At 52.4% G+C, this 567,912-nt stretch overlaps 3 protein-coding genes, 1 long non-coding RNA gene and 1 other non-coding gene across 15 annotated transcripts; 3 read left to right on the plus strand and 2 right to left on the minus strand.

Moving 5' to 3' along the window:
• Nucleotides 1–1,505: 1,505 nt before the first annotated feature.
• Nucleotides 1,506–4,751, minus strand: CHRAC1 (chromatin accessibility complex subunit 1). The gene is made up of 3 exons (NM_001075478.1): nucleotides 4,602–4,751; nucleotides 2,712–2,838; nucleotides 1,506–2,136 (listed from the first exon to the last, which is right to left on the minus strand). Exons 1-3 carry the CDS (start codon nucleotides 4,746–4,748, stop codon nucleotides 2,018–2,020), a joined length of 393 nt encoding a protein of 130 aa, NP_001068946.1. The 5' UTR covers nucleotides 4,749–4,751; the 3' UTR covers nucleotides 1,506–2,017.
• Nucleotides 4,752–47,782: 43,031 nt separating this feature from the next.
• On the plus strand, nucleotides 47,783–436,092 carry TRAPPC9 (trafficking protein particle complex subunit 9). Of its 10 annotated transcripts, none has more exons than XM_059893290.1 (24): nucleotides 47,783–48,381; nucleotides 54,228–54,821; nucleotides 66,718–66,863; nucleotides 69,670–69,798; nucleotides 78,920–78,946; nucleotides 90,734–90,855; nucleotides 95,214–95,339; nucleotides 100,911–101,127; nucleotides 105,262–105,405; nucleotides 127,242–127,368; nucleotides 132,724–132,869; nucleotides 138,972–139,057; nucleotides 142,452–142,578; nucleotides 144,500–144,632; nucleotides 146,588–146,751; nucleotides 153,802–153,954; nucleotides 171,534–171,658; nucleotides 275,967–276,109; nucleotides 291,600–291,710; nucleotides 292,963–293,055; nucleotides 332,979–333,131; nucleotides 346,843–346,934; nucleotides 434,502–434,722; nucleotides 435,267–436,092. In XM_059893290.1, exons 2-24 carry the CDS (start codon nucleotides 54,238–54,240, stop codon nucleotides 435,432–435,434), a joined length of 3,537 nt encoding a protein of 1,178 aa, XP_059749273.1. In that variant the 5' UTR covers nucleotides 47,783–48,381; nucleotides 54,228–54,237; the 3' UTR covers nucleotides 435,435–436,092.
• Nucleotides 158,472–158,529, plus strand: MIR12027 (microRNA mir-12027). Its single transcript, NR_162389.1, has one exon. It is a non-coding gene; the product is annotated as a microRNA mir-12027 (primary transcript).
• On the minus strand, nucleotides 396,135–399,425 carry LOC132342173 (uncharacterized). 2 transcript variants are annotated; one of them, XR_009490432.1, is made up of 3 exons: nucleotides 399,255–399,425; nucleotides 397,460–398,620; nucleotides 396,135–397,130 (listed from the first exon to the last, which is right to left on the minus strand). It is a non-coding gene; the product is annotated as an uncharacterized lncRNA (long non-coding RNA). The 2 variants fall into 2 exon arrangements; XR_009490433.1 differs by having other exon boundaries at nucleotides 397,460–399,128.
• Nucleotides 436,093–463,861: 27,769 nt separating the features above from the next.
• Nucleotides 463,862–561,186, plus strand: KCNK9 (potassium two pore domain channel subfamily K member 9). Its single transcript, NM_001206824.1, has 2 exons — nucleotides 463,862–464,144; nucleotides 560,345–561,186. Exons 1-2 carry the CDS (start codon nucleotides 463,862–463,864, stop codon nucleotides 561,184–561,186), a joined length of 1,125 nt encoding a protein of 374 aa, NP_001193753.1.
• Nucleotides 561,187–567,912: the final 6,726 nt, after the last annotated feature.

Raw genomic sequence — 567,912 nt, forward strand, 5'->3', positions numbered from 1 at the left:
TCAGTTTTAAAAAAAGACTGAAAAGACACGAGCTAAAATATACCTTAAGTGAATAGAAATAGGGCTTATGGTTTTCTCTTGTGGATAGTAAAAACAATTACTATGAAGGAATAGTAAAAATGATGGAGATCTTCAATAATACAGAATGCTTTGTAATTCTTTTAAGAAAGACATGCTTAGGCAGAGGTAATATTTCTTAGTGTATTTCATTTAATAATGTGATATGAAATTTTTCTCCAGGAATAGAAGTATTAGAAAGTGCTTATTTTTGGACTTCAGTGGTTAAGACTGCATGCAGGCTTCCACTGCAGAAGGCTCAGGTTTGATCCCTGGTTGGGGAACTAAGATCCCACATGTTGGCCAGCCAACGCAGGAGACCCAGGTTCGGTCACTGGGGAATGATTCCACAAGGCTCGGGGCAACTAACCCTGTAAGCCATAGCTACTGAGCCCATATGCACCTAGAGCCCTGCTCTGCAGAGAAGTCACCACAATGAGAAGCCCACAGACCGCAATAGGAGTAGGCCCCTCTGGCCACAACCAGAGAAATCCTAAGCACAGCAACAAAGACTCAGGGCAGCCAAAACTACATTAATTAAAAAAATAGTAATAGAGGGTTCTAAAACTAGTCCCATAAAACAGTTTACTATAAAAATATATACAGCTTTTAAATCAGAACTACAATGAGGTATCATCTCACACGGATCAGAAAAAGTCTACAAACAATAAATGCTGGAGAGGGTGTGGAGAAAAGGGAACCCTCTTACACTGTTGGTGGGAATGAAAACTGATACAGCCACTATGCAGAATAGTATGGAGATTCCTTAAAAAACTAGGACTAAAACTACCATATGACCCAGCAATCCCACTATTGGGCATATATGCTGAGGGAACCATAATTGACATACACCCCAACGCTCACTGCAGCACTACTTACGATAGATAGGACACAGCAGCAACCTAGATGTCCACCGGCAGATGAATGGATAAACAAGCTGTAGTACATACACACAATGGAGTATTGCTCAGCTATAAAAAGGAACGCATTTGACTCAGTTTCAATGAGGTGGACAAACCTAGAGCCTATTATACAGAGTGAAGTAAGTCAGAAAAAGATAAATATTGTACATTAACACATAGATAAGGAATCTAGAAAGACAGTACTGAAGAACCAATCTACAGGGCAGCAATGGAGACGCAGACACACACAAGAGACTTGGACACAGCGGAGGAGGGAGAAGGTGGGATGATTTGAGAGAGCAGCACTGAAACATATACGTTACCATATGTAAAACAGATAGCCAGCGGGGATTTTCTGTATGTCACAGGAAATCCAAAGCTGGTGTTCTGGGATAACCTAGAGGGGTGCGATAGGGAGGGAGGTGGAAGGGAGGTTTAAGAGGGAGGGAACATATGTATACCTGATTCATCTTGATGTATGGCAGAAACCATCACAATACTGTAAAGTAATCTCCAATTAAAAATAAAATGCAAAAAAAATACAGCTTTTAATCAAGAAAAATTTATTTTACAGTTTAAAAAAATGCAGTATTTGGATGAATACAAAGTCAGATTGTCTTGAAATACAAAAATCCTACCTACAGACTACATATTTAGCTAAAACAGGATCTAGCTGTTTACAAGAACTAATTTCAAAATATACATATGTGAGTCGACACAACTGGTATTTTACAAGTTCTTGAAAATCTATCTTCAAACTAGAAAGTTAAGCAGAGTCCCTCTTCCTCTGGAGCTCAGCGCTGCAGACGGGCTGTGCCTTCCAGTACGCAGGCTGTTGGCAGTCCCTTCCCACTCCAGCAGCAGTGTGGGCTTGGGGAAGAGAGGCTGCTATCTGGGTTCCTTTCCTGTTGGCTATTTATGGCAGAGGTGCATTATGCTCCGTCTCAGCCAGGGAAGAACATAACGTAAGTGAAGTCTCTGAAGGGTGGACAGACTAACGCTTGCTTCACAGCCAAGGTGCTAATCCAGGAGGGTCCTCACCAGGCTCATCTTTGGGGTCAGGATTCCGCTTCGTCGTCATCAGTCTCATCGTTGTTATTCTCCTCCTCCTCCTCTTCTCTCTTCTCTTTAAGCATTTTCAGATATTTACTAGCTAAAATCTTCTTTGGTAATATATCTTAAAAACATAAAGCTAACATCAGCAATGCAAATTTCAAAACGTGCTAGTCCCTGCTATGACCTCTAAAACAGGTTCCAAGACGAGACAAATTTCAGACTACACTTCTGGGGTGAAATAGCAGGAAACTAGCACTGCCTCCTGACTAATGCTAAATACCTGTTTCTATTTCACTGATTGCAAACTATGTTCTTCTCTGTGCTGGTAACTACTGGAAGCAACCCTGTCCAACCCACCTGACAAAGTGCTGGCCCCAAGGATCACCTTAAGCTCTTTTTGTTCCACAACAACAATGATGAGTTTCTGTTTCCCCATCCAAATAAGGAGGAGTCTGAGGGGTGGGCCTGCCCGGCTTGCCCAGACACCCTGTGCAGGTTGCCAACTTAATTCGTGCTCTAGGTAAACCGCATTACAAACATACTCAAATAGACAAAACTAAACCTCTGGTCCTGTGCCAGGTAAACTGTGGCACCTGGAAAAAGCACCAAAATGTCTACTCCAGTGAAAGCAGAAAATAAGCGGAGGAAAAGCTGTAATTACAATTTTTTAACCAAAATATTTCAAAAGCAAAGTACCTGCAAGAAACTGAAAAGTTTCCGACTCTTCTGCAGTATTTGATAAGTCACTATAGGTGAGTGCTTTCTTTTCTTTTCCACTGCCATGTCTGTAGGAATAGGTGGCAAGATACTGAACAAAGAGTTCCTAAAACAAAATGAAAAAGTAAAATTAAAGGTGTGCTTTGAAAACCTACCACAGACCTCACTTTTTAATTACATTAAGTTTAGATGATTGCAGATTATCCTGGTTCATCAAATTATAGGAGAAATAAATGGAGAAAGGAGAAATATGAGGTCAGGAAGAGAGTAAGACTGAAAAACAGAGATTTCCTAAAAGTTTAGATTTCTAACTTACAAAAAATATATAAATATAACAATAAATCATAACTGTTTAATGCCCAACCTCTACAGTTAAAGAGGGGCAAGAGACCATTCAAAAATTCTCTGTGCTCAGGAACACACATTGTGTATAAATGTACATTGTGTAGGGTGGTCCCCCTACAACCCTAAGTCAACAACCTGAAGGTAAAAAATGATCAATTTCCTGTTCTACCCAGATACCTTCCCTAAGGCAACCACCTGAAATGAGCCTCTCTGTTTTTAGATCCATCTAATTGAGTTTTAGTAAGGGATTAAAGAAGTAATTGCAAAACTCTTAACTCCTTAATATCTACAGAATGAAATGGAACAAATATCCCAAAACTACTCAATTTCCTACTTCCTTTAGCTCCAGCTTTGACCAACATACCCTTGGGACACTATCTACCCAACTAACAGGGCTGGAAAATGGATTCCAAGGAAAGTTAAAGACTGAAGCAGAAACCTGGCCAAGGGTTAAAAACAGGAAGGTTCTGGCCTACCTAGACCAAATCAAGAGACAATTATTTGGGCCTAAAACTTTAATTCTGGCCCAGGGTCCCAATAGTCAAAGCTATGGTTTTTCCACTAGTCATGTATGGACCATAAAGAAAGCTGAGCATCGAAGAATTGATGCTTTCCAACTGTGGTGTTGGAGAAGGCTCTTGAGAGTCCCTTACTGCACAGCAAGAAGGTCTAACCAGTCGAACGTAAAGGAAATCGACCCTGAATATTCACTGGAAGGACTGATGCTAAAGATGAAGCTCCAATACTTTGGTCACCTGAGACGAAGAGCCGACTCTATTACAAAAGACCCTGATACTGGGAAAGACTGAAGGCAGAAGAAGGGGACGACAGAGGACGAGATGGCTGGATGGCATCGCCGACTCAACTACAGGGGACAGAGAAGGCTGGGGTCCCGCAGCCCACGCGGTCGCCAAGAGTCGGACACGACTCGTGGACTGTACAACAACTGGGCCCAGGAGACTCGGGACAGCGTGGGCAAGCGGCCAGGCCCGGCCGCACCTCCTGAGGAAGCCCTCTCCTTGAACTGTTTAAGGAGCTGGGGCCCAAAGCCACGAAAAAGACCGGAAGCGACAAAAGGAGGGGCGGTGGGGCCCCTAGTTAAGTGACGCTAGAGGAGAGGACATCAAAAACCGCCTACGCGCCAAAGCCTAGACCTCCCCCACGCGAGGGACGGCGGGAACGGGGTGGGCGTGGCGACAAGGGCGCGAAGGACGGCGGGAGTGGAAAGAGCGGGCGGCCAGGCGCGCGAAGGAGGGCGCGAGCGGAAAGAGCGGGCGGCTGGGCGCGCGAAGGAGGGCGGGAGCGGCACCGGGGGGCGGGGCGAAGGGCGCGCGCGGGAGCTGGGGCGCGCGCGATAGAAGAGGGGCGTAAGGCGGCCCTCAAAAGAAAAGGGGCCGCAGCGCAGGGGCCCGAAATGGACACGGCAGCGGGCAGGGCTCGGCGGGCAGGGCGGGGCGCAACGGTTTCGGGCGGCACCACCGCCGTCCCCGGCTCCTCAACTCCTCCCTGCGCGTCCCGCCTCACCGTGGCCTTGGCGGTGAGCACCAGCGCCTCCTGGTTGATGCTGGACACTTCGGGGGAGCTCTTCATGATGACCCGGATGCGGGACAGGGGCAGCGACACCAACCGCTGCTCCCCGCACTTATCCTTGCCCACGACCATGTCCGCCATCTCTGCGCCCCGCCCCCGCGGCGGCGGCGGCAGCCCCTACCAGCCGCAAGGTGGCCGGCCTACACGGTCGGTGTAGGAGAGCGACGTCCCACTGCCCCGTGGGAGTTGTAGTGTTGTGTGGTGCGGCGGCGGGGGCGGACTACAAATCCCGTGATGCCGCGCTCCCCCCGCGGCTGTGCGCGCGGAGCGGAGATGCGACCCGAAGCTCAGGCGGGGCGGGGGCGGCCGTGGGTGGGGAGTTCGGCCTTGGGAAGAAATTCCGTGAAGGAAAACAGCGTGAAAAGAGAGAAACTGGGGCAAAAAGGGAGAAGGCTGGGCAGTGAGGAGAGAAAACTGCCCTACTGATTAGAAAGAGCTCTACCGGGAAAAAGAGCCGCAAGGCAAAGGCCCTGAGGGAGGACCCTTTTAAGAAGGGTAAAATGACCGCTCTGTGGGCAGGTGTGCTAGGTGAAGTCCGAGAGGTAGCCAGGGGCTAGGCCCTGTTGGATTTTACTCTAAGAAAAATGGGAAGTGCTTGAAAGATATCAGAGGGATGATGGGATGTGTCTTAAGTTTCAGAAAGATGCCTCTGACTTCTGAACGTGAATAGACCAGAGAGGAGTCACAAGGATAGATTGTAAAGGTGGAAGCAAAGAGATTGTAGAATTGAAGGTGATTGCAAGTGAGGAGTTGGATGCTAGTGTGACTGAAGGTGTCATGAGTTAGGAATGGTAGGAAATAGCCACGGGCTAGATTAGACAGCAGGGACGGCATTGGCACCCCACTCCAGTACTCTTGCCTGGAAAATCCCATGGACGGAGGAACCTGGTAGGCTGCAGTCCATGGGGTCGCTAAGAGTCGGACACGACTGAGCAACTTCACTTTACCTTTTCACTTTCATGCATTGGAGAAGGAAATGGCAACCCACTCCAGTGTTCTTGCCTGGAGAATCCCAGGGACCGGGGAGCCTGGTGGGCTGCCATCTATGGGGTCGCACAGAGTTGGACACGACTGAAGCGACTTAGCAGCAGCAGCAGATCAGATAGAGTCTTGTAAATCATGGAATTCTTTCCAGAAGAGTTGGGAGGCCCCACTTAAATTTTGCAAGGAATATTCAGGTGGCCATATGTGAATAGGCCACAGAGGAGTGAGAATGGAAGAGTGCAGGTAAGCTGTTACCGGGATGAAGAGAGGTGGTGGAAATAGTAGATTATAGTAGATTTGGGGGACCTAATTTGAAGATAGAGCCAACAGGTAATCTCTGGAAATTCAATTAACTATCAAGAAGAAAAAAGATTTTATTCAAGCCAGAGGATTATAACGGAGAAGCAGATTCTCAGAAAACTCTGAGAGCCCTTAATACCTATTAGAAGTCAAAGGCATAGTAGGTACATTTTCAAGACAGAGAATTGTACATCAAAATGACATACTGATGTTTTACAGAGTTCACCAAGGATACACAACCCAGGTAAGCATGTGCAAAGCAAGTCACATGACCCCCTAAAGAGCTGAGAAAGCACAGTGTTCTTAGAAGAAGTTCCATTGCTAGCATCAAAAGAAAGGGGAAAAAAAGAGTTGATCTTCACAGTTGAGCAGGCATTCCTGCCTTTGAGGAGCTGTGGTGAATATGTAATGCAGGTACACACTGCACATCAGGGAGAGAAGGAGGAGGCCCAACAGAATTAAAAATTTAATTGTTTCCTTGTCTTGCCATAAAATGCAAATTCTACTTCATCATGGTCTTGCTAAGTGAAAGGATGGTGGTGAAAGGATTGCGTTAAAGGATGGTGGTGCTGTTTACTGATCTGGGGAAGCCTGCAGGAGGAGCACATTTGGCAGGGGTGTGGTTTAGAGCAAATTAAGTCTCAGTTTCGTTGAAACACTAGTGGCAGTGTTGACTGGCCGGTTGGCTATTCCAGCCCGGAGTTCAGGCTGGACCAGTGAAATACAGACCACCATTGTCCAGGTGGTAATTAAAACCAAGGACCTGAATGAATGTACCTGGGAGGAGAGTGTAGATAGAGTACAAAGATCTGAGGACTGTAACCTGGGTTACCCCAACATTTTGAGATGAAAAAAAGATTCAGCAAAGGAAACTTGAAAGTGGCCATTGAGCAAAAGAAAAACCAACGGATTATGTATCCGTAAAGCCAAGTGAAAAATACTGTTTCAACGGGATTGAATACTGCTGGGAGGTGGAATAAGACTTGTCTTTCCACTCACAACAAAGGACTCTCTCCAAATCACTGTTTCCTTATTTGCAAAGATGAGACAGGAGAAGCGTACTCATCTTGGGTTAAAAGGTGTGAACATGCCTGGTGCGTAAAGATCAAAGCCATCCTCCCACCCATCCAGCACTACCTCCCTCTCAGGTCAGCCGTGAGCGTCAAAGGAGCTGAGAAGGAGGAAGTGCTTTGCCAACCGTGCAGCACTCTGCAGAAGCCTACACTACTGTGTGAATTTTCCATGTTCCTGCTACAAGGTCCTTTCACCCCAAATCAAATTTGATTCCAAAATTCACATGAAAGGGGTCCGGAAGATTAAAAGTATACCTTGTTTAACCTTTTTGATTCAATTCTGCCTATCACTTAGGCAATGGTTACAAAATATAAAATGTGTACTCGCAGAGCGTTTTTCTGCAAATTTTCGTCGGCTCTGAAAACCACTGCCCTTCAGTCTTAATGAGAGGAGCCGAAGCCAGAGAACACAGATGCCCCAGATTACTGACATCTGCAGTGCCAGAAGTCTTCACATCTCCCTTCAGCCGTGATGACCCAGCCGCCTTAGCACCTACTGTGTGCTTTGTGTCTAGAAGGAAAAAGCCAAGAACACAAGGACAGTGTCATCTTCACCACTGTGACCTCAGGTCTTGGGCAAGAGCCCCCAGTGCATGGCAGGCCCTTCTAGGCACAGAGGAAAGCTACAGGCAGTGAGCAAGACGGCTCTAGTCCCTGTTCTCACAGGGCATAGTTTCAAGTACAAGGAACATAAAAGTAACATCCCCTGTGGTAAATGCTATGAGAGTGATGGTATGGCGTGTCTGAGAAATGAAACTTAAGGTCAGATTTTTATGTTTATTTGTTTGGCTGCTCCCCATCCTAACTGGGGCCCTAGTTCCCAAACAAGGGATCCAACTCGGGGCCCCTGCTTTGGGTGGGCGGAGCCTTAGCCTCTGGACCACCAGCAGAGTCCCTAAGGTCAGATCTGGAGGCAGGAATGGAGCACTCTGACACAATAGCCTGTGGGAAAACACCTGAGCCGGAAGACGCCTTGGCAGATTTGAGGAACAAAAAGGCCAGTGTGGCTGGAGCTTAGCAAGTGAGGCAGAGAGTGCAGGAGACATGGTGAGCCAGGCAGGTGGGACCCACTCCAGTGGGCAGGTGAGAAGCTTGGCTTGCTTTCTGAGAATAGTGGAGAGCCTGAAGAGTCCTGAAGCTAGGGAGCAGACCCACCTTAAAAGCTCATCCTGATTGCCAAGGGGTGACTGACTGGCACCAAGCCCTGTGCCAAGCAGAGGCGGAGGCGCTGTTTCAGTCTGCAGGATTCAGCTCCAAGCCAAAGGAAAGCCTTCTCTCTGCAAACAGGCTACCCACAAGGGTCCTTGGTCCACACAGGAAGCAGACAGGCATCATTTTTAAGTTTTGTTTCTCTAGCAGGTTATTGTTTGTTAATCAGGTCTCAAGGAGAAAGAGGATTTCAGCATATTTGAGAGCAGGATGGGTTAAGTTTAGGAAGGAGGGTGGCAAGCATCTAGAGGATGAAGAGAGCGAGAATAATTCAAGGAGAAAAGGAGGGTGAGAAGCTCAGGTTGTGGAATTGGCAGGACACGTTGCTGTATTTGGCCATTTTGAGAAGTAAGGAGTGGGGCAAAGACAGAGATCTGCAGAAAGAGGGAATGTGCCCAGCATTTGTAAAAAAGGAAACAAGCTTGGAACCTAAGAGTGGGAGAAGGAAAGGATCTGTGATCCTCAGAACTTCCCTGCACGAGAAGCAGCACATGAGTTAGCAGATCATTCTGTTGTCGGTGCTCTCGTTCACCATGTATCCTCACAGCCTCTCAGGTGTGCCCGCTGCTTCTGCTGCCTCCCCACTGCACCTGCACCTGTACCCTGGGCACTAGGTAACTACGCTCCCCAGAACCCCCCACCAGCTGGCTTCTGGGAGACCCAGGTGAGAGGGTGCAGCATGGATGGAGGAGGAAGCATCGTTTATGGTTGTGTGAAGGTGTTGGCAGAAGGCAGGGATTTGGGGTGGGCGGTGGTTACAGGGAGTCACCTGCGCTGTGCATAGTGGGGTGGGGTTCCACTCTGTGGCAGCACCTCGGGCAGTCTATGGGGGAGTGTGGGCCCGGCCCCCAGCCAGGAGCAGCAGCAGCTTCCTCATCTCCAAGCTTCATCTCAGCGGTAGCTCCCTCATGCTCCAGCATATGCCCTTCCACACCCTCAAAGTCATTTCTCGGCTTTAAATCCCTCTCTGTCTGGAATATCTGAAGAAGTTTCTGCTTTCCTGATTGAACATTGAGACATACGTAGTTGGTACGGGAAACAGACCCACAGAAATGGGGATCTGGAGCTGATGATATGATTGTGCTAGAGCAGAGATGACCTCCCTGGCAGCAGGCACTGGCCAAACAGTCACTTAGGCTGTCACCTGCCACTGCCCCAAGGCAGTGGAGCCTTGTGAGATGCGCTTTTCCTGAGATGGGGGGATTTCAGAAAGAAAGTTGGAAGCTCTGACTGTAAACTCTCAGAACAAGCCCTCAGCCTTTCCTGATCTTTTGTAGCCTCAGGGCTGATGGGCTAAAGGTCAGACCTGCCTCTAGTCTTACCTGAGACATAATTACCACAGAAGTTGAAGTCATAAGTTCACCTGGGCTTTTCTGTGAAGTTAGGCTGTTTATTGGGAAGAGTGGGGTCCCGAGGCTTAGAGAAGGACAGTAGGGAGGACACTAGCAAAGCTTTAACCACCCCACCCCTCTGAGCCTCTGTCAGAGCAAACAGCCCCTCTGCCTGCCTGAGCTCACTCCCCCTCATCCCCGAAGTCCTCTTAATGAGCTCACTGTGCTTACCTGGAGCAGGGATGCTGAGCCTTCTCAGGACACGCCTCTCATTAATAACAGTCCGTAACTGGAGTCAGATCCCAGCATGCCCCAGGATGCATCAGCAAAGGCCAGAGATGTTGACACAACGAAAGAATTGCAGCATACTCACTGCTTTTATCATTGGAAACTTAAGGAGTGTGTGGGGAATGGATTCTAATGACATCAGTCCAGGTGGACAGAGCTTAATGTAATAGCTTAATTTAACAGCTTTGTCTGTTAAATCAATGTAATTTGATTGATCAGTTACATCAATGTAACCGATTTACCAGAGAGTCTGGATTCAGAAGAGATTGACAAACCACTTCAGTCTTCTTGCCTTGAGAACCCCATGAACAGTATGAAAGGGCAGAAAATTATGACACTGAAAGATGAACTCCCCAGGTCGCTGCTGCTGCTGCTACTGCTGCTAAGTCGCTTCAGTCATGTCTGACTCTGTGAGACCCCATAGACGGCAGCGACCCCATAGACCCCACCAGGCTCTGCCGTCCCTGGGATTCTCCAGGCAAGAACACTAGAGTGGGTTGCCATTTCCTTCTCCAATGCGTGAAAGTGAAAAGTGAAAGTGAAGTCGTTCAGTCATGTCTGACTCTTAGCGACCCCGTGGACTGCGGCCCACCAGGCTCCTCCGTCCATGGGATTTTCCAGGCAAGGCGCCCAATATGCTACTGGAGAAGAGTGGAGAAATAACTCCAGAGAGAATGAAGAGACAGACCCGAAGCAAAAACAACCCCCAGTTGTGGAAGTGACTGGTGATGGAAGTAAAGTCTGATGCTGTAAAGAGCAATACTGCATAGGAACCTGGAATGTTAGGTCCATGAATCAAGGTAAATTGAAAGTGGTCCAAGAGATGGAGGTGGCAAGAGTTATCATCAACATTTCAGGAATCAGTGAACTAAAATGGACCGAAATGATGAATTTAATTCAGATGACCATTATAATCTACTACTGTGGGCAAGAATTCTTTGGAACAAATGAAGTAACCCTTATAGTCAATAAGAGTCTGAAATGCAGACTTGGGTGCAGTCTCAAAAATGACACAATGATCTCTGCTTCCAAGGCAAACCATTCAATATCACAGTAATTCAAGTCTATGCCCCAATCACTAATGCCAAAGAAGCTGAAGTTGAATGTTCTGTGATGACCTACAAGCCCTTCTAGAACTAACACCAAAAAAGATGTCCTTTTCATCATAGGGGAGTGGAGAATGTAAAAGTAGGAAGTCAAGATATACCTAGAGTAACAGGCAAGTTTTGCCTTGGAGTACAAAATGAAGCAGGGCAAAGGCTAACAGAGTTTTGCCAAGAGAATACACTGGTCATAACAAACACCCTCTTCCAACAACACAAGAGTTGACTCTACACATGGACATCACCAGATGGTCAATACCAAAATCAGATTGATTATATTCTTTGCAGCTGAAGATGGAGAAGCTCTATACAGTCAGCAAAAACAAGACTGGGAGCTGACTATGGCTCAGATTATGAACTCCTTATTGCCAAATTCAGTCGTGAAGAAAGTAGGGAAAACCACTAGATCATTCAGGTATGACCTAAATCAAATCCCTTATGATTGTACAGTGGAAGTGATAAACAGATACAAAGGATTAGATCTGATAGAGTGCCTGAAGAACTATGGACAGAGGTTTGTGACATTGTACAGGAGGCAGTGATCAAGACCATTCCCAAGTAAAAGAAATGCAAAAAGGCAAAATGGTTGTCTGAGGAGGCCTTACAAATAGCTGAGAATAGAAGAGAAGCTAAAGGCAAAGGAGAAAAGGAAAGATGTACCCATCTGAATGCAGAGTTCCAAAGAATAGAAAGGAGAGAAAAGAAAGCCTTCCTCAGTGATCAATGCAAAGAAATAGAGAAAAACAACAGAATGGGAAAGACTAGAGATCTCTTCAAGAAAAAGAGTTACCAAGAGAACATTTCATGCAAAGATGGGCACAACAAAGAACAGAAATGGCATGGACCTAACAGAATGAGATTATTAAGAAGAGGTGGCAAGAATACACAGAAGAACTTCTACAAAAAAGATCTTCATGACCCAGATAACCACAATGGTGTGATCACTGACCTAGAGCCAGACATCCTGGAGAGTGAAGTCAAGTGGGCCTTAGAAGCATCACTATGAACAAAGCTAGTGGAGGTGACAGAATTCCAGCTGAGCTATTTCACATTCTCAAAGATGATGCTGTGAAAGTGCTGCACTCAATATGCCACCAAATTTGGCAAACTCAGCAGTGGCCACAGGACTGGAAAAGGTCAGTTTTCATTCCAATCCCAAAGAAAGGCAGTGCCAAAGAATGCTCAACTGCACAATTGCATTCACCTCACATGCTATCAAAATAATGCTCAAACTTCTCCAAGCAAGGCTCCAACAGTATGTGAACTGAGAACTTCCAGATGTTCAAGCTGAATTTAGAAAAGGCAGAGGAACCAAAGATCAAATTGCCAACATCCGTTGGATCATTGAAAAAGCAAAAGAGTTCCAGAAAAACATCTTCTGCTTTATTGACTATGCCAAAGTCTTTGTGTGGATCACAATAAACCGTGGAAAATTCTTCAAGAGATGGGAATACCAGACCACCTGACCTGCCTTCTGAAAATCTGTATGCAGGTCAAGAAGCAACAGTAAGAACTGGAAATAGAAAAATGGACTGATTCCAAATTGGGAAAGGAGTATGTCAAGGCTCTATATTGTCACCCTGCTTATTTAACTTATATGCAGAGTACATCATGTGAGATGCTGGACTGGATGAAGCTCGAGATGGAATCAAAATATCAGTAACCTCAGATATGCAGATGACACCACCCTTATGGCAAAAGCGAAGAGGAACTGAAGAGTCTCTTGATGAAAGTGAAAGAGGAGAGTGGCTTAGAACCAACATTCAAAAAAACAAAGATTATGGCATCTGGTCCCATCACTTCATGGCAAATAGATGGGAAAACAATGGAAACAGTGACAGACTTTATTTTCTTGGCTCCAAAATCACTGCAGGTGGTGACTGCAGCCATGAAATTAAAAGACACCTGCACCTTGGAAGAAAAGCTATGACCAACGTAGACAGCATATTAAAAAGCAGAGACGTTATTTTGCCGACAAAGATTGTCTAGTCAAAGCTGTGGTTTTTCCAAAGTCATGTATGGATGTGAGAGTTCACTTAGTTCAATTCAGTCGCTCACTGGTGTCTGACTCTTTGTGACCCCATGGACTGCAGCATGCCAGGCTTCCCTTTCCATCACCAACTCCTGGAGTTTACTCGAACTGCCAGAGATGGACCATCAAGAAAGCTGAGCACCGAAAAACTGATGCTTTTGAACTGGTGTTGGAGAAGACTCTTTTTTTTTTTTTGGAGAAGACTTGAGACTGCAAAGAGATCAAACCAGTCATTCCTAAAGGGAATCAGTCCTGAATATTTATTGGAAGGACTGATGCTGAAGCTCCAATATTTTGGCCACCTGATGCGAAGAACTGACTCATTGGAAAAGACTCTGATACTGGGAAAGATTGAAGGCAGGAGTGTTGCCCTAAAGGTCCAGGAGCAAGCGATGAGAATGAAAACAGAACACGACATCTGGTGCAATGGGTCAGGGGACCTGCAGCCTCTATTGGACTGAGGTGCAGAGTCCACTCTGAGTCCAGCTTTTATTCCTGATTGCAGACTACAAAAGTTTCTTTGATCCATCTTTCCCAAGACACTACCCTGACATAGTCCAGATCTCCTTGTTTTTACCCCAGGCTGTTGCCTTCTAGTCTTGGGAACAGTCAGCAAGTGTGTAGGCAGTGTTCATACCTAACGCCAACCCGGTGTTCCAAGGTCCAGACTTTCATGATCCCAGTCATACTCCCTTCTAGGTCTGGCCTTGGGGTTTGTAACAAGTCTATTAGTCTAAGAAAAATATGAAAAATAACCATCAAATCATGCTGTTTTTCCAGGTGCTATTTCTATGTAATTTCTCAAGGCTGTGAAAGTACATTATTAGAAATTCCCACTACACAGGAGGAGAAGGGGATGACAGAGGAAGAGATTGTTGGATGGCATCACTGACTCAATGGACATGCGTTTGAGTAAGCTCCAGGAGTTGGTGAAGGACAGGGAAGCCTGGCATGCTGCAGTCCATGGGTTCGCAAAGAGTTGGACATGACTGGATGACTGAACTGAACTGGACTCAGTGTGTATTCACTCCAACAGCTGGGAGGGGCTTGATCACTTTGCTTAGCTAAGCTGGAGGCTCTCTGACCTTAAAAGACTTCTTGAACCTCGTCTGAGTGTGCTTTTTTGACCCCTTCACCAGATAACCCCACAGATCTATGGCAGGGTGTCTGGGGGCAGATCCCAGGAAGAGAATCCTAGCACAGACTCTAAGGGGCAAGGAGCAAAGATACAGCTGCTGAAGATAACTGTTCTCCATTTGAACAACGGCTCCAGATCTGCTGCTGGACACTGATAGAGACCAATACCAGACCCCACGAGAGCATGTGAGCTGAGCTGCGTGCCTCACTGCACTGTCCAGGGGATGTTGAGGAGGACAGTGATGCCAGCCTTGAGCACATCTCTGGAGCACAAGGAAGTCACATGAACGTGTGGCTGAGACTCCAGGACACCTCCTCTGCCCCCCAAGCCCCCCACTCCCACAGCGATGGCCTCAGGAGATTCTCTGCGGGCAGAAGAGTGCCAACCTAGGACCCAGGTAAAAGACTGCTTTGTAAACGTGCTGGCACCAGGCACACTGGGAATGCTACACCAAGCAGCTTCACCCAGTGTGCCTGAAAGGTAGAGGTGAAGGGGCTCCTCTAGAAGGCCACCTGTCTGGGCAGAGAGAAACCAAAGGTCAGGATCCACACCAGTTCAGGGGCAGCAGCTAACAGATTGACAGGTGCTCTGGGACCTTGGAAAGAACAAGATTGGAGACTTACAGACAAAAGGGTCTGGGGAAGGGGTTTGTGGGTGAACTTGCCAGAATGAGGAGAGGTGTGAAGGTAAGTGTAGCCTGTATGCATGCCCACCTAAGGGCCCCTACATGGGAGGCTTCTGGTAAACAAGTGGCAAAGTGCCTCACTTGTGCACGTCAGATGTTCCCTGTCTGCAGCCACTCTGGCGTTGCCCAGTGCTTGCTCCGTTGAGCTTACATATAGTGGCCATGGCCCCATCTGGAGCTGATGCAGGAAGGATATCATTATGGACCTTCCGTTTTTCTGCTCTTGGTTTTAGTCTTCATGTTCATTGCCTCATAGTTCCAAAAGGGCTGCTGCTGTAGCAGACTTCACTGCATTAGACAGGAATGCGGGAAAAGGGCCACAAGCAAAAGGCTCTTTCCTCATTAGGTCTCAAGCCTTTGTCTTTTTCCAAAGGAAGAGAAGATCTCCTTAGGGGTCTTCTTCTTCAATCTATTTGTCAGAATTGATTCACATTGAGACCAATTACTGTCTGAAGAGAAGGAGGCTGCTAGGATTGCTTTATACCAATTAAGATTTAACCCCTAGGGCTATCTTCCTGTGATCAAAGGATATCTGATCCCCACTGACAAAAATTGAGGGACTTGGGAGGTGAGGTTTGAGGCAAAGAATGATTGTAGATTAGAGAACAACCAGTATCTGCCAAAGTTGGCAACATTTAAAATTCTGGAGATTTCACTTGTACATCTATCTCGAAGAGTGGGAAAGTCAGGGGACATGACCCCACGTTGCTTCTCGGCAGAGTTGGCGGCTGTCATTAGATGAGTCACATGCTCTTGGGTTTGCCACAGTTCCCACCACTCTCTATCACTCACCTGTCTGCTTTATCATCTCCACTGCCTGCTTGATTCCTGGGAGCATTTGCCTTTGTGATCCCAGACTCAGGACATTGTTTTAGAGCCATCTGTTTGTGCATGTCTTTCTCCCACTGGACTGGCACAGTGTTTGGCTTGTAAGATGTAAATAAGTTGGAAAAGAAAGAAGCCCTTCCTAATAAGCCAAGCTATCACTATCACGTTGCATGAGAGAAGTGGTAAGGCTTTCCCGTCACAAGGACCTAAATTACTAAATTACTAGCTCCCCCAGTCTGCCTGTCATGTTCCTCCCCTGTAAGCTAAGGGTGATCACACCTGCTCCCCGAGCATCACTGAGATGTCTGATATACAGAAAAGCTTGTATAATATAAACCTTATATTTGTAAAAAGCCCCAGGCAAAAAAAAAAAAAACAAACAAACAAACATAGAAGTTCCCTGGGCCTTCTCCAAGAAGGAGGAAAACCGAAGTTGAAATAAATTTGGAATGGGATTAGGCAGGAAGATTTTTTTAGAGCTGAAACTACATCTTATTTTGCTTTGCATGGCTGAAAGTGCTTAATAAATATTGAATAAAGATAATAATGATCACTTAGCTCAATAGAATATAATTATACAAATTGTAAAAATATAATTATGCCAGGCTGTCATTACAGATAATGGCCTGAATACAGGGCTAATGTGGGCAAACCAGAGCCCACCATGGTGACGGTTGCCAGCAGGCAGGCAGCTTGCAGAGCTGCTCCAGAGATTCCTGTGGGGAGCGGAGGGGAGGGGGCTGGCGTCTGGTGGTGGGGGGTGGGGGGCAGTCTGGGCCCAGAGGAGAGGCTGGCAGTCCAGCATAGAGTAGTGGGAAGTCATCAGAGAGTTTCCAGCAGGAAAGTGACAAGAGCTGACATATACTTTTTTGGGGATAAAATTTTTATTATGGCAAAATATAAAATTTACCTTTTGAACCTTTTTTAAGTGTACAGTTCAGTAGCATTAAGTGCATTCACCCTGTTGTGTAGCCGTCATCACCATCCATTTTCAGGACCTTTTCATCTTCCTGAAAAAAACTCTGTCCCCATCAAACACACACTCGCCACCCCGTCTCCCTTCAGCCCCTGCCCGCACCATGCTACTTTCTGTCTCTATGATCAAGCCTACACAAGGTCCCTTATATAAGTGGAATAACACAGCATTTGTCCTGTTGAGACTGGCTTAGTTCACTGAGCATAATGACCTCAAGACCCATCCATGTCAGAACTTCCCTCCTTTTTAAGACTGAGTAATATTCCATTGCATGGATGGAATTTGGTTTATCTGTCCAAGGGTGCCTGGGTGGATTTCACCTTTTGACTGTTGTAAATAATGCTGCTATGAGCATGGGTGTTCAAATATCAGTTCCAGTCTCTGTTTTTAACTCTTGAGTACCGAGAAGTCAAGTTGCTGGCTGTTGTTGTTTAGTCACTAAGTCATGTCTGACTCTTTCTGACCCTGTACTCTGCAGCACACCAGGCTTCCCTGTCCTTCACTGTCTCCTGGAGTTGCTCAAATTCATGTGCATTGAGCCACTGATGCTGTCTAACCATCTCATCCTCTGCTGCCCACTTCTTTTGTCTTCAATCTTTGCTAGCATTAGGGTCTTTTCCAATGAGTTGGCTCTTGGCAATGAGTGGCGAAAGTATTGGAGCTTCGGCTTTAGCATCAGATGTGGGTGGGGAAGAGAAAAGGAATCAAGAATGATTCCTTGATTGTGGATTAGAGCAAATGGTGGTGCCTGTTTCTGGGATGGAAAGAATGGAGAAGGGACAGGTTTGGAGGCAGGAATGTCCAGAGTTCCCTTGAGAGCACAGATACCTGGGAGACAGCCAGCAGGAAAGAATGGCAGCCACACCATGGACACCCAGGCTTGGGGCCCAGGGGAGACTGCAGGGCTTGGAGGAGGAATGAGTCTCAGGACTGGGTGGGTGACCTGTGGAGCCTGGAGACTGGCTGGGCAGTGAAGGTAAGAGAGTAGCTAGAGAAGAGAGGTCCAGGGAGTCAGCCCACCTGGTTATTTCATGCTTGGGGCCTGGAGGAGGAGGAGCTAGCAAAGGTGGCTGTAAGCTCCTGGGGAGATTATGCCCAAGCATGGAAATCTCAGCAAACCCAGGGGCTGGAGTGCACCCAGAGCTGGTGCCCTGCGGCTGCAGGAGGAGCCCATAAAATAATTTTTATTTATTTACTTTTCCGTTTATTTTTGGCCGTGCTGGGTCTTCGCTGTGGTGTGTGGCCTTTTCTGTAATTGCGGCAAGCAGGGGTTACTCTCTATTGCAGTGCACGGGCTTCTCATTGCTGTGGCTTCTCTTGTTGCTGAGCTCAGGCTCTAGGGCCTGTGGGTCCAGTAGTTGCAGCTCCCAGGCTCTCAAGCACAGGCTTAATAGTTGTGGCTCATGGGCTTAGTAGCTCCACGGCATGTGGGATCTTCCCAGACCAGGGATTGAACCCATGTCTCCTGCATTGGCAGGTGGATTCTTTACCACTGAGCCACCAGGGAAGCCCCCTGTCAGTGTGTTTAATTCATCTCTGTTTTCCCAGCGCCCAATATGGAGTCTGGAATGTGGATCTCTAGACAGACAGAAGAAGGGGTAATTTTAAGATTGTGTTTTTCATTACTGTTCTGTACCCTGATCCTGTACAATATGTGTGATTATTAAGAATAGCAAAAGATTTTAAAACACCCAGAGAAGTGGAAGTGGAATAAACATTGGCTTAGAATTGATAACAAAATGGCAAAAGCAAAATGCCTTCACACATGTATTGGATAGGGTGGAGGGGTGCCCTTGGTGAGCAGCACTGGGCCAGGGGCCGAGGATGCCGCTCTGCACGGAGAGGCACGGCCGTGGTCTCCAGTGTTGGAGAGAGTGTACAGTCACTGCTGCCCTCCCGCCTCCCGCTGCTGCTGCTGAGTTGCATGGTACAGACTCTTTGGAGAACAGGTTGGCAGTTCTTAAAAAGTTATTACACGTGACCCAGCAGTTCCAGTCCCAATATTTACCCAAAGAAACGAATGCTTATGTCCACACAGATGATTGTCCCTGAATGTCCGTACCAGCTTTACTCATAATGACTAAAGATGGAAACACTCCAAATGTCCACGAACAGATGGAGTGTAACAAATGGTGGCACGTCCATGCAAGGGACTCAGCAACAAACAAAGAACCGCTAAGACACGCAGCAACCTGGACGAGTCTCGAAAGCATTATGCGGAAGAAAAGAAGCCAGACGCAGAAGGGGACATGCTGCATGCCTCCACCTATCTGAGATTCCAGGCCCGGCAAAGTGAATTTACGCTGACAGAAAACAGACCCTCAGTGGCCTGCCAGGGTGTGGACGGGGCTGACCGCAGGAGGCACGGTGGAAAGGAACTGTAATTTGATTGTGATGGTTGGTTACAAGGGTGTATACATTTGCCAAAATTCATTAAACTGCACACTTAAAATGGATGCCTTTTATCATATGAAATTATATCTTGATGAAGTTGGTTTTTTAAAAAAGGAAAGACTCTTATGGAGCCAGTGTGGGCAGAAGATGTAATTCAAGCAACGGCAGCTGTGTACACAGTCATGAACTGTGGTCAGGGTCCTGAGAAAAGTGCACCCCACAGAGGGAGCCCCAAAAAGCAAGAGGCTGAGACACCACACTTGGGGGAGGCAAAGTGAGTTTCACAGTAGGGATGACTCTGACCCAGAACTCGGCATCCTTCCTTTTTTTTGGCCATGTGTCACGCCGCACTGGATCTTAGTGCCTGACCCGGGATTGAAACTGTGCCCCCTGCAGTGGCAGCGCCGCACCTTAACCACTGGACCGCCAGCAAGTCCCACTCAGCATCCTTCTGGTCATCATCACAGGTAATCTTTTTCTTTCTCAAAAGCAACACTTCCTGAGTTTAGAGGAAAATGAGAGAAGGACCCACCCTGCTACCTCACACAGATCTTGGCCGCTGCCCCTCCAGACCTTCTGCCTGGAGCTGGGCCTTGAGGCAGAACGGAAAGGAGTTCCCCAGCTGCCTAGAGAGGGAAAGGCAAACTGGGCAGAAGGAACAGCCTATGTGAAGGCAGGGTATGAAGTGTACTCCAGGCAGAAGCTCCACTAGGAGCCATGCTCCCGAGGCTGCCTGGGCTAAAGCCCACATTGGAGAGGACAGGTCAGGCTCTCAGCTGCGGTTGGGGCTGTAAAGAGGGAGTGGCCAGGACCCGAATTCCTGATGGTGGGAGGTGGGGAGGGGATGGCAAGGGGTTCAGGGTCTCGCTTTGATGTGGAAATCTTACCATCATCCCCATGGGTCCGTGCCCTCCCTCGGGCGTACAGAATTTACCTCTTGATTCACAAACCACAAAACTCTTCATTCCACCCATCAGCAATTAGGCTTAGAAATAATTGGGGGAATCATGTCCCCCAGGGCACTCATGTGTTGCCCACATGGCCTGATTCCTCTCCAGGCGGGCCTGCTGTCTCTGGGTCACTAACACCCCTATTGTCTCTCTCCTTTTTGTGTCTCTCAAGTGCAAGAAAGACCCAGCACTTTCCTGGATCTGGGTTATGGGCAAGCTGGAAACAGCATGGCTTGTTTTGCTGGTGGGCCCTAGGTAGGCCAGAAGGAGACAGCTGGGGATCTGTCCTGCTGAGAGCTCGTGTGAGGTGGGGGGATTTCTCCTTCAGTGAGGGTTGCATGGAGCTTTCAGTCACTCACAGATCAGCCTGCACTGCGAACCTTCTACCCCAGCTCCTGGGAACTGAGCTCAGCCCAGCGGGAGGGATTTGCAAAGCTCTTGACCTCAGACCTAGAAACTTGCTCCAGGATCTGAATGCCTTTCAGTGCAGCGTTCTCAGGGGCCCTAGCCCTTCCTGACCCCACCAGTGGCCTCTGGGAGCACTTTTGAAAAATTTTTTTAATTAATTCATTTTTGGCCACACAGCTTATGTAATCTTAGTTCCCCCACCAGGGATTGAACCCAGGCCCCTGGCAGTGAAAGCCCAGAGTCTTAACCACTGGACTTCCAGGGAATTATCCGGGAATGCTTTTTGTCCTGCTGCTCATTTGGGTGCTCAGTTTTATTATTCCCCAGGAAGGAGTTTTTTGGAGAAGGAAATGGTAACTCACTCCAGTATTCTTGCCTGGAGAATTCCATGGACAGAGGAGCCTGGCAGGCTACAGTCCATGGAGTCCCAAAGAGTTGGACATGACTGAGCGACTATCACTCAGGGAGGGGTTTGCTGGTCTGTGAGGCAAGGGGCAGGTTGCTCTGGCTCTCTGCCCACTCCACCCCCCAGCCATAAAAGAACAGCCCCCACTGAAGCCTGGTATGAGGACATAGAGAGTCAGCCCCAGTGCCTGGCACAGAGCAGGCGGTAGATAAATATCTTACATTTTGCCCTGTGATTAAGCAGCTGAGTGTTTGCATATGTCCTGGTTTGTATAGAAGGTCCTGGTTTACATCTTTTGAGTCAGAGTGGTAATTAACAACTCCCCCCCCATCTCTCAAAAGTGTCCTAACTAGGCTGAAAAACAATATTGTTACCATTGCATGAGCCAACCACCTTGATCCTTTCTCATCTCAGAAGGAAAAGGAAGAGAGCTTGCTTTATGTCATTGTATAGACTGGAAGTGAGCCAGCATCCCACAGAGAGGGGTTCCAGATAGGTAGATGGCTTTCAGAGCTGGGCTGGGGTGCTAGAGGACACACCAATCAAGTTTACATTCCTTATGAGGCAAGATGCTTAAGCCTTTAGGGTAATCCTTGCTTTTTTTCCTTTTTAAAGAAGTCTTTTGAACAATATATATACATATATATATTGTATACATTGTAACAATATATATAATATATATTTTGTATAATATATAGTATATATTGTAACAATATATACACATATATATATATAGTATATATTGTAACAATATATATACATATATAGTATATATTGTAACTATATATATATATAATGTGTATATTGTAACTATATATATATACAACAATATATATATTGTGTATATTGTTACAATATATATCCATATATATAATATATATACATATATATACAATATATATCCATATATATGTATATATGGATATACATACACATATATGTACACATAACTATATATGTAATTTTTTTTTTTTTGGTAAGAATATCTCTCTTGGGACTCCTGTGCCTTAGTTTCAAGCAACAAGCAAACATGCAGGGAACTCCAGCTAACATGGTGAGCACGCTCAGGAAAAGCCAGTCGGGGGCAGAGGCGGCACTGTTGCCCCCTTAAGAGTTGGGAGGGCCATGTCAGCATCTCGGGCGCCTGTGTCATCAGGTTTGCCCATCTTCCCTTGGGGTCTGAAGGAGGCCTGAGCCCCAACACAGGGGATGTGAACGCCATGAGATGGCACAGAACTCCCTTCAGCCTAGAATCGTGTCGGCTCAGTGTGGTCACCCTGTGGGAGGTCCTGCTGATCAGAGGCTCTCAGGGTGATTTTCAGAGGGTTTCATTAATAAGGATGATGAGATGAAGCAGTGGTTCCTTAATGAGCAAGGCTTCCATAGAAAGGCTCTCAGACACACCTCGGGGGTTCAACTGCTCTGACTTACTGAATGGCTCTCTTGTGTTTGTATCTGAGGCCTCCGAAGGCCTTTGATCCAAGAACTCTACCCCTGGAAATGTCTCTAAGGAAATCACCTGAAGTTTTGAAGGATCACTGTGCACAAAGATGTTCATAACAGTATGGTTTATGACAGTGACAGTGGGACAGTTCAGCTGTCCAGTGATAGGTATTGGGTTAAGCACGCTGTGGTGTAGCCTTGACAGCTTCAAGTACTGTCATGCCCTCCACTACCTCTTCCCATTAATCTGGCTGAATTTGTTTTTAGGTGGGGTATGGGGGAGAAAATGGAATTATTAATGTCAGAAATAAAAACTTCATGTGAAGTTTTTAGAAATGATGTGTACCCATAACTGGCAATAGCATGGGAAATGCTTTTGTTAAACAAGAGCAAGGCTATGACATCATATACACACTGTGATCATAACCAGGTTGGCTGGAAACTTGGGGCAGAAAAAGCTTTGGGGAAAAAATTTTCCATGATTATCCCCAAATTTCTGCATGAGTTCAATATTATTGAATTGTTAGGTAGTTAGAATAGGAAAAAGGAGTCCAGAATGGCAGTGGCTAAAAGACAAGGAAGGGAGAAGCCCGTGAAAATAGAACAAAGGAAGGTCCAAGGGCCGAGTGAGGACCTCAGGTAAAGCAAACAGCTCTCCTGGCCAGCCCAGTTTGCATAGGGCAGGCCCAGGGGGAGGAAAAACATAAAAAGAGGAGCCAAAATTGGGCCGGGGACCTCTTTTCTCTTCTCTCTTTTGGGTCGACATGCCCTCATGCCTCGAGGATGTATTTTCCTTTACTTTCTAAATGGAGCTGTAATACTGGTCTGTCCGAGGGCCATAACACTGGTCTGTCTGAGGGCTGTAATCCTGGTCCGTCCGTCGCTTCAAATTTTTATTGCAACAAGACAGAACCGAGGAAAATTACAAACTCCCCTGACAGAATTAACCGGACATATTAAAATTCTTTACTGCTATATATCACGGAGAACTATATTCAACATCCTATGATAAACCACAGTAGAAAAGAATGGTAAAAATGTGTATATATATATATATGACTGAATCACTTTGCTGCACAGCAGTAATTAGCACAACATTGTAAACCAACTCTACTTCAATTTAAAAAAATAATAAAAATTTGCACATTTATAGTCATGTAATAGAAACTTCTAGTAATTTTGCATCATGGCTTTGAAAATGTCTTTAAAAGACAAATGAAATATGTTCAGTAAATGAAAAAACAAAGAATATGTCTTTAAATTAAAACACACATGAGACAAAATTATGTATGGTGGTGATGAAAATGTGACAAGGGGTTCGCAGGAGCCTTGTCGCCTTGTGAGTTCCTGAGGAGCAACAGCCCAGGATTTGCTAATTCAGTGACTTAAAAAACTACCTCCAGTAACGAGTGTCAACTCTTGTTATAGCTTCCCAGGTGGCTCAGTGGTAAAAAGTCCACCTGCTAATGTAGGAGACTCAGGTTCAATCCCTGGGTTGGGAAGATCCCCCTAGAGAAGGAAGTGGCGACCTACTCCAATGTTCTTGCCTGAGAAATCCCATGGACAGAGGAACCTGGTGGGCTACAGTCCATAGGATCGAAAAAGAATCAGACGTGACTGAGTGACTAAACAAAAACAGTATCACAAAGCAAACAAAGCAGTCGTGCTCTAGCGGTGAGGTTGCCAAGCCCTACTCCAGGGCCCTTCTGTGAAATGGTGACATCCCTCGACCGCCACGTGGGATCCACTCGCCGACCCTGCAGCTGGCCGTGCCCCACCACATCCCTGGCGTGTTCCTGAACTCTGTTGCCTCTCTGTGTCCTCACCTGTAAAATGAGATTCACACGTCCCTAGTGGAGAGACAGCTGTGTAACCCCTACCCTCCAGGTGCCCAGCTCTTACCTGTGCTCAGCTGATGTGTCCCCTCCAGAAAGATGACCCTCTCTCTCTCACCAGCCCTGGGGACATGAAGGCACGGACACCTTGCCTGGAATCACGTGACACAGAACAGGCGGGATTAGGATTCAAATTCAGGGCTCCCTGACTCTGAAGACGGTTCCTTCTGCTAGGTGAGTCTTCTTGTTCTTTCTGCATCTTTTTTGGACTCACTCACAAGCTACAGTCTGTGTAAGTTGGCTCCTGGAACACCCCCTTCTCTTTTCTGAACTGCAGCCGTAAGGCCCACACCTTCACTGAGGAAAGTTTAGAAATTAAAAAAGGTTTTCTATATCCCTCCACTACCCCAGCCCCATGATTTTCACTTGTGTGAATTCTCTCCCAAGTGTTTACCACGTGCACATGTATTTTATGTGTTGCCTTCTTGCGCTTTGCCCAATTCAGCATCCTGCATGTTTGCTTGATATTAAAGTATTTCTCTTGCTCCTTTTGGACTTCCTCGTGGCTCAGATGGTAAAGAATCTTCCTGCAATACAGGAGACCTGGGTTCAGTCCCTGGTGGGGAAGATCCCCTGGAGAAGGGAATGGCTACCCATTCCAGTACTCTTGCTTGGAGAATTCTCTGGATAGAGGAACCTGGCAGGCTAGAGTTCATGGGGTTGCAAAGAGTCAGACACAACTGAGCACACACACACAGAAGTAGAGATCAGGGAAGAAACAGCTTTTAAAGCTGAAACTGTTTCTTTCAATCAACAATCATGTGAAAAATCCCAGGGCCACAGTGCCTGAGAACATTCTTCTTTGAGTTACTAAATTGATCCACCCAAGGCTGCCTTCAGAAACCATCTCCTCCCATCTTATGAAATGAACTACCTGCGTTTTAGTGAGAAACCCTTCATTATCGAGACAGAAGAACACAGGGTCCAGGCTTAGCTATGAATTTTCTGTGGAAATAACACTTTTTTTTTAGTGCTCTCTCTTGAATCTCTATTGAAGATATTGACTGAAGTAGATTTATTTCAGGAGTGGAAAAATAAGAGCATAAATCCACCCAGACCCAGGCTCTGGAGAGCTGCTGCCCAGCTGCTCCAGGAGGATGCAGGGCTGTCTGGGCATCAGGAGGCGCCTCTGGATAGAAGTGGATGTGTCTGCTGTATGTCTACTAGTTGTTCCTTACACGATGGGATCGACTGAACTATGACCTCCAGAGAGAGTGCTGCCCGATCCTGGGAACCTGTGAATACATGAGCCTGTGTGGCAAAGGGGAACTCTCACTGCAGATTAAGTCAGGCTTGCTCATCAACTGATATTAACATAGGGAGATTATCTGATATTAACCATGTGCCCAATGTAATCACAAGGGTCTTTAAAGGCGGAAGGAGGGCTCACGAGGCAGACCTCAGAGGGTTCAATTCAGTTCCACTCACTGTAGTCAAGCATGTGTGTGATAAAGTCAGTCACACGAATTTTTTGGTTTCCCAGTGCATATAAAAATTGTTTATACTGTAAAAGCCTATTAAGTGTACAGTAGTATTATGTCAAAAAGGGTACATATCTCAGTTTAGAAATGCTTTATTGCTGCTGCTGCTGCTGCTGCTAAGTCGCTTCAGTCGTGTCCGACTCTGTGCGACCCCATAGACGGCAGCCCACCAGGCTCCGCCATCCCTGGGATTCTCCAGGCAAGAACACTGGAGTGGGTTGCCATTTCCTTCTCCAGTGCATGAAAGTGAAAAGTGAAAGTGAAGTCGCTTAGTCGTGTCTGACTCGTAGCGACCCCATAGACTGCAGCCCACCAGGCTCCTCAAAAAGTGCTAAATATCATTCGAGTCTTCAGCAAGTCATCATCTGTTTTGCTGGTGCAGCTCACTGACCATGGTACTGGTGGCTGAAGGTTGGGGTGCCTGTGACCATTTTTTCCAACAAGACAGCAAAGAAGTTTGCTGCACTGATTGACTCTTCCTTTCACAAACAAGTTCTCTGTAGCAGGCAATGCTGCTTGAAGACTTTTACCCATAGTAGAGGTTCTTTCAAAACTGGAGCTAGTCCTCTCAAACCCTGCCATTGATTTATCAACTAAGTCTATGTCATATTCTAAATTCTTTGTTATCATTTCAATATCTCACTAAGTTAGCTGTCTTGTATGGGAGCAATTCGTGGTGCCCCAAAACAGTTATGGTCATAACGCCAAAGATCACTGATTGCAATCATAGTGAATGTAATAATAATGAAGAAGCTCAAAATATTTGGGGAATTACCAAAATGGGACACAGAGATACAAAGTGAGAAAATGCTGTTGGAAAAATGGTGCCAATAGACTTGCTCTATGCAGGGTTGCCACAGACCTTCAATCTGTAAAAAAAGAAAAAAAAAAAGCAACATTTGCAAAGCATAATAAAGAGAAGCACACACACAAAAAGAAGTGTGCCTGTCAAGATCATAGAGGCAAGCTGAATGGTGTTTGCCAGCTGTGATGACCTTGAGGGGTGGGATTGGGGGCAGCCTCAAGAGGGTGGGGATATATATATATAATTATGACTGATTCAACGGACATGAATTTGAGCAAACTCCTGGAGATAGTGAAGGACAGGGAAGCCTGGAGTACTGCAGTCCATGATGTCACAAAGAGTCAGACAAGACTCTGACTGAACAACAGCAAATGATTGATTCACGTTGTTGTATGGTGAAAACCAACATAACAGTATAAAGCAATTATCCTGCAAAAAAAAAAAAAAGAATGGTGTTTGCCAGGGTAGGAGGCATGGGAAGTTAGTGTTTAATGAGTATGGAGTTTCAGGGTTGCAAGATGAAAAGAGTTGGGAGCTGGATGGTGGTGATGGCTGTACAACACTGAATATACCCAGTGCCTCGGAGCTGCACATTTAGAAATGGTTATATACTAAAAACTACTGACCTGCACACTTTAAAATGGTGCATTTTATTTCTTTATTTGCTGTCCTCCACGGCATGTGGGATCTTAGTTTCTGACTAGGGGCTGAGCCCCCTTTAATGGAAGTATGGTGTCCCAACTACTTGATCACTAGGAAAGTCCCACTACATTTTATTTATGTGAATCATAGCTCAATTCTTTTTTTCTTAAAAAAAAGGGGGTCTGAGACAACAATCCCTTTTTCCTGTCTCTGGGTTTGCTATATAAGGATGTGATGCCTAGTGTTGCTGCAGCCATCTTGCAACCACAAGGGACACTGGTCTTGCAGACAGAAGCCAAGCACAAAAATGGGAGGCCCCTGAAATACTGACCTACACCCAACTTTTGTAATGTGATGTGGAGGTCCCGACTGTCAAAGCCGGTTGTAGGCTCTTCTGTTCCTTATAGCAGGGAGGATCCCTCCACAGAGTCCTGAGCACACCGTGCACCGCCTGGGGTCTCTCCCACCTCAGGAGCAAGTCTCACTGCCAGGGGCTGGGAGGAAGCAACATGCTCTCCTTGTTTTGCTCCTGCTGTGTCTCCTCTGTTGTTCCTCTTCCATCCACACCTTTACCCACCTTGAAGACAACACTGCCTTCTTGGTTGGCCTTTCTGGGGCCCAGGAATAGAGCTGACTAAGTGTCCCTCTCCCCCTTCCTGGGAGCATGGCCTGGGCCTGATTTGTTAGGCCTCCTTGCAGAGACTGGCTCAGGCCCTGGCACTTAACTTGTCCCCAGGAATTGCTTATTAAGAGCCCTAGTCAACATGCGCGTGATGAGATGAACTCAACCTTGTCAGCAGGTGGGAGAAGTTTGAGCCGGAGCATCTACTCCTCAGGCCTTAAGGGATTTTATCCCTATGCTGCCCCCCTGAGTTCAAAGAAGCAGCAGGGCAGCTCAGACTCAGTGGAGCCTTGAGCCCAAGGTACGCAGCTGCTAGCGGGCAAACTGGGTTCAGACACAGCTCTTGCCAACTCTTGCCGACTCTGAGCTCTGCAAAATGAAAGTGACAGTACCTGCTTCGCCGCGTGCATTCGTCCCTGCACGCTGAGCTCTGCTGTCCCTCTTCTGCTCTCCCTACAGCGCGGTGAGGCTGTGGTGTCAACTCCATCATACAGACCAGGAAATGGGGTCCCAGGAGAGTCAAAGTCACCCAGCAGGTAGGTGGCAGCGCCCAGCACTAGAGGCTGGTTGGGGCTCCAGAACTGCTGCCGTCCTCACCTGAAGAGTCCTGGCTCAGGACCTGGGACCTTCAGAGCCTGAGTGGGGGCTTACCACCAGGCCGCATGACGGGGGTGGGTTGTTGGCCAATCCTACGCTCTGGCCTCACTGAGGATTCGGGGGTGACTCGTGTTGACCTTACTGTTTGCTAACTGTAGGCTGACATGACATCTCTGGTCTTTGAAACCCGACAGACCTGGGCTCTGCCTCTAACCAGCTCTGGGGTGGGCCCTGGACACACTGCTTTGGGTCTCAGGGCGCAGCCTCCTGGAGGTGAGGATGATGGGTACATACAGGGTGCTGCGAGGGTCAGGAGTCAACAGGGACAGCCCCAAACCAGCTGCCTGATGGTGGCTGTCATCTTGTCACCAAATCTCTTCCTCCCCTCAGGGCTGGTATCTGCTTATTCCCTGTGCTGGGCTGGACAATGGGCCCCAAAGATGCCCCAATTCCCCCAGAATCCACAAATATGCTATTTTACACAACAAGAGGGACTTTGCAGACATGATAAAGTTACAGACCATACGTTGGAGAGATTATCCAGGATTATCCAGATGGGCCCATTGTAATCATGCTGAGCCCTTAAAAGAGGAGGAGGAAGGCAAAGAGTGTGGGAGAATTAGGAGGACAGAAAAGAGGCAGAAGCTTGCAAGAGGGAGACTGAGCCAGGCACTGCTGGCTTTGTTGATGGAGGAAGCAGCCTCGGGCCTGGCCGACAGCCAGCAAGGAAACGAGGCCTCAGTCCTACCATCGCGAGGAGCTGGATTCTGCCAACAAGCCGAATGAGCCAGGAAAGTGGATTCCACCTTGGAACCTACTGGACTTCCAACTACTGTGAACTGCGAGCTAATACATCCGTTCTGTTTTAAGCCCGTAAACGTGTGGTCATTTGTTATGGGAGCAGTAGAAAATGAGGCCCTCCCCCACCTCCTTTTCCACTGGGGATGAGGGTCGGCCCTCATCTCGGCCTTGAGTTGGTTCACAGCATGGGACTCCCACCCCTGCTGCCCTGGATCAGCGTGTATGCTCACTCTCCATGGTCTCCAGCTGGAAGACAGGCCAGCAGGACCATGGAGCCCTACAGAGGCCAGGCTCCCTTGGCTTTGTGCCCAAAACAAAGCTCTAGATATGAGTGTACTTAAAAGTCAAGTGCTGACCCACTTTTTCCTGACTGCTCTGGCTTAGACAGGTCCCTCTGAAAGGAAATTCACTTCCAGTACACACTGTTCCCAGGACTGACATCACCCACCTCAGCTGGGAGGAGCAGCAATACTTACAAGAGCTTTCAGGGGCTTGTGTCCAACATCTGATAATGTAGCAAAGTCCTGCAAAAAGCTGTTGCTTTTTTTTTTAAACTGCGTCAGCCTGGTGATGGCAGGGCTGGGAGTTTGGCCTGAGTTAGAATCTCCAGCAAAGAGAAATGCGTGTGGTGTTTGATCCCCAGCACTCCAGCCCTCCTGCACAAACCCCTGGGAGACCACAACTGTGGTCTGGCCTGGCTTCTGGCAGAAGTGACTACCCTTGCAGCCTGGCAGGGGGCTGCTTCAATGGTAGACAGCCTACTCTGGGAGACTGAGCCTTCCCAGTGACCACATGTCTCTGAGCAGGTTCTGGTTCTATCCAGGGTGGCTCCGCTGATTCCCTATCAGAGGCTGGCACTGGTGCTGGGATCCAGAGATGCACCAGCTAAGGTCAGGGAGAGGATGTGGACTTTGCAGTTGGCCGGCCCTCTGCTCACTACCTGGGGACCTGACAGTGAGCCTCAGGTGCCCCATCTGTAAAATGGGACTTATGTTAGTTTCTTAAGTTTAACAAATTACCACAAACTTGGTTGCTTAAACAACATGTTTTTTTCCTTAAAAGTTCTGGAGGACAGAAGTCCTGAAATCGGAGTGTTGACAGGGCTACGCTCCTCTGGGAGGTTCTAAGGGAGAATCATTCCTTGCTTTTTCCTGCTTTTACAAGCGCCTGCATTCCTTGGCTCACAGCCCTTTCCTCCATCTTCAAGGCCAACAATATTGGGTCCTCTCTCTGACCTCTGTTTTCATCATCACAGCTTCTGTGACTCTGACCCTCCCGGCTCCTTTTATAATGACTGTGATTCCATCAGGCCCATGCTGTCTAGTCTCCATCACAAGATTCTTAATTGAAGGACATCTGCAGAGTCTCTTCAGCTGTATAAAGCCACCTGCTCAGGAATTCTGGGAATTATGGTGTTGACACTTCTGATACCACTGTGCTGCCTCCCACAGGGATGATCACGCACATTTTGAAGGTTGTGAGGGGGGAGGGTTCATGACACATGGTCTACTAATTTGTTGGGATACCTTTTCTTAGTCCCCATTCACAAGTGGGAAGATCCCACTCTGAGTCTGGACCCCATGCCCTGGTTCTGTGTCCCAGGGCACATGGTGAACTGTTAACGCCTGTTCCCCTCCTGGGTTTTTAAGTCCCACCCTTCATCCAACCTCAGTCTTGTTTCTTCTGTCTCTGATCAAAAGAGTTATCTTGTTTTTTTTGTGCACTATTATTTTTATTCGTCGTTCAGTCACTAAGTCGTGTCCGACTCTTTGCAACCCCATGGACTGCAGCCGGGCAGCCTTCCCTGTCCTTCACTATCTCCCGGAGTTTGCTCAAAATCATGTCCATTGAGTTGGTGATGCCATCCAAGCATCTCACTCTCTATTGTCCCCTTCTCCTCCTGCCCTTAGTCTTTCCTGGTATCAGGGTCTTTTCCGAAGAGCTTTGTCTTTGCATCAGGTGGCCTAAGTATTAGAGCTTCAGCATCAGTCCTTCCAATGAATATTATGGTTTGATTTCCTTTGGGATTGCCTGGTTTGATCTCCTTGCTGTCCAAGGGACTCTCAAGAGTCTTCTCTAGCACTACAGTTCGAAAGCATCAGTTCTTCACTGCTCAGCCTTCTTTATGGTCCAACTCTCACATCCGTATATGGAGAAACCCTAGCTTTGACTTTACAGACCTTTGTTGGCAAAGTGGTATCTCTGCTTTTTAATGCACTGTGCACTATTGTATATATATAAAATAAGAAACATATATATAACTTAAAAAATTAAAAATAGAAATTATTGTCCCTGTTCAGGTGCCAAATATATGTGGCACCTATATATATGCCTAAGCCTATTGGCTCTAAGAATTACAAATATTTTCTTTTTCATTGATTTATCATTAAAGTTACTATTGGTACACAATTGACTAAAACCTTATAAATGTTAAAGTTGATAACTATTAAATTAATATAAAGGTAAATTTTATTGGAAATTTCTTATCAAAATAAATATTTTAAAGTTATTTTATGAACCTACAAATATTTATTGTTGCTTGAATGGGAGAGGTTATGCACCAATCATATCTCTAGTTTTATCTTCTGTATGTAAGTGTGAACTTTGTTCACATAAATGCATATGGGGATAGAGAAAATTGTTATAGCAGTGTCTTTCAATTCTCCACGCTTTTGCAACAAAAATCAGGTGGTGATATAAGATGTCAAATCATTTTGAGTGATTTTCAGCTAACAACAGCTTTGATTTTGCTGAAAGAAAATAACTGAAACTATTAATTTGCAAAATGATTTGTTACCAGTAGTTAGAATCATTCATGTTCTTAATTTCTGGAAAGTGAAAGTGAAAGTCACTCAGTCCTGTCCGACTCTGTGATCCCATGGACTAGTCCATGGAATTCTCCAGGGCTGAATACTGGAGTGGGTAGCCTTTACCTTCTCCAGGGATCTTCCCGACCCAGGAATCGAACCCAGGTCTCCCACATTACAGGTAGATTCTTTAGCAGCTGAGACACAAGGAAAGCCCAAGAATACTGGAGTGAGTAGCCTATCCCTTTTCCAGCAGATCTGCCCAACCCAGGAATTGAAACAGGGTCCTGCATTGCAGGTGGATTCTTTCCCAACTGAGCTATCAGGGAAGCCCAAAATTAATTTGGATATAAGATGTAGGGGAGGTCTAATTCCAGGGCAGTAATACCAAGAATTGGCACATGACTCTTAAATATACTTGTTCCTGTTTAGCTTAGAGGCACTTCGTTCAACCCAACATGCTCAGAAGAGGCTGGGAAAATGGAATTATTATTACTTCCAGTTCGCTTCTGCCAAGCTAAAAAAAATTAGTATAAATATACAATATCCAGTGATATTTAGGGAAACGTTAATGAAAATAATTGTCTAATGAGTCTGAATAACAGTCATGAAAATTTTCTTAAAGTGAAAGTACATATACCTAAAGGTAACATTGACCTGTCAAAAGCAAATGAAATCTTTTTTTTTTTTTTCAAAAGGAAACTTTCGATTTCTTATCTCATTGAAATCGTATAAAGTATGCAACTGAGTTACAGACTGAGCTGCAGGAAATTGTAAGTACTCATGAATCCTTTCTCATATCCGAGAATGGTAAAAACAGAGAAGCTACATAGAAGGCTGGTTTTCCCCAGCATGCTTTTTTACATATCGCAAGAATTCTAATTGTAAGGAAAAATTCTCCAGAACTTAGAAATCAGGTAGGGAGATGACTGTGTCCTGCTGAGTATTTTGCAGGGCTAGGCTGGTGGTGTAATTTGGGGCTTTTTTAAAGTTGTAAGGGTGGGTGTTATATTTTAGAAAACTGATAATGATGCAAGATTCTTGAGCGATAGCAAAGCAAGTGAATGCTGTCTTATAGAGATGCAAATAAGAAGATTACAATCCAAGCCTCACAGCTTTATTTTGTATTCATTTTACAGTCTTATTCCTGTGTTATTTCTTTCAGAGAATAATACATTCACTTCTCTCTCTCATATCCTTTCTTTTGGAAATGGTTTTATTAGCCTGCTGTTTCCTTTATTACGGAGTTAAGTTTGATGTGGGTTCATTTTATATGTTTGTTATCAATTTTATTGAATACATTATTGCATACCTAAAATGTATCCATTTTATCCACAGAATTCAGCTAGGTTTGATAAATGTATATACGGATATAACCATGCCATAAAGTATCAACCCAACCACCATCAACCCGAAGTCCCTTACCTCTTCCCAGTCAGCTCCAATCTGGGCCCCAGGCAACACTTAATTAGATCTGCCTTTTCTAGAGTCTCATATAAATGAAGTCATGTACTCTTCTACATCAAACTTTGTTACCAGCACCTCTAGGGGAGTATCACAGCACATCTAGGGGAGTATCACACTGAATAGGAATATTCAGTGCTCTGTAGTATTCCAGATTTCCTACTGAGGAACTTGGGCTCATTTCCTCTTTGTAAGAATTACGAATGAAGTGCTGTAAACACTCCCAGACATATATTTCTGTTCCTCTTCCCAAGAGGGGGATTGCTGGGCTATACATTGCATGGACATGCAGAGTGGAAAATGCCAAACCTTATTCCAAAGCATTTATCCCACGTGATGCTCCCATTAAATCTTCTGTTGTGTGGAGGGCCCCAGTGGGGAACCTGGAATGGGAGGTCCTTTCCATGAGCACACGCAGGTGGGGAGCCAGGAGCTCACGCACAGCTTTGTGGGTTAGTCCCCCTACCCAGCTCTCTCCTTTTCAGTCCCTGTCTCTTCAACCCAGTGAACCTACTGGTCTTCAAGTGACCACTCCCCATGCCACAGACCAGACCTGGGCTCCCGACACAAAGCCCAGGTGGTTGCAGAGCTGACATCACTTGCTTTTCTTCTGTCAGGACACAGTCCTGAGCCGGCTGTGTTCCAATGCCTGAAATCCATTTTCTTCTTCCTCCCAGTTTTATAGTTGTTCACAGTTGGAGGGTCAGTATGGATGCTGTTCTTCTCCCTATGTATGTTATTCACCTTTTGAACATTATACTTTTATATAATTTTAAGGTAGATACATAGTTAAAGCATGGATGGGGCTTTGTCATGAAAAACGTGGGTGAAATTACTATCTCTTTTGATATTATCTGCAGTTTCTCCCTTGGCTCTTACAGACGCTTCCTTAGGTGGGTAAGGAGATTCTATGCTCCACTGCAAATGGACTCTAAAGTGGATCAGTTTTTTTTTTTTTTAAAGTTTTTTTTTCATGTGGACCATTTAAAAAGTCTTTATTGAATCTGTTACAATATTGCTTCTGTTTTATGTTTTGGTTTTCTGGCTTCGAGGCATGTGGGATCTAAGCTCTCTGACCAGCAATCAAACCCACACCCCTTGCACTGGAAAGTAAAGTCTTAACCACTGGACCATCAGAGAAGTCCCTCAAGTGGATCAATTTTAGGAAAGACTGTGGACACTGGGATTTTTGATGGAGGAACTGAGTTTCCTAGAGCAATGAGACCGTGCATACAGTTCTTAGAATAGTGTCTGTCATATGTTGAGGGCTTAATAAAAGATAACTGTTATTAGGTCAATACAATAAAGGAGGTGAGTTTACACTGAAGCCTGCCTCCTTCATAGTAGCTACTTGATCCCTTGAGGTCCCTGGGATCCTTATGTTATCCTTGCCACTGCAAGGTTCTGACTGTGAGTGGGTCAGATAGGTGAATAGGGTAGAAAGTCTTAGGACAGAGAGATGCAGAGAGGGGGTTGAGGAAGCTCCAAGGACACAGGAACCCACTCTGTTTGGGGAGTTGGGTAGCTTTGTAGAGGATGAAGGACTGAAATGCAGATTCGAAGAGTGAGCAGAAATTTGCCAGATGGGCATGGTAGGGGAGAGAAAGGGAAGAGTGTCTGCAAAGTCGGAGGCATGGGAAGAATGAGGCTCAGAAAACGGCAGCAGTTCAGCCAGGCTCAACCACAGCAAGAGTGGGGTGGCAGCAGCAGGGGAGGCTGGACTGGCAGGCAGGGAGCAATTTTTAAAACAACTTCGTTGAACTGTAAGTTACACGGCACACAGCTCACCCATTTGAAGAGTACAAAGCACTGGCTTTTAGTATGTTCCGAGTTGCCTGCAATTTTTGAAGCCCTTGTACATCCTATTGAAGGTGGCTTTCTTGGGGCATCCTGAAGTGTCTTTTGGGGGTTGTGTGGGTGCATGAAGTCTAGGGGAAGCTGGAGCAGTAGTGGGTCCAGGCAGGAAAGAAAACAGGCAGCAGTCCTTGTGTGGGGCAAGGCCAAGCTCCATCAGGTTTCCTGTGGATTGTGAGGGAAGCAGAGGACGACCCCGTAGAGCCCCCCACCACAGACCACGCTCCTATAACCTGGGGCCATGTCTTAATAGTCAAAGCAAAGGGAACCATGAAATGCCTGAGTATGACCCTGGACCAGGCTGAGGCTCCCAGAAGCCCTGCCTTCCTGACATACCACAAGGAGGCCAAGTGCCCACAGCTGATTTGAGAAGTGCACTGAAATGAACACTTTTTAAGAAGTTCTTAGCTTTCTTGTCAGGGGTGGTACTTTTTTTTTTTAATTTTTTTTTCTTTTTTTATTATTATTTTTTTAAATTTTATTTTATTTTTAAACTTTACATAATTGTATTAGTTTTGCCAAATATCAAAATGAATCCATCACAGGTATATATGTGCTCCCCATCCTGAACCCTCCTCCCTCCTCCCTCCCCATACCATCCCTCTGGGTCATCCCAGTGCACTAGCCCCAAGCATCCAGTATCGTGCATCGAACCTGGACTGGCATCTCGTTTCATACATGATATTTTACATGTTTCAATGCCATTCTCCCAAATCTTCCCACCCTCTCCCTCTCCCACAGAGTCCATAAGACTGTTCCATACATCAGTGTCTCTTTTGTTGTCTCGTACACAGGGTTATTGTTATCATCTTTCTAAATTCCATATATATGCGTTAATATACTGTATTGGTGTTTTTCCTTCTGGCTTACTTCACTCTGTATAATAGGCTCCAGTTTCATCCACCTCATTAGAACTGATTCAAATGAATTCTTTTTAACGGCTGAGTAATACTCCATTGTGTATATGTACCACAGCTTTCTTATCCATTCATCTGCTGATGGACATCTAGGTTGTTTCCATGTCCTGGCTATTATAAACAGTGCTGCGATGAACATTGGGGTACATGTGTCTCTTTCCCTTCTGGTTTCCTCAGTGTGTATGCCCAGCAGTGGGATTGCTGGATCATAAGGCAGTTCTATTTCCAGTTTTTTAAGGAATCTCCACACTGTTCTCCATAGTGGCTGTACTAGTTTGCATTCCCACCAACAGTGTAAGAGGGTTCCCTTTTCTCCACACCCTCTCCAACATTTATTATTTGTAGACTTTTGGATCGCAGCCATTCTGACTGGTGTGAAATGGTACCTCATAGTGGTCTTGATTTGCATTTCTCTGATAATGAGTGATGTTGAGCATCTTTTCATGTGTTTGTTAGCCATCTGTATGTCTTCTTTGGAGAAATGTCTATTTAGTTCTTTGGCCCATTTTTTGATTGGGTCATTTATTTTTCTGGAATTGAGCTGTAGGAGTTGCTTGTATATTTTTGAGATTAGTTGTTTGTCAGTTGCTTCATTTGCTATTATTTTCTCCCATTCTGAAGGCTGTCTTTTCACCTTGCTAATAGTTTCCTTTGATGTGCAGAAGCTTTTAAGGTTAATTAGGTCCCATTTGTTTATTTTTGCTTTTATTTCCAGTATTCTGGGAGGTGGGTCATAGAGGATCCTGCTGTGATGTATGTCAGAGAGTGTTTTGCCTATGTTCTCCTCTAGGAGTTTTATAGTTTCTGGTCTTATGTTTAGATCTTTAATCCATTTTGAGTTTATTTTTGTGTATGGTGTTAGAAAGTGTTCTAGTTTCATTCTTTTACAAGTGGTTGACCAGTTTTCCCAGCACCACTTGTTAAAGAGAAGAGGTGGTACTTTTTTAAATGGAGGAGAAAGAGTCTCCAGTCTAATGTCAGGAGTGGAACACAGCTCAGAGATCCACGGAGGCTGATTTTGACCAAGCAGCTTGTGTGGAATGGTTTTTTTGAGCTGCCCCAGTGATGGGATGGAAGGATGAGAGGAAATAGGTCTGCATGAACGTACTGGCTGTTCTTCCTCTTCCCAAGCCACAGGAGTAGCTGCCTTCCAAACCTGGCAGTGTTTTCACAAACACTCATCACAAGGCCACACCTCCAGTGTTCTCATTCAGCACCTTTGAGTCAGGCCAGGAAATCGTGGTGCATTTTTAACTGCTTGGACTTTTTTGGGAACTCTCTGTGTGATGATTTTTAAACAACTACAAACTTAATTTTCAAGTACAGTATAAATACTTTATTTTCCTAAACTGTTTTACAGTAAGTGGCTGCCCAACATGCCTAGCTTAGTGTGGATTTCCCACAAACAAGGGCCTTCTGTTGTAGTCCACCACACAGCAATCCAAACCGGGAAATTAGTACATTATTACCACCTGATCCTCAAAGCTCCATTCAGGTTTCACTAGCTGTTCCATTTTTGTTTTTTTTTTTTAAGCAAAATGATCAAGTCCAGGGTCACAAGTGACCTTTAGTTGTCCTGTCTCGTCAGTCTTCTTTAATCTGGAACAGCTCCTCAGTCTTTCCATGATTTGCATGAACTGGACACCTGCTTTTGAAGACTGCAGACTAGTTACATTGTAACATGTCCCAAATTTTGGTTTCTTTCTTGTTTCTTAACAATTAAATCCCAGTTGTGCATCTTTGGCAGGAATATCACAGAACTGGTGCTTTGTCCTCTTGGTTACATCCTATCAGGTTGGGGGCGTGATGTAGATATGTCCGGTTACCATGGACTCAGTTTGGTCCAAATCCTTAAAAAAATTTTTTTGTAGATATAATATTGACATGTAACACTGTATAAATTTTAGGTGCACAACAAGTTGATTTGATACATTTCTATGTAAAAATAAGATAACCAGCTTAGTGTTAGCTAACACCTTCATCATTTCTTATTGGTGGTGAGTGCATTGAAGATCTGGTCTCTTGGGAATTTTGAGTATTGTTCACTATAGTCATGATGCTGTGCCCTAGATCCCCACTTCAGTTCAGTTCAGTCACTCAGTCGTGTCCGACTCTGCGACCCCATGAACCACAGCATGCCAGGCCTCTCTGTCCATCACCAACTCCCAGAGTCTACCCAAACTCATGTCCATTGAAATGGTGATATCATCCAACTATCTCATGCTTTGTCGTCCCCTTCTCCTCCTGCCTTCAATCTTTCCCAGCATCAGGGTCTTTTCAAATGAGTCAGTTCTTTGCGTGAGGTGGCCGAAGTATTGGAGTTTCAGCTTCAACATCAGTCCTTCCAATGAACACCCAGGACTGATCTCCTTTAGGATGGACTGGTTGGATCTCCTGGTAGTCCAAGGGACTCTCAAGAGTCTTCTCCAACACCAAGTTCAAAAGCATCAATTCTTCAGAAAGTGCTCGGCTTTCTTTATAGTCCAACTCTCACATCCATACGTGACTACTGGAAAAACCATAGTCTTGACTAGATGAAGCTTTGTTGGCAAAGTAATGTCTCTGCTTTTTAATACGCTAACATATTAAAAATTGCTAGCAAATTAAAAATTGCTAGGTTGGTCATAGCTTTTCTTCGAAGGAGCAAGCGTCTTTTAATTTCATGGCTGCAGTCACCATCTGCAGTGATTTTGGAACCCCCCAAAATAAAGTTTCTCACTGTTTCCACTGTTTCTCCATTTGCCATGAAGTGATGGGACTGGATGCCATGATCTTAGTTTTCTGAATGTTGAGCTTTAAGCCAACTTTTTCACTCTCCTCTTTCACTTTCATCAAGAGGCTCTTTAGTTTTTCACTTTCTGTCATAAGGGTGGTGTCATCTGCATATCGGAGGTTATCGATATTTCTCCCCCCTTACTCATCTTCTGAAAGTTTTGTACCCTTTGGCCAAATCTCTCCTTTTCTCATACCTGCCAGCCCCTGGTAACCACTATTCTATTTTGCTTTTTGGGGGGTGATCTGAATCTTCTTTCTCTGTTTTAGAAAAAGGGAAGAAATGACAAAAGTATGGGTAATTGAGATTTTAAAAAACCCTTCTACTTAATTAGTTATTTGAATTATCTATGTTATTTGAATAATTCAAATAAATCCTGTATTGAGTTGGCAGATACTGTCTCGGTCTTTCCTTTTAAAAATTAGCTTCAATACTGTAATATTTGGCACAAATGATATAAAGAATAACATAACTCGAATTGTAGTAACTTGATATGTAATATACAACATATATTTCCAATTGAATTATTTATTATTTTATATGTAGCATATAAAGCATATTATACAGTAAGTTAAGGCTCAAGAATTGTCACTGCCCATTTAGCCAATTCTTTCTTGTAAATTCCTTCCTAACTTCAGTCTACGCTGAATTTGCCCAGGACTGACTGACCCAGGCTCACCCTGACAAAGTGACAAAAACTCAGGTCTTGGAGGCAGTTGTTGAGGCCATCCTCAACAATTCAGCAGTTCAGACCAGACACAACCTTTTACGTTCCTAAAGTAGCTACTTAGCTTGTTCCGGCATCTGGTGGTCAAACGTGGGATTGCAGCTACTCATACGTTGTTAATGCTTCTCGAGATTTTTCTTTTCTGTTTTGAATATTTTTCCTGGTTTAAACTTAACTTTGAAATGTAAAATCCATTTTTAAAAAGTTTGGATATACTAAAACTTATAGTTACATGTTTTCTCTCTCTGTATGTCCCCACCATGCACCAGTGAGAACTCTTTTTAAGTACTGGCTGCTCACATTTATAATCTTTCAGTCTTTGATAGAGCTTCTTGGGGTGTGTATGTATGTGTGTTTGGGGATGTTTTTCTTTCATTAATTCTAAAATTTTGTTGCTAATATATAGTAGGCACTGAGATTGATGCTGGTAGGAAATAGAATGGTAAATTAAGCCAGTGCTTCTGATTATACTCTATGAAACAGGAAACCTCTTTATTAAACGTTAAAGGGAGGAAACCTAATATTGTAAGTAATATTTAGTGACCACCTGTTATCTGCTAGATGAACACATTACTTCCCAGAAAATGTCACAGCACATGTGCATCGTTCAAAATGCACTAAATAGTAAATTACAATCATTACTAGGCTGTTAGGTAATCATTTTTGAGATACTTGTGGATTTAAACTCACAGGTGAAAGTCTGATGAAGAACAGGTTATTTATGTGATCTTAAAGTATCTTCAGAGAAGGCAATGGCACCCCACTCCAGTACTCCTGCCTGGAAAACCCCATGGGTGAAGGAGCCTGGTAGGCTGTGGTCCATGGGGTCGCTGAGGGTCGGACACGACTGAGTGACTTCACTTTCACTTTTCACTTTCATGCATTGGAGAAGGAAATGGCAACCCACTCCTGTGTTCTTGCCTGGAGAATCCCAGGGACGGGTGGGCTGATGTCTATGGGGTCACACAGAGTCGGACACGACTTAAGTGACTTAGCAGCAGCAGCAGCAAAGTATCTTCAGAAGATCCACAAGTTACTTACTTATTACAATAAAAAAAAGAGTAACTTTTATAGTGGAGAAACTTGACCCACTGCACAGTAGCCAAATGTTCAGAGTTAACATCACAAACAAGACAGTCCAACCTCATGTGCCTTCTGAGGTGATACACTAAGGGCTCATGTCACTTCTGTGGTCTGTTTTGCAAAAAACACATAGCTTGAATCTAATCATGAGAAAACGTTAGACAGACTCAGAATGAGGAACGTTCTACAAAATAACTGGACAATATTCTTCCAACATATTAAAGTCATGAAAGACAAAGATTTGAGAAACTGTTCCAGATAAAAGGAAAGTAAAAGTGAAAAAGGTAACCCAAAAAGGTAACAAGTTCTTTGATGACAAAGAACTGGTGTCTTTAAAAAAGATTTATTTTTGAAATCAATGTGTTTTGAATAATTTTGAAATCAATGTATGTATGCTTTCTAAAGGAGGAAAAATATGGCAAAGTTAAAGGAAGAAAAAGCATTTATCACCCACACATCTGTCACAGACCAAGGCTGCCTGGGGAGACTGAGAGGAGTGTCATTTCATGGTGCAGGGATGTGCTAGGTGGACGGCATTCTGAACTGAAAGAAACAATACAGAAAAGACAAGAATCGTGCAAAGGCACACCTCAGGGAAAAATAAGATAGCAGTGGTCTGCTTTGAGGTCGGGTGGCTGGAACTAGAAAACTGAGATGCATAGGTGGCGGCAGGACTTCGCAGGAGGGGGACCACTACTCTCTCCCACACGCCAGGGTCCGCAGACCCTAGCACGCGGCTCGGGAGTGAAGAAGGAAGTGCAGGCGAGGGCCGTTCCCGCCCAGTCGGGTCTCCTCACAGCGAAACCCCCACCTTCACACAGCCGGGCCTCCTCACACCCCGCCCCCTTGAGGCGGTTGACGCACTTGGGCTCGGTTTCCAGGGCAACCAGAGACGGGCCTCCGTCTTTCCGCTCGCCCTTGTGCGTCACTTCCGGCCACTAGCCGCCAGTCCCCGGGGACCTGGTGGGGGGCAGGGGGGGAGGGCCCTATTGGGACAGCCTTCGTTCCTCTGGGGCGTCGTGGTGGGGAGTGGCGTTAGTCGAAATGATTTTTCGGTTCTGCGGCGGGGAGGCAGGCGGAGCTTAGTTTCAGTCTCCCAGCCAATCGCTTTCAAATCCGCTCCCTGAGCGCCGCGGGAAAATGGACGTCTAGTCGCCGCCAGGCCTAGAGCAGAAGAACTCGCACCGAGGCGGCTGGGGGCGGGATCCGGCGCTCCGGGGTTTCCGGGTAGCCGGATGAGCGGGGGCGGGGCATCAGGGGGCGGGGCAGGCGAGCGAAGGCGTTGATTGGCCGCTTCGTAGCCTGCGGGGTAGCCGCCTGGACTCCTGCGGCCGGCTTGGGCGTTTCATTCACTCACTCACTGAATGGATTGGTTCATTTGGCCTTCCCTGAGAGGACGGCGAGTCTGAGTTTGTGCTAGGCGCTGGGGGTTCAGTGAGGAGTCGATCTCCAGGACTCCAGGATTTGGTTGACAGTCTGCGGAATCCCCTCCTTTCTTCCTGTGCCACCTTAATCGCCTCTCTCCACCTAAAGCCTGGTGTGATGGGCTTCTTGGATAGGGAGGCGCCACCCGGCCTCGCTCAACTCCTGGGACTTTCCCTGAAGGGTCCCCATCCCTGAAGGCAGTCTCTGAGCAGTGGAAGGTGTAAGGTGGAGCCCTGGTTAACCGCTCAGTTACTGAGCCACGTCCATTACTTTACATTCACCTCTGAAAAAAACCGCTCAGTCGTGTCCGGCTCTTTGCAACTCCATGGACTGTGCCTGCCAGGCTGCTCTGTGCGTGGAATCCTTCAGGTCGAGAGTAGTAGAGTGGGTTGCCCTGAAAACAAAATATAGTTATTTTCCGGGGGTGGGGGTAGGGGGTGGGGGTAGGTTTGTGAGGTTTAAAATGACCTTTGCTGCTTAGTTTGGGTTTGAATCCCAGCTTTGTCCCTGATTAGCCTGTGTGACTCTGGGCCACTGAAGAGGCCTCTGTCCAGCACTGGGTGATACTCAAGTCTGGCTAATTCTTTTTTTTTTTTTTAATTGAAGTATAGTTGATTCACAATGCTATGTAAATTACTGCTCTAGAGCCAACTGATTCAGTTTTATATATATACACACGCTCCCCTGGTGGCTCAGAGGGTAAAGCCTGCAATGCAGAAGACCTGGGTTCCCTGGGTCAGGAAGATCCCCTGGAGAAGGAAATGGCAACCCACTCCAGTATTCTTGCCTGGAGAATTCTGTGGATGGAGGAGCCTGGTAGGCTACAGTCCACAGGGTCGCAAAGAGTTGGACACGACTGAGCAACTTCACTTCATATATACACACGCAGATTCTTTTTATAAAATATTCTTTTCCATTATGTTTTACAATAGGATATTGAATATAATTCACTGTGCTATACTGTAGGGCCTTGTTGTTCATCCATTCTGTATTTAAAAGTTTAAATCTGCTAACCCTAACCTCCCATTCCATTTCTTCTCCAACCCCCTGTCATTGTGCTTCACTTTGTATGATAATCTCTGGTTGTGTCTCTGTTGCTGCAAAGGGCATTATTTCTTTTTATGCCTGAGTAATACTCCGTTGTATATATGTACCATGTCTTCTTTATCCATTCCTTTGTTGATGGATGTTAAGTTGTTTCCATGTCTTGGCTATGGTGAATAGTGCTGCTGTGAGCATGGGGGTGTGAGAGCTGGACTGTGAAGAGGCTGAGCGCCAAAGAATTGATGCTGTTGAACTGTGGTGTTGGAGAAGACTCTTGAGAGTCCCTTGGACTGCAAGAAGATCCAACCAGTCCATTCTGAAGGAGATCAGCCCTGGGATTTCTTTGGAAGGAATGATGCTAAAGCTGAAACTGCAGTACTTTGGCCACCTCATGCGAAGAGTTGACTCATTGGAAAAGACTCTGATGCTGGGAGGGATTGGGGGCAGGAGGAGAAGGGGACGACAGAGGATGAGATGGCTGGATGGCATCACTGACTTGATGGACGTGAGTCTCAGTGAACTCCGGGAGTTGGTGATGGACAGGGAGGCCTGGCGTGCTGCGACTCATGGGGTCGCAAAGAGTCGGACACGACTGAGCGACTGATCTGATCTGATGAGCATGGGGGTCCATGGATCTTTGAATTTTGGTTTTGTCTGGATATATGCCCAGGAGTGGGATTGCTGGGTCAATCATATGTTAATTCTAGTTTTAGTTTCCTAAGGACCCTCCATACTGTTTTCCACGGTGGCTGCACCATCATACATTCCCACCTACAATGTAGGAGGGTTCCCAAGGCTGGCTAATTCTAAGGTGAAGAATTTAGTAAATCCAAACCAAAATTTTGGCTCCAGGTGTATAGCATCCTCTTCAGCTGACATATTAGTAATAAAATTGACTTGTAAATATCCACTGTCTGATTCTTTTGTCTTATTTATCAATCGTTCCACACTCAGAAAGAGGAAAAAGAAGTGTTACTGCTTAGTCTCTGCATTAGAACAACCGACCTTATAGAGCTATTGTGGGGTTATATGAGAAATTTGTACCAAGTGCATTGTACTTTCCCTGCTGGGTAAATGGTGGCTACCCTGACTGTGTTATTTCGACGGAGTAGATGTGGAAGTCCCACTCAAGTGGCTGATTGTTCATGGTGCTAAATAAACAAACATCCTCTTTCATGGTCTGGGCCCTAGGAAACCCAGGTGAGACATGGCCCTATGGACAAATATTTGAGTGGACTGTATGGCAGAAGAGAGCCCTACAACTTAGAAAGGAGTAAGGAAACCTGGCACCCGACTCCAGTACTTTTGCCTGGAAAATCCCATGGATGGAGGAGCCTGGTAGGCTGCAGTCCATGGGGTTGCTGAGAGTCGGACACGACTGAGCGACTTCGATTTCACTTTTCACTTTCATGCATTGGAGAAGGAAATGGCAACCCACTTCAGTGTTCTTGCCTGGAGAATCCCAGGGACGGGGCAGCCTGGTGGGCTGCCCTCTCTGGGGTCGCACAGAGTCAGACACGACTGAAGTGACTTAGCATAGCATTTAGCAAGGAAACCTTTATCACACTGTCGGTGGATCAGAAAACCTGAGAGGTGATGGGCTTTGCGAAAGTGGGATGATCACATCACCTGACCAGAACGCTTTTAGCCAGGACAATAGCATAAACTGGGATTGTCCTAGGCAAATCAGGATATATGGTCACCCTATCCTAAGGCCATACAAGTAGCACATGAGAGAACTGGGACGGAACTTAGATCTATCCCACTCCTGAGAGTGACCTTATGACGTGATCACTCCCATTTTGTAGGTGAAGACACTGATGTTATATAGGTAGTAAGTAATGGAGTTTGTGCTCTGATCTTTGCTTTTGACGGGTTTCAGAGGTAATTCTTGGAGAAGGCAATGGCACCCCACTCCAGTACTCTTGCCTGGAAAATCCCATGGACAGAGGAGCCTGGTAGGCTGCAGTCCATGGGGTCGCTGAGAGTTGGACACGACTCAGTGACTTCACTTTACCTTTTCACTTTCATGCATTGGAGAAGGAAATGGCAACCCACTCCAGTGTTCTTGCCTGGAGAATCCCAGGGACGGTGGAGCCTGGTGGGCTGCCGTCTATGGGGTCGCACAGAGTCGGACATGACTGAAGTGACTTAGCAGCAGCAGCAGCAGCAGCAGAGGTAATTCTCAACTCCACCAAGCCTCACTGGGCATTGGTCTTCATCTTTGAGACCTTGTGACTGGATATTTCAGGGAAGCAGACTTGCCTCATTTGAGAACTTTCTAACAGGGCTCTGTATCATTGCATGAAACTTTCCACCCCATTAGGACTTCTGTTTCAAAGCCTTTGACTGTGTGGGTCAATACCAGACCACCTGATCTGCCTCCTGAGAAATCTGTATGCAGGTCAAGAAGCAACAGTTAGAACCAAACATGGAACAATGGACTGGTTCCAAATTGAGAAAGGAGTATGGCAAGGCTGCATATTGTCACCTGCTTATTTAACTTATACGCAGAGTACATCATGGGAAATGCCGGGCTGGATGAAGCACAAGCTGGAATCAGGATTGCCGGGAGAAATATCAATAACCTCAGATATGCAGATGACACCACCCTTATGGCCGAAAGTGAAGAGGAACTAAGAGCCTCTTGATAAAGGTGAATGAGGAGAGTGAAAAAGTTGGCTTAAAACTCAACATTCAAAAAACTAAGATCATGGCATCCGGTCCCATCACTTCATGGCAAATAGATGGGGAAACAGTGGCTGGCTTTATTTTCTTGGGCTCCAAAACCACTGCAGATGGTGACTGCAGCTATGAAATTAAAAGACACTTGCTCCTTGGAAGGAAAATTATGACCAACCTAGACAGCATATTAAAAAGCAGAGATTACTGTTGACAAAGATCCATCTAGTCAAAGCTGTGGTTTTTCTAGTAGTCATGTATGGATGTGAGAGTTGGACCATCAAGAAAGCTGAGTTGATGCTTTTGAACTGTGGTGTTAGAGAAGACTCTTGAGAGTCCCTTGGACTACCAGGAGATCCAACCAGTCCATCCTAAAGGAGATCAGTCCTGGGTGTTCATTGGAAGGACTGATGCTGAAGCTGAAGCTCCAATACTTTGGCCACCTAATACGAAGAACTGATTGATTGGAAAAGATCCTGATGCTGGGAAAGATAGAAGGCAGGAGGAGAAGGGGACAACAGAGGATGAGATGGTTGGAATGGTTGGATGGCATCACCGATTTGATGGACATGAGTTTGAACAAGCTCTGGGAGTTGGTGATGGACAGGGAAGCCTGGCATGCTGCAGTGTATGGGGTTGCATATAGTTAGACATGACTGAGCGACTGAACTGAACTGAGGACTTCTGTGGAGGGGCTCTGGTGTGGCTGGTGAGGTTGCACTTGATGATTTCAGATGATCCTTCCAATCCAACTTTTAAGAGTCTAAAACTCCTTGAGAGCAGATTTGGTGTATTCTTTGAACTCTCAACGTTCAGAGGAAATGCTCAGGAAATGTTAAAATGGTGTAAGGACTATAACTGCAGAAGCAGGATATACCTGAAACAAGTCTAGGCACCTCCATTTGATGGCTGGGGTGCTGTGGCAAGCCTTTACAGTCTCTGAACTTTGGTTTTCTCATAAAAATGCAGAATAGTTTCCTCCCTCCCTCACAGATTTGATAGGACAATAAAATTAATGTGAGTACATCGAAAACAGAAACACTGTACTAAAATAGCAATGTTTCCTCTTGCCAGCATTCAATCTTGCTTTCCAAATTGCTTCTCTTATCCATTTATAGATAGAATGAGAACAGAGAAGGACTATGGGAAGAGCACAGATAATAGTCAGACAGCCTCAGATTTGAATCCTAAACATTACCAGCCACTTGTGTGCCAAGTAGAGTGTTCTTTCTGGACCTCAATGCTAAGAATAGCTACCTGGCATGGATTTTTTTTTTTTTTTAAAGGAAAGGAAAGTGAAGTCGCTCAGTCATGTCCGACTCTTTGTGACCCCATGGAGTGTAGCCTACCAAGCTCCTCTGTCCATGGGATTTTCCAGGCAATAGTAACTGGAGTGGATTGCCATTTCCTTCTCCAGGCTGGCATGGATCTTATGAAGACATTGTGTGCTAAACATGGATTTCTATTCCTGGCACATAGACCTCCAATAAAAGGTGGCCTCTTTTAATGTCTGTTTTCTGTGTTCTATAACTGTCAACTTATGCTCTCAGGGCCAAGAAGAAGCCACTCTGGGTAGCTTTACGCAGGGTCCTGGAAACGTACTCTCAGCCTCTGGGCGCCTGTGTTGAAAATCCTTCCTGGCTGGTGTGCAGGAAATACACTCCACGGGTTTTGCCCTGAAGATGTGTTCTGTTTATAATTCATTCCCGCTCCTTGGAAAACAATTCAATAGAATGCAATTGGTTTTCCACTAGCCCAGGGCAGGGATGAGGAATAGCATATTATTATTTTTTAAAAATATATAAATAATAAGTCATAAAACAGCACTGGGCACACAGCAGAGTCAATAAATGCTTGTTTGGGTAAAGTAAAGTGATGGCTCTGTTATTCCATGGCTGCTGTACTGGCTGAACTATTTCTGTCCTCCATTACAGTTTTTTTTTTTTTTGTTAAATGAAAAATAAACACATGCATACAGTAAAAAATTCAAACACAAAAAAACACAAGGGAAAGAAGGTCTCCCTCATCCTCTTTTCTCTCAAACCTACAAATTGTAGGTTTGAGAGAATTTCTTGTGTATTTTTCAATTATGCTATGCACATTCCAACCTACGTATGTAAACTCCTTTTAAAGTTTTGTTTATTTTTTAACCTAGAAGGGTTTAAGTTCTTAAGTGGCTTCTGCCCTACCTAGACAGCTGTGTGCAGCAACTATGACAGCCGTTCCACACCCGGGGGCTTATTCCGAGCCCTTGACGGACCTCTAGAGTCTGGAGTGGTTTTCCCAGGACCGGTGGGGACCAGGCATCTGCCCTCGGGCAGTCTGCTCCAGGCTCCGGCTCTGACCTCCTCATCCCCGCCCAGCCCCTGTGTGTGACCAAGCAGTTAAGTCAGGCCCGGGAGGCACCCTGAATCGTCTCCCAGACAGTAAAAGGGGAACTTATTCTCGCCCCAAGGTAGCTCTAAGCATCGCTACCACGCCTGCTGGTGCTTGATCCCCGGAGCGACTGGAAGCCCGGCTCGGCGCGGGCGCTGGGATCGTGATCCGGTAGGGGCTTTGCAGGGGCGGGGGCTGCAAAGGGCAGAAAATTTGAGCTGCGCGCCCTGAGAGCGGGGAAAGGGGCGCAGAGGCAGGACTTGGCGCTTCCTTTTGGGTGCGCGGCCCCAGGAGCCACAGTTCTCCTCTCCGTCGCAGCTGCTCCCCTCCCGCCCTTCTCCCTTCGTCTCCCTCCCCTCCCTGCCCCCCGCGACCACCTCACTCCTCCTCCCCTCCCCCGGCCGTCCCCCTCGCCCCTCCCTCGCGGGGCCCGCGTCGCCCCTAAAACCTGGCGCGGGCCTCCGGGCCCGGGACCGGCTTCGCGCATGCGCAGGGGCGGCGCCGGCCCGGCCGCCAGTCGGAAGCTCCAGCTCCGAGCCCGGGGAGCGGCCGCAGAGGCTGTCCGGCCCCGCCGCCCTTCCCGCTGTTGGCACCTGCTCCGGGCCCGGGGCCCCGGCTGCGTAAGTGCAAGAAGGGGGTGCCCCTGGGCAGGGGACCGGGCCGGCCTCGGGAGGGCTGTCCGTGGGTCACGGCGCGCGCTGGGGCGCCGGGCAGCGTGTTTCCTGCGGAGGGGCTCGACTCCGCCCGCACCTGCCGCGGCCACCTGCCCCGGCCCGGTGGCCCGGCCTCCCCCGTCCGCGCCCGCGCCCGTCCCGCCCCGGCCCGCACCTGCCGCCTCTCGGGCCCGGCCCAGCCTCCCCTCCGCGGGCGCCGGCCGTCCCCGGCCCCTCCCCGGCCCCCGGCCCCCGGCCCCGACAGGGGGTCTGCGGACGCGGCTGGGACCGCCTGGCTCTCGGTTTCCTCTCTTCCTCCATCTCCTCTGGGTTCTAAGTGGCTCAGATCCCCCGCGGCGGCGTCAGGCACAGTCTCCCGCGGTTGAGCTCCCGAAATTGTCAAGTCCAGCTTCACTCGGCCCAGTCTCGGAAATGCAGAGCCGGTGCCCGCCTGGGTCTCCGCCCCCAATCCATCTGCCCCGCGCGAACGCCTTTCCACGCTGAGTGTGCTGGTGTCAGGGTGGGGTGCTTGTGGATTCCACTTGTTCTTACAGAGGGATCCACAGTGCCGAACGCAGGCTCGGGTTAGTTAAAAATGAGCAGAAGGCTGTGACCTCCTCCTCCGTCTTGTCTGCTCCTCCCCACCCAGTTTAAAGGCAACTGGCGATTTTGAAAAGGTAGTTACAGTCTCTTCCTAGTCCGGCCCAGCTAGTGTTCCCTAGTATGAAATAACAGCACTAGAGACATGATGCTGGAGACCCAGGAATCTTGCAGTCCTTAAAGATCCCTTGGCCAGGTTTTTTCTTAAATTGTAGAGCTGTCCAGTGGAATAGAGGGAAAAATAGTTAAGAAATATTTTATCAAGTAACAGCTTTATTGAGAGAATGTGAATACGGTAAAGTCCACCCATTTAAATTGTACACTTAAGTGGTTTTCAGTGTATTCCCAGTTGTGCAACCATTATTAATCCAGACCATTTTCATCACTTCAAATAGAAATTCCATACCCGTTGTCAGTCTCCCCTCCTGCACCCGCGACAGCCACAAACTTACTCTCTGTCTCCAAGGAGTTGCATATTTGGGGCATTTCATGTAAATAGAATCATGCAATTTGTGGTCTTTTGTGCCTGGCTTCTTTAACTCAGCATAATGTTTTCAGGGTTCACCCATGTTGTAGCAATGTTAGTACTGTTTATGGCTGAGTAGTATTCTATTATACGGATAGACTGCATTTTGTTTATCCGTTTATCAGGTGATAGAAGTCTCTGTTGTTTCCACTTTTTGGCTATTATGAATAATACTGCCATGAATGTTCGTGTACTACTTTTTGTGTGGACGTGTATTTTCAAATCTCTTTGGTATATACCTAGGAGTGGAACTGCTGTTTATATGGCAACTCTATGTTTAACTTTTTGAGGAAATACCAAGTTGGAGAAATATATTCTTTTTTAAAATAAATATTTATTTATTTGGCTGCACTGGGTCTTAGTTGCCGCATGTGGAGTCCTAGATCTTCCTTGCAGCATGATCTGTAGTTACAGTGTGGAGCTCTTGGTTGCGGCATGTGGGATCTAATTCCCCAACCAGGGATCAGACCCAGGCTCCCTGCATTGGGAGTGCAGAGTCATAGCTACTGGACCACCGGGGAAGTCCCTGAAGAAATATATTCTTAATGTTTTAATATTCGTATTAGATTAGTCTCAGACTAATTGGTGATGGACAGGGAAGCTCGGCGTGCTGCAGTCCATGGGGTCGCAAAGAGTCGGACACGACTGAGCGACTGGACTGAACTGGAGTCTCAGACACCAGAGCTGACTCAATGCCAGGGCTCATTTCATTAGATTCTTTCTCCCTTGAAGAAACCAGTGGAAAAACATGGACTCTGCAGCCAGTTTGCCACTTACAGATGAGGAGACCTTGAGCAAATGACTGAGCCTGGTTCTTTATCTGTAAGGCTGAAGATAGGAATGCTTGTTTCTTGATTGTTGGGGAGTCTGAATATGATCTGATAGATTGTAAAGTGCCTAGTGCAATTTCCTATTCCCACCTTATATGAGACAAATTTATTCCAGTGTTAGTTGCATATTTTGAATCTGTGGCAAAGGTGAACAAGAACTTTGCTGATAGTGAGCTCCTTCAGGGAAAACGTTCGTCAGTTTTTATTTTTGCCCAGATAGTATGATGGAAAACTGGTGCCAACTACTCTCGCTATTGTTTTATAAAAGCAAGAGTGTTTGGGAGTTCTTTGGTGGTCCAGTGGTTAAGGCTGGGTGCTTTCACTGCCCTGGCCCAGGTTCAGTTTCAGGTTGGGGAACTAAGATCCTACAAAGTCGTGTGGTTTGGCCATTTTGGGGAAAAAGAAAAAAATCAGAACTTTTTTTTTTGGCTGCAGCCCAAGGCAAATGGGATCTTAGTTCCATAACCAGGGATCAAACCCACACCCCCTGCCTTGGAAGCGAGGAGTCTTAACTACTGGATCGCTAGGGAAGTCCCCTGACTCTCCCCAAAAAAGGATGTTTTAACAGCAAAAAAATGAGAAAGTTCGTAACCTAAGAATGTGCTTAGTCGCTCAGTCATGTCCGACTCTTTGCGACCCCAAGGACTACAGCCCACCAGGCTCCTCTGTCCATAGGATTCTCCAGGCAAGAATACTGGAGTGGGTTGCCATTTTCTTCTCCAAATCTAAGAATAAATAACAATAATAGTTAACATTCATAAGACACATACTAAGTTTAGTTTTATGGAACACTTAAACATTATTTGTATTTTTCTCATTTTACCTCAGACCAGAGAAATTGAACACCTCCTATCCTCAAACTGTGTCTGAGATCCACAGGCCACCTGTCTTCAGGCAGATCTACACCTGCAATTCACGTGCCTTTTTTGTGCAGCAACTTCTTTGCTCACAGAAGCAGGGTGTTTTGGGATCAGCAGAATCATCTCCTGATAGAGGAGAAGAGCTGGGGCCAGGCCCCGAAACTAGCCAACCTGCTGAGATCCACTCTGTAAGCTTTTTGAAGTTGGATCTTCTTCCTTTTTAAAAAAAATTTTATTTATTTTGAGTTGAAGGATAATTGCTTTACAATATTGTGTTGGTTTCTGCCATACATCAATATGAATCAGCCACAGGTATAGATGTCCCCTCCCTCTTGAACCTCCCTCCCCATAGGATCTTCTTCCTTTTTTAACTCTTCTGTGAAACGTTGGACGTTTATGTACAGTTTAAAGAAGGGCAAGACGAGCACCCGTGGGTCTGCCATCCAGCTTAAGAGACAGAACACCACTGCTACTTCTGCAGCCCTGCGGCTTCGCTTTCAAATTGCATCCTCTTTGCACCCAAGTAACCACTGTCCACATTTATCTTTTTCTTTATAATTTTACCATATGTGTAAACAACACATTGTTTAGTGTTGCCTGCTAAACTTTACATAAGTGGAATGGTGTTGCCTGTATTAATCCATAACCTGCTTTGTTTGCCCATCATGTTTTTGAGACTCATCTTTGTTCCTCTAGGTCGTTCATTTTCACTGTTCGAAGTATTCTGTTGTGTTAAAAGACCACATTTTAGTTACCCAGCCTCCTAACAGTGGACAGCTTTGTTTTCTCCAGGTCTTGCTTCTATAAACCTGCCCACCACATGCCAGAGTTCCTTTAGCAAGGCAGTTGCCGGGCCCGGCACGTACCAGTCTACACGCCCACCTGTCAAATAGGAGTTACCTTTGCATCTACATCTATATCTACATCTTTGCAAATATGGTGGTTTTTATACTTAAAACATTTTGTCTGTATACCCATGTTTATAATAGTATTATTCATAGTAGCTCAAGTTAGGAACAACCCAAATGACTTTCAATGAATGAATAAATAAACTGTGTTATATACCTTTATACATAAATGTATATACTATTCCAGGGAATATTATTCAGCATTAAATAAGGACATTCTGATACATGCTACAACACAGATGAACCTTGAAGACATTGTGCTAAGTGAAATGAGCCAGTCACAGCACGGTTCCACTGAGGTGACGTGCGTAGAACGGTCTGACTCATAGAGACAGGACGTAGATGGTGGGACTGGGACTGGGGTTGAAGGGATGGGAATTAGTGTTTAATGGGGACAGAGCTTCAGTTGGCAAAGGTGAACACATTCAGGAGATGGGTGCATAACAGTGTGAATGTTGAGAGAGCTTGTGGACCCTTTGCCCAGTTTCCCTTAATGGTACCGTCCTGCAGAGGATGAGATGGTTGATTGGCATCATTGACTCAATGGACACGAATCTGAGCAAACCAGGAGATAGTGAAGGACTGGGAAGTTGGGCGTGCTGCAGTCCATGGGGTGGAAAGAGTCACACACGACCTCGCGACTGAACAACAACCTCCATCTTGCAAAGTTACAGTACAGTATTGGAACCAGAGTACTGACTCACTAATCCGTTGAGGTTTGTCTTATTATCCACATTTTTATTCATGATTAAACTGGGGCTTAGAGAAGCACACAGGCTTCTCTGGGTCACTGACATGGCTAGTGTGGAGTTGGGGTGGCACGGGGATTCAGATTTCCAGGCAGTGGTATGATGATGCTCTGTGGACGGGGCAGCATTCATCTGCTTGTTTGACCATTCATTTAACAAACATTTATTAACTCCTATGGGCCAGATGCTTTCATACGGGTTATCTAACTGAATTCCTCAACAGCACTGAGAATCAGGTAATATTGCTTTCTTTCTTCCTCTTTTAAAAAAATAATTACTGGAGTATAGTTGATGCTGTTTTCTTTTTATATCTGTCAAAATTGGCACAGCAAGGTTATAAAAACTCTCCTAAGGAAACTCGGTTTATGAAATGAGGGATGGTAACGGTGTGTAGTTCCTCCTTCTGTCTCACACTGTGCTTGGCACTTTGCAGTTTGCACCCTTCCTTAATCCAGATATCTTCTTAGAAGGCAAGTTTTATATTCCCGCCATTAGTTTTCAGCTCAGGAGCTCAGGTGGCCTGGAGTAGAGTCCTGCTCTTCTGATTCCACTGCGAAATCCTCATGATTTCTGCTGAGAGGCTGAGGAAGCAATTCCTTCCTTCCTTCATTTATTCACCCTTCTTTGAGCACTGACTCCACACCCATGTCTGCTGAGGTACTGGGTATGGAAAACCTGCAGGGGCTCCAAGCTTGCTCTAGGAGCAGGGTACTGTGGTAAGAACTATAGTAGCGGCACGCAGAACCCCCGAGGACAAACGGTACCTCGCCGCTTGGCTTGGGGCTCGGCCAGTCTTCCAGCTGGGGGACGCGGGCATCCCCGCGTGCCGGAGTGGGAGGCAGCCTGCAAAACCCGTGCGCAGCCTCAGAACCCCTTCTTCTCTCTGGGCAGGGTCTTCACCATGAGCGTCCCTGACTACATGCAGTGCGCCGAGGACCACCAGACTCTCCTCGTGGTGGTCCAGCCCGTGGGGATCGTCTCGGAGGAGAACTTCTTCAGGATCTACAAGAGGATCTCGTCGGTGAGCCAGATCAGCGTGCGCGACTCGCAGCGCGCGCTCTACATCCGCTACCGGCACCACTACCCGCCCGAAAACAGCGAGTGGGGCGACTTCCAGACCCACCGCAAGGTTGTGGGCCTCATCACCATCACCGATTGCTTCTCGGCCAAGGACTGGCCGCAGATTTTCGAGAAGTTCCACGTGCAGAAGGAAATCTATGGCTCCACGCTGTATGACTCGCGCCTCTTCGTGTTCGGGCTGCAAGGGGAGATCGCGGAGCAGCCGCGTACCGACGTGGCCTTCTACCCCAGTTACGAGGACTGCGCGACAGTGGAGAAGCGCATCGAGGACTTCGTGGAGTCGCTGTTCATCGTGCTCGAGTCCAAGCGCCTGGACAGGGCCACGGACAAGTCCGGGGACAAGATCCCGCTCCTCTGTGTCCCTTTCGAGAAGAAGGACTTCGTGGGGCTGGACACAGACAGTAGGTAAGTCGGCCTGGAGCCCAGGCTCCAGAAAGGGAGGAGCAAGTGGGAGGGTTCCCTGCAATGGTGGAGGGGGAAGGGTGCAGTCCACTGGGTTTCAGACTTTCTAAAATTGAGTGGGACAGACTTTGGTTGGGGGAGATCCTTTTAGGGTTAGTGTGACACTTAACTCCCCCTTTTTAGCCCAGACTCCCCGGTGGGACCCCTGGAGTGGCTGTCCAGAGGGTAGCCACTGTCACTAGGACAGTAGAGGAGGCTGAGCTGAGATGAGATGGGCTGAGGGTAAAAGGCAGGACAGGTGCTGAGACTTAGTCTGGGAAGAAGAATGTGGACTTAGTGTTTTTTTTTTAATTGCACGTCAAAATGATAATGTTTTACATATATGAGATCAAACAAAGGCCATTATTAAAATCAGTTGCAAGTGTTTGTTTTTTACCTTTTTAAATGTGGCAGCTGGACAGCTTCATTCACGTGGCTTGCATCTTATTCCTATCGGACAGCGCTGCCCCAGGACACGTTGTAAAGACTGTTATTCAGCCTCACCCCTTCTGTGTGTAGAGTGGGTGCTGAGCCCCAGAGGCAGCAGAACTCCAGCCTGCTGGGCTGGAGCTGGGCCCATACCTCCTGCCTCCCAGGCCAGGCCCCTCCTCCTGCCAGACGCCCCGGCGCCAGGTCCCCCACTTAGAATATCAGAACCACTGCAGAGACTCCTAAAAGAGCTCCTGGTGCAGAGGACAGCGTGTTCATGGTCTCTGTGTCACAGGGATCACTCAGTCCTCATGTTAGCCCTGTGCTGCAGTCATCAGAATCGCAGATGAGCTCTGTGGGGTCTCTGCTTGCCCTCTGCTCTGTTTCCCCGCGATGCTCCCACAGAAGAGAGCAGAGACGTGGTCCCCTCACTGGCAGGAGCACTGCCACCTGGGGCGCTGAGCCTCTCCCGTCCTCTGCAGAGCTCACGTGCTGGTCCCGCAGGCGAGGATGGAGGGCATGGTGTGGGTGCCGCCGTGTCCACTGCAGAGTAGGTGCTCAGGGTTTCCTGAACTCACGGAGGTCGAACCCGACTTTCTGGTTGTTGATAAGTTAGAGGAAAAGATGTCAGAGAGCCAAGGGAAGAAGTCCAGGCCAGCTCTGTGGGGAGAGGCCCAGAGGCCCTGGGCTGCCCCTGGAGGTGGTGCCTGGCAGGGTCTGCAGGGGCCTCCCTCCCGCACCCGGACTCGTTGTGTGGCCTCAGGAAGGTCAGGGCGTGTCACACTTACAGCTGTACTTGCTGCTCGCATGACCCTGTTGTCACCATGCCCGCCCTGCCCTCCTGCTCCTTGCGCCCAGGTGGCAAGGTTTACGAGCCCGGGCACCACCAAGGAGCAGAGCTGCCTGCACCAGACCCTCCAGACCCTCCAGATCCACCAGACCCTCCAGACCCTCCAGATCCAGCAGACCCACTCAGACCCACCAGACCCACTCAGATCCACTCGGATCAGACCCACTCAGACCCACTCAGACCTATCAGACCCACTCAGACCCACCAGACCCACTCAGATCCACTCAGATCAGACCCACTCAGAGCCACTCAGACCCACCCAGAGCCACTCAGATCCACCAGACCCACTCAGACCCTCCAGACCCACTCAGACCCACTCAGACCCACCAGACCCACTCAGATCCACTCGGATCAGACCCACTCAGACCCACTCAGACCTATCAGACCCACTAAGATCCACTCAGACCCTCTCAGATCCACTCAAATCCACTCAGATCAGACCCACTCAGACCCACTCAGACCCACCCAGACCCATCCAGACCCACCCAGACCCACCAGACCCACTCAGATCCACTCAGACCTACCAGACCCACTCAGACCCACTCAGACCCACCAGACCCACTCAGACCCACCAGACCCACTCAGACCTACCAGACCCACTCAGACCCACTCAGATCCACTCAGACCTACCAGACCCACTCAGACCCATTCAGACCCACTCAGACCCACTCAGACCCACCAGACCCACTCAGACCCACTCAGACCCACCAGACCCACTCAGACCCACCCAGACCCACCCAGACCCACCAGACCCACCAGACCCACTCAGACCCACCCAGACCCACCAGACCCACTCAGATCCACCAGACCCACCAGACCCACTCAGATCCACCAGACCCACCAGACCCACCAGACCCACTCAGATCCACCAGACCCACCAGACCCACTCAGACCCACCCAGACCCACCAGACCCACCCAGATCCACCCAGACCCACCAGACCCACCCAGACCCATTCAGACCCACTCAGACCCACCCAGACCCACCCAGACCCACCAGACCCACTCAGATCCACCAGACCCACCAGACCCACTCAGACCCACCCAGACCCACCAGACCCACTCAGATCCACCAGACCCACTCAGATCCACCAGACCCACCAGACCCACTCAGACCCACCCAGACCCACCAGACCCACCCAGACCCACCAGACCCACTCAGACCCATTCAGACCCACTCAGACCCACCAGACCCACTCAGACCCACTCAGACCCACCAGACCCACTCAGACCCATTCAGACCCACTCAGACCCACCAGACCCACTCAGACCCACCCAGACCCACCAGACCCACTCAGATCCACCAGACCCACCAGACCCACTCAGATCCACCAGACCCACCAGACCCACTCAGACCCACCCAGACCCACCAGACCCACTCAGATCCACTCAGACCCACCAGACCCACTCAGACCCATTCAGACCCACTCAGACCCACCCAGACCCACCCAGACCCACCCAGACCCACCAGACCCACTCAGATCCACCAGACCCACCAGACCCACTCAGACCCACCCAGACCCACCCAGACCCACCAGACCCACTCAGATCCACCAGACCCACCAGACCCACTCAGACCCACCCAGATTCACCAGACCCACTCAGACCCATTCAGACCCACTCAGACCCACCCAGACCCACCCAGACCCACCCAGACCCACCAGACCCACTCAGATCCACCAGACCCACCAGACCCACTCAGACCCACACAGACCCACCCAGACCCACCAGACCCACTCAGATCCACCAGACCCACCAGACCCACTCAGACCCACCCAGACTCACCAGACCCACTCAGATCCACCAGACCCACCAGACCCACCCAGACCCACCCAGACCCACCAGACCCACCCAGACCCACCAGACCCACTCAGACCCACTCAGACCCACTCAGACCCACCAGACCCACTCAGACCCACTCAGACCCACCAGACCCACTCAGACCCACTCAGACCCACTCAGACCCACCAGACCCACTCAGACCCACTCAGACCCACCAGACCCACTCAGACCCACCCAGACCCACCCAGACCCACCAGACCCACTCAGATCCACCAGACCCACCAGACCCACTCAGACCCACCCAGACCCACCAGACCCACTCAGATCCACTCAGACCTACTCAGACCCACCAGACCCACTCAGACCCACTCAGACCCACCAGACCCACTCAGACCCACCCAGACCCACCCAGACCCACCAGACCCACTCAGACCCACCAGACCCACTCAGACCCACTCAGACCTACCAGACCCACTCAGACCCATTCAGACGCACTCAGACCCACCCAGACCCACCCAGACCCACCAGACCCACTCAGATCCACCAGACCCACCAGACCCACTCAGACCCACCCAGACCCACCAGACCCACTCAGACCCACTCAGACCTACCAGACCCACTCAGACCCACTAAGATCCACTCAGACCCACCCGACCCACTCAGACCCACCAGACCCACTCAGATGCACTCAGATCAGACCCACTCAGACCCACTCAGACCCTCCAGATCCACTCAGACCCACCAGATCCACTCAGACTCACTCAGATCTACTCAGGCCCACCAGACCCACTCGGACCCAACCAGACCCACCCAGACCCACTCACATCTACTCAGACCCACTCAGGCCCACCAGACCACTCAGACCCACCAGACCCACTCAGACCCACTTAGATCCATTCAGACCCACCAGACCTACTCCGGCCGGCCCCTCAACTCACCTGTCACCTCCTACTGAGCCCCAGGTGTCAGGTGGGGTCTGTGCCGAGGTAATGGTCCCTGACAAGGTGGGCCCGTGCGTGCACCTGCATTCCCCAAATCTTAGTGCCTGTGGCAACAGCAGGACAGACTCGTGGGTGAGCAACCAAAGCTGAGGGCCCCGACCCCTCGACCGCTGCTTTCTCCTTGTCACACGAGGCCCCAAGGGACATTTTTGATCATCAACTACTTGAGGTTGTGGACCCAAAGGTCTGCAGGCCGAAATGTTGAGAATGCCTGTTTTGCCTCTTGGGATCTCTGCTCACAGTCTGGCGGGAGGAACTCGATTCAGGACACGTGCTTGGCACATGGTGGCCAATTCTGTCCCAAGGTGTTTACCCAGAGCCTCCGTGTGCCGGAAAGTCAGCAGCGAACGAAACCTCCCTCCCTCCCGGTGGGCCCATTCGGCTCTCACTGCCCCCATGAACACTCAGCCATCGTGTGGACTCCGGTGAGATCATGACGCCAGCGACCTCAGCGGAAGCGTTTGCCTCCAGGGTCACTGTGTGTCCCTTGTCGGCCACCACGGGTCTCAGTTGTCTCATTTTCAAGACAGTGATTCAGTTCAGGAACAGAGCCTAGAGCCACAGTGTCTCCCGCAGCTCCCGGTAGGAGTGACAGGAAGAGCCCAGCCTGAAAGGGGATCGCATTTGTGGCTTGGGAGGAAACGTCCAAATGTAGGTGGAGTTTTGGTCTGAAGCGCGGACCTCTCTGACCACGTGGATGGGCTCTGCGGCAGGTGCCTCCAGCCGCAGGCCCAGCCTTCCCGGGAGCCGCGGGAGGGAGGGCGCAGGGGCGTTTACCGTCCGGCCACACGTGCCCCGGCCTCATCAGAGCCCATGTCGGTTCTTGAACGTGCTGTCAAAGTTGTTTTTGTGCTGGTGTGTTTCTAATTTTCGCTGTTCCTCTTTCTTTTCTTTTCCTTTGTTCTTTTTCTCTCATACCGCGCTGTGAGTGTGTTGTTGGGTCTGAAAAGGTAGGCTGTGCACGGGTTGCCCTGGAAATAGCCGGACTCCCCCTCTGCTGCCGCCTCACCGCCTGATCGCTTTAGAAAACTGAAACCTAACTGCTGCCTTGATCCATGTCTCATCCCGGTCATCGTTTTATTTTCGAATTCTTTTTGCTTTTTTAGCACATAACCCACTGGCCTTAGATAGCTGTCCAAATTCTTGCTTTGGGGAACCTGTTTGGTCTCACATTTGGTGACAAATGAGCACTTTAATTTTTTTTTGTTTTTGTTTTTTTTTGTTTGAGGAAGTGAGATGCTAGTTGATTTAAGTGGCTGCGAGGGGTTTTTCCTGGAATATTTTAACTTGGAAAGACAAAGTCTGCTGCACCTTGCTTGACCCTGGCTTTCAAACAAACGTGCCAGGCACGCGATTCTTGGCTGTCGCTGTGTATGCATGACGGTGCTTACTGGCCAGCAGTTGCCGGTGAAGACACGCCCGCCTTGGACGAAGCTGGCCGTGGAGGGATGCTGCTGGAGGGAGCAGTCACCAGGTCTTCTTTCACGCTCACGTTGCTTGTGCCATTTACTTTGTCCCAGTGACTTTCTGTCATAAAAGGGCAGAGGCTAGTCTGCTAAAGGGCATTTACCTTTATAAGGGCAGTTTTCCTGGGGATCGGGGAAATATGCCCTTCTCCTAAATCGGTAGCTGCTTTGGATCTGATGGGCACAAGGACCTGTACAGGTGACCATGGCTTCCTCTCTGCTTTAGCCAGGTCTGTGGTTTAGCTTAGCATACGGACAGGCCCTACCTGTACCAGCCTTTACTTTTAACCCATGTCGGTAAGAAATAGCTGGTTGTGTATTTGTTGAGGCTCACGGCCACCCCTGATGGGCATGTCATTAACTGGTGGTGGTAGACCCCCAGCACACATAGTCAGCCGTGAAGGGAGAGGCCTTGGCTGATTGAGGACCTTGCATTCTTGCCCTGGTCATCTCATCTCCTGGGGAGGGGTTTTGCTGCCATCGCTGTGCTGGCCAGGAGGCTTTGTTTCTCCTTCAAGGGTCTGGTCCAAATGTGGACACTTTGATTTTTTGTTGACTTTGTCTCACTTGAGAAAGGCCAGATTCCTGAAAGGGTCCAACCCATCCTGGGGTCGGGGGGCTGCAAAACAGAAGGAAGTGTGGTAAGGACAGGTCGAGGGCGTGTGGTTGGGAAACGCAGGGTGGGATCCTGTGATGGCTGGGCAGTGCCCTGGACTCAGGGCCTTTCCTGTGGCTCGCAGGGCCCGGGGATGGCAGTGACTGAAGCCTTGCCTCGATTCCTGCACTCTCACCTGCTCACTGGTGGATGTGTCCACTAACCCTTCAAAGTTCAGACCGTGGGAGAACCATGAGTCTTTTTTCCTGGGCCTCCTATAAGAGACTCAAGTGCCTTCCTACGTGGCTGGTGCCAGGGGACACGTCCCTCTTCAGGGAGCACCCTTTGGAGGACTGTGACTCAGCACACACTTGCTCTGAGCTGGCTGGGTCCGGGTCCCTTGGAACCAGAGCTGAAATATACTTTGAGATAGAAATGGCAGGACTGATGACAGCACAGGGGTCGGGTGAGGGACAGGGGAAGTCAAATGTGACATCAGGGTTTTGACTCAAACAGCTGGGCGTGTCCTGGGGCTGTTAGCTAAAATGGAAGTTTGAGACCGTTACTGAAACTGGGAGTACCTGCTGGTGGTTGGGTTCCAGAGTAAGTGGTAAATGTGTTTTTCAGAAGCCAGTCAACATTCAAGTGATGGTTTCAAAGAGCCTGGGGCTCAGGTGACGGAGCTGGGCTCGAGGCGTGCATCGGGGGTTGTCAGTTTCAGCGTGTGCTCAAAACCGTGAATGGGGGGAGCGCGTCCAGAGAGTGTAGACTGAAGGTCCAGGGCTGAGACAAGGTTGGAGGGTCAAGGGTCATGGAGGTTTTGTGTGGTGGGCTTCCCTGGTGGCTCAGCTGGTAAAGAATCTGTCTGCAATGTGGGAGATCTGGGTTCAGTCCCTGGGTTGGGAAGATACTCTAGAGAAGGGAACGGCTACCCACTCCAGTATTCTGGCCTGGAGAATTCTGTGGACTGTACAGTCCATGGGGTCACAAAGAGTCAGACATGGTTGAGCGACTTTCACTTTCACTTTCTTTTTGCGGTGTTTGGGGTTTTAGTAGCAGCTGCCATTTACCCTTAGGGCCTGGGAGGTGGGGCAGCCTCTTAAAAAAGTCAGAAGGGAAAGACAGATGTGCATCTTAGGAAGATGCTGTGGCAGCAGATGGAGGAAGCTGGAGCTGGAGTGGCATGGGAGGGCGGAGAAGGTGGGTCACGCTCACCCTTGAGGTCGGGGGGAAGGCCTGGAGAGGTGTAGAGCCCCCAGCGGGTTCAGTGGACATGAGCAGTTCACACCGGGGATCTGATGACAGAAAGGATGCATGCTGGGAGGAGGGGCTGCCGTGCGGAAAGATTGTGGGTAGTTCCGGAATAGTCTTTCCTCTCAAAATAGGCTTAAACCCAGATCTCCTAAGAACACTGATAGTTACTATGGAGGAAGCAGTTCTTTTTTGATCCTACTGTGGTGGATACAAAGATGAATAAGACAGTCTGTCCCAGAGGCTTGATACTTGTTAGGGGGAGTATGCCAGTTTAAAAGGGGAGAAGGGTGGGGGTGGGAAGCTAGCAAGGTTCTATGTCAGGCACTCCCCCGCCCCCATATTCCATTCACACCACATGGATGCCATCTGAGGTGGGGGTGGCAGCCCCCTTTTGCAGAGTGTGGAGCATTCTCAGAGAGGTGAAGCCACCAGCTCAGCATCACAGGGCTAGTGAATGCTAGAGCCGGATTCAGGCCTTTTCAGCCCGCAGGGTGTGCTCTCTCTCCTAATCCTGTTACCTCCCTGTTGTGTCTGGAGGGTCAAGTGGACCAGTTTGAGCCTCTCAGAGAAAGCCTCAGGCTTGGGGGCCGCAGGTCTGTCTCACGGAGCTCAGCCGTGTCTGATGGTTGGGCAGCACCTGTGTGCTTTGCACCCCAGAGCGACTGTTGGCCCCGCTCCTCCGGTGGTGACATGCTTGCAGAGGACGCACAGGTGCAGTCATCCTTCGACCATTCTCAGTGTGTGGTGGAAGCTGTCCAGGCCTCCCTTGATCAGCTGTCCTCAACAGAACCTAACTCTTCTGCAGGGTAGGCTGGGGCTCTCTTTATGGAGCGAGGGTTTAATATCCAGTGTTAGCATAAAAGAGTTCAGATGGAGAAAACCGGCGTTAACTATTGATGTTCAGATTTCGCAAGGTGAGATGCAGCGTCAGTTAGTGGCCCGTGCAGCATCTGAAATCCAGTACAGAACTCTGCCTTTCTCATGTTCTAGTTAGAGCTGTCCGTGGACAGAGGAGCCTGGCAGGCTGCAGTCCACGAGGTCGCGCAGAGTCAGACACGACTAAAGCGGCTTAGCACGCACAGGGTAGAGTTGTCTACTTTGGAACTTCAGCTCCACCAAAGGGGCGCCTGCCAGTGTGTTGATGTGATTGCATTTACACAGTGCATGTAATCGAGGCTTTTTCAGCCCCTAATATTCTAGTCCAGAATCATGGGCTGTAGCGGTCACTTAATTATGCAAATACTTGTAAGACTACATAATACCAAAAACAATAAGAGATTACCTTCATCAGAGTTCCTTTGGGTTTTAGTTGCAAAGTGTGGTTGAGCAACTCTAGTTTCTCTTTGGATTTGAATATGTAGTTTCTTTGCAAGTAAATTGGACTTTGGATTAGAATGTACCACGAGCCATGTAAGTAGTACCCAGATCACACAAATACGACACATTTTCTTCCTCTTTCTGATCAGAAGTAATGGGAATCACTCAGTGTGTACTGAGTTGACTTGGCCTCAGTGTTCAGTGTGGTGTGAGCGTCTCCTTGGCAGTGTTTATAGCTGTGTTAGGTGCCTCCAGAAAGGAAGCATCTCGCTTTATCTGGGGAGGCCGGCAGCTCTGCGGCTGTGCTTTAGCCATGATTGATTTGAGGCCTTTATGACTGAGGGCTTATTGGGTTGTTATTAATTTTTCTATCAATCCTCAATTCCAGTTCCTTTAGCCCTAGTGTTAATAACTCGTTAAGAATAAGGAAATAACATGAGTCGGTCTTTGGAGTATTTAGAGCATATTCACATTTTTGCCTAAGGTCTGTTGCTCATGGCTTTAAAAGTCAGCATTAGTTTTAAAATTTACAACAAATTACAACCTGTTTTGAATGTTTGTATTTTGCATTGACTTTACATTTATTTGTTGCTGTGGCCTCATGTGGTTTTCTTTGTCATACTGTTTGCCCGTATGTTTTGTTTTTCCGTATCCATGAGCGGTGGCCACACAGTGTAACAATGCTAATAATGTGTTTGTAAGAACTCTGAACTTCCAGAGAGACTTAAAAAAAACCAAACCTGACATAATTTTCAAATGATCCATGAAGAAAGAAAGGATCCATGTCTTTTTGGAAGGAGAATTTATTGTAAATTCTGCCAAAATTGGCGTAAAATATTTTGGTTGCCCACAGCATAGCTGACTAGAAATAGAATTCCTTTCTGTGTTTCCCACTGTCTTTTCAAAGGATTATGAACAGGATTGCTTGTAATCTCGAGATGGCCCAGTCTTGGGGCACACAGCACCCCAAGAGTGAAATAATTTATGTCCGTCTATGCTAGAATTTTATGGCATTTTGGAGACTTTCTCCCAAATATTAGGATTCATTCTATTTTTATATAATTCAAAATATTTTATATTGTTGTGTTGCATCATATAACCTTTATATGAAATACCATAAACATATTTAGATGACTTCTTTTTGCAAAAATCGTGTATTTTCAAAGCCAGCTCTTTCTGATCACAGTGACTGCACCGTTTATTTTTGAAACTGTCCTGGGCTATATTTTGCTACAGCAGACGTGCACCTTTGTAAGTTTCGGAGATGTAATGATTTACTTTGTTTAGAGAGGTAAGACAGGATGCTTTAAAGCAAATTTTAGTCTAACAGGAAAGGAGTAAAGTCTCTTAAGAAAAAGTGTAATTCAGAATCTGTTGAGTCAGTGTCGTGGTTGGGTCTGTAAGCTGCCGCGTGTTAGGAGCCCAGTCATGTGAGCGGAGGAGGCGAATGTGCCTTTGCAGGCTGCATCCTTTTCTGTTTAGAACAGGAGACACCACGGGGAATGGGCCATGCGCTGCCCACCTTTGGGAGGGAGAGGCCCCACAGGTGCAGAGGCTGGAGGCAGGGAAGGCTTCCTTGAGAAACTGAGTCAGAATGAGCCCTATGGCCAGTGGGTAGTAGCTTGGCAGAAGAACCAGGCCCCTGGGGAAGCTCAGGAGGGCAGGGGGCAGGGGAGGGGGGCTGGAGCTGTACTGGGGAGCCTTGCAAGGCTTTGAAGTGGGGGGGGAACCTAACCAGACGCATGCTTTGGTGAGGCCCCTCTAGGGGTGGGTGTGTGTGTGTCACAGGCACGGAGGTGAGGCCCCTCTAGGGGTGTGTGTGTGTGTGTGTGTGTGTGTGTGTGTATAGCAGGGTGGAGGTGAGGCCCCTCTAGGGGTGGGTGTGTGTGTGGGTGTGTGTGTGTGTGTAGCAGGGTGGAGGTGAGGGTGCTCCTGTGTGTGTGTGTGTGTGTGTGTGTATAGCAGGGTGGAGGTGAGGGTGCTCCTGTGTGTGTGTGTAGCAGGGTGGAGGTGAGGGTGCTCCTGTGTGTGTGTGTAGCAGGGTGGAGGTGAGGGTGCTCCTGTGTGTGTGTGTAGCAGGGTGGAGGTGAGGCCCCTCTGGGGGGTGTGTGTGTGTGTGTGTGTGTGTGTAGCAGGGTGGAGGTGAGGGTGCTCCGGAGCGGGAGGGGCGTTGGAACACAGGAGGGGCCGTTGAGGTGGCTGGTGGGGCGATGCGGGTCTGCGGGGGCTGGTGGGTGGGGTAGGTGTAGTGCCCTCCTCGGGGAGGCCTGTCCACGGGGGCTGTCCTGGCAGAAAGGTGGGGGTCAGGCTCACGTTCCTCTTCTCTCCTCTGCCTTATGTGGTGATCTTAGTTCAGCCAATGTTGGGAACAGAAAAGCTCCATTCCAGAGTTAGAGAGGACGGGGTTTAAGTTTGTCCTGGGATCTGTACATTCATTTAGCCAGAAGCCTCACATCTTTTGGATTAACATAGGGGTTTTTAGTTCTTGATCAGATTGCTTTCTTGGCGAGAGGAAATTTAATATAGCTGCTGTTTTGCTTGAAAAGAAATCTTATCTTTAAAGAAATTTAATATTCAAAAGAACAGGAATATTTAAAATGAAGAAGTGAGATATTGGTATGGTTTCTCTGGTTTCTGAGTTGATACAGAGTTAGAAGCTGTTGCATTATTTAGTAGCACATCCTTGCCAATATTTAAAGAGCTGTTAGCAAGTGTTCTGGGTCCCACCACTCAAAGCAGCATTAAAGCTTGCTCTGAACTCGTGAAGATAAAGGTCTTGTTTGCAAAAGCCAAACAGTTGGCTTGTAATATGCAGCACAGCTCTCTCTATAAAATAATAATAGGTTTGAAGTTAAGAACGTGGAAGATAATTGATTTTTTTAAAAGGCCGAAACAAACTTTCTTGTGCTAATGTTGTGATTGGAAAATTTGAAAAGGAAAAGCCCCCTCTAATATTATCCACAGGAAATACATGAACTCTCTTGCACTTAGAAAATAACTTGGCTTATATTACTGACAATGATGGTGGCTGGCTTTCAACCGTAGAGCCTAAAGTTGCCTTCTTAGCGCTTTTTTTAGTGAGAGAGTTGAATAGTGCTTAGCCAGCGTGCTTTTGGGGCCGAATCCGGGCGTTGGCAGTGATACATTTCCGTTCACCTCACCTTTCAGACATTACAAGAAGCGGTGCCAGGGCCGCATGCGGAAGCATGTGGGGGACTTGTGCCTGCAGGCCGGGATGCTGCAGGACTCCCTGGTTCATTACCACATGTCGGTGGAGCTGCTCCGCTCGGTGAATGACTTCCTGTGGCTTGGAGGTAAGAGGACCTGGTGAAGATGATCACATACACCATGGTAGCAACTGATATTTGGGAAAAGAGAAAACCTTGGAAAAATGGCTCTAAAAACATAGGGTGAGGGCGGGGAAGCTGTCCACTGAGCTGACTGCAGTGGGGAATCTTTGGGGTGACCGCCTCACCTTTCCACTTGCCCTTTCCCACGTGCGGCTGCATTTCCGTCCTGCTGGATCCAGGATGGAAACTCTCCCTAAGATGCACTGAACTTGCTTGTTGCTTTGTTTTTTTTACTTTTTATTTATTTATTCTTTAAAACTTCCTTGGTGGCTCAGTGGTAAAGAGTCCTCCTGCCAGTGTAGGAGTTGCAGGAGACATGGGTTCTATCCCGGGGGCAGGAAGATCCCCTGGAGAAGGAAGTGGCAACCCACTCCAGTATTCTTGCCTGGAGAACCCCACGGACAGAGGGGCCTGGTGGGCTATAGTCCATGGGGTCGCAAAGAGTCAGACACGACTGAGTGACTAAACGACAGTTTTTTAAAGCACATCTTGCCCTCCGCTTAGAATGCCACTCCCCACGTTAGTCATCTCTTACACTCATTCTTCAAAACCTCATCTGTCAGCTGATGAATAGATGAACAAAATGCGGTGCTTGGATATAGTGGAACACCATTCAAACATAAACACCAGTGAGATAGTGTACCACCACAACACGGACGAACCCTGATAACATCATGTCGAGTAAAGGGAGCCATACACAAAAGGCTGCACAGTGTATGACTCTGATGACCTGGAATGTCTGCACAGGCAGACCTAGAGGCAGAGAGCAGATGACTGGTTGCCTGGGCCGGGAGCGGGGGAGGCGGGGGAGGTGGGAGATGGGGATGGGGAGGGTCTGCCAACGGGAGTGGGCTTTCTCTTCAGGAGATGGAAAGATTCTGGGATTAGACAGGGCAAGCGTTGCACAGCAGTGAATGCACAGAACTGCTGAATCGTACGCTTTTGACTGGGGGAATTGTATCTCAACTAAAAAAACTTTAAAAGCTGCTTCAAAGGACAGCCTCTTCTGACCCCTCCACGCAGTGGGTGCAGTGGGTCTTGTACAGAATCCTGTCTGCATGGAGTTTACTTTCCATGCTGGGGCTGCCTGTTAGCATGTTTTTGTCCTTCAGGGACTGTCTCCTGCAGGCGGGAGTCGGAGGCGTGGTCTGTATGTGTCCATCAGCTAGCGAGTTGTAGATGTTCCGCAAATACTTGTTAAATGAGTGCAGTGCCAGTGAGGACTGATACAGGGCTCTTTCCTGGAAGAGGCCAGCAGTTCAGAGGGCCCGTCAGCCACTTACAGTAAACACAAGTCAGAGGGAAGCTGTGAAGTTCTTCAATAGAAGATTAGCGGCGTCCCATAGGACACACGTGGAGAAGGGAATGGCAACCCACTCCAGTATTCTTGCCTGGAGAATCCCATGGGCGGAGGAGCCTGGCGGGCTACAGTCCATATAGGGTCGCACAGAGTTGGATGACTGAGCAACTAACACAGGGATAGAACACACTAAATGTAAATTTTAAAATGGACTTGAATTTTGTAATTTGGCTTCTTAAAGGAGATAGGGAAAGAGAAGGAAGAGATGGGGAAAAAATGAGAAACTGGTAGAGGACTAAGCAGGAGGGATGGCGAATGGGAGTCTTCCTGTCTCCTTGAAGGAGAGGTCTGTAACGAGTTGTTCCGGGCTGGTGGAGTAGGGCTGCAGCTTAGGCACTTGCCCCCAGAGAACGCCACTGGGCCCCCGACCCACCTGGTGAGCACGGCCGGTTGGGTTCCGTGAAGGCGGTGTGAGTAGGGGGACCGCCACTGTGGCCTTTTTCATTCTGGGTCCCTCAGAAACACACAGGGGGGTGTCCCAGGGACCCCAGGACGTGTGACGTCACAGCAGATCGACCACAGAAGCAGGTGTGAGAATCCAGCACACTTGTCTCCAGTCAGACATTAAAGAATTTGTAAAAAATGCAAAACAGTGTCACCCTTCCAGCATGCAGTTTTGTTTTGAAACATAGTTATTGTTCATTGAAATTTAGCATGTAACGGGCTTATTCTTTTCTAAAAGGTTTGAACACATAAACATTTAAATCTTTTTCTAGTTTTATTTTCAAACACGGTAATTATCTGTAGATGTAACCTGCAGAAAAAAAGCATCCAGGAGTTCTGAGACCAAAAAGTTTGAGAACCTCCGAGCTCCTGGATAAAGACGCTCACTGCACAGGACTTGTGGGGCGAGTGGCCCAGCCCAGGTTGTTGGGGTGTGACCTCCAGCGGTGGAAGGTGGGCACGTCACAGCGGCCCCGGCTGCCTCCGAGGAGGAGATGCCTGCAGGTGTTTGCTGCAGATGGGTCGGTGCTGTCAGGGTCAGGGATGCGGAGAGGTGTTCTTCTGCTCCTGCGGTACGGTCCACTGGTATGGTTTCAAGGATCCTTTTGGCGCGGGGCACTTCCTGCTCCGTCCATCTGCAGTGTCGTCCTCCAGCACAGCGCTTGCCACACAGTGTGAGCCGGACTGCTGGTTAAAGGAATGAATGAACGCCTGTTTGGCTTGTGTTCAGCCCCTCAGTGAGACCTTGAGTTTCACGAGAACTTTCTGTGCTGCCAGCCTCGACGCCAGACGTGATAGGGGCCCTGGTCCTGTTTGTAACAAAACCAGTCATCTGTAGGTTTGACCTATGTTTTGGGGAAACTGGCATTTTCCACATCATCAAATTGCTCACATCATTCTTAGGGTAATTTTTAGCTAACGATGGGCTGCTAACTTTATTAACCAAACCCTTTGTTTAATGCCCAGCTGCCCTGGAAGGGTTGTGTTCGGCCTCTGTCATCTATCACTACCCTGGTGGAACTGGCGGTAAAGCTGGAGCTCGCAGGTTCCCGGGGAGCGCCCTTCCTGCAGAAGCGGCCAACAGACATCGTCCAGGTGAGCTCCGCTCCTGCCCTGTGCCGGGCCCTGTCACCGTCCTTAAGCAGGAGCAATCCACTCCGGTCCCCTCTGAGTGAAGCCTGCCTGCTGTTTGAATAAAGAGTAGAATCTGTTGAGTCAGAAATCCTGCACATGAGACCTTGTCTTCTGATCCTGTTAAAATATGTATTGATCTTATTGAGTCTTACTGAATGATATTAATGGATTGCGATGATGGGTTGATTTCTGGAGCAGCCGCATGAAATTTCATGGTAGACCGACTTTGAAGTTCTGTGTCTGGGTCCTTGTCATAGTTTCTGGGTATTTGGTGAAGGGAGTCCTCGATATCAATTTTAACAGCCAACTGAGGGACCAGGGGCTTTTTTTTTTTTTTTTTCCTGGTTGATGGAGTTCTCTTAATCAGTGAAGTTTGATTTGCTGATGTTTTGTTAGCATCTAGAGAGAGTAAAAAATCGTCTTTGGAGGAGCAGACCCCCAGACGCTTGTACTGTGAACTTGACCCTTCTGACTCCTAGTGAATGAATTTGCAATAAATTGAGGATGTAGTTGTGCTACCTCACAGGTCACGAAGATAGTAACAGAATGCAGAGGTCAAGGCTATACATAAAGCTACTAGGCGTTTTTTGATCCGTGAGATTTTTATAAAATTTTTTTTTAACCCCCAAAGAGAAACCCCATGACAGCTGATGAGTATTGGAAGGGAAATGTCTTACATTTCTTTTTCCCCTCAGTTTTACCATTTTCCCTGACAGTCAGTCTGTGTAGCCACTTGGTCTGAATTCTGTGTCAAAATGCTTAGATAAAGCTCTGATGGCTCTCCAAGATGTTTTATCGTCCTTCACCAGACCGTTCTTAATGGGTCTAGTGGGGTCTCAGTTACTAGAGAGGAGGGTGAAGCAGGTGAAGTGATGAAATCTGAGGTCTAGAAGGCCTCTGCTCCCCACTTGCCTGTGTTCCGGTTCTGACCGGAGACGCCTCTGGTCGGTGCTCACCACCTATGTTTTTCCCGTGTTGTTATAACTGCTGCCTCTGTGACAAGATTTCGGCATTTCAACCAGTGGCCCAGTGCTTAAATCTCCAACCCAGGGGACAGCTGTCTTCTCTTCTCTGTGGAGAGTCTGCTCTCTCTCTGGGGACGCCTTTTGTTTTATTCTTTCCCTGAGATTTAAAGAGAAAATGTGGTACGACTGTGCCACTTGCGTGACTAGTGAGATTCCAGAGACCTTTTATGGTAATGTTTCAGTCTCTCTTACTGCTGAATAAAGGTAAAAAAAATGTTTTAAACCTGAAAAGTACTCTGTCTGCAGTAGAGAAAAGTCTTTATTTAGCCCTGCGTGGTGTGCAGCACTTGAGAACTTTTTATTGTTGGAGGCAGTCCGAGGAGATCACCCAGTGAGGCTCGGATGAGAGCAGAAAAGCCACACTGCCCTTGTTTAGACAGGAGATGGTCTCACCGCCTTTCAGGTAGTAAAGGGCCCAGAGCTGTGCACGGATTTGATATCATGAGCATGCATGTCCATGCTGCTTCATCTTGGTTACAGATTTCAAGATTACTCAGTTTGTAGCCCCATCTTACACCGGGAGTTTACGGATCTACTCTTTGAGATGAAGATGAGACAGTGTGATTGTTTAACATTCTTCCTTGAATTCTGTCTCAGGTTCCTTCTTCACCAGCAAGGCAGCGAAAATACAGATGTCATTTAATGCCGATGTGACCTGGAGCCAGTTTAATCTCTGTGCCTCAGTTTCCCTGCCTGTGAGATGGGGGAGATGATAGTTGTATCTCCCTCAGCGGGTCCTTGTGAGTCTGAATGAGACATGAGACACGTGCAAAGGACCTGCCAGTCCGAGCCAGTCCTGGATGAATGTTGGGCTGTTATATATCAGGAGTATTATTGTTGATTGTCAAGTAGTTTTAAGACTTGGTGATATGAATCCATGAATAAAGTTAAAAGATTCTAGACATCTCAGATCCGCTTTATGTACTTTTCAAGATTTCACCTGAGAAAAGGGATTTTTTCCCCCCTTAAAATTGAGTTTAGTTTCAAAATGCATTCTGTAGTCCCTCTTTTCACTTTAATTCTCCTTCTGTTGCCTTTTTTTTTTTTTTTGACAAAACTTCACTTTCTTGTATTCAGAGTTTAGAGGCCACTCATTGTTTTTCTGGAGACTTGTCCCTTTAAGCCTATAATTAATGGACAAAACTTGCTTTAAGCCTATAATTAATGGACAAAACTTGCTTTATTAAAAAATCAATAGGACATTGTACAATCAGTCCAAAAGGAAATGCTTATTGACTTACAAATATTCCTCCTTTTTGGACTAGCTTAAATTACTAACAGCAAGCATCATCACCAAAACAGCCAGGAATCATTTGGCACCTCCCCCCAGCCAGGCTGTGCTAACTGCTTCCTGAGGTTTTACCCCATAGCAGGTATTTGAAGGTAGTTATCAGTAACTCCTTTTTGCAGGCGAGGGACTGAGGTTTAAGCAGATTTGGTCACTTGGTCCGAATCACGCCGCTCTCAGGGGCAGACTCGCGGCTGGAACCAGGCTGGGCGACCACAGTGTGCGTCCTCAGTTGCTCCTCTAATCCGCCTCCCATTGACTGGCTTCCCACACTGCAGTGTGTTCATAAATGACTGGCTTTAGTGATCTCAGCCTGATGAGGCTTCAAAGAAGAGAGACCTGTGAGAACACGAGATGGAGCAGCATAGATTAAAATTGTGTATTTTCGCAAATGTCTTATTCTCAGCTAATGACCTAAAAAGTTAGGAATTTTTAACTCTGTAAGCATGAAAAAGTAAACATTGAAAGTGAATACAGTGCAAAAGAGAAGTGGGCTTTTGAACATGCAGACCTACCATTCGTTTTTCCTTAGTGAGGCTTGTTGAAAGGAAAAGTTCTGTTCAGTTCAGTTCAGTCAGTCAGGTCCAACTCTTTGCGACCCCATGAATCGCAGCACGCCAGGCCTCCCTGTCCATCACCACCTCCCGGAGTTCACTCAGACTCACGTCCATCGAGTCAGTGATGCCATCCAGCTATCTCATCCTCTGTCGTCCCCTTCTCCTCCTGCCCCCAATCCCTCCCAGCATCAGAGTCTTTTCCAATGAGTCAACTCTTTGCGTGAAGTGGCCAAAGTACTGGAGTTTCAGCTTTAGCATCATTCCTTCCAAAGAAATCCCAGGCTGATCTCCTTCAGAATGGACTGGTTGGATCTCCTTGCAGTCCAAGGGACTCTCAAGAGTCTTCTCCAACACCACAGTTCAAAAGCATTAATTCTGCGGTGCTCAGCCTTCTTCACAGTCCAACTCTCACATCCATATATGACCACAGGAAAAGCCATAGCCTTGCCTAGACAAACCTTTGTTGGCAAAGTAATGTCTCTGCTTTTGAATATGCTGTCTAGGTTGGTCATAACTTTCCTTCCAAGGAGTAAGCGTCTTTTAATTTCATGGCTGCAGTCACCATCTGCTGTGATTTTGGAGCCCCCAAAAATAAAGTCTGACACTGTTTCCACTGTTTCCCCATCTATTTCCCATGAAGTGATGGGACCGGATGCCATGATCTTCGTTTTCTGAATGTTGAGCTTTAAGCCAACTTTTTCACTCTCCTCTTTCACTTTCATCAAGAGGCTTTTTAGTTCCTCTTCACTTTCTTCCATAAGGGTGGTGTCATCTGCATATCTGACGTTATTGATATTTCTTCCAGCAATCTTGATTCCAGCTAGTGAGGCTTGTTGAAAGGAAAAGTTGTAAAGACTGAATTGGTTTTATGTAGTCTGTAGTATGGAAGAAAGGATTAAACCACTGAGTGTTGAGGGAAAGTTAAATTTTTATTGTTTTCTCTCCTTATGATGAATATGCAAGATGGTTTTTTTTTTTTTATGGCTTAAGTATATTTCCTCATTTGTGAAATTTGAAGAATGTTATTTACCCTGTCTGACTGAGTCAGACACCTTGTACTAAGCACCCAAGAGATGTTCAGTAAAAACTTGCTGTCACAATGACACATCATTTAGAAGGATCAACTGCATTACTGATGAATATTCACTGTGTATATACTTTATATGAATGTGACTTAAAGTGACAAGGATTCAGTTACTTCTTTTTTTAGTGCAGTAGGAAGTTTTGATGAAATGAGTGCCTTCCTTTAGCTAGGGACTAGCTAAATTGTCTAAAGCTGAAGAACTTGAAGATTATTTGTGCAGAACATACATTTTTTACACCTCATAATCCACATTGCTGTGTGATCATCCACTGCTGCTGCTAAGGTGCTTCAGTCGCGTCCGACTCTGTGTGACCACATAGACGGCAGCCACCAGGCTCCCTGTCCCTGGGATTCTCCAGGCAAGGACACTGAGTGGGTGCCATTTCCTTCTCCAATGCACGAAAGTGAAAAGTGAAAGTGAAGTCGCTCAGTCGTGTCCGACTCTGTGCGACCTCACAGACGGCGGCCACCAGGCTCCCGTCTCTGGGATTCTCCAGGCAAGGACACTGGAGTGGGCTGCCATTTCCTTCTCCAGTGCATGAAAGTGAAAAGTGAAAGTGAAGTCGCTCAGTCGTGTCTGACTCTTAGCGACTCCATGGACTGCAGCCCACCAGGCTCCTCCGTCCATGGGATTTTCCAGGCAAGAGTACTGGAGTGGGGAAGTCGCTCACTAGAATCTCTTAATTGCTAGGAATTTGACCTCAGGCATTGACCCTTAGAAAAATCATTATTGATTACTTTCAGAGAATAAGCTTAATTCTTTGGTAGTTAAAATTTTGATTTTTTTCCTGTACGCTTAATAGGTTTTAAGTAATCAAAATGTTGATTTGACATCTGTCATTTTTCTTTTATAGAGAGAATAAAAGTAGAGCTCATAGTGTTTTAATATATAAATAAATGTTTGATTTATTTCAACAAAATTGTATGATTTGTAGCCACTCCTTGGGAGTGGCTTGGATGGTAAACAATCTGCCTGCAATGCAGGAGATCCAGGTTCAATCCTTGAGTCAGGAAGATCTCCTGGAGACGGGAATGGTAACCCACTCCAGTCTTCTTGTCTGGAGAATTCCATGGGCAGAGGATTCTGCTGGGTTGTAGTCCATGGAGTCGCAAAGAGTCAGACGTAACTGAGTGACTTTCACTATACTGCTGCTACTCTTTGGGAAGTGTTTTGCCAGACACTTAGATTGCCAGCTTGTGGAAGCATGCAGACCTGCCTTTCATGAGTACCGAGCTGGTACAGCCAGCACGGGACGCGAGGACGCGCAGAGCTTTACAGCTGACCGCTGGAAGGGCGGGCCTGGGTCTCAGCCAGCACGGGACTCGAGGATGCGCAGAGCTTTACAGCTGACCGCTGGAAGGGCGGGCCTGGGTCTCAGTCTCCCCGCCTGTAAGGTGAAGAGGCCGGACTGGATTCCTTCTTCTTCAAAGATCAGTTTCCACGAGCCTGTGTCTTTTGTTTATGTTCAGGAATGTTAACAATTTTAGATTCAGTACTGAATTCCAGTCCCTCCCCTGAAGCAGAGTTCAGTGTGTGCTCTTAGTATCTAAGCTTTTAGTTATAGGCTCTGCGTCTCCTATTTTTGAAAACCTTTAATTAATCCTTTATTGTGCAGAAAGCCTTTCGGGCCATAGGTGGCGCTGCTGCACCTTTAAAAAGTCTTCACTTTCCTGTCTGGAAGATTTAAGTGACAGTCCTTTAATCTGACTTTGTTTAGTGCTTCAGGATAGCACATTGTCCACTATGTCTGGTTACCTGGAAGAATTATTCTAGTTATTTATACATTATTTTTATTCTGTCATCTCGGTGTGAAAATTTCAGGCTTGCTGTGCAAACAATGGCAAAATTGGACTTTTCTTCCAATATTAGAAACCAGTGAGCCACGACTTTATAAAACAAGTGGTCCCTGGGAGCACCTTAAAGCAGAAAAATGTGTTGAGCTCCCCGAGTATTGAACCTGCTGCTGTGCGTTTATCAGTGGGAGGTGATTTGGTTGGTGTAGGAGGGAGGGTAGTTTTTTGACTTGGGTTGAATTCACATGCTACCCCTTTAGCCATGCCAACTTGAGTCAGTTCTTTCTGAGTTTCCCCCTTGTGTGTAAAATAGAGATGCTCCTGCCTGCTTTGTAGAATGGTGAGAGTTAGAAGTTATGTGAAGTGTTTAGCATGGTGTTCTCTCAAAAGAGCACAAACCCTTAGCTCTTGTTGTATGAAGCCATCATTTTACAGTCTTGAGCAATTACGAAGGAATTAAAACAGGGAAAGCTGGTTTTATGATGAAAGATCCAATTAAGAAATGGGTAAAATATTTGAAGAAGGTCAGTAGTTCCTGTACTCATACTTTAGCAGCAGCATCAGAATGAGGCCGCTGTACAGTCACCCTGAACATTAAGCCGCGCCATTTTTGGCTAATTAATTCATGCTGGGGCTCCGGTGGACCCAGTAATTACACTCCTGTTTTCTCCACCAGCCAACTGAGAGATGGGGCGAAAGTGTAGGGGGTGGAGGAAATGTCCTCTTAGTTACTGATAAGGCCTCATTCTCCGTGCACTTCAGGGCTTCGGGGAAACGGGTGTCTTAATAGTGTGTCCTGGGGCTGGAGAGGCCGCTTCGGGTCACAGCGGGCGCTCGTGAGGGGACCTGGCCCCGCCGTGCTCAGGGCCGTCACGTCATGGAGCTGAGCATCCTGGGCGCTTCCCGAGCGTGGCCAGCACCTGGGCAAAGGAAGGTTTCCCGTGTCCCCCTTGTCTCCCAAACTCCCCGAGCCCACTCCTCGGCCCGTTTGTGTGAGGAGGGCTGGCCGTGGATCAGAGGTCGGGAGTGTGGAGGGCGAAGCCCATGGGGTCACGAAACAGTTGGATCCAGCTCAGCACGCACGCGCGGCACGCTTCACAGGCACCGCTTGTTGAGCACCTGACGTGCGCTACCTGCTTTTCTAAGCATTTTACAGACGCTACTTTAATTCTTTAATCCTCACAACAAACACGTGGGGTGGGGTGGATTATGATCCCAATTTTACAGATGTGGGGATTGAGGCACAGAGAGCCAGGGTAAGTGATTTGACCAAGGTCACAGAGCTGGTAAGCGGCAGAGCTGGGACTCAAACCCCGGCAGTCTGGCTCCAGGCTCTCAGCGTTCAGCCCGTCCGTGGATCTGTACATGCGCCTGTCCATCGGCCAGCCTGGAAACAGTGGGAAAGGGAGAGTTACACGGGCGTTCACAGCTGCGTCTCAGCCAGGTCCATGCACCGTGACCCTCATTTTTCGTGGTCTAAGCAGCAGGTCTGTTCGAGTTTGGTTAATGTGAAACCTGTCCATTGGGGGTGGATGATGCTGATAATATAATTCCTGAGCACACTGAGGTACCCCTGGAGCTCTGGCTGGACGATGTCCTGTTTCTCATTGTGATTTCTTCAGACGGTGCCAATTATTATCTCCACACCCCCTCACACATGGACATAAGATGAGAAGCTTCTGAGTAGCCCAGATAATCAGTTAGCAGAGCCCACCAATCAGAAGACTGTCATGTACCTAGAAGTGGGCTTAATGAAAGGAAAGAGCTTCCAGGGAGTCCAGTTAAAGTCCAGCTGGTAGAAAGCAGTCCATTTTTTTTGTGCTTGAGCTTCTTGTTTGAAAAGATTGGATTAGATGAATTAGCTTAAAAGACAGAAAAGGGTCATTTCAAGTGGTACATTCACACCAGTAAGAAGTGGTGGTTGACCGCCTGGGTGAGTCATGAAATAAAAAGATTTTTACAAACTTCATAAAACAGCCTGAAAAGCTCTGCAGTCTCAGTGCAGTTAGCATGGGACCCCCTTCATCCCTGGACGCCCTGAGGGGTTGAGTAATTGATGATTGTGATAATGACTCTGAGGCATCAAAAAAAAAAAGGTCTCCTATTTAAAGGATGTGGCACAGGGTACTATATTTGATCAGAGTTTTCACTGAACAGGACATTTTTAGCACCATGTGGAAATCCCAAACTCCCCGAGGTTCCCCGCAGCCAGTACCCTCTCGGTGCAGACCTGGTGGCACTTGTTGGGGGCTGCGATGGAGCAGCTCCCCTGGCTCCCCGTCCGTCCGTCAGTCCGTCTGCCCCGAAGGCTTTCTCATCCCCACCTGCCTTGTAGGGCTGCCCTGACAGTCACACGTGTTGGTGGTCAAGTGTTGTGTTTGGTGTATAGTCAGTGTCAACGATAGAAAGCACCTGTTTCTTATTATAATGGTGGCTTCTGGATTGCAGTGATTTTTAGTCTGCATTTAAAAATAAAGATTGCAATACACAAAGTGGCTATTAAGTAGTGTCCTGGGAGCCGTTCTCTGTGTGGACAGTTGAATACATGTGCTATTTCAGTACAACTATGTTATTGGGACACAGCTTTGTGAATCTTGTTAATGTGTTTAAAAACTGTCAGAGCTGATGATGGGCAGAATTCTTGGATCCAGTGCCTCTTAGGGTGTGATTCGCCATCGTGAGAAATTGCGTTCTATGGAGAAGGCTAACTGGGTCTCACTGATATTTGGATGATTCAGCAGATGATCAAGGCTTTCAAAGCCTTCTTGATAATTAATGAAGTTAACAGTTTCGTGTTGTAGACTAACTACAGAGCTGCCTTCTAGAAATTGGAAATCCTCAACTTGTGAAGTGTCCAGTAATTCAGTGTGTGTGTGAGTGTGTGTGTGTGTGTGTGTGATTTCAGCAAAGGAGAAATAAGTTCCATGTAGCCATCTGATACCTTTCTCTTCCAGACCAAGGTGTGGGCATTTATTTACACAAATAAATTGGTAGTTCACTTTCACATCTGTCATTTGGCCGATTTGAGGGAATAAATTGTCATGCTTGTTTCAGAAGAGTCGGGGAGCGTGCGGTTAGAAAGCGGGGCGGGAGGCAGACAGGGAGGCACGTTACAGTTTGTGCAGGGTATGAGAACCAGTAGCGTTCCTTTTTTCCTTCTAAAGCATAAAGGCATTGAATTGTAACATACTGTTACTCAGAATTGTTTTTCTGATCAGACACAAGTGTCTCAGATTTTTCGAGGGCATGTGAATTATGAAATGTGATTTAGTAGTTATCTTTAAAAGTGGCTTTGTTTTTCAGATAAAAGGTCATAATCTGTTCTTTCTTCCAGGGGCCCAGGAAGTCCTCATTGACCCAGGTACATGATCTATGTGCTTAGTCTCTCGGTAATTTTTTTTAAAGTGCTTGTTTCGTGGTGGTGTGAATGAATGGTTTCAGTTTCTGGATTGTGATCTTTGGAACGTGCTGATTTAAGTAACTTTAAATCAGTACAGTTACAAATGTGATTGCTGTTTGTTCCTTGTTTGATGGGGCACCCTATTGATTGATGTTGTCTGTCCGGGAGGGAAGCCCTTCCTCCAGCATGGTTAAGTGAATGATTTGCAGTGTGCCTTTAAAATCCTCTGAATGCCCTGAGCATGCCTGTCCAGTTAATTTTGAAGTCGTGATTCTGCTCTGATTCTGTGGCTTACGCTCCTCTCAGTGTGAATTTGAACTCTCTGTTGCATTTTGTGTGTGTATTAACAGGGAAAGACATTGTGCATTTTTTTTTTTTGCAGAGGTGGGTTTTTCTTTCCTCTCTTAATGTCTTCTTTAATTAATATAGCAAAAGTCTCTTTTATTGCAGTGCATAATTATTTCAAAATGAGATCTATTATTTTCTGGCTTAATTGGAAACGATGAACAAAGAGTCATTAAAAAAAAAAAAAAAGAAAGAAAACCCTCCCATCCTTTGAAGGCTAGAAATCAGGGGGTCATGCTTACACGTGCTTTGTGGCCAGCACACCTTCCCTCATCTCATTGCGTATCTTGCTTCTGAGATGAAAGTGCTTCAGGTTTGTTGATCTTTGTTTTAACATTTGTGTTGCATTCTTCCTCTAGGCTGATGTTCCCTGATGGAGTTTGTGGAAGTGTTTCCCTTCCTATGTGTAGGAAGGGAAGCAAATGCTTTGTGGTGTTTTCAGGAGACCCGAGGTGCTGATGAGAAAGCAGCTGAGGTTGGGCTCTGTAGCTGAAGGACACTCCTGCACCTCCTGGCTGAAATCGATGAACAATGAAATCAGTGTTAGATGTGTTGGTGTTTGACCAGTAGAAGTTATCGAGGCCACACCGGCTAGTTTTGCCTGACAGGAAGTCCTGGATTCACTTGTGGGAGAACCGGATGCTTTACTAGGTAGAAAGAGCTTAGTGATGTCAGAAAAATCAGTCACACGTTGAGATTAAAGGAACAATGTCATGTGTTTTACTTCTGCAACTTTTCAAGATAAGGTGGTATCAGGTTGAAACTCAGTCTTGAGTGCTGAGAGTGAAGTGGGGGTGTTTCTGTGGGCGCTGTTGTTCAGGCACATGTCAGGGTCCCGTGCGAGAGCTTGAGGCTGGCTGCAGAGCCGGGGTCTGGTGTCCTCAGGGCGCCCTCTGTCTTGGTTCCAGGCAAGAAGGACGCAGCCTGGGCCTCTCCTCCCCAGAAAGAGCGAGGAGAGATTGAGATTCTGCAGCAACTGCCACCCCCTCACGCTCCAGGCCACTCCAGTTCACCAGGAACCTTCTAGCCTCTGCTTACGGGGCCTTTGTCCAGGGCTGGCTGTGCCCTCTCTTCACTCGCCAGCATCTCCTGTCTCAGACGTTAGGCTCATCTCTTCTGCCCGCTAAACCCTGGCACACGTGTGGGTGGGAAGCCTGCTGGTGGGGAGCCTTGCCCTGACTCTGCCTCTCTTCGGCTGGTGTTCTCTTGTTTGGCTCCATAGAAAACCCAGCCTGAAAGTGAATCACTGTCTTTTAATTTTTGAGCTTTCAATGGGTGAGTTATTTGAAGCAAACTGTCTCAGGGTTTTTGCTGCCCTCTTTCCGCACAGACATTTCACGGGCTGGAAGGAGCAGTTTGACAGCCCCTGGTTACTGGCTCCGGTGCTTGTTTGGTGGGGCGCACCAACACGAGCAAACCAGGCGTCTCCTCCAGCCATTTCTCACCCCTCAGCTTCCGAGCCCTTGATGGGCATTTGAAGCAGAATGCTTCGTGGGGTCACACTGTTATTTCTTGTCATTTCTGAGTGTTTTGTGAACGTTCAGCCCCTGTTTCCAGTGAAATGATTTTCTGTCCAATTCAGTTAACTCAAATTTGCTTTTCCCATTTTCATGTTGACGGGAGTTTCTTCCTCCTGTAATAAAAGTGAGCAGTTTGCACTTACAATGTCAGAGTACTGGTCCAAGGGGCTTTTTTACTCTTAACAGTTTTCCTACAGTTCACCCATTAAAACATACAGAGGCTCCACTGTATGCCCGAGTGGTGTGTCACACTCAGTCTTGGAACTTTTCATCACCCCAGTCACCCCCCACTTTCCCTGACCTCCTGTGCCCCACGCAGCAGCTCTTCTCTCTGGATTTGCCTGTTCTAGACACTTCAGAGAAGGCAATGGTACCCCACTCCAGTACTCTTGCCTGGGAAATCCCATGGACAGAGGAGCCTGGTGGGCTGCAGTCCATGGGGTCTCGAAGAGTCAGACACAACTGAGCGACTTCGCTTTCACTTTTCACTTTCATGCATTGGAGAAGGACGTGGCAACCCACTCCAGTGTTCTTGCCTGGAGAATCCCAGGGACGGGGGAGCCTGGTGGGCTGCCGTCTATGGGGTTGCACAGAGTCGGACACGACTGAAGCGACTTAGCAGCAGTAGCAGCAGCAGACATTTCGTGTAAATGGAATCCTACAACTGTAGTCTTTTGTGACTAACGTCCTTAGCTTGGCATAACGTCTGCAATGTCCATGTTGTAGCACGAGTCAGTACTTCGTGTTTTGATTTTGCTGAATGACATTTCACCTTACGGATAGACTTTTGGGTTGTTTCTCCTTTTTGGCTGTTAAGGAGTAATGGTGCTATGAACATTCGTGTATAATTTTTTACGTGGACATGTTTGCAGTTCTCGTACGTGCCTGGGAAGTAGAAGTACTGGGTCATGGGGTAGCTAAATGTTTAACTATTTGAGAAACTGCCAGATTGTTTTCCAAGGTGGTTGTGTTAGTTAACAATCTTAGCAGCCGTGTGTGAGAGTTTCAGTTTCTCTATCCTCATCAATGCTTGTTATTATCTTTCCTCTTTTTTTTTTTTTCAGTTCTATAACTTTATTTGACAATTACTGGTTAGTTTTCATCCACAGTAATCATCTGTAGCCTTTTGAGGATGGTGACAGATACGTAGGTAGCCAGCATACAGAGCTCGTGTGGTGAGTCTTCGTATGTCTTCTGACAGCCTCACACAGCATGAGGCGTTCCTTGATCTTTGGCCCAGCAGCTTTGTTGGTTCTGGTGTCAGTGCACACGCCTGGAGCTCCCACCTCCTCCATGACAAATTGCAGGATTCCTTTGAATACCCAAGGGGCACGCTTCTCGAAAGCCCCTCTGTGGAAGCTCTTGTGAAGGTTGATAGTGTATTTTCTGGTCATCACCTTGTTGATGGTGGACGGAGCCTTCTTCTTGCCACCCTTCTTGGTGGGAGCCACCTAAACCCAGGCGACAAGGAGGCTGCGAGTGGAGTGGGACAAACCCAAGTCCGGTCCTCTCTCCTGGCCAGCTTCGTGCAACCGTCCCCGGGGCTCTTGGAGTCCCAAGTCTGGGTGTTGTTATCTTTCTGATTATAGCTATTCTCATTAGTGTTAAGTGGATTCTCCTTGTATTTTTTTTTTTTTTTTGGCTTGTTTAAAATGTAAATGTGATTTTCATTTGTATTTGTAAATATTTGTGTACATTTAGTAATGGTTAAAATATCATTAGTTTGCCATATTAGATGTATATATATATGGAGTATAGTTGATTTGCCATGCTGTGTTAGTTTCAGGTATACAGCGGAGTGAATCAGTTATACATATACTACATAAAGTCCACTGTTTTTTTAGATTCTTTTCCCATAATAGGCCGTTATGGAGTGCAGTTCTCTGTGCTGTACAGTAGGTCTGTATTAGTTATCTGTTTTATTCTACTTCTGTTTTGGGAACAAGTTCATTTGCACCCTTTTTTAGGTTCTGTATCTAAGCTGCTGCTGCTGCTGCTAAGTCGCTTCAGTCATGTCCGACTCTGTGCGACCCCATAGACGGCAGCCCACCAGGCTCCCGCGTCCCTGGGATTCTCCAGGCAAGGACACTGGAGAGGGTCGCCATTTCCTTCTCCAATGCGTGAAAGTGAAAAGTGAAAGTGAAGTCGCTCAGTCGTGTCCGACTCTGTGCGACCCCATGGACTGCAGCCTACCAGGCTCCTCCGTCCGTGGGGTTTCCCAGGCGAGAGCACTGGAGTGGGTGCCACGCCTCCTCTGCCGTATGTGAGCAGTGCCCTTTATTCGTCTCTCTCGTGCCTCACTCACTCAGTGTGGGAATGCCCAGGTCCATCAGTGTCGCTGCAGGCGGTCTGGTCTTTTTTATGGCTGAGTGATACTCTGCTGTATGTGTACCACAGTCTTCTTTATCCATTTCTCCATTGATGGGCACTTAGGTTGCTTCCATGTCCTGGCTATTGTAAACCGTGCTGCAGTGAACATCGCAGGGCATGCATCTTTTTGAATTATAATTTTCTCCATCCTTGTAGTTTTGATTTGATTCCCTTTACAGCTAATGGTACCAAACATCTTTTCATTGTGCTCTTTGGCCATTTGTACATTTTGCTTGAAAAATGTCTTTTCAGAGCCTTTATTTTTTTTTCTAAAACATTTGTTTGTTTCTTTATTTGGCTGCTCAGGGTCTTAGTTGTGGCATGAGGCTCCTTGTTGCAGCGTGTGGGATCTAGCTCTGGCCAGGGAATGAACTGGGCCCCCTGCATTAAGAACAGGGAGTCTTAGCCACTGGGCCACCAGGGAAGTCCCAGATCCTTTATTTTTGGTTGGGTTATTTGTCTTTTTATTATTGAGTTGTAAGACTTCCTTTTATGTGGTAGATGCAAGTTCCTTATCAGATGGTTTGCAAAAATTTTCTCCTGTTCTGTGTGTTGCTCTTCCATTTTCTTGATGGTGTCCTTTGAAGCATAGAAGTTTTAAATTTTGATGCAGTCCACTTTATCTAAATTTTCTTTGTTGCTTGTGCTCTCAGTGTCATATCTAAGATCTGAGCTATTTTATGTGAACTTTATATTTAAAGCAGTTTAATTCTTACAGCGGATCTAGGAGAGAGGCACTGTTGTTACCCCGTCTGTAGATGAGGAGCCTGAGGTGCAGGGAAGTGCGTTGACGCAGCAGGGTCACAGCTGGTGAGCGGGGCTGCGGGAGCCCAGACCCACATGTTTGTCTCCGGAGCCTGTTCTCTTGGCCACCGTCCTCTGTTACTTTCTATGCTGCTGCTGCTGCTAAGTTGCTTCAGTCGTGTCCGACTCTGTGCGACCCCATAGACGGCAGCCCATCAGGCTCCCCTGTCCCTGGGATTCTCCAGGCAAGAACACTGGAGTGGGTTGCCATTTCCTTCTCCAATGCATGACAGTGAAAAGGGAAAGTGAAGTCGCTCAGTCGTATCCGACTCTTAGCGACCCCACGGACGGCAGCCCACCAGGCTCCTCCGTCCATGGGATTTTCCAGGCAAGAGTACTGGAGTGGGGTGCCATTGCCTTCTCTGGTTACTTTCTATAGGACTAGTTAATTAAGGTCTTTACTTCTTTGAGTTCTTATTAATTTTTTTTCCTCATTAGGCACCTCATCTCTTCATTTACCTTGCAGAGCTTGGTGTAGTTTTATTTTAGGTCTAATGTAGGTGTAAGCATTGCTATCAGTTAATTTTTGTACTACCCTCCCGTGATAATTGTTGCTAATTGACCTAATAAAGTCCTACTTAAGTCTTTTCTGGTCATTACACTAGAAGTAGAGTCGTAGCTATAGAACACTTGAAGAAAGTATTTGATTTTATTTTGCTAACCAGTTAATAAAACCTCAGTGTTGACGTAGATTATAAATTTCCCAGAATAGGGTCCCTGCCTCCCTCGTGTTGCATTTTATTTGGTCACGATATGTCTGGATGGCGCCGTTGTCCAGCAGATGAGTTAGAGCGTGGTGCTCGTGAACCATGGTAATGGTGGAATTCTGACAACGGCATCTGCTGTTTCTTTCCCAAGGAGAATCGGAATGTAGAGACACTGCTCAGATCTGTTTCAAAAGCCTGGACTTTTGAGAAGAGTTCCACAAGCCATAGAAAGATACTGTCACTAATTTTAAGTCTATCTTAGACACATTATGGTTACATAGCAGAGTAAATTTATTAACTAGATTTTACAAGAGAAATATACTATTGATTATTTGTTTTAATTAAAATATTCTGCCTTGGATAAAGTAATTAGTGCTCATGAGTGAACAAGAATAAGTTTGCTTTTATATCTGACATGGGGGCAGGCTTCCTCCATATATATACATGTTTTTATCTGTTTTTCAGAATATTTTTATAGCTTTTCAACTATGTTCTAACTTTAGAATTGTATTTAAGAAAATTATCACTGTGTGTGGTGCAGTGTGCACTGAGTTTATCCTGTCTTATGCACAGAATTCCACCATCTCCTGGGTAAAGATTTTCCTCTCATTATATTGAGTTAATGTCATACTTATAGGAACTGTGATTTCTAGGCCTTGCTCTCCATGCTTTTGAAGTTGGCTATCAAATATGACTTTCCCTTTGTTTCTTGGGTTTTCATTGTTCAATTAGAATTTTTGAAGATGAATGTATTTTAATATTTTGTACAGATTTCCCTAGAAACTTGATGTGTTTTCAGTTTATGAAAACTTAAATATACTCTTGTTTTTATTTTTTTAATTTAATTTTACTTTTAGCCACACTGCATGGCTTGTGGGATCTTGGTTCCCCAACCAGAGATTGAACCCAGGCCCCTGCCCTGAGAGTACCAGCGAGTCACTAAATCCTCGCCACTGGGTTGCCAGGCGATTTCCTACTCGTTTTTAAGTAGTTACTTTTCACTAGGTATTTGTTTCTCTTTATAATAAAGAGTTTTCATTTATTTTAAAATTCATTTATTTTTAATTGAAGGATGATTGCTTCACAGTACTGTTGGCCTCTGCCATAGACTAACATGAGATGGCCACGGGCATACACACGTCCCTCCGTCCTGGAGCTCCTCCCACCTCCCACCCTTCCTGCCCCTCTAGGCGTTAGAGAGCCCCAGTTTGGGTTCCCTGAGTCATACTGAAAGCCCCCACTGGTTATCTCTTTTACCTATGGTAGCGTACAGGCGTCCGTGGTGCTCTCAGTGAGACCCGCCCTCCCCTCCCCCCAGCCTGGGTCCATGAGTCTGTTCTCTGCTGCGTCTCTACTGTTGCCCTGTAAGTAGATTCCTAGGTTGCCCTGTGAAAAAAGGTAGCATATTACATATACCTTTTACACTTGGCTTTTTTTGGTTTTATTTTTAAATTTTATTTTACTGTGTCTATTTTTACCATCTTTTTACGGACTGGAAATCAGTCCGTATCAGCTTGCGGACATCATCCTGCTTCCCTCCAGGGGATCTTCCTGACCCAGGGGTTGAACCTGGGTCTCCTGCACTGCAGGCAGATTCCTTACTGTGGGGGCCACCCGGGAAGCCGTGTTCATTTTCTCTACATGTTCTTATCTGTTTTACTGTGTTTTATTTACCCAGCCTTCTAATGTGGACATTTTGGTTGTTTCCATACTCTGTAAATTACAGAGGACACTGTAGTGAATAAGCTCGTACGTGTGTGTTTTGTGTTGTTGGAGTTGTGTCTTTGCGTAAATTCCTGCATAGGGCATCACTGGATCAAAAGGTAAGTATGTATGGCCTTCTGTTCAGTTTTGCCAAACTCTTCTCCGTCAGGGTCACACCGTTTGCCTTCTCAGGGGCTGTGCGTGAGAATGCCTTTCAGCACAGGCTCACTTGCAGAGCCTGCTGTTAGGCGTCTGCGTTTTTGCCAATTAGACAGTTGAGAAATGGTATCTCTTACTATTAGTGAATTTGAATTTAATGTTTAAGGGCTATTTCTATGTTTTTTTTTTAAATGAATCATCTGCTCATATCTTTTGCTCATTTTGTTCTTCTGGATTTTTAGATTTTTTTTTCTCTCAATTTTTATGGCCTGTTTATATATTAGGGATATTGGCCCTTGGTGATATATGTTGAAAATACTTTTCTCTTTGGTTGCTTCTGTTTTGGCTTTGTTTATAGTATTTTCCCTGTGTTTTTAAGTAATTGAGTTTATTAATTTTTAAAATTGCCTTTGGATTTGAATCATATTTGGGCTTCCCTGGTAGCTCAGCTGGTAAAGAATCTGCCTACAATGCAGGAGACCGTGGTTTGGTTCCTGGGTCGGGAAGATCCCCTGGAGAAGGGGTAGACTACCCACTCCAGTATTCTTGGGCTTTCCTGGTAGCTCAGACAGTAGATAATCCGCCTGCCATGTGAAAGACCTGGGTTCCATCCCTGGGTTGGAAAGATCCCTGGGTTGGGAAGATGCCTAGGCTGGGACAATCCCCTGGAAGCATCCTTAGAGGGCCTTTCCTTAATTCAGGTTTTAGATGAACTTACCCAAGGTTTTTGAGCTTCTTTTATGCTCTTCTGTTGTGAGTTAGATCCTAGAGCATTTGGAGTGTGTTCTTGTGTTTGGTGTGAGGTGTGGGTCTGGCTGTATCTTCCCCAGTTTGGAGTGTGTTCTTGTGTTTGGCGTGAGGTGTGGGTCTACTGTATCTTTCCCCAGTTTGGAGTTTGTTCTTGTGTTTGGTGTGAGGTGTGGGTCTGGCTGTATCTTCCCCAGTTTGGAGTGTGTTCTTGTGTTTGGCGTGAGGTGTGGGTCTGGCTGTATCTCCCCCAGTTTGGAGTGTGCTCTTGTGTTTGGCGTGAGGTGTGGGTCTGGCTGCATCTCCCCCAGTTTGGAGTGTGTTCTTGTGTTTGGTGTGAGGTGTGGGTCTGGCTGCGTCTCCCCCAGTGGCCTTGCGGCTGTCCCAGTGCTGTGTACTGACAAGTCCGTCTTTGCCCCGGTCACTGGTACCGGAGGAGTTTATCCCACACTTGTCCTGGTTAACATCAGACTCTCCAGCTGCCCTGTCTTCCTGCTGTTCCCCAGCAGGTCAGGGCCGGTGGTGCCCATGTGGCAGGGCTTGTCTCCTCATTAGGGAGCAGATGCACGTGAGCTCACGTCGTGCCAGCCTGCTGGTCGTTGCTGGCATCGCCGTCACACTGGTACCTGCCTGATCCAGGCCCTTGTTGTTTTTGTGGTTTTGCCTTTCTCTCTCTGCTGCTTCGCCAGGCTCTGCTTTATTCCCTCTCTTCCTGCTTCTCTTTGTCTGTCGAGTTTCCACCTTGGGCCTCCTGTACGCTCTTGCCTGTCCTAGGAACACAGTGACTCTCTCTTGACTGAATGATTAAACAGTTGTTGGGTTGATACTTGAGAGCCCTTGTGATGATTCCCCCCCAACTTTCCCATCCTTCTTAACTGCGCCCTCTCCTTTCCTTTGCTGTCGCCTGGGTCTTAGCCTGCCTGTGGCACTGATTTTCCTGTCTGTAGACTCTGTGTTTCACAGGTTCACAATAATGTTACATGTGGGCTGTCAAAACTTTATAGATGTCAAGAAAGATCAAACCCATTGGATACCAGTATTTTTAGAGGGTGTTATTCTTCTATTGAGTGAAATTAAATCATCGGCCTCACTAAGCTCTCCCGTGAGCTGTGTTCTTTTTATGTTCCTACAGATTATATTTTTTTGGTTGCTGCGTATGCCTTTTCCCCCAGCCTCACTCCTGGAGTTCAGTAAATCATTAAAGTTGAAGTAAAAGTCTCTCAGTCGTGTCTGACTCTTTGCAACTTCATGGACTATGTAGTCCATGGGATTCTCCAGGCAAGAATACTGGAGTGGGTAGCCTATCTCTTCTCCAGGGGATCTTCCCAACCCAGGGATCAAACTGGGGTCTCCTGCCTTGCAGGCAGATTCTTTACCAGCTGAGCCACCAGGGAAGCCCAAGAGTACTGGAGTGGGTAGCCTATCCCTTCTCCAGGGGATTTTCCTGACCCAGGAATTGAACCGGGGTCTTCTGCATTGCAGGCAGATTCTTTACCAGCTGAGCTACCAGGGAAGCCCCTAAATCATTAAGGGAACCCTCATTATCAGTGGTTCCCCCCCCTTTTTTTTAAAGGATAGGGGGACCGTTTGCTCCTTCTCCCTTGTTGGGAGCTTCTTGATGAGGTGAGTTTCCATAGGAGGAATGAAGACCCACCTCGTGCGGACCCCCACTCATCCCCTTCCTTTCTTCAAGGGAAAAGGGTCAAATTTGACAATGTAAAGACAAATGGTTAGAGCTGATGAGATGAAAACGACGACCTGTCACCTATGAAGTATTACTCCACACCAGAACGCAGTGTGCCGTGACCGTGAGGAGCACACGCTGCAGGCTGAGCGCGGCAGCGAGAAGCGCAGGCCCGAGCCCACGCCCTGCGCTGGGGAGACGGCTCTGTGGTCTGCAGAGCTCGGCCTCTCCAGGACCGTTTCCTGTCCTGCAGAAACAGGGCTCACTAGGAGTCCCCCTTCGTAGACTTGCTGTGGCTTGTAAAAGAGGACGCGCGTGGACACCCCCACACAGGTCCTGATTCCTCGTAAGTGCAGAATGACACAGGTTTCACTGGACGGAATCATGACCACCCACGGTGGCCCCTCAGGGCTCCGAGGGTGCTGCGTGCTTTGGAGGTGGACTTCTCAACTCTGCAAGGCCCAGGGTCGTGTCATTGGGCCTTGCTGATTTGAATCTGTTCTTTAGAAAGTACAGATTTTAGGTATTTTTTCATGTGTGCATGCCCTCTTATTATTTATAGTTCTGCCGTCTCATCTCTTGCTGGGATTTTCACAAAATCTGTAGAAACACGAAATCTGAGGCCACCTGCCTCCTCCTGTCCCTTGTGTTTCTTTCTCCCCCGGTTGAAGGGACCTCTGTATAGGGAATGTTCTTTGTTATTCTTTTCCTGGAATCTCTCTCTCCGTCTGCCCATCTTTCACCTGTCCTTCTATCGCTTACTCTTCCGTCTTGTTCCCAAAAGCATCAGAGGCAGCTTACAGAATACCAGAATACCAGATGAGCTGGTGAGAAACGGGGCCCGGTTTAGACAGCAAGGCGAGGAGATGAGCTTGCGTGAGGGGTGCGGGCCGTGTGAGGCGCACGCCTTTGCCCTGTGAGCTCCGAGATCGACAGCAAGCGTGTGCCTGAGGCCCCCAGCAGAAACACGAGGGAGACAGGATGCTCGCTGTCTGTGAAATAAACAAGGGGCTTAGGAGAAGCCAGCTTTTCCTGCTCTGAGGCTTAGGAGAATAATTTTTGCATGTTCTCTGAAATCAAAGAGTATTTCACCTTTCTTTTTTTGTCAGAGTTCTCTGGGTCGTTGGTTACATTCTATAAATGGAAATGTCCCCAGAACTATTCCCCCTGTGTGTGTGATGGCTAGGGAATTAGGTGGTTCTGCTTATTGACAGGGCTCGGCCAGAAATAGAAAAGGACAGCCTCGGAAAGGATGTCAGTATTTGCAAGTTATGTTTTCTTTTCGGTGCTCAGCTCAGGGAACATTTTCACCTAGTTTATCTCCGTTTGAGGGCGCAGTGTGGCCTCTCATAGCATTAAGAGCTTTAGTGCTCGGAGACGGTGCACGCTGACTGCATTGCCGTAGACAACTGAGCTAGCTATTGTAGATGTGTTACTTTTATATAAAGCATTTCATGTTCTTTAATAAAAAGTTTCAACAGGGAGGAAGGCTTTATTCTGAGTTAATTACCATGGAATACAATGCTTTGACTATTTAGACTATTAAAGGGAAGGTGTAAGCGGTGAAGACTTTTAAAAACGGTGTCATTATTTAAATTTCAGTCAGGACTTTTCAAGCTTTATCTTATCTGTGCCCGTCTTTTAAAGTAATAAAGCAACAGGACGGAAGGAGCGAAAGGTTATTTCTTGTCTTCCCCTCGGTGTGCAGGTGCGCTCACTACCAACGGCATCAACGCAGACACCAGCACGGAGATTGGACGGGCGAAGAACTGCCTGAGCCCCGAGGACATCATTGAGAAGTACAAGGAGGCCATCTCCTACTACAGCAAGGTGAAGCCTCCCGCAGGCCCTTTATGTAGCCGCGCTGCTTTAGGCAGGGTCCCTGGTGTGCACGGGCAGTGCTGCCACGGGGTCTTCCAGTTAGTGGTCTCTGTAAGTACTCCTGCGTCGTTCCCGGGTGCATAATACCATATGCCTGAGAATGGGTTTTGTTGATTGAAAATGCTGTATATTTAATTTAGTGTCTGAGAAAAGGGGGGAAAGAGGCTACCATAGCCCCACTACTCAAGATAACATCTCAGTATCTATTTTTTGTCCTTTTTTGCCAGTGTATATTATCTGTATCATAAAAATGGTGAGATTCTGTATTTATTTACTGTGTAGAGACGTACATTTTTCATTTGGCATATTATGTGTGTTTCTACATTATCGAATTTTCTGTGACATGGTTTTTAATCAGCTGTATAGCAATCCATCTTGTGGATACACCATTTTTTTCTTTACTTTGGACTGAAGAAAAGTTTAAATTTTAAATACATTTAACTGAAATACTGGAAAAGGGCCTGGGGTTGTACAGAAGAGTGATAGCGAGTGAGAAGTGAATGTCCCCTGCTTCCCTCCCCTTATTCCCTAAGAGTAGCAACTGTTAACGATTGGCGCCCTCCAGGTGGCGCTAGTGGTAAGGAACCCACCTGCCAATGCAGGAGACAGAAGAGACTCAGGTCTGATCCCTGGGTCGGGAAGATCCCCTGGAGAAGGAAATGGCAACCCACTCCAGTATTCTTCCCTAGAGAATCGGATGGACAGAGCAGCCTGACGGGTTATAGTCCATGGGGTTGCCAGAGTCAGACACGACTGAAGTGACTGAGCACAGCACATATCCCTTTCATGACCTTTATGCCTGTGAAATATACGTGTGCATGTACACGTATATGAGAAATAAATGCCTACACCTATGCATAGTATATGTATGTATATATGTTTTATTTACAAAAATGAGACCATACTGTATAATTTCTTCTGCAGCTTGCTTCGTGCACTCAGCCATATATCATAGATAGCCTCCCATTTCAGGCCTGCTTGATCCTTTCAAACAGAGACTCCTTCCAGTATGTGGGTGTAGTCATTTCTGCATCAGTTCCTTTTGTGGAGAAGGTCATGAATAAGACACCTGCAGCAGGGCCAAGGGCCTCCCCCTCAGCGTTCCCGGCTCACCCTGACTTACCCAGTTACCAGTGGATGGACACTTAGGTTTTCTCACTTTCTCACTCTTAGGAAAAATGCTTGACTGAACATTCTTAGTCTTGTCCAATAGATTCTTGTGTTCTTGTGTGTTCTTGTGTTCCTTTAGTTAAGATTTCTGGAAGTTTAGTCACTGGATCGGAGAAGGCAATGGCACCCCACTCCAGTACTCTTGCTTGGAAAATCCCATGGACGGAGGATCCTGGCAGGCTGAAGTCCAGGGGGTTGCTAAGAGTCGGACACGACTGAGCGACTTCACTTTCACTTTTCACTTTCATGCACTGGAGAAGGAAATGGCAACCCACTCCAGTGTTCTTGCCTGGAGAATCCCAGGGATGGGGGAGCCTGGTGGGCTGCCTTCTATGGGGTCGCACAGAGTCGGACACGACTGAAGTGACTTAGCAGTCACTGGATATGACATTTACATATATCATTGGTTACTTTCAAGTTACTCTCCAAATTTGTTCTCCAACAGGGGATGAAAAGATGGAGAATTACTCATTTAACCAATTCTCTATTACTGAGTATTGTATACAGCCTGGACAACACCCGAAACATAGGGAACTCGAGGGCAAACTATAACAGTAAGGACTTTATAGCCAATAATGTCTTAGGTCTTGTTTACAAAGTGTCAGCAGATTGCCAGGAAAGCTCTGTAAGAGAGTATTCTAAGACAGTACCAAAGAGAAAACCCATCAGGAAAAGATTCACTGTATTAAAAACGGTTTGACCACAACCTAAATGAAAAACCACTTAAACAAAATGCAAGCAACATCAAGAAAAAGATCTGCGATGTGTGTCCATGACAGACATGAAGCTAACACCCACAGTTTACGAAGAGCTGTCGCAAAGCAGTAAGAAACGCTCCCTGATTTAAATGTGTGCAAAGGACAGGATGGTGGTAGTCTGTGGTGCTGGGCCTTCTCTGATGCAGCGGGATTTCCACCTTGGTTTTGGAGTCAGGCAGACCTGAGTTCACATCCTGCTAGCTTTGTGACCTGGGGCAAGATACTGTACTTTTGGGGGGCCCCATTTCCTTTATCTGTAAATAAGCTTAGTATTTATTTTAGGGTTTTGTATTAGAAGTGAATGAGATAATTCCCTCCTGTATTTCTAAAAGTATCAATCGCGTGCTGCTGCTGCTAAGTCGCTTCAGTTGTGTTCTACTCTGTGCGACCCCATAGACGGCAGCCCACCAGGCTCCTCTGTCCCTGGGATTCTCCAGGCAAGAACACTGAAGTGGGTTGCCATTTCCTTCTCCAATGCATGAAAGTGAAAAGTGAAAGTGAAGTCGCTCAGTCGTGTCCGACTCTTCACGACCCCATGGACTGCAGCCCACCAAGCTCCTCCATCCGTGTGATTTTCCAGGCAAGAGTACTAGAGTGGGTTGCATAGTTCTGTGTTTACTGCTGGTGCCTTGGTAGGTGGTTACTAGGGAATCAACAGTGAAAAACAGGGGCATGGCCCCTCAGCAGAGAGCTTATGTCCCAGGACGATGCTTGTAAGCCCAGGTATGGAGCAGGCTTCTGGGAAGTGTCCTGTTTGTTATGACTGAGTGTAAATCTCATGGTAATATTTAAAATGTCGTTGTTGTGCTCAATCATGTCTGACTCTTTGAGCCCCCATGGGCTGTAGCGCCCCCCAGGCTCCTCTGTCCACGGAATTCTCCAGGCAAGAATACTGGAGTGGGTTGCCATTTACTTCTCCAGGGGATCTTCCCAACCAAGGGATTGAACCTACATCTCTTGCATCGCATGCATTGGCAGGCAGATTCTTTAGCATTGTGCCTCCTGAGAAACCAGTGTTCAAAATATGTAACTATAATCAAAATATGTGAAAAAACCTTGAGATGACCTTTTTTCCCTTCAGTAGTTTTCTTAAGAGTTTTGTAGGAAGGGAAATAATTTTATTTCAATGGAAACAAGTCCCTGTTAGATTCTGTTGTGTTGTTAAATGGTCTATAAAACTGATATAATTTTTATATCCGTATTAATAGTTAGGTAAGCACAGTTCCTGCTTGTGCCGTCTTTGGTAAATTACCTGTAACTTATCACAGGTTCTGTGCATGTTATGTCTTAGAAATGAGGATGTAGTGGAGGCCTGCTCCTTCTGGCACAGTAATTTCTTTTTCTACCTTTTACAAATAATTTTAGTAAGGAACACGAGCAACTGTGTGTTTCTGCTTCTTAATAATCCATAAGTGGGCAGACTGCATTTTTGTGAGTGGTTATACCAGGCAGGCCTTGGGGTCTCAGCTGACACTCGTTGGGGGTGGCCAACTCCGTGGCATGTTTGATGCCTTTCTGGGTGTGGACAGGGGTCTCCTGGCCTCAGGTTCTCTCCAGGCACCAGGATACATGGATTTATTCACCTCGGGAAGCCTCTTCCCCAGCTGCAAGAAGTCTTCAGAAAACTTATTTGAAAAGTGCTCCAGCTCAGGACCACCAGGAAAGAGAAAAAAAGGGTAGAAGGACAGGGAGCAAGGTGGGTTCACGCTGGGCCTTGGGAAGAGGGGGGCACAGGAGGGGGCCTGGCCCCCACAGTGTCCCAGTGGCCAAGGGCAGCTCTCCTGGCCAGGTGCCGCCTTAGGCAGAACCGGAAGAGCTGGAGGTGAGGCTGGAGGAGGACCATTCCTGAGCAGCAGCCGAGGTCTGTCTGCCTCCTCTGGTCACGTGTCTTCACTTGCTCTTCCTCTCAAGGCCTGAGAAGCAGGAACAAGTAACTCAGGGAGAAAAGTAGACACACATCCAGCGCGCTGAGCGGACAGACACAGTGACACAGGCAGCCAGGACTTCTGCGACAGAGGACGTGAGCTGACAGCTCCTGCCTCAAAGCTGCAGCTGTGAGAGAGCCTAAGAGCACAGGAGCCAAGCGGAAACGAGCAGTGGAGTCTCCATGCACAGTGTTTTGAAATTCTGTAAAATAGCCAGTTAGTGGTTGTATTACTCGAAGGAATGCTAACATATGTATATGTGCGTTTATAGGCTCACTCAATCCCTCCAGCCTCTTTTGCCCCCAGGAGTTGGGATAGCCTTTCTCAAGCACAAACTTGGCTGGGCTGTGCTGCGGGTCCTCGCGCTGGGGAGGTGCTGCTCAGTGTCACCGAGTCCCCGGGTGCAGCCTGCACGACGCGACAGAAACCTCTCTCTTCTCTTTTGACCCTACAGTATAAGAACGCCGGGGTGATTGAGTTAGAAGCGTGTGTCAAGGCCGTCCGTGTCCTCGCCATTCAGAAGCGCAGCATGGAAGCGTCGGAATTTCTCCAGAACGCGGTTTACATTAACCTTCGGCAGGTGGGTGTGTGTCCGCCTCCACGTGGAGGGCTTAGCGCAGTTCTCCTGGAGCTTTTTCACAAGTCCATCTGGTTTTGCTGTGCTAGGATTCAGTGTGGTCAAGACCCTGGAGTCAGAACTTGAAACCCTGATAAAGGGAGCTGTTTTACTTCTTTATATTATGGTCTTTTACTTTCAAAATTCAAAATTTTGTTCTTTCAAAACTTTTTTTTTGATTGGAGAGAGAACTGTGCCGTTAACAGCTTTGCAGCCTTGGCCAAGCTTTGATGCCTCTTTTTTGGTCACTTGACGCGATTGCAGTTGTGACCCTGTCTGGGTTGTTCATGTTATAAAATATGAAGTGTGTGAAAGGACTTCATACAGCTCGTTGTACACCGCAGGCCTCCCACACGTATGACCTGGCTCTGGGTGTGTTGTTGTACACCGCAGGCCTCCCACACGTATGACCTGGATCTGGGTGTGTTTTTAATGAGATAGGATCACCAGAATGTTTAGTTGCAGATTGCTAATGCAAAACACCCAAATCAATAATGCAGCTAAACATCTATGGTCTTTCTAGTCCACTTTGGATTTTTATGGCCAGGGCCGCCAAGACGGAAAAGTGAAGCAGTTTGCTTAGGGGCCCACGGCTAGGGTGAGGACCCAGGTGGCTGTCCTCGAGCAGATCTCGCGCAGCCCGGCACTGTGCTCTGGGCATGCCTAGAGGTGGGGGGCAGAACCTGCTCTCACTGTGCCGACACTTCGTGGCAAAGGTGGATGCTCACCAGGTGAAGAACTTGGAGTTTATCCTAACAACAGTGGGTTTCAACAGAAAGGCCTTAAAAGCGCAGGGATGATGGGACCCCCACCTTTGTCTGGAGCAGGGTGAGCGTGTTGGGGGATACCAGCCTGGAGCTCTTGAGGGGATGTAGGGGATGTAGGTGGCTGCACTGGAGTGTGGTGGGGTGGTCAATGGGAAAAAGTCAACAGATTGAAGACGTGTTTTGGTGAAAGGAAGGAATTAGTGACCTATGTGAGGGCCAGACGGAGTACTGCCCAGGTTTCTGGCTTGATTAGTCAGGTAAGTGATGGCCATGCTGTGTTCAGAGAAGAGACTCTGCAGAGGGAGTTTGGGGGGCAAGCTGATGGAGTCAGGTGTGTAATTAAAAGGCTTAAACATGTGGGTCTGGGGGACTCAGGTGAGACAGAGGGGAGTCAGGGAGGGAAGGGAGAGAGACTTCAACATCATTTTGCATTCTGAACATGTAAGAGAGAACGGCAGGCCTCTGTCACAGAGGCTTAGCACGTTAATGTTTTGCCATATTGACTGCAGAGCTTCTTAATTTTTAAATAGAAATAAAATAGAAACAAAGCCGTGGAGTTAATGAACGTCTTAGAGTTGATATGTATTCTGCTCATGTGTATTTTGATATCTCACATATTTATAACTACAATCTATAAAACGTTGAATATTTTAGTGTAAGAGTTAAGCACAGGGACTGGGAATACACATGGCTGGGACCTGAGTCTGGGTTTTGTCCCCCGAGTGAATTACTCAGCCTCTCTGTCCCTTCTCAGAAAAGCTTGAGGTTTCTGGTAAAGACGGGCAGGAAAAGCAAAAACCCACCGCTTGATGGGGAAGGGTGGAAGCTAGTGGTCGGCAGCACCGGCAGATGAACGGACGTCTGGGTTGGGTGACCACTCACCGCGGTTTCTGGGTGACTGTGGGGCGTGAGCCCTGGGCCGGGCAGTGCGTTTGTAGGGATGAGCAGGCGTGATTCCTGGCTCTGAGGTTGCCGTCCAGGGAGCAGCCCTGGGCACACACAGCCCCAGTGGGACAGCTCAGGGTGCAGTCCTGGGACCTGTGCTGAGGGCAAGATGAGGGCTCTCCCGAGGGGTCTCCCTGTGAAGAGAGGAAATGACCCATCCACAGCAGCCGAAGAGCCCCCGAGCAGGGTGCCAGGTGCAAAGGCATGACTGGGCTCGAGCTTGGAGCTTGGGGAGCCAGAAGTCCCTCTGTGGCCTGAGTGGCCTTCTTTCTGAAGGAAAGGTGGCGGGCGTGGGCCTGTGGAGCTCTCCCCGGCTCGCCGCTTTGCTGGAGTTGGCTCATCTCCGTGTGTGGTTGCCTGATGAGCAGACAGCACAGTGGTGAGTTCTGGTGAGACTTTACAATGACAGTGACAAACAGGAGCGGCCTGGGTTTTCCTGAACCAGGGTGAGCTTTTGGTTCTCGATCAGGTGTCTCCTCCTGATGGGTCAGTCCTGCGACTCCTGTTGCCTGATGTGGACACTCTGAAAAGAACCGAGAGGGCATTATTGCAGGTGCCTTCTGCCTGAAGAAGCCCCATGCAGATGTGAAAACTGAAAATCCGTTTGGGTCTGCTGGTGTTGGGAAGGGTTTCTGCGTGTTCCAGGAGGGTTCTAGGCAGGATTCCTCTTTGTGAGCAGGAGCGTGGATCCACCTGTCTTGTCTTCAGTTGTTTACGGGAGTGGTTCATGGGCATTAGCATTGACAAAGAGCTGCGAGCTTGGAGTCTGAGAGCTGGCTACAGATTTGTGTAGCGGCCCTGTAGGTCTCACCTGCAGGTGTTCAGGGTGAAGGGAGAGAGGAGTGTGAACCTTACAGCCAGAGTCAGGTTCCAATTGCTGTTTCCTCTTCGTGTGACCCTGGACTGGGAGGTGGCCTCCTTTAGCCTGTTTGTGAATCTGTAAAATGGGTATGACTATATTCACTTCTTCCTGGATATACTGTGAATTGTCAATGGGATTATAACACATGTAGAGCGCTTCCCGCCGCTGGGCGCTTAGGAAGCGTTCACTGTCTGCCCACCGGTGACGTGTCAGAGCAGGAAGGGCTGCTCCTGTTTGTGGAGGACCCACTAGCAGACTCTTGACTAGGCTGTGAATTTGGTTATTTCCTTCAGTCCTTGTAGCCGCTTGTGCTAAGTGTGTTTATTCTCATCGCTGGAAGAGGAGCCTCAGAGTAAAGAAGACTTGGTCATCTGTCCCAAGTCAGATCATAATTTCAGGTGCAGGGGCCTCGGTAAAGTGTGCTCATTTGGCTTTTCCCTTCCCTCCATTCTGTACTGGAGGCCAGGCACCAGGCTTGTCGCCTAAGAATATTCCATAGGTTTTATTTATATTCCATAGGGTTCCTGTGCTGCTCGAGCACAATGTCCATAGGGGGACATGGGTACCAATGGATAAACGTGAAAACAAATGAGCACTAACCGTCGTCAGTTCTGCAGAGAAAAAGAGCATACCTTGCCCTGCGGGGCTGGGGAACTTTCTAGTTGGGGCTGCTCTGGTGTTAATCTTAGTAAAACAAGTTCTGTTACCAGACAAAGACAGAAGGACAAAGCCTGTGTTACCAGAGCAGGCTTTGGTAGCTGTCACTCCGGCCTCTAGAGCAGGGGCTCAGTAGTTGTGGCTAATGGGCTCAGCTGCTCTGTGGCATGTGGGATCTTCCTGGACCAGGGATTGAACTCGTGTCTCCTGCATTGGCAGGTGGATTCTTCACCGCTGAGTTACCAGGGAGGCCCCGAACCCTTTTAGAGAGGAGGAAATAAAGGCCAGGAGTTTGCATGCAGGCCTTGGCAGTGCCACCACTGGTCTTCTTCAAACCTAGTTTGCTGTGGCTGCAAAGTCCAGGCTCTGTGAACTGCATCCTGTAGCTTCTTCCAAACAACCCGATGACTGAAGATAATTTTCTTCATTAGTAGGAAACCTAAGTGACCACAAGAGAAAGAGGTGGTAAGGAATTGTTTGGAAAACTAGCGAGAAGCCCAGTCCCTTCCAGCCGTGGGAGCTTGCTCCCGGACCAGTGACACTCATCCCGGCACCTCCTGCAGGCCTGATGTTCAGGAACGACTGAGCCGTTTGAGAACATTTCAGCTCGTGACACTGTTGATTAGAACCTGTGGCCTCTTGGTCCCTGGTTAATTTTCTCTTCAAAGCCATTTGCATTTTCTGCGGGCTACTCCGCACAGATGTAAGAATAGCCTCTTTAAAGTTCTTGATGCAGTTTCTTAATGAGGCTGTTGCTAAGGAAACCTAGCAAAAACCCAGTAGATATGCACATAATAATGGTAACCTCGGAACTTTGTCGATTTAAGCTCAGAATCAGAGGGGTGGGAGGCTCAGGAAAGGCTTTCTGAGACAGAAGGGGGCCAGTGTAAGGATGCAGCTCAGGTTAGACGGAACAGCTCCGTCCCAGCCAGCAGGGCGCCTGGCCTCAGGACGTGTGTGCGGTCCTCACAGAGAAAGGAGGGGTTGCATGGGGAGGGAGGAAAGTCAGGGTCTTTGTTGGAGAAGGTGAAGAGAGAGGGAGCCAGAGTTTCTGCTTGAACAGGAGTCAGGAATATGGCTTGAGGTCCTCATATTTGGGGGAGAGGAGTTTTGTGGGGACCTGAGGAGGAGGGAGTCTGTCTTGGAGGGACGTCCACACGCTGGAGAAACGAGCAGGACCGGGGGGCCTGCCGGGTGAGCTGCCTGCAGGCTGGGGCGCGGGCTGCCTCCATCCTTACACTGGAACCCCAGGCCTCGGTTTGCAGGCCGGAGCAGCGACGAGACGGGGAGACGGCTGGTGGGAAAGGAAAGCAGAGAGCAGTGCCCCGGGCTGTGCTTGCTATGTTCAGCACCACCAGGCCTGAGCTGCCGGGGGTCTGGGAGGGTGCTCGACGGGAGAAGGAGGGGTCGCACTTTCCCACGCGGGACGCACAGCAGCTGTGTACCCCACAGGCCCTCTGGCTCCTGCAGCTCGCCATCTTGCTTCTTGCTTCAGCCGCCGGGGTCCTCCGAGCTGCGTCTGCCGTCGCCTCTGTTAATTACCCCTGCTTCACCTGGCCCTCGTTTCATCTAAATATTAAGTCCCCATTTTCTCCTCACCTTCATTTTTGTCTTTTTGTCATTATTGTTGCTAAATTGTGTTTAAAAAAATTGATTTGTATCCTTTTTGAGAACGAGGCCCAAAGTAAATAAATGTGTGCACAGACCCTCACAGACACTTACCGCTGTGAAAAGCTCTGAGCTGTTTACCTAGTGGTCACACTGCTGGCTTGTCGTCAAGCTTAAGAAACGGAGGCTGTCATCACTCCATCACAGGGTGGCTGGGTTAGGTGGTGCTTAGGTTAGGTCGTGGATGAAAGAAAACTTCTTGTAAGCTGTGCAGGCCAAAGTTGGTGTGGTTATTATTCACATTTCATTTTCTTTTTCACTGGTTCTATATATTTTGTGTTTCGAGAAGTTATGTGTTTTAAAATTCCTGCCCAAATTCCAGTGTCTTTCCCTTTCTTTTTCTCTTTCCTTTCGCTGCGTCTTATGTTCTAAGTAGTAGATGCCTTTGTCCCAGAGAATATGGGCCTTCTTAGCAAGAGGACAGGGTGAGCGTGGAGACGTGGGGTGCAGAGAAGGCCTTGGCACTTCCGCATGGAGCCGCGTCTGTGCCTCTGCCTCCTACCGCGTCAGCGCGCTGACGCGGCTTCCCCTTGCCTTCATGTTTCGTCGGGTCACTGTTTTACGAAAAATTGTCTGTTTCCCTTTTTCACCTGGAAGGCTCTCTAATGTGCTCTTTCCTTCCCTCCGATGCCTCAGCTCTCTGAGGAGGAGAAGATCCAGCGCTACAGCATCCTCTCCGAGCTCTACGAGTTGATCGGGTTCCACCGCAAGTCCGCCTTCTTCAAGCGCGTGGCTGCCATGCAGTGCGTGGCCCCAAGCATCTCGGAGCCTGGCTGGAGAGCCTGCTACAAGCTGCTCCTGGAGACACTTCCTGGCTACAGCCTGTCACTGGACCCACAGGACTTCAACAAAGGTACCGGAGCCGAGAGTTACTTCACCCCAATTAATGCGGAATGAAAAATTAAGCAGACCTGCTGTTTGTCTTGGATGGTGTTGGTGGTCAGGCTCATACTGTGGGTTGGGTAATTTTGAACCTGAACTCGGCCCCTGGCTTTGGTCCCGGCCATTGGTGGCGTGTTAAGTGCAAGGGGTTGGGTAGAACTGGAGGTCAGTTGCCAGCAGGCGTGTCTTGGTTCTTGCTTTGTGCGGGACACTGTGCCACGTGTCGAGGACACTCAGCCATGTCTGATTTCATCCAGTGGCACTTTCTTCCAGATCTTTCACTACCTCACCCAAACAGAAATCACAACAGATGCTTTTGACCTGCCCTGTCACCTGCTCTTCCTCTGATTCCTTTTTCCTCTGTGTTCCCCCAAGAGGTGAGGTGGACTCGAAGGTTTGCGAGCGCGTGTGTCATGGTTGGCACTTTTGGATGGACCCTGAGTTCTGGATGCGTTGATGCGAGCCTGTGGTTTCAGCCCAGTATGTCTCTTTGGCAGTGGAAACCTCAGGGTGGCGGCAGTCACCCCCGCACTGTGGGCCCCTGACTGGCCTCCCAGGGCTGCTTAGACTCCCTCCACTGTGGTCACAGACTGTCCTTGGCCTGCCAGAGCCCCGAGACTGTGTGGTGTTGAACTGAATGTCATCTTGGAGCCCGAGGCTTGAAGGGACCCACAGCCAGAAGCCAGAACCTCCCTGTGGGGCCTGTCCCTGCTGACGGCCCCCTTGGCTGGCCCTCTGCGTGACCCGGTGCCCTGGGCTCTGAGCCTGTCGCCTCCTGGGCTGGGGCCGGGGGTGGGTGTGCGCTGAGATGGGGCCTGTGTGATGGAGGAGCCTCAAGTGATTCCGAGAAGGCCGATCTGGCTCCTCCTCTCTCCTTACAGATGGGGGACCGGGGTGGGCCCTGCTTGGTGGTCTTTGTGCTGGGGGCTGTCCTCACCCGTGGAGTCAGGAACAGGATGCTGAGAGGGGGCTGTGGGTCCTGGTGGCCCGGGAACCCCTTTCGTGTGCTTGTGGGAGGCTTCAGTACAGAGGGCAGGGGCTCTCCAGCGACTCCTGCTGTGATCCCTGCACATCCCTGCAGGCTGACTGTGGAGTGAGCACGCCCTGGGCTGCGTGTGGCGGCCGCTGTGGGCTCCCCCCGCCCTCCCTCCTCTGGACGCCCCTCTGCCCTCACCTGCCGGGCATCCTGCAGGTCTCCACTGAGTGTCCCCGTCATCCCACACCTACACACAGTCCCTCTATTTTCCTCATCACTGACTCCTGTTCCTCTTTTGCCGTGTTTCCCATGAATTGTAAGTACATTAAGACAGTGGGCAATGGTTTAGCACCCACCTCCCTCCCTAGGGTGTGTGCCCGTGAGGATGGAGACCTTGCCCCTCCCAGCGTCCCCCCGCAGGTGTCCCCGCAAACATGCGCACGGAGGGCACACAACTGGTGAGCGGCTTCCGTGACGTGTGCTTGTCGCCATCTATTGAGCAGAGTTTGTTTCTTGATCTTAATTTTTAAATCACTTGAACAAAATGTGTTTCTTTGGAAAAATGAAACAAACAAGCACACCTCCCTGTATTTGGTGCTTTTTACCTAGCCTTCTATTAATATTTTGGGAGGGGACATTCACCATCATTTTGTGAAAGAGGTTGGGGAGGTGAGGTAAGAGATTGAATAAAGTAAAAATGATAAAAATCAGCTGGCTGTATTTTTTTTTTATAAGAAATAAGTTACTTTAAATCCCATCTTCACTGTTGCTCTGGACCACTTTAAACATTTCTCAGAGAATTGAGTGGAAATCTACTAACACCCTATACTTGCAAATAAAAGGGAGATTGTCTTTATTCTCAGCACCTGAAATGTTTTTCTGTTTCTTGAAGATTTTCCTTGGCTGGTATGAAAGTTGAGATAGGAACACAGAAGGGCACTGTGTATATTTGTCAGCTTAACAGCCTGCTTATTATCACTTTAATCTTATTTGTCTTCTGTGTACGAAGATTTTTTTGATCATACCTTCTGCTTAGCCTTTTCCTGAACGAGGGATTAAATTTTCCCCAGGAACTCTTAGGAAAGAGAGTGGCATACGAGTTTGCCTTAAAAGGCCGTAGTTGATGTAATAAACTCTCATATTGGTGAAATTTTTGAATACAAGAATGTTGAAAATTTTATCACTGGCTCATATGCTGCAAGTCTGACTTAAGGATAAAAAGATTCAGATTTTTATAGGACCAATTTGAATTGCATAGAAATTATGACGTATGCTATTTGGTGTTAAGAAAACTTATGCTCTTATCATAATTGCCTATGGTGGGAATTGGATCCTTATCTATTAAAAGAAAATCTACAAAGTGATATGTGCCCCATTATTGACATGATGTGCTAGAGGTGGGTTAAGTTGGGTCATTTATAAATCCGGGCTGGGTTAGTCGTGACGTGGATTTCAGCCTCTTCATCCTTTTCAGAATCTCTTTTGCATCAGCCTGTGGTCTCTGGTAACGTGGAAACACTGAGGGGGCTTGTCCTTCTCTCCTTCCCTCTTGTTGTTTGAAAGGTTTTCTGTGAGATGGAGTGGTAGGATATCAAGGTTTTTGTGTGTGGGTAGGTCTGCTCTGCTCTAAGAATCTCAATAATGATTGTTATTCAGCAACTTAAAAATTATTATGAAATAATTAAAATATACACAAATTAGAATAGTACAATGAGCCCATCACCCATATTTTAAAATAATTAGATTTGGCCATGTCTGCTTTATTCATACCTTTCTTTTTCTTTTAAGAATTTGTTCTTAAATATTTCTTTGTCGAAATATTTTTACAGCAAATCCTAGAAATCATGTCCTTTTAGCCTATATACTTAAGTAGGCATGTATGAAAAACAGGCTTTCATCAGGCTTTCAACTTGACCCACGAGCCTGTTAAGTGCCAGCTGTGTGTCAGGCCTCTTACTGGGGTACCTGGATGAATACAATGCCATCCTGGCTCCTGAGAAAGTTATGGACTGATGAAGGAAACCAAGACACGAGCTTTAGGCACTCAGTGTACCTGCCAGAGAGTGCCCGTGGGACAAGATAGTGCAGGATTTGGTGGAAATCCACAGAAGGGGCCGGTCAGCCCTGTAGGCAGGGCTTGGGGCTAGGACAGGGGGTGTCCTTTGCTCAGAGTCTTAAGTCTCACCCCAGCCTTTCTGCTACCCGCCAGGCTCCCTGGACACACAACGCTGGGTGGCGACTGATTGTGATTCCTGTCCCTACATCTTCTTCATGAAGAAGTTTAAGGTGGAAAATATTTAAAAGCACTGACTGTTGCCAGAAGGGACACAAATAATTCTCTCTGAAATCTTGTGTTTTTTTTTTTTTTTTTTTTTAACTTTTTGTTTTACATTGAAGCAATGTAAAACATTAACAGATTAACGGGCTTCCCAGGTGGCTCACTGATAAAGAATCTGCCTGCCAGTGCAGGAGACCTGAGTTTGATCCCAGGGTCAGGAAGATCCCCTGGAGGAGGAAATGGCAACCCACTCCAGTATTCTTGCCAGGAGAACCCTATGGACAGAGGAGCCTGGCAGGCTACAGTCCATGGGATCACAGAGTCGGACACGACTGAGTGACTGAGCATGCGTGCACGCGTAGGCAGTTGACAGTGTCGAGATAGTTTCGGGTGAACAGCATAGGGACTCAGCTGTACGTTAAGTCCTGGGAACCTAAAGAGATGCTTTTTGATGGCTGTGCAACCGATTTCTTCCACCTCTAATTTCAGATACACTAAGTTATTTTGGAGGGAGTGGGCACAGTTTGTTGGTAACCATTCTTTTCTCATTTAGCTTTCCACTTTTCTGTTTTTACACTTTAGAGAAATGTGATTTTTAAATTTTATGTGTTTGGTTGTTGTTAATTAAGGCTCGTCAAATATTAGTATTTTCTTGGGGGAATAAAGTATGCTATAACTCAAATACATACCACTGAAAATATAATCTTTTGTGCTAACCTTATTATAAGTATTTCAGAATGGGTTGTTTTAGAGATTGTGTGTCTTTGTGGTGGCTCCTGAGGGGCCCTGGCGCTGCCCTGTGGCCCATGCGCCTCGAGGCCCGCTCTGATGTCCCTTGGCTTCCCTCGTAGGCACGCACCGAGGCTGGGCTGCCGTCCAGATGCGTCTGCTGCACGAGCTGGTGTACGCGTCCCGGAGAATGGGGAACCCTGCCCTCTCTGTCAGGCACCTGTCCTTCCTGCTGCAGACTATGCTGGACTTCTTGTCAGACCAAGGTGAGTGGGCTCAGACTCCGGTTGTTTCCCAGGAGAGGGGGACGGGGCCGTCTTGGTGCCAGCCCCGTCGGCACCAGCTCGGGAGATGGGGTGGGCGGTATCCCCGGCTCTCCCCGTCTTCTGGGCCCGCTCCTCCCTGAGCACCTCTCACCGCCCCATGCTGCTGCTCTTTTTGCCGCGCTTGGCCTCTGGCATGGCCTCCCCTCGCCTTTTCCCGCGCCTTGTGAAACGTAAACATCAGAGTGTAACATTTACATGGAGAAGCGCACGATTCACAAGAACTCTGCTCAGTGAGTTTTCACAAAGTGACCATGTGGTACCTGGCACCCAGATGGGACACATGCCTGGAGCCCAGTGCCCCTCTGTGCCCCTCTGGTCGCTTCTCACCTTCTGGGCAGCATCTTTCCAGACTCCTGGGGGATTGTGGGTATCTTTGCCCACAGGTCAGGGCAGCTTTCTTCTTAGTCCTTTCCTCCAGCATCTTTTCATCTTACATGCTTCCTGGGGGTCACATGTGTTTTGGGTTTTGCGTGCAGTCATCTATCTCCAGGCCGGGTCCCGCCCTGTCGCTGTCCCCAGGGAGTTGGTCCTGCCTGGAGTCAGTCCCCAGGGAGTCATCATTGTCTGCCACTGCACTGTCCTCTGTCCCAGGGGCCCCAGCGAGGCCTCAGGCGGCTCAGTTACTCAGTCTCTGCCAGCATCCCAGCGTCCTCACCTCCTTACAGAGAGTGAGGATGCTCCATGGGCACGCGGGGTGTGGGTGTCCTTCCCTCGGCTCCTGGAGCTGTGTCTCCCAGGTCCTGAGAGCGCTCAGCATGCTCGGTGCTGTTTGTGCGTTTCTCCGCGTGGGGTAGCTCTCGATTTCCGTTCAGGACTTCAGGCGGCCCGAGGGGTCCCTGTGGACAGCCGCCCCTCGGGGCGTCCGTGGTCTCTGGTTGAGTGTTGTCCGTGGGTTGCGTGTATCGCTGTGCTGTGGTGGGCTCGGCGGTATGGAGTGCCTGCACGTGGCCTCTCTGAAGTGGGAGGAGGAGGAGAGGCCGAGGCAGGGCCCTGGGGTCCTGGAGGCTGACGTGGGCTGGCTGGGCCTCTCCGTTGCTCGCAGGGGTGATGTTTTGCTTGTTAAGGGCGCTACTCCCCTGCCACTGGGCCCCTGCGGCTTCTGGAGCCTCCCGGGCCGGCAGCTCTGAAGACGTGTTGCCTGGCGCAGCCCTCAGGCTGAGCGGACCTTGCTCTCAGCCTCAGGGTTCTGAGCGGCCCCGGGACCAGGCCCCTCTCCCGCTCGTCCCGGTTCACTCGGTACCCTGCCCCGACAGTGCCCAGGGGGGTGGACGGTCTCCCACGCCGGGGGACCGTGAGCCGCGCTGTGTGGCCCCTGCGCTTTCCCTGAGCTGGCGGGTCTCTGTTCTCGCCCCCCCCCCATCGCCCCGCCCCTCTCCTGTCAGCAAACTCCCCTGCGTCTGCGCTTCCCCTGGGCCACCTTCTCACGTTCTGTCCTGTCCTGGGGGAACCGTCCTCCTGCAGTTGGTCTCCCCTTGTGTGCGGCCTTTGTCGCAGATCCCCAGGAGAGGAGGAGGTTGCTGACCATTTGAGGTCATGTTAATCAGTGATCTAAAGATGCTGGTCCAGGGCAGAGAAGCTCAGGACATTTGACCCCGGTGAACAGACTGCCACCTCCTGAGGCCTGTGGGTAGTGGTGTTAGACACGGCCTGAAGTCAGAGCGCCACGGGTTCTTCCCACTCAGCTGAACTCTAATTACCATGACCTCAGATCAGCAATTAAACTCTTTCTGAACCTTCATTTTCTCATTTGTACAACTCAGATGCTAGAAACTGTGGGGTAGTTTTTTTACTGTTTTAATGGTAGATATTTTAATTGATTGGGTGACCTTCTAGAGTGCACATGGCACCATCCACTGAGTTGATAATTAGCATTTCTAAAGATCACTGTGTTGAAATGGAATACGGGATGGAGGACTGGCCTCCTCCTTGTGTGTGGACCTGTCTGGGTGTTTACAGGTAGAGACGGCACAATCTGGGGTTCTCCCCCCGCCCCGCCCCTCACGGGTCCCCCTCCAGTCTGTGCTAGTGTTCCTGAACTCATAGGAGGAGTTCTGGGGCCAATGGTTCTTCTTTTTTAATGACAAATTTTATTCCAAAGTGTCCCTAATAGTACCAGAGACATTGATGTAGAGTTTGAATATTGTTTCAGGTAAAGTGAGGGTGCATACAAGTAGTACCTGTAATTAATATATTTTCAGATAATGTGATTTTAAATGTCTGTGTTAAAGATGTAATGAATGTTAATGAACTTGTTTATAAAATGAACAAACTCATAGACACAGAAAACAGCCTATGATTACCAAAAGGGAAAGGAAATGGGGATAAAGTTGATGAACTAGATAAACAACCAGGTCCTACCACATAAATAGCACAGGGTACTATATTCAATATCTTATAATAAACTATAATGAAAAAGAAAAGAATATAATAAATGTTAATAAATAAATGTCTTACTGTCTTATCTGTTTCGAAAGGTTTGTATGTTCCGATTTACAGGGTTTTTTATTTTTTCCTTAAGAAGAACCACTTTGAGTAATAAACAGAACTCCATTTATAACATAATAAACATTCTGTGAATTTCTTCACAGTCCAAAGGACAAAACCTCTGACTTTGTTAGAATTTACATTTAACCTTAAATATGCTAAAATCCATCCATGTCAGCTTTGAAATTTTAATCTTACCTGATACTATGAAATAGGTCAATGCTCAATGGGTGGTCAGATCCCTAATTTTTGCTGTTCAGTCACTTTTCTCGATCTTGCTCTCTGATTCTGTACGTTAGTGTGTTCAGTGCATCTGTAATAAACTTTTAAGATGAAGGGGAATTTCTTGCTCATTGTTTGCCTGAAACCCTGGCTTGTGTTCCTCTTTTTAAACAAAAACATGCTCCAAAAATCCACCCAAGTTCAATTAGTAGATGATCCTTTAAGGATCGTCTTTGCCGGTGGATCCACACTATAGGTCGTCCAAGGCGCGTACTCTGGGCGGTGCTGGGACCAGGGGTTGACGTGAGGAGCGTGGGATGTGGGAGGATGCTGTGCTTACGGCCCAGAGGAGTCCCTGTAAGTAAGGATGTAGGAGCATCTCAGAGGACTGGCAGTTCTTTTCAGAGGTGGAAGGGTGGTTTGGGTAGTGTTCCATGAAAAAGATGACCTTGACCTTGAGGAGCAAATTGGTGTTTGCCAGCGGCGATGGCACCCCACTCCAGTACTCTTGCTTAGAAAATCCCATGGATGGAGGAGCCTGGTGGGCTGCAGTCCGTGGGGTCATGAAGAGTCTGACACAACTGAGCAACTTCCCTTTCACTTTTCACTTTTCATGCATTGGAGAAGGAAATGGCAACCCACTCCAGTGTTCTTGCCTGGAGAATCCCAGGGACGGGGGAGCTTTGTGGGCTGCCATCTCTGGGATCGCACAGAGTCGGACACGACTGAAGCGACTTAGCAGCAGCAGCAGCAGTGCAGACTGAGCAGAAGGAGTAGCTTCAGGTAGGAGGACTTTCTCCAGTTCTGGTGGAATTAGGATGTTGGGCTTTTTTGGGGAATGTAGGACACGGTGGTTTGGGTGATTCTGTTGCCTGGGATTCTGGGGAGGAAAGTGGGTCATGAGCAGTCGTGCCTCGTGCCCCTGCAGTTCTGCTCTTAGGCACGTGCTCCCGAGGTTTGGAAACACGTCTACACAGAGACAAGTGGGCACAGTGGCATCATCCCTCGGAGCCAAAGAGTGGGAACCGTCCGTTGATGCCCATTGACTAGCGGATGAAGGAAGCGTGGTGTGTCCACCTGGGTTTCTCGTCCTCCTCCTCTCCCTCGTGCTTCCCCACTTCCTGCTTTCCTTCTTCCCTTTGGCTGACATGCGCTCACCCTCCACAGCTCAGTGTGGCCACCACTTCTTGATGCCTTAAGACTAGCTCGCCTTCCTTCAGAGTGTCCTCACTGGAGTCGTGTGTGCCCAGCCACCGAGCACGTGTGCCCACTGTATTTCAATCACTTACTGACCTGGCAAGCTCCCCACCCAGGCTGTGGGGTTTACAGATGGCTCAGACAGTGAAGAATCTGCCGGTAATGCGGTCCCTGGGTGGGGAAGATCCCCTGGAGAAGGGCACGGCAACCCATTCCAGTATTCTTGCCTGGAGCATTCCATGGACAGAGGAGCCTGGTGGGCTATAGTCCATGGGGTCGAAAAGAGTTGGACACAGCTGAGAAACTAACACACACCACACAGGCTGCGGGCTCTCCGAAGGTAGGTATATGTCTGACTTGCTCTTTCTCTCGTCTCTAGTGGCTTGTACTGGCATCCATATATGGCTGAATGCATTACTGATGCACTTTTTTAAATGCGTAATTTTTTAAAAGGGAAAAGCAATAATAAATGCTTTTCCTTTTTAAAAAAATAACTGTTGAGACTTAATTTGAAGACCGCACAATTCATCCATTTAAAACGTGCACTTCAGCTTTTCTGTGTATTCACAGACATGCACCCATCGTCATGGTCAATTTTAAAACATCTCATCACGTCGAAAAGAAGCCCTGTTAGTGGTTGTTTTAGCCCCTGGGGCTCGTGAGTGGCGTACTTCAGTGCTCACAGCCTGTTGAATGTGTTAAAAATAAACACTTTCATTTGCGTTCTTTCTCTTTTGGGTTGATTTTTGCTGTCATGGGGAATGCTGTGGTGAGCGTCTTCAGCTCTTTGAGCAGGAGAGAGAGTTTGTCAGGGGAGGGTGATTGGGTCCGCCGTCCTGAGCGTTTGCATCGCTGTTGAGGCGTGTCAGGGTTGCCTCCTGAGAGCTCTGCCCGCATTGTGCCGCCGGTGGCACTGTGCCAATTGAGCGTGTAGACGGCGTTGCCTCACTGTTTTAATTTCTGTTTTCTGGGCAACTTGCGAGGTTGGACGTTCGCTTCGTGTGCCCGTTTACTAACTGTATCTCTTTTATGCAAGGCTCTTTTACAGCCCTGTCGCTTGCCTCATTTGCTTCTCATTTCTTGGGAGGCAGGTGGTGTCCAGCCGCTGTGCCGAGGTCTATAACGCTTTGAGATGCTAATTAAGCCCTTTGCCTAAGGTCTCCCAGGTACTCAGGGCAAAGCCACACCCGGAAGCCAGCTCTTAGCCGCGGTCCAGGGGATGGCATCTGTGGCACATTGCCCTGTGTTGTAACGCACCGGGGTGGTGGACGCCTCCCGAGAGTGCTCCGCCTGTTTCTGAGGTAAAGCCGAGAGCAGTGGGCCGGTCTGCTGTGAGCGCTTTATGAATCTCCGTAGCATAGGATGAAGCTTGAAACTGTTGCTGAACTTTGAGAACATCTGACATCACAGAGGATCAGCTCAGCCTACCATGTGCAAGTTTAACAGTGAGTGTAAAGCTCACAGCATGTGACCCTCACTGGCCGTCCTTTGGTTTCTTGAACATGTCAAGGTTTTCATTTTTGTTTTTTTCCCCTGTCTCAGGACATCGCTTTCTTACCTGTCTTTTACATGGCCAGCCTTCCTGCCTTGGGTTCCAGGTGGGTCTGTGCTGGGACCTCCCCATCCCCACCATCTGTCACTTCCTGGTCATGTCCTGACTTTTCCTCAAGGTGGGCAGTTTCTATGGCTGACCCTGTAGTTCCCTTTCTGATAAATCCTCTCCAGGAGAGTCGGGTCCCTCAGGGCAGCAAGGCTGAGTTATGGGTGAGGGGCTGAGCTGCCGGGAAGAGGGAAAGTGAAAGTGAAGTCGCTCAGTCGTGTCTGACTCTTTGTGACCCCATGGACTGTAGCTTACCAGGTTCCACCATCCATGGGATTTTCCAGGCAAGAATACTGGAATGAGTTGCCATTTCCTTCTCCAGGAGATCTTCCCAACCCAGGGACTGAACCTGGGTCTCCCGCATTGTAGGCAGACACTTTACCGTCTGAGCCACCAGGGAAGTGCCTGGGAAGAGGGGGGTTTCCTCTTTACCCCTGGGAGGTGTCATTTGGGTTTTGTAGGAAGGAACAAGGCGGCTAAATGCAGCTGCTGTTCAGTTGCTCCATCATGTCTGACTCTTTGTGATCCCGTGGACTGTAGCCTGCCTGGCTTCCCTGTCCTTCACCATCTCCCAGAGCTTGCTCAAACTCATGTCCATTGAGTTGGTGATGCCATCCAACCATCTCACCCTCTGTCGCCCGCTCTTGCCCTGCATCTTTGCCAGCCTCAGGGCCTTTTCCAATGAGTCCGCTCTTTGCGTCATTCGGGTCAGTATAGCGCAATACAGCACTGTGCTGCTCAGATTACCAGGGGTGCCCCCACAGAGGCACACTGTGGGGTTGGGGGTTACCAGCTCTTTCCTGCAGGCCCTGCTTCCTCTGCGCCCCCCACGAGGCTGCCATGTTTTTCTCCTGAGCCCCAAGTACCTGGGGGCCTAGAGATGGGGGAGAAGTCCTTCCCAGGTGCTGCTCCAGGCAGCCCTCCTTCAATTCCCAGCTCCGTGCCTGGGGCGCGCCCCTCTGGTTATGGTCAGTGATGCCCCGGGGTCACTTCTCCTGCTCCGGGCTTTCCCTGTCCTGCGGCCATCCTCTGCCACTGTCTGCGTCCTGGTGGCTTTGTCCTTCCCATGGAGGTCAGCCAGCACCATCCTTCTCTTCTCTGTCCGTGCCTCTTGCTAGGGAGCCCTCAGGCCCCGGGCTCCAGGAGCTCTCTGGAGATGAGCGCCGACCTCGGAGCAGGAGGCAGGCAGGCTGTGTCTCAGACAGAGACACAGGCTGGAAATGGCCTCACTGAGACCATGCTCCCACCAACAGTGTCTACTTGTCAAAGCCGTTTCCCGCAGAGCACACTGGCCTCTGTGTAAAAGGCAGGCTCCCGGGCCACAGTGGGGCCCTGGAACCGGCCCCGTAAATTCTGCGGTAACTGTTGGCTGAGCGTCACCTTCTTTCAGGGTGTATCTCCCACAAGTTGTTGTTTTAGCCTCTCGGTTGTGTCCGACTCTTCGCGACCCCGTGGACAGTATAGCTCGCTCGCCAGGTCTGTGGGATTTCCCAGGCAAGAATACTGGAGTGGACTGCCATTTCCTTCTCCAAGCGTTATTTTCTTTCAAAATATATTTCCCACAAAGGCTAAGCCTTATTTGAACCAAATAGCCAAATCCACACCCAAGGACAAAGGCCGTAATTTTTGTATTGTTCCGGCGACAGATATTCCTCAGTTTCCTGCTTTCCATTCCTGACATGTTCATTCTCTTGCGTGTTCCCCCAGATGGTATATATGGTTTCTTCGGGGGTTTTGGGTTAATATGCTCCATTTTTCACCTGGGTGGAGGAGATGGGAGGCAGAGCACATGAATTGTTATGTCACCGAGGCCTGGTGGGAGCTCTTCAATAAAGGGCTGTAATTTGTTTCCATTGCAGTTTATACAGTCCCTTTTGTTTGTTCAGAAATGGGCAGAAGGAGTTGAACAAAAACCCAGAAGAAATGAAGAGAAGCTTCTGACTTCATTTTAGTTGTGTGTTGAAGAGATAAATGCTGTGGAGGGCAGCATAATAAGTACCTGCTAATAAAATGCATTTTCAGTAGGAAAAAACCACACGTGTGAAATAATGAGGTGAAGAAAAACTATCAGTATGTCAAAAGCCCAAATATATTAGTGCATTTTTACTAGTTATGGGAAAAATACTAATTTGCCAAGTTTTAGGCGAAGCAAGATAGAACGTCCTGGGGTGGTGTTGAGAAGGGCCTTCTGTACCTTCTCGAAGCATTTTACTCCCGTGGGGTGTGGTGGTCTGCACGGTGCGTGCTCTCCAGCAGTGGCGTGCAGGCCTGCTTCCCACCTGCCCCCCGTCTGCTGCATGAAGCACCAGCGTGCACTCTCCGGGGCAGGCTGCCATCCTGGTCGGGGATGTGGCGACACATTCTACGGCATCTCTTTGCCTCTCAAGTCGCTCTCTCTCTTCTGTCTTCTACTCGGATCGTAAGGTGATCTTCCCAAAACTGATGTTTATCCGTAGTGATCCACGTGTAAAGGCAGGACAGCTGGAATGGAGACTTTTTACCCCCCCAGGCCCCAGCCTAGCACAAGTCTGGCTCACAGGGGCTCAGTACCTGCTGGGTAAAGGGAATTGCTTGTTTTCTCTGCATTGTGTCCTCATTAGGAAAGTGAGGATCACGTCTGCCTTGCTCTGCTGGTTTAGGCGGTGGAGACATGTTTATAAAAGCCTGAAATGTAATATATGCGCAGTACATCATAATTGTTACCACTTGTGTTGATTTGTTTCTGACTTCTGAAGTGTTTCAACATATGCAGGTCTTAAACTGGGAAACCATCCAGTTTACTGTCTTGAGGATTGTATGTGTATCGTCCATGGGGTAGTTGAGCGGCCTTGGACGAGATGCTGGTGTCCCTGGCCTGGACCGCTCTGTGTGTAGGATGGGGATAGTACAGCCTTGTGTCCGCAAGGGGCACAGTGCAGAGAGACGTCTGGGTCAGGATCCTTGGGTTGAGGCAGACCTGGGTTTGCCTCCTGTGTCTTCTATTGATTAAATGTAACCTTTGACAATTTACTTACATTACTAAGTAATGTAATTACATTACATTACTTTCAGTTGTAAGATTAAGAAGATAATGTCTGATTAGCTGGAGGATTATCAGAAATAATGTGCAGCAGCCACTTGGCATCCTGCCTGCAGTAGTAGAAGCTCGATAAACATTAGCCTTGTCCCTTACTTCACCTACTTGAGAAGTCGATGTTTCTCCCCATAAGGCTGTACTGTTCTTTCCAGCTTAAAGACCTTTGGGTGGATCTTATCAGGAGTTTTAACAGCGGGGTAACCTGTTAAAGTATGGAGAAAGCAATGGTACCCAACTCCAGTACTCTTGCCTGGAAAACCCCATGGATGGAGGAGCCTCGTAGGCTGCAGTCCATGGGGTTGCTAAGAGTTGGACACAACTGAGCGACTTCACTTTGACTTTTCACTTTCATGCATTGGAGAAGGAAATGGCAACCCACTCCAGTGTTCTTGCCTGGAGAATCCCAGGGACAGGGGAGCCTGATGGGCTGCCCTCTATGGGGTTGCACAGAGTTGGACACGACTGAAGCAACTTAGCAGCAGCAGCAACCTGTTAAAGGTATAAAGAGAGAATTTCTCTGCAGGATTTTCATAGTTAGATGGAGACAGACGGGGGAGCCTTTGTCTCTGGCTGTGTTACGTTGGGGGTTTGAGGCTATGCTGAGGCTGCGGTGTTGGATGGTGCCCACATGTGCTCCCAGCTGATGACCAAGCCTGGCCAGCTGTGGCCCTAGCACACCGGCGAGTCTGTGTTCCTCTCTGGTGTCCCGGTGTCCACAGCTCTCTTACATGTCGGTCATGCTTCATGCATGTAGGGGGATAATGTTAGTGGCACTTGGGAAGGTATAGAGGTCAAGGGGCCTATTGATCCTGAATCTCAAGGCTCTGCTGTCAGTCTGAATAACTCCTCTCCCCAGGGGGAGAAAGGACAGATCTGTGGGTGAGGGGAGGAGGGTGGTCTTTGTCGTGCTGTAGATGGATTCAGAGGAAGTAAGACGACTGCCCAGAGGCAATTCCCTGGTGACCCAGTGGGTAGGACTCGATGTTTTCACTGCCATGGTCCAGGTTCGATCCCTGGCTGGGGAACTAAGATCCCACAAGCCGTACTGGGGAGGGATGCTCAGCTCTGGCTGGGCTTTCTCACTCGTGGAGAGGAGCCTGGATGGGCGGGCGTGGCAGCAGAGGGAGCGGCAGGAGCAGAAGCAGCTCCACACCTGCTCTCAGGCTGACTTCATTCATCTCTCAGGCGGGAACAATTCAGGGATGGATTGAGACCCTCCATACCCAGCAGAGTGCCTGCGCTACCAGAAGGCAATTGTATCAACTCCTTCCTTGTTGCTTAGCTCAGGCTCCCTTTGTTCACATGTTGTGGATTTTGGCCACCTGATGCGAAGAGCTGACTGATTGGAAAAGACCCTGATGCTGGGAAAGATTGAGGGCGGGAGGACAAGGGGATGACAGAGGATGAGATGGTTGGATGGCATCACCGACTCGATGGACATGAGTCTGAGCAAACTCCAGGAGATGTGAAGGACAGGGAAGCCTGGCGTGCTGCAGTCCATGGGGTCGCGACGAGTCGGGCACGACTTAGCGACTCAGCAGCTGGTGAGACAAGTTACCGTGTCACCAGCAGCGCCCTGCGTTTGGCAGCTGACCGCGTGTCTGGTGCTCACGGCTCCTCCTGGGACCACTGAGGAAGTGGGCGCACACATGCCAGCAGGAGGCGGGGCAGAGGAGGTCCCGAGGTGGGTGTGTGAGGCTCCGACCCACCCTCCCGCTCCGATGGCTCCCGCATCCCTGGTGGCCCAGTCCTCAGTCTGAGCTCTGAGTTCTGCTTTCCAGGCGGGGGCGTCCTCACCTTCTCGTGAGCCTGTGCTCACGTGTTGCAATCCCGCACTCCCAAAGCTCAGTTGATTCATTTTCTCACTCTCTCAGCCAGTGTTTGTTTGTTTCTTTAGAGTGTCTGCCTCTTCCATCTTTGCTCAGTTTCAGCACCTTCCGGGTGCGGACGCGATGAGCAGGCCTTGCCCTGACGCAGGTTTCTTGGTCCTGAGTGTGCTGCGGTCGTGTGCACCTTCTGTATTCTGTGCCCTACGGGGAGGAGTTGCCTAATCCTCACAGTTTCCCACAAGGGTAGCTGCTGGGCTTGGGCTTATTTTACAGTGAGGAGATGGATACATAGGAGGGAGCTCATCCACGGCCATGCCTCCCTGAAGGCGCCCCATCTGCCCTGATCTCGGAAGCACACAGGGTCGGGCCCGGTTCGTACCCGGATGGGAGGAAGTGGGCTAATATGCCTGAGGGCTGCTTGCTGTGTGGTGTTTGGAGAAACCGGGGTTTGGACCCTGGCTGTGGGCTCTGGAGTCCATGCTGTTGTTCGCTGGCCTCAGCTGTCACCTGTTGGCTGAGTGCGCTGGGTGACTGATGACCTTGTTGGAGGTGACCCACCAGAGCCTGCATGGGGGCATGTCAGAGACCACACTTCTCGTTTGTTTCTGCACCAAGGGCATCTCTGAGCCCAGAAGCAGTTGTCATTTGCTTGAAAGACAAAGATGGGATGAGATAGGAAATGTCAGGCTCAACTTACTCAGTTTCTCCTTCATTTTATCGCCAGCTCATTGCTTTGCTGCTCAGCCCTAAGAAAATGCATGAAAAGATTTCCATTGCCGGTGTCAGTGTGGGTTGGGCCTTGGCCTGGGAAAAGCCTCTCCTTGGGGCTTCATCCTGATGGGATGGACCCTCAGGCCCACTTCCCTGTGTCCTGGGGCTGAGGGCGGGCAGGAAAGCAGAGGAGTTGGGCGTTTTGCAGACACTCCTGGTGGAGAGTTCCCATTCCCTCGTTTCCCTTGTTTTCCCCTTCCCGCCTCTGCCATCAGCTCCGCGTCAGCTCTCTGCTGCAGAGCGGACAGTGGGGTGGCCTGCAGCAGCCGGGACTGGGGCCTCCTGCACTGTGGTGCATCGGACACGTTAGGAGTGTCTGCAAAACGAAGTCTTCCGTTATGTTGTACCTGTGATCATATGTCATAAAATCCAAAAGGTTTTTTCTTTTTTTAGTTTCAGTGCTGGGATACAGAAGTGCGTTTGTTTCACACACTTCCCTTGGGGAAGAAACTGGAGCAGCTGGAAAAGAAACTTTCAGCTTAAAAACACTGTGTTCCCCCAAAAGTGATTATTTGAGTTGCGAAAAACAAGGTTTTTAAAAACTAGAAATGACAAAGTGGATCAAAGAAGGCGTACATTTGAAAGGTTCTGTGAAGATTTGTGGTGAGGCTTTAAAAGTTAAGCTCTCGGCGTACTTGTTTGCAAACTAACGTTTTGCTCCTGGTTTCACACGTTGCACATCTGCTCCTGAGCTCTGAGCTTGTTTCCAGGTGAAGGCTGGGGTGTCCTTCGAATGGCGCGGGGGCGTCCGTTGCATCAGTCGTCTCCCTGAGGGTGTTGCCGTTTTCTTACTCTCGGAGGCGTGAGGCTTGTTGGAGTCCTTCTCATGTCCTTCCATCTCTCCTCTGTCCTGTGTGTTGCCTGGAGGCGTTCCTTAGCTGTTCTAAATGCTTGACACTGTCTCCCATGGGATTCCTCTTCCCCCTTCCACCATCATTTCCCTGGTTCAGACTTTTATTTTTTAAAAATTTGGAATGTTTATTTGTTTATTTCTTTTACATCTCTTATTGTTTGGCCTGTACTTTAAGTCAGTTTTTAAAAACTGGAAATATCATTGATTTACAATGCTGTGCTAATTTCTGCTGTATAGCAAAGTGACTCAGTTATACATAGACATACATTTAAAAAATGTTCTTTTCATCATGATTTATCATAGGATATTGATTATAGTTTTCTGTGCTTTGTAGTGGGACCTTGTTGGTTCTCCAGTCTCTAAATAAAGGCTAGACTCTCAACACCTGTTTCTTGGATCGGCTCCTAACATCGTGTCCTGTCCCTTACTCTGCTCTTGATCCACTCTTCGCACTGAAGCCAGAATTTTCTCCTTGAAACGCAAACTAAATCACGCCCTTCTCTTCCTTAGAACCTGCAGTGACTGCCCATCCCGTCTAGTAAAGGCCCAGCTCCATCTCAAGGACGCTCAGGGTTTGACTCAGGCCATCTTTTCAGCCTAATTTCATACTTTCTTCATCTACGTTATCTGTATTTCATATATTTTGGACCTTTAAAATCAATTTTTTTTTCATGTTCTTTTATGGTAGCTTGCTCGGTCCTTGTACTTTTCCTGTTTCCAATGTTATTAAGAGAGTAATAATTCCTTCCTCTTCATCTCTTCATTACTTTACCTGATTCTCAATTAAGCACTGTTTCATTATGTCCTAAGATTAATTTCATCACTTGGTTCCCTCACTAGATTACTGGTTCCCTGGGGATCAGACCATGTCTTGCTTACTCACCTTTCATCATTTTGGACAATGTTTTTTACCAAGAAGATAGCCGACAAATATGGAACTGAATTAATTTAACGTTACCTTTCCCAAATTATTTCTTTGTATGTGTTCACTGAGACCCCACCAGGCATTGGAGGAGGCTGAGGATTTAGGGGATCTCGTGGTCCTTGAAGGTGAGGGGGCCCAGCCGAGGGCTTTAAGGGAGGGCTTTTCCTTTCATAGGGCAGAGACTTGGTCTTTGTTAAAGGCACATTGAATGAAATATGAAGTAGTTTTGGAAGGAAGGGAGATGGCTGAGCAGCTGATGGCTGATGACAAGTGAGAGCCTGCTGGGGAGGTAGAAGCACTCTGACCCAGATTAAGACCTTTCTAAGCTTCAGTTTGCTCATCTGTGAAGCCGGGAGAACAGTGGTGTCTCTTCCATGAGGTGCCGGGATGATTTAATGAGGTCACACGTGCGGGCTGCTGGCACAGTGCCTGCTGGACGGGGAGGCCTCATTCAGTGTCGCTTGCTGCACTGCTGTGGTTTCTGAGCATTTCCGAGAGCGGCAGCGGCCCTGGGAAGGGCTGTCGATGTCCTTACAGAAACCCCTCTGTCAGGGCGGGGACCCTCAGCACGCCTTCCTCCACTGCCGTTTTAGGGCGCTGTGTTCTTCACTGCTAGGGAACGTTGGTGAACGGGCGCTGACTTTCCTTCACAAGGCTCTCTGAAAACTCAAAGTAGTTTTGGAATTTTTTTGGCCATGCTGTGCGTCAGGAGAGATTTTAGTTCCCCTATTAGGGATCAAAGCCATGTTCCCTGCATTAGGAGCACAGAGTCTTAACCACTGGACCGCCAGGGAAGTCCCAGAATAACTTTTACTATACAAATAGTATATGCTTCTTTTAGAAATCTTGAAAGATATAAACAGAAAGGGAAAATTGTATATAACCGTACATGGGCAAATACACACACCATTAATATTTTATGTATTTCTTTTGTATTGTTTTCTGTTTTTTTAAAATTTGGATTGATCTTTGAAGTTACACTTTTCCAAAAATATTATTTTGAGTCCTGACTTTCTGTATATCATAAGATATTTTTCATGCTGCAGATTCTTTATAAATGCCATTTTTAATGATTGCGTACATTTGCATTATGTTTTTGCACCATAGCTTATCTAACCGTTACCTCATAATTGGCTGTGAGTTTCTTGCTAATCATTTATTAAGTCTCGATTCTTAAGATCATCCTCCCTTCTGGGAGTTATGTTGAGATCTCTAGAGATATTTACACATTTTCTAGGTAGTGTTTTAAATGGCTGGTTATGTAACAAGTTGATGGCTTCCCATCATTGCCTTTCGTTTTGGTAGAACATGTTTATAAATTTGAAAACAACGAGGGAAAATATTTGGTCTCTGGTGTACTTGAATGATTGCTTCTCAGGGCCTCCAACCCGTCACCACGTAAATTAAGTGAAAAGCAAGTAGAGAGGACCGCTGACGGGAAGCAGTTACCGTGGCTCAGCGCGGGTTGGTCTGAGTCAGTCAGCCTCACGTCACGGAGAGGCTTGTTTTCTCGGTGCACGACAGGACTTACTCTGCACTGCTGGCTTGGCGGATCATTCGTCTTGGTAGTGGCGGCACGTGAGTGGTTGGACCATGGTGCTTCCTGGATGTGTCTGTGGGGTGAGGGAAAGCCAAGTTCATTTTTCTTGCTTGTAAGACGCTTCACTGGCTGGATATCACGTTTCATGATACCTGTGTGTTCTCTGTAATGTCACTTACTGAGGCCGTCTGGGCAGGCTGTCTTTCTTGGGCTCAGAAGACCCCTGGACCTCTCTCATCCCGTGTTTGCCTCGTGCTCAGTGACCCTGACCTCCACCTGGACTCCGCAGCCCTTCCTCTTGGTCCCAGGCTTGAATCCCGCATCTTCTGCAGCTCCTAGGTCCTCTCTGACATCAAATCCCTTTTACTCTAAGTCAGAGATAATAAATAGATTAATTAGATTGTGGCATCCTTGGTCGTGTCTAAACATCTCTATCTCCAGGACCTTTAACTGTGCCCGGCGCACAATGTTACTTTTTTCCTTGATTTTTAAAAATTGTGGTAAGATAAACATAAGATTTGCCATTCTGTCTTTGTTTAATATTTACTTTTGTTTATTTATTGATTTGGCTGCGCCGGGTCTTCATTGCGGCCTGCAGGATCCTCAATTGCAGCCTGTAGGATCCTCAATTGTGGCCTGTGGGATCTGGTTCCCAGCCAGGGAATGAAGCTGTGCCCCTTGCATGGAGTCTCAGCCAGTAGACCACCAGGGAAGCCCCTGAGTGTACGATTCATTGGCGTTGAGGGCATTCATCATGTTGTGCAGTCATCACCACTCTCTACTTCTGGAACTTTTCTTTTTTATCAAACAGACCCACTCCAGTACTCTTGCCTGGAAAATCCCATGGACGGAGGAGCCTGGTAGGCTGCAGTCCATGGGGTCTCTGAGGGTCGGACACTACTGAGCGACTTCACTTTCCCTTTTCACTTTCATGCATTGGAGGAGGAAATGGCAACCCACTCCAGTGTTCTTGCCTAGAGAATCCCAGGGACAGGGGAGCCTGGTGGGCTGCCGTCTGTGGGGTCGCACAGAGTTGGACACGACTGAAGTGACTTAGCAGCAGCAGCAGCAGCAGCAGCCGCCCTGGACCCACTAAACATATTTCCGATCTCTGCTACCAGCTCCTGGTAACCTCTGCTCTGCTGTCTGTCTATGGATTTGACCGTTCTCGGTACCTTCTGTAAGTAGAATCATAGGTATTTTTCTTTTTGTGACTGGCTATTTCCCTTATCGTATTGTCCTTAAGGCGCATCTTTGTTGGAGCACAGATCGGAATGTTCCTCCTGTATGAGGCTGAGTCATGTTCCATTTTATGTACGTAGCGCATTTTGTTTATTTGTCCATCGACAGACCCTTGGGTTGTTTCTGCTTCTGGGCGGCTGTGAACAGCGCTGCTGTGAGCATGCTGTGCGGCTGTCCGCCTGAGTCCTTTCTTCTGGGTGGGTCCCTGGAGTGGAGCTGCTGGGTCCCATAGAAACTCAAGGCTTAGCTATTTGAGGGGCCCCACACTGTTTTCCGCAGTGGCTGCTTCATTTGGCATCCCACCAGCAGTGCACGAGGGTCCTACAGTGGTCTTCAGCATCACTCCATCATGTTTCTCTTTATGAACCAAAGAGAAGGCAAGTAATGCCCAGAGTCATCGTTAAGGGTGTTTTCTGAGTGAATGGAGAGAAGCTGCGATGTTAGCCTGTTAGCACCACCTTGTGTGGGTGTCAGAGTGTGGTGGGGGTGCTGGGGGGCAGGTGGTCCCCTGGCCACGATGGGAGGGGGTGAAGCGCTTGGTGATCGTTGCTGCTTAGGAAGCTGGCAGGCCACCTCCGTGTCTGTGGCTGCTTCTGAGTCAGCACAGTGAAGACGACAGAGCTGGCGCCACGTGGAGGCCCTGGAATCGATCCTGAAAGCGTCGTTCAGACTGTTTCAGGCCACGTCTGTGCTTTTCCTCTGTATTCTCCCCTCTCCCCCACCTTCCTTCATCAGTTTTCTTAACTCAGATTTGGAAGAAAAGATACACTGGCTTGGCCAAAAAGTTTTTCCATAACATGTTACCGATTTTCCATATTATGGAAAAACCAGAACGAACTTTGTGGCCAATCCAATACTTTTTTCTCTTCTCTGCCTGTTTATAGTATCGTAACTGACCCAATGCACACATAGTTGTCTCGGATCATTTCTTAGGAGAGACCAGAACAATCAAAGTGTGAAGTCCCGATGTGCTGGTTTTCATGTCAGTGTTGAGTCCTGAAATGGCAAATGGCCTGTGGCCAGAAGTCTTGATGATAGTATTTTCTACTCCTGTAAGGAACAGTCTGGTTAGGTGATAACTAGGCTTTTATTAAAAATGTTCTGTTCGGATGATTTCTTCAGTTTCTCGGATGGAAAAAGCTCTCAAGCGTATCAGTTGCTCCAGTTTGGCCGATGTGATCGTTGGATGTTCTGGTTGGAGCTGAGCAAGACCCGCTGATGCTGCTGCATGCTGGCGTCGCCCAGACTCACACGCTGCACACCTGCCTCCCAGAGTGGTGGTGCTGGGGGGGCAGTCTTTGGGAGGCGACTGGTTTAGATTAGGTCAAGGGGGGGCCCTTCCTCCCTCTGTGCCCACGCACCTGAGGAAGGGCCAGGTGAGGCCGTGATGAGAAGTGGATGTCTGCAAACCAGGAACTGGCACCTTGATCTTGGGCCTCCCAGTGTCCAGAACTGTGAGAAGTAAATGTTTACTGTTCAAGTTAGGATCAATGGTGCTTTGTCACGGCAGCCAGAGTAGGCTAAGATGGTTGATTTTTAGTGACATTCATTAAGGACTTGTCACGTCCCAGTGGCCCTGTCGTGTGGTTAGGAGGACTTTTGGATTGATCCCAGGCTTCCTCGCGGCTTGGCATGTGGAACGGAGGTGAGCAACCACCGTGGCCTTGACTTTCTGTGTCTGCCTCAGTAACACTGGGTCTCTGTTGTCAGGCCTGATCTGTGGGGACAGGAAGACTCAGCCAACTGGGGTTGAATCTCAAATCTGTTCCTGTCTGTATGACCTGGAGCAAATCATTTTACTGCATCAAGCTCATTAAATGTTTTTACCATGAAATAATTTCAATATAGTAGTGTAAAGAACAATTAAATGAATTTCCATGTAACAGTCTCCCAGATTCAGAAGTATCAAGATTTTTATATATTTACTTCATCTCTGGGCTTCCCTGGTGGCTCAGCTGGCAAAGAATCTGCTCACAATGCAGGAGACCTCTGTTCGATCCCTGGGTTGGGAAGATCCCCTGGAGAAGGAACGGCTACCCACTCCAGTATTCTGGCCTGGAGAATTCCATGGACCGTATGGTCCATGGGGTCACAGAGTGTCGGACACGACTGAGTGACTTTCAGTTTCTTCATCTCTGACTTTTCCTATTTGTTGAATTATTTTAAAGAAAAATCCCAGAGGCATCATTCCATTTCAAACCTTCATGCTTTAGTATGCATTGCTAAAAAAAACCGGACGTTTTCTAATAGAATCACAATGTTAATGTTATACCCCAATATTAATAATTATTTTTGGTAGCATTTAACACCAATCCACAATCAAATTTCCTAGATTGTCCCTGAGTTCATTTTTATCACCTTTCAAAAGGAGATGATAATGCCCAGACCCTCCCTCCAGGGCAGGAACTTTGTTTGTGGGAGGGTGTCTCATGCCTGTTTTGGGTGGCGAGGATTTGGAGTTCTGCTGTATACGCCAGGGCCTCACTTCTGAGGGGCCTAGTGTAGGATCTGGCCCAAAGCATGTGCTCTGTGCATGGAATCGTCCTAGTGATGCACGTGTTTCCTGGCGCTTTGTGCTAAGAACAGCGCTGGCCCGTGGACCGTAGCGTGGACGTGCAGGCTGCCTCAGCAGATCTGAGCTTGCTCTGTCATTCTCCATCTCTGAGGTTTCTACAGTTCTTCCCCTGGACACGAAGCCTCCTTTTCTGCCCAGCAACCGTGTGTTCATCCTCTGTTGTCAGTTGTGAAGTTTCTACAGCAGATGTCATGTGTCTCTGAGGAACCGTGTCCCGGAGGGGCCCCACATTGCAGATGCACATGAAGTTATGTGACAGTCCGTGTTCCTGGAAGCCAGCCCCATTCTCCCTGCTGCAGCCGTGTTGCCTTACCAGTGCAGATCACTTCAGGGAGAGTTAGCTGGAAAGCTCATGAGTTGGTGGTGTCCCTGTAGCCCCTGTTCTGCTCCAGAGGCAGGTGGCTGCCCGTCTGTCATCTCTAGAGAACAATAGGATTTTCCCTGACGGAGGAGAAGGCAAATGCACGTGGCTGGAGTCATGGGCTTGGCTGGAGAGCAGGGGTCTGTAGAGACCGAGGGAAATAAGTGAACATGTGTTCACCCTTTACCTGGCTTCCACAGCCGGCCTGATACCCCACGTGGGAAATCCTGCCCAGAAGAAGTGCCCAAAAGGAGAGGCTAAGACACAGGGGAGGTTCCCAGCCGGAGACCCTGCAGTGAGGCCCACGGCCGTGCACGTCCCCACTGTGTCTGTCCTGTTAACTGCAGCCAGCCAGCAGGACAGCTGGGTACCATTCCTCCTTGGGTGACTTTGCAGGAGGCATTGAGCGTCACTCTCAGGTTCATACCTGTCTTATTTCAGCAGGGCTTACTGGGAGAGCATAGCTCCACCTAATCAGGTGCCTAACCCATGAGTGCTCTGCCCAACGTAATGCAAGTTAGGTCACTTAAGTGCTCTTAGTGGGAGCCTTTTGGGAGATTCTGTTGTTCAGTTGCCAAGTCATGTCCAACTCTTTGCGACCCCATGGACTGCAGCACACCAGGCTTCCCTGTCCTTCACTCCCTCCTGGAGTCTGCTCAGACTCACTTTCATCGAGTTGGTGATGCCATCCAACTGTCTCATCCTGTCGTCCCCTTCTCCTCCTGCCCTCAGTCTTTCCCAGCATCAAGGTCTTTTCCAGTGAGTTGACTTTTCACATCAAGTGGCCAAAGTGCTGGAACTTCAGCTTCAGCATCAGTCCCTCCAGTGAATATTCAGGACTGATTTCCTTTAGGATTGACTGGTTGGTTCTCCTTGCAGTCCAAGGGACTTCTTCTGCAACACCACTGTTCAAAAGCATCAGTTCTTCATTGCTCAGCCTTCTTTATGGTCCAACTCTCACATCCATACATGACTACAGGAAAAACCATAGCTTTGACTACACGGACTTTTGTCGGTTAAGTGATGTCTCTGCTTTTTAGTACACTGTCTTCGGAGATTTACTGCCTGTAAATTGAAGATGATTTGATTGTTTAAAGAATTTTGTTTGTGCTGCAGATTGGCATTACTGTATTATATCCAGGCTGATTCTGGTTGCTTTCCTGTCTTCCTGCTCCCTAAGGAATGATGCTTAGACTCAGAAAACCCCTTAACCCACTAATACACATGCCTGAGAACTGGGCTGTCCCTTTCTGGCCGTTGTTTTGTGCAGTCTCTGGTCTGGGAGCTTGTGGCCTCCCTGTGCGGCCCCGCGCGCTCTGTGCCAGCCTCCCGTGCCCGCAGGCCCCGTGACGGTGGTCACAGTGTCAGTGTTCCTCCGCATACAGCCTTGCGTCCACCAGCCTCTGTTTGTAATCCGTTATCTCGTTTCCTTCTTGGTCATTCTGTAGATGGCAGGACAGGGCTCCCGCTCAGGTGCTCACCCCACAGACGCGGAGGAACCAGACCGAGTCCTGGAACCTGGCCTCACTGCCTGGCCCGAAGCTCCACCCCTGTGCTGTGCTCCCCTGTTCCCCCCGAGTCCTCCACCCTCCCTGCCAGCCGGGACAGGAAGCAGGCGGGCGTGGACCTCTGAGTGCAGGAGTGAGGATGCCACAGGCTGAGGGGCAAACACGGGACTTTTTTTTAATATAATTTTATTTATGTATTTCTTTACTTTTGGTTCTTCTGAGTCTTCGTTGCTGCTCAAGCTTTTCTCTAGCTGTGGCGAGTGGGGGCTACTCTCTGGTTGCGGTGTGCAGGCTTCTCTTTGCGGTGGCTTCTCTTGTTGCAGAGCAGGGCTCTTGGACTTGTGGGCTCAGTAGAGGTGGTGCCCAGGCTCTGGAGCACAGGCTCAGAAGTTGGGGTGCACAGGCTCAGTTGCTCTGAGGCATGTGGAATCTTCGCAATCCAGAAATCAAACCCATGTCCTCTGAATTGGCAGGCAGTCTCTTTACCGCTGAGCCACCAGGGAAGTCCCAAACTTTGGATTTTTGACATGGCCTTGACTTCCCTGGTGGCTCAGACGGTAAAGCGTCTGTCTACAATGTGGGAGACCTGGGTTTGATCCCTGGGTCGGGAAGATCCCCTGGAGAAGGAAATGGCAATCCACTCCAGTACTGCTGCTGAGTCACTTCAGTCGTGTCCGACTCTGTGCGACCCCATAGACGGCAGCCCACCAAGATGCCCTGTCCCTGGGATTCTCCAGGCAAGAACAGGCAAGAACTATTGCCTGGAAAATCCATGGTCAGAGGAGCCTGGTAGGCTACAGTCCATTGGGTCGCAGAGTTGGACACGACTGAGCGGCTTCACTTCACTTCATTTGGGCTCAGTTTTCTCGTTTGCAAAATGGGAACAGCGATGCCTGCCTTCCGAGCTACCACGGGTTTTCCAGCAGGAAGCACTCCCGAGCTCCGAGGTGTCACAGAGTCTGTGAGCTTGTGTCTGGAGCCCCTTCTGGGTGACAAGCAAACTTCCTCTATTACCTGCATCCTCCCCTCCTCCCTCCTAGTGAAAGGCATGGGGGTGAGGTGTGGAAAACCACAAAGCTTGTCTCAAAAAGCTTTACTTTTAAATAAAAATATTGATTTGTAATTATTTGCTTAAATATCTGTTATACAGACGGACTGTGCACTCCTTGGGGACAGACTCTGGCATTTTGCTTGGTACCTAGTAATTGCTGGAAAAATATTTGTTAAGTAATAAAATGTACCAATTCTCTAGTCCTGCCTGCCCACCCATCGACTTTCTTGAAATTTGATAAGGTTTTATTCTCTTGGAAAATGAAATCTCCTAGGAGATGGTAGCTTAATTTCCTTTTTATCCACAGACCCTTATGTGGAGCAGCCACCAGTGATTATTTAAACAAATTGAATAAAGCTTCTGGATTCTTTTTGTCTCTTGTGGTCGCTGCCCCTTTATTTCTGTCAGAAGATTGGACTTATTGGACTGTCAAGTATTGGGTTAAGAATTTTATTTTTGCTCAAAAAAATAGAGCAAAAAAAAATCACTTTCTCCTCCTTTTTCTTTGGTTTAATTAACCTTTATTTTTATTTTCTCATCAGAAAAAAAGGATGTGACACAGAGCCTGGAGAACTATACCTCCAAGTGTCCCGGGACCATGGAACTCCTCACCCTCCCAGACGGGCTCACGCTGCCCCCAGTGCCCTTCACCAAGCTGCCCATCGTCAGGTAGGACAAGCTGGCCGGAGCGCAGGAGGCGAGCTCGCTCCTAGCGCCTGCTTTGTTCTGAGCAGGGATGTAGATCTGCAGCAGGGTTCCCGTTTGTGGCTGCTTATGTATTTGGTTTGTTGTCTCGTGAAGTCTCAGCTGCTGCCTGTGAAGCGTGTTTCATAGATGAGAGTCAGACCAGGGCCATCACAGAACAGCTGTCGCCATGTTCCTTTCCACTGGCAGAGCCACTCTGGCCTGTGTCTGCCTGGTTCCGCAGCCAAGCCATGGCCTTTCTGCATGATGGAGACAGACCAGGCCTCGTGGCACTTACCCGTGTCCGGGTGCCACTGTGCACCCCGGCACACAGGCCTCAGAGCGCCTCCACTCCCTTGCTTTGTGGGGCTCACAGGACTGTCCATGGCTGCTCTGTCTCCCAACTGGCTGCAAGCCCTTCCTTATTCCTGCGGACCCCCAGCCCCATACACCCTCATGAAAATGCTGAGCAGGCCGATTGTATGGCAGGTTTCATTTCTGTGCTCAGCTCCGCCTCCTGCTTACAGGGCCTTTCCCTCCCTTGCTCTGGCTGGCGGCATTCAGTCATCTTCCAAGATTTAGTTTAAAGATTATCTCTTCCATAAAACCTTTTCCCTCAGCCCCTCAGATAGAAATAATTACACCTTCTGGATAATTGCCAATTGTTTCAGTGGCAAAGAGCAGAAAACCGAGTAGTGGATAGGAAATAAGAGGTTATTTTTTTTTATTTATTAAGAAGTTGGAAACAGGTGGCTTCTCTGTAATGCTGTCTTTACCTCGTGATGACCAAACGGCTGTTGCAGCTCCAGATGACACATCTACATCCAGGAGAGGATAAAGGAAGAAGGGCCAGGGCCAGGGCACCTATCTTTTGTTTACTAGCATAGCAAAAATGATCTTGACAGACTCACAGTGGACTTCTGCCCCAGTGTCCTTGACCAGGAGTGCATCTTCTGGCCACTGCTGCTTGTAAGAGAGGTTGAGGAAATAGGGTTTAACTCTCCCAATCTCTGTAATGCAGGTGGGGAAGGGAGAAGGGGACAGAGTGGTACTGGGTTAGCCAGCCAGGAGCATCTTCCACGTCTTCTTCCATTTCATTTACGGAATGTGATTATACACCTTCGCTCTGTCTGCAAGCTCCCTGGAGAGACCTTTGTTTTTGCAACCCTTAGGTGCTCGTGTGTGTTGAGTAAATGAACGGATCCAGCCATCAGGATTCTTTGTAAGCAGTCCTCAGAACATCTGACCCAGATTGTCTTAGGCACAGGGGGGTTTATGGCACATATACCTACAGAATCCAGGAGAGGGATTCAGGCAGGGCTGGAGCCAGGCGTCAGACAGTCTCACCAGCACATGCCTCTTTCCCCTCTCAGCTCTGCCCTCTGCAGCCAGGCTTTAGTCTCAGGTTCTTGGTAGCATCAGGGTGGCAGCTGCGGCTCCCCGTCCTGCAGTGGCTGGGAGAAGAGAAGGTGCTGCCTGTGGAAGGAAGATAAAGCTTCCTTCTCCTGGGAGCTTCCACAGACACCCCTGCTCTCCGGCACTTCTGCTGAGTCATGGACTCAGATCCGAGTCCCTGCTCCTAGTCCCACATTGGCCGTTTCCTGCAATAGCCCTGCTTCCTTTTGATGGAGCTGAAGTTAAGATCTGGGTGCTGTGTGTGCACCTCACTGTCGGGTTGCTGCTGCTCACGGTGGACAGAGCTGGGCAGCGTCTATTTATAGACACACGTTGTTCACCGCATGTTCATGCCCATGGTTATTTCTGCATGTCTCTGTGTACTGGAAGCTGAGTTCATACTGATACCTAAAGCTCCAATTCCACCCAGCACCTAGGGGTCCTTCTAGTATCTGTAAGTCCTTCTCAGACAGGGGAAACCTGTCTCCCATTCACCTCAATCTGGTTGCTCATTTGGTCAGTTCCCCTACTGTACTGGTTACCATGGCTACCATGTTGCCCTCCCTCCTCTGGGGAGCTCTGCCCCAGCCCCGTGGGCCCCATCACCCGACTTGGGCAGCTTTGACTGTTGCCCATCTGTGCAGAGATAGCCAGGAGATTCTCAGGTATGTCTCCCCTGTAAATAAGGTTGAGGAATTGAAAACCGAGAGAAAAGGTAAGTGGAGTTGTCCCATGGCTTTCTTACCAACATATTTTGTCATTTTCCTAATGAGTGTCCCACCTCTACTTCGCATCATCCTTATTAGCCACAGTATCCTGAGGTATCAGCTTTTAAAATACCAAACATTTCCAAACGGAATCCCTAAAAATAATTCTTGTTCTGAAAGCGTCATCCCTGGACTTCTGCTTTACTGTTGGCCGCTCCATAGACCAAATGCAATGTTATTAGTTTCACAGCAGTTTATGCTGAATGAGTCATGCTTTAGGTCACGTACCTTGAGTGACTTTTTCTGGGTACATTTTATGGGCAGACATTTGATGCTGGACTTTGAGTTACGAATGAATGCCATGGCTGGCTTGTTGGGTTTCTTTTCTGTCTGACCATGCCCTCGGAATCCCTCTGCAGTTTTTAAAAGCCTTTCATGTGATCTGAGGTTTCTGCGCTTGAGTCGATGATTACCAGGATGACAGGTGACACCTCGTTTTTAGGTGGTGACAGCGGCACCGAGTAGAGCTATCTGTGTTGGGAGGAGATGGTGTCGTTTATCGGTGAGCACGCACAGACATGAGTCCATGCTGCCGGTCCAGGTTCAGCAGGGTGCTCGCAGCGGCGCTGGGCCCGGCGCTTCGTTCCCATGCCTCCGCCCGCGGCTGTTGTCCTTCTTGCAGGGACTCGGCTCTCTGAGCCTGTAGGCGCGTGCTGTTTTAGGGAGGGAGGAGCAGGGCTCTTGTGCGCCTGCCATGTGTCGGGTGCTGTCACAGGTGCTTTGTCTTGTTGTTTGGTCGTTCAGTTGTGTCCAGCTCTTTGCAACCCCATGGACTGTAGCCCGCCAGGCTCCTCTGTCTCTGGGATTTCCCAGGAGTGAGTTGCCATGCATATCAACTCAATTTTCAGAGTGAAGGTTTGAAGGTCTCCGCTTTAGACCACTCTCCCTTCTCTGCCTGAGTTTGGAATCAGCAGAAAGAAACATCTGTCTCAGGTGGACGGTGGAGCCCGTGCCCAGTGTGACTCAGGGCTGCCCAGATGTTCCCCAGCCTCTGGCAGAGCCCTAGGGCCGGCCCCATCCCGTCGCGCCAAGAGCCAGGCAGAATCCCTGCTCTCGCTCGGCAGGCAGGCCGCAGAAGGGCCTGAGCGGCGCACACGCTGGTTCTCCTGCCAGATCTGCCCTCTCCCTTAGGAGGGGTGAGGGGAGGGTGAGGTTGGGACCCTACCCTAGGCTGTCCCTCCTCCAGGAAGCATGGAGCCCGGGGGCACGTCCACGGGACCTCCTGGACAGCGTCGTCAGGTACTGATCATCTTTCCTGTTTTGGGTGAGAGGCTGGAGATCCGGGGTGAAGCCCTCCTTGCTGTTGCCCAGCTGGTGGGTCCTTCACTGCGCTCAGGTCTGTGGCTGTTGCAGGCGCGTCCCCCCCGGGCTGGATGCAGTGGGCGTGAGATGCTCATCGGTCGTGGCACTTCGGCCAGCGTGAGGACTTGCACAGCACAGCACAGCCGGGTTTTTTGTGCACAGAGGGCTGGGATTTGCCGCTGTTGGTGATAAACTGCTTAGCCTTGAGGATACGGCTTTGAAAGATTTGGAAGCTGAGTTGGAAATCCAGCTTTTGGGAGTTTATTCATTCAACATTCACTGAGAGGTCCGCATTGGTGTGTTGCACCAGCGCTGGACTCGAGACAAATGAGGCCCTGGGTGCCCCGTTCTCGGAAAGCTCACGGCCGAACAAACAGAAAACTGAGCGATTCTGATCCTGTACGAGAAAAGCACGCGGGAGGGGCTTGCAAAGGCGAGGAGGCAGAGAAAGTGCAGGATAGAGGCCTTTCTTGAAGAGCTGAGGCGGGTGAGCACCGCCTCTGCCTCGGGTTGTGGTGGGAACAGGTGAGGATCACACGTGTGACCTGGCCCTCCCCAGGGCCAGGCTCAGGAGCCGTCGGTGATGGCCGGAGCAGTGGGGGTGCTCGTGTGCAGGACAGGGTCACAGTGGAGGCCGGGAGAGCTGAGAAAGGCGTGATGTCGTGGATTTTCTGAGGCGGTCTCTAGTTTATAGACACACACACACACAGACATATATACGTAGTCAGCACAGATTAGCCTGTGCCGTGGCAGAAACATGGCCCCTAGAATCTCAGAGAGATCAGCCCTCAGCACGGCCCAGGTTGACGTCTCCTTCTCGTGGTGTCTGATGCAGATCGGGCAGGTAGCTTTCTAGGGTGGCTGACCTCCCTGAGGTCACTCAGCGATCCCGGCGCGTCCGTCTGCTCGTGTCCGGCCCCCAGGACTGCCTTGAGGAGGAGGCGGGGCGCCCCTGGGAGTGCTTTGTCTCCCAGGGACCTGCGTGGCTTCCCCTCCCGACCCTCCAGCCTTTCCTCCTGCAGAGGGGCTGTGGGTGGGGAGGGGCTCAGGGCCCCCCAACCTTCTGACCCACCCTCTGCCCCTCACCGTGCCTTCAATCTCGCTGTCTTGCCCCCTGTCCCTCCCAAGGGCGGCCAGCGTGCCGGAACTGCAGGACGTGCTGTGTCCTCCTGGCCCGTTTCCAGCTGTGGGCGTCGGTCAACGTGCTTCCTCTCCCCTGTGTCGGTTTCCTAGTTGAGGACTTGGAGGTGATGGTGATAGCACTGTGGCTCGGGAGGCGGAGGAGGTTTAGTTGGGATGGCGCGTGGGCAGCAGTGGGCACGGGCCTGAGGTCTGGCTCTGTGGACCGTGGGCCTTCAGTCCAGGCTGACTGGCATCACTAGCAGACATCCACAGCTGGAAAAGCGGTTTAGTGAGGCGCAGACCGCGCAAATGCAGAACCGGACGCGCACGTAAGCAGAGCCGACGGGGCTGCCGCCCTTCGCCCGAGGAAGGAAGGAGGGACCAGCTTCTGCAGAGCAGTGGGCGTGGACCTGCCGCGCCTCCCCGAATCCTCTCAGCAGTTCGTGTGACAGCCCAGGAGCCTGAGCGCAGGGAAGGCAGGCCCGCGGCTGGCAGGTGCCGCCGTCCCAGTGGAGCAGGCCGAGGGCCAGGCTCCGTCTGCCCACAGACGTCCTCTCTCCCGGGACTGTCTGGGGCTGGGGGGCGAGTTGTGCTGCCTTCTCTGCCGTGTCCGGCAAAGCTGAGTGCCTTTCCTCCCCTCAGTGTGTCTGCTGTTTGATTTATTGTCCGTGTAACACCAGATATTTGGTCGTATTTACACTGAAGCCAAGCTAACAAGGCAGTTGAACTATTTTTGTTCCCTTTGAAATAACAGGCGTGTGAAACTGCTGGACCTTCCTGCCAGCCTCCGGCCGCAGAAGATGAAGAGCTCGCTGGGCCCAAGCGTGTCGGCCAAGAGCCCCTTCATCTACTCCCCGATCATCGCCCACAGCCGTGGGGAGGAGCGCAGCAAGAAGATAGGTAGGCGGGCCGCCGGGCTTCCGGGCCGTGTTCAGCCACCCGACCCCGGGGGCTTGTCTGGACTTGAGATCGTGAGACTTGATGTGGTTCACGTGAGCCCGTGGGATATACCCTCACTCAGGTGTATTCCGCTTGCTGGCTTTGTCTGACCACTGCCTATAGGTCTGCCTTTTTAGTATCTATTTCATAAAAGGAGGTTTTGTGAAAGTTCTAGAAGCCAGAAGACCTCTGTTATTCAAGACTTAGGTCAATTACAAAGGAGAGGTACTTGGAGATCAGGGTGATTTTCCAAGCCTGGAGTGACTTCTGAATCATCCACGGAGATTAAAGGTCGTCTTTGTTCAGGACTGAATGGGCATAAGGGCGTCCCATCACTGTCCCATTTGAAGGCTGGCAGTGCTCGTTTTGTGTCTTGCTGACGGTCGTCGCCTCTCCTGAGAGGTCTGGCGGCTCTTCAGGGCGCCATGGCATTGTGTCTTGGGGGTGGGTGGGGCGGGGCAACTCACTGCTGAGGATCCTCACGGGCTTCTCTGTGCACTCAGCCTCCTGCCGTGTCCCAGGACACGGCCCCCTCGCTTTACTGTCCCCGTGACCCCCAGAGCTCTCCTGTGCCACCCCGTGCCTCCGTGCCCTCCCCCAAGCTGGCTGTGCCGCAGGCCTCATTCCTCACCGCTCCCCCTCCTGGGACCCTGCGCACTTGGGGATTGTGGTGCCTGCGAGTCGCAGTGACAAAGCTGCAGGGCTGAGAGGCGGGTCACTGGTTGGTCATTGCTGACTCTGTCCGAGAAGTTTCAGTGGAAGACCCGCAAAGCTTGTGTAACTCAGTGCTGGCTTCTCCTCTGTCTTCCTTTCTTCTTCTTTTTACACCCTGGCGTCCCGGCTTCTCGAGGTTCTTCTCTGCAGGGAGGCTCTTCTCTGCAGGGTGCAGCAGTCCGAGTGCACTCACCCACCACTCACATCCGGAGCTGACCCTGCCCGCCGCACGCTGTCTGCCTTTCCGCTCCTCCCACCTTTCTGCCCCTGCTCTGTGGCCCCAGCCACACGACCACTCGCTGTTTTTTGAATGTGACCTCTTGTTCCAGTCTCAGGGCTCTGCTCTGGGTGAGTGACCGACTGCAGCAGTCTCCTGGCTCTTAGGGGAGCAGGGCCCCACCCAGCAGGCACTTGTGGTGCGAATATGAATCTTTGATGTTCTAGTTCTAGTCTGTGATTCCGAGAGACAGCTCTGGCCTCCTGACTGCTCCTCTGCCCTGGAGAAGATGCCAGAGAGGCTGGGAGCAGGGGGTGGGTGGACCTCGTGGTTGAGCAGTGGCGGAGCTGGTCCTGGGCATCTCCCGCACATGCCAGCGAGCAGTGCCCATCTGCCAGGGGACACCCCCTTTGATCTCTTGGAGATGGGGGGCTTGGGTCCTGTTCACATCAGAGTCTCAGGGGTCTCTCAGTGGTGGGGAGGCCACTTTCCAGGCCCCTTCCCCCAGGTGGACCTGGGCCCATCATTACAGAGTTAACAAGGTTTGTCTCCTGGACATTGTAGGAGTCTCTGGCTGTTCTTTTTGGGTCCGTTCAGTTCAGTTCAGTCACTCAGTCGTGTCCAACTCTTTGTGACCCCATGGACTGCAGTACACCAGGCTTCCCTGTCCATCACCAACTCCCAGAGCCTACTCAAACTCACGTCCATCGAATCAGTCATGCTATCCAACCATCTTAGCCTCTGTCGTCCCCTTCTCCTCCTGCCTTCAGTCTTCCCCAGCATCAGGGTCTTTTCGAATGAGTCAGTTGGCCACACTGTGGCCAAAGTATTGGCGTTTCAGCTTCAGCATCAGTCCCTCCAGTCAACACCCAGAACTGATCTCCTTTAGGATGGACTGGTTGGATCTACTTGCAGTCCAAGGGACTCTCAAGAGTCTTCTCCAACACCACAGTTCAAGAGTATCAATTCTTTGGTGCTCAGCCTTCTTCACAGTCCAACTCTCACATCCATACATGACCACTGGAAAAACCATAGCCTTGACTAGATGGACCTTTGTTGACAAAGTAATGTCTCTGCTTTTTAATATGTTGTCTAGGTTGCTCATAGCTTTTCTTCCAAGGAGCAAGCGTCTTTTAATTTCATGGCTGCAGTCACCATGTGCAGTGATTTTGGAGCCCCCAAAAATAAAGTCTCTCACTGTTTCCACTGTTTCTCCATCTATTTGCCATGAAGTGATGGGCCAGATGCCATGATCTTAGTTTTCTGAATGTTGAGTTTTAAGCCAGACTTTTAACTCTTCTCTTTCACTTTCATCAAGAGGCTCTTCAGTTCCTTTTGCTTTCTTCCATAAGGGTGGTGCCATCTGTATATCTGAGGTTATTGATATTGGGTCTCATTAGGGTTGATGGTAAGTTTTCTCCCTAAAGGACGTTTTAGGAAACTTTTACCCATTTTGTGTACAGAAGCTTCTTAAGGTGATCTGGGGGACTGGAGACATGAGACTCCTTCTGAGGACCAGCAGCATGATCTGTGGGGCCTCATGCAGAAGAAAGATGTGGGGCCCCTTTGTTCAAACATTAGGAAGACTCTGGAGACAGAGAAGGCCCTAAACAGAACGTGGGCCCCCCTGAGTTGGGCGCCATATGGCTGCTAGGTCCCAGCCCTCGAAGCTGGCGTTTCCTCCTTTCCTCTCTAATCTTTAGAAACTGCTGAGGCTTCCTTTTATGAAAAGAGTACTCTGTACTTGCTGCAGAGGGTTTTCACCTCATCCAGTGATGCAGGTGTCGTGTTCCCAATTTATCGATGAGAAAATTAAGATTGAGTGAATGTACATTGCTGCCCTAGGTCGGGAAGGAAGTGGCAGAGCTCAGGCTTTGTCCATGGTTTATGGCTCAAAGCCCAGAGATATTTTCCTTTATTTATTTTTTATTTTTTTGGCCACACTGCGTGGCTTATGGGATCTCAGTTCCCCGACCAGGGATTGAACCCACACCCCTGGCAGTGAACTGTGGAGTCCTAACCACTGGACTGCCAGGGAATTCCCAGGGATTTCCTGGGAATTTTCCAGGAAAAAAAAGTTTTTCCTTGAAGACAGTGAGAAGTTACTCTGAGCTGGGGATAAATTCAGTGGACGATGCAGGATTTTTTCCTGGATATAACAGAAACTTCAGCCAAAATGCATGTTATTTGTTGGAGACCCATGGGTAGGAAAGTGTAATTTGTATTCCGTGGCTTCTAATACCTTTGTGGCAATTGACTCAGCAGCAAGTACCTGCCTGCAGGTTTGAAGAATCACACGTCTTTAACCCAAAATCCCCATCTCTATAAATGAATCTCTGTAACTGGGGTGAGTTATCACAGTGAGGACACAGAGTATTAGAGGGGAAGAAACCCTGGGGGCCGCTCCTGGGACCATTTTCCGCGCTAACGTGGAGTAATTTACCAGTCTTTCCATCTAAACTCCACGTGCAGTGATGGCTGCGCACCTCCTGAGCGTGAGCACAGAGAGGTGACGGGTTTTGTGCCAGGACTTGGCATGGCCGGGCTTCGTGCCCAAGGTTGGCAGCTGCCTGGGAGGATGGACAGGCGGGAGCCGTCCCATGGCCTCGGTCAGTTGCCTGGCCTCCCCGGGCTGCAGTTGCGCTCTCTGCGGGGAGGGGGCACTAGAAGCCCACTGCATGGCCTCCTCAGGGGTTGAGGGAGCCGCTAACACCACAGCATCCAGTGCTGTTCACTCAAGGCTCTGAGCAGCGTCGTGTGCGCTGTCCAAGGTGCTGGGGGTACAGTGAGAAATCAGGAGTGCCCTCTGCCAGATGGGTCCAGCCAGCGTGGTGGAAAGAGATGAGCTTGTCGACAGAAGCCCCCAAAAGAGGCTGTTAGTCCACAGCTGAGACCTGCCCGGGGGCCGTGTAGCACTGTAGGGGGGCCTGAGACAGAGGGCTGTTTAATAGCCTCCAGGGCTGGTCCTTTCCGAGGTTTCTGGGACAGACTGTAGCATGTCCTGTGGCACGCTAAGACCCGGGAAGGAGATGATCTCTTGTCAGACATTAAAACTGTTCCTGTAATAAAGATTTATCTTAGGTTTACCTTTAGCGACTCTGACTGTGTGAGTATAAACGATTCCTTTCAGCGCCCCAGGAAAATGAATTTTAAAATGATGGTCATTTGACCATGACAGAGAAGACAAACAGCTCCTTCACTATCAGGCAGCAACCTGTTAAAACAAATGACGTTTTCCTCGGCTGTGAGGAAGGGCTGGGTGCTGACCGCTGAGGCAGTGATGTACTCGGGGTGCTGCTGAAGGCGGGTTGGGAGCCCTGTGCCCTGCAGCAGGAGTTCTCAGCCTGAGGTGGCTGAGGAGAGCTGGGTTTCTGGAGCCAGCGGGGAATAGCAGTGTGAGAGCAGCCAAGTCTGTGGGGCCAGGCAGACGGGAGGTGGGCCCGGCGGCCTCATTTGTCAGGGCCGTGAATGATGGATGGTTCAGCCTGTCTGTGTCCTTGTTGGTGGATGAGGATGATCTGTGCCCTGCTGACCACTGCACCGTGTTGTTAAGACCGCATACAGGCACCTGCTTGCACAGGCATTTTAAAAGCCAGCTCGCCTGGTGGGCTGCTTCTTCACTGCGTGCAGTTTCAGGATGCCACAGGTTTGGCGCAGCCTCTCTTAGTCTCTGTGCGAGGGCCTGGTGCAAAGTGTTTGGGGGAAAATGGTGTCTTTATGAAAGCCTATGAAGCTGAAGAATGCTGGTCAGTAAATCTTAGTGTCTACTCTAGGAGAAGGCCTTTATCCACCACTGTCCATTCTAGACACTTCTCTGAGTTCAGAGACCTGGCTTGAATCCCTGCCATACCACTTCCTGGCTGTGTGATTCCCAGCACATTTGTTAACCTGCTTGGACCTTGGTCCCTGCCTTGTAACAATGGGATTGTGGTGCCTCCCTCACCAGGGCATGATGCGGAGTCAGAGACAGCCTTCCAAGGGCTGGACAGTGGCTCCTGCCCTGCAGCTCGCTTGGTTGTCAAGTCCCTTCTGAATTGCCCCGTGGAGTATCTCAAAGGGAGGAGAGGGCAGTGGAGTGGGGGTGGGGACTGCACACAGATGACCACCGACTTTGTGGCTTAAAGAGCACAAATGCATTTTTCTCACTGTTTGCATCACGAGTGCAGCCTGTGTTAGCGTGGGCCTCTGCTCAGGGTCTTGCAGGCTGAGATCCAGGTCTCAGCTGGGGCTGTGTTCTCATCGGGAGGCTCGACTGGGCAGGGTCTGTTTCTCAGCTCCCTCGGGTTCTTGGTTCCTTGGGATTGTGGGGCTGAGGTCCCTGTCCACCTGCTGGGTGTCACCTGGACCACTTTCAGGTCATCGCGGCTGCTCTCAGACCCTGGCCACCAGGCCTCCTCCACACACCTGCTCACGTGTTGAGTCTTCTCACTCAGGGTGAGCAGATTCCCTTCCAGGGCTCTTCTGAGAAGACCAGGTTCTCCTGGGATAATCTCCCTTGGGTTAACTCAAAGCCCACTGCTTTGAAGGCTTGGGGGCCCTCGTCACATATGAAAACCTCCTCCCCCTTTGTTACAGAACATAACCGATCCTTGTGTTCACACTTGGGGAAGAGGATTAGACAGCATATACACCAGGGGTCGGGGGTCCTGGGGGTCATCTCAGAATTCTACTTCCTGTACGTGCTGAGCTGCAGCTGGCCTGGGAGTGGTCAGGGAGGAGGTGCCACCGTCTGGTCTCACAGACTTCAGGAGGGGAGAGAGGAACCATTCTCTGTGCCACTTAGAGTTGGCCACGGTGCCGTCTTCCTGAGTGCCAGCCTCTGGGCCTGAGAAGGCCTGTGTGACGAGTGGTGGCGCTCCACCGGGAGCTGTGCCATCCGGTTACTGCCAGGTTCGGGAAGCTGCATTTGGCACCAGCAAGAGAAGCATCAGTCACAGGCCGTCCAGGTGGCAGTGACAACGGGCTCGGCTTTGGAGAAAGCCAGCAGCAGCGTAGCTTTAAACTGCGTCTCTCAAGATGGCCATGATGCCACTGCTTCGTTGGGAAGTAGCCAGAGGAGTGATCTGAAGCCACGGGAAGCGTGCAAGAACACCAGCTAACACATGGACTCCTCTGTGTGTGTGTATTTCTAGATTTCCAGTGGGTTCAAGGAGACGTGTGTGAAGTGCAGCTGATGGTGTATAACCCGATGCCGTTCGAGCTCCGAGTTGAAAACATGGTGCGTATCACCACTCACTTGCCCCTTTGGGCTGAACATCAGTTCACTATTGATACGTGTTTCTTAGTATTTGAGTCATACTTCTTATGATATCTGTCTGTTTTTAAGATTTGTTTTGCCAAAGATTATAATCTTTTTGTGAATGAAGACCGCGTCCTGCATCCCCGTGTGTTTAGTGCTCGGTCCTCAGTACGTCTGTGGATCAGTGAACAAAAGATATCTCAGATTTGAATACACACAGACCTGAGTTGACTGAATGAAATATTTGAAATAATCATGTTGAAATTCATATGAGATTAGCGAGGTTACAAAGTCTGTAGTGTGCCCCCCACTCAACCTCACTGCTGCTTCACTGCTCAAGATGACAAGATGACCAAGGCCTCTTTATTTATAAGGGAATAAATGACTGCAGCACTAATGTGAAATCTGCCTCGGGTTTGAAATCAGGTGTTCAGGCTGTGTGTCTGTGCACACTGTTAAGTACCCCCTCTGCAATGGTGTCTGCTGAAACTCCTCCCCTAGTTCCGCAGTCGGGGAAAGGAGGTTTGTGTGGTTCTCCTCGCTGGACCTTGTGTTCCCAGAGGAAAGCCCTGCATGCACTAGGTGGATTCCAGTCCTGCAAGTCTTCTCCGTGCTTAATCATTGTGTGGGACCCCTTTGTTACTTCCCTGTGATATGTGAAGGGTGCTGTTAGCCAGGTGATGCTTTCCTCTTGGGTTTTATGACTCGTGTTCAGAGCTTGCTGAGTGCCTAGGCCACGTGTCAGGCCAGGCCTCTGCCCCGTGGTCAGGGTGCAGGAGGGGCTGTGGGACCCACATGGAGGGTCGGGGAGGCCCCGCTGAGGACACAGGATGAGTGGGAGCTCGCAGGCAGACTGGTAGTTACTTAAGATGATGTTTGGGCCTCTGGCATGAGGCATGGTTTTTCCACGTTGGAAAAACGTGGAAAACTTGAAGCTCTTAGAAATTCAGCTGAGTATTGAGTGGGCAACCTGAGGTCCCCCCATATGAGAGCCACCTATTAGGATGAGCATTCCCTCCTCCTCCTTTTGCACAAGAACATGCCAGCCTTGGGGCTTAGCTCTTGGTCAGGCCTTGCAGTGGCTTTGTCTCCTGGCCTAAGCCAGGAATAACATTGAGAGTTGTTCAGAGAATTTTCCCTAAAGTGGTTAAAGTATCATATGCCTATTGTTTCTTATACATTTTTTTTTTAGGTTTAATTTTAACTGGTTGAAAAGTAATAGCTGCATGTGGGACTTCCCTGGTGGTCCAGTGGTTAAGAATTTGCCTTGCAATGCAGGGGATATAGGTTCAATCCCTGGTCAGGAAACGAAGATGCCAACTAAGTCCCTGCTCCACAACTGGAGTCCATGTGCCACAACAAAGTCCTGACACACACAGATAAATTAATTTTAAAAAGTAATATGTACTTTTATCAAAAAATGAGGAAGAAGAAAGAATAAAATTTACCACTAGGAGATAGCCCACAAATCATGTTCAGAATTAAAGAATCACATTATGAAATGTTTCAAGCGTGGGAAACGGCACAGGGAAGAGTCACACCTCATGCATCCGCTGTCACATTTAGCGAGTGCTCACGGCGGGCCGTGTTTGCTTTAGCTGTTTTAAAAAGAAGTCAAATGTGAGTGTGTTTTGCCTGGAGACAAGAGCCACCTAATGGTTTCTCCGCTTCCATTCTTGGCCACGTTATTGTCTGTTTCTCACGTAGTTAGATCATTGCAAGCTCCTGCCCAGACTCTGGGTGCAGGTGTGCGCTTTGTCACTAAGGGAGCCTTGCTTCTGGGTGCTTTCTGCAGACAGAAACAGTGTGCATGCATGCACACAGGGGCATGTGCTCACACACGTACCTACCACATGCATCCACACGTGTGTGTACATACATGTATAGAAACTCTGGGCGCAGGCGTGCTCTTTGTCACTAAGGGAGCCTTGCTTCTGGGTGCTTTCTGAAGACAGAAACAGTGTGCATGCATGCACACATGGGCACGTGCTCACACACGTACCTACCACATGCATCCACACGTGTGTGTACATACATGTATGCAAACTCTGGGCGCAGGTGTGCTCTTTGTCACTAAGGGAGCCTTGCTTCTGGGTGCTTTCTGCAGACAGAGTTAGAAACAGTGGGCATGCACGCACACATGGGCACGTGCTCACGCGTACCTACCACATGCATCTGCACGTGTGTGTACATACATGTACGTGTGCCCAAGTGCGCACACACACAGATGCAGACTTCACAGATCCCGACCTTGCAGTCATCCCTTCAGGTCCGCTCCATCTCCACAGGGCTCTCCTCGCCTCCTCCACATCCGTGTCCTTGCCTCCCCCGTGAGAACGTGGCTCAGGGCAGCACCAGCGTCCCCTCACCTGTCCGCTCCTGGGATGGACCGCAGCACTCCCTCCTTCATGTAGGTCTTCTTTGCCCCTTTGCCGTCTTCTGCAGGCTTCAGGGCAGGACTCTCACACCTCTCGGTAGGCTTACTCCAACGTAGGGGGTGTTTTTGATCCCTTGTTAATGGTACTTAAAAAAAAGTCTTTCTTTCTTTCTTTATTTGGCTATGCTACATCTTAGTTTCGGAATGTGGGATCTAGTTCCTTGACCAGGGATCGAACCTGGGCCCCCTTCATTCTGAGTCTTAGCCACCGGACCAGGAGAGAAGCTCCCTGTTCGTGGTATTTTTACTGTTTTGTTTTGTCATATGCTTATTGCTTGGTTATGGAGACACTTCTGCTTTGTAAATGCTGACTTTGTTACCGGGCTAAATGCTGTTGTTAGTTCAGGTTTCCTCGTAGGCACCACAGGCTTTTCTGCAGCTTTTGCATGTAGATGATTGTCTCCATGCTGTTTCTTCTCTTGGCTGTTGTGCTGGCCGGGGCCTCCGTCACAGTGCCGAGGAGAGGGCCCGAGCGCTGGGAGGCCCTGCAGTCACGGGTGGCTCCCAGAGGCCACACAGCCTGTCTCCTCCACCATCAAGCGTAGGGCCCAGCTCTTAGAGAGATGGACTGATGGTTCACAGACGCACTGGAAGAAGACTCACTGATTCGCTTCCATGTGTCATATTCTTTTCATTTTGTTTGTAAGCAGGATATTTTATTTGTTCTTTCTGTTTGTGTTCCAACTTGGTAAAACGGCAAAGCAGCACACACATTCATACTGTGTCAAGCGGGGCTAGTATTACAGATGGAGTTGTTCAGGCGCCCCTGGGGCTGCCCCTTTCAAGACTGTTTTGTAACCATGCTTCCAGGCCATCGTTTGTTCACGTCACTAAGGGGTCCTTGTCTTCTGAGTCCTGGGTGTTCCTGCTGGCTGGGCGGGGGCTTTGGGTCAGGGTGGGGGCCGCGCTCACCGTGTCTCCTGCCGCCCGCCGCAGGGGCTGCTCACGAGCGGAGTGGAGTTCGAGTCTCTCCCCGCGGCACTGTCCCTCCCGGCTGAGTCTGGTCTTTACCCGGTGACGCTCGTCGGGGTCCCGCAGACGACGGGGACGATCACTGTGAGCGGTAAGGACAGCGCCTTTCTGGCTGTGGTTCTGGGGGCCTCGGACTCCTGTGCCACCACGGACAGTTTGCCGCAGACGAACCGCGCAGAGGGCGCAGGATGTGGGGTCAGTTGCTGTGCACCGGTCTGTCTTTCCCGGACCACAGGCACGCTCGAGTTTCTCCCCCTGGGGCTACGGCCCCGCCACCCTTCTCTCCTCTCCTTCCATCTCTGCCTACTGCCTCGGGCAGTCCGTCTGTCTACTGTCCCGTCCAGACCCCTCTCCTGGACCTGCCACTCTCCTTGGCTGTCTCCAGGGCGCATCACATTCTGTGTGTCCCCACCCCCCATCCCCACGTTGCCCCTGCCCCATGGTCCCATCCCAGGGACCCAGGACCCAGGCCCCGTCCCCGGACAGGCACCAGGGGTCATCCTGGACTGCTCCTGTCTCCCCCTCACTCCCCTGCGTTACTGCCCGTGTCGTCAACACCCTCTGCCCCTCCGCCCTCTCTAGGGTTTTTCACCGAAGCACCAGTACTGGTCTTTCTGCCCTCATTCTTCCTGTGGTGCGGCCTTGTGACCTTTCCGCAGTGCAGGCCCCTGGGCTAGAAGTGGTCCTGCCTTCACTGGGCTCCCCGCCAGGGCTCCCTATCTCTGGCTGTGTCGCTGGGCCCTGCACATCTGGGCAGGTGTAGAGGGCTCCCATCCTGGGCACGTGCCCTGCTTCCTGCCCCCTGCTTGTGCTGTCCCTCTGCTGGGGGGCCTTGAGGCTCGGCTCAGGTGCCCCTGTGGTGCCCGCCCGGCCTTGCCCTCGTTCCACCGTGGCAGCCCCTCCTTCATGTCACGCCCACCATGGCCTGTGGGCCCACTCCTTGCCAGCCGCATCCGGCTTTCTTGGCTGGATCCTCACACCTGGCACGTAGCAGGTCTTCAGTACCCATTTGGTGGCTGAAAGTCAACATTCACTGGGAAAGGAATCTGTTTAAAAGGCGGATTTGAAGGACCATACTTTATTATTATTTTTTTTAATATTTTTTCTTTATAAGCCGCCTTTTAAACAGATTCCTTTCCCAGTGAATGTTGACTTTCAGCCACCAAATGGGTACTGAAGACCTACTACGTGCCAGGTGTGAGGATATATTATTGAAGGACCATACTTTAAAAAGAAGGAAATGTGGGTGCCATGAATTGGAGCTCTTTTAAGTCAAGGGGCTGTATCAGGGCCCTGTTTGTCCCCATGGTACCTCTTGCTTCTTGTTGAGTATGTAGACGTTTAATATGGATGCAGAGAAGTTGCCACCCTAGGTACTTACCATCAAGTGTTACTTGATTTTGTTACACTGTGAATGTTGTTTATAATAATTACCTCAAATTTCAAAAGCCATTTCCAACCTTTGCTTAAACAATTTCAAGTGCTTATCTAACCTGAGGAGTGTTTCTTAAATGAAAATTTTGCTAATCTTAAATTACAGTGTTTGTACACATTGAGCAGATTTGCCACATCACGTAACAGTTATGATAACAATGATTGACTCTTGAACTTTCATCTCTCAACACAAGATTTTGAATCACTTTCTTTCAAATACTTATTAACTCCCATTATGTCCTAGAAAGGAGTACAAGCTCTCCTTTTCATTTTAGGGATGGATAAATTTGAAAAGCAAATTAGTGAAGGGATAAGACACTGATTGTGAACTTGTGTGACATTTATGGTTTGTGCACCATTGGTTGGATGCAACCTGCCTTGGGCCCAACTCTCACCTCCGCTCGGGGACACGAGGCTGTGGAGTTGAGCTCGGGAGCCGTGGGCCCACCGGGCAGCTGATGGGCCCTGAATCTCAACTCAGGTCAGAGGGGACCCTGCGCCCCTGTCACCCGTGGGGCCCCCTTGGGCGTGAGCTGTGAAGCCCTTCCAGGGGGTGAACCTTGGCCTTTCGTCCCCAGGCTACCACACCACAGTGTTTGGCGTCTTCAGCGACTGTCTGCTGGACAGCCTCCCGGGAATCAAGACCAGTGGCTCCACAGTGGAGGTCATCCCTGCGCTGCCCCGCCTGCAGATCAGCACGTCTCTGCCCAGGTAGCGCCCGCGGGCACTGGGCCTGCTCGCCGACCCCAGGGCCCCTGGGAGTCCTGTGCTGCGCCCTGTGGCCGGAGCCTGGGAGCCGGAGTTACCCTCGCGACCTCCAACCTCACGGCCAGAGTGTTAGTGTATCCAGGGGACCAACAGGCAGCGCTCTGCTTGCGGCAAACTGGAGCAGAGTTGAGGCGTTTCTTACTAAGATCAGAACAAAATGTGAAATTAGCCTTTGGAAACGTCATTTTTATGAGAAACAGTTGAGGCTTAAGAGAATTTAAGAAGTCTTATCTTCTAAAATAAAAACAGTCCTTTTTTTTTTTTCTCTAGCATTATAGGAAAGGATAAAGAAGGAAGAGAAATCTCAGAGGGAATGACTTAATGCTTTCTGGTGTTTCCACTGTTTGCTCACTGAACAATATATGTATGTTTAGATCATACTGCATTTCATTTAGTATCATAGATTTCTCTTTGCATAAATATATAACATAAGCTAAAAGTTTTCTGTTTTAATTGCTTAAAAAAGTACGTCATGAAGCCATCTCAGAATCACATCCCCATTCATTTCCCTGCTGTTGGGATTTGGGACTGTCTCAGTTTTTGCTCATACAGATAATGCTTTATTGTTTATCCCTTGGGCTGTCTTTCTAAATGTGTCACGGCATTTTCTGGGATATTTGGAAGGCTCAGTCGCCTACTCAGTGGGCCCCTCCTCAGTGCCAGCCTCGCCCACCTCCCCCGCACCCCCAGCTTGAGCCCGGCGTGGGGGACGCGGTCTTCGCGACCGCCTGCTCTGTGTGCTGCCCGCCTTCTGCTTCCTCCCTGCTCTTTCCCCGCCGTGCCAGGGGCCAGCACCCTCTCTGCTTGTGTTAGCTGGGTTTCAGTTTTTCCAAATACCTTCCCTGCAAATCCAGATGGACTACAGTTCTCACTTGAGGAGGACTCTGTGATGAAATGTGGAAAGACGTCACTTACAGTGAGGACTGGAGTCAATTATCCTTACTTGACAGAGAAAATTTATTTCTTGACTCACAAACAGCTCTAAAGATATAAAATGCCAAGGAGTTCACGTTGATCCTCTATGCTGTTGTTTTTGGAGAACGGGCTTTGGATGTGCTTTTTGACTCCATCTGCCACACGCGCCTCCCCCGTTGATGGCTGGCATTTGTCCCCTTTCTGTCTCCAGAGCCTCCTCCCTGTGGTCACAGTGACCTCCTGGCCTGGAAGTGGCTTTGCCTCTTGCATTGGGAAGGGGACACCAGGGTGATGAGTGCTGTGGGCTGAGTGACGGTCAGTAGGACTCAGGCCAGAGTTTCAGACCAGGGCTGCAGTGCTGCAACCTCAGAGGTGCGTTGGGCAAGCCTCGGGGTCTCTGGCTGTACCCGGCGTGGTCCAGGGCCCCGCCTAGCCGGTGCCAAGGGCCCGCCAGCTGCCCCTGCTCCTGTTAGGGGTTTGCCAGCATCGCTCGTTGATTTTACTGGGATGTGGAGGCTGCTGTCTGTGCTTTCCACTTGTCTTTTCCTGCAGCTCCCACGTTATCATTTCAAAGGGTTCATTTGAGTTTTCTCCTTCAGTCTGTGGATTTTCCCAGGGCATTTCTGAGATTTAAAAATTTTTTGAGCAAGCAGCACGCTCAGGGATCATTTGAATTAATTCATTGTTTCACCTTTGCCTTCACCACGATGCAACAGTTAGTCTTACGGTTCATACACACATGAGCCAGTAAGGCCAGTGAGAGCCATCATGTGACCCAGGGCCGTCTGTGTGTGGACAGTGCTCAGCGTGTAGCGACTCGCCCTGGAGTTCCTGGTTGCTGGGCACCAATTCCACGCTGAAGCCACGGCTCCCTAGTCTGTGTGTCTGGAGTGCTTAAGTGTGGTGATGTGCATGACTCTAAAATGCCATCAATTTTTTTTCTGTTTTTCTAAAATTGATTATAATTCTTACTCTTATTTTAGGTCCGCACATTCATTACAGCCTTCCTCTGGTGATGAAATATCTACTAATGTGTCTGTGCAGCTTTACAATGGGGAAACCCAGCAGCTTGTTGTGAGACTGGAGAACATTGGGATGGAGCCACTGGAGAAACTGGAAGTGACCTCAAAAATCCTCACCACCAAAGGTAGGGGCTTGTCGTAGGTTTGACTGCAGAAATGTGTATTTGCAGAAGAGACACCTTGCTTTTTTTTAAAATACCCACACCATTTGTATCGAGGTGAGCAGATTAACAGTATTGTGGTAGTTTCAGGTGAGCACCCGAGGCGCGCAGCCGCAGCTGCACCTGTGTCCGCTCTCCCCAGACTCCCCTTCCATCCAGGCTGGCACTGAACGCTGAGCAGTTTCCCGTGCTGTATACAGTTGGTCTCTGTTGGCTATCCACTTTAAATGTAGCAGTGTGTTCACGACCTTCCCAAAGTCCTAACTATCCCTCCCTCGCACCAGCAACCATAAGTTCATTTTGTAAGTCTGTGAGTCAGAAGAGACCCTATAGATAACCAGCGTCCCGAAAGTCTAAAAACCTCTCCCACTTTTAATTTGACACCTCTGTAAAGCTGTTATCTTAAGTGTGCATGAAGAGCTCACAGAGGAAGGTGACGGAGTGCAGAACACACCTCTGTATCGCCTGTGCTCTTCACACCGATCAGGTGCTCAGCAGGCGTGTCCTGGAATGAGCGAGCAAAGAAGAGCACGTGCAGGCTCGGAAGAGTACTATCTGGGACCCGTCCGCCCAGCCCAGTGCCTGCTGTGGGTTCAGCACTCAGAGCCTGTGCACCCCTCTTCCAGTGATGCCGTTCCTAGTTCTAAGGCACACGTAGCTCGGGCTCCCAAGACTGTGTTACATTTTGGATTCAGCATTTGCTCACTGTTTATCCTTCACATGCCTCAGCTCCCTCCTGGGTGAGCAGGGGAGGTGGTCCTGACATGTTCTAGGAGCAGAGGGAGGCCGCAGAGGGTGGTCAGTGAGGTGAGTGAGCGGTACTGGTCGAAGGGGGATACGCTGTGTAGGAGGAGGGCTGGGCGTTGAGAGTAGTAAGTGGAAATAAGATCAGCTCATCTAACGAAGTTAGAGAAATTGCACCGTCCGCGGAGACCAAAGACGAGCACAGCGCAGGGAGAGCAAGCTGGTGGGACTCCGTGTTCAGCTGCTTTTGACTTAGGAGCCAGGTGAGCAGGTGTCCCCTGGGAGCCTGGGCACACCTGGCCCGTCGAGAGCGGTGCCCCGGCTCTGGCGGTGAGCCTGTCCTCTCCGAGAGCGTCTCCAGGGTCCGATGCCGGGCGAGGGGCTTCAGAACTGCTGTTCCAGAGGCCAGTGGCGCCGTCACCCTGGGGGAGTAGCAGCTGCCCCACGGGCCCTCTGCTCCAGGCTGTCGTCGTCATTTTATCCACGGTGCGGGCGGGGGAGGGGGAGAAATCTGCATTTCCCCGATGACCAGCGACGCTGAACGCCTCTGCTGTGGTCCTCCTCTGAGAGTCCACTCTTGTGCCGGCCCTCTGTCCTTTTCCCCAGTGGGTGTTCTGCCTTCTCTGTCTCTGTGTCTGTCTGTCTGCCCCTCTCTCCTGGCCCGCAGGCCGTCTCTGATCCTGAGTTTGAGTTCTGAGCTGGAACCCTGCGGTGTGAGTGCCTGCTCCTGCCCATGGCTGCCATTCCCCTCTCTGCTGGGCCTGCCCATGGCTGCTGTGCCTGCCCATGGCTGCTGTCCCCTCCCCACTGCGCCCGCCCGTGGCTGCCGTCTCCTCCCCCTGCCCGTGGCTGCCGTCCCCTCTCCACGCGCCCGCCCGTGGCTGCCGTCCCCTCTCCGTGCGCCCGCCTGTGGCTGCTGTCCCCTCCCGCTGTGCCCGCCCATGGCTGCCGTCTCCTCCCCCTGCCCGTGGCTGCCGTCCCCTCTCCACGTGCCCGCCCGTGGCTGCCGTCCCCTCCTGCTGTGCCTGCCCGTGGCTGCCGTCCCCTCTCTGCTGCGCCCGCCCGTGGCTGCCATCCCCTCTCCATGCGCCCGCCTGTGGCTGCTGTCCCCTCCCGCTGTGCCCGCCTGTGGCTGCCGTCCCCTCTCTGCTGTGCCCACCCGTGGCTGCCGTCCCCTCCTCCTGCCCGTGGCTGCCGTCCCCTCTCTGCTGTGCCCGCCCATGGCTGCCGTCCCTTCCCCGCCACGCCCGCCTGTGGCTGCCGTCCCTTCCCCGCTGTGCCTGCCCGTGGCTGCCGTCCCTTCCCCACCGTGCCTGCCCGTGGCTGCCGTCCCTTCCCCGCCGTGCCTGCCCGTGGCTGCCGTCCCTTCCCCGCCGTGCCTGCCCGTGGCTGCCGTCCCCTGTCCGTGTGCCCGCAGGTGCCTGGAGCTCTTCGTGGCAGCGCGGCTCTCCTAGTCCCTCTTTCGCTTTTGTGTCTCGGAGTCTTTGGAATTTTGGATGATCCTACCTTAATCTCATCCTTTCTTCCCTTTCTTTCCTCTTTTCAGGAGCAAGCACTTACGGATTAGGTAGAAAATGCCTCCCTGACATGAAATACCTTCATCTGGTATTCTGAATTTAATTAATTGGTTATAGGAGTTGGTGGGTATTTGAACAAGTGCGCTAATATTGAATGACAGAAAATTGCAGAGTATATAATGGTAAAAATGTTCACATCTCCTGTAATTTTCCTTGGCTTCACAGCTTAGCCACTAGAAGATATCTTCCTTTTCTCAAATAAACCTAAACAGTCACCACAAGTCCATTATTCATTGCAACCTGCTTCTCTCAGAAGCTCAGCTCCTCTCGTTTCTCCTTTGTGAACCCCTGGCGTCCGTGGCTCCGCAGGCCCCACATCGCCGGCTTCTGCCCCAAGCTTCAGTTTTTGTCACTTCTTCCCTTAAGCTCTCGTCACGTTTGTTGTCAGGAGCTAGTTTCAGCTTCTTGGATGTTGGTGCTGTCCGTGAACTTGAGGATAAACCCCCTCCTGTGCCTGGAAGCCGACCTGCTCACTTCTGTTCCCGCCTTTGCCTTCCTCCACGGGGTGACTGGGGTCCCCTTGTCTCAGAGGCTCCGGGAGACTTCTGAGGAGCCCTTCCACTCCATGGTTTTGCTCCTGCTGCGCTGGTCTCCCTCCAGCCAGCTGAGGGTCTCTCAAAGACAGCCAGTGTGTCTCCCCTTTAGTTCCAGGCCGGGTTCATGGGCAGTGCTCAGTCCTAGGGACTGTCCACGGAGAGGGACATGGTTGCTCAGTTGTGTCCGACTCTGTGTGACCCCATGGACTGTAGCCCACCAGGCTCCTCTGTCCATGGGATTCTCCAGGCAAGAATGCTGGAGTGGGTTGCCATTTCCTCCTCCAGGGGATCTTCCTGACCCAGGGATCAAACCCGCATATCCTGCTTTGGCAGGTGGATTCTTTACCTGCTGAGCCATTGGGGAAGCCCCGTTTAGGGAAAAAAAAATTCTCACCACAGAGGGAATAGAGGGGACATGTGGTCGGTTGGCCGGTTGTGTCTGAGAGGGGTTTTCTCCTTTCCAGGGTGGGTCTTGATGGGACTGAGCCAGTCTCGCTTGTCGGGTCGGGGGTCATGGGGGTGGAAGCGTGGGAATTGCCGTCAGGCCCCTCTCTATCCTTCTGTGCGCTTCTGCCCGTGCTCTCCTTTCACACCATCTCCCGGAACCGCCATCAGCAGCTCAGTCGTCTCAGCGCTGCCTTTCTCGGGTCCCGCTTTCGGGGCTGCCCTGCCTGCGGTGTTCCTATGTTTTCCAGCCCTTCTGGAGCTTACTCTCTGTATCAGCCATCCCCTCCCTCCCCAGCCTTTCACTCTAAAAATATTCAGGCAAATGGAGAAGTGGAGAGACTCTTACAGTGAACACTGCAAACCCGCCGTCTAGGTTCTGTAACATTTGACTGTATTCGATTTATCACGTCTGTCCAGCTTCCTGTCCATCCCTGATCTGTCTCGTTTTATTGTATTGTTCAAAATAAGTTGCAGATTACTGTGATTTTACCCACTGATCCTGTCGTGTGTATGTCATTAGGGTTCAGTGTTTGAACTCAGCTGAATGGTATTAATACTTCAGGTAGTTTTTTTTCTTTTTTTTTCCTCATTAAATAATCACGACACTCATAAGAGGTCTTTTTTGGGGTAGGATGCTGGAGTCCCATCTTTCCCAGGGTTCCCGACTTTCCTTTGGAAAAAAGTATTAGGGGTGAAATACACAAGTCTTATGTTACCATTTGCTAAATTTTGACAAATACACATCTCCCCCAACTATTGTCAAGGTACATACATCACGGACCGTTGTCTTCCCCTCAGAAAGCTCTTTCCTGGCCCCTTGCCTGCTCAGCCCCAGGGCAGGCACTTACCTGGCCGGCCCCCGGCCGGTGCTTACCAACGCAGATGCCGGAGGGCGGGGACACTGGGGGATCCCGGCAGAATCAGGGAGGTTCCTCCGGTGCTGGGTCCACCCGACACCATCAGCATCACTGCTGGCCCAGCTCTCAGTTCGGTCTCTTGGAGGGCAGGGGGGCAATTACTATGACCCTCACTCTGTGGATGGGGAGGGAGTCTGGATCACACAGCTGGTTCCGTCCTGTGTGTTTCCAAATGGCCATTCGAACCAACGTTTGCAATTGAGAAATGTCAGCTGTCGTTCCTTTTTAATTCTCATCGTAAGCTGCCACACATTTACACGTGGAATTAAACTAATGAAAATAAACCATCTGCTTCCAAGATACACAGAGGGAGGAACTCCTGTCCCTACACTCTCTGGCACCAACAAGCTGTCAGCACCAGTGAGTGACATAACATAAAAGGGAGGGCGGGAAAGTGTCCTAAACTGGAACCTCCATTTTACTGGAACTCCTCCACAGGGAGCTAAATGCTCCCTCTCCCAGTTCTGTGCTAGGTCTTGACAGCAATAGTAATTTTCACTATTTAGCACTACCGAACGCCAGCTGAGTGGTAGTAATACTTCAGGTCGTTTTTTTTTCTCTCTCTCTCACATTAAATAATCGCGACTCTCATAAGAGGTCTTTTTCGGGGTAGGATGCCGGCCTCCCAGGGGTCCCAGCTGTCATCTGGGTGCTCATGGCACGCGTGTGTCCTCCGATCACACACTCCTGACATGGGGCCGGGCATTGACCATCCATCCCAGCACGACAAGGATTACTGCCCACGTCATGTCTGATTCTAATTGCAGTCTGTTTGTGAGCAAGTCTTTATTTGTAGGTGATTAAAGAGGCACGCTTCTGCCTTGACTTAAGCAATCATAAATTTCATTATAATTAAGCCTAAATTAAGAATGAGTTGTATTTGCTTTTCTGCAGATATTCTGAGATTCGTGTCAGCATGTCTACAAACATAGATACACACGTACCTGAGTATATAAATACACATACGCGTCCCTTAATTTCTTTACTCTTCTGGTTTAATTTTTTGACAAGAAGCAGCGACTCCACGTTGGTGTGCTGAGCAGTTCATGGGTGTTTTGACTGAGGGGCGTCCCTGCTGCTCCCTCGTGTCGTGAGTGTAGCGGCCGAGTCTCTGTAATTAGAAGGTCCTCAGACGTGGAAGGTCAGCACAGTAACGGCTCCTCTGTTACTGTCACTGTCAAATAACCCATTTCACGTGACTGCACAGAGCTAAACTCTAGCATTAAAATAATGACTGTTATTTCTGAAACTATTTAAATTCCACCGGGGAGAACATTAGTGATACACGCTCCACTCTTGATTTACGTTTATCTCGTTTCTGCTGACAGCTTATCGTTGCGTAGGGTTTTGAAAAGCCCCCCGGACATTCCATTTTGTAGTCCAGTAATGAAGGGAAGGAGATCCAACCAGTCCATCCTAAAGGAGATCAGTCCTGGGTGTTCAGAACTTGGAAGGACTGATGTTGAAGCTGAAACTCCAATACTTTGGCCACCTGATGCGAAGAGCTGACTCATTTGAAAAGACCCTGATGCTGGGAAAGATTGAGGGCAGGAGAAGGGGACGACAGAGGATGAGATGGTTGGATGGCATCACCGACTCAATGGACGTGGATTTGGGTGGACTCCGGGAGTTGGTGATGGACAGGGAGGCCTGGAGTGCTGCGGTTCACGGGGTTGCAGAGTCGGACACGACTGAGCGACTGAACTGAACTGAATGAAGGGAAGAATCAGAAAGGCCCACCTTTGAGGCATAAAAGCTCATCAAACCCGACAGGGAAGCAGCTCGGCTTCGTGTACTGCTGCAGCTAGGAAGGTGGTGCGTGCACTGTGGCCCTCTGTGTCGTTACTGAGGTGTAAACACCTTGGTGGTTTGGCTGCAGAACGTGAATACGCCGTTCCCTGTGAGTGGGCCTGCTGTTGTGTGAACACGTCTCTCTTAGGACATGGAACTTAATGCAGAAACTGGCAGCTCAGTCAGCACCCTTTCTGAGGGCACCCTAAGCTTGCAGGCAGTGGGGGCTGAGGGTGTGGCAGGGCCTCAGCATCTTGGCCGGTATTGGCGTTTCAGAGAGAAGTTGGTCCGATTTGCTGTGGCTGGTGGAGAGGCGTTAGCGCACACGGCTGTAGTCCTGGGGCCTGGGATCCGGGCTTCCAGCATCTGGGGCCCACATGGAGGGGTTGTCCATGCTGGCTCCAGCTCGCCTGGTGTCTCTTACTCCCTTCCATCCTGAATTAATCTACGAGATAGAAAAGTAAAGACAAAGACTGCCTTAGCCCGGTTGACACACACTGTAGACTGTGCGTGACTGGGTCGTGGAGAGGACCTCGCTCCCACTAGTGCCTTGGGGGGACGCAGTCATTTGCATTGTGGAGTCAGGTGCGGGCCAAAATCCCAGAGACGAATACGTTCCAGCAGGCGGCTAGAGTTTCAGGACTGGAGGTCACGTCAGTTTGTAACTTAAATCAGTGTTTTCCAGAATAGGCTGCATACTCAAAAGTAAAACAGTTGCTGGCAAGTGTATAGAGTCTGTGTGTTCTGTACATTGCTCTGTAGTAGGAGGGTGCTCTTGAAAACAGAGTGCAGTGTTCTTGTCCAGGGTGGTGCTCACAGACGCAGGTGACGGCCTTGCCGCAGCCGCGATTCTGGAGTTTTCTGGCGCTTTGATCCATCACATTTTACAGGGTCTGCATCTTCCCTTGCTGTTGAAGATGCACTGGATTTTCCTGGGGGATTTCTGGGTCTCAGGCTGCCTCTGTCACATGAGCATTATCACCTTTGTTGCTGTCATTGTAGAAAAACTGTACGGCGACTTCTTGAGCTGGAAACTGGAAGACACCCTTGCCCAGTTCCCTTTGCAACCTGGAAAGGTGGCCACCTTCACCATCAGCATCAAAGTGAAGCTGGACTTCTCCTGCCAGGAGAATCTCCTCCAAGACCTCAGCGATGGTAAGCTCTCCCCGACCCTAATTAGCACGTGGCGGCCCCCAGACACATGGCAGCGATCCCCGTCCCCCCAGCCCTGCTGTTGTGTCTCTGCCTCGTGCTTGTCATGCATCAACTCAAGCAGCGTGAGACTCCTCCCAGGCACGCACTTAGTGAGTGAGTTACTGTGGACGTGGAAAGTAATAAAAGTACTTTTTAGTTGAATGGTTTCTTAATTTGCACTCTCTGCCATTTTGTGCTCATTTGCCAGGAGGTCATCCTGAATTAGTGGAATATAGGAATCACTGCGTTTTTTTTTCCAAGTATAACTGCTGTGATCCCTTAGACATATAATTAGCTGTGATTATAAAGTTCTCCTTCAAAGTCTGGTGATTTCTATAAAGAGATGGAGTGTGGAGAAAATGGAGCTTATTTTTGTCATGACATGAGGACTAGCTGATTAGGGGTAAGACTGGGTAGATTAATTGTGTCAGTTTATGAAGCATGGGGGCATCATGGGGTGTATCTGCTCAGGCTGCCAGAGAGAGCACCACAGCCGGCATGGCTGCCGCACGCACTTGTCTCCTCGCGGTGCTGGGGGTCAGGGTCCAGGGGCCAGCGTGGCCAGGCTCTGTGAGAGCCTCCTTCCTGGCTTTCAGATGGTGCCTCCTCACCGTGTCCTTCCTTGGCAGAGAGTGAGCGAGCCCGGTGTCTCTTCCCCTGCCCACAGGGATGCCAGTTTTCTCAGACTAAGGCCCCACCCTGTGGCTCATTCGCCTTTCATCACCTCCTCAGGCCCAGCTTCAATTTTAGTCACACTGGAGGTTGGGGCTTCAACACATGGATTTGGGGGCCACTGCCAGTCCAAGGGTGGTGTTGGAGACAGTCACTGGATCCCGTTGCTAGCACTTAGGAACTATGTGACTTTGACTTCTCTCTCCTCAGCCTCCTAACTTATGAGATGACAGTAATCCCCCATTTGTGCAGTTGCTGGAGGATGTTCCCTTCACCTGGAACGTGGTGAGGGGTCAACAAGTGTTAGTTATATCATACCCCCTCTCCCCGCTTATGGGTTTACAGTATTACAAGGCACGTAACCACCTCTCATTAGGGACAGACACTCCACCGGGCTCTTGGAAAGCAGAGATGAATTCGTGATGGCCTGCCCCCTGGACAGCAGTAACAACGGCCGCCTGATGCAAAGAGCCGACTCACTGGAAAAAGACCCCAGTGCTGGGAAAGATTAAGGGCAGGAAGAGAAGGGGCGACAGAGGATGAGATGGTTGTATGGCGTCACTAACTCAGTGGACGTGAGTTTGAGCAAACTCTGGGAGATAGTGAAGGACAGGGGAGCCTGGCGTGCTGCAGTCCATGGGGTTCCAAGAGTCAGACACATCTTAGCAACTGACCAACAACACACTAAGTCCGTGACACACTCATGACGTGTTCTCTCCTGCACTCTCTGGAGTATACCTATTAAAATTTTAAAATGTTAATGAAGATTGAAAAGTAAGTTTACTGTTGGACACACAAAAAACGGAAAATACCATGTAGATTTAACAATACACAAGGACTTAAAAATGTCGGGTGAAATGGATACTTTCTCTCTGTAAATGACTTTATGCCGCTGGACTGCATCTTTCTGTAAGTAGACAGAGACTTCTTTTCCCCAAGAAGGGAGTTTGGCAGAGTCAGTGGTGCCCAGCACCTATCCTGGGAAGGCTTGATGAGCTGTCATCCCCAGGGGTGTGTCCAGGCAAGTGGATGTCCAGCTGAGGCCCTTGGATGTGAGAGCTGAGGGAGCGCACGGTGACCGTGCTGCTGCTCACTTGGGTGGGGTGCCCCTGGGAGCGAGAGAGCACAGACCCTTCGGGTGGAAACCAAAGCTGCTTCCATTTTGGTGGCTCTTTGACTTTATGTGTTCAGCCTTTAGCTACAGAATTCTGGAGGACTGCCTCTGCCCTCCTAAGCTGAAAGTAAAGTTGCAGCTTGGGATTTATAGTCTGCAAATACCTTCTTCTCACTTTTAAAATAAAACCAAGTGGAAGAGAACTGGAGTTAGGATCACCCACTGGTCCCTCGGCGTAAGGCTGTCTGGTTTCCGGTCGGTTAGGTGAAGCACAGGTGTGCACTGGAGCATGGCTGTCACCAACGAGATGCCCTCTTTATTTATTTTTGTACTGATGTGTATTTATTTTTGTGATGCAGCATCATGGTTTATGGGCATTTATATTAACAGTAGAACAGAATTAGAATATAGTTTTTATTGTGTGTTAAAGTAATCTACTTTTACACAAATTTGTGTTAACGTATCTAGTGGTCTGGCAAATACAGTATTTGAAGTGAGATGCCCTCTCCATGGTCTCCGCAGGTGGCACAGTGATAAAGAATCTGCCTGCTAATGCAGGAGATGCAGGAGATGTGGGCTCAGTCCCTGGGTAAGGAAGATCCCCTGGAGGAGGAAATGGCAACCCACTCCAGTACTCTTGCCTGGAGAATCCCATGGGCAGAGGAGCCTGGGAGATGCCCCACGGGCGGTGCTTGGTCTGGCAGTTTCAGAACCTCTAGCTGGGGTTCTGGATTGGCTTTTCAGGCAGGCTCTCACATTAGCTGTGGTTTCTAAATCTATATGCCTTTTCATAAACTTGCAGAGGGACTTCCCCGCTGTCCAGTGGCTGAGACTCCAAGCTCCCAGTGCAGGAGGCCCAGGTTTGATCCCTGGTCAGAGAACTAGATCCCACATGCTGCAAAACGAAAGATGCTGCATGCTGCAACTAAGACCTGGAGCAGCCAAATAAACAAATATTTTAAAAACAACAAAAACCTGCAGCAGTAAATGCAGCTGCCATGCAGAGCAGGACATGGGACCCAGTGTGGGCTGTAGACACGTGGCAGAGAATTAATATTTGTTGAGCATTGTTAGATATTGCATGTCAGATCTGGACCAGCCACTTTATTTGCATTATTTCTATTTAGTCTTCCCAACACCTCTATAAAGTAGATGATTCCATTTTGTTTAAAAAAAAAAAACAAGTGGGAGGATTGTTCTCCATTAGAGGAGGTGGAAGAGATCTAACACTCTGATGCTATCTATGTGCAATTCTTAATTGTGTCCTGGATTAAAAATAGACTCTGAAGACGTTTTTGGGCCTCAGCATTCTGGCTGAGGTGAGAGAGAAGCCCTCATCTTGGCACTTGTTCTGTGCAGCTGAGAAAGCACGGCACTCCCTGCCCCGCTAGTCTCGACAGTGCCCCTCAGGGAGGAGGCCTGGCTGACTTGGTCTGTCTGGGCACTGAACTGCTGCCTTCAGGGAGGGTGAGCTGGGTAGAGTTAGTGCGTCCAATCTCAGTGTGTACTGTGGCTTCTCTGCTGGGTCCCTGGGCCTCCACAGAGGCCCTCTCCTGTGTGCGTGATGGTCTAAATTAGTGTTCTTTGGGGAGAAGACAGCAGAAAACTCTTATTCTGCCAGGATAGTGAAACCACTCTCTGCAAGAGCAAGTTTAAACTGTCTTCAGTGATTGCTGTGGCGGACATAGGGTTGATCCTGGTATTCTGAAACTGTGTGTTAATGTAGAATCAAGTTAACGATCCGTTCTGTGGTAATCTAATTCTAGCACCTGACTCTGCTGCTGAATGCGGATTCTCACGTGGAAGAGGTAACTGATGTAAGGTGACAGAGATGAAGTAAAAACCCGTGGTCTAGAATTTAAATAAAAGGTAGCAGGAAGAAATGATGGGGTGTGTAAAGATCATCCATTTGCCATGTCTACTCCAAGGCCTAGACACCCAGCAGCTCGGCTGCAGTGGGCCTCCTGACGCCCGCGTCCCGGTGTTGAGAGAAGCCTGGGCTTCCTGGAGAAGTGGCCCCGTCCAGGGCTGGGGCAGGAAGTGTCTGTGGTGAGGTGGTCTGGGAGTATCCTGCGGAGCCTGCAGCAGGGAAGCTGTCAGAGCAAAGGTGCTAAGGAGGACCGGACGTGAAGGGGCTGCTGCCGGCAGTCCAGGCTTCCGCGGGCTGATGCCTGCACTTCAGTCAGGGCTTCTGAGTGCTTCCGGAGAGGGTCTCCCGCCTCAGAGTGATGGGGAGAGCGATGTCGTCCTGAAAGTGACAGGTAATGAGCACGTGTTCCGCCTCTCCGTTCAAACGTACGGTCGGACGGCCTGAGAGTTGATGACGGCAGTCTCTTCACAGAAGCATCCAGCCAGCGCTTGAGAAGGGCGGGTAGAATTAGAAGCCCGCCACTTTGCAGTTCCTAACCAATTTTGGGTCGAGACCATGAGCATCCTCATAGCAAAATAAGAGACAGGCAGGCGTTATGTTCCTCCTGATGGGAGAACACACGCCGCCTGTGAGTTCGTGTCGCCCCACATCACACCTGAGACTGGCGAGCACGCCCGGCTCTCCCTGCCGATTCACGAGAACTCGGCCGACAGAGAAAACCTGAGGCTCCTCCGGTTCAGACGATGGTCAGCTCTGCAGGCAGCCTGGTTCCGTCAGCAAGTCGATGTGAGGAAAGAAGGGGAGGCAGTCCTGGAGAGGGGCGCTGGGGACACGGCTGTCGGCAGGTCGTTCTGAGCCTGCCGCGCTGTTTCCCTGGTGTCTGTCCCTCCTCCGTCTGCCTGCTGAGCCCCACTTCTCCTGCCCGCCTCACGGCCCGCGTGTCCCTATGGCGCCTCCAGATGCTGCCGCGGCTTCTCCCACACTGTGTCCCTTCACGTCTCTCTACTCCCAGCGCCCAGCGCAGGGCCCGCCTCAGGGAAGATCCCAGAAACGACTTCGCTGAGGAGATGAAAGGCATGCTGTGGACCCTGCGTTCAGGGAGGGGGGTGTGGCCTGGCACCAGGCCAGGGCTGGGACGGCCTGACTCGGGGTGAGCCCGGCGGGTGGGTGGGGCTGGAGGCTCAGGACAAGGAGGGGGTTTAGGTCGGGATGGTAGGTTTGGCGGCTGTGGAAGGCCTGAAACTCAGGGAACTAGCTCAGACTCTGTTGGCGAGTCCCTGAAAGTTCTCTGAGCAAAGGCTGGTGTGATGGAGACTGGGAAGAAGGTGGGTGGGTGGCTTGGTGCCGAGAGTCTCCTGGTGCAGCAGGTGGCAGGTGTGAGGGCTCGAGGGTGCAGCATGTAGATGTGAAGCAAGAGAGTGCAGCGGGTGGGCGGGCGGCAGGGAAGGGTTTGTCTCTACCTAGCGTGTCCGACAGTCACTGGGGGCCTGGGGTGTTTGCAGCATGGGGTTGAGGAGCTGGCCCGGCATTTGGTGAGCTGTTAGAATTTGTTCTTGCCTGAAATGTATAGTTTGTTAAGCTAAGACAAAATCTGCCTATGGTGTAAGTTCGAATCATTTCAGTTCTTTGTCCAGAGTTGGAGATTTGGGTTAAAAAAAAGAAGGCATGTTTACCTTCAGCATTTCATTACGTTTGCATCTTCACAGTTTGAAGATTCGGCCTCTGACCGTTGCTGGGGACTGGTTTTCTTTGCAGCCCTTGCTATGGAACCCTGTGTGTTCCCATCCTTAAGCTGTCCCTCCCCGAGGACTGTACCTGAGACCTGGTGGCATCGAGCCCGCCTGCCCTGGTCTGCCGCTCTCCGCAAAAGCAGATACTCGTTCTGGGAAGATGCAGTCTCACTTTTTAAAGACCACTTTTAAAGTCATCTTGAATTACCCAGAAATCAAATACCAGTTGTAATCTTAATACCAAGAGATTTCTTGTTTTCTTAATTCCTAGATGCCTGAGGCTTTCATAAAGGTGTGATTTTCTTTTTAGTTTTTCAGAAGATGTTCTTAACTTGGATTTTTTCTGAGGCCACAGAGTATGGAGGCTGGAAGCTGTACTGTGTCTCTCCCCTATTCCCCCTCACCTGCCCCCCGCCTACCCTGTCTCCCCTTCCCCACGTGAGAGCATGTGATGGAGGTGCTGGCCGCTCTCCCTAAAACCCCAGGAAGGAGCTGGACGGTGGCCTCGGAGCCTGGGCTCTGTGCCCGCAGCCTCTGGTCCCCGGGGCCACTCCGGCTCCCTGCTGCCACAGTCGTCTGCATTTCTGGTCTCGCTCACTACAGCGCCCCCAGACTGAGACGGGGCCAGGGCCATCTTTGTCTTTAATTCTGAAGTCTGCTCCCAGCCTGGAGGTCTCTTGCTTCTCCGCCTTGCTCTCCATCCATTCCATGTGCTGCCTCTTCCCTTCTGTCTTGACCTTCACAGAGCAGAGTCGCTTGGAGCTCTATCCAGCGTCCTCTCCTTCCTTTCCAAATGTGCTCTCTTGCCTCTGCTCAGATGGCTTTAGTGACCATCAACCCCACCCCACTGCACCGCCAGACCTCTTCTCTGCACTCCTGGTCTGACTGTGGGCTCCGAGGGCTCTGTTTCTGGGGGAGATGGGGCGGGTGAGGCCAGGGGGAGGCTTGCTTGGCAGTTGCCATTCCCCTCCCCCAGCCGTGGGGGTTTGCACCCCTGCCCTGCACTCTCCTCTGTGCTGTTCCCCCGCAGATGAAGGCCTTGATCCCGTGGGGACAGGGGAGGGGCTGCTGTGGGGCAGTGGCTCTGGCCCCCTCCCCCCCAGCCCCAGTGGGTGTCCTCAGGTCCTTGCCCTGGTGGAAGATCATACGTGGTGTGCATGGCAGCCCTGGGGGCTTCCTGCTCCCCTCGCCCATGCCAGGCCTTCGCAGGCACTTGCAGTGTCCTGCTGAACCTGTGAACTGCTGGCCCACAGAGGCACCTGTGCTGGGATCCTGCTTTTCTCTGGAGGTGCCTGCCCACAGATTTCAGGTTAGTTTTCTCTAGCACTTCATTTCTCTCATCAGTTCAGGACAAGTCAATTTCCAGCTTGTCAAGTGTCTTCTTGTCTTCAGGATGGAAGCGATGTTCCCCCCCCGCCCCCCCCGCCAAGCTCTCAACATCTCCAAGCTGTAATCAGAAGCCCACACCCTTTCAATCAGGTCTCCAGTGATTTTCAGGTTGTGTTGGTCATTTGTCAGACTACACGCTGTTTTTGTTGTGTGTTCATCAGGTTCTCTGCTTTTGTTCTCAAGGAAAAGGTTAACGGTGCAGCGGATAGCTGGCCCCTCGTTATGTTCAGCTGGTGTTGCCCACCAGCCTTCTGACTCATAAGCTGTCATCTCACAGCTCGATGGCTCAGCTGAGGGAAAGGTCAGGCTGCTTCTGCTTCCTGGAGCTCCAGGGGCACCTCTGAGCGAGACAGAGAGCTGGGCTCTTGCCCCCGCCGTCTCATAACCTGGGGGTCCCCTGGTCCTCTGGTCCCTGTGAGCCTGCAAGAGGGACAGCTGACTCAGATCTGAACTCAGGTTGGAAAATAACTCTCTGAACCACCAGGAGAGGATGAAATCCAGGTGTTTGTCATTCATCAGCAACAGGTGATCCTCCTGCGGGCACTGGGGCTGAGGTCTTCTGGAACATTTGCTCACATGACCACCATGGTGGTGGTGGTGATTCTCAGGAGACAGACTGGGTGTTCAGGAAAGGTGATTGAAGAGGATTTTTCCCCTTGAAAGATGAAAGAGGTGACCTCCGTGGATCCCTGCAGGCTGGCGTGCTGTGAGCTCGCGACTGCACCAAGGCTTGTCAGTTCTGTGTTCTCAGTCTCTTCAGCTCATCTCTCCACGCCCACCATCAGCGCTCTGCTTCAGGCTCTGGTCACTGATCATCTGGACCTTGTTGGGAGCCTTCTGAGTGGTCTCCCAGCAGCTCACTCTGCCCTCTCTTCGCTGTTGTCCATGGTTTCCCTGCAGTCCTTTCTCCGAGTGGAACCTGTCCACGTCCCACTCCTGTCCCGCACCTTCCAAGGGCCCTCACCACCAGGATGGTGGGCGTGGTCCTGCCCTGGCTGCCTGTTTGGTCTCCTTGCCCACCTATCTCTTCTCTATCATTCGGTTTGTTTGCCAGAAACACTGAATTACTTATGTTTCTGACTTGCCATGTCTTCTTAGGCCTACTGCCTTTAGTGTAGACCAGAGAGGGAGTCTGGAGAAGGCAATGGCACCCCACTCCAATACTCTTGCCAGGAAAATCCCATGGACGGAAGAGCCTGGTAGGCTGTAGTCCATGGGGTCGCGAAGAGTCAGACACAACTGAGTGACTTCGCTTTCACTTTTCACTTTCATGCATTGGAGAAGGAAATGGCAACCCACTCCAGTGTTCTTGCCTGGAGAATCCCAGGGATGGGGGAGCCTGGTGGGCTGCCGTCTATGGGGCCGCACAGAGTCGGACGCGACTGAAGTGACTTAGCAGCAGTAGCAACAGAGAGGGGGTCAAACCCTGTTGCATGTTGGAATCAGGTGGGGATCTTTAAAAGCTCTGCCTGGCTCGTGCTCTGCTGCTGCTGCTGCTGCTGCTAAGTCACTTCAATCATGTCCGACTCTGTGCAGCCCCATAGATGGCAGCCCACCAGGCTCCCCCATGCCTGGGATTTTCCAGGCAAGAGTACTGGAGTGGGTTGCCATTGCCTTCTCCGGCTCCTGCTCTAGACCTTATGATTTCATAGGCATAGAGTGTGACCCGGGCCTCAGGATGTTGTAAAGTGTCCCAAATGGTTCATGTAAACATCCAAGTTTGGGAACCATTGACAGAGACTCTCTTTCTTCCAGAAAAACTTACTCATTCTCCAGGTCAAGTGTTGTGTTCCCCCTCTCAATTTTTGGAAGAGTCTGAGGCGGATTGGTGTTAATTTTTTAAATGTTTGGTAGAATTCATCTGTAAAACCATTTTAATTATCTGCTTTAGTTTTTGAGGGAATCGTGTGTGTGTATGTGTATATATATATGTATATATATATAAGGGACTCATAAGTACTTGAATGGGAGTGGATATTATGGAATGTTTGACATTATAGAAGTGTAACAAAGTACTAGCATTCTGTTCTAATCAGAATACTAGTAATACATGGATCACAGGGAATAACAGGATGAGGTGGTTGGATGGCATCACCGACTTAGTGGACATGAGTTTGAGCAAGCTCCGGGAGATGGTGATGGGCAGGGAAGCCTGGCGTGCTGTAGTCCATGGGGTTGCAGAGAATCAGACACAACTCAGAGACTGAACTGTTCTAATTAAGTAACAAGACTTAACTTCTTTCTTGGTTTTTATAATGCAGTGTGTAGTTGAGTAAAGTAAGCAATTATGGCGTGTATTTTCCCCTCCACAAGTATTTCTGGAGTGTCTGTTCCATGCACAGGCACACCTTGGAGACACTGTGGATTCAGTTCCAGACAACCGCAAAAAGTGAACACTGCATACGGTGGGTCACAGGGTTGTTTGTGTCTCGGTTCTTATAAAAGTTATGTGTATACTGTGTTCTGTTCAGTGTGCAGTAGCATTGTGTCTGAGAAAATAATGCACATGACTTAGTTAAAGATGCTTTGTTGCTAAAAAATGCCAAAACAGCTATAATAGTAACATCAAATATCACTGATCAAAGATATAATAACAGATATAGCATAATAATATTGAAAAAGTTGGAAATACCGTGAGGAATACCGAAATGCAAGACAGACATGAAGTGAGAAAATGCTGCTGGAAAAATGTTCCCAGCAGGGTTTCCACAAACCTTGAGTTTGTAAAAAGTGCAGTCTCTGTGAAGTGCAGTAGACTGAGGTGTGTCTGTGCTCTGCTGCTCTCGGGATGGTCCTGAGATGTAAAACGAGATGTAGCCCCTGCCCACAAGGAGTCTCGCATCCTGGGCAGTGCTGTCTGTCAGAAGTCTGTGCCGGGGGAACTCCAGGAGGGTGACCAGGGGTCATGTGTGGCTTTGGTCGGCTGTGATGGGACAGTGCGTCTAAAGATCCCAAGTGTTATTTGATTTTAATCACTTTGTTAATCACTCTGTTAAGACTGCACAGGTCTGATGAGAGAGACAGGCGGTTTCACATGTAAATGAAAAATTGCAGCTTTGCTAAGTGCTGGACAGGAGATGTACCTGCTGGTATGACAGGAAGGGGGGCAAGACTTGTCTGCAGAGGTGATGATGGAGGCAAAACTCACAGGATGAGCAGGACCTGAGGGCATGAGAGGAGGAGGGCTGGGAAAATAGTTTTTCATGCATGTGTAAAAACTGGCAGAAAGCAAGTTTTGGGAACTTAATTTTTGAAAAGCGTGTGTGTGTGTGGTGAGAGAGAGAATTCTTACAGCTATTCCACAAGAGAATTTGTATTAACAACCGATTTATTGGGGAGAAAAGGTTGCAGGGGATGATGCTAGGGTGAACCTTTCCTTTTGATAATTCCTAAAACTAATGTTCTGACTTGAAGCCATCAGCTTTGTGATTTCTGTGGTGTGGCTAACTCTTTAATGAAGAAATAATGACTTTCCCCGATCTTCCAGGGTTGTGCGGTGCTTGAGGACTGCTGTGAAGAGGGCTCAGACATTCAGGCTGTAATTTGAATTTCTTGTTTTTAAAAGAACAAGCATGTGTCATTATTTGGCCTGGGACTACTGCTCTCTCTTTATCATCTTGTGGAAAAGGCATTCTATTTCCAAATTGGCAGTACTCTGGTTTGTTTTTTTCTGAATCTTATCCTAAAATAACATGCCAATTGAGCTATTTCTGAGGCTTTCTTCAGAGAATTGATGTTCATTTATTCGTGTTTCTAAGTAGGAATGGAATAATACATGTAAACAAGGTATGAAAGATGTGTTAGACCAGAGCAAAAACGTGAGTGCAGCGCTTATGAGCACTGTTTTGAGAGCACTGCTGTTGATCAGTCATCAGTATTGATTTTTGCCGAGGTTGGGGGCAGGGGCTTGGCAGGGCCTGGTCTCTGCCGCTGTGTCCAGTGCTCCTTGAGGCGATTGGTTTCGGACAGAGAAAGAAGGCTGAGTGCTGAAGAACTGATGCTTTCGAACTGTGGTGCTAGAGAAGTCTCTTGAGAGGCCCTTGGACTGCAAGGAGATCCAACCAGTCCATCCTAAAGGATATCAGTCCTGGGTGTTCATTGGAAGGACTGACGCTGAAGCTGAAACTCCAGTACTTTGGTCACCTGATGCGAAGAGCTGACTCATTAAAAATACCCTAATACTGGGAAATTTGAAGGCAGGAGGAGAAGGGGGCGACAGAGGATGAGATGGTTGGATGGCATCACCGACTTGATGGACGTGAGTTTGAGCACACTCTGGGAGATGGTAAAGGACAGGGAAGCTGGGCGTGCTGCAGTCCATGGGGTCCCAAAGAGTCAGACACAATTTAGTGACTGAACAAGAGAAAGAGAACACACCTGGAATTTGAACACGTCCTCATGTGTCTTAACATTTTTTTTTTTTATTGAAGTCTAGTTGATTTACAGTGTTAATTTCTGCTATATAGCAAAGTGATTCAGTTATACATATATATTCATACTCTTTTCCGTCATGGTTTATCATGGGATATTGATGATAGTTCCCTGTGCTATACAGCATGCCCACTAGTCTCTCCATCCTTCACTTCTTTGAAGATTTCCTTTTTTTTTTCTTTTATTTTTTAACTTTACAATATTGTATTGTTTTGCCATATATCAACATGAATCCACCACAGGTAGACACGTGTTCCCCATCCTGAACCCTCCTCCCTCCTCCCTCCCCGTACCATCCCTCTGAGTCATCCCAGTGCACCAGCCCCAAGCATCCAGTATCATTCATCGAACATGGACTGGCGACTCGTTTCATATATGATATTATTCATGTTTCAATGCCCTTCTCCCAAATCATCCCACCCTATCCCTCTCCCACAGAGTCCACAAGACTGTTATATACAGCAGTGTCTCTTTTGCTGTCTCGTATACAGGGTTATTGTTACCATCTTTCTAAATTCCATATATACGCGTTAGTATACTGCATTGGTGTTTTTCTTTCTGGCTTGCTTCACTCTGTATAATAGGCTCCAGTTTCATCCACCTCATTAGAACTGATTCAAATGTATTCTTTTTAATGGCTGAGTAATGCTCCATTGTGTATAGGTGGCACTTTCAGGCTCCCATTTCAGAGCTCCGTTACCAGGGGTGACTGGTGTCCTTATCTTTGAATAGGCGTCATCTGCTGTGGTATCACCTGATTCTTTTCCCCCTTAACCATCTTTAGAAGGGGAGAAACTCAGTAATGTCCTGAAGCTAACAGGACTGTCCAGTGGTTTAAAAGTCCACTGAAGTTCATTTCCTGTGTGGCCTGTGACTCAAATGGTGTCACTTTTCAGCAAAGGCAAGCATCCTCTTCAATGGGCTTCCAAACGTGATCTCCTAGGAAACTGGCTCTTGCAGCATGTCAGACACCTGGTCTGCCGTGAAGAGGTGTGGATTCGCGCTTCACCTTGGAGGTGACAGCCAGTCGTTGCAGTGAGGGTGCACCTCGTATCCACTGCACTGTGGATCTGTACCTGTGTTTCTTCTCTTACCTGGGACCCTGGAAGCAGGTCTTGCTCCCGGATTTCAGGGCTGCAGCTTCAAAGGACTTTGTGTGATGCCGCCTCGTTCACAGCAGACGCTGAGAGGTGGGGTGACTATGCTGAGAATAGGCTGACTTGACTCCAGCCCAGCGTTCAGATGTCTGTGCACACGTGTCCTTTATTACATGTTCACCATCTCAGTCACAGTGTTCAGACATCTATGTGCACGTGCAATCTATTACATGTTCACTGTCTCAGTTGCTCTGCTTGTTTTACAACCGTCAGAACTCCCCTGATTGTATACTTGAAGTGTCTGCAGGTTATGATACGTTAGTCGTGTCTCAGTAACTATGTTAAGATGAGATGCTCTGGCACTGGGTGAGGGCACCTGGAATGAGAGCCTGTGGAGGAAGGAGAGGCCGTTGGTGGGCCGAGAGCAGTGAGCGCCGACGGGGCCCCGCGGGAGGGGCGCCACCCCCTGCTCTAGAGAGGCAGAAGGCCAGCGCCACCAGAGGCGTGGGCATGGGCCGACGGCTGTTGCCTTGTGGACAGTATAGGAAGGCCACTGTTTTTACATGAATTATTTTTTTCCTAAGCATATCCCAAAGTTTCTGAATGAATGAACACACCACTTTCTCTGTGAAGATTGAGGCCGAGTGTTGCCTGATTCCTGAGCCAAATGTTTCTCCCGCTTTGGTTTTCCTGAGGATGTTTTATGATCACCAGATGGGCTTTTTGGCACCCATGGGCTTTATGAATAATTTAAAAAGCATCTTCAAAATACATTCCACCTGCAACAGCGTGCCCTGACAAGCTCCCACCAGGAGACGGCCATCTCCTTTGGCCTTTGTAGATGTATATTATCCTGCTTTAGTTTATTTTGCACACCTGGCATCAGTGAGAAAAATGTGCATTCAGCCTTTGGCATTAGTGTCTCTTTCAAAAGTATACAAAAATGGACACATTCCCTGAGCGGTCCTCCCCACCCCCTGCTGGAGACAGATGCTAAGCCACTGTGAGAGGCCTCCCAGGAGGTGCTGTGTAGGTTTTGGCCACAGAGCAGCCTGGCTGGGAGGTTTTCTGGAAGCTCACGGGAGGGTGGAAGTGTGCTGCTTGTCCGGCTATGCTGGGTCTTCACGAATCCGACAGTCCTGACTTCTAGTTCTCGCCACACTGCTGATGAACTGCTAAGTTATTTATCTTCTCAGGCTCGCCAGTCCCTCATCTACAGAGCCAATAAGATCATGCCCACCCCACCTCGTGGAGCGTGGGGAGCAGTCAGTGCCGTGTCTAAAGTACCTGGTGCCGCGCCGAGACACAGGAGACATGCAGCCACCAGCCCCTCTTGGGGTAGTGTTTCTATCATGAGTGTGCTGTTTCTCCCCACCACACGCATCCCACTTCCAGCTGTCATCTCTCCTAGTTGTCACCGTGCTTGGATACAGCCGGCTTCGAGAGACATGTTACTATTTTAGCATGTTAGACTGTATTTCTGAATTGCCCACAGAGATGCTCTTAATAGAAAAATTGAGCACTATAAACAGTAACTCTGAAGTTCTCTCTAAACGCTCAGTTTGATTCACGATGATCTACCAGGCTCGTCCCATTCTTAAATACCCTCTGTCCTCATAAATCTGCCCAGCTCTGCGGCGGTCTTCCCACGAGGCTGCCTTCGTCTGTTAGTAACTTTTTTTGGTCTTGTCTTCCCATTAGTTGTCATTCCCGTCTGTTCTCTGTTCTATTTGCGGTAGCCTGGGTTGGCAGGAACACTGGCCGATAGCGGCTGAGCAGAGCTTCCTCTCTGTTCGCACCCGCCCGGCTGGGAGCGGCCCCTCCTTGCTCACCCAACTCCATCCAGCTTCTTGCTGCCCTCTCTTGCCTCCTCTCTGGCCCTGTCCCCACGCAGGCGAAGGGCTTCTCTGCCACCTTCCGGAGGGCCAGCTTCTGCCTCCCGTCCTAACTGCTGACCTCTGTCCCCATTTATCATTTATATGTCTCTTGTCTTTTCCATTCTTGATTGGATCAGGGGGCAGAATATTTTAGTCTATGAAGTCAGAGAGTAGCTTTCCTAGTGTATATTTCTTCTGAGCTTGAAGATTACAGGTTTCTGAGGTTTCCCTGAGGTTTTGAGGTCTTCGTCAGAAAAGGAGGCAAATTTCAGGTCTAATTTTTAGCCTTTTTGGCTCAGGGCTGACATCTCAGAGCCCTTCAGTGCCACTTCTCACCAGTTCCCTTGCATTGGATCCCATTTTTGAATCAAACACGCTGAGGTTGCAGGGTGCTGTGGCTTGCTCAGTCTCTGTGTGGTGGGAATGGTGGGTGCAGGAAGGCCCCAGCCTGTGTCCTGAGAGCCTGTGGCTTCGGGAAGAACCTCCCTGCCTGCCCCGCCCTTCCTAGATCAAGTCTCAGAAAGACTCTTCGAGACCCTGCCAGTGTCTCATGTCCGTCCTTTGGATCTGCTGCTGCTGATGAAAGGGCTCTGCCTCTCACCAGGGCTGCATCAGGGCCACCCCCGGAACCACCTGGGGTGGAGAGGGAGCTGCTCTACGAGGAAGCACAAAACAGGCGCTCTGCTCAGGACGTTGTCCGCTGCAGCACGGAGCCCTTGGACCCTGCAGAAAGGGCGTGTGCAGTGCAGTAACGGGTGTGAAACAAGGCAGACAAGAACCCCAGTCCTTTGGGAGCTAGCCGCCTGTGCGTCAGTAGTGATGGAAACTTTCCCAGTGAGGGGTGAGGTGTGCTGTACCCCAGGCTGCGTGTGGGGGAGCAAGGGGATGGCATTTAAATCCACTGGGCACCTCTCTTAACTCAGCAGGGACGACTGAGGTTGTCCCTTGGGGGCTCCCTGACAGGCCCCACTGGACCTAGTGTCTAGAGGCTCAAGAGTGTGGAGTTTGTGTTTTGCAAATGTCTGTGTTCATGATACTGCTACCATTCATAGCAGGCACTGTGGCGTAGTGGAGGGCTTTATAGATTATCCCCATGGTGCTGGGGGAAGGAGAAGAAGGAGAGAAAAGGCTCTTTCAAACCTCACGACTTTGGATTGACTTTTGCAAATGGGTCTTTGCACAGGGACACAGGACGAAACTTCAGTTAATGGAGAATCGAGTCGAGTACTGAATGTGACTTTGGGATGATGGAGTTTTCGTTGACCGTGGTGTGTAAACTGCCGAATTTGACCTGTGATTTTTTTCATTTACTAAATGTTCTGCTGTGGGTTTGTGACTTGCTGGAGCCTTTGCAGTTGCTGTGGGGGCATGGTAGTGAAATTGAGAAGAGCCTGGTCCTCAAGGAGTTTAGGTCATGTAAGGGATCTCGGGCATGCATATTGATTGTTGTAATAATCATAATAGCTATTTTTGTTGCACGTTCGCCAGGTCCCAGCCTCGTGACAGACGTTTCATGTTTTCTGGCCCGTCCGAGTCCTCCAGGCCCTGCCTTGCAGCCAGTCTTCCTGGACACAGGGCCGTCTGGGGTTAGGGCAGTACTGGCGTGCTGAGGAAGGAGCACTGTCCGCCAGGGCAGCTGGGGACGCATGATGACAAAGTGGGGTGTTAGGATCCACGGAGATGGTGGTCAGAGGCACACAGAGTGAGGAGGAGATGCAGGGCAGGGCACGGCCGACAGGGAACGTGTTTTGGCAGAAGAACCGCCCAAGTCCTGCTGCACGTACGAATCTGGTGGAAGCTGGGTCTAGTCCTGGGGGCTGCGGTGTTTCCTTTCTGTGCTTCGCTCAGCATGTCGCCCTCTGGGGTCCCCACCCAGAGCTTCCAGGGCCCACTCCCCTCTGGAGCTGCAGGAAGTCCTTGTTTCCCCACCATGTCCAGGGAGTGTGAACGGCTCTCCTTGGACTGTCAGCCCCTCTATCCATTCTCCAGGAGCCGAAGGTGCCTTTGGGGAAGGCTGATGCCTGGATTGTGGACAGGAGCTCTTCCCGGTCTTGTTAGCCCTCTAGTACCTTGAAGAGATTTGAAAGCAGCTGTGTCCATGCCCTCTAGGGGTTCTCAGTGGCTGAGTTGGTATGACTGGTCTACCTGCTGTGATCAGGAGGCTCTCCTGAATGCATTCGGTCCCTGTTGAGTCTGAGCTGCTTGTGGGGTTCGTGCTCCCCTGCTCCCTGGTTGGATGACACGTTGGCGCCTGGCTTGCTTGTCACTGAGTTTCGGTATACTGCTCTGCCGCTCTGTCGACTTTCTGTTGGGATCCTGAGCGATTCATGAACTGTTCTGCAGCCACTTCCTGAAATTGTGTCTTGGGTCTGCTTCTTCTCTGCTTAATACAAATCATTTAAAAACTAGCTTTTCATGGTGATGCTCCCAGCAAACGTTTCTTCACAACTGGCAGTCTGATTTAGAAGTGCCTCTAGTTGATAACTGAGTCAGTTTTTTGGGGGGCACAGAAGATACTTATCTGCACTGCTGTTAGTGTTTATGGTCTGGAAATGAGGGTGGGTGGCATTTTTCTTCAGCCTCGTGTGGCCATCGTGCTGTGCAGAGGGCCTTCGGGTAGCTCAGGGAGTCCGGGAGGGGCATGACCTGACTGACACTTCTGTGGACTGACTGCTGTGGGGGCACATGGACGGGCAACGTGATGGGCAGCCAAGGAGGCCTCCTCGGCTGTCCTGGAGGGAGGCGGTGGGACCCGGACTCAGGTGGTAGCCTTGAAGGCCGTTTCAGGAAGCACCTTGAGAGCTAACAAGACTTCCAGGAGGATGGGATGCAGGTGTGAGATCAAGGACTTGGTGGCGAGTCCTGGGTTAGGCTGACAGGTGATATCAGGGACTCGGAGAGACAGCCGGTGGTGGGTGCTCTACAGGGGTTCACACAATTCTGTGACCCAGTAGTAGCTCCTGGGACTGGGAGAGGAGGTGGCTTGCAGACTGAGTTAGGGGGCCGGGTGAATCCAGCCTCAGGAATGGAGGCTGCAGGAGCGGCTCATGCAGGCCGGTGATGGTGGGGGGCGTCGTCTAAGCACAGGCAGCCGGGCTGGGGCGGGCAGTGACGAGGGGCCAGGTGGTGGAAAGGCATCCAGCCCTTCTCAGAGGCGGCCTGTCCTCGGCTTTGATCTGTAGCAGCTTGTGACGCGTGCACAGCAGAGTCACCAGGTGGCTGGCCTTAACACGAGACGGAGAGGCAAGAACACACCGGAGCACTGCTCCAGATGCTAGTGATCTTTGAATAAAATCTCCTACATTAAAAAAAAGAAATTGAATCTACCTCCAACTCACGATTCTCTCTTCCTCTTTTCAGACGGCATCAGCGTGAGCGGCTTTCCGCTGTGCAGCCCCTTCCGCCAGGTGGTCAGGCCCCGGGTGGAGAGCAAGCCCGTGAACGCGGCTGAGGGCGGCCGGCCTGGGGAGCCGTGCCACGTGAAGGTGAGTCAGGCCCGGCAGCCCGCCGAGGCGCTCGGCGCTCCCGGCTTCTCCCGCGCTTTTTGGCAGCAAAGTTTGCATGTTTTTCAGAAAGGAGAGAAAAGACGTGTTTGCCGACAGATGTGTGTTTGTGGGAAGCTGGTGTTTCTCCTTCCCCGTGAGGTTCGGGAGCCTCGAGGGCCTTGTTTGGTGCTGCTGCTGACGCGGGCTTCCTGAAGCATCGAGAATGTGTGGGTTGAATGGAGGACTGTCCTGACGGAAGTAGGACATGGCCTGCCTTTTTCTTGTTCACTTGAAAACTGTATCTGTTGAGTCACTATTCTCAGTTCAGGTGTTTATCACAGAAACGCTTCTTAATCCTGAGGCAGCTCTTTCCGCTCGTTGGTTTGTGGGCAACAAGGGAGGCAGAGGGAACACTCCTTACGGAGCAGGTGTTTGCACGAAGGCGCAGGGGGCAGAGACGAGCGGCCTCCTGAGAGCGGAGAGAGTCAGGGCCACGCGCACGGCGTCATGCCGTCAGCGTCTGGGGGCGCGGTGCATGCGCCTGCGCAGGGAGAACGTGTGGATCCCGGGCACCAGCGTCTCCGCGGCTATGACCCGGGTGCAGGCGCAGCGTCAGCCACAGTGATGTCAGGCAGGCCGCGTGCAGGCCCAGCCTCTCGGAGCGCTGCTCTCACTCTCCACGTCTAACAGGGGCGGTGCCTGGCTCAACCTGTCAGAGGAGCTTGGCCGCACTGGCCATGAGTCAGCGGGTCAACAGAACGTGAGCCACAGGGGCTGCTCCTGATGAAACGAGCCCACGCTGGAAGGGCCCCGAGGCCGCCTGCCCTGAAGCTGCGGCGAGTGGGGGGTGGGGACCACGCCCGCCTGGATGACAGTGGGTGCGTTTGTGGGTGAAGGGCTCAGGAGCTGGAATAGGGGGAGTCTCTCCACTCAGGGCCCTGCACGGAGGAGGAGGGAGGCTGGTCCGGCCGGGGTCCCTTGTCACTTAGACCCTCGCTCAGAAGCTTGAGGGCTGTGCTCGGGCTCTCATGCCGGCCACATGCCCTGGGATATGGGAAGAAGATCCCAGCGGAGGGAGCAAAGGCACGGAGATCCACAGGCGCGGGAGGCATGGGACCAGGGGGCGTTGGGTGCTCTTGGTGGGCGGGGCTGTCGGCAGGGAGCCATGGAGGGGAAGCTGGAAGGGGCTTCCTCCCAGGGTCCCGGGTGTCTCTTCCCTGCTGTTTTGTGATGACTGCCGCAGTCTCCCTCCTCCCGGGTCAGGCCCCTCAGTGTCGTTCCATTTACCTCTGCGGTTGGCTGTGTGCCCCACTCACTTCCATCTGCCGTCGGTGGCGGCTGTGGCGTGATTGTCTTTTACCCACATCACACACGTGGCTCTTCAAGCTGTCGGTGTGCTGACTCGCGGGAGCCTTCTTGATGAGAGGGGGCCTTCTTGATGAGAGGGAGCCGCCTGGCTTGTCCAAGGTCTATGCTAGGCGCGGGGTGCGGTGAGTCCAAACTGTGGAATGTTGCACCTGTCCCCGGTGGTCCAGATGTGCCCCCATGAGGTTCGGTGGGGCAGAGGTGTCCGTGGGTATTCTGTGCTTCTGGGGCCGTCGTGCGGGGTCTCCTGGCACTGCTGAGCCTGTTGCATCCTCTTCCCCAAAGCAAGGACAGCTTTAATTGGGAACACGCTAAACGTGTAAAATCCTTGCTGAGGAACAGTGTAGTCATGGAAACAAGTCGTTCAGTGACAGCGGCTTCTGGGGAGCCCCTCTGGAAGTGGGAAAAGAGAACATGTGTTTCCTCAGACTCCCTCAGAGAGTCGCTCCCCGCTCAGCCACTCCATGCCGGTCCACCAGCCCGAAGGATCCCTCGGATTGGAAGCAGATGGCGTGGAGTGGCTGCATGCGAGATGTCAGGTTGCTGTAAGCCAGACTTCTCAGCGTGGCCTCTCTGACCCTTGGCTGCTCCGTCTTCAGGGCAGCAGCTGGGTCCATGGCCAGCTCCCGGGGGAGCCAGTGATGCCAGCCTCTGCCCGGGCGGTGAGGGTCTGGGCTGAGGATGCTGGCACTCCCACCCCTGCCTGCAGGCCGCCCCCTGAAAACTGCCGAGCCCCAGTCCCCTCACCTGCAGCTGGGGAGAAAATCCTTTCTCATGAGGCTGTTGGTGAAGATCTGGTGAAACCACCCTTGGGCAGGTGTTTAATTAAAAGCAGTGCATAGGTTGGGGAGGAGGGACAGAACTGGGGGCTGCCTGGACGGGTGAGTCAAGGGGCCTGGTAAAGGTGTTTCCTGGTTATAGAGCGGGTGGAGCCAGGATGTGTCGCCCACCCTCCTGGACCCTGCCTGTCTGTGTCCTGCCGTGTGGATGTGCCGGTTTGGCCGTCGCCTCCTGCGCCTGTCTTGTCAAAAGGACAGGTCGTGACTGTGTCCACTAATACAGGCCTGTGAGCACAAAACTCAGAGGAACCTTCGAAATTAAGTAGTTAATCTTAAATCCAACAAGACTGTTCTCAGTAGCTGTTTAGGTTGTCTGTGAACAGAGAGCTTTACTTCTTCCTTTCCAGGCAAGATAGCATTCCTTTTCCTGCTTTATCGTACTAACCATGTGGATGATTGTAGAGATAAACCATTCAGTCTTTCATCATTTAGTGTGATGTTAGCTGTAGCTTTTTCATACACACCCTTTATCATATTAAGGAAGTTCCCTACAACCATTGCAATAAACATGCAAAAAATTATAGCTAATAAACCAGTGAGGAAGATAGAAGTTGAATACAAAATAATATTTAATTAGTTCAAAAGAAGGAATAAAGAGAGGGCAAAGGAAGCAAAGGAAAATGGGACAGAAAACAAACAGCCCTTGAGCCACATCAGTAATAAACTTAACCACATCAGTAAGCAGATCGAAAGTAAGTGGTCTAAATACTCTAATTGTGGGTAGAGAGCATCAGATTGGATAAAAAACCAGGACCCACCTCCAGCTGTCTCCAAGTAATGAATTTTAAATATAAAGACAAAAATAGGTTGAAACTAAATGGCTGGAAAAAGATACCATTCTTACACCAATCTTGTGGCATTATGGGGAACAGAGAAAAGTAAACTTCAGAGCAAAGAATATTACCAAGGATAAAAGGTCTTTTCATTATGATGAAGGGCTCAATTTTTCAAGAAAGTTTAAGCCATAAATATTTATATACCTAATAACAGAGCTTCAAGATACAGGAGGCAAAAACTGATAGAATTGTAAGAAGAAATTAATCTAGAGCGTTCAATATCCTTCAATTATTGATAGAACAAGTAGACAGAAATGAGTAAAGATAGAGAAGATTTGAAGTATACTGTCAATCTGTTTGACCCAGCTGACATTTACAGAACACTCACCAGTTGAGTACAGAATATCTGTTCCCTCCAAGTGTACAGGGAACAGTTGCCAAAGCCCACCACACTGGGCTGTGATGGCTGGATTCTGTGTGCCAACTCTGCTAGGCCAAGGGGCCTGGTGGTTTGGTCAAACGTGAGTCTCGATGTGGCTGTAAAGGAATTTTGGAGATGTGACTAATATTTACAACCAGTTGATTTTAAATAAGAGATTATCCTTAATAGTATGAGTAGGCCTCATCCAACCAGTTGAAATTGTTGTTGTTCAGCCGCTAAGTTGTGTCTGACTCTTTGTGACCCCATGGACTGCAGCACACCAGGCTGCTCTGACTTCCAGAGAAGGAATACTGCCTCAAGGCTTGACATAGTTCCTGAGTGAATTTGCAGCCTGCCCTGCACATCTCCAACTTGCCAGCCACCACAATCACAGTGGCCAGTTCCTTAAAGTAAACCTCTGTGTCCAGATGTACACACCAGAGCTGCCCACACCAGTGCCCCGTTGGTTTGTGGTTCTGTGTCTTCAGAGAGCCCTGACTGATACACAGGGGGCCACAGAGCAAATCTCAATAAATATACAAGGAGTCTCATTTTATAAATTATACCCTGACAGTAATAAAATTAAATTAGAAACCAGTAACAAAAAGTTTTCAAAAAGCCCTCAGACATTTGGAAACAAAATGACACACAAATAACCCATGGGCCAAAGAATAAATAAAAAGTTAGAAAGGGTTCTGAAATGAGTGAAAATGAAAGCACAACATATCATCTGTGAGAGGGCACTGAAGCAGTGTTTCTGGAGAAATTTATAGTACTTAATGCTTGTGGTGGAACAGAAGCCTGGCTTTCAATCAGTAAGCCTCAGCCTCAACCAGAAGAAAGCAGAAAAATTGCGGAAGTTAAACCTAAAGTAGAAAAGGAAATAATAAAGACCCACAAACCCCCTACAGCCCAGTTTGTACTCACAGGTGAAAGCTGGGTGTGCTTTCCCCTGAGGTCAGCCACGTCGGCCACTTCCAGGTGGGCCCGCCGGTTCTGCCCTGTTGGTGCTGGCTCTTTGATTAGAGGGTCTCTCTCAGTTCCTTTGCTTCCCTGGTGGCTCAGAGGTTAAAGCGTCTGCCTACAATGTGGGAGACCTGGGTTTGATCCCTGGGTTGGGAAGATTCCCCTGGAGAAGGAAATGGCAACCCACTCCAGTATTCTTGCCTGGAGAATCCCATAGACGGAGGAGCCTGGTAGGTAGCCTTTGATTCCTGGCACTGTCTCCAGTTCTCTTCCAGGGCAGAGTTCTGATGTCACCCTCTCTCCCAAGCCTTTCAAGGGTGCTGGTGCTCAGTCCCTGCCGAGTGGTGTCCGACTCTTTGGAACCCCATGGACTATAGCCTGCCAGGCTCCTCTGTCCATGGGATTTCCCAGGCCAGAATATCGGAGTGAGTAGCCATTCCCTTCTCCAAGGGATTTTCCCGACCCAGGGATTGAACCAGCATCTCCTGCTTGGCAGGCAGATTCTTCACCGCCGAGCCACCTGGGAAGCCACTGGCCCTGTGCTAATACCCCCGGGTTCCCTGTAACTGTGAGCTCCTTGTGGCCGTGCGTCCTTTGGGAGACCTTTCTGGATCCAGATATTTCAGAAAGCGAGGTCACATGTCCCCTCTCCATAGGAATCCTCTCTCTCCGTCAGTGAGGCAAAGCAGGGCAGTATGGTAAGTCTCTTCTCTCTTAGGGTAAAGTTTGAAATTCTTTAGAAGCCTGACAACATTCTGTCTTATATCCTGTGAAATATTTTATTTTACTTTAGCCTTTATAGTAAAGAACAATAGGATGTTCCTGAAGTTCTCATGTACTTTTATGTTTTAATAATGGTGTTTATAAATGGACTGACCAGAGAATCTGCTAAGAAAACTTAAGAGAAATGTATTCAAGAAAAAAACACAAAAAACCTATGTCATGCAACAGCATCTTTTCTTAATCAGTCTGTATTACGAGTGGAAATGGTCTCATGAGCCTTTTGGTGCCTGTGGGCAGCAGAGGATGGTTCTTGTTAGCCCAGAAAACAAAGTATGTTAAACCGTTTGTTCACGGATTGTTTATTAGTACACGCCCAAGGATGGCAAGCAGGCGCGGGCCCAGGCTGCAGACTATGTTGGCCAGAGAGGCTTGGCACGTGGCAGCAGAGAACTTTCAAACAGCGTTTACAGTTACTCCTCTTATGCAACTTCACAGTATTTGTGTGGGAATTACTGAACAGCCAAGAAAGATTAAACAACACGCCCAAGGTCAAGCAGTTTCAAAGTAGAAGCTAAAATTCAAACCCAGTTATGGCTAAATCCCAAAGCTTGTACTGCTCCCACAATATCGTGCCTCCTCTCTATGTATGCTTTGTAAGTTTCCAAAGTTATTATGGGATACGAAACAGCCTCTGTTGATTCAAGGCATATTTATAGAGCAGTGAATATGAGCTTTCGCCTATCTGACCCTCACTTTTCAATCTGTAAAACGCAGATAATAAGCCTTCCTCCTGGGCTGTTGTAGGGAGGAAAGTGTCTGCTATTAGCCTGGTAGATAAGAAGAGCTTACAGAATGGCAAATCCAATCCAGTTCCAAATTATTTCTAATCTTTCCCAGGAACAGTTAAGGGAGGCAGTTTAAACTCTACAAAGTTTAACCATAAAAGTGTCAAAAAGAATCCTTTAATCTGCTCAGCAATTTCAAAACTTAGTAAGAAACGGAGCAGAAGTGGAGAGGCCTCTGCTTGTGGAATTCTAAACAGATGTCATGGAGAGGGGCCAGAAGAGCGTGCCTCGAAGTCCATGAGATGGTGAAGGCCCTCGTCCACCAGGGAGACCCCTGTTGCTCTGAGCCCCCGTCACACTTCATTCCCTGTCTCCATCCAACAGGCCCCTGGCGAGGAACAGTTCAGTGCCAGGTTCGGAAAGCTGGGGCTCTAACGGAGCAGGACGATGTCCTGGAGTGTATCTTCTGTCAGAGGAGACGGCCGGTCAGCTTGTGAGACGTGCGGGGAGGTCGAGGAGGGAAGAGGACCCCCGGCCGTCTGTAGGAGACGCTCGCACACAGACTGTGTCCGATGGTTTTCCGCACTGAGGCGGGCAGGGCATGACTTAGAACATCACCAGCGGCTGCCAAAGTCCTGAACTATCGATGCGCCAAGTTTTTTTTTTTCCCATTGCTGCACGCTCTCTTATTAGTTCCTAATAAATCAGGAACTACGTTTGACCCCAGCAGGGCCTTCAGCACTGGATCCCACACCGCGGCTGCTTCCGAATCACCTGGCGGCTTATTGGGACGCAGTGCCGAGCCCCCCTTAGGTTCTGACTCAGCAGGTCCTGGTCAGCACCTGGAGGGAGTTTCTAACAGATTCTCAGCTGCTGCTGCTGCTGGCGGTGGGGAGCACACTTTGAGGACCACTGCTGTTAGGCATGAGATGTTTTCAGTTTAGCTTTTTTTTTACCGCCTGCAGGACTGGACTGTAGGCAGTTGTGGACCTCTCTGATGTGCCTCGTGACCTGGGATTAGCTCACAGCCTGGCACATGGGAAGCTGGCTGATGTGAAGTCGCTGAGTCATGTCCGGCTCTTTGCGACCCCATGGACTGTAGCCTACCAGACTCCTCCATCCATGGGATTTTCCAGGCAAGAGTACTGGAGTGGGCTGCCATCTCCTTCTCCAGGGTATCTTCCTGACCCAGGGATCAAACCCACGTCTCTCCCTCGTTGTGCAGGCAGGTGCTTCACCGCCTGAGCCACCCGGGGAAGCTGGCTAAGGGGCTCACTTCCAAGTGCCTTGCGGACTGATTTGTGACACCTGGACTCCCGAAACGGCATTTTCACAGACATTTGTGGTGAAATCTTAACATAAAATACAATTAAAATTAAAGCTGGGCATCCACATGCTTATTTGGGGGAAAGTCAAGGAACACCGGTCTAGGAATCCATAAACCCTGATGCAGCCCAGGCCCTTCTAGGGGATGAGATGGACCATGGTGGCGCCTTGTGGGGTTCTTGGAAGCCCACCAGCCTGTGAGCTCCTGGTCGTCGTGAGAGAGCCTGATGGTTCACCGGCAGGACCCCCAAATTCCCAGGGAGACAGTGGAAGAAAAGGTGTACTTCCATTGTATTCTTGCCAAACAGGAAAGTTGAGTTAGATCGGCTTTTCAAAAGGACTGACAGAAAGCCAATGTGTTTGCTTTTGGTAAGGAAATGGGGAACTTCAGACCACAGACAGTGCAAGAGTCATTTCACAAAATGTACTGTCATACACATTTAGGTGATCTCATTAGTCCCTAAAAACCCAAAACTGTTTAAAGAGCAGACACATTAAACAAAAAAATTCTGCCCCTTCTCCCCACCTGGAAACATCTACACTATTAAAACAAGCAAAATGGGGAGAAGATTATTTTGGCATCAAACAGCCGTGGAATAGACAGTGTTGTCAGCGTTGTGGGTGGGTTACTTCCTGTAGTCCGTGAAATGGAGATAATCCTTCCTGTCTCAGCGGGCTTCTGAGGGTGAAGCAGGTCACAGAACCCAGTGTGGAGACCCCCCAGCTCCCTCTGCCCTCTGGCTGGCAGTTGCCCTTGTCAGCTCATCATCGCTGGGTGGCGTTGTTGGCAGTTGGCTTGTCTGTCATCCCACATGACCCAGGAAGGCAGAAAACGCTCATCTTTCTTTATCCACGCTCTGCAGAATATCTAGCACATGCTGGGTGCCCAGCTGCTGACTGTTAGACTAGGAGAGTCACAGAAGGCTTGTGGAGGAGGCAGGCAAAAGGAGGAGCCTTGTTCTAGAGTGGGGAAATGGCGTTTGGAGCTGAGGGACCAGCCTAGACAAAAGCAAGGAAGCATAAGCTTCTTTTACATATTTGGAGCAATTCTGTTCCAATATGGCAATAAAAGATGAGCTGGGAGAAGGTTAGCGGAGACCACACGGTGCCCAGTCCTGAGTGCCTCTGGAAAGATCCAGCCTGCTTAATGGGGGCAATAGCAGCCACTTTGAGACCATAAGGGAGGAGCAACAGTATCACTGTGACCTACCCCAACCCGAAATTGTTGGCTTTGTAAAGCAAAACCTGCATGTGTGGGGTTTTCTTCTTAGCTCTGTCAGGAAGTCAGTGTGTGGAGAGTTAGCTGATGTACGTCTCAGAATAGGTATAGAGAGTGTGTGTATGTATGTATGTGTGTGTGTGTGTGTGTGTGTGTATATATATATATGACAAAGAAAATCATTGCTTTATAAATAATAGTCCCTGAAGAAAATTGTGAGAAAAGGAAGCAACAAAGAAAGTATACAACTAAATATTAGGATAGTTATCAGCTGCTATAGAACAGGCCTTGAGTGACTTTAAAAGCAGTTCCATGATGTAGAGGACAATTATTTCACCTTTCTGACCCTTCTATTCCCATTTTTGTTGAGAGTTTTAAAAAAATCAGGAATGGATATTAGATTTTCTCAAATGCTTTTTGTATGTCCTGTGTGATGAATGTATGATTTTTCTTTTTTAGTTTGTTAATGAAGTGGTTTATACTGACGGATTTTAGAATGTTAAACCAGCCTTGCATTCTTGGAATAAACCCCACCTAGTCTTGCTGTAGCATCCTCTTTAGTCGTGAAACATATGAAGCATCCTTAAGAATAAATCTGGCAGAAGCTGTGTGTGGAGGACCTGTGCCCTGCATTAGCTAATAAGAGATGGTGGAGGTCCGACATACGGCAGTGGGGGCACGTGGTGGAAAGGTGCCTGGGTTTCAGAGGCTCCTGCGGGGATATCGGTGCTGCTCTGTGGTAAGAATCAGTGTTGAGAGTGTGAGGTGACACCTCACCGTCAGTGGGCTAAAACTCACTGCTGAGTAGAGTGGCGATGGCCTGAGCCCACCTTGCGTTTCCCCTTGCGACTAGAGAAGACTCCTTGTATCAGTACTTTAGCAGTATCACAGAGGCGTTGATCATGCATCTCATGTTTTTTTTAAATCGGTTGATAATCCTCGCTTGATTCAAAAACATCATTAAAGTTTTATGAAATGATTTTCTGTGTCTATTATATCTTCTACTTTTATCAAGTGGCCTTCTCCTGCAAAGTAGCACTTTGGGCTCAACTGCTGGGCCTACTCAATTATCCAGAAATACAAAGCCTGCTAGAAAAACAGAAACAAATGCTTTTTTTCCCCCTTTGATTTCTAATTCCGCAGCAAGAAGTTGTTTAAAAACTTCAAATGGTGAGAAATTAGGGTTGTTTTCACTCTTCTTTTTTGAGACCCGTTATGGTCTTGGGTTTTTATTGATTCAGTGTGTTTTGATCCCTTAAAATCGTTTTTCTCGTTGCTCCACTTGTCACGGGTTTGGCCAGTGACAGCATTCTTGTGCCCTTTTGACATGACTCGTTAATCGTTGAAAGATGGATTGCTCTTTGTTACAAGCAGTTCCCCAGAGCTGGGGAATCGGACTTTCTTCTTGGGGAAGATGATTTTCTTCTTGGGGAAGATGAAGCCGGGGGAGTTGTGACACTGTGAGGTTGAGCTGCTGGGCGGCAGTGGAGAGGGTGCTTGTATCCCTGACTCTGTGCCCGGGGGGCTCCCCCTGGCCAGTCTGTGCTTCGCTGGAGTGCTGAGTCATCACTGCTCCAGCCTGAATTCGCTCTCTCGTTTGGACCCTGCTTCCACCATGCTCCTCATTATTCCCTTAACGTGCAAGTGTCTGGAACGTGATTTCTCTGTGGCAAGCTTGCCCGATGCCGAGATCGATGTCTGCCTTCTGGTGCTGCACCGGATGCCACAGGGGAAGAAGGAGGAGGCAGGGCGTGTTTCTGGCCCTCCAAGAGCCGGCAGCATGGTGGGACACGCAGGTCCCCAGAAAGCGGGCCAGATCCGGGGAGGAGAGGAGAGCCGTATTGGCCAAGGGTGGTGTCAGCTCTTGGAGGTTCCAGATCAAAACCCTGAGGTCAAGGGGTGTGCATTTCGGATGTTAATTAAATTAAATTGGATGAAGTGGAAAGAGTAGGGGTTTTGGAGTCTTAAAGCCGGTTTGGGCCCGGGTCTTGCTCCTGATGCTGTGATCTTAGACACACTGCTTTCCTCTCTGTTTCTTTAAACTTCAGTGGGGGAGTTATATCGTTTCCCCTCTCTTTTTTCCCACCTGGTGTAGTTTTGAGAATGATGTGATGTGAGAGAACTTTGAGTTTAAGGTCTCACCAAGTGTAGTTAGTTGTTAATTTCTTTGTTATAGATACACATTTCATTGGGCTGCAGAGAAGCAGTGGTTAGGAGCATGGCCTTTAGCTCCGTAACTTACGAGCTATGCCGCCCAGGGCAGGTGACTTAGCCTCTCTGAGCCTTTTTCGTCTCCTCTACAAAAGGGGGACAACTAGCGCCAGTCTGGAGGACGACTGTGAGTTAAACGGAGAGCAGCACTTACACAGGATGTGCTCAGCTCACTCTCACCGCTCTGAAGCTCACCGGCAGCTCTGCCCATAGGCAGCCTCCTCCCTTTGCCCACCTCACCTCTCTGTAATTCCATTTTATTTAAAACCTCTCCCAGAGGAGAGCACCCATGCTTGCTCTGCCGGGCGACTCTCGGTCCCTGGAGCCCTAAAGGCTGCTCCTCACCAGCGGGGTATCTCTGAGCAGCACGGCCCAGGACACCTGTTTGCATCTCACTGCAAGTTAGCTTAACTGCAGGAGAAATTTGGACTTGCCTGTGGAAGCAATAGAGCACCCCAGGGTTTTGGTGTGCTCTGACAGCAGGGACAAATCAGCTCCCTGACATTTCCAGACACCTTGGAGAGCAGTGGAGAAAAGGTCCTGTCTTTGAAGGTCGTTCCTGTCGTCGTCTCCCTGGGGAACCTCTAGCTGCCAGGTCGTGGGGAGTCGTTAAGCGCCAGTGGAAGACTGATTCAGCAAAGGCGTCGCGGCATGCTTCGCGCAGAGGCACTCTTGACATCTTGCCGAGAAGCCATAGCCCGTCAGCACCATATCTCCGTTTGAAATGGGGAAACTGAGGCGCAGAGCACTCGCTTCCTGACAGTTAATAGAGCCGGCAGTGGCTTGTCTGAGTCTGCAGTCTCACCCGTGGCCTTCCCTCAGTGCCCCCCGCCCCCCAGCTCTGGCGGTGTGGAGGGTGTGGTGCAGGGTTAGGTGTGTGGCCTCTGGCCCTCCCCCGGACCCCGAGCACCACTGTGGACCCGCACGAGGCTGTCATTCCCCTGGAGCCTCACCCCATCCCTAGCTGCTGCCCTTTTCTCTCCTCTTCCCCTTGGACACACTCCTGAGTGGGAGTCAGACGAAACGAGGAAAAAATGTCGCCAGCATCAAAATGACTCGGTTAAAGTATGACCGTGTTTTCACATTAAATATCAAGACCTGTCATCAGACCAAATGCATAAACGATGAGTTACAGTGTTGGAGATGAGAACTGTCCCGGGAGTCAGAGATGCTCTGTGACAGTGTCCGCAGTGGGCACTGAACAGCTGAATGGAAACTGACTCCAGTGTCAAGTATCAATTGAGTTCTCAGGAGAAACCAACCGGTGGGTGGCGTCCGTGCAGGAATCCTGGAGCAGTTCTGTTCCCTGTCAGGCCAGACGGGTGGTCAGCAGTGTTTACCCGGGAACTAGGGGCAGGAGCCTGGTGAAATCCAGTCCTCGGGTCTCCTCCACTTTGTGACCACTCCTCCGTCTCCCCTTGTTTTTCACGACCTTGACACTTTTAAGAAGTGCTGGCCAGCTGTTTTGTAGGCTGTTCCTTCATCTGGGCTCCTTTGATCTTTTTCTTACAATGAGACAGACCTGACTTGGCCTTCTCATTGCCCCTGTCAGTGTTGCTGACTTTGATCGCCTGACTGGTGTAGTGTTTGCCAGAGTAGAGTCTGCATACTCAGGAGCAAGTCCCCAGGTGCAGCCCATGATCAGGGGGTGGGGTCGGGGAAGGGAGGGTGGGAATTAAGCTTGGGCTTCTGTTGAGGGAGGAGCTAGAAATGATCTGGAGTCCATGCCTCAGTGCTGGGTGCGTCATTGAAATGTAGTTTTCTGGGGGGAATAACCAAAATCTCCATTAGAAAGTCACTTTGGAATGCATTTTCAGGTTTGAGATTGTTGAGCCAGGGAGTTAAGATAGTGTTGTTAAGAAAGTTTTCTCCAAGTAGCTCAAGAATGGAGTCTGTGTGACATGGGCTGAGACCTATCTTTCCCCAGCAGAATACTGGGTGTCTCCCTGCTCGATTTAAAAAGCCATTTCTGGGAAGCCTGGGAAAAATACTAAGTAGTGGCCGCTAGTTACTCACGTTAGGGAAAATGGTTAATAATAGCCCCCTGTGTGGCAAAGCTTCCATTGAACACCCTGCGTCTTGTTTCTAGTACCTCCAGTGAACCTGGCTCGTCAGTTTTGCAAGGGCTGAGGCCATGTTCCACATGAACACATGAAGGCTTCAGTCTTCTGGACCCTCTTTCCCGGGCTTGGTGACATCTCTGGCCTGCTTGGCCTGCGTTGCCTGGGTCTGGGTTTGCAATCACAGCCCATCAAGGGAGCTGTGTGAAAGCCTGGGGTGGGAAACAAGCACAGCTGGCTTAGAGTCTCTTGATTAACCACAGCTTAGGGTGTAACATTTCTAAAGGGGACCAGGGGTATCTGGTCAGATGCCTGCTGTGTGGGCAGAGGTGGAAGGCTCAGGCTGGGGGTGATTTCCTCCTGGGGGGAGGTGGTGCGAGAGAGTAGGTTCAGACCCCGGTGCTCTCCCCGGTAGGCCTCTGCTCTTTGCACTGTGCCTGGGGCTGTGAGCCCAGTGCAGAGCCTTGGAGTTTGTTCCTCATGCGTGCTGCGTATCACAAAAGTAATGAAGCTCCTTGTAGGAGAAATCTGGAAAGTTAAGGACCGTGTAGAGGAGAAGGGCAGGGTGGGCCCCGCCGTCTCTCTACGCAGAGCTGAGGGCTGTGGTCACTGTGCTGCCCTTCCCTCCAGTGTCTCTCTGTTTCCTCTCACGTAGGTGAGGTCAGACCTTGCGGACAACTTAGTCTTCTGCCCATTGCACTGAAAATCGGTCATACACTTTTCTCATTGCACGAAAGACTTTCTTGCAAGCTTATTTTTAAGTCACTGCCCGACAGAACTGCACCATGATTCACAGCTTGACTCTGCTGGTTTGACACTCGGGTTGCTAGTTTGTCACAACGGTCACACTTTGGCAGCAGTAGCTAATCTCATGGAATAGTGCGCCGGCAGAGCCTCGTGAGCAGGAGTTATGGACCGGCTCTTACTTCAGGGCCGTCCTCCCTGTGCAGCTGGGGAGCGAGGGTGGCAGGAGCAAAATGGCCCATTCTTCCTGTTTCCTCTCACATGCCAGGCATGTGTCAGGCTGTTTACGAGGCTACGGAAAAGCCCAGGGGTAGATGATTCTTACTGAGGGTAGAGGAGGGGATTGAAAACCAGTTCTCGTGTGTGTGTGTGGTGGGTTCTGGAAACAGTTGGGGAGTTGCCATGTGGCAGATGGAGATGGTGCGTCACCCCCCCCCCATAGTGACAGTTGGGAAGGACAGATTTCAGAGGGTGTTTGGGTGGCTAGAGGGCTGCCTGCTGGACATCCAGGTGGACATGCTTTATTAAAGGAGTAAATTTCAACTGCAGCTCCAGGGGAGCTTCGGGCTGGTGAAGTCAGTTAGGGATGACCAGCCTGTGGATAGACGTTGAATTGTGCTGATTCCTTGGGATGAATGAGAGACGTGAAGAGGAGCAAAGGTGGGTCCCTTTGCTGGGGACACCAGCATTTAAGGGCGTCAGGAAAGTGAATCGAGACTCGAAGGATAAACACATTTTTCTGGGGTTAAAGGAGTCATGGTACTTTTCCTGTTGTATGGTTTTCACTCCTTCATTGTAAATTAATTGACTGTAGATACTTGGACTGACCTGTGCGTCTTTTTTTTTTTTTTGTAAACACGGTTCTATTTTGGTTACTATAGCTTTTTAATATAGTTTGAAACAAGGAAATATGGTCCTTCCACATCTGGTCTTGAGATTGCTTGGCCATTTTGGGCTCCACACAGATTTTAGGGTGTTTTGTATGTGTTTTACTTTGTAATAAAATACTGCTTAAGAATTAGGTCATTTTAGTTATTTTAAAATAGGAACATGGCTCGAAAATGAGCACTGCTGTTGCCAGTCACACAACCTGTGTCAGACTGGGGGGATTTTCTCCCAGTCCTTCCTCCCATATATTGCTTTTTAAAGAGCCTGTAGCCCCATGAAATAGAAAAAGAGCCACCTATTGAATGCTGGGGGTTCTTACAGAGGGGGCTCTCTCAGCTGCCGTCTGATGTCGCACCAGACTTGGGCGCTGCTTCTGTTCGCTGCCGTCCTGCTGCTTCCATGTGGTGGTGCTGTTGCCGCCACCGCTCAGGAGATGGAGTCCTCGGCCGTTTCTCCAGGCCGGGCAGGAGCAGGAAGGGTCCAGCCTTGTCACAGCGTTAAGAGCAGGGCCAGGTCAAGGTGGTCCTGATTGCCAACAGGATGTGCTTTTAGAATTTGAAATTTCTTACAGTCAGCTCTCAGGAGTCAATAGTCAAGAGGTACAAGGGTTTGTCCTGCCAGTTCCTGATGGTATTTATTGAGAACGAGATGAAAGTGCTCTGACTGCACGGGGGGTTGAGGATGCATTTACCAAAATGACATTTTTCAGGGGATCAGTGTACACTAAATCTTTTAGAAATGACCATGAAGGCAGAGCCATGCAGTTTGAGAATTAGCAGACCTTAGTGCATTAGTAGTGACGCTGTTTTCTGTCTGTTGAATAACAGCTTGGGCAAGTAGCCATTTTCAGAAATATTTGTGAAATTGAATCTAAAGTAGTGGGCAGTTATTTTTGGAAGCCAGTCTTTCTAAGCCATATTCTTTTGATTTAGCTGAAATGTGTAGAAAATAGATTGGCAGTCTTCTGAAACACTCACCTGCTTCCACCCGGAGACTATAATTTAATATTTTTTGATATATGCATGCACTAGAAACCTAGAGAGTACAATTTCCAGCTTCCAGAACAGAAAGGAAGTTCACGCTAAAGCCAGATTGCCTGCTTGTGTGGGGCTTCGCCCACCAGCACTGGGCTTCTGATGGCGACGTGGAGAAAGGGTTCCGGGCTGCAGGCCTGTGGTGTCGAGGCACAGAGGCTTCCCTGAAACTGGACTGGGAAAGTCCGCACCCAGATTGAGGGAGTGGCCAGGAAGCAAGCCATGGCCCAGCACCACGGGCGTGTAAAGAGTTAATTACAGGAAGTCAGTGCTTCACTGCAATCTGCAAGAAGCAACCAAGTCAGGTTTAAAACTGCTTTGTAGAGATTCAGCCAGAGACAATGAACTTTCCACATGAGATCATTTCTGCAGAGGATGAGCACAGTCAGAGACCACAGACTATAAGAGGAGACAGACTGTCATGAAGGGGAATCTACAGGTGCAACAGATTGGGAGAATCTGTGCCTCAAGACCCAGAAATAATAGGATAGACTGAAAGCAACTTTTAAATAGGCCTGTTGGAAATGAGCTGGATGGAAGCAGAAGAAATGAAGCCACAAGTATGAAACTAAAGCAGGAAGATTTGCAAAAGAACCAAATGGATATTATGAAAATTTTAAAATTAAAGAAACAGAACTATTGAAGTAAAAAAGAATTAAAAGCATAGAGCAGATGGGTTAAAGAGAGGACTAGATGCAATTGAAGAATGAGGAGAGGATAAGTGAATTAGAAGATAGAGCTTAAGGAACTTCCCAGAATGTGTCTCCATAAGACAGATGGAAAATGTGAAAGAGGAGTTCAGTTCAGTTCAGTCGCTCAGTCGTGACCGACTCTTTGCGACCCCAAAATCACAGCACGCCAGGCCTCCCTGTCCATCACCAACTCCCGGAGTTCACTCAGACTCACGTCCATCGAGTCAGTGACGCCATCCAGCCATCTCATCCTCTGTCATCCCCTTCTCCTCTTGCCCCCAATCCCTCCCAGCATCAGAGTCTTTTCCAATGAGTCAACTCTTCTCATGAGGTGGCCAAAGTACTGGAGTTTCAGCTTTAGCATCTGGCAACCCACTCCAGTACTCTTGCCTGAGAATCCCATGGATGCAGGAGCCTGGTGGGCTGCAGTCCATGGGGTCGCTAAGAGTCGGACAGGACTGAGCGACTTCACTTTCACTTTTCACTTTCATGCATTGGAGAAGGAAATGGCAACCCACTCCAGTGTTTTTGCCTGGAGAATCCCAGGGATGGCAGAGCCTGGTGGGCTGCCGTCTATGGGGTCACACAGAGTCGGACACGACTGAAGCGACTTAGCAGCAGCAGCTTCCAAAGAAATCCCAGGGCTGATCTCCTTTAGAATGGACTGGTTGGATCTCCTTGCAGTCCCAGGGACTCTCAAGAGTCTTCTCCAACACCACAGTTCAAGAGTATCAATTCTTTGGTGCTCAGCCTTCTTCACAGTCCAACTCTCACATCCATACATGACCACTAGAAAAACCATAGCCTTGACTAGATGGACCTTTGTTGGCAAAGTAATGTCTCTGCTTTTGAATATGCTATCTAGGTTGGTCATAACTTTCCTTCCAAGGAGTAAGTGTCTTTTAATTTCATGGCTGCAGTCACCATCTGTAGTGATTTTGGAGCCCCCCAAAATAAAGTCTGACACTGTTTCCACTGTTTCCCCATCTATTTCCCATGAAGTGATGGGACTGGATGCCATGATCTTAGTTTTTTGAGTGTTGAGCTTTAAGCCAACTTTTTCACTCTCCACTTTCACTTTCATCAAGAGGCTTTTAGTTCCTCTTCTCTTTCTGCCATAAGGGTGGTGTCATCTGCATATCTGAGGTTATTGATATTTCTCCCGGCAATCTTGATTCCAGCTCGTGTTTCTTCCAGCCCAGCGTTTCTCATGATGTACTCTGCATATAAGTTAAATAAGCAGGGTGACGATATACAGCCTTGACATACTCCTTTTCCTATTTGGAACCAGTCTGTTGAGAAAAGAGGAGTTAGGAGGGTCTAATATATGTCTGGGCTTCCCTGGTGGCTCAGACAGTAAAGTGTCTGCCTGCAATGCGGGAGACCCAGGTTCGATTCCTGGGTCAGGAAGATCCCCTGGAGAAGGAAATGGTAATCCACTCCAGCACTCTTGCCTGGAAAATCCCATGGCCGGAGGAGCCTGATAGGCTACAGTCCATGGGGTCGCAAAGAGTCAGACACGACTGAGCGACTTCACAGAATGCACAGAATATATGTCTAATAGGAGTTCCAGAAATAGTGAACAGGGAAAAATTCTGGAGAGAAAAGTATTCAGAGATTATGAATGATAGCTTAAGAAACAATGAACCCTGAATTGAATGAGTACATCAAGTTTTTAGTTTTCAAGTTTAATGAGAATGATAAATCCTCAGATCCAAGAAGCTTAACAAACCCCAATCAGAATAAAGACAGAGAGTGGCACATCATAATCAAATTGCTGTGAACAGGTTGTATTGAGGGAAACCTTTAATGCATCCAGAGAAAAAGCATACACTCTATGGAAACAAAAGGAATGATTATAGACATTAGGTAATGTACTTAATGTAGACATCAAGTAATGGTTGTCAGAAAAGAATGCAGCCAGATACCGTGGAATGCTGTCTTTCACTTGGCAAAAGAAAATAACTGTCAACTTAGGATTTTATATCCAGCAAAAATATCCTCAAAGAAAGAAGATGAAATAAAGATCTAGGGGCAAATGTCCAGAGAGTTCATCTCTATTCAAGACTTGGTCTGCAAGAGTGCTTAAAGGAAGTGCTTCAGGTGGAAGATGTCAAGGATTCCTGTCTTGAAATGTGTTGAAACGAGTTAGGAATGTGGGTAAATTAAAATGCTTATTCTTAGAAATTTAAAAACTTTGTTAGAAAATTAATCATATTGTAAGCAAAAACACCTGTTTTATGGTTTCAAAAGATATAAAAAATTATGACAAATAGAGTAGAAGGGAGAAATGGAAATATATGGTGTTAAATTCTTAAACTGTATATACAAATGCATAATAATATTATTTGAACATAGATTATGGTGAGTTCATAGATTGGAAATGAAGAAGTAAAGCTCTTTATTTCCCTGGAACATTTTTATGTGCATAGAAAGCCCTAAGGAATTTACAGATAGTACACTAGAACTGTTAATTTAGCTGCATAATAGGATACAGGTCAATATAAAAAAGTCAATTTTATTTCTATATAATACTAGACATTTAGAAAGTGAAATAAAAAATGCCATACCATTTACAGAAACAACCTAAAAATCATATACTTACAAATGATGTAAGAAAAGATGTGTAAGAACTGTGCGTTGAAATTTACAAGAATTTCTTTCAGAAAAATACTCAAGTAAATAAAGATATTGAGTTGTACATATTCCTGGGTTCAGTTCAGTTTAGTCGCACAGTTGTGTCCAACTCTTTGCGACCCCATGGACTGCAGCACGCCAGGTCTCCCTGTCCATCACTGACTCCTGGAGTTTACCCAAACTCATGTCCACTGAGTCAGTGAGGCCATCCAACCATCTCATCCTCTGTTGTTCCCTTCTCCTCCTGCCTTCAGTCTTTCCCAGCATCAGGGTCTTTTCAGATGAGTCAGCTCTTCACATGAGGTGGGCAGAGTATTGGAGTTTCAGCTTCAGCATGAGTCCTTCCAATGAACACCCAGGACTGATCTCCTTTAGGATGGACTGGTTGGATCTCCTTGCAGTCCAAGGGACTCTCAAGAGTCTTCTCCAACACCACAGTTCAAAAGCATCAATTTTTCTGCGCTCAGCCTTCTTCACAGTCCAACTCTCACATCCATACATGACCACTAGAAAAACCATAGCCTTGACTAGATGGACGTTTGTTGGCAAAGTAATGTCTCTGCTTATTCCTGAGTAGTAATACCGAATATTAAGATGACGGTTCTTTCCAAATTGATCCTTAAATTCCAGCAGGCTTATTTTATAAAGAAATTAATAACTTGATTCTAAAATTTATGTGGAAGTGCATTGGACCTGACACACCCCAGACAGCAAAGCCACAGCAATCAAGACAGTGTGGTGTTGGCATAAGATTAAGCAGACAGATTAATGGGAACAAAATACGGAGTCTAGCAATAGACCTGTATATACATAAATTCAGTTGATTTTGGACACATGTGCCAGGGTAATTGAAAGGGGGAAATGATGACCTTTTTCAACAAATGATACTTGAAACAGTTAATTAACCCATATAGTAGCTCAGCTGGTAAAGAATCCGCTTGCAATGCAGGAGACCCTGGTTTGATTCCTGGGTCAGGAAGATTCACTGGAGAAGGGATAGTCTGCCCACTCCAGTATCCTTGGGCTTCCCTTGTGGCTCAGCTGGTAAAGAATCCGCCTGCAATGCAGGAGACCCTGGTTTGATTCCTGGCTCAGGAAGATTCACTGGAGAAGGGATAGTCTGCTAACTCCAGTATCCTTGGGCTTCCTTTGTGGCTCAGCTGGTAAAGAATCTGCTTGCAATGAGGGAGACTTGGGTTTGATCCCTGGGTTGAGAAGATCCCTTGGAGAAGGGAAAGGCTACCCACTCCAGTATTCTGGCCAGAAGAATTCCTTGGACTATATATAGTCCATGGGGTCGCAAAGAGTCAGACACGACTGAGTGACTTTCACTTTCACATGCCGAAAAGCAACTTTGAGACTTAGACCCCAAAGATATAAAAGTTGAATCGAACTGGATCATAGATCTGGAATATAAATGGTAAAGTGGTAAGGTTTATCAAAGAAAACATCAGAGAAAATCTTTGATCTTGGGGTGTGCAAAAATTTCTCGGCACAAAGCGTGAAATGTGAAGGACAAAATGATAAGTTAGACTTCACGAAAATTGAAAATCCCTACCCTTCTAAAATCACTTTTATGGAAATGAAAACAGAAGCTTTATCCTTGGAGTTAAGTATTTGTAAAACATAACATCTGTTAAAGCACTTGTGTCCAGAATATATTAAACAAGCAAGACTCTTCAACTCAACAATAAGGAGACGAAGAAGCTGATTTTAAAATAGGAAAGAAACTGAGCAGCTAATGCGTCAGAGAAGATGCATGGATGGCGGATCCTCATGTGGAGGCCTTGGGACCGTGTGCCCGGTAGGGAGATGCAGACCAGCGCTGTGCTGGGCACACTGTCGCCTGTTAGAGGCCGAGGTGGGGACCAGTGACCACTCCCAGTGCTGGTGAGGGTCCTGGCGGGGGAGCCGGGGCTCTCCACCCTTATTAGTGAGAATGTTAAACTGTATGCCTGCTTTGGAGGGCTCTCTAACCATTTCTTACAAAGTTACCTTTGTGACGCGGGAGTTCTAGATATTTTCCCTCGAAAAGTGAAAACATAGGTTCACATAGAGACTTGGCTGGGTTTAGAGCAGCTTCATTCATAATAACCCCAAACTGGAAAAAAATACCCAAATGTCTGTGACCAGATAAATGAGGGAACAAACCATGATGTATCCATACAGTGGACTATCACGTGCTGTAAAATGATATAAACTGCCGATAGTCCCAGCAAGACAGGTGAATCTCAGAAACATTCCAAACACAAGAATGCACGTGTGTGAGTAAGGAATTGAGGAGTGTGTAAAACTAAACTGTCACGACAGGAGGCAGCACGGAGACCATGGGCTGGACAGGCACTGGTGTTGCCAGGAGGCAAGGACTCAGAGGGGACCTGGAAATATTCTACGTGTGAATCGTGCTGGTAGTCACACCAGCAGTTTCATTTATTAAAGTGTTGTTCTGTCTGCTTAATGTGGCAGTGTTTTATTGCCCGTTAATTGACTCATTGGAAAAGACTCTGATGCTGGGAGGGATTGGGGGCAGGAGGAGAAGGGGACGACAGAGGATGAGGTGGTTGGATGGCATCACTGACTCGATGGACTTGAGTCTGAGTGAACTCCGGGAGTTGGTGATGGACAGGGAGGCCTGGCGTGCTGCGATTCATGGGGTTGCAAAGAGTTGGACACGACTGAGCGACTGAACTGAACTGAACTGAACTGAATTCTTCTCAGTAAAATTGATTAAAACAACTTTTCTGCACTCAGAGAAGTCCTCTTTGACTTGGTTCTCTCCCCATTCATCCCGCTGGTGTGTTCAGTAGTGCCCTGCGTTTTTATTTATGGAATCACTCAGCTCCCAGTGAGTTGTAATTGCCTCCTTCCCTGCCTCCCGCATCAGGCTTCCAACTTCTTGAGAGCAGGAATGACTTTTGTGCACTCGCCTCCAGAGCACAGCCCAGCAGTGCCTGGCGCCGCCGCTCGCTGCCTGGTTTAAGTGTGTGTTTAGTCTCATAGTTGCAGTTTATTGATTACCTCCCGTGTGCCAGTGATGGTACTAAATGCCTTTCACTTATTATTTCTGACCTTTAGTAAATGTCTGCTGTGCACACTAAGAATCCTTAATACCTTCCAGAAATTATAGTCTCATGGTCTACTAGAAGTTACAGTTGCATGGTCTCACACTGAGAAGTGATAAGTGTGTCTCACAAAAAGGCTGAAGCTCAGTCAGTTCAGTTGCTCAGTCGTGTCCGACTCTTTGCAACTCCATGGACTGCAGCATGCCAGGCTTCCCTGTCCATCACCAGCTCCCGGAGCCTGCTCAAACTCACGTCCATCGAGTCTGTGATGCCATCCAACCATCTCATCCTCTGTCGTCCCCTTCTTCTCCTGCCTTCTATGTTTCTCAGCATCAGGATCTTTTCTAGTGAGTCAAGTCTTTGCATCGGGTGGCCAAAGTGTTGGAGTTTCAGCTTCAGCATCAGTCTTTCCAATGAATGAACACCCAGGACTGATTTCCTTTAGAATTGATTGGTTTTATCTCCTTACAGTCCAAGGGACTCTCAAGAGTCTTCTTCAACACCATAGTTCAAAAGCATCAATTCTTTGGTGCTCAGCTATTATAGTCCAACTCTCACATCCATACATGACTACTGGAAAAACCATAGCTTTGACTAGACGGACCTTTGTTGGCAAAGTAGTGACTCTGCTTTTTAATAGCTGCCTAGGTTGGTCATAGCTTTTCTTCCAAGGAGCAAGCGTCTTTTAATTTCATGGCTGCAGTCACCATGTGCAGTGATTTTGGAGCCCCAAAAAATAAAGTCTGTCACTGTTTCCATTGTTTCCCCATCTATTTGCCATGAAGTGATGGGACTGGATGCCATGATCTTAGTTTTTTGAATGTTGAGTTTTACCAGCTTTTTCACTCTCCTCTTTCATCATCAAGAGGCTCTTCAGTTCCTCTTTGCTTTCTGCCATAAAGGTGGTATCATCTGCATATCTGAGGTTATTGATATTTCTCCCAGCAATCTTGATTCCAGCTTGTGCTTCATCTAGCCCGGCGTTTCACATGATATACTCTGCATATAAGTTAAATAAGCAAGGTGACAATATACAGCCTTGATACATTCCTTTCCGATTTGGAGCCAGTCCATTGTTCCAAGCATGTCCAGTTCTTACTGTTGCTTCTTGACCTGCATACAGATTTCTCAGGAGGCAGATAAGGTGGTCTGGCATTCCCATTTCTTTAAGAATTTTCCACAGTTTATTGTGATCCACACAGTCAAAGGCTTTGACAGTCAATAAAGCAGAAATAGATGTTTTTCTGGAACTCTCTTGCTTTTTCTGTGGTCCAACAGATGTTGACAATTTGATCTCTGGTTCCTCTGCCTTTTCTAAATCCATCTTGAACATCTGAAAGTTCTGAGTTCAAGTACTGTTGAAGCCTCGCTGGAGAATTTTATATATTACTTTGCTACTGTGTGAGATGAGTGCCGTTGTGTGGTAGTTCAAGCATTCTTTGGCATTGCCTTTCTTTGGGATTGGAATGAGAACTGACCTTTTCCAGTCCTATGGCCACTGCTGAGTTTTCCAAATTTGCTGGCATATTGAGTGCAGCACTTTCACAACATCATCTTTTAGGATTTGAAATACCTCAGCTGGAATTCCATCACTTCCACTTGCTTTGTTCGTAGTGATGCTTCCTAAGGCCCACTTGACTTCAAACTCCAGGAGGTCTGGCTCTAGGTCAGTGATCACACCATCATGGTTATCTGGGTCATTAAGATCTTTTTTGTATAGTTCTTCTGTGTATTCTTGCCACCACTTCTTCATATCTTGTGCTTCTGTTAGATCCATACTGTTTCTGTCCTTTATTGTGCCCATCTTTGCATGAAATGTCCCCTTGGTATCTCTGATTTTCTTGACGAGATCTCTAGTCTTTCCCATTCTATTGTTTGCCTCTATTTCTTTGCATTGATCACTGAGGATGGCTTTCTTATCTCTCCTTCCTATTCTTTGGAACTCTGCATTCAAATGGATATATCTTTCCTTTTCTCCTTTGCTTTTCACTTCTCTTCATTCTCAGCTATCTGTAAGGCCTCCTCAGAGAGCCATTTTGCTTTTCTGCATTTTTTTTCTCTTGGAGATGGTCTTGATCCCTGTCTCCTGTACAGTGTCATGAACCTCCATCCATAGTTCATCAGGCACTCTGTCTATCAGATCTAGTCCCTTGAATTATCTATTTGTCACTTCCACTGTATAATCATACAGGATTTGATTTAGGTCATATCTGAAAGGTCTAGTGGTTTTCCCCACTTTCTTCAATTTCTGTCTGAATTTGGCAATAAGGAGTTCATGATCTGAGCCACAGTTAGCTCCCAGTCTTGTTTTTTCTGACTTTTATAGAGCTTCTTCATCTTTGGCTGCAAAAAATATAATCAATCTGATTTCTGTATTGACCATCTGGTGATGTCCACGTGTAGAGTCTGTTTGGGCGATGGATTTAAAGTAGGAGATATGCTGGAACCTCCTTTCATCAGAGGCCAAACTGACATTTAAGTTGAGCAATATTCAGATCAGATCAGATCAGATCAGTCACTCAGTCGTGTCCGACTCTTTGCGACCCCATGAATCGCAGCACGCCAGGCCTCCCTGTCCATCACCAACTCCTGGAGTTCACTGAAACTCACGTCCATGGAGTCGGTGATGCCATCCAGCCATCTCATCCTCTGTCGTCCCCTTCTCCTCCTGCCCCCAATCCCTCCCAGCATCAGAGTCTTTTCCAATGAGTCAACTCTTCGCATGAGGTGGCCAAAATACTGGAGTTTCAGCTTCAGCATCATTCCTTCCAAAGAAATCCCAGGGCTGATCTCCTTCAGAATGGACTGGTTGGATCTCCTTGCAGTCCAAGGGACTCTCAAGAGTCTTCTCCAACACCACAGTTCAAAAGCATCAATTCTTCGGCGCTCAGCTTTCTTCACAGTCCAACTCTCACATCCATACATGACCACAGGAAAAACCATAGCCTTGACTAGATGAACCTTTGTTGGCAAAGTAATGTCTCTGCTTTTGAATATGCTATCTAGGTTGGTCATAACTTTCCTTCCAAGGAGTAAGCATCTTTTAATTTGATGGCTGCAGTCACCATCTGCAGTGATTTTGGAGCCCAGAAAAATAAAGTCTGACATTGTTTCCACTGTTTCCCCATCTATTTCCCATGAAGTGATAGGACCAGATGCCATGATCTTCGTTTTCTGAATGTTGAGCTTTAAGCCAACTTTTTCACTCTCCACTTTCACTTTCATCAAGAGGCTTTTTAGTTCCTCTTCACTTTCTGCCATAAGGGTAGTGTCATCTGCATATCTGAGGTTATTGATATTTCTCCCGGCAATCTTGATTCCAGCTTGAGCAACATTACTGCTTGCTTAATTGCATAAGGAATGAATTAATTATGCTATGTAAGTGTAAAACCTATCGTGACAACTCTGGTGCCAATTTGCTTGCTCCGTTCCTCTCAAGGAAAAGAAAAAACACCTTACTGTCAGCATAATAGAAATCCATGATTCAAACACCAGTTACTTTGGAAACTGTTAGATAAACTCCCTCTGGCGTCCCTTTGTTGACTGATTTTTCTGCTAGTTGTGTGTGCTTTTTCCACGACTCAAGAAAAGTGGGTATCTACTGGGAAGTGTGTTGGGTGGACCCTGCGATTTGGTGATTGAAACCAGACAACACCAGAATTATTACTGCTGCATTTTTCTTCTTCTATTAAATATTGCATTCTAAAGAGATTTTAAAATATCACAGACTTTAGATTACAGTCAAAAACACCCCCTAGCAGCATTAGACAACAGTTTGACAGTTACTCCAAAAACGAAACATAAATCGTCGTGTGACCCCGCAGCCCCGCCCCCAGGAATATGCCCAAGAGAAGTGGAAGCGTGTGTGCACACACAGCCTTGTCCATGGGTGTTCACCGCAGCATTGTTCATGGCAGCCGAGTAGTGGGGACAACCCGGATGTGCTTTAGCTGATGAGCAGAGGACTGGACTGTTGGGCATCCGTGAGACGGAATGTTACTCAGCCGTAAGAGAAGTTCTGATGCATACTGTGACGTCATGAGTCTTGAACATATTTGCTCAGTGAGAGAAGTCAATGCCCAAATGTCACATGCCGTCTGATTTCATTTATAGGAGATGTCCAGGCTCTGCAAGTCCTTAGAGACGGCAGGCGTGTGGCCGCCAGGGGTTTGGGGCAGGGAGGGGGAGCTTGGACCGGTCACTTACTGGGTAGAGGATCTCTTCTGGGGGTGATGATGGTACCCTGAAGTTAGGTAGTGCTGACGGTGGCACGTTCTGTGAATCCACTAAGAGCGGCTGGATTGTCCGGCACTTCTGAAGGGTGGTCGTGTGTCATCTGAATTACATCGCAGTTTAAAAAAATCCTCGTGCTAAACCTTTTCTCCCCTCTCTCTTCTCGCCCACTGTTGCATGCCCCCAACATCTTCTGAATGGTAATTACAGCGGTGGGCTGCGTTACCATGTCATCTGCTGCACCAGGTGCTTCATAGCTGTGTTTCACTAATGCGCCCCCTAACTCCCCATCATGGGTGCTCATCCTCTCAGAAGCCCAGAGATGCCGAATCCCTTACAGTTTCACATGAGTAAGCGACAGAGCCAGGGTCTGAAGCGTGTTCTCTCCCGCAGCCCCCTATTCTGTCTCAGTCAGACATTTCTTCCTGGTGTATGTTCTCAGCGAGGCTAGCTGAGGTTAAGCCCTGATCTGTAGACACACTGTGGACCAGGGCTAGCCAGTGCTGCGGGACCGGCAGGTGTCCCACTGCAGCTGAGCAGAAGACTGGAAGGCTTATGTTCTGACGATGGTGCTTCAATCTGTGATAAGACAGGAGACGTCTAAATAGGGTGGCTTTAATCCAAGTGTTCTAGTTTGTGGTTCTCCCGATACATCTGTTTCCTCCCTGCTCCCTTCCTTCTGTGATTGTGAAGTATTCATCAGAAGTCTTATTAGTTAGTTGGTGGTGTATGCAGGTCAGTATAAGTGTAATAAAACTGCAGACTCCGTAGAATGTCACATTGTCTTTGCTTGTCCAGGGCGGGCGGTGACTTCTCAGTCTGTCTGTCTCCACAGCTGCTGTCTCGCATGTTAGGACCCCACGATGTTTGGCTGTAACGATTGTGAGCCTTTTCCTTGTCCCTCTGGCCCATTCACTGCCCTGCTGCCAGCAGGCATTGTGGTTTGGAGGCAGTGGTCAGACTGTTGTACCCAGCCACTTCATAGCTGTTGACCTTGGTCTATAGTGTCAGCCTCCCCGAACCTCAGTTCAGTTGTCTGCAGAATTGGGAGTGGCAGTGCTTTCCTTGTCCATCTTTAAAGGGCGTTGGTTGTGACAACAGCAGGCGCTGACTTTGTTGCCTGCTTGCTGTGGGCTGGAGACTTCCTAAACTCATGGAGAACAGTTAGCATGGCGTTTAGCTAAGTGCCCAGAAAATGTCAACTGCTGTTACTATTATTGTATCTCTTATAAAACTAAAATCCAATTAGGGGACTCTTTTCTTAAATCTCCTTCCATTGTCTGCCAGAGACAGTTCAGACGAGCATCGAGGTCTTTGTAAATCTGACGTGATTCTGGCGTTTTGTGCTGTGGCCGTCTTCTCCTCTCTCCTCATCTCGGAGCGCTCCACTGTGTTCCGCAGATGGACTCACACGTCCAGGCCCAGCCCAGTGGCACTTCCTCAGCCTGCCCTTCCTTTCCTGAGCGAGGAAACACTTCTTCCTTGGTTCCTCCCACAGCACCCATTGCCCTGAATCCCCATTATTTGTCTACTTGTCCTTGAAGGTAGCTCAACTTTTCTCTGAGTTCAAGCCCTTTCCACACAGCACCTGCAGCAGCTGTCATTTCTGTTAATTTTCAGCCCTTCCCGCTCAGCCAGGCTCCTCTCGGAGACAAGACCTGCCGTTCTGTACCTTTGATCCTCGGGTCGGCGGGGCCGTGGTCCACACCCAATCCTCACGTCTAATGTGTCAGCAGGTGTGGCTACTTCTCCTGCATCAGGACACGGTGCAGGTGATGTCCCAGCTGGTTCCTGCGGCCCCCGGGGCCCCTCTGCCCCCCCAGGGGTGACCAGGGTCAGGAGTGCGTGTGAGGGGCATTGTAGCGGGTGGGAGAGCCTTTGTGGCAGGGACCTCTGCTTGCTCGAGTGCTGTGACTCTGTGGTTACTTTGCTGTCTGCCTGTTTATGGTCCTCAGTGTTAAATAACTCTTATATGATTTTATAGGCCCAGCTGTCAGCATAGATAATCACCGTCACCTTCAGTGACTTGTAAGTAAAGGTTTTTAGATCTGTTCCTCCAGAGGGATTAATCTTCAGTAGCTGTCTACTTAATTTCATACGTACATATATATGAATATATACGTGCATAGAGTAGCGCGTCACTGTTTTCAGTGGGTGGATGAATCAGTGAATAATGTCACAGCATTTATGTGGTGTTTTTCTTTGAAAGGTATGCCCTCCCTCCCATACTGCCACCTGTCTGTTTACGATGCCGCTGTATTTGTTCCTGTAACATTTACGTGTAGGAATATTACCTGCCTTCCCAGGTGGCTCAGTGGTACAGAACCCGCCCGCCAATGCAGGACATGCAGGAGACACAGGTTCCATCCCTGGGTCAGGAAGATCCCCTGGAGGAGGGCATGGCAACCCCACTCCAGTATTCCAGCCTGGAGAACCCCATGGACAGAGGAGCCTGGTGGGCTGCAGTCCGTGGGGTCGCACAGAGTGGGGCACGACTGAGCACGCGTGCATGAGCTATGAGCAGAATGCTGCGACTGAGGAGGGGTCTTGACTGAACACCTGGAAGTGCCCAGATGACCCGCCGATGGCTTCTCCCTCCCTGCTTGAGGTCCCGAGGGGGCTGTGGGAGAATGAGGGTCCCTTTGAAGCCGTGGGAAGGCCCTAAGCCGCAGGATTGGCCTCTGGTAAACAGGCTTGGGTTCCTTCCCTCTGTGGCCTGTTCTCGTGTAGGTCCACCATTATGTCCTTTGCTGCTGCCTCTGTTGCTCTGCTGAAAAGATCCGAAGTGCTGGTCTTCGCACCCGTTTGCCATGATGGACATGCACCCACGGGGGCAGGCTCCCACAGAGGGGCGGGCTCCCACAGAGGGATGGGCGGCCCCGTACGCCTCAGACCAGGGGCCCTTGGAGTTGTCGGAGTCGCCGCTGCGCAGAGGGCTCGTGGACAGCCGCTGTCTGTCCTTGGAGCGGAGTCATTCCTCCTTGCGGCGTCTCACTCTCATGCCGTGCTCCTCCTAAAGCCAGGACAGTGGACTGAGGCCAGGAGAGGAGGTGCTGCCCGCGGGGCCAGTGTGCCGGGGCCCCCGGGGGTCTGTCCTGCTTTGCCCCTGCCCCGAAGGAGGCAGCTGAGACCTGGACTGGCGTGTGGTTGGTTGAGTGGCCTGTCTTTTGTCTCGAGCGGGAGTGGGAGAGAGGGCGGGTTTTGGACTCACACCAGCTTGAACAGCAACTGTTGCAGTTGGGGGATTTCGGATGAACGGCTCTCTGGAAGGTTCACCTGTTGAGTGTGGGTGATGGCAGCTAACGGCTGAGTGGAGAGAGGCGTGGAAGCGCGTCCAGCCCAGGAGTTGCACCTGCAGACACCCTGAGGCCTGGTGCACAGAAGCGGCTGGTGCAGACGAGTCCATGGCTCAGGATGGGTCTGAGCCAGAGATGAGAGGCCCGGTGGGGGGCACAGGCGGAGAAATGGACGCCTGCTCGGAGTGTGACCTGCGGGGGTGCTGGGCCGTGCTGGGTTCTGCCCCAGCAGTGTCTGAGGCATGGGGTGACGGGGAGGGGTTCACGGAAGAGGGAGAAGAGGAAGCAGGAGGAAGGGAGGGCCACAGGGACCAAGGGGCGTCAAACCAGAGAAACTTGGATCGACTGCAGGGAGGTCGAGGGGGGAGAGTGTGGACAGTGTCCCCTGAACGTGGCCACCTGGGAGCTGTGGATGACCTTAGGAGGCGAGGGGGAGGCTTTGGCAGTGGCTGTGGGCGGGAGCAGCCTCTGATGGGCTGCAGAGCCCTGGGGTGAAGGGGCAGCTCGTGGAGTCGCTTCACGAAGTCCGGCTGTAACACTCATGAAAGGCGAGTCAGGGCTGAGAAGCGGGTCTCACGCACCTCCTGTCCCCGAGCCGCCAGGCAGCAAACTCGTCCCCCGCATCTCACGCACAGAATGAGGGACATGATGGTTTCCTCTTTCTCAGTTCTGCATGTCGTCACTCATGATTCAAGTTAGCAGCTCTTTTATTATTTGAGACAATTTTATTAGGTGAGATAGTTTCAGTTTCTCAGAAAACATTTTTATTAATGCTTCCGGGATCTTCTTTTAAACATGATTTCTGAGTTCTCTTTTCATAAGCCTCTTCTTGGACCCGAGCCAACAGGCTCTTGGCTTAACCTTTCTGTTCCTTGACGCCTGAACTGGTACTTGTACTCTGAGCTCCGTCTCCTTCCCCGCCTCCTTCTCCCTCTACTGTTGATTTTCCCTTTAAAATGCAGTTTGCTGAAACAGAGGCAGTGGGTTCGTGGACAGTGTTGGTGTGTTATATAAGAGGAGTGAGACTGATATGATTTTAGGACTTGGTTCCCACTGGCGTGGGCTTCCGGATGAGGCCTCAGCACAGCTCTGTCAGCCCCTCTGGCCCTGCTGCCTGGGCCCCTCCATGTCTTACCGGAGTCATTCATTCAGCACTGCAGCCGTTCATGTGGCGGGTCATTCAGCCCCTCGGCGGCATCATCAGGCTTGGATCTGATTCTCCTTATCTGTGAACAGCAACAGTAGCGTCCAGGAACCTGACACCCCATCCCTGTTCTGTGGCCGGCAGCAGCTACCTACTTGATGGAGTGTTCCCGAGTGCAGGCACTGGAAAGAGGCTGCTGCTGCTGCTGCTAAGTCGCTTCAGTTGTGTCTGACTCTGTGCAATCCCATAGACGGCAGCCCGCCAGGTTCCGCCATCCCTGGGATTCTCCAGGCAAGAACACTGGAGTGGGTTGCCATTTCCTTCTCCAATGCATAAAAGTGAAGAGTGAAAGTGAAGTTGCTCAGTCGTGTCCAACTCTTAGCGACCCCATGGACTGCAGCCTACCAGGCTCCTCCGTCCATGGGATTTTCCAAGCAAGAGTACTGGAGTGGGGTGCCACTGCCTTCTCTGGGAAAGAGGCTAGTCCGTCTCTTTAAGGAGCTCACAGCCCAAGTTAGGCGCTGGACTGATTTGATTTTGCTGCTCATTGTGAAGTTGACCCACCTGGTGTGCAGCGGGGAGGCCGGACCTGTTGAGAGTCCTGGGTGCGGAGTGGCTGCAACCCCACTGGGCACGGGGCTCCTTCCTCGTCCTGAAGCCCTGCCTCCCTGCAGGGAGCAGGCGGCTTTGCTGAGTGTGGAGCATGTTCCTAAAAACAAGAATTGAGTTTATAAATTGCACTGCAATATATGTAACATAAGATTGACCATCTCAGTCACTTATAAGTGTGCAGTTCCGAAGCTTGAAGTGCGTTCACGTGTTGTTCCCGCCTCACCCCGTCCAGCCCCAGAGCTGCATGTTTAGACTCTGCTCTCCTCCCACAGCTGAATTATTTTGAAGTGCTGGCCGGGCTCCATAGCGTTTATTGATTGTTCCTTCCTTCATTCGTTAAATATTTATTGAACGCCTACTGTGTCTTATGCCCCAGGCTTAGTCCTGGGAAGACAAAGCATGGACCAGTACTGTCTCTGTGGAACTCAGAAGGGTTTGTGTTTCATGCACAAGTCACTCTTGTCTGACTCTTGCAACCCCATGGACTGTAGACCGCCAGGCTTCTCTGTCCATGGGATTCTCCAGGCAAGAATAATGGAGTGAGTTGCCATTTCCTCCTCCAGGAGATCTTCCTGACCCAGGAATCAAACCCACCGTCCCCTGCGTCTCCTGCCTTGGCAGGCAGATTCTTTACCACTAGCGCCACCTGGGAAGCGTCTCTGGACCTTGGACTAAGACGGAGCCCAGGGATACACACCGGACACAGGCTGGGTTGGAGTGCATGGAGAAGCCTTCCGGGCCGCTCACACAGCGTGTGAGCACCACAGAGGACTGGGAATTGCAGACCCGTCTTGGGAAGTGCTGAGGCATTTAGTGCAGCTGTTCCCCAGGGTGCGCCGTGGAGCGCCAGTGCACTGAGTGGGGGCAGGTGAGGCTGGAGGCAGGTGACAGACTGGGCCTCCTGCCTACTTCATTTGGGTCTTTCCTGTAGCATCAAACTGAATATTTCAATCACTGCCAGTTTCACATGGGCCCTGTAGGTACAGTAGAGAGCAGTGAACAGTCTGTACTCGGCCACAGGCCACGAGCTCGAGGTGGGTGGGATGTCCGTCCGTCGGTGGGGCTGGTGTGGTGATGGAGGGCTGGTGGGCAGTGCTGTGCAGAGCAGGGACGTGGCGGCATGGAGGGCAGCCTCTGCAGGGAGAGATGCCTTGGGACTCCATGCCACCGGAGCCCCGGGCTGGCCTTGGGAGGCTGTTACGTATTGGGAGTCAGGCTTCCTGGGTTGGCATCTCTGTGTGGCGGGTTGCTCTGGGCCCCTCGTGGCCTGTTCAGCTGGACTCACGCCCGAGTCCGCCTGCTCCCTCCCTCTGCCCACCAGCCATGCTTCTCTTGGGTCTGGAGCTTGAGCCCTTTGTCAAGCTTCTGTTGAGGCCACGTGACATCACTGAAGGACCAGTTGGGTCTGGAGCAGCAGGTCAGGGGTGGGTCCTGTGCTCCCCGCCAGCTGTATCGTCAGGCAGAGCTGCCTCACCTCCTGGAGCTGCAGCTGCTGTGTCTGTGAAACGAGGATGAGATTTACCCTGAGTATGTGCAGAGGAGAGACCGTGCTTGCGAGGTCATGGAGCACAGCCAGGGCCCCAAGACGTAGACAGTTCTTTCTTCTGTGTCACGAGAGGGGAGAGTAGGGCAGGGGCCAGGCCTGCTTGCTCCTGATGAGGTCCTTCCAGGCTCCAGGGAGTTCTGGGGGTCCTCAGTTTTTAGCTCTGACTTCCCAGCAAGTCACTACCTCCTCCAGGTCTCAACATCCTCACCTGTAAAATGGGATGATAGCTACGTATGTGGTATCCACTCACAGCCAGTGATTTACACCCCAGACATGTTAAAAAGGGCACATCCTGAGCGCTCAGTGAGTGAGGGCTGCTTCTAACTTGTTTTTGCAGCGACAGGACTTGCTCTTGTCTCAGCCCTCAGGGTGGTCTGGTCTCCTGGCAGCCGCGCCCCATCTTGACTAGTGAATGGGGCAGCAGTTTCTAGAAAAGAGGCCGGGAGCCAGGGCGACGCACAGCGTTGCAGTTCCTCGGTCTCGCCACATGGGGCCACCCTTTCTCAGTGACGGCGGAGCTGCTCCGCTGTCTGTGGGCTCCCAGACCCCAAGAGGATGCTTTCAGAAATAGTACCAAGAGTTTGATTGGGGTTTTCATGTAATACTTGGTTTTCTTTGGTGTTGCCGAGTGAGGGACCTGATTTCCTTCTGAAGCTGAGCAGCTTGGATGAGATTCAGAGCTTCTGGTGTCACCCGTGGGTTTCTGCTCCCTCTCACCGGCAGTCCTAATGAGCTCTCCCTGTGGACGCTGGTGGGAGGCAGAGCTGTGCAGGGGAGGCACCTGCTGATCCTGTGTTAACCAGCGGGGGTGGGGAACTGGCTCCCCCCTGGCTCCCTGCCTCCTGGCCCCTGCCTGCTGGGAGGGCAGCTCCTCTGAGGGCAGGGACTCACTGACTCACTCCAGTGCCCTTGAGAGTAGGTGTCCTTCAATATTCATTGGATACTTAATCAGTGCATCTGGGGAAGTCGCTCGGCCTTCCTGAGGGCTGGTTGTTGAGCTGCAAGCCCACATGAAGTGGGTCCTTGCGTCTGAGCTCAGGGGCACAGTACATGGAACACAGCCGGGGGGAGAGGGGTCCCGGGCTCCCTCATTCCGAGCCCCAGTGCTTTTCATCTCTCCACAGTTTTCCTCGTTTAGGCCATGAGCAAAGGCATTGCCTGGTTGAACTTGCAACGTGGTGGCTCTCAGATAAGTTATTTTCAGGGTTTGCAAGTATCTCCCAAAATAGCGAGATGTCTTTTTCTTGTTGTCATTATTAGAACACAGCCCCTTTTCCTGTTGGGCATTGCCAATCAATCTGGCAACTGTTGCAAGAACCAAATTATACACTCAATTGGTTTGGCTTGCCTGCTTTTTTGGGCAGTGATTGACACTCAGGGGTCACATGTCAGTAGATTCACAGATGTTTATCTTTTTGACTGAAGGATCACTGATTAAAACAAATGGGACTGGACTGTCCTTATAGTTGTTGTTATTTCCCGGGATCTAACAGGCAGACGTGAGCAGGACAGTCGCCTGCAGGCTCCCCAGGTTGCCGGGTGGGTCCTCTCTGGATCTGTTTCTCTTGTTCTGAGTGTTCATGTAATAGCTGTTCAAAAGACACTTAATTTATTTTAAGTTAAATAAGTTGAATTAAAAAAAAGAATTTTAGTTCAGTCTCTACCAAGCACAGGGATTTTTGTTCCCGTGGCATGTGAGCGGTGGCCGTGGGCTCTCTGGTCGTGTCCAGTGACTGCAGCTGAGGTTCTTCCTGACGTCAGTCACCCACAGGTCCTGCTGCCAGAGCCTCCAGCTTAGAGACTGCTGGCAGGAAAGGGGGTCTTCTCTTTTTTGGAGCTTTTTACCCTCGACTCAACAGCCCCAGTTTGGAAACCCATCGGATCTCTTGCCCTTGAGTTTACCACTGAGAACGTTTTGCCCTTTCGAATGGTAGCACCCAGGTCTGCTAGTCCAAGGAGTGAGCCCTTTCATCGTGAGATATTTGTTGAGCGTCAGTCAGGTGTCAGGGGTCGTAATGAAAGAGCTTCCTCCCGCAGGGAGCACACGGTCCAGCAGGGAGAGACGCATCAATACCACGTCCCGCTGGCACAGAGGTCTCGCAGCCCAGCTCCGTGTTGTGCCAGCCTCCCACCAGGAGCTGTGGAGCCCACGGGAGGGGCGAGGCCACTTCTACCGGGGAGTTGTGATGAGCGAACAAACACTCCATGAATGTTTAACTCACATAACAAATACTCAACTGAGTGCCGTCTCTGGGCCTGCCAAGTGCTGGATCACAGGGTGTAATGACATGGTCCTTCTCTCATGGGATTTATAATCTGTACACACAGCCCTCTGATTCAAATAACGGAACAAAAGCTATGAAGAAAAGGAATGCGGTTCTTTGAGGTCATAGACTGACCTGGACTGCAAGGGTGTCGGAGGAGACTTCCTGGGGAGCTGCAGAGATCCGAAGGACTGGGAGCTGGCAGGGGGAGGTGGGTGGTGAGCATTGAAAGTGGAGGAAACCGGGAAGCGTGGTAGTCAGAGGAGCCTGGGCATGCAGGCTTGGGGTATGGTGAGGTTTGGTGTTTGTTGTCAGGGGAGCAGGAAGCCTTTGGAGGATTGCAGGTGGGGAGGGGAAGAGAGGTGTGAGATGTTAGATCTTCACCCCGGTCCCCCTTGGGCAGCGGTGTTGAAGCGGGGGCTGGTGTGGAAACAGGCCAGTCAGATCACTGTCACACTAGTCCAAGAGAAACGCGGCGATGGCTTGGATCAGATGACGGCATAGAGCCAGAGAGCGCTGGGTGGATCTCGGAGCTATTTGGAGATGGAGAAGGCTGGTACTCCATGGTAGAGGACGTGGAGAAAGGCAATGGGGTTTCTGCCACAGGCGTTTGGATCGACAGTGGAGTCGCAGCCGAGCAGGAAAGTGTGGGACAGGAAAGGAGTTCTCTTCCTTGGCAGGGGCAGAGTGGGCCTGGTCACAGGTTCATGCTCACATTTGGGGCATGTAGGTGCCTTTGAAATAGCCAAGCCAAGCAGACAGCTGTGTAAACAGATCTGGGGCTCGGAGGCAGTGTTTGAGCTGACTCTTGAGAAAGGGGCTGGCTGGTCTCCAGGTGAGCAGTGGAGAAGGACATTCAGGGCAGCCCAGCGTGGAGGGTGTGCCGGCTCTGGTGTGATGGGGTTGTGATGGTTATCGCGGCTCAGGGAGCGGGGTGTGTAGCGGAAGACAGGAATAGAGAGCTGTGGTGCTGGGCAGGTCGAGGAGAACCTTTTATGTGAAGAAGGAAGTTTGGACGTCATCCTGATGGCTGTCAGCAGCTATTGAAAGGGATTTAGTTCTGCATATTATGATCAGATTTGCACTTTAGAAAAACCACTGTGCCAGGAAAGGGGAGGATGGATGGATGAGTCATTCCTGTCATTGATTCATTCATTCGTCCACCAGGGCCACATACTACACGCCCGTGCTGAGCTCTGCGTCAGATGCTGGGGGGACAGAGGTCAGTAAGGCCGAGAGGGTGTTTTCAAGGGCTGACTGTCGGGGAAGAGAGGCCTGGAAACACAGTGGTACTTGGTCATCGTAAGGACGCACATGTACACAAAATTATTGGCAGTGTGGAACACGGGAACTCATCTAGACTCTGCTTAGAGAAGCTTTCTAAGATGAAATAAGAGAGTTTTAAATGAATTGGAGAGGAAATAGGTGGTCACAGAAGCTGCATTCAAAACGGAAGGAAGAGAGAACAAAGTGATGGAGGAAAGAAGTAGCAGAGTGTGTTAGGAAATCCCCTAGAAATCAGAGAGCACAGCGAGAGCAGTGAGATGTGGGTGGAGACTCAAGGGAGAAATGTGCCCGGGTCAGAGGAGGGGCCGTGTGGGATGAGCTCTGCGCTTGGCAGGGTCACCCTGACGTCTGTGGGGACCAGGACGTGCAGGTTGTGAGAGGACAGCCCCCCTGTTGGGAGAGGTGGTGAGGACTCTTCACCACGCAGAGCAGCCCTCAGAGGGGTGAAGGGCGGCCATGAGAACCCACCGCCCCACAGCCGTCTCAGCACTCCCAGCCCCCTCTCCCAGGCCCTTAAACGCGAGGTGCCTGGGGTTTGATCCCTCAGAGGGTTAAGGGCGGCCGTGAAAACCCACCGCCCCACAGCCGTCTCAGCACCCCAGCCCCCTCTCCCAGGCCCTTAAACGCCAGGTGCCTGGGGTTTGATCGCCGCCCAGTTGGTTTATACATTTCGGTCTCTGTCTTGATGGTTTCGTCTCCTCTTCTGGTTCCAGTTACCACCTGCAGCTACAGGTAATTTTGGGGGCCAGCTCCTTTGACCTGGCTCATGTCCACCCCAGTGAACTCTTGGGCTTCATTTTTTCTCATCTAAAAATGAGGGCAGCAACAATAATATTGATAAATTCACATAAGGTCATTGTGATGCTTGAGGTAATGGGATGGAGAGCTTGGCAGTGGTGCCTGGTACTACCCGCCCGCCCCCGCCTGGGCTCATCTTCCTCATCACGAACAGCCCGCCGTGCGTGTGGCATGTCACGGCTTGGTGGGCTCTCCTGCTTCCTCCTCTCATCCTCTGGGGTTTAGATACTGTTATACATGTGTGCGTGCATGTGAAGTCACTCAGTCGTGTCCGACTCTTTGTGACCCCGTGGACTGTAGTCTGCCAGGCTCCTCTGTCTCTGGGATTCTCCAGGGAAGCATACTGGAGTGGGTTTCCATTTCCTTCTCCAGGGGATCTTCCTGATTCAGGGATTGAACCTGTGTCTCTCACGTCTTCTGCATTGGCAGGTGGGTTCTTTACCACTAGCGCCACCTGGGCAGCCCCCATTGTGCATACATACCTGCTTATATACATGCATACTTACGTGTGTCCGGTATAATACATATGTGTGCATATGCACGCACGTGTGTGTGATATAGCATCCTTTCATAGGTTTCTTAGGCCTCCCGGGGTTCATACTTGTGCTTCACACACTGGGTCAAGTTGAGCAAAAACTTGGCTGAGATGAGCAGGGAATTAATAAACGTTTGCCAGGCACCTTGGAAGAAGATGGTTGAGATACATTTTAATCAACATGGCAACCCAGTGTGTAGATATTTTATTTTGTCCCCACTTCACAAATAAGCAATGTGAAGCCAGGCACTAATCTGAGAGAGTAATATTCTTAATCCTATTTAAGAGCCTCAGGAGTCTGCAGTTGTTGTTAACCTTCCTGGTCTGTTTGGGATCGGCTGGCCGTCTGGGATTCGCTCACCTTGTCAGGGGCCCCAGCTCGTCTTCGAGGGCTCCTTTGCTCTCAGGAGTGGAATAATAATAATAGTAATTCCTGCCTCTTGGGGAGTGTTGTCATATATATTACTTATTCAGCTTCATCAGACAACTGGTTTAGCTCAGCCAAGTACAGATCGAAAATGTAAGAGACTTCCCTGTGCCCTTTTTCTGTTTTGGAGATCACGAATTTAACGAGAAAACCACTGCCACACAGGCCAGCTGCTTCAGAAAACATAACCAAGAGAATGTGGCTATAAATATTATCTGTAGATCAACAGGTTGCAGTCCTCATAAAGCATGAAAGCTTTATGCTTCTAAAACACAGGAAGACCTGTTCGTCTCAGGCTCAGGACTGTGAACGTGCCGGTTCCCAGAACCTTCCCAGGCCTCCTGTTGCAAGGTGAGCGTAAGTACTGTTGGATGCGAGTCTCTAAGTGAGGCTCCTGGAGTTTTCTCTAAATTGCCACAAGATCATTGGAAGGCACAGGCCTGCAAGGAGAGCCGTTTGGAGGAACCCCGCGAGGGAGGTGGGGTGGCAGGTGCCCTGCGCATGTGCTGTCCTGAGGCGTCTTGTGGGTGGTTTGTGGCACTGCGGTACGTTGAAACGACCCTGGGCGGTATGACGGAGATGCTGAATGGACCATCCTCAAGTTTGTTCCCAGGTAGTGAGGTCCTGACACTCACTGGGGCTTCTTTTCTCTGGCCACAGAAAGCTTGCTGCAGCAGAGAACGCAGGGTGAGCGGGCAGAGTCCTGGATCCAGGTGCGACAGTCACGTGGCAGTGTGCTGGGTGGCTGTGCGTGGTGGAAGGACAGCACCATGACCCGGGGTGGCACTCTTATTAGACGGCCGGCAGGGCTGCCTGAGCTGGCATCCCGGAGCCCCCAGAGCGGTCTGAGTGCGCCCCTCCTCCTGCGCACCCTGCCATGTACCTGCCGCTCGCGTGTATGACTGCTGATGTACCACCCTGTGGGCAGGGCTTTCGCCACCTTGTTCGTCGCGTGTGCTGGGACCCGAGCCAGCACTCAGCAAAGGGCACTCTCTCAGTAAATACTCGCTGATGAACGGAACGGACGCACAGCTGCTCTTTTTCGGTGTCGAGCGTGCTATACGAGAGGCTGCGTGCACCTCCTCCCGCAGCCCTGCAGCCCGGGGCTGGGCACAGGGTGCGTGTCCGGGCCAGGCGGCCTGTGCTTTTCCTGGGTGATGGCGTCACTGTGCACGTTCCAGCCTCTCTATCCTCTTCTGAGAATGAACTCACTGTGGCTTGAGAATCAAGTGAAGTGATACGTATAAAACGCTTTTTAAAAGCAGGAAGCACCGTTGGTGATTGAGTTGTGTCTGTCTGTCTGTCTCATCGATCATTGTAATTATGCTCATTTAGGCCAGAGCCTGAGAGGGATGCTCACACTTAAGATAAAAATAACTGCAATAATGTTGGTAAGTTGGGCTTTATTCTTTGATTTCCCATCTTCCTGCCATGAAGTTATCCAGCTATAAATAAATATTATGACTCTTTTATGACAAAGGAATTGAAATGCGCTGTTTCTCTGACACAGCCAACTTATCTCAACAGTGTCAACCCAGTCAACTCCGGGCTGCGTCTAGTTATTGATCATGCTCTGCTGTCTCAGGCTTGGAATAAGGCATCATCTTCATGAGCTGTGAACGCATGCCTGTGTGCCAAAACCATACGTGATATGTGCTGCCCCACTAAGGGGAAGAACCCACTGCGTGTACAGCGAGCAAGACGGACCGCGCTGTGGCTGGAGCAGGGGAGGGAGGCTGATGTGGGAGGTTCTTCCCAGTGGAGCGCGTATGCGGCGTTGGGTTTTCTGCTTAGGTTCCTGCTTGACTGGGTAGGAAGGAGTAAGGAAGTAGTAGCTGTCTATTGTTGACACGGCATGGACCCCAAAAAGGGAGACAGGAAGGCAGTCAATCAGAAAGAAAAGAAGTGGGTGTTTGAGTAGACACGGAAGGGAACTAGTCCTTACGGAGCACCTGTGTTACCTGACAGCTAATTTCACATACTTTAGTGCATTTAGATACCAAAATTATACTGCAGAATGAGTGCTCTTCCCCCGGTTTTAATCCTCTAAGAAAACTGAGGCATGTAGCTGTTAAGAACTTGCCCAAGGTGATGGAGATGATGAATGACAGGGCAGGTCTTTTCAGAGCCTGCTGTGTGATGAGCTATAAGGAAGCTGCTTTGTGATTATCTGTCATAAAGTATAAGAGGCAGAGTAACGTAGGAGAGGCTGGCAGGATCCATATTATCAAGGTGGAGGTAACATTTAAAAGCTGAATTAATGATTAAATATCACAGTGTAGGTCTTAAGAGAAAAGTCTTAAATAGAGTTGGTTTCTAGGAGCTTCTTTTTTAATGGGGATCCTTTCATTGGCTTGAATACCAGTTGAGGGGGAAAGCGGGTACTGTGTACACCCTCGTGAGCACTCCGCCCCGCCCCTCCTGCACTCACGGCGCCTGGTGACACCTATTCTAGGAGGCTGAGTGTAGAGTTTAGTCCTGCACCAAACCCCTGGAGCCCGCCCTGGGAGGAGTGCGCAGATAGGTGCCTGCTGCGGTGAACGGCATACCTGTGTTGTGGCCCACGCAGCTGCCCTGCATGGTCAGCGTGGTGTGATGCAGAGAAGGGATTTAGGAAGTCTAGGACGTAGAAGAATTGAGTAGCTGGTGAAGAATTTGCTAAGTGTATCCTCATAAATTCCTTAAATATGTAACATTTCCAAATGATTTTTTTTTGAAGAAAGTTGGTTTTGAAAATTCAACTAGTGTATTGAGCATTTAGCAGTTTGTTAATTGGATACCAGGGCCTTTTATAGACTTGTCCCATTTAAGGGAATCAGTACTGAATTTAGGTAAAGGTTGAGCAAAGGAGAGCCAGGAAAGATGGACTTGCAGACAGGGAGTTGGTGTGGAATTCCAGGCTTGGTCAGGTCCTGCTTTGATTCATCCTTGTCAGGAAAAGAGCTTCGGTAAGAACAGAAAAGAAAAAAACAATTGAAAGGAGAAAAGCAGAATTACCACTATGAGTTAAAATAAAGATCAACATAAAAAAAAGTACTAAACAGTTAGTTGTGTTTTGGGCCGCGAAGTTTCAGTGGTGGCAAGGATTTTAGCACAGTGCAGAAAAAAAGAATAAAATAAACCCAGATAAAACATTACCAAAGCAAATCCTGCTGGGTATAAAAGGAATAAAAAGTCATGACCAAGTAGACTTTGTCTTAAAAATACAAGGATGGTTCCATGTCAGAAAATCTCTCAATGTTATGGGCCATACTAGCAGATTAATTGAGGGAAAAAGTATGTAAATAGATACAGAAAATTCAATAAAATCCAACATATATTTCTAACAGCCGTTAGTAAAATAAGACTTCACGGGAGCATTGTTAGGTTAATAAAAGGTATCTATGAGAAATGCATAAGAAACTGCAGAACTTTCGATGCGTTACCTGTGTGTGTTCATTGCTTCTTTGTTTGGCGGCCTCGGGTCGCGGCTCCAGCACGTGGGATCGTTTCTGTTGTGCTGCCGGGCTCTCTGGCCGTGGCGCGGGCTCGAGCGGTGGCGCGCGGGCTCGGGAGTTGTGCCACGTGGACCTGTTTGCTCCTAGGCATGTGGGATCTTAATTCCCCAGCCAGGGGTTGAACCTCTGCTCCCTGCATTGCAGGGCAGATTCGCAACCACTGCACCACCGACAAAATCCCTTGGCACATTACCTTTAAGTCAAAGTCGGGAATGAGACAGGGCTGTCTGCTGTCAGCGCTTCCGCTGGAGATTGTCTCAATGCTGACGCATAAGGAAACGTAAAGCACGAGATCCTAGTTCGTATTAGAATGGAAGAAACAAAACTGTCTTTATTTGTGGATGATCAGATCATTTATAAGGAAAATTCAAGAGAACCTGCAGACATCTGCTAGAATTGATGAGTATTCAATAAGCTTTCTTGATTCAGGATTAAAAAAATTAATAGCGTATCTATGAAAATTAGAAAATGCAATTTAAATTATTCCCATTCACGAGATCCATAGATACTCCAACGTACTTAGAAAAAAAAAATCTGACAATGTAAGTGTGATCTTTATGAAGAGGATTACAAACCTCAGAAGCAGACCTGGTGAAATCCTGAACTATTTTCCATGTTTGTGGTTGGGAAGACTCAGTGTTGTGAAGATGTCAACTCAATCCCAGGTTTATCTGTGAATCACGTATCACTCCTAACAGAATTCCAAAAGGAGTTTTCAGATCAGCCTGACAAGCTAATGTTAGAATTTCTAATGAAAGGAGAATGAGCCAGGAATATCCAGGGCAGCTGAAAAATGTGAGCAAGTCAAGGAATCTTGCCCTGTAAAGTATTAAGGCTTATGAAACGAGTAATAAAACATCTGATAAATGTACAGAAACAGACACATTTTGTAAAAGGGAACAGAAGGGTCCACATCAGACCCCCCACAGGTATCGGGAAATCTGACAGCCCCAATCTCATTAATTCTAGGATGTATCTTTGTGTTGTCTCTGAAATACACATTCATCTTACAACACATGATGTTTTATAATTGTTGTCAGCCAGATGGCAGACCTAACATAGTTTTATAAAAATGTCCTGATGAGAATTTTAGAGTTGATGGGCTATGGAATGATGGGGGTCATCGTACATCAATGGGAGAAAGTCAGGACCTTTTCAAAAATGATACTGGAACATTTGATCAGACATGTGGAGCAAAAAGAGAATTGGAATACGACAAACAAAATTGGTACCAGACAGTTAAGCACACAGAGAGGGAGGTGTGACCAGCACGCATCACCAACAGAGGACTGGTACCCAGCCTGGACGGGGGATGTTCATGGATGTGGGAATCAGTAAGAAGTTAAGAGAATGGTCTGTGTGCGGAGTGGGGTGGGGTGGGGGAGCTGGCACTTCCTGGGGGAGGAATGGTATTACCAGAGCCTTCTGGGAGCTGCTGGAAGCACAGCTGGGCAGGGCTGTGGGCACCCAGCCCCACTGGGCTGGGTGGCCAGACCCTAGCCTCTCCTCCCACTGTGCCTGGGTTTCCTGTCTTTCCTTCTTTGGCGGAGCCCGGCCAGAGAGAAGGGTCCTAGGGATTTGGCCCAAGGGTCGGAGGAAGCAGACCCAGCACCTTCTGCGCTGCGGTATCTCAGACAGCTTCCCCACACCTCTGTGAGGCAGACCCTGTGTCTCCTGGGAGAGGAGACCGAGGCTTACGCACCAGGTAAGTGAGACCTGCTGGGCTGAGAGCCCGCACGTGGGTCCCCGTCTGCGGGCAGACACGGGGCAGGGCCCTCAGGGCCAGAGCTCCGCGCGGGGTGCCCACTGCTCTTCCACGGCTGTGGTGCATGTCCGTGCGCCTCTTTGTGATATCTCTTCCTTCCTGCGTGCGTTCTATTGCCCGTCTCCTTTAGGACTGCAGCTGGAATGTGGTTTCATCTCTTTTCTGACTGCTGGGATGGTGGAGGAATCGTGATGGTTGGCACGGAGGGCAGGCAGCTGCGTGGCGGTGCCACTCTGTGCCTGTGTCCCAGGGCAGGATGGGCTGCGGTGACTCCCTCATTCGTTTCCCAGGCAGCTGCCCCCGCTCTGGTCATCAGGCTGTGGGGACGCAGAGCTGCGGGGACGTGGTCCCTGTCTTCTGTGTGAGTAGGGGAGAGAGGGGCACACACGAGGAAAACTCCTGAGCTGTGTGCCCCCAGATGCTGGGCATCTTTCTCTCCTGCTCTGATTTATTCCATAGATCTCCGGTAGACATCTCATGATGCCTTTTCATAAATGAAGAAATGAAGTTTTGGAGAGACTAATTTATTTATGCAAGTCAACTAACAATGTGGCTGAGCTGAAATGCAAGCCTGCAGCTCTCCGGTTCTGAGCTCCCTGCACCTACGTGGAAAATAACCCATATTTTAGGAAGAGCGTGGGTGAGATGTCCCTCCAGGTAGAAGTAGCAGAAATCAGGAAAGACTGTGCAGACATGGCCTCTGAACCTGGCATGGAGCAAGGGCGGGGATGGGCACCCCTTCTCAGGAGCTGCTATCCACCCCGGCCTGCCCCCACTTCACGCGGGGTCACTGTAGGGGCGGCCCTCCTGGCGAGCGGGACCCGTGGGGCCCGCTGGGGAGCCGCCCGCTCACGAGGCGCTGGGGCAGTGGCTCCAGTCAGTTGTGAAGCTGGACCCTCTTTGTGCTCTGGGGGCTGGCTTTACGGAACGTTACAGTGACAGCCAAAGGGCAAGTGTCGCGTATTCTATTGTGCTCCTCCGGCGTTCACCTCTCGGCACACTGGAGGAAGAAAATGAAAGCTCGTTGTGTTCGTGTGTGAGCCTGTGCACGAGACGCAGTGTTTCTGAGGACACGTCTTCAAATGCAATCGTGTGGAGCTATTTTTAGGCATCCCTTCTCCCAACAGTGCTGTTTAAAGATTCAGCTCAGGCTGCTAATAGGTATATTTATAACCATCCTGTCGACTGGCCCAGCGTGAATGCTGCTGCAGATGATGCTATTCCTGGAGACGGTTGCCATAGTTACCATTAACCCTTTTGCCTTGGAAGAGTCTCCCGGTCGGTATGCTTTGCTCCCCCTGGGTGCTCAGCAGCGTTTGAATGCATCCACGTGCTCTGAAATGGAGACAAAAACGGAGTGCACTTTATGCTTAAGCAGTGAATAAACTCGATGAATGAATGGGAGCGCGAGTGATCGATATTAGTGGCTCCTCCCTTGCCCTTAAAAAAAGCAGCCCAATAAAGTTGGTTTTGTAGCCATTGCTGAGCACCAGGGTGTTAAAATCATCTTCTAAATGTGAATATGGACTCTCAAATGAGGAGAAAGAAGCCTCAGTGCCTTAAGACCCATCTTTCCTGCTTCACTACCTGTGATTTCTCCGGCTTTGCAACTTACCCATTTAAACAATGCAAGCATCTCTTTATTAATACTCATTCATTAACTGGAACACCACAATGACAAGCCCTAAAACTGGCGTTGCTTGGGATGTAATTTCAGTCCTGATTTGCCTGGAAGGATTCATCTGTCACTGAGTTCAAAGGAAGCAGAGACATAATCAGATAAGTAGACTTATTCCCACGCCACCCCCATTTTAACCAACCCTCATTGTGCTGTGTTAGAAATGGGGTTGGTTCTCCTACCCACAGGTAGCTTAGAGTTGGAAGAGGAAGCAAGCAATTAATTACTCTGGAGTGAAGAACAAAATCAGCGTTACAGAAAGAGCAGAAGTGCTCTATAGAAACATAAAAGTTGCCACGTGGGCCGAGCCTCGGGTATTAACGGTGATCAGGATGGGTGGGGTGGAGTCTTGGCTGAGGGGAATGTGTGGCCGCGCTCGGCCTACGGGGGCAGAGACTGTAGCATGAGCCGGTCCTTGGAGGCAGTCTAGTGGGCGCTGAGGCTGGAAGGATCCCACGGGCTGGACCAAGGGGGACAGGGAGTGCCAAGCTGAGGAATTACCTGTGACTAAGGGGAAAAACTGACTTGGTCTGTCTCCTGCTTTATGAAGGCAGCTCTGTGAATATTGTGGCAGGATTCTGGAGGCAGAAAGATAGTGGGCTCTGCAGTATTGCTGGGGGGATTCTGAGATGCATTGAATTTTTTTTTAAATTGGTATGTAAGAGCGTCATTTAGTCAAAGCGAATTGTCTTTCACGTTTCTGTGCTCTGGTTAAACGTCGGGCATTGTTGGGGAGCAAGGTGTTAAGCAGACATGAGCATACACACACCAGCAGAAAAATAGAGGTGATCCTGCTAATTAGAACCCATGACTTAATGGCAAGAGGTGTCCTTCTGGAGGGAACTGGTTCGGCGCAGTGGCCTTTGGAAGCCTGGGATGAGATGTTTGTGGCTCTAGTAGGAGGACCAGTGCTGGTAGCTGGGATGTCGGAATTCCAGGCCACGCTGTTTGGCTTTCATCTGCTTGGATAAAATGGAGAAAGAACAGCTCTGGGTTCCACGAGTGGTCCACGTGGGAGGACGGGTCTGCTTCCAGGAGGTCCTCTGTGCCCACCTCCCCACCTGCCCAGCGCTGAGTTGGTTACCTGTCCCTGCCTGTGAGCGCCCCCTGCGATGCTGCCTCCACGAGGCACGGTCCTGACCCTTGGCGGTCCCGCTCTCATCCTCCCCAGACACTTCCTGGCCTCCTCTCCCAGTGCCCCGCCATCAGGCTCTGAGCTCCTGAGGGGCTGGAACTGATCTGAGGATCTTGGCTTATAATGGGTGCCGAGAGTGCTGAATGAATGAACAGATGAAAATGAAGTTAAGAAATCACGATACTGGATGCTTGGGGCTAGTGCACTGGGACGACCCAGAGGGATGGTATGGGGAGGGAGGAAGGAGGAGGGTTCAGGATGGGGAACACATGTATACCTGTGGTGGATTCATTTTGATATTTGGCAAAACTAATACAATTATGTAAAGTTTAAAAATAAAATAAAATTAAAAAAAAAAAAAAAAAAGAAATCATTGATTTTTTTTTCCTTTGGTGGAGTGGGTTTTTTAAAACATTAGTAACTACTTGAGATATACCAAAAAGATACCGAGAATAATACAATGAGCTATCCTACATCTGCCATCCAGCTTCTAAGGGGTAGTCCACCCGTTTGATGCCTTTGAACTCTTACATACAAGGACCCAACCAGAGCCACGCACCCCCGTCCTCCCAGGCAGGGAGAAGCACAGTCCCACGCAGGTACCATCCGCTCTCGGTGGGCTCGCACTCTAGGTAGTGAGGTCCACAGATACACGGATGCTTACTGGGGTCCACAGTCCAGTGAAAATACAAACAGTCTTTATTGTGAAAAACCCCTTGGTTTAAATTCTCGTTCCTGAGTGCCAGAGGCCACCCGTCACAGTGGCTCCGAGCCCAATGCCCTCCTGGGAAATGATCGGAAGGCCCTCCTCGCGGGGCTCTGCCCGGTCACCACCTCTGCCCCTCGGTCACCCTGCTCTGGAGTCTCATGCCGTCGGTCATCTGGTCTGTGAGCTTTACGTAAATTACATCATAAAACCTGCACTTTTTCCAGAATCTGACTCATTCATTCTACTGTTGATGGGCCTTCGGGTTATTTCCTGTTCAGGACTATTATGTAAGAGTGCGGGATGGATGTTCTTGGGTGTTTTTGCTGGACATTAACCTCAGAGTGGAAATACTGGATCCTAAGCCCCGTAGCTGTTTTTAGGAGAAAATTGTTAGGAGCTCAGTGTAGTCAAGGTGAAACTTTTACTACAAGGCAGGGCGATACCTACCGTCTTGGGAGGGTGTTAAGAAAAGTGTCACGGAGTCGGAATGGGCCTTACGTCTGGGTGGGAGGGTGCCAGGAAGGGCGAGGCTGGCCACCCCGGCAGAGGGAACGGGGCCACCGGCACCCGCCGGTCCTTGACTTGTTGTCCTCCCCAGGACCTCTGGGCCTGTTGGAGTCACGGGTCTGGGATACTCGAGCTGTGCTGGCCTTTGCTTCCGGAGCCCTTCCTCTGGCTGCCCTCTCTAGGACGCACGCGGTGTGGGCGTCTGTGCCTGTCTCCTGTCCCCAGGCGTCCTGTGTGGCTGCTCCCAGGCTGTGATGCCATCGAGGAGTGAGCCCGCCGGGCACCGACCGGGGCCTGCGCCTCCAGCCAGTGCGCCTGGCCCGTGACCTCGGCTACAGCCGTCGCCACCCACCTGGGTTGGGCTTGACTGCTGCTGAGCCTGAAGCCAGACCTCCTCTCTCCCCTCCTTTTTCCTGCGAATTTTTTTTTTTTTTTGGTGTGTTTTATAACCACTTGTCTCTTTCTCATTAAGGCATAGCACACTGGCTACATTCCTGTCAGTGTGTATTTCTGCTGGTTTAGACCCTGAGCAGACAAGGCGGGATGCGCTTATTGTTCTGAGCTCCTTTTCCCATTCGGGGGCAGCGTCGGCCCAGGGGGAGAAGCAGGCCCCTCGCCCTCTGAAATCAGCGCGGCCTGAACTGAAGGTCACCATTAATTCCAGCAAGTGCAGAGAGGGACGTGGAGGTGCACCGAGAGAACGTCGGGCCGATCACAGAGCGGGCAGAGGCAGCTCCTTGAAAGGGCCTTAGGGTGTGCTGCGCCCTTCTGGCCTCTCCCAAGCTTTCTTAAAATAGCAGAGAGAGGCTGTGTGTCCAAGCGGAGAAACGGCGCCTCCCGCATCGATCTTTGCTGCCCAAGCGTCAGCTGCTGTTTGAATCATTGCCTCCGTGATATGGCAGTGACATTGCCACGTGCGTGCCAACACTCAGGGAGACCCCGCGTGATATGCTTAAAGCCCAAATTCCAGAATCAGACACACGTGGATTTGGAAGTCAACTTACTTACCATCTTGGACAAAATACGTAATGTCAGCCTCCGTTTTTCCTGTTCAGGGTAGAGCTGCCAGTACCTGCTTCACAGGCTGAGTGAGACGCAGCACTGAAGCAGGTTCTCTCCAGATGTCACGGGGCACGACTCCTCTGAGGGGCTGTGCCCAGCGGGCGGGAGACGCTGGTCGGGGGTGGGTGGGGCCGAGGCTGGAGACCTGCATCTCTCACTGCAGATCCTGTGCTCAGGGCGTGGCGTGGCCTGGGGGGAGGCACAGGCACGTCTGTGTGCAGTAGGTGCCCAGCAAGTGTCCCGATGCACCTGGATCTGAGGGTGTGCCCTGCACACACCTGCACAGCCACAACCAGGATCCGAGTGTGGACCGTGCGCCCTGCACTGCCAACCCCGGATCTGAGGGTGGCCCTGGTGCTCCCCAGTGGCCCCTTCCTGGCCGTCGCTGTGCTTCCTGCCGCTGGTCATGCTCCCTTTCACCTGCGCCCTGGGGTCCAATCGCCCTTCTAGACTTAGCTCAGATACTACTTCTTCCTGAAGCCTTGACCACTGTTCCTCCTCCTCCCCCACCTCCCCTGGAGTTCCTCCCAGGCCCTCAGCTCTAAGTTCCTGGAGTCCAGGATTAGGGCTCTCGATCCTTCTGGTCGTTTCCAGGGTGTCTCACCAGTCCTTGCCCGCAGGTCTCAAGCACGAGGTGTGCAGTAGGGAGTGTGATGGAGCCATGCGGGACGCTGAGCAGCCCCCTGCCCACCCGGCAGGCAGCCCGATCCGCCCAGTCCTCCCCGTGGGCCCCGCTGGCCACTTGGTTTTGTGCTCCTGCTCAGTCCTGTCCGACTCTTTGCGACCCCATGGAGTGTAGCCCGCCAGGCTTCTCTGTCCTTGGGATTTCCCAGGCAAGAATACTGGAGTGGGGTGCCATTTCTTCCTCCAGGGGATCTTCCCGACCCCGGGATCGAACCTGCGTCTCATGTTCTCCTGCATTGCAGGCAGGTTCTTTACCCATTGAGCCGTCAGGGAAGCCTCAGGGCTTTTTCTGGGGGGAACCTGATTTTCCCAGACCAGGTCCCTCTGTCTATTCTCCCTTCCAACCCTGCCCCCCAGGCCCCCCAGTACCAACTCCCCTTCTTTTAGGGCCCGGTGGGCGTCCCTGCCTTCCTCTCCACATTACAGAAACCTCACAGGAAGGCGGGGAACGTGGCCTGTCTCCCCCTTCCCCCACAGTAGTTGATCGTCTTCCTGGTTGAAATCTCGTAGCGCGTCCCTTTTGTTTTATTGTCATGGTGGGTCTCTCTAAGACAGCTGCTTCTGCCACTCTTAAGCCCTTGCTTGCCCGTCAAAGCTCCTCCCCACCTTCCAGACCCTGCCCGCCCACCCTCCCCTCTCCCCGGCTCCCAGTGCAGTGGCTGGAGTCCTGTCCGTGTGTGCCTGTACAGATGCGTTTTCTTTGAAGAAGCCGCAGATTGTGCTCTACAGTAGTTGTACCGTTTTAATTCCCACCAGCAACATAAAAGCGTTCCGGTTTCTCCACACCCCCGTTGGCATTTGTTATTTGTTGTTTCTAGTACAGCCATGCCAGTAGGTGTGAAGCTGTATCTCACTGCGGTTATAATTTCCCTCATGACCAACAGTATTGATCATCTTTTCATGGACTTACATCTTCTTTGGAGAAATAGTTATTTAAGTCCTTTGGCCATTTTTTTAGTTGGGTTGTCTTTGTTTTTGAGTTCTTCATATATTCTAAGCATGAAACCCTTATCACCTATGATTTTCAAATATTTCCTCCCATTCTGTTGGTGGTCTTTCTGCTTTCTTGATTTTAGTCCTTCGATGCACAAGAGTTTTTATTTTTATTAATTTTGCTTCTGCTTTTGGTGTGGAATCTGACGCCACTGCCAAATTCCAGGTCAGGAGATGCTACTGAGCACGTGTGCAGAGGCCAGTGGTTACCTGTGACTCCTGGAATATGTGGCTGCAGAGGACCATGTGGGCAGCTGAGTCTGGGCGACTCAGCCTCTAGACCGTTTCCTGAAGACGTCTGTGAAGGAGCGGGTCTCGGGTCTCATTTGCTGTGAGAAGACGTAGTCCGTTGGCCAGGAGACAAAGCTGGCTAGGAGGAAGGGCATGCGATCTCCACTGCAGGGACTGAAATCCCACGTAGCTCCAGCCCTTGTGAGCTCCGAGGCGCTCCGAGGCCCAGGGCAAAGCACTTGACCCACGGAGCTTGACTTCTTCAATATGTAGTCAGAGGTTCGCACGATTTCCTTTCCGTCCTCAGGGCGTTGTTCAGAGGCTGGAAGAGCTCTGTGTGTCTGTAAGGAGGCCTGCTAAGCAGCTCAGTGCTGGGCAGATGGGGATTCTGTGAAAACCCAGAGCAGTTCTTAGTGGCGACGTCTCAATATACCTTGTGTAGTATATATAGTCGGAATAATGTTTCAGTGGGCAGTTTGGCAGCCCTGTGTGAGTCAAACCCTCCACAAAGTCCATACTCTACTACCCAGTACTTCTAATACACCCTAAGGAGGGAAAAAATCTAATACGCAAAAGGCTTTGCATGCAAAGAGGGTTATTTATAACAAAGGAAAAATTGGAAACAATCTGAGTGTGGTATAACAGAGGATTGATTAATTGAATTATTGAACAGCTTTATAATGGAAGAATGGGCAGCCACTAAAAAAAGCTGTAAAGTACATTATAAAATATTTTTACAGTGTAATTTCAGTTTATTAAAAATCTATGCATAGAAAAAAAAGACTAAAAGGCTGCATGTGGAATTCATGGCTATTACCTTAGTGATGGAATAATAGGCCATTTAAATTTTCTGTCTTATTTTATCCTATTTTAATGATGAACGTTTATGGGGCTCCACCAGCCAGGGCAGACCAGCCCTCCCGCCGGAGCCCCTCAGACTCCAGGCCTGCCCCACCAGTGTCCTCCTCAGCTCTTTTGGGCTTTGACTCCCTGTGGTGAGGGCCCCTCCCTTGGTGCCCAGCTCGCTGGGCTCAGCCATCCCACACCCAGCCTCCCCTCCTCATGGTGCCTGCCATGCCCACCTCACCCAATAATGCCAGGACTAAATTGCTCAGAGGGAGATGGGAGGCCAACTGTTGCTGTTGCTCATGAAACTGATGTATGTAGAGGACTGGGATGAGATTTAGTGGTGACTTGGGACTAAGGATGGAGGAGTTTGCCTTCTGTTAACTGAAAAGCCCGTGAAAATTCACTTCGTTGGCAGAGCGACGGCGATCTCCATGGAGAGGTCTTCTTAACGGGGAGCTGTGGGTTCAATCCCTGGGTTGATCCCCTGGAGATCATCCCCCTCCAAGATCCCCTGGAGAAGGAAATGGCAACCCAATCCAGTATGCATGCCTGGAGAATCCCATGGATGGAGGAGCCTGGCGGGCTACGGGTCCATGGGGCAGCAAAGAATTGGACACGACCAGAGCGACTTAGCACGACGGCTGTGCGATTGCCTGCTTTCAGAACCAGCTGGCCCCCGAGTGCAGAGTTCACAGGGCAGCGTGGACTCATCATCAGGAGGACTTGTTGGGGCAGTGGACAGGCGGAAAGAGTAATGGACCTCAGACCTGTCTGCAAGGCCGCGCGCCCGTGCCTTGGCTAACTCCCGTTGGCCCCTTCAGCAGGTCACCCCATCTCCGCGAGCCTCTGCGTCCTCCTGTGGACAGTGGTCTGGGTGCTGTGACGGGTGTGGTGCCCGCGGTCCCTGCCTCAGGATGGTTCTGAGGATCCGCAGCATATGTCCACGGCTTCAGTTGGTGCTGGCTCCCTCCTTTCACTGCCTTCGGAGAGGATGAACTTGCCTCCCCCGGCTTTCCAGCTTGTCTTCTTTTGGGTGCAGGGGCTGGGGCTTGTGGTGAGAGCTGCTGTAGGGCGAGGGCGGAGGCTGCCCTTCCCCGAGATGCTGCCTTGGCTCCCTCGGCTCAGAGGCTGCCGGCCCGCGGCCCTGTCTCTGGCGTGAAGCTGAACAACCTCAGGCCCTTGTGCGCCGTTTCCTGCACCCCAGCCGCCCGGCCTGGGTGGGGTTGGGTGGCACAAGGCGGAATCCCCCTGAAGACCCAGCCGTCTCCTTTTGGATTGCATGCTGACTAACACTGGAGCTGGGAGTGGTTTCCCTGAAAACTTCTGTGTGTGTGTGTGTTTTTCCCTTTTTCAAAGTAAATGAAGCCATCTTTAGGCTGTCTCAGTATCAAGCCTAATCTTGACTGAACTGAGCTTCTGTGATCGGAAATAAGCCATGACTGAGGACCACAAAAGAGTGAGGGGAGTGCTTCCTACCTTTGCTCTTGACGAAAACAAATTAAACAAACTGTGAAGGCTTATGTTTTCTGCACATCGTGGTCTGTCTCATCTTTCTTTTTGGCTGAAAAGCCAATTTAGATCTCCACTGTGAATCATTTTAGTGAGTCGGGTAGATGCTATCTTTGTTGGTTTATTACTCACCCTGCAAAAGGTGCAGCGTTGCCCACACTTTTTTAAAGGTGAGTTTGGGCTTTAGCATCTGTGACTTCCGGCTAATCCAGACCAACTGCCTTATGTCATATTCGGGGCCTTCATTTTCGACAAGACCCTGGTGGAGCAACAGACGTAAAAATCTGTAAACTTGTTATTCAGTTGCTGTGTCGTGTCTGACCCTTTGTGACCCTGTGGACTGCAGCATGCCAGGCTTCCCTGTCCTTCACTATCTCCTGGAGTTTGCTCAGATTCATGTCCATTGAATTGATGATGTGATGGATCACAGCCTTTTTGTGGTGAAGGGGCTTGCATAACTCAATGGAGTTATGAGCCACGCTGTGCAGGGCCACCCAAGATGGACAGGTCATGGTGGAGGACCCTGACGAAACTCCACCGGAGGAGGGAGTGGCAGAGCACTCCAGTACTCTTGCTTCGAGAACCCCATGAACAGGATGAAAGGCAAAAACAAACAAACAAACAAAAAACCCTAAAAACCTTGGACTTTTACTATCATAATTTTAGACTTTTTCTGGTTTATGTGTGGGAGTGATACTTGTGGATGTGGTACGTCTCTCTCTAATGGGATCGCTTTTGCCATCAAGCATGTATCTCTCTTAAATGTTTACTGATCAAAGGAAATGATTTCTGGAATATACATATTTTTTATCATCAGTGAAACCTATGGCTTACATAAAAAGTACCCCACATTGTTAAAAAAGCTCTTTAAATGGAGGCTTAAAGATTCTCAGTTATTCACCTCTTTAGGTATTTATTGAGCGCCTGCTGTATGCCAGGTCCTAGTCTGCCTGCCCGGCATGTGGCCAAGCATAGAGCGTGGCCTCTGCCTCCGGGGGCTCGCTGTCTAATTGGAGAGAGCTGTGCGGTGGTGAGCCCTGTCGGGTAGGCAGGTCGCTATGGAACTGAGATTTTTCCTTCCAGTAGCTAACTCACTGAGGATCATTTTAGTTCTGCTTCTTCGCTTTGTACTGTATGTGGTGGTGTGTGTGCACGCGCACCACGCACTTCATTTGTGTGCTTGTTGGTTTTAAATCCACAAATGCGTACGTGTTGAGCCTCGGTCCATCTCGCCGGGCAGCCAGCCGCCCTGACTCACCGTGCCCTCAAGGAGCTTCTGTGTAGCCTCTCGTTTGTTCTGAAGAAACACCTCTGACATCTGCTTTGAGAAAAGCGGCATACTAAATGGTCTTTTTTTTTTTTGGCCCAGGACCGTCTTTCATTCTGTTGCAAAGGGGCGTCTCTGTTCAGTGCTTTCCGAGTAGAGGACTGGTGGCCCAGATGCACTTGCTAGGGAGGAGGCCCCAACGTGGCTGTGGAAGAAGGTGGGCTCTGCTCCAGACTCGGCGCTCTGCCCACCTACACGGACCAGGGCTCCCACCCGGCCCATGGGCCCCGGGGTGCGGAGCTGGTCCCTGATGCTGCAGGGCTCCCCTGCGTCCCGGCGGGTGTCAGGCTGAGAGGCGAGCTTTGGCCAAGTTCGCCAGGCTGGGCCACTTCTCTTTGCTGCTTCTGCTCTGGCTAAATACATTGTCCTGATTGAATGTTGCTTTTTCATTTAAAATACCACTGCTGGAGTTCCGATGAGAAAGCTATGATGTCAACAAATAATGTCATTTAATTTTAGGATCATCATCCTTCCTGTGTTCCACCACAGACTGAATTGAACCCTATCTTAGAGCTTTTATTTATCACAGAATGTCCTGTTTTGACGACTGTCTGATCAGCAAGGGGCGCTGGTGTTCCCTGAGAGACCCCCTCTTCCTGCAGGCTGGGGCTGGATCACTTCATTTGCTTGTCTGGAGCTGGCGCCTCGAGAGTCCAGTGCTGAGGTGGGCCCTTAAGTGGCTGCCTGTCTGGTGGCTGCGGGCCTTCTCATGCTGGAGATGCCCCCTGTGGCCCCCTGGGGCCCCTTTTCTGTGAGCCGCCTTCTTGCACCTGCTGTCTGCTGGCCTCTCTCCTCTTCCCAGCCAACGGCCTCGAGTCCTCCTGACGGGCTCTCTTAAATCTCCTTCACTGCGGTGTAAGTTACATGCAATAAAGTGCTGGTTTAGTTGTCCGGAGGATGGCTTATGACAGGTGTACACATTTCTGCCACCCCAGCCCCAAAGCTATGGTTTTCCCAGGAGTCATGTATGGATGTGAGAGTTGGACTACAAAGAAGGCTGAGCGCTGAAGAATTGATGCTTTTGAACTGTGGTGTTGGAGAAGACTCTTGAGAGTCCTTGGACTGCAAGGAGATAAAACCAGTCTATCCTAAAGGAAATCAGTCCTGAATATTCATTGGAAGGACTGATGCTGAAGCTGAAACTCCAATACTTTGGCCACCTGATGTGAAGAACTGACTCATTGGAAAACACCCTGATGCTGGGAAAGATTGAAGGCAGGAGGAGAAGGGGACGACAGAGAATGAGATGGTTGGATGGCATCACCAACTCAATGGAGATAAGTTTGCACAAGTTCCGGGAGTTGGTGATGGACAGGGAGGCCTGGCCTGCTGCAGTCCATGGGGTCGCAGAGTCGGACACGACTGAGGGACTGAACTCAACTGAGCCCTTTCCCACCACTCCGAGCCCTCCTCCTCTGACCGCTGTCATTCTGTGTAACCCCAGGTTAGATTGGCCTTCTCTGGAGCTCCATATGCAGGAGCGATGACCTTTCTCAAACCTGTTTGGACCCTCACGTCTCTGCTCCAGTCCTGGAGGTGGGGTTCTTGGTGTTTCTTGCTGGGTCTCCTGAGCTGCCCCCTCACCTGTGCTCCCCGCACGGCCTCTAGGGGGAGCTTCGTCCCCAGCAACGCAGCCTTGTGTCCTCTCTCTGGACCCTCTGGGCAGCTGCCTGTTCAGCCTCGGGGGGCGCGGCGTCCCCTGCACTCTCCGTGGTCCCACCCCTGTGTCAGCATCCTTCCCGGCCTCCTGCCCGCCCCTGCCCTGGTCTGGAAGCAGCAGAGGGCTTGTTGTCACCTAAGATGAGAACAGCAGGCTCAGGGGTGAGCTAAGGCCAGCCTGCTGGGCAGCGGCGAGGCCTCACAGTTTCATCCGGAGCTGCCTGCAGTGCACTTTTGCCCTAAGAATGGCAGGATTCAAACCTGAGGATTCTGAACATCCTCCCTTCCAGCTCTGCAAAACACGAAACTGTGTGTTCCCTAGAGCCAGACAACAGGGACGCTTTTCTCCAGGAGGTCGTCCACCCTGTGGACAGCAGGCTTCGGCCTTCCCTAGAGCCAGACAACAGGGACGCTTTTCTCCAAGAGGTCGTCCACCCTGTGGACAGCAGGCTTCGGCCTCCGCAAGTGCGCAGGGCACGAGGCAGAGGGGATGGTGTCCCACTGAGACGCCCAGCCCTGACCCCCAGTCCTGTGACGTGCTCCCTCACATGGCAGAGGAGTGTGCAGTGTGGTGAGGTTAGGGAGCCCGCAATGGGTGGGTTGTCCAGGACCGTCTGGCTGGGCCCAGGACGACTGTCAAAGGGTCCTTATCAGACGGAGGCCGGGCCATGGAAACAGGACATTGGGGTGATGCCGAGAAGGGGCCCTGAGCCAAGGAGCACAGCTGGCTCTGGGAACGGCCAGGAGCCAGAGTGCCCTGAAGCTCCTGGAGGAACCTGCCCTGCCAGCACCTTGAGCCCAGGACTGGCGACCTCCACGAGTTTCAGCAGGTGTGTTTCGAGCCACTGAGTTTGTGGTTGTCTGCCACAGCCATCCCGGGATCTAACACAGGGCAGGTGCTGCTCCTGTGCAGACGTGGAAAGAGCCGTCACCGGCTGTGGCCGCTTCCCTCTGCCCCTGCAGGAGTGGCGTTCCAGGCCGCGGTGCTTCAGCCAAGGTGCAGCATGCAGGCTGACCCCAGGTGGCGGCTTGCCTCCCCAAAGACATGAGGGAGGGGAAAAGGGAGGGGAAAGAGGGGCACAGGGGGAGGGCCTGCAGCAGGACAGGAGCCACAGTCTCCGTGATGCGGTCACCCACAGCCTGTCCCCTCTACCATGCTGTGCCACACCCTGGGGGTCTGAGCTCTGGGAGGTGGGGTCACGGAGCCACCGGGATAGTCTCACCAGGGGCTCTCTCGCTGATGGAGGACCTTGTCTTGTTTATGGCTGTAGCCCTGCTGGGAGGAGCTCAGAGGGTATGGAGGAGGCCTCGGTGAGTGTTGGCAGGAGCGAAGCCATTGGTTTCCCATCAGAAAACTCACAGACGAGACTACAGGAAGAGTGGCACGAGGCTTGGCCTTTGGTGATAGCTTCAGCGTGCCCCCAAATAGAACATGGGAGAAAACCGGGTCGACTCCCTGGACTCCATTCTGTGCTGCCGTTGCTGCTCTGACGGGCCCTCTGCCTCTTCCTGGGCCACGGCGACACGTTCCACTGTGGGCCGCCGCCCGCCTTTGCTCAGGCCCGGCCAGCCCAGCTCTCCCTGCCAGGGTCCCCTCCTTCCGGGAGGGTCTGACTGCGGCTTCCGCAGCCCGTGGGTCACCACGTCCTCGTGATCTGCCCATCCTCTCCTCTGTGCTTGTGTCTCGACACCATCTGTGTCCCAAGGTCCCGCAACTCTGGAGCCCCACCGTGCCCACAAAAAGTGAAGTGAAGGGCAAGTTGCTCGTTCATGTCCGACTCTTTGCGTCCAGGCCAGAATACTGGAGTGGGTGGCCTGTGCCTTCTCCAGCGGATCTTCCCGACTCAAGAATCGAACCAGGGTCTCCCGCATTGTGGGCAGATAGGGAAGCTCTGTGCCCGCAAAGGCACAATGCACAGCTTTCTCCTCACTGGTGGCTCCCTGACGCCCTGGGGACGGCCCGCCCCTTCTCGACCGCGCGGTGCCATGTAGACCCCGTCCAGGTTGCCACGTGTCGGTCTCATCCCCGGACTTTAACAGTCTGCCCTCGGCGTGTTCAGAACGCTGAGGGTGTTTGTTGTGCGTCATCAGTTTTGATTGCGTGAATGAAGAGGACGAATGAGCGAGTGGTGAAAGCAAAGCGTTAATAGTGCAGTGAAGCTGGCGGGACCGAAAATCTTAAAGGCGAGGCCTATTGAACATGCCTTTCTGGGAGAGGCTCTCGTATTGTATTAATTGACTCAGAAGCTTGCGAATCAGGGCAGTGCTAACGATCTCTTTTTCCGGTCACTGAAGACAGGAGCTGGCGGTGTCGCCGCGCTGTTCATCACAAGCTCAGGTCCGGCTGGGCTCCTTGTCCTGGTAAATGAAGAAAAGGAGTCACACCGTGGTTTGAGTTGCAGGGAGCGTTGGAGCCCAAGTTTGCCTGATTTCTGTTTCGCGGGTGTGGATGGAAGTTGCCCAGTTCAGGGTGGGGCCGTGCCGACTCCTCTCGCGGGACCTGCGGTCCCACCCAGACCAGCGCCAAACTCCCACGTGCTGCAGACCTGGGGTTTCCTCGAGAAACATCCGCGGTGATCGTCACCCCCCTCCCAGTGTTTGCTGAGCACTTGCTACGTGAAACTAGGAGCCCGAGTAAGACGCGCGTCACGGGGTTGAGTCCTGCAGGTGCTGAGGTGGGTGTGGGCAGAGGCACAGGTGGAGCTGGCAGGGCGGGCACGTAATTCTGCAGGTGCCCAGGCGAGAGGAGGGGGAGTTCCCTTCCGGCTGAAACTAATCTGCAAGGACGTGACATGTGGGAGGCCTCGTGGCAGGAGGTGGAAGTTTGGAGTCAACGTGTGTGTGTGCACGCCTGCTCAGTCGTGTCCAGTTCTTTGTGACCCCATGGACTGTAGCCCGCCAGGCTTCTCTGTCCATGGAATTCTCCAGGCAAGAATACTGGAGTAGATAGCCATTTCCTCCTATAAGGCATACTGGGGTGAACTCACGTGCCTTAAGGTCTCCTGCATTGGTAGGCAGATTCTTTAGCACTGAGCCACCTGGGAAGTCCCTTTGGAATCAAAAGACCTGGCTAAACTCCTGGCTTCATCTCTCAGCTGAGTGCCCCTGAAGAAGTTACTGATGTCTTCTCACTGCACTTTCTTAGCCTCTAAGCTGGGAATATTCGTGTCAGCTGAGATGTGTCTGTGTGGTGACCGAATGATGTCACCGAATGATGTCTGAGGGGATTGCATTCACGTAGATGATGTTGCTGGAGCTGGAGACCAGAGGAATGTGGGGGGGCACCGCACTTGAAGAAGGACGGATGTGCCAGGCAGCCGCGGGGCGGGGGACGGGGCTGGTCTGGGCTGGGGCGGCTGAGAGTGTGCAGTGTGGCCTAGGCTGGGTGGCGGGACGCAGGTGGAGGGGGGCCTGGGAGGAGCCATTCTCGGGGTGATCCTGAATGGACTCTGGTTTTGCTTCATCATGTGTTGCATCTTGTTTGGTCGATTCATCCTCCTGATGAGTCTTCTCAGGCTGCGGATAAAATTAGCTTCGGTTTCCTGAACTAAATTCCAAACCACAGGCCTCCTGCCATGTGCTGGCTGGCTACAGGCTGAGGTGCTGGCAGGGGGTGGGGGCTGGCCTCCTTCCCCGCCCCCCCGCCCCCACCCCCGGCCCCCCTCGCCCGGCCGCTGAGCCCTTGCCCCCTGATGTGTGCTTTGGCTCCTTGCCTGTCTCTTCCAACACAGCTGTGGCCTGGGGTCTCCCGGAGCCCCTTAAACTTCAGGCGGCTTTGGTGTGACTACACCCGGAAGGGGCCTGTCTCAGTTAAGACTCTTGATCATCGTTGGCAGAATCGCTCAAGCCGTCCTAAGTGCAAGAGGGCGTGCACTGGGGAAGAGGCTGGGTGGCCCCCGGAACCCAGGGCAGGTCCACTGTGCAGCCAGCTGCCGCTGGGACCGGGCGGAAAGGCCCCGCGGGCCGGCTCCTGCCATTGCTCTCCTGGTGGTCTCTCATCCCTCCTTGATTTTTCTCCTTTCACCGTCTCCTCAGCGTCTCTAAATGCGTGGTCCCTGCAGTAGCCATCTACCACGGCCCCAGGTGGCACGGCAGCTCCAGCTGACCGTAGCCTCTGCCCCGACCCCATACTTCAAGGAGGAAGTGTCTTCTGGGCTCAGCGTCTCTTTGCTGTCCTCCCCCGGCCCTGCCGCCTGGGCCCATGGGGCGAAAGTCCGATAGTGACGACCCGGCTCCTGGTGGTGTTGCCCGTTAGTGATAGGAGCACGGGTTCCCAAGAAAGGGGTGATTGGGGCTGGGCAGACAGTTATCAATGAAGGGCGTGGAGATGATGGACTCCTCGCCCGCCCAGCTGGGACCCCAGGACCCCTCTGGGGCCGTAACAGTTGTGTGAAGTGAACACTGGTTCACTTCAGACTCACTCATGGCGTCCGGCGTCGGGTGCTGGCTGGATTCTGGGGTGCAGTGTGTGCGTTTCTCTGCCACTCTCCAGAAGGCCGGGGGAGAGCTGGCTCTCCCTGTCCTGAAGCTTGGTTTCCGTTCCAGCTTGAACTTCGTGTCCTGTACCTGCTCCTGGCTCCTCTGTGGACCCTTGAGCCCTCGGGGTTCTGCTTCTGGGGAGAGGAGGGCACCCCAGTGCACTGCACAGGGCTTCACCCCCGCGAACCTCAGTGCCTGATTGCTGAAGCAAGATTAATGGTAACCATCTCATGGGATTTTTTTGAGAAAGTAGGTTTTTGTGAATTTTGTAAGCTAGGAAATTATCATGCAGATGGGATTTCAAATTACCAGTGATTTCCGGAAAGTAATGTGCTTGGAGCACAGGAGGTGAGTTACCAGTGCACCGTGGGTCTTTGCAGGTCTTATGTTTGGGAGGGTTCTCTTTCTCCCCGTGCAGACAATGCCCCTTTGATGTTGTGTTTCTTAGCACAAGTCTTAAGTGCAGAATCAGAGTCTAGTTTCCAAATTCCTCTGAAGAGAGAAGGGCTCAAGCCTGCCTTTGCTGCTCGCTCAGGCCTGTGAAGCAGCGTGTTGGAGGCTGTTTCGCTTCCTGTAGGGTTAGGTTTTCACCGCTTGGTGCACAGTAAAGCTGCCATCCTGCTCTGGCCATGTGCCCAGCACACTGTGTGCATCATCGCGACCTGTCCTGACACTGGCAGTGTGCAAGAACACGTTGTCATCCCCCTTTACAGACGAGGGAACTGGTCCGAGTGAGAAAAAAGGACGTGTGTGGGGTAAGTTAGCAAGACTCTCAGACTCCAAAGATCCCCTTCTCCCGCGGTGCCGCACTCCTCTTGGTGCAGAACGAGGGCGCAGGGCGGCTTCTCTGCATGTGGACTCTGGCAGCACCTGAGTGACATGCGACAGCCCGAGCCCCGCCCACTCGGCACCCCCCTCGGCCTGTCTCATCTCCGGGGCTCCCCAGGAGCCGTTAAGGATACTTGGAAGCCGTGGCGGTCTTCCCCTCCCTGCCCACCAGCCCGCACGGTTCCTGTCCTAGGAGACCAAGTCCACGCCGGCCAGCCCTGCCCTGAGGGCCATCACACTTGTCAGCTGTCGCCAGAAGGGTGCACCCCACATCTGAGCACAGCCTGGGGTAGCTTACCCTCACAGTCACAGCAGGCGTTTACTGTCTTTAAAGAACAATAGCGTCATGAATCAATTTTAGAGCCTGAGAGAGAGCTGCGGCTGGGTGTAATGGCTCCCAAATTTGTAAATTGCAGCCATCAGCGTCAATGAAATAATGACAGCACCAAAGCAGTGACTCACCCCTCCCTCGTGTTCTGTACGCTTCCTACCTCCTCTCAAAGGAGGAAAAACGGGCCTTTAGTTGAGTGCTCAACTGGATTGTTCTGAAAGCATCACAAGAAGAGAACATGTCACGTGTAGACCAGCCTGCCCCAAGGGAGTGACGATCGCTTTTAGGCGTGAATTTCCTGCCTCCGAGAGTCGGCCACAGTGTCTCCCGAGAGGTGCAGAATGCACCCTCTACACTTCGCTCTGTGGCTGGCGTGGTCTTCCTAAAAGGCAGATGGGGTAGGACTTCCCCGCTCTCAGCCCTTCCGTAGTCCTCGTGGCCTCTGGGATAGAAGCCCACCCTTGCCTCGCACAGCAGGCATGCGTTCTGCCCCTGCCTCTTCACCCCATCCACCGCCAACTCACGCTGTCTTGTCACCCGTCTTGACCTGGTGCCCCCTGCTGCTCTGCTCGGGACCACCTTACGCACCTCATGCACCCCGGGGCTCCTTCAGGCTCCAGCTCGGGTCCTCACTTCCCTGCGCTCTGTCCTTGCCCCTCATAGCATTCATAGTCTCATTTCCTGAGGGTCTCCCAGATGGTGCTAAAGAACCCATCTGTCAGTGCAGCACACATAAGAGATGTGAGTTCAATCCCTGGGTCGGGAAGATCCCCTAGAGGAGGGCATGGCAACCCCCTCCAGTATTCTCGCTGGAGAGTCCCATGGACAGAGGAGCCTGGTGGGCTACAGTCTTTGGGGTCCCACAGAGTCAGACATGACTGAAGAGACTTAGAACACACGCACTCAAGTTTCTTGAACACCCGCTCTGTGCCCAGAGGGGTGCCTTGTAGATGTGTCCAGATACTGCCTCATCCAGCAGCTCGCCCCCACCCCGAGGGTGTTCTCTGCAGGGGAATGTGGGAGTAGGGATGGGGCAGCGCACCCACGTCCCATGGCCCGGAAAGGTGGGGCTGGCTTTTAAACCATGTCCGTGTGGTTTCCACGTTGGTGCTTTCCTCCTCGCTACAGTTGCGTTTCTAAGATGAGTAACTCGTGCCTTCCCCGCGCTATGCGCACACTTCCTGTTGCTACAGTTAGCACGCCGCCATGTTGTAATCTCCTTTCAGATCGGTGCCCCGGGTTAGAGTGTGAGCTTCCTGCGATCAGGGACAGCCTCGTCATTCGTCTCTTTCCCTCCACTCCTAGCACGTGTCTAGCTCCATGGAGGCGGTCAAAAGGCTCGTGGCTGAACGTAACCGAGCATGTTGTGCGATGGTTGTTACCTCTTGCTCTTTAAGCCCTGTGTGTACGGTCGCCTCGCCTGGAAAACAGTCTTATGTCTGGGTCGTCAGCAGTCCTCCCTGGTCTTCTTGCCTCTTCCCTACTTCTACCTCCTTCCTGTTTCAGAAACTTCTTCTGTGTCCCCCAGGTTTCTGGGGAACTGGTGATGGACATGGTTCTCCATGCCCCTCCCGTGTGCCTTCCCGCCCCGGCCTCTTATTTCTCTCCTAATCACGACGCTTCACCGCCTTCTTCCTCCTTGGTCTTTCAGTCTTAAATGTAATGACCCAGAGCTTAGAAGCAATTATGAAAGGATTATATCGGTGATGGATGGTCCCGTTGTGATCGCAGCCTGTGCTGGATTGAAGATCTTACTGTGAAGTGCCACGAATGATTACATTAATGTCATCTTCTTGATCAAGCTTAACTCAGATTTTTGTCAATGGGAGTAGTCAAATTAATGACACTATGATAACAGATTTCTACTTCAGGGTGTGGGGCCCCAAAGTCCCATGTGTTTTCTGCAGTGTCAGCTGCTGGTGTTCAAAATATCTTCTTTTGGAAAGGTTTTTTTTAATCTTTTTCATCCTTTGAAACCCAATGCCAGGCATATTTTGGACACCCAGAGTTGACTGGCTTGCTGGGTACACGACTTGGGGTAGCGTTCAGGTTACTCCACGTGCAGTCACGGGGGCATCCTTCCGCCGCTGTGCTGGGCCTGGCAACGGGACACGAGCAGGAGTGAAGCACAGCCCTTGCTCCAAAGGGGGATGCGTTCTGCGGGCCCGTGGATGAGTTAGCAGCAGTACCTGCTGAGGACTGCGAGGTTGCTGTCTGAGGGCACCAAGGGCTGCTGAGCTTAGGGCAGGTCAGGGAAGGAATGTCAAAAGTGATGATCACACCTGGAGACTTCAGGGCGGGCCTGTGGTCCATATGCCCAAATCAGCCAGTTTGCAGACAGACCAGAAATTGTGGATGTGGTGGAAAATATGGACAGTGGCCTCCTGAGGGTCTCTGGGGTGGGGTCTGGGTTTAAGCACATTCAAGGGTAGAAATCGGTCAGGATGAAAATAGCACCTACATTACTGATCAAGTTGGAAATGGAGGTTTGGCTCAGTCCTACCCACCACGTGGCCTTGCAAAGCCACCCCTGCCCTGAGTTGAACTTATCCCCAAGGCCTCCCCCAGGGGCCCTGCCTCTTCTTGATGACTTATGGCAGAGGATATAAATGTGTACCTCCTACCATCGGAGCTCCTGGGGACTGGTGGGGTCTGTGCCGAGCTGGGCAGCCTTCCTCCTCTGCTCGCCTCCCACAGGGCTTGGCCAGTACGCCTCTGTGGAACCGCCTCCACCACCTCTAGGTGGGATGACTTGTCTGAAGACGGCTAACACGCAAGGAAGTTGCTTCCAGGTTGAGGATGGAGAAGAGATAGACCTTCCCGGCTGCAGGCTCTCCGAGAAAGCGGTGAACACACGTGTTGGGCTGGCTCAGCTGTGGACCCTGGCCGCCTGGAGAACCCCCATTGCCAAGCTTGCCGCCCTCCCCATGTCCAGCCTCTGCGCAGTGGTCCTCTCTGCAGGCACACCCTGAACCAGGATTCCCAGCCCCGCCCGTCCTCAAAGGCCTGCCTTCCACGCACCAGCTCCTGGTGTTTTCTGGCCGTCCCTCTGGAAGTGCCCTCCCCTTTGTCCTGTGCGGCCAAAGGTGGGCGTCAGCCTCTACCCGACACAGAGCGCACTGCCTGGGATGCTGCTGCTGGCCTCTTTATTCCTGAGACCAAGCTCCTCCTGGCGGGGACCACGTGCTGTGTCTCCATGGGTCATACTCAGCACCGGGCCGTGGTGCAGCCTCTCCTGCCCTCCTCTCTGCTCCTCGGGTGACACTGGGCTTCCTCCCTGCTTGCAGCAGCTGCGTGTAAAACGTGTACTGGCTGCTCAGTAAATATTGCATGAATAAATGGCTAGTGCGTACTAAGTCAGTGAGCGAAAAATGATATGGAAGGGTAGAGATTTTTATTAGATAATCAACGAAAGAGGACCTTGAACACCGAGGGTGTGTCTAAGCTTTAGCCCAAGCTTTAGCAGAGTGGAGTGGTAAAGAGAAGGCTTTAGAGTCAGATGGCTCCTCAGGGGCACAGTGGTAAAGAACCCGCCTGCCAGTGCAGGAGACGCAAGAGACGCTGGTTCAGTCCCTGCGTCAGGAAGATCCCCTGGAGGAGGAAATGGCAACCTACTCCAATATCCTTGCCTGGGAAACCCCACGGACAGAGGAGCTGGGCAGACTGCTGTCCATGGGCTTGCAAAGAGTCAGACGGGGGATCGGCCGCGGCTCATAGCTGCTGGGGGGTGGGAGGTCCCCGAGGCAGGATGTCTGTGCCTGCGAGTGGGAGCGTGGGGTCCCAGCTGCTCCCCAGGCTCACAGTTCCTGATGTGAGGACCAGGACAGCCCAGGCCTGCTGAGAGGGTCCCGGGTGCTGTGTGAGGGCGTCTCGACCAGGCCCGGTGTGAAGCGGAGAGTGGCAGCTACGCAACATCGAGAATTCTCCAGTCCCTCGTGCCTTCGGATGGAAACGGCCGGAGCTCCCTGTGGCCACGCCAGTTTTATTACTTCTCTGTCTGTAAAAACGGGCAGCTCGAGGAAGGGGAGCGCTGCCCGGCTGTGACTGTTTCATGAAACAGCCCCGTGTCCTCTGCGCCCCCCGCCCCCTGCGGGAGGCAGCTTATTTAAGCGTCCCCTCGATGGTGCGTCCTGCGAGCACGGGAAAGCGTGCTCCCTCCCAGCCGCTCGAAGTCATAACCGCATGGAGGAGCTCGGTCTGCTTGCTCACTCTGCATCCGCCCATCAAACGGGTCACTCCTGGGACAGAGCGCCTTGGCCTTTGCTCTTACTGGGGCGCCACAGATGCTGCTGTCGGTCTCCTTTGTTTTCGCTGCCGTTTGGAAGAGTCTCCGTGCTGTCCTCGTCAGCATGTCTGTGACCTTTGGGGAGTTCCTGCTGTCCTGAGAGGGTGTGAGCGTGGCTGGTGAGGTGCATCTTGGGCCCAGGCCCGCCTCCCTCCCCTGCTCATTAGGTCAGTTCTGTGCTGCTAAGGGCCTGCGGCTCCCAGGTGCTGTCTTGGGGTGGGCAGGGGGGCGGGCTGTGCTCTAGGTGCCCCCCTCAATCCCCAGAGTCCCCAAGGCGGCAGCGAGACAGGGATGTGGCTGGGGCTCGGCCCTGGACCCCAGCCTGGCCTGGGGCGAACGGCCCAAGAGGAGGCGGGGTGGCCTCGGTGGAGGTGGGCACCTCTGGCTTGCAGACCTGTCTGGTGCCCAGCTCCCCGCCGTGTGCCGGACTGAGAGGAGGTCGGCGGTTACCTTGTTCACGGGCGCTGGCACAGGGAAGCCGGGCCAGGCTTCCCGAGGATGCACCGTCCTCAGGGCCCCACGGCCCACGTCTGGGGGCTGGGGGAGGAGCTGAGAGGCCCTCGGGGAGGCAACAGGAGCCTTGCCTTTGTTCTGGAGGCTGTTTCTGTCTGATCTGAGCAGCAGCCTTTAAAAAAGATTCATCCTCACAAAGCCTGCGTTCTGCTCGGTGACTGACTTTTCGCTGCTTTCTGTCTCTCCTTCCCTCCACTCCTGCTTCCAAGGGGAGGTGAGGTACGCGCTCTTGCGTGTCCCGTGTCTGCTGTCACGGGCAGCTCTGTCCTCGGGGGACGCCGCCTGCTGGCTCTCTGTCCCTGGGGAGCTGGGCCTCATGGGGGTCTCGGTCTCAGATCGTGTCCCGTCTGGCTATTCCGGGCCAGCTCGGTGGCTGAGACGGGCTGGAGGGTGGAGGTGGGATGGGGAAGGCCACGGAGAGAATGGAGACCGGGAGGGACTGTTGAGCTGGCGTCTGGCAGGAGCTTGGCGCGCTTAGCAGGCGGGCGATGGGGGAGCAGGTCCCAGGAGGGGGCAGGAGGTTGGTGCGGGGGCAGATGCGGACAGAGTGTCAGGAGCGTGTCCATGCGTGGCTGTCTGTCTCTGCCGAGCTTGTCTCTCTCTCAAGCGTTGGTATGTCCTCTCTGTAAGTGAGGAAGCCAAATCATCCCAAAGAAGGAAGGGCTTGTGCCAAGAACAGGAAGGATTGGGCCGGTGGGCGTGGGAATCAGGCCCAGGAACGGGACGGGGCAGCGGATCCAGTACTGTTAGAGAAGAGCTGCCCGTCGAGAGTAGGTGGCCAATTCGCTCGTCAGATCACCACGTCTTCAGAGCGTTGATGACACGCCAGGCACCGTTTCAGCACAGCCTTGATGCAGAGTCTCTGGGTGAGCCTCGTCCCTCTTTGCGTAGCTCGTCCTTGTCTCCTCCCGTCCTGCTGGCTGCTGCTTGCGTGTTCCTGCTGTGACCTATCAGAGTGTCCGTCTGTGTGTGACTGTCCCCTAGGTGGTGCGTGTCTCAAGGGGCCTGGGTCTAAGTCCCCTTAGTTCCGGATGCCCCCCGGGGACCCGCTTGTCCTTTGTCTCTCTTGGAAACTCCTTGGGCTTTGAGGCCTGGCTCCACGGGGACGTTCAGGTCCTTTCTCTGCCGAGCCCCGCGCCCGCGTGACTGCCAGCTCTGGCCTTGCACTTGAGTTAGGCCGTCCATCTCTCATTTGCAGAGCTGCCTTCCCCGGACGATTTCACTCCCGTGTCTCCAGCTCGATAATGGTGCTCGGTATGTGGGAGACGGGCTCCGTAAACGCTGAAAGATAAGCACACAGAGCAGAGGGACGGTCCGGAGCCCGAGTGCAGCAGGGCAAGTGGTTGGATGCTTTGTTCCGAGAGTGCCGTCCGCATGTGGAGAAGCACGGGTCTCTGTGGCCGAGGCGTCGGGGGCCGGTGTGCACCGCACCCCTCCCCCGGACGGGAGGCGGGGGCGGCAGGAACCTTGCTGACCCTGCACTTGGCTGCCCCGGTTGAGTCCTGGTTCTGTCGCTTACTCGGCAGGCCGAGTTGCCTTCGGGAGCTCCAGGACCTTCATCTGTGGAGAAAGAGTTGCCGCGCATGTCTCCCCGCGGCGCGCTGGGCTCCAGGCGCCGTCCGTGGTGGTGTGCCGGCCGGCCTTGCTGCTCCTGGCAGGTCCGGGGGCGACGCTTTGCGTCAGACTTTCTCAGCAGCAGCCCTGCTGACTGTCTCTTCCGGGGGGTAGTGGGGGCATCCTGGCTCCTGCCCTCAGCCCTGACGGCCCAACGTCCCCTGGGGACGGCCCCAGCCCCACTGGGTCCTCTCCTGCGTCCTCCGCAGGTCCCTGGGGTGGGTCCCAGTACTAGTCCTGGTCTGCGGAGCGGGAGATGGAGGCGCAGGGAGGTGCTATTGGGAAAGCTTCCGCAGAAGGGCTCCCGAGGACGCTTCTTGCAGCTCCCCCCACTCTTCTGCTGCTGGGCTGGCCCCCTGCCTGCCCCACCACCCCAGGGCTCGGCTAGGCCCTGCTGCCAGGGGCCTGGCCTGTAGCTTTGTCTCGTCTCTCCCTGGCTCTCTGCCCCCCTTGCCGGGGTGGCGCTCCATCCCGGCAAGTCACACACAGTCCCAGCTCCTGGGACGCATCCAGCACACTCTGTGAAAGGAGGCGCTGCCGTCCAGCCCAGGCTGTCTCTGCAGGCCAGCAGCGGGGCACAGAGGCCCAGGGCTTTGCCGGTAGCGTCAGGGGCAACCCTGCCCGGCGCCCTGCGTCCACACCCGCATCCCCGTGTCGCAGCCGCCCCCTAAATGGCAGCTCTGCTTTCCATCTCTAGTTCCTCTCCTTCCAGCCTCCCGTCTGTGAAGTAGGCAGGAAAAAACCCCCAAACCCACCCAAGCTTGCGTGTTTGAAAGACAATGAAGCAGGAAAAAGGACGAGACACAGGGCCCCCACTTGGTCTTGACTTCCTAGTGTGGGAGCGTTCCAGGCAGCCCTGGTCCTCTGCCCCGTCTGCAGCCGGGGCTTTGGTGGGCTCATCCACCCAGCGCTTTGGAGGGAGTGGGGGTAAGACGTGGGCTGCCAGGAGGGGCCGTTCGAGGCCCAGGTCAGCGGGGAGCCCGCGCCGGGCGCTTGGTGGTCTGTGTAGACGTGGACTCCCGGAGGGAGGGCAGGCCTGGCGAGGCTGCCCCAGGGGCGGGACGTGCTGGGGTCATGGCCGACCGCGTGGAGCAGGCCTCCTGAGGACGCGGCGTCCAGCCCTGCGCGGTGAGCAGGCGGGGCTGGCCTCCCAGGTCCGTGCAGCTTTAGCTCTTCCCTCCGAAGCCTGGTCACTGGCTGCTGGGCTGGTTCTGCAGGTGAAGTCCTGAGCTGGTGAGGAGGGTGGGCAAGGCTGGGCCCGACGGCACCCAGACCCCCTTCTCAGGGAGCGAGAAAGACACGGGTCAGCTGCCACACGGACTGGGGGGCACGCTCCTTGCACAGACTTGGTGGGTGCGGGAGGCAGGCTGTGCAGGGTCTGGGCGTGGCTTGCGTGTTGCTGACGAGAGACAAAGGTGAGCAGGGGGACGTTTGGAACAGCTTATTGTTTCCATGATGAAAGCACCCGACAGATGCTGCACCAGGCGAGGTAATAAGCATTATCTACACACCACGTAATTGTTCCCTGATAATCTCGAGGCAAATGTTGTAATCCCATTTAACAGATTAGGGAAATAAGGCTTAGGAGTTTAAGTAATTTGCCCAAGTTCTCACAGCTACTAAGTGGCAGAGCCAAGAATTTTTTTTTTTTGCTCTAAATCCCTTAGCTTGTGTGTTCCTATACAAGTCCCAGAACGTGGAAAGTACAGAAGTATGTTGCAAAGTCAGCATTGTTTCCAGCAGCCAGATAGGATCACACGTTGGGTATTTGCTCTTTGTCAGTGTGGCCACCCCCGCCCACCGCCCGGCTTTGCTGAAAGGCCGCTCGCTGGTGGTCACTTTGGGTCGTGGATGGTGGGATGGGGGGAGGGCATGCTCGTGATGCTGCTGGGGGCCATGGGGGGTTGGATGGGGCAGGGCAGGCTCATGATACTGCAGGGGAGCTCAGCCTCTCGGAGGGCGCGCATGGAGATGGGGGTGAGCAAGGAGACGGGGGTGCTCTGGCTGGCCGGGCCCCGCAGAGCAGCTGGCGCGGGGACTGTGGTCTGCCGGTCCCTGCCGCAGGCTTGTGCTCCCGAGTGGTGCGCCCGGGATTATTGTGGTAAGGAGGGCGCTTGCCAGGGCCGGGGCCTGGCAGGGGGCCTGTTCCGGATCTGGCACAGGGCCCCTCGTGGGTCGCAGGGCCCCTCGTGGGGCTGGCAGGAGGCAGATCTGTGAGACAGGGTAGGCCAGACCCCGGAAGGCCTTGAAAGCCACGCTGGGTGGTCGGCCTCTGTCCCAAGGCTGCGGGGGGGCTGCTGACCGCCGAGGTGAGACTGCTGGGCTGAGTTCCCCTGTTCCCGGGCTGAGTACATGTTTAATCCTCCATTATTTTTGTGACTGAGCCACAGCGGGCGGGACGGCAGATCAGAACTCTTTGAAGCTGGCTTCAGAGGCCCCCGCGCCCCGCTTGACTGCTGACTGCCCCGCGTCTTTCATCTTCGCTCTCATCTGGATCGGGGCAGTTAATTGTCTCCCCCAATATTAGCTCTACCCCTGACTTTGTAATGAAGCTTCCCATCACGTTCCATGGAGAGCCTTCTGGTTTCCGCAGGAGATGCCCCTGTAGTAATATTTTGGCGCCCAAAAGCAGAGTCACTGCCCAGACGCAAGCGACACTGAGGGGCCCCGTGAGAACTTGGCGAGGACTCGGGTGGGCTGCCTGCCTCTGTCCCAAGCTAGGCGCCGGGGCTCCTCCAGCCCACTCGGCCTCGTGTGTCCATCTTGCTGGCGCGTCTTCTGTGGTTGTCCAGCCTCGGGGTCGTGAAGCCACGGGGCTGTCCCATGTGATGGGCGCCGGCGCGTGGACAGACCTCGCAGGGCGGCGGGGGTGAGCGACAGGAGAGGGGCGCCCGGAGTGGAGGGCCGAGGGCGGGGGCCGGGCGCCAGGCCTGGCCTTCCCTAAGAAGCGTGTCGGCGCCCACCTGGCCTTTCAGCCTCCGTGACTTAGCCTTGTGTGTTCTCGCTTCACACTTTCTCCCTCTGTCCCGTGTCTTTTGTCCAGCCTTGCAGACTGGCTCAGCTTCTCGGGTTCTGAGACTCCATCCTGGCCACACTGGGCGTGCTGGCGTCTCTGGGCAAACCCGCACCACCCCGGCTCCCAGAGGCGAGCAGGTTAACGGGTTGCACAGGGAGGTTTTGTATCCACACAACCTGCCCACAGCCTGCGGGGCCTGCCCCCCACGAGCAGATGGCCGGGGGACCACCTTGAGAGCTGAGCTGGGCCCGTGTGAGGCCTGGCTGTGGGTCCCTGTGGGGGACCATCTACCGCGCCTTGTTCTGAGTGGACCAGACCCCTGGGGGTGGTGCTGAGACAGGGCTGGGAGAGATGCTCTGGGGGCGGGGATGGTGACTGGGCTTCAGAAGCTGGGCAGTCCCACTTGGGATTAGCTGTTTTAATCTTTAAAGAAAGCCACCTTGACTCAAGCAGGGTGAATTGTGTCTGCTCGGGCGCACTTCCTGTACCGCAGCCTTGCGTGTCTCAGTTTGGGTGCATCCGGGGTTAGGGCACAGCTAAGTCTCACTGCATCCTTTAATCTGAAAGAGGAGGGGAGCTCTCATGGCCCACCAGGTCGTCGTGGGTGGAAACAGGAGCCTGAGGATCGTCCCTGTGATGGCTTCCTCTGTGCCTCCTCTCTCCAGCCTTCTGGAAGCTGCAGCCTTGTGGGGAGGGAGCTGTGATGCAGTAGCTTTAGGAGAGAGCTCTGGCAGCACTTTGAAAAAGATATGTTTATTTTTTAACAATGAATCAGAGGGACTAAAGGCAGTTCTTTGACAGCCAGGCGGGGCTCCCAGGTGGAGAGCGCTGTCAACTCCCTGTTGCCCAGGGCAGGCTCTCCTCTCCTCTCCTCCACCGCGGGGCCTCGTGGTGGGGGACGTGCCCACCTCCTCTCTAAGCCGACAGGGAACAATAGAGAGATGTGTGCTTCAGATCAGAGCAGAGGTGTCGCCTGGTGAAATCACAGCCCCGTGCTCTCCTGCGTGCGTGTGCGTCTGTGGGGAGCTCGGCTGTGAGCCCGCTGCACTGCCTGGCACTTTGGTTCAAGGGACCGGGTGATTCTCACTCACAGCAGAAAGACCTGCTGCCTGGAAGAGGAAGGATGGTTTACCTTCAAAGGCTTTCTCAGGACATTGAAGATAGAGGTTGTAATTTATATTTGGTGGTGTAGTCAAGTGGGTTTCATACTTTAAAAAGGTCTAAACAGCAGCATCCTTTCTGTAAACAAAATCATGCAGAGGGAACCCAAGGTGTGGCTAGCACAACTGGTGTTGCCCCCTAGAGGTGAGCGTGTGGGCTGTGTGGGGTAGGGGGGGTTCCCCTCACATTCTGAGGCTGCACCAGCAAACCCCGAGCAAGGGGAGCCCCAGCTTCTCGAAGTCATGGCCTCAAAGAGAAGCAAGGCTCAGTCTCTCCCTGTCTCTCTGTCCACATTTCGTGGGGGACGAGTAATACTTCTGTTACCTTATCCATTTAGGACTTTTAATGGACAGTTTTACATTTACAGAGGTTTGTTTTCTTTATAACAGCATAACATGTTTATTATAGAAGATGCTAAACATATAAAACTTTTGGGGGAAAGCTCAACTGTGGTTCTACTGCCCGGATCAATCACTTTTTTTTTTTTTTTTAATTAAACTTTTTATGTTGAGACATTTGTAGACCCATGTGCAGTTGTGAGGAATGATACACAGAGACCCCTGCGTCCTTTACCCAGTCTCCCCCAGGGGTGACCTCTCGCTGAGCTAGGGCAGCATCACAGCCTGGACAGTGCTGTGGTGCCGTCTGGAGGCTGCAGACCACCGCCCCAGGAACCCCCCTTGGTGTCCTTTTAGAGCCGCACCCCCGGCTTCTCCTTCAGCCCTAGCATCCCCTAGTCTGTCTCCAGTTCTGTATTTTTTCAAGAGTGTTATGTAAATACACCATACACGCCTTTTGGACTGATGTTTTACACTCGCGCGGCTCTCTGCAGAGTCATCCGGGTTGCTGGGCTCACTCCTTTTCGTGGCTGACGGTTGTTCTGCAGGACACATGCTGCAGTGTTAGTTTAGCTGCTCACCCACTGAAGGACAGGTAGGTGTTTACGGTTTGGGGCTCTTGTGAATAAAGTTTGTAAAAAACAAATTTCATGTACAAGTGTAAGCGTAGGTCCTCATTACTCTGGAGTGAGCAGTTGCTGGAGAATATGGCAGTGGCCTCTTCTTGTTTTCTCAGCCCCCTCAAATTCTTTAGTAAAATAACACACATGCACAGAAATTAATTATATATCATTAAGCTTATGTGGAAATTTCCATCCTTGTTGATAATCAAAGTTAACAAATTATTGCTTGTGTCTATGGAGGGGCGTCCAGGTGGTGCTAGTGGTAAAGAATCCTCCTACCTAAGAGACACAGGTTCTATCTCTGGGTCGGGAAGATCCCCTGGAGGAGGGCATGGCAACCCACCCCAGTATTCTTGCCTGGAGAAGCCCATGGACAGAGGGGCCTGGTGGGCTCTAGGGTCACAAGGAGTCGGACACGACTGAGCGACTTAGCACATGCACGCACACAGTGTCTGTGGAACCCGCTCCGTGCCAGGTGCTGAGCTTTGCATATGTTATTGTTCATCTTCACACTAGCCCGTGAGTGGATTGCAGTCACCCCTGATTTACAGCTGGGAGACCCAAACTTGAAAAGGTCAACCTAGGCGCCCAAGTTTGCCCGGGTAATGTTAGAGCAAGGATTTTCACTCTGCCTGCCTGAGGCTAGATTCTCAAAAAACAAGGAGGAAATCCCCCAAATTAGCAAAGATATAGACTTAAGAATCTCAGGAATGTCAGGAATCTCTCTGGGATCTAGCATTCAATTCCTGATCCCCTAGCCTTAGAAAATTATCTTAACTATGGAATCGATTTATTTAATGCACAAAGATCTTCTTTGCAAACTTACTTACTTATAATAAGGAAAAAATTGGAAACTAAATGATGAACAATAGAGGAACCGTCGCATAAACTCTGGTACATCCATAAAATGGAGTATTATTCAACCACTAAAACTGTTATGTATATATAGCGTTTATAACAACTTGGGGAACTGTTTATGTTATATGGAATAAAAAGTAGCAATATTCAAAAAATAAATATGCATTACAATCTCTCCAAGAAAGAAAGATGCAAAGAAAGATAACCGGAACTTCAGTTCAGTCGCTGAATCATGTCCAACTCTTTGCAACCCCATGGACTGTAGCACGCCAGGCTTCCCTGTCCATCACCAACTCCCGGAGCTTGCTCAAACTCACGTCCATTGAGTCAGTGATGCCATCCAACCATCTCACCCTCTGTTGTCCCTTTCTTCTCTCGTCTTCAGTCTTTCCCAGCATCAGGGTGTTTTCCAGTGAGTCAGTTCTTCACATCAGGTGGCCAAAGTATTGGAGTTTCAGCTTCAGCATCAGTCCTTCCAATGAATATTTAGGACTGATTTCCTTTAGGATGGACTGGTTGAATCTCACTGCTGTCCAAGGGACTCCCAAGAGTCTTCTCCAACACCACAGTTCAAAAGCATCAATTCTTCAGCACTCAGCTTTCTTTATGGTCCTGCTCTCACATCCATACATAACTACTGGAAAAACAGCCTTAACTAGACGGACCTTTGTTGGCAAAGTAATGTCTCTGCTTTTTAATATGCTGTCTAGGTTGGTCATAGCTTTTTTCCCTAGGAGCAAGCATCTTTTAATTTCATGGCTGCAGTCACCATCTGCAGTGATTTAGGAGCCCAAGAAAAGAAAATCTGTCACTGTTTCCGGCAGTGGGCTCTTTAGTTTACCAGCAAAAAAACTGGCAATATGTTCCAGAATGGCTGCACCATTTTACCTTCCCCCAAGTAGCTCAGTGGTAAAGAATCCACCTGCAATGGAGGAAACCCTGGTTCAATCTCTGGGTCAGGAAGATCCCCTGGAGGAGGGATAGACTACCCACTCCAGTGTTCTTATCTGGAGAATTCCATGGACGGAGGAGCCTGGCGGGCTAGTTAGTCCACGGGTCGCAAAGAGTCGGACATGACTGAGCCACTAACACTCCGACTTCACTCTCAGCAAGCTCTGAGTGATCCAGTGTCTCCTCTCCTCTTCAACATTTGATTCCATCTCTGTTTTTATTCTCTTTTCCACACACTGTTGTAACAGTCCCAGCCACCATTGAACCAGTGCCTGTCATAGGACAAAATGCTGTTCTGAGTTTTTCATTAGAGTAACTCCTAGGGAAGGTTTACTTTCCCCCTTGAATACGCGTGGAATCTGAAGATCAGACGAGTTGGGAAGTTGGACCAAGCCTGCGCCGCTCATAGCTGGGAGAGGTCAGATGTGAGCCCTGCCTGTCTGATGCCAGGGGCCCTGTGCTTCCCGTTTACCAAGCTGTACATGTTTTGTACCCTGGCTTCTTCAGTCAGTGGTCATACCTTTCAGTCAGCATCATTGTCGATGTACTTTCAGTGGCTCTATGATATTCCATTGCACAGTGTTACCAGGATATTCTAATTATTTTCCCAAGTGTTAGACATTTAGGTACTACCATTTTCACTAATTTTTAAAATTGAAATGTAACTGGTTTACAATGCTGTGTTAGCTTCTGGTGTATGGCAGCGTGAATCGGTTGTGCGTGTGTTTGGTGTGTGTGCATCCTATTTCAGATTCTTTTCCATTACAGGTTATTATGAGATACACGGTCAGACCATGTTGTTTATGTTTTTTATATATAGTAACGTGTATCTGTTAATCTCCAATTCCTGGTTTATCCTCCCACACTTTCTTCTTTGGTAGCCGTAAGTTTATCCAAGTTATTACCTTTAATAAGTTGCCATTCATTGTTAACTTAATACACACTGTTGTGATAAACATTTATCTCCTTGGAAAGATTTTGTCTGAATTCCAGATCCTGTTCTTAAGAGAGGTTCCCAGAAGTAGAATTGCTTTGTCAAGCGGTGTGAACAGCGGAAGTCCCTTGTTGCTGGCCGTCAAATTGCTCTCCCGCAGGGCTGGCCCAGCTCATCAGCACCGGCTGTGCCGGGGGGCTGTCCGCCTCCCTCCACACTCCACAGCAGCGGACTTTGTCGTTCTGACCTCAAACAAACGTGAACTTGGCTGAAACACATTTTGACCTGCACTCATGTGATCTCAAACCGAATCAGACCATTTTGATTTCTTTTGTTTAACAAATCCATTCTTTTTTTTTTTTCCCTTTTAGCAATCTTTTGCAAAACCTTTATTTCTAGCAGAAAAGTTAATTTGAATGTCAGGCTGGAAAGATATGAAGTTAATAACAGTTTGTCAGGGACTGGCCTACTCAAAGCTGTGTGTTCAAGTAGAGGAGTTTATAATTCTTAGCTTCTTAGCCCCTCTCTTTGTGTCTCTGTCATCACCTTAATGTTAATTAGGTTGTTAAAATGCATTAAATTATCAAGCCGTGGTGGCACTCTCCTCTTGGTCTCTCCTGTCTTCATTATTTGGCAAATCAGAGCATTCTCTCTCTGCTAGCGTCCTCGGGGCGTCTTGTCCCCACCCAGGCTGGGACTGAGACTCCACTAAAGCTCCCCCCGTTGGGGAGGACGAAGAAGCATTGGTTCATTCAGCGCATCTTTCGTCTCCAGAACACACACTGCTGTGTCATGCAACGTGTTGGGTTCTTTCTTCCTCTGAATTCGGAGGAAAAGGTTGCTGCTGGGCCCCGGCCATAAGAACATGTAATCTTCACATAGCTGCTGGGTCTGATGACAGACACGGGAGGCTTTTGTGTGGGCTGGATAAAAATTCACATTTCAGATGAGGAAATGTGTCACCAGATTGTAAGGCTTTTCCTTCCACCCACTGGCATCCTTGTCTGGTTAAGCATCCGCAGTTTTGTTTAGTCCCCACCTTGTGAGGACGTGCTGTGTGTTAGAGAAGGCGGGGCCCCAAGAAGTGCCAGGTGACCCCCGGGGAGAGGCGGAGCTCTTGCTGGACCTGGTCAGTTCAGTAAGTGCCGTAAGAAACCCTGGTGGAGCTCCTCCTCTGGCCAGGCTCGGCTTGGAGGACGAGGATGGAGAGGAGCACTGGGGTGTGCCTGGACTGTGGCGGGGTGGTGGGGCAGCTAGTCTGGCCAGTCTGATGACCGTCTATGACCTTGACCATTCAAGATGTTTGTAATGGGCGGCTTTGTGTTTGTTTTCATTATCACAGGGACTGAACACATGCGTGTGACCATCTTTCCCAAACCAAAAAAAATAAAGGCGGGGGTGACCCCATGAAGGCGTTTTCCCTGCTTTGTGTCTTTTATGGAATTTCTTGTAGCGGCATCAAGTGTGCAGGTCTGGATGTGTTGATTTAACTCTTCACCTTGACTCTTCCCGAGGGAGCACACAGTAAGGCAGACGAGGGCAGACGGTCTTCTTTGAGGAGGGCACCCATCCGGGATTTGAAGGAGGGGGTGATGTGGGGGCGGGTGGAAGGGGAGAGCGGCGGCGGTGGAGGGGTGTGTCCTGGGGGAGGTGGGCGGGTCTGTCTGCTGGCGGACCTTCTCTGAGAAGCCCCCCATCGCACTTGCAGAGCCAGCACGGGCCTTCTTGGAGGAAGCGGCTTCCTGGCTGGTGCACATGGGGTCTGGGATCTGACCGAGGACGCAGTGGGCCATCTCAGCACCTTTTCCGTAGCCCAACATGAGGACCGCAGGAGGTACTGGTCAAGAAGCATCTTGAACTTTCTGGCTTGGTGCCTGTTTTCTTCTCTTGTGGACCCTTGGGGCTCTTTGCAGCGTCGATAGTCACACGCCCGTGACTTGTCTGTCTCTGGTCACGCACCCTCGCTGGCCCTGTCTTCCAAGTCCTACATTTGTTTTAGTGATTCTAATAGGTATGTGCTTTTAATCTGTCATTTCCCAGTTACTGATAAGTGTTAAACACCTTTTCATTTGCTTATTTACTGCCAGTATGTCTTCTTTGGCAAGGGGTAGGTTACTTATTTTCATATTTTTGAGTTTTAAGAGTTTTTTTTTAAATATACTTTGGACACAAAATCTTTACCAGATTTGTGCTTTACAAATACCACCTTCCTTCTGTTATTTGGTGTTTTAATTTTCTTGTGTCTTTTAAAGATGAGAAATCTAATATATTGATGGAGTAAAATTTACCGATTTTTTTTTCTTTTATGGATCATGATTTGGGGGTTGTATTCAACAAGTTCAGTCGCTAAGTCATGTCCAACTCTTTGTGACCCTATGGGCTGCAACCTTTGCCCAATCCAAGGTAATAAATATTTTCTCTCCTGTTCCCTTCTGAAACTTTCATGGTTCTAGGTTTTACATTAGCTCCATTATTAATTTTGGTTTTATTTTTTTCTTATGGTGCAAGGTATATGGTAGATGATTGATTGTTACACAGATGTCCGGTTGCTCCAGCAGTGTCTGTTGAAGAGGCTTCTCTTTTCCCGTCGATCTGCCTGTACACTTTTGTTGAGAAGCAGTTGGCCAGTGTGCATAATCGATTTCTGGACGCTCTTCTGTTGATTTCAGCGTCTCTTTCACCATGTGTCTTGATCGTAGCAGCTTTGTAGTAAATCTGGAAATCAGGTAGCATGAGTCTTCCAACTTCTTTCTCAACACGCTTTTCTATTCTCATCGCTTTGCTTTTCTATATTATTTTTAGAATCGACTCATTGATTCCTCCCAAGGATCCTGCTGGAATTGTGACTGGGATTGCAGGCATCTATAGATGAATTTAGGGAAAACCAATGTCTTTTCCTATACGGAGTCTTTCAGTGAAAAAGGATTCTGCTTTTCCCATTGAATCGCCTTGTTGTTTTCTAAAAACATGATGAATTTGAATCTGGGTCCGTCACTTAGTAACGATACTGGCTTAGAAAAGCTGCACCATCCAAGTCTCAATTTCTTCATCTGTCAGTTGGAGAGCAAAAAGCCTTACCTTTTAGGATGGTTGTGAGGTTTGAGTGGGATAATACAGGCACGGCGGCTGGTGCGGAAGCCGTGTGCGGGGAGCTGCTCTAGGGCAGAAGTGCCGTTCACGTTTCTCCAATGTATTTGCCAACGAGGCCCGTCATTTTTCGTTCTCATCACAGTTACCAGTTGTTTTGATTATTCACAGAAAAATTCACGTACCTTTGAGCCATCATTATGTACATACGTATGTGTGTATTATGGATGTGTCTGTGTATGTATGATGCGTGTATTGTTCATGTGTGTGTGTGTATGAGGCATGTATGTAAGTACACATGTGAGGCACATGTATATGTGTGCTTATTGTCTATGCATGTGTGTGTATGATGTATGCATTAGGTACGTATATGTATTTTGTACGTATGCACGTGTGTATGTATGTATGGTTTTTAAAATGTAAGGTCAGTGCTGGCAATAGTAAGTGGAGACTGGTATATGAACATGTTTCTGTTGACAGTGTAAGTTGGTACAGTCTCTTAAGGCGGCCGTGTGTCATTGCGTATATAATTCATGCTGTGATAACCATTCTGTCTCTAGCCTGTATCTTCATATAATTCAAGAACAAGGGAAAAGGAAGATGTTGTTCCAGGCTTTACCTGTATTGTCAAATATGAGAACAACTTGAATGCCCACTGACAGGGAACATTTTTGGTGGCTTATGGTCCATTTAAGTAATGGTGTATGACGTGGGCATTAGAAGGTATGTATGTGTGAGTTACCTAGGTTCACTGAGATTGTGTCCATTTATGAACTGTGTGCATGTGGACACGGCCCAAAGGGGGCTGCCTGCAGGAGGGATTAGTGAGGCCATCTCAGACCTCTTTGCTGAGTCCAGTGCTCCGCCCACGTCTACCAGATGCCCCAACCCCAGCCCTTCAAGGTGGATAAGGAGGAACGGAGGCGAATAAGAGGAGTAGATGGAGGCCTTCGGTTGTTACTGTGCCCAGACTGTGTGGGCCGTGGACCCTGATGATGAGGTCTGACTTTGAGTTCTGGCCCCTCTGCATGGTGCTAGCCTGGGTGGTGCTGATAGGACAGCAAGATTGGGCTGAAGTTTCATTTCTTCTTTACGGTGAAGTCATTCTGCTGTTATGCTCACATTCTTTGAAAGTCAGGTGAGCACAGTGCCTCCAGGAGGGGAGTGGGGTGCTCTTTGTTACAGGCAGACCTGTGTTCAGAGCTTGGGGCTGGAGGGCACATTCCACGTGTGCCGGGTCTGGACTTGGCAGTGGCCAGTTGGCTTGAGAACTTAGAAAGTGATTTTGGTTTTTTTTTTGCCATCATTTTAAAATCTCGTTTTCCTTCTAGTATTTTAAAAATCCTTAACATATTGTGAATGCAAGGGAAATTCAAGGATGAGTTACTTAATATAGTAACACAGATAAAATAATCATATTTGCATTGACAGTGGAAAGGTTCATGCATAATTCAGGTAGTTAATACTTGCTGATTTAATTTATTAGGCAATGTGAAATCACTGCACCCAATGAAGCATCATTATTTGTTATGAATGAGGATTGAACAAGTGTCCAGAGCAGTGTTGTTTGTGGTAAACTGATTAGGCTTTGATGGCTGCCTGCAAAATACAAATGGACTAATTAAGCTGTTTTGATTTAAGAATTTCATAAAACAGGTGATTATCCAGTCTTGTTTTATCCACCAGCCCGTTTCCATTAGGAGGTCAGCTGAGTTTGAATTGTTCTTTTGAATGAGGAATATTGTTGATGGAAATGTCCTTGAGAGTGAAAATTATTTAATTCACAATTCTGTACAATCTCCCAGTGAAAGTGTCCCTCACATGTTAGGTTCGTCACTCACGCTCCTGCTCAGCGGGCTTGGCCGAGGTGTGCAGCGACCACAGCACCTCCTGTGCTCCCCGAGGGGGTTTGATCATGTGCCCGTGCCTTCTGGGAGCATTTGGTGTCCGTGACCAGGGCTGCCTGCGAGCACAGCGCATGGCCTGTGTGCCCTCACTTGCGCTGTCTCTCTCGCTGAGAAAGACGTCCGTCCTCTCTCCATGCCCCGAGACACCACCGTTTCTTTCTTAAATGACTCAAATGCCATTCCTCTGTGAAGCCTTGCCTCCTTCCAGGCAGCTCTGTTCTGTGACCGAGTGCCAAGTGCAGCACTGGAGGCGTAAGGATGAGTCTCTTGTAATCCTTGCTTGCAGGGAGCTGAGACATCGAAGGAGGCTGACAGTTCCCATACAAGGTAGTGCGTGCACACACACGCACACACACACACGCGCACGCACGCACATGCAGAGCTTCGGTCAGTGCCAGGTACAGGCAACCAAAACAATAAATGAAGAGTGCGTAAACCCACATCTTATTAGCCTGACGAGAAAGCCCTTTCCTACGTGTGCACGAGCATGCCTTCTGAGACATGTATCTCCCTGGTTCTGCTACTTGGTCCATGTGATCCATGCCTCCTTCCTCTTCCTACAATCCTTTAAAGCTTTGAAGATGGCGTCTCAGCTTCCCTGGAATTCCCTCCCTCCTTTGTGTCCGCTCTTGCTGTTATCACATGGGTTCAGCTGCTCACGATTCTGTCCTTTCTCTGCATGGGCTCCCATTGGTCTGTGTCTGTTGCATCTGTGTATTGAAAGAACAAAGAACTTTTTCATTTTATACTTGCCTCCTTTAATGCACTTGGACTGTCCATTTACTTACCCCGTGACCTTAGCAAAGACATACTCTTCTCTGGATTTTCATCTGCAGATTTAAGCAGTTGGAAAGGATGCCTCCGCATTGCCTTCTAGCTCTTCCCTCTGCTCACACTTACCCCATGGCCACACCCTGTCCCCAGCTCAGTGGACTGCTGATGGCAGTTCTCCCATGGAACGCGGGAGATAGCAGATGGGTGGTCTATTGCCAAGAGCCAGGTTTACCATTAACAAAACTTAGGTTGAATAAGAAGAAAAAGGTCTTTCCTAAGCTACTGCTTTTCTCTGAATGACGCCTACATTCTGTTGAAAGGATCTGTGACTAAAATGCGTCATGGAGAGGAAATACAGTTACACTCTGCAGGGTTCCTCTCACCTGTCCTTGTAGATACGTGTTCCCCAAACTCCCACCTGGAGCCATGCAGCAGGTGCCTGTCACCAGGCAGCTTGGGTTTCCTGTGCAGGGGCCTTTCTTTCTCCAATGTCTTCTTACAAGTGCTCCATGGAGATGGCAGAGCATCCCGTTGCCCGGGGAGCCTGTGCTGGAAGTCATCAGAGGTCGTGAGCCCCCGTCACCACTCCCTTAGGGTCTGTACTCCCTGTGTTGGGATCAGGGAGTTTTGATCTCTGTCTCTGTTTTCATATTAAAAGCAAAACAAAATGGCTGTTTTAGATGTTGGTTTTAGCAGCTATACGTAGTAGGTCTTAAGTAAATCTTGGGTAGTTTAGTTGAGAATTACATCGTACACATAATTACTGATTCATCCCCCGTACCGTGACCATTTCAGAATAAAAACATTCTGGTGGTCGGTGTTCTGTGACAGCCTAGAGGGCTGCGGGGGTCAGAACAAGGGGATTCACGCTGTTGCATGGCAGAAACCAGCACATTGTAAAGCAGTTATCCTCCACTTAAACTTTAAAAATTCCGGTGGTAATTTTCTCATGGAGGCTGCCTGATTTTGGAAACTCATGGGTCTCACCTCCCCCATGTCCGTTCAGCTCAGCCCCTGCAGGTAAGCACGTGCCCTTTGCGCTGACGGCGAGGACTCACACTGAACACGGCGCATCCCTCCACTGAGGAGCCCACAGCCATCGGGGCCACGCCTGCCTCTCTGGTCTGTCCTCGCCAGCGCTCCCACGGCTTCAGAAGCGGTCCCGGCAGGCGGCCGCCTTGCTGCCTCTCTGGTCTGTCCTCGCCAGCACTCTCATGGCTTCAGAAGCGGTCCCGGCAGGCCGCCGCCTTGCTTGCTGCTCCCATCCCCTCCCCTGTTTGTCAGGAGCTGCACTTCATCAGCAGCGGTCGGGCCTTGGTTGACAGTGAATCTAAACCAAGAGCAAGTGTTCAGGAACAAGAGGAGTCCTGGATTCCCGGGGAAAGGCACGGATCACGAATGGTTTTGACCGATGGCAGACACACCACAAACACAGTCACACGCTGTGTGCTGAGTGCAGTGGTGGCGGGGGTCAGACGTGTCTCGGGAAAGGAGATGCTCAGGCGGAGCGCGCAGGAGATGAGCAGGTACGAGGGGGAAGGGGACCCGCGAGCTGCAGGTGTCCTCAGCTGTCACCTGCTCTGCCGTCATTGTTTTAGAGACCTGGAAGCCCGCCCCCACCCCAAAAGGCAGGGCTCTGATGGGCCCCTGCCAGCCCAGTCACACACAGGGGACTCTGTCTCTGCCTTGCCACCTGTACCCACTGTCTCTCCGTGAATGCTCTCATTTTACACGTGCTTTCTTGATTTGATAAGGAGCCACAAGCAATAAAAAAAGCAGGACAAGTAATCAAATGGCAAAGGCTATTAATTCAAGATGTCTTAACCATTCGTATAGCACCTCCTTCTTCTTATCACAGAGGGACAGTATCTGACTGCTGAAATCATGAACCATTGCCTTGGTGCAAAGGTGTGCTCGTTAGGAGAGAGAGACGACAGTCACGTGAACTAACAGTTTGATTCCGTCCCCGTGTGGGGAAGACGTGCTGGCACTTTACATGCCGGGGCAGAGCTCTCAGGGGTCCTGTGGGTAGGGGTCTTTACAGCCCTATAGAGAGGGGGGCGTCTTCTAGGTACCAGCAGGCACATCCAGACCGTGAAACTGTCCCTCCATACTCAGCTCCCTGCAGGTCAGCATGTGCTCTCTACACTGACCGCGAGAAATCGCACAGGTTCCAAACCAGTCCCACTGAAACACTTTGGGTGTAGCCTGTTACCAGAACACATAGACTGGTGTTTGCAAGTCTGCAGGACAAGAATCTCCGGCTTCTCCCCCCTTCACGGCTTCCCGCCATCTGCTCAGCCCTCTGGCGTCCAGGCCTCTAGAACGTGAGCACCAACATCTCTGTGATCTCTCGTGTTTCCCTTTGCTGAGACCCTGTGCTGAGCACGGGGGACGCTGCCAGGTCGGACGTGGCACTTGGCCTCCCGGAGCCCGGCAGGCCGCGTGCAGAGCCCTCTGCCCCCGTAGCCTGTCGGCCCACGTCTTGTTTCTCTGAGCCCTCACTCTCCATCAGCTCAAAAATGTCTTCTTGTCCCTCCATGTTTTTCCACTCTCTTTTTTTTTCCAGTAGAATTGAGATCTGCAACTCATACAGAATCCTAGGTGTGTATCAGTAAATGTCACTGAGTGAAACAGGAGAAAGGGAAAGCAATGCCAGCCGTTTCTCGCACCCCGTTATTGTGCAAACGCGATGACATGCTGTTTTTCAGGAAGGGCGGCGGGTGTCGTGTGTAACTGGCCTAGGAGTTTGTCACTCCTGCCAGATGCGTCAGTCAGGTTGGGACAGCGGGCTGTTTGATGATGTCCTGGAGAGGCCTGCTGTTGGGGATGTGCAGAGTCACAGAACCGTCATAGAGGAATGTCTGCTGAATCACAGGGAGGCGGTGTAGACAGCGGCGACTGCATGGAGAAACGGGAGTTCATCACCCCAGGATCGGCCTCGCTGAAGGGCTGCCGTTTCACCGCCATTTCTCTTCAAAGGAGAGGAGGGTTTTGGCTGGTAGAGGAGAGGGACGTGGCATTAAGGAGGCTCAGGGGCAGGAGTGAGCTCAGGGTGTGGGGTGCGCCCTGAGGCAGGGTGAGCGAGGCTGACCCCGAGGAGCCCAGTGACACCCCAACCCCAGGCTGCCTCCTTTTACCAAGATGTGAGTGAACCCTTCAAAAGCAGCAGCGGTTTTAGTTCCTGTTAGTTCAGGAAATGGCAACCCACTCCAGTGTTCTTGCCTAGAGAATCCCAGGGACGGGGGAGCCTGGTGGGCTGCCGTCTATGGGGTCGCACAGAGTCGAACACGACTGAAGCGACTTAGCAGCAGCAGTTCAGCATCCCACTGAGAGAACTCTTTCCCGAAGAAAGCGTGCGCTGAGGGGTCCGAATACTATTTAGGCACCTTTTTTTTGTTCAGTATCAAAATCTGAGTGTCCTTTCTTGCCACTCTGCTTGTTCTGTGCTCCCGTCCGCTCAGCGAACACTTTCCTGGGCCTCTCAGGCCGGTGGGGTAGCTTCCCAGGGTTGGTGCCACTGTCACTGACGCATGAGGGGTCTGTAGGAATTTCCCAGATGGACGTGCGAGGTGAGTGCCTGAGGAGCAGAGGGCCTCACGTGTGAAAGAGTGCGAGTCACAAATGCCACGTGTGGTGACGTGGAGGTACCCTGTAATGACCGAGCGCCTGGGCATACGTGACGCTGAGTTAGGAAGCACAGTGAGTACCACTGCATGCCGGGCACCATTGTGAGTGTTCCTTGAGCACCACTGTGTACCAGGCACCCACAGGTGTGTGTTGGGGACGTGGCAGTGAACAGATGAGGTCCGTGTCCCCAGGGGGCTCGGCGCTTGCTGCACAACACGGCTCTTGGCCAGCGCCCTCTTCCCCACCCTCCCGTGCAGGCCCCTGGCCAGTGCCCTCTTCCCAGCCCTCCCGTGCAGGCTCCTGGTCTAGTCGCTCTGCTTCTCTTGCTTTGGGCTGAGAGCTCCTGCTTCCTCTGCCCTCCCCATGCCACCTGATCCTTGATAACCCAGCTCACACACCTGTCTTCCCAGACCCGATGGCTTCCTTGTGGGTTTTGAAATCCTCCAGTGGCTCCCCAGTGCCTACAGGTCTGTTTCTCAGTTCCGGCTTCCCATTAGATCCGAATCATCTGAGGGTATTCAAAAGAAATGCCTGAGTGCCATGCTGGGCTGGCCAAGTCAGAACCTGAGGTCGGGTCTGTCCCGTCTCCCCAGGCAGTTTTAATGTGAGTGACAAACGCTGGCCTGTTCCGTCTGATCTCTCCCTCCATAAGCCCCGTTTCTCAGACTGGCTGAACATTTGCATCACCTGGTGACCTATAAACTTGCCGATGCGGGGAGCTTCCTGTAAATTCTGATTCGGTTGATCGGGAATGTGGCCCGCGCATTGATTTTTTTCTGAAGGCCCTCCAGGTGAAATGCCAGCTTCTGACATGATGGAGCGATTGATGGCAGGCCTGCCCTCCTCCGGTAAACCACGAGAAAATTGGGGGAAAATAATTGAAACGATAGTTGTCAGGCCACGGAAAGAAAACAAGCAGCATGGCGCTGTGTGATCCCCGAGAGAAGAGAAACGAGCGCGGTGAGCCCCGTGATCGCCGTGCCTTTCTGCCAGGGTGTGCGGGCAGAAGGAACCGGGCTGGAGCCCCCCGGGGGTGTGAGCTGGGTGATGCCAAGGGCACACGCGTGCCTGGGAGGCGGTCACAGTGAGCGCTGCGGCCTCTGCAGATGCAGCTGCCTTCATTTAGACGGTCACACCTCGGGACTCAGGCCAGCCTGGCTCCAGGGGAGAGGCGGCTCTAGACTCGACCTGAAAGAGCTGAGAAACAAGCCTGGAAGGGGCACGCCGAGCCCTGGGGCCCTTAACCACTAGAGGAAAGCAGCTCCAACACGCTTAAATGGAAGACAGGAAATCCAGACATCGGATGACTCGAAGCCCGCCGACCCTTGAAAAGGAGGAACACGGGAACGATCACATGGAGAAAAGAGTCCGTTCATTGAAACAGACTCGGCCACAGTCATGGTGTGAGGGCGTTGGCACACTGGTATTAGAACTGTGCTCAAGGATTTAATGAAAAGTAGAAACAGAATGAGGAAAGAAAGGGCAAATGGGAACGTTTGTTGCTTGAAATACAACTGGAGTTGTTTTTGGAATAAATGAAAAAGTATATAACTTAATATGTTTGCCCAATGAAAAACAAAAATTTGGTCAACCAAAGGAAGATACATGAATGTGAAAAGATAAAGAAGATCATAAATTCTCAGAGTAACTAAAGGCAAACCACAGTGAGGCGGTTCTGCAGGCCCACTGCCCGGACGGCCAGGGCAGAGTGGAGGGCACGGCACCCGCGGGTGGCCGGTGACAGCGTAAGGCAGCCCGGCCACTTTGCAGGGCGGATGGCCGTTTCTTTGCAAGTTAAGCCTATAGTTCCCAACCAAGGAAGCAATTTTCTTACTTGGTTCTTACCCAAGAAACATGAAAACCTGTATCTCTGCAAGACTTATACACGAATGTTCATTGCAACTTTGTTCAGAATAGCCCCAAGCTGGAAATAATCCCTGTGTCCAACAACAGGTAAATCAATGGTTGTAGGTTCGTGGAGTGCTCCTGGCAATAACAAAGAACAAACCATGACGTACTTCAAAACAGAAATGGATTTCAAAACGTTATGCTGCCAGACACAGAAAGTGCATACTGTGTGATTCTATTTGTGTGAGTTCTAGAATAACCAGGCTCATCTAGGATGACAGAAAGCGAATCTGTTTTCCTGAGGGCTGGGGGACTGGGGTAGACTGACAGGGCAGAAAGGAGCTGCAGGAGGTGGGGTGATGGACAAGCTTTACCTCTTTTGCTGTGTCAGTTATCTGGGTATTCATTTGTCAAAACTCTTTGAACTTGACACTTAAATGGGTATATAATTTATCTTACAGAAATTTTTGCTTTGCTACTGTAGATTGGGAAAGATCGAGGGCAGGAGGAGAAAGGGGCAACAGAGGATGGGATGCCTCAAAGGACCCGAGTTTGAGCAAACTCCAGGAGACAGTGAAGGACAGGGAAGCCTGGCATGCTGCAGTCCATGGGGTCGCAAAGAGTCGGACAGGACTTAGCGACTGCTCAACCACAGCAACTGTAGGTTTAAAAAATGACACCACTGCCACCACAAAACCCTCCAGAAGTTTTCAGTCCATAGCAGAGTCTGAGAACCGCCACCTCTTCAGGCCCTTTGTAATTTGGCCTCTGCCTGCCTCTTCATCTCAGTTCCTCCCTCTTTCTCTGTCACTCTTTCTGCTCAGGCTGGAAGCCCACAGGGAATTACATCAGTTCAGTCGCTCAGTCGTGTCCGACGCTTTGTGACCACATGAATCACAGCACGCCAGGCCTTCCTGTCCATCACCAACTCCTGCAGTTCACTCAAACTCATGTCCATCGAGTCAGTGATGCCATCCAGCCATCTCATCCTCCGTCGTCTCCTTCTCCTCCTGTCTCCAATCCCTCCCAGGGTCTTTTCCAATGAGTCAACTCTTTGCATGAGGTGGCCAAAGTACTGGAGTTTCAGCTACAGCATCAGTCTTTCCAAAGAACACCCAGAACTGATCTCCTTTAGGGTGGACTGGTTGGATCTCCTTGCAGTCCAAGGGACTCTCAGGAGTCTTCTCCAACACCACAGTTCAAAAGCATCAATTCTTCGGCGCTGAGCTTTCTTCACAGTCCAACTCCCACATCCATACATGACCACTGGAAAAACCATAGCCTTGACTAGGCGGACCTTTGTTGGCAAAGTAATATCTCTGCTTTTGAATATGCTATCTAGGCTGGTCATAACTTTCCTTCCAAGGAGTAAGAGTCTTTTAATTTCATGGCTGCAGTCACCATCTGCTGTGATTTTGGAGCTCCCCAAAATAAAGTCTGATACTGTTTCCTCTGTTTCCCCATCTATTTCCCATGAAGTGATGGGACCAGATGCCATGATCTTCGTTTTCTGAATGTTGAGCTTTAAGCCAACTTTTTCACTCTCCGCTTTCACTTTCATCAAGAGGCTTTTTAGTTCCTCTTTACTTTCTGCCATAAGGGTGGTGTCATCTGCATATCTGAGGTTATTGATATTTCTTCCGGCAATCTTGATTCCAGCTTGTGCTTCCTCCAGCCCAGCTTTTCTCATAATGTACTCTGCATATAAGTTAAATAAGCAGGGTGACAATATACAGCCTTGACGTACTCCTTTTCCTATTTGGAACCAGTCTGTTGTTCCGTGTCCAGTTCTAACTATTGCTTCCTGACCTGCATATAGGTTTCTCAAGAGGCAGATCAGGTGGTCTGGTATTCCCATCTCTTTCAGAATTTTCCACAGTTTATTGTGATCCAAACAGTCAAAGGCTTTGGCATAGTCAATAAAGCAGAAATAGATGTTTTTCTGGAACATCTCTTGCTTTTTCCGTGATCCAGTGGATGTTGGCATTTTAATCTCTGGTTCTTCTGCCTTTTCTGAAACCAGCTTGAACATCTGGAAGTTCACGGTTCACATATTGCTGAAGCCTGGCTTGGAGAATTTTGAGCATTACTTTACTAGCATGTGAGATGAGTGCAATTGTGCAGTAGTTTGAGCATTCTTTGGGATTGGAATGAAAACTGACCTTTTCCAGTCCTGTGGCCACTGCTGAGTTTTCCAAATTTGCTGGCATGTTGAGCGAAACACTTCCACAGCATCATCTTTCAGGATTTGAGATAGCTCAACTGGAATTCCATCACTTCCACTAGCTTTGTTCGTAGTGATGCTTGGGTTTCAGCTGTGGCCCTGCCCTCCCTTAATGGGTCGTGTGACCTCTGGGCTTTTTCTTCTGCATGCTGGGCCTCGGTTTCCACGTTCGTCACCCCTGTCTTCCCCAGCAGCTCAGGGGACTGCTCCCTGAGTCCATTCCTCTCCTGCCCTTTTTGGCCTTGCCTCCCCAGGGCACTGAGGTCCCGCATCCCTGCTCGGAGCCGAGGGATGAGGGGGGCTGTGCGCCACCCTTACTGCCGGAGTCGCCTCCTGCTGGAGGTGCTGGTGCGGCCCAGTAGGCGGGGTGTGACTCACGTGTCTTATGAGGTTGGGACGAAGGCCGGGCACCCAGCAGGGCAAGGAGAGAAGGGGTGCAGTAGCTGTGAGGCGTGCAGGGAGTCCCCTTCCACACCCCCGTGAGGAGTCGAGTCGTGGGGGGCTCTCAGTCCGCCCACACCCGTCTTCCAGCCTTGTCTTCCAGCTTGAGGGCGTCTTCTCCGGTGTCCTTAGTTAGAAGGTGGGCTCACGTCATCCCCTAGTCTGGATCCAGCCCTGGATTGAATGTAAAAACAGTCCCCTAGTTCCTGTTACTTCTCATTAAAATCCCACCATTGTTTTGAGAAGGGCCACTGACTCTCTGGAATTCCAAGCCAGCCAGCTAGAGTATCGTTAAAGTGTTAGTTGCTCAGTCGTGTCTGACTCCGCGACCCCATGGACTGTAGCCCGCCAGGCTCCTCTGTCCACAGGATTCTCCAGACAAGAATACTGGAGTGGGTTGCCATGCCCTCCTCCAGGGGATCTTCCAGAGTCAGGTGTGACTGACACACACGCCAGAGTGCTAACTACATTCACATCGTCGTCTTGGTGATAACGGCTTTTTGCTTCTCTTGGTGAAATAGCATGACGCTGACTCGGCGCGGCTTTCTGGAGGACAGGAGTCAGGGCCCCAGTGGGCCTGGCCCCCAGTGGCCGCGTCCTCGCACGGTGGTCTCATCTCCCCAGAGGCTTCCTTTCGTCAGGCGGGAGGAGTCCCACCCCGTGGCAGCAGAGGGAGCAGAGGCTTGTTGACCCCCGTCCCCCCTTTACCATCCTTTGCTCACGGCTGCCCCGCAGGCAGGGCCCTCCCTGCCACAGGAGCCTGGAGCTGGAGCGGGGCTTTGGTCTGGCCCATGGCGCTGTCTGCCGCGGGCTCCTTGCGCCCCTGGCCGCCGCCTTTCTCTCCTCGCTGTGCTGGTGGCAGTAACCAGAGGCAGGGACTCAAGTGAGGCAGGAGATCAGTGCCTCGGTGGCGGCTTGGTTCTCTTTCTGGGGGTGAAGGTCTCTGCCCTCATTTCACATCTGTTTTGTTTTTAACATAGTGATGCTTTGTGTTGACTTACTGACTGTTCGCTAATCCCGGCTTAATGTTTTCAGCTGACCCAGAATGTTACTCCTTTGTAATTTATATTATTTAGCTATTCTTAACCTTGAGAGTGAAGCGTCTTAGGTAAGTGTAATTAGAAATGCATATTTAGCACACAAGGAGTAATTTTCTTTATGCAGCTGTGCATTTGGGGGAAAAAAAACCCATCTGCGGGACTCTAAGGTTTCCATTTATAATAGAGATTTATTCTCCCAGAGGCCAGGAAGCCATAATCCTCCGAAAGCTCTTAATATCAATGCCGAAGGTAGTCCTCCCATTCATTCATTTATTCAGTGAGCGATGATTGAACCACTCTGTCTGACAGAGTGCCAGGCTGCCAGCCAGCCCCGGGGGCACCGCTGTGCCTGGAGGGACTCCCAGGGGAGCGACCTGACATTTAAGTGGGCGATAATGACTTCCCACAGCGGTGCCGCGGCTGTCTATGCCGGACGTTGGAGCGGGGCGGGTGTGGGATTCAGTCCTGCCTTGGACAGGCTTTGGGACTGGCCAGATGGATCCCTGTCAAGGTGCAGTTTCTTCATGGGAGCGTGGGCAGCTCTGGAGGCCAGCGGTCTTGGGAGGCGAGGTCTTGAGAGTCAGTGGCTGCATGTGCAGCCACGTCCCTGTCTGTTGTGACTCGTTCCTGCCGTCTTGGTTCCGCCGCTGCGGCTTGCCTGCCTGGGGGCCCTGCTTGCCTCGACTGGCTTCTTCCCGTCTCGCCTGCCTTCATGCAGCCGGGCTCACATTCACAACGGGATGGGGCAGCCTGGCTTCTTGTCTCCAGCCTCTTCCGGAGCAGCCTGGCCTTCTCCTCGAGCTCTCGGCAGGGCAGTGCCCAGCCCGGGGTGGGGCTCAGTGAGTGTCCATGGACTGTCGAGGTGGCAGCTCTCCCTGGCCTGCCAAGAAGCCGTGGAAGGACAGGGCCGTTGGGCTGTCTTCACGTGTGTGACGGGGTCTGAGAGGAGCCCGGCCAGCACCCTGCCTGCACCATCTAAGTTTGGAGCAGCTGAGGTGCGTGCCGGAGGGGCCTGGTTTGCTCACCTACCTGGAACAGCTGGGTGGGAGGGCTGGCCTCGCCGTGGCCGCGTAGGCTCCCCCAGCGCCTCCCCGTGGACTTAGCATGTCCATGCAGTCAAGGACGGAACCGAAGTCCACTGTTCTCCTCCGAGGGACAGCTCTGAGACTTGGGTGAGCTGGCAGGGCCTGTGGAGGACAGGGGGTGGGTAGGGCGCACACAGCCCATCCTCCCCCGACTCACCAGTTAGGGAGGCTGGCCTCTGCTCCCCGACTGCAGGGGTGGCTCCCAGAGTGTGATCTCCAGACCAGTAGCGTCAGCATCCTGGGGTCTTCTCAGAAAGGCAGATTCTCAAGCCCCACCTGGACCCACAAAGCAGAAACACCAGTGTGGGCCAGCCCTCTGGTTAAATGAGCTCTCCAGGTGACTCTGATGAGCGCAAGGGCAGAGTTCCTGTGTCAGGGGACGTGCTGGAGGAGACAGGCTATCAAAATCAACTGGAGGCCCCCATGTTGGTCTCTCAGGCCTCCGAGTGTCCAGTGGGGGTCAGGGTAGCTGGTGTTTTCTGTGTGAAGCAGGGCCTGGAACCAGGTGGGAGGGGAGTCCTTGGGGAAGGTCCTTTGTGTGGAAGTTGAAGAATGGAGAACCAGTTCTCTCTAGAGGGCGGTGGGGAGCATGCCGCTTGCTCCTCCTCGAGCCTCCCCTCACCTGCAAAATGGGGCTAATCAGCTCTTTTCTGAAGGGTTTTGAGGTTTAAACTACACCATGAAGAGAGAAAATGGAATTCAATATATAATAGTAGATGGCCATTAAAATGCAGTCGTAGGTTCTTACCCTCTCTTCCTATTGGCCAGGATGTTCGGGAGGATCTCAGAAAGACGAGAGCAGATTACAGACCAGAAGAAGAAATTCTGAGTGCCAGAGTCAGTCTTGGCTGTTGGGGACAGAAGGCCAACCCGGGGGGCTCACAAAAGCGCCCCTGAGTCTCAGCTGCTCAGCCTTTGTCCTGAAGGTGGAGCTGCTGAAGTCTGGGCAGGACAGGAGGCTCTCGTGTTGGTCTGTTATACCCACCGAGCTGGAAAAGCACTCGGTAAAGCAGCCGGTGAATTGATTCCCCTTGTGAAGATGAAGGGTGGAGGTCCCCAGAGAGGTGGAGTTTACCAGGGTCATTCGCTCCAAGGACAGAGAAGTACCACTGCCGGCCAAGCAGGCAGAAAGTTGGTTTTCTCTTTAAAAGAGAGGAGTCTGCTGGAGTGAGAAAGAGGCAGAGGCCACAGGCTAGAAGAGTCGTTGAATAACTGAAGGCACCAGCAGAAGTAAATCAGGAGCAGCCGAGCTCCAGAGAAGTCAGGGCCTTGTGAGGTGCCGGCTTTGCAAGTGGTCAGTGTCTCGCGTCCCGAGTAGCCTCATGGGGCTTCGGCCGCCCCTGAGTGTTTCCTTTCTGGAGGAGAGCCGTTAGTGGTGTGTCAGCTGTGTGAGGAAGTGAGATCCGTGTGTCTGGCCCTGGTTAACAGACCAGGGGGCCCCAGGCCTGTCGCAGAGGCCACACGCGGCGAAGGTGAGCCCAACTGTGGTGACCGTGGTGCCACACCGGGGCTGGAACGCTGTTGGCGCAGATGAGAGGCAGACCTGACGTCGGATGGAGTCGCCATGCACTAGGCGCTGGGCCAGCAGGCTTGGGGTGGACTCCGGGTTTTTGTCCTGTTCCCCCACACCCGTGTAACCCCGTCCCAGGAGACTGAGGGTGGGGCTCGGGGCGCCCTGCCCCTGTGGGTCCACGGCTGTGGGGGGCAGGCCCCGGGAGCGAGGGCGAGGGCGGAGGCTGCCTGCTGCCGAGGAGGAGGCCGTCCTGTCCCCAGCCGTGACGGGGAACAGTCTGGTCACGCGGGTCTGACAGTCGGCGCAGATACTGGCACACTGCCTCTCCTGCCGAAACCTCCACCCGCCTCTCTCTCTCCTTTGTCTGTGTTGTCCTCACACTGCCCTGACCACCGCCACGCGTGGTGCTGGGTGTTCTTGAGCGAGCACAGGCCGCCGCCTCTGGAGGGCTGCTGTGCGGCCTGCCGTACGCTCACTGTAGCCACTCACCTAGAGGGCCGTGCGCCCGAGCAGTGCCAGCGTCTGTCCAACGTTCACCGGAGGTGTTCTCCATGCACACTCTTGCCGACACTGACATAGTGCCTGCTGGAAACACAGATTCGTGCCACCGTGAGATATGCACCTACTGGGATGACTTAGCTTAAAAAAGCTCAACAACACGCATGATGCTGGTGATGATGCAGAGCAACTGGAACTCCCTTACCTTATTGGTGGGAGTCTAACACCTAATTTGTAAAACTGCAGATTCTTAGTAAATTAAACAGATGTTTGCCATAATGACCCAGTAATTTCACCCTTAGGTTTTATCCAAGAGAAAAGCAAATATTCACACATTCACAAAAAAAGACTTGCACAAGAGTTTGTTTATAGCAGCTTGATTTTTTAATGTGCTCCAATTGAAAACAGCTCAACGTCTGTGGATTGGAGATGGGATAGATTGTGGTACGAGAGAGGTGTGTATGTGTAGCTGTCACATATGTCCTGTACACATGATAACATGGATGAGTCCCACAAACATTATGTTGCGCTCAGGAAGCCAGCTATCATGAGAGCATGCTGGATGAGTCCACATATGTAAAGAAGGTGCAAATCTAATCTGTGGTGGAACTTTCCGGAAAAGTGGTTGTCCACAGGAGTGTGTGTCTGATTAGCAGGGGCTCCAGGGGAACTTTCTCATTTGGTGGAAGTGTTCCATATCTTTATTAGGCTGACAGTTACATGGGGAGTCGTTGAATTGTATACTTAGCTATATTCTTTCGCTTTAAGTAACGTTTTAGTCAGTCCAGTTGCTCAGTCGTGTCCGACTCTTTGCAACCCCATGAATCGCAGCACGCCAGGCCTCCCCGTCCATCACCAACTCCTGGAGTTCACCCAGACTCAGGTCCATCGAGTCAGTGATGCCATCCAGCCATCTCATCCTCTGCCGTCCCCTTCTCCTCCTGCCCCCAATCCCTCCTAGCGTCAGAGTCTTTTCCAATGAGTCAACTCTTCGCATGAGGTGGCCAAAGTACTGGAGTTTCAGCTTTAGCATCATTCCTTCCAAAGAAATCCCAGGGCTGATCTCCTTCAGAATGGACTGGTTGGATCTTGCAGTCCAAGGGACTCTCAAGAGTCTTCTCCAACACCACACTTCAAAAGCATCAATTCTTCGGTGCTCCTCACACCAAAAAGGAAACATTAACAGATAATCAAACTCTAATAGGTAGATTTGCTTTTTACAGTGGCATATATTAGCAGTTACGAAACTCTCTCTGTGTATTTCGTGTGTGAGCAGTTGAGTAAATATATTGAGAATGATGAAAGTTAGGTCTCTCACATTAGAGAGCGTTGTTACAGATGTGGGAAGGGGAAATGGGAATGAATTTTGTGGTATCAATTTGAAACTTGAGCTATCACCCTGAACTTCCTGTCCTGTTTGTGTTTATTTCTGTATCTTTGTCCATATATGTACTTATATCCATATCTGTCTATGGTGAGATGCCAGTATTTGTGTGTATGTGTATACAGACACAGGTGTGCACATATGAATGTACATATTTTTCAGGTTTGTTCACTGAAAAAGCCTTGAAGCAAGCATCTTAGTAGTAATGAGTGATGTTGTTAGAAAATTGTCAATGAATGCAAAACTAGTGCGTGAAAATTTAATGAGGAATAAGGTGTTTATCAACTCTCAAAGCATCTCCACACTAATTACTTGTTAATTACTAAGGAAAAACAGGCATGGTACAAAGGAGAAGCCTTGCAGACACCATATCGTCATTATCTATCTATCTGTCTCTCTATATATGGAAGAGAGAGGATTAAAATATATGGCAAAACCATCACAATATTGTAAATTATCCTCTGGTTTAAAAATAACATTAAAAAATAATGGGAGAAACTGTGAGCAGTCTTTAAATTGGGTAATGGGGTGATGTCTTGTACTTTCAAATTTTGTGTCACTTTGAAATAATATTGAAGTGAAAAGTTTAAAAGATAGACCTTAAAGTCATAGAAGAAAATGGGGGAGAATTATATTTTATGACCGTGGAGTGTGGAGAGGGTATCTAATCATGATTCAGGAACCATGAACAATGGGCAAGAGATGTAAGGTAAAAGATTGATGCATTAACTGCAAAAAATTAAACATTTCTTCCAAGCAAAGAACATCCTGTACTAAGTCGCTTCAGTTGTGTCTGACTCTCTGTGATCCTATGGACTGTAGCCCTCCAGGCTCTTCTGTCCATGGGATTCTCCAGGCAAGAATACCAGAGTGGGTTGCCGTTTCCTTCTCCAAAAGAGCATCCTAAATAAATCCAAAGACACTGTCCCACTGTGAAAAAATATTTGCAGCTTGTATCACAGATAAGGAGTAAATATATTGATAATGATGAAAGTTAGGTAAATATATTGAGAATGATGAAAGTTAGTTAATAATCTCCTAGATATGTGGAAGAAAAAAACTGACAGGTCAGTTTAAAAAAATGGTAAAACGATGTGAACCTGTATTTCACATCAGAAAAAGATGAATTGGCTCTTTTTTTTGGTACCGGAAATCAGATTTTTGACATAGCCTTTTAACAGTCCCCAGACACATCCCTCGGAGAAGGCAGTGGCATTCCACTCCAGTCCTCTTGCCTGGAAAATCGCATGGACGGAGGAGCCTGGTAGGCTGCAGTCCATGGGGTCTTGAAGAGTCAGACATGACTGAGTGACTTCACTTTCACTTTTCACTTTCATGCATTGGAGAAGGAAATGGCAACCCACTCCAATGTTCTTGCCTGGAGAATCCCAGGGACGGGGGAGCCTGGTGGGCTGACGTCTGTGGGGTCACACAGAGTCGGACACCACTGAAGCGACTTAGCAGCAGCAGCAGACACATCCCTCTCCATCTAGACCTCGTGTCCTAGGCCTTCTCAGTCCCTAAGGTACTTCGGGGCCTCTTGAATAGAAGCTGTTCTAATGGCTGGTACTGCTAAGATCCATTCCTGCATTATTGTGGATGTACCATTTAATTTGTAGTCACTTGGCATTTTTAAGGCATAATTAACGCTGAAGAAAGACTTTGGCCAGAAGTGCTAATTAACTGGAAAGTGATGGTAATGCTTTCATTTGTGTGTTTCATTGACCTTAAGTTAACAGTAGGACTGGCCTCCTGGGGTATGAACCTCAGCTGGGCCCTGAGGTCCTTGGCTTATTAAGTGAATAACATCACGGCTGTTAATCTTGTGTCATATCACAGAAATAGGGAAGAGGTGAACCTGTGGCAACAGGTCCATCTGAGGTCTTTAAAAATCAGAGATCAATTTCTTAGACATATAAATTAGTTAGGGTGTTGCTCAGGCTGATTGTTTTTCTGTGGCTCTGGCCTTAGTTAGATTAGAAGTCATGGAACATTAGATTAGCATTACGAAATGAACCGTAACGATTCACATGAGAATGGTGGGAAGACTCAGATTTTACAGATGTGTGTACCAAGGACTGGAGAAGGAACATGACTTTTCCGAGGTCGTGTGAGGTTCTAAGAGTGAATCGAAACCTTGCTTCTTGACCCTGGCTCCGGCCAGAACCTGGGATTCCTGAGGCTCCACGCTCATCCTCGGACACGGGTGGCGCTCCATCAGCGTGCCCCACACGATGGCCTTGGAGTCCTCTGTTTGAGTGTCTGCAAGTGATCACCTGAGATCAGGATCAGTTTCTAAAATCACCTTTATTGAGTGTAATTTGCATTCTGTAAATGCAGCCATACTAACTATATAAAAGTTTTATAAAATGTAAAAAAGTTTTATAAGAACCGTATAAAAAGCTCAGTCGTGTCTGACTCTTGGCGACCCCATGGACTGTCGCCCTCCAGACTCCTCCATCCATAGGATTCTTGAGGCAAGAATACTGGAGTGGGTTGCCATTTCCTTATCCAGGGGGTCTTCTAGACCCAGGGATCTTACCAGGGTCTCCCGCACTGCAGGCAAGACTCTCTACCGTCTGAGCTACCAGGGAAGTCCATCAAGATACAGAATATTCTTACTGCCGCAAGCTTCCCTGACCCCTTTATAGCCAGTCCTCTCCTGCCCCGCAGCCCCGGAGACGCTGATCTGCTTTTTGTCCTAAAGAGTAACCTTTTCTAGCATCTCCCATACATGCAAGCCTACAGTATGTACTCTTTTCTTTCTGGCCTCTTTCACTCAGAATGATGATTTGGAGATTTTCTTGTGCTGTGTCTGTCAGTAGTTGGCTCCATTTCGTTGCTCAGCAGTATTCCATAAAATTTGTTCATCTAGTCACCTACCTCCTGTTGGACATTGAGACTACATTAAACTTGTACTATGAATAAAGTTCCCAGGGACATTTACACATATGTTCTTGGTATGGATATATGTTTTTATTTTTCTTGGTAGGAGTTTCATTATTGAATAATTTATTAACTCTATACTTAAGTTTATGAGGAATTGCTTTTTTGTTTTCCAAAGTGATTGTAAATTTTACCTTAACCACTAGCAATTTCTGAGAGTTCTAGTAGATAATTTAGGATTTTTTTTTTTTTTTTGTGGATACATGACTGTGTCATCTATGAAAAGACAGTTTTATTTCTTCCTTTCTGACATATATGATTTTAATTTCATGCTTTATTGGCTTCCCTAGGATCTCTATTACATTGTTGATTGAGGTAATGACAGCTATGTCCTTGCCTTACTCTAGATTTTAGAGGCAAAACATTGTTTATGATTAAGTTGGTTTTAACTGCAAGTTTTTCACGGGTGCACTTTGTGGATTGAAGCCGTTCCTTTTTATGCCTATTTTGCTGAGATTTTTAAAGAAATCATAAATTGGTTTTGAATTTTTTCAATTGCATTCTTTGCAGCTATTGAGATGATCATATGGCTCTTCTGTTTTGTCTGTTAATGGTCTGTTAATATGGTGAATGACATTGATTGATTTCTAATGTTAAACCAAACCTTCGATTGTTAAGTTTACTTGATCATGATGTATTACTCATTTTAAATATTACTGTATTTGACTCAGTAATAATTGACGATTTTTACATCTAAATTCACGAGGAATATAGGCCTGTGCTTTCTTTGTAAGCTCTTTGCTTTTAGCATTTGGATAATACTGGCCTCATAAAAAGAATGGGAACTTTTTCTCCCTTTTTTCCTGAATGTGTTTGTATAAACTGGTGTTGTATCTAAAATTAGGTTTTGATAGAATTCAGCTGGGAAGCCATCTGAGTTTGGGGTTTCTTTTAGGAGGGTGTGTAATTTATAAATCTCATGCTCACTTATAAATCCTGTGTTAATTTATAAATCCTGTCTTCAGTTGGCAGGCGGCTCTTTGAGTCTCCTTGTTGGTTCCATTCGGTAACGTGCGCCCGTCACCTGAGTTGCTCAGTCTGTTGGCGTGAAGTTGCTTTCCCTGTTTCTTTATCGTCCCTTCATGTGCCTGTGCTCTGCGCTGATGGGCATTTTCATTCCTGACATCAGTAACCAGTTTCTCACTTCTTGTTTCCTTGATCAGCCTAACTTAGAGGGTTGTCGCTTTAATTGGTACTTTCATGAAATGAGTTTTAGTTTAATTGATTTTTTCTTTCATCATTTGTCCAATTTCTATTTAATAATCGCCCAGTCCTCTCTTCCTTGCTGGGTTGTGGTCTCTTCTTCTACAACTCTACCCTAGATACACACCGTCCTCTTTTCTCCTGTATCCTCGTATATCCAGGGCCCTTCTCTGTGACATAGTGTAGCACAGCTGTCTTAGGGGTCTGGGGCTTGTGTCTTTGGCTAGACCTGAGCCCACAGGGATGGCGTCGTGTCTTCTGCCACAGTCCCTCACACTAGTGCACACCCATCCAGGGTGAGTGAGTGAGTGAGTGGGTGGAAGGATAGGTGAGCACTGCTCTGGGCAGGCCAGTACATGGAAGACCGTGGGCTGTGCAGCCGTGCAGCTCTGCGCCTGAGCCTGGGCCCGTGGCCTCGGCCACTCACTGAGCTGCTTATTTATGCTGGACTCTCCTTGGAGGGCTCTTCATGTTAGAGCCCGTGTGTGAGGGCTCAGGTAGCACAGCATCTGGCACTTAGTAGGTGCTCAGTAAAAGGCAGCTCTTGAAAGACCTTTCATTTCAGCTCAAATAACAAATTATTATACAGCTAGAAAAGAAATACTTTTTCTGTAATTCTTTGCCCATTTCTGATTTGTATAATAAATCTTTCCTGAAATTGAGACCGTCACATGTCTGAAGAAGGAGAAGTCTTACGGCATAGTGGTGCATTGTCTCCCCTTACATTCTCATTGAAATAAAGCTTGGGCATCCCATGTCTTTTCCCTTATCAGCCCACATTATGGCTTTATTAAAATACTCTACTTTTATGGAGCTGAGAAGGCATTTTTTTAAATCAAGGAAGGAAGGCAGTAGTATGCAATAATTTCACAGAATCTTTTCTGTGTTTTCATAAATTACATATTTTCCCCCATAATTATATCTTTTGCTTGCTTTTCTACAGAGTAAGGAAATAGCCAATTCCAAGAAAATAGAAATACGGTTCCTTCTTTGCTATCTGGTACTTGTTGGTTACCTCTCTATGTGTAGTTTTTGCTTATTTCCCAGGTGGTTTCTACTATATCACTCCCTGGGGACAACTTGTAAGTTTACTTTAAAGAACAGAAAATCCAGCATGAATTTTTTTTATTCCTTCACAGATTTTGGCTTTTCAAGGCCATTGTTGAGAATCTGTTGATTTCCTTGACCCGCATGCCTGCATTTGCAGAGGCTGCCGTGAATATAGTGGGTGGTGGGTTGGCAGTTCATTTATCAGTTAATTTACTCAGACATCCGTTGACTCGACACCGAGCTCTCTGAGGTCAGGGACCCTCCTGTATTCACTGTTCTAAGCACAGGTCCGGGCGCTCAGAAAGTACCCAGGAAGTGATTGGAAAGATGAATGAAAGGAGAGGCCAAACAGATGGAAGTCTGTTGGATTAAAAAAGTCATTACAGAAAGGATGGTTGGGATGTGTGTATGAGGGGGTCTCACCTTCTCCTGACACGGGTTTTCAAAAGTTTAGCTTATAAACTTGGCCGTCCTTTTGAGATTACAGTGCAGTGCTGTATGCTGTGGGAAAAAGAATCTCGGATTGTGGTGAGACCAAAATATGATGCCTGAGTATTTTTTTTTTTAATCTGTATTTTGTTGAGTCCTTTTAAAGTAAGGCAGTACAGCCATCTTACTGGAAACGGGGCGGGGTGGGGCCGTGAAGGAGGAGCAACATTTATACAGGTTCAGAGAATCAGTAGCACCAAAGTTCAGAGGAGCCTGTAAACACGTCCACCTTGAAGAGTGGTGGGAGACGAGTTGGAACAATGAGCTTTTAAAATGGGGCTGAAGGACTTGAGTAGGCATTTTCCCAATGATATGCAAATGGCCAGTAAGCATATAAAAAGATGCTCAACGCCGTTAGTCATTAGGGAAATGCAGATCAAAACCAAAATGAGATACCACTTCACCCCCATTACGATGGTGATTATTAAAAACAACCCATCAACCAGGAAAAAATAAGTATTGCTGAGGATGTGGAGAAATTGGAATCCCTATGCACGGCTGTTAGGGATGTAAACTAGTTCTGTCGCAGTGGGACGTGGTATGGTGGTTCTTTAAAGAGGTTAGATACAGGATTTCTTCTGATCCAGCAGTTCCACTTCTGGGGGATACACCCAAAGGAATTGAAAGCAGAGATTCAGACGGGTGTGTGCATACGCACGTCCACAGCAGCGTTAGTCACGATAGCCAATAAGTGAAGGCAACCCGAGTGTCTGTTGGCGAGTGAATGGATGAACAGAACGTGGCACATCCATTCAGTGGAATATTATTCACTTTAAAAAGGAATTATTTTCTGAAACGACACTGCTGAACCGTGGAAACACTAGTCGCAACAGGACAAAAGAGCTGCGATTCCACCTCCATGAGGCCTCTAGAGCAGCTAGATTCGTGGAGACAGGAGAACAGCGGCTGCCAGAGGCCGGGCAGGGCGCAGGAGGGATTTTTGTGTGGTGTGTGTAGTGTTTCAGTTTGGGAATATGAAAGAGTTCTGGAAATGGATGGTGGTGATGTTTATACAACAATGGGGAAGTGCCTAATGCCAAATAACTGTACACTAAACAATGGTTAAAATGGTAAGTTTTATGTGTATTTTACCACGCCACAAAAAATGTTAAATGGCATTAGAATCCATTTCCCCTTTCTTCCTATTTTAAGCCACGTTGTCTTCAGGTATCGAGTGGTCAGGGTGCAGAGGGAGAAAGGAGTCTATTTAACGAGTGCCTGCTTGAGCTTATACTTCACTTTCTCACTGAGTCTTCATTAAAATCCAGTGAGATAGGTGTTAATTATTAGCCCCATTTAACAGTTGAGAAACTGAGGCTGAGTGGTGGGATAACACGCTCAAGATCTCACTTAGCCAGAGCATCAAGCCAAGCTTAACTGGCCTCCCTCCCTGCTCCCTACCCGCTGTACCAGGCTGCTTGTCTCTGGGATTTTTGTCCGTGTCCTTCCCAGAGGAGATCCGTCCTCCAGCTGGGATGGCGCCTGACAGCACGCACATATGGTGGTTTTCTTTCATTTTAAGCACTTTCGTAGCTGTGCCTGCCTTTCCTTTGGAGAGGAGGAATGGGTCAATGAAAGCAGTTGCTGCTGCTGCTGCTAAGTCACTTCAGTCATGTCCGACTCTTCGTGACCCCATGGACTGCAGCCCACCAGGCTCCTCCGTTCATGGGATTTTCCAGGCAAGAGTACTGGAGTGGGTTGCCATTGCCTGAGGGCTAAGTGCTGTGTCTCGCATGGACAGCTTATTGAGTCGTGACTGGTGGAGCGCAGGGAGGAGGGCAGGCAGGTGGGCCTATCCTGCGGTTGGGACCCATGGCTTCCCGCAGCTCTCTCGGGTGGGCATGTGCTCGAATCCCCACCCTGAACACGTGGCTTTGAGGCCCCATCAGCACTGTCAGCCCCGACAGTGCTCCCAGCTCACCCTCCCTCTTTCTTTTCTGGGAAATGCCCGTACTAGGGTCATCGGAGCCCAGCCAGTCTCCAGATGTGGTGGACACTTTCTCAGGCCCTGTTTACCTGGCTTGGCTGCAGCAGTGGGTATTCCATCCCTCCTCCCCAAAGCTCTGCCCTCATTGGGTTTCCACGACCCCAGCCGTTTGTCTGTTGGTGTGTTATCTCTGGAATTATTCCTAATCCAAGGTCCCCATGATTGATGGCTATGTTTGCTTCTTAAGAGTTTTATTAGTCAACTTCTTATGTGAAGGAGCATCTGATAAATATTTCAGCTGTGCTGGCCGCCTGTGGTCTCTGTTGCATATTTTTCTTTGGTTTTGTCATTTGTTTTGTTGTGCAGCCCTTTAAAAATGTAAAAGGCTGTTCTCAGCTCCAGGGCACGCAGAGCCAGGCTGCAGGCCAGGTGTGGCCCATGGGCCGCAGTGTGCTGTTGCCTGTTTTAGGACCTTACTGGGGAAGGCTGAGTCATTTTAGTGAGGAGCTGAGCTGGGGTTGAGATTTCCTGTTGCCATGGTTACTGTTGGTGCGGCACAGGCTCTGGATCGTGCTGGGGGAGGGGGAGGAAGGTGGTAGGGGCTGCTGAGGTTCCAGGCATTTTTCCCATAAAGGTCCTCTCTCCTCGGCCCTGAGCCCTCCCTGTCTGCCAGCACCTGGACGGAGGTCTCTGCACACCTTCCTTCCTACCCTAGGGGCTTCCTCCTGGGGGCCTGCAGGAGCAGAGGGGCACGCTGTTGTCCTCCCGCTGCTGCCATCCCTGGTTGGAGCTGCACCCCGCATCGCGGGCGTGGGCTCTCGGAGTCCCTGCCCCTCTCCCTGTAGCACCAGCCTCTGCCTGGTCTAGAGGTGGGCGCTCTGAACGGGCTTCCCGCTCTGTCTCTCGTGGCGTCGCTCTAGGATCCTGGCCCTCCTGTCCTCGCCTCACTAGGATGGATATTTACCCCGGCCTGTGTGCCCTTGGCATTGGTCACCCCTCCTCCAGAAGCTAAAGATTTTGCTTTGGAGGAGAGAAGGGTGTGGATGGGGGCAAGGGGTTGGAGCTGGGGTTTTCGTTTCGTGTTTTTCCCCTGGTGGCTGCTGACCACATCCTCCAGGCCTGTACTACCCAGGGAGGCTCCCCTGCACCTCTGCCCCTGCCAGTCCCCCAGGGGAGGTCCTTGGAGAAGAGCCTGGCATGGGCGGGAACTGTCGTCGCATCTGGAGGATGTCCACTATCTGTAGAGCCCCTCCTCAGCCCTTAGAAGTTCATGGACTGACTGACTTCGTGAACTGACTCCTTGCCGGCTTGTGTGGGGGCCGGCTCTGCCCCTGGTCGGGTGTCCCCACCATGTCCCTCCTGGAAGGAACTTGTTCCTGCTTGGCCTTCTGGCTCTATGGCTGCCCCATGACCTTATCTGCATGAGTCTGGGGCTCATCAGCTTTACTCACTGTTAGCCTAGGAGCCATGCTCCAGCTCCCTCATGGAAGCCCCCACCCACTCCCACAACCTGATCTGTGTGTTTAAATGATGCTGACTGAAATGCACTTGTCTCTCTGAAATGCTAGATCCCATCACAGAATCATCCTCGAGTTTCTCTCCATTCGTGTTTGCAGGCTGAGAATCGTGCATGTTGTTAGCTGCGGGGCATTGTTGGAAGAAAGATGGTACCAGGGTCAGGTGCCAGTGGCCACCCTGGTGGAGCTGCCCAGTGCCCATTGCTTCACCAGCCGGGGTCACCTTCCCCTCACCTGAGGGAGGCCGGCCACGTGGCTGGATGGTGGTCGGCTCAGGGAGTAGTAAGTGACCTTTTTTTTTTTCTTTCCGTCTTTTTAGACCCTGGAAGCTGTCCTGAACTTCAAATACTCCGGAGGCCCAGGCCACGTTGAAGGGTATTACAGGAACCTGGCCCTGGGGCTGCACGTGGAGGTGGAGCCGTCTGTGTTCTTCACGCGGGTCAGTACCCTGCCGGCCACCAGGTACGTGCACCTCAGCTCTTGGCCAGCCTTGCTCTCGCGGCTGACGGCGCTGCACCCACAGTTCTGGCCGTGGTGTTCATCTTGGTCCCACCGCCCAGAGTGCCAGGGTGGTCAGCCTCCCCGGGTCTTCATCAGATGAACAGGCAGTGCAGGGAAATGCCTCTTCGGGGAGACGGGGTGGGCGGGCTTCCCTCTTAGCCCATGCTGTGGTGATCGCGTCCTCCCTGCAGCGTGCTTGCTTGTCGTCGTGGAGGCCCGCTCCTTGTCCCGAGCCCAGGCCTCACTCCGGTCCGGCGCAGGTCTCCATTAGCAGGGACTTGGCACATGGCCCTGTGCCTTGGATGCTCCTGGAGGAGTCCAGCCTGTCTCTGTCCCACTGTCCTCCTAGGAGGACTGTGCAGGGCCTGGCCATCCAGCATCTCGGCCCGCGCTTCCTGGAGTCCCCAGCCATCGGGAGGGTGGGCCGTGCTGCCCAGAGCGCCCTCCCTGGGGAGGCTTTTCCTCCTGCTTGGTTCTCCCAGACTAGCCTTCCTTCAGGGAGGAAGAAATCAGTTTGTCTCCTTCAGATCCATTAGAGGCCAGAGATACTAGAGGTTGTTCCTCCCTTAGGTGAGAAAATGACAGTTTCTCACCCCAAACTTTGACCTGTGTGACCTGGGGATAGTGCTGGGTGGGGCTGCAGACACTTGGAGACCCTGTGGGGTTGGATTCCTGCCCAGGTGGTGAGCAGCCTTCGGAAGGCAGGTCCTGACCCCCCGGGTGGTTCCACATCCCGCTGTCCAGGGACACCTTACCTCTCCGGTAGCATGGACTGGCCTAGTGGTACTTATGCTTAATGGAGTTACGGCTGTCTTTACCTGTCCGTCCTTGACCATGAGGGGAGAGACCATTATGTACAGCAGCCCCCTTCACCCGTGGGCTCTGTCGTCCACAGAGTATAACGGGGGGATGTTAATGTCGATAGAAAATTCTCTTTAGAGTGATACAGCGCTCCCCCGCCAAAAGTAAGTGCAGTTTGAGTTCATAGGAAAGACTGCTTTTCTCCCAGCCCCGGGGAATGGCCTCAGTGAGAGTCAATGGCTGAGCTTGAGCTTTTCAGCATCTCATTTCATCATCTATCACTTTTTCAATCCACAGAGTAATGGTCTCTCTTGCCAGCGCTCGCCTCTGTTTTGAATTTGTAAAAGGCATCAAAGCACTTGCCGGCAGGGAGCTTTGGCCGGGATGCCTGCCAGATGCTGTTCGAGTTTCTCAGGCCCTTCCCGTGTGTTCAGTCCGCTCCACCATCACCCTGGCGTGCACCTCTTTCTCGTCCCCTCATCTCCTGCTGCCACCACTCACATAATTAGGTCTGAGAAGCAGCGCAGATTGTCACCAAGTTGGATTCGTTTCCCCCTGTTGCTCTCTGGCTTCCATGTCATGGCCCCTGCAGCTCCTAATGACAATTTAAGATGAGAAGCATTGCTGCCTTGTGGTTTGGTGCGGAACACTGGAAGAGCTGGTGGTGGGCTGATGTGCTGTTTGGCTCCTGGTCGCCGGCCTCACTCTCTTCCTTTTAGCCTACGTGTTTCTTTTCCCTGCTCTTGGGTTGATGTGGGTTGACGTTTGATTTCCTCTAATCCCTCTCCTTTCTTGCTCAGTCTCACTGAGCTCTGATCCTGTGGCTTGAGGTTTGCCATCTTCCCTTAGGACTCTAGAAATACTCCCTTGCCTCCAGCCTGCTCCTGTGTCGTCTCGTAAAGACAAATGTTCCCACATCACCGTCTGGCTTGAAGACTTTCCCAGTGCATACTGGACAGAGTTCAGAGTGCCCGCTCTGATATTTATGCTCCAGTTTCTGTAGAGATCTGGATAAATCGTTGGCCTGAAATACAGCAGAATTATCATTCATTTTATCTATACTCTGTTCCGGTTGACATGACACGGTTTTCTGTGGACACTGGTTTTCATCTTGCTCCCAGGTGAGAATTGTCTTGTCGTCTCGGGCCGTTTTAGAGTCAGGCATCCCCAGCGATGGCCAGGTGCCACACATTTGCATCACAAGTGAGGCCCAGAGAAGGCCTGTGGTTTTCCCAGTCTCACAGCTTGCCCGTGACAGACTGGCTTCCAGATACCCTGACTGCAAGGTGCTGCAGACACAGATGCACAGCTAGATGACCGAATCCATGTTAGCTGGAGCCTTTATGGGCATTCAAGCTGACTTTGATGCAAAAAGAAGCTATACATTCATCAAAAGACAGCCTTATTGCTGGCATAAAGTCTCACGTAACCCTGTTCTGAAACCAGAATACCAAAGGTTATTACATCTCGCTCCTGGGCTCCTCTCATCAGCGGCGGTGGTATAGTCGCTCAGTTATTACATCTCGCTCCTGGGCTCCTCTCATCAGCGGCGGTGGTATAGTCGCTCAGTTATCACATCTCGCTCCTGGGCTCCTCTCATCAGCGGCGGTGGTATAGTCGCTCAGTTGCGTCCAACTCTTGTGGTCCCATAGACTGTAGCTTGCCAGGCTGCTCCGTCCATGGAGTTCTCTAGGCAAGAATACTGGGGTGGGTTGCCATTCCCTACTCCAGAGGACCTTCCCCACCCAGAGATAGAAACCAGGTCTCCTGCATTGCAGGCAGACTCTTTACCAGCTGAGCCACCAGTGCCCCTCTCATTAATACTGATGATTTATGCCATTTTTCTCATTGGTAGTTTTTTACTGATAGAGTTCTAGAAGTCAGGGTAGGGAAATCCCATTTATTCAGGACCCACCCTATTCCTAGTCATGCCCTCAGTCCACTGTGCAGTGTCCCATTTAAACTCCCGAGAACCCTTTGAAGTCAGTGTTGCTGTATGCAGATGTTAAATAACTCACCCCAGGTTGCACATTAATGAACAAAAGAGATGCATTTGAATGTTGGTCTTCTCTCCAGCAAAACCCATGCTTCCCATCACAGTGCTCTGAAGTGGGCTTCCAGAAGCCTGGGCCCCCCTTACCCACTCTGTCTGTGGAGGTGTCTCTGGATCTCTCCCAGCCTCAGCCCTCTGTCCCCACTGCTGTGGTCACCAGCTCTGCCCCTTCATGGGGGATTAAAGAATGAAAGTGAACAGTGGAGGGGCCAGTGTTTTCCCAGAGCCAAAGCACAGCATAGATGGCAGGTGGAATTCTCTTTGCCTTTTTTTTTTTTTTTAAACCATCCTCCTTCAGGGGTGTACCTGGGTTTCAGCTAACTTTTATTTAGGAGATCAATTACCTTTGAGATTCGCTTTTTTACACTGAGCCGCCTGCTAATGTTGTTGGGGACGGACTGAAATGGATGGGGCCACCCTGCCTTCCCCTCCTCAGGAGCAATTTCTTCCCAGACCGTTAGGATAAATGATCCAATCTTACACATCGCTGCTCTGAGCTCTGTGGGAAATGCACTCCCCTGAGCCAGGGTGTAAGGTGTGGGAGTTATTACATTATTAACAGAAATCACACAGCCTGACACACCACGGTGCTTCTCCCCGGCCAGTTAGAAAAATCCCATTTCCCCCCATGGGGTGGGACTGTTCCACGCCGTGGGCGGCCCGTGCTCACAGACATGTAATAAAGGCACTTTCAGTGCTAGATTTTATCACGGTCGATTTTTCCCAGGTTGCTGTGTTGATTTGAATGGGTTTTTAATTTAACAAGAATTAGGATTTTAACAAGCGCAGGATTCAGAACCCAGTGTACCTGCCTCCGATTTCAGATTCTGATTCTCCCACTCATCTGCTCTGTGGTCCTGAGCAAGTCATTTCCTATTTCTTTAGTCATCAGTTTTCCTTCACGTGGTCTTGGCGAGCACATCATTTCCTCTGTGCTTTACTGTCTGGTTTGTGCTCGTAACAGACCACGTGTAACAGGGACAAGAAGAGAACCATGAAGGCCATATGTTAAGAGGGGCACAAAAATGACTGAACATCAGGAAGACTCTTGTGCCTCAAAACCCAGGGCTGCTCTTTGCCCCGCGCCCCTGCCCCAGGGTTGCCTCTCCTTCTGTTCCACTCACAGAGCCCCCAGTTGGAAGGAGATGAATGACTTACTGCATTTGCTTCATCCTCTCCTGCTCCTGTCGGTGTGTGTTCACTGAAGTGACGAGCACACTTCTCATCCTCTTTGCAGGTGTTAAATAGTGTAGATCCGTACAGGCAGGAGCTGCGACCCCCCACCCCCACCCCCAACGCCGGCCGTGGCAGGAGCCGCTGGACACGTCATCTAGGTTGACGTGGCAGTGAGCTTCCTCTGGTCCCCAGTGTCGTCACTGAGGGGCTGTCCAGGCCATGAATCACCCCTCATTGTTCTGTTCCCACTCACAGCTGTACCTCAAAGGGTCCTATTTTATGTCTTAATTGTATACATTATTAAATTATTACTGTCGATTATTTTAATTTTGTTTTGAACCATTATATTATTGAATGTTATGTCTCAACATTCATTTTAAAACACTATCAATATTCTTTGCTTAAAGACAGATTTAAAGATTGTTTCTATTTAACAGGTAACTTACAACTACTTGACATGAGTTTGAGCAAACTCATGGAGATAGTGAAGGACAGGGAAGCCTGGGCGTGCTGCAGTCCATGGGGTTCACCAAGAGTCAGCCACAGCTTAGCAAGTATGGTTTATAAACATCAATTAAAAAGGCCCATGTCATACCTGCTTTAGGGATTGAGTGTATGTTAAAAGGTAGTTTGTCTGTCATCAATAACTGGCCAGAGCTGTTTGTGACCTTCCACTTGGAATTTTTGCATTTGGCATTTTCAGAGTTTTAATCATCATAATGTCAAATGCCAGTCCCACGAACCATGATTTCAGGTTGTCGTTCGTAAGCACGTTTCCGCCCTTTTTGAGCTGGGCTTGTGTTCCTTCCAGAGAATGAGAGGCTGGCTGTGCCCAGAGAATGAGAGGCTGGCTGTGCCCAGAGAATGAGAGGCTGGCTGTGCCCTCGCTGTCAGGCTGCGTCACCTTTTTGCCTTGGGTTTGGGGCCCAGGTGTCCCAGCGTTCGTTTTCATGCCCCTCTTAACGTGTGGGCTTTGTGGTTCTTCTCCTGTTCCTGTGGTCCGTTACGAATGCCCAGCAGATGCTGTAATGGAGTAGAGAGCGTGTGTGTCAAGACCACAGCGATGCTGAGCGCTGGGCCCTGGTGAGGTGCAGCAGCCGTGGGGCTGAGCCGCGAGCCTGCAGAGCCCGTCTCCAGCACCCCTGTGCTCTCGCTGCCTGCACGCCCGAGCTTTATGGAAGCGTCGTTTGGATACTGCCCAGCTCACCCACTTAAGCTGTGTAATTCTGTGTTTTGGGTTTAGTCGCGGAGTTGTTCAGCCATCACCACCGTCTGATTTTAGAGCTTTTCATTCTCCCAGCAGAAGCCCCGTGCCCGTCGGCAGTGCCTCCTGTCTCCCTCCTCCCTGCCACCCCGCACCACCTCAGTCTACTTTCTGTCTCAGTAGCTTGGCCTGTTTTAGCAATTTATAAAACGTGACTGGCTCTCTTCACTTAGCATCGCGTTGTCCAGGTTCACCCACAAGCAGGCCTCAGTATGTCGTTTGTTTTTATGTGGGACAGCATTTCATTGTGCGGATGTGTGGCATTTCATTTTCCGTTCGTTAGTCCTGGGTTGGTTCCACCTTTTGGCTGGTGGGAATGATGCTGCTACGATCATTCATGTACCAGTTTTTGTGTGGGCTTGCATTTTCATTTCTCTTGGGTATCCCTCAGAGTGGAATTACCAGGTCATATGGTAACTGTTTAACCATTTAGGGAGTTGCCCGACTGTTTTCCTGCTCGGCTGTGCCACTGCACGTTCCCAACAGCAGGGTACGAAGCTTCCAGTTTTCTGCACGTCCTTGCCGACGCTGGTTATCCCGTGTCTTTTTGATTCTCACCATTTCAAAATTTTTTCCTTTTACTACAGGGAACATCTTAAAACTTACTAACTAAAAGCTCAGAAACAGAGGCTCTTCCTGCCTTCAGTAATGTGCAGCCCTGAGATCCTCCCCAGGGGCCGGGTTGCGTGTCAGCCGACCACAGGGAAATGTTCCCGTGTTTCCACCGGTCGCCAGATCTGTCCTTTCCACTTCAGTAGCCCTGGACTGACTCAGGCGTATCACCTGTCTCCCTCAGGCCAGCCTCCTCTCCCCTTTCTGGGATAGTTGCAACAGCCTTTCAGAGTCTCTCTGCTTTCAGTTTCTCCCTTTCCAACTCTTTCTCCAGGCGATGCTGAAGTGTTCATTCCAAAACATAGGCACGAGTCTGTCCCTTCCTCAGGGCATGAGTCCCCTTTGGGAAAGGGGACATCGCATCACTCTTTGGGAAACTCGGTTCTAATGGACAGTAAATCTACTATCAGAGTCTTCAGCAAGATTTGGAAGCTCCGTAATCTGTGTGGCAGGAGTGAAGGTGAGATCATATCATCAGAAAAACATTCCGATGATTTGTTCTGTTTTGGGTCACTTTAGATTGAAGGTCTCCCTTGTGGCTCAGCTGGTTAAGAATCCACCTGCAATGCAGGAGACCTGGTTTCGATCCCTGGTTTGGGAAGATCCCCTGGAGAAGGGAAAGACTACCCACTCCAGTATTCTGGCCTGGAGAATTCCATGGACTCTACAGTTCATGGGGTCACAGCGTCGGACATGACTGAGCGACTTTCACATTAGATTGAATAAGCTTCCTGGCTTTCTTAAGACTTACAAGAAAGCTCTCCATCCTCTCCACCCATATGGACAGAAGAGCCCGGTGGGCTACAGTCCATGGGGTCACAAAGCATTGGACACGACTGAGCACACACATATATGGTCTCTAACGAAGAGGAACTGAAGAGCCTCTTGATGAAAGGGAAAGAGGAGAGTGAAAAAGTTGGCTTAAAACTCAACATTCAGAAAACTAAGATCATGGCATCACTTCATGGCAAATAGATGGGGAAACAATGGAAGCAGTGAGAGACTTTATTATTGGGGGCTCCAAAATCACTACAGATGGTGACTGCAGCCATGAAATTAAAAGACGCTTGCTCCTTGGAGGAAAGCTATGACCAACCTAGACAGCACATTAAAAAGCAGAGACATTACTTTGCCAACAAAGGTCTGTCTAGTCAAAGCTGTGGTTTTTCCAGTAGTCATGTATGGATGTGAGAGTTGGACTATAAAAAAAGCTGACTGCCGAAGAATTGATGCTTTTGAACTGTGGTGTTGGAGAAGACTCTTGAGAGTCCCTTGGATTGCAAGGAAATCAGTCCTGAATATTCATTGGAAGTACTGATGATGAAGGTGAAACTCCAATATTTTGCCCACCTGATGGCGAAGAACCGACTCATTGGAAAAGACTCTGATGTGGGAAAGGTTGAAGGCAGGAGGAGAAGGGGATGACAGAGGATAAGATGACTGGATGGCATCACTAACTCAACGGACATGAGTTTGAGTAAGCTCTGGGAGTTGGTGATGGATAGAGAGGCCTGGCGTGCTGCAGTCCATGGGGTCACAAAGAGTAGGACACGATTGAGCGACTAAACAAACTAACTGCCTGTTATCAATCAGTCTTTCCTGAAAAATTAGTAGCCAATTTCAGGATGGAGAAAGAGAAGTATCAGTCTCTCAGTCGTGTCCAGCTCCTGACAGCTCCTGCGAGGTTCCTCTGTCCACGTGGGTTTGGCCAAAGGTCTGCGTGGCTATCACTACCAGCCTGGCTGTGATTTCACTCACATACTGCACCCCTAGGATCGATGGAATGGTGACGTGTGGACCCTGGAGGCCTAGAAGAGTTCAGCCAGACTTGGGGAGAAAGCACCACTTAACTTTCTGGGAGTGGGGCCATGTTTTTAGACAGACTCAGACCTTGGCATAGGAGTTTCTCCTGTTCACTTTTTGCTGAGTCAGTATCGAATCATTAGCTGGGATTGTGTTGCTGGCAGGGTTGTGTGTGTTTCTTCTTGCTGCCCCACTGACTGCAACCAAGTTAATCACAGTCACCACCCCTCCTGTTTATGCAGTATTCTGCTTGTACTTTTACAAAGTTCCTTCATTTTTCTTCTTTTTGTTGTCATTGTTTTTTTCTGTTGAAGCCTCTTAATAATTCCATGACATAGGCATTCTTGTCTTTACTGAGGAAACCGAGGTTCAGAGAAATTAAATGACTTACTTAAGATATTCCACCCTTTAAGTGACCAAACTGGAATGCTGATAAGACATCTTCAGACTCTGAATTGCTCCTCCTGTGCCAAGTGTGGTGTTCACTCAGGCTGCTTTCAGGTGACTTCTTGCTGAAGACTTTTTTCCTTTTGCTTTTTTAAAGTTTAGCTTGGTTAGGATGTTTCTGGATATAGAAAATTAAAAATTTATATGGCTTGGGGTTTGTTGAGCTTCCTGAATCTGTACATTGATGTGGTTTTTTTTTTTTTTTTTTGGCCAAATCTGGGGAATTTTCAGCCATAATTTTTTCAAAAACTGTGTGCGTTTTGTTTTGTTTCATCTCAAACTCCTATGACATGACTTTTAGAGATTTTCTTGTCTCATAGGACTGTTTTTATCCCCTTTTTTCCCTCCAGTGTTTCCATTGGATATATTATTAATCTATCTTCAAGTATGCTTGTTTTCCTTTGTGGTTCAAAAAAATGTTTGCGTGACTTTTATTCTTTCAAAGTCGCTAGAGATGTTTCCCTGCATGGCCTAGAAATGGTTTAATTTGGTAAATGTTGGGTGTAACCTGACAAGTGTGGATATCCTGCCATTTTGATGGTGGAATGTTCGCTAAGTATCAGGTACTTGCTGTTTATTCTGTATCCTTTCTCATTCCACAGCAGATCATCCCCTCAGTTCCTCAGGTAATTCACCACCTGGTGAAACTTTCAGTTCAGGTTTTTCCTCAGGTTTCTCCTTGCTTTTTCTTTGCATCTCCTGTTTCTTTGCTGAGATTTTATCTTTTCATTTGTTTCGAGTGTGTCTGCCCTTACTTTGCAGAACATGGTTAAAGTCTTTTTGTGATAAGACTGTCATCTTGAAGTTGTAGTCTATTGATTTTTATTTTCCATTGCAAATTGGCTTTTTCCCAGGTTCTTCCTATGCTGCGTGATTGCTGTGAGATGTTGGGGCCCTGCTTGCGTCCTGAAGGGAACGTGGGTATTTTTCTTTTGGTGGGTGGTCTGCACCACGGCTCTGTGGCATCTGCTGTGGACCGGGCTGCACTTCTGGTTTCTGAGTCTGCGGTGCTCCTTGGGCCATCCCGTGGGTGCCTTCCTGGAGCTCAGTTACTGGAGCCCATGGCTTGCCGCTCAGGATCTGTCCCTCCATGCTCGTTCCACAGAGAGCCCAGGTCAAGTACCACTTCAGCAAGCCACTGTCTTCCCCTCTGTCCTTTCTACAGTCTCCCCAGCACTGTCCAGGGGCCTGCCTTCCCTGTCTCTCCACAGCAAAGCCAGGGTTTGAGTTCCCTGCTGCGTGTCTGTGTATGGGACTGTTGGTCAGAGGACACAGAGGGGGAATCAAAGTGATGGGGACTGGCCCTGTGCTTGTGGGACTGGCCGCTTGGGTCCCTTGGTGTCCTGGTCTTGAATGACTGCCGTCATGGTGCTGTTTCATAGAGGTACTGCCCGGGGGCTGGGGGCTGGGAGAAAGGAGAAAAAAGAACAAGCCCAGAGGACCTCCTCTCCCACCCTTTCATGATGTTCAGAGGAACTTGGATTTCAGATCTCCTTCCCAAATCCACCTTCTATAATTTACTTTTCAGACCATTAGATAGCTGCTGCCTGCCTTGTATGTAGGATTTATAGTTGGATTCAGTAGGGGTGACAGGGGATGGGTTATTTGTGCTTACTCCATCTTTTCCAGAATAAGAACTCCTCATGTTTTTAAAAAGCATAAACCAATTCATGTCAGTCATCTGCTCAGGTCAATCAAGTCATCCTGAACTTTTTGCATGACCTTTACTCTGGCATTAATTTGGCACCTCTCTGCTCTTGGCTCATTCTGTCCGTTGATTCCACCCTGCTCTAAGATTTGGCCTTAACTGCCTTCTCTGGAAAGCACTCCTCCAAGACCTGCAGACGATCGCCTTCTTACTGTGTGGGTCTGAAGTGAAATGCTATTTCAGAGAGGCCCTCCTTCGCCCTTACCTCTGAGGTCAGTTGTTGTCTCTATTTATGATTTCAGGTTGCTGTTCAGTTGCTAAGTCGTGTCTGACTCTTGCGACCCCATGGGCTGTCACCTGCCATTCTCCTCTGTCCGTGGGATTTCCCGGGTGAGAGTGCTCTTCGTAGCTCGGTCGGTGGAGTCTGCCGGCAGTGCAGGAGACCCGGGTTCAACCCCTGGGTCGGGAAGATCCCCTGGAGAAGGGAATGGCCACACACTCCAGTGTTCTTGCCTGGAGAATCCCACGGACAGAGGAGCCTGGTGGGCTACAGTCTATGGGGTTGCAAGAGTCGGACACGACTGAGCGACTAAGCACACACCCAGCACAATACTGGAGTGGGTTTTCATTTCCTTCTCCAGGGGACCTTCCTGACCCAGGGATCAAACACACATTACCTGCATTGGCATGCAGGTTCTTTACCACTGAGCCACCTGGGAAGCCCAAGATTTCAGGAGATGCACTTAATTAAAAAAAAAAAATTGTTATCATGCGTGTCTTGTTCTCTGCCTCAAGTCCTAGCCCACGTCCCACACTAGCCATCTCTGTGGCAGCCAGATTTATGCAGGGTGACTTGACGGCACCTCAGCTTCACTCTGCTGGGTAGCTCTTGATTTCTGGAATGTTCTGAGGGTCTTCTCTGAGGCTGAAGCATGGGTGCTCACCCTGCCCAGGGCCTGCAGCGAGTGTGGGGTGTTGACTCTTTGCAGGGAAGCCTGAGCTGGGCGGTGGGGGCTGCTCGACAAGTAACCCCTGTCCTCCGCTGACCTGCTCCCCTCGGTGTCCCCTCCCCAGACGCCCACTCCCACCCCACCCTCTTCTCAGTCTCAGCTTCCTGGGCGATGGGGGCCCAGGCTGAGGCAACATTCTAAGTGACTTTAAAAAGATCTCTTAGAAAACACGTTAAGTGTAAGCAACATGTACAGAAAGGCTAAAGCAGAGACATCACTTTGCCAACAAAGGTGCGTCTAGTCAAAGCTCTGGTTTTCCCTGTAGTCATGTATGGATGTGAGGGTTGGACTATAAAGAAGGCTGAGTGCCAAAGAATTGACGTTTTCGAACTTTGGTGCTGGAAAAGAAGACTCTTGAGAGTCCCTTGGACTGCACGGAGATCCAACCAGTCAGTCGTAAAGGAAATCAGTCCTGAATACTCATTGGAAGGACTGATGCTGAAGCTGAAGCTATAATACTTTGGCCACCTGATGCGAAGAGCCGACTCATTGGAAAAGACCCTGATCTGGGAAAGACTGAGGGCAAGAGGAGAAGGGGGTGACAGAGGATGAAATGATTGGATGGCATCACTGACTCAGTGGACCTGAGTTTGAGCACACTCTGGGAGATGGTGAAGGACAGGGAAGCCTGGAGTGCTGCAGTCCATAGGATCACAGAGTTGGACATGACTTAGCTACTGAATGACAGCAAAGGGGATAATCACCAACCACACAGGTTTGTCAAAGCTTTACATTTTGCTGTATTTGCTTCTGTTTTTCTAATTTAAAGAAAGAAAAATGAAACTGTTAAAGCTGTGCATGCTCCTCTGTGACCCTATTCTCTTTCTCCCTCACGGAGAGTGACTACTACCATCCAGTTGACTATTATCAGCAGTACCGAGTAATTTTAAGTATTTTAAACTTGATATAAATGTATACTGTAATTACCTCCTGCCATGAGCTGTTCGCTCAGCCTTGTTAACGTGAGACCTAGCCTGCAGTGAGGTATGGAGTTCTTAATTCATCCTCACTTACATATGTATATGCTTCCAGTGTGTGGCTGTTACAGATTTACTTACTGTTAATTTACATTCGTGGATCTGCTTCTGGGTTGGTTTTTCTTCCCTGATGTGTTTATCTCTCCTCCACTGCTGTGGGCCTTCATTATTACAGCTTTATGGCAGTTCTTGATATCTGGCTGGTCAGATCCCTTCCAAAACCTTTCTCGTTGTTTCACATGTTCTCAGCCTTTGATCTTATATATGGATTTTAGAAGCAGTGTATCAAGTTTGACCAAAACCAGAACTCTGTTGAGATTTTTTACTCAGTTGCATTAAATTTGTATAAACCAGGAAAGAAGTGTGTGCGTGCTGAGTTGCTTTAGTCGCATCTGATTCTTTGTGACCCTGTGAACTGTAGCCTGCCAGTCTGTGCCATCCATGGGATTTTGCAGGCAAGACTACTGGAATGGAAAAGGAATGAGTCCTTTAAAAATACCAAGCTTTCCTACTCTTGAACATAAAACATCTCTTTAATGTCATTCCATAAAACTTTAGAATTTTTTCCATTAATGTCCTGTATACATTTTGTTAGAGTTACCCCTAGGTGCATTGCTATTGTGGATATATTTTTTAAAAAATGTATTCTATTATTGTTTTTAGTTGATATATAGGAATACTATTATTGATTTTGTGTGTGGATATATGTCTTAAATCTGTATTCAGCAACCTTTTTGAACCCATTTTTTCTTATTTTATGAAATATGACTAAATTTTTTTTTTCACTTTTAATTCCCCTTATCTTTCCCGGCTTACTCCCCCTCATAAGAATTTGGGGTCCGTGAAAGCGGAGACCCTGCTTCTCTTGTTGATTTCCATATCCCAAGTGCTTAGAATAGCACCTGACACGGGACAGGGACTCAGTAGGTATTTATATGAATTAAAAAGTAGAGCTGTCCTTCTCGTGGACAGTGGAAATGGTGCATCCTCAGTCTGTAGACGTGGCCGCGCCCGTGTTGCTCGCTGTGTGGGCCGTGCTGCTCTTTCTGCCTGGCAGCCTCATCCGGCCCTCGACTGCACTTCAGCTTCCTCTCAGCTGCTGGGCCTTTGCTGCCCAACCCCTCTCCCCGTGCCCTGACCAGGCAGATGGATCTAAAGCTCTGCTCTGATCTCAGTTCTTCCAGGTAGCTTTCCTGGGCTTCCTTGTACTCCAGAAAGATGGATTCAGAAAAATGAACAGCAAACCAACAAACAAAGGAAAAATAAAACCAAAAAGCACACAAGAGTTAACAGTGAATTATACACTCAAGCCCCAGGTTAAAGCTTAAGAGAATCATCCACAGTGATACAGGAAGATACACGGAGTAAGTGACATGGTGGTGGAACACAGCACTGTGGCAGTTTGGGAAAGGGAATTAATTTATGAGTAAAAGATAGAAAACGAAGATCCACCAACATCTCTTACTGCCAACAGTTAGGAGGAACAGAAACCCTGGATCAAGCCGCCCCCGCAATCAGACACTGAGTCAGAAAAAAACAGAGGCCAAAAAAAGTGTTATATTCTGACATCCATCATTTCTGTGCAGTTATATCTAACAACTATATTCTACAAGTGAAAACAACACAGATTTGAGTCTTGTCTTTTCTGCTTAAAAAGAAAAATAATCACTTGAGTTTTCCACCTCTGATAAATGTTTTATGAATTCCCCTTTCTGATGAAAGATTTTGCTGTGATTAAAGATTTCATGAAGTTATGACAAGGGTGGAATAGATCTTCATTCTCGAAAGTGCAATTTTCCTGTGGGCTGAGTGAAGAGCCCTCTCGTAGGCAGCTGTCAGAGCTCATGAACATTTTTCCAAGTGCTGCACCTCTGGGAGGACATCCCCACCCACAGAACCTACAACCAACTGCAGCCACGTCGGGTGACATCTCCTGGTGCACGGCTGGATGATCCAGCCGCTGCTGCCCTTCTTCCCGTGAGAGTAGCTGCACGCAGTTGGTGTGTGTTTTGAAAATGTGGTGTTTCACCCGTGCCAGGTGACCTTTGAGTGATGCCAGTCTCTGTGTGTGTGTGTGTGAACCGCTGGGCAAGTCACGGCGCCCTCGCCACCTCAGTTCCCTTCTCTGGGAAGGACGGAGGTCGCGGCCTGGACAGGAACACGCGTCTTGGTCTGCTGTGAGCTCTGCAGGATTTCCAGCTCCAGGTGTGGACGGTCTCAGCCACCCGCCAGCATCTCTTGCCATCTCCTGAGCCGCCCTCCCCTCTCCCCTCAGTGGGTCTCGGGAGGACGACCTCCCCGGGCTCTTGTACGAAATAACCACGTGCGGGCAGCTCGGCACCTGTGGCTGTGCATCCTGTCTCCCCTTCGCTTAACCACCAGCGAAACCTTACATCACCACACTTGGAGAAGCACCTCTGAGAGTTCCGATGCCCTTTGGAAGGTCACATGTTGAAGAAAGGCTCAGCTGAAAATGACCCGGAACACAGATCCTTTTCCGAGTCTTCTCTTTTTTTCCTTCTGTGAAAATCCAGCTGCCCTTTTCCTCCAGGAGGGAGAACGGCCCAGCCTCTGTTGCTGGCTACCCTATCTGCTCCTGTCTCGGGCCTGGGTGTCCCGGATTCCATGAGCGGATGCTTCTCGATCAGCTGTCACACGCCAGCTGTGACACTTGGCATTTGAGATGCTGTGTTAGTTTTAAGCAAGCATTTGACCATAACGGGGCCCTGACAAATGGAAGCCAACACAAACCACAGCGTGCGTGGCTGGACTTCTCTTTTATGCATGTAGGTAGTGAGCATGTACCGTCATTTCCCAGACCCCCAGGCCCCACCCGACCCCCCCATACCATGGTGATTGTCCCCATCGTCCCCGAAAGCCCTGAGCTTTCTGGGTCCTGCTCCTCCCTGAGTGGGAAGGAAGCGAGTCAATAGACGGAAGGGAGACATCGTCCCCTTCCAGGGCTCGTCATCTTATTTGGGATGGGAAGTCTCTAGAAGCCGATCACTTGGTGGACCTTCATCCAGTGGCCACCCCCCTCGGGGCCTAGGGTGGTCGGCACCTGGTTTCTGCAGCTTTACCATCTGTAGTAGTGAAAGCAGGAAGGTTTCAGGTGGGTGGTGAGTGACCTCATGGTGTCATCCACAGTTCTGGAGGGACTGAGGGACGGTCCCCGTGAGGACTCTTGGTGAATGTGTGTGCAGCGTGGACATGGTTCTCTGTGGACATGGCTCTCTGTGTACCCCTGCTCAGTACCCAACCTGGCACCCACAGAAATCCCGGACCATGACGCTGTGGTCGTTTACTGACCACCACCATATGCCGAGTGCTTTCCCGTTGGGTCAGGCGTCCTGGTGGTCATGTGTGAGGCTTGGAGAACTCAAGGTCCCTTCCCAAGGTCACCTGATGTGTAAAGGGCACAGGTGGGTTATAAGCATGTGCCCCAGGATCAAGGAGGCCTCCTGTGCAGACCCACTGTGTAGAATTCACAGTCAGTTCAGAATGAGTCTTCTCCGTAAGCCTTTGTGTCTGGGGGACACGACGTTTTGATAAACCGCACCTCTGACGTGACCCAGAACCGTCAGATCTTTGGGGAGGGGAGGCAGAGTCACTGTGCTCTTTGTCAGAAGATGCTGACCTGGGCTCTGTCTCTCGCCGCAGCACCCGGCAATGCCACCTGCTCCTGGACGTCTTCAATGCCACGGAGCACGAGCTGAGCGTCGGCGCCCGGAGCGACGAGGAGCTCATCCTGCACGCAGGCGAGTGCCAGCGGTAAGTGTCCCCCGGGCCCCCGGCCCTGCTGTCACCACCCGTGGGGGAGCAGAGTCAGGCTGGCCCCTGAGACCCTGGGGCTGGGCAGTCTGGTCCCCCTCTCAGAGACACTGTGGTCCTTATTCAGGTTCAGGGAAAGGACGGGAGTGGTCGTAAGGTCAAGGGAGAGCCGGCCGATGTCCATCAAGCACCATGTCTAAGGACACCCAGACTCTGGGCAAGACCTTTCACTTTCAAATCCTTAGGAGAGCTGTATCGGGGGCACTGGGTGTCGATCTCAGGGATGTATATCAGCATCACTGGGAAGCTCCTCGGAGGACTTAATGCTGCAGCAGCCAGGCCAGGCTCAGGCCTTTGGGAGAGAGGCACCGCCACCCAAGCTTAGCCCACGGAGGCCAGTTTCTTACAAAAGTAAATGTGCACATACTCCACCTAGCTATCCCAACGCTAGTTGTTCAAGAAAAGTTAAAAAAAAAAAAAAATGTTTACAAAAGACCTGTAAAGAATGTCCCAAGCCAAAAGCTAGAAAGAGCTTGGGTGTCCATATCCTTGGAGCAGGACTACCCAATGGTGGCATTTCCCTGGTGCAATATTACTCAGCAGGCAAAACCAGCGCACTCCTGACACAGCACCACAGTCGGGGTCAGGAAGCTCATGCTGAGCGCAGGTGCCTGACCCAGCATGGGTCCAGGCATCTGAGACCCCGGGACCAGCAAGACTCTGCTGAGATGACGGTAAAAGCAGAGCGTTGCTTCCGGAGAAGACGGGGTGGGCTTTGACCAGGAAGGGGCGCAGGGCATAGTCTGGGTGATGGTCGTGTTGTGTGACTCGATATTTGGGTGTGGCTTACACAGGTGTTTTGCCATTGTTAAGATTTAGCCAATGTGCACTTAAGATTTGTGCGTCCCACCGTTAAGTTGGTTTTGTATCAAAAGGAAAACTGTCGGCACGCGTGGAACTCTGCTGCTCGGAGGACTTGGGTGGTGTCTCGCGATAGCTGCGCTAGTCTCGGGAATGCCTAAAAAGTTAGATTCCCGGCAGAGGGCTGGGCAGGCGGACGGGGTGAGCTGATCAGAGTGAAGTGTTAGTTACGGGATATGTCATACAATGGGTGGAGAATGTTCTCTGAGGAATTCTTTCAACTCATAAGAAAACACTGGGAAGAAACGAGCAAACGAACGAGCAGCGGAGCCTGACGCTCCTCATCCCACCTCCCTTCCTCTTCCTCCTGTGGGGGTCTCCGTGTCTCCAGGACGTGGCATCGTCACGCCGCCCTTCACTACCGCGTCATCCTGTTTATTTACGGCCCCAGGAAGCACTGTTTTCAGAGGCGTCTGTTGATGACGTAAGTGGTTGCGCGTCGTGTATCTCTTTCTGTGTGCCCTTTAGTTGCTCTCGACAGCGTCATGCTTTGGAGCTGAGGTCCCGCCCTCCGACGGGTCCCGCCCTCCGACGGCGCCTTGTGCCCGGTTCCCACGAGCGCCCGTTCAACCATCTCGTGCTGATCCACACGAGGTCGCTCCCAGGGTGAGGCCGTCTGATGCCCCCATTGATGACCCAGGAATGCCCAGTCGTGTTCGCCGTCCGGGGCTGGTAGTCGGGAGGGCTTTACCGCCTAACCCTCGGGAGGAAGGACCCGCCCCGCCCGACAGCTCCTGTTCTCAGGGGTTCTTGCCGTGTGGCTGCGTGCGGGGACCAGGTGCTGCTGTGTGGAGGCTGTGGCGGTGAATGCTCTGGCTCTGGGGCGTAAGTACAGCTCTTTCCTGGGGCGCTGCCCCATCCTTGGGGTCAAGGCCACCAGCAGCCGCCTGGGCCACGTGCTGGTCTCCAAGTGGGGCAGGAGACCGTCTGCCTCGTCTAGACCTTTAGATGCGACCTGAGATCCCAGAGGGCACCATTCAGGTCGTCTCACGGCACCAATAATAAGATCTGCTTTTAAAAAATGTACAGATCGCCTAGCCTGTTCTAAGGTTGACTCACGCCTGGCGGCGCCGGAAGTCTCAGCACTGTTAACGAGCCCATTCACAAACCAGCACAGTTCGTTCTTGTGCTTCCGGCTTCTTCCTTGTTAAGTTTTGTGCTTAAGTCCTCATTTCTCAATGCTCCTAACTCACACATTCTTTCTTCATTCATAAAATATTCATTCAATAAATATCAGTGCTTCCAGAACATGCTCCGTGGAGCCTGCATCGGGATGAGTAAGTGAGGACCCTCCCTGGCCGGGGAATGATGACAGCTTGGCGAGGGTCTCGGGCAGCTGGGCTGTTTGGGGGTGGGGTACAACCAAGCTCACGATGCCCTGTCTGTCTGGGGAGTCAGCTTGCCCCGGACCCACCAGCCCATGGGCGTCCTGTGTTGGCGGGACGCAGGAGTCCCCGTGCCCCCTCTCTAGAACTCTCCAGCCTTGCCTGATTCTGACACGTGCTCCGTCTCCATGGAGGGGTCCCGGGCCATTGGTCTGATGGAGCTGGTCTGGGGGAGGAAGCAGTGGTGGGTGGACCTTGCCTGGCAGCCGTGGGACACCCTGAGACTGAGCTGCGGTCCTCGTCCCTCCAGGCTGTATCTCCTCAGAGCCCCATACTCCCCCCATCCCCTGGAGTCCTGAGCTCAACCCTCGCCAGGCTCTTCCTGCGTCGTGCAGAGCCAGCTCCAGCACAGCTCAGCGTCCTCGGGCACTGACGCATGCTGCCCTTGGACAGGCTCGGCCACCCTGGGGTGGGCAGGGCAGGCCACCCGGCCCCCAGTGGTGAGTGGTCCTCAGACTCTGGTGTGATCGTTGAGCGTGGCACAGCCTCCCCTTCAGCAAGAAGCTGCCCCTGAAAGCCGCGTAGCCGTGAGGCTGCCCTTGGTGGAGCCCTGGCATCCTGGGGCACCTGGGGCATTGCACAGGAGAGGGGCCAGCTCCAGTTGGGGTGTGGGGGTGCCTGGGTCTCTCCCTTCTGGGTAGGAAGGTGTGTGCAGGACAAGCGTAACGCGTCCTCTGGAGTGCGGAGTGCAGTGTCCGAGCCCCGGCTGTTTGGAGCAGTTTCGGTGCTCTGTCCTCTTAGTACCCTCTCGCGAGAATGTCTGTCCACGGGTTACAGACAAGCAGGCTGAATCAGATCAGAGGGGACTCAGGTCTGCCTGACCCCGCGGCCGAGCGCTAGGATGGCTGCAGGAGTAAGGGAGCGGGTTTTGTCCCTGTGTCCTCCTTCTCTCTGTGCAGCCTTAGGCAAGCCGTGAGCCGCACTAATCCACTGTCCCATCCAGGCGGGGAGGAGGGCCGGGGAGGGGCCATCTGGGCTCCGACTTCCAGGGTGTTCAGGGATTCAAGCGTTTCCTGAGTGTCCGGTGAGGGGCATGAGGGACTGCCTCATAGGCTGAATATTTGAGCTTCTAAACTGGAAATAACACTCTTAATCCCTGTATTTCTTAGAGAGATCTCTTTTCATCGTGTCATTTAAAAGACAGCATTCCAGCAAACGGATGGAGCAAGTATCTTTCACCTTCCTCATCTCTTCCTGGGAAAGGTCCTTTGGAAATCAGTGACTCATCTCTGCTTCTGTGGCCTGGTTGATACATTAATTCTGTAATTAAGGGCCATTTGTTCACCTCACTTCCGCCTGACACGGTTTGTGATGCTTGGCCTGCACCGATTACATTTCCTGGGGCTCCACGCGATCGGTCATGACCTTGAGAGTGTCCTCAGGACTTGGAGCTAGGTAGGTGCCTGTAGTAACGTTCACTTCTCCCTGAGGGGTGTTGGAAAGAGGATCCCATTTTCTCAGGCACCCTTGCCTTCTGTCCTCACGCTCAGGGCTCAGGCACTGTGCTTGTCTCTGCCTCCTGTGAGCGCAGTCACGGCCATGCTGGTGGTGGCAGCTGGAGCCCAGAGCTTCCCAGTTGACCTCTCCTCGGGAGTCACCTACTCCTCTTTACGCTGTATCCCCAGGCCTGGGCGTCCCTCCGCCTCCAGTTTCAAAAGATGGCCAGAAACCATGGAACGCTTTCTGACTGAAACATCGTAAACTTCCTTAAGAAAATACAGTGTCCCCAGCAGCAAATTTACTGGAAGAATTAAGATATGATAATTATTGTGTTTTTGTTTAATTATCAAACCATTAAAATTAAATTTCATGACAACCCTCATTTACTCATAAATCTATTTACCATGGCAGATGTTTTCTCAGCTCCCTCCCCAACCCCCCATCTCGTCCCACCCTCCCTTGCAGGGAACCTCCGCCTGCTCAGCAGCCGGGCATCGGCTGGTCTGGGCATCGCCTCCCTGGGGGCCCCACCGCTGTGTCTCTGGGAACAGATGAGCCCGTCACATGTCTGGACAGCACACCACGTGGGTCCTAGAGCGGCTTTCCTGCCAAAGGGGCGGAAGAAGCCCAGCAGGGTCCCCTGGGCCACTTCAGTGATGGAGCTGCAGGGAAGGGGCGTGTCCTTATTCTTTCTTTTAGTGGGAAACTTTCCTTTGGACACTTTGAACATATGCAGAAGGTGGCCATAAGAGGACCTCTCACCCTGCTTCTACACCAGGGACTCATGGGCAGTCTTCCCTGTCTCTTCCTCATCAGCTTCCCCATGTTCTTGTGTTATTTTGAAGCAGATTCAAGGCAACCTCTTATTTCATCTGTAAACATTTTAATTGTCAGCACTGGAGCGCTTTTTAAAACCCTAACTGCAATGACTTGGACTGTGAAGAAAGCTGAGTGCCGAAGAATTGATGCTTTTGAACTGTGGTGTTGGAGAAGACTCTTGAGAGTCCCTTGGACTGCAAGGAGATCCAACCAGTCCATTCTGAAGGAGATCAGTCCTGGGTGTTCATTGGAAGGACTGATGCTAAAGCTGAAACTCCAGTACTTTGGCCACCTCATGCGAGTTGACTCATTGGAAAAGACTCTGATGCTGGGCGGGATTGGGGGCAGGAGGAGAAGGGGACGACAGAGGATGAGATGGCTGGATGGCATCACTGACTCGATGGACGTGAGTTTGGGTGAACTCCTTGAGATGGTGATGGACAGGGAGGCCTGGCGTGCTGGGATTCATGGGGTCGCAAAGAGTCGGACACGACTGAGTGACGCAACTGAACTGGACTGAATGCCATACCGTGTTTTAAAATGAACATCGTCAACCTTGGAGCCTTTTTTAAAAAACGTAACTGCAGTGCCGCCCCATGTTTAAAGACAAACAGTTCCTTCATACGAATGCGTACATTTCTAGTGACCTTGGTGTCATTTGCTTTTTAAACCTGCAGTCAGAATTCACGAGGTCCATTAGCGTCCAGTCCGTTTTGAGTCTGTAGGTCCCTGTGCACCTCTCTCTCTCAGTGTCCATGGGCCACGTCAGGGCCCCCAGGTGGGGACGTGGCCGCTTGGGTGCCTCTGGTGGTGGTGATCTTGCTCCTGTGACTGACTTCTTTTTCTTTATTCCTCATTGAATCGGTAGTAAGCTCTAGAGGTTTCATCATATTGCGTGATTTTTTTTTTTTTTTGCAAAGAATCTCCATCAGAAGGCATTGGTGTCTGGCTTATCTGCTTTCTGTGATGGAACCATTATTATTAGATCTTTTCCTCTTATCTCACCTTGCACCCCACACGCATGCCTTTTCATCCCCAGCAGATCAGTCAACATTAAGAAAACTCACTGACTCTTTTTCATAAGCTCAGGATGAAACACATAAGCATTTTCTGTCTGGGGTTTGGAAAGTGACCAGATGAAGAAGTGCAGCGTTTTCTGTGTCTGTGTCTCTGTGCTCTAAGTCACCCCGCTCGTCGGATAATTAAGGCTCAGCAGCTGCTCAGGCAGACACATCGGGGGAACGCTGGTGCCGTTTGGGGCTCTCAGCGGCCCGGCGGGATGGGGAAGCCTTGCTGCCGCCTCTGGGAGCTGGCGTGGCCGTGGACCTGAGTGGCTTGGGGTCTGGCAGGACCAGGCTGCAGCCCCCAGGGGCGAGGCAGCGTCCTGGATGTCCACGGGAGCTGACGGGAGTGGAGGGAGTCCGGATCAGCCGGAGCAGCGTCTGTGTGTGTTTGCTGTACTCTGTGCTGCTCCCTCCAAAACCAACGGAAGCTGGTCACTGTGTGTGTTTTTCCAGGGCAAGGCTTATTTTTCCCATCCGATTAACAGCTCACTGGAGCTTAGGATGGGAGAGGTGGGTGTTTCCTGTGCCCAAGTGCGGAGGGAGGTGGGAGTGGACTCGTCTGGGCCGGAACTTAGTGGACCTTGGATGCCAGGGTGGAAGGAAATGAGTCTTAGTACATTTTTAACGATGGACACATTTGAAGATGTCTGTGTCATTTGGGCTTTCCAGTTTTAACCTGCAGGACAAATGACAGCTTTACTGCTGGCTCAAAATCCTCCTGTGCGAGTCACGGTCAAAGCCACGTCTGTCCTTGGAGGGGAAGGGATGGTCACAAGAGAGTTCAAGGCACGAGAGTGTCAGATTGACCTTTTAGGAAGTATCTGGAAGAGGTGGTGGCTGGTGAGAGTCTGGGTGTGGGCAGGTGTCTGAGCTAGGGTTTGCACCAGGTCGTAGGAGGCCTGCTGCCGTGAGCACCCCCGACCCTGCGCCCTCTGCCGGCTCCATGGGTGGTTCTGCCTGTGAGTCGAGAGCTTCCGTCCTCTCCAGGCACTGGAGATGCAGGTGTTACAGGACAATGGCTCAGAGAACCCAGAGGGTGTTGGGAGGGAAAGGCCAGTCAGTGACTAGACAATCAAATAGGTCAAGGGCAAGGCTGAATGCTAGACCAGTGCAGAGGGGGCACCAGAGGAGGGTCAGAGCAGCCAACGGGAACCCGAGAGGTGGGGGGGAGTCGGGTCACGGGGCAAAGGCTGCGAGTCTCTCAGTTGAGTGTAAAGAGAAGAGCACGTGCGCACGCCATCTGTGCCCCCACCCCCCAGACCGGCTCCTCACCGGGGGCTGTTTTATTTGTTTCCTGCTTGCTGCCGTGTGTTCTGTGGGTGTGGACCAAGGTAGAAGGAAGTGTATCCATCACTGCAAAGTCCCCTGGGCTCCCCTGTTCATCCCTCCCTCCCCGCTGACCCCTGGTAACCAGTGGTCCTCTTCCTGCCTCCTTAGTTTTGCCTCTTCCAGAAGGTCACAGAGTGGGGAGCATACAGGATGTCGCCTTTTTGAGCTGACTTCTGTTGTTTAGTGACAACGCGCTGAAGGTTCTTCCTCTACGTGTTTTCATGGCTTGATAGCTCATTTCTTTTTAGCACTGAGTGTCCATGAGCAGGGTTTTGTGTGGACATAAGTTTTCAGCTCCTTTGGGTGGATACCAAGAAGCATGACTGATGAGCATATACGGTTAAGAGTGTTTATTTTTGCCAGAATTGTCGTGCATTTTTAAAAGCCAAAAACAAAGCACCCCTTTCTGCCTCTTTCATCACCCAGTTCCCAATTGATGTTCTATAGAAGAAGGGAAAAAAAGAGAAAGAGGAAGTGCTGGAGGGAAACAGCACAGGGCCTGGCGGGGGCTTGGGGCGCCCTGCTGTGTTTGGGAGGGCCCCTCTGGACCCGGCCTGCGCATCTGCTCCTCATCCTGGGAGCTTCGGGCTTCCCTGCCCCCCTGCTGCTTCTCCACGTGTCCTCTGCATCTCGTGCTGTGACAGCCCTATTCCCTGGCACGTCTGTCTGCCCTGGGAGCCACCTCTGGGCGGGGGTCACGTTCTCATTGTCACCCTGCTGGCTCCCCGCCTAGGGCCTAGGAACTGAATTGGATCACTTTCTGTATCATTCAGTTTAGGCTGTTTCTCTGCAGTAACAAAAGACCTTGAATCTTAGTTGTTTAGTAAACAGAAAGGTTTGTTCCTGGTTCAGGTTCTGTGAGCACCACAGTTTAGCTTTGCTCCATTTTGCTTTCACTCGTGAGCCATGTGCTGGTTTGGAGGAGAGAAATAGGGAAAGGGACAGGCCACACGGCAGCTGGGGAGCTCTCTGCTTGGATGTGGCCCGTGTCTCTTCTGCATATTGCATTAGTCAAGCGAGTCACAGGACAGCCTGGAGTCAAAGAGGGATTGGTGGGCAGTGCTGCAGGAAGGGCGCTGAGATGTGGACAGGGCTGCGGTCCAAGTATGTCCTCGGTGTCTAAGGGGAATGATCGCACTTCTTTGTCTTCATCTTTGATTTTTGCTGTCTGTAAAAGATGGCTGCTTTTGTCCCATATGAACGTATAACGTGACAGTTGACTCTGCGTTCTTTTGTTCTCCACATCGTTTCAGAAGGTGTTACCAGAATCCCCATCATGTCCTAAGCGCCACACTGGTGCCTTGCGGGAAGGGGCACACACACATACCCACGCCGCCTGGCGTGATGCGCATGTGTGCTCGGCGTGGAAATAAACCCCTGGTTGTCTCAGTCGGGCTTAACTGGGCAGCTGTGGTCAGACTCAGGCCACTGGCTGAGAGCCCAGCCTCTGCGCTCAGGCTTCGGGAACACGGGGACCAGAAAGGGATGGGTGTGTGACACCTGGCGGGCGCTGGGCATCACACTGCCAGCCTTACACACTTGCTTATGGAGCCGCAGCAGCCTGCAGTGAGGGCACCCCGAGTCCATCTGATAAAGAGGGGGCTGAAACCATGGCCGCCCTGTCCCCCGTTGGAGAAGTTCGGGCAGGTAGGGCCAGAGGCCTCGCATGTCCTGCCCTACGCGCAGGCATCCAGTGAGGACTGGATGCGGGGCACCTGGTGTCTGGTCTGCTGCTCTGGCGTCACCTGGCACGACCTCGCCCCGTGTTCAGCTCCCCTCTAGGACGAGATGGTCAAGCCAGGGGCCGCATCCCTCTGCCCTGGAACCCTCGCCTCTTAATGCGGAGCCTGGCCTGGAGGGAGTGCTCCTGTGTATTGGCCAGAGTCAGCCTCTTATTAGCATCCTGTTCAGTTCATTCGTTTTTTGTTTTTGTTTTTCTTTCTCCTAGAATTGATATGTTCCAGGGACCTTTTTCTCTTTAAAAATGTCCATCCAGGAGAACTCAGGCTGTCGTGCTGGGAGGCCCCCAGGACGCTGGGCAGCCTTGCTTCCTTCGTGGCTGTGTGACAGTGGTTAGATTAGAGGAAATTTTTTCATTTCCAATTAATCATTTTCCGTGAACCTGTTCTGCATTCGGCACGCAGCAGGCTCCCTGCTTAGCATGTAGCTGCCTCGCTCCCCCCTGGACTCCTCTCTCTTTTCTGTAAGTGATTGCATTGTTTGTGTTTGCACCGTGTGTTTTGGAGATGCTTCTGGAAGAAGGAACAGAGATTCTGGTTGCTGAATGCTAATGGACACCTTGTGAGGGGCAGGGGGCACAGCTCCTGGAGATCAGGAGGCCAAGCTGCTTTGCTCTGGGAACCTTTGTTTTTGATGAGTAGTTCTGACAATAAAAAATCTGTGGAGGCACTGTCTCTGCTAAACGGGACCTGAGGCCCACCTTGTTAGCTCATGTTCCGCAGCTCTGGACCTGAGAGGCGTGTGCCTGTCCCAGTCTGTTCAGAGGAGACGGGGCGCGGAGGACCTGATGTCTCTCCAGGTGTTTTGCCCGAGAACAGCAATTTTCCACAGTATCACGTGGGGGAGAATCTGCAAACTCAGGGAGCAGAACAGGCTAGCATTGGCAGCTGCGGAAGGCGTGTTTCAGACCACACAGGAGTGTTCTTAACTGCCCTTTGTACAGGCCCTGTGCCGGGTGCTGAGGGTCTGCAGACGAAAAAGCCGTATGCTCTGAGCAACTGAACTGAGAGTCACAGAGGGTGCAGGAGGGAGCCCTCCAGGGAACAAAGACAGACAGACTGACAGTCCTGTCCCCTGGGCAGCTCAGTGCAGATGCAGCCTGCAGTGAGGGGTGTGGAGCAGAGGCTGTGAGCGCCCCGCCCTGCGCCGCTGGGATCAGCATAACCCAAAGCGTTCTGTGCTCCGTCCTGGGGAGGAAGCCCGTCACTGTTCGGATAGTGTCATGGACGGCTTTCCTCTGCCTCCTCCTCTGAGTCATCTTCTCAAGTGCGCCTATTAATAGCACTGGGGGCAGAGTTCCTTGGTAGAAGTGTCTAAGTATTTTAGAGAAATTAAAAATCTAGCCTCTGTCAAACATTGTTTTTCCCCAGAATTTGCTGAGTGCCTGAAGTTACACAGTCTTGCCTTGTTTGTTTGGTTTTTTTCCCCTTATTTAATCTCTTAGTGTTTTCTTAAATACTCTTAGTATTCTTTTGGAGATGCAGTTCTTCTGAGTATTTGTAATGATTGTTGTGAAAAATACCTCTTAACAAACTTTGGAACCTGGAAGTTGGAAGGGGGCACTCTGAGATCCTCAGAGCCCTGACCCCTCCACGCAGGTGGGGACCGGGAGGCCTCCGAGAAGGCACCGTGGCCTCTCCGCGGTCTCACCGCCACCTGCAGGGAGAGACAGGCGGGCTCCCGCCTCTAGGTCCCAGGGCCCCGGGTTCCTGAGGGGCGTGGAGCCGGGGTGTCTGACAGAGAGAGAGTGCCACAGAGTCAAATGTGGGCTGGTGCTCCGCCCTCTCCCCGGGGAACGAATTTCTCCCTTCTGTCCTCCTGGGGAGCGTGTCCGCCCTCCCAGGCTGGTCCAGACGTCCTCTCTGCTGGAGGCTGGCCGACCCTCGAGACACCTCCTCCTCCTCCGTGTCCCGCGGTTCTCAGCACCGGGCCGCTGTTACAGTCCACTGCTCTGGGACCAGGTCCGCGGGTGTCTCTCCCCAGCAGGTGGCGACTCTGGGGGCCACGCCTTCCTCGTCGTCCCTCTTCCCCCAGGGCCCAGTGCAGGACCAGGTGGTTAACAAGGGTGGGGGGCAGAGACGTCCATGTTCCAGTCCCCGGGACCTGGACACGTGTTTGCTTATGTGGCGGAAGGAACTCTGTGGATGTGTTGCATTAAAGACCCTGAGATGGGGAGATGACCTCGGTGTCTTTGGGCCACCATAATGAAGTACAGCAGGCTAGAGGGCTTGGAAACAATAGAAGTTTCTCGTAGTCCTGGAGGCTGCAGTCTGAGCTCAGCTGTTGGTCCGGGGGTTTGCACCCAGGCCTCTGTGCCTCCGCTGCCTGCCCTTGCCCTGCACCTGGAGCTTCCCGGTGCTCCTGTCGGTCCTTACGTTGCTGGAGGGGGTGCCTTACCAAGTGGGCTTTGGGGGCACTGGTCAGAGTCAGCTTTTGTCCCATGTCCTCCTTGTCCCGGGGAGGGCAGGACTCCCTGTGGTCCATGGGGAGCATCTGGAGGAATGGGTCCTAGTCCTGTGGGTGCCCCGCCCTCCCGTGTCTGATCTCCTCCCTGAAGTGCCAGGGTGTCTGTGAACATCAAGGCACCACGTGCTGCAGCCTCAATGCAGGGCCGTTTGAGATCCTGTAACAAAGAGCACTGAAAGCTTCCGAGCCAGGGAGCGAGTGCCTCCTGGGAAGCTGTCCGGATGAAAATAAATCTCAACTGCAGAGTGAGGGCGAGCACAAGGGTGTTTATGTCTGTGTTATTTTTAGAAACTGGAATGTCCGACAGTAGGGCGTGATTAGTGAATTACGGTACGTTTGTATAATTGACAGTCATGCAGCCATCACAGATTGTGTTTCTGTAGAATTTGTAATGCTGAGCTCCGTTGTCACAATGAGGATTGTGATGCCAGCAGACTTGGGCAGGGGAGACAGGCTCCCTAGATGAGCGTGAAGGCAGCGCCCTGCCTGGAGTGGGAGGCCCTGGGGCCTGGCTCTGCGAGGCTGGGACGTCCCTGAGCTGCTGCTGAGACCTGGGCTTGGGAGGGGGCCGGGCCAGGTTCTTGCCAAGGCTCTTGGGCCATCCACAGCTCACAGCCGTCCAGGGCTGTGGGCCCTCCGGCCCTGGTCACTGTCCCTGACCCCCTGGCTCTGTGTCTGCCTGCTCACCACAGGGTGGACACTCATCGATGCCTCCAGAGGCTGGGAGAATCTGGAGTCCGTGACCTGGGATCAGGAGTGAGCACCCCCCACCAGACCCAGTCCTGCCATGCGGACAGTGTCCACTGCTTCATGGGTGGAGGTGGTGGGGTGTAAGCTGGGGTCTGTAACGTGACACACGGAGCGTGCAGATCAACGGACAGACGTGAGACTGGCTTGTAAGGCCACGTGACTGGAGGGAACTGCTGCAGTGCTCACAGGAAGAGAATCGCGGGGGAATCTTCTGCGTTTCTTGTTTTTATGTGCACTTGGTATTATTATTTGAAATATGTACAGGTTTTTTTTTTTTTTTTTTTTTTGCGTTTCTTGGCCAGGTGTGTTTCAGCTTTCTGAAGCCGTGGTGTTCACCTGTCCGTGTTTCTTGTTCTGTGTGTCCATTTGGATGTGCTCTTTGCCCACAAGGAGTGCAGTGTCATCTCTGGGGACACGGTGGCCTCATCTTTCTCTGGGGTGGATTTGGACTTGACACTTTGGACCCTCACCTCATCTCCCGTTGCCGACCTGGGCACCTCCCAGAGTTCGCTGTCCCTCCAGGGCCCCCTGTACCGAGGGAGTCTTTGTTAGAGGTGCAGACGGCCTGTTCCCAACCACAAAAGAAAATCAAGTGAGAAGCATCTTTGGGGTCAGTGCTCCCTTGAGGGAAGGCTGCAGTGCTGCGATGATCACTGGGTGCAGCTGTCGAGCTCGCTTTTTCACTGCACTTATTCCCTCTTGGCAGCTGTAGAGTCCTTTTCAGTTACTTCTGCTCAGCCACCAAAGCCGCCTCCAGCATCCCAGTAAGAGTGTTGACCGGCTTCCTGTGTGTCATCTCCTGAGGCAACGAGGATGGGTTAGCTGACGGGCGGCTCCCAGCAGCCCCTTTGGGGCATGTAGGTAGCTTTCTTGAGTGGTCTCCGGGCAGCCCTCCAGCTGGTGGCTGGCACCCTGCCTCACCTTTCGCTGCTGCACTGGCCTTTGGGTTATCCTCTGTCTCCAGCTTTCTTCCCAGACAGAGTGCTCATCTTTAGGCTCCTTCCTTCTGTTGACTTCACAGGACGCTCCTCCACGCAGTCTGCCCTCCCATTTCAGGATCGTCATGTAGATATGCCATTGGTTTCCCACGTGAAATACTTGAAGCAAGCCTCTCCGCCTGTGCAGGGAAGTCTAAACACCTTCGTGTGCTCACAGACTCTCCACCTTCCTTCCCTCCTGCTGGTAGGGGTGGGTTGAGGCCAGATGTTGGGTGACGGGGTGGAAGGGTCCCCCGGCTTTGTCTCTCACATCGTCTTCCTTGATTCGTTCCTCGTTGGGTTGGAAGAGGAGAACTTGCCAGATGGGCAGGGCCGTGGACGCAGATGCTCAGAGGGCAGAGTGTGAAGTGGGAACGTGAACGTAAATGTCACGTGTTGTTTCCACTGCCGCTGCCCTTGGGTGGCTGTGGAGTGGGGCCCTGGAGCCTCTGACCGCAGGTGACAGAGCCAGTGCTGCGGCAGCCCTGCGGGCCTATGCCTGATCAATGCCTGCGCGGCTCAGAAAGCCTGCGGGCCTGCGCCTGATCAGTGCCTGCGCGGCTCAGAAAGCCCTTGGGCCTGCGCCTGACTCAGTGCCTGCGCGGCTCAGAAAGCCCGCGGGCCTGCGCCTGATCAGTGCCTGCGTGGCTCAGAAAGCCGATAAGGCGAAGATACGTTGAAAAGACGCAGGAAGAGAGGTGGGCTTCCTGAACCCCTGTGGGTCTTTGGGGATTTGAAAACAGAATTCAGCCTTGCGGAAGATCGATTCAGCTAGAAAAATCTTTCAGGGATTTTTATTGGCTTCATGTTGAAAATGCCACAACCATTAAAATATGAAAAGAAGAAAGTCCTTAACAATGTGGAATTGGCAACTAGGCGCAAAAAAGAAATTCCAGAAAGAAAATGATAAAGCGGGAGCCAGGCCCCCACCTCACACCGCCTGAGCAGAGCAAAGCTGCCCACCTTGATCCAGTGGTTCCTCCACGGAAATCCTATGAGAACAGCAAAAAGGGCCGGTCATTTCACACAGCCCGCTTTCACGGGAAGGCCCTTAGATGCTTGATCACTTGAGACATGGAGTGTTCCCTCACAGTACATTTTGGAGCCAAAGGAGAAATAAAACAGTTGAGCAAAGTATGTCTCCCAGACTGACCTCTCCTCCCTCCCTGCAGCCTCTTTTTAAAAGCTTTGTATTTTATATCGGAGTATAGCCCGCTAACAGTCATGTGGTAGTTTCAGGTGAACAACAGAGACTCAGCCATGCAAATCCATGCAGCCATTCTCCCCCGAACTCCCCTCCCACCCAGGCTGCCCAGCAGCATCGAGCAGAGTTCCCTGTGCTCTACAGCACGACCTTATCGGTTGTCCATTGTAAATATCACGCTGAGTACATGTTCATCCCAGACTCCCTCACTGTCCCTTCCCCTCGTCCTTCTCCCCTCACCCCTGGAACCGTAAGTTCATTCTCTAAAGTCTGTTAGTTTCTTTCTGCTTTGTAAGTGCACTTGTACCATTTCTGTTTGGATTCCACGTACGAGGGGTGTCATTCGGTATTCCTCCTCCTCTGCCTGACGTCACTCAGTGCGCACTCTTTTGCATTCTTTTCCGTTACGGTTTATCATAGAATACTGACTGCGGCTCCCTGTGCTGTGCAGTTGGACCTTGTCGTTTATCCATCCTGTATATGATAGTTTGCACCTGCTCGTCTCAAACTTCCACTCCTTCCCTGCCCCCTGCCCTTGGCAACCTCCAGCCTCTGGATACAGGTGAGGAGGAGAATCCCCTTTTCTCAGGGTCCCAGGACAGAGGCCAATAAAACATGGTCTCTACACTCAGAGGACTGCGAGAGGGAGATGGACAGGCGGACAGGTGACTGCCACGCTGTGCTCACTGCTCTCTTTGGGGGACATATCCCGGAAGCTGGAGGATGAGCCCAGCCTGGAAGGAGGCCTGGCAGAGGTGCCACCGGGGCTGGGCACCGAGCATGGACGGCTCTCACAGCTCGGTGCAGCTCGGCGGGCAGCGGGGAGGGATGTGCCAGGGGCCAGGCAGGAGCAGCCACAGGGGCAGGGGGCGAGCAGGATGCCTGGGGGTGCCGCGGGGACCCTCACGAGCCTCCCAGGCCCCTTGCTGGGCAGGCCTGCCCCGTCCACACTGGGCCTGTGGGTGGGATGAGGGTAGGAGAGGCCCCTACCCTGAGGCTGGTGTGCATGCCCACGGCTGTCCGTCCATCCCACGTCACCCCAGCCGTGTGGGGTGGCCCCTGGCCAGCCCAGCGCTCACACATTCTGATTCCACATCCGTCTGATCACATCTAATAACTGTTCATGTGGTACCGCCAACATGCTTTCAAATCCTAAACCCTAGGACCGTGAAGAAACCTCTTAAGTTCAGAGGGGGTGACAACGATGCCCCAGGAGGCAGGGTCACAGTGAGGGGCGGGCTGTGGGCGGTGGCCGCTGCACGGACTCCACCTCTGTGGGGAGCTGGGAGGAGACAGGAGGCAGGAGGGGGCTGGCCATCTGCCACTGGCCCACAGGGGCCTGCAGGACGTGGCCCATGCGGCCTGATCATCTGACTTGTCGAGAGATTCAGACACTCGACTGAATATCCAAAATGTTCCTGTATTTCAAACAGTGACTTGAGATTTTTTAAGAGGAGGCAGGCCAGATGTGTCTGTGAGCTGGGCGAGGCCGGCCAGCCCTCTGCGGACTCCCGGGCGGGTCTCTTGGCTGGCATGCGACCTCCTTGGTGGATCCGCCCTGGCACTGGGTCTCGTTACTGACCGGAAGTCTCTCATCTGAACAGCTCTTCCAGCCGAGCTTTTCTTAACTCATCTCCTCTCCACCTCTCTCTGCATCGACACAAATTACTGGACAGTGAAATGGGAAAGAAACTGAAGCTAAAATTTATTTTAATTGGGGAACTTCTGCCATTATCCCTTCCAACCACCATTATCATCTTCATCATCTTCCTTTTACAGTTTCATGCCGTGCAAACCTCATAGTGCCAGATGGGAGGAAATGAAGCATCATGATGAAACAGGAAAATAAATAAAAATGCGAATGAATCAGACGATGCCCAAGGAGAGCCCGGACTCAGAGGAGCTGCCGGCCTGTGTTCAGGCGAGCCAGGGAGCCGTGCCCAGCTGTGCCGTGGCACATGGCCAGTGGGGACGTGGCAGGATCGCACTCCAGCCAGGCCCCCCATGCCCAGGGCAGGGGACACAGTTCCCTTGTCGCCCAGGAGGCCACACTGCCCAGAGGGAGTGTGGGCACCTTGGCAAGGCCACAACTTGGCAAGGCTGCCCTAGCCTTATAGCTCCAGGGAGCCTCTCCCTCCAGGCTGTAGGGTGCTTTAGGCACTTGCTCCCAAGCCACATCCCTGGAGGCCGCCTCCCAGCAGAGGAGTCAGGCTGAAGGAGTTGGGGACAGGGCCGAGGCTGTGGCTGCCCCCATGCACACACTGCAGCGTGTTCACGGCAAGTGAAGGGGCCCTGGGGAGGCGCTTCCCATCCCCATGCTCACCAGGAGATGACAGACACGGGCCTCCCATCACTGGCTTTCTGGCAGGCCCAGCCACTCGGCAGGAGAACAGCTGATGAGAACATCCCTCTGGGCCTCGCCCCAGGAGCAGTGCAGCAGGGTGCAGAGGCCAGCACAGTGCCTGGGGTGGGGTGCAGTGGGGTGTGCTATCAGTGTGTCCCCAGGGAGGGGCGGGGCATCCCCGTGCCCCTCAGCCCTTCTTAGGGCTGCCAGCTGAGACAGGGCAGGCCTGGGACCCCCCATGATGGGACCCCAGGGATAGAGACCTGGCAGGTGAAGATCATCAGGCTGGTAGTCCCAGCTGTGGCCAAGTAGGACTACCTCAGTGACAGTCACAGGGCAGAGCAGCCAGGCAGACAGCAGACGTGGGCAGAATGCGGCTCTGCAGTGCCAGGCTCGACTCTGGCCACCTGGGCTCAGAGCCCGGGTGTCTCTGCCCCACCTGGGCTCAGGGCCCGGGTGTCTCTGCCCCACCTGGGCTCAGGGCCTGGGTTTGTCATACACTCAGCAAACAACAACAAAAGACTACAGAGAAATACCCATTTAAATCACTACTAGTTTCTCATCATAAACTGTGGAAGCCAGAACCCATGCTGAACAATACTTTTAAAGTACAGAGAGGGAAGAGCTGTCAGCTGAAGTTCTTATAGCCAGTGAAAACATCCTTCAGGATGAAGGCGAAATAAAAACATTTCGATGAAGGAAAACTAAGAAACTGCCACCTCTTCTTCAAGAAATGCTTCAGCAAGTTCTTCAGGTTAAAGGCAGACAGAGCCAGGTGGAACTGGTTATTCAGGTAAAAGTGAGCACCACCAGAAATCCTAAACACTTGGGCAAACATTACGTACTTTTTTCTCTTCTTTCTTTTAAATACATAGGAATTCTTTTTAAAAAATTTAAAAATATGTGGTTAACAATGCATATGAGTTTAATATGTTTGACAAGAATAGCAGAGAGAATAGAGGTGGGGCAAATGAAGCCACATGAGTTCATTTTATATGAAATGATATGATCTTTTAAGTAGATTATAAAAAATTAAAATTATATTTTAATCCCTTAGGTTACACTAAAAAATGTAAAGAAATGTAGGTAAAATGTCAACAGGTCAATTTAACTTACATATGTGGTGTGTGCATATATATATAGAGAGAAAGCACAAGAGAAAGATAATAGCCAGAGACTGTTACAAGAGACAAAAAAGCAAAATTCAAGTGTATTTGGTCTAGAAGGGATGCAGTTTATGTAGGTGGGTTCAAATGAATGAACTTGAAAGCCTCCCCTGCAAACAGTGCGCTTACATTACCATAGTGGAGTGGTTGTATAACTATCGCTCAGTCCAGTTCAGTCGCTCAGTCGTGTCCGACTCTTTGTGACCCCATGAATCGCAGCACGCCAGGCCTCCCTGTCCATCACCAACTCCCGGACTTCACTCAGACTCACGTCCATCGAGTCAGTGATGCCATCCAGCCATCTCATCCTCTGTCGTCCCCTTCTTCTCCTGCCCCCAATCCCTCCCAGCATCAGAGTCTTTTCCAATGAGTCAGCTCTTCGCATGAGGTGGCCAAAGTACTGGAGTTTCAGCTTCAGCATCATTCCTTCCAAAGAAATCCCAGGGCTGATCTCCTTCAGAATGGACTCGTTGGATCTCCTTGCAGTCCAAGGGACTCTCAAGAGTCTTCTCCAACACCACAGTTCAAAAGCATCAATTCTTCGGCACTCAGCTTTCTTCACAGTCCAACTCTCACATCCATACATGACCACAGGAAAAACCATAGCCTTGACTAGAGGAACCTTTCTTGGCAAAGTAATGTCTCTGCTTTTCAATATGCTATCTAGGTTGGTCATAACTTTCCTTCCAAGGAGTAAGTGTCTTTTAATTTCATGGCTGCAGTCACCATCTGCAGTGATTTTGGAGGCCCCCAAAATAAAGTCTGACATTGTTTCCACTGTTTCCCCATGTATTTCCCATGAAGTGATGGGACCAGATGCCCTGATCTTCATTTTCTGAATGTTGGGTTTTAAGCCAACTTTTTCACTCTCCTCTTAAATACCCTTCAAGATGGAGTATTACCAAAGATAAAGAAGGAAGTCCGTGATGACGAAGCAGTCAGTCCATGAGCAGGGCATTGTCATCGTAAGTGTGCGGGTGTGTAATAACAGAGCTTCAAAGTACACAAGACAAAACCTACCTTCAACTGGAAGTGGTTACAGATAATTCCATAGTCATAACTGGGCATTTTAAGATCTTTCAGAAGTGATGAAAGTATTAGACCAAAAACCGAAAAAATTTAGTAAAAAAGTGAGTGGCACAGAGCTATCCACCACCTAACTGTATTTAGAGGACACTGCAGCAAACAGCTTCAGCATACACACCCTTTCCAAGTGTACGGCTGCGTTCACCAAGGTGAACTGTGTGTTGGGCCGCAGAAGCAAGACATGGTATATTCGAAATGACTGAAATCACACAGAGAATCTGTGTGTATTAGACTCTAGTTAATGGTATATGTGTCAAGGTTTTTAGGGGAAAGTATACTGATGTTTGCAATTTACTTTAAAATGCATGAACAGAACATGAATTAATAGGTGGGTAAATACATAAATATGTTAATGATATGCAATAAAACAAATATAGCTAACTATTAATAGTAGGTGGTGGGTTTACCAGTCCTTATTGTAAAATTTTTTAACTTTACTATATGTTTGAAAATGTTCATAGTAACAATGGGAAAAAAATTCCATTATTTTTTAAATGGAAGTCTCAGAATACTTAAGACACCACTGTACATTGTAAATATCTTAGAGGGGGAATTGGCTATGTATTCAATAATATTTCCCCGACTTATCCATCCCAGGAAACCCTCCACCCCATACCCTTTTAAGGAAGATCTCAAGGAAACAGAAATCCAAGAATCTATTGGTATAGCAGAATGGACCCAACCAAAATTTGCATCAGATAGCCCTGATCCGAGGTGGCTCAGTGGTGAAGACCTGGCCTGCCAATGCAGGAGACGTGAGTTCAGTCCCTGGGTCCAGAAGATCCCCCAGAGAAGGAAATGGGAACCCACTCCAGTATCCTTGCCTGGGGAATTCCATGGACAGAGGAGCCTGGCGGGCTGTAGTCCCCGTAGTTGCAAAAGGGTCAGACACGACTTAGCGACTAAACAACAGCAACAACACAATAAGACGTTTATTCTAATCTCTCTGATTCCTCGCTGTGCAATTCCTGTATCTTTCTGTTCCAGCACCTGTAGAATGGGGCCGATAGTTGCATCTGCTTGAGGGATTATTTGGGGATTAAATGGGACCAGAGGTGTGGAAACCCTCCCTCAGCGTCTGGCATCTTGTCGGCAGTGGGTAATTGCTAGTGACGGCCTCCTTCCCCCTGACCCGGGAGCGGCGTGCCTGGAGCTCTGCCTCTCTGCCCCATCTTTGGCAGCGCTGTTGTAATAGATGGGCCAGGGGCAAGGAGGAGGAACCGCGAGCGCTTCTCAGCGCGTTCCAGTGTCCCGACGGCCAGGCAGCTTCCATGTCACCAAGAGTGGTTCCAGCACAAGGGGAGAGGTGGGTGCGTGGGCTAGGCTTTGCTGTGGGAGAGCCCGTAGGATCTTGCATGGAAAATGCAGGCCTGGCAGAGAAGGGTTTTCACACCCTGCATGAGCAAATGGACAGAAATGAGTTTGTGATTAGATTGCAGGCTCTCCAAGCCCCCCTTGGCACCTCACCAGCCAGCGTGTTGTGGGGAAGCATGGTGACGTCATTACTGGGACATTGGTACCACAGGCCCCAGAGGAGACGAGCCGTGTGCACACTCAGGTCGCCCCAGATATTCTGACGCTTCGGACTGAATTAAAGGGGATGCCACCATTTTCATAAAGCACCGTGTACTCAGGCCCGTCAGCACCCCAGTAGCATGTACCGGGTGATGACGTGGATCTGGCGCCGTGAGAGGCACTGGGCAAAACCATGACGGTGTTTCTCAGCCTGGGCCGGGGGCAGAGGCGTGAGAACAGCAGAGCAACCAGGGTAACACACCCCAAACCGCTCTCACTTTAAACTACGTGTTGTCTTGTCCTTCTTGAAAAAGAGAATAAAGTGCTGATTATTCCCCTTAAAAGCCTTCCTCAAAGGACACAATGTTTCACCAACGAAATGGGTAGGTTCTGGGGCTCTGATTTCAGCACAGTGACCACAGTGATGAGTACTCGATCACACACTTGAGGTCTGCTGAGAGGGCAGGTCTGAAATAGTCTCATTACACCAAAAACAACAAAAAAAGCACAGACCAACACAATATTGTAAAGCAAATATTCTCCAGTAAAAAATTAGAAATATGTTAAAAAATATTTATTAAACCATTATGTAGATTCCAAAAGAGAAAAAACGTGTGTGAAGAGATGGACATGGAGTAACTTGATTGTAGCAATCATTCCACAGTGTATACATGTATCAAAACTTCCCACTGTACACTTTACGTAGATACAGCTTTTACTTGTTAGTTCCACCTCAGTAGTGTGTGTGTGTGTGTGTGTGTGTGCGCGTGCGCGCTGACTGGTGTCTGACTCTGTGTGACCCCATGGACTGTAGCCCACCAGGCTCCTCTGTCCCTGAGATTCTCCAGGCAAGAATACTGGAGTGGGTTGCCATTTCCTCCTCCAGGGATCTTCCTCTGCTGCCTCCGTAAAGGTGGAGGGAAAAAAGGACAGAGGGAAGAGCAAGCTGAGTCTTGTCAGTTCATGATTATTCCCCCCAGCTGAAGGGTGATGTCACCAAGTCCAGCATGGTGAAGGACGAGTCCAGAGTGGGACTGCTGGTTTCACAGCTGGAAACTAGCACTGAAACCAAATCTACTGCTTAAAGACAGGCAGCTTCCCAAGACAGTCAGCAGGCCAAGGGCTGGGGGCCAACCATTAACAGCTGGCTGCAAACCCAGGGAGGCTGGTTTTACCACGCGGTGGCTGGCTGCAAGGTCACACTCCAAGTCTGCACCAAAGGGCTCTGACAGCACAGAAGAGGGGCACAGGCAGACCATCTAAGGCCCAGAGCATTAATACCGACTCGTCAGTCCCTTCAAGGGCAATGCAGTTGGACAGAAACGAGCCCTGGGAGCTCTTCGGGCCGAGTGGCAAGAGAGACCCTGCGTCCCCGATGCGGCACCTATTAAGCCATCAGGGAGGGAGCTGGTCCCTCACTCAGAGGCCCCACTGCAAGAACTCCTTCATCAGGCTCACCCGAAACTGTGCTTTAACAAAGCGCATTCTTTCCTGATTTCCTTCTCTCTGAGGAATGAGGAGCAGGAAGTGAGCCGTGCCTTCAGGCTTAGAATCAGGGACACACTGTGTTTTCTCTCTAGTCCACAACTTCAGCTGGTACCGAATTCACACTCGAATGGCTCCTGCTCTTTGTTTCGCACCCCTAGGCCTAAAGCCCTGCTCTGTTACTCTCCAGATGTGTGACTAGTAAGTGTGCCACCGTGTGCCCGGCACCGTGCCAGGGGCTCTGCACCCAGCGACCCATCCCGTCTTCACCCAAGTCCCACGAGATCATTCTTTTCTTCTTGCTGCAGAAGCAGCAGCACCTCGGGGGGTTGCAGTGACTTACCATGCCAAACGTCGGTGACAAGAGCACGGAAGGCTTGAGTCGAGCAAGCACAGCCCGACCCCACGCGATGAGCTTCCACAGGCGCCCAGCAGCGGGCTTACGTGAGGACTCTCCCCGGAAACAGAGAACCAAGAGCATGCTAAGGAAGCACAGCAGGGGCGGGGGGACAACATGCCAAGAAAATGGAACAGGAGGAAAGAGAGTCGTGAACGTTCAGGGGTGCCTGCATCGAGGACAGGGCAGGCAAGGACACTGGACAGGGACTGAGGGCCGCTGGGACAGTGGACGTGCAGGGCGATGGCGCACGTAAGAGCCTCACCTCTGCTGTTAACTGAGCATTTCCCGGGAACCAGGCCCCGTGCCAAGAGCGTCGGATATAAGAGCAGCGTTGTCGGCCCTGACAAGTACACTCTGTTGTTAACCATGCTTCGGATGCGAAGTGGAAGGCTGAGAGGGCCCGCTTCTTCCCTGTGGGTAGTTCCCCAGGTCGCTTGGTCCCCCGCATGTTCCCCCATCACCTCATTGAGCACCTGGAGTCGAGGGCAGGTCTGAGGTCTCCTGACTCCCCTCTCGCTCCTCCTGCTGCCTGGCACCAGGGAAGGCGCTGGAGAGGGCAGGTGAGGCCTGCTGTCTGTTGCAGGGCCAGGACAGATCGTGTGGGACCCCAGGGCCCCAGCGTCCCTGCACCAGAACCTGCAGGCTGGCCTGGCTCAGAGGTGCAGCCTCGTGGGGCGGGAGCATGGGCCCCCCACCCCAGGAGGAGAGCGCCTCGCCTTCAGGCTGGCACAGGCCGGGCGGGGCAAGGTGTGCCACATCACTGTAGAATCATCTCATCTTCTAACCAGACCAGTGATGGTGTGGGGGGGCTTCAGAGCTAAGAGAGCTGGAGAAAGGGGGAGGGGGGATGCAGGGGCACTTCTGGAGGGCCCCTCTGAGGGCGAGGGGGGGTGGCAACACGAGCCCGCCTCCTTGGGGACAGACTTGCCCCAGCCCAGGGTGCTGGTGCGCTCCAGACACAGGCTGTCCTGTAACATCGCTCAGTCAACAGGGTCCCCCCCCAGGAGCTAAAATAGCCCAGGCAATTAGTTCCGACAGCAACCAACACCTCTGTCTGCAGGAACCAGAGTTGCCATAGAAACAGCACAGCTCAGGAGGTGAGTGGACAGGGAAGGCTGGGCCCCTCCACCTGCGAGGCCCCCGGGGATGCGGGCCATCTGGGGGCTGGACTCGGGGGCAGGAGGGGACTAAGGCTGTCTGACGGATGCTTCCGCCAGACCCCTGCCCAGGTGAACAGCACGCACCTAACGCTTTAGCCTCTAGATTGGCCTGTCCCTGTCGAACCGAGTGAGGGGATGGTGCGAGGCAGCAAAGGGACCCCTGGAGGCTGGCAGCTGGGGTCACGGCCTCCCCCACAGCGACCACGCAGACTCCGCCACGGTTCCTCAGGAGCAAACAGGTGTCATGTGCCCGCAGGCCACGCCACCGGTGGCCTCTGCTCAGGGGGAGGATGAAGCCGGGCTGGCAGCCGCTCCTCAGGGCAGCTCAGTCCCGGGGAGGCAGCCCCCTCGCTCGCTCAACTCTCCAGGCCGGACGGAGCGGCCGGAGACCTGGCCGGACGGGCCCTGCACACCTCTCCGCTCCTCGCAGGCTGAAGCGTCTGCAGACAGAGCCCTCCTGGCGCCCGGGGCCCCCGCCAGCTGTCTCAGCCCACTGTCTCCGGCTGTCCCTTCCAAAGGCCCTGTGGTCCAGTCTAAGGGACCTGCTTTTTCAACTGAACCTGTCGTTTCCCCCAGTTTTCCAGCTCCACTGAGTTGGACGGACGCCCTTGTGGGGCTGGAGCGGGCCTGTGGTGGCCACAGATCCCCTCAGGCCAGGGTGGGGATCAGTGAAGGAGCTGCAGGCGGGCAGGGACCCAGTGCAGGGAGAGCAGAGCAGGTGTGAAGAAGGCGACTGGGGCGGGGTGCCCGAGGCAGGGGGCAGAGAGGGGCCGTCACGGGCCCCCACACCTCCCAGGTTCCAGAAGCCTCCTCATGACACCCTTTTCCTGACCGTAAACCTCATACTTTTTTTTTTTGGCCACAACACTGGACATGTGGGATCTTTGTTCCCTGACCAGGGATCAAACCCGTCCCCCCTGGAGTGGATGCGTGGAGTTCTCACCACTGGACAGCCCGGGAAGCCCCCGACCTCGTGCTTCTTGAGCCAGTGTGAGTGTCTTTGCAGCGTGCCTGTAGTCCTGCGGCTGAACGTTTCCATCTGTGTTAACCACATTGCCTTATCTCCATGTTCCCCCCATCGTCTCCACGTGGTGAAAGCCGGCCAGTGCAGGAGTCCGTGCTCAGGTGCCCCCACGGAGCTCTCTCTCGGAGCCCAGGGTCCCTGCCTACACCCGTGTCCAGGCCTCTCTGCTGCTGTGTGTCTTGTCTTGTCTCCTAGACACAGGCTTTGCAGGGACAGGGCCAACTCCCGATGAGTGTCTGACACCCGATAGCACCCAGCACCTCACAGTTTTCAGTTCAGTCCGTTGGAAGGAAAGGGACGTGTACCCCTTCTTGGAAAGGGTTGCTCCCGTCAGAGACACACGGGTTCTGAGGAGCCCACGCCTGCAAAGAGGGACAGTTCACATGGCCACAGATGCGGTTCTGAATGGGAGCCACTACTCGGCACACGGACCCACCTTCAGGGAAGGGGGAGACTGGAGGGGCACCATCGTCACCCCCTGAGGACGCACCGACTCCCCTCTGCAAGGACATACTGCCCTAGGAGCATGTGCCTGACGGAAAAGACGAGCAGACGCCAGACAACCCGCTGGCCAGCGCCCCGAGGGGCCAGACGCCCGTCTGAGAGGTGGAGGAGCATGCTCCCGCGGAGGCACCTTCTGGGTGGGCGACCAGGGGTTGGGGGCCTTGAGAGGAGAAGGACAGCCCGTGGCTGGGGATCAGGAGAGGCTTAGGGGAGCGGCGGCCTTGGCGCTGCACCCTGAAGCTCAGCGCTCGGCCGTGGTGGGAGAGGGCACGGGCATCCCGGGGAGAGCAGCTGGCCGTCTCTCAACGGTTATGCTTGGAACAAACTGCCCTGAGTGTCGGGGAGTCAGAGCTGGGCTTGCCAGGCACGCTCACACCCCACGGTGGCGCAGAGGTTGGCCGAGGCCCCTGGGCGCTGCCCGCAGGCCTTTCCTGCTGCGGGGGTCAGGGTGGCCAACCCTACCTGTGCTTGCGGCTGGGAACGAGGACCAGCCAGCCATGCTGTGGTCCTGGAAGCCCCTGTCCCGGCCTGGGGGTGTCACTGTGCACAGGCCTGGTGGCTGGGCCTGTTGGTGTGCAGGGTCCCCTGTGAAGGCCCAGGGCTGCCCTTGGAGCAGCTCCCTGGCTCCCACGCCCTCACACGTCCAGGGCCCTAGCTCTGGGGTCGCCTCAGACCCAGGCTGTGTGCTCAGCCGTCCCCAGCCCTTTCTTTCCTTCTGAATCCTATCGCCGCTCTTCGGTGCTCCTGTGACGCTTGACAGATTCTCTGTGAATAAAGGGAAAAAATTGCAGCATAAATCATCCGGAGAGTAGCATTTTCTAATTTGGATGGGAGGCAAAACAACTCCGGATGGTTTTTTCCTCCTTCGTTTTCAGCAGGGTTTCTCTGTCGGGCCCTCGTCGTCTGCCTTGGAGCTGTAAGTCACAGTCCTGTTTCCAGGGGGAGGCAGGTTTGATTTCCTCATCCTCGTGTTCGCGTTTCCCCTCCTCCCCCACTTCCTGGGACTTGTCATCCTTAATGACTCCGTGACAAGAGGCGACGGTCGGAGCCTCAGTCTTATCAGCGTGGGTGGACAAGTGACAGAGATCACAGCGCCTTCTGTGGGTGGCCTGGCCCGAGTCCGTTGGAGGCGGTTCTGGTTTCGCCGCCAACGGGACCATCCGAGTTCACTGCCCCACGGGACGAGCAGGCTCGGGCCCCGAGGCTCAGGCTGGGCTCTGTGCAGCCTCGTGGAAGCTGGGGCTCAGGCGCGTTTAGTCTGTGCAGAGAGGAGGGTGTGCTTGTTCCCTTCCGGCTGTGCCGGGCTGAAGGCGGGGTCCGGGGGCCCCGCCCCCTGAGCCGCGGGTGTGAGCCAGACCGTCGGAGGGGGGGCCGACCTTTCCGGGGCTCCAGGTGGGAACAGTGTTTGGGAGCTGCAGTTGTGACTGTCAGCCCAGCCATTCCCCCCCGGTGCCCCTCACTCTCCTGGTCTGTGAAGTGGGGTGTGTTGGAGGCAAAGCTGTCCGGTGTGACTGGCGGCCAGTACCTGGCAGTTATGACTGAAATCCTCGCCTTCAGGTCAGAAGGCCGAGCCCTTCAAGTCGCAGTAGCCTCCCGTCACCCCTTGCTTGAAATTGTAGACGTGGAGTTGGAGTCGCCTCCTGGCTCTTGCCCTCACCCCCACGGGGTGTGCATGGTGAGGGGCAGGACCGCGGGCTCGCTTGCCGCGAGGGGCAGTGGAGCCATGGAGGGAGCATGGGCTGATCCTGCCAGAGCCTCGGTTTCCGCATCTGTGAAAGGGGCACGTTAGCGAGGCAGTGGGGGTGCTGCCGTGTCCGCGATGGCTTTATTTCACGTAACCCTGTGTGGCCCCCCTGCTCCTCCTTCCTGTGCAGGCCCCCCGAGGAGGTCGGGGTCTCCCAGGGACAGCCAGTTTCTGTGGTGGGTTGGAAAGGAAGCCCAAGTTCCCTCCTCTGTGGGGCCTAACACCGGAGGGCCTCTCCCTGGACCTGATGGGTCTAGAGGGGCTGAAATTGCCTTTGAATGTTCATCTCGGCACTGTTACCTTTTTGTCCTTTTGACGTCTTGACTGGAAGGAGAGAGATTATAAATAGCTCTCATCAGTTGCCTTAAAGGCCTGGGCTGCGTTTGCCGCTTGAATGCAAAGCGGGAGCTGTTTCCGAAGCCTCGGTCTAGCCACTAGCTGCCTGTTCCCCACTGTGTCCCCGGCCAGCATCCATCCGGCCTGCTGTGGCCGAGGCTGCTGGGGAGCACTTTGGGAGCGCGCCTAACCGAGTCCTGCACTCGTGAACGCCGATTCTGGGGCGGCTCCTGCCCTGGCCCGTCCTGGGGGTCGGAGCGGAAGGCAAACTCGGGTCTGGGCAGCAGGCTCTGTGCGGCCAGCCCCCCGTAAGTACGACCTCTCCCTTGCATCCACAACATCCAGGTGGTCCCAGAGATGAGGGAAATGAAGGTGTACCCCTTACCTGCCACCCACACCCTAAGTGTTTGTCTTTGTCGCCCGTGCGTCCTGGAGAGGTGTGCGTGGACACACGGGGCCCGCTCACGGCACTGTTCACGCCCACGGCTGAGTCGAGGACTGTCCCAGGGCTGGGGAAAGCCTCACCCACCAGGAGGTGGTGGTTACCCCGTTTTACAGGTGAGTATGCTGAGGTTTAGACCCTCGAGGAGGTTGGAGTGCGTGGACTGGAGACGAGGCTGGGAAGGCAGCGAGGGGGTCCCAGAGCCTGGTCCCCAGCTCAGCCCACTTGCAGACGTGCCCTGCTGAACTGAGCAGCCTAGCTGGGGCTGTGGTTATAGCAATAGCCCCCTCCGCCTCCCATGCCCGGGTGCCAGGCTGTAGCTTTGTGTTCCTGGAGTTCCAGGCCACCTGCCGAAGCCCAGTTGCAGAAGAGGAGCAGAATTATGCAGGGCTGTGGGGACCCACAAATCTGGAAGAGAAGCAGGCAGCCTGATGCTCTGTAAGGAGAGGCAGGGGCTGCTGGAGGCGTGGGGAGGGCCGAGCGGCCTTTCTTTGTTTTTCCCCCTCAGATGTGAGACACTGTGTCTGAGGCTGGCCGTGTTATGAAGTTACTTGGAGGCCCCTATCTCAGCTCACGTCTCTGGACGTCCTGCTGTGTTCTGGGGGCTCTAGGTTTTAGGCTCGGGCAGTACTGGCAGGTGGTTCCGCCATGTGGATGGGCTTGGGCTTGGCATCACTGCTTCTGAGAGCGGGTCACGTTTTCCTGTTCTCTTGCGCGGCAGGTGTGACTTTGTTTTGGACACTGCAGACTCTGACTCTGTTCTTTATGGGCCTCTGGAGAGAGCTGATGTTTTGTTCTGGCAGGCAGCCTGTCCAGTGAGGCTCCCTGTGTAAACCCTGCCTCGCCTTCCTGGGCTGGGCGCCGAGATCTCCGCTCCTCCAGCTCAGTCCCCCAAGCCTGCGCTCCGCTGGTCTGGGTCTGTCCAGTGTGACCTGCTAAACCGTTAACAGCTCACCCTGGGTGGTAGCGCTCGCCAACTTCTGTGGTGCAAATACCTCCCCGTGGCCAGATTCCAGGTCCTAGTGTGATCTCAGGGGACACGGGGGCAGCGCAGCCAGCAGTCCCCCTGGGCCCCTCAGGGTCAGGCCAAGATGCTCGTGTCTGTGCTCAGAGCCCCAGCCAGGCAGCCTGGCTTCTGCCCCGGCGGCCAGTGGTGTCCTGTGCGGCCTCGGCTCAGGGCCGAGCAGAACCTGAGACTCAGCTGTGGCGCTGAGGGGTCAGGTCCCAGTTCTGTTCTCGAAGCCTCTGCTCTGTTGAGCTAGGGGGTCCCATTCTCTGGCCCCTCCCCTCTGAGGTTGCCCCCCGATGCATACTCTGCCTCCTCCAGGGACCCCTTTTCCTGCACAGAAAGACGGCATCCCCGTTGGAGTTGGGCCCACGGTGCTGCTGCCTGGCGGTCCATACAGTGGCCGCGGCCGCTCTGGGGAGGAGGCGGGCGGGGCGGCCCCCACCCCCACAGTGGCCCCCTGCCATGCCCTCCCTCCACGCGGCGTCCTGCTCTGCCTGCAGCACCCCCCGTGCCACCGCGCCCCTGCGGGGCCCTTGGGGGCTGCCCCTGTTGCCAGTCCAGACTTCTCCTCGCAGTCAGTGGGCCGGGTGGGCTGGCACGTGAGGGCCCAGGGGTCTGGGCGTGATTTCAGCCTTCGGTCTCACCCCCCTGGGCTCCTCATCCTCATCGCATCATTCAGGTTCTCAGAGGCAGTTTTTAGTAACTCATTCAGCAAACTCTTGTGGAGCACCTAAGTTCTAGGTCTATGAGAGACGTGAGACAGCTTCCTCCCTCTGTGAATTCATGGTGGTGTGTGTGTGTGTAACAGGCATGTGTGTCTGTGTGTGTGTGTAACAGGCATGTGAACCAAGCAGGGTCATGAGTGTGCTTAACCGTTAGATAGCAGGCACAGGGGTCAGGGGTCGGGGTAGGGAGGGTGCACTTCTCGTGGGGAGGAGGGGGAGCAGGTCAGAGTGGGCGTCACGGAGCTGGGCCCTGGGCTCTGGGCTAAGGCGCAGCAGGCCCCGGGGCAGGGGCGTTGGTGAACCAGTGACGGTGCGTGGGCCTGGACCGTGGGGCCCTGCACACCCTCCTGAGGAGCTCGCATGCTCTGTGCCCCCCCCGGTGCCCTCTGCTCCCTGTGGCCCGATCAGCACCAGGGGGTGCTGTCCCTGGCGGGGTGCTGTCCTGCCTGGAGAGCATCCTGGCTGCTCAGCATGAGGCCCGAGACCTTTTAAACCTCAGTGACTCACCCCGATGTTGCCCTCCGTGTCCTCATTTTTACAGCAAGAAAAGGCTGCAAAAGGCCAGATCGTTTCCTGGGATGGCCCGGACATGGGCAGAGGTGGGGCGCGAGCCCGGTTCTCTGTGTCTCCGAGGCCCGAGGGCCCTGTCGGCCCCCTGCACTGACTCGGGGGGTGAGAGGCTGGCCACCCCGCAGTGCTCTTCCCAAGCTGGACATATGCGCGGAAATCTGAACTCCTTCCTTTCCTGTTTGCTCTCCTCATCGCGTCTAGGAAGTAGGGCATTCAGATCAGGATCGATGAAACGTGTCATTAGGTGTGAAAGCACCTTTTTGCTAATGGCAGCTGGCTTAGTAATGACTGAGGCGTTCTGTTAGGAAAACGGAGATGTTTCACTGCCTTAAAATCAATCAGCTCCTCGCCCCCTCGGGGAGGTGGCGCTTCAGCCACATGAAAGGCTTTTGGGTGACTCCCAGTTGGGCCTGCGTTTTCTTCCAGGGAGGCGAGGACCGGCAGGCTGTGTCTGTCCCCGAGCACTGCCAGGTGGGGAGGTCTCTCTTCCAGGGTGGCTGCGGGGAGCACAGGGGCCCCAGGGGAGGCGGGCCGAGGGTGAGCTTAGCCGGGGGAGGCTGGGGTGCGGAGAGCGGTGTGCAGTGTGGGCACAGACTGGGAATGGCAAGATCGTTGTGGTGCTGGCGGCAGGAGGCGGGGGGGGGCCCCCATGAGAGCAAGCCACAGAAACAGGTGTGGTCCGCAGTGCCCGGATAGGCCACAGAGAAATCCATGCCAAGGCCTTCCATGGTGTTGGGGCAGCGGGGGCACTGTCTTGCCGTCGGCTTTGGCGCAGTCATGTGAAGAGGTTAATCAGAAGAGCTGGTTGTTGACATAATGGGGGCTCATGTGGGTGTCTCTGGAGTGAAGGCCTGGGCCCCTACTTTCTCCCTGCTCCAGCATCACCCCAACTTCACTAGGTTGAAGCTCACGGGCTGCCACCCTCGCCCCCTGACCGAACCCGGGGGCAGCTGGGAGCCTCAGTTTCCCCACCAGAGCAGACAGGAGCGCCAGTGCTGAGCTCGGGCTGCCTGGGGTCAAGTGGGGGTGAGGGCTCAGCTCAGCTCAGCTCAGCAGGTGGCCTGAGGGCAGTGCCCGGCCCAGGAGAGGGCCAGCGCGTGGTAGGGATTGCTGCCCAGCACCTGGGCCTCAGAAAGAGTTTTGACCTTCTGCAGACGTACTCCAGTTTTTGCTTCGTCAAGGAGTCTCCCCTGATGATATCTCAGTGTCTGTACACGCGTTGTGTGTGTGCACTATCTGTTGGTGCTGTTTGCACATACATGATAACTAGGCAGTCTCCAACTTGTACATCCCTCTGGGAATCCCGTGCCCTAGACCTTCCGCTGTTCTGATGGCAAGTATGGTTTGCATTTGGGCTACCACACTAGCCTCCGATCAGGTCTCTTCCCAGTCTCCAGCACCGCCCCCCTCCCTACCCCTCCCCTGGCTGCTGCCTTCCTTCTGGTAAACCTCCTTGGCCCCTTTGTCTAAAGAAATCTCTGGAAGCTCTAGGAAACCACTAGGCAGGACATCAAGGGTCGAATCCACTTTTCTTAGACTTCGTCAGCGCTCACCACCCCCACTTCCAGTTCTGTTTTCCGGATAAGCTGCAGCCCTTCAGAACCACGGCCACTGACATATACCGAGATCCGAGTCCTGCACATGAGGTGCGGGGGGTTGAGGGGAGGCCGGGGTAGAGTGACGTCATCAGGTCGCCAAAACTAGAGCCGGGGAGCCGGCAGGGTCGGTCCACACAGCCTGCTGCCCAGGCCTGGAGGGCAGGGGAAGAGGGTCAGGGGCCTGGGGTGTGGGGAGACAGGGAGGGAGACATGCTGGAGGGGAGCAGCTGGGAGCTGGCCTGCATCTGGTTTGGGGTGCCCGGCAGAAAGAATCGTGTAATAATAGCGATGCGAGAACTAGGATTTCTGAAAGGCTTTCTTATGAAGAGTACGCTGTCCAGATTAATCCACAAATCACCTCTTGTAGCCCAGTCACGTGCTCATACAGGTGACAAACCGGAGGGCTACAGCGTTCAGGACACTCCCCGGGGCTACCCCGCCTGCTGGCTGGAGAGCAGAGCCCAGCAGAGACACTCCCCGGGGCTACCCCGCCTGCTGGCCGGAGAGCAGAGCCCAGCAGAGACACTCCCCGGGGTCTACCCCGCCTGCTGGCCGGAGAGCAGAGCCCAGCAGAGACACTCCCCGGGGTCTACCCCGCCTGCTGGCCGGAGAGCAGAGCCCAGCAGAGACACTCTCGGGGGCTACCCCGCCTGCTGGCCGGAGAGCAGAGCCCAGCAGAGGAGGCTCGCAGCCATCGGGACCCCACCGTGGGGACTGGTTGGCATCTGCCGGGCACCCGTGAGCCTTCCTGGACAGGGTGTGAGGGGAGAAGGCTGGGCTCCACGGGCACAGGGCTGCGTCCCCCTGCCTCCCAGAGTGCCTTCCCTCCATCCTCTGCGGCCATGTGTGCGCCGCCGAGGGAGCCCCAGGTTCCTCTTCTGTAGGATTCGGACGCTGACAGCGATAACGTTTATCAGCAGGCTGGTTGTGAGAATTAGAGAGAGGTGATTGTTGAGAACACCACAGACAGCCTGCCCTCAGGAAGGTCTCAGTGGTGAGGAGACCTCCCTCCAGGCCCTGCCTGAGCCCCTCCCTTCCGTGTTCCCCAGCTTAGGGAAGGGCAGGCACACACCCTGTAGAAGGCAGGATATCTGCATCCCGACGCAGAAGGACTCCTGGTCCACAGACACCAATTGCACATGGTCTTGAAGGTTCAGCTCCACTTAACAGGGGCATTTTTATCAAAGGGAGCTTTTATTTCCCCGGAGGCTAATTGAAGACTGTTGGCCTTCAGCAAACGCAGTGAATTTCATTTACCTTTGAGACTGGCGGGGTACCAGGGTCCTCGCACCGCACTCTGATGGCTGTAGCTGTCTGATCCATCTGTAACCGTTCCACAGAAGCTATTTCAGGGCTCTCTACCTGCTGGTTCTCGTGCTTCTGATTAGCTTGATGAGGGAAACTGCCGTGGTCTGTCTTAAATCCAGATGTCAAAACACTTCCATGGATTTCTCCCGAGTTCTTTCTTCAGCAGCATGCCAGGGGAAAGTCTGCCAGAGATGGGTTTGTTTCCCTCTTGCTCTTCGCCTCCCTAGAGGTGGGGCTGGGCCTGCGAGCTCTGCACCGCTGTTGGCCAAGTGGGTTTCGACCACCCCCCGCCTCTGCCGCAGCCTGCACGCCTTGTCCGACCCGCGTGAGGCCCTGAGGAAGCCTGCCTTCTCCCTTCGGGCTCTTGGACCGAGGCCCTGGGCTTTTGCTTCCAGGCAGCATCCCTGCCAGGTGTCACCTGGACGGGAGGTGCAGCGCCTCCCCTGCGGATGCTCTGCGCACACAGGGGGCCCCTGGCCGCCAGCCCCACCGCTCTGCCTCAGTTTCCCCGTCCGCTCTGTGAAGGCAGTGAGGCCGCTGGAAGGGTGGCGTGTGCGCCAAGAGCAGGCTCTCAGTAAAGTTCTCCCTCTGGGGCTTTCTTCTCCTTTGTCTCCTCTGGTGTTTAAAACAATGTCCCTCTCTTCTTAAAACACACTTCTGATCTCGCTTTCCGCATGGGTCCACCTGCCCAGCAGAGCAGGGGATGTCCCCCGTGAGCCTCTGTGGGATGGCTCTGCTTACCCCTCCAGCCGCATCCCTGGAGCAGCCGGCCCGGTGTCCCCCCTGGAGCAGCCAGCCCAGTGTCCAGGGTGCGGAGTTGGGAGGGTTCACGCTCTACCACATCACGCCCTGTGCCACGTGTGACAGTCTGAGGACCCAGGAAGCTCCCTCCTCACCTCCGCCTGACTCCCAGCCTGAGCAGCCTCAGGGACGTGGGCAGCGCTGGGCGCCCCCTCTCTAGGCCACGCTGCACCGAGGTCCTCGGGTCCTAACCCTTGGCACACTCACCGCAGCCCTCCCAGCCCATCTCCCCCTGGTCTACTCTCCCCCAGGATCCTGCAGCTCCCGGGGAGGGGCCCTGCTTCAGGTTCACCTGCCTCCCTGCATGCCGAGCAGGGCGTGGGTCCCACAACGTGCTGGCTGCTCTCTGAGCACCATTGTCCCGGTGTGGCTGGTCCCACATCTGCCCTGGGTCTGACCCGGGCAGCACCCCGCTGAACCCCAAGGCTGCCCTCAGCATGTTCTGTCCTTGCACCCCGGGTGGAGCTGCGGGGTAAGGCGACGAGGGGGCAACGGCGAGCATCCCGTCAGCGCGGGTCCCTTGGGCACAGACGCTGACCCGCAGCGGCCGTGCAGGACCCTGACGTGGTTGGGATGACGGGGCTGCCGACCAGGACCCCGCCGGTGCCCTCACCCTTAGGTTTAGGTGCGTCCTCTGCACGGGTGATGGGAGAGAAGCGGGCACCCGACGGGGACGCTGCTGCTTCAGCAGTCCCTCCCTGGCCAGCACGTCACTCCGGAGGACTCAGAGGAGCCCGAGAGGGTGTCATGCGCCTGCTTTTCACTTAAGGCTGTGTGGTGGCCACGGCCCGGCTGAGCCCACAGAGGCTGCCGCCCTAATTCAGCTCCCCGGGGTTTTCCCAGCCCATGTGGGCTGGGCACGGGCTATGGGGAGAAGCCGGGACTTGCAAGCAGCTCGTTTCCTTTTCCAGTTGGCAGCAGGCAGGCACAAACCCTTAGGGTGCCCTGCGGCCGGGTCCTCACTGGGGTTAACGTGTGTCCCCTCCCAGGAAGCCCCAGGCTCCTCTCACAGCTTCCCAGGGTGGGGGCTCCCAGTGGGTGACCCGTCACAGGCACCCCTGGTGCAGAAGGCAGAGGTGGGCAAAACCAGGCCTTTCAGACTTCTGGGAAAGCGTCTGATTGGTCTTTTGATCTCAGTATAGACCTCCCCAGAGTTGTCAGGAGCATTGGAGGAAACCCCCAGCTCACCCTTAGAGACCCAGAGGTCCAGGGGACTGCTGACATGGCTCCTGGCGCTCACCAGAGAGGGGGCCTTGCCTGGGGCGAGCTCGCACCGAGCCGGGGGCATAGTGGGCTCTGTGAGCAGGGCAGTGCAGGGAGCGGAGAGAGGGGGTACGGGAAGCTGGGCCAGCACTGGGGGGCCTCTGGGAGCGGGGGGCCGTGAAGGACGCGGGCTGAGGACGCAGTGGCTTGCTTGCACATTGGTCTTGGGGGAACGTTCTCTGTGATCGCAGGAGAGTGAAAAGAATAAATAAAATACCAACGCCTAGCATTTATCTTACATTTTAGTTTTCGTAAAATGTCTCTATAAACGCTTTCCTGTTTGGACCTCAATCCATTCTAGCAACATTTTTTTAACCACCCCCCAGAGTAATTGCTATAATTTTGAGCATTAATGATATGCCAAGTGGTCTGTGTTCCCCACAATCCTGACTGACCCCAGCCTCACGTGCTCATTTCACACGTGAAGAAGTGGAGGCCTGGAGACACCGGTCTAACCTGCCTCTGGCCGCCAAGCTCCCAGGTGACCAAGGTGGGCTTAGAATCCAGCTCTGGGCGGCTGCAGAGCCTTAGCTCCTCCGTCCACACAGTCTTCCGTCCTGGAGGAGGCTCTTCAGTCAGTGACCCGCCCTGGGCCCCACGTCCCGTCAAGAGCAGAGTTAGGCTTGAATTCCCCGCCTGCTGGGGAGTTCATCCCTCCCCTTCCCGCTGCATGGCAGGGATCCGGCGGGCCAGCCAGCCCTGCTTAGATGGAAGGCTCCTCCTCGAGAAGGCCCAGCAGAGAGAAATCAATTAAAGGCGACCCCGGGAGGCAGGGATCCAGGCCTCACTCTGCTTCCCGCGGGTTGTGGGGGGCAGCCGGCAGCTCGATGGCATTAAGAGTAAATCTCACTTTATTAAGCGCTGTCTTCTGAGCGGAGGACACTACTTACAGGCCCCCAAGTAGTCGTTCATCTGCAGAAATGCAAGGAAAGGGGGTTGTGCTTCCACCGAAACGTTGGCTGAGACGGGAGGAGGTGCTGCTGACACATGAGGCTGGTGTCTCTGGACGTGAGACGCGTCACTTCGTTTGTGGTCCTCTAATACAGGATACACACATATCAGTTTTACGCAGGAGGTGTCGGGTTCACGGAAGGACTCGGAGGCTGCGTGTCTGGCTGTGGTAGAAGCAGCCATGGGCTAGAGGGGGCTCAGCGGAGTCCGGCTGCCCTCAGGGAGGAGGTGGACAGGGCGCTGGGGATATCAGGGCGTGGTGACAGAGGGAGGTATCCCAGCCAGCCTGGAAGGTGGGTGGGAGGCAGAGAGACTGGGTCTTGGGGGTGCCTTGGAGTCAGGGTTCCCTGGAGGAAGTTGTGAGAACTGGCCAGGGCAGCCTTTGAGCCTTTTGAGGGCCCTGGGAGAGCAGGTCCTCGTGGGTAAGAGGTCTGTTCTCCCTCAGCTCACCCCTCTGGAAGGCAGGTGCCAGGCCCTGGGGTCCCCTCGTGGATGGCCAGGGAGCACGTGCACAGGGGGAGTGTGACGGGCGCCACACGGGCCTCTGGTCCTATCCTCCTACAGAACTGGCTGGCCCCTTGCCCGCGATCACACCATGCGGTCACTCTTTGGAGAAGCTGTCTCCGTAGCAAGAGGCCGTGGCTGCCTGGCAGCCCCTCAAGCCCCCACCCTGACCTTCGCTGAACTCACAGAAAGCCCATCAAGAGGTGGGTGGGCCCTTAACCACCTCCAGCTCGCAGGTGAGGAACTGGAGACCCAGACAAACGGAGCACCCCGAGACAGAGTGAAGGGGGCTGGGACCTGTCAGACGCTGGCATCGGCTCAGCCTTCCCCCTAATGAGTGGACCCCCGCCTGGGTGGGGGCAGCGAGAGCGGGGGCCCTGGCCCCCGAGCGCCCGCCATGTCTGAGCTTCCCCGACCCTGTCCAGTGCCTGGCACTTAGCTACATCTGCCAGGTGTGTGCCTGGAGCTTGTGGGGCAGGGACGCCTCTACGGACCCCCATCTCCATGCTCGCCTGCTGCGGGACCCCCAGGCTGGGTTAGGAGTCCTCTGCCCTGTCAGCTGTCCCTGTGGCCTTGGGCAGGTGGTAGGTATGAGGATGGCGGGAGACGGTGACGGTGAGGCACGTGCCGGGTGCCCGTGGGTGCTGCCAGTCTCATATTTGGCGCGATCCCCGATGGCGCTTTGATTCTTATAATACAGTGTATCTTCTCTTCAATTAAAAATGATAACAAGGAAGCTTTCTTTGAAACCATAACTGGTCTACGAGGCTTAACGAGAAAATGATCGTCTTGGGTGTGAGCCAGGAGTCAGGTTGATGCCATTTTCCTGTCTGCCCCAAGTTCTTCTCATTGAGGATGAATGACTCCGGAAGGCCAGCCTCCTCCCTTCCACTTGGCTAGTACTTCATTATAAACCAGAGACTAGGCTGGTGTTCTGCATAGTCAAACAGACTCCCGAAGGATGCACTACATAAATTTAGAATACCGTCTTATAACTATCAATTATCTCCCAATGAAAGTTCAATTTAATTATACATGGATAGTCCTTCTAAATCCGACTCCTTGATTTGTATTTAAATGTCATCATTATGACTTCCCTGGCGAGGTTATCAGCTGTTCAAAGGCTGAATCATATGATATGGTATTTTTTTTTTTTTTAAAAACCACCACTTTTTTTATAGACTCTTCAGAAATCACAGCACCTTTTTTTAGTGCCAACTCTTAACTATTATTGTCACATTTGGCCATAAAATTAAACATGAAAATTGGCATTCCATAGTAGTATTAGTTTTATTTCCCTCCGACTCGGCAAAGATGAACAGACTCAAATAGCGGTGGGGACTGTCTGGAGCGGAGGCTGCAGAATGCACTGGGGTGCTGGGCCAGTATCAGAACCGCATTCAGGTCTGAAGCTCTTGCGTGAGCGGCTTGGGTCACTTCTTAACTGCCTGGCCCCTCAGCCTCCCTGCCTCCACGTATGGGATGCTGCGTGTGCCCGGGCCTGGCTTTCAGCCCCTTCCTGGAGGACATGAAGGACGGTGGTGAGGCTCAGGGCCGTGCCCAACGTCCAGGTCGACAGAGATGTAGAGTAGTCTTCGGGTCCTAGAGTTGCCATCCTGGCTCCAGGATTCTAGGCTAGGTGCCCCCTAGGCGAGTCACTCAACTTCTGGTACCTCGATTCCATCATCTGTGCAGAAGGAGGGTGCTGCCTTTGAGACATTCGCTGCATGGTGTGCCCTGGGGCTGCTGGAGGGGGAGCGATGTTATAAATTTGGGGAGTGGGGTGGCCTGTGGCTGGCGGGCTCTGCAGTCACCAGGTCTGTGTCTTCCACCAGCTCTGAAAACCAGAGGAGCAAAGATCATTTCCTTTTAGGTCCTTGGCCTAAGCAAGGGAGAGCCAGAGAAAGCAAAAATCAGGGCGGCTCCGTCTGAGCACAGGCTCCCAGTGGGGCTGCCAGCTCTGTGCCTTTGGGCAGGTGGCTTTCGCTCACAGAGCTTCATCGCATCTGTGAAAGGAAGCATATCACAGCATCCTTAGGCTGCCGTCATAAAAAGATGAATACGTATTGAAAACACCTAGCCCAGGCTGGGCACGTGGTAAGCGTTTGTTGCATTTCATTTTTCCTCTTCTCCTCTTTTGTGGGCACACCTGGCTGTGCATTTCTTAAGGGTGGTGGTGGGTGATGTAATGTGATGCTTAGGCTCAGTCCGAAATTGTTTGAAAGAGCCCACCCCTCCTGCCCCACTGGCCCAGGCAGTCACAAATATAATCCCAGTGGTCAGTATGCATTCTGATCTATTCTGATCGCAAGTCTTCTGAGAGCGGGCCTCTCTTTCCACTTTGCATTTGGCCAGAAGAGAGCCGGGTGTCGGGACGTGTCCACACCCACCTTCCAGGTAACAGTTACTGGTTCCTTTTGAGTTACCAGATGAGGAGACTGAGTTTGGCCCCTTTAGTGAAACTTAGGATGTATTCTGACCTTTGGTTTGAAGAGAGCACTAGTTTGCTTCAGGCCACCTTGGAAGTGAGGGAGTAGGAAGCAGTTCTACTCGGTAGGCATTTGAGGCGCTCCAGCTATACCCACAGGGGAGAAAGAGATGACTGGGCAATTCCTGAAGAAGTGTTCAGCCTCAGGAGTAGTTCAGACCTGCAGACTGAAACATCAGCGAAGCAGCAGCTTGCCTCTTACTGGCATAGATTTGAAACTCGACCATCATCAGTATTGGCCAGGATGCAGAGAGGGCCGCCCCCATCCCGCCCCCGGCTCTGTTGAGGGCATGTGCTTGGGGAGAACCTCCTTGAGAAGGGACTTGTTCCCTGCCTCTGGGCCTAAAAGGCTTTCATACCCCCACATCAGTAATTCCACCTCTAGAGGTGTACTCTCACAGATAGCCGTAAATGCAGCGAGGAAATTTAAGCAGAAATATGGTGGTTATGTCTTTTTTTTTCACCAATATTTTTTTTTAAAGAATGCAAAATACCTGAAAAGTATGAAAAATAGGGGAGCTGGTAAAATTATGATACAGCCGTGTGATAGAATCTTCTGCAGACTGATCTTCAACAGTGTGGAGTTGTTCATCTCATATTAACAGAATAAAGCGAGCCTTAAAATTGTGTGTATACGTGTGTGTGTATGCATATATTTAACACTTTTATGACTTACACATACACTTATGTAATGATTTGTTACATTAAAATAGGAACACTTAGGAAAAAAAGACTATAGAATCCATGTATCAATCATAAGGGTATAAGATTCTGAGTACTTTTCCTTTTGCATGCTATTCTCTGTTTTCTAGCTTTTTGCAGTAAGCGTATCTACTTTTGTAATCAGAAAAGAATGGTAAAAGGGTAATTTTTTGAACGTGGTCCTTGCCCTGAAGTGCACTGTTTCTGTGCTTACGCTGAAGTGCCCCTAACTCTGGTGGCCGACCCTTAATCGTCACGCTCTCGGCCAAATGCTGCACATTGACCAGTAATTCTTTCCAAGCGCTCGAGGCCTCTTCCTTAGGTTTACTTTGCTGTTTATACGCCCTGAATACCAGCTCCTGCTTGTTAGAGACAGAAATCGCCAAAGGCCCATTAGTGCCTGCTGGAGTTCAGGGGAGTATTTCGGCCACTGCACAGACTATGAATTAAAAGAAAATGCCTACTGTTATCTGTTGACTGGCAGTCATCTTGAGGGCCTGACACGAAGGAGCCGCCCTTTCTCCCCTTCTCTCTACATCCCTTCATGTAGCACATTTTTGTTGAGTACCTACTCTGTGCCTGACTTTGTGCTAACAGGTAGGATTTCAAACATCAGTGAGACCCAGCCAGCTCCCGGCTGTGTGCATGTCAGGACCGTGGGCAAGGGAGGGGGGGCAGCAGGCGGTTAGAGCCTGACCGCCTCCTACGGACCAGGTGTGTCTCACCAGGAGACACAGCTGAACGTGGATGCAGGTATGGGGCAGGCAGCAGTGGCCTGGGTATTGCCGTTCAGTCGCTCAGTCGTGTCTGACTCTGTCACTCCATGGACTGCAGCACAACAGGCTTCCCGTCCTTCACTGTCTTCCAGAGTTTGCTCACTCATGTCCATTGAGTCGATGATGCCATCCAACCATCTCATCCTCTGCAGCCCCCTTCTCCTGCTGTCAGTCTTGCAGAGCATCAGGGTCTTTTCCAGTGAGTCAGCTCTTCGCATCAGGTGGCCAAAGTATTGGAGTTTCAGGTTCAGCATCAGTGCTTCCAATGCATATTCAGGGTTGACTTCCTTTAGGGTATTAGGGAGGATCTTAATTTACTATTCATTTCTTCTTTGAACTGGTTCCTGCAGTGTGTCAGGCAGGCACAACTCTGGGCCCGGGAACACTGCTAAATAAGACAAGAGCATCTCTGCCCTCAGGGAGCCGAATTCTGATAGGATTGATAGACAGCTCACAAATCCAGAAGTAAATATTCGCAGCTCGTGGTACATGGTGCAGCAGAAATAGATTGAATACCGCCCTGGAGAAGGTGAGGGCGGGTGAGAGAGAAAGCTGCTGTGGAGAGGTGGTCTAGGAAGGCCTTTCTGAAGGTCTGATCTAAAGGATGAAAGACTCCAGCCGTGCCACGGGTCAGGTGAAGAGCATTCCCACATGGGGAGCTGTGGCACAGAGGCTGAGTCACGGGATGGAAATTGCCCTAGGGTTAAGAGTGTGGGCACCCAGGGTGTGAGACTTGGCAGAAACTTGAAGGTGGGGGGGATCCTGGGCGCAGGGGCTGCAAGTGGGCAGGTGGGGTGCTTTGCGGCTGGTGGGGTGCCGTGTGGCTGGTGGGGCGCAGCATGTGGCTGGCTGGGTGCGGCATGTGTGAACAAGCCAGTCTGGCGGAGGATGAAGTTTGAGGTGACAGGCAGGGCTCTGTGTTGTGTCTGCAGTTCCCACTGGGCTCTGGGTCCTCAGGGCTGAGTAATTGCCAGCCTGCCCTGCGATTTTCCCTTTGGTTCCTGTCCGCTTTATCCTTTTCCAGAATCCAGATTTCTTTCTGGGGTTGGACTCTCTGACTCTGTCTTTCGTGCTAAACTGTGTTGAACCAGCTCTGAAGCCAATGCTCCCCTGGGAATCAATTATTTCATTTTCTTGGAGCGACTCCATTATGAATTACTAACGATAACGATTCATTCTCCTGTTTCACGCTGGCATGTGCTGATTCCCCGAGAGCCCTCAGAAGAAATTGCCGTCCTGATTCACCCTCTGCTGTGTTTCCCCTTCTCTTAGAATGGCCATTCAAGTGGACAAGTTCAACTTTGAGAGTTTCCCAGAATCCCCTGCGGATAAGGGGCAGTTTGCAAATTCCAAACATCTGGAGGAGGAGAGGCAGGAAGCCCGAGGCCTGGAGATCAACAGCAAGCTGGACATCCACTGGACCATCATATCCTTTTCCCAGACCCGAGGAGCCCAGAGGGGTCAGCTAGTGAGTGCTGGGCACAGGTAACTCAGGAGTGGCCTGGCAGGGAGATCTGGACAGAGAGCAGACATTTTCTCACCTCTCACCGTGTCCGGGGCCCCAGGAGGGAAGATGAGGAAGGGCCTGCTTGGGGCGGGGGCTGCTCTTGGCTTGGGTCGCCTGTTTCTTGTCAGCATTCAGATCTGTGATAGTGACAAGTACTAACGGCTACCTGCCATGGCTGGGCTGGAGGGCTTCCACTCACTGATGGTCGAATACAGGATGCGGTTGTCAGGGAAACTGAAATTGGGTTGAACAGCTTAGCCAGGCGTAGAGATGCCATTTTGAAAAACCTGGGATGGGAGCAGTTTAGGAGGCTGTGTTACAAAGGTCAGTTTCATAAAACAGCTGGCCCTGCCCTGAGCTTCAGAGCAATGCCTGGCTCATGGTTGACACCCAGTTGGATGAGTGGGAATCTGGAGGAACCCCAGGTTCCCTAGGTTCTGTGTTTCTTCAGCAGTCTTCACCAAGTGCCTGCTTTGGGTCAGGTGTACGGTGAGCCACCTGAGAGGTGGAGATGCAGAGATGAGGCCTCACGTGGTTGCGTGGTCTTGAAAGGGGTGGAAGTGCTCTGAGGATTAGATGCACGGCAAATCCCATGGACAGAGGAGCCTGGTGTGCTGCGGTACGTGGGATGGCAAGAGTTGGACATGACGTAGGGACTCAACAGCAACAACAGGGACAGAGCATTGGGCCAAGTGCTTCATCAGAGGAGCTGCTGGGGGCAGCGCAGTCAGGGAAGGCTTCACAGAGGAGGTGACGTTAGTGTGGACTTTTTAAAGATAAGTAGAAGCTTGTCAAGGGGAAAAGGGTGGAAAGTGCCCTGCAGTGCTCAGGATGCGAGAGGATGGTTCTCCTAGAGCGTCTTCCCAGGAAGAGGCAACTCTGAGGGGACTGTCTGTTATTTATCGGTATCTCATTCACATGCTGATTCTGTGGAAATGGGTTGGCTGCAGCCTGTCACGTGGTCTCGGATCATTCCAGACCATCTTCCTGGTTTCTGGAAACATCCTCGGGCTGCAGGAGGCACGGTTTCCAGGACGGATGCCACTTCCTTCACACCAGCTCACGTGAATTTGAGCTTGGGAGACCAGACCTCTGTCTCCAAGGAGCTTGTGAAAAAGCACTGCAGATGGATGGCTTGGGAACCAGACGCTAAAAATAGAGCGTCCAGTGATTCATGGAGGGAACCGGGTGCACGTCGTGGGGTTAGGCGTTTGTCTCCTGTGGAGAGAGAAGTAAAACAGCCGGGACCACAGCGTTGCCCTTCCCGAGGTGCCCTGCATCTCAGCAGAGTCGGGGTCAGTCAGCTGGCATGTTTGAGTGAGCAGGGCCAACTCAGCCCGAGTCCAGCCAAGGACCTGCTTGGGCGGGGTGGCCAGAGCAGTGCTCACCTGCCCACCAGGGGGCCCTGAAAGCGCTTCTGACCCCTTGAGGGGATGGAGGTGCAGGGAGGAAGGAGGCGGTCAGCGGTCAGCTCTCGTGTCTGCGTCCTGACGCTGGAGCCAGGAGAGGCCCCCCTGTGTTGTGGAGGCTCCACGCCTCCTGTGTGGGGTCCCCATGTGAGCAGGGGGGCCCTGCTCCTTCTCAGAGCCTTAGCTTTCCCCAGGAGCTGCTGCAGAGCCTGGCCCACTGGGCTGGGGGTTATCCAGTCTGCACCCGGGGAGGAGGGCGCAGTGTGCTTGGGGGACCCAGAGGGAAGGGGGTCTCATCACGGAACCCACAGAGACTGGGCCTTGCTGGGAGCAAGGACATACAGCAGCACCTGTGAGCGTGGCTTCCTGGGTGCTGACCCGGGGGCCCACCTGGTCCTGGATGCCCACCCCCCAGTTCCCAGGGCACGTCTCACCCGTCTTGCTGATGCAGCTGCCTCCGCATTCCTGCGGAGAAACAAGGGAAGCTGGTACTGAACCCTCAGCCCCACTCGAGCCTGTGGCCCTTGCCTCCTAGTAGGATTATGGTGACCATCAAAACACTCACATTGTTTTATTGAAAACGTACTGAAATGTTTGGGGTTTCTCTCCTTTCAGCCTTGATTCTTTAAAGAAGCTGACTTCCCTATTTTGCGTTTTGATTAATAATTCATGCAAGCAAATCCTTATTGGATGCCCACCACGTGCCAGGCACACCCGTCTCCTAGCTTTACTGATTGGAAGCCCGTCCCCACAGGGGATTCGAGTGACGAGAATTAACACTGTGGACATCTCTTCCCTCTGCGCTCCCCTCCTGTCTGGTAATGACATCTGGCATGGGACGAAGAGCAGACTTTCGCTATTGTAAACCTAAATCCAAGCAGATGGGAAGACCAAAGATGGAATTGCCTAATTATTTCATTATGCATTTTGATATTTTCTCAATATTTAGACTTCATAAAAAAGTCGAGCCTAATTTGACACCCATCCACGGTGATAAAAATGGCCCGTATGTAAGCCTGTACGGCTGGATAGACGCGTTTTAAAGGAAACTGGCTCTCGCGGTAGGTGTGTGCACACCTGTCTAGAGAATACCTGCTATACCCAGAAGAGCCCAGGGGACTCTGGGAGCTCGCTCTCTGCACGCGGCTCACCGTCTGTGTGCCTTGTTTCTGCGCCTGGGGGCGGGCAGATGCAGAGGTGGGCGCTCAAGGCGCAGCCCTCGTGGGGTAAGACGGAGCTTTCCTGTGGTGGGACTGACCTGCCTCGGTGTTCCAGACCCGCCGTGCACCGTGGACCTGAGTTGCCCCCTGCGGCAGGTTGTACAGAGCGCAGGCTGGAGCAGCGGGTCGTCCGGGCGGTGCTGAGGTGCTGGCCTGCCTGCCGGCCTTTCTCCCGCTCCCCTACTCCCCTCCCCGCCCCCAAAGGCAAAGGTCGAGCTCTGGGGCCGCCTCCTCTGTGTCCTGCCCCCAGCAGCCTGGGCGCCTGGGCTCCCGAAGAGACGGGGTAGGGGTTGGAGAGTAGGCGTTGTCCGTCCCACCCAGGAAACCGCAGCCCTGCTTCCTCTGACCGCACCCTTGCTTTGTGAAACACGCAGGGCAGGCCTCAGTGCTGATTTTTTTTTTTAATTTTTGTTGAAGTCTAGTTGATCTATAATGTCACGTTTAATCTCTGTAGATTAATCTCTCAATCACTTTGCTGTAGAGCAAAGTGACTCAGGTATATCCATATATACATTTTTTCTTGTATCTTTGGCATTCTGGTTTATCCCAGGACACCACATACAGTTCCCTGTGGTGAACAGGAGGACCTTCTTGTTCATCCATTCTCTCTGTGTGATAGTTTGCATCTTCCAGCCCCAAACTCCATCCCTCCCCCCGACCCACCCCGGGTGCTGCAGGTCCAGGCAGGCTTTCCCACATGGAGCCTGGAGCCTGCTAACTGGCCAAGAGCCAGCACGGCTCAAGGGTCCCCGCAGGCTGCCTGGGGCGTCATCGGGAGACCGCCCTCTGCAGGGACAGGGTGGCCTCATGCGGAGCAGGGGGTGGGGGGCAGTCGGCCATCGGGGCCGTGAGCACCAGGGGCTTCTCGGTGTTTTCAGCCCTGAAGCTCCCTGGTTCAGCGGTTCACGCGCTGGCCCTGGGCCCGGGCAAGTGAGCTAACGTTGAATACTGCTCTTTTAGATTTATGATCCCGCTCTCTCTTCTGAAACCCTGTGTATCATTTCCATTATTACGCGCGCTGTGCAAACCACCACGTGTGCGGCTCCCGTGTGTCGAGTTTCTTGGTGTGTGGTCCACGGGGCTGGGGAAGGGACACTGGGCAGCGGGGCAGACGCCGACCAGCGGGCGCTGCCGCCCAGCTCGCCCGCCCCCTCCCCCGGGCCTCCGTGTAGCCTCTCTGCTCCCCTTTTCTCCTCATCTGGTGACGGTGGTGATGGCAGCCCAGGGCGGACATGTGCTCTGGGGCGCTGCTGGGATCAGTCCTAACCATTATATCCGTCCTTCTGATCCCCTGGGAAAGTGAAAGCGTTGGTTGCTCAGTCATGTCCAATTTCTCTGTGACCCCGTGGACTGTAGCCCACTAGCCTCCTCTGTCCATGGATTCTCCAGGCAAGAATATTCGAGTGGGTTGCCATTTCCTCCTCTAGGGGATCTTCTTCATCCAGGGCTTGAACCCGGGTCTCCCGTGTTGCAGCCAGACCTGATCCCTACCTGGTGCTGGACAGGATACTAGCATTTTTCTTACAACCTACAAGCTGGGTAGTACCTACCCCTTTTAAAAAAATAGATACTTATTCTGGAAGTTGAATAACTCTCCTGACATGTGTCCCGGAGCTGGATGGCCAGGATCCGAGACCTCACGTTCTTTCCTGTTGCCTGAGGTCAGCCTGGAGTGACGGCCCACCCTCGAGGCCCAGCCGTGCTTCCTGACCCTGGAAGGTGTCAGCACAGCTGAGCCCCCGCTTCCCGCTCTCCTCGGGGCCCGGCCCCAGGTGAGGCTCCTCCCAGACGGAGGGCGCTGGGCCGGGCCTCCCCAACGGCCGGCTCCTGGCGTCCCTGCCTTCATGTCTGCGGGGGTGCCTGAATGGGGTCAGGTCCCCCAGAATGTCTAGTTTGAGAGCTTTGGAAGCTGACTGTATCTTCCTTCACTCTCCATGTGGCATTCGGAGGAGGAGAGACAAGCGTCATGCAGGTGCAGGTGGGGGTCACCCTTTATGATTGGCCTCCCATGTCCGCTCTTCTCCGGGGCCCTCTCTGCCGCCTCTCCCATCAAGCTCCAGCTGGAACCGCCCCCCTCTGGGCCCCTGCAACCCTCAGTGCTCAACTCCTGTTTGGGATAGTGCTTCCAGAGCACAGGAAAGTTTCTCCTCCCAAGACTGTCTCCCAGGCCCGGCTGTGCTGTTCTTGAGGTCAGGTCCTGTCAGCAGCTGTCCCCTGATGACCTCCGCCTGCTGGGGTTTGTGCCAAGTGCTGGGACACTGCGGTGAGCAAGAACTCAGCCTGGAGTGGACTCTGCCTGATGGAGCCCGGGCATGTGCTCCCTGCCCACCCCGGTGCCATGTGTAATCCTTAGCAATGAGGGATGGAAACCGTTTGGTGAATGGATGGTTTCTGTTTCATTGATGGAGCTGAACAGCCACCAGCTTGCTTGCATGACGCCGAGTGCCGTGAACGTAGGAAGGGAGTTTGCAGCCAGCGTGACTCGTCTAGCTGAAGCCTGGCTCCCTTTCCAGGGGCAGCGCTGCACAGACAGTCTGCAAAGGAGGCAGCTGCGGGAGGCGCTTGGGGCGAGCTCGGTGTCAGCACCCCTTCTCATTTTCCTGTTTTTGTTGCAAACCTCCCTTCGGAGAGCATTTCAGGGTTGGTGAGATGCCTACTGACCTAGCAGAATCCAAGCCCGGGTAGGTTTTCTGACAAGACCTGGGTGCCCGCTCCGCTGATCCCCACGAGGCTGGTGGCCTGGACCATCTGGGCTGGGTCTCTGCCAGGTGGGCTGATAAGCACGTGTCTTCCGTCTTCTGTCTAGAGGTTATTTGTAACCATCTGGCTGCTTGAGGGTGAGGCAGAGGCTCAAGGAGCCCAGTGGCAAACTGGGCTTTAGGTGCCTAAGAATCAGTAGCAGGCGAGGGGCTGGAATGCCTCTGTGGGATTCTCAGGGTACGTAGGCTTAAGTAATGGGAATCAGAGGTGTATGGAGCAGGGTCGTGCGCCCAGAGGGGCTGTCTTCTCGGGGCTGGCCCCAGGCCATGCCGCTGACGGTGGCCATGTTTGGTCACCCTCTATAAATCCCAGAAGTGGCTTTGGCATTTGTCATCAGTTTTTACTAGTCCGTCCTAAAGGAAATTAACCCTGAATATTCATTGCAAGGACTGATGTTGAAGCTCCAATACTTTGGCCATCTGATGTGAAGAGCCAACTCATTGGAAAAGACCCTGATGCTGGGAATGGTTGAAGACAGAAGGGGACGACAGAGGATGAGATGGTTGGATGGCATCACTGACTCAATGGACATGAATTTGAGCAAACTCCAGGAGATAGTGGAGGAGAGAGGATTCTGGTGTGTCGCAGTCCATGGGGTCGAAGAGTCAGACATGACGTAGCGACTGAACAACAACAGTCACACCCCTGTACGGCTCGAAGCACAACGTCTTCAGTGTAGTCGGTCATCACCAGGACAGGTGACCTGGCACACGGCCATCCTCAGCTTCTCAATTTCCAATACAGTGTTCCCACCGGTGAGGAAAACCTGTCAATACGTGAGCCCTCCTTACTTTAAAGACAGAGGCAGATGAGACTTGCCTGGTGGTCCAGCGGCTAAGACTCTGAATGCCCAAAGCAAGGGGCCCAGGTTCAATCCCTGGTCAGGGAACTAGATCCCACATGACGCAACTGAAGATCTCGCATGCTGCAGCTAAGACCCAGTGCAGCCAAATACATAAAGTATTTATGATAAATAAAGACGCAGGAAGGTTAAGCTGTTTGCGCTGATTTGCCTGAGATAGCCCCTCAGCCTCCCTGATTGACTCCTAGCTAACTCTCACAGACGCTTTTATCGGAGCTCTGTCTTCTCATCACCCAAGAGAAATTAGGTATTTTTAGATAAGACTCCTTTAAAACAGTGCACTAGGTTTTCCTATTAGTCACGTTAGGAGAGACAGTTTTATCTAAATGGATTCTAAAACAGGCAGCTCGTGTCCTCAGTGCAGCCGATTCCTTGATCATCTTCAGTCAAGTGTGGGCTTGCATCATGTCTCTGTCCTAAGGGAATCGGTGTTTATGGCTGTGGGTGATCACGGCTTCAGAGGCTTGATCCTCGTTGTGGGGACGCTGGGCCAGCCAGAGAAAAGCACCGCTCCTGACCCTCCTTTGAGGCTGTAAAGTCGCCCTGGCTGCTTAGCCTTCAGCGGACGGCAGGAGGGATGGGGCAGGGACACGTGTTTGATCCTTGACACCCCCCACTTCCAATCTGGATATGCACGCCTTGAAGTTACTTTGAAAGGAACCAGGGTTAGGCGCAGGGAGAGAGTGCACGGATGTGAGGTTTGGCCGGCTGGGAGAGTGGGGAAGGGCTCTGGCCCCGGAGTGCACAGAAGAGTTCCCCGAGTGTGCGTGAGCGGGCACACGAATCCACGTGCCCTGTGCTCACGTGATTGGTCACCTGTTGGGCTTGTGCACATTCTGTGTGCTTGTGGCATGACAATGATTGTGAGCATCTAATAGCATAAAATTACTTACGGAGCTTACGTAATAGCTAATACCTGTATGGCCCTTACTAGACGCCAGCACCGTTCTGAGCAATTTACATAGATTTACCCAATTTTTACAAAACCCCAGTGAAGCGGTCTTTATCCGCATTCCACAGATGAGAGAACCTTGGTCCTGTGAGGTGATCTACCTTGTGCCGGGTCACCTGGCTACTAAGTGGTGGAGCTGGGACTCGTGCCTGGCCGTCTGGCTCCAGAGTCTGCGCTCTCGCCAGCTCTGTGCTGAGAAGAAGAACAGAAGGCGCCTGGTCTCCGCCACGACGGCCTCCATCTTCCGGATGAAGCTGGAGAGACGAGCATCCCTCGGGCACGCTGCTGGCTGCAGGGCTCCCTCCTTTCTGCCAACCCTCTGCCCCGAGACTCCCCTTTCCTCGCCCAGCAGGACCGCGGCCCTGAATCACTTTCAGACTCTCCCCAGCAGTTCGTGGGCCATCCAGGGAGCTGAGCCCAGACACCACCAGCGCCCCTGCTGGGACAACACCCGGCATCAGCATTCTCAAAGTTCGCGATGCAAATTGGAAAACAAAGTCATGGGAAAGAGGCTCATTAATCACCTAGAGCAGTCTTTCCATTAGCGTAATCCCTAGTTATGACAATTTGCTAATTCATTGGAGCTGAAGTGTGGCGGCTAAGTCTCTGCACCTGTGGGTGTCTCTCCAGAGCAGGTGCGTGGGGCACAGGCAGCGTGTCTTCCTGGGAGGGGGTGAGGTGCAGGCCTGCTTTCCACGGGGCTCCCCACTCTGGGATCCTCATCTCAGAGCCAGTGTGGGGATGCCTACATCAGCTGTTCTTGAGGGCTGGTCTCCGTGGACCACGTGTGACAGCCAGGTGTTCAGAGTCCAGTGCTTCCCTCTCTTGGGAGAGACCCAGGCCTCCACCCGCTAGCTGCACCTTCCCCACGGGAGGAGCTGATGGAATGAACAGTTGTTTTTCTAAAGTGTCAGACTGGCTCGTGGTAAACTTCAGTCCCATACGCACAGGCAGGATCTCAAAAACTGCTCTGTGGTTTTGAGGCATCCTCTGCAGCCCATGCCCAAATGTTTCACGCTAATGGGCTGGCAGAAAATGAGAGGGAAGATATTTTATTAAGTTTCTGTACCTTCCTTGCCTCTGGATCTGTTTTTCCAAGATTTGACCGCAAATTTCCATTGTCCCCGGGCTTCTCTGGTGGCTCCAAGGTGAAGAATCCGCTTGCTAATGCAGGAGACGCAGGAGACACAAGTTCAGTCCCTGGATTGGGAGGATCCCCTAAAGAAGAAAGTGGCAACCCCTCCCCCACAGTATTCTTGTGTGGAAAACTACCATGGACAGAGGAGCCTGGTGGGCAGCAGTCCATGGGGTCGCAGAGAGTCAGACAGGACTTAGTGACAAAACACACACACATCCATGGTTCCCATGACACACAGAAGGTTAACCAAGACAACATGTGTGGAGACATTTGTAAGCAAAACAGTTCTGCACAGGTATAGACTAGGTGTAATTAACAATGATGCGTCACTAACAGTCCTAAGATATGATCCTTGTGTGATAGACGGGGTTTCTTAAAGTAGGGAAGACCTCACCTTGGTCAGTCTTCTCATCCCCAGCAGCTCCTGCAGCCCACATCATAGGTGTTAACGTGCTGGCATGGATCCAGGCCCGCCCACTGGCAGGAAGGCTCTTGGGGGCACTTGTACCCCCACGGGTGCAAGCACAGTGTCCATTCATAGCGGTCTGGCTGGGGTGATGGCTGGAGTGGAGATGGATTCTAGAGGATGTCCCAGATGACATGAAGTTCAAGCTTGAGATGGGTGGTGGTCACCAGGAGGCCAAGGCCGAAGAGGGTTCCAGGCTGGGGGGTGCGGGAGTCAGGGCCCCGAGGCAGCAAACAGCCTGTCTGTTGTCACCGGTCCCAGTGGTTTGGCTTGGCTGGTGCACACCGAGTCCTCCAGGTCTGCGGGGGAGAGATCAGCCTGGGAAAACTTGCGGAGAAGTTGTGTAGCCTCCATGGGAGCTGGGATTTTATCCCTAGGGTGCTTGAAGGGCTTCCGGCTAGGGGCAGTGTGGTTGCACTTGGTTTAGGAGGCTGGAATGACCACTCCCCCTGTCTCTGCCCTCTGGTTTGGCGTGGGATGTCCATGACGTCCCTGCTGCAGGATCGTACCCCCCGGTCCTGGAAGTGAGGCGGGAGGGCCTGTGAGGCCAGGGTGTACAGGTCCTGCTTCTCGGTTCTTGGCCAGGCCGCTGAAGGGTGTGGAGTTGAAGTGGAGAACCCGCCAGCGTTGGGGTTCCCGTTGGGCTACGGGCTGCCTGACCCCATCTACGCTCTGTGGGTTTACTGGGGAACCAGCGCGGGGGCCCCACTGTGAGCCTGGTGTGTGAGGGACGCGGGACAAGGCCTCTCAGAGCCAGGGAATCACCCTTCCCAAGTGATGGTGTCTTGGTTGTTCCTCGTTTTCTGGTTTTGAAGCATGTAAGCCTTTCTCTTCTAGCAGATTTTAGGCTTGAAGAAGGGACTGGGAGATGCTACCATCGGAGAGCTGGGCTGAGTCACTTCTGCCACCTCCATGCCATCTCTCTGTCCCCAAAGAGCCGTGTCCTCTGCCTCTCGCGAGTAGGGGAGGGCCGCGAGGTGCAGGCCGGCGTTCAGTGCGGAGCTCCCTAACCCGAGGGTGCAGCAGTGAGCGGTCATAAGCTGTGGCCCAGGGTCGTCGTCACTTAAAGCCGCTGCATCACTCCTGGAGAAGCTCTCATCCAGTTGACTTTTACAGCCTCCCAGCCCTGCGGCTCTGAATTAGGGACTTGGAGACGGGAAGCCTGGCCTTGGCCCCAGGCGCTCACCGCAGCCTTGTCCGGGAACAGTTGTGGCCATAAATACCCATGGCCCGGAGTGGCCGGTGCTACCTGGGGAGTTAGGCAGGGAGCCCAGCGCTGAGCAGTGGCCTGTGGGCTTCCTGCTGGTGCTCGAAGCTGGCCGCTTTGGGGCTGCCTGCTCATCAGCCTGGCAAGTTTGAGTACAGGGTAGCAGTGGAAGTTTAAACTGAGCCAGGGCCAGCCTGGGCCTCTTGGCTCCCCGCCTCTGAGACGTGAGTGAACTGAGGTGGCTCCAGGGAACTCAGCTGTGGCTGAGGCAGGAAGCTGCAGGCTCAGAGGGCACTGTGAAGGGGCCATGTGGCTCCTTGGAAGAGCCAGAAGTAGCCTGTGGGAGGCCTCAGAGGCAGAATGAACGTGTGTTGGGTGAACTGAGCAGGGCGCTTGGGGTTTCTTATGTTCCGGGTGCACAGGGTTTGTTGATGGGTTTGTGCTCGTGGGTGTGGCTGGGAGACTTGGAAAGCCTGACTGGCACCAGCAGTGGCCTACAGTCCCCCTGCTGCAGGAGTAGATCGTGGGGACAAGAAAACATCCACTGACTTGGAATCTTAATTGCAGTCTCCCAAGTGACTGTTGCTGTTTTAGTCGCTAAGTTGTGTCCAACTCTTTTGTGACCCCATGCACCATAGCCTGCCAGGCTCTTTCATATGGAATTCTCCAGGCAAGAATACTGGAGTGGGTTGCCATGCTCTTCTCCAGGGGATCTTCCTGACCCAGGGATTGAACCTGCCTATCCTGTATTGCAGGCAGAGTCTTCACCAGGGAGCCAGAGGGGAAGCCCTTCCCAGGTGACTGCTGCTGCTAAGTCGCTTCAGTCGTGTCCAACTCTGTGCGACCCCATAGACGGCAGCCAACCAGGCTCCGCCGTCCCTGGGATTCCCCAGGCAAGAACGCTGGAGTGGGTTGCCCTTTCCTTCTCCAGTGCATGAAAGTGAAAAGTGAAAGTGAAGTCGCTCAGTCGTGTCGGACTCTTCGCGACCGCGGCTTAAAGGGAAGTCAGGCTCTTCAGCACCACGAACAGTGCCCTCTGTGTGGGAGGAAGGCGGCTGGCTGGCCACGCTCCTGCTGGGAGCAGACAGGGTCCTGGCCCTGTGCACTGGTGTCCTCATTTATCAAGTGGGAGTCACAGGTCCCTGCTTCCAGTTTACTGTGAGGAGTCTGTGCAGTGTTTATAGCAAAGTATCTGAAAGTGGGAGCCGTATCATGGACTCCAGGGTGGGATGGACTCAATCCTGCCACTTCCTAGCCGTGTTCTCTTTTCTCCTTATCCCCATGGGCCTGAGGTTTGTTTGTTTGTTTGTTTGCTTAAATCTCTGAGATGGAAATAATAGTCCCTGTCTTATACCCACCACATTCTCAGGTTTTAATTTGAAAATAGCAAGTATTTTTAAACTGAGAAGATCCATGCTAAACAGTTAGCGCTGGGCCTCCCTCATGGGACTCACTTTGGAAATGCTCTCTTTGCAGCAGTAGTAGTGATGGGAATTACCGTCCATCATCATCATTCTTTTCTGACCTCTTGCCCTGAACGCCAGAGTCTGGGTATTTAAGAAAGAGCAGCCACTGCCACATCCACCGTCCTCACTATAGCATTGTCATCCGGGCTGTGAGAGTGGCTGATTAGGGTCTCGGTAGCCAGGGTTGTGTTCTTGTGTCCAGGCTCAGACACAAGGCTGTTTTGGTGGCTTATGGGGCCGAAGGGGAGGGGGATGCCCATGCAGGTAATTGGCTTTATTAGCTCAGCTGTATAATTTTATGGCTCATGTCCGAGAGCAAATTAATACAGAAATATGCTATTAGAATGGCTTCCAAAGCCCCAGTGCCACTTGGCAACTTTGTGATTACTCACTCGCTCACTCGCTTTTCTAACTGATCATTTCAGAGCTCTGCATCCAGGCTGTGCTCGTCAGGCACTATTTCTGTTCTTCAAGCGCCATGTGTGATCAGCCTCAAAAGCCTGCCATGATTTTTTTTTTTTAAACAAGAGGCAGTAAGCTGCCATATTCTGAAGTCTTAATTTCATATAAGTGAAAATAACCCCCAGAGAGTCAGGAAAGAAGACAGGAAAAAGCGAGCACACACACGTGGCCCCTGCACCACCTACCTGGGGTGCTGACTCATGCCAGCGTGCATTTAGTCCTCAGTGTTCATGGAGCAGCCATGGTGACTGGGGCACTGGTCCAGACACCACTAGGAGGGCTCTGCCCTTGCACAGCTGACAGGCCAGGGGTGGAGCCAGACAGCAGGAGACACACACATCTGGTGGGGTCGCTGAGGGTCTCTGGAGCAGAGGCAGCTCAGGGAAGCCCTCCTGGAGGAGGTGAGGTCTGAGAAGAGAGTTAAAGGATGAGTATAGTGAGGAGGCAGAAAAGGGCAGGGAGCAGCATTTCCAGGCAAAGAGCATAGAATGTGGAGACTGGAGTTCCAAGAAAGCACATGGTGTTTTGGAAGAAAGGAAACAGGGTCAAGGTAGCCAGAGAAGGGCCTGGGTGGAGGTGGCAGGCCTGGAGAGGTAGGCAGGGGCTCCTGCGTGCCCTGGGCTCCGACAGCTTGGCCCGAGCTCCTGTCTCAGACCCCCTGCCGTGTGTGGCTAGCTGGCCCTCTTGGGCCCTGGCAGGAGGGACCCCGGAACTCTGGTCTCCGTTCCCTCCGGGCCTTGGCGCCCCTTGCTGCCCGCCCCGGCCTGTTCTGCTCCGCCAGCCTGGCTCCATCCTGGCACGGCTGTCCTCCGGCTGGACAGGCGCAGTGGCCTGTTCCTGCGTTGTCGTCCTCCTTGGAGTGTGAGCCTCCCGAGTTTCAGGCTCATGTGCGGTCATTTCAGCGTGCTCAGTGCTTCTCACCACGCCTCGCTCGCTTTAGACACACTCGGTGTGTTCGTTGAGTGCCGTTAACTTGCTAAAGGAGGAAAGTAACAGGATTCTCCCCACTTTCCCGGTCACTAGAGAGTGTCAGAGCTATAGTCTTCCCTTTTGATTGGGGCTTAAATGCTGCAGCTTTCATTTATGTAGGAAAAGGGAAAGCAGTTTACAGCTGTGTTTCTGAGGACCACACGGGCTGTTTAATATTAGCACCTTGGAGACATCTATTTTCTGCACTTCTAAACCCAATTTCTTCATCCACTGATACTTGCTGAGAGGCAGTATGAGTTCCTCAATTATGAACTTGCCTGAGTGAGCACGTTCGTAAGAATATGTGTAATTACATCAAGATGTATAACGCGACAGACGTGGAAGCAGCATGAAACCGACACGTGTAGAGAAATACGTTGGGCTGTATTGAACAGTGAGCCACAGTTTGCACGCTCTTTAGGAAAAACAACCTTCCCTCTTCTTTATTTCCCCCAGCAAGAACGGCTGCTGGATTGAACCTATCTGGGTGGATTTCCCTTCTTCACACAACAGCTCAATTTATCAGATTTGGTGGTGGAGAGCTGGGGGAGAGGCCCTTGACACATCTACATACCTGTTTCCCACATATCTGACCAACCCTTGAGAGGAGGAGGCCGTTCAACCACTGTGTAGGGTTTCCTGTCTGTCAAGAAACTTGTAGAACTTCTCCTCCGGGCCCTGGGCTTGGCGATCACAGAGTTTTCCTTAACGACGCTCACCCATCTCTGAAGCGCACGGGCGAGGCGAGTGTGGAGGGCCTCCTGAACCAGCTGGTCTTGGAGCACCTGCAGCTGGCTCCTCTGCTGTGGGGTGAGTACTGCCCGTCACCTCTGGGTGTGCGCGCTCCTTCGTTCAGAACTCGCGGGCTCGCGTTTGGTGCTGCTGTGTGCCGAGGTCTTCAGGGAACTGGGCAGGGAGGTCTGTGTCTCTCCCGAGCTTGGTCTGCGGATGTCCGGTCAGCACAGCCTTATGGCCGGGCTGCTGCCCTCTGAGCTCAGGCGTGGTGACAATGCGGATCCCCTTGCTGCAGAACCCGCATCCTCCGTGGTGCACTTACGGTGTCTGCATGGATGTGACTTCTGCAGACACTTGTGCTCCTCGAGTGATGAGTGAAGACGTGGTGGGCAGGAGCGAGGGGGTGGTTCCTCCTGGCTCCTGGATGAGCTGAGTTTGTTTGGTAAACACCGTAACTTACCCCGGTACTTGGCCTGAGAGAGCGCTGGAAGGTGGCGCTTACAGCAAGGTGTTTGAACGCTTGTTGCCTGTCACACCTGCAACGTTCACCCCAGTCTGTGCCTTCCTAAATAGCAGTGGAAATTTTTGTTGAGAAACAAGCTCAAATGTAGAATTGTTGTTGAAATGAGAGTCTGTATTATTCTCTGGAAATGATCCCGACATGTAATCTGTGCTGGGTCAGATGCAGACAATCATGGATGTGCCTTCTTTCTCTGCTTTAACCCAGAAACTGTTGTGAGTCAGTAGCTGGTCTTTCCTCCAGTTAATTCATTAGTTTGACCTCCTGGTTTTGCACTCTAGAGACACAGGAGAATTACCCCAGGGGCTGGAGGAGAAAGACAGACCTCTCCCCCTGATGTTCCCTCACTGGTCTTCAGTTTGTGAGAACCCCTCGAGCTGCCCGGGACTGCCCACTCTCCTGGGCTCCCCACTCCCATGGGTGAAGGTTGTTGGGGGTCCGGTGAGCAGTGCCGACGTGGCAGCTGTGAGTGGACTGAGCCTGACACCCGGGGGCTCCTTCCTCGGAATCTGCCTGCCTCGCTGGTCCAGCCCAAGTGAGAGGAGGTGGATGGTTGTTTCTGCAGAACGTGTCTCAGTTTGCACCTCTCAGGGTGTTCCTCACTTTCTTAGCTCAGAAAACTTTGTCTCTCGGCGACCTGGGCTCAGACAGCAACTTCCACCGGATACGCTGGCCGAGGAGGGTCGGACACCCAGCCCTCCTGCCCCCGGGGCTGGGCAGGCCCCAGGAATCCAGCCCTAGGAAACAGTGACACAAAGTGTGTACCCATGCATCGAGTCAGTCAAAAGAAGGGAGTGCTCCAAGGCACCGGCCGATGGGGAGTGAGCCCCGTGGGGTCAGACTCCTTCCAAAGATGGGGTTGGGGGCACCCTGCTGGGTTTGCGCTGGTCTCCCTATAGGTGTTTTCCTTGTCGTGTGTCATGTGCACACCAGTGCCGGTATTAAGGATTGTATCCTGGAGGAGATGCATGAGTTGTTACACCACAGGACCAGGACTCAAAGGCGTTTCCTCCAGGAGGTCTCGTGGGCCCAGCACCTTCAGGCCCCCAGCAGCATTCAGTGCGGCCTGGGTCGTCTCCGAGGGTCCACACGCCCCAGAAACACCGCGTGATATCTCTCTGTTCCATGTCATGATTAATTTAACTGTCGCCACGTCTGGCAGTTTCCAGGGAACATCCGTCTGCATGCATTTTTCTCTGAGTTTCCTCAGCTTGCTCGTTTTGGAGTTATGAAGTCAAAAGACGTGGGATTTTTAAGGCTTTTGGGCCGTTTCGTGGAATGGACGTGTGACTCTTGACCGTTGATGGTGCCGTGGGCGTTGTGGGAGCCTGAGTTTTTGAGGTGACTTTCCCACCCCGTAGAGCGTAGTTCCAGGTCAGGGGCCGAGAGGTGAGACCGTGAGTTTTGTCTGCCCACCTCCTGCCCCGGGCTGGCCTCCCCGGCCCACCGTCTGTCTGCACTGGGGTGGGGGCTTCATCCCTGGCCCCAGTGCACACCACCTGCCCCGTCCCTGTCACCTGTGCTGTGGAGCCAACATCTCAGGGTCACTGGCTCCTTTCCGCATCACTCAGGCTGTCCTGGTTTTTCGGAGGCAAGGTTCCTTACCCTGGAATCTTGACCTTCCCATTCATTCGCTTCACAAAAGCAATATATTCTTGTTATAGAAAAGCAGGGCAAATCAGAAAAATTCAATGGAGAAAAATTATCTTTTTCCACTCTTGCGCCCTCAAAACCAGTCTCTATTTCGTCTCCTTTTTGTGCCTTTCTAAGTCTTTTTGCTGTCCCCCAGTTCACATTTTGTTCGCCGAGATGATCATACCGCTCTTGTACTCTGTGTCCTTTTTTTTTTTAATACTTGAGAAAACAAGTATTTCTCACGTTATGAGCACGTCTTACACTGGCCGTTCAGGTCCTCGTTATCCTTTCATCACGTTGATGCAGGCTGATTTACTGCTCGTCCTGGTGTCCGGGTGCCTCTGCTCTTTGGAGGTGTTTGCTGTTATGTAAGTTGCTCGCACCGGCTGCGCACAGAGCCTTTCTGTGTCTCGGGGCCACGGCCCCCGTGGGAAGGCCCTGACATGACTCCTGCCCTGCGGGCCGGTGCCAGAGACCACAGCGCCTGTGCCAGCACTGCCGCTCACCGGGCCGCTGATGGGGCCCACCGGGACTGATGTCATGTGGGGGTCCCGGAGGAGAGGAAGCCAGGTTATGGGCTGGCTCCAAGACTGTGTGCGTTCCTTCTGCAGAGCGTCTCAGGGCAAGGCGGGACAGAGGGCAGGGCGCAGCCCCGGCAGGGCTGGGGAGGGGCCTGGGGCAGGACCCTTATTCAGCTGCCTCCTGTCTCTGTTCGTCTGGGAGCAGAACCGCGGGCTGGGGGAGGCTACATTCCCACAAGGGTGGGAACCTGGCAGAGCCTAGCAGGCCTCCTGATGGCCTGAGTCAAGGGCCGGTCCAGCTGTTTCCATGGATACCGAGCGGTGGTGACTAGCGGACCGAGCAGTTTCTCACACTGATTTGACCATCCCATGGCGCTGCCCCGTCTCCCTCCCCAGCTGACAGCACTGTTCTCGTCCCGGCCTCTCAGATGCACAGCGCCTGGTCTGCGCCGGTGAGCCCTGGTCAGGTGTCGGCTACACCGTGGACAGCATGCTTTCAGTGCACATCCTCCAGATAATCGCGGAGCAGACCCCCGCCCCACTGCTGAGCTGTGATGTGCAGGAAGCTCTTGTGGGCACGAGGGCAATGCCCGTCTGGGAGACAGTGGCCAGGTGGTGCCTTGTGTGGGGTCACCCACTGCTGTGCCCCAGAGAACCACATACCCTCATATTGGGGAACAAGACGCTGTGCCTAAACTCTCTATGCAGTTTGTCTGACCCGTGCAAGTCTTCAGGTCGTAATTACCATCCCCCTGTTACAAATTGGGTGCTAGTTTTATCAGGTCTTGTAAGGTCTTCATAGAACCGTTCAGCTTCAGCTTCTTGCGCATTACTGCTTGGGTCTTAGACTTGGATTACCATGATGTTGAATGGTTTGCCTTGGAAATGAACAGAGATCATTCTTTCGTTTTTGAGATTGCACCCAAGTACTGCATTTTGGACTCTTTTGTTGACTATCAGGGCTATTCCATTTCTTCTAAGGGATTCTTGCCCACAGTAGTAGGTATAATGGTTATCTGAGTTAAATTCTCTTCTTCTCAGAGCTATTTGTAAGGCCTCCTCAGACAGCCATTTTGCTTTTTTGCATTTCTTTTTCCTGGGGATGGTCTTGATCGCTGCCTCCTGTACAATGTCATGAACCTCTGTCCATAGTTCATCAGGCACTCTGTCTATCAGATCTGGTTCCTTAAATCTATTTGTCACTTCCACTATATAATCATAAGGGATTTGATTTAGGTCATACGTGAATGATTTAGTGGTTTTCCTCACTTTCTTCAATTTAAATCTGAATTTGGCAATAAGGAGTTCATGATCTGAGCCACAGTCAGCTCCTGGTCTTGTTTTTGCTGACTGTATACAGCTTCTCTATCTTTGGCTGCACAGAATATAATCAATCTGATTTCAGTGTTGGCCATCTGGTGATGTCCACGTGTAGAGTCTTCTCTTGTGTTGTTGGAAGAGGGTGTTTGCTATCACCAGTGCATGCTCTTGGCAAAACTCTATTAGCCTTTGCCCTGCTTCATTCTGTACTCCAAGGCCAAATTCCAATCACAAAGAAAGGAAATGCCAAAGAATGCTCAAACTACCACACAATTGCACTCATCTCACATGGTAGTAAAGTAATGCTCAAAATTCTCCAGCCAGGCTGCAGCAATACATGAACCGTGAACTTCCAGACGTTCAAGCTGGTTTTAGAAAAGGCAGAGGAACCAGAGATCAAATTGCCAAAATCCGCTGGATCATCAAAAAAGCAAGAGAGGTCCAGAAAAATATCCATTTCTGCTTTATTCACTATGCTAAAGCCTTTGACTGTGTGGATCACAATAAACTGTGGAAAATTCTGAAGGGGATGGGAATACCAGACCACCTGACCAGCCTCTTGAGAAACTTGTATGCAGGTCAGGAAGCAACAGTTAGAACTGGACAGGGAACAACAGACTGGTTCCAAATAGGAAAAGGAGTATGTCAAGGCTGTATATTGTCACCCTGCTTATTTAACTTATATGCAGTGTACATCATGAGAAACGCTGGGCTGGATGAAGCACAAGCTGGAATCAAGATTGCTGGGAGAAATATCAATAACCTCAGATATGCAGGTGACATGACCCTTATGGTAGAAAGTGAAGAAGAACTAAAGAGCCTCTTGATGAAAGTGAAAGAGGAGAGTGAAAAAATTGGCTTAAAGCTCAACATTCAGAAAACTAAGAGCATGGCATCTGGTCCCATCACTTCATGGCAAATAGATGGGGAAGCAGTGGAAACAGTTTTTTTCAGTTATTTTTATGGGCTCCAAAATCACTGCAGATAGAGACTATGGCCATGAAATTAAAAGACGCTTGTTCCTTGGAAGAAAAGCTATGACCCACCTAGACAGCATATTAAAAAGCAGAGTCATTAGTTTGCCAACAAAGGTCCATCTAGTCAAAGCTATGGTTTTTTCAGTAGTCATGTGTGAATGTGAGAGTTGGACCATAAAGAAAGCTGAGCACTGAAGAATTGAAGCTTTTGAACTGTGGTGTTGGAGAAAACTCTTGAGAGTCCCTTGGACTGCAAGGAGATCCAACCAGTCCATCCTAAAGGAAATCAGTCCTGAATATTCATTGGAAGGACTGATACTGAAGCTGAAACTCTGATACTTTGGCCACCTGGTGCAAATAATTGACTTATTGGAAAAGACGCTGATCCTGGGAAAGATTGAAGGCAGGAGGAGAAGGGGACGGCAGAGGATAAGATGGTGGGATGGCATCACCAACTTGATGGACATGAGTTTGAGCAAGCTGCGGGAGTTGGTGATGGATAGGGAAGCCTGGCGTGCTGCAGTCCTTGGGGTTGCAAAGAGTCAGACATGACTGAGCGACTGAACTGAACTGTTACAAATTAGGAAACAGACTTGTGGGGTGTTTGTTGCATGAAGTTACAGGGAATACACAGATTCTTGGATGGGTGGATCCATCCATCTGCACCCAGGTGCTGGGGACCCAGAGGTAAATTAGACTTGATCCCTGCCACTGCTGGTCTGATGCAGGTAGAGGATCCCAGGTCGGTTGACAGACCATCCCCACGCAGCCTGGTGTGCTTGCCAGCTGTCCTGGAAGCAGCAGCCAGAGGCAGCCCTGGACCCTGACACCTGCAGTCACCTGTCTCAAAGGAGTGCGCTTGGGACGAAGCACAGCCCACAGCCCTGACGCGGCTCACAGGCCTCCCTGGGGACAGAACCACTGCAGGGTGCTGTGGGTTCGTCGTGTCTGAATGTTGCTTCGTCTGCCTCAGTGGCCCCTCGTGCATTGTCCACCTCCGCCCAGGAGTCTGGACCCAGGCGCTCCAGGCAGCCAGCCTGTCCTGTGCCAGAACTCCGGCTGCTCCCGCCCTCCCGGGGCTCTCGGGGAGACGCATCCCAAGTCCTGCAGAACGTCCTCTCATCGAGCTGGTACCTGGAGGCCTCAGTGGGGGATCGTCAGTTTGTTTACATCATGAGATTCGTGGGCGAAAGGCCACACTTGTGTCTTTGGACACACACGGCTGTGTGTGGCCCAGGCTTCCCTGGCAGCTGAGCTGCCCGCTGACCTCCATCTCCTTAGCTTAGCGATGTTGAGGTAGCTTAGCGATGGTGCTGGGCTGTGCGTTCTCCCCCACAGCCCACGTTCCAAAGAGCTGTGCCTGGGAAGAGTGCCAGCACTCAGGCCCCCTGACCAGGCCAGGTGTATACGGCCAGGTTAACCAGACTTTGGTGAGTCCCAGATGCCGGAAACCCAGATATGATCCTTGGGTTGGGGAGATTCCCCTGGAGAAGGAAATGACCACCCACTCCAGTATTGTTGCCTGGAGAATCCCTTGGGCAGAGGAGCCTGGGGGGCTGTAGTCCCTGGGGTCACGCAGAGTCAGACCTGATGAAGCGCTTGTCAGCAGCAGCAGAGGCTGATGGGCTCAGGACCCCTCCCCGAGGCTGAGCAGTGGCGAGTGGTCATCTGGTCTGAAGCCCGGCTGGCCCGGGGGTGGGTGCAGGGAAGCCAAGGGGCTGAGTCATTGTCTCTTTGGCCCCTTTGCCAAATATAATTATGTAAATTGATTTTTAAAAGGGGGGAAAATTTATAAAAGAAGATAAAACATCCAGAGTGTGTGTACCTCCCTGGGTACCTTGGGAGAACTTTCTGCCACTCTCCTTTCTTAATGACACAGGCTGGGTCTCCTTCCATATGGAGATACTCACACATGTAGGTGGAGCTGCACCAGTCTTTTTAATGGCAGGCAAGATGTATGTAATTTATTTACTCTGTATCTTTTGATGGACCTTTAGCATCTTTTGCTATTATCAACATTGTTGCAACAAATATCCTTACAAGTAGCCTAGTGCTCCCAGGAGTGAGTCAAGCTGGAAATTACTCTTTTAAATTTAGCAATCTCTTTAAAAAAAAAAACCTTATATTTTTCTATCATACTTAGAAAGACTTTCCTCATTTAGCTTACATTTTAAAAAAAATCTAATACTTTCATGGACTCAGTTGTTTTAACATTGAAATCTTTTATTTATCTGGAATTTTTTAAGTCGTGAGTAGTGAGGCATGGAGCCACCTTTTCTTTTTCCGGAAAACTGGCTAGTTATCCACAAGTTACTTAATGAATAATTTGTCTTCTCCTTGGAGAAGGAAATGGCAATCCACTCTGGTATTATTGCCTGGAAAATCCCATGGATGGAGGAGCCTGGTAGGCTACAGTCCATGGGGTCGCAAAGAGTCGGACGCGACTGAGCGACTTCACTTTCTTCTTTCTTCATAAATGAGCAATGCCATTTTCACATATGCGTAGGAAAATCTTTGAATTCTCTTCCATTAACCTGTCTGTCCACTAGCCAGTGTCACCCTTGTGCGTGTAAGTTCACAGTGTACTTGAATATTGGCTTGGGTAATCCTCTTCCGTCTTTTTCTTGCATTTGTTCCTTTGTTTATTTAAATATTGTGGCGAGAAAACACATAATACAAATTTGCCATCTTAATCTTCCTTAAGGGTGCCGTTAAGGCTAGTGTTAATTGTATTTTTGTTATTATGCCAAAGATCTGTAGAATTTTTTCGTTTTGTAAAATCAACCCTATACCCGTTGAACATCTTTCATATGTATTTTTCTGACTTCGGTAAGAGCTTACGTAGCTCACTTTTTAAAAAAGAAAATTTCTGTAGGTCTTTAACTGCCTTTTTGAGGTTTTTTCCCCCTATTTTTGCTTCTTTTATATAATTTTGCTTCCTCTTTTTTTTTTTTTTCTTGATTGAGCAAGCTAACACATGATCTACTTTCTTCATTAATTATATCCGCTGTCTCTTTTCTAATTCAATAATTCTTCTATCTGTACTAATTTTTTTTCTGCCTGATTTGAGCTTATATTATTTTCCCCTCACTTACTGGGTTGGACATCATTCATTTAAAATTTCCTATTATTAGTCTAGTTTTATGGGGCTATGAATTTTCCTATGATTCTATTTCCTATGATTTCCATTTCTGCTTCCTGTAGTATGGCTCTAACCATATTCGGGTATTAAAATTTCTCATATTGGGTATTTTCAGGCATCCTTTGATTTCAGTTTGCTTCATCTTCATCTTTATCTGAGCCTTTTTGTCTTCTCCTTTTGTTGTGAATTTGTAGTGTAACAGCACTGCGATCAGTTTAATACTATTCTCACCTCTTAGAATTTACTGAGATTTCTTTGTGGATAGTTTTTTGTGTCTGACTACTCCATGGACATGTAAAAGGAAGGCTTATTCCTTGTTTTAAGTGTGTTGAGTTGAAATGTGTCACCCGGCTCTACCTTACCAATTTGCTTAGGGTTTTAAGATCCTTCCTTATTTGATCTCACTTGGACTTTGAGAAGTGAATTACAATTACTGCTAACATGGATCGTCTTCACCCTGATGGCCTTCTGTCCATCAATGTAATTCTGTCCTGTAATATGTGCAGGATGAAAGCTGATGGGCTTTAGTGCATAGAAGTCATAATTCTTCTGACTTTGTTGTGCCTTTTACCATTTTAAGTGTCTTTGTCTGTCTCCTCTAATGTTTTTGCCCTTTATTCAATCTGGTATGATCCTATAATTCCCATCCTTGCTTTGTTTTTGTTTGGTGGATGTATCTTTGCCTCTTGTCTTGGTTTAAACATTTGAGAATTACTTTTTTCCCCCCATGTGGTTCTCTTAGATCAAGCGTCGAGCTGAGTTTTGTTTGTGATCTAACTTCAGTGTCTTTTTGATTAATAAGTGAATTTAGACCACTTACATTCTTTGATATGGCACATGTGTTTGGTCTTAACTGTCATCGATTCTGTTATGCTTTATTTTCTAGTAGTAGTTACTCATCTTGACTTTTGTGATCTGTGTCTTCTTGGTTTTGTTTTGTGTGATGATTTTTTTTTCTTCCTCTCCAAGCTCCCTTCTCTTGTTTCCCCATTCCCCCATCACGTTCTAAGGCCATGCCTGCCTTATTTTTCTCCACAGTTCTTATTATTCTCTGAAAGTTCATTACCAATGCAGGTCCCCCCCCCCCCCTTGTCTCTCCACCCCTGCTGGAGTATAAGCTCCAGAGAGAGAGCCTGGTCTTTGCCACACTCTCAGAACCTGAAACGGTTGCTGGGACGTTTCAGTGGCGGCGGAACGTATCAGCTGGGTAAATATTTGCTGAAGGGATTAATAATGTAACCTTCACAGTCTATCTCAGAAGCAGATAGTGTTATTTTTGTGCTTTAGGGGGACGGAAATGCAAAGCATCCGCGGGGTCATTCAGCCAGTGAGTGGCAGAGTGAAGACTGGAGCTCAGTCGCTGTGACTCCAGAGTCCATGTTTTCCCCACTTTTATGCCTCCTGGAATCATGATGAGCTGGTGACCTACAGCTGGATTTCACACCTAGGTCTACTGACTTCTAGCCAGAATTTCCTTAGGCTTTTAGAAGTAAAAGTAAGGAAAAAGAAAAAAAGGAGGGAGCAATTGTGTTATTTTTGACAGCCTGCAGAAAACTTGTAAGCACAGTGGTTAGAATTGTTTTCTGAGCTGCTTTAGAGTCCGTGGCTGGCTTGGTGCACCGTCATCCCAAACTCTGCATTTCCTACGCACGAGGAGTGTCCTTTGTTCCTGAAGGTTCCGGGTGGGGCTCAGAGCCACGGCCGCCTTCAGTCAGCATGTCTCTAGTCTCCAGCGGGCTGGGACAGTTCCTCAGGCTTTGCCTTTTTTTGTTTAACCTTGGTGCTTCCCTATATCACCAACCAGCCACGTGTGGATGCCCCCCACCTGGGTCCATGTGACATGTCCTCGTGGTTAGAGTTAGTGCCCGCGTCCCTGGCAGGGGTCACACCTCTCAGATGACCCATGAGCTCTGTTGTCCCGCCGAGACAAAGGTGTTGGCCGCCTTGCTCCGCTGACAGGGCGCTGCCCGCTGGCGTTCCCTCCTCTCAGGCTCCTTTATAATCACTAAGCATTCTGTGGGAAGGTGCTTTGAAACTTCGTAAACACCAACTACTCATCATACTACTCTTTGTCCCTTTACTCTGCATGGAGTCACCCTCCTCTACTTTACTACTCAGTGGATTAAGCATGTTACCATCATTATTCATTCTGACGCCCCGTGGGCACTCTGTCGGGCTGATTCCTGTTCCTGTCGACACGTCTCCATCATCCTCTGAACACGCCCTTGCTTCCTGGCACCAGGGGTCCCAGGTTCGCTGTCGGGTACTGCTCTGACAGCATACATTTTCCCCAGAGGCCTCAATTCCCGTGAGTGAAGACCAGTGTTTAGAAACCGAGATGCAGACAGGAGAATAGCTGTCTGTCCCAGGGAGTTGCTACTCCCCAGCCTTCTCGGGGGGCAGAGCCCAGGGTACGCATGGACACGTAAGGAGAGACTTGCCCATGCACGCTCAGTGTCTCCTGTCTGTACCGACGGCCACCAGATCACCCTGACACTCTCATTCCAGTCCAGCACAGCAAGGCCCCTTCTGGTCTGTCCCCTTTCCCTGCTTCCTGGGCGACGAGCAGTTGGCGTCCATTCTCTCTTGTGGAGATGCCAACCCGCCAGTACCCCCGCTGCAACCAGGTTCCCACGTCTGCCCCAGCCCTGCCCCCCTCTCAGCGTCTCAACTTCTTGACCTGCATGGGCGGATCCCAGTGGGGTGCAGATGCCCTCCACACCCCCCTGGCCCCCCGTTCCCCCTGCCCTGGGCCCCTCCCTGCTGCCCATGCCACCCTTCCCCCACCCCGTCTCTGCTCCCCTTCCCCCCACCCCGTGGGGGGCTCTCAGCCAGCAGCTTCCCCGCATCCCAGCTCCATCTCTTGCCGATGGCCCAGCCTCCTCCCTCCCCGTCCCCTGTGCCCCTTCTGCTGCTCCTCAATCACTGCCTTCTGTGCTGCTGCCCAGGGTGTCCTACTGGCAGTGGTCCTCCCTGCCTCAGGTTGTCCTGCCAGCCCCTGTCACCAGGGACAGCGCCGCAAGGCCAGCATTTGGGTTGCAGACTCCTCCTGGACTCATGTGGCTTCCTTGTGTCGTGCAGAGCACCCAAGGCTGCTGCCCATCCGGAGGGGCTGTGGCGCCCACTGCCCTGGTGGCCCTGCCTTTCCTCCTCCAAGGCCCAGGTCCCCTGTGGCCCTGCCCCCATGTGGCCTGGCCCCATCGCCTCCCCTGTGCCGGCCATCCTCAGCACAGTCGCAGTGAGCGCCGGCCCGTATGGGTGCCCCGTGCTCTGTCCGTCGGCCGTGCTAGCTTCGCGCCCTCGGGCCAGCGGTGCCTCCATATTCTTCTTAAGTTGCCCCCGTCTCGCCATCTGAGGTGGAAGCCCTTTGAGTACAGACACAGGATCAGCCTCTTATTTCCCCGGCTTCACTGGGGAAGATGCTGAAGAGTGTATATGCCTGGTTTTCAGTCTGCAAGATGCTCACAGGTCCATGTGGCCTCAGAGCCTGGAAGACACCCTGTGGGGGAGATGGCCCGGTCGTGCCGGCTCACAGAGGACAGCTGGGGGCGTGCGGCCAGGAGGGCGCCTTGCCCGAGGTCTCCCTCCCAGGACACCGAGCCTAGGCCTCTGACTCCCTCTGTGCTGCTGCCCTGAGACCTGGAACCCGGCGTCAGGTCAGTGATGGAAGTGCGGGCAGCTTTCGGGGGCATGAGGAGGGGCCTGTGCCAGGATCTGGACCCAGTTCCCCCAAGAAGAGCAGGCACTGGTCAGGAGGCTTGAGCCGTCTTCTTGAGCAGCCAGGGAGGGGCTGCAGGGGGAGTGGGGTGAGACCAGGGGCATCCGCTTCTCCTCAGCCTTGGTTCCAGCTCACTCACCTCCACTTCCGGGTGGACTTGGGAGGCAGCTGCCCTGGGCTGGAGTCCTGGCTTCATGACCCCAGTGACTGTCTTGACCTAAGGCCTGGGAGATGGCCGTGAGGCTCAGCAGTCAACCAATAATAAACGTGAGCCTGCTCCACAAGGAGTTTCTTAGGGCACTCGGGCCTGCCCCTGAGTAGTTAAAATTCCAGCCCTGTGCCCCTGCCCCGCCCAGACTGCCTGGGCAGACGGGTGACTCAGGCGGGACCCACGTTTGAACCCCCAGTGGCAGGCAGTGCCGACCCCTAGGCCCTCGATGCCTGAGTCCTGGCCGGGAACCGCTGGGCTTTCTGGCCATCCCGGGGCGTGTCGCCGTTGCCCCAAATCCCAGCTTCTATTTCCAGCCCTCCACAGGGAGAAGGCTGCTCACTGCCCGCGCCGGCAGGCCCTCCGTGTCTCACCAGTGGGTGCGTATTTTTAGCTGCAGCATTCAGAGCAAGGCTGCCAGTGAGACGGTGCGTGTGGGGTGCATGTGGTGCTGGTGATGGAGGGGTGCCTCCGCCTTCCCCACGTGGGCAAGTCTGCCATCTCAGCCTTTCTCCAAGGCCAAAGCATCTTTTCTAGACGTGGCAGGGAAGGCCCGGCCAGTGTGGGCCTGCTGCCGGAGGCTTGGGCGAGGGAGCAGTAGGATGCCCGAGTGGGGAGCTGGCGCCTGGTCCTGCCCATGGGCACAGCAGCTCAGCCACCTCCCCACCACCAGAAGGAGGGGCCTCACTGGCCATCTGGCCCCACCTGGGGGCTGGCCCCAGACGTCCGGGGGCAGCAGCCCAGAGGCTGCTGGGGTGGCCGAAGGGGAGCCTGGTCAGTTACAGCACAGCCAACACCCGGGGACTGTGCCGGGTTCCTGCAGGGGGGTCGTCTGCAGAGAGAAGCACCCCTCACCCCTGCAGGGGACTGCAGGGGCGCTGCTCCTGTCGCACTGGGGAGTGGCAGGGCTGGCTCCGGTCTTGTTTTCCCCAGCCTGGCGGGGCACTCCGCCTGAGGCCCACCCTCCCTGGCTGCAGCGGGATCCAGGCCGTACGGTGGCCCCTATCCGTCTGCTCACTCCTCCCTCGTTCATTTCTTCACAGGGAGCCATGTCCTCGGCAAGTTCGTTGGCTCTCCAGGTGCTGAGCCAAGCCCCAGACTCTGCAGGAGCTGAAAGGGGCCTTGGGAAGCATCTCATGTATTTGTTCTCCCACTTGGCATTAAGTTTAACCAATTCCTGTTGGCTTTTTCTCGTGGAGAAGATGAGCCAGATGACCTTCCATGCGTATTTTTGGAAGTACCTGCTGAGATAAAGGCCCAGGCCTCGGGTGGGGTTTCTGGTTTCCCAATCAGAGGAGGGGCCCTGGGGCTGTGCCACCGGCTTCCGTGCCAGGACATGGGGGCGGGCCCCTGGCAGCCCATCCCTGCTCAGTGGTGTCTCAGCCTAGACCAGACGGACTTAGGCCTGCTAAGCACAAGGCTGAGCAGGGGCAAAGGGCCACGGTGCGCGCGTTTGCGTCTCAGGAGGCCCGAGGGACGTGGTGGGGCTGTGCAGAGCTTGGGTCTTCCTGATGGAGGTGTGGCCAGGAGGCAGGGGCGGGAGGGGGCAGGCACTGGCCTTCCCCTTGCCCTCGAGGCCTGGCCTTTGGGGCGTGCTCAGGGGCACAGGCATCTCCATTTGGTGCGTGGAGAAACAGCTCACAGTTCTGACCACTCACCCAAGATTGAGCATCTGGAAGTTAGGCTGGGTCAGGGCCCCGGGCTCGCCATCCCAGGGCTCCTTGTGCCCCTGAGATCAGCCAGCAGAGGGGAAGACGTGCCTTTTCCTGGTTCAGGGACAGCTGCGTGCCCTACACTGACGGCCTCCACGGCCTCGCCCAGAGCTGCCCTCTGGCCCCTGTGAACAGCTGAGCAGACGGGTCCCGACAGGAGGGGCGGCCTGACTGGGTCCCCTTCAAGTCGCCCAGGGTGGTGGTGTCCGAGCCGAGCCCCTGCAGCCCAGGCTGGGAGGGGCACATGTCTGACGCAGAAGCTCTGGCTTTAGTCGCGGGCCCGAGTGACTGTGGATTGGTGGTTCTGCCCGAGTGCTCACTCCCTCCTCCCCTGACAGTCCTTCCCTTGGGTGGACGGCAGCTGGAGTGACGGACCACGTGCACGGCCATGACCGTGGAGACGCCCTCGGGGGGAGCTCCCTCGGGGTCCTGTGTTCGCAGAAGTAGAGCTGGTCTTCCTCCTGTGGTCTGTCCCTCTCGCTCAGCCGCCACCAGACAGGGCTACTGGCTCCCCTCGATTTTACCCTCCGTTTCTGTGTCTCACCCACGTTATTTGAAATGTGCTAAATAAGCACTGAACAGATGCTTAAGGGAGAGTGTTTGAAATTAAGCTGTTTAATTTCTTAGGAAGGAAAGGAGGTCTGGAAGCAAATGTGGGTCAGCTCAAGCTGCAATGCTAAGAGGTTTGGGGGGTGAAATATCTCCTTCCCATTTGAGGCATGGACAAAGGAAGCCATCCTTTAAAAGGCTCTGGCTTCAGGGCCACTTTGAAGCCAGACCTTGAGCCTGACAAGGCAGCTTCAAAGACTCCGCTGCTGACCTTTTCCAGGCGGCTCCTGACAACATCCTTCTCCCCGAGACCTTGGCCAGTGCTTCGTCACCGGACGGTTGATCGAGTCCAGCAGCTGGAAAAAACAAGCCGAGCGACCTTCGCTCTCGGAGATGTCAGTTTTCTCAGAGGGTCGGCCCCATGGCTCGAAACGCCTTTCCCCAGCCTCCCTTGGTGGTGGGAGATGTTCAGATCCTGGTGGAACAGAGAAATGCAGGGCAGCGCGCTGTCTGCCGGAACCACAGCAGAAGCCGCATGCCCGGGTCCTCCTCCTCAGGTCCGAGGCGTCTCCTCACAGAACCGCAGTCTCTGGGTCTAAATGGACCACGGTCCCGGTTTGTGGGGCTGAGCGGGAGGGTAATGGACACGGTGTGTCCCCGGCCTCTGTCTAGCCGGGGTGTGTGGTGCACGTTACCTTCTCAGCAGTAGGAGCTGATCAGACTCACGGATCGGCTGAGCTTGGCCATTGTGTCGAGGGCTGCTGGATCCTCTGTGTTCCCCTTTGCAGACAGCTGACCGCTTCCTGCAGGTGTTTCTTCCCTGTCCACCCAAAGTGCATTCTTTCTAGTGGAGGAAGCCCTGTTTTTTGAGGGTGGGGCAAAGTTCATCACAACAAGGCACCAAGGGCAGGATGGCAAGGCAGACGTGATCGCTGTGCTTTGTCACAGAGGGGAGCCGGGCCAGAGACTCGGAGCACCGGCCACAGTCCCCCCCCTGCAGGTTCCACAGCTCGTCCCCTGTCTAGGTTGGATGGGCAGCGGCAGCCGCTCCAGACACGCGTGGAAGCCCGTTCCTCCTGACGGCGTATGTGGCCCTGATGGAACGTCCATGAGTTCAGCCATGGGAAGGTGCCAGAGAGCCACTTCCTGCCAGCCTGTGAGATGCCCGCTCAGCCAGGGCCACACGGTTCCTGGCATCTGCAGGCTGCATTGTCTGCTTATTTCAGCCTTGTCAAGAAGCAGCTGTGTTCAGGGGCCCAGTGGGGGCAGGAACCCTCGACTCTGCCAGAGGCCTGGAGAGAGGCCACCCTGGGGTGGGGGGAAGGGACCAGTCAGCACCTGCTTCCTGGGCACACACCGTGAACCCCGCTGAGGGCCTGGAACGGGGGTCCGGGAGGCTGGCTGGTAGGAGATGCTGAGGGCAGTGTAGCCTGGCCTGGTGGAAGGACCTGGGCCTCGGGTGTCCTGAGCCTGGGTCCTGGCTTATCCGAGGACCTTGAGCATGTCGTGAGGACTGTTGAAACCACCCTGTGCTCGGGGCTCGGGACACGGCATCAGAGAGGCTCAGAGCCTGGTTTCAGGGAGTGCTTGCCACCACCCGCCCTGCCCCACCACCACCCGTGGCCCTCAGTGGCATGACAGCATTGAGGCGGTGCGGCAAGCAGGGAGCAGGGTGGGCAGGCAGTAGCGGTGGGTTTCCTGGGGAGGGGCCGGAGGAGGTGGCGTGGGCAGAGATAAGAGGAGGTGGGGGCAGTGCGAGCCTGCGGATGCTGTGTGTCAGGGTGGGGCTCTCCATGGGGCCGAGTGCCGGGAGCCCAGACGGTGAGGGGCAGCTGAGTCGGGCGAGCACCAGCTCCTGTGGCCTTGGCAGGGGGGCGGGGCGGATTGTTATCCCTTTCCAACCTTGGCTAAGTCCCCAGTCCAGCGAGTGATGAGGCATCTAGAGAGTCCAGATGCGTGTGTTTCACAACAGGAAGACGCGGGGGCCCCACCTGTGGCCTGTGCTCTTTGTGAGACAGGAGGGGAGATCGAGTCATGGGACTAGGGGCACCGTGGATGCTGGAGGGCTGAGGTGTAGGGAGGCGTCTAGCTGTGGTCCTGGGCACAGGAGCTTGGCCGCAGTCAGAGCTCATTAGACACATGCTGAGTTAGTGCAGGAGGAGGCCAGGAGGGATGCGGTCAACCAAGGGGCAGATTCGGTTCCCAGATGAAATAGGGAAGGGGGAGGGAGGCGGTCACCCTGGAGCAGAGGCTGGTCGGTGCCACGCCCGACAGACAGACGGAAGCTTCTCTGTCCATCTACCCACGCTTCCGGAGAGTATGGGCTGGGCCCCATGGGACGGGGGAGCAGGTGGGGCCTGGAACAGAGGATTGTTCCGGGACTGCGTTTCTGGCTGGGGTGGGGGAGGGTACAGTGGCCCTTGAGCAATTCTATTCCCCGTCCCCCGCCCCTCGCCAACCTGAAACCCGGGGGAGGACATGGATGGGTCGCACAGCCTTGTCGGGGAGGCCTGGGCGATGGCTGGGAGCGAGACCGCCCTTGGTCGTCTCCTTCTCAGACACAGAAGCTGCCCGGCCGCCATTAGGAGGAAGCGTGCATTTGCCCTGCTTCCCGAAGCTGTGGTGCGTGGTCAGCTACACGCCTTTTCTGTTTCTGGAAGCACAAACTATTATGCAGAAATCCAGCCTTGCTTAGTAAGCACCAGAAAGCCCCAAGTTTACTAGATGTCTCGGGGTCACGGGGTCCCCGGGGTCATGGGGTCACGGGGCAGGCGAGCAACCCTGATGGCTGCTCCTGCGTTGGGCACACAGGACGGGGTGCCATGCCAGGGAGGGGGCGGTTGCAGGCCCCTGTGAGCCCTGAGCTGGGGTGCAGGGCTCAGACCACACAGCTGCCTGGGCCTCCAGGGCTTGGATTCAAGTCAGTGCTCCCCCTTGAGTGGTGGCTTGGGCCAGTGCTTGGGGGATGGGGCAGGGGGCCCTGAAGTTCTCATGGGGTGCTGAGAACAGGGCACCCCTGGCGCCCTGAGAGAAGAGGCTGAAAGTAGCCATGGGATTGCAACGTGCAAAGCAGGAGGAGAGGTTTCTAGGAGACAGTGGGGTGAGCAGGGCCGAGGGGCGGTGCCTGCAAGGTGCTGACCCGCGTCCAAGACCCCAAAGACCACCCCCACGCCTTCTCCAACCCCGACGACCACCCCCATGCCTTCTCCAACCCCGACGACCATGCCATGCCTTCTCCAACCCCAGCGACCACCCCCATGCCTTCTCCAACCCCGATGACCTCCCCCCACACCTTGCCTCCTGCGGACAGCACCCGCGTCTTCCTGCTCTTCTGTGAGCACACAGCGCCTCCTGTCAGACCCCCCGCCTGCTGGGTTCCGGAGCACCCCACTGCCCCGCTTCCCCTCAGAGACACACACCCCCCTGGAGAGCAGAGGGTGGCCAAATCTCGTCTGTGTCCCCACACCGGGCATAGCGCTGGAGCCGTGACAGGCGCCCGGAGACCATCTGAACGGAAGATGGGGGCACGAGCAGACCACGGGGCGTCTGAATGGACGGACGTGTGAGTGTGAGTGTGGACGCGTGTTCCCTGCTACCTGGTCCGGTCCTGCCGGTCTCTCCCTCGGTCTCCTCCCCCTCCCTCAGTCAGTCCTTTCGGGCCGGTGCCGGGTTGTGACTCGGGGAGAAATCGCTTCTGCAAGCAAGCCTGTCTCGTTTACAAGTGGAGCCAGTGCTCAGATAGTTAGTGCCGTTGCTCTTGAGAAAAGCTGGGGAGTCGTTTGCTCGCCGCCCCCTGCCCCCCAATCTGGTGCCTTTGCTGTTGGCCTGCGTTCCAGGTGAGCCTGGGGAGGGCTGGTGGCATCTGCACAGCGTCTCCTGCCAGAGCTCAGGCGCCTCCTGGTCGGGGGCGGCGGGAGGCAGCGCCCACGGCCCTCTGCGGTCGTCTCTGGGGGCGCCGGTGGCCCCGGGAGAGCTGGCGCTGATCCTAGGGTGTCCCAGGTGGAGGTGGGGGTTGGAGGAGGTGCATCAAGATGAGGCTCCAGGCACACAGCTGCCCGCAGGTGAGACCCCCAGCCCCATGTGCAGCCTTGCCCAGTGTCCGCAGCCCTTCCTACGGACCCCTGCCCCCAAAGCCCGGATCCTCGTGATGGGAGAGTGTGGTGGAGTGGGCTCCCGGAGTGAGGGGTCGCATCAGACTGAGAAGCGGAGGGGCCTGCACTGGGCTGTCACTCCTCCAGCAGGGCCTTGTTTCATCTCCGATGTGACCCAGGGAGGCGGAGAGAGCAGTCCACTCTGCACGTGGAGGGACTGAGGGACGGGGACTTGAGGAGCTGGGCTCGAGGTCAGAGGCGCGTCTGGGCTCCCACCGAGCACACGGCCCCCCAGTCCCCTGCGCTGCCAGGGCCTGGCGACGGGCCAGGGATACTGGGCGGTCACCTCAGGGACTCTCCCGTCTCCCAGGCTGTGGAAACCGTGCATCCGACGGTGGCCCCAGGCACAGGGTCAGGCTGGCCTTCCAGGAGGAGGCTGCTGTTTTCCGGGCAGCTTCCCAATGCCCGCACCTGACGGAGCTTCCTGGGTCCAGGCCCCAGGCGGGCCACTTGAGACTCACCAGAAGAGCTTATAGGAGGGTATTCCTGACCCCTGTAGCATAAGCATCCTTACGTAGAGGCTCAGGAGTGGGGCCCAAGTCCGCACATCTAACAGGCAGCCAATGCAACAGTTCCCAGGAGCCGAGCCCCTCCTGTCCTGGGTCTCACGCAACCTGTGGCTTTGGGGATGCCACTGCTGTGTGAAGCTGCTGAATCCGAAGCTCAGGGAAGTGACATGACTTGGTGAGGCGCTAGAGCCGGGACGCAGGCGCCATCAGGGCCCAGAGCCGAGCACCAGGCACCCCGTGACCCAAAGGGCTGTGCGGTCACAGCCTGAGGTTCTCAGCAGGAGACCGGAAGGCCCGAACGAGAGCCAGTACCGAGCGGCTTCAGCATCCCGGTTCAGGACCTTTGGGCCTGATTATTTATTTGCCCTTCGATCTGCGGCCTAGCTCCTGGTTACAGGGTCACCAGGTAGGCCTGGTCGTCTTTCCGGCGTTTTTGTGGAGGAGGCAGTCTCCTGCCTCTTGGGGACGTGAACAAATAGAGGTTTAATAATTGACGCTTGCATCTCAGGAGCACCGAGCCAGCTGCATCTGCAGGGGATTGATCGCCCCACGGAAGGAGTGGGCATCCCATCCAGAGCCTGGGGGCCCTGCTGGTTCAGGCTTCAGGCTGGCAGGTGGGGCGAGGTTGGTGTGACTTACGGGGGTGGGGGTGCCGGTGTGTCCTTGGTGCCCACTCTGTGAGGCTCGATCAAGACCCAGCCCCGCCAGCCAGTGTTCTGAGAGGTCTGAGCAGGGGAGGATGGAGGGAGGAGGTCATCAGAGCTGCCCTGTGCCCACCTGACCGAGTGCCGGCTTCGAGCCGAGCCCTGCTTGTGAAGGAGCTGCCGCCCTCACTGGGCTCTCATCCCACCAGGGCTCAGAGAGGCCACACTCCCTCCCCAGAGCCGCGCGCTGCACTTGACTCCAGGTGCCTGGCTGGGCCCCCCTTACCAGGGCATGCTGGACACCGGACACCGTGCCTGGGGCTCCCACACGTCCTCCCACCCGCCCCAGCAGCAAAGGAGACCCTCCATGAGCAGCCCCGCCCAGGTACAGGGCGCAGGCCAGGCCGCGTGGGACCCCAGCCAGGCCTGCGCACGCCGAGCTCTTAGCGCCCTTCCAGCACCAGAAGCGTTGTGAACGGCGGCATCTGCGACCTAGGGCTCCGGGGAGCAGAGCCGGCCCTTTGAGCCTGACTCAGAGAGAGCGAGATGATTTCGGTTCTTGATGTTCCACAGCCGTCAGGGGAGTGGAGGGATTTTTCATGTGTTGGAAGAGCTCAGCCGACACAGACTTCTGAGCACAGTGAGCCTCTCAAAACCCTCCGATGCGTCTCCTTCCCCAGAATGCTCGAAGACACAGCACAGCCAAATGTGTGCATTTTCCTGGTTTTCTTGTTTTAACTGCAGTGAGACCATTTGCTCTGAAAATTAAAACTAAACAAAAATATTAAACAAAACCCCAAATAACATTTACGTATTTTGCATATTCGATGTGTAAGTTATATGTAATCAGTCTATGTGAGGTTTACCTATAATTATAATAATTGGATGTTATATGCAATATTAAAATATTAAACATCCCCATATTTATTTAGAAGTAGAGATAACAAACCCAGAGCGAGGCCCCAGCCTCCCGTTTGAGGTCACCCCTGTGGGGCTCTCTCACTCTGCCCCTGTGCTCCCTAACTACGGGAGACCGCGTTCCTGTCTCCAGGAAGGGCCCCTGCACACCTGTGTTCCCACTCGGGGGGTGGGGCGCCGTTGGCAGGTGCTGAGCCTGGGGCTCGCTGACCACACAGGCTGTGACCGGCAGGCCTTCCCTGGATAGAGGCGGCACCTCGAGGTGCTGACGGGACGGAGTGTCAGCTCGGGACCATCCATGAAAACCTAGGTGGTGGGAGGGAGCTTCAGGACAGAGGGGACATACGTATACTTCCTGCCGATTCACGTGGATGCACGGCTGGAACCAACACGGTATTGCAAAGCAGTTATCCTCCAATTAAAAAGAAATTTTTAAAAAGAATTGTCCATGAGATGCCTAGATCAGGACCATTCCCAGGAAAGAAGCTGCAGAGAATGTTTTGGAGCTAAGAACACGTGTGGCCTGTTGAGCTGCTGGCACGGACGCTCGGCAGGTGGCAGTGGGCAGGGGTCTGCGGACAGCCATGTCTCTGCTGCCTCAGAGGGGCCCCGCCCCACCGCTGGGTCCACCCGCATTTTGAAGGATTGTGGCCCAGCCTGTTCAGTGAAGGGTGATGAACTCATCTTCTCGTCTCATTAATCAAAACCACAGACCTGCCAGCCAGAGCTGCTGCCAGCGTGCGGTAACTGGTGTCACTGCGCAGAGCGGTGTGTGCTCTAGCTGCGGGGAGGAGGCATGCTGTTTTCTTAGGTTTGTGCTGCCCGATGCGGGGCAACCGTACGATTTCCAGTGGGCTGTTTGAATGTTGAAAATCATCACCATTAATCCTATCAGTGCCTCCGGGAACACTCCTAGCTGGGAGCAGCCACTAGCTAAGAGCTGGGCCTTGGGGGTCGCTGGGGAAGGACCCAGGATGCAGAGAGAAAACTGTCAGAGGCTCAGGCAGTAGGCACTCACCCTCCTGGAGATACACGACCATGACTGTGCTCACTCGTACATCAGGTTGTTGAACACCATGTACCATAGCATATAACCAAGCCTGTGTTATCTATTTAATATGGCAAATAATGCAGCCGTATTATACAGTCAGAACAGTTCCGAGGCCGTTCCCTCACGATTATGAAGACGTTCTTAACGAGGAGTGTAACGGAGTTGCAGACCCGATCAGGGCAGTGTGCGAGGAGGCGGTGCGCTGTGCTCCTCCCCTCCCCTCCCTGCTCCCTGGCGCACTTCTCCCACAGCTGAGCAAACAGGGCCAGCCGAGCCGAGGGCTCCTGGTCAGCGTGCAGCTCTGCCCATGACGGGAGCTGCGTCCTGGGCACAGCTGGGCGTCGTCCACTTCCCACATGTGCTGTGCTCCGTGAGGGGTCTCGGGCCTCAGGAGAGCTGTCTTTTCCTTGGGTATCTGAACAAGCATAGAGGAGAGAGGCCCTCCAGGAATCTCCTGCCCGAGATGGGCTCTGGGGACCAGTGGGCAGGGGCAGGTGTGCCCTGCAGTCACCTGGATCGAAAGTTATGGATGGAGCAGAGGCCTGATCCAACGTGATCACGTTCAGTGTTGGATGTCCATGGAGCCCCCTGCCTTGAGCAGACCTGCCTCCAGCTGAGACACGTGGTCAGTCTGGACCTTCAGGCTGCGTGGGGCCGAAGTTGCCTCACCAGAGAGGGAGATGTACGTGCTGAGCCAAGGCAAGGCTGCTTCAGAAAAGGAGACAGCTCAGGACATGGTTGGCCTGGAGCACAGGCCCCGGGGTCTGGAGTCTCTCTTCTGAAACCTGCTAATTCATCTAAGCCTGTAGATCTCTATTTCAGGGCCTTGGAGATATAGAAGCACACGTACACATTTATATGGAGAGGGCTGAGTCTGTGCATTCCTTGTGTCTTTGTATAGAGAGATCCAACTTTAGACATGCATTCGTATGTGGATGTTGCATGGATACATGTACGTGTGTGTGTAGTCTATGCAGCGTATCCTGGTTCTCACATCAGTGGAGGGTTTTCTTCTCCAGTTTATTTACCAGGTCATCCATCCGTGTGTCATTGCCCCTCTGGTGCGTGTGGCTCTGTGTGCACACGTGCACGCGTGTTTCACTCACCTATCATCATGATCCGTGACACGGGCTTCAGGTCAGGGAGGCCAGATGACGACGTTTCCTGGGCAGGTGGGCGGGTGGCTATGGAGTGAGTTCCACGCCCGTCCTCCCGTGACGCCCGCACGGTGCCCCAGCGCTGCTGGTGGGTGGGCTAGCAGGGTCTGCCTGGTGCTCCAGGGGCCCAGCTGTCTGAGTGAGGCTGTCAGCTGCCACATTCCCATCGCCTGTCTCTGTTCGCAGCCCCCTCCCTCAAAGCCTGCTGAGAAAGCCCTTTCCATTGAGCGATGCCCACCAGCTTCCCAGCAAGGCCCTGCAGAGCGTCTGAAATTCTCCATCAGGGACCTTGCTCTGTCCCTGGAGACCAAAGTCCAGGCCCCAGCGTCCCAGGGCCCCTGCTCAGCAACAGGAGTCCCCTGCTGTGGGTCAGGAGGGGTGGTGGTCCTTGGTGCTGGAGGGTCTTGAAGGTGCTCGTCTCCCCAGGCCTTCCAAGGGGCACATGGATGCTCAGCCTCGTCCCCGGGCGCGTCCGAGGCTGTTGTTTCTGTTTCTCGTGTTTGTCTGGAAGAGTGACGCAGGGCTGAGCGAGCGTGCTCGCTGGGCGCAGGGCCCGTGTGTCTGTGTGCGTCCTCTGGATGGAATGGATAGATTGACCCCATTTCCCCGCCAGGATGAACGCGGTCCCGTCCTTTCCTCGCTCAGCACTTCCGGGTGATCACGGAAGAGTGTGTGTAGTGTGTGTGCTTCCCCTTCTCAGAAATCACTTCTTTTTTTTCTGTTCACCATGAGTCACAGTCAGCTTTCTTGGCAGAAGCCTTGTCTTTGGAACACGGGCGCGCGTGCTCCTGCGGGCCCTCCCTGGCCCACTCTGAGCGGTCTGCAGCATCGTCCTTCCCGGCTGGAGACTTGTCCTCCTGTGTGCCCACAGTGATGGGGTTTGGGGGCCCCGTGGGGCTGGGACGGCGGCGGGTCCAGATCCTGGCACAGAGTCACCTCTTGATGGGTAATTGTTGAATGGATGATTGAAGGAATGAATGTTTTGATTGACTTGACCAGATAGTTTCAATCACTTCTTAATGAATTTGGAGAATCAATCTGTCTGATTAAAAAAAGGATGCCGATTTGATGTTGTGTTGGATTCACAGACCGCACCGTGTGATCAGAACCCTGACTGGTGGTGCCCACCCCCGGCCTCCCCGGCCCGAAGGGCAGGCGGCCTTGGCAGCCTGGAGCACTGAGTAGCAGCGGAGCTGAGAAGCTGCCGTGCAGGTGCGGCCCCGAGCCGGTCCCCGGGGCTTGGTCCCCTCGAGTTCTCAGACATCTGAACGCAGCAGCCGGCTTCCAGCGTGTCTGAAGTCCTGTTTCTTACCCAGAGTAACTAGAACTCAGTGAAATGGTTACATTTTCTTTCCAAGACCATTAGGTGTTTGCGCGCGAGAGTTCATTTCTTTTTTAAAAATTAATTAGCTTTTGACTACACTGGTTGTTTAATGGACTTCCCTGGTAGCTCAGACGGTAAAGCGTCTGCCTACAATGCGGAAGACCTGGGTTCGATTTCTGGGTTGGGAAGATCCTCTGGAGAAGGAAATGGCACCCCACTCCGGTACTCTTGCCTGGAAAATCCCATGGACAGAGCAGCATGGTAGGCTACAGTCCATAGGGTCGCAAAGAGTCGGACACGACCGAGTGACGTCACTCACTCACGCTGGGTCTTTGCTGCTATGCGTGGGCTTTCTCTAGTGGTGGTGAGCAGGGAGGGGCTGCTCTAGTTGCGACGCTCAGGCTTCTCTTCGTGGCGCCTTCTCCTGGTGCAGATTCTGGAACACATGGGCTCAGTAGTTGTGGCACATGGGTTTGGTTGCTCCACGGCATGTGGGATCTTAGTTCCCAGACCAGGGATCGAACCCATGTCCCCTGCATTGGTAGGTGGATTGTTAACCTCTGGACCACCAGGGATATCCCCAAGAGCTAATTTCCTTAAATGTTTTGTAAATATCTTCATTTTCACTCTTTTCCCACAAAGATGGATTCATTGCACTTGCTTTGCTGATCTTGGATGTGGCTCAGCTTGTCCCACCAGAGTCGTGGGGACCTGAGGTTTGCAGGCTGGTGAGGACTGCGGGTGGGCTGGAGCTGGGCCGTTGGTTGGAAATACAGCAGAAGAGACTAGCAAATAGCATCCAGGTCATCACCCTCCCGCAGAGCTGGCTGCTGTCACGGGGTAAGACTAGGAGCTCCGTCCAGTCTAGGGCTGGTGGTTGGCTTCTGTGGGGGGCCCAGGTCCATATCCCTTCCTTCCAGGCCTCCACTGGTCTTCTCCAGCTTCAGGCCTTGCAGACTTTGCTGAACTCTCCTTGTGACTCTGGGGGCCCAGCTCAGCCACTTCCTCCAGGTCTCTCTGTTGCCTGGGTCCCAGGTAGGTGATGCTCCTGGTTGCCACAACCCTGCCCTGCCTCTCCCTGCCTTCCCTGCTTGCGCTTGGAGCTGCCGCCGCCTCCAGGAAGCCTTCCGCGTCCCCTGTCCCTGATTTGCCCTTGTCCTAGCACTCCTTCCCCCGGGATGAGACTCAGGGGCTGACTCAGCTTCCCACAGGCCAGGCCACGAGCCCCTGAACATGGGGACCAAATCTGTGATGGACAGAGGCTGCAGGTCGTATCTTGTAGTCTGAGGTGTGGCTTCTGCAGCAGAAAGCCCAAAATAATGGGTGAAATAAAGTTGAGATGTCTCTGTCACACGGAAGCTGGTGGCAGGCAGATCCAGGGTGGTGTGACGTGCCCGGTGCCAGGGGCCTGGATCTCCCCGTGCCCCCACCACCACCCAACTGGCTGTAGCCAAGAATTTCAAAGGAAGGAGGAAGGAGGGGGAGGAGCACTGGCGGGCCCCGTCGGGAGGCTTCCTGGAGTCTGCACAGATCCCCTCTCTTTACGTCGCACCAGCCAATATTTAGTTTAGTCCCAGTGCCCCTCCTGCCCGCAGCTGCCAGTCCCAGGGCTGGGGGTGGCCGGACCGGCCAGGAACACCTGGCACAGCCGGCCCCGCCCATCCTGCCAAACACCTGTCTCTTGCCCTCCCGGGCCTCGGTGTCCTCATCTGTAAAACAAAGAGTGTGCTCACGCTCACCTGCTGGGTTTCAGGGCGTTAGATTGGACACGCCTGTCCTGGGGCCTGGACACTAGATTGCAGAGCATCGCCCAGTGACTAGCACACGGTTCCAGAGCAGAGAGACGAGCGCTCTGAAGCCCATCGCCCCCAGGGCAGGGAGGAGGTGGTGATGCCTGCCGCGCTGTGCTGCGAGGACCCGGCTGCACCCCCCGCCCCCTTGCCAGGGTCAGCCCTGCGCCCCGAGCCCTCCCCTGCTAGTCTCCTCCCGCCTCCCTGAGCTTCAGGACCTGTGATCATAGCCCTGGGCAAGAAAGCAAGAGAAAGCGTTGACTCCGCTGACCGCTGTGATGGAGCACCTGCCGATTGTGTTTATTTGTCGGGGCTGCGGCGAGGCTGTGTTTGTGGGGGTGGGGGTACCGGCTCTCGCAGGAGGGGGTGGGGGTCCACTCTGCCCTCCAGTGCCCCCTGCTCACTGTGGGTGGGGCAGGCAGGGGGAGGCCTGGCTGGAGGGCTCCTCCTAGGACAGAGCTGGACAGGAGCAGCTTATAAAGCATCTTGCCCCAGGCAGGATGCCCACCCTGGTGGGAGCACTTAAAACGGAGAAGGCGGCGCAGCCCCAAGGCCAAGAAGGAGCGGGATTTCAGCAGCCCGGAAAGTACCTACCCCCCAGCTGTCCAGGTTTCAGACAATCTTTTAAACGCACAGCATGGAGCTTGGGGTTTAGAAGACCCCCAGGAAGTGGTGGTTGCATTTGATTTCATCTGTGAGCGTCTGGGCTCTGGATGAAGTTGATCTGTGTTTCCCTGACCCTCCTGCTTCCCAGGTGGCGCCAATGGTAAAGAACCCGCCTGCCAGTGCAGGAGACTTAAGAGACTCGAGTTCAGTCCCTGGGTCAGGAAGATCCCCCTGGACGAGGGCATGGCCATCCACTCCAGTATTGCCTGGAGAATCCCATGGGCAGAGGAGCCTGGCGGGCTACAGTCCCTGGGGTCACAAAGAGTGGGACACGACTGAAGCGACTTAGCATGCACGCCCATGACACCCTGCTCACCAGGGTGACCCCAGGATCCCACGCTGGATGAGGATGCTGGCATGTCAACCATGCCTCTGGGTAAGAGGCTGAGGGGATGAGGGCTCTGGACTGTGGGTGGTAGAGGAAGGCACTGCTGTCCCCCAGGCTCACCAGGGGCCTATCTCCAAACTACAGGCCTAGAGAACCCCCGCGATGCCCCCAGGACCACCTGCCTAGTCGGGAGCACAGCCAGCAGCCGGAGGGAGACTGGTTCCCAGCTCATGTTCCCTGCGCTCCCGGTCAGAGCAGGAGGTGGCCAGGGGTCCTTCCGCAGGAAGCAGGGTGTCAGCAGGGCCTAGATGACCCCCACACGACCTGGCCGAGGTCACCCAGGAATGGTGGTTGCTATGAATTCTTGCCCCAAGGGCCCTTCTGGCCCAAGACCATCGGCAAATGAGGGTCGTTGTCAGCTCCCTGCTGGCTCCCCCGCTTGCCTCGGGCCTGCAGGCTCGCCCCAGGAGGGCCCTTGGGGATTCCTGGGTTGGCTGGCAGCACCTGGGCCCCTCTGGCATTCCTGGGGAGCTGTGCCAGGTTGGCCCAGCAATTGTAAAAAGCTGCATTCAGCTTTGCCTCAGTGCCATGACTACCACGTCATGTGCCGTTAAAGCACCTGGTAAATGACCAACATTCACTCAATTATTCATTCAGCAAATATTTATCTGTGCTCTTTGCCAAGCCCTGGGTGTGTAGTGTGCCGGGTCCCATGGCATTTCCAGGCCCCTGGCCTGAGGTCCTCCAGGTCCGGGGTCAGGGCTGGGGACCACTCCCGGGGCCTTGCCGTGTGCACGTGCCTGGGGCTCAGGCGGCCAGGCCAGCTGAGCTTCGTCTCCCTTGCCTTCGGTAGGAAGCAGACCCTGCTGGGGCAGCAGAGTAATTGTTAAGAGCCCCACTTCCTTCGGTCCCTGCGTCTCAGAAAGCAGAGCCCGTTGGAGCCAGCACAGGGCAGGCTGTGGAAGCCGCGGGTCCTGGGAGGGAGAGGCCACCAGTTTTTACCCCATGTCCCCAGGCCTGGCCGGGGGCTGCCCTTCCCGTCTTAGGAAGGCACCCTCATTCCCCTGGGAATACTCCTTCCTTCCTCCTAACTGTGTTAACTAAATTGGGGAGACACCTAGCAGAGCCGGCAGCTTCCTGGAGGAAGTGGCATTTCAGGGGTGCCCTGGAGGAGCAAGGGGTGCAGAGAACACTTGAGGGGTACAGCTGACTTCAGGGGTGTGGGGTGAGGGTCCTCCGACGCCACTGTCCAGCAGACACACGAGGCTCCTGTCGGCTCAGGGCCTTGGTCTGCTCACTGACCACTCTCCCAGTGTCAGCCCTTGTCGCCTGTGGTGGTGGCCTGTCTGGTTCCCTCTCTCGGCGTGGACGTCACTTGTTGAGAGCTGTCCCTGGCCCCCAGGGGTGATCGGGACACACCCCACCCAGACCCTGCTCTTGCTGTACCCACTGCTCAGCCGGATGTCCCACGGGGGCAGGACCATGACGTTCACGTCCTCTAAGTATATCCCCAACCCCTGGAGCAGTATCAGGCATGTGGCAGGCATTCCATGTTTGCTGGACGCACAGAGGAGCCAGACCCCGAGGCTTTACCTGTGGGAGTCGCAGGGACCCAGGCAGATAAGGATGGCAGAACGTCTTTAGGCCAAGATAACAGCGTGAGCAGAGACCACTGTGGGCCACCCCTCTTGTGGTGCATTAGGTGTTATTTGGTAGGTGATGGTACCACACAGGCCTCCTGTTATGGTCAGTCAGCCCCCGGAGAACGTGGCTGTGTGTATTCTCACCAGCCTGGTGTCGGCTCCCAGTCGCTACAAGGCTGGCTGACCCGGGGCTGCAGCTGCTCTCCCGCCTGCCCACCAGCTGACAAAGGCCCTGAGCTCCCCTTAGCAGGGGTGGAAAGAGGGAGGGGTAAGAGGACGGAAATCGAAGGTCAAGCTCCCAGGCAGCCCCTGGACGTCCAGCCTCATCTACAAGAGCCGTCTGTCCAAGGCAGCTGTAAACGTGCGTTTGAGGGCCGAGACTGTTCAGCGGGCTCTAGCGGGGCAGCCGCCCCGAGGCACAGGTCACTGTGGCTGCCGAGGGCCGGGGGATGTGTCTGTCATCATGGCCAACAGCCTGGTTCTGGGGTACCGCAGCCCCCAGAAGGAAGTAGGCTGACGGGACGCCGGCCCCGGGAGGCTCTGAGGCCCCAGGCCCAGCAGCAGTGGGGAAAGGACGCTCTTCCCCGTGGCATCTCCGAGCAGCCGGCGGGAGGGCGTCTCGCCCGGCACAGGCCCTTGGGCTCAGTCCCCAGGGCTGCCCCGCATGCTCACGTGCCTAGTTGCCCGTCCCTGTCTGTCCCTGCCCGCTGAGCCAGTGTTTGGGGGCTGAGTGGGGCAGAGGTGGACCCTGTGCTCACAACCTCCCAGCCCACAGGGCAGAAAAGCCCCCAAGTACCTAGGATGTCAGCCAACCAAGGTAAGGTCTGAATCGGGGAGCAGGTCGAGCCCATGCGAGGCCCCAGACACCGTGTGTGGGGCGGGGGCTTGGGCGGGGCCTGGGGTGGCTGCACGCAAGGAGCAGTCCCACGTCCCATGTCCCACCCCGGCCCGCCGTCTGGAGACGGTGACGGGACCCCTTCTTCCCCTGCCCAGCCAGGGGCTGTCTCGGGGCTCCGTGCGTGTGGAGTGTGATCCAGCCCTTCCCGCGGTCACCGTGCACTCCATCGTGGCGATAATCAGGACCACGATCTGGCCGGCAAGCTTGAACGGCCTTTCTGTTCCATACAGATGTGTCGTCTTGGGCTTTAAAGCTTGTAAAGTATTTTTTTTTTTTTTTCTGTTCACTTTCTCACTGGTTCCCCATCCAAATCCCGTGTTGGGAGACCCTCGGGGTCCCGCCATGAACCGTCATCCAAGTCTCACAGCTGAACCTGGAGTTGAACCTAGGTCTCTGGGCTCCAAGTCCTCATCATTGTTTTTCTTTCTAAGAGGAAAAAAAAATTACAGAAGGAGAAGGCGTTCCTGTCAGACTTTCTGACTCCCTGGAGGTGGTGCGGCCCCATCACAGCTTCCTGTTCTCAACAACAGGAGCAAACATTCGGGGTTTAGACGATCGTCTTCTCTAGTTTACAAAATAAAACACCTCCATGTAGAAGCGCCTTCCTCAAAGAGCATTTGTGCCTTCTCAGAACAAGTCACACATGTGCTGAGATTTCCAAGCCTTGGTCTCTCCTGGGGAATTCATCAGAATGTTCCAGGCCTCCAGGAAGCCCTGCTTGTTTATCTCCCGGCGTCCGGACCAATTGGGAGTTTGCAGTCCTTAGCTGAGTTGTCCGTCCCGCGGTCTGCAGCATCCCACCTGTGGGAGTGATGGAAAGCTCTGGGATCAGATGGGCTGGGCCCCGGGCTGGCCCGAGCCCCCTGTCCTCCACGTCTGTCTGCCAGAGGCTCCTGGCGGGCTCTGGGACGTCTGGACTTGCGGAGGCTCCCAGGAGCAGGTGCACAGCCAGCCCAGGGGTCAGCACCAGAACAGTGTCCTCCAGAGTCGGAGAAGGGTGAGCGATTCTTTGTCCAGGCGCCCGTCCCTTCCCTTGGTGAGAAGTACCGTTTGTCCAAAAATAAGTACAGATTGTCCAAGTGGCTGGCAATCAGGCCGCCCCGCCGCCCCGCTGGAGCCTGGGGAATGGGGTTAATTCTCGAGCGTCACCAGGCTTCTTCTGCTGTCTACTGAGCCCCGTCCTCCCTGTCACTGCTTCTGTAGGCTTTCTAGGGAAACTCTCATCGTATTTTTAATCTTCAGCTTCGCCTCTTGTGTCTCAGCAAACCAAGTGGCTTGGATCCTCTCCATCCCACTCTGACAGTTCTTATCAATCTCCTCCTTAATTAAAGACGGCAGATTTGGCCTCTGTGCCTCTTACCTGCCATCAGCTGGGGCCCGATCAGGTACAGCAGTGGGGACTGGCCTCTCATGCTGCCGCGACGGCCGCCGTCCCCGGGGCTGCGAGGTGGGATGGGTGAGTGGGTGGATACACACGGACAGACAGACAGACAGCGCTCCCAAAGCATCGGCCCACAGGAGAGGGCGGGTGATAAGGACGCGTGCTACCCAGCCGTGGTGAGCAGGGCCAGGACAGGCCTGCAGGATTTCGCTCAGTGCTTTTCAGAATTTATTAGCTAGATGCAGCGTATCTGCAGCCCAACAGATAAAACAAATGAAGGGCAGCTAAGCTCTGGTTCTAGGCTGTGAGGAGGCCAGAGAGGCCGATCGGGTGGGTGAAGTCTTGCCCCCCCCCCACCCCAGTTTAAAAAAAAATTGGTGCTTGGGACTACCCTGATGGTCCAGTGGCTAGAACTCCATGCTTCTGAGGCAGGGGGCCCCAGGTTTTGTCCCTGGTTGGGGAACTAGAGCCCCACGTGCCCCAAGTAAGACTTGGTGCAGCCAAAGAAATAAATTTTAAAAATTGGTGCTCTAGTGGGTGTAGGGCTCTGAGAGGGGAGACGGGTGCTTATGGGTCTTGTTCACAGCAGCAAACCCCCATCCACAGAAGAGCCTGAACACCACTGGGCGGACGGCAGGCTTCCCCTCACAGGGGCACCTTCTTCTTTAAACTCTTCCCCTCAGCCTTCAGTCACCCTGTGCAAGTGAGTCACCCCAGCAGTGAGAACCCACAGCACCCGGCATGGAAACGCCCCAGTTTGCTGGGGGCCTGGACCCCCGTGGAGCCGGCCTCACCTAGTAGTACCTCTCCTCCGGCCTGTGACCGACCTCGTCAGAGCGTCACATCTTCAGACAGGGACACTCATGGCCGAGCCCATGTGTCTCAGGTGTGACCCGGTTTGAGTTTCTGTTGCACAGACCGCTGGGGAGGCCTGCGTGTGTGGAACTGGTCACACCAAGGACGGGTGGGGAAACATGCCACTCTGCAGCCTGTGGACCTGCGCCCACATTCAGGCTGTTCTGCCCGAGCCCTGGGTCAGCCAGACCAGCAGACCCCTCTGGGTCCCACTCCCTCGCTGGAAGCAGCGGCGACGGTAGTACCTGCTGCTCCAGGCAGTCCCCGGGGCGAAGAGTCACAGAGCTCAGGGGTTCCCGGCACGGGCCAGGTGGCTGACAGGTCCCCACATGTGGCCCTGTCTTCATAAAGGAGCCACCCCGCACACTCAGTGTGCACAGCGCTTAGTGAGCGCACACACAGTCCTTGGTCACAGACTCTTGGCCCAGTTATTCCCCAAGGAGCCCTCCACTGTCCCTGGGACGTTTCCCTGGATATGAGTGTGCAGCATGGATTTTCCCAGGTTTCTGCTACCTGTAAATGCCGGTGTACCAGGAGAGGGGTAATGCCTCTTTGTGGGAGGTTCTGCTTCATAGGAAGAGAATTATTTGCTCTGCTGGGCACACACGTGGCCGACCTCTGCAGCTGAGCAGCTCGTTCCGTGCCAGAGGGGTGGAGGTCTGAGTTGGGAAGGGGAGGGGTCAGCTGCCTGTCCGGGAGTGCACCATGCTCAGCACAGAAGGAGAATTCTCTGAAGAAGGTAACTGCCAGTGGCAGAATCTTGAAAGCTAAGGAGAAGTCAGCTGGGGCAGGGGAGCTTCCAGAAGATTCTCTACTCAGGGTATCACCAGGCTAAAACCGGGGTGTTTCTTGGGTGGAATTCTTCCCTGAAGGCCCTGGAAAAAGTCCACTTCCATGCTCTTTCTTATTGTTGGCAGAATTCAGGTCCTTATGGCTGTAGGACTGAGGTCCCTGGATCCTTGCTGGCAGTCAGCAGGGGTGACTATCAGCTCCTAAGGCTGCTCCCTGTTGGTTGATATGTGTCCCCTCCATCCCAAGCCTGCAGTGGCATAGAGAATCCTTTTCACTCTCCTCTGACTTCCTCTTGTGAGTACAGCTGGAGAAAATTCTCTGCATTAAAGGGTTCCCCAGTTAGGTCAGGCCCACTTTGAACATCTGCCTTTCACCAGATGGGCCTTCCCTGATGGCTCAGTTGGTAAAGAATCCACCTGCAATGCAGGAGACCCCGGTTCGATTCCTGGGTCAGGAAGATCCCCTGGAGAAGGGATAGGCTCCCCATTCTAGCATTCTTGGGCTTCCCTTATGGCTCAGCTGGTAAAGAATCTGCCTGCAATGCAGGAGACCTGGGTTTGATCCCTGGATTGGGAAGATCCCCCTGGAGAAGGGAATGGCTACCCATTCCAGTATTCTGGCCTGGAGGATTCCATGGACTGTATAGTCCATGGGGTCACAAAGAGTTGGACACGACTGACGACTTTCACTTTTCACCAGATGACGTAACATAATCACAGCAGTGATAGCGTCACATTCACGGGGTTCTGCCCACACGCAAGAGGAGATTATATAGGCGTGGAGGGAGAAAGGGCAGCTGATCCGACCTGGAGGCCAGCCTGCTTCCTAGAGGAGGCTGCCCTGGGCAGAGTTGTGAACACTGAACAGAGTTCCAAGCAGGGAACAGACCCTCTCTTCGCTCACTCTGGTGGGCCTCAGGAGCCTTCCCCTAGAGCATTAGGGCCACCCTTAGCCTAGACCTCAAGTCCTTGGTGAATCCAAGGACCAAGGAATATCGCCATAAATGTTTGAGGTCAGAGTCCCAGGCCCCGCCTGGCCTCCTGCCCACCAGATCTGACCAGCAGTGGCCCCCGGGTGGGCACGGCAGGTCTCGCTGGCTGCTCACGGCCCAGAATTCCGAGCCCCTCCTCTCTCTGTGTCGCACGTGCCCATCAGACTTGGAGCCCAGTGGCAGTCGGATAGTACCATGTACGTGCTGCCGGTTTCACAGGAAGGCCAAAGAAGAAAGAGGCTATTTTGCACTTAGATTAGAAAATGCGTCCAGGAGGCAGCAGAGTCCATCTCAAGAGACCAGGAGTCTGGCGGGGCAGTGACAGCTTTGCCCCAGAAGCTCTCGAGCCCAGTGACCCCACCCTCACCCCTTTCATAACCTGTTACTGGTGGGGATGCCTGTGACAGCCTGATGGAAGGGTGCCAGGGACGGGGGGAAGTGCAGCCAGTACGGCCAGGGCCTTTATCAGAAACCTGTGCAGCATGCAGAGCTGTCACAGAGGCTTCTGCAGGCGAGCTGAGCACGGGCCCCGGGGCCACACCACCTGTGCCAAGACCCCTCCAGCAAATGATGTCTGTCACTCAACTGCATTGCAAGCTGCTTTGCATAAAAATGAGCCTGTTTAAAGCACTTCCTCTGTCCCGCCAGCCCCTCGTCTGGTGGCTGTCATCTGAGGGCTCCTGGTGGGTGAGAATCCCTGCCGTGAGGGCATGGGTGACAGGTGGGGGGTGCTGTGCATGGAGAGGCATGGGATGTGGTGTGCCCACAGGCTGCAGGGGTCCCAGAGGGGGTGTGGCTGAGCATGGGCACAAATCCAGGGTTATGCAGTTCCCTATGGAGAGCAGAATTAAAGGTAATCATTCAAATTGAGGTGATGTGTGTGTGTGTGTGTGTGTGTGTGTGTGTGTGTGTGTTCACAGGTGGTGTGCATACATGTGAGTGGGCGTGCGTGTGCATGTGCCTTTCTTCCTATAGCCCCTGTTAGGATTGAGTAGGAAGAAAGCCTACTTTCAGAAGTGGTTCTTCTGACTCATGTCTGCATCCGTCTCTGATCACTTCCTGTAAATTGTACTTATGGGATCGCTCTAGTACCTGCCACCTTTTCCCATTTTCTGTGGAGTGGCCCCAGAGCCTCACCTATTGAGCCTGGGCCATCCCGATCATCAGCCCCTCCCTGCCATGTGCGTGGGAACCTTTCTCTGGGCTCCCAGGACCCAGACCTCCCACCATCACCATCACCTTCTCACCCTGATACGCAGCTGACTCCCACATCCGTGAGACTTCCAGGTAAGATCAGGTCTGAGCAGGTGCCTGGCCCTTAGAGGAAGCTCAGAAGATATTTCGGTAATGAATGCTCCTCCCATCTGACCCTCAGGTCCACCCTCCTGCCCCAGGGCTTGGCGTCCGGCCCCCTTAGCTCTCACAGCTGCCCCGTCCTCCTGGGCACAGGGACAGCCCTCCCCCAGGCCCCTGCCCTCCCGGCAGGGAGGACACCCTGGCTCCAGCCACTCCCCCCTTCTCTGCAGGCAGGTGGCCTGAGCTACCCTCCCCCCTTCGTCCCCAGAGCCTGGCACAGTGCTTGCACCATGGGTACTTGGGCCGGGGAGTGACCGGAGCCCTTCAGCTTGAGACCTCCTTGTCTAGAGCTGCAGCTGCCCAGGTCAGGGGCCAGTGGCCCCCTAGGACCCTCCACGGGGCGTGTGTCGCCAGCCCTGTCCTGCAGAGCAGCGGGCTGAAAACAAGCCGGGAAACTTCATCTCCTAGGGGTGGAAGTGACGTTTTCCTCAGAACTTACTATGGAAATGAAATCTCCATTTTTATTGGGAACGGTAATTGATCCCATAGGGATTGGGGCAGCAATTCTCAGGTCCGAGTCGCTGAGGGGACCCATGCAGCCCCTCCCGGGTCCCACTGCTCGGCCCCCACGGCCATGGCCATCCTGCGAGCAGCGCTGCTCTGAGCGATGCTGGCTGGGACAGCAGCCTCGAGGGGCTCGGTGCCGCCCACAACAGCAGCGCCCCGCCCCGTCCCTCGCTGTCTCGGGGCAGTCTCGCCTCTGGTCCTTCGGAGACCTGGGCCCTCGGTGACATCTTCCCAGTCCCTTCTCTGTTAGACTCCTCTCTGGTCCGGGTACAGGACGCTCCATGTGCGCAAGGCCCCCTGCCTCAGAGGGCCTGCCTGCAAGAGGTTGGTGCCCACCTGTCTGCGTCCTCCTGTTTCACCCTGATGGGGAAAACAGACCACTGTCTCTCTGGCTTGCTTCTCCCTGATGGCTGGCAAGCTTGGGGATCTCCTCTGTTGACCCCGTAGACCCCTCCCCTTGAATCCCCTGGTGCGCCCTCTGCCCCTCCGCCTGGGAGATGCTGTGTCTTTTTCTCACCCACTTGCAGGAAGTCATAACCTGGGCAGAAGAGCCGATTGTCCGCTGAGCAAGCCGTGGGTACAGCTTCCTCGTCTCCTGTTTCCTGTGCCTTTGTGCCTTTGCCATAAAGAGTCCCTTCCTTTTCCTGCAGTTCAGTGTCCTCTGAGGAATGTCTCCCCCACTTCCTATTTTATCCATGTTCTTTTCGTCTCCTTCTTCATTTAGAACGTTAATCTATCTGGAATTTATTTGCGCACGTAGAACGAGGTGGATCCTGGCCTGTCGTCCTAGAGATGTTTAGTCAGTTATGCCAGAGCCAATTTACTTTGAAAACCACACTTTCTCCTCTGAATTAGCATGCCATCTATGTAATATATTTAGTTCCCGTGTAAACATGGATCTGCTTCTGGATTCTCTGATCTGTGATGTTGAAAACATTTGTCTGCTTCTGCACTCGCACCGTGCCCTTTAGATTAAGTCTTAACATCTGGCAACGCAAGCCCCCTGCTGCTTTTGCTGTTCTTCTTTTACACTTTTCTTAGTTGTATGAATTAAGAAGGACATTTTTATCCAGTTAAAAGTTACATTCTAATTAGAAATGTAACAAATTCATATCTGTATATATATTCGAATATGTAAAATATTTTCTTTAAAAATAGTTCTTACAATTTCATTTTCTTCTATCTCAAGAGCTGTTTATTTGGGGAGAGGTCTTCTAAATCTTTTCTGTGAAGTCACTTTGGGCATTTATTAATGTAATCCTGATTTTTCTCCCCTTTAAAGTGCTGTGGTGAGCTAGGCTGATTGGTTTCTTGGTGCGAGCCGTCCTGAGGATAAACCGTTCTTGGTCGTGGTGAGCAGTTCTGTGACGTACTGATGTGTTTGGCTCATAGTTTATTCTTTGCATCTCTTGTCATAAGTGGAACTTATTTGCAGTTGTCTCTGAAATGCTGTCTCCAGATGTCACCTCTGCACGCCGACGAGGTGGTCCCCGTCTCGGGGAGGGGGGCGCCCCCCAGGAGCAGTGCGCCGTTAGGGAGTAAGTGCTGCGGTTGAGATGTGTGTGAGGGGCTGAGAGGGGAAAGGCAGTCTTGGGGGCTGTGCCCGAGGAGGGCAGGGTGTTGACATAGGAGCTGATCCTTTTCGAACGACTGAATCGGTGCCAAGTGGCGGGCAGCCGGTACCGGGCCCCCGGGACGGTCCAGAGGGTGGCCGGGTGAGGAACGCGAGCAGGGCACGGGGTGGTCCTCGTGATCTGCGTGTGGAGAGGACGTGAGCCTCAGGTCAGCTGCGTGACCTTGAGCAAGTGACTTACCACCCCTGCACCCCAATCTCATCCCTGACACAGTGGTAACACGTGCCTTCTATGCTGGAAACGCGAGGACCCCGGGACCCCAGGGGCCGGCCATCTGAGGACGGGAGACTTGGGCTGGGGCCGCTGTTTCTCCCGCACCCGCCCTCCCACAGCTTCCTCCCTGCTTTATCGGAGGGAAGATAAAGCCAGTTGGCAGCCTGACTTCGGAGCTGCCCCAGGCTGAGTAGGGGAGCCACCCATGGCAGCCGGAGCACGCGGGCCTTGGGGGCAGGGGTGGCCTGCCCGAGCCCCCGCAGACGCCCTGCTGATGCTCCTGAGGCCGCGCCCGCAGTCTGTCCGCCATGGGCATCCTTCCAGGCATCTCTCAGGACAGGAGCTCCCACTGTTCTCAGCGACCAGCCCTTCCTTCTAGGCCAGCTAGCAGGGCTCAGGGGGAAGAGGAGTTTGGATTCAGATGTGGATTCAGTCTAGCTCTGCCACCTGTTAGCAGCAAACCCAAGAAAAGTGAGTGTTCTGAGCCTCCGTCTCGCGTCTGCCTGGACCGAGACATGAGAACCCAGCCTGGGTGTCAGCTCCGCTCCTAGTGAGACTCCAAAGTCAGCTTTTGTTGCTGTTTTAGTCACTCAGCCGTGTCTGACTCTGCAACCCCTTGGACTAGCCCACCGGGCTCTCTGTCCATAGGGTTCTCCAGAAGAGAACACTGGAGTAGGTTGCCGTTTCCTATTCCAGGGGATCTTCCTGACTCAGGAATTGAACCCAGTCTCCTGCATTGGCGCGTGGATTCTTTACCACTGAGCCACCTGGGAAGCTGCTAATGTTGACTTGCCCAAGGTCAAATAGGTGTGAAATCTCACCTGCGTGAGTCACCAGCACGCAGGCCCGCTAAGCTTCCTCCCTCGCTCCTCCGGCCAGCAGGGAGAGGGGCTCGTGCTGGTCCCGTTTCACAGGTCAGAACAGCGATGGAGGTGACCCTGGGGGCAGAGCTCCCTTAGGGATGCAGACGGCAGGCTCTGGTTCGTGTGTTCTTCGGCTCGCAGAGCAGCACCCCTGCTGTGGGCCTCAGGCTGCATTGCCCTTGTGCCCTGTTCACAGGCTCCTCCGCCTGTCCCCCCGACACTGGGCCCACTGACCCCTCGCCTGCTGGCCACTGAGCCTTTGTCCGTGGTGTCTGCTGAGCTCCGCCCATCACTCTTCACCTCTTCCCAGGATGGCCTCTCTCCTCGTGGGCACACCTGTGTCTGTTTCATCACTCTCCTCTCTGGGGGTTTCCGGAGGCAGCGGACAGTCACACGGGTGCCTCGGCCCGTCTGCATGGCTCTCACCCGTCTTTCCAGTTGCCCACTGACTCCACTCAGGGCAGGTGTGCTCAGGTGCCAGGTGTACCTGTGGGAACATTGGCTGTGGGAGCACTCAGGGGGACTTGGGGAGGGGGCGGGGTGTGGGGAGGCGGGAGGGGCTGGCAGGATGCTCGGCGGTATCTGCTCGGGGAAGCCGCGGTCAGCCTCTGGGCTGGCCGTAGGTGTGGGGTTGATTATCTGTGGCTGTGCGGTGGAGTGAGCATAATCGTATCGGCTCCTGGTGTGTGCTGGGCACGCTTGTGGTCTCGGATGTGATGCTAGTGGGGGCAGGGCTGCTGCCCCCTCGGGCTTGGAACGGCAGGTGGGCAGGTTTGTGGAGGACCCCGGGTGCCGGCGGGTGAACCCAGGCTTGGCCAAGACAGAGGAAGGGCGTCACGGTGGGCAGGGACAGAATGTAGGGCAGCTGCCCGGGTTCGTCCCCAGCGAGATCTCCACCCAGCCGCCCACGCGCCAGTGTGTTTCAGGGCCCGCCTCCCTCTGAGGCAGCCTGTTGCCTGGGGCATTCGGGGCGTCGGGTGCTGCTGCTCGGCGGCCGCCCTGACGCTGCCGGCCTGTCGTCACGCTGGCAGGATGGCCTCGCTCCCGGCACTGCGCCCGTTTAGTCCAAATGCTGCCGACGCGGCAACCCAGGGCAAAGTGCTGAGTCCGTCTTTGGGCGAGGCTGTACTGCAAAGTACATTTTAGCAGCAGCTTCTGTACAAGTCGAGCTAACAACTTTTTTTGCTCTGGGGGTACATGCTAAGTGGGACAAGATAAATGGATTATCCGAGCTTTGCATTCGTCTCCCTCTAGGGGGTTATCAAGTTAGATGTTTTTAGGGATGAAATATTATAGTCTCTAGAGATATATCCTTGTTTTGAACTAGGTTGGGTACAAGAACTCAGGGGTCTAAGTCAAGCACATCCCCTCCTTGGCAAAGAGAAGTAAAAACCTATGAAGGACCAGCCAGACCTGTGTGTGAGTTGTAACAGAAGCTGAAAGTGGAAACGACCAAGCTAGGTGTCCCCCAGCTGGGGTCTCGGCGACTCAGGGTCTACCCTTTGATGGCACGTTGCTCAGACATTGAAAGGAATGGAGTGCCGAGATGTGCTGAAATGTGGGTGCGTGTTTAACATATCACGTGAGGTGAAAGAAGCCAGACGTTAAAAGCTACACACCATCCGATTCCATTTGTTTGAAGCATCTGGAGCAGGTAAATCTATAGAGACGGGAAGTAGATCAGTGGTTGTTGGGGGCGAGGGGGTGGGTGAGACAGCTCCTAGGTGCAGGGTTCCTGCTTAGTGGGCGACCTGCTCTGACTGAGGTGGTGGTGATGGGTGCACACTGTGAACGTGCTGGAAGCTCTGGATTATATACCTTAAGGCGGCACGCTATGCTGTGTATGAGGTACATCTCAAAGATGTTAAAAAATAGTAAGCTTTTTAAAAAACCAGGCAGAACCCTGCCTCAGCCACCCTCAGGCTCTGCGACCTTAGCTAAGCTCCTTAAGCTTTCTGTCTCTTGCCCTCTCCTGTGTTAAATGAGACTCATGACACCCACCTGTGCGGGGGGACGTCCCATCCCACCAAGACAAAGCCACCCAACCCGTGCCAGCACGTCCCCCACCCCGCCGTTCTACACTGCCCACCATCAGAGGCTTTCTGGGGCATCAGACAGAGAGTCCTGGGAGATGGGAGCCCTGCTGGGCACTTCACACACGCTGCAGAGCCCATTTCAGTCTCTGGAACATTCTCTCTCCAAGCCTCTGCACGGCCTGGAGTTCTCAAATACCCAGGAAAGAAGGCAGCGTGAGCACCCCCATCAGATCCACATCCCCCAGACCTACAGACACTCCCAAGGGAACGCACGTCTCAGTCTCGGGGCATCTGCCCTTTATCTGGGCTGAAAGCCAGGGCCCCGCCCACCTGGCAAGGCCTGGGGAGTTCAGTGAGAATAAGAGAGCTTAAAGGAGGCAGGCAGAGAGCTTGATCTGGTTTTCACCAACTGCCCAAGTGGGTGCCCCATTAGGAGGTGCCTCTGGACCCCTAACGTGAGAGAAGCCCTCCCCAGCCGGGGTGGGAGCCTATGGTGGCGTGTGATGAGTGATTTGAAAGTCCCATCGGGAGACACGCTGGGAGCATTACTGCTCCAGACAGCAGAGAAAACTGGCTGCAGACCCAGCTCTTCCGCGGTCCAGTCAGTGGGGGCTGGCCGGGCCCCTGGCTGGTTGAACTTCAGGCTCCAACCCTGCTGGAGGCGTGTGAGCCGAGGGCTGGAGCCGCTGCTGCCCCCATGGGCTCATGTGCTGTGTTTGCAGACCCTGGCGCCCTGGGGACTGGCGCACGGGCACTTCCTGGCTTCACAGAGCAAACTCACAGACCGTCCAGACCACACGTTTGGATGGCATTCCCTTCAGATCGTTGCCAAGGTGACCGAGATATAGATCCCCACTGTGGAGCATCCTGCCACTGGCTGAGCACACAGCCAGGCGAGGAGGGGAGCCCTGCCCTGCACCCCCACCCCACACCCACCCCCTCCTCCAGCTGCTTATCTGGCCTCCCAGAGACACGACTTCTAAATGTGAGGCTTAATTATCTGACGGCAAATCAAACCCTCCATGACTTTTATGCTGTGTTCTTTCCCCGAGAATAACTGTGCACTGAACTTTTCATCTCAACGGTAAAACCCTCCCTCACACGGCGGCCGGGAGCCAGCCCCCACTGCGAGTCATCCGCACACGGGTCCCCACGGGTCCATTCATTTGATTCGTTTGTTCGACACACATTAAGTACCTACTGCATGCCAGGGATAGAGCAGGGAGCACGGTGGCACCATCCCACCCTCCAGCGCCCACTTTCTATCAGTCAGTTCAGTTGCTCAGTAGTGTCTGACTCTGTGACCCCATGGACTGCAGCACGCCAGGCCTCCCTGTCCATCACCAACTCCCGAAGCTTACTCAAACTCATGTCCATCGCATCAGTGATGCCATCCAACCATCTCATCCTCTGTTGTCCCCTTCTCTTCCTGCCTTCAGTCTCTCCCAGCATCATGGTCTTTTCAAGTGAGTCAGTTCTTCTCATCGGGTGGCCAAAGTATTAGAGCTTCAACATCAATCCTTCCAGTGAAGAGTCAGGGCTGATTTCCTTTAGGATGGGCTGGTTGGACCGCCTTGCTGTCCAAGGAACTCTCACTTTCTGTAGGGGAGACAAGTGTCTGGTAGTGGCTGGAGACAGGGAGGGCAGGGAAGGCCTTGCCGAGGGGGCCACATCAGCAAAGACCCCCAGGAAGGTGGGCCAAGCCAGGGAGTATTAAGGAGGGACACTCGAGGCCAAGGAAGGGGCAGGGCCAAGGGTCTAGGGGGAAACAGCCGACCATGTACAGGAGCTAGCAGGGGACCCCAGGGCCCGAGCGGAGTGTCAGGGGTTGGGGAGAGGGCAGGACACCAGGGGGTGTCCGGGGATGTGTTAGCTTTTGGGCTTCTGCTGTAGTACCACAGTTTTCCTTCAACAAATCTCTAAGAGAAGAAGAAGGGCCTTGGGAGCAGGTGCTGAGAAAGCTCAGCCGGCAGGTGCTGAGGGCCTACTGTGTGCGTCAGGCTAGGGCCTCCGCGTGCGGGAGAGCTCAGATGCTTCTGGGAGGGAGAAAGAAATCGAGAGACAGTGAAACGGCACGCGGGCCCCGGGAGCCCAGAGAGGGTCACTGGGAAGGCCTTTCAGCAGGTCCTCTCGGCTGCAAGGGTGGAGGTCATGTGGACTAAAGGAGAGGGTTTTCCCAGAAGTCCTGTGTAGGGATGGGAGCTCCAGAAGGCCCTGGGGCATGTTCCTGCCAGTTGGTGCTGACCACCCAGTCCACGGACAGCAGGGCAGGGTTACGAGAGGATGGAGGTGACGAGTGACATGTGTAAGGCCCCTCGGTTCGTGGCAGTGCATGTGGCAGAGGGTGCTGGGTGCTTGGGGCTGTGCCTTGATGGCGTTCTGTGGCCAGCACTCGGCCAGTCAGTAAACATCTGACGAGTGACCGAGCCCCAGCCCTGGAGCTCCCGGGCCTTCAGAGGCCGCCTGGCCCCCCACTTCTGCGCCAGTCCCTGCAGGAGGTCTGGCAGCTGCTTTAGGGAGGTGCTCACGGGAGCCCCGCCCCTCCCTGGGGCCCTTGTCCAGGGGCTCAGAGTAGGGGATGGAGACTGGGTGGATTTGCCATGGTGATGACGGAACAAGGGGCAGGTTCTGACAGAGCCCCCGAGAGTGGGCAGAAAGTGCCGTTGTGGGGACATGGCCCCTTTCGGAAGCCAGTGAAGGGGGTGGTTCCGGCAGGTTGTGACTTAGCGCTTGATACATGAGGTTATGGGGATTACACTTGTCTGCACGCAGAGCCAGGGGGAGGCCAAGAAGTGGCTCTCCAGGGCATTTCCTGGCGATCCTGTGGTTGGGTTGGTGCTCTCACTGCCGGGGCCCAGGTTCAACTCCTGGTCAGGGGACTAAGATCCTGCAAGCCATGGAGTGCAGCCAAAAAAAAAAAAACCAAGTCTTTCCAAAGGAGAGCCAAGCCTTCCTTCCTGGGAACTTGTGACTCTGACTGTATGTGGCCAAAGGGGGTTTCTGTAGGTGTGAGTTAAGGGACTTGAGGTTATCCCAGATAACATGCATGCATGCATGCTAAATTGCTTTAGTCGTGTCCAACTCTTCGTGACCCTGTGGACTATAGCCCGCCAGGCTCCTCTGTTCATGGGATTCTCCAGGCAAGAAAACTGGAGTGGGTTTCCTTGTCCTCCTCCAGGGGATCTTCCTGACCCAGGGATTGAACCTGCATTTCCTGTCTCCTGCATTGGCAGGCGGGTTCTTTACCACTAGCGCCATCTGGGAAGCCTGTCCCAGATAACACGCATGGGCCCTAAATGCAGCAGCGTGTTGTTATAGGAGGGAGGCCGAAGAAGGGTCAACGCACAGGAGAGAAGGCCGTGTGACCCCAGAGGCAGAGGCTGGAGCAATGCAGCCAGAAGCCAGGGAAAGCCAGCAGCCAGCAAAGGCTGGGAGAACAAGGAACAGAGTCTCCCGGGGCTCTGACGGGAGTGCGGCTCTGCCAGCACCTCGGCTCAGCCCAGCGATGCTGATTTCAGACTTCTGGCTCCTGAGCGGTAGGAGAATAGATGGCTGTGGTTTTCAGCCACTCAGTTTGCGGTAATTTGTTAAAGCAGCCCAGGAACCTCTTCCAAGCAGCACTGCTTGGATCCCATTGTGTGTTCCCATACTGGCTTATTGAAGTGATGGCCAGCATCCAGAGTTTAGAAGATAACCCTTTGGAGCAGTGGCTCACAGTCTCCTGTGGATTGGAGTCATTTATACCCTTGTATCCGGAGCCAGTCCCTGCAAAGCACAGATCCCGATGTAGCCACACCTCGGGCAGCACCCTCCACGCCTCCCCTCCACCCCCTCCTTTAAGAAGGCAGACACAGAAGCAATCAGAAGCATCTGTCACTATCGTTCCGGCTCTCATCTTCTCCCAGCTTAGCTGCTGTACCCTCGCCCAGCCCCCACATCTTCAGAAGCTTCTCTTTAGGATGATAAGGTCATATTTCTAAATCCTAGATCCAATTAAAAGTGTCTGTTTCCATGCAAGATTGGTATATCAATTGTATTTCTATACACTAGCAATGAACACACAAAAAAATTAAGAGCACAACTCCATCTACATTGGCAGAACAAAGGAATAAACCTAAGAAGTGTATATGCTGAAAATTACAAAATATCCTTGAAAGAAATTAAAATGTTTAAAAACATAACTAATTAGAAATCTTTTGTTCGTGGATCAGATGACTTAATTTTGTTAAGATCAATCCTCCCCGAACTGATCTACAGATTCAATACAATCCTTATCAGAATTCCAGCTGGTCTCTTGGCAGAAATTGGCAAGCTGAGCCTAGAATTCAAATTCAAGGGACCCAGAATAGCCAAAATAATATTGAAGAGAAAAAAAAAGGAATAAAGTTGGATGACTCACACTTCCTAATTTCAAACTTATTATGAAGTCATACCTATTTATTGAAGAAAATCCATGTGTAAGTGGACACGTTCAAGTCAAACCCGTGTTATTCAAGAGTCGGCTATGTATTCAACGAATTGCTGGGACAACTGGATATCCATATGCAAAAGAATGAAGCTGGACCCCTTCTTTACGCCATATGTCAAAATTAAGTCCAAATGAATCAAATACCTAAAAATAAAAGCTAAAACTACAAAGTACTTAGAAGAAATCATAGGGATAAATCCTCATGGCCTTGGACTTGCCACCCTCTCCCTAGACAGGATACCATTGTTATTGTCCAACAACAAGAGGATAACTTGCACTTCATTGAATGCAAGTCGCAGTCACAATACGAGGCCACTTGTCCCCTGCTAGGATGATGTGGGGAACTGGAACCACGTACTCTGCTAGTTTGAATGTAAAACGGTGCAGCTGCTTTAGAAAGTTAAATGTAAGCGTCCTATATGACCCAGCAGTTCCACTCTGAGATGCATATATACCCAAGAGAATTGAAAACTTGTTCACACAAAAACTTGTACACAAATGTTCATGGCAGCATCTTCATAGCAGCCAAGCAGTGGAGACAGCACAAGCGTCCGTCAACTGACGAACAGATAAGTGTGAGTCATCCATGTTGTGGAATGTTACTCGGCTGAGAAAAGGAACTGGAGGTTCCTGATCTATGCTGCTGCTGCATGGGTGAGCCTCGAGAACATCGCGCTAATGAAAGAAGCCAGACACACAAGCTCACCTACTGGCTGATTGCTTTCACGTGAGATGTCCAGAACAGGCACATCTATAGAGACAGAAGTAGATGAGTGTTGCCCAGCCGGGAGGTGGGGGTGGGGGACAGTGTGGGGAGTGACTGAGTCACCCAGCTCCTGAGCATGCGCCCCAGAATAAGGGTCCGGGGGCTGGGACAGACCTCCCAGGTGACTGGGGCGGGCTCCGCTCCCTGAGCCGCAGCACTGCTGGGTGACCTGCATGCGCCCCCCACCCCCCAGCGCAGAGCTGGGCTCTTGAGCCCCTGGAGAAGCCCAGGGCTCTGCTCGCAGACTGACTTTGTGAACAGCACCGGGAACAGGGCAGCAAGGAGAGGGAGCGTCCTGAGCAGGCCTCCTCCCCACTCCATCTCTGCTTGTGCTGAGAACCAGTCTCCTACTGATGCCGGCGGAGCCCCTCCGCCTCCTCCTGCGTTGGCTTTGCTTAGTGACTGTTCACCACAGCTGGTGACCCCGAGCATCGCACGCTGGGGTCCCTGTCCCTTCCCACTGCTGTTCAGCAGAGGGGGGGTCTCAGGCTGGTATTTGGTTTGTGCTTGGCTGGTTTTCAATTCCAAAGCTCTGCCTCCCACCTCTCTCGTCTCCCCGGCCCGTCTTGCATCGTGATCCTGATGGCTTCCCAACACTCCAGCTGTGTACTCAGGGTTTCAGGTTAGCCTTGGGCTCTTTGTCAGATAATTGAAAAGGATGCTTTCAGATGCTAAGTGGTGGCTCTAAGTGCTCATCAAAGTGTCCGCTTGCTGATGACTTCACCTCTCCCACCGCCCCCACCGCACTCCTACCCTGCGTTGATTACAGATCCCATCAGCTGCACTGCCTGGCAATTAAGCCCTGTGAGCCCCAGGGGAGAGCTGTGTCTGAATCATGGAAGCTCAGGCTGGAAGGGTCTCTGGGGGCTGTCTGGCCAGCTCCCCCATCTTCCTGGTAGCGCTCTGAGATCTCCGTGTCCAGGTGTCTCACTGAAGCGCCTGCGGAGAGGGCCCTGGTGACACAGGGTGGCACCTGGCTCTTACAGCTCATCAGCAGTGGCCTTTCTTCCTCCAGAGGTGTCTGGTGGATGGGTCCTGTACACGATGCAGGCGCGGCAAAGCAGAGTGGGCTCTGCGCTGGAGCAGGACAGCTGGGCCTGTCCCTCTTTCACCGTGGCCTCTGGGGACCTGGACGAGACCCTGAGTTCTGGGTGTAGAGTCCAACACGGAGCAAAGAATCCTCTCTCGTGCCTGTCCCTGCTGCTGCTGCTGCTAAGTCGCTTTAGTTGTGTCTGACTCTGTGCGACCCCATAGACGGCAGCCCACCAGGCTCCTCTGTCCCTGATATTCTCCAGGCAAGAACACTGGAGTGGGTTGCCATTTCCTTCTCCAGTGCCTGTCCCTAGAGGATCTGATATCTCCCCAAGAACCCAGTGCATTATTTCTTCCCAGGGCTCCGAGAGTCCTAAGGGAGTTAGGGTCGAGACGTGCCCAGCACACAGTAGGGCCTGCACGAACCCTGGTTCCTGTCTTTCGCTCCCTGACTGTCCTTCCCCAGGCTTAAGAAAGAAACAATAGGCTTTCTTGGTTGTGGGCCTGCTCTCAGGTCCTCTCCATGACAGACACGGCGATCGTCACATGAACAGATTTAACGTGTGATGAAGTCCCAGTGGTCGCTGCTGCTCGTTTGGGACTCGAGGCTGCAGGTAGTGTGCGGGTCCTTATTTAGCACCCGTCCCTGCTGGACCTTCCGAGGCTCAGCCGGGGGAGCCCCAGGCAGAAGCAGCGTCCACCTGGTGACGTGCACAAGTGCGTCCTCTGCTGTGCGGCCGTGGACCCAACAGAAATGACAGGGTGAGCACGGTCTGTAGGCCACGGGCCAGGAACAGGGCTGGAGAGGACGGCCGGGTCACTGTCCTGCTCCTGGGGGTGCATGATCGCCAGGCAGGGTTCACACCTGGGTTCCTAGAGCTTGCCCCCCAGGGGTGCCTGGCGTGAAGAGCTGTGTTAGGGATGCTGCCCGGTCCCCCAGGTGGCCAGGGTCACCACTTGGCCTGGGTCCCCTCTTCTCCCAGACGCCTGTCCGACAGCCACGTTGGGCAGCCCTCCTGAGTCATGCGATAGTTTGGAGCCTCCTTGGACGGCGCGAACCCCGTGGCAGTCATGTGGTGCACGCTGGGGGTGGTAAGGAGGGCAGCATGGGCTGTGCACAGTGCCCAGTGCCAGGGGGGCAAGATGGGGTCCCAGACCAGTCTGTGAGCTCCTGGGCACCCCTCCAGAGGGTGGGCTCCCAGTCTCCATGGCTGCATGAGGAGCTCACGGCCCCTCCCCTTGGCTGCTGCCTCCCTAAACAAGCTGACCGTCCGCTGGGGGACAGCCGTAGAATGACGGGCTTGGCCGCAGAAGGGGCAGGCTGGGCGGGAGCCAGCCCCCCCCACCCCCGCTGGGTGTGGGGTGCCCTGCAGAGGGGAGCACACCTCCATGGGCGTGGTCGGGATGGAGCAGAGTCAGGGTTTCCTTTCGAAAGCTCCTCTGACTTGGAACCAACTCTGGGCCAGGCGTGTCACCCTCCATGAGATGGCCCCTCTGCACAGGGCCCCCAGAGCCATCACCTCACTTACCGAGGAGGTGGGGATCATGTCCCGTTTAAGAGGGCAGGAAATGGAGGCTCGGAGAAGTTAAGCGTCTCTCCCAGGGCACACTGCCTAGTAAGTGGCCCAGGCTGGTTTTGAACGTGGCTCCTTTGCACCTGGCTGCCTTGGCCCCTGGCTGGATGAGCAGCTCCCTTCACAGCCAGACCCAGTGAGTCACTCGGCCAGCAAGCCTGGCCCTTGGCTCTGAGACTGCCCCACCGGCAGCCAGCTCCTGTCCCCTGACACACGGCAGCCCGAGGAAGCCCTTTGTCATTCTGCTTCCCTGTGAATGATGGTTCCGTTCACCTGCTGTCAGCTCTGGGCAAACAGGATTTAAAGTCCAGCCGAGCAGTGTGCTTTGCCCCAGAGGTGGCATAGGCCCAGGCCTGGACGTCAGCTCCACAGGGCGCCGTGCTGCGGGAGGTGGGTGCCCAGACCTGGACCCGCCGAGCCCAGCGCCACCCGAGGGGGCGCTGACCTGCTGAACATTGGCTCCTCCCGGGGCTGGAGGGGGGCGTCTTCACAGAAGTGGGGCCCTGTGGTCAGGCCCCAGCTGTCTCTCAAGCCCCAAGTCCGGGTTCCTACTAACAGGCTGCGTGTGTTCCTGTATGCGTGTACGTGTGTGTGTGTGCACACGCAGACTGCAGGGGGCCTGTGTGTGGGTGTGTGTGCTTGTGTGTGTGTGTAGTGTGTGTGTGTGCACACGCAGACTGCAGGGGGCCTGTGTGTGGGGGGTGTGTGTGGGGATGGGTATGTGTGTGTACACAGGTTGAGGGGGCCTGTGTGTGGGGGGGTGTGTGTGGGTGTGTGTGCTTGTGTGTATGTGTGGTGTATGTATGTGTACACGCAGGCTGCAGGGGGCCTGTGTGTGGGGGGGGGTGTGTGGGGTGTGTGTGTGTGCTTGTGTGGGTGTGTGTACACGCAGGCTGCAGGGGGCCTGTGTGTGTGGGGTGTGTGTGTGTGCTTGTGTGGGTGTGTGTACACGCAGGCTGCAAGGGGCCTGTGTGTGGGGGTGTGTGTGTGGGGTGTGTGTGTGTGCTTGTGTGGGTGTGTGTACACGCAGGCTGCAGGGGCCTGTGTGTGTGGGGGTGTGTGGGGTGTGTGTGTGTGCTTGTGTGGGTGTGTGTACACGCGGGCTGCAGGGGGCCTGTGTGTGGGGGGGGTGTGTGGGGTGTGTGTGTGTGCTTGTGTGGGTGTGTGTACACGCAGGCTGCAAGGGGCCTGTGTGTGGGGGTGTGTGTGTGGGGTGTGTGTGTGTGCTTGTGTGGGTGTGTGTACACGCAGGCTGCAGGGGGCCTGTGTGTGTGGGGGTGTGTGGGGTGTGTGTGTGTGCTTGTGTGGGTGTGTGTACACGCGGGCTGCAGGGGGCCTGTGTGTGGGGGGGGTGTGTGGGGGGGGTGTGTGTGCTTGTGTGGGTGTGTGTACACGCAGGCTGCAGGGGGCCTGTGTGTGGGGGGGTGTGTGTGGGGTGTGTGTGTGCTTGTGTGGGTGTGTGTACACGCAGGCTGCAGGGGGCCTGTGTGTGGGGGGGTGTGTGTGGGGTGTGTGTGTGTGCTTGTGTGGGTGTGTGTACACGCAGGCTGCAGGGGGCCTGTGGCTGGCCAGTGGAGGACCAGCAGGGCGGTCTGAGACCCCTTCTTGCAAGGCGTGAGGTTGCCCCCTCCAAGCCCCTCGTCCGTCCCTGGCAGTGCGGGCTGCCCCCGGGTGCTGTGGACACGTGGGGCCGTGTGGTCTGTTGGTCACCCCGCCTCTGTGCACTGGATGCCGGCACCCCTCCCCCAGGCGTGATGACCAGACTGTCTCCAGACCTCGTCCCGGGTCCCGGGGGTGGGGGGCAGAGTCACCCCTCGTCTAGAACCCTTGCTTTGTGCTCTGAGCGCCAGTCCCGGGGTGGGGACCGCCCTCGTCCCCTGCGGCGAGTGTGGGCCCCTGGGTCTGTGCCCCCCACCCCTCCACCACGTGGCACCTCTCGCTGGAGAACAAAGCCAGCCTCCCAGTGTCATTTATTCTCCGGTCACAGTTTTGAAAACCTAGGCGGTCGATTCGGAACGCCTGAATTTGATTAGCGGAGCCGAGCTCTCTGGCGTCAGCATTTGCAGAGCACTTGGGCTCCCAGTTCAAACAGGGCTAACCTTATCTTTGGGAAAATAGAGTGTGTTTGAGGCCTGATCACAGGCATTAAAGCCATTAATTAGTAATGAGATTCAATTTCCCGGTGTCCTTGCCCGTGTGTGTCCCGATGCAGAGATGGTGCTGCGAGCGTTTTCTGCAGATGCATGGACAAACACCTGCTGTCCCAGTTCAGTGGCCACACATCGTAACGTTCCCCAGCCCGGCCAGGCCCCACGTAACCCCATTACTGAGAAAGATGAGCCCCGGCCGGGCGGGGCGGAGGGGAGGAAGCAGGAGAGGCCCTCCTTAATGAGATTAGCGATGTCAGTGTTCCAGTCGAGGCCTGTTAATAAAATGGATGAGAGCTCACTCAATGAGGCTCCCTTTCCACTCTCCTGCGTTAACACAGTTGTCTCTCTCTTGGTTTTGCTAACCTCTGCCTCCTGCCCCTGCCTGCCTCCCTCTGGTTCAGGGTCAAAGGCGTGCTTACCTTTTATCCCAGCCCAGGACCCCAGAGAACTGGTAGCCAGGAGCACGTGCTGCGTCCAGCCAGACTGGAAGGCCACGTGGATGAGGGACAGTGGGAGGTGTGGGTGTCCAGGCCGATGAGCCCCAGCACTGCCCACCACCCCCCCCACCGGCCGGGTGAGCTTCAGCATTGTTTTGACTCACCCCCCGCCTCCAGCTCCGGCCGCCGAGGCTGGACAGGAAGATACTGATCACTCAGATGTGTTTCCAGGTTTTGTGAGATGATGGACACACAGATTGGGGCCTCTAGGAAGTCTGCAGGGAGACGCACAGCCCCTCCCGTTCTGAAGTGTGGCTGAGCTGGGCTGAAATTCAAGCATCGAGGGCGAAGGAGGCCAAGTCACAACAGATGCCTGAGGGCAGGGCAGACGCGGGCCTGTGGACCAGACAGCCTGGGAGGCGGGCGGCGGGCCTGTGGCCTCGCCCGGGTCAGCGTGGCTCGGGGTGGCGCCACGCACCTGCGTCCTGCCCGGGCTCTGCGTTCCCATCTGTGGGTCCACCCGCCAGGCGCCCACCTGGAGGGGAGGCCGCAGGGGCTGTGGTGCATGAGTGCCAAGCGCGCTGTGCTTGCCCCGCCAGGAGCTGCAGGCCTCTTGTTCCTGGCACGTTTTTTTTTTAATCATCTCACGACGTTTGGATGAATGTCTGTGCCGACGGTCTTCGCTGCACTGTCCTCTTAACTCCCAGGAGGTATTTGCATCTTAGCGTCCAGCCAGTTTCTCACGTCAGAGAGACTTGAGTGTATGTGCTTCGGCTCTTCTAAAACAAGGCCCCTTTCATTGGGACTTTTCTTCCAAACCCTCCGGTCTGACCGGGACACTGTCGGCAGAGGGGCCCCGGGTCTGGTTGTGTCCCCTGAGGGCCCTGGGGTTGGCACAGCCAGAGAGCAGGCAGCCTGGCTGTGACTGGTGGGGTCGTCTGCTCAGACAGGTGGTGGGCCGACCGTGTGCTGGGCGAGGCCGTGGGCCCTAGGGCCGGTGGTGCGACGCTGCCCTGGTTTCCTGCCGTCTCTTCCCACCCACTCTCTGCCGGGTCTGTTCTTTCCCTGGAAAGGAAGGTGGGGAGCAGACGGAGTCCAGACCCAGGCTGGGGTGTCCGCAGCCATCACCCCTGTGTGTGGATGGCCACCCCAGAAAGAACCTGTTTCCACGAACTCCAGGGACCCCGGTACACGGAGGCATCAGGACCCTTGACCACAGACCTCACAGATGGGCTGGATTTTGGTCACTCGTCTGGCTGGGGTCCACGCTGCCCCAGCCTCTCCAAGCCTCAGTCTGCTCCCATGAGGGAGGGGTCCTTGTAGGTCTGTGTGGGACGGGAGTGGGAGAGTGTAAAGCCTGCACCCCCAGAGCAGGCAGCCCTGGGGGAGCAGTGTGTGACATGGTATGTGGTCCTGGCCATTCCCTGCATGGGGGTGGCTGTGGGGAAGTGCCCTGGGGGGTCCCCGGCCCCTCTGAGGGCCGGTCTCTGCCGGGGGCGGCGCTGCCTGCTGACCAGCGAGCCCAGCAGGTGCTGGGAGCGGGAGGCCCTGGACCAGGACTCCTGGCTGCTCCCTCCCTGGCGGCCGGCATCTCCGCCCGGCCTGACGGTTAACAGTTCTGACAGGCCAGGCTATTTTTAGAAACCTGTTCCCACATCTTTTCCCTGTGGGAAAAGGAAAGCAAGTTAAAATTTCAAATTAACCCACCAGCCCACCCTCCTGCAGCACACACTCACTCACAGTGGCCGCTTGGGGCGCGGGCTGTGCAGGAGGGGCTGGGGGACGTCTGTGGAGGGTCCTCTGCACACCAGGCTCTGTGAGGGGCGCTTACGTCTGAGATGGGGGTGTGGGGGGGAAGCCGACATCACAGAGGGACCCAGCAGAGACCCCATCGGGGACGGGGGCAGCTTGTTGGGGTCACCCCGCCAGGAGGGCCAGGCCCGGCACCCCGTGTCATACCTGGGGGTGGGCTGGCGACAGAGGGGCGCCTCGCAGGGGTGGGGGTGAGTGCCCGGCAGGTGGTCCCCCCTCACTTCCCAGCTGCCCTCTCTGCCTCCCAGTGCTCTTCTGCTCCCAACTAAGGTGGTGCTGGCAGTTGTCCTGGAGCGACGCAGCGTGTCACCCCCCCCACCCCTGTTACCAGGCAACCTGAGGCCCAGCCACGCAGTCACAGGTCACTCCAAGTCACACCTCTCAGCAGCTTTCCCATGGGGCCTGGCCAATACACAGTGGTCCCTGGGCAGAAGCTGGCCCAGGTGCCAGTGGGCAGGGACACTTGGCCCAAGGCTTGAAATACCAACGGGGTTGATTTGAAAAATAAAAAGGACATTAAGCAGTCACTAGTTTTAAAAATATTAACCTGATAAAGGTTTTAGTATTGGGGAAAAAAAAACCCTGATCCTGGGAAAGACTGAAGGCAGAAAGGAGAAGAGGGCGTCAGAGGATGAGATGGTTAGATAGCATCACTGACTCCATGGACATGCTGCTGCTGCTAAGTCGCTTCAGTCGTGTCTGACTCTGTGCGACCCCAGAGACAGCAGCCCACCAGGCTCCCCCGTCCCTGGGATTCTCCAGGCCAGAACACTGGAGTGGGTTGCCGTTTCCTTCTCCAATGCATGAAAGTGAAAAGTGAAAGGAAAGTCGCTCAGTCGTGTCTGACTCTTAGCGACCCCATGGACTGCAGCCTACCAGGCTCGTCTGTCTCCATGGACATGAGTTTGAACAAACTCTGAGAGATGGCGATGGACAGGGAAGCCTGGAATTCTGCAGTCCACGGCATCGCAGAGTTGGACGTGACTGGGCAACTGAACAACGACAACTGATAAAGATTTACGAAAAAACTTAAATATATATCACTGTCTTTGACTTGCTCATTTACAATGATATTTCCGGCAAGGCCCCTTCCTGTTTTGGGGGTTAACAGTGAGACGCCCCCTGGGCAGAAGTCAGCTCAGAACCGAGGTCCTCATCCTCAGAGCGGGCCCAGCAGCCGTCCTTCCAGGCTGTGATGAGAGCAAAGATGCTCCTGTCTGCCACGGGCCTGGCGGGGCCCAGCCAGTGTAGGCACCCCCGACCGCCCCCACTGTCTGCTTGGGCCTCGGCATAGATGTGAAGCAGCTCAGTCACCCTGAACCGGAGTTTTCCTCCTCCAGTTTAAATTAAGCAGTGACTAGACGTTCCCCCAGGCAAAGGCTGTACTCCTCATCCGTCACCTGGGTGTTGTTCATGGAAGAGGCCTGGCCTTCCTGGTAGTAAAGCAAGCCCCTCACGCCCTGGCTGACTCAGTTTCCGGAGGTTTAGCAGCTTTGTCGGAGGTCTGGTTAACACACAGTAAACTCAGCATATCCAAAGGGTACGACCTGATACATCTGGACGAATGTGTACCCTGGTGAAGGGCTTCCCAGGTGACCCAAGGTAAAGAACCTGCCTGCCAACAAAGGAGACGCAGGAGACGCGGGTTTGATCCCTGGGTTGGGAAGATCCCCTGGAGCAGGGCATGGCACCCCACTCTGGTGTTCTTGCCTGGGGAATCCCGTGGACAGAGGAGCCTGGCGGGCTACAGTCCACGGTGTTGCAAAGAGTGGGACGCGAGTAAGTGACTGAGCATGCATACCCTGGGCCAGGCATACCCTGATAAAGCCTTCTCCACCCAAGCTTCCTCTTGCCCTGCAGTAATGCCCTCTTTCTGGCCCCCCAGCGCCGCCCCGTGCCCAGCACCAATCGGCTTTCCGTCAGCGTAGGTTAGCCTGTCTCTCTGGCCCCAGCGCCGCCCCACGCCCAGCACCAATCGGCTTTCCGTCAGCATAGGTTAGTCTGTCTCTCTGGCCCCGGCGCCGCCCCGTGCCCAGCACCAGTCGGCTTTCTGTCAGTGTAGGTTAGTCTGTCTCTCTGGCCCCAGTGCCGCCCCGCGCCCGGCACCAGTCGGCTTTCCGACAGTGTAGGTTAGTCTGTCTCTCTGGCCCCGGCGCCGCCCCGTGCCCAGCACCAGTCGGCTTTCCGTCAGCGTAGGTTAGCCTGTCTCTCTGGCCCCGGCGCCGCCCCGTGCCCAGCACCAATCGGCTTTCCGTCAGTGTAGGTTAGTTTTGTATCAGTGGGCTCTTGCACTGTGTACTCTCCTGTGACCGGCTTCTTTCATTCGGAATGACCGTTTTGAGATGCCTTCCTGTTGTGCATCTCAGCAGTCTGCCCCTTCCCGTTGCCAGGCGGCACCCCGTCAGAGGTGCCCACCTTGTACTCCTCACCCGCTCCCTCCGTAGACACTTGGCTTGCTTCCAGCTTGGGGCCGTTAGAAAGCAGCACAGCCGTTCGTGTAAAAGTCTTTGCACGGAGGTGCACATTCGTTTCTTTGGCATCACTCTCTAGGCGTGGCGTCTTTGGGTCCCGTGGTAGATGTTTGTTCCTCTTCCTGACATCGCCCCTCTCATTCCTGATACCCATCACTTGCATGCGCTCGTTTTTCCTGATCAGGGCGGCTGGAGGTTTACTAATTCTACTGAGCTTCCCAAAGAACCGGCTTTTGGTTTCATTGATTTTCTCTATTGATTTTCTGTTTTCCATTTCATTGATTTCCACTTTGCTGTTTATTTCCTTCCTTTTTTAAAAAACATCAGATTTAATCTGTTCTTCTGTTGCTAATTTCTTAGTGTAGAAGCTGAAATCATAAATTTGAGATTTTCCCTCTCCTCTAGTAGATGTTTAGTGCCATAAATTCCCCAGGAAGCATTACTTTATTGGCATCTCACAGATCTCGATACGTTTTCATTTTCACTCAGCTCAAAATAATTTCTAATTTCCCATTTAATTTCTTTTCTGACCAGAGGGTTATTTGGAAGTGTATTGTCTAGTTTCTAAATATTTGGGGATTTTCCAGATCTCTTTCTGTTATTAAATGCTAATATAACACCATCGTTGTCAGAATGTGCTTGGTATGACGATCTTTGTAAGCTTCCGGTTGAGAGTGTGGTCTGTGTTGATGAATGTCTTGTACACTTGAAAGAGACGTGCTCTACAGTCCCGCCCTGCAAGCGTTAACCAGGCAGGTCGTTTGACAGGATTGTTCAAGTCCTTTATGTCCTGACTGATTTTCTGTTTGCTTGTTGTTATTATTGAGAGTAAGAAATGCACACCCCAAAACTGTGTTTTGCCATTTCTTTTGGTTGCTCTATCAGATTTAGCTTCACAAATCTTGAACTTCCGTTACTATATATACATAGCCATTTAGGATTCTTGGGTCATTTTGATGAACTGATTGCTTTATCATTATGAAATAACATTCAAAACTTCACAATATCACTTGCGCTGATGTTAATATAGCCATGCCAGTCACTTTTGCATTAGTGATTGCCTGATATACCTTTTCCCATACTTGCAATTTTAATGTTTCTTTATAAAGTGCATTTCTTTTTAGCAACATATGGTCAGATCCTGTTTAGTTTTATTTTGCTTTTATCCTGACGATGTCTGCCTTTTATTTGGGTCCATTTAATGTTAACATTTGATGTGATTGTTAAGTTTATCACTGTCTTTAAGTCTATGATATTCTCTTTTCTGTCTGTTCCAACTGTTCTTTGTTCCATTTTCCTATTTTACTGCCTTCTTTCTTTGGACTTGTTAAGTATTTTTATAATTCCATTTTTAAAAATAGCCTTTATTCTTTACAATAGTTTTGGGCTCACAGCAGCCTTGAGTGGACAGTACAGAGAGCTCCTTTTCACCTGCTGCCCTGCCGCCTCCCCGTTGGCAGCATCCCCACCAGAGTGGACGTGCAGGCTCGCCATCAGTGAGCCTACCTTGTTGAGTGTTACCCAGAATCTACAGTTTACATTAGGATTCATTTCTGGTGTGGTTCCTTCTATGAATTTTGACAAATGTAAGCATATGTGCAGCGTTAAGAGTATTGTGCAGAATAATTTCGGTGCCTAAAAACCTTCAGTGCTCCACCTCTTCATCTCCCCAAGGTCCCTGACAACCACTGATCTTTTCACAGTCTCTGCAGTTCTGCCTTTTCCAAAATGCATATAGTTGGAATCATACAGTATGTAACATTTTCAGTTTGGCGTCTTTCACTTAGTAATATTCATTTAAAGTTCCCCCGTGTCTTTTCATGGCATGACAGCTTTTTTTTTTTTTTTTGTAGTTTTGAATAATATTCCATTGTCTGGATGTACCATGGTGTATTCATCCATTCACTCACTAAAGGGCATCTTGGTTACTTCCAAGTTTTGCATTTGTGAATAAAGCATCTGTGTGCAGGTTTTCTTTGGACATAAGTTTTCAGATGATCTGGGTAAATAGCAAAGGGCATGATTATTGGATCATATGGAAAGAGTTTGGTTTTGTAAGAAATCCCCAAACTGTCTTTGCAAATGCTTGTTCCCTTTTGCACACCCATCAGCAATGAGTGAGAGTTCCAGTTGCTCCTTACTACCATCATCTGCTGTTGTCAGTGCTTTAGAATTTGGGTGTTTAGAGTACAGGTGTGTAGTTGTATCTTATTTTAAACTGCAGTTCCCTAATTACATATGATGTTGAGCATCTCTTTATAAAATGCTTATTTGCCATAAGTTATCTTTTTTTGGTGAGGTGTGAATTCAGGTCTTCAGCACATTTTTTGAGTTGTTTTCTTATCACTGAGTTTTAAGAGTTCTTTGTATGTTTTAGATAACACTCTTCTACCAGACATGTGTTTTACAAATATTTCCTCCCAGGCTCGTCTTCTTATTCCCTTGATGAGTGTCTTCTTATTCCCTTGATGGTGTCTTCTGCAGAGAGGAGTTTTTAATTTTAATTCTTTCCACCTTACCAATTCTTTACTTTATGGATAGTGCCTTTGAAGTATTTTAAAACTCATCACTATACCAAGGTCATGTAGACTTTTCTCTTAGGTTATCTCCTAGACATTGTATACTTTGCTCTTTACGCTTACGTGACCCATTTTAATCCAGTTTCTGTGATGGGTGTGAGGTCTAGATGCGTTTTTAATTTTTCCGGCCGCGGACGTCCTGTCGTTCCAACACCGTTTGTTGAAGACGTTGTCATGTTCCCGCTGTCTCACTTTTGTTTCTTTATCAAGGGTTGTTGGATTGTATTACCTGGCTCTGCCTCTGGGCTCTCGTTGCGTTGATCTGTTTGCCTGTTCTTTTACCAATGCTGCACGGTCGTAACCACTGTGCCTTTTAGGAAGTCTCGAAGTCAGCTCGTCTCAGCTCTTCACCTCTGCTCGTTCCTGTCAGTGCAGCGTTGGCTGCTCTGGTGTTTGGGTTGGGCGGTTTAATTGCGCCACTCCAGATGAACTTTAGAAGCTGTTTGCCAGTGTCCATAAAGTCACCTTCTGGGGTTTTGATTTTGATTTAAGTGACTATAAATAAGGTTGGGAAAAACTGACATCTTGACAGTATTGAGTCTATTCACAAGCATGGAATATCTCTTTCTATATTTTAATTATTTCTTTGATTACTTTCATCAGAGTTTGCTTGATTTCCTCACATATCTTAAACATATTTTGTTAGATTTTTACCTAAGTATTTCATTTTGGGGGGAGCTAACTACCTTTAAAAAAAGTACTCATTTGTGTGTTTGGCTGCACTGGCTCCTAGTTGTGGCCTGCGGGGTCTTCCCTCCTTGCTGTGGCCTTCGGGGTCTTCCGTCTTTGCTGTGGTGTGTGGGGTCTTCCCTCCTTGCTGTGGCCTGCGGGGTTTCCCTCCTTGCTGTGGCCTGCGGGGTCCTCCCTCCTTGCTGTGGCCTGCGGGGTTTCCCTCCTTGCTGCGGCCTGCAGGGTCTTTACTTGCAGCACGTGGCCTCTTCGCTGTCAGGCGTGGGGTCGGGCTCCCTGACCAAGAATGGAGCCCAGGCAACCTGCCTTTGGAGCATGGAGCCTTGGCCACTGGGCCATCAGGAAAGTCCCGTTGATTGATGTTGTGTATTTATTATCCCTCGTATCGTTCAGCCTAGCTATAATCACTTAGTTGCAAGAGGATTTTTAGTTAGCTTTTTGTGTTTTTTACATAGACAATCATGTCATCTGTGAACAAAGACAATTTATCTTCCTTTTGGCTAAAACTATGACTTTTTTTTTTTAACTGTATTACGTTAGTACCTGTTTTAAGTTTATACATTTTTAAGTTAAAGTGACATTGTAAACTTGATGTTTATACCTTCTTCTCCCCGAGTGCTATCACTGTTATCATGCATCTTATTTGTGTGAAAATTATAAACCACAAAAAACATCTTTATTATTTTATAGAGTTTTCAACAAGAACAAAACCTTATATATTCACCCATGTAGTCACCATTTCCTGTGCCTTTGTTTCTTCTTACCTGCGTCTCCTGCTGCTGCCGCCAAGTCACTCAGTCACGTCCGACTCTGTGAGACCCCATAGACTGCAGCCCACCAGGCTCCCCCGTCCCTGGGATTCTCCAGGCAAGAGCGCTGGAGTGGGGTGCCATCGCCTTCTCCGCCTGTGTCTTCATCTGGTGTTGTTTTCTTTGTACCCGCAAGACTTTATTCTCACCTTTCTGAAAATGCAGGTCTGTTTCTGCTAAATGCTTTCTGCTTTTGTAATTCTGAAAAAGTCTTTATTTCACTTTATTTTTGGGAAGAGTTGTTTTCAGCCTGGTTTCAAATCCTGGTCAGCGGTTCTGCACCCCACCCTGCCAACACTTACACAGTCTCTGTACGTGTTTCTGATGAGAAACCACTGTCATTCTTCCCTTCGTTCCTCTGTGAGCGATATTTGCTCTCTGGCTGCTTTAGGGATTGTCTTCATCATCACTGGGCTTGATGGTAGTGTGCCCTGCTGTAGTTTACTTCTTGTGTTTGGGGTTTGTTTAGCTTCTTGGACCTTGGAGTTTATAGTTGTGTTTTTTTAATCAATCTTGGGGGGGAAATGGCCGTTATTTCTCAGTTATTTTTTTCTGTGTCTCTCCATGCTCCTCTCCTTCAGGGCACTCCAACTGCAGGTGGGTCTGGCCACTTGAAATTTTCTAAGAACTTAACTATATTCTTCTTGTAAAGTTTTTAATCTGCATATTTTATTTTGGATCTTTTGTATTGCTGTGTCTTCAAGTACACTTATTTTTCCTTCTGCAGTGTAGTCTGCTATTAACCCCATCCCACTTATTTCTATCTCAAATACCATACAATTCATTGATAGAAGTTTGGATCGAGTCTTTTTTGTACCTTCCCTGTCATTGCTTAACTTTTTGAACACCTGAGATTATTACAGTTGCTTTAATGTTCTCATTTGCTAATTCAGTGTTACTTCTAGACCTGTTTTGATTGTTGGCTTTTTTCCCCTCCTCATCGTGAGTCATATTTTTCTGTTTCTTTGAATGCCTAGTAATCTTCCATTGGATGGCAGACATGATCAATTTTGCCTTGTTGGGTGCTGGATATAAATATGCTCGAGATTCTGGGATACAGTTCTATTCCTTAGAAAAGGTTATATCATTTTGGTTTTTGCTTTCAAGATCTTTTAAGCAAGACCAGAGCATCTTTTAGTCTAGAGCAAATTCTTTCCCACTGCAGAGCTAACAGCTTTCCAGCTAGGCCACCACTTTCTGAATTCTGATGTTCTTTCGTCTCGCTGGTGGGAGCGGGTTCTGTGCCTGGGTCTGTGTGAGCAGCAACTTCTCCCTGCGACCCTGCAGGTGCTCCCTCCCCAGCCGTGCCTATGTGCTGGATGGTGCTGACTCCTGTGGGACCCCTCTGGGTCTCCAAGGTCTCCCTCTCTTGTCCTGGCTCTCTTTTCTCCAGCGTTCTCTCCTATAAGCTCTGGGGGCCTTCACCTCCCTGGACTCACAGGTCCAGCCCCTCACCTCACAGAGCCTTTGGGCTCCCCCTAAGCTCCCCATTCCCTGTGTCATGACCCAGAAATGTCTCAAGGCAGGAAGCTGACGTACTGTGGGCTCACGTCATCTCTCAGGGGTCACTGTACCTTGTTGCATAACGACCAGTATGTTGAAATCCATGGTTTTGAGTCTTCTGCCCAGGCTCTGCTGTGCTGTGCTGCAGTGAGCTCCACTCAGTTCAGTTCAGTTCAGTTCAGTCGCTCAGTCGTGTCCAACTCTTTGCAACCCCATGAATCGCAGCATGCCAGGCCTCCCTGTCCATCACCAACTCCCGGAGTTCAGTCAGACTCACGTCCATCGAGTCAGTGAGTCCATCCAGCCATCTCATCCTCTGTCGTCCCCTTCTCCTCCTGCCCCCAATCCCTCCCAGCATCAGAGTCTTTTCCAATGAGTCAACTCTTCACAGGAGGTGGCCAAAGTACTGGAGTTTCAGCTTTAGCATCATTCTTTCCAAAGAAATCCCAGGGCTGATCTCCTTCAGAATGGACTGGTTGGATCTCCTTGCAGTCCAAGGGACTCTCAAGAGTCTTCTCCAACACCACAGTTCAAAAGCATCAACTCTTCGGTGCTCAGCCTTCTTCACAGTCCAACTCTCACATCCATACATGACCACTAGAAAAACCATAGCCTTGACTAGATGGACCTTTGTTGGCAAAGTAATGTCTCTGCTTTTGAATATGCTATCTAGGTTGGTCATAACTTTCCTTCCAAGGAGTAAGCGTCTTTTAATTTCATGGCTGCAGTCACCATCTGCAGTGATTTTGGAGCCCAGAAAAATAAAGTCTGACACTGTTTCCACTGTTTCCCCATCTATTTCCCATGAAGTGATGGGACTGGATGCCATGATCTTCGTTTTCTGAATGTTGAGCTTTAAGCCAACTTTTTCACTCTCCACTTTCACTTTCATCAAGAGGCTTTTGAGTTCCTCTTCACTTTCTGCCATAAGGGTGGTGTCATCTGCATATCTGAGGTTATTGATATTTCTCCCGGCAACCTTGATTCCAGCTTGTGTTTCTTCCAGCCCAGTGTTTCTCATGATGTACTCTGCATAGAAGTTAAATAAGCAGGGTGACAATATACAGCCTTGACGTCCTCCTTTTCCTATTTGGAACCAGTCTGTTGTTCCGTGTCCAGTTCTGACTGTTGCTTCCGGACTTGTCCCCACTATTCCTGGGCTGGAATGAAAGTCTCTTTCACCCTAGTTGTTTCCATGTGGTTCCGTTTCACCAAAGTGCACGTTAGTTTGCAAGCAGTCTCTGGCAAGCATGAGTAACTTACTTGTTACTGTCAAGGAGAAAGTCATTCATTTGTTCATTTGCTCATTCAGGAAATGCTGGCCTGGCCCCCGCAAGGCCGGGAGGAGAACACGGGAGTAAACCAGGCACACCTGTGGGGCTTTTTGGGAGCTGAGTCCAAGGGCTTCTAATAGCTCCTTTGGGGAAGCCTCCATCCTTCATCCAGCTGACAGTCACTAAGTGCCTGGCGTGTGCCAGGCCGTCTCGGCACAGCCCCAGGGAGCACGCAGGCCGAGTGCTAGGTATGTGGTCCTAAAGCGACCACTGAACGCTGAGACCGGAATCCAGAGAACAAATAATGTGCTGGTTTTGACCACGAGGTAGAAAGAGGACCCTTCCCAGAAAACGTAGCCATGGAACTGAACTTTGAGAGATTATCAAGGCGGGAGCCACAGCATTTGGGGCTCCAAGACGAGGCTGGCAGGGGCGCTCCATACGGGGTTCACAGGCAGGCTGGGGGTGTGGAGCTGCGGGAGACGCAGAGGGTTTAAGGCACATCAGATCTGTGCTATCATTTGATAAGGATTCAAAGGCATGATGGACTTTTGGTTTTATTGCCAAAACCAAATCATTTTTGGTTTCCCTGAAGGAACTTCATGGTGGTTTCTGAAGTAAAATTTCTAATTACTTCTGTTGGCGTGGGAGCATATTCTACACCAGACTTTTGAAGGTTGCACCACCAGGGCCTTTCCGTGACACACATGCGTGCCTTTCCCCGCGTGCATGCATGCACACGGGCAGACCACTGGAGGGGCAGGCAGGCCCACCTAACAGAAGTGCCCCTGGAGGCCAGGTCCAGGGAGGAATCACAGGCAGAGAGCCTGGCTGCTGCATGGGCAGCTTTCTCATCAGGTGATCGATCTGGTGACTAAGGTCCTGTTTCCTGAGTGCGTTGTCACGCATCCTTATTCTACAAACAGGGCATGCTGCCATCCTTACCTCTGTGCCACCCGCCCTTTCCGGTTAGCCCACCTCTCCTTGGGCCGCAGGGGACAGACTGGTTGGCACTGTGTTGTGAAAGATGGGGTGATGTCAGTGGGCAGTTGAGCTCCCCTGCTGGCCCCGGGGAGCAGGCTCTGCCCATGCCCCTGGGTAGTCGTCTGGCAGCACCAGGCCTGGCATTCACGTGCTTACAGCCTCGTAGGGTAGAGAACACGCCACCTGAGAGCCAAGGACATACACCTGGATCCTGAGTGCCGCCAGAACTAACCGTAGTCCCAATGGGTCTGCCCAGCATGGTCTTCTCATCCTTGGTAAGGCAGTGGCCAGGCTGGTGGCCAACACCCAAGTCCTCTGAGAGTGCCTGGTGAGGTTAGGGGTAGAGCACTGTGACTTGAGGGGCAGGGACTGGGGCGGCCACATGTCGGGTGCATGCCCCGAGTCACAGTTGCAGGGAGGAGTTAAGAAGGGAGCTGCCTTTGAGTGGCCCCAGAAAGTGAAAGTCAAAGTTGCTCAGTCGTGTCTGACTCTTTGCAACCCCATGGACTATACAGTCCATGGAATTCTCCAGGCCAGAATACTGGAGTGGGTAGCCTTTCCCTTCTCCAGGACATCTTCCCAACCCAGGGATCAAACCCAGGTCTCCAGCATAGCTGGCGGATTCTTTACCAGCTGAGCCACCAGGGAAGCCCAAGAATACTGGAGTGGGTAGCTTATCTCTTCTCCAGTGGATCTTCCCGACCCACGAATCAAACCGGGACCCCAGCAACAGACTTAAATTCAGTGACCTAAATGGAGAGGACGTTCTGCGTGGGCCCCACCATGTGGAGCTCCAGGTGCCAGGGCCAGAAGGACAGATAGCTGTAGAGGGTAGGACAGAGAGCTTGGTCCTGACCAGGGGCTTCACCTGGCCCCACACGGGGGCAGGGGGACCCAGCTGTGCTCACAGTCGGCTGAGGCCAGGCCTCCCTGCCCAGGGTGACCCCTGCCCATGCCCACTGCCCCCTACCTCCAGGGTGTGACCCCAGCCCTCGAACTCCCTGCCCCTGTGGCAGCACCTGCTCATTTCCAGTCTTGGTGCCCAGCCTGGGCCAAAGGCTCGCTTCTCAGTTTCTGGGAAAAGCAAATTTATCAGCTCGTGAAAAGGGGAAATGTTTACAGGAAAGGAAGGCACAAAACGAATGAATAATTGCAGCCCCGTTCTCGGTCCCCAGAGACCAATATTCTAGGCTCTTGCTTTTATTAGGAAAGTGAGCCAGAGTGAGCCCCACTAGGGAACTGGGAGCCGCCTCCTGCTGCGTCCCTCCCTGAGTAGGATGCTGAGCGTGGAGAGCTCGGGAGTTCAGCCCCAGGCTGGCGGCTGCCAGCACGCCTCTGGGCCACTCTGCCCATGGGTGGCATGAAGGCCCTGCTGGCCCCCGAATCACAGCCTTCAGCCTGCTTCTTCACCAGCGTCACCTTGATATTGCACAGTGCCATTGGGTCACTTCCCTCGAGCCCCGCAGACTTTCTTGTTAACAGCAAGTTCTCCGTGGCTCCCTGGGCCCCCGAGTGGGTGCAGTGATGATGGAAGGGATGGGGTTGGGCTTGAGCAGCTGAGGTCCCTTCCCAGCTCTGTCCCTCACCCGTCAGTTAAGTGAATTCCCCTCACCTTACCGGGCCCTGAGTGGGAACCGTCGTCTCAATAATTAATGGTGATGAGCTACTCTGGGGGTGACAGAAGACACCGTTCCTGCAGTAAGTGTGCTGAAGCTCGTCCCCACCTGTTTCTGGCCGGGTCACGAAGGACACAGTGCCTTCCTGGGGTGGGCACGGCTGGGGCCCGGGAGGCGGTAGCACCCCTTGCTGATGGCCCCGGGGGGCGGTGGCGGCCAGCTGGATGGTGACATCGAAGGTCACGCTGGGTGAGCCGTGTGCAGATAGAGCCACCTGTTGTGCACACACGTGTGTACTTGTGTGTGAATGCAGCCCCAAGGCTGGCTGCTTTCCCAGCGCCCCCCCCCCAGTCCAGGCCACCAGAATCCTGCTTCCCCGGGGCCCATTTTGGGGCCCCCACCTCTCCTCTCTGTCACTACCACGTCTCTCTTCACGCAGTCCGGGAGACCCTCTGCACCCGCGCCCTCCGGCTCTCTCTCCTCTGCCAAAACCCCAGTCAGTGCCCATCTCCCTCCAGCTCCCCCGACCATGAGGGCCACCTTTTCCCCTCCTCTGTCCTGCCCGCCCAGGCAAGCCCTCGCTTGCCCGTCCACCAGCCTGGGAAGCCGTGCTCACACCCCACACCTGCCCACCCCCCACCGCCTTTCCAGCCAGCCCACGTCTCTCCCACCTCCGCCCCATTTCCTTCCCCCACCAGCCCCTCAGCACCGTGTGGTGTGCCAGTCGAGTGCTTCTGCCTTCCGCACGAGAACCCGGGCTTCGGGAAAGCAGGCCGCCCCTCAGCACCGTGTGGTGTGCCAGTAGAGTGCTTCTGCCTTCCGCACGAGAGCCCGGCTTCGGGAAAGCAGGCCCTTGTTTGCCTATTTTATTTCTTTGTAGAAATCTGTCTTCTTTCTAGAAGGATGCCTGACACGTAGGAGGAGCTGGTGAAGGGTCATTGGAAGAAGGAATGCAGTAACCAGCCGGTTGGTTTCAGGCAGCAGGGCTGCGTGGCCAAAGGCCCACAGAGAGGGCAGGCATCCAGCCCAGTGGGTGTGACGGGCACCTGGGGGACGCTGGCGTGGCTGGGCATGGAAAGGGCAGCATGGGGCAGGGGTCTATGTGAGCGGGAGGCCACTGCTCCATCAATGCCGAGGTCCCTCTGCGGTGGCCCTCCCCAACCCCGCCTCATTTTCCACGATGGGCTGCCTCTATCTGCTGCTTTGCCCGGTACCAGGGGGCGATTGAGCCTTAGGACGAGCTCCTCCATTGTAGCCAGGGCCTCTGGCTTCCCTGGGGAAGCTTCATCTCCACATACTGTAATTCTAATGATCCCAGTTAGCACTAGTGTTTACTCTGGATTTTCGTTAAAAACCTATTGAAGCCACCGGCATGTGGAAAGACAGAGGCAAGAAAACCCGGGTATGCCAGGCGTTGGTCTGGCGGGACTGACCTTACCACGCTGCCTGCCAGGTGGGCACGGCGCTTGGTGCTGTGGAGGGAGCCAGGCCTCCCTGTCCCCGTGCGTGCAGACCTGCCCTGGCCGTGCCCACCTGTACTCGTGCACGTGGGCCATTTGGCTTGATTCACGGTCACTCTCCATTTGGACCCCAGGAGATTCTGTAAGCAGGCTATATACAGGCCCCAGAGATTGGCAGGACGGATCGACAGCCACTGGCCACGTGTAGCAGCGGGCGCCCCTGCCGTCCCTGCAGGCCGGGCTGCAGTAGAATCACGCTCCCACCGACGGTGCGGCCACCGGCCGCCGAGTCGTCTCACTGCCCGTCCCACCTGGGCAGCTGTACGGATCCCTGCCGAGGGGCGTGTTCTCCGAGCCCCCGCTCTGAGCAGGCGCGGGGGCTGCGGGACCTGTGTCCCAGGACACACCTGACCCGGATGTGGGTGCTGTGCAGGGGCGGTTGGGGGGTGGCATGTGCACACGTCACGGCTGTCCTGGGGTCCGAATCAGGAGACGTGTGTCCTCGGCCGCCGCTCCTGCAGGGTTTGCTTTGAGCCAGTCACTGCACCCCCCAGGGGCAGTGGGTGCAGGCGGCCAGCGGGGCTCCTCACAGCTGCACCGTCCAGTCCTCAGTGGCCTGGGCAGAGTCTTCTGTCCGTGTACATTTTTTATTTGAAAGTGTGCAGTTAGGTCCCTGTTTCGGAAGAGTGGGCACACAAGGATGGCTGCCGGGCGTCCGCTGAAGTTGGTTACATCCTGCCCCGGGCAGGGCCTGGGGGCTGAGGCTCAGAGGAAGGGTGCTGGAAAGCCCCGGGACCAGTGGGGCCCCTGACTTCAGCACCCGCTGCGGCTCCAGCATGACCCACTTCCACTGGCCACACTGGACTGGGGCCCACCCTGAGGAGCCCCTTTTAGTTTAATCACCTCTTTAAGGGCCAGCTCTCCAAATACTTCCCTAGTGGGCATCCTGAGTGGCTCAGATGGTGAACAATCAGCCTGCAATGCAGGAAAACTGGGTTCCATCCCTGGGTTGCGAAGATCCCCTGGAGAAGGGAATGGCCACCCACTCCAGTATTCTTGCCTGGAGAATCCTATGGACAGAGGAGCCTGGTGGGCTACAGTCCACAGGGTCGCACAGAGCCGGACATGATTGAGTGACTTAACACTTTCAACACTCCAAATGCAGTCATGTTCTGAGCTGCAGATGGTAGCGTTTTAGTAAATGAATCTGACAACTTAGCCCCAGCTTTAGACATGACATACACTAGTGTCCATATAATACACGTGCTCACAAAGAAGTTAGGCATAGCAGCAACCCCATAATCCAGAAGTGGTGACCATGAGCAAAGAGGCTTATCATCGTCTACATCAGCTCCTGTGTACATCTTTTATAAAAACGAGATGTAACGGGAAACAAAGGTGTATAACTATCCTTCTTCTTCACGCACACAGTCAAGTGTCTTTCCGTAGCAGCTGTACATCTACAACATGATGTTTCGTGACTGCATGGCGCTCTTTCATACGCTAACCTATGTAATGTGTGTTTCCTAATCTATGTAGCCTGTCCCCCCCATTTTTGGACCGTAGGCAGTTTCCGGTCTCTTCGTGTTATAATCCAAATGCACCCACATCAGTAACCTCCTTGAAGTGAAATCACCCACTCATTGTGTCTGTTTCTCGAGGCTGTTTGCTACTTATTTTGAGATTGCCCTGCATACACACTATAGCGTCTAGATGCTAACCAGCCGTGTCTGTAAATATCCATTTCCCTTGATGCTTGCCAGCAGTGGCTCATATTTTCCTTAGAAACCAGTGCCAGTCCACTGGGTCAGCACGGAAAAGCACGGCCTCCTCTCTGCTTTCTCTGCCTGCTGCCCGGGCTTGGCTTCTCGCCACGTGGGCATCAGCTTTCTGTGCTTCTCCTTGGACGCAGCCCCGGCATGTCTGCTGGGTTCCTGCCTCTGTTCGGAGTGTGGGCCTGGCCAGCTCCCACCCCCTTCCCATCTCTGCCCTCGGCTCCTGCGTCTCCTGCATCTGGTAGCTTCTCCCTGCCCTCCCACCTTCTTCTGCCCAAACCCCTCACCTGGGTCCGTCTCTGTCTCAGGCTTCATCTGCTGGCGCCTTGCTTTTCTCCCTGCATGGAGCTGACCGACCACCTGCTTCAGAACACGTGGCTGGAGCGAGGAAAGCGGGGCTTTGCGATCAGACGGGGCAGGTGGTGTGCTCCCGGAGCCTCGGAGGCTGCCCGCCACCTGTGATCTGAGGGATCGCCCTTCCCACCTGGCAAGGCTGTTGTGAGCAGTGAGACAGGGGTTGTGTGAAGGCTGTGGTCATCACCGTGGGCCTCGCAGCCTCAGGAGGGCGCAGCAGCAGGTACAGCGCTGTGACTGTCAGTGGGCTTATGCCCGGGCTCGCAGTCATGTGGGAGGCACACACAGGTCCTGACTCGTGTAGGGAGTCAGGACCTGTGACGAAACTATAGCAGCGAGCTCATGGACGCCCAGACCAGTGATCCCCTCTGGAGAACAGACGCTCGCAGGGGATGCGATGTGGGCCTGGCTTTTCCCTTGAGGAAGGTGCTTGGGAGGAGCCAGGTTCGGACGCTGGTGCAGGCAGACCCCAGCCCTGAGACCCCGCTGTGGTCTTCTCTGGTGGGGAGCTTGGAATTGGAGACCCTAAGGGCAAATACCTTGGGCTGAGTGCGTTTTCAGGGACTAGCTTGCACGTCCCCACATGATGCCAGGTTAGCACGTCACAGAGAAGGAATCAGAAGTGCCCCAAAGTGGCCTGACCCCTCCAAAGTCCAGGGGGTGGTAAGCCTGAGAGCCCTGATGTGAGTGGGTATCTGATATCAGAGACCTTGGTGCAGGGGTCAGTGCCTGTGTTTTGAGGGAAGGCTGCAGACAGGGCCGCAGTTTTCATTTGCAGAAAAGCAGTCTGTCACCTTGGGGGCTTATGAGCATACAGCCGTCATGCTCACCCTGGGGATGGAGGCTTAGAGGTGGGCAGGGGCCTCTGGGCGCTGCAGAGGACCGGTCCCAGGGTGGTGGGGCAGGGCCTTAGGACTCTGGCTGTCTCTGTTCCCAGGTTGGGGCGGAGCTGAGAGGCCACCCGCCCAGGAACAAGTCTCCGCCCCCACAAGGCAGGGAAGCTCCTCCTCCTTCCTGTGGCTGTTCCTTGATATTTGGGGCCAAGAGGGGTTGGCAGGTCCCCTTGGGGCCTTGTGAAAAGGGGGAAAAAAGAAAAACACCCCACTATTGAGTCGCTTTGTGTGTTAGCTGTTGTGTCTATGAAAACTGTTCCATGATTATTTTTGTACTTGTAGCCCTTTTGGGGATAAAGAGTTCTGCGTCCTTAAAGGGGCCACTGCCAGTTTCCAAGCTCCGGATCGGGTGCCAGAGAACCTGGCTGAATGAGTCTCCCACTCCCAGCCCCACCGAGGTCCCTGATGGGAGGGGTGCCAGGGGCATGTGGTCTGGGTGCATTGTCCTCGCCCTGTGGGTGCAAACCCGCTTGTGGGAGAGGGACTCTCTTGGGTGTAACTCACGAGCAGAGTGGAGTGGGCCTTGCATTCCGAGAACACGGGTTTCGCACACCCACGCCTGCTGCTCTTGCTTTCAGCCTCCAGAGTCTCCCCTGACTCAGCATATGGGGCCTGCCCTCATCCCCGGACCCCGGCTCCGTAGCCTGTCCGAGGGACTTCAGAACCCGCCTTCTCTTGTCAGCCCTTGATGGGGACTCTGGGCTGTGCACGGATCTTGGACCCGCCTTCATTCTCCTTCCTGTCTCCTCCTCTTAACTCAGTCTCTTTCCCTCACCTCTCCTCCTCCTGCTTGGGCCCAACCATCCTTCAAGACACTGGCCGCTAACCACTCGGGGCCCCAGGCTATCTCAAGGATCAGATGGAAACTTTGCACAATCTGTCCAGGAAGGCACAGACTCGCATAAGTCCACACCACATGCCTGTCCTTCCAGGGGGGCGGCCAGGACCCTGTGGAGGTGGGCTGAGCTTTCAGAGCCCCCACCCGCCGTAGACTCTCCCCAGCTCTGCCTGGTCCTCCCTCCTCCTGCCCCCAGAACTCCAGCATCTACCCAGACCTCTTCTGAGCATGGTCTGTAAGCAAGGAACAATAGGGTGGAGGACAGACGAACCAGCCAGGGACAGGGAGGGCTGGCAGGGTGCCTGGACGTGGGGTGAGACCCTCCCCTCAGCTCTGGGCAGCCCAGAGAAGTGCTCAGTATTCCTCCGGGGGAGCCCAATATCTGCTGACTGAGACTGACCACAGAATGCCTTTAATGACCACTGGTCTTGCGGTGCTGAAGACCCGCTGTGTGCCAGGTGCTAGGCCTGAGTGGGGAGAGAAGACAGAAGCCCTGGAGGGGCAGCGTCTCATGGGGTGGGGTCGGGGTGGGGTGGGGTGGCAGAGACATGCAGCCGTGGGACCAGAACACACACACTGTCCGCCCCGCATTGGCGTCTCCTTCACCCCGAGGCGCTGGGAACCCACTGGCGGGATCTGACGCCCAAAGCCCACCTGGGTGAGGGGACTCAGATCCCCTGGGCCTGGTCCTTCACCCCGAGGCGCTGGGAACCCACTGGCGGGATCTGACGCCCAAAGCCCACCTGGGTGAGGGGACTCAGATCCCCTGGGCCTGGTCCTTCACCCCGAGGCACTTGGAACCCACTGGCGGGATCTGACGCCCAAAGCCCACCTGGGTGAGGGGACTCAGATCCCCTGGGCCTGGCTGGCTCAGATCCGGCCGTCCTTCCCTTGGTCCGCACAGAACCCCCGGGGACGAGGGCTCCCCCACGATGGTGGCTGTGGGACTGGTGTGTCTAGGCATTCACACTCTGGAAGTGCACTCGCTGGAGGGATAAGCAACTCGGCTGAGTGGGTGTCCAAGCTGGTGCTGGGAAAGCGGGGGCGGCCGCCCCAAGACAAGGGCCGTGCTGGAGCCTAGTGTGAGGTGCGGCCAGGGGCGTGGGCCGTGGGTGTCCTCCCTGGGGCCTCCCCAGGGCCCTCCCTCTGCAATGGGCTCTGTCCTGCTCTCACCGCCATCTCCCATCCCCGCCTCCCTCCAGGATAGCTCTCAATGGCACAGACGCTGTGACCCCCGTCCTCCTCCTTTGCAGCCGCAGCTGCAGTGAGTGCTCCCACCCACTCCTCCCCGCCCAGGCCCTCTTGAGCCCCCTCCTTCCCCTCGCTCACCTCCTGGGGCCCCAGCCCCGTCACCATCAATCACATCGTCCTCCTCACGCCTTGTCCACTCGGCTCCTGGGACACGTTTCTCTCTGGGGTCACGCCGTCCACTCCTCTGCCATCTCTCCTCATCCCCCACCTCCAGGTGTCCCGGGGTCCCTGGGCTCTGACCTGCGCCCGGATTCCCATCCAGTGCAGCTCTGCTTCCACCGCTGCCCTCAGCTCCTTTCTTAATGTGGAGACGTGGCTTATGTGTCACAGGGTTTGCCCCTCTGGTCCTGGTGTCTTCACAGAGCCACGCAGCCAGCACCGAGGTCTGGTTTCGGAGCACTCTCCTGGCCCCGCCACGAAAGTCCGTACCCACTAGTTGTCACTCCCTGCCTGCCCCCGGGGCCCCTGGCGACCACCCATCTGCTTCCTCTCTCACCATCTGCCTGTTCTGGACAGTCCGTATCAGTGCATCGCACGGCACGTAGCTTTGCACCCATCTCTCATGGAGTGCAGTGTTTCCGAGGTGCTTGCGTACTAGGACACGTGTCTGTGTCCACGCCTGTCCTCAGCCCCTCACACACCTCCCTGGGTGTCTCAGGGGCCCTGTGGCTCACCACGCCCAAATCACGTTATGCTTACTCCAGACTCCCAAGTGGCCCCCTCCCTAAGCAGCTCACGGGGTGGCTCAGGCTCCACCCCTGGGTGCCTTCCACACCAGCGATGCGCTCACGAAGCCTCTAGAACACCATAGGGTCTGACTGCACCTTCCATCACTGCCGCCGCTCCATCGCTCCCCAGTCACTCGCGGGAGCCCCCTGACTGGCTCAGCTCCCATCCCGCACTGCCGGCTCCTGCAGCCCCGGTGAGCCCGCAAGGCCAGGGTCCCCTGTGTTTTCCACCTCACCTGATGGAAGGACCACACCCTTCTGCCTGGTCCCTGGAGCCTCCGTACCCACTCTCCCTTTTCCAGCACCCTTTCTCCGGGTGTCTGTCTGTACGTCCAGCCCCTGCTCACAGACAACGTCCCTGACAGCCAGTGTGTATCAGCCTCCCACCCTGCCCTCCTCCTCCACTCCTCAGGTCTGCCTGCCCGGCCAGCTGAGACGTGCGTGTGTGTGTGTGTGTGTGTGTGTGTGTGTTCACTTGTCTGCTGCTTTCCTGTGGGCTCAGTGAGAACACCTGAGCCGGGTGAACAGATGGACGGAAGGACAGACCTAAAGAGCTCTCTGTAGGGGAAGACGGACCACAGCTTTCCCCAGGTCCTGTTTCTCTAGGACTAGATAAAGGCATTTCAGTAGAGAGTCGTTTTCCTAGATGAGTCCACGGTACGTCTCATTCTTCCAGAAGGCCAGGCCTTAGTGTGGTTTTGGTGAAAGACCCCGAGCCGTGCGTTCAGACAGAGCCACGCTTTAACCCCAGCGCCGCCTGAGGGTACAATCACATCACTTAGCCTCTCCGAGCCTGGGTATTTTTCTTTCTCTTAACCCTCACTTACTAGGCTACTGAGAAGACAGAGAGTCATTTGAAACGTGCCTGCTGCTGTATCTGCATCTGGCTAGTGTCAAGCCAAGTCCCTCAGTAAATACTCCTCTCTGTCCTGTTTGGTGAGAGAATGTAGAAGTTTCCACCAGCCCTGTTACTAAGACCTGTCCACTTCCAGGAAGCCGGGTGGTGGTGTGGCTAGTGGTGGGCTCAGGGTTCCACCCCGGCTGTGCAGCCCTGTGACCCCCGGAGCCTGGGCCTGAGTTTCCACCCTCACTTTCTGGGTGAATTGCAGTGAAGAGGGGCTGCCCAAGGCTTCTGGCCCCATGGAGCCTGGCCTGACTGGCTCACCCGCTTCCTAAGCAAACAGGCGCTGCTTGGAAGGAGGTGGTGGTGATGATGATGAAATTGTTCTGGAGAACAAACTGTTTCCAGCGTCCTGATTTGCATTCCGGCTCCTGACATGCTCATTACAGCCTTTCTTCGGGGGTCTCTAAAGCAGCAGCTCTCCCTCCAGCCAGCCTCGAGGCGGGGGCGGGCTGCCCTGTGTGTAGCAGCGGGCACCGCCGAGGTACCGTCAGCTGTGATCCAGCCTGTTCAGACTTGGGCCACCCCCTGACCGGCGTGTGTGAGGGTGTGGCCAGGAGCCCCCGGTCCCCTGCGGAGGGCCGTCTGTGCTCCTTACGGCTTTGTGTGCTGCGGAGCGTGTCAGTCAGGAATCTGCATCTGAACTTGGTACCAGAGCTGGGGGGCGGGGGCTGCGTAGGGAGGGGGGACAGCAGAGGTGCAGGGACAAGGCGGGCAGCCAGACCGGGCATGAGGGGCGCTGGAGCTGGGAACAGGCACGGCAACCCACTCCAGCGTTCCTGCCCAGAGAATCCCACGGACAGAGGAACCTACAGACCATGGGGTTGCGCAGAGTCGGACATGACTGAAGCGGCTGAGCACGCACCCCGGATGCAGAGGGAGGGGACCGCCCGGCCCCAGTGCTCACACCATACCCTGTCCCAGCCCCGGACTCCGAGGGCCATGCTGGCAAACCTGGGCTCGGGCTCCCAGCCACGACGGAGGTGTGTGTGTCAGGCTAGGAGGGTGAAGCGCCTTCCGTCCTGGCTGGCCAGCCTGGTTTAGAGCTGCTGAACATCCGGCCCCGGGGGAGGCAGTCCCCACCTGTGCTCCTGCCCTGAGCCCAGCTGGCAGTGTGGCGGGCCCAGCCTGGCGGGTCTCTTCCCCAGCCCTTGGCAGCAAAGGCCTCGGCAGCCTGCCCCCACATGTCAGAAGCCTTGGACCCCTGTCCAGGGTGCTGCTCTGGGGCCAAAATGGCTTTCCTGTTAATTAAGCAGACAACACAGCATGCAGTCAGCATCCACGTTGCTTTTAAACATTCCCTTTTTCTCCTGGAAGCAGTGCTGTGCTGGCCCAGAGAGGTATGGGCTGCCTCTCACATGACGGTAGGAGGCTGATCGGTCAAACCAGGAGGGCGCGAGGGTGGGGCAGAGAGGCTGAATAATCACCCCGTCCTCTCCAGCTCAGCGATTCAAGGTCCCCACACCTGCTCCTTCACAAGCTTCTCCGAGCCGGGCATCACCTCCTCTGTGCTTCTCCGAAAACCACCCCAAGCCCTCCCTCCAGGGACCCTCGCCCTGCACACCTCTCTCTCTGCCCTCACCCCTACACTGCCCTGACTCTCAGCCTGGGAGCTGCACTCACCCCTCAACACTCACCCCATCCTCGGGGCCTCTCTTTGAAGCGGGGGTGGAGTGGCGTTGCTGGAGGTGGGAGTGAAAAGGAGCATCTGGTGGCGTCTGCAGGGTCCATCTGACGCCACGTGGGGCAGCCGGGGGCCTGGTCTGCTGTGTGCACTGGGGCAGAATGGGGGGCCTGGAAGGAGCTTGGCGTCGGGGCCAGGTTTCAGAGGGGAGGCGGCACGGGCTCACAGCCCAGAGGAGGCGGTTCTGGGAGGAAAGGGCAGCTGTAACGCCGTCTGGGGGTCAGGTGAGGATGGAGAGCTTGGCCTGGAGCCCAGGTCAGACTTCTCGGAGGGGCGAGGAGTCTGATGGGTCGCCAGGACTAAGTCAAGTTGTCCCAGGCACAAGCCCGGGTGATACCGAGCCTTTCCTTAACTTCCCTGGGCTTCAGCCTTCTCATCCATAAAACGGCAACACTGATACCTTCTCTGCAGCAGGGGGGCGGGGTACTGGGGGGCACAAGGGTTAAAAGAGTCTCTGACCAGTGCCCACCCCAGCAGCAGTGAGCGGTGAACCCACCGTCTTACAACCCAGAGTGTTGTCACACTAGGAGGAACTCTAGGATGCCTGGCACATGTCCCGGGGACTTCCAGAACCCAGTGAGCCCTGCAGCGCCCCCACCCCCTGATGAATCCCCAGGGCTCCAGGGTTCCCCAGCCATCAGGGCTGAGTGAACTCATCTCCCAAGATGTTTCCTGGCCTCTGGCCCTTTAGACAGTTCGCTGAGCCAGAAGGACAGGGAGCTCCTTGTCTCTGGGCTTTGGGGCTGGGGGGCTGCGAGTCCGCAGACCCGCTGGAGTTCCTGGCCTGTTCAGGGCTGAGGGGCTTGGCCTCTGACTGTGGGCCTGGCCTGAGAGATGCCATCGACCATCTATGGGGAGGCAAGGCTCTGGGTCACGTGGGAAGAAGTGGGGGGCTGCTGGGGGTGGAGGGGAGGTGAAAGAGGCAGAGGGTTGTTTCATGGATGTGGCGGGGGCAGGCGGGGCAGCGGCAGCACAGGGTTAGGGCTAGGGCTTAGGATTTAGGTTTACGGTTAGGCTTAGGGTTTAGGTTAGGGTTAGGGGCTGAGTTTAGGGGTTGGGGTTGGGTTTAGGGTTAGGTTTAGGCTTAGGGTTGGGTTTAGGGTTAGGGGTTGGGGTTAGGGTTAAGGTTGGGGTTAGGGTTAGGGTTTAGGGTTAGGGTTTGGGTTACAGTTATGGGTTGGGGTTAGGGTTAGGGGTTAGGGTTATTATTTGAGGTTAGGGGTTAGTGTCAGGGTTAGGCATTAGGTTTGGGGTTAGGGTTAGGGGTTAGGATTTGTCGTTGGGGATTGGGGTTGGGTGTTAGGGTTAGTGTTGGGGATTATGGTTAGGGTTTGGGGTTTTGGGTTAGGGGTTAGGGTTAGGATTAGGGGTTAGGGTTTAGGATTTGGATTATGGTTTGGTCAGCCTCCGCAGCCTCTCCTCAGGTCTTGGCCGGGCCCCATGGCTGTCGTGTACCATTCACATGCTCCAGCACAGAGACACAGGCTTTAGATACCCATCGGCATGGGTTTGAACCCAGGCCTGGAGTATTGAGGCCTCCACACCTTTGGTGTGGTTTGGGTGAGATTTAGGCCACAGATGCCACGGGCCTGGTGATGAGCTGTAGGGGGAATGCAAGTGACCTGGGTTTCTTTTGTACTAGCCTTCGGGTGCCGGGCCCACTCACTGAGCCACGAACATGGCGTTTCCCAGGCTCAGCCAGGGCTCTCAGATGGGCCTTCTGGCTCCTAGACCAGAGACCCCACCCCACCAGGACACCGGGGTCTGATAGTCCCCGAGGGTGGACAGGGGTCACGTGCGCCCCCCAGAGCTCGGTGCCCTAATGACATCGTGCTGCCGTCCCCCCAGCTCCCCAGGAAAGAGGTGGCCCCACACACCGCTGCCTGTCTCCTGAGCCCCGTGGGAGGACCCAGTGGCCCTGGGCAGGTGGCAGCCCTGGCGCTCCCGCTGCTGCAGGACGTTGGTGGGGAGGGGGGGGGCGGGTCACTGTGTGTCCTGAGCATTTGCTGGGGACACAGAAGCAGGCGGATCCCTCCTGGCCTCGCTCAGCGTTTGCCAGCAGGTCATGAAGGCTGCAGAGACATGGCCTGGTTTCGCAGGGCGTCTGGTGAGGTCACATGGGCGTGGCCTCGCCCCAGCTCTGCCGCACCCCAGCTGTGGACCCCGCAACGGGGTCCAGGGAGGTGACCGTGTTCCGGGGAGTGGTGGAGGCCCAGTTCCCCAGGGTCATCCACGAGCCCCTGCATCTCTGGGGACTTTTTGTCTTTAATTTTTCATTTTCAGTTAATGAGAAACCACTGGGCAAACAACAGTGCGGCCCGCGTCAGCTTCCAACTGCGGCTCGACCCCGTTTACAGGAGAGGAGGGTGGACGCAGCCCCTGAGCCAAGAGGCCTGCTCATAGGGGTCCCCAGCCAAGGGGGTTTCGTCCTCTGCAAACTTAAATGCAGGCCCTGAGGCTGGGGGTCAGGGGGACAGGCCTGCTGTTTTCTGTAGCAGAGCCAGACATGCGGAAGTCACCACCAAAAAAGATGGGAGGTGCCGTGACCCGGAAGAGATTTAAGAGCTCACCCGTTCCATCAACTGGCACTGAGGGGCTGCCAGGGGGTCTGAGCAGGGACTGAGGGCCTGGAGCCTCCCCACTGGGGGCTCCAGAGCCCTGGTGACCTTGGAGGAGCTCACGCCCTGCTTGGTGCTGAGAAAGAAGCAGTCGCAGCTCAGAGCTTTAAGCTCAGAGACAGACAGGGTCAGGAATTGGCGGGGTGGGGGGGCGGGGCAGGAGCTTTAGGGGCTCCTTGCTCTATTGGGGCAGGTGCAGGAGGGCTTCTCAGAGGAGGGAGCAAGGGCACAGAGGCCCGCAGGGAGAGGGGGAAACCTTCTTGGCTGTGGGGCCTCTGGGGACACCAAGTGCATCAGAGAAGCCAGCAGTCCTTCCAGAGTGGCGCAAGGCCCGTCTGGGAGCAGAGGGCCACGAGTCAGCCGTGGGCCCCTGGGCAAGGGTCTTCTCTTCCGGCTCAGGGCTCCCCAGGCAGCCCCGGAGCCTTTCACAGCGCACCGTGCCGGACAGGGGTGCGGCCTGGCCCCCGCTCCTCCTCTGCACACAGAGGGCCCGGCCGGTAGGAGAGGCGGTGGCCCCCGGACACCTGTCCTCCACCAGGCGCGGATCCAGTGGAGGGGGCACGGAGGGCAGCAGACGGGAGCTGGCATGGGCCCCTGGGATCCGGGCCCCTTGGAGCCGGTTGGCCCGCAGTCATTTTCAGGGGGCCCGCCTTAGTCCAAGAAAGCCTGGACCCTCATGTGTGTCAGCCCCCCGGAGCCTCTGGGATGCTCAGGGCCCTGCCTGAGAAGCCAGGCCAGGGCTTCTGTCCACAGGGTCGCCTCTGGTGAGGGTGCTTAGGCCCAGCACAAGGTCCTCGCCACGTGGACAGCCGGCCGGGCCCATCGTCTGCAGGCTGGTCTGCTCTGGAGTCTCCCTGCCCTGTCTGACCCCTGTGCCCTGGGTCGGGACAGGAGCAGTGGGTTTGTGCAGGCCTCACCCCCACCCCCACCCCCAACACACACACACTGAGAGCTCCACCAAGGGGCTTTCTGCGGTGCTGCCCGCCCTGGCTTGGGCAGAGGGTCTGGGGGGTCCCCTTTACCGCCTCCTCCTGAGCCCCTAGCCCACCTGCCAAAGGGCTGGTGGCCAAGTCTTGGCAGGGCAGTGCCCCGGGGGCTCAACGGGTGCCCCTTCTCATGGCCAGGAGTGGCCCGACCCCGATCCCAGTGGTTCTCTTGTGGTAGGTTCTCTTGTGGCCTGTGTCCTTCCCGAATGATCTGTGTGCTCCGGGACGCTACGTGTCTATGGGAGGCTTTGGCTGTCACTGCTTAAAGAGTCCGTTTGACATGATAAATGTTGATCGAGCACCAGGCAGGGGTCAGGCCCTGGGCCGTGTGCAAAAAGGCTGAGACTGGGGCTGGGGAGTGTGGGGGGACAGTCCTGGCACAGCAACTAGATGCCAAGTGAGCCCACATGCCACCCTGGCTCAGTAGAGAGAATGGTCTGAAGTGGGCCTGGAGGGCTGAGCCCAGGCCTGGGCACCATGAAGCCCGTCTTGAAGCCATCCGGTTCATTCCTCCCATGTAGTATATAGATGAGCAAGCAGAGGCTCAGAGAAGTTAAGTGATTTCCCTAAGGTCACATGGCAAGCCATAGGCAGGCCTTGTTCATTCATCAGTTCAGTGACTGAACCCTGAGCCCTGCCTTCAAAAAGCTCACCTTCAATGAGCTTCAAATCAATGAGACATCGTGTCAACGGAAAACCCTGGCATGAGGCTATACATGATATAGCCTAGTGCAAAGCTGGGTGTGGTTCAGGAAGTCTTCCTGGAGAGAGTGCTGCTCGACCCGAGTTTTGGAAAGGGCCAGAGGAGCTGGCAAGGCAGAGAGTATCGGGGGTCCTGTGAGGAGGTGATGGATGGCAGGATGGGTGTCACAGGGCGCTGGGGAAGAGCAAGCAGAGGAGGAGCGGCAGGCGGCCTTCAGCTTGGTCTAGAACACTCCCAAGGCCATCAAGCCTGTATCGACACCCTTTTCATCTTCTCAATGGAAACCCTTTCTCTTCTTGGCTGTCTCCCCCTCACCCTCCGACCCTCTGGACTGACCCAGGAATCCAGAGACCTGGCTTCTAGGCCTGGCCCCACTATCAGACAGCAGAAGGTCTGCAAATCCTGCGGAGACCCAAGGTGCCCGGGCCCTGCTGGGCACCGGGGGATGGAGGGAAACGTGCGTACGTTTTTGTGCAGGCAGGACTCCAGGTAGATGCCGAGTGCTGAGCGCAGCACAGGTGAGGCTGAGCTGGACAGGCAGACAGGGCAGCTTTAACAGCCTGTGCAAAGGCCCAGTGGCATGAAACCAGCTGCACAGCCCCTTCCCATGCCCGCTGGGATGACCCCCACCCTCCAGCCCTCAGCTCTCTCATCTGGGAAGGAAGGTCTTAGATTCCTCCCTATCCTCCTGGCGCCAGCAGCCACCTGTGCAGTCTGACCCTGCAGGGGAGATGGTCCGGGGCTGGGGTGACCTTGTGTGGGGAGGACCAGGCTGGACGCAGAGCCACGGGAGCCGTGGAGGGGCCTGCCTGGGTGGCAGTGATCGCTGCTTTATTGAGAAAGTCTTGAGAGAAGATGAAAAACGAGAGATTAAAAAGGTAGAGACGCTGCTCGGGGACAGCGGAGTCATTTTAAATTCTCTGCTGTCCTCAGAATGATGTCTTTGCATAATGCCACCAGCCAGCAGGCACAGCATTCATTCTTTTGTCCTGTTGTTTCCCCTGGTTTATCTTCGGTTGAGGTGCTTGTCCAGAAAGAGAAGGTTGAAGGCAGAGGACTTAATGGAGGCCCTGTCTCCAGCCTGCAGTGATGGTGTTCACTGTGCAAAAGGCAGTTCTGTTCCAGAGAGGAAGGGACGGGCCCCCCGGATTCCAGGACCCACCCAGCATCGGATTCGAAGCCTGGCCCTGGGCGCACTGGCTCCGTACGGGTCCCAGCTTCCCTTCTGAAAGGAGACGGTTTGGATAGACGAGCCCTGGAAGGCCTGGAAGCTGCACAGCTATAACAAACAGCCCCAAATTTCAGGGGCCCAACACAGCAGCCTTACTTTATGTCTCGTGGTGTGGGTGGTGGGGTCTGTCTGGGGCTCATGGAGGGTGGAGGCGGGGGTGTCTCTGGCCCCGCCCACCCGTGGCCCCGCCCACCACACCTCTGTCCTTATCCTGTGGCTCCTCCCCGGACCTGGCTCAGTATCTTTAGTTCTGTCACTCGGCCGAGCAGGGACTGCAGGAGGGATGAGTTTGTGGGCCAGCTTTGCAGGGCGTGTGTCATTGTACCCCTTACTATCCCCTGGCCCCTACGCAGGCCCGCATCCTCGCCTGCTGCGGGCGCTGCGCCCTGGGGGAAAGGGACTGGTTTGGTGAGCACCCAGCCAGCCTCCGCCCGCCAGAAAGTCTCAAGGGCAAGTGTTCCCTGAGGGAAGGGCCAGCCCAGCAGGCCCCCAGGCGGACGGGGCCAGTGGGCAGGGCCTTGAGCCCCCGGGGGCTGGGGCGCGCTGCCAGGGAGGAGACAGAGGGCCGGCCCGCAGCGCAGCACCCTCCAGCAAGACCCTGCCCCGAACGCAGGCTCTTCACCCACCCGGCCTTGAGCTGCGTGCACTGCTGCCTGTGGTCCCCGCCGTCTCCCCTCGAGCCCGTCGGGCACTCCTCTACCCCGGTTTGGAGCTCAGCCATCTCCTGGCTCACCCATGGTCCCCGCCGTCACCCCTCGAGCCCTTCGGGCATGTCTCTGCCCCGGTTTGGAGCTCAGCCGTCTCCCGGCTCACCTGTGGTCCCCGCCGTCACCCCTCGAGCCCTTCGGGCATGTCTCTGCCCCGGTTTGGAGCTCAGCCGTCTCCCAGCTCACCCGTGGTCCCCGCCGTCACCCCTCGAGCCCATCGGGCACTCCTCTGCCCCGGTTTGGAGCTCAGCCGTCTCCCGGCTCCGCACCCCAGCCCTCTGGCTGCATCAGGGGAGGCAGAAGCTCTGGCTCTCCCGAAACCAGAACGTGGTCTGAGCTCTGCCACCCTGCTCGCCTGGCCCAACAGCCCGGGGAAACCACGGGCAAGGGGACCCCTGACCCGGTGGGTGGTGTGGGCCGAGTGTGTTTCTCCCCGTCACTGAAGCAGGTTCACAGGGTCCCCAGCAGCCACGGTCCACGTGGGCCACGCCGCCTGGGGCTCCCCACCAACCGGCCCTTGCGCGGACGTGTTCAGGAAGCCTGAGAACATCTCCACGAGCCAGCTCCCAGCCTCTAGCGTCCCCCTCCAACTCCAGCTCGCCTTAATTTTAATTTAATTCCCTTTAATCTTTAATGAAAAGTTGTAAAAGTAAATTATTTACCCAAGAGAGCCAAACGGCTCCTCAGGAGCTGTTCTCAACTGGAGGGTAATTACACGTGCGGGTCTGGAGCGGTCTCCCTCCCCGGGTGCTGGGGAGGAGGCATTCTGGTTTATGAACTAATTAGCTACCTCAGTGACTGTTAAAAACACACGACGTTTGGCGCCTTGAGAGCAGGGCCCTGGGCTCACGCGGTGCCCACCTTGATGAGCGCCCAAGGGCAGGACGAGCCCGTGACCCTGGGGCCCGGGCAGCCCGAGCTGAGCTCCCGGGAGCAGCCCTGCCCCTGATGCATCCCTCCCATCACATCGCCCTGCCTGAGCCCCGCACAGCGGACAGAAGGACCCACCCTCTTTCCCTCAGGGAGGGAGGCTGAGGGCCGGGTAGGTGCAGGGGGACTGCGTGGTTTCACACGTCCTCCCCAGATGCCACTGCCTGTTTCTGTGTAAGATCCTCTCCCAGAACACCGTCACCCCCACCTGCAGGGCATTTCTGCGCTTCTAATCTCTTTCACCAACTCTTTCAGGAAAGGAGCAAAACAACATTGGAAACTTCTGGACTAAGGGAAACCATATTTGTCCTGTTGGTCAAGACTTGGAGGAGTGGGCATGCTAGGAGAGGCTGTGTGTGCGTGCATGAGTGTGCGTGTGAGCTGAAATGTGGGTGCTGAGGGCCCACATGGTACCCTAGGTCAATACACTCTTGTCTCTGAGCTTCCTAATAGCCACAGAGAGTAGGTCAGTGACTTGGCTCTCATTGGTACCCAGGGAAGACTTACTGCCTTGGTTGTGTACAGAGCAACTTGCTACATTTGCAGTAGAGGAAGGTCACCACTTTTTACTGCATTGTTGGAAATTACAGGGTTTTCTGCTAGGTCCGCCTGTGCCTTCTCCCAAGGACAGCTGGTGTTGAGGAGGGTGAAGCAAAACTCACTGGCCAGGGGCTTTGCCTTGGTTCTCAGCCCACGTCCCAAGGCTCAGCTATTGTTCTTTTCTCATTTGAGGGTTTTTTTTTTTTTTTTTTTCTCTTTTTTTGCACTTCATTTAAAGGGTGACAAAGCTTGATTAATTCTCAAACCTAGCCTGGCCTGAATCAAATTTGGCTCTAAAATCTAGGCCCATCCAAGATTTATGTCAACTAGAAAAATGTGTGTGCCTTGTGAAATTTGAAATTCAAATACATCTTAGCTGAAGCCCATTTGGTAGATTGTTGAGAACCTGACTCTCTCCGGCTCCTCTCGGGCCTTCCCCTCACTCATTCCTCCTGTGTCTCTAAAGATTCTGTTGTGTCCAGAATCAGACCGTAAGTCTGCTTAGCCATCCAGTTTTGTCAAAGAAACCAAAACCCCAGAAAGAAAGGTGAGCCTGGAACAGCATCCTTGTTGGGAGTCTGGGCTCCAGGGGAAGAACAGGCCTCCACCACTGACTGTGGGAGCCAGGCCCTAAGGAAGGAATGAGCGGACCATTAGATGAGTCAGTTGAACACGAAATCCACGAGCCCCCCTCTTCACCACTGAAAAGTGACTTGCCTCTGACCTTGGGGCCTGCTGATGTTTTCTGTGTCTCCTTCAGCCCCCAGGGGAACATGCTGTGTAGGCTCCACCCAGAGTCCCACCCTGCCCATTGTCCATGCCTCAGAGTGCCCGTGGTCCTGGACGCACACACACACTCACACGCACACGCCAGAACAGACCTAGGAAGCGCAACTCCAGGGAGCCGCCAGGCAGGTCTTTTCTTTTGAAAAGTCCACAGTGGTTTAGAACTGCCGGACTGTTCGCAGCCATTTGGCAAGTGTCTCTCAAGTGCCAGGAGCGTCTGCCCACCCCTAGCCTTCACACCCACCCACTCCGTGGACCGTATGGAGAGACGCCGTGGACACTGCAGGGCCAGCCTGACCGCTGGCCTGTCCCTGACTTGCCATCCTCAGGCTCCAGTCTCCACCCAGCCCTCCTCTTGGTTCTGGAGCCCCTGCTCCCAGCTGCCTTTCTGGAGTCCGGGTCCTGACACGCTGTGCTGGCCTTGGATCTGCCAAGCCCTCTGTCCTTTGCCGTGCTTACAGGGAGAGGGGCCCAGTCTACATCCCAGCCCTCAGCCCGGCCCCAGGCCCCAGAGGATGAGTGGGGTTAAGGGATTGGAATTCCAGAAGGTTCCCAGCCAGGGAGAGATGAGTGAATAAGACCAGAAAGAAGGCCTTTGCAAACCTGTGTTTGGGTCAGAGGGCAGAGACGCACGTCCACCCTGCGGACCATGAGGGCCACAGCAGCCTGGCCAGGCACGGTTCTGGCAGGAGATGCCACTGTGCCATGTGCTGGGATGGCTGGACAGAAAAGGTGGGTGGGGCAAGTACCGGGAGCAACGTGGAGAATCTGAACACTGCGGGTCATGCCACTGCTGCACAGCACAGCCTGGTGATCCCGCAGCCGGTTAAATGCCAGCCCCCCCACCCCCCGCAACTCCAACCGGCAATTCCGCTCCGAGGTGTGTGCCCTCGAGGACCGGAGAACTGTGTCCACACAGACACTGTCCTCGAGCGTCCGCAGCGGCATTGTTCACAATAGACAAGGGCGGAGGCACCCGGGTGCCCATTCACAAACACGTGAACGACCAGCTGTGGTATGTCCACGATGAGAAGGAGCAAGGCATAGATGCCCACAGACTGAGCCCCAACAGCATCACACTCGAGGAGAGAGGCCTGCTCTTAAAGACCAAATATGTGTGGTTATGGGGGCTTCCCTGGTGGCTCAGACAGTAAAGAATCTGCCTGCAATGCAGGAGACCCAGGTTTGATCCCTGGGTCAGGAAGATCGCCTGGAGAAGGGAGTGGTTCCCCACTCTGGTGCGACAGTCCATAGAACTGGGGTGTTCTGTAGAACTGGAAGCTTGAATCCTGGTTGTTCGGGGGTGGGCGACAGGTGGGATGGAGAAGGGGTAGGGGGTTGCTTTTGGAGGTGATGAAAACACTCTCATGTTGCCTGTAGTGATGGTTGCTCAGATCTGGTAATAGATGAAAAGCCATGGAATTGTGCACTTCAGTGGGTGAGCTGTGGTTTGTGAACTAAATCTCAATAAAGCTGTATGAAAAATAACGCATGCTCTGGCCATCAGGGTTCCTGAGGGAGCTGAGTGCTCAGCTGTGTACCTGGATGGCCACGGGCCTCTCCCCACCGGGACAGGGTGCCCTGTAAGTGAGGCCGTGTCGTGCCACCTGGTGGGCTTGGACTGGGGACTGTGTGAGATGATGAAACCTTAGGACAGTGGCCAGGGTGCTCTCAGGAGCTCCTGTCATCCCCAAGAACGGTAATGGTGAGATGAGAGGCGGGCAGTGCCTGTGGGGGGAGGTGGGGAGGGAGAGGGGCCTGGGTGCAAAGGCCGAGCCCGGACACCCCCTCCCCTCGGGCCCTGCCCCGGCTGCTAGGCTGCTCTGAGCCAGGAACCCTCTGCAGTGAGTGTTGTGCCCCATGTCTCCTGGGCACCAGGAAGGCCAGCTCCCTCCAGGCACAGAGTGCAGCAGAGGCTGCGTTTGGTGAGGCTGGGCGGGGGTCTAAAACTGGCCCCACCTGGGGAAGCAGAGCTCTTCCCACCCCTCCTGGGAGAGAGGGGAAGCCGAGGCAGAAAGACCTGGCCCCCGCCTCTGGGTGGCAGACCCTCCGTCAGGGCCCTGGCAGCCCCGTCTCCTCTCTACACCTCAGCACCCCTGCTCAAAACCCGTGGAAACCACGCCTGTGCCCTGTGCCCTCCAGGAGCCCGTGAGGCTGCTGCGGGAGGCTTCTTGGCCTTGGGTGAGGCTCTGGATGGGGGGGCAGGGGGACAACGTCGTGCTCACTCTGCCTCCAGGTGTAGCCTCGGGGTGCAGGCAGCTCCCCGACCCTCCGCGCGCTCTCCCCGCGTGAACCCCGCCCCGCATCCCCACAGTGGCCGCCCTTGGCTGGCACTGGCCAGCTGCTTTTCTCCCCGTGCCTCCCTCGTCGGAGTGGGCCCCGCAGGCCCTTCCCTCCTCTCGCCTTCTATTTATAGCCGTGTTCCTGCCAGAGCCTGGCGACGTGCTGTAGCATAAACTCGGCAGCCGCTTCGGGAGGGATCCTGGGCCGGATAGAATGAAGTCCGTGATGCTGGCTGGTATTAAAAGTGAAGGAGAAGCGGGCTGGGGGTGGCCGGAGGAGATGGACTGCGGCCCGATTTAATGCTCCAAGGGAAGAGGCTAATCTGCTCCCAGGAGGTTTCTTACAACATGAGCTGCTCCTGCACGAAGAATCTCCTCCACAAAAGCCTGGTGTGCGAGTCAGGATCAGAGCTGGGAGGCAGCAGCTTGGTTCTGAGGTCCCTTCTGTGGGACATTCAAGGGGCTGGCCCAGTGTCTTTGAGCTCCAGGGGGGTCCAAGGGTCCTTTGAGCCCCTTGAGAGGGATTTGAGCCTCTTGAGAGTCCCTTGGACTGCAAGGAGATCCAACCAGTCCATCCTAAAGAAAATCAGTCCTGAATATTCATTGGAAGGACTGATGCTGAAGCTGAAGCGCCAATACTTTGGCCACCTGATGCGAAGAACTGACTCATTTGAAAAGACCCTGATGCTGGGAAAAATTGAAGGCGGGAGGAGAAGGGGACGACAGAGGATGAGATGGTTGGATGGCATCACTGACTCAGTGGACATGGGTTTGGGTGGACTCCGGGAGTTGGTAATGGACAGGGAGGCCTGGTGTGCTTCCGTCCATGCGGTCACAAAGAGTCAGACACGACTGAGCGACTAAACTGAGCTGAACTGACCCCAGCCCCAAAGCCCACTCATCCACTCTCTGATTCATCCATTGATTTGGTCAACAAAGATGAAATAGAAGGGCGCCTGCCCAGCCCAGGTGCTGGGGCAAGAAGAGAGGAACACAGACAGTGAACAAACAGGTGGGCAAACAAGGGAACTTGAGAGAAGATGCCGAGGGCCAGGAGATGCAGCATGAGGGAGTGCTGGGCAGGATGGCGCTGTGCTGCGCGGATAGAGGCCGCCTCTCCCAGGGGGGCCCAGGTTCAGAGACCCCGGGGCCGGGCTGGGCTGGGCCTGCAGGACTGGGGTGGAGAGGCAGTGTGATTGGAAACACAGGGAGGGGAGAACCTGGCTTAGGGCCGAGCAGGGCCCTGGAGACCAGTGTCAGTGGCCACCCTGTGGTCAAAGCTCCCTTTTATTCTGAGTGTCTTCCACCTCCCCGGCCACACAGCCTCCCCGGGCTCTCTCCTGCCCCTCCTGCCCTTACAAGGACCTCAGAGATGATGACATCGGACTCCCGGATGCTCCGAGCTACTCGGTTTCTCAGGGTCCTTGCCATGTTGGGGAACAGCCTGCTCAGGCTCCAGGGGGTAGGGCATGGACATCTTTGGGGGTGTCACTCTGTCTCCCACACCCCCACTTGGGTGGCACAGGCCCAGGGTTCCGGGGGTCTCTCAGGAAGAAGGCTGAGTTCTGTGTGTCCCACCCACCGCTCCCAAGGAACCCCCAGGTCGAGGTCTCTGGTGCATGGCTCCCCCACAGCCTGAGGGTCAGGAGACAGGCCTCCAGGCCGGGACACCCCTCCTGACCTCTCTAGGGGGCTCCCTCCCTGGGGCTGGGACCCTCCGGGTTCTGCATGTGGCCCGCCGGCAGGTAGGCTGTGGTCTTCGGCCCTCCTGCACACAGCGGCCCAGGAGAGGCTGGCAGGACTGGGTCCCGGGCGCTCTCTGTGCATTGCGTCGGCGCCGCGCTGGCTCACCTGCCCCCATCCGCATTCATCGCCAGCCGAGGTGAGGAAGGGCCTGGAAGAGCTGTATGAATGCCAGTTGTCCCTGTGGGCTGGGGATTAAAGCCGGTCCGGGACCTGGCCCGCCCGCACAGTCTCCGCCGCCCAGGGTGGGTGTGGGCGCCGGTGATGATCCGGCAGGGTGGCCATGCGCCCCAGCCCCACTGCTTTCAGGTTTCTGGTTCTCACAAAACCTCTGTAAAGTAGACTTTCCTCTTACCTCCTAAAGAAGAGGACGCCGGGGCCCAGGGAGGGCGAGTGGGAGGACTCGGGAGAAGCTGCTCAGCTCCTCCCTCCTCTGCCTGTTTTCAGGACACTCGTCCCTCTGACCTCCCAGCCTGTGCCTTGTGCCCAGGCCAGAGAGCAGTCCTCCGGCCGGCCTGCTCGGGGGTCACAGCGTGGCCTCTCCCATCTGCCTGCCTGACCCCCCCCACCCCACACAGCCCCTCGTTCCCTGTCCCCTGCCCGACAGTGCTCAGCCTGCTCCGTGACCCCCAGGCCTCCCCCCAGCTGCTGGCACGTCTCCCTGGTGCCCCCAGGGCCAGCCCAACCCTCACGGGGGCCTCTAGGCAGGTCACCCTGCAGGTGACTCCATAAAGGCCCACCTGGCCCGGCCCCTGCCTGGTCCTTGGCCTGCACATGGTCCCCTCCAGGTCCAAGTCCCTCTCCTGGCTGCTTGCCACCTGCAGGAGCCCCTGGGGGTCAGGGCCAGAGCTTAGCTCTTCCAGCCGGGGGCATCTAGGAGGCCCCCCGGGACCCCCCAGCCTGCAGGTCAGGAGAGCAGGCGCTGGGCCCTGCAGGTGTCCCGCCCCAGGCTGGCACAGCGCAGGCGGCAGCCCTGGCGGGTGGAGGAGCCCGTGAACAGGGGAGGCGGGCAGGGGGCGGACGGGGCCCTGACGCTCTGGCGCCCTGTTTCCCTGCAGACGTGCTGGTGGACGGACAGCCCTGTGACTGCCAGGCGGCGGCCTGCCGGGTGGGCGACCCGGTGCGCCTGGAGGTGCGGCTGACCAACCGGAGCCCGCGCAGCGTGGGCCCCTTTGCCCTCAGCGTGGTGCCCTTCCAGGACCACCAGAATGGCGTGCACAGCTATGACCTGCGCCACGCCGTGTCCTTCGTGGGCTCCGGCACCTTCTACCTGGACAAGGTGCGTGGGGCCCTCCCCTGGGGCGGCAGACGCAGAGGGTCCGCATCGACCCTCGTTCGCCTGACTCTCCTGGAGACCCCAGAAAGTTCACGCCTCCATACGCGAGTCCCGGGAGCAGGGCCACGATGGCGAGGCGGGGCTGTTGAGGAGCTGGGGTGGGGCATCCAGGGCACCATTGGCCTGCCCGCTGTGGGCAGCTCCCCCTTGCTCAGCAGTCACTGTGCCCAGAGGAGCAGATGAGGTCACGAGGCACGGTCCTCCCGCTCCGCTCACGGGTGGACAGGCGTCTTTGGCCCCAAACACTCCCCAGCTCACTGACCCCCAGGCAGCCCAGGGAGGGAAGTGCTGTCAGCTCCTTCCCGGGACAGGAGCTGAGGCGCAGAGAGGTTCAGGGACTTGCCAGGGGCAGCACCACAGAGAAGCCCTGGAGGGTCATGGAGCCAGGCCTGGGGGCCCTCCCCCACCCCCACACCCGGTCGGCCCCGGGTCTCCCCAGGCTTTGGGCCCCATGGCTCCTGGCTCTCACCTCCACCTCCTCTCTCAGGTTCAGCCGTCGGGCCAGGCGGCCTGCCTCGGGGCGCTCCTCTTCCTCTACACGGGCGACTTCTTCCTCCATATCCGGTTCCACGAGGACGGCCCCAGCAAGGAGCTGCCCCCATCCTGGTTCTGCCTGCCCAGCGTGCACGTGCGCGCCCTGGAGGCTCAAGCCTGAGCAGCCCGCCCCGTCCTGGGTCCCTGATCCTGCAGGAAGAGACAACCAGAGGCCCCCCTCCCCAGGGATGGGGCCACGGCCACTGCCGTGACATCCATCCCCTCCTTCCGGCCACCCGGCCCCCAGCCCGCAGCCCCCACATCTGCCCGCCGCGTCCTCTCTGGACTCACAGGGGCCCCTGCACACAGCAGCCTCGCCCCTTCCCACCCTGCCCGTTGGGGCCCCCCTGCGAGCTTGGGCTAAGGCAGATGCTGACCCAGACCCCAGAGTGTGGCCCATCCACCCAGCCCAGGCCTGGGGTCCCTGCACCTGTTCCCATGACCTGGGGTTCACAACCTAGCCGGTAGGAAGAGAAGGCAAGCATGAGGGAGGGACCCTTCCCGGGCGGGTCTGGGGAGCCTCCCCCGGCCCCCTCGGCCCTTGGAATCCCCCGAGGGCTGGCTCTTCTCCTGGGGATCCCGAGGCAGCAGAGCTGGGAGAGACGGCACCGTGGGTGACACCGGAGTTTCCTGCTGCCCCCGGGGAGCGGACACCCCTGCGTCAGCTGTCCTGGGCCCTGGGCTGGTTCCAGGCCGGGCTCAGGGGTGTGGCCTGTGTGTGTCTGTGTATCAGTGACAGATTCTCCAATAAAGGGCCTGCCTTGCTTCTCTGCTGGTCACCTGCATCCTTGCCTCTGCTTGTCCAGTGCGGTCAGGCGGCCGCCCCCTCAGCTCATCAGCCCCCAGCTCAGGTAGGGATTCCTGCAACCCCCCACGGCACACATGGCCAGTGGCCAGCAGGGTTGGAGCCATGTCCGTCTGTCCCTGTGAACCCCAGCCCCTCCCCAAGCATGTTCTCGTCTCTCTGTAAACACCGTCTCGAGTCCCGACACTGTGGCCCCCAGCCCCCAGGATGGCTCTGGCCTCCCCAGCCTTTCACTTCCTCTCCTGAGATACACACAGGCTTCCCTGGTAGCTCAGCTGGTAGAGAATCCACCTGCAATGCGGGAGACCTGGTTCAATCCCTGGATTGGGAAGATCCCCTGGAGAAGGGAAAGGCTACCCACTCCAGTATTCGGGCCTGGAGAATTCCATGGATTGTATAGTCCATGGGGTCACAAAGAGTTAGACAGGACTGAGCAACTCAGCACACACCTGAAATACACACACACTTGGGAAGGTGTTTGGGGGTGACACTGGCCTCCAGAAGTCGAGGTGAAGCTTGGAGGTGGGTGTCCTGTAACCAGCCTTGGACCCACCCCCGCTGTGATGGTTGCCTTCACAACTTACTCCCCCTCACAGCTCCCGGGGTCACCCAGCGCCCCCACCCTGGGCACCTGCCCCCTGCCTGCAGCCCTCACTCCAGGTGGGCTCCAAGCCCCTACCCCCATCCAGGCACCCTCAGGCAGGCCTTGTCCAGCAAACTGCCCGTCCTGAGCAGTGTCCTGGGGCCCAAGAGAGGGTGAGGGTCCCAAGGCACAGAGTGGGGCTAGGGAGAAGCCAGAGGTGTCTGAGGCTCCCGGGTCTCCCCGTTTCCTCATGGCAGCAGGGCCATGGCTGACCCACTCATGGAGCAGAGCGGGAGGTGCAGGGAGCAGGCCGTCGTGGGCCTGGGGCGTGAGGCCGCTGGAAGCCCCGAGATTTCAGAGACGGGCACCCCTTCACAGGGACTGGTGCACCCTGGCTAGAAAACCTCTCAAGCAGAGCTACAGGCTCAGGGCAGCAGAGAGCTCCTGGGCCTACCTCCATGGGCTGCACGTGTCTCCTGGTCAGCGCCTCCCAGAGCCAGGTGTGGCGGGGACCCGGCCCTGCTGGGCAGTCCCCGAACACTCTGGGCCCCTGGGCGCTGCCTCATGCAGACGGGGAGACTGATACACACACACTTGGGAAGGTGTTTGGGGTGACACTGGCCTCCAGAAGTCGAGGTGAAGCTTGGAGGTGGGAATCCTGTAACCAGCCTTGGATCCACCCCCCGTGACGGTTGCCTTCGCCTACTCCGGGGGGACGGAGCTCAGGGCCATGGGTAGCCTGAGCCGGGTCTCAGTCTGTCTCTCTGGCGGGATCACCGGTGGAGAAGGCGGGAACTCGCAGCTCTATCTCAGGGCCTAAGCCCGCACCTCATGGGCCAGGCTGCCCCTGGTGGTTTTGCAGGCGGCTTGTCGTCTGCCAGGAGCTGGGCTGAGTGCGGGCATCCTGACTTGCCCCAAGCGGGGCTGAGCTGCCCTGCGGTGGCAGGGAGGAAGCACTGGTGCAAACGCAGAGCTGCCGCGAGGCCCGTGGCGCCCATTCCCCCCACTGCACCGGCCTCCACCCTCTTGGGCCTTGCTTTTCCTGAGGCCTGCCCAGGGCACGCAGCTGGCTGCTTGTACAGGCCAGCCCAGGGAGGGGCTTCGCTTGAGGGCCCCGGGGCACACAAGCGCGTCTGGGAGGTGGGGGACCCCCAAGGGGGGAATGAGGGGTCAGGGCAGGGACAAGCCAGTGCAGAAGGACCTGCGGGTCCCCAGGGCTGACATCCCCAAGGACCCTGGGGGGAGTGAGAAGGCAGCCTCCGCCCCGGCCCGCCCCCAGCGGCATGAGCTGGCCGGTGTGTGTCCATCCTGCAGGGGGTCATCCCTGAACACCACCCGTCCTCAGTTGTGAACAGATCAGACACTGGCCTTGGGAGCCCTGGGAGCACTGGGAACTCCAGGGAACCTTGGGGGCCAAGAGTGGGGACTTGCCACAGCCATTTTCCAGGATCAGCTAAGTGTGACGTAGTAGACACTGGGTCTCTGCCCTCAGCCTCCGATACAGCTCTTTCACCCCCTTGGAATTTCTTGGGTGACAGGAGCAACTTTTGTTCTGAAGAGGCTGCTCTGGGTGGGCTCCTGGGTGGCTTCAGTGTGGTCACGAGAAAGGCCTAGTGAGACCAGAAACTTGGACCTTCCTGTCCCACCCCCACTGTCCAGGAGGGGAGAAGGGGCTAGAGGGTAAGTTAATTGATCAAGCCTGCAGGATGGAGCCCTCTTAGAACGCCCTCCACGGTGGGTGTGGAGAGCTTCCTGGTCGGTGAACACGTCCACGAGCCAGAGGCCGTCTGTGCCAGCTCCAGAGGGACAGAAGTGCCTGCACCCGGAATCCTCCCAGACCTCGCCCTGGGCGCCTCCTCATCTGTATCCTTTGTAATGTCACTTATAATCAACTGGTCGACATAAGTTACGTGTTTTCCTGAATTCTCTGGGCTGTTCTAGCAGACTATCAAACCTGAAGAGGGTCATGGGAACTGCGAGTGTTTTCTAGTTTCCCAAACAAATACAGCAGTTATCAGAGAAGTTACCGGATGCTCCAAGAGAGAAGTCGCAAGGCTTCCTCAAGGAGTGGGTGCTGGAACGAACCCAGGCACCCCAAAGGGTGACCCTGCTGAGGCCTGTGTCGCGAATGCCTCCCACGGTGGAGGAGGTGAACTGAGTCGAGCCTGAGGGCAGCCCTGCGTGGACCGTGAATATCTGGAGCTCCGTCGTGGGGCCAGCAGGAGCCAGGGAAGCGTGTAGAGCAGGGGTGGGGCGTTTTTGTGGCTGGGGCGTTCCAGCTATGTGGCTGAGGCAGCAGACCCAGGTGCTGCCGTCTGGACGATGCATCCTGGTTCTCAGGTCCCAGACTGCCGGCTCCCGGGCCCTGCAGTGCTACAGCTTCCGTGTCTGGACCCCTCCTCCCTCCGAGGGCCAGAGGCGGCTAAGCCAGGAATAGCCCGTGTCCTTTTCATCCCACCAGCTGAGCCGGCTTGGCCTTGCCCTCCTGACATTTGGTCCCTTCAGGCAGGACAGGCCTGCAACGACCCTAAAATCACCCCACCGTCAGACTCTGTCATCCGAAATTCACCGAGCAGAGTCTGGGTCCACGGGAAGATGCCCCAGGTACTGAACTCTGACTCAGCCATTTGTCAACTTGTGACCTCAGACATGTCACTTTGGACTCGATTTTTTTTTTTTCCATCTGAATAAATGGAGATGAAAATACTTATTTCATGGGAACTTTCATGTTAAGAGTTCTGTTTGATCTCCAACCTTTCTACACGTGAGAGCAACTCCTTGTGAATACTGGTTCCCACTTCGCCCCCCTCCCGTTGCCTGCATGTCCTCCCGTCCACACCCTGGCGTGTGCCCGGAATCGCAGAGCTGAGCATGTGAGTTCACTGTCCTCCACTAGGCCTCTGCACGGGTTCATTGATGAGGTGAAGTGAGAGAACACGAGGCAGGCGTTTCTAATGCAGGTGCTCACCTGGGAAAGGGGTTCCCTAGCAAAGGAGTGAGCTCCATGACTGTGTAGTCCAGTGAAAGCCGCAAGTGTGGGTGGTTTCACACAACGCAGTCGTTGTTTGAGGTCTCTGAGGTCTGAAGAGCCAGCCTGGTCCCAGTAAGCAGGAAGAGGCTGAGCTATGCCTGTCAACCCCTGGTTCCTGGGGCCTCTGAACAGTGACTTAAGGGATTAAGACAGATGATAGGGAAAGATCAAAAGAGGGTGTCACCATGATGGAGCAGAGGCCCAGACCAAGCTCCTATTGAAAACAACTGAAAACGGTGGTAATTGTGTAAAAACATGTTTGTGAGTGCACCCACAAGCTGGCAGGAAAGTAAGAGATACTCAGCCTGGTACCTGTGTGTAGGCAGAATCCAAAAAGGCTAGCGATGAACTGACGCCAACTTTCATTTGGAGGGTTTTTCCAAAGCAGGAGCATCAGTTTTTGCAGCCTCATGAAACAGGAAGGAGGAAGACAAACCCCAGAGCCCACCAGGCAAGAAATCTAATAGAAGACCACTCCCCAGTAATTTGGGAGCCCTACCAAACTCAGAGAATGGAAATGAAACTGTCCTGACTCAACCCGTTGATTCCATCCCAAATTGGCCCTCCGAGGCACAGTCCTGGAAAGCCACCCCCAAACTTCAAGTTGTTCATTAATTTGAAAATGATCCTAGATATGTACACACATCAGACATCTTACAGAAGAGAATGTATCCTTTCTGGAGGAATCTACTCTTGTCCCAAATCTCTGAGGATTTCTACAAGGAACATGAATAATTCAGAGTTATAAAAGAAAGAAAGTCATTAAATATACAAGGAAACAATGCATCATGTGTGAGCGCCAGAAGAAATAAAAGCAGCAAACTCAGGCCTGAAGAGGGATAGGATATTGGATTTATCAGACACAGGCTACAAAATAAGTATGCTTTATATGTTATGAGAAATGAAAAAGAAGATTATAATGGGTCTAGAACATCATAAAATAATAATCAAATGGACCACCTCCTATACTTGAAAAAGAGAGCTGAAATTAAATACTTAACGAATAGGTTGGAGAGTATATTAAACCCAGCTTGGGGCAGAGCTAGTAAATGAAAGAGCTGAAGACATTATAAGTGCAGCCCAGAAAGAACAAAAAATATGAAAGAGACTTAAGGAAGCACAGCAGACAGAGTGAGACACCTTCATATACATCTAATCAAGTTCCTAGAGAAGTAGTTGCAGAGGATGGAGAAAAGTCAGTATTTGAAAGCATAATGACTGAGAACTTCTCAGAACTGATAAAGACACAAGTCCACATGTGTAACAAGCCCAATAAATTCCAAGTCACATAACATTTTAAAGATGTAATAGACATATAATAATACAGTTTCAAAGACCAGATGCAAAGGGATGATTTAAAAGGAGCTAGAAAGACAAAGACAAATTGCCTTCAGAGAAGTGGCAATTTGATTGACAACTGAGTTCTCATCAGCAAAAACAAAGTCCAGAAGTCAGTGGTATAGAGAATGAGAATGCGCTGAGTGGTACAAGTATTTTTCAACAGGTGAAATGATTATACTTTCAACAAAAATAGGGTTTTCCACCACTGAAACCTCACAACAGGAATTCTGAAGAATGAATCTCAAGCAGAAAGAAATTGATGCCAGATAGAAAGTCAGAGACACAAGAAAGAAGGAACAACGGATTGAGGGGCACACGTGTGGATAAATCTAAATCAGACATTCACTGTATGATAATGATTAAAACAATTGACATGTATAGAAAAATAACAGGTTTTGGTAAGGGGATGATTGGAATCAATGTTTTCTAAAAACTGCTTTAATTTCAATTATAAAGATTCAGGAGGAGGATAAAGATGTTGAGTAACATAGACTTAGGCTTTGGTGCTGGGTTTATGGAAGTTTCAATTTCTGGGATCAGCATTAAGAGAATGAGAAATAGTACGAACAACTTCTAAACAAGTTTCTCCAAAAAAATTGAATAAGGAAAACTAATTATTCAATCAAAAAGAAGAAGGAAAAGAAAAAGGACCAAAGAAATAAATAGAAATGACAGAACAAATAAAATGGCAATCATAATGATACTACTGTCCCCCATATTACAGTTGAAAAACATGGGGCACAGAGCAGTAAAGTAACACCTAGAAGTGGTTATAAAATAAGTTATAGAAGTAAACATATCAGTACTTGGAATAAACTAAATATCCCAGATAAAAGACTAGATATAAAACCCACAAATTCATGTTTATGATGTTTACAAGAGACACTAAAACATAAGGATATAGTAGGTTGGAATAAAATATTGGAAAAAATGTACCAGCAAAAATCCTAATAAACTGTGAGTCTAAAGTAAAAAATAAAGTACTTCAAGTGATAAAAATAATAACCTCATGATGACAAGAGTAATAACATCAGGACACCTATAATAACTCCAGTTATGTGTGCAACCAATAACACAACTTTAAATCCACAAAGAAAACCAGGTAGAACCGCAAGGAGACACGGACAAATCTCACAGTAACTCAAGGACGGAGAAGACAGAAATCGTTAAAGATATAAAGGGTTTGTAAAACTCCATCATTCAATTTGATTTAATGCATTTACACTGAATACTCAGCAGCCTAGAAAAATATATCAAGCACATGCAAGATTTGCTTTATGGCCGTGTAAATAGTTGAATCAAGATTGCCAGGAGAAGAATCAGCAACCTCAGACATGTAAATGGTACCACTCTAATGGCAGAAAGTGAAGAACTAAAGAGTCTCTTGATGAGGCTGAAAGAGGAGAGTGAAAAAGCTGGCTTAAAAGTCAACTTTCAGAAAACGAAGGACGGAAGCCTGGCATATTGCAGCCCAGGGGGTCGCAAAGAGCTGGACACAACTGAACAGTAACACATAGTCGGAGGACTGTTACCATAGGGATGCGTTATCTGAACCCCGTATACCTAAGTTAGAAATGTATCACCAAAAGATAATTATAAAGCTCTCATGTAGTTGAAATTTAGTAAATACCTCTAGATACCTCAGAGTTGAGAGAAGAAATCGCCATGGAAAGTAGGAGATACTGAAATTGAACAGCAACAAAAGTATATCAGAACTTGTATGACGCAGATAAATCAGTATTTAGAGGAATGTTTTATAAACTTAAATGCTTATATTCAAAAGAGAAAAGTGTGAAAGTTAATGAACAAAGCACCATCTCTAGGAGCTAAAAGAGATGGCAGAGGAGATCAAAGAAAACAGAAGAATATAATAAAGATAAGATCATAACTTAATAAAATAAGAAAGAAAGCCACAATAGCAAAAAGCCAAAGGTTGTTTCTTGAAAAGGCTAATAAAATTGAGAAAACTCTGAGTAGATTAATAAAGGAAAAAGAAAAGGCACAAATAGCCACATTACAAATAAAGAGGGAACATCAGATCTTATAACAATAGAATATTGTTGAGGAATAAGAGGAAATTATGGTGACATTCATAACAAGCTTGAAAGTATAAATGAAATATAAAATTTCTAATAAATATAATACAAATTAAAATCTCTGGTAATAAATAGGATGAATAATCCTAAAACCATTAAAGAAATCAAATCCATTGTTAAAAATCTTAAAAACTTTTCAAAAATAAAATTCCAGGTCCAGATGGTTTTTACCAGTGAATTCTAATTCAAGGAACAAAAAACTCCAGTGCCACACAAAATATTTATGAACATGGCAAAAGATGGTAAAGCACTCAGATATATTTTATGAAGCTGGTATAACCTTGATATCAAAATCTAACATATATAGCATAAGAAAAGAAAATTTTAGGCTAAATCTTACATCAATGTAGATGCAAAAATTTGAATCTAAATGTTAGCAAACAGATTCAGTAACGTGTAAAAGAAGACCACGATCAAGCTGTATTCATCCAGAGAATGCAAGGTTGGTTTTACATTGGAAAAGATACCAATGAATCCACCACACTAGTAAATTAAAGAAGAAAAAGCATATAATTCTTACAGACATGGGGAAAGTCTTTGATAAGAGTCAACATCCTTTTATGACTTTTAAAAAAACCAACCCTCCCACAAAAGCCTCTTAGTAATCTAGGTCTAGAAGAGTTTCTTTAACCTAATAAAAGGATATCTATAAAGAATATATGTAGAGCAAACATTATTCTTAATGTTGAAATGTAGGCACTCTCTTTAAGATGGAGAACACAACAAGGGGTCTCATTATCCCCACTTTCATTCAACATTGTATAACCGGCCCATGCCAACATGGAAACTTAGGTAGGAGAGCAAATAAAAGGCATAAGAGCTGGAAACAAAGAAACAAAACTGTCATTATTTGCACATTTTATCATCAGTTATACTTAAAAGTTCCGTCTAGTCAAGGCTATGGTTTTTCCAGAGGTCATGTATGGATGTGAGAGTTGGACTGTGAAGAAGGCTGAGCGCCGAAGAATTGATGCTTTTGAACTGTGGTGGTGGAGAAGAAGACTCTTGAGAGTCCCTTGGACTGCAAGGAGATCCAACCAGTCCATTCTGAAGATCAGCCCTGGGATTTCTTTGGAAGGAATGATGCTAAAGCTGAAACTCCAGTACTTTGGCCACCTCATGCGAAGAGTTGACTCATTGGAAAAGACCCTGATGCTGGGAGGGATTGGGTGCAGGAGGAGAACGGGACGACAGAGGATGAGATGGCTGGATGGCATTACCGACTCAATGGACATGGGTTTGTGTAAACTCTGGGAGTTGGTGATGGACAGGGAGGCCTGGCGTGCTGCGATTCATGAGGTCGCAAAGAGTCAGACACGACTGAGCGACTGAACTGAACTGATACTTAAGTCCTAGAGAATCTTCAGGTTTATTAGAATTAATAAGTGCTCAGCAATGTTGGGGCTTCCCTGGTGGCTCAGAGGGTAAAGTGTCTGCCTGCAATGCAGGAGACCCGGGTTCGATCCCTGGGTTGGGAAGATCCCCTGGAGAAGGAAATGGCAACCCACTCCAGTATTCTTACCTGGAAAATCCCATGGACAGAGGAACCTGGTGGGTGTGTGTAGTCCATGGATCACCAAGAGTTGGACACAACTGAGCGACTTCACTTTCACTTTCTTTAGCAATCTTGTTGGATACAAAATCAGTATAGAAAATCCACAGCATTTTGTGCCACAACCAAAACCATCTAGAAAATAGTTGTAAACATTACCTTTTATAGAACTACAAAAAGTATAAAGAATTCATGGTAGGCAGAATAACGAGATTCCAAATATGTCCATGTCCTGATTCCTAGAACCTGTGAGAATGATGGGTTCATGGCAAAGAGGAATTATGGGTACAGAGAAAGTTGCTGATAGCTTGACTTTAGGGAGATGATTCTGGATTATCCATGTGGGTCCAGTGTATTCACAAGGTTCCTTAAAAGGGAAAGAGGGAGACAAAAGAAAACTCGAGAGATGGCAGTGTGAGAAGAATTTAGCCTGAAGTTGCTGGCTTTGAAGATGTAGGAAGGGGCCTTGAGCCTCAACCTCGAGAAGCTGGAAAAGGCTTCTCCACTAGCCTAGTGGAAACAGATTCTCCACTAGCGCTTTCGCTCACACGGACGAAGCCCTGGGCACATCTTGACTTTTGCCCAGAGAGACTCATTTTGGACTCTGACTTCAAGAACTCCAAGATAAGCAACTTGTGCTATTTAAGCCACCAAGTTTGCAGTAACTTGTTACAGAAACAAAAGGAAAATAGAATCCAGGAATAAATCTTTTCTCTAATGTGCTAAGACCATTATGGAGAATGTTATAAAAAATTTATGGGAAGACATTAAAGGAGATCTAAATAAATAGTTGGAAGACTCTCTCATAAAGATGTAAATTCTCACTAAATTGATCTATCAGTTCAACACAACACCAATAAAAATCTTAACAGTTTTTAGTGAAGCTTGGCAAACTGATTCTAAAATTCATATATAAAACGCAAAGGCCCAATAATAGCCAACATACTCTTAAAGAATAAGTCAAAATGTATCATAATGTTAAACAAGTACACAATGTGGAATAGAAAAATGGACCAAAGGAAAGTCCAGGAACAGAGGCATGCATATAGGGACGTGACGTGTGAAATATTGCTGTCACATATCAGTGGAAGAGGGTGGACTTTTCCCTAAATGGTCTCAGAAAGTAAGCGAGTAGCCATAGGGAAAGAGATATTGGGCCCTAGTACACACCACACAAAAAAACCTACTGTAGGTTAAGACCTAAATGTAAAAGGCAAAGTGTAAAACATTTACAAGATATTAAAGATATCTTCTGATCCCAGGGTAGGGATAGATGTCCTAAATAAGACACAAGAAGCACAAGCCATAAAAAATGATAAATGTCACTGTATTAAAACTAAGAATTTCTTTTCATCAAAAGATACCTAAAGAAGATGGAAAGACAAGTCACAAACTAGGAGAAACTTGAGGAGAGTCTCCCACTGTTATACAGTTATTTAGCCTAGAAATAATGTAGGTCACTCATGCTCAGAATCCATAGAAAAGAACAAGTCAGCAACTGAAGATGTGTGGCCTGTCCCTTATAGTGAGGAGAGTATGAGCAGCAGAAGCTTCTTCCACTCCTAGTGAGGTTGAACTGGTCATCTGCCGTGACCCAGTGACTTAACTGCCAGGTACATACCACAGTGAATACACACATGGCGTGTGTAATGTGAGCTGGGCGCCAGAATAGTTGTTCATAGCAGGGGGAAAAAAAGGACATCAGCTCACATTCCATAGAAAGGATGGAATGTGCAGATCCATTTTAGCATATCTGTATAGCAGAATAATGTACAATGATGAATATGCAACAATGTGGATCCATTTCCAAAACATAACATTGATGGGAGAAAGCGGCCAACAGAAAAGCACATGCAATATGATTCCAATTACATGAAGTCCCCAAAGCAAAAAGTTGTTGTTGTTTTTTTTTTTTTAAAGCAATAAGGATAAGCAAATGAGTTACTTATACAAAATTTAGCATAGATTCCCTGTGGAGCAGAGAAAAAGGATGGGATTTGAGAGGGAAAATTGGACTCTGGGAATCAAATGATGTTCCATTTATTCACCTGGGTAGTGAGAACTTAGTTCTGTGCTTCTCTCTAAAAATTGAGATGTTCAATTCAGGCCCAGGTGATGAGAACTGTCAAAGACATGGCTTTTGGTTAAAAAAGAAAGAAAGAAAGAAAGAAAGAAAGCTCCTTTGGCGCAGATTCAGCAAACCAATAAAGAAATTCCTTCTTCCACCTTTAGAATTCGGTTTGCCATTTCAAACCTGCTGATTAATCACAGTGTGTTCCTGGCAGCTGCCCAGGCCAGCTCCTCTGAAAATAGGTGAAGTGGAAGCCCTAGGGCAGGAGCACCTTCAGCACCACGGACAGCAACCCACTGTTGGCCCTTCAGAGACCAGCTGCAAAGGGATTCAGAGAATTGCCTAAGGGCAGAGGCTTTCACAGTCTTGGCCCAAGCCACCAGCAGGCAGAGGATGAAACAGAACCCATGTCTCCTGATACCTGATCCACTCTATGTTCCATTGCTCCTGGCTTTGGCTAAATGGACTGGAACTCCTCCCTGAACCAGGAAGTCACTAGGAGACTTCCACGTGTAAGTCTTCCACATGGAAAGCTTGGGCTTTGCAGTGAGTGTCAGCAGGGTTGAGATCTGGACTCTGCCCCCACCCTCTGAGTGCTCTCGGAAGTCTCTGCCCCTCGCCAAGCCTCAGTGTCAATCATATCCACTCCCCACAGAGTTGCTGTGAGAATTCAATAATATTAGATCTTGTGCTCTGGTACACAATTAAAACCAAGAAAATTCCCTTTCCCTCAGTGTATTTCAAACAGGGGGAAAAAAATCCTTTGGAACATTTAAAAGAAGCTGAAACAATTAGAGTCTGTTTTAGAAATAAACCCCACAAAATTTCCGTATAAAATGTTGGCATTTGCTAACAGATATTAAGGTTCCTTTGGATGTCCTAGTTCTGGTCACTCTGGTTCATTTCAGCCCCCTGATCATTGCCTACTGTGTCTATACTCTGCTATGCCAAGAGATACTCAGAGAAGGGGGTGACGATATGCTCACAAAATGTCCCAGGGCTAAGCGTCCTCGACCACACAGTCCTTCCCCACAACGAACCTGAAGGGTGATATATTGTTCTTTTAATTGGTCACTGGATTCCATTTGCTAGGATTTTATTTAGAAATTTTCATCTATATTCGTAAGTGCCGTTGGTCTACAATTCCTCTTTTGTTGTCGCTGTTCAGTCACTAAGTCATGTCTGACTCTGCGACCCCACGGACTGCAGCACGCCAGGCTTCCCTGTCCATCAGCATCTCCCAGAGCTTGCTCAAACTCATGTCCATCACGTCGGTGACGCCATCCAACCATCTCCTCCTCTGTCATCCCCTTCTTCCCCTGCCTTCAATCTTTCCCAGCACCAGGGTCTTTTCTAATGAGTTGACTCTTCACCTTATTTTGTATTAAAAGATATTCTAGATGCACAGAATGAATAAGGGAATTTCTCTTCTATCCTTTTCCATGGCCCCAAATAGTTTAAACAGTATTAAAATGATTAGTTCTTTAGAAATTAGATAAAATTCAGTGGTAAGCCGGTCTGATTCTGCAGTCTTTTCACTGACAGATCTCCAATCACCTTCTAATCTCTTCTATGGTAATTGGTCTATTAAAATTTTCCATTTTTTCTTGGACTGATTTTGGTAATTTACTTTTACTAGGAAATCATCCATTTCCCTGAGGTTTTCAATTTGTTATCACAGAGTTGCATATAATATTCTCTCATAATTATTTTTATCTCCCCTGTATCTGTAGTTATATTGGTATGTCTGCCTTCTCATTCCTAATCTTGTCTAATTTTACTCTGTCTCTCCATTCTCCATAATTGGACTCACGAGGGGTTTTTTTCTATTTTATTAGCCATTTCAAAGAACAAGCTTTTACATTTATATATTCTTCCCACTATTTAAAAATGTTTTCTATTTCATCGATTTCAGGTCTTAACCTTATGAATTCCCTTTTTATTGATTCTTTTGTTGTTTCTTTTCCTAATTGCTTGAAACAAGCACTAAAAATGATGCCATGTTTAGTTTTTGCCCCTCTAATGGAAGTATGTCAGGCTGTGTGTTTCTAAGCTGTGTTAACTTTAGCATGTATGTATATATACATACATACGTACATATTTGATGTGGACTGTTTTAAAAGTCTTTATTGAATTTGTTCCAATATTGCTTCTGTTTTTTGTTTGTTTTGGTGGCAAGGCATGTGGGATCTTAGCTGCCCGACCAGCGATCGAACTCACACGCCCTCCATTGGAACGTGAAACCTTCACCACTAATAAGGGAGCCAAACACACTTTGTTTGCAAATGTAAAACAGTCCTGCATAACTCTCGGATTGAAGAGGAAAATCAAAAGAGAAATTACATACTATCTGGGAAAAGAAACAAGGAAAAAAATGTTGGAACATATACTAGGGACTTCCCTGGCGGTCCAGGGGTTAAGATTTCACCTTGCAATGCACGGCTTCCCTGGTGGCTCAGATGGTGAAGAATCCGCCTGCAACGCGGGAGACCCAGGTTCAGTCCCTGGGTCGGAAGTTCTCCTGGAGAAGGGCATGGCAAGCCACTCCTGTATTCTTGCCTGGAGACTCTGGTAAGTCACTCCAGTGTTCTTGCTTGGAGAATCCCATGGACAGAGGAATCTGGTAGGCTATACAGTCCATGGGGTCACAGAGTCAGACACGATTGAGTGACTAACACTTTCCCTCTATTGAATATGGCTGGAGCATGAGGCCTGTGAAAACTTCACTCTTATGTTCTTTAATCTGATAATATTTTCTTGTGAGCCTATTATATCCTGATTTTCTTCAGTGACCTTTGGGCACATAAACAGGGATTCACTATTTGATTTAAAATGTATATATATATATATATACATATATATAAATGTATAAAACTGCATGTTATATATCCATTCACAGTTATTATTTGCATTATTCAATTCTGTTATTACTTTGTTGTTTTTTAATTTTAAATATACATAAAAGCAGAGAGATAACACATAAAAGCATCCATCACCAAGATTCAATAGCTGTACATTTTGCTATGTTTGTTTTTACTGCGGTATTTAGAATTAAATTATAGGCTTCATTTCACCCCTAGACACTAGTTTGCCTCTTCCCTACTTAACCATGAAACTGTTGCTGTACCTGAGAAAATAACGATGATGTTCTATAATATAGTACTCCATCCATAGTCAAATTTCCCTAATTGTCCCTAAAATGACTTTTAAAAACCTGATTTGTTCAAACTAGGATCGAGTCAATGGCCATGCAATATATTTGATTGCCTCGTAACTTCCAATTGCTTCCTAATTTCTAACACTCTTGTCCATTTCTCACAAAAAGGTGCAGTTTTTTCTCACTATGATTTTACCTGTCTCAGGTTCTCCTTCCTTTACTAGTAGGTTTCACTTGGATAAGTAGTTGTTTGTTGTTGTTTTTAAATACAGGCTTATGACCGCATAGCACTTCACTGTATAACATTCTAACGTATCATATACAATTATTTTAAACCATGTTGAAATTAATATCTGCCAGTCCTACTTGATACTTTGTTTTCATCTGCTTTATCCTTGTAGATGTTTTCCCAGAAATGGATCTTATCTTTTAATATTTATTTGGCTGTGTCGAGTCTCCCTTGCATCATGCGGGATCTTTCATTGTGGCACGTGTACTCAGTTGCTGTGTGGGACGTGGGATCCTAGTTCACGACCTGGGATCCAGCCTGCACGTTGCAAGCCAGATTCTAAACCACTGGACCACCAGGGAGGTCCCTCTCAGCAATTTATTTTAAATATATAAAATATTACTTTGTTTCAAGTGTGTTTCTAATAAACAGCTGACAACTGGCCTGCCTTCCTGTTGCGTGTTGAACCCAGTGTGATAGGGTCTATCCTTCCACGGGAGAACTCGATGCTTTCCACTGAAGCTCCGAACACTTACATATATAATGTAGCTCCTGTGAGATGCTGTTGTTGATTATTTTGTATCATTGTTTCTACCTCACTTTTGATGACTTGATCAAGTTGCTGTTCCTTCCATCTTCCCCTTTCTTAATCTGGAAGTCGCCACGTAGGCCCTTTTCTCACGTGTCTCCCCCAGATTCATATGTTGAAGCAGTCACTCTCAGAGTAGCTGTTTTGGGGATGGAGCTTCTTGGGGGTAATTAAGGTTAAATGATGTCATAAGGATGGGTCCCAGATCCAGGAGGATTAGTGCCCTTCTAGGAAGAGACACCAGAACTCTCTCTCTCTCTCCTGCCCCTCCTTCCAGCACTGCCCAAAGAAGAGGTCATGTGAGTACCCAGCAAGATGGCAGCCGTCGCAAACCGAGAGGCAAGACTTCAGAACAAAACCTGTCTTGCAGGCCCCTTGATCCTGGACTTCCAGCCTCCAGAAACAAGTATGTGTTGTGCAAGCCTGTGGCAAGACTGGTATTTTGTTATGCTCACCCAAGCGGATAGACCCTAAGACTCCTTCCATTGCGCTGATGGTTCCGTTTCCCACATCTCTCTGCTTTGAAAGTAAGACACCAACTATTCCACACAATAAGATGTTCTATTTTTCTGCTAATTATTCCCCCTCAGTCTAAGAAGATGACCCTTCCAGACATCTTTTATTTTCTTCCTTTCCCCTTCCCCTCCAAGATGAGATCCTTGCAAAGTTTATCATTTGCGCCCCCCCTCCCCCGGCCATAACTCATAGCTACTGCTGAGCTATGACTTTTGTAAATAGACTATCATTAGAATTTTTCCTCCCAGTACAGACCTTCAATTTCAGGAACCCTTACTTAGCACTTAGATGGCACAGTCTGAGACAGGTCTATCCTGATTCATTTTTGTTTAATTTACCCACATATCAAGGTCTGCTGCTCACTATGTCTTTCCCTTTTCATTTTTCTTCATTCTCTGGGCTCTGTCCTGTCTCTTTTATTTCCAGATTTGAGTCTTCTCTTGAGTCTTTTTTTTTTTTTTTTTTCTCAGAAGGGGCAGGGAATAGAGGAGAATTTGGAAAGTGTCATCGCAGAATCTTCCTTCGGCTTCACAGGTGAGCGGGAACTTACCTGGGAACAGGATGCTCAGGCGAAGGTCTATGCTGGGCATGAAAGTGGACAGAAGACCACTGGCGTGGCCTCCAGATGTGATAGAGGAGGTTTCTGGGCAGAAGCCTTTGGGACCGTGGTGAGATCTGCCAGGTTCCCTCTCCCTGTCAGGGATCATGGGAGCCTAGGGCAGGCGAGTGTCTGCCAGCCTGGGTCTCAGTGGACCAGTGCGAAGAGCTACTGTCAACTCAACATGAGCAGGATGAGCCTTTGTGATCTGAATGACTGATTTTGTTTTTCATTTAAAAATTTTTCTGGTACTGATGTGTCTTAGTCAGCTCAGGCTGCTGTAAGGAAATGCCGCAGACGGTGAGGGTGACACCAGACACTTAGCCCTCACAGCTCTGGAGGCTGGGGAGCCCAGGCTCAGCGCCTGGCAGGGGCCCTCTTCCTGGTTTGCAGATGGCCCGTTCTCATCCTGTCCTCACGTGGCTGAGGCGGCCATAGGGGAGGTGGTTTCTGGTCTCCTCCTCTTTCTATAAGAACTCTAATCCCGTTGGGGGCCCCACTCCTGGGACCTCATCTAAACCTGTTACCCCCCACAAATGCCTCACAACCAAGTGCCATCACGCTGGGGGTTAGGGTTTCAGCAAATGAATCTGGTGGGAGGGTCACAAGCACTCAGTCCATAACTTGCTGGATAACCCACCCCATCTGACTCATTCAGAAGCCATTTGGATATGGGATGCTCTCACTCTCCAGGTATAATTCTCTCCCTCCTGTTGGGCTCTGGCCCCTCCCCCCACCTCTCCCACCCAGGTGGTATGATTTTTCTTTATCAGCAAAATACCCCCATGTTTGTCTGTGTCCCCCAGGAAGCAGATGTTGCAATGCAACTAATTACACAAGAAATTTACTAGGGAGGACGCTTAAGTGAGGGGTTTCTCAAGTGGCTCAGTGGTAAAGAATCCGCCTGCCAATGCAGGAGACACAGGAGATGAGGGTTTGATCCCTGGGTCGGGAAGATCCTCTGGAGGAGGAAATGGCAACTCACTCCAGTATTCTTGCCTGGAGAATCCCACGGGCAGAGGAGCCTGGTGGGCACAGTCCAGGGGATGCAGAGTCGACATGACTGAATACGCACAGTGCTCAGTCACTTTGAGAGGAAACGGGGAGGGAGCTGGGAGAGCCATCATACCGTGGTCCCACTTAAGTGAAAGAGAGAGGGAAGGAAGGATGGCAAGTGGAAACTGAATACTCAGTCAAATCCTGCTGCCAAAGATGCCTGCTCAGAAAAGGCAGATGGACAGGAGATGAAGTGAGGCCTGGCCCCAGAGTCTGGCCTGACCCTTCTCCCGATGCTCTCCACAACGGCTGAGACACCTGCCGTGCAGGCCAGACCACGGGTCAGTATGGCCAAGCACGGCTGCACAGGGGAGGGCGCAGGGTGGGTGCGCTGAGCTGTAGACAGCACTGTGGATGCGGGATCAGAGGTGAGCACGTACACGGCGCCTTGGGCTGTGACGTGTAAGCTTCCTGACCACACCTCTGTGCCTCCAGGGCCTGGACCAGGAACCGGCCGAGTAGATGCTTAACAGACACTTGTGTCAAGAAAGAATGAACACCGGTAGCTCTATTCTGGCCTCAGATTCTAAAATGAAGTCTGGGAGAGAGACAGAGACACTGGGGTGGGAACACCAAAGAGGAGTTCATCTGGACCGAAGTCAGGGACACTTACCCCAATAGTATCAGCCCTGCCCAGCATCTCCCCGCTTCTTTCTGATCTGCCCCCACCCCCACCCCTTTGATTCCTGTATCTCCCCTTCTTCTCTCTGATGCCCCCAGGCTCTCTAGCCTTCTCTCTGGTCCTCCACTCCCCAGCCCTTCCTTTCTGATGTCATGATCCTCCTGTTCCAGCCCCTGCTCTGCTGGGTTCAAAATCGTAGGACAGTCATGCAGGAGTCAACAGTGTCCCTGCACTTAGAAAAGAAACAGTAGCCCATGAGAGTGAAAAAAAGTGAAAGTGGTAGTCATTTGGTTGTCTGCCTCTTTGAGATCCTATGGACTGTAGCTTGCCAGGCTCCTCTGTTCATGGGATTCTCCAGGCAAGAATCCTGGAGTGGGTTGCCAGTCCCTTCTCCAGGGCATCTTCCTGACCCAGTGATAGAACCCGGGTCTCCTACATTGCAGGCAGATTCTTTACCATCTGAGCTTCCAGGGAAGTCCAGCTTATGAGAGAGTGAGGTTCAAAGCTGGAGACAGAGACAAACACGACCAGCTCGGCTTCCTTCACTGCTTGCCTGTGCCACTGACTCTGCTAAGGGCAAAACATACCATGTCCCCATTTCACAGATGAGGAAACTGAGACTCAGGTGAAGTAACAGGCCCAAGGTCAACCTATGACCATCCGACTCTGTAGCCAAGCAGCTTGCACTACCCCTACCCCAAGCTCAGAGACTGCTGGTGTGGTGCCTGGCTCACCTTATGGCTTTTGATCCTCGCCCCCACCTCCAGGCTGGAGAGCTCCCCAGGCACATTGAGGGGCTGATACTGCAGGAAGGGGCTGCCCCACACCATCCAATGAGGGGGTGTGCCTAAGCTCCCTCCCTACGCAGTGCACACATGGACTTCCGTGAGTGCATCGGTGAAATCCATCTTCCTCCCATAGCCTCAGAGAACCTTCATGATCTAGTCCGGCCTCCCGTCCCCCTGGAGGCTCAGAGCCCTGCCCTCTGAACTCACCTTGTGCCAACTTCCCCCAGGCTTACATCCCAGTCACATCTGCCTTCTGGCTCTTCCCTGAAGAAGCCAAGACCCCTCCCCTGGCCCCAGGGCCTTTGCACAGGCTGCTCCCTCTGCTTAGACGCCCTTTCCTGGATCTGAACATGTCATTCACGCCTCTGTTTCAGTGCCATCCCTGACTTGTTCTTCAGTTGCCGAGTTGTGTCTGACTCTTTGTGACCCCATGGACTGCATGCAGCATGCCAGGCCTTCCTGTCCCTCATATTCCCTAGGAGTTTGCCCAAATTCATGTCCATTGAGTCGGTGATGCCATCCAACCATCTCATCCTATGTCACCCTCTTCTGCCCTCAATCTTTCCCAGCATCAGGGTCTTTTCCAATGAGTCAGCTATTTGCATCAGGTGGCCAAAGTATTGGAGCTTCAGCTTCAGCATCAGTCCTTGCAATGAACATTCAGGTTTGATCTCCTTTAGGATGGACTGGTTTGATCTCCTTGTGGTCCAAGGGACTCTCAAGAGTCTCCTCCAGCACCGCAGTTCAAAAGCATCAGTTCTTTGGTGCTCCATCTCTGACTACCACCCCCACTAACGTCCCTCCGTCCAGCCCACATTTCACCGTCCCAGTCACCCACTCCTGGCTTTACCCTGATGGTTAACTGGTTCACTGTTTATTCTCCCAGCAGGACGACTGTTCCTTGACAGCAGGGACCTTGCTACTGGCTCCCTAACACCCCTGGAGGCAAGAGCTGGATTGTCAAACTGTGTAGACCCCCTGGAGACCCTCCAGGGGATGGGAGCCGGACCTGACCTTGGGGGCCTGATAGGTGCATGGTGTCCCAGCCCTGGTGACGATGACGACTCTGTGATCTCCCGTAAGTGCCTGGACTTCTCTGGGCTGCCACCTCCTGACTTGTCAAATCCCTTCCGGCACCGTGGGAAGAGAATCAAGCCCTGAACAGTGCTCTACAACACGTGTATCCTCAAAGCGTTCGCTGTGCCTGCTCCACGCTCAGAACCAGGGAGGGCCATCAGCCTGTCCCGCAGCCTGGGGACTGGCAGGCAAAGTCCCCTCTGCCAGGAAGCCCTCTGGGGGCCAGAGTTGAGGCTAGTCTGGGTGCCCACACCCCCACGTGACCCACAGGTCTCCAACTCCAGACCTGCCATCTCCTGTTCACTTTGCATCACAAACTCCCAGTCCTCTCCTGGCATAGAGGCCCCCAGGCTGGCAAGTGCTGTCAGGACAGAGAGCAGCTCAGGGGCAGAGAAAGCCCCTCTGAAGCGCCAGACCCTGCAGAGCCCCCCGGGTGGTAATTAAACTCTGTGGATGTTTCCTGAGCCCTACTCTGCTGGGACTCAGGTCAGACAAGCCCTGTCCTGGGATTCTTCGCGGCCTGGAGCAAAGCAGAGGATGGAGTAACCGTGCTGAGGTCAGGACTGTTACAGGGGCACACGGGCCGTGCCCTAGACCTGGCCTGAGCCAGGAGGGCTCCCTGGAGGAGGCACCCTGCCCTCTCTCCCCTCCCTTGAGAGGGTGACAAGCCCTGTAATGATATACAGGATACACCTGCAAGTCCCCAAATAGCAGCGGTGCGTACAGGGACGCCGCATTCTTGCTGCGAAATTGCTGCCACCTTGGCTGCGTTTGCAAAAATACCTTCTGCCACACAAAGGTGAAAATGGCAGAGGCGAGAACCAGGCTTCGGAAAAGGAAAAATATTTAAACACCTTCCTCAGGGACCTGTAAGCTCTCGGCACGGGGACAGTGATGGCGCCGTGTGACTGGGCTAAAGTTAGCTCCCACCGGGGTAGCTGGCTGCGAGCAGCGTCTCCACTGCGAGCGTGTGGTGGCTGGCACAGCTCCTCGGCCGGCGGGCAGGGCGGTGCGGAGAGGAGGGCAGTGGACCCACACTGCGTGCCCCCCGCCCGCCACGGGCACCGCACACGCCTGCCTGCACTGCATCTGGACGGATGGGGGCACCTCTGCCCTTGCCAACCAACCCGGGGGTGCACAGAGGGGGTCACTCACTGGCCTGGGGCCACTCACTGGCCCGCGGTCACAGCAGGTGGAGATGACAAACCTGGAATTGGGATCCCAGCCACCGAACTCAGAAGGCTGTTCCACATCGAGTACCATTAGGGTCCACCTGGGAGAATCGAGTTTGCAAATGAGGGAGAGAGCCGGTCACACTGCGTGTGCGCCTTGCAGACAGGCTGCTTCCGTGGAGACGGTCCCCAGCTGGACCTCCACACCCCGGCTCTGTCCCTTCCCCATGCTGGACAATTTTTGGGTGTTCCTGTCCAACGACAGCAATTACCGCATCAAATGATCCTGTCTCACACCCAAGTTCAGGCTTTCTCAACGTCCTTGGTTAGAGCATTCTCCATAAACTATTGTTTCTGTTTATTCTTAACAGCAGGAGATTTTTCTAGATTTCTTATTTTTATTTATATTATCGTTTTTATTATGAAGGAGAAGAGCTGGGTTCAACAAATGTTGAACGTCTCTCTATGGGTGTTTAACCATTAGTTCAGGCCCTGGGTGATGAGGAGGTGACTGAGAAAGGTCACCGATGCCATTTCCTGGCCACCGCTATGTCGTTCTCAAATCCATTTCATTAATCTAGTCAGCAAACGCCCAGGAGCCTCTGCTCTGCCAAGCGCTGGGTACCCAGCAGCGGAGGTCGGGGACAGGATGCCCCTCCCCCTGCCCAGGAGCCCCGCTGTGGGCGTGGACACGCGCCCTCCCATCTCCTGGGCCTGGTTTGGGAACAGCCTCTTGCAGGTACTGGTCCTGCTGCCCTGGCCTCAGTTAATGAGACCCTCCTGGTGGGCACAGGGTTTGGGCTCCTCCATCTGTCCCCCTCGGGAGCTGTCAGCTGGTGAAGCTTCTGCCGATGGCCTGATTGATCCTGGCAGTGCTGAGGCTCCGTGGGGAAAGCGATGGAGCTATTTATGGATCAGGTATGGAGCTGGGCAGTTGTTCAGGCCGCATTAAGAAGCCTGAAATCCATTAATCACGTTTCCTCCAGTAAAGCAAGGGCATGTGAGTGCGGCGGGCACTGGGGGCCGTCCTTGGTTTGAAGGAAGGGGCCTTGGCCTGGCCTTGCCTCCGCCCTCATTCGCATGTCAGCCCAAGTCCCAGGGAGCGTTGGCCGGCTCCTCATTGACTAGATGAAATTCCCACTCTTAAAAGTCTTCTGACTCTGGGGGCACATCCGGAGCTCTGATTCCGCACACTGATTGTTCCTGCAACAGTTTATAGAGTGCGATCTCCTAGGCGTCTTTGCCCACCCAGCCGCAATTTGAGACCCCACTGCACACGGAGAACGCTGGGGCTCAGAAACCTCATGTGAGACCTCTTAGGGCCCACGTCTCAAGGAGGAGCCCTGCCCAGTTTGGGGCGCACGTCCTCACATCACCTGCTGATCAATATTCAGGGAAGCTGGAAGTCCAACAACCAGAAGCTCATGGGCTGTGACAGTTCACTCTCTGAACAACCTCCCTGGCCCCCGATATGACCTCCTGGAACCCTCTGGGCACACTGAGCCAGGCCCAGCCTTAGTTTCCCTTTTGTGTCATGGCTCTGCCTCTTGTGTCTCAAACCCTGGGCCCCTTTCCTGCCCTCCTTCCCCAACTCTCGCCACATCAGCCCTGCGGCTGGCCCTGGCCTCTCTGGGTCTAATCACAGAGCCAGTGAAGTCACTGTGAGCCCTTCCTGGGTACCAAGGACTGGGCTGACCCTCCCTCTTCCTTCGCAGCCTTGCGGCCTGGGCTGGAAGAGAAGGGCATGGCCTCCCAGCTCCTAGCACGTTCCACCAAGCACTTGCAGTCATGGTCACTGCCCCAAGTGTGGAGCCTTGGCCTTATCACCAGCCAATGGGATGCCGGTGGCCTCACAGGGTCAACATGAGTACTTGGTGCCCCAGCTCAAGCTGAACACCCAGCAGGTGCTCGAGAAAGACTCCCTCGGGACCATCACAGCAGGGGCCATACACCATTATCGTGGTGCCACTCTCAATCAAGAGCTTCTCATGGCCCCCTCTGTCCTCCTACAATGGGTGTAAACTCTCCTTTGCCATGGGGCCAGATTGGTGATGGCCCTGAAAGGAAACAGGGGAGTACTGAGCCCAGAATGAACCCTGTGTGTGCACCTGTGTTCAAGATTCTCAGGCTGTAACAACAGATCCTGACCTAAGACAGGGCTGGGGTTGATTAACAATGTCTGCGGCAGGCCCAGGTCAAGGGAAGGCAGCCCGTATGCTAACATCAGTGAGCTCAGCCTTGGCGCCACTCCCCTCTCCGAGCTCACTGCTTCCTGCTTGAGCTCCTGTTCCCTCCTGCCCTCTCTTCCACCTTTGTCTTTTGTGTTCTTTCTCCTTCACTGCACTGGACCCCCAGGGGCATCAGGGTCACGCCTAAACCTTGGGCACTTTGGGGTCCTGGCAGGTAACCACCTTTGCCATCTGCATAGCTTTTTTTTTTCCCTTTCACTCTTTTGCCTCTAGTTCTTCCTGCCCTCCTATGAGAGATCCCGCTTGGGGCAGTGACCTCAGACCTACTGGCACATGAATTCAACTCTGCTCTTTAGTCTTTAACAAACATTTATTGTATACCTTGGGGCTTCCCTGATGGCTCAAATGGTAAAGAATCTTCCTACAATGCAGGAGACCTGGGCTCTATCCCTGGGTGGGGAAGATCCCCTGGAGAAAGTGAATGGCTACCCACTCCAGTATTCTTGCCTGGAGAATTCCACGGACAGAGGAGCCTACTGTGTGGCAGGTCCGGTGTGACTGAGTTGATGCTGGCATAGCTCCTGCCCTCAAGGAACTCACTGACTGGCAGGGGTGGTGTGACTGGCACTGAAGGAGTCACGGGATATAAGTTAGTGCAGGGATGCAGGCGCCTGCCTCATCCAGCCTGGGGACAGGGGAAGCTTCTGGAGGAGATGCCAGAGCTGGATCTTGACGACGAGGAGAGGAGAGCCTGAAGGGGCATGAAACGGTAATGAGGTGGAGGGAACAGCAAGAGCAAAGGCAGGGAGGAGTGAGGATTGGAAGAGGCCGCTGCCCTGGGCACTGGCCCCGCCCCATGGCGGGACCACCCACAGACTCATCTGTTGATGGGGAAGGGGCGCTGGACCGGAAGTGAGGTCCACCTGACTGGCTGGCCTCCCTGGGTGAGGCAGGGTAGTGATTCTAACCCCAGGGGCTCTGGACACCTCACCATGTGTAGAGAACCGAGAAAACAAGTAGGCAGAGTTATAAAACCATGATATTATCTATTATCTAATCAGATACACCTGGCTTTACTAAAGACACTAATGGCCAGGGAGGCCCAGGGTCAGTTCCCCGGAGGAGCACAGACAGGCTGCCAGCGCACAGGTCTCCTGGGCACCAACTCACAGTGGCCTAAACCAAACAGTGAATGAAGCATTTGCTCCGGGGAGATGGCCTGCAGCGTTCCTCCACCCTCAAGACCTGAGCGGCTCCTCAAGAAATGCTTTCCCTGGGCTCTCATTGGCTAGGAGGTGAGCCACGCCCAGCCAATCACTGCAGGCTAGGGGAACCTGGCCGACTGGCCATACCTGGGATCTGGATCCACCTCCAGGCTGAGCTGGAGTTGGTGTTCCCAGACCACGGGGCAAAGAGGGAGGTGGTCTCTGCAGACCCACGTCCAGCAGCCTGCTTTCTGGACTGAGCAACCCACAGGGCTATAGCTGAGTGACTGCCGCGGGGATGAGTGTCTGGGGTCAGGGAAGGTGTCAAGACCCAGGCTCTGCTCCAGGTAGCTAACCTCCCCCTGCAGGTCAAGACCATGGCAGGACAGGGCAGTGTGGGTGCTGGGGGGACAGACCAGGGAGCCCTCCTCTTTCTTTTCTCCCCAATCAAGAACCCTCCAGAGGTCCGGCTCCCAGGCTTGTGTCTCTGGAGTCTAAAGGCTGTATTTGGAAGGGGAGAGGAAAGAAGGACCCTTGTCTGGGAGTGGTCTGGGGCTCTTCGTGGCACTGAACTTGGGGTCGGACGGCGGCCAGCCAGGTCCTTGAAGGAACGCAGGTCAGAAGCCAGGAGGAAGTTCAGTGCTGGTTCTGGACCCGAATTGCCTAGCAATTTACAGGTGGAAGCGTTCCCATCTGTAAAACAAGCGGTTCTGACTAGTTCGTCTCTGAGGTCCCTTCCAATGCTGCACACAAGGCTGCTCCGTTTGCCTGAAAGGTTGTAAACTGAATAAAAGTGGCTCCCTACGAAGCTTGGAATCCGTGGGTGGACAGCTTCCATCCCCCGCTCCCGCACCTGCCAGCGGGGACAACTTGGACTTTTCCTACCAGGGGTTGACTCAAACCGGGCGACCTGTGGGTCGGAGTCCGCTGCCCCCTGGTGGCGTCCGGGCGGCTTCCGGACGGCGTGGGCCCGACGGCTGTGACTCAGGGGTGGCGCCGCGGCCGCGCGGCGGGAGGCCCGGCTGGGGTTCCGCCGTGGGCCGAGCCGCCACGGCGCAATTAATTACCAGCTGCTGGGAATCCTTGTCGCCCGCTCGCGGTGACTCACCGGGCGGTCAGGCTCATTCGCCGAGCGTGGGGGCCTCGGTTTCCAAAATGAATTTCGGGGAGCGCGCCCGCTAGCGGGTGGGGCTCCCCGCCCCCGCGCCCGAGGGCGAGCTCGGACCCAGAGGGGACCCGGCGGCCCAGACGTCGCCCGCAGCGCGGGTTCCCTTCCCCGGTACGCACGCCCGGGGCACAACCACCCGCAAGTCCCCAAAATGTGGTTGACAGCATTCCAGCCGGGGAGCCTCCGTGGGTCCCCAGACTCTCTTGACCCTGAGTCCTGTGAACAGGGAGCCCAGCACGGCCCGAGGGGATGCTCTGCAGGGATCTGGGCTCCTGGAGCGAGATGAGCGAGGGTTGAGTTTAATTCCCTGGCCTAGAGTCCATGGCTAGCTTCTGCTCCGTTTTTTTAGCCCGCCGCCCGGGGGAGGCGCCCCTTCCCTCAAGTCTCCCCTTTCTTGGCCGAGGTCCAAGGGAAGGGGCGCCCAGGGGTCTCCGCGACTCCCGCTTGCCCCTTCGGGCTTCATTGCTCAAAAGGCTATTAAAGGGGCTGGTGATCGAGGAAAACTCCCTCGACGACCTGAGGGAAGACGGGGGTGGGAAAGAGGGCAAAGGGGGCTGAAACAGAAGGCGAGTCGAGGCGAGCGAGGGCTCCTCTCTGGGCTCAGCGAGCAGCTGCGCCCAGGCCGAGTCCCGGGCTTCCTCCCCAGGCTGGCCGGGAGAGGCGCCGTCGCGAGGGGCGGAGAGCCGCGGGGAGGGTCAGGGTTGAGTTACGGGGGCACCCCGCGCCCAGCCTAGGGGAACTAAGGAGTGTTTCTCGGAAAAGCAACAGGAAGCGGACGGGGGAAAGCGGCGTCCTCCCCAGCGGCCCCATCCCAGGAGCCGCGGCTCCTGCAATCCTCAGCGCTCCCCGGCCGGGGCTGGGCCGACCGGCCGGCGGCACCCTCCGGATCCGACGCGGCCCTCCGGATCCCAGCGGGCCAAGAGGAGGTGCATCCAGACCCATGACACACGCCCGCGGCCAGGTGGCTGACCCCGGGGGAAGCCGCGAGCGGCGGCGCGCTCCCCTCGGGCGTCCGCGGACCCGCCCCTCGTGCTCCCACTCTCCGCTGGATTTCTCCTCTCCCTTAAGCTGCCTGTCTGCCTTCTCCGGCTGCATGCCGTCTCTGTGTCCGAGTCCGGGTCTCTCAAACTCTCCGCCTCTCGGGGAGCTGGACTCGAGCCGCCCGAGAAGCCTCATTTATCCTCCCATCCCCCTGCCAAATCCTGTCGGCGCTCCGCCCCCCACCCCCACTCGGGCGACACCCGGCCCTCCGCCCGCCTCCGCCCCCTCCCGGTGCCACCGGGCGCCCCTCCCCGGCCCCCTCCGCGTGCGCCCTGCGCCGCGCTCGGTCTGCAGCGGGAGCCGCCGCCGCGGCTGCCTCGCCAGCTGGCTGGGGACCAGGCGGGAGGTGGCGCACCCAAGAGGCTGCGGGAGGGGGGAAGGAGGAAGGGAGGCCGGGCCTCAGCGTAGCCCGGCCCCCGCCCCCCGTGGCCCTCCCGCCGGAGCCGGGCTGCCACGCGCGCGCGCGCGCACACACACACACACACATACACACACACGCGCGCCCGCGCGCGCATACACACACTCACTCACACGGGCACACATACGCACAGACACACGCACACACACTCGGGCTCCCTCCGGCGCGCACGCACGCAGCGCTCCAGGCAGACCAGCGCTGCGGCCGCCTCCCCGGACGCCGGAGGGCCCCGACCCCGGCGCGGCTCATGCGCCCGCGCCCACCCCGCATCTCCGCGAGGCCCGCGGGACCCCTCCCGCCGCCGCCGCCGCCGCGCCCGCCGCCCCCGGAGGAGCGGACTGGCCGACCGCCGCCGCGCCGTCCCCCGGCCGCCCCCGAGGCCGCTCCGCCGCGGGCCCTGCCGCCCGGGGGCCGCGCCCCGCTCCCGCGCCTCGGGGGCTGAGCCCAGCAAACTTCGCAGAACGGCCGACGCCTGGCGGGGACCCCGCCGCGTCCCGGGGCGCTCGGGTGGACGCAGGGCGCTCGGACCTCCGGGCAGCCGGCCGCCCGGCCCGCTGCACCTGCTCGGCCCCTTCCCGGATCGCTGGGGACTCCGGAGACGCAGCCACTTCGCAAACTTTTTCACCCCCCTTCAAAGGGGGGCGCGGAGGGCTAAAGGGGGAAGGAGGTCCCGCGGGGCGCGCGCAAACCTGCGGGCTCCTAGCTGGGCGCCGCCTCCCGGGAGCCGGACCCGGAGGGGCGCGGGCCCCGGCGGCCGCGCTCCGGCTCCCGCTCCCGCCCCTGCTTTTCCGGCGGGAGCGGGGGGCGGGGTGCGGAGGGCAGCGAGGCCCTCGCGGTGCCCGGCGGGGCCGCCGTGCATGGCCCTGCGCAGTGGGGCGGGCTGTTTTGGCCGGGTCTGGCGCAGGGTGTCGGGGCTCCCGGACTCCTGGCCCCGGCGCTCCAGCAGCCTCCTGTGCCTGTCCGCCTTCTCGCCGGAGCCCGGGCCCGCGCCGCCCCTGCCCCGCCAGCCGCCTCGCGGTGGCAGCGGCTGTGGCGGCCCCGGCGGAGGGGGGCCCCCCCAGCCTCCCCGCCCCCCGCCTCCCCGCTGCTGCTGCTGCTGCTGCTGCTGCCGCCGCCGCTTACAACTTGGAGGCGGCGGCGGCGGCGGAGGAGGCGGCGGCGGCGGCCGCCGGGCGCTGCAGTGGGACGCGCGCGGCTGCGAGCCTGCGGGACATGCCCCCCGCGCCGGCTCCTTGCTGGCGGCCATGAAGAGGCAGAACGTGCGGACTCTGTCCCTCATCGTCTGCACCTTCACCTACCTGCTGGTGGGCGCCGCCGTCTTCGACGCCCTCGAGTCGGACCACGAGATGCGCGAGGAGGAGAAACTCAAAGCCGAGGAGATCCGGATCAAGGGCAAGTACAACATCAGCAGCGAGGACTACCGGCAGCTGGAGCTGGTGATCCTGCAGTCGGAGCCACACCGCGCCGGCGTCCAGTGGAAATTCGCCGGCTCCTTCTACTTTGCCATCACGGTCATCACCACCATAGGTAAGAGCTGGGCGCGCCGCCGCCCGGCTCCCCGCGTCCCGGGAGGAGTCCGGGGAGGCGGCTGAGCGCGCAGCGCAGGGCTGGGTGCGGGGCGCCGAGGGTTAAACGCCGCCTGTCGCCGGCGCGAGGGGGGGGGGGCCCTTCCCGCAGCGCCCCCTCCTCTCCGGGAGCCCCCCGCCTCTCCTGCGCCTCCTCGCCGGCCTCACCCCTCGCGGACCCCACCCGGGGCTCTCCTCCGCGCCGGTGTCTGGACCGGGCGTGCGAGCCCGGAGCGAGCGTGCCGAGCCCAGAGGGCGGAGGCGCCACTTTTGCGAAGAGAGTGGAGCGCTAAGAATAATCCCGTAGCAGACACCCACCCACCCACCGCCCCGGCGCGGGCTGGGCTGCGCGGGGCTCCAAGCCTTACACTTACTACCTCTCCCGGAGTTGGAGAGGGCTGCCTTGGCACTCGCGGCGCGGAGACCGACTCAGATGGCCCGGGCACTGCTCTTGGAGCGTGGGAGGCGCTGACCCTCGCCAGCCTTCTCCGAGCCCACATCTTAGCTTTCCTCCCTCCTGGCTCCTCTTGTTCCAGGGCTGGAGCCCGGGTGTGCCAGGCCCCTGGCAGGAGAGAGTTTGCTGTTTGGTGATGTGGAGGGCGGGGGGTTGGGGGGAGACTAGGGGGCCGTGACAGCCCTCTGAAAGGCTCTAGGAGGCGGGGGCTGGGGTGGGGTGGGGACAGGACCAGTCCACCCCTGGGCTGTGAGGGTGGGTGAGGCAAGTGTGCTTACTGCTGAGAAGCTGGGGAAGTTCTGGCCCGGTTCAGGGAGAGAGTCCAGTTGGTACATCCTGTGGGTTCTGAGCCCAAAGGCACTGCCCACCAGGCAGTCTCTGGGGGCTTCCTAGGGCAGGACCCCCACCGAGGCCTAGGTGTTTGGAGAACTGTGTCTATCACACTTCAAGAGGTGGGGGAAGGAGTAGGTCTCTGTAGCCCAGTGGAGGTGGGGACCCTTCCCCATGGAGGCAGGAGGTAGGGTGGCGTGTCTGGTTTGCAACTTGTCCCAGCGCGGCTTCCAGCCTCTCCACGGCCACCCCCTTGGACCTGTCGGGGCCACCGCGTTGGCTCACGGCCATCACTCTTTTGACCCCCTCCACGTATTTGTGCCCCTGCGCCCTGAGCAAAGGCCCCTTCTCTCCCCAGCCTCTCATTATCCCTCCTGCCTGACTTCTCTGGACCTCTTTCTCTGATTTTTCCTTCCCTTGATATTTTCCTTTCTCTGGAAAGCTCTGCATGCTGCAAAAACAGTATTTCTCAGTGCCATATGCAACAGGAAGCGCCAGCACAGGACGGCTTGTCTTTCCTTCTTGGTTGAAAAGACTTTGTAGAGAGTCATCTTGTTTGAAATGTTTAATTCATTGGTGTAGGTTTCTATGTTTTCAGAAGGAAATCGTCCTTCTGTTGTCAGCAGAACCAGCTTTGCTCCCTCTTGCCACACGCCCTTGGCCCTGTGGCCAAAACACAGAAAAGTCCTTCCTTTCCCACCCTGTGCTTCCAGCTCCCGAAAGGGCCAGCCGGCCAGCATTTCTGTCTTTAAACTTTCAGCGTGAGCTGTGGCCAAGACACACATGTGCAGGGTGGCAATCTTGTGGGGCAGGGGCCTGCTTGTGGGAATGTGCCCCCCCCGCCCCCCACAACCGACCGCCCCGGGGGAGGGGAAGAACTCATCATTCCTGGAAGGGCCTTGGGTGATGTAGACTCAAAAGAGATAAAACCTGCGGGCATGCCGGCCTCCAGGAGTGACAGGAGCCCAGGATACCTCGCTTGGGCTAGTCCTGAGAATTGAATTGCAGCCTTGGTGAGATGGTGGTTGGAGTTACAAATCAAACCCAGAGATGGTCCATTTACCTGATCAGGTTCTTGTCAGTTGCACTGATTGATTCTGATTGGTGGTTCTGGACATGTGCTTCTAACAGTTCGGGCTCCAAAGACAAAGAGTCGAGACAGGGTGGCCGAGTGGATCTTAGCCAGAGGTGCGGGTGGGATTCCAGTCAGCACAGGAGAAGGGGCCGCTGATGACTGGGTGACGTTTTCTCAGTTCTTTTGTTGAATTTCCAACTGATTTTCCAGCAAGAAAGGTTGGAATATATGTGTAAGGTTAGGAAGACAAGACTGTCCTAACAGCATTTCCCTGCCGTGGAAAGATGCCAAAGCTGGAGCCCACTGACCAGGCTTGGAACCTGAGGCCGGTGAGACCTGGAAGACCATGGCGCACATCGGGTGGGCTGGTTCCTGACTCCTAGCCTCAGTTACCCCCACCTGTAGGAGGACTGTGACTTGGGAACACCTACGGGGGTGATTCTGAAGGGCCAGTGGCCAGTGCAGTCACCTGGTACAGTGCTGTCTGCAGTTAGTAGGTGAGAATCCAGGAATTTTGACATCAGCCTCAGATTCTCCCCTAAGAAGCTGTTTAGCTCTGAAGAGCTCGCATTTGCAGGAAACCAAGCACCTTTCTAGTTAATTTCTGTTGTTTTTTTTTTAATATAAATGTAAATTAAGGTTCTCCTAGGCCTAGAACAAAACCCAGCCCCAAGCCAGGCCCTCTGAGGAGCCATCTCCTATCAGATGGTGATGTTGATGAGTCAGGTGCGTCTTCGCAGGATTCTTTTTCATCTCACCTTGAGTGGTTTCTTGAGCCTGTGTGCTCCAACTTCTAGTTCCAGCCTCCAAGGTGGGGCAGGCGCCACCCGCACCCGCTCCCGCTCTGCTAATGAACCCTGCTTCCCGGATGGATGCACTTATTAGCGCCCTTGGTGAAATGGATTTTAAGAACACGTATAATGACCACTTTGCCTTGGATCCGTGGCCGCCGTCTTCGTAAGAGGCTTTGCTGGGCTCTCACGCAGACCACAGCCCCTGCTGTCCCGGGAGGCCCAGACTCAGCCAACTTTGTCCCGAGGAGGGACGAGCACAGGTCACACTGGCTTTGAGAGGGCAGACTCGCTTCCGTCGTTGATCCAGGTCTGGGTGCCATCTGTCCCTGCTCACTGCTTCTGAGGTCTGTGCCACTTGTAGCTACTGCCCAGTAGATCATGTTGGTTCTAAATTTGGCAAGTCCTAGGCCTTTGGAACTCTCCATCACGTCAAGATGAAAATCCTTCTGCACACCCTGCCGTGCCTGTCTGGTTCGCAGGAGGGTTGGACGCCCTCCCACCCCCCTTCCTGGGCTGTCGGGAGGAGCGGTGGGACTCGGCCTGGCAGGGCTGTAGGGTGCCTGGGCTGAGTTGCTCTGCTGGGGCTAAGGCCCGGGTGGGGAAGGAGCCCCAACAAACTTGTGCTTTTCCTACGGAGGCGCTGGAGGCCAAAATTATGTCCCACACTCAGCTACTACACCTGACAGCAGCGGGAATCTCGACACTTCTCTTCAGACTCTTCACATCTGTGTTCTAAGCTGTTACCACCTTCGGGATCATTAAGGAAGAAACTGTGCTTAGAATTCTGATCTCATTTGGAGGATCTAAGAGGACGATTTAAAAACTGGTCCTCACAGGGGAAGGAGGGAGTGGAGGACGTGGGTTTATGTTTTTGCTGCTGTTTGGAGGAGGGGAGACTGACACGTGGTGGGGGGATCCCCCTAGCTAAAGGCGGGGTGGCTGCTGCAGGAACCAAGGTGATCGGCTCAGGGAGCGGGTCTCTGGTGGGGAGTGGGACACTGTCCCTGCTCGAGGTCCCCTGAGAATGTGGTGGGACATCCCCTTTCCTTGCTCACACACAGGACCTTGAACAGAGTTCTCGCCAGGCGGCAAGTGTTTCCCGCGTCATCCTCTGGCGCTCCTGGCGCGGTGTTCTGTCCATAGTTCACAGCCTCGCTGTGCTGCCCCTGCCTGGCCTGTATTGCCTCTGAGGCTCTGGGACAGTCTAAGATGATAAGATAAGGTCTGGCCTTGAGGCAGGAGCGGGGCTGGAAACCCACACAGTTGGGTACCGTCCAGCGGGAAACGCAGGGACAGCTGAACTCACTTAACCCTTCCCGTGCCACTAGCAGGCACCCTGAGTTGGTGAGTCTCTGCTGGCCTTCGTCCTCCAGGACACTTGGCTTCCTCTCCACCCCTCATTGCCGCTGCCCTCAGCGCCCCCTCCAGCTCTAGCATTGTGGATGCCATTTATTCTGCCCCGGGGGAAGCGTGTCTTTCCTGGCATGCTGGGGCCCATATAGAGCCTCACATGGAGTGGGCACCTCCAGGAGGACCCTGGATGGGAGCAGGACCCCTGAGTACACAGCTTCCACACACGTCACCCCTGAGGTAGGAGGGAGCATTGCCCCACTTTACAGATGAGCAAACTGAGGCCCAGAGGAGGCAGTGTGCACTGGGGCAGAGGGCCCAGAACTCCTAGTCAGGATCCCCTCACTGCCAGCTCCAAGTACAGATTCCACCAGGAGCCAGGGACGGGCCTGTGGAATGTTCCATCTGTGTCCTGCTTCTCCCTTTGCCTCCAGCAATCCTGCTCAGCCAGACTCAGGTGGAGGCCTGGCCACCCACACACGGTGGGCTGGAGGGGAGGGCTGGGGTCTCCTCGTGACCTTGTGTGTGGCAGCGGGCTGGGTGTGGCTGCATGACAGGCCGTGCTGAGCTCCGCCTCCCAGGGCTGCCTGGACCTGGCCTTGCGCCCTGTGGCCCTGGCCCTTCAGCAAACGCGGCCTGTCTGTACACGTCCTGGGGGAGGCAGAGGGGTGGGTTCCCTGACTCGGGGCAACCTGAGACAGAGATGGCTCTCCTGAGGTGTAAGAGACACCACCACGCTGAGGGCTTCGAGATGGCAGGTACAGCTTGAGACCCCGTGTTTGGACACCTGTTGTCTTCATCAGCCTGGACTTTCACTAGCTAAGCCTGGGAAAGTTGGGGCAGGAGGTCAATCAGGCTTCCATGTACATATCCGCCCCTGTGGACCTGCGTCCACATCTCCGCCTGCCCACCCCATGCCCTCCCTCACCAAGACCTCGCTGCACCTGTGTTCACACCTGCCCTGCCCGTCCCCACGCACCTGTGTTCACACCTGCACCTGCCCGTCCTCACGCACCTGTGTTCACACCTGCACCTGCCCGTCCCCACGCACCTGTGTTCACACCTGCACCTGCCCATCCTCACGCACCTGTGTTCACACCTGCACCTGCCTGTCCCCATGCACCTGTGTTCACACCTGCACCTGCCCCTCCCCATGCACTTGTGTTCATACCTGCCCTGCCCGTCCTCACGCACCTGTGTTCACACCTGCACCTGCCCGTCCCCACACACCTGTGTTCACACCTGTCCCCTCATCCCCACGCACCTGTGTTCACACCTATCCCTGCCCTTCCCCATGCGTGTGTTCACACCTGCACCTGCCCGTCCCTATGCACCTGTGTTCACACCTGCACCTGCCCATCCCCATGCATGTGTTCACACCTGCACCTGCCCGTCCCTATGCACCTGTGTTCACACCTGCACCTGCCCATCCCCATGCACCTGTGTTCACACCTGTCTCTGCCCATCCCCAACGTCCTCCCTGCACCCGTGTGTCACACCCTACACACCCACGTGTGCATCCATCCTTTCCTCCGTGCTGTCGTTCGCTTGCTTGTTCACTCACTCCTCATTGCTCAGAGCACTCACTCAGCTCTGTTCATGGTTCACGCTTTCCTCTACCGGTGGGATGGTGCCTAGTTGCTCCCATGTGCAGAGTCGGGTGGCGGCCGCTGTGGGGGGGAGGTGCATGGCACCCCAGCAGGCTCAGTGAGTGTTAATGCCTCGATGGCAGGGGATCTTCAGGTTGTTCCAGCCTCATCTTCCCATCAGATGATCGGCAGATCTCAGTCACTTTTAATTTGAAAAATTTTAAGACATTTGTATGAAAAAGCACACCTATCACAAATGTATTGCTCAGTGATCCCTGTAAACAAACCCTACCATGCAACCAGGACTGAGCTCAAGAGACAGAACATTGTCAGCCCCCTGAATCCTGCATCATCAGCCAGCCTTTTCTTGAATGCTTCTCGTGACAGGGAGCTCATCACTTCACATGTGATGAAGTGTGTGTGCCTTGATGAATGTGGAGGTTATTCCCTCCACAGGGAAAATCAGTTTGCATGTCGAGGACTGGCCTTCTCTCAAAGGACTGGCCAGTCTCCATGGTGGTCACTTGACGAGGGACCAGAAGGTCTCCATTTAGAAACGAACTTGGGGGTCCAGAGCCAGAAGAGGAGAGAGAACTCAGCACCCAGAGTGCGGTGGGTCTGGAGCAGGAGGCATGTGGCGTGGTCCAGAGTGTGATGGGCACAGGGAGCCAGGATGGACAGGCAGCCAGCCCCGGGCAGCTGACCTGTGCTCTGAGTCACACCAGCTGTGCTAGAGGACCAGCGAAAGCACAGGAGGAAATGAGTGGAATACTGAGATTAGGGAGCCAGGCCCCTGGGTTGCAGAAGCAGAGGCAGTGGGCGCTTGAGGGAGTCCATGGGCAGCGGGGTCTGGGATGTGAAAGCTTGGTTGAGGGTCTTCTCCTCCACCTGGTGGACATCCTCCTCCTTGCCACCCATGTGCAGGGGCCGGGAGGGTCTGGCATTCACTTCCTTAAGGGATTATGTTCAGAGTTTCCTTCTCCTGCCTGCCCTCACTCTGGGACCTCTGCTTGTAGGAGGGTCTCCCTTTCAAACTGAAGGCGCCCACCCTGTGGTTTACCAGTTCTCTGGCGGAAGGGCTGAGTAGAGCTTGGTTTCCTTCCTGTCCTAAAACAGTCTTGGGATTTTGGAACTGGTCCCAGGGCCCCTGGGTTTCTTTCGATAATGCCTTCATAAGCTGGGCCCCTCTCCCCTGAGCAGTTTTGGCACGCACATGTGCTCTCCAACTCAGGTCTGATCACGCAGCGAGAGCAGAGAATCACCTCCCCTGGCCTAGCACTATACTTCTGTTAATGCTACCGCTCAGTATGCCAGCTTTTCTGGGCAGCCCCCTCCCTGCACCAATGAGTTCTGAGCTTTCGGCCCACTCGAACGTCTGTTGTCTGCTCCAAGAGAACTCTCCTGTAGTCACTGTCTTGAACTGGGGTGAACCCAGACCCTGACATTGATCTCAGAGCAGAAAACAATTATGTGCCGTGGACCCAGAGAAATAGAGATGATTGATGGAAAGAAATTGCAGCGGGGGAAGATGGGAAAATTCAGGAGCTCCGTGAGTGCACTGGCCCAGCTTGTCAGGACACCATGAGATGTCTGCCCCCAGGCCTGGGGACACCAGTGTCCCCAGCTGGTGACCCTCTATTGGCTCGAGCACCTTCCCAGCCATGCTCCTTCCTGGAGTCTTGGTCCTGAGCAAGGAGGGGGCCTGGCTGGGGAACAGCTGCTTAAAGGTGGGGCCCGCCCTGTGCAGTGGGCTTGTCCTGACCTGCCCTCACCCTTGCTGCGTCCCCAGCCCTGGGAGTGTCCCTGGGTGGTGGCAATGTGGTGAAGGAGGGGGCCAGACCTTGAGGTGGGTGAGCTGTGGGCAGTGGCGGGCTGGTGGGTGTGCAGGTGCACTTGGTGTGGCAAGGGGCATGCTGGGCCTGGCATGTGGAGAGCAGAGGGGCCCAGGGCCAGGCCCGACCTCTGGCCTCGATATTCCATCCGGAGGTGTGGGTCACGGTGCCGCCTGCCTCCAGAGCCTGAGTGCAGAGAGACTCGAGGGGCCGGCAGATCACGGGGTCCCCCAGCCTCGGGCAGGGCAGCTCACGTCAGCCTGTCCTGGAGGCCCGATCCTGGGCACACCTCTTTAACCTGCTTCCTCATCCATGAGATGGGGACGCACAGCTTGGTGGCTGTGTATCTCGAGCATCAGAGAACACACCAGAATGTGCAGTGAGAGGCCTCCTCTCGCGGCCCCAGGCTCTGCTGTGATGACGGAGGCTGGCAGGTGCTTCCCGCCTCCCTGCGCCGCACCAGCTCAGGGGCCCTGGGACCATCTCCAAATTCCCAAGACTGTTTCGGGACAGGAAGGGAACCACACTGGAAGTGTCGTCATCACAGCCTCCCAGCCCAGCTCCCTGCCCACTCTCTGGGGGCCGCCACGCCTCTGAGGGTTCCCGTCGCCCTGGCCTTTGTGGGTGCTGCCCCGTGTCCACGCTGCATTAGAGAACACTCCTGGAGATAGCAAACCTGGCCTGCAGCAGAAGGAGGCTCCCATGGTGGGGGGGATGCCAGGCTGGGGGCTTCTGGAGTCGTGGGGTCCCAGCCTGGGCCGTAGGTCTTCTCACCCCAGGCTTGTTGGGAAAATGTGACTTCCTGGGAGGCCACCCTCCTCCACCCTGCAGCCGCAGTGGCCCTTCTGAAGTCCACACCACCAAATCCCACTGCAACTGACCCCTCTGCACCCCCAACCTCTCGGGTCAGAGCCAGCCCCACCATTTTCCCTCAGGGCACCCCAGTCTGTGTGTGTGCCGCAACCTCCTCAGTGGACACCTGAGTGCCCAGGGCAGGGCTGGGCGCCCACTGGTCTCGGGCTCTCCGGGGCCCTCCTCAGGGCACCTACTGGGGATGAGGTTCACGCCTGGTCCTGAGAGCTGGGGGGGGACTTTTAAGTGAGTGCTTAGGGGCCCTCTTCCTGCATGGCTGGGCCCTGGGGCCCCTGGACACGTGCAGGACACAGGCCCAGCTTCTTGAACCTCAGCTGTCAGTTTTAGGGAAGATGGCAGTTTGGAGACCCGTCTCGCTGATGGGGAGCACCTCGCTCCAATAGCTTGAATGTGTGATCTCAGCCCCCAAGGCCACCACCAGTGACAGGCCCATGTGAGTCTGCCAGGCACCTGGCGGGGAGAGATACCCACCTGCAAAATAGCCTTGGGCTGTCACAGCCCTGCCAGACACGCAGGGCAGGAGGCCAGAGGCCTCCTAGAGGCCAGCATCACTGGCCTTTGCCCGGGGCCGAGGGGCACAGGTGTCTGCCCTCTGCGCCGCATTGTCATGGCACCCAGCCCTCCACCCTGGCGCATTCTCCCTGCCCTTCCAGCCTCCCCCCTCCACCGCCATCCCCCTCCACCCCTCCCTGGACACCCCTGGCAGGCTGCTCCCATCTCAGACCCTGCCCGTGCTGGTCCCCCGCCCAGCTGGCCTGTGCACTCACAGGGCTCTGGGGCCACCCTTGAACCTGTCCCCTGACACTGTCGGGAGGTGACAGCGGGCCCCGTTGCTGTGCTGGGTCTCTGCACACGAAAGATGCTAGAGGGCCGGGGTCAGGGCTCTTATCCCGGTGTCCTGAGCCCCGGGGATGTACTTACCGGCTGCTGGATGACTGACTGCCCGGGACTAGACGTTAGTGTGTGAAGCATGTGCAGTGGGGTCCTTGGTTCCCGTCGGCCACTTGTTGGAGGTGTGTGAGGGGGCAGGCGTCTGGGGTGCTGGGGTGCAGTGAGTCTTAGGGGCAGGTGAGGCCTGGCGGGGGATGAGAGACTGGCGCTGGCAGCTGCTATGGGCGCCGCAGCCCTGGGGTGTCCAGGCTGAGAGCGGGGCTGCTCCCTGGAGCCCGGGCCCCCAGAGTCACTTGTGGACGCATGCCCGCCCCACACCTTTGCACTGTGGTCTTTGGCACAGTGGAGCTTGGTGGGGATCTGCCTGTTGGCTCTTGCTGTTCCTTTAAGTCCTTCCCGGGGCCCACCGGCAGTGTCCCTGCTTCCGTGGGTAGGAGACCGTGACGACTCGTGACCCATGATGAGGATGCCGCTGTGAATGCCGTGAAGAGCACAGGCTGTGCGCGGGGCCCCGGCTCTGGTCCCTGTGTGACCTCGGGCAGGGGCACAGTTCCCCCCTCCCACCACCGACGTTTGGGGCTGGATGCCTCTGCGACTTCCCTGGTGGCTCAGGTGGTAAAAGCGTGTGCCTGCAGTGCAGGAGACCCGGGTTCGATCCTTGGGTTGGAAGATTTCCTGGAGAAGGGAATGGCAACCCACCCCAGTATTCTTGCCTGGAAAATCCCACGGACGGAGGCGCCTGGTGGGCTACAGTCCATGGGGTCGCAAGAGTGGGACTCGACTGAGCGACTTCACTTCCGCTTCCGCCTCTTTGCAGTGGGGGCTCTCCTGTGCGTTTTAGGACACTGAGCAGCACCCCTGGTCTCCGTCCTCTAGTTGCCAGTGGCAACTCCCCTCCCCCACCCAGCAATGACAGATAAAAACGTCTCTAGACATTGCCACGTGACCTCCAAAGTACACAGTGTCCCCTGCCCTGCTGACTTCTGCGGACGGGGAGAAAGAGCTGCCTCCACAGCACGTGGTGGGAGGAGCTGCGTAATGTGGCGTGTGCACGTGCGCACTGCGTGCCTGGGCCGTGGGTTCCTTCCCTCTGCCTGCTCCCTCTTTCCTGCCCGGAGGAAGCCACACAACCGCCCGGGGTGCGCGGGGGTCTTTGGAGGGAGGTGACTCTCAGGTACAGTCCTGTGTGGAGGGGAGATGGGAGCTCAGGTGCCCCTGGGGTGAGTCACTCAGGGGGAGGGGGCGAGAGGCGTTGGGGAAAGCCACAGGAGGACACTCGGCCTCCCCTCTCCCGAGGCAGAAGCTCTCTCGGCAGCGTTGTTGTGTCATAGGGGGCATGGATTCTGCTACAGCCTAGCTGCGAGGCCCCAGTAAGTCTGGAGGCAGCCCCATGCCCCTCGTTCCTCACGTGTGCAACGTCGGGACCTTTTCTCTCTCAAACCACTGGCGATGCAGGGCTGGACTGGCTGGGCTCTGACCACAGGTCTCATCTGGGCCCCAGGAAAGGGCCTGACCCAGGCTGTGGGGGATGTTCCCACTGAGTCCAGTTGTCATGAGAGGTTTCCCAGTGTGAGCACCATTTTCAGGGAGACAGTGACCTCTTTGACCCCACCCCAAGTGCTGAGGGGCATCTATTTGGTCCAGCATCTATTTGGAGCAAGTGTTTAGGCCAGAGGGATTCAAACACCAGTGAGCTCAGTGGATGTCAGTGTGTGTTGGTTCACAAAGTAGCTCTCATATGGCTGAAAAGGAGAAGTAGTGAGCCGTGCAAAGATGGTTTCATAAAGGGGGGGAAGTTCCCCATCGTTCCCCTATGGTCCTATGGTCGTATGTGGGAATGGCTTTAGCTTTTCATGTTCACACTTTTATCTTTGCCCAAATGTATGAAATATCAATAACCTCAGATATGCAGATGACGCTACCCTTATGGCAGAAAGTGAAGAGGAACTAAAAAGCCTCTTGATGAAAGTGAAAGTGGAGAGTGAAAAAGTTGGCTTAAAGCTCAACATTCAGAAAACAAAGATCATGGCATCCGGTCCCACCACTTCATGGGAAATAGATGGGGAAACAGTGGAAACAGTGTCAGACTTTATTTTTCTGGGCTCCAAAATCACTGCAGATGTTGATTACAGCCATGAAATTAAAAGACACTTACTCCTTGGAAGGAAAGTTATGACCAACCTAGATAGCGTATTCAAAAGCAGAGACATTATTTTGCCAACAAAGATTCGTCTAGTCAAGGCTATGGTTTTTCCTGTGGTCATGTATGGATGTGAGAGTTGGACTGTGAAGAAGGCTGAGCGCTGAAGAATTGATGCTTTTGAACTGTGGTGTTGGAGAAGACTCTTGCGAGTCCCTTGGACTGCAAGGAGATCCAACCAGTTCATTCTGAAGGAGATCAGCCCTGGGATTTCTTTGGAAGGAATGATGCTAAAGCTGAAACTCCAGTACTTTGGTCACCTGATGCGAAGAGTTGACTCTGATGCTGGGAGGGGTTGGGGGCAGAAGGAGAAGGGGACGATAGAGGATGAGATGGCTGGATGGCATCACTGACTCGATGGACGTGAGTCTGAGTGAACTCCGGGAGTTGGTGATGGACAGGAAGGCCTGGCGTGCTGTGATTCATGGGGTCGCAAAGAGTCGGACATGACTGAGCGACTGAACTGAACTGAACTGAAATGTATGCCCACTGTTTCTGTCATTTCATCAGGATGAATCTTTGAGAGACTGTGTTCAGCTGCCTGTAGCAGAGAACCTAGCCTACAGTGACTGGACCAAACAGCAATGAAGGAGTCTGGGGCAGGTAGTCGGGCTGACAGGTAGCTCCATGATGCCTTCAGAGACCCAGACTCCTTCTGTCTTTCTGCTCAGCCAGCTATCTTGGCTTTAGTTCTTAGGCTGGTGCCTCATGGCTCTAAGATGGCTGCTCCACATCCGGCATCACCTCCAGCATCCTTTCCTGGCAGGAAGAAAGAGAACAAAAGACAAAGATGTGTGCCCACTGAATCTGCTCCTTTCTAAACAGATTTCCTGGATGGCCCACCCAGGGACTTTTACCTACATCTCATTAGCCAGGACGGAGAAGGCAATGGCATCCCACTCCAGTACTCTTGCCTGGAAAATCCCATGGACGGAGGAACCTGGTGGGCTGCAGTCCATGGGGTCGAGAAGAGTCGGACACGACTGAGCGACTTCACTTTCACTTTTTACTTTCATGCATTGGAGAAGGAAATGGCAACCCACTCCAGTGTTCTTGCCTGGAGAATCCCAGGGATGGGGGAGCCTGGTGGGCTGCTGTCTATGGGGTCGCACAGAGTCGGACATGACTGAAGCGACTTGGCAGCAGCAGTAGCAGCATTAGCCAGGAGTGTGTCTCATGGCCAACCCTAGCTGCAAGGGAGTCTGGGAAGATATGGCATGTTGCTTTTCAAACTGAATGGGTTCTGAAGGTGAGGAAGGAGCAGAGATATGTATTCTCCCATGGTGTCTATGGCATATACCTGGTATTTCAGAGTCCTTTTCTGTTTAAGTTTACATCAAACACATCAAACATTATCTTGTGTTTCTGCAGTCTTAAAGAAAATCTATTTTCATAGCTCCATATCCACTAAAGGAATGTATGATCATTTATTTAATTACTTCTATATTTATGTTTTAATGTGTATGGGGAAAGGTGGAGGGCAAGAGGAGGAGGGGGTGGCAGCAGATGAGATGATTGGATGGCATCACTGACTCAATGGACATGAATTTGACCAAACTGAAGCATCTCATGAATCCTTTCACAGCTCCTCCCGACAGTTTGCCCCACGAAGGATTCAGTGATGCCCTCTGGGGTCCCTGGTCCTTCTTTCCATAATGGATGGATATTCTGGGAATATGTTGGGAATGACTCTGATGCTGGGAAAGATTGAGGGCAGGAGGAGAAGGGGGCGACAGAGGATAAGATGGTTGAATGGCATCACCGACTCAGTGTACACGAGTTTGAGCAAACTCTGGGAGATAGTGAAGGACAGGGAAGCCTGGCGTGCTGCAGTCCATGGGGTCGCAAAAAGCCAGACATGACTTAGCAACTGAACAACAACAAATGTATCCATCTTTCCTTTTTTTTTTTGTTGCAATTATTGAACATCTGTTTGTGTGTGTGTGTGTGTGTAGATCCTGCTGGGTTATTTCCCCACTTAAGGCTTTGCTGTCGTGGCAGGATTCCTAGGGTAGAGGGCAGAAGCACCTGGTGGTGGTATGTGTTGCCCGGTAAACACAACAGCATATGGTGCAGGGCTTTTGGTCTCACTGCAATTGCAGCAACCCTCAGCAATATTGAAGACTTTTTTTTTTTTTTTCGATGTTCTTACTATTTTAGAACATTTTACGAGTAATCTGTGTGTGGCCTGAACCAGGTCACGTGGGGTTGGAAGGCTGGTGTCCACAGCTGTGGGCTCAGCTGGTCCAGTGGGGTCCATGGGTTCAGTTGACACCCAGAACCCACAATCTCCCGGACACCCCAGAAGCAGGCAGAGAGAAGGGAGCCAGTGAGCTTTGGCCTGGCTCCCAGGGTAGGAGGTTTTGCTTGATGATGACCTGATGCAGCCAGTTGACTTGGTCACTGGAACTCTGGGCTGAGAGGCAGCCCCACCGGGGAAGAGAGCTGTGTGTAATCCATCAGTCATGCGGTTGGTATAGCATGGATGGTGTCAGCATGCCTGCCCGCCCTAAGCCGGTGAGAGACAGAACTTCAGAGGTGGAGGGCTTTTCCATCAATATGCCTGGAGTAACATTTCTGTGATGACCCTGTGGATATAGCTTGTCTTGGTGTTACTAGTTTACAAGGCAAAGTCCCATCCATTTCTACCTTTCATCCAAGTAACAATTCTGTAGCATGAGACCAGAGACGTCAAATGGCTTCCCAAGGTCACACATGGAGCTTGGGACTCAAAACCCCGGATCTGCCCTCAAGCCCAACATTCTCTTCTTGATACCACTGTTTACCTGCCTCAGTGATTATTGCATCTGGTCCTATCTTTTGAGGGTGGATCATTGCTTGATATTCCAGTGATAGGGACCTCACTGTCTCACTAAGTTAATAGGGAAAGGCAGATGTGGGATGGATATTAAAAGAAAACACAAGGTCTCTCATCTCTTGTCTCAGTCATACTGACCAGAGCACCCCAGGACAAGCTTAACCTCTAGTTCCTAGTCGCAACAGTAGAGCTATCACTCAGCAAGTTTTGTTTTTCTTCAGACACCATCTCAGTTAATTTCATGCTCTCCACAACCCTATCAGATGGATATTTTCATGCATTCCGTTTTACAGATGATACGGAAGATCAGAGAGGTTAAGCAACTTGCCCAAGGTCACGCAGCAGAACAGTAGCTAAGCCAGGAGTTACTCCCAGGCAGTCTGACTTTCGGAGAAGGCAATGGCACCCCACTCCAGTACTCTTGCCTAGAAAATCCCATGGACGGAGGAGCCTGGTAGGCTGCAGTCCATGGGGTTACTAGAGTTGGACACGACTGAGCGACTTCACTTTCACTTTTCACTTTCATGCATTGGAGAAGGAAATGGCAACCCACTCCAGTGTTCTTGCCTGGAGAATCCCAGGGATGGGAAGCCTGGTGGGCTGCCGTCTATGGGGTCGCACAGAGTTGGACATGACTAAAGCGACGTAGCAGCAGCAGTCTGACTTTAGAGTCTGCGCTTGTATCTCTTTGGTTATATGCTGCTTCTTTTGACTTTTTATCTCAGTTACGTAGTGGCATGTAACAAATCACCCACAGACCTAGAGGTTTAAAACAGCTACTGTTTCTTATCGCTCAAAGACTGTGGGTCAGCTGGGCTTGGCTGCCCTGGAGAGCTCTGCTGGGTAGCTTTTTCTCACTGCTGGTCTGTGAGCTGATGGGGCAGCTCCGTCCCAAGCCACTGTGTGCTATCTTCTCAGTAATGTCAGAGGGGCATGAGGGCCACGAAAGCAAGTGAGCTGTATCATGCCCTGCCCCTGCTACCGTGCTGTCATTTTGGCCACATCCTGTCGTCGGAAGCAAGTCAGGTGACACAGTCCAGAGCCGAAGGGCTGGAGGTGTGCCTACCCACGGTGGGGCCGAGGCAGGGGCGCGGTCTGCTCACCCTCCTGGCTGACTGCGTCTGTCCTCACTTTTGCTGAGCCCTGCTCGCCCGCACGCCTAGCTGCCTGGTGCGGTGGGGGGAACATAGCTTTGGATTCTCATCTGGGTTCAAGCCCATTTCAGCGCTGTAAGGTGAGTGCTGTTCTCTCATCGGTGAAGTACGCGGTGCACCTCTACTCTCGGTGAAGCTCAGGCTGCACTGTAGCAGAGTACCCTAGACTGAGTAGCTTAAGCAACACACTTTTTTTTTTTTTGCAATTCTGGAGACCAGAAGTCCGAGATCAAGGTGTTGACATGATTGGTTTCTTCGGAGGCTCTCTCCTGGGCTTAGAGAGGGCCCTCTTCTCCTGGTCTTCACATGGTCATACCTCTGTGGGTGTCTGTGTCTTAATCTCCTCTTCTTATAAAGACACCAGGGGCTTCCCTGGTGGTTCAGTGGTGAAGAATCTGCCTTGCAGTGCATGGGACACCAGTTTGATCCCTGATCTGGGAAGATCCCACAGTTTGGCAAAGCAACTGAGCCCGTGCACCATAACTACGAAGAAAGTGCTCTAGAGCCTGTGAGCTGCAGCTGCTGAGCCCTTGTGTTGCAGTTACTGAAGTCCATGCACCTAGAGCCTGTGCTCTGCAACAGGAGAAGCCACTGCAATGAGAAGCCTGGGCACCGAAATGAAGAGTAGCCCCCACTCACCGCAGCTAGAGGAAGCCTGCGTGCAGTGACGAAGACCCACCACAGCCAAAGAGAGACACCAGTCACGGTGGACTGCTCTGCCACTCTGGTGACCTCATGTTAACATGAGCATGCGTGCTAGGTCGCTTCAGTCACGTCTGACTCTTTGCAACCCTTTGGACTGTAGCCCACCAGGCTCCTCTGTCCGTGGGATTCTCCAGGCAAGAATACTGGAATGGGTTGCCCTGCCCTCTTCCAGGGGATCTTCCTGATCCAGGGATCGAACCCTTGTCTCTAACGTCTTGTGCGTTGTCAGGCGGGTTCTTTACCACTAGCAAGCACCACCGTAATCATGCTTTAAAGACCCCATCTCCAAATTTGGTCCCATTCTGAGATGTGGGCTTAGGACTTCAACATATGAATTTGAGGAGATACAACTCAGGGGACATGAGTCTGAGCAAACTCCAGGAGATGGTGAAGGGACAAGGAAGCCTGGCATGCCGCAGTCCACGGAGTTGCAAAGAGTCAGACATGACTGAGTGACTGAACAACAGTGACAAATTCAGCCCATAGCCTAGGGCTGCCGGGAGCCTTGAAAGAGAAGATGGAAATGAAAGTACCTACCCAGGCTTACCAGGCAGAGTTTCCTGCACAGATGTTAGTTCTCTGCCCCATCACCTGTAAGATGTGATGTATCTTATGGCATGTATCCTTATGGCTGAGGAGGTTTTGTTGCCACACTGTGTTAAGTATTCTATCGTTATTTTCAGAACCTGGCTATAAGTCAGGTTAAAAGGCTGCCATGGTAGAGTGGACCCAGCCTGGGGTGTGTCACCAAGAGTTCTGAGCTCAAATCCGTGCTCCACATCTTACTGGCTGGGGGATGACAGGGAAACCCTTGCCCTGGTCTCAGCCTCAGTGTCCCCGTTTGTACAAGGATCATTTGTGGGTGATCCTTCAGCATGTTTTGAAATGTATGAGGTCTACTGAACTTCTTTTAAACTTCTCTCTGGTTTTTTTTTTTTTTAAACAGGTAGCATGTGTTACTTCTGTAATTAAGCACATACATATTAATGTTACGTTGTTGGTGTGATTACTTTAGTATGGTTATATGTAATATGGGGCTTCCCAGGTGGCTCAGTGGTAAAGAATCACCTGCCAATGCAGGAGATGCAGCTTTGATCCCTGGGTCAGGGAGATCCTCTGGAGAAGAAAATGGCAACCCATTCCAGTATTCTTGCCTGGGAAATTCCACAGACAGAGGAGGCTGGAGGGCTACCGTCCATGGGGTTGCAAAAGAGTCAGACACAGCTTAGTGACGGAACAACAATATATAATATTAATAAATGAGTTCCTATCTTTTAGGGAAATATACTGAAATATTTAGCGATCAGATGAAGTGTCTGAGATTTGCTTCAAAATTTTCTGAATTCGCAGGGGAAGTGGGTGAAGGTTTAGGTGAAATAAGGTTGTTAATTACTGAAGTTTTATTGTTTGTGTTTGGGGGTGGGTATCATTTAAACCTTTACCTTAGTCTGTATTTGAGAATTTTTATACTGAAAAATTTCAAGTATTGAGCAAAACGTAAAGTAGAAGTGGAAGTCTCATCACAGTCTGGCCCCTCAGCCCCACTTCCAGGTGATGACTGGGGTGGGTGGCTGAGTAGAAGAGTATGAAGTACTTGGCTCCCATGCAGGCTCTGGCCTGCTCACAAGGTTTCTTTGGCCCTCATGATGCTTGAAAATATTTTAAATTAGTTGCCAACATATATTGATCTTTTAAAAAAAAAGAGCTCTTGGTTTTATTATATTACAGTTAGGTTGTCTATCTTATTGATTTTTGCTTTTGTATTTATTAACTGTTTATTTTACATTCTTTAGTTTTATTTTTCTTTTCTTCCCTTCACACCCTGACAGTTACTAGTCTTTGTGTTTCTCAAATAAACGTATCAAAGGCTATACATGTTCCTCTGCTTACCGCTTTGGCTGCGTCCCATAGGTCTCTCATTATCACTTATTTGTAAACAATTTGCAAATTAGTTTTTTCTTGAATCCAAGAATTATCTGAAGTATGTGTTTTAATATTGTGCACACATAAAGTTAGCATAGTGGTTACAAGCATGAGCTTTGGAGCAGATCTCCTGGGTAAGGTTCTTCCTTGGTCATTTACTGACTGTAACTGTGGGCTTTTCTCATCTATAAAATGAGGATAATGGTAGAAGTAGTAGTAGTAGTAATAATAATAATAATAATTAAAATAATAATAATAAAATAACCCACAAGTTGAAAAAATTGTTAGCTATTTCATTCCAAACATTTATTGAGTGTTCACTATCTCAAGCACATTGCTAAAGCCTAATTTCTGTATTCTAAGATTTATTAGACATTTTCTTTGTAGCTTAATGATTGCTTTTTTGTAGTTTCATGTATATTTGAAAAGAACACATCTCTTTGTTGTGCATGAAGTTCTTTGTAAGTCTGTTAAATCAAGCTTTATTATGTTGTTCAAAACCTTTCAAGGGTTACTAGTAGTGATTATGGCCTAAATCAACCTGCACACATGTTGTATTAAGCATATATACTCTTTGAAATGATCATTATTTTGTTAATTCTTATGCCTTTCATGGAATGTGTGCTCTGTCCATCCAGTTCACCGCAGTCCCCATCCTCGTCACATAAGGTCACCTCACTAATTTGCCTCAGCTGCTTGGCTTTAGAGACATTTCCGCTTGTGTCCTTGGCTTATAATCGTCTGATTATCATTGTTATTAGGGAGACATGTCAGTGTCTTTTTCAGTGCTTTGTCACTGTAGCCGTGGCTTGTCACTTCTTTGTATTTTAGTTTTACGTATTTTGAAGCTATGTGGTTAGATGCATAAAGGTTCGTGTTTATTATTTCTTCTGGGTGTGGAGATAAGCTTGCCTTTATATAACAAGCTTTTTAAAATTGTGTTTGATATTTTTGCCTTGGGTTATTTTTTTCCCTGATATTATTTCTGTGCCTGCTTTCTTTTATTAGCATTTGTTATATATATAAATGTAGGCGTGTGTGTATGTGTGTGTGTATATATATATATATATGTCTGTGTGTGTGTGTCTGTTCATATTTTTAGCTTAACTTTACCCTTTTTCTTCTAGGAAGATTTTAATGTGGCTGGTAACAAAATGCCCAGAAATGAGGTACGAAAGTCCAAGACTGTGGACTCTGTGTGTGTGTGATTCATGTATAGGATGGCCATGATAGAACATCAAATTTACTTGGAGTTTGCTAGGGTAAAGAACAAAAAAGAAAAGACATCAAATGCTAACGCTCCTGTTGTAGAGTGTTTGGGCTAAATTGCACAAGAATTTGCTCTCACGCCCTCACTGAGGGCTCACCAAGCCCATTGTTGGCATCAGGGCCATCAGCGAGGGCTCTGTTGAGGTGTGGCTGACCCGGAGGGTAACCGGAGGACGTGGAGTTCCCAAAGAACTTCTGGGTGGAACGTCCAGGGAGTGACGGTGTTGAGCTCTGCGGGACTCTGTCCAGGGTCATCTGGGGTCCTGGTTCCTTTGATTTTCTTGCTTCATCTTCTTTATGTGTCGTCACTTATGCTGATCACATCTGTGTTCCAGGCAGGAAGAAGCAGGATGGGCTATGCCAGCTGAGATTGCTCTTTGAACAAACTTTCCTGGAAGCCCGACCCAGCAACTGCTGCTTCTCCCTCATGGGCCAGGGGTGGGTGACGTGGCCACCCTTAGCCCAGTCCTTGGAGGATGATGGAGAAGGGGGTGTGGCTGCCTGCCGAATTTCACACCTCCCGAGAGGCGTAGGGGCTTGGAGCCTGGACTCCTGGAGTGAAAGGGACCTCCCAACAGCCTGTTTCAGGGCCTTGCAGATTCTGCCCATATGGCCTCCGAGCCCTTGGCCAGGGTCAGCTAACACATGTCCTGGGGTGTGACCCAGGACCTTGTGGTCAGCTCCAGCCCCTTGGGCAGGTTTCCCTTCCCTGCCTGGGCTGTATCTCCCAAGTGGGAAGTGATCCCGCAGGCGAGGTTGGCTCTGAGGTCCCCGGTGGAAACCCCTGGACCCACTGCTGAAGACACAGGCCACTGGCTGCTTTATTTGGCGTCTCAGGGTGTCCCAAGAGATAGGTTCCCCGTCAAGAGAGGGAAGGAGAAGATGGGCATGCTGTCAGCCGGGGAGCACCTCCTGTGGTGGGAGGGGCAGAGATGGGGGGAGGGCAGTGAGCAGAGGGAGCTGCTGGCCGAGGTAGTGTTCCTGTCCCTGGCCGCCGCCTTCTCAAGGCTGGTGCCCCAGACACCTGCTCCCCACCCACCAGCAGGGCAACTGCTGGCGAGCCAGTGCCCTCGTCTCCTTAACCCCTTCCTCCTGGGCCCAGCAGTGACCCTTACAAGGTGGGGTGTTCAGTGCTGTGGTGCCTGTTCCTCGCTTCTGCCTATCAAGTGGACATTGGCCATCCGCCAGGACCATGTCCTGCCCCCTTCCCCAGGCCGCAGTGCCCCCTGGCTGAAGTCCCACCTGCTCCCACAGCCAGGAGACCCAGCCATCAGAAATGTTCTGGGTTTTTTCCTTCAGGTTTTGTTTTCCAGCTCAGCTTCGGTCCTTTCTGGGCACACGGAGGAGCCCTCTCTCATTCTTGGCTTCCTCTGGGAATGACCTAAGCATTTGTTTTTAGAGGGCTGGCGGGGGGCCACGGGGCGTTATGCAACCGTGCTCTGGGACCACGTTACCCACTCGGCCTTGTCCCAGCGCGTGCATTTCTGAGATGGCTCAAGGTCTGTGCTGATGTGCATCAAGCTGGCCATGGGCCATCAGATCAGATCGAGTCACTCTGCTGCTCCGAAGCCGTCGATGGCTCCCAGCTGCCTACGACATCCAGGCACTGCTCACAGCGGCCCTTGGAGTCTGAGCGCTCACCTGCCTCCTGGCCTCATTCCGCAGGCACCCTGTGCCATGTAGCCAGAGCCCCTAACCACTGAAGACCCCTCCTCTCTGGCTGGTCAGCCCCCTATTATCCTGTAGCTCCAGACCCCCACCAGCTCAGCCCCCGTCTCTCCGTATTGTGCTCAGCTCCCCCCACGCCCAACTTCCTCCCCTGCCCCCAGCCTTCCCAGCAGAGACTGAGACATTTGTCCACCAGCGTCTGGCACCTGCCAGACCTTTGGAGAGTGTTGGTTGAATGAATATAGGCATGGAAATGGAACAGCTTCCACGGGGGCTATGTTTAATTGTTCGAGAATATTCTCCAACTCTTTCAGACAAGCAAATCCTTGGAAAGCCACAGCCTGCGAATCTGAATAGCCGGTGTCTGCAAGAAGTGGTGGGCAGTGCAGCTGTGGGGGCAGGCAGCCCCGCCTTGTGCTGAAAGTGGGCTACTCCCCGTGCCCCTTGGCCACCCGGCTTGCTCTGAGGACCCTGCCCTTTTTCCTGCAGATCCCAGGGTGCCTGCAGGTTCTGGTTTGGTTCCCTTGGGGCTGGAGCTTTCGTAGGAGCAGGCCTAGGAAGGAAGGGGGCCTTCCATCATCCACCTGGGGCTGTGCCTCTCTTCCAGGTTGCTCGCTCTCCTGAGCCCCAAGTGCAGTTCTGACTGTGGGCCACACAGGCTGCCAGTCAAATAAAAATTCTCTGCAGCCTCGCTCTGTGCACTGGTCCATGGCTCGACCTCTCTAAGTAGGGTGCTGGGTCCAGACGTCCACTGCAGGTGGCCAGTGCCCCATCCCATGATGTAGGATTGACCTACCACTGGCCTCACCAGAGAAGCCGCTGGAACTTTAGTACCTTCCAGCCAAGGGAGCAGTCAACCCAACATTCCCTGTGATGTGGGGTGAGCTTCCACCACCCGCCCCCCCCCCACCACAGGACAAGCCTGCAGCCCTGTCCCAGCCCCCAAGCCCTCAGGGCCTCTGGGAAGTCTGCTGGGTCAAGTCCAAACTTCTGAGATAAGTGGACCTCCCCCCACGGCCCCGCCTGCCTCTGCCAGCATCCTTTCTGCTTCACACCGTGGGCCGTGGCTCCTGCCTCCCACCCAGGCTCAGGTCAGTCCTCCGTTGTTGTTCAGTCGCTCAGTCGAACTCTTTGCGACCCCACAGACTGCAGCACACCAGGCTTGCTTCTCTGTCCTTCACTGTCTCCCAGAGTTTGCTTGAACTTGTGTCCATTGAATTGGTGATGCCATCCAACCATCTCATCCTCTGTCACCCCCTTCTCCTCCTACCCTCAGTCTTTCCCAGCATCAGGGTCTTTTCCAGTGAGTCAGCTTTTTGCATCAGGTGGCCAGAGTATTGAAGCTTCAGCTTTGGCATCAGTTCTTTCAATGTATATTCAGGACTGATTTCCTTTAAGATTGACTGGTTAGAGCTCCTTGCAGTCCAAGGGACTCTCAAGAGTCTTATCCAGTGCCACAATTCAGAAGCATCAATTCTTTGGCACTCAGCTTTCTTTATGGTCCAGCTCTCACATCCATACATGACTACTGGAAAAACCATGGCTTTAACTATACAGATCTTTGTTGGCAACGGGATGTCTCTGCTTTTTAATATGTTGTCTAGGTTTGTCATAGCTCTTCTTCTAGGGAGTAAGTGTCTTTTAATTTCGTAGCTGCATTCACTGTCCGCAGTGATTTTGGAGCCCAAGAAAATAAAATCTGTCACTGTTTCCACTTTTTGTCCATCTATTTGTCTTGAAGTGATGGTACCAGATGCCATGATCTTAGTTTTTTGAATGTTGAGTTTTAAGCCAGCTTTTTCTGCCCGATACCTTTTTAGGCTGTTCTGTTGGTTCTTTATTCAACATGTATATGTGGAGCAGCTTGTTAGCGAGAGGAGCCCTGCCCCGTGGTTAGAGCTGTTGTGGGCTCATCCCCATGGGTGCACGTCCTGGCCTGCCTCTTGGACACCTCAGTGTTTTTATATGTAAAATGGGTAGACAGCTGGCTGCTTCCGAGAGGTTTTGTGAGGACTGAGAGAAGGTGGGTACAGCACTTGGCCTGGAACGTGGCACGTGGTCCATGACGGATGGATGCTGGATGCAGTGATGCTGATGGAACATGGCACGTGGTCCATGACGGATGGATGCTGGATGCAGTGATGCTGATGGAACGTGGCACGTGGTCCATGACGGATGGATGCTGGATGCAGTGATGCTGATGGAACGTGGCACGTGGTCCATGACGGATGGATGCTGGATGCAGTGATGGTGATGATGGGCTGAACTCCGCCAAGTGCGGTCGGCTGAGAGGTGGGTGACACAGACCCGAATGCCACATGTCTGCTCGGGACGATAGTTGTTAAACGAGTAAACGCACATCTGAAGCTCCAAGTTGTGGCATGGGCTGTAAAGGGCAGGTGGATGCTGTGAGAGCGAGGGGCCTGAACCCCGATGAGGTGGCCAGGGGCGGCATCTGCCAGAAGCGCCATTCGAACTGAGGCGTGATGTAGGGACAAGGCCCTTTCCCAGGATGAAGGAGCCGCGTGGCGTGTGCAAAGGCTGGGTGGCAGGAGAGGGGTTGAAAGAAGGCTGGGGCATGCACCCCAGGCTGGGCCAGTGGGGCCTGGAAGAGTTGGAGGGAGGGGGCCGCACTCTGGAATTAGAGAATTTGACCCGTGGGGCTCAAATCCCGGCTGCACTGTGTACCAGTGTGTGGCTTCCTTAACACCTCCTGTAACCTGTGAGATAGAGTCCAGGAGGGCAGCTTCCTCCGTGGGAAGGATCCTCCCTCTGCCCCTCGCCCAGCCCTGGGGCTGTCCCCCTCCAACTACAGCCCTTGGAGGTGTGCAGGGCCCACTGCAGACCCCAGACGAAGCCCTCGCTCTGGGGCCACTGAAGCAGGAGTCCAGGGCGAGGTGGACTGGTGAAGGATGCGCTGCGGCCGCCCTGGGGAAGGCCTCTTCCTGATGCTCGGGCCTGCCCTGCCCCTGGGACACCCCCGCAGGATCGGGCCCTGGGACTTACGGTCCCTCCACCTCTGCCACTGCTGGCCAAGGCCAGGCCAGGCGCCCACACTTGGCTGGCCCTGGGCAGAGTCTGTGCCAGCCGGAAGAAATGCTGCCAATGCCTGCTGGGCTCAGGCCTGAGGCCCCAGGTCCCCGCAGGCGTGGAGTGGGACCAGGTGGCTCAGGGCACAGGACCCAGGAGCTGCGGCCCCCAGGCTCACCCCCGGGGGGTTACTCCATCGTTTGGAGAGTAACAGCTGTGACACGCTCCAGGCGTGGCTTGAAGCTCCAGGCGTGGCTGGAACAAGCCCTCGGCTTCAGGTGGACTGAGGACTCCAGGGCCAGAGCGGAGGTGGGAGGGCGGCGTGCTGTGGGCTCTATCCTTGCTTCATTCTCGCCCGCACATCCTAGCTCAGTGTTTAACGAGTTAGCAAGGCAGGCATCCCCCTGGAGTCCCCCTCTGACCCCGGTGTGGAGCCGCTTCCCGCATCTGGCTTCAGTTTCTCGTCTGTGAAGGAGGAACCTCAGTTCAGTTCAGTTCAGTCACTCAGTCATGTCCGACTCTTTGCGACCCCATGAATCGCAGCACGCCAGGCCTCCCTGTCCATCACCAACTCCTGGAGTTCACCTAGACTCACGTCAATCGAGTCAGTGATGCCATCCAGCCATCTCATCCTCTGTCGTCCCCTTCTCCTCCTGCCCCCAATCCCTCCCAGCTTCAGAGTCTTTTCCAATGAGTCAACTCTTCACAGGAGGTGGCCAAAGTACTGGAGTTTCAGCTTTAGCATCATTCCTTCCAAAGAAATCCCAGGGCTGATCTCCTTCAGAATGGACTGGTTGGATCTCCTTGCAGTCCAAGGGACTCGCAAGAGTCTTCTCCAACACCACAGTTCAAAAGCATCAATTCTTTGGCGTTCAGCCTTCTTCACAGTCCAACTCTCACATTCATATATGACCACAGGAAAAACCATAGCCTTGACTAGACGAACCTTTGTTGGCAAAATAATGTCTCTGCTTTTGAATATGCTATCTAGGTTGGTCATAACTTTCCTTCCAAGGAGTAAGCGTCTTTTAATTTCATGGCTGCAGTCACCATCTGCAGTGATTTTGGAGCCCCAAAAAATAAAGTCTGACACTGTTTCCACTGTTTCCCCATCTATTTCCCATGAAGTGATGGGACCAGATGCCATGGTCTTCGTTTTCTGAATGTTGAGCTTTAAGCCAACGTTTTCACTCTCCACTTTCACTTTCATCAAGAGGCTTTTTAGTTCCTCTTCACTTTCTGCCATAAGGGTAGTGTCATCTGCATATCTGAGGTTATTAATATTTCTCCCAGCAATCTTGATTCTAGTTTGTGCTTCTTCCAGTCCAGCGTTTCTCATGATGTACTCTGCATATAAGTTAAATAAACAGGGTGACAATATACAGCCTTGACGTACTCCTTTTCCTATTTGGAACCAGTCTGTTGTTCCATGTCCAGTTCTAACTGTTGCTTCCTGACCTGCATACAGATTTCTCAAGAGGCAGATCAGATGGTCTGGTATTCCCATCTCTTTCAGGATTTTCCACAGTTTATTGTGATCCACACAGTCAAAGGCTTTGGCATAGTCAATAAAGCAGAAATAGATGTTTTTCTGGAACTCTCTTGCTTTTTCCATGATCCAGCAGATGTTGGCAATTTGATCTCTGGTACCTCTGCCTTTTCTAAAACCAGCTTGAACATCAGGAAGTTCACGGTTCACGTATTGCTGAAGCCTGGCTTGGAGAATTTTGAGCATTACTTTACTAGCGTGTGAGATGAGTGCAATTGTGCGGTAGTTTGAGCATTCTTTGGCATTGCCTTTCTTTGGGATTGGAATGAAAACTGACCTTTTCCAGTCCTGTGACCTGGGTGTGTCTAAAAAGACCTGGGTTCAAACCCTGACCTGTGCCCTCACAGGCTGTGTGGCCTAGTGTGAGCTCATCAATCACTCTTGAGTGTTTTTGCATCTGTAAAATGGGACTGCTGGTGTGAGGACCGATGGAGAAAATGCTGGCACATGTAAGCCCTTGATGACCTTGGCTGGTTCCTGCTAACAGTCCCCGGTTTCATCCAGGGATGTGCACACCCAGAGGTGCTCGGTGGAATGACCTCTCCCTGTGTCCGTGAGGACTGTGCTCCCTTCTTGAGCATCTTGTAAAAGTCTGACCACTGCAGCTTAACCGGTTCGGGATTTTCCCTAGAACAGGTAGTTTGGGTGTCTGCAGGCCAGGCAGAGGATGAGATGGTTGGATGGCATCACCGGCTCAATGGACATCAGTTTGGGTAAGCTCCGGGAGTTGGTGATGGACAGGGAGGCCTGGCGTGCTGCAGTCCATGGGGTTGCAGAGAGTCGGACCCGACTGAGCGACTGAAGTGAACTGAACGGACTGAGGCCAGGCAGGTACTGCTCCTTGGGGAAGTCGCTGAGGACCCAGCCCCTTCCGGCCCCTGTTCCCCCATCTTACTGGGCAGCTTTTGTTTGTCATCCATCATCCTGCCTCCTCGTGGGAAGAAGGGAGGAGCGAAGGTCAGTGTCCGGGGGGCCGCACCTGCGTACTGGGGACACGGCCCTCCCGGAGCCCTGCCCGACGCCCACTCCAGCCGTCACTGGGCAGATTGGAGGCCTGAGCCCATGCCTGGTGTTTCTAGCTGGGCCCGTGGTGGTTCCGTGTCCAACTGGGGTCCTCTCGGTAAAGAAAAAGGGGGAACGGTATGGAGTGGCCATACAAGATTCAGGCCCCTAATCGAATGCTTCCTATTCTGAAATGGGCTTAAAAAACCACAAATCCGCAAGTGCCTTGAGGTGGTCTCAGGTCAGCGCAGGCTGGGTCTCTGGAGCAGCCGCTGTGTTTCTGCCGCTACGCGGGTGTGACGTGGAGCCACATCCGGTGAGGAAGGGTGGTTTTCTTGCCCACTTAACACCCGGGAAGAGGCCCTTCATTACTAAGTCTTACAGCAAGGCCTTGGGTCCACGTCGGAGCCCATAAGCCCCGAAAGGGCCCCCTGATGGCCCTCAGCCTGGCCACAGTGCCCCCAAGCCAGCAGGCCCCAGACTCCCAAAGGGAATAGTGTCTGTGGATGTTAGCAGTGGCCGTGTGGTGGACCAGGGACCTTCCCAGGAGTGGGCCCAGAGGCCCTTGGGGACCCAGAGGACATCCTAGAAGCGTGAGGACCCAGCTCCTCGGAGCCTCACCCCTGCAGAGCTGGAGGCCCCTGAGGAAGGGCTGAGAGTCACTTCCAAGTGACTTGGAGCGGGGTGTCCCGGCAGCCTGGGTGAACACGGGCAGTGGTCCCAGGGGCACAGAGCCCTTGGGGCTCGTAGCCCACAGAGGGCAGGTGGGTTCAGATCCCGAATCTGAGGGGCGTGGCACCCAAGAGGCCCACCTCCCATGAGAGTCCTCGCCACGACCCCGTGGAGTCCATCCAGCTGAAAGAGGGGTATCCACACTTGGCGGAACCCTGATCCCAGGGCTTCCTGGGGTTTTGGGGGTCTTGCGGAGCCTGGGGAAGAAGGCAGGGCGTGCAGATCTGGAGCTCCAAGCCAAGCAGTGGGACAGCTGAGCTGTCGGGCAGGGCTGCCAGTTCCCACACTGGCCATGGGCGCGGCCGGCTCGCTTCTCTTCTTGTCAAGGGTTATGACCCACTTTTGCCCTGTTCTTAGTGCTCGATGTTTAGAGGAATTATGCTCTCACTTGGCCCCTGGCTGCCTCTTGGGGTTTGAACAAACCAGGCGGCCGGGTGATGAACGTCTCTTGGCCTTTGGGGTCAGACTAGCCTGCAGGACCCACATTGTGGACAGAGCCACGGGGAGGGGGTGATGCAGACCTGCTCGGGAGCCCCGCTGTGCCCGGGGTCAACCTTGAGTTGGTAGATGTGAGTGATGGACCGTGGGGAGTACAGGGTGGTGAGCAAGGGAGTGGCTGTCTCCCAGCTGGTGAGAGACTCTCGGTATTTCAGCAGCATGGCTTCCCAGTGCTGGCGAGAGCCGCTAGTGACATGAGCACCCACCTCACGAGGGATGGTGGCATCTGAGGCACCTTGTGTGCAGAGCGCAGCGTCCCTGTAGGTCTCCTTTGGTCTCCGGGCCCCTGGGATGCGTTCCTCCTTCTCAAGCCCAAGTAGGCTCCTGGGGTGGGCAGGCCCAGTCTCGGGGGCCAGTGGCCCTCTCTGATGCCTCACGTCCACTCACCTGGGGGGCAGTCTCTGTCCCACTTGATTCCTTTGTCCTGAGTGCCTGCAGTTTGCACTCAGCCCAGCTGAGGGTGAGCAGCTTCCCAAGTGGCGCTAGTGGTAAAGAACCCGCCTGCCACTGCAGGAGACACAGGAGACATGGGTTCAGTCCCTGGGTGGGGAAGATCCCCTGGAGGAAGAAATCGCAACCCACTCCAGTTTTCTTGCCTGGAGAATCCCATGGATGGAGGAGCCTGGCGGGCTATAGTCCTTGGAAGCGCAAACAGTCGGACACAACTAAAGCATCTTAGCACAAGAGCTGGGAGTGAGCAGCTCCTGACGGCAGCCCTGGAGGACGATAGACCCTCAGGCCAGACTGTGACGTCCTCAGCAGGAGGTGGGGCTGACCTGCCTCTGGGGGAAGCAGGTGCATTCTGGGGCTTGGCTTCCATCCTGCCTTGGCAGCCCCCCTTCCACAGGCTGTGGACAAGCGATTCAGCTCCTTTGTGCCTTGGATTGGGGAAGGGTAGATTGAGCGCGTACTTGGGAAGAGCTTAGGAGGGTGCCTGATGTGGGGCTGATCCCACGTCAGCCCTGCCATCACTCTGAGAATCAGACACAAGCTAAGGCCCTCTGGGGACAGACTTCACATTCTCCAGGTGTCCAGTGCGAGGAACTCTGGGGTCTTCATCAGGCAAGATTCACGAGTGCCCACTCTGCAGCAGCTCGGGGAGCGGAAGTGTGGGACAGGTTGTCACTTGGTCCTCAGACAGCTCACAGGCCAGGGCAGGAGGCAGACGAGGACCTGGCTGATGGTACAGAGGACCGAGGGCCAGGAGGGGCTCGAGGAATCTTTGTTGTTGCAGAGGAGTCAGGGCTGTTGTCCATCAGCATCACAGAAACACCTCCACACCCCAGTGGCTTAGCAAAATGCAAGGTTATTTTTTATGAGATGCTTTATTTCTGTTTATTTTAAACGCATTTTTTTTAATTGGAGGATGATTGCTTTACAGTGTTGTATGTCCATTTCTGCCGTACATCAGCACGAATCAGCCATAGGTATACACATGTCCCCTCCCTCTTGAGCCTCCCTCCCACCTCCCACCCCTCTAGAACACCAGTTTGAGCTCCCCGAGTCATACAGCAAATTCCCACTGGCTATCTATCTTACATGCGGTAAAGAGTATGTTTTCGTGGTACCGTCTCCATTCGTCCCACCCTGTCCTTCCCCCACAAGCCTGTTCCTGTGTCTGTGTCTCCATTGCTCCCCTGCAGTTGGGTTCACCAGAACCGTCTTTCTAGTTTGCTCTCAGGTTAATGCAGGTCACAGACTCTGCTCCGCTAGGTCACTCAGGGCCCCGGGCTCCTTCTGTCTTGTGGCTCTGCCTTCTCCTAGGGCCTTGGAGTCCTCCCCATTCCGCTGGCCAGTGGGGAAAGAGAGCCTGGAGGTGTGTGCAGAGACAGCCCTGCTGTGTTTCACACCCACCAACATCCTGTTGACCAGCGGCGGTCATGTGATCCTGCTTGCTGCAAAGAAGTCTGGGAGATGTAGTCCAGCTGTGTGTCCAGGAGGAAGCTTGTGAGGTTTGCCGTAACAAGTGGGGTCTGTCCCTAGAGGCTTCTGGGAGAGGCTGAGGCTGGCTCGGGCTGTGGAAGATGGCTGGGCGTGGGGAGGGAAGATGGGCCCTTCACACAGGGGTTGCAGCTTGGGTGAGGGTTGGGAGAGCCCAGCACATGGGGGGAGACAAGAACCCAGGGCATCAGGGGTGTGGAAGGGCATGCAGGGGGTCATGGGATGTCTCCCCTCTGTCTTCCCCACCCCCTTCCCCGTCCCTGAGGGTCTGGGTGTCCATGCCCCGAGCAGGCCCCGCTGTGGACGTTATTACCTCCATCAGTCCTTCCACCTCTGCTCCCTTTGGGGCTGGTGGACAAGCAGGGCTCCGGAAGATGAGTAATTTTCCTGTAGCTTGCTCAGCCAAATAGCGTGGAGCCAGGATTTGAATCCCAGCGTGTCTCAGGCCACGGCCAGTGCTATTTACATCCATGTCAGCTGAGCCAGGAGTGCCTGGGGGACCCAGTGTGGGGAAGGCCCTGGGGGGGCTGATGCGCTGGGGACAGGGCCCTTGGGTGTGGCTCTTAGGGCGGCACTCTCCGTGCACAGCCTGTGCTGAACCCCTGATCCTCGCTTGGCCTCAGGGCCACCGATGCCTGAGCCCTTCTGACCCTGGCAGCATGGGCCCCATCACAGCACCGTCATTCCCTGTCAACATGTCAGCGAAGGAGCCGGGCCCCTGGGCCAAGCCGGGGAGGGAAGCTGTCTGGCCTTCCTGGTGGGGGAGGCGCAAGTGTGACAGGCAGAGCTCAGTGCGAGGCCTGGAGGCCCTGGCTTCATGTCCTGACTCCCTGCTCCACGGCAGTGAGCCTTGTATGAGAGAGAGCCTCAGACTCCCCATGTGTGGAACGGGGGTGCTGGGTCCCCTGCTTCACAGACAGAAGGTCCCTGGGGCACTGTCGTCTGTCCACCTGACTCTGGCACCCTGTCTCGGACAGCTCAGTGACCATAACAAAATTGCAAGCCAAGTGGCTTAAACAACAGAAGTTATTTCTCACAGCCCTGGAGGCTGCAAAGCCGGAGATCAGGGTGCCAGGATGATCACGTGAGGGCCCTCTTCCTGGTTTGCAGACAGCCACCTTTTCATATATCATTCTGTGTCAGAGAGAGCGCTCTGGTCCCTTCTCTTCCTGTGAGGTCGTGAATCCCATCGTGGGACCCCACCCTCACGACCCCATCTGTAACCAGTTGCCTCCCAAAGGCTCCATCTCCAGTACCATTGCATTGGGTGTCAGGATGTCAACATATGGACTTTCAGTTCAGTTCAGTTCAGTCCTCAGTCATGTCTTACTCTTTGTGACCCCATGAACCACAGCACGCCAGGCCTCCCTGTCATTACCAACTCCCGGAGTTTACCCAAACTCATCTCCATCGAGTCGATGATACCATCCAACCATCTCATCCTCTGTCGTTCCCTTTTCCTCCTGCCTTCAATCTTGCCCAGCATCAGGGTCTTTTCCAATGAGTCAGCTTCACATCAGGTGGCCAAAGTACTGGAGTTGCAGCTTCAACATCAGTCCTGCCAATGAACATTCACGACTTATTTCCTTTAGGATGGACTGGTTGGATATCCTTGCAGTCCAAGGGACTCTTAAGAGTCTTCTCCAACACCACAGTTCAAAAGTATCAATTCTTCGGCACTCAGCTCTTTATAGTCCAACTCTCACATCCATACATTACCACTGGAAAAACAATAACCTTGACTAGATGGACCTTTGTTGGCAAAGTAATGTCTCTGCTTTTTAATATGCTGTCTAGGTTGGTCATAGCTTTTCTTCCAAGGAGCAAGTGTCTTTTAATTACATGGCTTCAGTCACCATCTGCAGTGATTTTGGAGCCCCCCAAAATAAAGTCTCTTACTGTTTCCATTGTTTCCCCATCTATTTCCCATGAAGTGATGGGACCAGATGCCATGATCTTAGTTTTCTGAATTTTTAGTTTTAAGCCAACTTTTCCACTCTCCTCTTTTACTTTCATCAAGAGACTCTTTAGCTCTTCTGTGCTTTCTGCCATAAGGGTGGTGTCATCTGGGTATCTGAGGTTATTGATATTTCTCCTGGCAATCTTGATTCCAGCTTGTGCTTCATCCAGCCCAGCGTTTCTCATGATGTACTCTGCATATAAGTTAAATAAGCAGAGTGACAATATACGGCCTTGACATACTCCTTTCCCAATTTGGAACCAGTCTGTTGTTCCATGTCCAGTTCTAACTGTTGCTTCCTGACCTGCATATGGACTTTGGGGAGACACAGACATTCAGTGCCTAACACTCCAAATGGGCCACGGAAGACAAGCTTGGGGTTATGTCTTCCTGGTGTGTGCAGTGGTCTGGAGCTGGAAGGATGGTCCAGATAGACGAACTGGCAGGAGGGCTGAGCCACCTCGGGCTGGAGCAGTGGGGTCCGGCCCCAGAGGAAGTGTGGGGCGGTGGGTGGGCTGCGTGCTCAGCCTAAGGCTGGGATAGGTTGTCTTCTTCCTGTGGGACCATGAGAAGGAAGGGGGGAGACGGGGCTGTCTCTTTGGCAGCGTTTGCACAACCTGAAAAGGTGTTTCACCCACTGTCTCAAACAGAAGCTGGAGTCCTGTACACAGGTTGTCTCTCCGGCCTGTGTTTGCCAGCTGTGTGGCTCTTGTGAGCTCTCGAAGCTCTACTGCTGCTGCTAAGTCGCTTCAGTCGTGTCCGACTCTGTGTGACCCCATAGACGGCAGCCCACCAGGCTCCTCTGTCCCTGGGATTCTCTAAGCAAGAATACTGGAGTGGGTTTCCATTTCCTTCTCCAATGCATGAAAGTGAAAAGTGAAAGTGAAGTTGCTCAGTCATGTCCGACTCTTAGCGACCCCATGGACTGCAGCGTACCAAGCTCCTCCGTCCATGGGATTTTCCAGGCAAGAGTACTGGAGTGGGTTGCCATTGCCTTCTCCTCTTGAAGCTCTATCCCCAGCTATAAAATGGGCTGCTGGCGTTTACCAGGTCAGCTTCTCAGGGGTGTCAAGTGAGACAGGGACTGTCCAGGGGGTTGGTGGAAGTTCAGGGTTCCCGCTGCTCCCCTGGCACCAGCCAAGTACTGCCATAGTGACCCCTCCTGATTCCTGGCACAGGCCCCATGGGATTTTCTTTTTCGTAGCAGCTTTATTGAGATACAGGCCTTAGACCATGTTGTTGTTTAGTTGCTAAGTCGTGTCTGGCTCTTTGTGACCCCATGGACCAAAGAGTCCAGGAGATGTTCCCGACCCAGGGATCAAACCCACATCTCTTATGTCTCCTGAGTGGGCAGGTGGATTCTTCACCACTGAGCCACCAGGGAAGCCCTCTTAGACCATATTAGCTCCTCATCTAGGGTGTACAATTCCACGTAGCACATTCACAGATTGTGCAACGTTTGGAGCCATTCGTCTTCCCAAAAGAAGCCCTGTGGCCTTTAATAGTCACCCTGCCTCCCTCCCCAGCTCGAAACCACCGCTGATCCCCGGGGGCTCTCAGGCAGGGCTTTGAGCCCTTGCTGGGTGTTGGCTTGGCCCCTGGGTGGATGAGGTCTTGAAGCCGAGGACCCAGGGCCCTCCCTGCCCCTCTCTGGGTCTGCACCTCATTCTGCACAGGGTGGGGCAGGGGCTCTGTTGGTGGTGTGCCGGCTGGACCCATGGCTCTTTACTTCTCCTGCTTTGTCTCGTCTCCCCCTGGACTGGTCGCTGCCTCGCCTCATCCACCTTGTGGGCCTGGCACCTGACCTTGGGGGAGGTGACGCTGGGGAGACGGGTCAGGGAGGAGCTGTGGCGGTCCTGCAGGCTGGGGCAGCTTCTCCCGTGGCCTGGCCCGGTCTGCACGTTCTAGGGTGTTCCTGGACCCCCTGAGCTCCTAGCCCACCATGTCCCTGGAGAAGACACAGGGCTGCAAATGGGGCTGGGCCCTCTGCCCCCAAGGTGGGCCAAGTTCCAGGGAGCCTGGGCCCACCTGCCCCACGTCCGCACTCCCCAGGAGGCAGCCCTCCGGCGTGGGGCCGTTGCCATGGGAACTGTGTATTGGGATCTATTTCGAGACCATTTCGTAGCGTGATTTTGAATGCTGCCTAGTGTTGGCTGTTGGTTTTCCGACGTTTTCCCCAAGTGAGTGGGTTTTGACTGGCCAGCAGGGCTGGGCGGGGTTTGTTTCTGGCTGTGCCCTGCCCAGAGCACAGTCTGAGCAGTTGGTAACTGTGGGGAGCAGGGGCCTTGCAAGGACCCCCTGCAGAGGGTGTGATGGGGTGTTTCCCCCACACTTCTGGCCAGCCAGGGCATCAGTGGGCGGGGCTGTGCCCTGGGGGACAGATGCTGAGCCCAGGAGAGGGCCACCGGGACTTGGACGAGAGTCTGGGGGTGAGGGACGATGGAGCCTTGGCAGAAACCCTGATGAGTGACTGCTGTCCGCAGCTCTCCCACTGTTCCCCGGCCTGATGAGGGCTCTGGCCATGCTTGTGACTCCCAGCGACCCCCTGCCTCCCCTCACGGTGTTCATTGGAGCTTGGACTGCGAGCTGAGAGTGTGTACACTTAACATCTGCCTGTCTCACTGGGCTGCAGGCCCCTACAGGGACAGACCGGGACTGTGCTGCTCCCGCCATCCCCACGGTGTGCCTGGCACAAGGGAACTGTGAATAGAGATGTGGGAATAAGAGAGTGAATGTGAGTGAGTGTTCTCGGGGAGGGGGCTCGAAGTGTTCCAGGCCTCCTGCTTGGGGGAGCTTCTGGTGGCATCTGTCCCCTCCCCGGGGGCAGGCTTCAGGGTCCTGATGCTGGGGCCGCAGAGCAGAGGAGCGAAGGCATCGGCCAGAGGGGGTCTGGGAGCGTGACCCCTGGGAGGGCGGAGCCGTGTGTGGATAGCCCGTCTTTGAGGTCAGGCTGCCCAGAGCCCAGGCGTGTGCTCTCCTTGCTGCCTCTGGCTCCAGGAGTGGCTGCCGGGTGACCCCCTGGTGTCCTCGCAGGCCAGCTGCTGCTTTGCCTGGATATTCTCTCACTGATGCAATGATTGAAGCAGACATGGATCCAGGAAGGAAGCCCATGAGATGGGCAGGGGACACTCCCGCTCCCGCTCCACGAGGCTGGGTCGGGGAAGCCGTCAAGCTGATGTGGCCGCAGAACCTCTGCTTGGTGATGGGGGTGACGGGGGGTGTCCCCCGGCTGTCACCTGATCCTGGAGCTGGAAAGACGAGGTGGGAGGTTAGGCTGCCAAACGTGTCCCATCGCAGTGTTTCTCACTTTCAAAAATAAAATACTGGGGGGACTTCCCTGGTGTTCCAGTGGTGAAGACTATGCTTCCGCTGCAGAGGGCGAAGGTTTGATCTCGGTTAGGGAACTAGGATCCCACATGCAATGTGGTGCACAGCCAAAATAAATAAATAAAAGAAACCCATTATAATCAGGTCAGCCATACACGATCATTCTAAGTAAAGTTAGAAAGTACAGGTGAGGAAAAGGATCTGATTTCCTCCGCACTGAATCTGCCACTGTTAGTGAGTTGGTCCACACTTTTCAAGTACAGAAGCAGCTGGCATCCGTTTCCTGTTCTTATTTTTATTTACTTTATAAGAAAGCAGGATCGTACTACACTTACTTGGGCTTCCCAGGTGGCTCTAGTCCTAAAGAACCCACCTGCCAATGCAGGAGACATAAGAGACGTGGGTTTGATCCCTGGGTTGGGAAGATCCCCTGGGGGAGGGGATGACAACCCACTCCAGCATTCTTGCCTGGAGAATCCCATGGACAGAGGAGCCTGGTGGGCTACAGTCCACGGGGTGGCAAAGAGCTGGACACGACTGAAGTGATTTAGCACGCATGCACCATGTTTACTTGCCTGGACCTTTGGCATTTGCCATCTAGCGTATCCAGAACCTTTCAGGAACAGAAGCAGAACAGTGGACATCTCCAGTCCTGCTTTAATGGCCCGTCTGTGCACTGGGCTCTTAATAAGCCATAATGAACTGCTCTTGTCTTGGAGATTCTGGTCCTCTCCAGTTCCGCGGCTGTAAGGAGCGCCGCGATGAGCATGGTGTGCACAGCCCTCTGTCCACTCGTCTGCTGTTGCTCTTGGGTGCAGTCCTGTGAGTCCAACTGCAGCGTCGTCGTCTGCAGCCCACTCTGCTCTGTCCTCACCAGCCCTGCCTGCGCTGTGAAGGTGGAGCCCATGTTGGGGGGCCCCTTTGGCAGGCGTGGGCAGCAGCTCATGTGTGGGGATCTGCTCTGTGGGGGACGCCCCCTAACTTCCTTGGGGTTGACAAACTTTGTCTACTTACACGGCAGTTATGCACGTAATTGAGAGCCTCAGTCTTCTCATCTCTACAGTGGGGATAACTGAGTTCACCTCACTGGGTCTTCCTGCGGGTGAAGTCTCTCAGTGCCGGGTCACTTGCGGTGTTGGGTGCTGGCCTTTCTAAGGAAGGGTGGAGATGGTGCCTCTGGCCGGTGGCATCTGTCCATCCCAGGGCAGGGCGAGGGCACAGGAGAGCCGCACATTTCAGCAGAACCTACCTGGGAGTGAATCACTTCGCCCTCTATGCCCTGTGATGTCTGGGACTGATTTCACATGATTTTGTAGTGATGACAGAGGGGATGGGCCTGAGCAAGGCAGGGGGGTGCCAGTGCCCTTCTCTGCCACCTTCAGGGCCCCCTGGGGCTCCTGCAGGTCGTTCCAGGAGGACAGGAGATAGGGGTTCAGATGAGCAGTTGGTGTCATGACTAACGGTTCCCGCGTGGTGGGTCAGAGCCATCAGAAGCCTGAGGGGTGTGTGGTTTTGGGGTCTGTGCACAGCCCTCCTTAATGGTGGGCTGGGCGTCGCTAGCTGAGCAGTTCCCAGAGAGAGGAAGGGAGTCAAGACTGGTGTGGTGTGTGCTACAAGCCCTGTGGCCCCCAAGTTCCCTCCGGCTCCCCACCTGCGGCTGGGTGGCCCTCCATGTGATCCTGCCCCTCCACGTGGGCCTGTCCTTGGGCCCTGCCTTGTCCAGAGCCTGGGAGTGGGGGCTCTGGGCGCCGATGGACCCTCTTGTGCCTGAGAAGGCAGTGCAGCTGTGATATCGGGGTCAGGGCCCTTTTCAGTTGATGCCATGGCAGCCCTGCCTTGGGGAGGGGGTGTAAGACCACCTGGAGGTGTTTGCGGGAGGAGGCCGGGCCCAGGCGCTGCTGGCTGGTCTGGGTGCTGCTGCTCCTCGGCCCTGACGGAGCCCTTATGCCGCTCAGGTTACGATACTACGGAGACCAGCAGGAGGGATGCAGTCAGAGATGCAGAGGGGCGTTGAGGGCAGTGGCGGGGCGCGTCCATTGGCTCTGGGTGGCGGGACAGGCAGGGAGGGGCCACCCTGAACAGCTGCCCACAGGTCGCCCCGGGCCCTGTTGCCAAATCTCCTTAATGGAGGTTTCAGAACAGAGTGTCTCAGGACCTGAGTAGGTGGGGCCTTTTCAGTCACGTTTTTTCCCTGGTGACACCTCTGGAGCCCGTTTGGGCCTCCTGGAGCCAGAGGGGTTACGTTAGGATCATGCTCAGGGACCCCAGCCATGGAGGGCCTGAGCTCAGACTCCTGTCCCACCCCCACGTGATCCAGAGATGGTGCTGCCCCCCACCCCCCAGCCTGCCCCGCCCAGCCCAGGCTCCTTAGGAGGAGGCAGGGGGTCCAGGCAGGTATGTATTGGGACGGCTCTACTGGTGCACCATCAGCGGGCGTGTGTGAGGCTCAGCCTGGCGCAGGCACGGGTGATGGGAACTGCCAGGCTGAAGGGTTGCTGGGCCCTGTGGGGCCTCTTCATTTTAACAACAGGTCCCAGAGGCATGGCGAGAGCCAGGCTCTGGGTACTGGCTGCTCCGGGCCACCCCTGGGGCTGGGTGGCCTTGGTGGGTAGGACCCTCTGCGGGACCTTGGTGTTGTCTGCAGGGAAAGTAAGGGCCAGCTGATGCCTCTGGGATACTTCAGGCTGAGAGGAGAGAGGGTCAGGTTTAACCCCCTGGCCTGGCGCCCACCTGCATGCCCCCCGGCCCCCTCCCCAGGAAATCGGAGGACAGGTCCCCCAGCGGTGGGTGCTCCCTCCCTCCCTCCTCGCCACCTCCTCCCTCCTCTCCCCGCCCCTCTCACCTCTTCTCTCTCTTCATTTCTTTTCCGTGATCAGAAAAGTATGAGGACCACAGCCAGGAAATCGACTCTCTGTCCACCGCCGTGGTCTGTGGGTCTCTTGTAGCACCCCGCCTCCCTTCCCTCTGGATGCCCTGGAGACCCCAGCAGAACTGGGAAGATCCCCTGAAGATGGGACCTTTGGTCATGTGTTTTTTGTTTCTCTTGTTAAAAAATATTTCATTGTTGCTATTGTTGGGACCCAGGTTAGGTTGCCCCAAAGTGTGCCTCGGTGGCATAGTGACTATTGTTAGTTTTTAAATTAATTTTTATTAGAGTATTGTGAGAGTGCTGTGTTAGGTTCTGCTGTACAGCACAGTGAATCTGGTCATGGAATTTTCCAGGCGAGAATGCTGGAATGGGTTGCTTATTTCCTGCTCCAGCAGTTACACGTATAGTACTTATTGTTTTTCAGTCAGTGGACATTCTCTAGGGGCAGCCTCTGAAGGGAGCAGGCTCTGTCCGTGGTCCTGAAGGGAGCAGGCTCTCTCCGTGGTCCCGGCCTCGACTGTGGAGTCAGGCAGCCCTGAGCTCTCAGCACAGACGGTTGGATTAGCCCCTTTGCCTTGGAGGCCTTAGCATCTCCGAGTTGTTGTGGGGGCATGTACAGGGACCCTGGCCTCGGGGTCCTGGCAGGAATTCAGAGAGAGGACACGTGTGCCACACGGGACGCCGCGTGGCCCTCCATCTGGGAACCTCCATCACGCTGCCCACCTCTGGCTTCTGCCTGCACCCCATAGGATGGAGGGCCAGGTCCTGGTGAGCCACCTCATGACCCGATCCCAGCCGGATCTCCTTGCCTGAAATGGGGGGATGAGAGGTGTGGCGAGGCCTTCCTGAGTCCCTCTGGAGCAGAGGTATTAAGTGCCTGACCCGCTGGAGGCCTTTCCTAAGCTTTGACCCATGGCTGGTGTGGACGGGTCACATAGAAATGTTTTAAGGTGCTGTTGGTGTTTTGTTAGGGGACGTTTCTCTGTCTCTAGTGTAGATGCCTCGTGTCTAAAAGCCCTTGGTCTCTGCATCAGAGGCCCAGAAACCATCGCCTGCCGGGCCCCGTGCTCTGGACTCTCTCATGTCACGGAGCTGCGTATGGAATGTGGGCGTGGGCCTGCCCCCTGCCCCCGTGGGCGCCTCTGAGGCTGAGTGGCCTTAGCCGCATCACGTCTGGCACGCAGGCCCCCGCCAGGCCCTGCTTCCCCACGGGGCCCCTGACCGCAGAGCTGCCAGGTGCTGGGCGAGTGAGTGGTGCGCCAGCCTCTGATGCAGCCACAGGGATGCCGTGGATGGAGGTGGGGCAGGGAGCACTTTGTTCAAGGGCAAGAGCCAGTCCTCCAGGCCAGGGCAAGGCCGTGGACATCAGTGCCCAAGGAGGCACATGGCTGAAGGTTGGAACGTAGATGAAGGAACTGTAACTGGAGAGAAATAAAAATCTCACTCGGCGTTGGTGAAAGGGTTGGTGGGGTTTCAGCTGTTAGGTACAGTTTAACATGGATCTGGATTTTTCTGCGGGGCTTTTTCAGACGGCAGGTATTTGAGCACCTGCTGGATGCAGTGTTGCTGTGGCTCAAAGCACAGGCTTGGGAGGGCAGCCAGGTTCAAGTGCTGGCTGTGCTGCTCACCAGCCTCCAGAGCTGGCGGATGAATGGGTCCTCCCTTTCCTCAGTTTCCTCATCTGTAAAATGGGACAATCGAGTTTGTAGAGAGTGCCAGCAAGGAGCTGACCCATTCACACCTGCCAGTGCCCAATGCTATGTATTTATTTAGCATTTCACAGGGAGAAGGCAATGGCACCCCACTCCAGTACTCTTGCCTAGAAAATCCCATGGATGGAGGAGCCTGGTACGCTGCGGCCCATGGGGTCAGTAAGAGTCGGACACGACTGAGCGACTTCACTTTCACTTTTCACTTTCATGCATTGGAGAAGGAAATGGCAACCCACTCCAGTGTTCTTGCCTGGAGAATCCAGGGATGCGGGAGCCTGGTGGGCTGCCGTCTATGGGGTCACACAGAGTTGGACATGACTGAAGTGACTTAGCAGCAGCAGCAGAAGGGCATATTGTAGCAAGGCTAAAGAGACTGTTGTATATTGTTTTAACAGGGTTTATTCCCCATTATCTATTTATTTGCCATGAAGTGATGGGACTGGATGCCATGATCTTTGTTTTCTGAATGTTGAGCTTTAAGCCAACTTTTTCACAGTGGAAACAGTGACTGATTTTATTTTTTGGGGGGGCTCCAAAACCACTGCAGATGGTGACTGCAGGCATGAAATTAAAAGATTCTTACTCCTTGGGAGAAAAGTCATGACCAACCTAGACAGCATACTAAAAAGCCAAGACATTACTTTGCCAACAAAGGTCCATCTAGTCAAGGCTATGGTTTTTCCAGTAGTCATAAATGGACATGAGAGTTAGACTATTAAAGAAAGCTGAGCGCCGAAGAGTTGATGCTTTTGAACTGTGGTGTTGGAGAAGACTCTTATGAGTCCCTTGGACTGCAAGGAGATCCAACCAGTCCATCCTAAAGGAGACCAGTCCTGCATATTCATTGGAAGGACTGATGCTGAAGCTGAAGCTCCAATACTTTGACCACCTGATACGAAGAGCTGACTCATTGGAAAAGACCCTGATGCTGGGAAAGATTAAGGGCAGGAGAAAGGGATGACAGAGGATGAGATGGTTGGATGGCATCACCGACTCCATGGACATGAGTTTGGGTAAACTCTGGGAGTTGGTGATGGACAGGGAGGCCTGGCATGCTGCAGTCCTGGGGTCGAAAAGAGTCGGACATGACTGAGTGAACTGAACTGATTCCCATTGTACAGGTAGGGACACCAAGGCTCGGGACTATAAGGAACTTGCCTCTGGCCACCAGCCAGTACTTGGTAAAAGCAGAATTTGCACTTGTGTCTCTATCAGTTACTGCTATTTGCTTCCAGTTTCCCCTGCCCTAGATTAGGGTTGCCTGGCTGTCACACGATGCACGGCCAGTGGCCAGGATCAGATCCCAGATGGGTCTCCGTTCTTCCCTCGCAGGGTTCAGTTTTGGGCTGTGAACGCTTAGTGCATCCCAGGCGTGGTGCTGATGGAGTAGACCATGCATTTCGAGGAGCTGAACTCTTGCGAGGGGGGCAGAGCCGAGATCCTCCCCCTCCGCTGGCTCAGTGCTGTCCGGGGCCAGCAGCGCCGGCCTCACCTGGCAGCCAGGGGACAGGGGAGTCTTAGCCTTCTGTGAGTCTGGGAGTTCTCCTGGGCGTTCCAGTGGTTAGGACTCAGCGCTTTCACTACCAAGGGCCTGGGTTCAATCCCTGGCGAGGGAACCAAGATCCTCATCCTCTGTCCACTGCCCCGTCATGCTCTCCATCACATCCTTTCTGTGTCCTGCTGATTTTCTGTCTGGGTGGTTGACTCTGCAGGTCTTTGCTGCTCGAGTGTGGAGGCGGACCCCCTCAGGCTGCCTTCTGGGGAGACGCCCCCAGGGGACCGTGCACGTTCAAGCTGAAGTGCTGGTCTGGGGACAGCGGGCTGGGGTCACCCTGCCTCGGCTGTTCTGGAGTCGATCGTGGGACAGGGTCCCTTACTACCACCCCGCTTTGCGCCTCCTCATCCCATTTCACAAGAAGGAAGTTGTTAGGGGCCAGGAGGGGGAAGGAGCCCAGCTCCGTGGGGACCACCTGTGAGGTGTTCCCAGCAGGGTGGGCGCCTGACGGCTGCATAAGAAAGGCCCGCTTCACCTGGACATGTCCACACACCAGGCACTATGGTACCTCGTGCGGCAGGGGGACCGTAGGGCCGCCTCTGACCATGTGTCTGCCTCAGTCCGGCCACCCCTGCGTCTTTGCTCTCTGAGTCCTCCTCCTCGTGCCTTCGCTCACTGAGCCCTGGGCAGGGCAGCGGGACCACAGCCTCCCCGCTCGCCCGTCCCTGCCCGCAGAAGCACTCAGCAGCCCAGGGACTAGGGGAGGCTAGGGCTGGCCTGATCCTGGCTGGGATCACACGGGGTGGGTCCGATCTGTGGCCCTGAGCCCCAGCATTGCAGGGGGGCGGAATTTGGAGCACAGCTGTCCCTGGGTTGACAAGGGGAGGGCAACGCCACCCGCCTGGCCAGTGCTGTCCAACCCTGAGCACCTGGTAGCCCCAGCTGGGGCACTGCAGATGCTGCCTGCCCCTTCCCTCTTGGGCTGGGCAGCAAGGAATTACAAGATTGTCATGGTAACAGGGAAGCAGGTTGGGTGGTGCTCAGCCTCCCCAGGTGGTGGGGCCCAGGTCTCAGTCCCAAGGAAGACCTGGGGAGCTGGGCCATTGCCCCTCTGAGCCTTGGTTTCCCCATGAAGGAAAGAGGCTGAGCCTATGCTTTGGGGGCACCCAGCAGGTGAGGGTGTCGAGGCAGCAGCCTGGTGGGGGGGACTTGTGCTGAGCTCTGGTTCTGCAGAGGGCAAGTCTCACCTCTCTGTGCCTCAGTTTCCTTATCTGCAGAATGGGAGTATGTGAATCACCATCCTCTTAACTGCTCCACCCAGTTCCTCCAGCAGCTGTCCCCCTTGCCCCGGTGTTGGCTCCTCCTTCCTTCTAGTCGCTGGGACTGGAAACCTCGGCTTCATTCAAGACGAGGCCCAGCCTCCGGCCCTCCTCCCACCGCCCTGGCCGCCCTCTGGACAGGTTGCTGATGCTGGCCTGGCCCCCTCCTCACCCTGTACCTGCCCAGCTGGTCCCCTCCAGTCCCCATGCCGCAGCCAGAGTGAGTGCGATCCCGCTGAAGACGAAGTCTGACTGCATTGTTCTGGCTTTCATTCTGAGGGAGACGGAAGCTTCTGGAAGGTTCGAGTCAAGTCCTCACAGTGGACCACCCGCCTGTCCTCCCCCGCAGGAAGCAGGTTCCCCTACTCCCACGGCTCTCCGTGCTCCGGCCCGCGCAGCACCGCATCTTCGTCCAGCAGCGTGCTCCCCACTTGCACACCTGCACTCTTGCTGAGATCTGCTGAAATCTGCCCAGAGCCCACCGGCCCGCACTCTCTCCTGGCCCTGACGCCCCTCCTGTGTTGTCACCTGGGCCAGCGGGCTCTGAGGCCTGCTCAGGCAGATGGTTTGACCTCTCTGAGCCTCAGGTTTTCCCGTCTCAAATACGGGGAAGGGCGTGGACACGGAAGGGTGGGAGCGACTGTCCCGCGTGCTAAGCTTCTTAATGGCAGACAGCTCGCATCGCTGGTAATCAGCACATGTTTGTTGGCTGGGTGAGAAACGTATCCAGTGTGTAGGTTTCACTCAGACATTCTTGTGCTTTCTATGAAGGATTTGGGCCAAAATAGCCCCTTCTTCCATGAGCTCTTACTGCTGAGTGCGTGCTACCTGTGGTTTGGTGGTGTAAGTGCTTTTCAGACATTCTCGCGTTTCATCCATATGAGGACATTCCAGAGAGGCCGAGGCTCAGTTTTATTGCCAGTACTAGCACCTTCAGAAACGTGTTACTCACTCAGGGTCACATAAAAATAAATAAAACTGCTCTGACCAGCTATTTGATGGAGTTGGTACCACACTTACATAATTCAGATTTTAAGTCAAGATACAAAGGTGTTCATTGAAAGAACTCACTGCCTGTTCTTTTCATTCCACCTGCATCTGTTTTTCCATGTCCATACAAATAAAGAGGGAATCATTTTTATTAAAGTCTTATGTTTCTGATGGAGACACAAATATCTATTATTATTACTATCCCCCCCCCCTTCTTATATAAAAGGCAGCATCTCAGTCACTGTTCCGTCTCTTGCTCTCTCATAGCAGTAAGTCCTGGAGACCTTGGCATACCAGTATGTAACCTCTCCTTTCTTTTCTCTTTTCTTTTTTTTTTGACATCGTCATAGTATTCTGTCATGCGAATGTAGCTAAATTCAGTGAATCGTCTACTGATTTGTGTTCTATTCCTGATAGAAAAGGATTAGAAGCAACTCGTGAATGAATAACTTTGTATGAACGTCATTTCATACGTGTGCAGGTGTGCCTTGAGGATAAGTGCAGAAGTGGAATCGCAAATGCTTTTGCAAAGTTGGTAAGAGTAGAAATTCCCCTCCGTGGGGTTGGACAGCTGTGCCTGCCCGCCAGCAACCTGTTAGTGGGGAACGGTGGCTTGGTGTAGCTTGAGGGTGAGGTTGCGTGTCTTTTCCTGTGTGTTGAGTGTTGTTTGCGTCTCTTCCTTGCTTTTTAGGACGTTGTCTGTACCTGTCATTTGCCCAGGCTCTCAGTTTTGACCTCTGACCCGGTTTCAAATTCCAGCTCTCCTGGAACTTGAGAAGAAATGGGGAACTAATAATGAAAAGAGAAGGGGGGCCTTTGAGAATCAGGCCCCTAGGGAAGGAGCCCGCCCTCCCCCATTTCTGATCACTTGGCCAGTCCTGTTGGATAGCAGCACTGGGGTCAGGTCTGAGCTGGAGAGGTGTCCAGGGCCCCGTGCCTGGTGCCAGGGGGTAGGACAGGGCCGAGGCAGAGGGCAGAGGAGAGAAACCCAGCCTGTGCCCTCAATCCTAGGCATGAGCTTTGCTTCAGAAATTTGCCAGGGATTGTTGGGGCCAGTAAGAAAAACCCTGGGTCTTGTCTTAGGAGCCCAGGGCCCAAGCCTACAGCTGTGACTCTAAGTTGTGGGCTGGCAGGGGAAGGCTTGGGCCAGTCCCTTATCACAGCTAGAGCCCCCATCCACATGGGGTGCCTTGGGGCACAAGCACTTTCTGACCTATGAACTCAGTTGACACCCACAGGGCTCCCAGTGACTTGCTGGTCCTCGCTGCTGGAATACCTCCCTTGATAACTTGTCCTGCCTCAACATTTTAATTTTTATTTCCGTACCACTTCTGATTTTATCCCCTTAGGGAGCTTCCCAGGACCATCTCCTCCACAACCCCTTAGAAAACATCTCCCCACCCCCTGTTACCCTCTGAATGTGGAGTCTCAGCACCGTGGACAGCGCCCAAGTCAGTGGGAACCTAGAGGGGGAATCCAGGGGCCCTGACAAACCCGGGGCTTAGAGAGACAGGAAGCTAACACCTACAGAGCTTCTGGAACATGGCCTTGCTAGCCGTGACCATGCCATCAGCTCTGCTTGGCAGGCAGCGAAAGGGCTGTGCTCAAGGACCCACTTGGCCCCCTTCTCCTGCGGTGGGCAGCAGGGAACTCACACCCAGGTGCCCGTGTTCTCTGGTCTGGCAGTGTTTAGCCCAGGGGCAAGTGGAGGCAGAAGTTCGAAGGGCAGGGTGATGAGAGGGTGTGCCCTGCACCCTCCTTCCCCCAGCATCCCTGGCAGCGGCTCCCGCTCCCGGTGGAAGGTCCCACGGCTCCTCCCTGGCCTAGTGACCTGATCGTGGCCTGCCTTCTCTCACTGCTCGAGCCTGGTGGCAGCCTTTAGTCTTTCACTCTGGGCTGCCTCACCTTTCTTATTGCCCCTGTGACTGGGAGGAATTCCCTCTGTCCTAAATTTTTCAAGTGGGTCCTCCTTTCCTGCTCAGACTCCTAAGAGGGTTTATATTCAGAGAGGCTCAGCAACCTACCCAAGGTCACACAGTGAGGAGGGTGACAGAGGATGGTGGCCTGCACCCGAACAGTGCATGGAGCCCAGGAGAAGCGACAGATCTGAGAGAGGCTCAAGATGGTTCAGGAAGGGTCTGTGGCAGTGGACAGAGCATTGTGGGTTTGAGCCCCCCTACCAAAGAAAAAACTTGACTTAAAGGAGGAAGTGATTGATCATTTCCAGGAAGGCAGGGGCAGGAAGGTGGAGGCTTCCTGGAGGAGGGGCCATCGGACAAGGTTCCATGCACCCGGCTGCTTGCTCGTCTGTCTCCTCCTTGGGATTGGGACTCCCTCCAACCCCCTGGGAAGAGCAGCCTTGGCCGGCTGGCCCGAGATGCTGGGGGAGAAGCGAGTGTGGTCCCACCTGAGATGACACGGGAAGAGGAGAGCGTCAGGCAGCAGAAACAGTGTGGATGGAGGCCCGGAGGTGGGCACATGCCTGTTGCATCTGGACAGCGGTCATGCAGGGAGGTGGGGGCCAGAGGAGGCTGGACAGGCAGGGTCTGGGGCTGAGCCACCTTCGGCTCGCCATCAGGTGGCTCCCACTTTGTGTCCTGTGCTCCCAAGGGCCAGGCTGGCCGTGGGGAGGGCTGATGGCTGAGACCTCTCAGTTCCGGTCTGGGCATCAGTGGGGTTTGCTCACCTGCACCTGGGGGCATCAGTTCTGCTCAGCTGATCAGTCGTGTCCCACTCTTTGTGACCCCACGGACTGCCCTGTCCATTGCCAACTTCCGGAGCCTGCTCAAACTCAGGTCCATCGGGTCTGTGATGCCATCCAACCATCTCATGCTCTCTCATCCCCTTCTCCTCCTGCCTTCAACCTTTCCCAGCATCAGGGTCTTTTCTAATGAGTCAGTTCTTCGCATCAGGTGGCCAAAGTATTGGCGCTTCAGCTTCAGCATCAGTCCTTCCAATGAATATTCAGGACCGATTTCCTTTAGGATGGACTGGTTGGATCTCCTTGCAGTCCAAGGGACTCTCCAGAGTCTTCTCCAACACCACAGTTCAAAAGCATCAATTCTTCAGTGCTCAGCTTTCTTTATGGTCCAACTCTTACATCCATACATGACTACTGGAAAAACCATAGTGTTGACTAGACGGACCTTTGTTGGCAAGGTAATGTCTCTGCTTTTTAATATGCTGTCTAGGTTGGTCATAGCTTTTCTTCCAAGGAGCAAGTGTCTTTTAATTTCATGGCTGCAATCACCATCTGCAGTGATTTTGGAGCCCCCCAAAATAAAATCTCTCACTGTTTCCATTGTTTCCCCACCTATTTGCCATGAAGTGATGGGACCAGATGCCATGATCTTAGTTTTCTGAATGTTAAGTCAGCTTTTTCACTCTCCTCTTTTCACTTTCGTCAAAAGGCTCTTTAGTTCCTCTTCAACTTTCTGCCATAAGGGTGGTTCATCTGCGTATCTGAGTTATTGATATTTCTCCCGGCAATCTTGATTCCAGCTTGTGCTGCATCCAGCCTGGCATTTTGCATGATGTACTCTGCATATAAGTTAAATAAGCAGGGTGACAATATACAGCCTTGACATACTCCTTTCCCAATTTGGAACCAGTCTGTTGTTCCATGTCCAGTTCTAACTGTTGTTTCTTGACCTGCATACAGATTTCTCAAGAGGCAGGTAAGGTGGTCTGGTATTCCCGTCTCTTGAAGAGTTTTCCAGTTTGTTGTGATCCACACAGTCTATGGCTGTGGGCATCAGCCACCCCCTGACCCTGGCTCATCTGAACCTTCCTCCCTGTGCTCACAAGAAGAGTGGGGAGCAGAGGGGCCCTGAGTCACCTGAGTGAGTGTCCACGGAGCTTGTGGCTCTGTGCCTATCAGAGAGCAGCCCTAGCTCTTCATCTGACCTGAAGCTGCCCCATCTCCCTCCAAGGGTTCTTGTTCTCATTACACAGATGAGGAAGCCCAGGCTCACAGGACTCCAGGAACTTTCCCAAGGCCCTGCCGCGTTGCTCGGCCTCACTTGCCTTAGTTACGTAAGAATCCCCTTTTGAACTCTGTCTTCTCCTCCAGGAAGCCTTCTATGACTACCCTGGGTTGGCCCGCCACATCTGCCTTCTCTCTTCTGACTCTAGTTGAATGAGGAGCCCCTGGATGAGGAGACTCAGGGCATGGGAGAAGTAGGCTGTTGGGGTCAGCCACGCCTGCTTGTGCCAACTTAATCAAGCAGTTACATCCCTTCTCTGGGCCTCAGTGTACTCGGATGAGAAATGGGGGTGCAGTGCCTTCCTGGCAGGGTGCACGGGGGAGTCACCACCTCGTGACACCGCAGCATGGGGCTTGGCACCACCCAGCTCCCTGCTTCCCTTCTGGCCCTGGTGGGAGTCCAGCCTCTCCTGCCCCTTCCCTCCCCCACCCCCAGCTCAGGGCTCTAGAAAATCTGCCTAGTCAGGTCTGAATGAGGGGGAGCCAGCAGCCAGCGTGTCTGGGTGGCGAGCGCGGCTATTTTGGGAACGAGCGGGGAAGGAGTGCTTTGTTTTGTTTGCTCCTCGTGATTGCAAGAGGTGGCAGGGCCCTGCCTCTCCTCCCCTGGACATCGCGTGGAGGCTGAGCCGGGGATGGGGAGGGGACGAGGGCTGCGGCTCTCGGTGAGACGGGCCGTCACACCTCCTGGCGACTGGAGGCCACCCGGGGTCTGCAGCCTAGCCCCGTCACTCGTCACTGTCAGCTTGCTCCCAAGCAGCATCTGAGAGAAGGGCGTGGAGGAGGGGAGGGATGGGAGGGCAGGGAACTCAGTCCTGCCACACCAGGGTTTTATTTCCAGCTCTGCCATCTGCTCCTTTGTCCACTCATCCACCCACTGCTCTGTCCATTTGCAACCAACTTCCTTCTACCCATTCACCCATCTCCCCATCTGTCTACCCACCCACTCGTCCATTTGTCCATATGAAACATCTGTCCATTGAAACAGTTTTCCGCCCATCCATCAGTCCATCTCACCATCCATCCATGCGTCCATCTACCCATCCACACAACCATCTGTCCATCCATTGATCTCACTGCACCATTCACGCACTTACCCGCCCAGTCGCCCACTCTCCCACCCAGTCACCCACCCGCCCGCCCACCCGCCCGCCCACCTGCCCACTCACCCGCTCATTCACCTACTCACCCGCCCATCTGCCCACTCGCCCGCCCATTCACCCACCCGTCCATCCTCTTACCCATTCATGTTTACCTGTTATCTCTCCACCCATCCATCCTCCCAATCATCCACCCCATTTATCCAGTTGAACCATTTGTCTATCCATCCACCCACTTCTTCATACATTCACCCACCCATCCATTGGCCTACCCATGCATCCACAGATCCCAGAGGGGTCCCATAAATCCATGCGTTGTCTTGTATGAGGCTCCAGGATAGGATGGCAAACAAGACGCGCCCTTGCCCCCTGCCTTTCCCACTAGAGGCCACGATTAAACAGCTAACTTGGCACTTGGTGCTTATCTTTCTGGTCCTTACAGTATCCCTAGGGGTCTGAGAGGATGTGAACTGGGTGCCTTGTGGGAGAAGCATGAGGGCCCAAAGTGAAAGGCTCCTGGTGGGGGAGACGTCCCAGGGGTGATTTGAAGACAGGCCAGGAGTCCACCCAGCGCGCCTCTCTGCTGCCTCTGCTGAGAGAGGAGCCGGGGAGGCTCCGAGGTGGGAGGGGGCTTGTTTCAGGGGGCAGGAGGGTCTGCAGCTCAATGAGGGGTGGGGTGGTCAGACAGCGAGGCCCCAGAGTGCTGGCGAGCATCTGTCTGCGTCTGATGTAGACCGTGGCACATCGGGAAGGTCTGGACCTAGGGACACACGCCCTGAGGCCGGCTTCCTGCTCAGAAACTGTCTTCTTTGATCAGGCAGAGCCGCCCCTAGATGAAGGGGCCTGCGGCAGTGCGACCTTGGGGCACCCCAGCGATTTCGGGGCTTACGTTTTACAAGTACATGGTAGAAACACTGCCTAGAGCTTTCCCTCGCAGTATAAGCAGAAAATTCACATAAACCTCCGCTCTTCCTAGGCTGTGCTTGGACTTGGAGTCTTCTTTTTTTCTTAAAGCATCTTCCTTTTCTTCCTCAGGTGTATTAACCTGCAAAATTCTGTTGCTGAGAGAATTGCATGGACACGGCCTTGGGCACCGGGCTCAGCGTCCTGGTCTGGGCTCTGACTTGCTGTGTGGCCTTTGGGCACTCACTCATCCACTCTGGGCCTCCACTGCCTCCAGGCTGAAAGGAACATGGGGATTAGAGCCTGCCCCGTCTGCGATGAGGCTCTGGGATTGGGGGACATGGGAACTGTGCGGCCTAGGGCTGCCTGGAGCAGAAATTCTTGGGAGGGTGTTGCTGAGAGCTGAGCCAGGCTGGCGTGGGGTGAGGTGAGCTTCTGGGCCCCTGGACAGCGTGGAAGACGGGCTCTTCCTGAGCCGATAACACCGTCTTGTGTTTGTGGAGCGATTTATGGATTTTGAGAGCATTTTCCCTTGTGTCATCTGATTTGAGTTTTGAGTGTCTGCCGAACAAGTGTTTGCATATGGCGGACGAGGGGGAGCTGGGCCTTGCGAGGTCAGGGAGGCAGCGGGAATGGCTCCTCACGATCGCAGGGAGGCCTCAGCCACACCCCAGACATTCTGGAGAGAGCGGGAGGGAGGGAGGGTCTTGGGTGAGGGGTCCTAGGTGTGACCCTGAAATTGGAAGGAGGGCCGCCAGCGGGGGCAGGCTGGGGGGACTACGTAGGCAGGGGCTCTGGGCGGGGGGAACCTCAGTTCAATCTAAAGCAAATATGGCAGCAAGAGAGACATTTCAGGTGCTCCTTTTATTGTGTGTGCTCAGTCGCTTCCGTCGAGTCCGACTCTTTGTGACCCCATGGACTGTAGCCCGCCGTGCTCCTCTGTCCATGGGATTCTCCGGGTGAGACTGCTGGAGTGGGTTGCCATTCCCCCTCCAGGGGGTCTTCCCCACCCAGAGACCAAACCCGTGTCTCTTACGTCTCCTGCATTGGCAGGCGGGCTCTTTACCACTAGCGCCGCCTGGGAAACCCGCTCTTTTAATTTTGTTGAGGTAAAACTAGTATGTATAAAATGTGTCCAAACACTTCCTGGCGAGTTATTTGTGACCTCATATAACAAAATATACTTTTTGATAAAAAGAGTGGTCTCAGCCACTTGGAAGCAGGTCTGGGATCAGAGGCTCGTGGAATGGCTCTCCATCAGTTCCTGCAGGGAGCCCTGAGCGGCAGGCCCCAGGCGGGCTAGCGCTCTGGCCGCCTGTACCATCCACGGTGGACGGAGGGCCCCCGAGGTGGCTGGCAGGGAGCTGGGCAGTCTGCCCTCACGGCCACGGCCACCATCCCTTGCCCCTGAGGTACCGCGTTCTGACTCCAGGAGGATGGAGCCAGGGTCCCGAGCCCCTGCCTGGTCTCGGCAGTTTTGAACTCAGAGGGACCCTGGGCTGCCGCCACCAGGGGCTGGGAGTCAGGAGAGTCCACTGAGAGCCACCTGCTGACGGGCAGTCCCGGCAGCCGGAGGTTGACAGCGTTTGGCTGTGCGGTGCTTGCTGTGTTTATGGACCCATAAAATATTAAATAATCATCATGCAGCACTTTTTTCCTCCTGAAAGCTCTTTAGGGTGCATATTTCCGTCATTTGGAAGGCAGAACAAATAACCATTTAATTAACCTCCAGCTCCCAGCATGAGAATCCTGCCAGTCAGGACACCCAGGTGGACAGTCCCCATCTCTTCCTGCCCCTCACCTGATGGATATTGGAGGAAGCCCCTCCCACCCAGCTTATTACCGGTGGTGGGGGGGGTGCTGATGCAGGACAGGGGCTTGAACCCTGAGCCCCTGGGACAGCCTAGGGGCCGGGTATGGAGGGCGGTTCTCCCAAATCAGGGAGTGCTGTATGTGTGTGGTCAGCTCGCCCTGCCCGATTGCTCAGGTGCTGGTCCTTAAATGCATTCATTATTTTACTTTATTTTTCAAAACCTCTGTTGGAGTACCCTAAATCAAATCCCTTACGATTATACAGTGGAAGTGAGAAATGGATTTAAGGGACTAGATCTGATAGACAGAGTGCCTGATGAACTATGGACGGAGGTTCGTGACATTGTACAGGAGACAGGAATCCATCCCCATGGAAAAGAAATGCAAAAAAGCAAACTAGCTGTCTGAGGAGACCTTACAAATAGCTGTGAAAAGAAGAGAAATGAAAAGCAAAGAAGAAAAGGAAAGATGTACCCATTTGAATGCAGAGTTCCAAAGAATAGCAAGGAGAGATAAGAAAGCCTTCCTGAAAAAAAAAAGAAAAAGAAAAAAAGCCTTCCTCAGTGATCAGTGCAAAGAAATAGAGGGAAACAATAGAATGGGAATGACTAGAGATCTCTTCAAGAAAATTAGAGATACCAAGGAAACATTTCTTGCCAAGATGGGCTCAATAAAGGACAGAAATTGTATGGACCTAACAGAAGCAGAAGATGTAAAGAAAAGGTGGCAAGAATATAAAGAAGAACTGTACAAAAAAGATCTTCACGACCCAGATAATCACAATGGTGTGATCACTCACCTAGAGCCAGACATCCTGGAATGTGAAGTCAAGTGGGCCTTAGGAAGCATCACTACGAACAAAGCTAGTGGAGGTGATGGAATTCCAGTTGAGCTATTTCAAATCCTGAAAGATGATGCTGTGAAAGTGCTGCACTCAATATGCCAGCAAATTTGGAAAACTCAGCAGTGGCCACAGGACTGGAAAAGGTCAATTTTCATGGAAGGCAATGCCGAAGAATGCTCAAACAACCACACAATTGCACTTATCTCACACGCTGTAAAATAATGCTCAAAATTCTCCAAGCCAGGCTTCAGCAATACGTGAGCCATGAACTTCCAGATGTTCAAGCTGGTTTTAGAAAAGGCAGAGGAACCAGAGATCAAATTGCCAACATCCGCTGGATCATGGAAAAAGCAAGAGAGTTCCAGAAAAACATCTATTTCTGCTTTATTGACTATGCCAAAGCCTTTGTGTGGATCACAATAAACTGTGGAAAATTCTGAAAGAGATGGGAATACCAGGCCACCTGCCCTGCCTCTTGAGAAATCTGCATGCAGGTCAGGAAGCAACAGTTAGTGCTGGACATGGAACAACAGACTGGTTCCAAATAGGAAAAGGAGTGTATCAAGGCTGTATATTGTCACCCTGCTTATTTAACTTATATGCAGAGTACATCTTGAGAAACACTGGGCTGGATGAAGCACAAGCTGGAATCAAGATTGCTGGAAGAAATATCAATAACCTCAGATATGCGGATGACACCACACAGAAGAAAGTGTGGCAGAAAGTGAAGAACTAAAGAGCCTCTTGATGAAAGTGAAAGAGGAGAGTGAAAAAGTTGGCTTAAAGCTCAACATTCAGAAAACGAAGATCATGGCATCCGGTCCCATCACTTCATGGCAAATAGTTGGGGAAACAGTGGAAACAGTGACAGACTTTATTTTTGGGGCTCCAAAATCACTGCAGATGTTGATTACAGCCATGAAATTAAAAGACGCTTACTCCTTGGAAGAAAGTTATGATCAACTTAGACAGCATACTAAAAAGCACAGACATTATTTTGTCAACAAAGGTCTGTCTAGTCAAGGCTATGGTTTTTCCAGTGGTCATATATGGATGTGAAAGTTGGACTATAAAGAAAGCTGAGTGCTGAAGAATTGATGCTTTTGAACTGTGGTGTTGGAGAAGACTCTTGAGAGTCCCTTGGACTGCAAGGAGATCCAACCAGTCCATCCTAAAGGAGACCAGTCCTGCATATTCATTGGAAGGACTGATGCTGAAGCTGAAACTCCAATACTTTGGCCACCTGATGCGAAGAGCTGACTCACTTGAAAAAACCCTGAAGTTGGGAAAGATTGAGGGCAGGAGGAGAAGGGGACGACAGAGCATGAGATGGTTGGATGGCATCACCGAGTCCATGGACATGAGTTTGGGTGAACTCCAGGAGTTGGTGATGGACAGGGAGGCCTGGGGTGCCTGGCGTCCATGGGGTCGCAGAGAGTCGGACACGACTAAGCTGAACTGAACTGGAGTTTAGTCGCCTTACAATGTTGTGTTAATTTCTGCTGTACAGCAGAGTGAGTCCGCTTTATATGTGTGTGCACATATCCCCTCTTTGTCGTTCCAGAGCACTGAGTAGAGCCCCTGAGCTCCACAGCAAGTTCTCACTTGTTTTAGAGTGCTGTGTGTACGCCAGTCCCAGTTTCCCAGTTCATCCCACCACCCGCCACTCCCCTTGGTGCCCATACTTGCTTCCTCTATGTCTGTTTTGCATATATAGGTTCTGCTTTGCGTATAGGTTCATCTGTACCATTTTTATAGATTTCACATATATGTGTTAATGTACGATATTTCTTTTTCTCCTTATGACTTATTTCACTCTGTATATCAGGCTCTAGGGCCATCCATGTCTGTAAATGCACTATTTCGTTCCTTTTTATGGCTGAGTCATATTCCATTGTGTGTGTGTATATATACCACATCTTTATCCATTCCTCTGTTGACGGACATGTAGGTTGCTTCCATGTCCTGGCTATTGTAAATAGGGCTGCAGGGAACATTGGGGTGAATGTATCTTTTGGAATTATAGTTTTCCCCAGGTATATGTCCATTGCATTTCCTAGGACTTCTGGTTTTTGAAATTCACAGCAACCAGAATGTCAACAAATTTCTGGTCTGGTTGCAAACGTTCAGTCTGTACCTGGTGCAAAGCCCATCGCTTCCTGCCATGGCTGGATGGCCAGGACCTGAGATGGGAGGGCACAAGGTCCTCTGTTTTTCCTCCTTCCTGTCTCCCCTGGGGGTCGCCTTCCTCAGGGAGCAGGAGGGATGGGGAGGGGCAGGGCAGCCACACGCACTGGCTGGGCATGGGGCACCTTGGCTCTGCCCTGTCCTAAGTCAGCACTGCCCCCGTCGCTCACCCTCGGACTCTTTGGGGCGCTGTTAACAGTAATAATAAGAACTGAATGAACCAGTGTGTGTGCCAGGCTGTTTCAGGGTTCACAGTGAGATCCACGGCTGGGCTGCGCGAGGGGGTTACTGGTACCCATAGGTCTGGTGTGCAGACGACTTGAGTGAGCTGAGGCTTTACCTGTGTTAACAGGAGGTGCCCCAAATTTGCCTTCGATGGTCTGCACTTCACAAAGCAGCCAGGCTGATCCATAGAAAAGTAAACTCAGATTAAAGACTCTGGAGCTTGCTCTGGGTGAAATGAGAAGCCCTGGTGAGTTCGGAGCCAAGCTCGTCCCATGGCCTCGGCTCTTAACCTCCCTGAGCAGACTGTCCCTGCCCAGGGCCTTTGCACGTGCCGCTCTCGCTGCCCGGAATGCCCTCCTCTCGGGTACTTGCCTGACTTGCCCTCTCACTGCCTTTCAGGAGGTAGAACAGAGGGCCTTCCCTGACCACACGCCTCCCCACACTGCTTCTCCCGCAGTGAACAGGGAGTTTCCACTCAGCTTCTGCAGATCCTCGGCTCTGGTGGGGAGACTGTGTTTACTGCTCAGCAGCAGCGCCGCTCTGTCCTCGGCTGTGTCCCCAGACCTTAGGACACGCCAGGTGCTCAGTCAGTGTTCTCTTAATGAATGACTGAGGCACAGAGGTTAAGCAATTAGCCCAGGGCCACACAGCTGAGAAGTGGAAGGACTGGGATTGGAGGCCAGGCAGCACAGCCCTGGAACCAGACCCGGTTGACTCACAGGTGCTGGGCAGCCATCAGAGGCACTGGAGCAGGGCCGTGCAGGAGGAGGGGGTGGGGAGGGGGAGTCAGACCAGGGCGGGGTGCAGGGTCCATGCAAGGAGCCGGGGGCGGCGTGTGCGGGGGTCACACGGGGGCAGTGCCTTGGGCCCACCCTGTGCCTCTGTTTTTGCTCAGTCCGCCCACTTCCGACACCCACGATGTCCACGGGCTGCCAACCCCCACGTCCAAGGGCGAGCTTGTCACCCGGCCTGCCTCACCCCCGGCGCCAGCGTTTGCATAATTAAACACACGCTTCTGACACGCCACTCTGGCCAATTTTCCAGATCGCGTTTGCTTGAAAATCCTGTCATTTTCCACCAGCTGAGTTAGAGTGAAAAAGAATCATTTAACCAGAGCGCATCCATCTTCAGTGCCAGTGAGCAGTCCGGCCCTGTCTGCAGATGAGGGTGTGTGTGTGCGCGGGAGGAGGGGACACTCCTTGGAGGGCCGAGAGCAGCTCAGCCTTCTTCGATTATTTGGGGGATGTCTTACGGAAGTGAATTAAGAGAGTTCATGGCAGTAACTCCTTAGGCTTCCGGTGGCTCCTTTCCCCTTATAAGCAGATGACTACCTGCCACAGCGGGGCTTCCCAGGTGGCTATGTGGTAAGGAACCCACTGCCAATGCAGGAGACACAGGAGATGTGGGTTTGATCCCTGGGTCAGGATGATCCCCTGGAGGAGGAAATGGCCACCTACTCCAGTATTCTTGCCTGGAAGATTCCGTGGGCAGAGGAGCCTGGCAGGCTATGGTCCATGGGGTCTCAAAGAGTCAGACACGACTGAGCGACTGAGCATGTCTGCATGCATCTGCCATGGGGGGAGCTGTGAGGTGGAGACTGCAATCGGGGAAGAAGAGGGGCAGCAGTGGCCCCCAGCTCGGTCCCCAGGATGCAGCTGCAGGCAGCAGGGTGGCCGGTGGGCCTCTGTCTGTCCCACCCACCTGTAGCCCAGGGGCGGCTCCCTGCGGGCAGGCGCTGTGTCCCTGCCTGTCTGCAAGTTCTTTTCGTTGGTTAAACCAGGCTCTGGGTTGAGACAGAGCTGTCCTGGGTGGCTGATGCCAGCGGGTGTTTATGGTCGCTAGTGGGTGGCAGCGAGTTCCCGGATTTGTGTGCTGAGCTAGCGGCCAGCCCCTCGGTAAGGGGGAGTGTAGGAGGCAGGAGCCCCACGTGGGGGTCGACACTGCAGCTACCACCACCTTGAGTCGGGGTTGTGTGTGAGAGCCCCCTACCTCCAGCTGAGGCATAATACTTGTCACAAAAATCAATCATTGTAAAGCAGACAATTCATGTCATTTTCTACATTCAGTGTTGTGGAACCATCCCCTCTGTCTGCTTCCAAAACATTTTCGTCCTCCCAAAAGGACACCCCATACCCATGAAACACTAACTCACTGTTCCCCACTCCCCCAGCCCTGAAACAGCCATAACTTGTTTTACTGTGCTTTGCAGATACTGCTTTGGAAATTGAAGGTTCGTGGCAACCGTGCTGTCAAGCAAGTCTGTTGACACCATTTTTCCTGACAACTGGCTCACTGTGTGCGTCTGTGTCACGTTTCAGCAATTCTCACGGCGTCTCAACCTGTTTCTTTATTGTTATATTTGTTTCCGTGACCTGTGACCAGGGATCTTCTGCCTTTCTATTATATTAGTAATTGTTGGGGTACTTTTTTTTTGCAACAAAGTGTTTTAAAATTAAGATACATCCATTTTCTTAGATATAATGCTATTACGTGCTTCATAGACGGCAGTATAGCATCAACACAGCTCTCGCGTGCACTGGGAGCCAGAAAGCTCATGTTCATGGCACATGCGATGCGTTGCGGTGGTCTAAGACCTAGCGCGGATGGTCCCTGAGGTGTGCCTGTCGCCGCGCTCCGCTCCTATGGCCCTGCCTCTTCTGGCTGTCGCGTGGGTTCCATCATGTGTGGCCTCCTGTGTCTGGCTCCTTTCTCCCGGCAGAACGCCCTCGAGGCCCGTCCATGTTGTCGCCTATGTCGGGCCTTCGCTTTCCGTGCCGGGGGTCTGCAGCTCAGGGGTGTGCCGTTGTGGGCACAGACGCATTCACGTGCGGGTGGTCCCTTGGCTTGTCTCCAGCCCTTGGCCGTGGTGGATAGCGTTGCCGTGAACGTGGGCTTGTCCGAGTTCTGTGGTCAGTTCTCCAGGCCGTGGACTTAGGAGTGGAAGTGCTGGATGATGCAGTGGCTCTGGGTTTAGCCTTTGGAGGAACTGTCAGACTGTTTTATACAGTGGCCGCCCATCTTATATTCTGCAGTAGCCTCTTGAGTGGGGGGCAAAGGTGGGGCTTGGAGATCTGCAGGTTCCTTTTAGAGCAGAAGTCAGGGTGGAGCACTTCGGGGTTCAGAGCCTTCTAGACCGCCCTGATTCTCTCGGAGGGAAAACCACAGCTCTTGCAATGGTCCACAGCCGTGCCCGTCGAATCCCCATGCCCCCATCATTGCCTCCTCCCCACCACTGGTGACCCCCGGCCGCCCGGCCTCTCCGCTGTCCTTCAGCGGGCCAGCAAGCCTGTGCCTCAGGGCCTTTGCACAGCTGTCCCATGGCCATGGGGTCAGGCAGAAGACTGTGACGTGTGCCCTCTCCGCCCTCTCTCCAGTTGTGTCGTTTGCTTATTTATTGTGTTGGGTGGTCGCTGCCTCCCTTCCTTGAGTGTGTGTGTGTCTGCTTGCGCTCAGTCACGTCCGACTCCTGGGGCCCCATGGACTGCAGCCCGCCAGGCTCCTCTCCCCGTTGACTTTTCCAGGTGAGAGTGCGGGACTGGGTTGCTAGTTCCTATTCCAGCCTCCCTCCCTTCCTCTCCCCACAAAAGAATCCACGTGTCTCCAGCTGTGCCTGATGGTTAAGTAAATATTTGCTGAGTGGGCGAACGAGCTGAGGACACAGGTGAGCTCTTTCCCCACACCTCCCACCAACTTCTCAGGGGCCTACGGGCTTGGGGAGGCCAGGAGCCCCCTTCAGACTTTGCCCCTGAGCCTGCCCCCCTGCATCCATGTCCCCTGGAAAGCCCACGCTTCCCGGAGCACAGCCCCGGCCCCCTGCTCGTGCCTGTGAACCTCAGACCTACGGTTCTGCCAGCCCAGAGGGGCGGGAGTGCCTGGTTAGGGGCCCAGCGCATGGAGGGGCCGGTTCCCCTTTATGCTCAGCATGCCTGCCCTGTGGATGTCTTATGGCTGGGGACCAGCGGCAGGACAGTGGGCCAGGGTCCCCTGCGAGAGATGTCTAAGACCTCCTTTTGGGGCAGCCACATCAGTTCACCGTGTTCAGCTGAGGGTTTCCTGTTAGTTACTGAGTCTATGTTTGTGCCATAAACTTAGAGCCCATTTCTGGGAGTTCTTGTTTATCACGATTTATCTTTATCTTGTTAGGGTCAAGATTTTAAAATGCTGGAAAGGTGGCCAGAACTACCACATCCAAAAATGGCTTTCCCTGGTGGCTTCGCAGTAAAGAATACGCCTGCCAATGCAGGAGCCATGTGAGATGTGGGTTTGATCCCTGGGTCGGGAAGATCCCCTGGTGGAGGAAATGGCAACCCACTCCAGTATTCTCACCTGGAAAATCCCATGGGCAGGGGAGCCTGGCAGGCTACAGTCTGTGAGGTCACAAACTGTTGTATACAAGCAGCTTAGCAAGCACCGTCCAAAATACCATTCATTTATTCAGTCAATCAGTCAGCAAATGTCCCCGGAATACCTGTGTTCCCACGTCTAAGATACTGCCTGACTCAAAGTTGGAGCACTGTCCTTGAGGGCACCCATCCTTTTACAGCAGACTGTCCCCCCATTGCTCCATGTGAGAGGCCTCTTCTGGGTCATTGTGGCAGTCATTGATGAGCAATATTGATGAGGTCAAGTCCAAGATAGAGCCCCGTGGCCTTCCACTGGAGACCTCCTTCTGTGCTGACCGGTCCCCAGAATCCCTGTTGTACAGTTATTAACAGAAGCTCGGAGGCCACCGCCCCAATCACACATGTTCACCCATCTCCTCCATGGGATACTGGAGGAGACTCAGAAACTGATGACTTTGACCAAATGTCCGTTGTGAGTGGTTTCGGTCTTTCCAAACGGAAGCAGTGCTACCTCTGGGGGAGCTGGCTTGGGGCTGCCTCTCGGCGCGGCTGCAGAGATGCCCCGCTCACGGCCTTTCCCTGCAGGCGCTGGCCCCACAGGTCTTCCTGCTCGCCGGGCCCCGGCAGGGCTTCCTGGGGAGGTGACAGCCGCCAGGCCTTGAACACTGGGTGCAGTTCCCAACTGAGAAGTGGGGGAGGAATCCTCGTGGGGAGTGGCAGGACCCCCAGGCGGAGGTGTTAGAGGATGGGCAGGGGGGAAGGGGCAGGTTTTTCCTGGGGCCTCTGACCTCGCCAGGAGGGGCAGCTGGGTGAGAACTGGGAGGACTCGGGGTGCGAGGCTAAGGCAGTGGGGTGCTGAGCAGTGTTGGGGGTCTTCAGGAGTGGCAGGGCGGCATGTGGGTCTGAGTTGTAGGAGATCCCCCTCTCTGTAGCCAGGGTGGAGGTTGGGGAGCAGAAGGGCAGTGGAAGGCCTCTGCAACCATGACGAATCCGCCCATACACCTCTCGGGGCTTCAAAGGCAGGCACTCCACCTCCATGGCTAATCGGCTGCAGGTGACATGGAGGGTGTCTGGCTGAAGCTGTCCCCGAGACAGACGTGGGCCAGGATGGTGGTGGCGGGTCCCCAGTGCCAGGGGATGGGCAGGAGGGCAGAGGGCTGGCTTCCCTGGAGCACCTGCCCTGGGCAAGCCCAGTTCCAGAGTTTTCAGAACAACTTCTCCTGCAGCACTTTCTGCACCCTGGGTGGGAGGCAGGTTAGGCCTTGATTTGCAGACAGGAAAGCCCAGGCCTGGGAAGCCTCCCGGCTTTTCTCCTGCCTGGTGTTGCCAGGTTCCTGAGCTGCCAGGACCCCAAAGGCCCGGCATGGTCCCGTGCTGAGGGCAGGTGGGCCTGGGCGGGCAGAGGGAGGGGCCTTTTCCCTCTGCAGCCGAATCCTTGAGTCGAATGGACCTTGGGCTCACGGGCCAGCCCCAGACCCTGGAGGGTGAAAGAATCCTGACCTCTTCTTTAGGCGGGTCCACTGGAGCCCAGAGAGGGTGAGAGAAAGAAAGCGAAAGCGAAAGCGAAGTCGCTCAGTCGTGTCCGACTCTTTGCGACCCCATGGACTGTAGTCTACCAGGCTCCTCTGTCCATGGGATTTTCCAGGCCTAGTACTGGAGTGGATTGCCGTTTTCTTCTCCAGGGGATCTTCCCGACCCAGGGATTGAACCCGGGTCTCCCGCATTGTAGACAGGCGCTTTACCGTCTGAGCCACCAGGGAAGTCCTAGAGAGGGTGAGTGAGGCGCCTAAAGCCACACAGCACACATCTTCCACTCAGCCTTGGTGCTCAGGGCCCCGGGGGCGCCTGTTGGGATGGAGCCCTCGGGGGAGCCCCTGCTTAGGGGGGCCATGGCCCACGGTCCTAGTGCGTGCGTGCATGCCAGCTGAGTCGCTTCGGTCATGTCCCACCCTTCATGACCCCTTGGACTGTAGCCCGCTAGGCTCCCCTGTCCTAGTGGGGATTTCCCAGGCTAGAACACTGGAGTGGGTTGCCACGTCCTCCTCCAGGGGGGCCTTCCCGACCCAGGGGTTGAACCCACATCTCCTGTGTCGCCTGCATTGGCGGGCGGGTTCTTTTACCACTAGAGCCCCCTGGGAAGCCCTGTGGTTTGCTGTCCACCTTCCTATCTGAGGTGACAAGAGGGGCCCTGGCTGGGGAGGAGCAGCTTTGTGTCTCGGTCTGATGCCGGCCTCTTCCCGCCTGGTGTGCGCCTGGCTGGGCCGGGCAGCAGACCCCCCTGCGCTCCCTGGGGCTGCCAAGCAGGTCTCCTGAGCCACGGCTCCGAGTCGGGGGCAGTGATGCCCAGGGCCGAGTGGGTGCCCCTGAGCCCAGGGGCCCACCCAAGCGCCCCCCGTGCCCACCGCACCTGCCCGGGCCCACACAGCCCTGCCCAGGAAGACCGTCGAACTGTGGGCGGTGATCCATTAGTGGGTCATGAAATAAAGTTAGCGGGTCACAGCCAGAATATTAAAGAGCACAGTAGAATAGAGGGGAATCAAACAATGGGATAGAGAGAGAGAGAGGAAGCGAGCCGGCAGGAGAGCCCGTGCTGAGACCCGGCTGACCGCACACACTGGCCGCCTCGCATGCATTCCTGGCCGCGCCGGGCTCAGCCTGTCTGGGTCTGACTGTCGCCTCTGCCACCTGCGAGTGGCGGACGCCGGTCTGTTCCTCCCTCCGCCCCTCGTCAGTCGGACGGGGTGATAAGGATGATGGTAGGACCTACACCTGCCCGTCCCCAAACCCCTCATCCGCAGAGCGGGCCTGGCCCTGTCTGACGACGAGAGTGTTAAAGCCGGGATTATCGTAACTTCAGCAGCAGCTGCCTGCTCCTGGGTATGCGTGGATGCCACTGGAGGGGTGGGGACCACAGCCACCACCCTCGGGGGCCCCAGGTTGATGCCGAGAGCACCCAGCTCCCGGAGAGCTGGGGTCCACGGCACTGTGGCAAGAGACCTTCCTCCAGCCCTGGGGGTGAGGAAGTGCCAGGTGGATGAAGAGGGCGCTCTGGCCAGGTGACCACAGGGCCCCCTGGATGAGGGGCAGGTGAACCAGGGCCTGAAGGGTGGGAGAGGCTCTGGGTAGCAGGTGGGGGGTGTGGGCATAATTCCAGGCAGAGCGGGTGGAGAGGGCTCCTGCAGTATGGTTGGATTGGAGTCAGGGCAGGGGGCCTGTGGGTCTGTCCCGGGGACAGCTCCAGTGAGGCAGACTGCCTGTGGAAAGCCACCCCCTCTCCTCCCTCCTCCCTCCCCCGCCTCCCCTCCTCCTGCTTCTCCCCTACCTCCTCCTCCTCCCCACCCTCTGTTCCTCTCCCCTTTTCACTGTTATCGTTGTTGGGGCTGGTTACTGGTGAGCCCTGGGCTCACCCTTAAAATTCCGAGAGCCCCTGCATTCCTCCTGGGCTTCCCTGGTAGTTCAGACAGTAAAGAGTCCACTTGCCAGTACAGGAGACCTGGTTCAATGCCCGGGTCGGGAAAATCCCCTGGAGAAGGGAATGGCTCCCCACTCTGATATTCTGGCCTGCAGAATTCTGTGGACAGAGGAGACTGGCAGTGACCCTCCTCCCTGCTGGGCTGTCTCAGTCCCTGGAGCCCCCTTCCCCATAGCAGCTCTCCCCTCCAGTCATCTGCCCACTAAGCCTCTAGCTCAGAAAAGATGTACCCATCTCGGGGCCTGGAGCATGGTCTCCAGCCCTGCTCCCCGCCCTCCCGAGGGCCTTTCTTAGGAGCAGCCTCTTAGTCTTACCCAGGTTTTGGCTCAGACAGTCCTTCTGTCTGGGACCCTGTCCCTCCCTCTTCTCTGCTCCTGACCCCTGGGGGTTTATCCAGCTGCAGCTGAGTCCTGAAGCGGGACAGGTGTGAAGTCCTCTCCTCCAGGGCACCGTCTCTGGGCCCCAGTCCCAGTAAGGGACACCTGCCAGCTTGTCCCCTCCTGATCTCCTCCCACAGCCCAGGGGACCAGGGTGGACCTTGAACCTGGCTTCCAGAGTGGGGGGCCCTGTTTCTTGCCTGATCAGCCTGACCTGTCCACTGGGAGCTCTCTGGGCTCCCATGATGCCTGCACACAGTGGGTGGTCTCCCCAACCCCCTCCCAAATGCTCCCTGTTGGAATATCAGGAGGACTTCCGATAAGAGGGGGCTTTGTGGAGTGGGCATAACTTGGAGATGCAGAGGTGGAGGTGATCCAGCTTGGCTGGTGTCATGGTTTCTGAACTGTTTGCTGATCCTGGTGCTGGCAGCGAGTCCCTGCTTTGTGGGACTGTGATGGGGTGGGGTGAGGGGCTATTAGATTCTCCGCCTGACAGATAAGGGCGCCTGTGACCTTGGCAAGCCGGTTCACCTGCTGCAAGGGTGAGAGGCAGAGGGATACGGCCGAGGGTGTGTGTGGGGCTCTTGGAGGCCCAGCTGAGTTGGGGCAGGTGGGGGAAGGTCTTGACTGTCAGACCCAGGGGTCTGGGCCTCGTTGGAAGGTCTGGAGGGTCCCTGGGGGTATCTGAGCAGGGGGCAGATGGCAGTTGTCCCCTTTCCGACCACAGTACCCAAGTCATGTTCATCAGCCACCTGCCCCCAGACCCGCTCTCCTGCCGGACAGAGAGGATCCCGGGGCCCAGAGTGGATTAAATACTCAGGCCGGGCCAGAGACAGCCGGCCGAGCTCTCTGCCCGAGCGGGGAGCTGTTGCAGGGCTTCGTGCTCCTCTCTGCGGAGTGGGCGTGGCAGGGAAGGAGGCTGGAGGAGGCGTCCTGCTTGGTCACTCCACGGCAGGGAAGCCGCTGGAGAGCAGGAGTGGGGATCACCGTCACCCGGCAAAGTCAGAAACCAGCCCTTGGCCTCATGGGCCTGGGTTCTGGAATTCTCTCTGCTCTCCCCCCAGGCGCTCCCCCATCCTTACCGTGTCTCTTGGGTGTGGGATCCAGCCTGGGGCTTCCATCTGCTTGGCGTGGGGCCGGCCCCACTGCCGTTCCCCTAAGTCCTCTGAGTGGATGGGTTCTGCCACGAGGAAGGAGCTGCTCCCGGGGTCCCCTCTGGGGGCGACCTGTTGAGAACTGTGTGTGCTCCGGGCCTTTGGGCCACCAGGCTAAGCCAGGAGGGGAGGGCCCCAGCTGGAGCCCAGGGAGGGCATGTTGACTGGCAGAGTCACCTGTCACTTGACAAGACTGGGGGCTAGTTCAGACCCACGGCATTCTGCAGGAGGCTCACTTTAAAACAACAACAACAACTCAGACTTTTTAAAAAAATGTGCTTTTAAGCTCATGGAAATTATTGATTGGTTTTGATTACAACAAACGAGTGAATTAGAGTTCTTCTTTTTCAATTAATTTAATTGTTTTGGTACTACTCCCAATTTTTCCAGTGGGGGTAGGATTTCCTTTGTTCAAGGACCTCTGGTTCCAACCACGTTCTTAGCATCTCCTGGGCCTGAGCTGCTATCTCTGAAGGAGCCGCTAAATTTGCTCTTGGTGAGGGATGGAATTTAGTTGATTTCAGTTTTAGGTAAAAGGCTGCCCCTAAGCCATAGATGTCACTCAGGGTTTTAGGAGCACCCTACCTGAAGTAAGGACACTCCAAAGTACCTTCTCTGATGCAGGAATCTATTCGGAACCACCCTGGGTGAGTGGTCGTCCAGCCCTAGCTTGCATACTGTCATCTGTGGGGAGCTCACTACCTCACTGGGCTGTGGCCGGCCCCTGAAGTGGACATCTGTCTGACAGAGCCTGAGCGTAGGCCTGTTCACTGCATGGAGTGATCCCTGCCAGTGGGACAGCTCCTCCACCAGGCCCTTCCAGAGCTCTTCTCATCTCCTGCAGCCCCGGCCTTGCCTTCAGGGAGTTCCCCGTCAGGTGCGGGCCAGCCAGGGCCAGGGAAGCACATAACCAAGGGGATCATGGGCCTGCCCAAGGGCAGAGGTGGGACGCTGGGCAGAAGCAGGGTCAGGAACGTTGTGGTGGATGGGCTGCCAGGATCAGCTTATCCTGCAAGAGACCAGGCTGCTGGTGAGAAAGGGCTTGGCCTGCTCATGGATGAAGGGGTGTGTGTTGGAGATTGGGCATGCAGCAGGGCTTCCCAGGTGGCGCTAGTGGTAAAAAACCCACCTGCCAATGCAGGAGACATAAGAGACATGGGTTTGATCCCTGGGTTGGGAAGATCCCCTGGAGGAGGGCATGGCAACCCACTCCAGTATTCTTGCCTGGAGAATCCCATGGACAGAGGAGCCTGGTGGGCTACAGTACATGGAATGGCAAAGAGCTGAACACTACTCAAGCTACTTAGCACGCACACATGCGGCAGGAGCGAACTGGAGAGATGGGCGTGGGTCAGAGTGGGTGCGGACACTGTTGTTTGGGGTGACCATATTATTGCCACTCCACCTCCAGGAGAAAAAAGGTCATGAGGCCCACGTCCTGGGGGTTGAGGAAGACTGAGGATGCCAGGAGCAGGCCCAACACCCCTCGGGTCATCTGCCACAGGCCATGTGGTTCCAGCATGTGGAGCCCAGCATGCTGAGGGGCAGCCTTTTTGCAGCAGGCTGGGGAGAGCCAGGTGGTTTGAGGAGGCGGGAGTTGGAGGGGGAAGCGCCCTGAGTGTCCTGGGCCCTAGGGTAGAGCTGGGGTGCAGCTGCAGGGTGGCCCAGGCCTCCACAGCCACTCCCAGAGGTACAGGTCACAGGATGCCCCAAGCCATCAGAAGAGACAGAACCCCTGCTTGGCGTCAGGCCCTGGGCTGGGTGAGGCCCCGATCATCTCCCTTAGTCCCTTCTAGAAACTAGGAACCTGAAACACAGGTATGAAGGTCATTTTTTTAAAGGTGGCTGATCCACCAATAAGTATGCGTTCTGACCAATGAGTTCAGTAACAGGGATGATGGTGGGTCCAGTGACTATGATGAGCCCCCAGTGAAGATGTGTGTCCATGAGGCCTCAGAACGCCCCCAGTGGCACACGTGGGAGGGAAACACGCCCCGTTTCTGCTGAAGTCACAGCAGCTGCTACGGATCCCTCTTTGGTTTGCCGTGCCCAAATGTATAGGAATCGCCGCGTTGCCGCCAGAGGGGGCTGACAATGAAGGTGGTGTATTTTCTTCCCATCCAGACTTTGAATTCTATCCACAGGCCACCAGGGTTCAGGATCCCTGCCCTGAGGACAGATGGACTCGTAGTTTTAGGAGGCCCTTATGAACCCCAGGTGGCTCTGGGTGCAGGTCCGTGACCAGGATGATCAGCATTGAAGAAATAACAATTCTCTGGCTGACCCTGGCCAGCACAGGGCTGCAGGAGTGGGGGGAGGACCCCAACCCAGTCCAGAAGGGCCCCACAGATGAGCCCATACTGCTCTATGGGAGAAAGAGGTGTGAGGGATCACGGGTTGTGGCACCATCCCATCCATCACCCCCCCCAGAGGTCAACAAGGTGGCTGGTTTGGGGAGTGGAACACGGGCAGCATTGCAGGGGCTTGGCGGGGACTCTGCGTAGAGCAAGGGGGAAAGGCACGTAAGGGGGTGCGTTAGGTGACAGACCAGGTTTCAAGTCACCAGCTGGAGTGCCGATGGGCTCAAGTAGAGGCTTTGTGGATGTGAAGGCCATGGGCACTATTTCCTTTAAGCTCCACACGACCTCTCCATGCCGCGTGGAGCTGAGCATGGCGCCCGGGGCCCTGTCCGTAGTGTTAGCCAAGGCTGGTCTTCCTGCTCTTCAGGGGCTGGGAAGCCTGCCGAGCACAGGAGGCCCTGGGAGGCACGCCTTACCTGGCAAAGCAGAAGGAGGCTGGGCTCAGGGTAGTTTGGAGGTGCGATTAGCGGGCTCAGAGGCCACAGGATCTGCTGGAGGTTAGTGTGGGGACCAGGCGGGGGCTGGCACTCAGCCCTGAACAGACAGGCCCTCCCCCGATGACGTCTCTGTGATGGATGGGGCAGAGCCGGGGTCCTTGCCTCACCTGCGGTCGTGGAGGCCCAGACAGAACGTCCGAGGCCCAGCTGGGCGGTCTCACAAGGTCTGGCCAGCGCCTGCTAGTGTGGAGCCGGCAAGCTGGGTTCTGGTTGACTTGAGGGGGGCTGCTCCATGTGCTGGGGTCTTGCCACACACATGAAAGCTGGGCTTCCAAGGCAGTCAGAGAGGCCAGTCCTGGAGGGAAGCACTTTTCTAGCCTTTTGGGCATTGCATGTGCTGTTTGTCTGGCTCTTCGCGACCCCATGGACTGGAGCCCACCAGGCTCCTCTGTCCATGGGATTCTCGAGGCCAGAATACTGGAGTGGGTTGCCCTTTCTTCCTCCAGGGGATCTTCCCGACCCAGGGGTCAAACCGGCGACTCCTGCATCTCCAGCATTGGCAGGCAGGTTCATTTAACATTGAGCCACCCGGGAAGCCCCCGTGTGCTATGACCCCCATGTGGCTACAATGAACCACATGGGCAGGCTTAAAGTCCGCATCCTCAGAGTTGTGAGGTGGAGCCACAGGCCGTCTCAGCGCCACCTGCTTTGTATTAACAGCTTGGTTTTCATTCCTTCCCAGTTGCCTGGCACAGGGCAACTGTTTATTCGCCCTGTGGCCTCTGGATGTGTTGGTACTTTTGGACAGAGAAGGGAGAGTAGCTAGCATGTGTTGGTCACCTACTATATGCCAGGCATGGCAAATAAGCAGATGTCTGTGGTCACACCACCTGGGGTCTAATCCTGCTGGTGGCCTGGCCCCTGGTAAGGTCCTCCACCTTCCCTGTGCTCCATTTCTGCTCCTGCAAATGCTGGGACCTGCTGGGGAATTATGGTGAGAGTTGGTGGGCTTATCCACTCAGCATCACTTGGCATAAAGTGCTCAGTGAATGTTTCGTGAGAAAAGTGGAGCTCGGAGAGGTGCAGTAATTTGCCCAAGGTGGGATAGCTGCCTATTAGACCGCAAAGCTCAGGGTCCCTGCTCTCCACGCCCCTCCCACTTATGTTAATTAGCAGCACACATGGAATGCCCCTGTAAACCACAGAGCTCTGTGTGAATGCTGCAGCTTTGATATCTGGGTGATGTTAACTTGGCAGCAAGTGCCCAGAATACATCAGAGGGATGTATTCCCCGCCCCGCTGCTGTGTCTACTCTGTTATTCATGCAAGACCTGCCCATGACGGGGTGGCAGCAGGTATCTTGGCCAGACTGTGGGCCCCTTCCATTTCTCCTCTTTCCCAGTCAGGATCCAAGCTTCGTTTGCACTGGAAGTAAAGGAGGAGACAAGATTTAAATTGAGTTTGAGATGACACCTTAGACTTTCTTGAGGTTTGAATAACTGAAAGGCACTGGAAAAGTTACGGAATTTCCCCCAATTCTTATGAAGGGACAATGGGGCAGACAGGGTGTGGTTGAAGGCTGTGGCTGGGGCAAACACTGAACCAGTCCTTACATCCGTGAAGTTCTGTTCCCTGCAGTTTGGGGCTCTATTATTAGGTGGTATATGTTTGTGATTGTGATGCCTTCCTGAAAGCCTGAAACTTTTATCTTATAAAATGTCCTTCTCTGTCTCTATTAAAAACGTTTGTCTTGAAGTTTGTTTTATCTGGTAGTAGTATGGCAACTGCTACTATGCTAAAGCTGAAACTCCAGTACTTTGGCCACCTCATGCGAAGAGTTGACTCATTGGAAAAGACTCTGATGCTGGGAGGGATTGGGGGCAGGAGGAGAAGGGGACAACAGAGGATGAGATGACTGGATGGCATCACTGACTCCATGGACATGAGTCTGAGTGAACTCCGGGAGTCGGTGATGGACAGGGAGGCCTGGCGTGCTGCGATTCATGGGGTCGCAAAGAGTCGGACACGACTGAGCGACTGAACTGAACTGAACTGAGTATGGTAACTCCAGCTCTTTCGGCGAGTTTGCGTGGTCTGTATTTTCCACCCTTTTGCTTTTCACCCTGTTTGTGTCCTTGATCTAAAGTGTGTCTTTCACAGGCAGCGTGTAGTTGGATCCTGCTTCTGTTGTCTGTCCGTTCTGCCGGTTTCCGTCTGTTGTGCTGTGCGGTAAACGTATGTTGAATACCGTCACCGATAATGTGGGCTGCAAGCCTGTCATTCTGCTGTTTGCTGTCTCTGTGTGTTCTTGCCTGTGCCTTGATTCCTGCAGTATTGCATTCAAATATTTTCTAGTATATGATTTTGATTTCCTTGTTGTTTCTTTTACTATATATGTTTTTTATTTTCTTAATTTCCCCCGGGGATTATAATTCGCATCTTAACCTTAAAAAGTCTAGTTTGGATGGAGACCCCCTTAGTTTCCTTTTTTAAACTATTAATTCGTTGAGTTGGCCACATCAGATCTTGCAGCACACACGCTTCTCTAGCTGCTGCACGTGCTCCAGAGTGCACAGGCTCAGGAGTTGTGGCATGTGGGCTAACTTGCCATGCAGTATGTGGGATCTTAGTTCCCTGACCAGGGATCGAACCCATGTCCTTTGCGTTGGAGGGCAGGTTCTTAACCATTGGACCACCGGGGAAGTCCCCCGACTTAATTCCAATGGTGTGTAAAGACTGCTCCATTACAGTTCCGTTTCTTCTCTCTTCCTTTGTACTATCATTGTTTAAAAAATTACATCTTGGGGAATTTCCTGGTGATCCAGTGGGTAGGACTCCAGGCTTTCACTGCCAAGGATGTAGGTTCAACCCCTGGTTGGGGAACTACAATCCTGAAAGCCATGTGGTGCAGCCAAAGGAAAAAACAAATGCATCTTTGCATATTATAAGCCTTTCAGCACTGTTTTATTAGTATTGCTTTTTACAGCCATCGTAAATCAGGTAGAAGAAAAGGGTTACATATAAAACACATATGTATCCTTATCTATTTACCTGTATTGTTATCTTAACTGGCATTCTTTACTTCTTTGTGTGGATTTGAATTACTGTCAAATGTCCTGAAGGGCTACTTCTAATATTTCTTATAGGGTCGGACTACCAGCAATGAATTTTTTGAGTTTTTGTTTATCTGGAAATGGCTAAATTTCTCCTCTGTTCTTGGCGGGTAGTTTTGCTGGATATAGAGTTTTTGGTTAGCGGTCTTTTTCTTTCAGCTCTTTGAACACGTTTCCTGGTGCCTTCTGGCCTCTGTGGTCAGATGAGAAGCCAGCTGTAATCTTAATGGGAATCCCTGTACACATTGGGTTATTCTTCTCTTGCTTCTTTCAACAGTCTATCCTTATTTATGACTCAGTAGCTTAACTATTGCTGTCTAGGTATGGATCTCTTTGAGTTTATCATATTTTTGTTAGTTTTCTTTGATGTGCAGATTAATGTTTTCATCAAATTTTGGAAGATTTGGGTCATTATTTCTTTGTATGTCCTTTCTGCCCCCCCTTTTTTTCTTTCTCTTCTAGGACTGTAAGGGAATAAATGGTAGCTCTTTTATTATAGTCTCACAGGTCTTTGAAGACTATGCATCTTTTTCTCTACATTTTTTCTGTCCCTCAGACTTCATAATCTCAATTACCCTGTCTTTGGGTTCACTGTTTTGTTTTTTTTCTCCATATGTCAGTTCATATTTGATGTTGAGCCCTCTGGTGGATTGTTCATTAAAGTTATTGTACTTTTCAATCCTAGAGTTTTTACTAAAGAACAATTTCTATCTCTTTACTCTTTAGTGAGACTCTTTCATGCTTTCCTTTGTTTTTTAAGACATGGTTCCTTTCAGTCTTCGAACATATTTATAACACTTGATTTAGCGTCTCTGCTGGTCTCCGCCCTCCTCACAGTGTCTGTTGACTCCCTCCTCCACCTTTCTTCCCCCGTGTATGGGCCTTACTGCCCTGTGTCTTTGTGTATCTTAGAATTTTCTGTCGAAAAGTGAAAGTCGCTCAGTTGTGTCTGACTCTTTGTGATCCCATGGACTATACAGTCCATGGAATTCTCCAGGTAAGAACACTGGAGTGGGTAGCTGTTCCCTTCTCTGGAGCATCTTCCCGACCCAGGGATTGAGCCCAGGTCTCCCGCGTTGCAGGTGGATTCTTTACCAGCTGAGCCACCAGGGAAGCCCGTTGAAAGCTAGATGTTTAAAATGATACGATATGAAAACTCTGGAAATCAAATTGCTCCTTACCCTCCAGGATTTAACATGTTGCTTTTGTTGTTGTTGCTACATTTTGTTGCTGATGCTGCTGCTGTTTGCTGTCTTAGCAACTGTCCTGGAAGATTCTACAAATTCTGTATTCTTTGTCACATGTGGCCAAGAAGTCTCTGCCGGCTTAGCTTCGTTGTCAGCTAGTTGTTGGACAGAGATTTCCTCAGATGCCTTGAGACAATAAAAGTCCTTGCCAGGGAATTTGTACAGGGGGTTGGGGGTACACATTGCCCTGGTAGGCAGCTTACACCTCCATCTTAGCCTTTGTTCCTGCTTGGTTAGAGCCTCATGTTCATGAACGGGGAGTTTAGGGCTGTGTAAAGTGTTCCCTGTAATGTAATGTGCACAATCCTGTATATGCCCGTGGCCTTCTAGATTCACAGGGGTCAAAGTTTTCCATTCCCCAGTTTTTCCTTTTTAAGTCTTTGGTCAGCCTCTTGTTATTAGGTTGGTGCAAGCATAATTGCAGTTTCAGACTGAATTTTAAGTCATTATAGCTGGGCTCAAACATATCTTTATTAATCAAAATAGGAACTATTACAGTCAACACATTTTTGCCAATGAGAAATAAGTTTATTTATTCCTGTTGCATAAAAATCCATGCTTTAGGATTTGACAAACTCTTGGAAAGCATTTTCTGCCTCCTGTTGGTTGTGGAAGCATTTTCCCTGCAAAAAGTTTTTGTTGGCGAGAGGTCAGGTGAATATAGTAAATGAGGCAAAACTTCACAGCCCAATTCATTCAGCTTTTGAAATGGTTGTGTGACATGCAGGCGGGTGTCGTCATGCAGAAATGGACCCATTCTGTTGACCAGTGCTGGCTGTGGGCCTTGCAGTTTTCGGTGCCTCTCACCAATTTGCTGAGCGTGCTTCTCAGATGTGATGGTTTTGCTGGGATTCAGGAAGCTGTAGTGGATCAGTGCAGCAGACCAGCAGTGACCCTGATCTTTTTTGGGTGCACGTTTGGCTTTGGGAAGTGCTTTGAAGCTTCTTCTCAGTACAGCCACTGAGTTGGTCATCACCAGTTGTATAAAATCCACTTTTAGACGCATGTCACAATCCGATCAAGAAATGGTTTGTTGTTGCTGTGTAGAATAAGACAACACTTCAAAATGATGATTTTTTTATTTTCAGTCAGCTCCATGAGACATCCACTTATCGAGTTTTTCCACCTTTCCAATTTGCTTCAAATGCTGAATGACCATAGAATGATTTTCATTGAGTTATTTGGCAGTTTCTCGAGTGGTTTTAAGAGAATCAGCTTCGATAATCCTCTCAATTGGTCATTGTCAACGTCTGATGGTTGGCCACTGCACTGCTTGTCTTCATGGCTCTCATCGCCTTTGCAAAACTTCTTGAATCACGACTGCACTATACATTCATTAGCAATTCCTGGGCTAAATGTGTTACTGATTTTGAGAGTTGTCTTTGCTGCTTTACGACCCATTTGAGCTTGAATAAGAAAATCACTCGAATTTGCTTTTTGTCTAACATCATTTCCCTGGTTTAAAATAAATATAAAATAGACAGTAAGTAATATCATTAGCTTATAGCAAGAAATGTTCATTAAAATGATGTATAACATAACCACATTTAAGAATGTATTCCAATATCAAACGGCAAAGTTCAACAATGCAAAACTGCAATTACTTTTGCACCAATCTAATAGTTCCAGCTAGTAATGCCACTTCAGGCAGCTGTGCTGTTAAAAAATTGCCTCTGATTATTTTCAGCAAATGCCCTGGGGATATGCTTTCTCACTGAGCAGGTTCTAAGTCAGGTCAAATAAAGACTAGCTGTGCGAGTGGAACTTTCAGGAAGCTGTGAGACAGGTCACACAGTGGTAATTCTCTGGGTGTGGGATTTTGTGAGGAGCTCGGTTCGAGCTCCTCTGCCCCATCTGGATGTTGGGATGCTGCGTTCACAGCTGTCATGAATGCTCTGCCGTTGGTTTTCAAGGCTACGGTGGAGCTGGGGACAGGGAGATGGGGCCAGGAAAAGTTAAAATGCCATAAGGCTTTCCTTTCTTACTACAATTTAGTCATTTTTCTTGAATAAACATCTTGGATTATTGAAAGGCTTTAGTTAATTTCCAGAATTTGAAAACGTTGATTTTGACAGTTTTCCCAGTGCTGTCATTGTTTCTCTGGAGGAGTAGATTTTTGGAAGTCCTTACGCTGCCATTCTGGAAGTTGGCCGTCCATCAGTGAGGCTCTGTGACCTCAGAAAGCACATTAAGGGTTGGGTTCATTGGTAGTAGGCGGGATCCACCTCTGCTGAAAGGAAGGGGCCACAGAGGGCAGGGGAAAGAGAGACTCTAGATCTGGCCAGGTGAGAGGCTCAGGAATTGACTGAATCCTGGGCCACAGGGCCAGCCCCGTTTATCTTGGCCGGGATGACCCTAGTCCTGACTGTGACCCTTAGCATGAGGATATCTGGGACTTTGGAGTCATACTCGCTGTGTGACCTGGAGCAAATCGCTTGACCTCTCTAAGCATGTGTCTTCATCCAGGAAAATGGGGTTGACCCTCCCTAGAAGATGGGCATGCCTGGGAAGAAGGTTCTCACCAGGTGTTGCCCTCAGAGGTAGGGGGGACAATGAGGGATCTCCTTCACTGTTGAATCTCTTGCAGTGCTCAGCCCAAGTTCAGGCATTCAGGTTTCTGGTCTTTCTGTGTGATACAGATAAAATACCAAGGGCCAGAAACAGTGTGCTTTTGGCTAAACCACAGATGGTTATTAGCAACAGAGACAAATTGGAGATCAATGGATTTCCTATTTAGCCTATTTAAGTAAAGAAATTATGGCTCATCTACTTGAAGTTTATGAAGAATTAAAAATGATGTTTATGAAGAATTTCTATTGGCAATATAGTGGCACAGCACTTTCTTATAAGTAGAAAAAAGAAGGCTACATAATTGCTTATGTATGATTTGCTCTCAGCTGTGGAAGATGTATTTAGGAAAAGGTTGGAGGAAGTATAACAAGATGGTCACAGAGCTCCTCTTGAGTGGTGGCACTGTGGGTAATTCTTTCCTGCTTCTGATTTGTCTTTAAACTTCTGGTGCTCTTCACTAGGCAAGTATTCCTACAATTAGAAATTTGCAAAATGGAAAAACCTCAAAAGTAGAAAATAAGGTGAAGTGGCTGGAAGTCTAGGAGATAAATGGAGGAGAATGAGATCAATGGGGATTTTTCCATCTCTTCTTTTGTATCTCAGTGTTTGATCTCTGCAAGGTTAGGTGACTTGCCCAAGGTCACATGGCTGAGACACGGAGGAGGTGGTGCCAGGACCCGGGTCCTTTCTCGTACTTATGACAGAGTGATTACAGGCTTAGAGCATCCCCCTCGGAGATACCAGCCCACTCCCCTTGCTGGTGGTGTCTGATGCTGGGTGTGATGGAAATCGGTGTTGACAGATTCAGGAGAGCGTCCACCCCAGTGACTGTCACCCTTGACTTTTTTTGGGGAAGGGTATTAAGGGCAGTGCTTTGGGCAGGCATGCTTTTCTCGCTGTGGGACTGGTCCCCAGAAGCTTAAATCACGGGGTGTCTGCCTTTGGGAGCCCTATGAGCGTCCATCCAGACTGCACCCAAATTCTCAGAGATCCAGTCAACTTTCCACCTCACAGCAGGCTCAGAAATAGGCACCAATCCCAAAATCTGGCTCAGGTCAGGACGGCAGCTCTCCGACCCCAGTTCTACAGTGGTGGTTCTACACTGTAGACTCCAGGGTCTGCTCCCAGGGTCCTGATTCCATGGGTCAGGGGCAGGGCCCAGAATCTGCATTTTGACCGTTGCCCCAGCCCCATGAATGGCCTGTGGTCATGCTTTGCAGAACGCTGGGCTAGGGAACACCTGAGTGGGTGGTGCCTCAGAAGGAAGGGATGTGGGGTTTTGCAAAAGAAGGACACGCGTGGAGGTGGCCCAGGACTGGCGGGAGGAGATGATGACCACCGCTTGGACTTGCGTGTGCCCGGCCCTGGGCCGTGTGCATCACAGCACATCGCCCCTCCCCCTGGCACTGTGGGGACTCCTTCCCCTTTGACAGATGAGGACGTGGAGGCACAGTGAGGCTCAGTGACTCACTCAGGCACCTGCCCTATGTGAGCACTGTAGTCCCACTTCAGACCAGCCAGTGCAGGGCTCTCTGCTGTCACCTCCAGCCTTTGGGGGAGAGGCCAGACAGCTTTCCCACTACTGTATATACCTGGTCCTTCCAGCAGACCATCCTGGAGGAATGGCGTTCTGGGCACAGGTTTTGACGGGGGAAAGGAGGGTCTCTGGCTATGTTTTGCAGAATGCTGGGCTCGGGGACACCTGAGTGGTGTTCTTGTCCTCCCCATCCCAGCCTCATCTCATCCGAGGGGGTCGGGTCTCCACTCGCATTTGCTGAGGGCCTGCTATGGGTCTGTGATGCCGTTTCATGTCCACTGCGGTGTTCCAAGGAAGATCAGTGATGGATGGTGACCTTGTATTGTTTTGAGCAGTAATTGCTTTGTACCTGGCCCTGTTTGATCAGAGTTCGAGTTGCCCCACCGAGCCCTCCCAGCCTCCCCAGGCAGCAGGACCGATCTCGTTCCATGTGGCAGAGTGGGAACTGGGTCCCAGCGAGGCCAGCGCTCTTCCTGTGACCCAACCCTAGTGCACTTCCCAGACCCGTCCCTCGGAGGCCCCCTCTCCCCAGGGCCAGCACCCAGGGTCTCCGAGGAGTGTGGTGATCCCAGAGCGGCCCTCGCTGGGGCAGTCACGGAAGCGAGCCCGTGGTCCTTGTCTTCCCCGAGGCCAGGCTGGGCCAGGCTGCTCTGGTGGAGAGCACAGCCCAGTCTGCAGCAGGATGGGCGGTCCCCTCTGGACTGGCTCCTTTGGCCGAGGCCGAGTCTCCAGTCCTGCGTAAGCAGCCCCGGGACACTGAGCTGCTCACCAGACAGACAGAGGGCCGCTCTCGCCGTCCAAGGGCCATCTCTCATCCACAGACAGCTGGCAGGCTCTTTAATTAAAAGGGCTCCATGGCTCGGCTTCTGTGTGTAGACGCTCCCTGCAGCCGGATGAGGGTGTCTGGGCAGGGTCTTCTCTGCAGGGGTGGGTGTGGGGACAGGTACCCTCCCCTTCCCAAGTGCTGAGCCCAGGGCTGGGTTCCTCATTTACAACCAGGGGCAGGGTGGGGGGCTCGGCATGTGAGACCCTGGGGAAATGGTGGGGTCTCTGTGCCTCAGGTCCTCACGTGTGAACAGAGGGTATGGTGGGCTTCCCTGAGAGCCCATCTTTCCACATCCTTCACCCTACCCTCGTGGCTGCCATGTCTTCTGTGATGATGCCGTTGAGTTATAGCCTTCACAGCAGTGGCCGACACAGTGCCCTCCCGGTGTCGTCCTCATCGTCGTCTTCGTCATCACCATCCTCACCGTCGTTGCGTCATCGCTGTCTCGGCCTTGCCTGCACCCAGCGCAGGGCCCGATGCGCAGCACGCCCTCGTCATCATTATCACCGTATCGCTGTCGTCTTTATAACCCACATCGTCCTCATCACCACCATCCTCTTCCTCCTCCTCCTTATCCCCATCGTCACCGCCACCTCCTGCCGTCATCCTTGTTGTAACTGGCATCGTCCATCTCCTCCTATTGTCATAACTGTCTTTGTCCGCCGCCTCCTCCTCCTCCTCCCCATCGTCACGGCCATCATTGTCATCACGGTTGTTATCAGCACCCTCAGCGCCCCCCTCCGCCTCCTCCTCCTCCCCATCGTTGTCATAATTGTCTTCATTGCCTCCTCCTCGTCATCCTTGTCGCCTGCCTCCTCCTCCTCGTCGTCACCGTCGTCATGTCCGTTGTCCTGGCCGTCGTTACCATCCTCTCTGTCATCATCCAAATCTCCCTCCCTCCGCTCCCAGTCATCACCCCCATCCTCACTGCCGTCACTGCCTTGGGCTCTCAGTGCCCGGCACGTCGTAGGTGCTCCGTAGATACTTGTCGAGTGAACGAAAGGATGCAGTAAGTGATGACATGAGCCAGGCACTGGGGCCGTAGTGATGGCAGTCACAGGCGCTCCACCCACTAACACAGGAAGGAAGGAGATGCTCTCCCCTGGTTTCGTGGCGGTCTGCTCTCATAAAGGCGGGCATCACCTTCGGAGAGTTCTGAGCCCTTTGGCCCCGATGTCAGAGCCCTCTGCCTTCCTCTCGTCCACGCCCCACCTGCCCCTCCACTGCCTTCTCTCCTTCCTGCCCTGGCCCCCTTCCCAAGGCCCTGCCCTGTCCGTCCCCACGGGACAGTGGGCACTGCTTTGTCATAGGACAGTCGGACCCCACCCTGGTGGCACGCAGGCCTTGGGGATGGGGGTTCGAGGGGGCCGCCTTCTGGGTTGGGTCCCCCTTCACCGTCTTCACAGCTGTGTGACCCTGTGCTGGTTACTGGCCCCTGAGCCTTGGTGTGCTTCTTTCAAATCTCAGGGGTGGTGCTGGGAAATCCCGTGGACAGAGGTGCCTGGAGGGCTGCAGTCCCTGGGGTGCAAAGAGTCGGACGCGACTGAGCGCGTGTGCGCAAGTAGTGACCGTACCCTGCATTTAGAACAGTGCCGGGCACGTGGCAGGCATGTGGTTTTCATTCATTCACTTGCTCATCCACTCATTCATCCATGTCACAAATGTTTTATTGAGAGTCTATGTACCAGACACTGAGGGTCTTCTGGCTGTGAGTGAGACAGGTTTTAGGGAGCTCTGTGAGGGGCCCCGCCTGCCCCCCTCTACCTGTGGCCCGGCCGCCCACTGTCCATGGCTGGGCTCCATGTGCAGCTCCGACCCGGCTGCCCAGCCACTATGGCAGGTGACTCCCGTTCATCACAGATCCCCTGTGCTCCAGGCGGGATCCCTCTAAGCCCTTGAGCGTCCCCACACACACCAGGGGGGGCCCTGCCGGCCTCTGCTGGTTTAGTTCTATATCATCTGTCTTCCCCCAGGAACCCCATTGACACGCAGTGTCACCCCCGTGGGGGACGACAGCTGGAGGGGACATGCAGAGGGGCCCGCCCTTGTCTAGCTATTCAGCAGGCAGCTGCCCTGCCCTCATGCCAGGCGTGGTCCTGGGGCTCCGGGAGTAAGTCAGAGGCTGCCCTGGTCTGGGAGGACAGACGGTCCTGCACAGGCGAGCTGGCCCCTCCAGCAGATGGGCAGGGGTGGGTAGTCTCGAGATGGGGGGACAGCGCTGTCCTGCAGGGCTGGTGGCAGTGGACCCGCTGCCCTGTGCCCCTCAGGGAGGGGACTGAGGGCTCCCGGAGGGCGCACGGCACACCCTGCTGCCCTGTGCCCCTCAGTGAGGGGACTGAGGGCTCCCGGAGGGCGCACGGCACACCCTGGCACACAGACACCAACGCCGCCTTGCCAGGAGGGTGGCGGAGACATCCATGAGGCAGAGGCTCTGCAGACATTCGTCTGTGCATTTGGATGCCTGCCTTTCTGTGAAGGAGGTCAGGGCCCCGGGCTGATCCCCCATGGGCAGTCACTGGCTGGGGCTGCCCACACACTCTCCCCTTCCTCGGGGTCTCCTCCTCCCTCTGGCCTCTAGGACAAGTCCTGCTCCCTCGGGACAGGCACTTACAGGTCAGTTGAGGCCATCAGCCTGGGGGAGCCATGAGACGGGGCCCCTTGCCTCCTCACTGGGTCCTTCAGCTGAGCCCTTGAGCCGTCCCAGCTTGAGGGGCCCGGGATGAACCAGGTGGAGCTGTGGAGCACGCAGGCATCCATGGCTGACGGAACAGCATGTGCAAAGTCCCTGGGAAATGAAGTAGCAGAAAGGAGACTCGTGTGCTCCTGGGACAAGCTCATTTATTAATACAATGGGTGCAGGGGGTCTGGGAAGCCACAAGGCAAGAGTCAAAGAGCAGAAGGGCCCAGGGAGAGGCCCCTGACCTTAGGGAGGGTGCTGCCTGGTGTTCCGTGTCTGTCACCTTCTCTAACGCTCGCAGCCAGCCTCACGGGAGGCGGGGGTCTCCCTGGCGTCAGGACAGACGTGGGTGCGAGGCACTGGCATGTGATCCCGGAGTCACACCAATGGACAGGCAGGCTGAGCTGGTGTGGCTCCAGGCTGGGGTTTTTCCACTCCGCCTGGACACCCCTTTGGTTGCTGTTATGTAAGCGAGGGTCTGGAAGTGCTGTGGTCTGTGTGTCTCTGTGTGCATGTCTGTGTCTATGGTATGTCTGTGTGTGTGTGTGTGTGTGTGTGTATCTCTGTGTCTGTGTGTGTGTCTGTGTTTATCTGTGTGTGTGTATCTCTGTGTCTGTGTGCATGCCTGTGTGTGTGTGTGTATCTCTGTGTCTGTGTGTGTGTATCTCTGTGTCTGTGTGCATGCCTGTGTGTGTCTCTGTGTGTGTGTGTGCATGCATGCACGCCCGTGCGTGTCTTCCCGCAGGTGCCAGCTGCAGCCTCTTGAGAAGGAGGTCGACACGGGTGTCTGTGTGGCAGCTGAGGTTGCCCGCATGCTAGTGCATGTCCTTGGGCCAGTGACTTGGCTGAAACCCTTTAATCCTCCACGCTCCGTGAGGCTGCTGCTCTTGTTACTCAGGATTTCCAGCAAGGGGACCAAGGACAGAGGCCGTGTTCCGAGCCTTGCCCCGCGGTGTTTCTAAGTGCGCACATTTGATGCACGTTCTCCGTTCATAATTGGGGAAGGAGTGAGTGGGCTTCTCGGGTTCCTCAGCTTCATCTTGCTGCTTTTCCATTACTTTCCAGAGTGCCTCGGGCCCCAGAGGTGTGTGTGTGTGTGTGATCTGAATGTGCCTATGTGTATATGCAGATGTATCTGTGTGTGCACACGTGTGTGTATGTAGTGGGTGTCTGCATATGCGTGTGCATGAGTGCATGTGGTGCGTCTGCATGTGTATGTATCTGTGTGTGCCTCTGTGTGTATGTCTGTGTATGTGTGTGTATGTATATGGTATGTGTGCGTGCGTGCGTGTATCTGTGTGTGCAAATGTATCTATATACACCCATGTATGCATGCATGTGTGTGTATTTGCACACACGTGCATGGGACTGTCAGCATCGTACAGCAGTCTGCACTCGGGTTTCACTGCCACGTCCCAGGCCTTGCCCTACTGCTAAGGGAATGTCCCCAAGGTCACACAGCCAGTCATGGCCCTGAGCCCAAGTCTTCCCGCCTGTGAAATGGACATGACCGTCCCTGCCCGGCCGCCCCAGCAGATGTTCTGCATCGGAGTCGGGGGCTCCGTGGGCTCCTGTTGGGCTGCAAGGTCGGCAGTGATGGTCTGCGCGTGTCTGGTCTCTGCATGTGGCCTCTGTGCTGGCAGATAGCATCTCTGAGCTGGGGGCATAGCAGGCGCCCCTCCCCCAACACCCCTGGTTTCCTGCACCGTGAGACCCTCTGCTGCTCGGGTCACAGTCACCGCGGGTCAGCGGGGCCCTTGCTGAGCACGGTCACTCAGGAACCCGGCTCCCAGCACCTGGAGGCCCCGTCCTCCCTGAGGTCCTGAGTCCTCTTCCTGTCGGGGCAGAGCGGGGAGGAGGAAGGGAGCGGATGAGAGTTGCACGACAGGCCCTCAGGGGCCAGGCCTGGAGCCCCGCTGGCCCCAAGTCCTGAAGGGTGCTGTGGCCAGCTGTGCTTGGGGCAGGGGAGGACCCACACCCAAGTGGGCACCAGCACCTGGGACTAGAGCCCGCCTGCTTCTGATGCTTCTTGAGGAAGTGAGCGGCTCTCAGTCTGGGAGACATGGGTGGCTGCCGACGCGTGTGGACGGAGATGAGCTCCTGTCTCACCACCGCCATGTGCTTGGGTGAGGTCAGGTGGTGACCTCTGAGGCCGAGCATTGGCCCCGCCAGCTCTCACAGAACCCTGTGACCCCTACTCAGTGGGAGAGGAGGAATCCGCAGAGCTGGAAGGGAACCCAGAGTCCCAGGCCCAGCCTCCTGCCTCAGGGTCGGCCCTGGAACAAGAGCCCAGCACGTCCAGACGCGTGAACACGGGCAGTTTGGGAAGCCGAGCATTTACCTTCACTCGGCTCTTGAGGCGTCCGAGAGGCAGAGATGACTATTTTCAGCCGTGAAAGCGCCAGTGTCTTTGCTCTCCCGGCCCCATCCCCCCACTGGCGTGGATCATGCTCCTTTCAGGGAGGGGGGCACCTGGCTTGACCACAGGCCACCGGAGTCCGTGTCCCTTAGGTCCCTGTGTGCCCAGAGCTCCTTTGGGATTCGCAGTGAGGGAGAAGAGGGCCTCCTGGAGGAGGTGGCCGTTGAGCTGGGTCCTGAAAGGGGGGCAAGAGCTTCCCGGAGGGAGGCGCAGGCTGTGTCTGCAGGGAGCCAGGACGCTGGGGCACCTGGGTGGGGCTGGGGGCAGGTGCTGGAGGAGCTGGGGTCCCAGCACTCAGAGTCCTGAGTACCTTGATATCCAAGCCTCTGTTTTGCCTGAAGGATCTTTCCTCCATGAATTCCACCTGCTCCCTCCCTCTCTACTCCAGGCCCTGAACGAAGAGTCCCCACTTCTAACAGAAACAAGCGCGAGTTTGAATATTTCGTTTCATTAAAAAAAAAAATACCCAAGTATCAGTTATTACTGAATGAGACAGTATTCTTGGGTATGAAAGCTGACTTACAATTTTCTTATTCTGCCATAGACTTTTCAAAAGTCAGCCCAATTTTATATAATTTTTCTTGTGAACCTGATTTTTATATTTAGGTTTGTTTCCCCATATTTCCTTGCAGTTTTTCTTTTCTTTTTTTTTTTCAGAGGCGGTTATGGACTGTGGGTGGTGAGGGAAGGAGAGTGGAATGGGAGAGATGGAGGATCCAGCTCTGCCCAGTTCTGGGGCTCCTCATCCATGGCTGGGAGATAACACCACTCACTGTGGGAAGGGTGCTCCCTGTCCTGCAGAGTGCTCCCTGTCCTGCAGGGTGCTCCCTCTCCTTCAGGGTGCTCCCCCTCCTTCAGGGTGCTCCCTCTCCTGCAGAGTGCCCCCTCTCCTGCAGAGTGAATGAGTTAAGGAAGGTGACTCCTCCCTGGCCCGGTGTGTGTCCTCAGTAAACTGTGGTTGTGGCCGCCACCATCATCTGTTATTATTACTGCTATTATTGGTTGGTGGTAACTTCACTACATGACACATGGCCTCTGAGAAAAAGATGAATGGCGCCCCCCCCGCCCCCGGCATCCTGATTCTGGATGCCGTCCCAGGGGAACCGCGGGCTGGTGGCTGCGCGCCATTTGCAGTCGTCCGCGTGCCCGCCAGAGGGCGCGCTTGCATTTTTGGTCTCTGACTGGCGGCCCGCGGAGGCTCCTTAGCAAGTGGGCCTGAAAATACCGAGGGCTGTGGGCTTTAACTGGCATCTCAGACCCTTGAACTCTTTCCTGGCTACACCATCTGTGATCCTCTTCAGAAGCAAACCTACCTGGCAAATGGAGGGCCTCTAGCCTCCTCCAACAGCAGGGTTCCATGCCTCTGTGGGTCCAAGCCTGAGATATTTGAGGGGCTGGGGGCTGGGAGTGGGGTATGCCTTGACCCGGTCCTGCTCCCGATATCTGTCCTGTTCAGGTCAGAGCCGGGACCCTGGAAGCTGGGAAGAGTCTGCTTTAAAAATAGTATGTTCTCTTCTGTTTTAGAGCTGAGTAATATCCCAAACACCACGTTTTCTTATTTAATTATTTTTATTGGTTTATGACATTGTATGTTTCTTGTGCAGTGTTGAATATCTGCTTCTGTACAAAGCAAGGCATGCTCACTCCAAAAGTTTGGTTTCCATCTGTGCCCACACTGTTGGCCCCCTTTACGCGTTTCCCCTCCTCCCTTCTGGTTACCACTGCCCTGGTTCTCTGTATCTGCGTGTTTGTTTTGTGCATTTACTGTTTTTTTTTTAACATTTATTTTAAAATGTTTTATTGAAGCAGTTGATTTAGAATGTTGTCTTTGTCTCAAGTGCACAGCAAAGTGATTGAGGTTATATGAACAGTACTGCTATGAACTGGGGTACATGTTTCTTTTTGAATTAGAGTTTTGTCCAGATATATGCCCAGGAGTGAGCTTGCTGGATCACACGGTAGATGTATTTTTAGTTTTCTAAGGAACTTCCATCCTTCTCTCCATAGTGCCTGCACCAATTTGCATTCCCACTAGCAGTGTGGGAGGGTTTCCTTTTCTCCACACCCTCTCCAGTGTTTATTATCTTTAGACTTTTTTGATGATGGCCATTCTGGCCGGTGTAAAGTGGATACCTCATTGCAGTTTTGATTTGCGTTTCTCTAATAATTAGTGATGTTGAGCATCTTTTCATGTGCCTGTTGATCATCTGTATGTCTTCTTTGGAGAAATGTTTATTTAGATCTGCCCATTTTTTGAATGGTTTTTTTTGGATATTGAGCTGTATGAGCTGTTTGTGTATTTTGGAAATTAATTCCTTTGTTGATTGCATCATTTACAAATATTTTCTCCCGTTCTGTAGGTTGTCTTTTTGTTTAGTTTATGGTTTCCTTTGCTGTGCAAAAGCCTTTAAGTTCAATTAGGTTCCACACCACATTTTCTTTATCTATTCATCAACCAATGGACACTTAGGTTGCTTCCGTTCCTGTTTTTAAGGCTGAATAATATCCCATTGTAGGGAGAGACCACATTTTGCTAGTCCATTATTCGTTGATGGACATCTGGGCTGTTTCCACCTTTCAGCTGCTGTGAATGGTGCTCTGTGAACGTGCATGGAGTATTTGAATACCTATTTTAAATGCTTTTGGCTATACACCTAGGAGTAGAGTTGCTAAAAATAGTCTCTAAAGGGAGTACTTTTTTGGTTACTTTTTTCTGCTCTTAGAGAACATTCTTAGGCAAACTGTAAAGTCTTGCCTTTTACTTCCCCTCTGATGTCTGGGTGGTCACCACTGTCGGTCGTGGGTCATTTCCAGCACGTGCCAGGCCCCCTGCCCCCAGCCAGGATGCATCCAGGCCCCATCTGAGGGTCTCCTGATGGCAGCCTCCCGAGTCTTTGTGGCACTAAAGGAGAAGTACACGGGACTGCCCAGGCTCAGTTTCCTCATCTATAAGATGGGAATAATAACGCGTCTTTGGGTCCCACTGGATTCTCATAACATGGAGGGAGCAGGGCCCAGGGAGATGCAGCCCTGGGCTGGGGCGGGGTGGTAAAGCCCAGCGGGAAACCAGGGTTTCCAGGAGCCCCCCATCCCATCCGCCAGGCACTCCTGAGTGATAACACAGGCCCAGCGAAAGGTGAAATGTCCATCCAGCACAAGCAGGGGGTACGAGCGGGAAGGTCCCTGAGGCCGAGTGGGCTCTGCTCTCAGCTGGCACCCCCCACCCATCATTCCCAGCCCTCCCAGGAAGGGACTCATCAGGCTCTCCCCGGGGCGGGGCAGGTGTGGGTCCTCCCTCTAATGACTATGAGCTGTCATTAGAAACCTGTGGCTTGTGAACTTGCATATTTTTAAAAATAGTTTTAGGTCTCCTTTCCCTCTTAAGAACAAACAATGAAGTGAAACCCAAAGGGAATGTTTTGGGAAATGAATAAGAATAATAATAATAAAAAGCCTATGAGGGAATTGCTCTGTCATTAAATAAAACACCGAAACTGCTTTTCCTCCAGAGATCACAGTGCAAACCGGTGACTGAGCAAGGTGGCTCCAGGCGCCTCCCAGAGGGGGCAGGGCTCAAGCAGTGGCATCCCCAGCCTGGACGGGGAGCCTTGGGTTCTCATCTGTGAGTTGCAGTTGAGGTTTTGTGGACCAAACCCCATGGGAATGGTAGGAAGGGGCCTCTGTCTGCCCAGGATGGCCACGCTTGCCGGGCTGTGGTTCTGCTTGGTACTTTGTGCGGGGTGGGGCTGACCTCTGCCCACTTGGGGGGAGGCGCGTCCATGGCCTTGATTTGTGCATCTGTGAAATGGGGCCAGCGGGTGACTCCTGCAGCAGGAGCCTTGCTGTGATGGGGCAAGGTGGACGGGGTGGGTGGGCGCCGTGAGCCAGGGCTCGGCAGTGGGGACCACGGCCTGGCCGGCCCCTCACGCCCCTCTCCTGTCCCCGCCTGCCCTCTCAAGTCCATTCTCTTCTCTCCTCCCTTCCTCCGGCTCTGGAGCCTCGTGACTCCTGCGTTAGACAAACAGATGGTCGGTTTTGTCTTATTTTGTTTGGCCTGGGCCGCGTTTTAAAATGTTTCATTAGATGCTAATTAGATTCCATATCTTCAATATCCAGTATTTCCAGCTTCTCTTTAAAAACTGGTCACCCTGGCCTGCAGCCCTGGTCCCGGGGCTTGGGGGAACAGCTGCTCTTTCTGGGGACTCAGGTCTCTAGCTGGCCGCCAGCCACCCACAGGCCTGGTTTGGCCTCCCCTCCAACAGACCTGGTGGCCTGTAAGAGAAACCGTGTGAGGTGCAGGGGCCTGTAAATTATTTCTAGTCATGCTGAGGTCCAGGACATGTTGAGTGTTAATCCATTGCAATCAAGACACTCGCTGAAGCCAGATTATTGGAACACAGATGGGAGGGCCTGAGAAGAGCTGACTGGAGACTGGGGGTGGAATGAAAGCCCCGTTTCTCAGGACAGTCTCCTCTGTGGCTGGGCACATCCTCATGGTGGTAAAATGACTTCTGGGGCTCCGGACATCACACTCTGGCTCCTTTCTGGCAGGAAAGAACAAAAGGCTCATTGGTTCAGGGCTTGGCCAGTGGACCCAAGCAGAGCCCACAAGAAACGTCATCCCCTTTTGGGCTGAATGGGGGTGGTGCACCTTGGCCCAAGCCCCCATGGTGGGACCCAGGGGATATTCGGGTTCCATTATATCGTGAGAAGGGTGCCTTGACCTGGAGCTGTCACAGAGGTGGCCCTTCCAGATGAGAGAATGAATTCAGAAAAGCTTTGTAGGCTGTGGAGTGCTGTGGGGGTGACCCTCACTCCCCTCTATAGAGGAGAAAGTCAAGGCTTAGCATCTGAGTGGCTTTCCCAGTGTCGTGGCTGGTGAAACAGGAGATGGAGCCGGATGTGGTCCTTGAGCCTTCCTGATCTCTATCCAGGAACCCCAGGAGGACCCTTCCTGCCCACTCTCACCCCCCTCCACCCCCCACAGGGCCTGTGATTCATTCTCCTTTTTAGTGTCTGCAGACACCTGGGGCTCAGGAATCCTGGGGAGCCCATACCGAGGCTGGAATGAGGCCGGTGCCGGGAGGATGGATGAGTGGGATGCTGGTTGCAGCTGAAGTGGGGGGCCGCCAGAAAGCATGGGGGGCCAAGGGCAGCTCCCTTCCCCAGCCCATCCCTCTTCAAAGCCACCCTGAGTCATTCTTTAATAGAATTTGTGCCTATTTTAATTCCTACAGGCACAGAATCCTTGTGTGTCCTTTATAAATATTTCATTGTCTTCCAGCAGCAAATTTCCTGATGTCCAAATGCCTGGGTGGCCTCCTCCTTCCCTGGGCTGTGCGATGGTGGATCACTTTCACCTGGCACCTGGCCTTGATGGCCGCCCCCGCTCGGAGTGGCAGAGCACCCCGGAAGCTTGGGGTCACAGTGCATTTGACCAAGGAGAACGAGGCAGCCTGGGCAGGGAGGTGATCACCCATGGTCCCTGAAGGGCAGAGTCTAACCCAGCCTGTCCTGATCCCCGGGGGCCAATCTTGTCCCCACCCCTCACCGCCCCTCTATAGTGTCCTGGAGGGGAATTCGGAGCACGGTTGGTCGTTTCTGACCAAGGGATCCCGGCAGGCTTCACGGAGGGGCACCCCACAGTGGGGGAAGCTTCACACACAGTGAAGGGCTGCAAAAGTCCGGTGAGATCATTTACGGCCAGCTGTTGATGGGCTTAGTTTCGGGGGAGCCACGGGCAGTCCTGAAGTGTCAGGAGTGAGGCTGGTCTGCGACCCCCGTTGCCCCATTGCCTTATACTTTTCTCAGTGAGGACAGCCTGCTGGATGCTCACGGTGTCTTAGGGAAACGCTGCCCAGAGCAGGAGCCGGGCCCGGGAACTTCTCAAACCTGGTGGCTGCCACACTCTTGGGGAATCTAGCAAGAAATCGGGGGTGGGGGGCACAGGGCGCTTTTCTGGGAGTGCTGCCTTGTCACCTCAGTGGGCTCTTTGGGCACCCTCAACCCAATAGGAACCATCGGTTTCATTACCCTCCTTGCCCACCTGGCTCCCTTGCGGGGACAGCCTATTCATTTGTTTTATTTGTTAGCCCGCTGCAGCCCTGAGATGCAGGCCTCTTCTCTGCTAAACCTCTCCCAGGACAGATCAAAGAGACCCACTAAGTATATTAAAGGGGCCGTGAAAATCAGGCTGGATGATGTAGTTCTCGGGCAGAGCTGCCCCCAGCCGTGCTGGGCTCGGGGATGGACCAGGGCCTCAAGGCAGGCCTGGAAGATGGAGGTCATGTGCACAGGGATGCTGCCTTCTAAATTCTGAGTGACTGCCCCGTGCCAGGCCCTGGGATGTGCCGGGGCAGACCAGGAGTGGGCTTCTGCCCACCTGGGAGCCAGAGTCTGGTGAGAAGGCAGTGGAAGAGAGGAGGGCAGCAGAAGGAGGAGAAGGGCGGGGGCCAACTCCATCCCCACTCAGAGGCCAAGCCCCACGGTGGCTGCAGCGGGGCGGTGTCCCAAGGGTGTGAGACGTGGTCCAGGTGGTGGTCCTGCCCCGGGAGCCCCCAGCCCCCCGGCCCGGGCTCGGGGGCGGGAGGAGACACAGAAGGAAGCAGCTGAGAAGGCTGGCGGTGTGGGCAGGCCGCGGGGCAGCCTGTCGTGTCCAGGCGTGGCTGGCTGAGGGCCCGACGCGGGTGCCCACGTGTCGGAGGCCCGCCCGGGTCGGCGTGCCGTCCTGTGCGGGAGCTCAGCTCCGGTGCCCTGGCCCGAAGGCCGCAGAGCACAGGTCTGGGTGGGCGTGGAGCGGGGCCGCGAGCCTGGCCTACTTCTGGGGGCATCAATCCACTTGTGCTGCAGGAACGGAATGCCAGACTGCGGGGCTCCAACAGCAAACGCGTTTCAGAGTTCTGGACACTGCAAGTCCGAGATCCAGGTGACAGCAGGTCCAGCGCCTGGTTGGGTGGGCGGGCTCTCATCTTGCCTGCCGACAGCCACCTTCTCGCCAAGTCCTCACGTGACCACGAGACAGAGGAGCCCTGGCTCCTTCGTCTCCTTTAAGGGGACCAGTCCCATTAGAGGGGCCCGCATTCATGACCTCATGTAAACCTCATCCCAGAGGCCCCATCCTGAATCTCCCTGCGGGACTGGAGGAACGTTCAGTCCATAGCAGGGATCTGATGCCCTGGTGAGCGGTCAGTTCCCACTGCCTCTCTGTCCCTCTCTGCTTTCTGTCCTTGGCCCCATTTCACAGACAGGGAAATGGAGGTGTCTTTCTCGGATACTCAGGAGTCCAGATAGCTCTTCAAGGTGGGGCTTGTTGTCTGAACAGTTCCATCTCCTCTCTGGATGTGTAGGTCAGGAAGCCCGGGCAGGTGTGGAGCTGGGCTCTGCAGGTTCTTTTCCAGGCTGAATCCCCACGTTCCTCTTAACGCATAGCCCTGCAGCTCTTGCACACTCCACCCCCATCTCCCTGGGCTCAGCCTCTGGGCACTCTCCTGGGGTGAGGTGCATGGGCTGGGCTGTGAAGCTGAGCTCGAGGGTCTTCTGTTCTCCTGAACCTCCATCAGCCCCCACATCCACCTGCTATGCCCTCAGTGCTCCTGCAGGGGAGGCCAGGATCCTTGGGCCTCAAGTGGATGCCCCTTGCCTCTGCCCTTTGGCCAGGTCCTGGGCTCTGCCACAGGACCCTGGGTCCAGGGGGATGCCCTGATTTGTGGGAGCAGGACAAGACAGGAAGCACTGAGTAACATCTGAATTCCAGCAGAGACTGCAGCCTGGGAGAACTCCACACACCTTTCCTCTTGGCGGGCTCCTATTCATCCGGCGGTGACCCTGCGCTGATGCCCCAGTCTGAGCAGGGAGCCTTCTCCATGCTTCTATCACATCCAGCATGGGCCCTGGGGTAGATCTTTCCACCAGGCAAAGCTGATGATGCTGAGAGTCTGATACTGTGCTCAGCCTCTCAGTTTTGTGTCTTGTGTTCATCAGATCCTCCCGCAACCCACACAGGGCCTGGATCAGATTCTCCCACAACCCATGCAGGGCCTCGTGGAGAGGATGCTGGCCAGCATTGACCTGAGGCCCCTCTCACACCGTCCCTGGGCCCTCCGCACCCACCCCACTGCTCTAGTGAGCTAAGCTGGGTCTCAGCCCTGGGGTCACTCTGGCAAGGGCTCCACCTCCTGTCATGGCCCCGAGGTGCCTGAATTTGATTCAGAGTCTGTGTCCCCATCTGCTCTAGCTTTGGGCTGGGACCTGGGAGCACCTCTGGGGTGGTCCTCCCCCTGATCCCATTCTGCTCACCTGTCTCCTGGTCGGCGACAATGGGCTGGGAGCTGCAAGGCGAGGACCCAGCAGGGGCTGGCTGGCGAGTGAGCCGGGATGGGGCATCACCTGAGACGGCCTCCAGGGTGACTCCCTGTGCTTGGATCCTGAGCTGGCATCCTGGAGCTCAGGGAGGACGGTGCTGGGGTCAGAGCTGCTGTGTGTGCAAACTGGGGGGCTTTACAGGCTGTCACTGTTCCCCACAGCTGTCCTCACGCCCAGGAGCCTGGCCCCTCAGGACCATGAGCACATCTGAGTCTCAGGCTCTGCATCTGTGGAGAGTCAGCAGCAAGGGGGCTGCAGGGCTGAGTGCAGAGGGACAGTGAGAGCCACTGTGTCCCCTGCGTGCAGGGAGCTTCATACCCAGCAGCCTGTGGCCTTCACATTCCCCAGGCTGGGGAGGTCTGGCTGACAGTCGTACTGGTCACTGCTTGGCTCCTGCAGGGCTGCGGAGGGATGACCCTGTCTCCTGTGGAGGGGCTGTGACCTGGTCTCACTGTCCCCTGCCAGCTGCATTTCCCACATCCGTCTGGTGATGTGAGTGCGTCTTCCTGAGGTCACAGAGCAGGAGCCCAGAGGCTTCTGCCTGGGGCTGGGGTTTCAGAGTCTCTCCTGGGCCCCATGCATACCTCCTGAACCCCGTATGGATCAATTTTAGAAGTCTCTTTGATGAAAGGATGAACTGTATGAAAGGATGATGGAAGATGAACTGTATGAAAGGATGATGGAAGGATGAACAGTATGGCCCTAGGTGGGATTCCTGAGGTTATGTTGGTGGAGGAGAAAGCGGTTCCCAGTGCTTGGGGAAGCCTAGAGCTTAGAGGCTCTAGAGGGAGCACGGGGGCATGGGGGAGCCTAGAGTCTTAGAGAGCAAAGCTGGACAGAGGTGTGGCTCTGAGCTCGTGGGGTTGGATCTCACAGGTGGGATGGAAGGTGGCCGAGGAGAACACGCACCGGCCTGGGAGTCCTTGGTGGCATTGTGACACCCATGCCCTCCACCTAAGGGAGTTCTGGCCGTGGGCTGGCTGGCAGCCCTAAGATATCAGGGGAAGACAAAAAGCCCCTGTGGGCCCCCTGTACCGAGCACAGGTAGTGTGCATAGTCAAGGCTCTGGGTGAGTCTGGATAACATGAGTAGATGCTTGAATCCAGCTCCGCCCAAGGAGGCCAGGCTGCCTTCATTCACTCACAGATTAGGAAAAACAAAGTCTTTTAGGGTTTGAGTTGTCACACAGGTTTTGTGATGGCATCGAGTATTTGCAGCTTGTTCTCCTTTTGGGTTTTCTATCCTGTTGCGTTGAGCTATAGGCCTGTTTTTGTACCAGTGCCATACTATTTTGATTTCTGTAGCCTTGTCATATAGTCTGAGGTCAGGGAGCCTGATCCCTCCTAGTCCATTTTTCTTTCTTGAGATTGCCGTGTCTATTCACTCAATAGTGAAAGGCCTCAGAGGCCTGTAGGGCACTGTAACCAGGCGTCCCAGAAGAAAGAGAATAACTCAAAAGAAACGGAAGAAATAATGGCCAAAATGCACCGAATCTGGCGAAAGACACAAATTTACAGATTCAAGAAACTCGGTAAACTTCAAGCAAGATAAATACAAAGAAAACATCAGGATCGAGCTGCCAAAAACCAGAGAGAAACTCTCGAAAGCGTCAGAGAGAAACAGTGCGTCACATACAGTGAGACAGCTATTTGAACAGCACTTACTTCTTAATCATAAACACCAGAGGCCAAGAAACAGTGGAGCAACATCTTTAAAAAGCCTTTTAAATACCATAACCCGTAACTGTCTATCCAGGGAAAATATCTTTTGAGAATGAAGAGAAAATCCACTCTCAGAATCAAAACTTGTTTCCAGCCGCTCTGAAGAGCGGCGTGACTTCTAAAGGAGGTACTTCTGCCTGGAGGGAAATGACACCAGATGGAAACTGAGGTCTTCAGGAAAGAACGAAGCGCATCTTGATAAACAAGTAGGTTTATATTTATACAAAACGCAGGGGTGGGAGTCCCATGACATCTCCATATAGCTCACCTGTGCGGCTGATATAAAACCCAGATGGATGCTGGAAAACTTAACAAGGTGGTAAATTAGCTAGTGGTTCTGGATGGGATCTATTTACTGGAAGGAAACCAGCATAGTACTTGCTGGGTCAAAATCAGGTGCCCGGCCCCCAGCCCTTCCTGTGATGAGTGAAGCAGTGGCCCTTCTAGGGGCCTGGCCAGCAGTATGCCTGTGTATCTCGTCCCTGGGGGTGTCACTTCTGTAGCCCACCACCCTGCGGAAGGAAAGAATGCCATCATTTTGATGGCCCGTGGTATATCTCACTGGTGTGTTACAGCAAAGACATCCCTTAGAGCAAGACAGGTACACGAGCGTGTGGGCCCAGAACACCCCAAAGCTTAGGGCTTCCAGGTGAACAAATCTCCAAGGGCTCCAGTGGCCCAGGGTGCAGGACTGTTCCCACTGCGGCTGTGTCTTGCAGAGCCTCCAGGAAGAAGGGAGCTGTGCTGGGCATCTTCAGTGTCCCCAGCGAGATGCATCCATCTGCACCCTGCTCCCCACTGGGGAGGCTAAGTCTGTCTGCACCACCTCTAGGGCTTCTTGGCCCTCTGGTGTCCAGCTGGGTTCATCCATGGGACAGCCCCAGCAGGAGGTCTGAGGAAGGGAGGGAGAGGAGGACCTTGGTAGTCGACCTCTTCAGCAGGTTCATGCCCTGGAGTGACTCTCTACAGGTGCCGGCAGCTACATCCACAGCGTGTGGACTGACAGCTCTCCGTGACTGCGGGAGGTGGCACTCTCAACTTGAACAGTTAATTAATGGGCTATTTATAGCACGGGAGTGCAAGGAAGGAAGAAGGTGTGGTGGCCTGGGACGAGCAAAGCCCTTGGCTGATCCATGTGGACGCTCCGCTGGATCCGCTTCCCATATCTGCTTCTGATGCAGTGTGATGGGCGCCGCATGCAAACAGGACGCATATGAAGCCTACATCTAGAATATTCATTCAGTGTCTGTGGACGCTTTATATAAATACACGTGGCATACGCTTGGAACTTTGTGAAAGGTGGATGTGTTAGGTAGAGTAACTGGATGTGGATGTGAAGTGTAGAGGTGAAAGCCACATACCATCTACATGTTAGACTAACATGCAGAGCATCTCCTGTACACCCACAGCACACACACGTGGCGTAGGATGTGGGTGAACATGCAGCGAGCACTCAGGACACAGGGTCTGTGCACCACATGTATGCCCACGCTTCGGGGATCGCACGTTCTCGTAGCTCAACAATATTGTGTAGTTCCTAAGCCGAGTCCAACTCTTTGCGATCCCATGGACTGTAGCCCACCAGGCTCCTCTGTCCATGGGATTTCCCAGGCAAGAATCCTGAAGTGGGTTGCCCTTTCCTCCTTCAGGGGATCTTCCTGACCCAGGGATTGAACCCACATCCCCTGCATTGGCAGGCAGATTCTTTACCACGGAGCCACCAGGGAAGCTCTCAATAGCATACACACCATCTACAGATTACGGTACAAGAGACGCAGCGGAAAGCATACAAAATGCACATATGCCACGAGTGAGGGAAGATGGCCTCTCCTTCCCAAGAAGAAATCATAGTTAATATACAGAAACCTGCTGTATTTCTATATCCTGTGGTCATGTATGGATGTGAGAGTTGGACTGTGAAGAAGCCTGAGCGCCGAAGAATTGATGCTTTTGAACTGTGGTGTTGGAGAAGACTCTTGAGAGTCCCTTGGACTGCAAGGAGATCCAACCAGTCCATTCTGAAGGAGATCAGCCCTGGGATTTCTTTGGAAGGAATGATGCTAAAGCTGAAACTCCAGTACTTTGGCCACCTCATGCGAAGAGTTGACTCATTGGAAAAGACTCTGATGCTGGGAGGGATTGGGGGCAGGAGGAGAAGGGGACGACAGAAGATGAGATGGCTGGATGGGATCACCAACTCGATGGACGTGAGTCTGAGTGAACTCCGGGAGTTGGTGATGGACAGGGAGGCCTGGCGTGCTGTGATTCATGGGGTCGCAAAGAGTCGGACATGACTGAGCAACTGAACTGAACGGAACTGAACAATGAAAGATCAGAAAGAGAAATTGAGGAAATAATCCCATTTTTTATTAATTTTTTTTAATTGGAATACTTTGCTTTACAATGCTGTGTTAGCTTCTGCTAACAGTGCAATAAAGCGAATCATCTATGCGTGTATATTTGGACCTCCCTCCCTCCCACCCACCCCCACAGGCCACCACAGAGCACTGGGCTGGGCTTCCTGTGCTAAACCATAGGTTCCCACCAAGCACCTTACACATGGTAGTGTATATATGTCTGTCCTAATCCCCAGCCCAGCCCGCCCTCCCCCCACCTCCACCCTCCCCTTGCGCCTGTGTCTGCATGTCCATTCTCTGTGTCTGTGTTTCTATTCCTGTCCTGGACACAGGTTCATCTGTACCATTTTCTAGATTCCACATGTATGCTTTATTGTTGTTCAGTCGCTCAGTCGTGTCCAACTCTTTGCAACCTCATGGACTGCAGCACGCCAGGCTTCCCTGTCCATCACCAACTCCCAGAGCTTGCTCAAACTCATGTCCATTCAGTCGGTGATGCCATCCAACCATCTCATCCTCTGCTGTCCCCTTCTCCTCCTGCCTTCAATCTTTCCCAGCATCAGGATCTTTTCTAATGAGTTGACTCTTCGCGTCAGGTGGTCAAAGGATTGGAGCTTTAGCATCAGGCCTTCTGATGAATATTCAGGATTTATTTCCTTTAGGATTGAGTTTGATCTCCTTGCTGTCCAAAGAACTGTCAAAGACTCTTCTCCTGCACTGCAGTTCAAAAGCATCAATATACGCGTTAATATATGATTTGTTTTTCTGACTTACTTATTCGTCTCTTCAGATTAGATAATTTCTATTCATGTGCCTGTTATTTTCTTCTTGCTATTTCCTCATCTGTCCTTTCTGGTCCAACTCCGATGTTGTTCTGCCATTTCTCCTCTTTCATAAAGGCCATGGGGTCTCTGAGAGGGTCGGAGCTCTGTGCTGCCTCAATGGGACTGAGGGCCAGAGAAGGTACAAACTTGTGATGTCAACTCTGCAGTAAAAGTGTGACTCCCAGTCAGGCAGGACGTGGCACAAGTTCACGGCAGGGGAGAGGCAGGCAGTCTGAACGTAAGTGATGAATCCCTGGTGGAGAGGTGTGGGCTAGAGCAGTCAGGGCAGGCTTCCTGGAGGAGGCAGTGGGAGGGGGCAGGTCCCTACTGAGTCCCACACCCTGCTCTTTGATCTCAGCACATCTGCACAACAACCTACCTCAAAGTTATTATCCCGTGTAACAGGTGAGGACACCCAGGCTGGGAAGGTGGTCTGCAGCCCATGGTAATACACCCGGTTAAGTGACCATGAGCACGTGGCTCAGGGGAGCACCAGGGGAACCCTTCTTGGTGGGGCGGGATTGGAGATGTTGGAAGGCCATGTTCATCCTCCAAGTTCGCAGTCCACATACCGCCTGTGATCCTTTTTTTTTTTTTTTTCCGGGCAGAATTAGTCCTGGAACTTGAACTAGTCTTAGGTTCCTCATGCCATATTGTGCCAACTCTACCCAGACTCTGACATGATCACTGAGCACCTAAGTGACCCTGGCAGGTAACTTCACCGTTCCAGCACAGTGGTGCTCAGTTGAACCTGAGGGAATACGGGCTCAGCTTTGCATAGCTCATGCAGGGAATCCACAGAGGGGTGTTCTGTGGAGCTGCGTGAAGAGTTTCAGAGGCTCCTACAATTGTGGGGTCTTTCAGGATTGTGTGTCCCCTCGATTCTGACAGGGCCGCATTCACACAGTGGCATGGATGTATTCTGTCCTTTGTTAAACAGGTATTTTGTGTGCTCGGTATTTCTCACAAAAGAGGTAAACATCTTTGCCCCTGTGGTGTTTATGCTCCACTCAGCAGGGACCTCTAGATTCAAGACCTCTGCTTTTAAGCCTCATTTGCTGAAAACTCTGGGCTTAAATCCCAATTCTGAAGAAATCGAGTTACCCTGCTATTAAATAACTGTTTTCCTGCCAGTGGTGTCGGATGCATTGTGTCTGCATTGTGTCTGTTTTATAGGGTCAGCACAAGGTTAGAAAGAGGTGGTGTGTGATGCGGGTCACACAGACTAACTAGTTGATTGGCTACCTGAGCTGGGTACGGGGAGCCTGGGCAGGAGGCAGGGGGTTCTCTAGACCATGCTGAGCTTTCTGGCACCACCTTTGAGGCTGTGGAAACTGGGGTTCTTTCTCCCCCTTTACCAGCACACATAGAAACGACTCAGGTGGATCCATCATGCCCTTCCAGCCTGTGCACCCTCTTACCTTCTGAGATGCCCCCACCTCCCTGGGTGGCCCCACTGCTCCCAGTGAGGGAGGTGCAAGGATCCACACTTCCCGGGCTTTCCACCCACCTGTCCACCTAACCTGGCCTTAGACCCAGCGTTTATTTAAGAATACAAGCATGGTGGTCAACAGCAACAACAAGAAAACCCAGTTAGCATTCTTTGACTGTTTGCTCTTAGGGATGATCCATGGTGGGTGTATTTCATTTTTCTCCCTTGGGCTGGCTACGTCTGCAGCTTTCTGCAAAATCATATGAGTGAATATGCTGCTTTTCTTTGGAAAACCTTCGTGGTACTCTAAGAACAGTAAAATAACCCCCAAACTCCTCCTCCCCTAAATTAAGTGTTCCAAACATGGAGGAACATTTCTTCATTGATTCTTGCCTGTTCTTCCCACCACCCCGCCTCAGGTTACCCCAGCTGCATCCCAACTGCAATACCCACATCCACCCCACCGCACCCCACCCTGACTTAAGGAGACCCTGCCTCACTGCCTCTCCCCTTTCTCACCTCCTCCTTGCAGGTTACGGGCACGCTGCTCCCGGCACGGATGCGGGCAAGGCCTTCTGCATGTTCTACGCGGTGCTGGGCATTCCCCTGACCCTGGTCATGTTCCAGAGCCTGGGCGAGCGGATGAACACGTTCGTGCGCTACCTGCTGAAGCGCATCAAGAGGTGCTGTGGCCTGCGCAACACGGAGGTGTCCATGGAGAACATGGTGACCGTGGGCTTCTTCTCCTGCATGGGGACGCTGTGCATCGGCGCGGCTGCCTTCTCCCAGTGCGAGGAGTGGAGCTTCTTCCACGCCTACTACTACTGCTTCATCACGTTGACTACCATTGGGTTCGGGGACTACGTGGCCCTGCAGACCAAGGGTGCCCTGCAAAAGAAGCCGCTCTACGTGGCCTTTAGCTTTATGTATATCCTGGTGGGGCTGACGGTCATCGGGGCCTTCCTCAACCTGGTGGTCCTCAGGTTCCTGACCATGAACAGCGAGGACGAGCGGCGGGATGCCGAGGAGCGGGCGTCCCTGGCCGGCAACCGCAACAGCATGGTCATCCACATTCCCGAGGAGGCGCGGCAGGGCCGGCCCCGGTACAAGGCGGACGTGGCGGACCTGCAGTCCGTGTGCTCCTGTACCTGCTACCGCCCGCAGGAGTACGGCGGCCGCTCGGCGGCACATCAGAACTCCTTCAGCGCCAAGCTCGCCCCGCAGTACTTCCACTCCATCTCTTACAAGATTGAGGAGATCTCGCCAAGCACATTAAAAAACAGCCTCTTTCCGTCCCCCATCAGCTCCATCTCCCCCGGGTTACACAGCTTTACCGACAACCACAGGCTGATGAGACGACGGAAGTCCATCTAGGTCTGGGGCGGGAAATACAAGCCCGAGTCTTGTGTCCTCTTTGACGTTCAGTCTCATGGGCCCAACTTGTCTTATTTATTATGATTATCCTTTATGATTATCGTCATCATTTTTTTTTCCTTTCTCTCCTTCCTTCCTTTCTTGGTTTCATTTCTTCCCCCACCTTTCCAGCGAGACAGAGCAGGCCAAAGGGAAAAGAAGGCCCGTCTTCCTCTGAAACTCGCATCTGAGCATGAAGCATGGATTTTGTCCTTCTTCCCAGCAAAGTATGCCTTACATTTCTCCCCGACCTGCCCCATATGTGGGGTGGGGAGGGGTGGCTTTCCCAGGACAGGTGTGAGACCCAGACAAGGAGACAGAGCCCAGAGGATACCTACCCAAAGTTGCACACCCCGCTGAGTGCCCACCCACAGTGGCATCTCTGACCCAACTCCTTCCTCTCTCCTCCCCAAGCGGCGGGTGGCCGTATGTGTGTGGTCTGAGTGTTTGCGAGTGAGGGCACACACCAGTGTGCGTCTGTGTGTGTGTGTGTGTGACGAGATGGAAACCAGGTGTTCATCTTTCTTTTCCATCACACAATTCTGTTAATAGTCCGCTTTTGGCTGCTTTCAAACAAAAAGGGGAAAACAAAACCCAGGAGGTGTTTGATTTATCATCTTGCCGAATCAAGCATGTTCCATAAGCAGCCTTTATCCCAGGCGTGTCATGATCACATGTTTTAACTGCTAGGTTCTAAATTCTATTAACTTCTTTTTAGGGGGTGGGTGGGCAAGCCATCATGGATCATTGTAGCTTGCCAGTTCAAAAATTTTTTAAACAAGCATGCACTTTGTTAAACTGGTATGCGTTAACACAAGAAAACAAAAAACTAGCAATGGAATAATCAAAAGCCAATAATATTAATTTATTAGAGACATTCTTAATTTTGCCATCTCTAGTTCCAACAATTTTCCATGTAACTGGAAGTGTCAGGGGAAGCTGGAAAATTGTTGCAACCACAGAGTATCTATTTTATTGTTTCTCTCTTATTTATGTGACGATGTGGATGATGTGTGCAGCGTCTACCTACGTGAGTGAGATTTATAGTCTGGGATGCTACGATGAGAATGGGTATGACTAAGTGGATGTGGTTTCTTTCCCTAATGAACAATGACAGGGCATTCCTCGTTTTAAAGAATATATTTAATGTATTTTAAAGTGTGTCTCCAACTGCATTTGATTTATAAACAAAGGAATGTTGATGTTGGTCTCAGGAAGAGTTTGGGGGCAAGGAGCTGCATCTTGGCCTGCTGGGAACTTGTCAATCTCAGGGGATGACTTTTTCTGAGTAATGGAGAAATTCCTCCCCACTCTCAAGAGGGGATGACCCCCAAAGTGAAGGCCTCCTTATCTCCTGGAGGCCAGTTGGGCTATAGAACGTGGCCCTTCCCATGCAGGAATAAAGGAGAGTCTGACCTCCAGATTCATGGAGGGAACCTTCATTCCTTCATCACTGTCTCTGCCATCTCTAAAAAATCAGCCATCCTCATTCCCCCTTTTCAAAAACTGGAAGTTCACAGCTCTCGGATGGAAATGGGCTTTGGCTGGGCCACATGGAAGGGGAAGTAGGGGCCCCCGTGCGATTTCCCAGGATGGAGGATCTGCTCCCTAGGAAGAGTAGACCTACAAGGTTTCCCAAGAGATGGCCCCAGTGCACCCGCCCCAAGCGTCTGGGCTGTTGGACCGAACACGGCCCTTGAGATTTCCCTGAAAAGGCAAGCACTTTAACATTAGCTTCCTTGTTGAAAATAATCCCTTTGTCTGGGACATGGGGGGCTGTGGAACAAGTCTGGGAACCTGATTCTCTAGACCAAAATGCACAGTTACCAACCTTCAAGGCCATATCGATTAACTCATTTTTAAGATTAAAAGAAAAAATTGAGGTTTCTAAAATCTGTCTAGAGAATAGAAGCAGTTGCTCTTTAAATTTTTTTCTCTCTTGGAAGAGCTCGTTGGCTCTAGGGGGTCACAGGTGCAAGAGTACTCGTTCGTATTTGCAGATTGCTTCATGCTCTGGAGGAAGGTGCTTGGAGTAAGTGTGGGTTTCTCATGAAAACCTTTGTAAGACTTGCCCTCGAATGGGTGTGTGATAACCTTTATCTGTAAAGAAACAGGTACTGAGAAGGTGAGTGAGTTTCTCAATGTCAGAAAACTGGTCTTGACTAGAACTGAGACTTTAGTTTCAGTCTGGACCCCCAAAGAGGGTCCAAGAAACTGACTCCACCATACCATGACACCCTCACTCAGCCCTCAGATGAGGGAACCTGCTTCTCTTTCTCCGCACGTAAATACACCAGGTTCTTAAAGTCAGAGGAACATGGGCTCAACCCTTCATTCAGGACTGTTCCCTCCGCAACCAGGGTACAACGGTCATACTTCTGCTTGAATGCTTCCAAATGACAGGGAGCTCCTCCCTTTGCAAGAAAGTTTAGAAAACATCCCATAATCTCTGTTTCCACAGAACTGACTCTTCTTTGTAGGATTAAGGATGGTAGGGTGAAGTCTTTTATGTTGGATGACCACCAACTTAACTGTCTGAACCAACCTGAAATTTGTCTTAGTTCTGTATCCCTTCCCCTGTCCCCCGCCCTTTACTACCCACGTGGCCCCCTGAAGGACACTTACTGAGTCTTCTCTTCTGAAGTCAGACATCCTTGTTTATACTCAGAGTGTTCAGGGGCAGAGGTCAACCTTGGTTGGCTTCCCTTGTGCTATCTGTCTTTTTTCTCAGATGGTCCAGCTCTTCCCTACCATGCTGTCTGGCCAAGGAGTCCTCCAGATGCATCCGATGAGGTGCTCTGATGGGGGTGCCGAGTCAGGGCTTCTCTGGGGTTCTCTTCTTGATAAACCTGGCCCAGGGCCTCTCCTCCTAGAGTGTGGTCCTCCCGATCAGCGCTGGAGTCCTCAGAAGCCAGAGGGACGCTTCACCTGAGTCACCTTGATGAGGCCTCTCCTCATCTTCAGAGAGGGGAACTGAGGTCCAGAAAGGCTCTTGCACAAATCTGAGGCCCCACAGCCAGAACAGGGTCTTCCCAGTCATTTCTCCTGCTGGTTTCCTGGCTGCTTTGTTACCACTGTCACTCACACCCTCTCAGCAGTCCCTGTTGCTGGACTTCTTAGCATCTCAGACCCAAGTCTCTTTCCGCCTCTCATACCTGGTGATTTCCTTCTTTCAGCCCAGGTTTCCCACACTCTTCTTCCGGTTGACCACACCTGCTCAGGGAGTGGGAAGAAGTCTCACCAGGTTGGTTGGATTTGAGCTTCAGCTTATGTTAAAGCAAGCTGAGGAAGAACCACATTCTACCAGAAGCACAGGAAATAGGCCTGCCACCCAGTCCTGATGGGGTCTAGAGATCAACACACCACGTAGATACTTAGACATTTTGGATTCTTGCTTGAATGCTTTCCCACTAAGAGGTCTAAATCCATCCCTTCCATCAAAGACCAAGGGAAGGTAGGCAATGATATTGATTATCCCAGCAGCTCTGGGCACCATGCTTTCTAGAGACCATTCCACTTTAATCTTCATGGCATCCATCCTGGCTGGATGGTGCTGTCGCATTGCCCTGCTAGACTCTTTACATAGGAGTGAACCACTCTGTTTGGGTTTTGAAGTACCCAGTCAGCACTAGGGCTGAGATCAGAGTTCTTTCATTCTGCACTCCATCCTGAAACTCAGGCATCAGCCTGGTAAATACAGCTCTAAATTAAAACACACTCTCTGAAGCATCTGTTGTATTCCTCTTGTGCATCACCCATTGGGGAGGATGGTACAAGCACTTTGGAATGATCACAGCAGATCACTTGCAGCCCAGGAATCCCCACTGGGTCCCTAATCCTTCCAGGAAAGGAAGCAGATGGATGTAGACTGCTGCCCAGGATGCCTGCCTTTGCAGGTGCTCATTAAAACCCATCCATAAAAAAGGGCGAGTTGACTGTTTAATCTTGGCTTACCACTGCTGAGTCTTTGCACACAGATCCTCAATTGGGAGACTATCTGGATGGTGACTTGGAAACACACAGATAAGCCTAGGCAGGTCATTCTTCTCTGCCTCCAGATCCAAGAGTCTTGTGGGTCCTGATTCCTGATCACTAGCAGCTCAAAGCTAGAGGGGAGAATGGTTTAAAGGCATTCATTGTACACATTACGTGAGAGAGAGAGAAAAGAGGTGAAAATGATTATAGGAGGAAAACTATCTATCACTGAGGTTTCTGGTCCTGTGTCTTTAGGTGATTTCTGCCCCTCCCCCCACCCCCACACACACAGAATAGGCCCTAATTAGAGTATCCTACTTAAGGGCATCTATGGAAGTGTAGGTTTGAGGCCGGATGCCAGACCATGTCCCTTCTCTTGATGGGATGGACCACATCATCTGTCAAACACAGCAGGGAATTGTGTCTGCACTCTGAAAGGGGCGGGACTTGGTGCCTACTGTCTGGGGATGCTAAAGACTCATTCTTACAGAGCCACAGTGTGTGTGGGAACTGGGAGCATCCCAGGCAAGAAAAGGTTGGGAGGACAACCTGGCTCTCACCTCCACGTCTCTGGGCTCCTGGAAGTCCTGTCCCCTCCCTGGGCCTCAGTGGCTTCCTCATCCACACAGTGGGCCAGCTTGGGTGGAATTCGTGAGCCTTTAGCACAGAATCAGTTTGACTGATGAGAGACATTTGGCCTGATGTTCTGGTCACTGGGCACATTTGAGCCACAAAAATGAAAATCCCAAATCATTTGTTTGGCAGCATCCTAGGAGCTGGGAAGATGGAGAAGGAATAGGCAGAGGCATTGAGAACAATGGTCATCATGAACACCAAGGACCCGGGTGGGCTGCGTTCCTCCACGCCCTGGGCGTACATCCATTTTATGTAGTTGTTACGTGAGCACACCTTAATAGAGGTTGCTGTTTCAGAGGGGGAAAAAAACACATCTATTACCATGATTCCTCCCTGCTGCCCGCCCCCCACCCCACTGCCCCCCGCATCCAACTTTCGGTTATGAAAAGCCAGATTCACAGAAAAACTGGAAGACCAGAATGATGAAATTCTGTACCCCTTTCACCCAGACTCACCAGCCTTCACTACTTTGCCATATTTGCTTAATCCCTTCCCACCCTCCACATCACCCCCTTCATACCCAGAGATACTGGGAGGAGGAAGTGGTCTCTCTAACTTCTCAGTGGTTGGACCAAAGGAAAAATTGTTTCTCTCACAGGAACAATGTCTCTTTGGTAACAGTGCTGTAATCACCGCTAAGAAGTTTAGCATTTGTACAATAAAATTATCTAAGAGGCAACCCATATTCACATTTCCTGCTTTGTCCCAAAATTGTCCTCCATGGCTTTTTATGTGAATCTGACAATCTGAGGTTGCATCTCACATTGCTTGTCTGCTTGCGCCAGACCCCTCCAATCTAGGACACTTTTCTCCTGTTTTCTTTTGTCGTGATGTTGCTGGTTTGGAGTCTGGGCCAGTTGTCCTGTGGGCTGGCCCACGACCTGCCTCTGTTTCCTTAGGTTAAAGAATTTTAGGCAAGAGAGCCACATAATTAATGTTGTAATGATGAATGCAGGTGAGAAGTCTGGCTCCCTGGAGACCTGTGGTTACCTCTCTCGTGGTAGATAAACAAGGCGTGTTAAATGCCATTCTCCTCTCTTGGAGACACTTAACTGAAGCTGCAGGAGAGGTGTCCAGGATGCTGGGTCTCATCACCAAAGCTGAATAAGGCTCTGCTATTTCTAACTTCTCATGGAGATCTCTCTTCTGTGCTGAGAGTCAGCAGTCATTCCCCTAAACACCTGTGGGGATGGTCCAGCTATAAATAGACGAAGCACAGAGACGTCCTTTCATCCATTACAAAGGGCTGGCAGGTGGAGCTCTGTAGGGTGGCTGGAAGGATACCTGTGAGCCAGTGGGGTACTTGGCACCCAGGTGCTTTCCGATGAGCAGTGGTAAGCGCCTTTTCAATCAATACTCCTCAAAAGTGTAATTTGTTGGCATGGCACTCTTCTTGGCCATTAAGTGCTAAGACTGGGGACCTCTGTTTGAGATGTTTGTTTGTGCTGGCAAGTTCTATAGCATGGTCTTCTCAGTTCCAGTAGCGTACAGCAACCCACCTGCTGTGGCTCAGTTACCTCTTATTTTGATCAAGAAAATATGTCCACGTGGGCTCCTGCCTCTGAGCCTCCACCCATGCTGTTCCCACTCTGCAGTGTGGACGTGCAGATGGGAGCATCTCATGAATCCTTTCACAGCTCCTCCCGACAGTTTGCCCCACAAAGGATTCAGTGATGCCCTCTGGGGTCCCTGGTCCTTCTTTCCATAATGGATGGATATTCTGGGAATATGTTGGGAATGACTCTGATGCTGGGAAAGATTGAGGGCAGGAGGAGAAGGGGGCGACAGAGGATAAGATGGTTGAATGGCATCACTGACTCAGTGTACACGAGTTTGAGCAAACTCTGGGAGATAGTGAAGGACAGGGGAGCCTGGCATGCTGCAGTCCATGGGGTCGCAAAGAGTCGTACAGGACTTAGTGACTAAACAACAACATTAACAATACCAGGATCAGAAGTAGACCGCCAGTGGTCCTGGCTATTAAGTGCTGGGCAGCGCCCACAGCAGGGAATAAAGACAGTCAGATTTCCAGCATCTTGCCTAAATGGCAATCTGTGGCTGTCATCGAGGCATGTC

Source organism: Bos taurus, chromosome 14 (assembly GCF_002263795.3).
Source record: "Bos taurus isolate L1 Dominette 01449 registration number 42190680 breed Hereford chromosome 14, ARS-UCD2.0, whole genome shotgun sequence".
In the NCBI taxonomy this organism is placed as follows: domain Eukaryota; kingdom Metazoa; phylum Chordata; class Mammalia; order Artiodactyla; family Bovidae; genus Bos; species Bos taurus.

Bases quoted from the DNA above. Each gene is read 5' to 3' on its own strand.
- KCNK9 (NM_001206824.1), top strand. From the start codon at position 463,862: ATGAAGAGGCAGAACGTGCGGACTCTGTCCCTCATCGTCTGCACCTTC. The intron at 464,145-560,344 runs GTAAGAGCTGGG...TCCTCCTTGCAG, and splicing joins CACGGTCATCACCACCATAG to GTTACGGGCACGCTGCTCCC.
- CHRAC1 (NM_001075478.1), bottom strand. From the start codon at position 4,748: ATGGCGGACATGGTCGTGGGCAAGGATAAGTGCGGGGAGCAGCGGTTG. The intron at 2,839-4,601 runs GTGAGGCGGGAC...ATTTTGTTTTAG, and splicing joins TGCTCACCGCCAAGGCCACG to GAACTCTTTGTTCAGTATCT. The intron at 2,137-2,711 runs GTACTTTGCTTT...TATGTTTTTAAG, and splicing joins AACTTTTCAGTTTCTTGCAG to ATATATTACCAAAGAAGATT.
- TRAPPC9 (XM_059893290.1), top strand. From the start codon at position 54,238: ATGAGCGTCCCTGACTACATGCAGTGCGCCGAGGACCACCAGACTCTC. The intron at 78,947-90,733 runs GTACATGATCTA...CTCGGTGTGCAG, and splicing joins GGAAGTCCTCATTGACCCAG to GTGCGCTCACTACCAACGGC. The intron at 105,406-127,241 runs GTGAGTGGGCTC...TTTTCTCATCAG, and splicing joins GGACTTCTTGTCAGACCAAG to AAAAAAAGGATGTGACACAG.